The 576,716-nt window shown below is 38.8% G+C and overlaps 2 protein-coding genes across 6 annotated transcripts; one reads left to right on the top strand and one right to left on the bottom strand.

Annotated features, from left to right (window-relative positions):
- Positions 1 to 221,155: 221,155 nt before the first annotated feature.
- On the bottom strand, positions 221,156 to 546,490 carry LOC149227860 (histone acetyltransferase subunit NuA4-domain protein). Of its 5 annotated transcripts, none has more exons than XM_089377944.1 (8): positions 546,061 to 546,488; positions 545,869 to 545,963; positions 452,761 to 452,861; positions 451,493 to 451,562; positions 360,429 to 360,456; positions 332,597 to 332,657; positions 221,761 to 221,925; positions 221,156 to 221,593 (listed from the first exon to the last, which is right to left on the bottom strand). In XM_089377944.1, the coding sequence occupies exons 1-7, from the start codon at positions 546,071 to 546,073 to the stop codon at positions 221,805 to 221,807; spliced, it is 489 nt and encodes a 162-aa protein (XP_089234070.1). In that variant the 5' UTR covers positions 546,074 to 546,488; the 3' UTR covers positions 221,156 to 221,593; positions 221,761 to 221,804. The 5 variants fall into 5 exon arrangements, with proteins under 5 accessions (XP_089234070.1, XP_089234069.1, XP_089234071.1 ...); XM_089377943.1 differs by having other exon boundaries at positions 221,160 to 221,593; positions 221,841 to 221,925; positions 546,061 to 546,490; XM_089377945.1 differs by having other exon boundaries at positions 221,161 to 221,593; positions 221,864 to 221,925; positions 546,061 to 546,487.
- On the top strand, positions 375,743 to 376,778 carry LOC149227861 (uncharacterized). Its single transcript, XM_089375588.1, has 2 exons — positions 375,743 to 375,880; positions 376,012 to 376,778. Exons 1-2 carry the CDS (start codon positions 375,753 to 375,755, stop codon positions 376,505 to 376,507), a joined length of 624 nt encoding a protein of 207 aa, XP_089231714.1. The 5' UTR covers positions 375,743 to 375,752; the 3' UTR covers positions 376,508 to 376,778.
- Positions 546,491 to 576,716: the final 30,226 nt, after the last annotated feature.

Raw genomic sequence — 576,716 nt, 5'->3', positions numbered from 1 at the left:
TGAATTTCACATCTTGGAATATCAGAGATTTAGGTAATAAAAGGAAGCAAAGATTACGTAGCAATAGAATGAAACAAGAAGCTATGGATATGATATTTATCCAGGAAACTAAATGTTCCATTCAAAAAATCAAAGAAATTAATAGTAAATGGCTCAATAAATTTGAGTTTCTTGAAGTTAAAGCAGATAATACGACTGGAGGCATACTCACTCTTTGGAACCCCCAAAAGATTGGCATAATAGATGTTGAGGCATCTAGTAATTATTTATTAGTGGTTATACAACCTGTGGGAGAGAGTGCGACTTATTTGGTCACAAATGTATACGGGCCACAAAGATTGGATGATAAAATCAAATTTCTAGATTCTCTTCTAAAACTCATACATAGACATGCAGGAGTTCCCTGGATAATGGGCGGGGACTTCAACATGATCAAATCACTCTTGGAAAAAACGGGGGAACAAGAACTGTAAATAAAGATTCTATAGCATTTATAACTTTCATAGTTAATATGAAGCTAATTGACACTGATATGAATAATGGCCTCTTTACTTGGAACAACAAGAGGGGAGGGGAGGCACAAGTAGCCTCAAAATTAGATAGATTCATAATTTTAGAGGACTTGATGCTCACAGACAAGGAAATGATAGTGAGAATTCTCCCTTTTGGTGGCTCGGACCATTGGCTTGTTCAAATTGAGGTGCAGGGCATAGGCACCCCCAAGAATAGGCCTTTCAGATTTGAGAATATTTGGCTTACCCACCCCGATTTCATCAGTAACATAGAAAGATGATGGAAAGAGGATCTGCACATTCAAGGAACAAGAATGTTTCTGCTTCACAAAAGACTAAAAACATCAAGCTCAGACTCAAAGACTAGAACAAGAAGGAATTTGGCAATATTTTTGCAGCAAAAAAAGAGGTTGAAGATAAGATGCAGACACTCAATCAAACTCTTATCACAGAGGGCTTTGACAGAGTTAGAGATGGTCAAGTCACCAAACCTCATCAAGAATGGGAGAACTTATGCAAACAAGAGGAAATATATTGGAGACAAAAATCCAAAGTTCAGTGGCTAAAGGAAGGGGAGCGAAACACCAAATTTTTCCACAAATCCACCATGGCGAACAAATCCCGTAATAGGATCTCTTCAATCAAGGACAAGAGAGGTCATCTTAGCAACTCCCATGAAGAAATAGAATCTTTGCTAGTCCAGCACTTTCAAGGTATGGCTAAGGAGACCACTGCAGACAGAGAACACTTTATTAGGGACTTAACAAGGCATATACCCAGGCTAGTATCTAGAGAGGACAATTTTAATCTCAACAAGCCAGTGACTAAAGAGGAGGTCAATGATGCAGTTAAGGAGATGCAGAATGGAAAAGCGCCAGGCCCTGATGGCTTCAATGTGGATTACTTCAAAGCCTATTGGAGCATTGTTAAACTAGGTATTATGAATGTGGTCGAATATTCAAGGTTGAATAGAACCATTCTAAAGGCACTCAATACTTCCTTCATATCCTTGATCCCCAAGCAGGATAATGCTCAAACTCCAGACAGGTTTAGGCCCATAGCTTTGTGCAACGTGGTGTATAAAATTATATCCAAAGTTGTCACCAACAGACTCAAACCCCTTCTCTCCACTCTTGTGTCCGTGGAGCAATCAAGTTATGTGGAGGGTAGACAAATTCTCAATAATATCATTCAAGCGCATGAAGTGGTGCACTCATTGTTAAGCAATAAGAACGCGAGAATGATTATGCAACTGGACCTTGCCAAAGCTTATGATAAGCTCAATTGGACCTATAGTAGGAAGGTCCTTCTAGCTTTTGGCTTTGATCATAACTAGGTAAGATGGGTTATGGCACTGGTCACTTCTTCTAGTTTTTCAATATTGGTCAATGGTTCTCCTTCCAAGACCTTTACTCCCTCAAGGGGTCTTAGATAGGGAGACCCGCTATCTCCATTTCTCTTCATCCTCATGATGGAAGGACTTGGGCAGTCTATCAAGCATGCAAAAGAAGGGGGTTATGTCAAGGGTATCCAACTTTCTGAAAATGGACAAGCTTTGTCCCATCAACAATTTGTTGACGACACTATGCTACAGGGAGTCCCCACGGTCAAAAAAGCTCTTGCTTACAAACAAATCCTGTGTGACTTTGCTATGGCCATAGGTATGTAGGTAAATATGTCCAAATCTAAGATATTTTTCTTTAATACTAATATCACTATTTAGAGAAACATCTCCAGAATTCCAGGCTTTCAAAGGGAGGTCCTTCCTTCCAACTACCTGGGAGTTCCTCTGACTGATAAACCTTTGCACAAAAACATTTGTGAGCCGATAATCAATAAGATGCAGGATAAAATTAGAAAATGGACAATCAGATCTTTAAACTTGGAAGGCCGGTTGGTGCTCACAAAAGCTATTTTGCAATCAATCCCCATTTTCATGCTTTCAGCACTTCCAGCTCCAAAGGGATTTTTACAACAAATGAGAACTATTCAAAGAGACTTTCTTTGGGGAAAGGGGGAGGAGAGAAAGAAATGGGCCTTGGTTGCCTGGGATAAGCTTTGCAAACCAAAATCCCATGGGGGCCTTGGACTGGATGATCTAGATGTACTCAGCAAGGTTTTAGGAGCAAAATTATGGTGGCGTTGGGTAAAAGAGCCAAAGGCTCAGTGGGCTTGTGTTTGGAAAGAAAAATATGCCAGCACTTGGCAAGAGAAAGATCACATAAGGATGATGGGAACCATAAAAGGATCCCACATTTGGAATAAGGCCTGGGAGAATAGAGACTTAGTGCAGAAAAATAGTTTCTGGGAAATCAAAGAAGGGGACCTTGCTTTGTTTGGGGAGGACAGATGGCAACAAGAACCTACTCTGTTAAGAGAGGACTTTTTGGACCTAAGGAAAGAAATGAACACCAAAGGGCTTTTCAGGGTTAAAGATTTTTGGGATCAACCCAGTTTAGAAGACAAATGGAGAACCTGGAAGAATATAGAATTTGGGGATGACAACCCCTTGAAAGAAAAAACAGAGGCACTACTGCGAATTTTGGAACAAAGGAAGATTCTTGTTTCAGAGGGGCATGACCAACTCAGATGGGGCAACAATAAAGAAGGCACCTTTAATATTAAGGAAGCCAAGAAGGTTTCCCTAAAGCTGGATTGCTACATTCCAGACAAGGTTTGGCAGAACCTCTGGAAGCATCAAGGTTGGATGAAAATTAAACTCTTCATGTGGTTGGTTCATCACAAGAAAATTCTGACTTGGGAAAATATTAGGAAGAGGGGTGTTCTAGGACCTTCTATATGCCAACTCTGTGAAGCCCAAGGGGAGACAATGGAGCACCTTCTCAATGACTGCACCTTTACCTCTGGGTTGTGGAACTCTTTTGCTACAATTTTCCAACAGACAGACATGGACAAAGGAAGCATTATCAACACCCTTAATAACTGGAGACAAAACTTTTCTGAGTATGAGTTTCTTCGCTTGACTTGGGGTTTAAGTCCAGGTTTCATAATTTGGAATGTTTGGAAAGAAAGGAACAATATAATCTTCAAAAATGTTCATAGCACCACCCAACACATTTTTTAGTAGATCCTCAGACAGCTCAAGGAGACAGTTGGCACCCTTGTGTGCAATCCCCCCAAAAAGCCACCTTTAGAAAAGGAGAGGTATATTCTTTGTCAGCTGAGTATGCAGGGACTTATACCACAGGGAATGGATAGGAAGGTTATGAATCTGCCCAATAAGCCAGATTATTGGCATCCTCCCCCTCAGGGTTTTCTAAAATTCAACATAGATGGGGCCTCTAAAGGCAACCCAGGTCTTGCTGGTTTCAGAGGAGTGTTACGAGATGATAGTGGCTGTATTATTTTCATTTTCCATTGCCATCTCAAAAGAGCTACAAAAATAGGGCTGAATTAATGGCGCTTGAATAGTGTTTAGATTTCCTGAAGCAAGATAATCTCCAGAACATTATTGTTGAAGCCAATTATGAGCTAATTATTAACTCGGTTAAAAAAAATTGCTGGAAAAAGTCTCAAGTCACTGGAGGCTGATACAGGTCTTTCAAAGGATTCAATTTCACCTCCTAGACTTCTGCACTATGAGTTTTACTCATGTGCGGAGGACGGCCAATGAACTGGCGACATTCTGGCCAATCAAGGAGTGGCTTGCACTAAAAATAGAGTCAAGATAATCTGGCAAGATATGACTCAGAATAGATTAAGGGAGTAATGTTTCAGTTAGGTGAAAGAGGACTACAAGGTATATCGAAACAGGGCCATAGAAATGGAATCTGGTTGACCTTTATGTAGAGTTTGGACACAAGCAAGGTCATTTTGGGCATGCAGGTCTATGGTTGGTATCAGCGTACAAGAAGTTTCAGTGGATTGGTGGGAATCAGGGATCCTCTTCCTCTTTTGGCCAAGGCAATGGAACACAGTCTTTCTCGGCAACTGCTATACCCCACTTTCTTGGCCGACGGTAGTTTTCCTACCCTCGAAATGGTTTCCGATGTATCGCACCACTTTTAGGTGGGTAGCAGTTTTTTTTCTTCGGGAGCGATTCCACTCACCTTTCAACACGTGGCCCAGGGTGGGGAGGCAATACCGCCCACATTGCATGATAATATTCGGTATGGTTGGGCCATGCGATATGTTTTAGGACCGTTGGATCTATTGTGGTCAATCTACAGCCAGGATTACTTGGGCATGTTGGTGGGTTCGATTCTTAGATTAACTTTCGTTCTGCTCACGGAATCTATCGGGTGTCGCGCGCATCTGGTGGATTTCAGGGGGTGTACTTGAATGAAAGTTAGGTTTAAAATGGACCCGACAGTATTATCAATTACGGTCTTCTAAGCTTATCGGGTCCGTTTTGCTTGTTAAACGGTGTGCTTATTGGCCACCCGAAATGTCTCTCTTCTGTTGGATCTTTGGCTCAGGATCTAATGGCTAAGTTGTGTGTTAAGCCTTTTGTACAATATTTCTTTTTTTCCGATTGAATAGAAGGTTCCGCTCTTGCTTCAGCAAAAAAAAATCTACAAAATAATTGAAATATATAATTTATAAACTTATTATATAAAAATCTATAAAATATATATATATATATATATATATATATATATAATAAATTATTAAATAAAATCTATATAATACATACCATATAATAAATCATGCATTCAATACATTGAATATAATTAATCTATTGAATCAAAACCTAAATGAACTAAAGTTTAGTATATAAATTTTTAAATCAATATCAACCAAATGTATTATATAAATTTATTACATAAAATAAATTTTATATGGAAAGAAATGTGTTATATAAATCTATTACATAAAATAGATTTTATATTGAATATGTTATATTCTATAGATTCAAAATGAATCAAAATAAACTAATAAAAATAGAAATAGAAATTAATAATTTTATATTAAATTAAAATCAATAGAAATAAAATTTAAATGAATCAAAATATATTATATAAATTTATTACTATATTGAATTAAAATAAATTTTATATGGAATATATTCAAAAAAAAATATATTGAATACAACAAATTCAATTAATAAAAAATTTTAAAATGTTTTATTATTAATATAATTTTTACATTGATTATTAATATTTATATTTAAATCTAAATTACCTAAATTTTATTACATAGATTTTTTTATATCAAATCAAAATTAACCAAAAGTACTATATACATCTATTATTTAAAATAAATTTTATATTAAATACATTAAAGTTAAAAGATTTCAAAATGAACCAAAATAAAATAAAATCTAAGTGAATCAAAATATATGATATAAATTTACTTTTTATATATAAATATATTTTATTTAATAAGGTTAGACAATTTCATACATTTAAAAAATTTTATATTGAATACAATAAATTCAACTAATAAGAAATTTTAGAATGTTTTATTATTCATATAATTTTTACATGAATCGTTAATATTTGTATTTAAATTTAAATTAACAAAATTTTATTACATAAATCTTTTATATCAAATAAAAATGAACCAAATGTATTATATAATTCTATTACATAAAATAGATATTATATATATATATATATATATATATATATATATATATATATATATATATATATATATTATTCAAGCTATTCAAGCTAGACAATTTAATACATTCAACATATTTTATATTGAATACAATAAATTCAAGTAATAAGAAATTTCATAATATTTTATTATTAACACACTTTTTTACATGGATTCTCAATATTTGTATTTAAATCTAAATGAACTAAATTTTAATGTATAATGTTTTTCTATCACATCAAAATGAACCAAATATATTATATAAATTTATACATAAAATATAGTTTATATTAAATACACAAAATTCAATCAATAAGAAATTTTAGAATGTTTCATTATTAATATAATTGTTTACATAAATTCTTAATATTTGTATTTATATCTAAATGAACTAAATTCGAGTATATAAATATTCCATATTAAATTAAAATAAACCAAATATATTATATAAATTTATTATATAAAACATATTTTATATTAAATATATGTAAAATATACATTCTAAACATAATATATTCAAGTTTTATATTATATACATATGTAAAATAGACATTTTAAACATAGTATATTCAAGTTCATTATTCAAATTCAAGTTTTCTATAGTTCATTATTCATTATTCAATTTGAACATGTGTTTTGTGTACATATATTATTGAAGGTTTATTAAATAAGTTCAAATACATTTTATTCAATTTATTTAAGTTAGACAATTGAATGTATTCAACAGATGTGTTTTGTGTACATATATTATTGAAGGTTTATTAAATAAGTTCAAATACATTTTATTCAATTTATTTAAGTTAGACAATTGAATGTATTCAACAGATTTTATATTGAATACAATAAATTTAATTAATAAGAAATTTTAAAATCTTTTATTATTAACATATTTTTTGGGTGGATTCTAACCATTTCTATTTAAATCTAAATGAACTAAATTTTAATATATAAATCTTGTATATCAAATAAAAAACTAACTCTATTTTATAATCTATTACATAAAATAGAATTTATATTAAATATACAAAATTTAATTAATAAAAAAAAATTAAAATGTTTTATTATTAACACAGTTTTTATATAAATTTTAAATATTTATATTTATATTTAAATGAACTAAATTCTAAATTAATTAAATTTAAATAAACTAAATTCAACTTTTATTAAAAAAAACTTACAGCTAGTAAAGATTTAGATAATTTATAATGAATAGTTTATAATGTTTATAATAATTTTACAATAGGTATATATATATATATGTGTGAGAGAGAATATACCAGTTTAAAAATATTTAAATTGAGATTTATCATTACAATAGATTGAAAATATATCAAATTAATATGTTATAATAAATTATGTTCGATTTATTATTAAGAAAGATTATCATCCAAGCCCGCAAACTCTTTCAAAGTTTATGAAATATATCAATTTTTTTTACGAAAAAACTACTGAATTATCCATTACATTTCAAATATTAAAATGGACAAATAAATCGAGAATATATAAAATTAATATATTATATTAACTTTTATTCGATTTAGTATTAATATTTATTACTTAACTATTTTACAGGTTAGGAAAAACATCGAAGGAATCGGTTAAGAGTGAATTAACTTTTATTCGATTTAGTATTAATATTTATTACTTAACTATTTTACAGGTTAGGAAAAACATCGAAGGAATCGGTTAAGAGTGAAATTTTCTATCAAAGTACGATACGATATTGAAAAGAGATATTGTAATAAATTTGATTTTATTTAGTATTAAAAAAATGAAAAGTTATCATAAATTCAGGTTATAAACAATATTGAATTAATTTGTTCTAGTGAAATTTTCCATCAGAGATATTGAAGAGAGATATTATATAAATGTGATTTGTTATATTATTAAAGAAAATGAAATGTTACGATAACAGAGGCAAGCACCAAGACAATGTTACATGTCCAAGTAAAAATAAATAAATAGATTATAATGTTTTATTAAATATGTATATATTTTTATATCATTTCTAATTTTCTTAAAAAAATAGGTTTTATGAAGTTTTACATATCCACACTTTCATCCAATCAAACATGTCATCTGTGAATGAAAGAAACTTCCAACCAAAATTTTCTATTAAACCAAATCTAACTAGCCTCTTTATTGGTATAGAACCTCTACAAATATATTAACCACAATTAATTTATTAAAATCTAATAAAATGAAACAATAATAAAATATAAAAACTAATAAATACCAACCTAAATACCAAATTGAACCTAAGAAGTAAATCTCATAAAGTGTTGAAATTTTGTTCACAACCTTGTTTATTTGCTTTTGTGCGAAGCTATTTTTGTGGAACTTTAAGAGCTCAAGTTTGAAATATATATAATATCAAATAAAATCTCATTAAAAATAATTAAAAACTCAATAACCTAAACATCTATGTTCAATTACCTAAACACTCAATAAAATGAATCAAGCATATTAAAAAATGGTTATTATGTAACCTCATTAGTAATTTTAGTTATAGCTTCCTTTAATTAATAATTTTCGTTACAACCATGCTCATAGATTTGGAAAATGGCAATGGCGTCATTATTAACTTTCATTAACGCTTGGGTTTTAATAAATTTTGTTACAAAAGATGGTTGATAATTTTTCATTACCATGTGGGTTTTAATAAATTTCCTTACAAAGATGGTTGCCAAGTGGTCATATATTGGCTGCCAAAACGACTCCATATCACTCAATTAATTGGACAAACGGTTACATACTTTTGAGAATATGAAGAGTTTTAAATTTTATAATGAATGCATAAGTGTTTTTTAAAATTTATTTAAGTGGTTATTTATTATATGTGGTTATCAACGATAGTTACATTAAATTTTTAATTTTTAATATTCTTTTAAAAAATAATTGAAATATGGTTTAAATATATAATTTAGATGCGTAAAAAAATTATAATTATAAATAATATTAATTATTTCCATTATAAAAATATACTCAAAAATCTTTCAATTTAAACTATTTAATTAAAATAATTAATTAACAAAAATATTAAGGAAAAAGCATATAAGCTTAATTATATTAAAGCTTACCTATATTATCAATTACGCAAAGTGATAATTCTCAAACACAGAAAAAGGGAAAAAAAAAACCAAAAAAAAAACAAAAACAGGTTAGATAAATATCATTCCTCATGAGGAGTTTTTCCTAAGGAACCGTGGTGGATTGTACGCTCGCGCAGTAGCTAAAAAAAATATTACTCATGGTATCATTCAAACCCTAGTAGGTATAACTTTTTCTTCTCGTGATAGTGATCCAAAACTTGGACCACCTCTCTTTCTCTCTTCAAAATATTGAATTTCAATAAAGACCTTAACGGGAATTATATCATAACGTCCGCTGGCTGCTGATTAATTATGGTAGATCGTTCGTATTCAACGGTACCTAAGCGGCTTCGATGTTGTTGACAGGGGTACTATTGAGATTGGTTGTAGTTTTTCGACGTCAACATTCAGTTGTCAACTGTCTTTAGGTTCTTGATAATAATTGAACGATAATAATATCTCGTGGTCCCCATTGGATTTTATAACTTATCTATGGCCAATTCGCTAGCTTACTATACTGGAGATCCTTATGAAAACCAATCCCGGGCAAAGTCGAGGTGTATGCTGAATAACAAATAACTAGAATCCACAATATAGCTCTTGTACCTAAATCTTTTATAAGATACAGTTATGGAGAGTATCAGAACGGGGTATAGTTCTGTAAGATATAATACATTGCGGTCACTTTTATCAATTCCATTAGAGATTTGTGTAGCAAATGAATGCACTTTTTTTCATCACATTACAACTGTAAAAAGATGCATAAATTAAGTCGACGTCCTAAATTATCAGGAAGTCCTCATTTGAACGGGCATGGCAGAAACCCATGATCATTTTTGGTGGGATGATTACAGGCAATAGAACAGTCTAATCGTGATAATTTTTCGTGACATCATGACAGGCAATAGAACAGTCTAATCTTATAGCAATTAGTACTGCGACATAACATGCAACGGAAAAGCCATAGCTTCCATCGATTTTGAAAACTGATTGAATCATGATATTGAATTTAATGATATGAAATTTCAGAGGCACCGTTACACTGTCTACCAATCTAGATCATTGTGGTCACTTTTATCAAAGTGCGTCAACATAATTGTCCAGCAAACTAATGTAGTTTTTTGGAAAATATTAAGCATCCTGCTTTAAATGAATTGAATTTAAATCTCTATTTTTTATTTTGTCGATAAGTATTATATTATTTCCATTATCAATGCAAAGGCAATAAACTAATTATAAATTTAAACTTAATGCTATAAACTTAATGCATGGTTTTTGATATTTATCTTTTTATTTTGGTAAATATTAACTACTATGTATTAAGTTAATGATTGATTCATTCTTTTTAATCACAATATATTAATTAATATATTATACTTTTTTAACTATTATATATTAATTTAATTATTAATTAAAAATGATTAATTTTAATTTATTTTATTTTGCCTATAAAGACTATATTTATTTTTCAGAATATTTTCATTGTTATAATATTATACTAGTCTAGATCCATCTTAACTGCAGATCTACCAGGGGATGAAAGGGATCAAATCTCTTTTTACTCTAAAGAAGTTTTCATATCAAGAGATTGAATCCCTCTCTTCCCTTGGTAGATTAGGAGTTAAGATGGATCTAGACTAGTTTAATTTCTCCTTTTAAATAAGCTACATTCCACATGAATACTATGGGTTCTCAATTCAATAGACTATTTATATTTTTATTAAGTTATTTTTATTTCTTTATTTTTATATGTATTTTTATTATTTTATTTTAATCCAGATAAAATATTTACATTACATTTATTTTTTTATTTAATTTTTTTAATGTAATTTAACTTAATCAAAATGCATTGCATTACAATATCTCTACCATACTCAGCTAAAAAAATATTTAACCCAATAATATTTAATCTTTACCATACACCTTTTATTTTTAATGGGCCTATTTAAAAATGCATAAAATTACTTCCTAAAAAGTTCAATTAAATGACACACCCTAATATTGCAAAAGTGAACTCCCCAACCATTTATGTTCTTGCAGCACTTCCTTGTCGGGAAACCTTCATTTGGAAAAGAAACATTATCCACCCTAACCAGCATTCAATGCTGAGTGAGAGTGAATATGCAGGCATAACGACCTTTGCATTGAATGCATGGTGGTCCATTTGAATGGACATGTCAAAAGCTTCAATGTAGTAATTGGTATCGTTAGAGGATGACATGCGATGGATCTATATAACCTTAAAAAGGAACTCAGTTTACTGTAAAATTAGGTTAAATTACTTTTGCATAACCCACGGTTCTGTGGAAGATTATGGGTAGAGTCCTAAAATGATAACCTCTACATCACCTTAGAACAAAATTCTACCAAACCCTGAGAAGAAACAACAAAATCGTCACCCTGAATTATCATGTTTCTTTTATTACCAGGAGGGTAATGCAAAAATTAATACACCTGTTTTTAATTATTGCTACATGAAATAAATCATTAATATAGAGAATATGCGAAAGACTCGGTGCAGTAACTAAAACCTAAAAACTGAATATGACATCATGTGGATTACAAGCATGGTATTTATGAAACAAATGGTATCTTAGACTTTTCTGATTCTCGACCACTCAGTTTGTATTTTTCTCGGTTCTGATTCTTGACCACTCAGTTTGTATTTTTCTCGGTTCGGTTCAAATTGCTTAGCGCACACACCATAGAACTAAGCTTGTATTTTTCTCTGCTCAAGTTCATGGCACACAGACCGTCGTACTATGTTGGTGTTCATATTTGCAAACACATTCATAATCTTACGAAAAAAACAGTATTTATGAAGCAAATGGTATCTTACGGTTTCTGATTCTAGACCACTAAGTTTGTACCTTTCTCGATTCAAATTGCATAGTACACACGATAAACCTCAGTTTGTATTTTTCCAGGTTCAAGTTGCAGAGTACACACCATAGTACTCCTTTGGTATTCATATTTGCAAACATGTTCATCATCAGCATATGTGGAGATCATGAAGATCCATGTGAATCCCAAAGTATGTGAAAACACAATTATACTTGTATAGTATAATGATATCATAGGAAAAATACATTATTTTCCTAGATATAAATATTATTTTTAACATAATAATTATAATTTAATATAATATATTTAATTACATTTTAGATTTATAATTATATAAATATATATTTTATTATTTTTATAAGTAAGTAATAATAATAATAAAATAGTTATGTATAACTTAATATTATATTTATATAAAAGAGATAAAATATGATTTTTAAAAGGAAAAAAGAAATCAAAGTGTATGATTAAAAAAATAGATAATATATGTTACACAATTACAATATTAGGGTGAATGAAAGTTTGTGCAAGGTAAATGGGAGTTTGTATATTTCATGCCTTTTTAATAATATGTCTATGTGTTAGGATAATAATAGTATAGTTTAGCAATTTTCTCATTATGTAAATATAAAAAGATGTTGAGTTAAACCTTTCTTATCATTTGTTTCACTTCATGTGTTTCACTTTGGTGTGTATATTTATATTTAATATGATGAATGTCAAAAAAAATTAAGTGTGATTTATTGCATTTTACTATAGTTTAATGCCATTGCCCCATTTTTCTCTTGGTTTATTGATTGAAGATAACAACCTAAGAGAGATGGCTCCAAGCTTAGGAATTCCATTTTGAAATGAAACTATTATCACCCCCTTTGTTGTTCGTCCAATGATTGAGAGTACCATCTCAAGAGTGCGGGGTGCAGGCTTGGGTATTTTATTTATAGATAAAGTTGTTCAATATTTTCTTCAATGATGGGGATCTATGCAAATATCCAACAACAATGCCCCATTTCCATTGCAACTTAAGTGTTCCAAAATGTGAAAGATTAAAGAGATTCAATGCAGGTTAAAGAATGTTAACATGACGTGGATGAAGCACAATATGTTGTTATGAGTTCCATCATCTCATGAAATTAGTAGCAAAAAGAATGTGATAGTAAAACTAAGGTAGAGAATAAGATAAAGGGCCCAATGTGCAATGGATAATAAATTTTGAAAAAAAAAATAAAAAACCTTAACTTTTGGAAACTAAGGAATTATTGATAGGGGTAACGACAGTCATGAAAATTTGTAGTAGAAAATTTTTATGTCTAGTATCATAGATGGGTTCTATGAAATATCTACTTGAAAGGTTATGTAGCCACCTTAATCCTCTAAAAGTCATTGCATCTCCTCCTTTGGGTTTTCCATCCTTTGGAGATTCCTCTCTCCCCCCCCACCCTCTCTCACTCTCTCTCTATATTTTCTTTCAGTATAGATAAGGATATGGATAAGATTTGTGCACTGAAAAATTAGAATTGACTAGAAAGAATATAGTGAAATCAAACTTGTAGCTCAAACTATAGTGGAAATGCACTCAGCTTTAAAGAATTAGGTGGGCCTGTAATTTCAATTCCCCAAGTATATTTTCTATTTTCTATATTTTATCTAATAGTTTTATTGTTATTTCAATATTTATGGTAGTATACCTCCCAATTATTCAAAGGATATAAAAAGATAACCAATTTTAAAGTACTTCTAGAGAATAGACTATCTATTATGGGCTAAACTCTATAAATTTGTAGCATTTTTTAATATAAAGTCTATAAATTTTTGTGAGAGACCTTATATACATAGCTAAAAGGGAATCTTCCCTTGCTTGGGATATAAAATGGTTTGATTTTCCTAATTAAAAATAAGATTTTAAAAAATATCATTAAATTTGATACCTTCAAACTATTAATATTTGTAAATAATTTGCAAATATATAATAAAAAACATTTCATGAAGAAATTCCTAACTAATGTAAAATATACATTTCTAACGAATTTTGTTTGAGTGTAATATTTGTGCAATTCTAACTAAGTTTGTATTTTATATACCATACTATCTCTGAGAAGATGTTAGTTTAAAATTAATATTCATGTTCAAATAATGGGAAAAGAAAATGGTGTATTAATAAATTGTACATCTAATTTAGAGCTTATATGTTTAAATTAAAATTAAAAACCCTAAAACAATTAAATGGAAATATATGAAGAAATTATATATCTAAATTTAAATTGATAATTCTCAATTAATCAAATGAAAAAATATAAGTAGAAGACACTCAAGAATACCATAAAGAAATCAAATTATTTTGAAGAGAGATTTTATTAGATCTGACTCATTGTCAAATACACGATAGAATTGTAAACCAAAATAATACTGAAAGGGGGGTGAATTACTATTATATACATTTTAATAATTATTTAGACAATGAAACACATTCAATATACAATAGTGCATTAATCACATAAACAATTGGACATAGAATGTTTACATGGAAAACCATATAGGAGAAAACCACAAATATTCTTTTAATTATAATGAAAATACAAGCACCAACTTCAATTTACATCAAAATATGTAGGAACCAACCTAAAAGAGGCACCAAACCCCTTTTCTTTACAAGTGCCCACTTTCTTGAAGCACCATCTCTCACTGTTTGCAAGCACCAACTTGTTGGAGACTTTGATCACTTAATCTATAAGCACCCACTTTCTCTAATTCTATGATTCAAAAGGATTCACTTCAAATCACCATAGCTCCTTTATAATTTTATATATGGACACAACTATTTTTCAACAAATAAATCTTTAGCACTCAAGACCAGTGCTTTTGTTGTACATTGTACCTTCAAATCTTAGCCAATCTACATATTCATCCTATGCTCAAATCATCTCTACACACTCTATCTCATAATTTCCTTATATTTATGACATTTAGTAGTTTCAACCTCTACCAATGTCACATACCCCTTTGAAAATTCTTAAAAAAACACATACGATTGGCACATACCTCCTTCATACTATATTAGTAACCACATAATATGTTCCTTCACTAAATTTAATTTTGATTAAATTTAGATTCAATAGTTATCCCATGCATTCGTATATACTCATCTCATAACAAATTTAACACAGCTAATTCTACTCATGCATAGTGGTCACATGCAAATTATACCATTAGTCACACGTGTTCTATAGCTCCATGACCAATATTAATAATTACCTACTATGCTCCCATCACCAAACCTACACTTGGACTCAACATGCATAAGTATTTAATCATCCTCACAAATAAAGGTAACCCATATAACTATGCACATATGTTGAGAGATTTAACAACTTAAAAATTAAGGAGTAAACATACAGTACATCCCATGCAAGAGATTCATAAAAGAGAAAATGGAAATATGTCACTTAGAGAATCAAGCACCCCCACCCAACCCAGAACTGGATTCTTCCAGTTCACCCCTGAGTCGAGAGTTCTTGTCATGGATCAACTGCCTCGTGTTGATCTCTTCAATGGATATTTACTACCCTCATTCATGATATGGTTTCCATTAGCGACATCTCGCATTTATGGATATTTTTATCTATTTTCCTAGGCTCTTCTCAGAATAGCTCGTCTTTCTCTCCCACAAGGTTTTTCCTCATAAAATCTTGCCTTTCTCTCCGCAAGTCCTTTATGTTTTTCTTAAACTTAGCATCTTTCTCCAGCTAAGTAGCTTAATGGATATTTATCTCCAAATCCATTAATATTAGCTAGATTTGGATCTAGAAGTCTTATCATGAAATAATTATCCATTCCCATTCACCAATGGGATTTGGCAAGAATCTCATCTCTTGGTGTCTCTCTTTTCCAAGTGATTAATTTATTTAATAATAAAATATTTACTTTCATTGTTACATATCATGCCCAGTTTTTCTTATCTTAGGTCAACTGAGTGTTACATACAATGGAGGGGTGTTACATACTCCCCACCTTAAATTTACACTGTCATCGGTATATTACTGCATCTTACAATTTATTTCCTCATTCACAAGTAGTTGTTTCTAAATTTTCATGTTCCCATGGCCTTTCCACTTGAATCAAATCTTCTAATACATAGGTTACAAAGGATTTCTACCAAAAATCTCCTTCCATTGCTACCTATAAATTTGATTCAATCAATTTGGTGAGAGATTTTCGGATGCAGAAACTCAATTTTGTTTGTTACATGAAAAACCATGGGTTAATGTTGCCCGCCCTTTAGCTATGATTCCTCAGTTTCCAACTTATTTAAATAATAGGAGAAAATGCATATTCCTCCAATGCATTTGTGTTTTTCTCCAAACACTTGCTTCCTGCATTTTCCCTACATTAGTCACAACAAGTCAAACTAGCACATTTGACCAATCAACATGTATAAAATATCATAACATGTTAGCTCACACATAACCATCAAAATCATAACCCATATGTAACCATCATAAATCAAGATCATATATCATATGTATACTAATACTAAAAAAAATACCGCTACTTATCCTTAGTTTCCGCCTCTATCTTTCCTTTGTACGCACTCAATATCGGTTGCCACACCAAGCAAACATCCAATGACTTCTCCACAACCATGTGCACCTACACATGGTGTCACATACGACTATACATGTCATATATCATCCTGTACTTCATGCATCCATACCAATACCATATGTACCATTTGTACACAGTACCGCCTATACACATGTACCCACTACCAAATGCCCACTGCATAACCTGCATGACATATACTTCATCCACATGTTTTCAACCATGTTAGTATTATGCCAAAAATTCTTGTAATTTTTCATTCACACTACTTTTAGCTAAGTCTGATCAAACCATGTTTGGTTTGTCAATTGGAGAACAAGGAATTCATGGACCTGTTCAACTTCTGCAACCAGAGCATAACTAACTTTTTTTTTTGTCAAAGTATTCAAGTGCTTTTATTTAACTAATATTTTTCATTTATCTTGTGGTTGTAGGGAATTTTCAAAAAATGATAACATAGATGGACAATGCAAATTTACAAAACCCATAAATTTGAGTTTTGAATATGTCCCATAGATAAGGTTTTAATAACAGCAGAATATGACCTTCGCTTAATCATAAAGAAAACTATTGACTATGATAGTTAGTCTAGTATCGACTCCAATTTTATATTTGAAGTTTAATAGCAATCTTAACCTTGTATTTAGCCAAGAAAACAATTTTTTGGTACTCAACAGTACTCCACAAATAACCTAGTTATGCCATCTTCTTTCTTGACTGCTCTTTTTTATCCAAAGCTAGTAGAACAATCAGCATGTATGTACCCACATCTATGCATAAATCATAAGTGAATGTTACAATGTTCTTCATTCCACACCCTCCAAGGTTTTAGGCATTATGTGTACCAGGGTGTGAACCTAGGTCATTTACATGTTTACACCTCACCTTAGGCATTACATGACCCCTGGAAGACAAGAGAATATAACCTATTTATCCATTATCAAATTAGTTTATGCAATATTTTTAACGTTGTCTTATTCAGAACCAAACAACATTATTAATGCAATTTGATAGGCAAACTTCCCCAAGTTTGTTTGATAGGAAATAGCGGTACAAAATATCCATTTCATGTTGTACGGTTGTCCATTTATTTGAATATATTGTTAAATACACAATATATTTGTGAACAACAATCCTGATTACCAGTGCCACTTAGCCATCATCTTCTTAATTTAACAACAATTTGTTGCAAGATTTGTTATCGTCTTTCTTCCTTTTCTAGAACATTTCGTATCTTCCATTTTACTACCAACCTAAGATCCTTTGATTATGATAAGCTATATTAATGTAAACCTTTTGGTTTACCCAATATTGGTTTATTAGTTCAGACTAGTCATGTTTTGAATCTAGTGTACATTTTTTATTATTCATTAGGCTGCTCTACATTGCTCTAATGCATCAAGCACCACCATATATAATATGCAAATATACTTTTTTTATATAAAGAAGAAGTACACAGATCATTTTACTCTTATCACTTCCCACAAGAAGTAAATTTCTAAGATATCCAATCATTCTATAGATTGGAAAGGTTCCTATTTGTGAGATGTTACCCACGGAACCCCATTGATATATGGATGGATATGTACATTATGGTACACCTAAAGTTGCAAATTTTCACACATTAGAATTTGAGTGAACTGTTGGGAAGGTGATCTTAAGCTTGATACTTTATTTTTTCTATTAACCCGAGAGTTTCTTCTATACTCCCATTATGTATTTACACTAGATGTACTTCTGGTGTGAGTTCCATTGACCTTCTTACTAGAGTCATAACTTATTAATGTATGATGTCTTCTCCCACATGCATACAGTGAGCTGCATTGCATTTGGGCATTTACTTCTCAATTCTAACCCTAGCTTCATCTAGATTGGAATCTAATGTTTTCCGCTTATTGACTTTAGTTACAATTATCTTGAGATTTTATTTACTCAAAAGAAACTTGTAAGTTCCAAACTAAGCATGTAAAATTTCATATTGGATAATAACCTAGTAAGTTCCAAACTACACATGTCATATTGCATATTGAATAATAACTTGATAAGACTTAGTTCCATTCAATAGTGTATATTTGAAGCATTTTCCCAATAAAGTGAATTAACGGCTCAACCAATGGCAAAACCACATTCCAAAATGGATTGCATTACAACCATATTAAATCGATAGACAATTTTTAAAAGTACTTAGCCTCATGTACTTAACGATATTTCATGGAAACCTTCATGAATAGATATCATTAAATAAAACCTTTATAATTTGTTCTAGGATAAAACCCACTTAATTAACCATCAACTTTTCTTAATGTTGATAGTATGTCATGAACTTCTTTCCTAATGATTTATATAGTTTCCATTTACATACTTTCATTCTTTTTTTTATTTTTTCCTCATGGTGTTCATGATCTATGCAAAGAAAACACTTTCCATTTTATGTATTTATTTATTTTTTTGTTTGTGAGTTACCTTTTAAGAGTTCAACCTTTCCTTTTCATATTAATCCTTTCTTAGGATCGTTGTAAGTATAGACTTTTTTTCATTAAGTTATGTCCTTGACTAGTCCGACATTAGTTTTTCTTTATTCCTTGAATTTCATACAACTCATAATTTAATTTTAACATAAGAAAAGTAATTTGAGGACAACATGGAAGAAGATATCCATTAACGATAGAATTCAAACTTTCCTTATCTACCATTACTCCTTCCAACACCACATACTTTACAATTGCTACAATTTTTTTCATGCTTCTCGTTCTACTATGAACCTCTAAAACTATGTAAATATCAATTTTAAATCATGGTATAGAGTCTGTGTGCCCTCCCAAGAGCATTCAACAATAACTTAAGTTTTGAAAAAATTTCACAACATATAATAAGTAGAATTTTGATCTTTACATCATTTGATAAGTAGGCACAATAACTAGTAACCAATTGAGGGTTACCCCTTTCTACTTATTAAAATAATCAACATGTTAATTGTTTGTTATTTCCTTGCAATACTCTTTACTCCACCACAATTCAACATTGCAGAATTATTTATTCCAGTGTAGTTTTTCAGGGTTATTACTTCTATAGCTATCCAAAGACTGGAGAATTTCATTATAAGTGCAAGGATTAAACTCATCCTTGTTCATTTCTATAGACCCTTACTCAAAAATTTAATTAATGAATTATAAGATGGACATATTTTAACATTTGACCTTTATTGAACTTTCAAGAATCAAATACACCACATATTTTGAGCCTCTAAATATATTGCAAATATCCAACTTTTTTTCTTCCTCAAGCTAGCATCTTAACTCAATCTTTTTTATTTTTTTTATCTATGAGAATTTGAATTCATTCATGCATGTAAGCATACCAAGGAAGCTCATTCTAACCACGCAATGAGATCTACATGCAATCCTTACATAGGCATGTAATCACATCATGTGTATCCTCTTTAATCATAATGTAATTTAGCAACTCCAAAGATCAAGTATTCATATTCTTTTTGTTTTAAGCATGACCGAAATAAATCATATAAACTGTACACATTCTTTGGTGTAGTTCATTTTAGCACACAGTGCACCTATGTCATTTACTTTAGATAGTATCCTGATCATCAAGGAATTTGTAATTCAGCAAACCATGGCATATATGTCAACCAAGTTATACGTATTTTGGTGTTTTTTTTCACACATTAATGCATACACATTTAAAATAGGTGCAGTGCAGTCCTCCTCCATACAAACAATAATTGTATAATTGTACACCCTATCTACCAATAGGTATTTTCCAATCTATGTTTGTTTGATCTATACACATTATTTATAACAACTATGCCACTAAATAACTCTGAAACCATCACTAATAAACTTTGGAAGAGTCTGACCATTAAAAAAAAACCACGGAGGTTAGAGTCAAACTAAATCATGATTTATAACAATTATTCCACTAAATAACCCGAAACAGTTCCACTTCATGGTCTATTCTCTGAAAGTTAAGACGTACCTATTATTTTAATATGCAGCCTCCAGAGGAAATATTTGAATATTATGACTTTTGAAACACTTTGCATGTACCCACAACAAGATAGTATATAGAGACAACAAATTCTACACATGTTTAATACAAACTACAGATATTCACAGCGAGCTATTGAGTTCCTAAGGTGAGCCTCAAATAACATGTAAAGCGAACCACCGAGTGTGTGCTATAGTATCCTATACAATACAAAGCCTTATAATCAGATGCAAGTGCAAGTCCTCAGAGTAGGATGATGAATCATTGAAGAATGGACAATGAGCTTTAACATGGCTTGTCTTGGAAAGGAGAAACCAAACACTGAAAGCTATGAGACACTCATCATGAAGGAGAAGATATGAAAATAGTCTAAAATCGTGTTCTCATATAGAAAACCCTCCCAACATGATGCGGACCATCATAAATTGGAAACCTGCATTGATTTTTTTTTCCTCGGTGAATTGAACACAATCTACCCCAATTTTACTATACATCTAAGATTGGTTCAAGTCTCCACTACTCATTGAATTGATGCAGGCTTACCCCATACCAAATCCCAACGCTTTCGAATGAAACCACTCGATATATAATGATACAAGGTCATGTGGGTATTTGAGCAACGTGGCCAAAAATTTAATCCACGATATGGGCCACAATTGAATGACTCTTCACAAACGGAAATGTGAGAATTTGAAAAAAAATCAATGCAGGTAGTGTGGTTGCAATAATAATAAAAATGGAACACATAAATTATACAGTCAGTTCAGATACCTTCCTAATGAACACAATCCATCTCTACCCAACATTGATAACTCCTAATGAACACAATCCATCTCTACCCAACATTGATAACTCAGATGCATATAGGGGTTTTTAAAACGAAATTGTTGAACCCAATTATACAGTGAGGATAAGATAGAGCTATAATACGGAGTCAACTAGATAACCCTTCTCCAAACTGATTGTGTTGATGGCATAAAATCTGGATAAACATTATCCATGATTATGCTTATCATCCAAACATTTATAAATTTGTGAATAAAGCAAGTAGATAGCCATTATCCAAACAAGATGACGATAAGGATAGTACTTGAATGTTTTTGTGGAAACTTAGTCCGCAAGAGAAAACCTACAAGGAGACTTAACAGATTAGAAAAATGAAACAACCATTGTACAAGTGATCAATTTGGAAATATCTTGTTTGTATCTTAAAACTACCAATCATAACCCCACTCATTTTATCAACATACCCTTTGCCATGATAACTAAACGCTGGGGATGTTGTGGGTTATGGAATTTTGTGGCTTTTGCGAATTGGACAGTTATGTTGTTAAAATACAATATTGTTCATGACCTCTTAGATATTCCTTATTGCTTAGGTTCGCAACAAGTTAGGTAGCCTACTAGAAGAAGTTTGAGATGCAATCAATGAGTTAGAGCTAAGATCCGATGGAACACACAGATGAACCAATTCCTCCTCAGTCTGAAACTATGGAGATGGCACAACGATAGCAACATGAGATACATATCCAACATAAATCCCTTCCATTTCGAGACCTATCAGCTTCTTATTTTGGGAGCTCAACAAGTCTTTGGCCATGTCAGGATTCAATGTAGTCCCGGTTGGCGTTGCGCCCAACCCCTCTCTTTTTTTTTTACCAACAATCATGCACATCAAGCTTCGAAGTCAATGAAACTAAGCATCCCAAGACACCATCCAATGCAGGAGACAAAACTTGCATGCATTGCACGTCACGAAACAGACAAGATAATATCGATAGTGTTAGTACCAATGGGCACCATCTCCGGTATTATCAAGCTTGATTTACTTTTCTACTGGATCAGGGAATACCAGTCCATTTAATGCGTTCCAGAGTGTACTTCCTCAACATCATTGTTTATGTGTCTCCTTCTTTACTGACATTTCCTAATCGAAGGGAAGAGGTATAACAACTAAAAATATCAAATGGCAGTCATTATTTATGTGCTGACATTTCCTAATCAAAGGGGAGAGGTATAAAAAATACTGCACTAAACCCTTTTTGATTTTATATAACTGTGTTCGTGGTCATACCTATAATTCTCGCCTATAATAATCTATGTATAACTTTTACAATGATGATTTAACCATTGCAATCTTAATCAAACTTTTTATTAGTACCTTTGTATTGATTTTTCAACACCTTGGTATGATCTTTAAACATAGCATATCATAGTCTCACACTCATTGCAATGTTTTAATATATATTCCTTTGTATAGAATGATACAAGCTTCATTTGTACATACCTTACCAACTACAAAATCATTATAAGAATAAAATTTTCATCGGAGTATTGTTTGAAAACTCAGTCTAGGCATGTAACCTTTGACCGATTCTACCCTTCTTCCTTTACTGTCTAATGATCCGATGAGTAATTTTATTTTTAAGTGATATTTTTAAGAAAAAGGGAAACACAACTAGTTATATGATTGTCAACTAACATAGGAGACTTCACCCTTTAATCAAGTATCTCTTTAGCTATTTCAATATCCATTAATTTACACAACCCCAGTTAAAAATTATCTTTGATTTCAATTAATTAATATAATATATATAACATAATATATATGTTATTGCTTCAACATCCCCTTCAATGAATTCTGGAATATTTGTCTTATGGTGATTTATACTCGAACCCTTCATTAAAATTCTTAATTGTGTAAGACCTAAATTAGGACCTACAACTTATTCATATCTTATAGAGGCGGATTGGCCCATAGGCCTCAATATTTCAACTTAATGCTTTGAAACCATTTGTCACATACCCCCTCATCAACTCTTAAAAAAACACATACTATTGGCACATACCTCCTTGGTACTATATTAATAACCACATAATATGTTCCTTCACTAAATTTAATTTTGATTAAATTTAGATTCAATAGTTATCCCATGCATCTGTATATACTCATCTCATAACAAAGTTAACACAACCAATTCTACTCATGCATAGTGGTCACATGCAGATTATACCATTAGTCACATGTGTTCTATAGCTCCTTTACCAATATTAATAATTACCTACTATGCTCCCATCACCAAAGCTACACTTGGATTCAACATGCATAAGTATTTAATCATCCTCACAAATAAAGGTAACCCATACAACTATGCACATAGGTTGAGATATTCAACAACATAAAAAGTGAGTAAACATATAGTACATCCCATGCAAGTGATTTACACAAGAGAAATTAGAAACTATGTCACTTGGAGAATTGCGCAATGCCACCCAACCTAGAACTGGCTTCTTCCAGTTCACCCCCGAGATGAGAGTTATTGCCATGGATCAAATACTTCTTGTTGATCTCCTCAATGGGTATTTAATACCCTATTTCATGATATGGTTTCCATTAGTAACATCCCACTTTTATGGATCTTTTTATCCATTTTCCTATGCTTTTCTCAAAAAATATCACCTTTCTCTCCCACAGGGCTTTTCCTCATAAAATTTTTCCTTTCTCTCCCGCAAGGATTTTATGTTTTTCTTAAACTTAGCATCTTTCTCCAGCTAAGTAGCTTAATGGATATTTATCTCCAAATCCATTAATCTTATCTAGATTTATATCTAGAAGTCTTATCATGAAAGAATTATCTGTTCACATTCACCAATGGGATTTGGCATGAATCTCATCTCTTTTCCAAGTGATTAATTTATTTAATAATAAGATATTTAATTTCATTGTTACATATGAGACCTATCTTTTCTTATCTTAGGTTAACATAGTGTTACATACAATGGAGGGGTGTTACAACCAAGTAATCTCTCTCTCTCTCTCTCTCTCTCTCTCTCAGGAACTCAACTTTTATAATTTTTATGCATTTTGGCTCCCTCTCATGATCTAGCACAATAGTATTTGTCTACAATAGTATTTTCACCTTCTTAACATGCAAACACAAGATGCTTCACTTCTCGCATCGAATTACATTAAACATTTATATGCTCTAACATTAATAATAGTTTTATTGGATCTTTCATCCAACTTTGATGCTTTAGCAATTTGGGTGTTTCTCCATTTTTGGCATCCCAAAAAAAACCAAATATCTAGACTCGTTATATTAATTTAATTTGGTGCATAAAATTCCATATTTCTCAATCATGGCCCTTGTAACACCCCCTCCCAGGTCTACCCAAAGTAACCATGAAAACCAGGGTAAACATGAGGAGGGATGCTACTACAATCATATTTTAGCTCCTATGTCACCTTAAGGAAGTAGAATCGACAGAAAATTTTTTACAGCCATCCAACATCATCAACAAAACCCTTAGGAGACAAGTCAACCACTCAAACAGTTCGTCCCTAGGTCCCATTGTGATTCTGTAGCTTTTAGGCCATAGTCAATCTCATGCTATAGGAAAGGGAGCGGGAACCAACCTAAAGTCGTTGTCACAAGCCTGCCTACCTGTGACTATGGACCAATATTGCTAGTTTTGTGCCAGCAACCCCAGGATTTAAGCCACTTTTCTAGCCCGAAATCTTAGCCTCTACCCAAAAAATTTCATAACTTCCAGAATTCATTAAAAACATAATATCAATGTTGATCCATCAAAAATCACCCTCAAGACTAGGCCTGAGCATACCCAACTGGGACTGACATTATGTCAAACACTTGGCATCAATGTAACCTACAGATCTAGGATACAAGACAAAGCATAAATGACTTAAAAAACTTATGGAACATAACCAGAAGGATCACCTCCTTCTCCATTGAACTACTACATCATCAATTAGGTCTTGCATCCATCCATTTAATATTTACAAGTAAATGCATGAAATAATTATGACATGAGCCAGTCATTCAGCCATGCTTATAACTAGCATAAAACCATATAAATATCAAAGATATGGTAGCCATTAAATCCACATATATATCAGTGAAAAAGTAAGAGAACTTAGCTTCTATTAACCATAGGCTAATTTGACCAGGTTCGGGACTTCCACATACCACTCGACCATAGTCGACATGGCTAAACGAAATCTCTCTTTCAGCCAGTCATCCCTATGCCATATTCCAAGCATGAATGTGGGATCTCATAGAACAACCAAGGGAATCCAGAGGTTAAACCACCTCGACCCTCATCCAACCATGATCACACCAAAACTGGTGCTCTGATTAAAACCGAATATAATTTGGAATGTCATCAGGAATCCATCACTATCCTTGATGAATTTTCCATCTCCTTGTCTCTCAAGCTTTGCCACAATCCAAACCTGGATCACTAGGCCCTAAACCGAGAGTGCTCCCTCAGTATTTACCGTGTAACCTGCCAAAACCGATCAAGGGATTCCGAGGCCTTTTGGAATGAACCTTGAGACCACCTCCACCCCAGATTCTAAAATCCATCTAGCAATTCCAGAGTTCCAAAACCAAAATAAACATGCCAACATAACATGGCATTCGGAAAAAGGCTAGGCTAGGCTAAAATACATTGTCATAACCTAGCAAAACCATGCCACCGAAAATAAGATAACCATACACCAACATGCAAATCCATGCATGTCCAAACCAACTAGGAAATCACACATGCAAAAGGTTACCTGCAAGTATTCCTATTGAAGTTGCTTGATCCTGCTTTCCTTTCCTTGATCCTTGCATGTTTTTCATTTCCTTTCCTTGCTTTCCCTTTCCTTTACTCCAACTAGAGTGCTCCAAGAAAAATCTAAGTGACCAAGAGAGTGAGAGAGAGAGAGAATAATGAGAGAGCTCCAAACTTGAACTGAAAAAAGACATGAATTGATCCTCAGAAGCCTTTTTATGCATGAGGCCTCTAATTTCTTCATTTTCCGTTATTTTCCTTCAATTTCCTCCTCACATGCAATCTGTGACCTTTTACCTTCCTTTTCTCATAATTTATTTTATTTTCATAAACAAGTGTGCCAAAAATGCCTTTTTTGCCTTTTAATGTCTTTTCCTTTGCCAATTTTCCTTAGCCAAAGCACACATCTAGTGATGCCACTAGGATATATTTTCCCAACATTTAACTTGGAATATGTGTCCCTTAATCGTGGTCTTATTTTGCCTTTATTAACTTTTATTACATGAACTTTTCACTAGGGTTGTTACAGAACCCTCCCCATTGGGGAACACCATCCTCGGTGTTAAACCACACCAAGACCTTAGAAAAACTACTGAAAAGCGAACATACTCCCTATGGAGATTTATAACTTAGCTCGTTGCAATATTTATAATGAAGAACCTACTCAAAATAAAAACATCATGACAACATGACAAGATAATAATCATACTGCTTATTGGAGCTTTATAACTTAGCTTATAGTTGTATTTACCTCCATATACATATACATATACAAATATCAAAACATTAGCAAAACATATGCCAGCATAAACCAACATCAAATTGAAATTGCTTTGCCTCAACTGGGAAACAATGAAGGATATAGGGCCTGCATCTGATCCACCATCTCTCGTGTAGCTTCTTCAGGCCCAAAGTGCTTCCACTGCAATTTAACTTGCTCTATGGCTTTGTTCCTGAGCATGAGATGCTTTCACTGCAATATGCACTGAGGCTACAACTGGAACTCTCCTTCTTGCTCCACCTATAATACAAACCAATCAATAACATGATCAACATCCTTTATACACTTCTTAAGAAATGAAATATTGAAAACATCATGGACTTTCACTATTGAAGGTAGTGCAAGTCGATATGCCACTGGTCCAATCCTCCCAAGGATCTCGAAAGGCCCGCAATACCGTGGTGCCAACTTGGCACATGAACCAATCCTCAAAGATCTTTTCTTGGGGTTGATGCACAAATACAAATGCTCCCCAACCCGAAACTCTTTGAGCACCCTGTACTGATCTACATAACTCTTCTATCTATCTTGTTTTTCCTTGAGATTCTTCTTTATAACCTGCATTTCCTGCTCCATGTCCACTAGCATGTTCGGTCCAATAAGTACCCTGTCACTAGATCACTCCAACTGATGGGAGAGTTACAACTCCATCGATACAATGCCTCAAAAGGACTCATCCTCTAGGACTCCCGATAACCATTATTGTATGTGAACTCAACCAATGGAAGATACTCCTCCTATTTCCTCTGCTGGTGAATCACATACATCCTCAGCATATCTTCCAAGATCCTATTGACCCTCTCTATCTGACCATCTATTTGCAGATAATAAGCTGTGTTGAAAGCCAACTTTGTACCCAAGCCTACAAATAGATCCTTCCAAAAATTGGAAGTGAACTTTGCATCCCTGTCTGACACAATCTTCTTTGGAATACCATGTAGCCTCATTATCTATCTGACGAAAACCTGTACTACCTCACTGGCTAAATATGTAGTCTTCAATGGAATGAAGTGAGCTACTTTGCTCAACATGTCAACCATGACCATATTAGAATCATGTTGCTTCACTGTCCTCGGAAGACATATGATGAAATCCATGAAATGACCTCCCATTTCCATTCTGGAATCACAATATGTTGTAGTAGACCACCTAGATGCTTGTATTCTGCCTTTACCTATTGATAGTCTAAACATATAGCCTCAAGCTCAGCCACTTCCTTCTTTAGATTCGTCCAATAGTAAAACTTCTTCACTACCGTCAATGTTGTCTGATATCCTGTATCACCCGAATACAGTTTCACATGAAACTCCCTCAAGATAATCTTCTTGAGCTCACTGTAATTCGGAACATAGATCCTTTCTCAAAACTTCACCAACCCATATGTCATGAGACGATAGTCTGCATCCTTATCACCTGTACCTATACCTATACTCTATTGTAACCTGTGCATGATCTCCATGTATTTGTCATCCTGCTATCCTACCTACAAGATCTTGTCCTGTAACTCTATACCATAGGAGCTTATAGCTTCTATATTATTTACCTATACCTTCCTACTAAGAGAATCTACAACTCATTTCTCCTTCCCTTTGATGTATTTGATCTCAAATTCAAACTCACTAAGGGTAGCCAACCATCTAGCTTTCATGGAATTTAGATTCAGGTGGTCAAACAAATACCTTAACCCACTGTGATCGCTCATCAATGTAAACCTCTTTCCCAGAAGATAATGTCTCCACATCTTCAATGCATGTATAATCATTGTTAGCTCGAGATCATGCATCAGACAATTTTTCTCGTGCTCATTCAGTTTCTATGACTCATAACACACTACCTATCCTTCTTGCATGAGAAGTCCACCAATTCCCCTTTTCTAATCATATGTACACACTACAAACTCCTTATCTGGATCCCCAATCTTTAACATTGGTGCATGTGTCAACCACTTCTTAAGTTGCTCAAAACTATCTTCACATTTTGTCGTCTATTCAAACTTCTTACCTTTCCACTACAATGAAGTGATAGAATATGCAATGTGTGATAAGTTCTTGAGAAACCTCCTATAGTAACCTGCCAATCCCATGAATGATCTCACCTCATCTACATTCTTAGGAGTTGTCCAATCCATGATGGCCCTTATCTTTTACGGATCTATTATTATGCCTTCCTTAGAGACAACATGTCCAAAGTAGTCTACCTCAATCTCAAAGAAGTTGCACTTGCTAAGCTTAGCATACAACTCATGCTCTCCTAGCAATCTCAACATTGTTACTAAATGTTCAGCATGTTCTTCCTCATCATTAGAATATACCAGTATGTCATCAACAAATACAATAACAAAATTTTCCAAATAAGGACGCAAGACATTATTCATCAAAGACATGAATGTAGCTAGAGCATTAGTCAAACCAAACGGAACAACAATGTTAGACCACTATACTACTAGTGTAACCCCTTATTGTTATTAGTATAACCCACTTATTATGTTGATGTACCCATGTAGTGCCCATATTGTTACTATTGTGCCCCATAGAAGCCCATTATTGTTATTATTGTGCCCTTACATTATTATTGTTTTGTCGGCTCTGATTATGTTATAACCCCTTAGACTCATATATATAGAAAGGAGGTCTTTTCATTTGTATCATCGAAGAATTGTTCATTTATGTAATGTAAAGGAGGTTGCCCCCTCGAAGAGGCTGAATTCTAAGGCGTTGATCTATCTTTTCTATCTTTTCTTGAGCTGGTTTCATAACATTTGGTATCAGAGCTTTGGATTCTAGGGTTTCGCTGCTCCAAACAGGTCATCGTGGAATTTTCGCTATAACTTTTTTTCTGTGACGTTTCAAAAGTCGTAAAAAAAACCCATTTGAGAAGAAATCGCGTTGAACCTTGGGTCCGAATTTCAGATCTTTTCACGCGATATTTGCGGAGATATGCTCTGAGGAAGTTGGTCTTTTTGCAGACTCCTGAATTACATTCAAAACATGTGACCTAGGGGAAATCGTCATAACTTTCTTTCTGAGCATCGGATTAAAATTTCGTAAGAAGGTACAGAAAGAGGACAGACTGTAGTTTTCGTTTATATATTTTTTAGAGTCAAAGGTTGAAACAGTGACATGTGGCACTTCATACAAGTTCGCTCTACTGAACTAGTCTATAATCAGGTCACTGCGGGAGATTGTGCATAACTCTTTCTTGGAGAATCCAATTTGGGTCAGACTTGTGGCATTGGAAAGAGGACACAGAGGGCTACTATAGTTCACAATTTCAGAACTTAAAGATCCAAAAGCACAGAGTTACAGTCGTTTCAAGTTCGAGCTCCTAAAATCAAGAAAAAGCAAGATGAGGAAGTTTGATGGCAAGGATCCGGTAAATTGGATACTTCAGATGGAGCAATATTTTGATCTACATGGTGTACAACTGTTACAAAAGGTATGTATTGCATCTTCACATTTAGAACCAGATCATTTTTTATGGTATGAAGGGCTTTTTTCTCGTAAAAAACTTGTTACATGGTCAATTTTCACGGAGGAAATGATAGCACATTATGAGGATACAAAGAGCAACACCTTCTTTAGAGAAACACCACAACAATTGGAAAGAGTAAAAGGGCTTTGTGACATAATGGAAAGAAAAATTATGGAAACCAAGAAGCATACCCCTCACAACTATAAAGATGGAAGTGTTGTTTCTCCCAGCCTTCCACAACCTACAAGGGTTACACCACAACAATTGGAAGAAAAAAGAGAAAAAGGGCTTTGTTACAATTGTGATAGCAAATGCACTAAAGGTCATAGGTGTGCTGAAAAGAAATTATTTTACATAGAATATGAAGAGGAGGAAGAAAAGGATCAAGAAACATCAAAAGAAGAGGATATACGCCAGGACACCACCCCAGAGAAAGAAGAAATGAATCAGACCATATCTTGTAAAGCATTGGCAACAATTACCACTCCTCAAACTCTCAAGATAGAAGGACATATCAAGAAGAAAAAGGTGCAAGAAGTGAAAGATCACATTGAGAAAGAAGAAATGAATCCAACCATATCTTGTAATTCAATGGACAAAATTACCACTCCTCAAACTATCAAGATAGAAGGACACATCAAGAAGAAAAATGTTCAAGAAGTGAAAGATCACATCGAGCATCAAGAAATGAATCCGACCATATCTTGTAAAGGACTGGAAGAAATTACCACTACTCAGAAGATAGAAGGACATATCAAGAAGAAAAAGGTTCAAGCAGATAAAGATCACATCGAGCATCAACAGCAAGTTCTCCAACTTTTAAAGGATAACGCCACTTCGGTGCAAAGTCAAACGAAACAACAGGTAGATCAACATCATAGTGAAAAATGTTTTGATGTAGGTGATTGTGTATCTTTACTGCTACATCTCAAGCAAGCTACTTATGAGAAGGAAATGTTGGCAATACTACCTGCACTAAAAAAATGGCGACCTTACCGAATGGGAAGACTCTTCAAGGATGAGGATGTGGAAGCATTGTTTTGTGCTATTTATATTATCCAACCAGATTGGATAAACGAAGCAAGGGATGAATGGAAGAAGGATGAATAAGTATGGCCACTTATTCAAAAGTTGCAAAAGATCCCAATTCAAGCAATATTGCCAGAAATTAAAGAGGAAGGAAAAATCATATTGGAACCTAGAGCAGTCACAGAAACAAGAACCCGACAGCTATGAAATCGATCAGTTTCAGAGTATCTCATCAAGTGGAAGAACTTACCTGCTGAATATTCCACATGGGAGGACAATAATTTTATACAGAAGCATCAAGAACTACTCAAGCGTTGAGGACAACGCTTTTTGAAGGAGAGGGGCATGTTAGACCACTATACTACTAGTGTAACCCCTTATTGTTATTAGTATAACCCACTTATTATGTTGATGTACCCATGTAGTGCCCATATTGTTACTATTGTGCCCCATAGAAACCCATTATTGTTATTATTGTGCCCTTACATTATTATTGTTTTGTCGGCTCTGATTATGTTATAACCCCTTAGACTCCTATATATAGAAAGGAGGTCTTTTCATTTGTATCATCGAAGAATTGTTCATTTATGTAATGTAAAGGAGGTTGCCCCCTCGAAGAGGCTGAATTCTAAGGCGTTGATCTATCTTTTCTATCTTTTCTTGAGCTGGTTTCATAACAAACAACAAACTCATAATGCCCATGTCTGGTCCTGAATGTCGACTTGAAGATATCCTCTTCCTTGATGCATACCTGATGGTATCCCAATATCAAGTTGATATTAGAGAACATTGTTGCTCCCTTTAGCTTATCAAACAAATCATCAATCCTCGGCAGAAGGTACCTGTTTTTTATCGTCACTTTTTCAGCTACCTATTAATGCACAATCTAAGAGTACCATCTTTCTTCTTTACGAACAACACTGGTTTTCCCCAAGGTGATACATTAGGTCTGATGTATCCTTTGTCCAACATTTCCCTTAGCCGCAACTTCAACTCTACCAACTTAGGTGTGCTCATCCTGTAAGGTGCTTCTGATGTTGGAGCTACCCCTAGTACCAACTCATTAGAAAAGTATACCTCCCTGTGAGGTGGCAACTCTGAAATGTCCTCAATAAATACATCCTAAAACTACTGCAATATTAGGTAGTTTCTCAACACATCCATATCCTCAACCTCCTTACCCTTTTCACTAGAAATGTGTACTGAAAACATCACACAACCTTTTCTACAACTACACTCAGCCCGCATAGCGGTAACCATCTTCACTGATGTAGGCTTCTTTTTTCCTTGCAAGGTCTTATTTTCCCCACTATCATCCACACATTGAATGGCCTTCTTGAAGCAATCCACTTTGGCTCTTTTAAGGTATAGCCAATCCATACCCAAAATCATATTATATGATCCCAATGGAAATACATTCAAATGCTTTGTTGTAGGCATACCATTTAACTCAAATGAACAAGCTCTTGCCCAATGGTGAACTCGATTTTTTGTACCTGTAGCCAACTGTACCAACCCAGATTTTTCATGCACTTATTTTCTCAAACCATACTTATCCACCAAGTCAGGATTAATATAACTATAGCTAGATCCAATATCAATCAAAATAGAAACAACTTGATCACAAAGCTTATTGTCCATCTCAATGATCAATGTTTGATGATCTACCTGCCTGTTGTCCACAACTACATAAATCTGAGGAATGTTATGACCAACATCACCCACTATATGCGCCTCCTGAGCACTGTAGATCTGGGTTCTATCACCACTCTGATACTATGGAAAATCCCTCTGATGATGATCGTTACCACATATCCAAGACTGCAATGGTTCCCTAACACCACCTCTAGACTGCTACTCTCCATGTCCCTTCTCAGGTGTATTGAATCTCTTGTAAGGAACTGCATTATCTTTCTCACTTGCATCTTGAGGTCTTCCTCACTTTGGTTTCCATTTTCCCTTAGCTTTGACATTTCTTTTCAAGTCATGCTTCAGCTCAACTTTGTGCTTTGATTGCTCATAACAATGCTTCAACTTTTGGATGGCCTCCTCCAACGATATAGGCTCATCAAACTCAATCTAGTCTCTATATGCAACTAGAAATCCACTAATGAATCTTTGAACCTTGGCCTTCTCCTCTCTGAGGTAAGGCACATATCTCAACAACTCCAAAAATCTGCTAGTATACTCCTCATCTATCATAGAACTCATCCGCAATTCATAAAACTCCTTAGCTCTATCATCATAATACCTCTCATACAAGTACTTCTTCTTCAAGAGCCTTTCAAACGCATGCCAAGTCAAATCATCCTCATGTATGTCCTTGAAATTATTCACGTCTTCCCACCAAATATTCGCTTTACCTTTGAGACTAAAAAGGGTTATCCTTGCTTTCAATTTCTATGAGTAATCATGCAATCTAAAGAATTTCCTCATGCCAAGCAACCAAGCCTCTACATTCTTGCAATTTCTTCATCTCTCCATCAAAGGTACATGGATTTTCCTTCTTAAACTCATCAGAAAGTATCCCCTATCATTCCTCCCGTACAGATGATAATGATGACGATCATGATGTCTATTAGAACCAGAATAGATTAATAAATGTGTCTTTCACCCCTCTAATCCAGTTATCCAACATCCTGCCATCTCTGATAGTGTGAGATCTATCTAACCTATGTCTACTATGAGACCTATTGCCATATGCCCCATTAGTTCTGTCTTCATGTCCATAGCTGATCTGAAGAGGTCTTTGTTGTTGCAAATTTGACAAACTCTAAAGTAATATCGCATTCACCTCTTCTTGTTTCTCTTGTGTCTGCATGATTTTGTCATTGTCTGCTTTGCAACTCCTTATTTCTTCCTTCAGGCTTCTCAATGTGTCTGCCAAGTTAGAAGAGTTCCCCACACCATGCCACCCATCTTATGCATAGGGAGATTCTATGTTGTCTACCACCTTGCTATAAATTTGATCTCTTTCCTGCAAGGCATACTATGTCAGCTAAAACAAATCACCATAAATCGATGTACCCTAGCATACTTGGGGAGGATACCTTGTTTGCAAGATCATCAAATCAGTGTGATGTATGTACAACATAACCATAATAACATATAGACATATATCAATAAGGGCATCAACGCATAACCATCATAATAACTAGGGTCCAGTCACCAATGCAAGGCCATATAAAAAATGCATGATATGACCACATGCATGGCAACAACCAATACTCCAATATACACATTGCCTCATGCAACTATCCACCTGCATAAGAAATACCTAATCAACTAGACATATGCATAACTGCATGTAGTTGAACATAAGAAATCAATTATTGTAATCAACCTACAAGACTGATGCATGTAATCAAATAACCAAGAATGCAACCCAACGTACAAGGATGTAATCAAGCTGCATATAATTGTATAACCATTCATATACTCATGGCAATGCATTCCATAAAATCGACATCAATTTCCTCATGCTAACTTTACTACTACCATGATCAATATAATGCAGTGAAACAAGCACATGGAACGCAAGTGTAAGAGCCACACATGCAACTGATATGCATGCATGACCAACACATTCACACATATTTGCATCACTAGATATGACCCAAAGAGAGCATAACCATGCTCTGATACCAATCTTTAACACCCCCCCCCCCTAGGTCTACCCAAAGTAACCATGCCAACCGGGGTAAACATGAGGAGAGATTATACTACAATCATATTTGACCTTCTATGTCACCTTAAGGAAGTGGAATTGATAGAACATCACATATAATCATCCAACATCATCAACGAAACCCTCAAGAGACAAGTCAGCCACTCAGACATCCTGTATATGGGTCCCACTATTATTCTGTATCTCTTAGGCCATAGCCACTCTCGTGATATGGGAAAGGGAGTGGGCACCAACCTAAAGTCGCTCTCACAAGCCTGACTACCAGCGACTATGGATCAATATTGCTATTTTTATGCCAGCCCAGGATTTAAGCCACTTTTCTAACCCAGAATCCTGACCTCTACCCAGAACTTTTCATAACTTCCAGAATTCCTTAAAAACATAATAAAAATGTTGATCAATAAAAAATCACCCTCAGGACTAGGCCTGAGCATCCCCAACCGGGACTGACATTCTGTCAAACTCTTGGAATCAATGCAACCTACAAGTCTAGGATACAAGATAGAGCATAAATGACTGAAACAACTTATGGAACATAACCAGAAGGATCAACTCCTTCTCCATTGAACTACTACATCATCAATTAGGTCTTACATCCATCCATTTAACAGTTACAAGTAAATACATGAAATAACCATGACATGAACCAGTCATTCAACCATGCTTATAACCAGTATAAAACCATATAAATATCATATATATGACAGTCATTAAATCCACATATAAATCAGTGAAAAAGTAAGAGAACTTAGATTTTATTAATCATAGGAAAATCCGACCAGGTTCAGGACTTCCACATACCACCCAACCATAGAATTTGTTGAACCAAATCTCTCTTTTAGCCAATTTTCCTTGTGCCATATTCCAAGCTTGAGTGTGGGATCTCATTGAACAACCAATCCAAGAACAAATAAGGGAATCCAGAGGTTAAAGCACCTCCACCCTCATGCAATCGTGATCACACCAAATTCGATGCTCTGATCACAACCGAACATAACTTGGAATGCCATCTGGAATCCATCACTATCCTTAAGGAATTTTCCATCTCCTTGTCTCTCACACTTTACCACAATCCAAACCTGGATCCCTAGGCCCTAAACTGAGACTTCTCCCTTAGGCTTTACCATGTATCCCACCAAAATGAGTCAAGGGATTCCTAGGCCTTTGGGAATGAAACTTGAGACTACCTACACCCTGAATTCTGAAATCCATCTGGAAATTCCAAAGTTCCAAAACAAAAAAAACATCCCAACATACCATAGCATCTAGAAAAAGGCTAGGCTAGGATGAAATCCACTTTCATAACCCAACAACGCCATGCCATCGACTGCAAGAGAACCATACACCAACATGAAAATCCATGCATGTCCAAACCATCTAGGAAATGACACATGCAAAAGGTTACCTATAAGTATTCCTACTGAAGTTGCTTGATCCTACTTTCCTTTCCTTGATCCTTGCCTACTTTTCATTTCCTTTCCTTGCTTTCCCTTTCCTTCACTCCAACTAGAGTGCTCCAAGAAAACTCTAAATACCAAGAGAGTGAGAGAGAGAGAGAATAATGAGAGAGCTCCAAACTTGAACTGACAAAAGCCATGAATTGATCCTCATAAACCTTTTTATGGATGAGGCCTCTAATTTCTTCATTATCCATTATTTTCCTTCAATTTCCTCCTCACATGCAACCTGTGACCTTTTACCTTCCTTTTCTCCTATTTCCTTTTATTTTCGTAAACAAATGTGCCAAAAATGCATTTTTTCCTTCTAATGCCTTTTCCTTAGCCTTTGCCAATTTTCTTAGCCAAAACACACATAAAATTATGCCCACTAGGATATATTTTCCCAACATTCAACTTGGAATACATGTCCCTTAACTGTGGTCTTAGTTTTCCTTTATTAACTTTTATTACATGAACTTTTCACTAGGGTTGTTACAGCCTTAGAGCTTTAAACACCACACACCATATGGTCAGAAGCCAAAACCAATAACTTAGGCTCAATGGTGCTTAGCCACATGTCCTATGCACAACATAGCTTACCATTATAATGGAAAACCTTTACAAACCAACATCTAGCCCTTCTTCATCTTGTTTTTCATAGTATGCTCCTAGATTTGGTCTAGGCCTAGATGTCCTTGCATATAGATAAATATTGGGATCTGGGATCTAGTAACCACTTCCCTTCATAGTGGTAACACACCACCAGATTCCTTTCAGCCCAAATGACATGATCATGAATTTATCGCTAAGTCTTGGATCTAGGGATCTGAGATCTAGTTGATTTACAACAAACTATGTGTACACTTCTTGACCCACAGATGCTCGGATTCCTTGACCATGTAACATTTAGCCAAAGTATAACATTGATGTGGGGTCAACCTCCACCTTAAAATCTATGCGGTATCCTAGATCCACAGATTTGAAAATACTGACAATTTTTAACTTACCAAACACTTGCACAACCCAACCATTAGATGACCAAACGTCTACGATACTGGAACCTTATTTGCACAAAAATTTGACATGGTTATTCTTCACTTAATCAAATCTATATTTAGGCACTTGGTAATGGTGCATGTTATTTGCCTCTAGACCACTAGATTCCCGAAGGTATTTTTCCTTCTGACTTAAAAATATGGAAAAACATTGTAATTCCTTAATAATATAAAACCTTACAAAACATCTTCCTATTGCAAATTATGATGCTACCACATAATCTTCCATGTCATATGACATGTCATCTCTCTTCCACCTATCATGCTACATCATCTTTCTACAACCTTTCACGCCACGTCATCACCATGTCAATGCCACATGTCACTCAAAAAACATCAATTTGGCCACCCAAAAATGCAACATGGATGCCATGTGTCCCTGGTCTAGATCATTTCAGTTACCAGAATTAACCAATATCTTTTACTTTTGTGATGTTACCAAAATTGCATGTGAAAGAGTATGAAAAACCACATGTGCATATATTAAAGAAGACTAAACGAAATGACAACCATCAAATCAAAGGACACAGAAACATTGATAATAGATTCACCCAGTATGGGGTACATCTCCAAGCCTGGTGTCAAGAGTGGGGAGGCTGCTTCATTAAATTCTACAAGATGATGATGAGTACATGGTAAATTCTTTATCATTACATGGATAAATTCCCTCAAACACAGTGGCATGTCTCTCCAAGAGACATTCTCCTATAAGAACTCTCACTCATCTAGGCCCTCCTTCAACATGACAAGATAATAAATTCTCACATTACATGGCATACAAGAATCTTTCAACATAATGGTAACACGGATCTCCACAAAAAAATCATCATCTCAACAAAACAAAAGAAAGGCATGGCATCACTTCTTCATATACCTCCATTTTCTAGAATGGTATGAAAATGAAAATCTCAGCTACAGAAATGAACATCACCATTGAATTCGTGGCATGAAATCGTGTCAAACGACTATAAAATTGGCCCCTTTCTGACACCATCAAAATATGGACCCTCAAGAATCTCAAAGATTCCTTCCTAGAGATGGGTGAAAAATATGCTACTCGGATAAAAATTATCTGCACACCACTGTGCTGCTTGCGAAATTCTAAGAAAAATGACTATAAAGTTGGCATCATTCTGCTTCTATAAAAAATTCAGCCTCCAAAGAAATCTTTTAGATTCCTCAAGATTCTGTAAAGAATCCTCACTATTCACTGCCTTAAATTTTACTACTCAAATGAGGAAACGGACCACACCATCACCTTCCCTGCTAAATTCTGGTTCGTTTGAGTATAAACTTGGCCTTAAAATGACACTGTGAAATTTTTCCCTCTAGGGAATCCTTTATATTCCGCACTAAATTTGCATGGAATATTTTGTGGAATATTCTAGGGAATATTATCATCTCAAATAACGTACCTGTCTTGGGTGTAGTTTCCCGAGCAAGTTCCACACACATTCATCTCTCCTCTCAACCTTCATTTGACACTCCCCTGGGCAAATGGTAAGAATATGAGGTTTAAATATAAAAAATGTTGGTGGAATTTACAAAGACAAGGCACTTGTACCTTTGGTTATAGGTTTAACTTGGGAAAGGGCGGTCGTCAGTTCCAACCCCACCCTCACCCAAAATTTCTCGTTGTTACATAACTGTTTCAACATTTTTTTGGCGGTGTGTTTTAATTTGGTTTCATTTTTTATTGGGTTGTCGCATTGGGTGAGCCAGCCACCGACCGGTGTGGAGTTCAAAGCCCATCATCCCATTTCAATATGTGTTGTTTGGTTGGATGGGTCCTCCATTTGGTTTCCTGCCCACCATGTTTTACAATATAACATAACCATTTCGTTGCGGGTGGCTGGGGTGGCGGCTCGCCACCCCTTTTTTATATTTTATTAAATAACTTGGTCAACCTTTTTCCACTGAATTTTTAGGGTCACCGGTAAAATTAAAGAGACAAAAAAATTTGCTTGTTATGATGCTTGGAATCTGTGTGCTCATAAATTCCAAATCGTTGCCTCATTAGTGGTTATCACTCAACCTAGTTTGACCAAACCTTTGACAGTGAATATCTTGAGCATACAAACTTAGATTTGAGTGACATTGATACCATAATCGGGACGAAAAGCACTACAAGCTAGTCCTACTTTGGGTTAAATCTGAGAACTTTTATTTTTTTGCCTTTTCTCAGCCACTTCTTAATTTTGAGTGTTTATGGAGCCACCTGGATCATTCCTCCCCACTGAGGAGATTTTGGTCCTCCAATGGCATGGACATAATCTACAACTACTATGTTACATTATCTGCACAACAAGTGTCCTGGAAGGTCACACTTCCTTCTCCTTCACCCTTGTTCTTCAAAGCCATAAGTGATGAACCTACACCTATTCTCTACAAAACCGTACTACAATATTTAAAAACTACATGTTCAATTACATAACCAATCATGACCCAAGTGTCACCATACTTTTCAAGAGTTTATAAAACACACTTTGTGGTCATGTTAAAATCATAATAAAAACCAATACCCCAACTATCAACGAAAAGGTCAAAAACATCATCATTTCTTTAATAAGTGATGGAAAACAAATCATCATTTTTTACAATTATATCACAACACATAATTTACAAAATTTGGTCATGAAAAGTTACTATATCTATTAAAACCATCTTTCACTCATCAAAGTGAATGAATCATCTCCCTATGGTGGATTTGCTTGTTTAACACCTTCACCAGTTGGTTTTGCATAGCCACTTTTTCCTTGCAACGCTACTCTGGATGGAGCCTCAAACATGTGGCTCTTTGATGTTGACCCTTATTGCAATGATTTCAAAAATTCTTCTTCCTTGATACTTGCTTAATATTCTTCCTTCCCTGATGTGGAGAAGGCCTTTCACTTCTCGTCATCTTTCTGGCTTCCATTCTTTCCCAACACTCAGCAACCACATGGTTATGCAAACCACAAAAATTACATGGTTTTCTACACTATGATTTTTGTTGATCATTAATAATATGCTTGTAATTGAAATGAACTCTAGAACACTGATACTTTTTATACCTCTCTTGATTGTCTCTAGTGCAATCCTACTAATGAGAGCTTGCCTTAGTTCTTTCTCTGTAATCTACACTATCATGGGAGGATTTTGATGTGTTCCAATCATCCTCTTTACTCAATGGTTTTGACAATGTCTTGGAAGCTTCTGCTACCTTTGAGCACTCCCCTTCCATGTATCCCATCTTGGTAAGGACCCTCATGTTGGTTCCTGAAATGGGTACCTCAAGGCTTCCAACAAAAATAGCTTCACGTGAAAATGAAACTCAAGAATGAACAACATTGTTTACCTCAATTGTCAATTTTGAAGAAGGTGATGATGGCTTCATTAAGCCTTCACTACACTTCAACTCTTCCATTGCCTCTTGTGTGGCTTGTAGCTGAAGCTGCAATTCCTGCCTCTTCTTTTTTTCTTCTCGTAGAAGTCTCCTCAATTTAGCATTCTCTACTTGAAGACTTTGATTGATCTCCTCATTTGAATGATGAGAAGACGATGAAGAATAAGATCATTCACTCGATGGGGTATATGGAGTATCATCCTCTTCTCTTGTTCCTCTCTTTCCATATTTTTTTCGTAATCTAAATACATTAAATCTACCATTTTTGACATCCTGTACAAGGCCTCATAGAGATCTTTGTCATCCTCCATTTTCTTTCTAGCTACACATTCAATCATTCACACTCACAATTCACATCAACAAGAAGACCGCATTGATAGCAAACTTGATCTGGATCTCGTCAGTTACTAAAATTAACCAAGATATAATACTTATGTGATGTTAGCAGAATTGCATGTGAAAAAGTATGAAAAACCATATGTGCATACTTTAAAGAAGAGTAAACATAATGATGACCATAAAATCAAAGGACACATACACATTAACAACGAATTTCACCTAGTGTGGGTTACGTCTCCAATCCTAGTGTCAACAGCGGGGAGGTTGCTTCATTAAATGTTACAAGATGATGATGAGTACATGGTATATTCTTTGTCATTAGAAGGATAAATTCGCTCAACCAGAGTGGCATGTCTCTCCATAAGACGTTCTCCTATAGGAACTCTCACTCATATAGGCCCTCCTTCAGCATGACAAGATAATAAATTCTCACATGATGTGGCATACAAGTATCCTTCAATATAACGATAACAACGATCTCCACAACAAAATCATAATCTCATCAAAACAAAAGAAAGACTTGAAATCATTGTTTCATATACCTCCATTTTCTAGAATGGTCTAAAACTGAAAAGCTCAGCTGCATAAACGAACATCACTGTTGAATTCTTTGAGTGAAATTGTGTCAAACAACTATAAACTTGGCCCCTTTCGGACATCATCAAAATCTGGACCCTCGAGAATCCCGAAGATACCCTCAAATATTCTTTCCTGGAGATGGGTGAAAAATCCGCTACTCGAATGAAAATCTTGAACACACCATTGCGCTCCTTCTGAAATGCTTAGAAAAATGACTATAAAGACAACATCATTCTACCTCTATCAAAAACCAACTTCCAAGGGAATATTTTAGATTCCTCAAGATTCTGCAAAGATTCTTTATTGTTGACTACCTGAAATTTTGTTGCTCAGATGAAGAAATGAACCATACCATCACGTTTCCTGCAAAATTTTGGTTTGTTGGAGTTCCATCGTTTGAATTATGGCAGAAATTTCTGGTCATTTCCCAACAATTAACATAGTTAGAAAATGATATGCAACGACATTGAATATCATTTTGTTTTTATGCAATGGATAAGATAAAAAAATTGGATCTAATAATTAGTTTAAGACATGGTGCTTAATATTTATCACAAAACCAAGCCTATAATTTGAAAGTTATTTTCTATGAAAATTGAAAATAAAACGTTAGTTATTTGTTTTTCATACATATAATTTGTTATACAAATTTCTATGCCATTTTATTTATTTAAGTTAAGTTGAAACTTCAACATTTTAAGTGTGGAGACTGCCATCATGAATAGATCAAAACTACCACAATTTCTATATTTTTTCCTCCTCTTTTTATTGTTAATCAAATTAAGCTCAGCAATAAACATCATTAATAATAAGAAATATTAAGTGATTATTTGATATGCCAAAGATTCACTATAAACATTGACTTCATAGGCCAACTCAGTGGAGCAATTACAAAAGGTGTCCAGCATTTTTAACTTTTACGAAGAACTGGAGTCTCTTTTGTGAGATCCACTATTTGATCCTCCCACTAAAATAGGAGGAAGCATTATTTCATGGAATAATAGATTTTGGTAACTTGGTCATGCTAAATGGTTAGAAAGTGAAATTGTTTACCAATGTTTTGACAATTTGAAAATTATATGAGTGAAAATTTGAAAATTAATAACAACTCTCTACCCATAAAAATCATAATAAAAAAATCATTTGGCCATGCAAGAGCTCTTAATATCCTCGTCAGGTGCCCTTAACCTTTAAGATGATCCAAAAGGCTTTAAGCAGTTTGTGTTGATGTGGAAGAATAATCCTAGAAGAGAGAATGGGAGAGGGATAAAATTGTTTGAGATTGCAAACATTTCAATAGTCTTCCTGTACTGTGCTCTAATTAGTAACAACCTGTCATAATATTTAGTATTTAGATACTTATTTGTGAAATTTACTATTTCGAATTTATTTTCTATTTCATATATGTAATAGTCATGTTCTATAAAAATAAGTTTATTTTAAACAGAAAAAAATGTTCCATGGCATATTAGTGGTCCGATTTTGTTTATATTTTGGAGTTAACAGTCTAGTTTGGGCACATGTTTCTATTATTTTTCCTATTTTTCCTGAGAAAAAATAGAAAAAAAGTGTGTCACATGCCAAATGAATAGAACAGTATAATCTTGTAGCAATTAGTATTGTAACTTGACATGCAACTAGAAAACAATGATTACATTGATTTTGAATGTGGATTGAATCATGATTTTTTAATTTAGGATTAGTGAAAGCTCGAGACACATTTTTCCATCAGGTACGAAATTTAGATCATGTAAAAAAAAAATCAGCAGGAAAAAACCATTTGTTTTGAATTATATTAAAACAGTACGTATATATGATGATTTGTAAATCATAATAGTTCCAATAGTGTATCCATCATTTAGTTGAACAGGAAATTACATATATAATGAATACATCAGCGTCCACCATATACTAAATCAAGCAACATAATATACAATCCTACAACAACATCTACCTTTTCCTAGATATTTCTCAGATTCTCAGTATGAAAACGAGAAAACATTAATACACATCTAATCTAGGACTTGTTCTTCATAAAGAAATTTATATAGTGATCTATCACCTGTCTTTATATACAAGATCATGTACAAAAAATTTACAAAAAAGAAATACAAAAATTGTTTCAAGGTACTTATCTGTGCTAATGTACTACTCCACCGTCAAGGACTTTAAAGCTCTATCATGGCCTATCAATGCTTCCTTCTTCTGTCATTGTTGTCCCCATTTTTATCTAGATATGCATACCTTCTTCTGTTGCCATTAGTCCCTTTTTTGACATTTCATCTGCATTCTTGTTGTGAGCTCTGCTGATGTGTTGTATGGAAGATTGCTAAAGAGTGCTCCATAGGCTTTATATGCAGTTCAACCAGCCTTGTAGGGAGTTTTGTTGAATATTATTCTTCCCCAAAATGTGATCAACCATACGCCTGGAATCTCCATAGATTTGTATTTGTGGGATATCCAAAAATTTGGTAATCCATAGTAGTCCCCATAAAGCAATTACTTGTGCTTTCATATCTGTCCCCTCTCTCGCATTCCAACAAATCTAGTACTCTTGATCTTTCATCACCTTTAGCCAAATTCCACATCCGCATCTCCCTCTTTGTGATGCCCCATCAAAGAACTCAGTCGGGTAGTTGATATCCTGTACCATCCCCTTATCTCCCTCTCTTTTTTCTTGGTGCCAGCTCTCTGATCCGATTTGGTCCACTGTTCAATGTACTCACAAATCAAATCTTATCTCCATCTACTGGTTTCAAAGATCATGTGGTTGCTCCCTTTCCAAATCTCCCAAAAGATAGCCAGTGTGAGTGATCACCAACTTGTGTATTATGTACTCCACCATTTTAAACATTCATCAATTGAATTAAAATGTATGTATGGTATCTTCTTCTTGTTGGTGAAGTACTTCCAAATGCCAATAGATCTTGGACAGTGTAATAATAAGTGACAATTATCCTCTCCTTATTTCCTACATAGGTAACATATCTCAGGTCCCTGTTGTTTCCTATTCTATAAGTTTTCCCATGTAAGATTCTTATTCTGCCATGTTAACCATAGGAAAATGATAATCTTGATGGGAATATTAGTTTGTCAAAACTTATAGAACCAGCAGCAATCTGCATCTTGTAGCTCCTTCATACATAGTTTGAGATAGCAATCCACCACTTCAATCTCTCCAGAATTCTTCCTTTTCCTGCCCAGGTAATGCGATCCCCTTTGCTGTCATAACATATACCTGCATCTTTTAATGATTTCATAAGCTGGCACCAATCCAATTCGTATTGTCCTGTGAGGTTTAGCTAGATGGGGTCTAGCCAGATTGGTATATTACCACTCCATTCACTAATCATCCGATTCAAAACAAATATGCCCTTCCTATTCAGGTGGTTTAATTCTATTTCCATAACCAAACATCCAGGAGATGTTCTGAAGTAGAATATTTTTTACCATATTGAAGTTGTTCCATATCTTGGATCCACTTTTTTTCCCAATTAGTCCCTGTCTCATCCAACAAGTGAAGTCCTTATTCTTCATGTACTTGAACTGAATCAATTTACCCCATATGCCATTATTGTTGATTCCCCGCCACAGTGATTTTAGAAGCAGCGCCCAGCCAAAAATTTCAAGATTTAGGATACCCCATCCGCCCAGCATTTTTGGTCTAGTGATCCTATCCAATTTGACCAGATGATATTTACAACATTTTCTTGCACCTGACCAAATATAGTTAGCCATTATGCGATTTAGTGATTTTATTATCAGCTGCGAGATGTGGAACAGGTGAGCCCAATAGACCCCTAGTTGTGTGAGAACTGACTGTGTGAGGGTGATATGACCTCCCATAGATAAACATTTGTGCTCCCGCCCCTTAATCCTAGAGTGGAATATATCCACTAGTCACATCCAATCAACATTTTTGTAATTCCCAGGCTTTAGGTGGTAACCCAGATATTTCATTCCATTATCTAAGTTTACTGCTTTGACCCCAAAATTCCTCTAGATATAGCTGATATCATCGAGGTTTCAGGTCCCATATAGTATGATAGATTTGTGTTCATTTTGTACAAGGCCAATTTCTCTTCCAAACTTCTTAAAAATTAAAGATAATGTGTGCCATTTGAGTCTGTTTATCATACCCATTAGCAAGATATCGTCTACAAAGAAACTGTGGGAAATAGAAATATGACTGCTAATTTTTAGTGCTTCAAACTGACCTATGTCCACAGCTTTTTTGATGATCAAATTTAGGCCATCCATCGCTAGTATGAAGAGTAGGGAGGATAGATCGCACCCCTATCTAATTCCCATGCCCGCAGCAGAGAACCTTGATGGATACCCATTTATTATTACAGCATACCGAACTGTCGAAACACATCCCATAATCCATTCTTCCATGTTTGTTCTTATGCCAATTTTATGAAGGACCAATCTTAGATAACCCCAATCTAAATAGTCATATGCCTTTTTGAAGTCCACCTTCATAACTGTTGTGTTCATCTTTTTTGTCTTGGTACTGTGCATGCATTCTTGAGCAACTGCCACTGCATCATGGATTATTCTATTGTTTAGAAAGCCATATTCCTCTGGGGAGATGAATTTTGATAAAGAAGCCTTGATCATGTTGGCTATTACCTTGGATATAATCTTGTATGTAAGATTGCATAGGGAAATTGGGCAATAATCAGCAAAGGTGGCAACCTCTGTCTTCTTTGGAATAAGGGTGATATAGGTAGAATTTAACTGAGGATGTATGATTCCCTTAGTTCTTGACTCTTCTATTATCTTTAGAAGGTCCTCCTGAAAGATGTCAATGAAGTGGACAAAGAATTCCACAGTCCATCCATTTGGACCTAGGATTTTGTCCCCTTTCATCGATTTAATGGCCTGGATCAATTCCTCCACCTTAATCACCTTAAACAACTCCAGATCATCCTCCTCATTAAACATTGCAGGATATTCACTTACTGCCCATACATGTGAATCTGCTTCCTCCACTTCCATTCCTTTATATGCTTGCTGGAAATACGATTCCGCCAGGGCAGTAATTTCTGATTGTTTCTTAAAACAATTCCCTTCACCATCTGATATTTTCCAAATTGTGTTTAGTTTCCTTCTATGATTGGCAAAACGATGAAAAAACTTAGTATTTTTGTCCCCTTCACGAATCCAGATGGATTTTCTCTTCAATCACCATGTCATCTCTCTTACTTGAAGAATCATTTTCTTTTTCAACTCGAGGGCATGAATCCATTCCCTTACTTCGGCAGAGAGGGAGTGGGTGGCCATTTGGCTATGTAGTGGCTTTAGGGTCTCCTCTATTTCTGTCAACTCCATTCTCATGCTTGCCTTCTTCTTCCGTTCCCATGTTTTTACCACTGCTTTGAGGTTTCGAAGCCTGTTTATAAACCTTTCTATGAGAGTAAGGCCTTTCTCTGTATCCCTTCTTTTCAGCCAGTGTGTTCGGATAAGAGATTCAAAGTCTTTGTCCTAGAGAAAACTCTATTAAACTTGAACAGCAAGCCGAATCTGATATTAGCATTGCACCAAAAGAGTGTGATTGGGCGATTATCTAATATGTAGTTTTCAATAATGTGGGATCTTACATCCACCATTTTTTCCACCATATTTTCTTGTACAAGAAATCTGTCAAGTCTCTTTGCTATATTCCATTATCCCAGGTGGGAGCATTTTTTTATGGGAAGATGTCTACTAAATTATGAACAAAATTAATGTCTCTAAGCTTTTGTGCCATCTTATCCACCGTCTTAGGTTGCCGCCATATTTCCTCTATCCCTGTGGTACAATTAAGATCCCCTGCCAAAATAAGTGAAGATGAATGAAGGATCCCAGATTCCTCCATTATATTCTAGAAACACTCTCGTTCTTTGTAAGGAGTGTACACGTTAAGGATGTGCGTTCTTCTCGAGATACCTCTGATGCTTCCAACCAAGAAAATACCCGCCGAACAGGAAAAGGCCTTCAGATTTGCCTATCTGGGATCCCAAAATGTTGCTAAACCCCCAGACCTATTGGTGGTGTCAGTAACCACAATGTACCATGTCGAAAACATCCTCCGAAAGTAGTCAACAGTTTGTGATAAAGAGTGCATTGATTCTTGAATGAGAATAATATTGGAATGAGATGAGAGAAAAAGGTCTTTTAAGGCAAGGAATTTTGGAAGGGACCCCAAACCCCTAATATTCAAAGAGAGGATGGAATTCATTTAAGCCTGTTAGAGGGCATACATGCTCTAAGTGCCCTGGGAGAGATAGGTGAAGAAATGGGAATATCAATGAGGGACGGAGAATTTTTCAGGGTTGTATGAGTTTGACGCAGGTGTCCTCTGAAATGTCTACTACCTCTATTATTGGTACACCTAACAGTTATATTCTCGAGAGAGGACGGGTTGATCACAGGGGACCTGGAACCCTTTGGCTTATGAGTGGTGAGAGATTTAAGATCAAGGGTCTTCCTTTGAAGTAGGAAATCAAGGTCGCTATCTACAGAGTTGTTGGGTGATGAAACCAGAGACTTTTGTGTGGGAGACATAGCTATGGGAGAGTTAGGTTGAGTAGCCGATGAAGGGAGGCTTTGAGCTTGTGTATACATGGCATAAGAGGTAGATGAAATGTCAACAAGAGTGTGCTATGATAGTACCGACAGCTGGGGCAGAGTTGGGATAGAAATGAGCTCGTTCTATTCTCGACATGGTGAGTTGAAAGCAATATGAGAACCAAATTGTTCAGACGTCGAGGAGGAGGGGTGTACATGAATAGGGAAAGAAACATTTTTTACAAAGTGGGGAGACAACTCAGAAAAGACTTAGTTAGTGTGAATGGAGTTACCTGAACCCGAAATGTTTCCACCCTGTTTCGTGGAAAATCCATGACGTGGAGAAAAATAGTCTGACTTGTTCTCCTTTTGATAGCAATGATAAGTCCCTTTACGCTCCTATGAAGGCCACCACCCTCCTCTTCCTTTAGGACAGTTTGCGATAAGTGTCCTGTTTGATGGCAATTGAGGCACCTAAATGGTATTCCCCAAAAATCCAAGCTCTGTCTGAGGTTAATGTCCTCCCATCTTAACTCAATGTGATCTGGGAAGGCCTCGCCAAAATCTTTTTCAATAAGGACCCATGCAATCCTTTTATCCTTGGCTCCTAGACATCGTGGATCAACATATATGAATTTACCAATGGCATTGCCGATATCAGTAAACACTTCCTTCATCCAAAATTCTAAAGGTAATCCAGGCAATTTGACCCAGATAAGCTTGTTTTTAGGCATTTTCTTCAATGGATTGAAGCCCACATACCAGGCATACATAGCCAAAAATCCTCGATCCTTGACCCATGGCAGTGCTACAATTTTCCTGAGATCCTCCTCACTCAGAAAATGGAAACTGTACAAGCCTCCCATTAGCCTTACCACCGTGGGGACATATCCCAACAAGATTTTCCATTTCATTGCTAGCCACTGCCTCATCTCCACTTCTTCTATCTCCACAAAATACCACTTACCCACTAGAGCCCTCTTCTGGAGACTCATTACTCTATGGAGTAGAACATCATGGCAGAAAGATAGTATTGGTGCAGGAGCAATAATATTGATGGCACAATGTTTTTTGCCACCCCGCCTTCTGCCACCTTTTTCCCCTCCACCAAATTATTTTGCAAGTGACTTCCGATATTAGCCCACATGTCATTTCCATCACCCAGGGTAGAAAGTCGAGGGGAGCTTGCCACATTCCTAGTCATATTCAAATTTGTGTGGCGTTGTGACTCAGCCTCCAATGTGGTTGGATGAAGGCCTCATGGAGAGAGGTGTCAGACTCAAAAGGGTCCATCGACATTTATGGTTTAGCAGAAGGGTCCATCGACATTTATGGTTTAGCAGGTACACCCCCGGGGACTTTATGTCATCCCTCCTACCAAGACAAACTACTGCAGGCAGAAAGTGATTACTCCTCCTCCTGCCGTCAAGACAGTTCTCACACCTCAACCCACCTGGAATTTAGTGCCCAAGAGGATGTCAGCGTCACCAATCAAGATTTATGGTGCAGCAGGTACACCCCTCGGGGCTTAATTTCACCCCTCCTACTAGGATAAACTTCTACAGGCAATAAAAGATCACTTATCCTCCGGGCAGTTCCCACGCCTCAACCCACCTGGAACTCGTCACCCAAGAGAATGTCAATGCCGCCAAATCAAGAGCCTGATTTGGAAATATAACACCTCAGAACAGGAAGAATAATAGTCCGAAAACAGTGAGTTAACACGTAAGAGGGACAGGTGAGGACGTCATGAATAGTGTGCAACGTGTAAGGATAAGGACACCCATCCCTTTAGGCAGGCACCAGCTATCATGGATTGTGATATTTTAAAATTAAATAAATTTAAAAAAACCCCCGGAAAGTTGTGGAATTGGAATCAGGCTACTTCACTTCCCTGAAAAAAATAGTGAGTTCGAAAACCACCCTCCGAGAAATCTGAGGACTCAGGGCCCTCACAACAACATACGCAATACCAGCCCTGGCAAGACCACCACCTAAAGCAGACTCTAATGGCAAAGCTCTTGCAATGTTGTGACACGAAGAAAGTGTTCATCCACTTATACCAGAAAGCATACAGAGCGTGTGTCTGTAAACATGGTGCTTCAATTGGGAAAAACGATGGACATGAAGGTGCTGAAAGGTTAGTCCAATCTAGCAATTGGGCCGTGAGAGGAGTGAACCGTGTGTGTCTTGTGAATGCAGACCAGAATGTATATGGCCGTGCAAATAAGAAGGGTATTGGATAATAGTTCCGATAAATCCAGAGGTGTGAGAATTTCAGGAGATATAAACAACATTGCTAAATCATCTTATATTCAAAACCTCCGGGAAAGACAAACGTGTATAACCTACTTAACTTCCTGTTTTTTACAGAAGTATGTAATTTTAATTCCTAGAAAACGAGATTTGGTCCAGGCTTAAGTTATTTGACCTATACCCAGAGATTTCAACCTTACGTCAATTAGTCATTTGAATAGATACCTTAATTTGAAGCTCGACAGCTTTGTTGTTCCAGAACCGCTTCAAATTCTCGCCCACAGCAGTGCCCTCTGAAAAAACCAGGAGATTAGTAATTCATGTCTGTCGCAAGCCTTTTACAATATATGCCTCTCCTGCTAAACAGACAAATTGCGGGAATTCACCATCAAGAGAGGATACAAAGGTGTCTCTGTTTACGGTTAATGTCGACTATCCTCGCCGAAATATTTTGTATAATTCACGTAACATTAGGCTACACACAGGAAATTAACTTTTACAGCGCTTATATAGTATATATATGGAACGGATCTCCACTATAAAGAGGAGTTAATGATGATAAAAATCGTCACCGGGAACAGGAGGTTAACACAAAATTTACTGCACATGTTATACTTTTAATTGTAACTACGACATGAAATAAACTATTAACATAGGAAGAGGTAAAAACTGCATATGAAATCTATGATTTGTATGCATTTAAGAGCTTTTAAGGATATCTATGATTTGTATGAATAGCTCTTAAGGATATCTATGATTTGTATGAATTTCAGTTTCAGTTAGGCTTACCAATAGCTCTTAAGGATATCTATGATTTGTATGAATTTCAGAATTTCAGTTTCAGTTAGGCTTACCATATCAATTTAAAATTTGCTTAATATCCATTTAAAATTGGATTCTTTAGCAGGTAGGTTGTTCTCACCCCTACATGTATAACTTTTTGTGTCCCTTTGCTCCAAACTATATACTTTTCATATGTTCCTTGTTTCATAGCTTCATCTTAACTTTTTGTGTCCCTATTCTGCAAGCTGTATACTTTACATATGTTTTCTTGTTTCATAGCTTTAGCCTTATTTTGGTCTTTTTCTTCAATTTGTCCTAGCCTTTAATGCCATTTTCATCTGATTTTTCCCCATATTTTTGTACCCCAACTATTGTAGATTGAACACAATATCTTCTTGTTATTTCATCTCCACTTCTATTGCTGCAATACCTAAACAACTTTGAGAACTTCAAAATTTTTGTTCATAATTCTCAAATAGGTATGGTAAATTTTCCATTACCACTTTTGTTTCTATCATACTTAGGAAGTGTAATCCACTCTTCTAAAAAAGATAATTTAACTTCATAATCAAATACAACTTTCACTACTATGTTTTCCTCAACCATTGTTTCTCCTACAAAAGAAATTTTAATTTTGTTCTTAACAAGTGTATTTGTATAGTGGCAACTTTCACTACTATGTTTTCCTCAACAGTTGTTTCTCCTACAAAAGAAATTTTAATTTTGTTCTTAACAAGTGTATTTGTATAGTGGACTATAGTATCTTATCATGTTCATGCTCTCCAGCTTTCACATCACCACTCTTTTCTTCAATAATATACATCTTTGCAATGTTTAGGACAATTGCCTTGTTCATGCCTCTTTGTTTGTATTTTTCTACTTAGGCACAATCTTCCACAATGTCCTCTTGTGTTCTTGCAATGCCAAATTTTTTCTGTATTTTTTTTAAGTTTCTCTATAACAATTGTAGTCTCATTGTCTTTATATATTTTCTTCTTCTAGCTCTTCCATGACATTTTTGTATTACAATGGGAACTTTATTAAGCATTTTAATGCTTTGTAACTCAGATTTATGTTGATTGATTTTTCTCCCCCTTTAAATGTATGTCATTTCCAAAATATTCCAAGTTTCATTGGATGTGGTTGTTACTGCAATATTGGGAAGAATATTGTCATCCAAGCCTCTTTGAATGAAAAACAATGTTTCTACCTCATCCTTTTGTTCACAAAAAGCCTATCCTTTTGATCTATGTTTCTAGGTCATCCTTTTGTTTACAAAAAATCTATCCTTTTGATCTTGTGTCATCTTTCTCATTCACAAAAAATCCTATCATTTTGATCTTGTGTCATAGGCTCATAGGCTCCTTGAATTTAAATTTATTCAAATCCATTTGAGGCATAATTCATCTATTTGTTATAAGATTCTCATTCTAATCACCCAAAGTTCATAATTTTTTACCAAAAATAATAGGTGGTACCGCTTAGCAAATAAGCTCCTTGAATTGAAATTTATTCAAATCCATTTGAGACATAATTCATCTATTTGTTATAAAATTATCATTCTAATCACCCAAAATTCATAATTTTTTACCAAAAATAATAGGTGATGCCACTTACCAAATCCATATTGATTGTTCCGATAAGAATTAAAAAACTCCATGTTAATATCTCTCCAAAAAAACAAACAAACAAGATTTTATAAACTCTTTTTTATTTTATTTTTTAACTTTCATTAAATTAGTATATAAAAAAAATTCCTTCATTCTAAACTTCCATTTAATATTTTCTTTCTTTTTCTAATTAAAATATTATCAACTTACTCTATATCTATATAAAATAAAATAAAAAACTTAAAACTTTTATTGTAAACTTTCATTTAATCTTTTACTTCTCTGACTAAAATGATACCTAACTGTAAGAAACGAAAACAAACCTATTTAAAATAAAATAAAGCAAAAATACCTTTTCGCCCCTAAATAAAAATACCCGTTTTCGCCCTTAAATAAAACCAATTTTTGTTCCCACCCGTGATAAATCTAGAAAATGTAATACTATTTGTGAGAAAACAAAAAAGACTCACGCCAACAGACGGTGGTTTAATTCGACTCACTACAACTCATAGTGGTGTCTTCTCTTACACGAGTTGTGTTTCTCTTAAGGAGAGTGGAGATGGCTCTCCTTTCTTGTTTGGCTCTTAGATATGGTCGGCTCATCAATTCCTCTTTGGATTTCCAGACTTCCAACAGTGGACTGTTCAATGCACAACATTCCAAACGGTGTGAATGTTTACGTCACTGTCAATGCACAGTATACATAGACAGTGTTCCAGGCTTTTCCTTGCAAATTACGACGGTTGCTTTATGGCTGCAAACTAGCACGAAAAGATTTGCAAATTACTACAGCTATTTTATGAAAAGATTTAGATTTATAGAGGCGATGGCTCAGTGACATAGACATAAATTCTTGAACACTTTTATGTAGACATCTGCTTCTTTACAACCTTAATGATCTGAAATCTAAACCCTCAATATTACAATTGGTTATGTTTTCCATTCTGTCAAGAGTTTTAAGCTAGTATTTTTTCTTTTACTCTTATTCTTCACAATCCACTCTCCGGTCTATGGAGACTCTGAAATCCATTCTGATATCATGAAAAATTCCTAGAGAGGCAGAAAGGAAATGAGTGAAAACATTCCTACACATTTGGGCATTGTACTCTCTTTGATCAGATATTACATAGATTAATAATGATTTAGGCCCAATATTAATTTTTTTTAAGACTTAAATGAATTTTTTTAAATATTTTACTCACAACATCTAAAAGTATCTTTCTGAAAATGACTCTAACTACTTCAGCTAATCAAATAAGTTGTTCTTTAACAACAACAAAAATAACATGATACCCTTAATATTTCTAAACACTTTCATTATAACGATATTTGAAACACTCATATTTAGGGGAGATTCATGTTAATCTTAAATATGTGCGCACACAACTACACTTATATAATTGTGCTTAGATGTTAGTCATGAACACATATAAAGTTGGATTTGACACATATATAAATCTACATTTCATTGCACTAAGAGATGCGAAAGGTTGAGGTGTAATGTATGATAAGGTTGAAAATATATATATAGAAAACAAAACACAACAAAATTAAATTTCTTTTCATATATTTTAATTAATATTTAAATTAAAAAATCCATAAATATAAAATATAATTTAATATAAAATATAAAATACAAAATATAATATAAAATTACTTATTTAATAAAAAATGATATAGTATAATGTAAATTTAAAACGATTATATATATATATATATATATATATAGATATATATATTATTGGTATAATAATCAATAATATTGATTATTATTTCATTATATTATCATAATAATCATTTTCAGTATTATTATTACTAACACAACCACATTTATCAATGTGTTTGATATATCTCAAGAGGTATATATGAAATACATTTACAATCATATTGATATATACATCTACAACCACTTTTACCAATATGATTGATATATGCACATAGGAATATATTATGTTGACCACAATTGTTAGGTATATTTTGTTAAAGGCTAACTATTTTTTGTTATTAATAACTATATAAATAATAATAACCATATTATTTTATATTTATACAATTATACTTATTATATTAACATTATTTTGTATATTTATATAATATTAGTTGTTACAAAAAAAAATTCCTAATATATTAATAGATATATTTAAACTATGATATAATTCACATTTAATATAATAATAACATTTAGTTGTTATTAATAATATGTATTTACTCTCACCATTATGTTATGATCAATAATTATTATATATTTATGAATATAACTATCAATATAGATATTTACTTTAAATATATTAATAATATTATTAACTATATACGCACTATATATTAAACTAAAATATATTATACTAATATTTGAATATATATATATATATATATATATATAACCATTTATTATAATAATATAAGAATATATTACATAAAAATATATAATAATATAAATCACTTGAGTTTATAATATAAATTTCTAGACTTTACTAATCGATTTTGTTTTTAATAGTACTTAGTTGGGTTTATTGATTCTTTGGATTTATTAATTGCTTAAGATTACTAATCATTTGTATTTATAATATTAATATCTTGGCTTTATAATATTAATAATCCCTTGGGTTTATTCATTCATTTTGTTTATAGTATTAATAATCCCATGGGTTTATAGTATTAATAATCCCTTTGAGTTTATTAAACCCTAATATTAAGGGATAAGTTTTAGCCTTGGGGTTTAATATTAATCCCTTGTTTCCTAAGTCTCTTGGTTGGTAATATTAATCCCTTGAATTTTTAATATTAATATTTAGTTGGGTTTAATAGACCCTAATATTAAGGGTTAAATATTAGTCCTAGGGTTTAATATTAATCTGTTAGGCATATAATGTTTATCCCTTCAGTTTAGTAGTTCGTTGGGTTTATAATATTAACAAACCCTAAGGTTTATTGATCGCTTGGGTTTATAATATTAATAATCATGTGATTTTATCAATACTTTGAGTTTAAAATATTAATTCCTAAGATTTATTAATCTCTTGTGTTTTTAATATTGATTCCTTGGGCTTGTTGATCCTAGGTTTTTAATATCTATCCCTTGGGTTCACTAATTCCTTGATTTTATAATATTAAACCCTTGGATTTATTAGTTCCTTGGGTTTATAATATTAATAATCCCTTGGGTTTATTAATCCCTTCAGTTTAAAATATTAATTCTTAGGGTTTATTCATCGCTTGGATTTTTTATATTAGTCTTTTGGGTTTATTGATTCCTTGGGTTTATTAATCATTTGTATTTATAATATTAATTTGTTGGATTTATAATATTAATAGCTATGTGGGTTTATCAATCCTTTGGGTTTAAAATATTAATTCTTAGACTTTATTAATCCATTGTGTTTTTAATATTGGTCACTTGTATTTTTTGATCCCTTAGGTTTAGAATATTTATCCCTTGGGTTTACTAATTCCTTCAGTTTATAATATTAAACCCTTGGATTTGTTAGCTGATTGGATTTATAATATTAATAATCCCTTGGTTTTATTAGCTCACTGGGTTTATAATATTAATAATCCCTTGGGTTTATTAATCCTTTGAGTTCAAAATTTTAATTCTTAGGGTTTATTAATCGCTGGGTTTTGTTGTATTAGATTGTTGGGTTTATTAATTCCTTGGGTCTATTAATCATTTGTATTTATAATATTAATATGTTGGGTTTATAATATTAATAATCCATTGGGTTTATTGATGTTTTGTGTTTATAATATTAATAATTCCCTAGGTTTCTTAATCCACTGGGTTTATAACATTAATCCCTTGAGTTTTCTAATTCTTTGGGTTGGTAATATTAATCCCTTGGGTTTATTAAATCTCAATATTAAGGGTTAAATATTAGTTCTAGCTCTTAATATTAATCCCTTATGTTTATAATTTGTTTATAACGATGGTCAACCCTTAGGTTTGTAAATTTCACGGGTTTAAAATGATGGGTGCAATATCAATTTCTTGTATTTAATTATATAATGGTTCAATTTCCTAGTGTATAATATTATTCATAGGGTTTATAATATTAATCCTATGGTTTAATATAAATCGGATGCGTTTATAGCCTTGTTCAACCATGGTCAACCATGGTCCAATCTCACATTGTGATAAATATTGTCTCAATGTGAAAATAAACAATTGTTAACCATGGCCAAATGTCACATTATGAAAAAGATTGTCTCAATATAAATATAAACCATGGTCCAATGTCACATTATGACAAAAATTGTCTCAATATGAAAATCAGCCATTGTCAAGCATCGTTAATCATGGTTGATCATGGTCAACCATGGTCGAAAGTCACATTGTGATAAAGATTGTCTCACTATCAAAATCAACCATGGTTGAATGTCACATTATGACAAATATTGTCTCAATATGAAAATCAACCATGGCCAACCATGGTCATCCTTGGTCCAATGTTGCATTGTGACAAAGATTGTCTCAATGTTTAAATCAACCATGGTCAACCATGTTTATTTCATGGTTTATAGTATTTATCTAAGGGTTTATATACTTAGGGTTTATAATATTAATCGCTTAGGTTTAATATTATTCCCTTGGGTTTATAAACCCTTGGTTTTTTAGTATTAATCCCTTGGGTTTATTATTTCCTTGGGTTTGTAATATCAATCCGTTGGGTTTATTGATCTAAGGGTTCATATTCCAAGGGTACAAAATTATTCATAAGTTTTATAATATTAATCCTTGGGTTTAATATAAATCCCTTGTGTTTATAATCATGGTCAATCATAGGTAGCCATGGTCCAATGTCACATTGTTGCAAAGATTTTGTCATTATGAAAATAAACCATGGTGGAACATCGCATTGTGACGCAAGTTGTCTCAATATGAAAATGCGTCATGGTTAACTATGTTTATTTTAGGGTTTATTAGTTCCTTGGGTTTATAATATTAATAATCCCTTGGTTTTATTAATCCCTTAAGTTTAAAATATTAATTCTTAGGGTTTATCAATCTCTTGGGTTTTTAATATTAGTTTTTTAGGTTTATTGATTCCTCGGGTTGATTAATCACTTGGGTTTATTAATCCTTTGTATTTATAATATCGATATGTTTGGTTTATAATATTAATAATCCCTTGGGTTTATTGATCCTTTGTGTTTATGATACTAATAATTCCCTGGGTTTGTTGTTCCATTGGGTTTATAGCATTAATCCCTTCTGTTTTCTAATAATTTGGGTTTGCAATATTAATCCCTTAGGTTTATAATATTAATAATCCCTTGGGTTTGTTAAACCCAAATATTAAGGGTTAAATATTAGTCCTAGGGTTTAATATTAATCCCTTAGGTTTATAATGTTTATCCCTTCGGTTTATTAACTTGTTCGGTTTATAATATTAGCAATCCCTATTGTTTATTGATCCATTTGGTTTATAATAATAATAGTCATGTTGATTTATCAATAATTTGGGTTTAAAATACTAATTCCTAGGCTTTATCAATCCCTTATGTTTTTAATATTGATCCCTTGTTCTTTTTGATCTCTTAGGTATATAATATTTTTCCCTTGGGTTTACTAATTCCTTGGGTTTATTTGTTACTTAAGTTTATAATATTAATAATTCTTTTAGTTTATCATTTAATCCATTGGGTTTATTAACCACTTGAGTTTAAAATATTAATTCCTAGGTTTTATTAATCAAATGGGTTTTCAATATTAGTTTGTTGGGTTTATTGATTCATTGGGTTTATTAATTATTTGGGTTTATTAATGATTTGTATTTATAATATTAATGCCTTGGGTTTATAATATTAATAGTCCCTTTGGTTTATTCATCCATTCTATTTATAACATTAATAATCTCATGGGTTTCTAATATTAATAATCCCTTCGATTTATTAAACCCTAATATTAAGGCTTAAATTTTATTCCTAGGGTTTAATATTAATCTCATGCTTTCTAATTCTTTAGGTTGGTATATTAATCCCTTGTGTTTTTAATATTAATAATCAATTTGGTTTATTAGACATTAATATTAATGGTTAAATATTAGTCCTAGGGTTTAATATTAATCTGTTAGGTTTATAAAGTTTATCCCTTCAGTTTATTGATTTATTGGATTTATAATATTAACAATAACTAAGTTTTATTGATCGTTTGGGTTTATAATATTAATAATCATGTGAGTTTATCAATTCTTTGAGTTTAAAATATTAATTCCTATGCTTTATTAATCTTTTTTTTTTTATATTGATCCCTTAGGTTTTTAATATTTATCCCTTAGGTTCATTAATTCCTTGGGTTTATAATATTAAATCCTTGACTTTATTAGTTCCTTGGGTTTATAATATTAATAATCCATTAGGTTTATTAAATACCAATATTAAGGGTTAAATATTAGTTCTATAGTTTAATATTAATCCCTTAGGTTTATAATGTGTATCTCTTTCTTTTATTAACTTTTTTGGTTTATAATATTAACAATCCATATGGTTTATTGATCCCTTGGGTTTATAATATCAATAATTATGTGGGTTTATCAATCCTTTCGGTTTAAAATATTTATTCATTAACTTTATTAATCCATTCTGCTTTTAATATTCATCGCTTCTATTTTTTTATCCCTTAGGTTTATAATATTTATCCCTTGATTTCATTAATTCCTTCTGTTTATAATATTAAACCTTTGGGTTTATTAGTTCCTTGGGTTTATAATATTAATAATCCCTTGGGTTTATTAATCCCTTGAGTTTAAAATATTAATTCTTAGGATTTATTAATCGCTTAGGCTTTTTATATTTGTTTGTTGGGTTTATTAGTTCTTTGGGTTTATTAATTGTTTGGTTTTATTAATAATTTATTTTTATAATATTAATATGTTGGGTTTATAATGTTAATAATCTTTTGGGTTTATTGATCCATTTTTTTTATGACATTAATCCCTTGAGTTTTCTAATTCTCTGGGTTGGTAATATTAATTCCTTAGTTTATAATATTAATAATCTCGTGGGTTAATTAAATCCCAATATTAAGGGTTAAAGATTAATCCTATAGTTTAATATTAATCCCTTAAGTTTATAATGTGTATCCCTTCAGTTTATTAACTTGTTGGGTTTATAATATTAAAAACCCCTAGGGTTTATTGATCCCCTAGGTTTATAATATTAATAGTTATGTGGGTTTACCAATCCTTTGGGTTTAAAATATTAATTAATAGACTTTATTAACACATTGTGTTTTTAATATTGATCGCTCGTGTTTTTTTTTCCCTTAGGTTTATAATATTTTCCCTTCGGTTTACTAATTCCTTGGGTTTATAACATTTTTTTTGTAATCTTGGTAGGACTACATCTTCATAATATCCAATATATCACCCCGACTGGGGTGAGGAATGGGAATTCAACCGGTCACTTCACATCAAGGAGTTCCTTAAGAGAGCACCCGATCATCGTCTATCCAAGACCTCATGGACCTTGGGTTTATAATATTAAATGCTCGAGTTTATAATATTTAATCTTTGGTTCTATTAGTCCCTTGAGTTTATAATATTAAATCTTTGGTTCTATTAGTCCCTTGCATTTATAATATAAGTAATTCCTTGGGTTTATGATTTAATCCCTTGGGTTTGTTTATCCCATGAGTTTAAAATATTAATTCCTAAAGTTTATTAATCCCTTCTATTTTTTATATTGATCATTGGGTTTCTTGATTCCTTAAGTTTATAATATTTATCTCTTCAGTTTACTAGTTCGTTTGGTTTATAATATAAACAATCCCTTGGGTTTAAAATGATAATTCCTATGGTTTATTAATCTCATGTGTTTTTAATTTGATTCCTTGGGTTTGTTGATCCTTTATGTTTATAATATTTATCCCTTGGGTTTACTAATTAATTGGGTTTATAATATTAAACTCTTAGGTCTATTAGTCATTTCCATTTATAATATTAATAATCATATATTTTTATTAATCCTTGGGTTTAGCTGATATTTTTAATTTATTTTAAGTAAATATATGAAAGATATTAACATTTATATTAATAAATATATAAAAAATATTGACGATATTGATAAGAGATATATACTTATTATAAATAATAATAAAATATTATTATTATGTTATATTCAAATCATATTATAGTTTGAGTTATAACTATTAATATATTAACAAAATTTAATAATATTTTATTATTAAATAATATATTATTATATATTTTAATATAATCTATATATATATATATATATATATATATATATATATATATATTTCAAAGTATTAGTATAATAAATTTTAGTTTAGTATATAGTATGCATATAGTTAATATTATTATTATACTCCAAGTAAATATATAAAATATATTAGCAATTATACTGATAAATATATAATAATTATTAATAATAACATAATTGTGAGAATAAATACATATTATTAATAAAAACTAAGGAAGATTTCCACGTTTGTCTTCTTGAATGGTTCATGAGGCACAATACTTGCTAAGGTTTTGCAAATGGGGTAGCAAGCTAAGTCAACTTCATTGTGGGGAAAACTCCATAGTTAAGCGCACTTGAGCCAGAGGCGATCTAGGATGGGTGACCTCCTGGGAAGTCCTAGTTACTGGGTGCAAGCCCCGAAAGTGATGATTGACGCTATGTGATTCATTTCATTAGTTTCAGTCCCACTTCTTCACCCCTGTGAGCATCACATGATGCAATGAGTGCTAAGTGAACTATTCAAAAATCATGAAAAATTAGTTAATTACAACTACCTCTCATGGAAATGGTCATACGTGAATGACTTACTTAATGCATTTGAATCTCAAAATGATATCTATTATTAATATTATAAACTCAAGGAATCAATAAACCTTAAAGATTTTTAATATTATAAAAAGAAAGCATTAATAAATGAAAGGGATAAAAATTATAAACCTAAGGGATTAATATTAAAACCTAGCACTAATATTTAACCCTTGATATTAGTGTTTAATAAACCCAAGGGATTAACATTACCAATCCAAAGAATTAGAAAACTCGTAGGATTAATGTTATAAACCCAATGGATAAGCAAATGCGAGGGATTATTAATATTATAAACACAAGGGACCAATAAACCCAAGGGATTAATATTATAAATACAAGTTATTAATAAACTCAAGCGATTAATCAACCAAATGAATCAATAAACAACAAACTAATATTAAAAGCCAAGCGATTAATAAACCCTAGGAATTAATATTTTAAACTCAAGGGATTAATAAACAAAATGGATTATTAATATTATAAACCCAAGGGATTAAATTATAAACCCAAGGAACTAATAAACCCAAGGGTTTAATATTATAAACCCAAGGAATTAGTAAACCCAAGGGATAAATATTAAAACCCTAAGTGATCAACAAGCCTAAGGGATCACTACTAAAAACACAAGGGATTAATGAAGCTTATGAATTAATATTTTAAACCCAAAGGATTGATAAACCCACATGATTATTAACATTAAAAACTTAAGTGATCAATAAACCTTATCGATTGTTAATATTATAAACTCAACGAATTAATAAACCAAAAGGATAATCATTATAAACTGAAGGGGTTAATATTAAAGCCTAGGAATAATATTCAACCTTTAAAATTATGGTTTAATAAACCTAACAGATTATTAATATTCTAAAGCCAAGGAATTAATATTACCAACCCAAGGAATTAAAAAACTCAAGGGATTTATGTTATAAACCCAATGGATCAACAAACCGAGGGGATTAATATTATAAATACAAATGATTAATAAACTCAAGCGATTAATATACCCAAGGAATCAATAAACCAAAAAAACTAATATTAAAAACCCAAGTGATTAATAAACCCAAGGAATTAATATTTTAAACTCAAGGGATTATGAAATCCAAAGGATTAAATTATAAACCAAAGGAATTATTAATAATGTAAACCAAAGTGACTAATAAACCCAAGGGTTTAATATTATAAACCTAATGAATTAGTAAACATAAGAGATAAATATTATAAACCTAAATGATCAGCAAACCCAATAAAACAATGATAAAAACACATTGGATTAATAACCCTAGGAATTAACATTTTAAACCCAAGGGATTAATAAACCCATGGGATTATTAATATTATAAAACCCAATGAATTACTCAACCCAATGGACAAATATTATAAACCTAAGAGATTTACAAACTCAAGTGATCAATACTAATTAATTATTATTAATTAATTTTAGTACAATTAATAATTCATATTATTGTTTAAATTTAATATCATTATTAATTAATAATGATCAATTAATATCATTATTATTAATACTAATTAATTAAATAAATAATAATAATAATAATTCATTCATTCTAAATTAATAATCAACCACATTGGTCATTAATAATAAATATTATAAACCCAATGTATATAAAACATAACATAAATATTATCAACCCTAAAATAAATAGTGTTGACCATGGTTGACCATGATTATAGGCATAATGTATTTATATTAAACCCTATTATTAATATTATAAGCCCTATGAATTATATTTTACCTTAGGAATATGAACCCTTAGATTAATAAACTCAAGGGATTGATATTATAAACCCAATGGAACAATAAATCCAAGGGATTAATGCTAAAACCCCAACGTATTATAAATCAAAGGTAATTATATTAAACCCAAGGAATATAAACAGGAAGTTAAATGTTATAAACCCTAAAATAAACATGGTTGACTGTGGTTAACTATGCTTCATTTTCATAATGAGAAAAACTTTGTCACAATGTGATGCTCAACCATGGTTGACAATTGTTGAGCATAATTAATTTTCAAATCAAGACAATCTTTATAACAATGCGATGTTGGACCATGCTTGATTTTCATATTGAGAAAAATCAATGTGTTAAAATTGGAGACTAGGGCCAAACTCCACATAGATCATATTATTTATGATAGTTGATATTTTTCTTGGATTCCTCTCTCCAAGAGGTGTAGGATTGATCTAAATATCATCCAATTCTGACATGTACAAATGAAGTTATGAATTTATCTTTATTATGGTCAAATTGTCAAGGATGACCAGCAAACTTATGTAGGCTCAGAAGCCCAACAGTCACATCTATTCATCTATATAAATAGAATGTGACGTAGCCTCATTTGGACACACTCATCTTCACACTTCTCTCTATCTATCTCCTCATTGATTGGGTACGATTTCTGTGTCTTGATGAGCCCCAAATTTTGGTAACAATTTGGGCTCATTTGGCCTACTTACCTTGCTCAACCCTTCATTTTTTATCACTTATGCATCATTTCTTAGTATATTCGTGTTATTTTTAGGAAGAAGGGCAGTCATTATGCCTATGTGGCTAATACATGATGATTTCAGGTTTTTTGACATTAAATGGAGCAAAGACCACGCAAATGACGACAAGGAGACAGCCAAGGTGGCATTGCGGGTTTATAGGGAGGTTGTCCACAGCCTTGAATGACCTTCCTCGTGATCTCCACCCCAACTCTGAGCTCCAACAGCTATCACCACCGAGCTAGAAGGCAGCCAACGGATTCTACAGGAACAGCAGTTTACTTTTAGTTGGACAGCCAAGCTCCACTAATTGAGGAGGCCAGCTTGGCCCTCATCATGTATAAATATTAAGGTTGTAGCCTTCGATGAGACTCTTGAACTTTTGTTGTAGATTTTGAACCACGAGTTGTAGCTCTGTTTTTGCTCTTTGTAAGCCAATTTTGGCATGTTGTTAGACTCATGATTATGATCTTTTAATAAAAGGCAGGCAGATTTGGATTCGATTCTGAGTTCTTAGAGGAGCTATAGCTCTTAGGTTAGGGCCCAACCTGAGAGCAATAGACCTCCTTTCCTTTGTATTGTTACTTGTCTTTCTTTTATCATTGCATTTCTTTCCTTTACATGCACTTAGAAAACACAGTTTGCTGAGTTGACTGTTTCGGTTTGGTTATGTAGGTTAGTTTCATGAATGCAGTTGTTTCAGTAGTTCAGAATTACCGTAGGGAGATTGAAGTTACATTGAGTTCAAAAAAGTTTGAATGCATGCTCACTTTCACCTCTGTTTGGGGACCGGAAGTGTAGACCGTGCCAACTGCCAAAAACACTATTTTAACATATGCATGCAAGTATTGATGTAATGCTTTCGATTGAAGAATTGTCCATGCGATTATATCTTGAGTAATGACTCTTTGGTTCAGCATCATGCACGGTTTCCCTTCAACTTACATTGTTGTTCTTTGATTCCTAATAAAACAGTTAGAATAGGTTGGTGAACTTTCGTATCACATGCAAGATAAGGGTGATTTGTTTCATTTACACTGCGCAGCACCACTCCATCGTGTTCTTATCTTTCTAAACCGTGCCGAAGCCACCTACTCATCCTCTGTTAAGCTCATTTGCCCTCCAACCATTCTATTATCCACGTTGCCTCCACTTTTCGGCCTTCCATTGCCTCTACCCTTCTATCGACCAACCAGCTCTATCCACTCTCTTTCCATCTCATCTCTCTATCCATAGGTCATCACAAGCTCCTCTTTCATCTTACCTACCCACCCACACAGCTCCTTCACTCCTCCATCACCCAAAACTCCGACTGTAGAACATCCTGTAGAAGTTAGCAGACTTCCTGTAGAAATCCCGAGTTTCCTGTAGGATCCCCTGCAGACATCCTGTAGAAGTCTGCAAACACGGTTGCCAAGCACCTGAACGTTGTGAACTTCTATGGAATGATGTTAGGGATCCCCTGGAACCTCTCAGAGTCCTCCTGACCTTTCCCAAGCCTTCCTCCCCTTGAACTACCCCTGCACAGTCAGACCCAGTAAGAAGCACAATCATAATAACTCCACCCACTTGAGCAAAAATACAAAAACGTGTTCTCTTCAATGGAAGCAGTTTAAATTCATGCATCTCATCTCACTAGAAGTAATGGCATCATTTCTAGAAGTTTCATTCCCACCATTACATCATAAGGATTAAGCTAGTCAGATTAGGGTTTACTAGGGTTTCCATGTTTGGTTGGCTTTCAGTTCATTCTTGCAAAGTAGGTTAATTTCCTTTGAGATAGCCTTCGTTCATCATTTAGAAAGCTTCTTCTGAGAACATATAGAAGTTGGCTTGAGCCCTAGCGGACTTGTGCCAGCTGACCAAGTGACAGTTGCGACAAGAGCTAGTACTTGTGCATACAACACCGTCGCTTCCAGTTTGTTACGAACTACCGGGTTGATAAAATTAGAGAAGGAAGCTCCAGGAGTTGTAGCATTATTGCTACAATACTGGATCCCACCATCTTTTTGGCGCCGTTTCCGGGGAAGCGTCAGAGTATTAGTAATTGTTGCTTTTCTTCTATTTTCTTACTCTTGCCTTCTGCCAAGTAGTTTATTTCATTTCCATTCTGCAAAAGTAGCATAGACATTTCCTGCTTTCATAGATTATCATTTCAATTCCGCAATTTCAATTTTGCAAGCATAGATTAGCCTTTCAATTCTGCAAGCGTAGACTAGCATTTCCATTCCTGCAATTCCATTTGAGCAAAGTAGATTAGTCCTTTCCTGCTTTTATTTCAATTCCGAATTTTCATTTTAGCAAGGTAGTTAGTTGCAGTTCAATCTATTTCAGTTTTGCAGGTAGAAGTAGGAAAAAAACAAAAGCAATCAAAAGTCTTTCCATTTCATGCCTTGTAGGAGTAGAGATAAGTTAGAAAAATGATTGCACAACACCCCCACTGCTTCACACAGCCAACATTCTCTCTTCTTCGATGGCTGTGATTAAAGAACCCCTGGGTGGACATCAAGGCATATTTAAAGAACCTCTAGGGAAGAAGAAGAAGAAAACATTCCTCTGGAGAAAATGGCTACAAGTAGAAATGTTGGGAGCAATACCTGGTCCAAGAACGAGTTTGCAACTCAATTGGAGGATTTCAAGAGTGATATGAGGCAGTTCCTTGCCATGCAACTGGATACCTTACAGATCCAAAGGAAGCAAGAGGGAGCCAAGAGTGCTTTGGTCATCTTTTGTCCTAGGTGCACTAGAAAGCATCCTAGGAACGAATGTCCAATGCACTCCCTAGAAATGTGTTTCATCTGTGAAGAATACCACCCTACAAATCAATGCCCTCCCTTGCCTGGACTTAAAGTTGCATATCAAAGAGTTAAAGGAGCCACTGAACCACTCTATTTCCTCAACCAAAGGAGGCCACAAGGACCTAGACCTTACCAGCAGGGGATGCAAGGGGCACCTCAAGCTTATTATAGCCCCAACCAATCGACTCCTATGCCTTCCTGGGGTCCCCCTGCTCATCCTTCCTGGTTTATGCCTCCTCCATGGTCTTATCCACCTCAGTACCCTACTCAACCCACTACTCATTCATATCATTCACATGCCCAGCCACAGCCTCAGTGTAATGCACCTCAGTCGGGGTGGAGGCCCCAGTACAACACTCCTCCCGCCATTTTGCCTCCACCACCAGTTCAACCTCAACCATTACCTCCTACTCCTCCAAGGCAACCTCAAATGCCTGCTCAACTGAACCCGAACCCCAACAATAGACAGGCCCAGCAAGTATACACTGGGGAAACATCATGCCCTACCTATGCTGTGGAGATCCAGGAGATCAATCTTCGATTTGGAAAGACTCTTCCGGATCGCCAACCTCCTCCCCCAGAGGATGAGGAGGACAAACAGGAAAGTGAACCAAAGGCTATTCCACCCTTTCCTGAGAGACTAACAGCCACCACACAACCCAACCCAGAGGAGGATGAGCTTCTGGGAGAGCTCAAGTAGTTGTGTGTGAAAATACCACTTCTCCAAGCCATCAAGGATGTGTCAATATACAACAAACTGGTTAAGGAAAAGTGTTTTAAACACCCAGGCAGGCGAAAGAGAGATGCTTCAACCATCAATGTCTTAGGGCAACTGTCTGACCTTATGTTAGGACAAGTCATCTGCCCAAAGTACCTAGATCCTGGGAGTCCTGTAGTAGATGTCCACATCAATGGCACCATCATACCTCACACCTTGATTGATTTGGGGGCTGCCATTAATGTGATGACCAGAGATACCATGCTCAAACTCAATCTTTAGGGTTCCTTGAGGAAGACCTCGACAGTACTGCAACTAGCAGATCGCTCCACTGTTACTCCCGAAGGGATTGTGGAGGATGTCTTGGTCTCTGTTGACTCTTGGGAATACCCTGCATATTTCTTGGTTCTGCAACCCAAGGCAAAGCTTACTGGATATCCTCTCATTTTGGGAAGGCCTTGGTTAGCCACTGCAGATGCTTACATAAGTTGTCGTGCAGGAAACATGACCATCAAAAACGGTCCTATGTCCAAGCAGCTAGTCCTATATCCTCCTGCCCAACCCTCCTTAGAGCATGACTTACCACTGTGGTTGGAGGAAGGAAAGGAGGATGAGGTGTACTCAGCACCTTTGTGCACCCTAGATACCACCAGAAGAGACCCCCCAACCGAGGATGACTTGATTGAGACTTTGATCCAGAATCCACCTTCCAGTGCACTATCCTTAGAGAAATTGGTGGAGGATGCCCAAGCCAGCACCTTAGTGTACCTTTGTGCCACCAACCCTGTCACTCCCAGAGTCAAGAATGTGGATTTCGGCCCTGAGAGAACGTTAAAGATCAGCTCCTCCCTATCTCCTTCCTAGGAAAAGGAGCTGTGTAGCCTGTTGGCCAGTCACCTAGATGCTTTTGCTTGGAGCTATAAGGAGATGAAAGGAGTCCATCCCTCGGTCTGTACCCATCACATATACATCAAAGAAGGTTGTAAACCAGTTAGGCAACCTCAAAGGAGAATGAATCCAGCCCTTAAGGACATTGTCAAGGAATAATTGCAAAAACTGTTGGATGCCGGATTCATTTACCCCATCTCAGATAGCGAATTGGTGTCCCCTCTGGTGTTGGTTCCCAAGAAAAATGGGAAGTAGAGAATCTGTGTGGACTACCGAGAACTGAACAAAGCTACCAAGAAAGACCATTTCCCCCTACCTTTCATAGATCAAGTGTTGGATGGACTGACAGGAAAGAAGTTCTTCTCTTTCCTGGATGGGTTTAGCGGGTACAACCAAATCCAAATCAGACCGGAAGACCAAGATAAGACCACCTTCACTTGTCCTTGGGGTACCTTTTCCTACCGAGTTCTTCCCTTTGGGCTATGCAATGCTCCTGCTACCTTCCAGAGAGCTGTCTTGAGCATCTTCTCAGCGCTGGTCCATGATGCGGTGGAAATCTATATGGATGACTTCACTCCTTATGGGTCCAACTTCCAGGAAGCATTGTCCAATCTGGGAAAGGTCCTAACCAAATGCATTGAGATGAACCTGTCCCTTAGTCCTGAAAAATGTGAATTCCTGATGACTGAAGGAACCGTGCTAGGCCATACCATTTCTTGCCAAGGGTTACAAGTGGATCCTAACAAAATTACTCTCATCAAGAAGGTTCCACCTCCCCAAAAGGTAAGGGATGTTCGGAGTTTCTTAGGATTAGCAGGGTATTACAGGAGATTCATTAAAGACTTCAGCAAGCTAGCCTCGCCATTGTTTGGCCTGTTAGCAAAAGATGTGGAGTTTAAATGGACTGACGATTGTCAGAGGGCGTTGAATGAATTAAAGGACAAGTTGGTGTCAACCCCAATCTTGAGAGGCCCAAACTGGGCCGTACCTTTCCACATCCACACTGATGCCTCGAACAAATCCATAGGGGCAGCTTTAGGACAAGTTGAACAAAAACTTCCATATGCCATTTACTTTGTTAGCAAAAACTTGTCCAAAGCCGAACTGAATTACACTGTAACCGAGAAAGAATTCTTGGCTGTGGTCCATGCATTGAACAAGTTCCGACATTATATTACTGGCTATCAAACCTTTATACATACGGATCATGCTGCAATTAGATATTTAATGAATAAACCAGATGTGAATGCCCGTATTATTAGATGGTTACTTTTGTTGCAGCAGTTTGATTTGACCATTGTTGACGAACCAGATAAAGAAAATGTTGTTGCTGACTTTTTATCTAGATTGGATTTGTCTGCAGATGAGGATGGAACAGTCAATGACCAGATGCCCGATGAACATCTGTTTTCTATCTCAGTACTCTCTCCATGGTTTGCTGATATAGCAAACTACCTTGTTTCAGCACAGTTCCCTCCACACCTATCTTCAAGAGAGAAGAGCAGAATCATCAGAAAAAGTGCCTCATTTACTTGGATCGGGGGCAATCTGTTCAAGCTTGACCCTGATCAGATCTTAAGGCGTTGTGTAAGGGAGGAGGAAGTCTTTGATATCCTCCTCACCTGTCATGATGGGCCTTGTGGAGGACATTTTGCAGCAAAGAGGACTGCCTTCAAAATCCTGCAGGCAAGCTACTATTGGCCCACACTTCATCAAGATGTCAGAAGATATATCAGCCAATGTGACCGATGCCAAAGAATGGGGAAACCGACTCCAAGGGATGAGATGCCTCTCCAACCTCAAGTGACTCTTGAGCCATTTGAGAAGTGGGGTATGGATTTTGTGGGTCCAATCAACCCTCCTTCGAGGCAAAGGTCTTACATCATTGTGTGCACTGACTACCTGACAAGTGGGCAGAGACTAAAGCAATCAAGGCAACAACAGAAGAAAAGGTGGCTGAGTTCTTAAGGGAGAACATCTTCTACAAATTTGGCTACCCAAGAGAGCTGGTCACCGATCAAGGGAGCCAGTTCACATCCAACTTGATTGAAGACCTGCTAGCTCACCACAAAATCAAGCATAGGACTTCCACCCCCTATCATCCACAGGCAAATGGGCAAGTGGAAGTCACCAACAGAGCATTGGAAGGGATTTTGACTAAGGTGGTGAGCAGCAGTAGGAAAGATTTGGCAGATCGCCTGGTTGAGGCCACATGGCTTACAACACCACCTGGAAGACCACCACTGGCTTCACACCTTATGAGCTGGTCTATGGGAAGAAAGCTTTGTTGTCCATTGAATTTGAATACAACACTTTGAGGATGGCAGCTCAGTTGGACCTAGATCTCAGCCATGCACAACAAGAAAGGTTATTGCAGCTGAATGGACTGGACGAGCACCGGATGCAGGCCCTCCTTCACTCAGAAGTGGTTCAACTTTAGAGAAAGGTGTGGCATGACCAACACCTCCATGACAAGCAATTCCAGCCGGGAGATTGGGCGTTGTTGTATGACTCCAGATACAAATATTTCAAGGGGAAGCTGAGAACCAGATGGCTAGGACCATATGCAGTGGAAAAATGCCATGACAATGGATCTGTTCTTATTCGAACCATTGATGAAGAAGCCATCCCCATGCTTGTCAATGGGCATCGATTGAAGATCTACAGGAAACCTCTCTCAAGACAAGAGTTCATCAAAACTATGGAGAAATCAGTGTTGGTCATAGAGAAGGGTTCTGCCCCTGCTTTGGGCATACCCTGAAAGATCTAAAAATAATAATAATAATAATAATAATAATAATAATAAATAATAAAGATCCTTGGGTGAAAACCTCATTGAGGCGCCCCTATTGTCTTTCAAAAAAAAAAAAAAAAAAGAGATTTGAAAAAGATCCTTGAGTGAAAATCTCTCTGAGGCGCTTAAGGCAGATGGCAAGGGTGAAAACCTCATTGAGGTGCCCCTGCTATTTTTCAAAAAAAAAAAGAGAGACAAAAAGAAAAGAGAAAAGAGAAAAGAAGACAATAAGCAAAAAGATAGGGACAACAAGTTTATAATGTGAAATGCATGCAGGTTGCAGGTGTTCTATGAAGGTGAGGAGGACTCTTAATGCAAAGCCAAAGATCCTTATCATGCTGCCAGGAGACCTCACCAGCACCTCCTCCAAGAATACCCATTTCCTCCAAGGTATGTGCACAATTTCATCATGGCTTGAGTCTTCTACAGGAAGATGCAGACTTTCTACAGGAAGGTGCAGACTTTCTACAGGAAACGCAACTTTTCTACAGGAAGTTCTGTATTTCTACAGGAAACTTCCTGTAGAAGTTCGGGACGGCCCAGAATTCATTTTATGAGGAGATCTAACGACCAAGGGTCGGTTTGGACGCATGCAAGCTACTGTTGGCACCCTTATACATTGCTGTCACCTCTTTCTACCATCCCTGTTGACATGCAATGAAGTTACCTGCACCATCAAAGCAGATTATTGAGTTATCAAGATAAAAGAAATTTTTGAGATGGAAAAACGCTGAGATGTCATACCATATCCATCCCAGCCATCCATGAGCTCTGTGAGCGTGATCGTGGGGCCATTGCCTTTGTCGTGCAGCATGCACCCGAGGAGGAAAAAACTATTACAGGACATCCTGCAGGAGTCCCGTAACAGTTAAGCCCGCTGAAGTGCAAACCATTCACAGCGCCTGCCATATACAATGAAAACGCGGGCGCATGCAGCCGAAGCATCCAATCCATCGTCAGCGGCCGGTGAATATGAACCTCCGGGCCTGTGCAAATCCACCAGCAGCAAATAAATTCACTCATCATCGTCCAAGGACCGAAAAATCGCGTTGCGGCCGCACAGGTAAGTGTCTCGACCCTTTCTTCCGACGAATTGCATGAATTTTACTTTGAAAATGTTTGCAAGTGTGAAGTGAATGGGTTGAGCGGTTGTATGGCCATTCGACTGGCCACGTCGATCAGTTAATGGTCTAGTCGTATGTTTGGGTGGCGGTCGTGGCAAAAGAAACGGGCAGTACACACGTGAGAACAATCCCGTCGAAAAAACGAGTTTAACAGAAGAGACGGCGGCGGATCTACGGGGAATGATGCGGCAGTAAGGGAACTCGCAGGCAAATGATGGGATGACGTCGTCCAACGGTCCGGCAGGGACAGCTCACCCCCGTGCCATGGATTCCACCGATTCAAATCTAATCGGCGAGATTGCCACCCCATACATTTATCATTCACCGTTTGCGACTCGAGTGATCATCTGGATCCCTCTGCAGCCCGATACTCCGAGTCTTTGGCCATCAGAACGCCTGTGAAGCAACACTAAGAGTGCAGACCCACTGCAGTATCCCCCAGAAATCGCGCGCTGCTCCTACAGGAAAGTTGTTTCTACAGGAAGTCGGGTTCCTCACGTCAAAATGTGGCGGGGTAAAAAGGTAAGCCTGAACTCTCCATGCAATTGGTTTTTGAAGGTGGCAGAATCGTCGTCTACAGTCTGGTCATAGAAAATTGTTGCAATTGTTGTCTGCCGTGCATGAACTGTCGTCCTACAGGATGTCAGTGTAGTTGGCTGTGTTAAAGGTTCTCAGGGGGTAAGCTTTGTGAATTATGTGCATGACAGAGGCGTAATCCTACGCTCTGTCCCAGTAGACCGAATTTCTTCCCCATTTGCCACCTCCAGCTAACACAGCAGTTTTTCACCATGCCGGGTGGGTTCATCAGAAGGGAACCCACCGATTCAACAAAGTTAAGAGAAAATCCTGAGGTGGTGGAGCTCTTCACACGAGCACAATGGATATCCTTCTGTGACAAATTGCAGGGCTATGACGATGAAGTGGCAGAAGAAAAAGTGAGAGAAGAAACAAGAGAAAAAGGGTGACAAGGAGAAAGAGGACACACCCATCTTGACAGCAAGAGAGAAAAGGTTACAAGGCAGAATGGACAAGGCTGAGAAGTTCCACATCAGCAAGAGTGCCTCGACAGCGACCGCAATTAAGTCAAAAACCAAAACTCATGCAGCAAAGCAGACCAAGGCGGCGACACCTGTTTCTACAGGAAAGCCGAAACCGGCTTCTACAGGAAGCCCGAAAATTACTGAAAAAGGGTCTTCTACAGGAAGCCCGAAATTGACTAAAACAAGGTCTTCTACAGGAAGCCCTGAAAAAGTGAAACCCAAGGAGAAGAAAGCTGACATTCGTGAAAGGGAGGCGGCAGCTGTGCTGGCCGCCCTCAGCACACCTCCTAAGCCAAAGGAGAAGAGAAAGAGGGAGACCCCTCTATATTTTAAAGCTCAAAGAAGTGTGAGAATCAAGACGGGCAAGCCACAGCCTCCGTCCAGTAGCCCGATCATCATTGAAGATGCCCCTACTTCGCCCAAGGAAAGGTCCCCCTCGAGGATATCAGTCACCTATGAGAGGGGAAGCCCGAAGAAAACTATGTGGCAAGGCAAGTTAGACCAATTGACTGAAAAAGCTCGGCTACAGGATGCTGAAAATGCTCTACAGGAAACCTTAGCCAGGTTTAAAGAAACTGAGAAAATGGAAGGAGAAGCACCCTTATCACCACCAAGGGAGGGTGAAGTAAAGCCACCAGAGGAAGTGGAGAAAGAGCACATATCGGAGCCCAGCCCTCAGCCAAGTCTGAGTTCATATTACAACTTTTTAGAGGCTGGCAAAATCATACCTCAGAAATTTACTGTGCCACTGTTTTTTTCATTAGAGGAAGAAAGAGTCCGTACACACACGTGGATGAAAATAGCCAAGTCAAAGGGTGTGGCGGACATAGGTCCCTTACAGGAGTAGCTCAAGGAGGTCAGAAGTTAATTGTCCATGGCCAAACACGTGGCAAATTGCCAACGCGTGTTCCTACAGGAAGAAAACCAGAAGATGAGATTGCAGCTACAGGAGCTGAGGGCAAGGACAGGTACATCCTCCAAGGACACCATAGAGGAACAGCAAGGCAAAAAGGAACTGAACACCGGTCTTGGGGAGCCAACCACACTTCTACAGGAAGCAGAACAGCAAGCACAAATTGAGGTGCAAGCTCTCAGAGAACAGCTGCAGCAGAAAGAGGCACAATTGGCCTGCATGGCCAACTGGGCCATGGATGCTATCCAATGCAGATAGCCAGCCAAATCCTATGGCTTGTACTTGAAAGACCAATGGCTGCAATTCCAAATCAATACCTTGGCGCAAAGAGGTATCTCTCAGCTCCAAGACCCGCAGCAATTCACTGAAGTTTGCAGTACCAGCTCATAAGAGGATAGGGCCAAATTGGCGGAGTTCTACCTCCATAATCTGGCCCTGCCTAATGAAGTTTCATGGGATCCCAATACGGCCTTGGGAGATATGCAATTATTGGCATTTTCCTCATGGCTGAACCATGAGGACAAAAGAGCAGCAGAAGCCAAAGCAATCATGAACCAAGAGCTGAATGAGCCATTTCTCATCAGACCAGAACCAGGAGATCCAGTTGCACTAATCTCGGCACACCAACATTTGTCCACTGACCCTCAAGCTTCATTAAGATATATGGATCAACAGGCCCAAGCCATAGCTCATTTTGAGGACATGGAGAGACTGTTAGGAGACAACGCTGTCCAAGCATGCACACGCAGATGGAATACATTGGCACACAGTCTGAAAATCCGAGAGTACCATACCCCAACTCGGATGAGGGAAGCTCTGGTACGGGTAGCCCTCTATAAGAAATCCATGCAAAACCTCTAGGCCAGCTGGATTGGCCTTAAACTCAGCCCACCACTGCTGCTAGGCTTGATGGAAGGCAGCATGGAGACAGAGGATAATGAACAGTGGGAAGAGGTAAACAGAAGGGTTGGGTTTCATATCAGCAAGGAGGACACTACTACAGGGGCTTGGGATGTAAGGGTAGCAGTAAAGGCAATGAAGGATGAAGAGATGGACTAGTTGCTCAAGGATGAGCAAATATTTTAGCTGGGGGATGATGATGAGCCCCAAATTTTGGTAACAATTTGGGCTCATTTGGCCTACTTACCTTGCTCAACCCTTCATTTTTTATCACTTATGCATCATTTCTTAGTATATTCGTGTTATTTGTAGGAAGAAGGGAAGTCATTATGCCTATGTGGCTAATACATGATGATTTCAGGTTTTTTGACATTAAATGGAGCAAAGACCACGCAAATGAAGACAAGGAGACAGCCAAGGTGGCATTGCGGTTTTATAGGGAGGTTGTCCATAGCCTTGAATGACCTTCCTCGTGATCTCCACCCCAACTCCGAGCTCCAACAGCTATCACCACCGAGCTAGAAGGCAACCAACAGATTCTACAGGAACAGCAGTTTACTTTTAGTTGGACAGCCAAGCTCCACTAATTGAGGAGGCCAGCTTGGCCCTCATCATGTATAAATATTAAGGTTGTAGCCTTCGATGAGACTCTTGAACTTTTGTTGTAGATTTTGAACCATGAGTTGTAGCTCTGTTTTTGCTCTTTGTAAGCCAATTTTGGCATGTTGTTAGACTCATGATTATGATCTTTTAATAAAAGGCACGCAGATTTGGATTCGATTCTGAGTTCTTAGGGGAGCTATAGTTCTCAGGTTAGGGCCCAACCTGAGAACAATAGACCTCCTTTCCTTTGTATTGTTACTTGTCTTTCTTTTATCATTGCATTTCTTTCCTTTACATGCACTTGGAAAACACAGTTTGCTGAGTTGACTGTTTCAGTTTGGTTATGTAGGTTAGTTTCATGAATGCAGTTGTTTCAGTAATTCAGAATTACCGTAGGGAGATTGAAGTTACGTTGAGTTCAAAAAAGGTTGAATGCATGCTCACTTTCACCTCTGTTTGGGGACCGGAAGTGTAGACCGTGCCAACTGCCAAAAACGTTGTTTTAACATATGCATGCAAGTATTGATGTAATGTTTTCAATTGAAGAATTGTCCATGCGATTATATCTTGAGTAATGACTCTTTGGTTCAGCATCATGCACGGTTTCCCTTCAACTTACATTGCTGTTCTTTGATTCCTAATAAAACAGTTAGAATAGGTTGGTGAACTTTCATATCACATGCAAGATAAGGGTGATTTGTTTCATTTACACTGCGCAGCACCACTCCATCGTGTTCTTATCCTTCTAAACCATGCCGAAGCCACCTACTCATCCTCTGTTCAGCTCATTTGCCCTCCAACCCTTCTATTATCCACGTTGCCTCCACTTTTCGGCCTTCCATTGCCTCTACCCTTCTATCGACCAACCAGCTCTATCCACTCTCTCTCCATCTCATCTCTCTATCCATAGGTCATCACAAGCTCCTCTTTCATCTTACCTACCCACCCACACAACTCCTTCACTCCTCCATCACCCAAAACTCCGACTGTAGAACATCCTGTAGAAGTTAGCAGACTTCCTGTAGAAATCTTGAGTTTCCTGTAGGATCCCCTGCAGAAATCCTGTAGAAGTCTGCAAACACGGTTGCCAAGCACCTGAACGTTGTGAACTTCTGTGGAATGATGTTAGGGATCCCCTGGAACCTCTCAGAGTCCTCCTGACCTTTCCCAAGCCTTCCTCCCCTTGAACTACCCCTGCACAGTCAAGACACAGTAAGAAGCACAATCATAATAACTCCACCCACTTGAGCAAAAATACAAAAACGTGTTCTCTTCAATGGAAGCAGTTTAAATTCATGCATCTCATCTCACTAGAAGTAATGGCATCATTTCTAGAATTTGCATTCCCACCATTGCATCATAAGGATTAAGCTAGTCATATTAGGGTTTACTAGGGTTTCCATGTTTGGTTGGCTTTCAGTTCATTCTTGCAAAGTAGGTTAATTTCCTTTGAGATAGCCTTCGTTCATCATTTAGAAAGCTTCTTCTGAGAACATATAGAAGTTGGCTTGAGCCCTAGCGTACTTGTTCCAGCTGACCAAGTGACAGCTGCGACAAGAGCTAGTACTTGTGCATACAGCACCGTCGCTTCCAAGTTTGTTACGAACTACCGGGTTGATAAAATTAGAGAAGGAAGCTCCAGGAGTTGTAGCATTATTGCTACAATACTGGAGCCCACCAGGTCTCTCTCTCCACACGTCTGAAATTTCAGGAGACCGAATTTCTGAATAGTTTGACCAAGTGTTGACCAGCGTTAACTGCAACTAGGGTTGATCGTAGGTGGACTGTTTGACCAAACTTTGACTAGGCTAAATTTGATTATTTTGAGGGTTGATTTATCTTTCTATTTGGAGGCTAAAGTTGACCAATTTGCTAAGGGTCAAATCTGCCCCATTGACTAGCATTGACTTTTATGGTTAGGGCTCTCTTGTTATTGTTATAAATTATTAGATTTGTAAATTGTACTATCTCTCTCTGTTGAACTATTGAAGACTAAAAGAAGATTTGATCAAGGGTTTCCCCACATTAGGGTTTGTCCCTAGCTGGTGCCACATCTTGTGTCCTCTTCACTTGGTTTGTCTTCTACTGTTTATGTTTATGTTCTATCTGCAATTTACTATCATATTGATGTGATTTCTAAACTGAATAATGATATTGGGCTAATAAAGAAATTTAAGTAAAATTGTTCTAAAGCATAGGACATACTATTGTTGCCTAAAATTAACATGGAATAAGAGCTGAGGTGAAGACAAATCCCAAGCAAGAGTGAAAGAGAAATCACCAAAGACAATTGGATAAGGACAAAAGGTTTAATGGATTCCTCATCCTACTTCCCAGTTGAAGACAATCTCCATGATAAATTTGACTATAATGGATGGAAGATGTATCTTGATTTGACCTTGGAAGAAAAAGAAGTGATGGATTATGTGTAGGGTAAAATCCCTGAAACTCCTTCAAATGCACTATTTGCTGTGAAGACCAAGTACTATAGGTCTGAATTAAAGGTAAAGAAGATTATCAGGGATTCCATTGACAAGCATCTAGTGGCCTATATCTCTAAATTGAAGACCCCCAAGGAGATCTACGAGAGGTTGGTTGTAATTTTCAAGGTTAGTAATGCTAATCAAATTCTATTTATCATGAATAAGTTGAAGGATATTAAGAAGGGCATGGACGAGGATATTCAATCCTATTTCTTGAGGATTACTGAGATCAAGAATGATCTACTCTTGATTGGAGAAGTCATTCTTGATATGGAACTTACTCTCACCACTCGTGGAGGACTCCCACCTGAGTGGCATGTATTTAGAACCACCATCCTCAACAATGATCGAATTCCAGGGTTTGAAGAATTGATGTCGAGATTTATGCAAGAAAAAATAAGAATGGTGGAGCAAGAAATGCCTTCTAATAGAAGCAATCCCATTGCATTGTCCGCTCATGCCAAAAGGATAAATAATGCGGGGTCTAAAGTTAATTTCCATGGAAAGCCTGGATCTAAGGGAGGAAGGAAGGGCAGGTTCTTTGTTTGCAATAAGTTTTTCCACTATGAAAGGGAGTTTCCAAATAGAAGAGACGCATCACATGATGATGATCACAATTATTCCATGGGAAACTTCAACAACAATGATCAAAGGAATGGTAGTTCTAATGGCAAAGGAAAAAGGAATGTGGGACTGTTACACAGTAATTTGTCACTGTCTCCCTGTCAGTCACCCTACTGTGTCAGGTATTCACAATAATCAAGTTCATGCCTTCTGAACTGGTCAAAAACCCACTTTTCCAAAGTTTTCCTCATCGGCGCATCTGTTTCTAAAATAACCGCGATGACTGGCGCTTCATAACAGACCGCGTGCGCTGCCAGCGCGGAAGCACATGACTTTCCCGCGCTGATCGAATTTCATGACCAGCGCAGCCTCTGTTTGTATTTACCCGCACTGACATGGCCCTTTCCATTATGTCTTTGTGACGTCAGCGCGCCAGACCAGTTATGCACCCACGCTGATCCAGTTTGGGCGAATTTGTTCCAACAGCCAGCCTTCCAGATAACTCCAGACTTGGTTGTTGGCTTTGTGAGTATCGCCTCCCTTCTATGGCATGTCTGTTCGACCCTTTGCAACTACTTCCCTTGAAGATAAGCTCATCCTTCCACCATTCAAGGAGACTCCTTCTCCTATATAAACCTCTACCATTACCATGAGCAGCGAGTTTTTTGAATAGCTTGGATTGTGTGGAGCTTATAGTGCTCAGATTGCTGTTACTATAGGTAGTTGGTGTGATAAGTGTGGAAGTGCTTGATAGCTTAGGGAAGGTTGTTTTGTGTTGCTTGTGTGAGAGAGAGAGTTTCTTGTCTTGGGAGAATCATTTCCAAAGGTGAATGCTTGAGACACTTGCTGACTGGCCCCTCCTGAGAAGGATACCGACGTCAGAACATTTGGTTGTACTCTTCTCTGCTTGATTAATAATAGATGACTACTATTATTGCTCCATTCTCATTTGTCTATGCAATGGTTAAATGTGAATTACATCCTTTCTGACTGATGTATGGTTGCTTTTATTAGATTTCATGCTTGTGTTTGTTTCCTCTTCGTGTGTGCAGGTATCTATTCGTGGAGATCGCGGAGGATCGTGACCAGCCAGAGCGAAGGAGTGAAGGTGGCATCTCTTCATCAAACAACAGCACTGGAATCCAAGTAGGTGTTCTTTGCCTACCTTTTAATTGCAATTAGGAACTTGCATAGTAGCATTGACTGATTGTTGCTAGACCCACTCTGGGCTAGTAGGGATCGCCTCTATCCGTAGAGGGGATTTGCCTCTCCAACAATTTGGTGACTCCGCTGGGGAGTTCAGCCTTTTGTCTCTTGTGTCCATTCTTGTGTTTGAATTTGATTGTTCTCTCTTTTCAAGATTTGGGGATTGATTCTCTGCTTGTAGACTTCCTGGGTCCATCTGGGAAGTGTCTTAATTGTTAAAGGGTTTCTACCTTTGGTTTGGGAGCTTTTGCTTTGATTCTACTCGTTTTTTACCCTCAGCGCGGTTTAATTCAAAACAGACGCGCCGACGTCGCATACCTGCTTCTTTGTTTTCCCTGTCATCGCTCTTGTACGAATAACAGTCGCACTGACCTCATTTCTGAGACAGTGCGCTTAATCCATGTGCTTCCGCGCTGACGGCGCAAAGTTGCTACAGGCCTTCTCTTGTCAGCACCGAGTTGCTGAAGGCCACCCGCGCTGATCCTGTAGAGTTCATTTTTGTCCAAATTAGCCTCCTGAACCTGTTGCTTTGACTTTCCCCTCTTCTCTCCACTTGGTCTATGACTTGTTTTTCATTGCCTGAACTCTGAGCTACTTGTTTGCGAAGTCTTGTTCCACAGGGTTTCGTTTTTGCTCATTTTTCGGTTTTGCAAATACCTTCCTCTTTGCTTTCGCTGCTTGGTTTGTATTTCAGCCATCACTTTTACAGTTGCTGGATTGTGTTGAATCTCTAATTGACTGGTTGTAACTCTCATCCCCCGGGTGTTTGCTCTTCTCCATTGATTTCGCACTCTAGCCCTAGGGCATCTAGTGGCCGTGTGTGTGTCAAGCCTTCCGTAGGGATCTTGTTCTCTTGTTTGACCAGCCAACTTCAGATTTGTTTTTTACACTTGTTCAGTGATTGTTGAAGTGTTTTTGGTTGTGTTTCCGAGCGGTTTTTGCTTCTTCCTTGCTTGAATTCATGTTTGTCTTGCCGAGCTTAGATCACATAGCTCGTGCGGAACTTGGTTTTTCCTTTTGATTTGGAGATCTTTTTTGGATGTTTTGGGAACTTTGTGTGCTTTCATTAAGTGATTTGCTTGGTGTTCCTGTTCCTCAAAATTCATTTGGATGCTTTGTGCCATTGAAAGAAAATCGAACTAGTAGCTTTGCTTTCGACAATTGAAAAGGAAAAGAACATTTCATTGATTCGCATTTTCAAAAGAAAAGTTTCCTTTCCTTGCTTTTAGCTGCATTAGGTTGTTTGATTGCTCGTGTTCGTTTTGTTTGATCAAAAAATTCTTTACCTTCTCATAGCTAGAATTCATTAAACAAAATGATATTCCTTGGCATGTAGTTTGCATCTAGGTAATTGTGAGAGAACACACGATAGGGCTTGAAATCGAAACTTAATTCAAGATCAACCATAAAATGAACTGAATTAACCTAAAAACGCATTGGAACTAAACGCAAATATCTAGAGGTCTAGGTTAGAGACGTGTTCCGGCGTCTTTAAACATAGTCACTGTTGTTTCACATTATGGTTGGGTGATTCCTCCTTCTGTGACTCGATAGTGGTCTAACACGGACTGTGCTCCCACGTACCGTCGCGTATATAGGGAGACCCCACTAGGATTTTATCCTTTATCCATAGGAAGCCGAGTCTGCCGCCTTGTGAACCGTAACGCACCGAACACAGCATTCGGGAAGATTGACTGCAGTACGGAAAGTCCTTGGCTCTCATACGATTGCTAAGGTGTATAAGCAGTTTTACGGGTCGCCTGGTAAACCCTATACCTAGAGTCTCTAGAGCAGTCACTTTTGATCCTTTTCGGACTCCCTAAATGGAAAGGTCCCTGTGAGCGTCTTGTCACTTCGTGCTCATTAAACATTCGAAGAAGACTGGAGTCATCTTTTCGTCCTTTTCTCGACTCTTGAAACATGAAAAGGTCAAGTTTGGTTCTTGTGTCTTAAAATTTATTCGGCCACGATAACATCATCTGGTTAGATCTTGTGTGCGTTAGTTTTGAGTAGGGTCTTTATCGTTAGTTTTCTTTAGGTTTTCTAAGGGGTCTTGTCATCCTGGCTGACCTGTCAACTCCCGGTCCGAGTGATCAAGGTTTTCCATCTTCTGTTGCTCCAGAGGTACCAGTTGTAAGCGATACTCTTCCCATTGTTCCGAGTATCCAGCCTATCAACGTACGTGCCCCGGGCGACGAAGATTACATAGAAGATTGGAATCCTATCTGGGAGCCTGATAGCGATTATACCCCCCGTACTCCTCTCGGTATGTCGTCTCTGATGTCTACTTCCCCCATGGATGAGACATCTTCCAGCACAGGTGAGACACCCGTGGTGACAGACATTGAAACTCCGATCCCAGCTACCTCCCCACTCCCTCCACGATATCAGTCAGTGAGGGATAGGATAGCCGCTAGAACTACTTCTACAACTATATGGGATCCTAGTCTTATTGCCACCACGGGGCCCTTTACTTCGTAACCTCTTAATACACCTGTTACTTCAGGTCTTAATACGCCTGTTACCTCAGTTCCTACCAATCCAACCGTTTGTGTAGCGCACTCGACTCCGGTCGTCAGTGCTGTGACAGCATCCTCATCTACAAACCCTGGGGCTGGTCCCTCTTACAGTCAGGCCCAGCCAGGGGTTTCGTCTGGAGTCATTGATCCTGCACAAAATGCTCAGCCCTCTTCTAGTGGTGTTCCAGGAGCAGGGCCGTATGATGCCCACGGGCGGCCTATTGTGGACCCATATTACCAAGGTCCACTCTTTTATTATGATGCTAACGGTCAGTACCTCGAGAACATTTCATCCCTGCCTCGTCAACCTTTCGTTGAGAATTCGGCACCGTTGGACGTTACGTATGATCCCGTTACTCATACTTTCCGAGGGCGCCGGAATCCTCCCGGACAGCCCCAAGGACCGCCAAATCAAGGCCAGCTGCCTTATGTGCAAACCCCTCAAGGGCAACCACTTTATGGCCCGCCTTACCCAGGACAATCTGGGGGCCCGCAGGGACAACCCTACCCGGGACAACCCTCGGCCGTTGGAGGTCCGTCGTTTTCATATCAGAGTCAACCTTCTGGATATCCAGGGCAACCTGGTACCCAGCAAGGTTACCCAACTGGACAACCAGGGCAGCCTTACATTCAACAAGGCCAACCCGGTTTCCAGCAGGGGTACCCACCTGGACAAACTGGGCAAGTTTATACTCCTCAAAATCAACCAGCAGTCCAGCAGGGATATCCTCTTGGGCAGGGGGGGCAACCCTACTTACAGCAGGGCCAACCTACTGCCCAGTCTGGTCATCTTTCTGGGCAGGGTGGGCAACCCTACGTTCAGCAGGGTCAACCCACTGCTCAATCCATGCATCCTTCTGGGCAAGGGGGGCAGCCCGCTATACAACAAGGCCAACCCACTGCTCAGCCTATGCACCAAGGGGGGTAGCCTGCTATACAGCAAAGCCAGCCCTCTACTCAGTCTGTGCACCCTGGGGGGCAGACGGGCCAACCTTCTATGCAGCAAGGTCAACCCGCTGTCCGCCCTAATCATCCATCTGGACAAGCTGGCCAACCTTAGGGTCAACCAGCTGTTCAGCCGGCTCAGTCATCCGTTCAGCAAGGACAACCCTTGGTGGTCCACAGACAACCTGGCACCCAGCAAGTTCATCCTGCTGGCCAGCTAGGCCCATCCCAAATCCAACCAAGTCAACCTTCGGGCCAGATGATCCAAGCCCAGCCGGTTCAAGGACATTATTCTGGGCCTCAAACTCAAATGGGTTATCAAATGCAAGGTGGGCCACAGCCTCAACCTTCTTACCAGATGCAGCCTCCCTATCAGGCTCAGTATGGGGCCCAGCAGTCATATGGCTACCAGCAACCCCAGGGGCAAACTCAGTTTGCTCCTTATCAAAATTATCAACAGCCACAGGTCACTCCTTACCAAAATTATCAGTATGCCGCACCTGTAGGGCAAGTTGCTAATACATGGGGAGCCGAGGGGCAGACACAGGGACAACTGTCCGCATATGGCTAGAATCCGTATGGGCAGAACTCCTATGGGCAAGGTCCCTATGCACCAGGCCCTTTCGGGCCGGGTCCATCTGGACAGAGCCCATGGGGGCAACCACCACCTGGTTGGAACCCTAATGTTGCCTCGAATCCGCAGCCACAAATGTCCTTTAACCCTCAGTTACCGTTCTTAGCGACGTTGGAACTGCCTGATGTGTCCAAGTTAACAAATGATCCTATTTTGCATAATCCATATTGGCCACCGGTTCCAACCAAAATACCAGGTGATTGTCCAAAGTTTGATGGCAAAGCTGGTGAAGACCCTCAGGCCCATGTAATGACTTATCACCTTTGGTGTTCATCGAACTCATGGCTTGATGATTCTATCCGGCTCCGCCTCTTTCAGAGAACTCTCACTGGTTCAGCTGCTAAGTGGTATATCGAGCTGAATCGCGGCATGTTTCAAGATTTCAACTCGTTGGCTATGGCCTTCTTGACTCATTTTCAGTTACCTATTCGGTACGAGACTGGGACGCATCTCCTCACGTCTCTCAAACAGGATACGGCTACGCACATCTCTGATCATATACATGAATGGAGAAGGCATCGTCGCTTGATCAAATTTTGGATTCCTGATCAACTCCTGACCGATTGGTTCACGACTTCCTTTGTCCCTAAGATTGCAAAAGACATCGCAATGGGAGCGTGTGTAACTGAAGAGCAAGCAATCGCGCGAGCTCAGTACCTCGACTTAGTGTATTCTCAGTCGGGCACTTTGTATGAGTATTTTCCAGATGCCCCGAGGCCTGGACAGCCCAAAGCTCCACCAAATCCTTCGGTTGATGGAGTCATTGGTTCTGTGAATTTGTCATCAAAGAAATCGGCCGCAAACCCTGGGAAGCAGAAACAGAACGCCTCTAACAAAAATACTTCTCAGGGCCAATCAATTTCTGGGAGTACCTCCGAGGTAAATGCCGTTCAGTCCACCGCGGCGGACAAATCCTCAAAAGGGAAAAAGAAAGGGAAAGCTAAAGATAAATCTGGACAGCCCAAGCAGGATCCCCCTAAGCCTCCCTCCGAGGAAGGAGCTAAACGAAAACCTAAGTATCCTTGTCTCATCTGCGATGAGGATCACTATACCAAGGATTTCCCAAGGTGGTCCGAGGTTAGTCAACTTTTGAAAGGTGCTCCGGGGCCTCCTGCTGTGCTAAAAGAGCCTTTCCCTTCCCAGCAGACCCAAATGGTGGCAGATCCCTCTCAATCCTCTTCCTCGTTCGGTTCTCAAGTGTTCATGGCTGGAACGATCCCCATCCATGTTTCAACTCGAGCAAAAGATTATCCATCTCAAGCTGGGAAAGAGCCAGAGGTTCCCTCCAGCGCTCCTCCGTCCAGTTCTGGTCCCCTTCACATTGAACGGCCCAGCACTGAGACGATCCCCCGACCCCCTCCCAAAGGTGTACTCAGGAAGTCATCTTATAACCCCAATGCTCGTGCTGCCCAGCACTATAGCATTGTCGAGGACTTAGCTCAGGCTCCGTCTGCTATGTCCACGTTAGAAGTCCTCCAGAGCTGCCCCTCCCAGAGGAAGTCCTTGCTATCAGCCATTGGTGGCATCGACCCGGCAGATTCGGATTTAATTTCTTTTGATCTCGAGGGTTTCACACAGAGACTGCCTCACCAAGTGGCTTTCCTTATACAGGTCCTCATCAATGGCAAAACGATTCACCATACAGTCATTGATGAGGGTGCCTCGACCTGCATCATGTCTGTTGCTTGCTGGAAGGCTATTGGTTCTCCTGCTCTGAGCCAGTCTCCTACGACCCTGGAAGCTTTCGATGGAAGAGAATCTCGTCCATATGGTATCCTCCCACGATTGCCTATCTCTTTAGAAGGGAAAACCGTAGAGGTAGAGGTTGAAGTTGTTGACGCTAATCTCACTTACAACCTCCTCCTTGGACAAAGCTGGACATACACCATGCAAGCCATGGCTTCCTCCTTGTTCCGTGTCGTTCGCTTCCCTCATCAAGGAAGAATCGTCACGGTGGACTAGCTGTCCTTTTTTGCTTCTTCTTCTGAAGGGAATGTGCCGTTCGTGGAGCATACCTCCAAGTCATTAGTGAGTGTGGGTGCCGAACTGTTCAAAGATCCCTCCTTAATGGGAGTCTTTCCCCTCCCACCTCCGAATCTCGCCCCTGTTAACATGATTTCAGTACGTTCTAATCCATGGGTTCTTCCTCCCTTGAATCAGGAAGACTCTTGGGGTGATATGATGCCGTTGAGTCCTGCCGAGCTCAACTACATCGAGATTTTCGCTGCATCGACTCCCCCTCCTGAACCTGCTTTTTTAAGCAGTGTTCCTGATTCATATGATCATTTCCCTTGGCTAGGTGATGAGGCCACTTCGGATCCTCTGAAGGAAACTTTTCCCTCCAATGAGGCCATCATAGAGACTATGTCTCTCGAAGAGCTCCCTTGGTCAGATCACCACCATCGCTCTTCGTTTCTCCCTCCACATTCGGAAATGGTCGCATGTCTCGAGCGGTTTGCTTCATGTGTCCCATCTCCGCCCCTCCAAACACCTGTCCAGCTATACCAAGTGTCTTCGGAGGGAAATATGGGTAACATCATGCAAACCCAGCCTATCGACATCTCTGTCAAACCAGGGATTGTCGAGAATATTTTCATTGGAGTCACATGCACTCCTGAGGAAGTTCAACTCTATACCACTTTATTTCGTGAATTTCGTGATGTCTTCGCATGGTCTTACGAGGAAATGCCCGACATCGACCCTAGTATTGTGGTGCACGAAATACCTACTTATCCAGATGCTAAGCCTGTTCGTCAGCGCTTACGTCCAGTGCACCCTCGAAAGGCTGCAGCCATCAAGGCCGAAGTCGAAAAGCTTCTTCAAGCTGGTTTCATCTATGCCATCCCCCTCACGGAGTGGGTGTCCAATATAGTCCCTGTGAATAAAAAGCAGGGCACTATCCGGGTCTGTGTTGACTACCACGATATCAATCGTGCCTGTCCAAAAGATAACTTTCCTACGCCTTTCATTGATCAGCTTATTGATGACTGCGCAGGAAGTGAGATTTATTCGTTTATGGATGACTTCTCTGGTTATAACCAGATCAACATGGCCCCTGCAGACCAGCATAAGACAGCTTTCATTTGTCCTTGGGGCACCTTCGCTTATAAGAAGCTTCCTTTCGGTCTTAAAAATGCCGGTGCCACCTTCCAGCGTGCGATGTCATATGATTTTCATGATATTCAACACATCGTACAGCCTTACCTGGATGACCTTCCAGCTCATTCAGCTAAGCGTCAAGACCATCCATCCCATCTACGCGAAATTTTTCTCCGTTGTCGACACTACCGTATTCGACTCAATCCGCATAAGTGTGTCTTCTGCGTAGAATCTGGCCGACTACTCGAGTTCATCGTCTCCCGGGAAGGCATCCGTCTGGATCCCCTCAAAGTCGAGGCCATTTTGAATCTTCCTCCCCCTGCCTCTTTGCAGCAATTGCAGAGCTTGCAGGGTAAAGCTAATTTTCTCAGACGATTCATTCTGAATTATGCCGAGGTGGCTAAGGGTTTCACATGGTTATTAAAGCGAGACACACCCTTTCGTTGGGATGCTATCGCCCAGGAATCTTTCGAGCGCCTTAAAGACCTTCTTGTCTCAGCTCTGCTCTTAAGACCTCCAAACTACCACCGTGATTACACTCTCTATCTAGCTGTTGCTGACACCACCATCGGCATGGTTCTAGTGCAGGATGATGATGTCGGCACCGAGCACGTTATCTATTATCTTAGCCGCAACTTTCTGGATACGGAAACTCGCTACGCATATGTCGAGAAGTTGGCATTAGCAGCTGTCTGCGCCGTCCAACGATTCCGGCATTATATCCTGTTGCGCACAACGACCGTGATCTCTGACTGCAACCCCATGACCTACATTTTGTCGCGTCAACTATTAGGGGGAAAATACTCGAAGTGGATTGTAATCCTCCAAGAGTTCGACTTGGAATTCACTGCGGCCAAGTCTAAGAAATCTCTAGTCTTTGCTGAACTGCTCTGTTCCTTACCATCTCATTCTGCACCATCTCGTCCGGAGGAGCATATCCCGGATGAAACATTGTTTCTCATCAGCACCCTCGACCCGTGGTACGGGGACATTATCATATATTTGCAGACGTCTTCCTTCCGTCCAAATGTATCGAAAGATGCTCGACGGCGAATTCGTCACCAAGCTCAACCCTATCGCATTTTGGGCGATACCCTGTACCGTCTCGCCGTTGATTCTGTTCTCCGCCGATGTTTGACTCTCGAGGAAGCTGAGCGGGTGTTAAATGACTGCCACTCTGGTGCTTATGGCGGTCACATGTCCGGATATGCTACCGCCCAGAAAATTCTCCGTGCTGGCTACTTTTGGCCTTCTATCTTCAAAGATTTCATTCTTGTCGTTCGCGCATGCCGTGAATGCCAAGTATACCACCGGAAAATGCGTGCTCCTCCTGCACCACTGCACCCTGTTGTCACCGTAGGTCCATTTGCCAAATGGGGCATCGATTATACGTCCTGTAACCCTCGTTCGGCCGGGGGGCATGGGTACATCATCGTTGCCGTGGATTATTTCACCAAGTGGGCCGAAGCGATGCCTACATTGAACGAAGACGGTTACACAGCGGCGCAATTTTTATTTAATCATGTCATTACTCGTTTCGGAGTCCCTCAGGCTATTGTCACGGATCACGGAAAGCATTTCCGTAATCACATGATGACGGAACTAACGACCCAACTAGGCTTGCGTCAAGATAGTTCGACACCGTACTATCCACAATCTAACGGTCAAGTCGAGGCTGTGAACAAAGTTTTGATCACTATGCTTCAACGCACCGTCAATACGCACAAGTCTAATTGGCATCTGATGTTGTTCCCAGCCTTGTGGGCCTACCAGACTTCTGTGAAGGACGCCACCGGTTTCACTCCGTTTCAATTGGTTTACGGACTGGAGGCCACCCTTCCCGTCGAGTGTGAGATTCCTTCGTTGAAATTAGCTGTCGAGTTGCTTCCCAACACCACTCCAGTGGAGGAACGGCTTCTTTACCTAGAACGGTTAGACGAGACTTGTCGTTTAGCTTCTCTGGCTATCGAAGCGCAAAAGAAGAGAGTCAAGGCTCACTTTGACCAGAACATTCATCCTCGTTCCTTCGTTGAGGGAGATCTAGTACTGCTCTACGATCAAGCTAAAGATAAGCTGGGGGCAGGAAAACTCGAATCCATGTGGCTAGGTCCCTATATCATGAAAAGAGTTTTACAAAAGGTCGCATATGAGTTGATTGATTACGAAGGAAATCCTCTTGACAAGCCCCGCAACGGGTTGTATTTGAAGAAATATTATGCATGACTTCATGCACTCAGTTTGTACATGCGCGTGTTTAGTGTGTTTTGTGTGCATGATTTCATGTTTTGCTTTGGTGTGAAGGCGTGTTTGCCTCTTATTGTGTTTTCTCCTTCTTGTGCAGATGTCTAGTGCACCTTATGTTGGTTTCGCTGATGGCGCCTGCCGTAGTACTTGCAATTTGTCCTCTGCGGCGTGGGCAATCTATGATCCTCACGGAGAGTTGCTAGATCTTCAAGGAGTCTGCCTCGGTTGTACCACTAATAATGTTGCCGAATACAGTGCCGTAATTGAACTACTAGCCGAAGCAGTTGATCTCGGCATTCGTGCAATGATGGTAAACCTGGACTCCCAGCTTGTCGTTCATCAACTCAACGGGCGATATTCCGTCAGAGACCAACGTATCCTAAGGTTGTATCTACGTGTCAGATTGTTAGAAAGGAATTTTGACTATATCACATATCAACATATTCCGAGACGATTAAACACGTTGACTGATGCATTGGAAAATCATGTGTTAGACAGACATTTGCGAAATAGATAAACATCATACAAGAAAACATAGAAAGCATAATAGAGTAAAGCATATGTAAATAAGATATTTCCCAAGCATAGTTTGCATGCGTGCCGTGTGTGCTTTTAAGCTTGCATTTAAAAATTAAAATACATGGGTCATGTGTTGTGCAAATTCATACATAAGATTACATTTGTACTGAACATTTGCATAGCATAAACAAAACATCATCATATGTAACAAGATCCATCCAAAAATCGGTATGTATATATATATATATATCGTGTGGCGCACTAAGGCGCTCAAAAATAAGTGTATATGTCAAAAATGGAATCACTGTCCTCAGTACATCCGAGACATATGTCTCTCAAAACATCAGTGGAAATAAACCTAGGCGACTACTGTGCTGGGTTATGCTCTCTGTAGCATACAGCTGCTCGTGCCACCCGCCTCAAGAGGCGGTGCATCCTGGGTTCCACCCCCACTGTGTGGATCTGATGAGCTATGGGGACCTCCTCGACCCCCTGGTAATCTGGCACCCCCTCCAGTAAACCCTCAAGGTTGCGAGCTACAGTCTCCGACGTGTCAACTCCTAGAGGAACTAGGGCCAGGGCTCCAGCTCCTTGCCCCTCTCTCTGAGCCTCTGGGGCTAGGCCGATGGGTCTAACAGGTCCCACATCTGCACACCGTGACGTTTATCAAGACATGTACATGAAAAATCAAAAACATTAAAAAATTAAAAAGAGATCAAGTGTCATACCTCCATCATCCCAATGCTCTCCCGCGGGCAGTGGCATGTCAGGATCGTTGCGGAAGTCCATACCGGCATATGGCCAGTCCTCTACGAAAATGACCTGTTGGTCCAACCACTCTCGAAAGTACACTCCCCAAGCCACTGGGCGGCCACCACCCCCGCACGGCATGATGCAGGCCCATCGAGTGGCCCTCGTCTCCCGGGGACCTCTAGGTGGATCCACGGCCATGGTCTGTAGCCGTATGGCTGGCACCCGCTCCAGAATGAGTGGGAGTAAGAGCGACCCATAGCCAAACTGTCTCGTCTCCCCGCGACGACAGTTGCTAAGTTGCCTCTTCATGCTGTTTGTCACTGCCATCGCCCAGTTGAACACAGTAGGCTGTAAGCACTCGAGAGCTAGCAATAGATGGGTCTTCGAGGCCTCATGGTTGGCTAAGCTCCCCGCTGCCCGGGTTACCATAAAGAGTATGGTACGAAGGACCATATCAGTCACCGTGGGAATTGACACCTTTCCACTTCACGATTTTACCGCCTCTGGACACACTCGAGCCATGAGCTGGTCAAGTGTCTCGCCGCTGGGCCGTTGCCCCTCTATGATAGGCATCACGCCCCGGCGCGGCAATCCAGTCAAAAAATAAATGTCCATATGGTCAAACTCAATGTCACGGCCTCGGATGGTAAATTTACCATCTACTGGGTTCCATGCCCTGATCAGGAACTCAAGCAGGTAAGGCTGAGCTCTCAGACGTGGAGTGAGGAAGAATTTCATGAATCCGCACGCCCGCATGGCATTTCGGCAATCCGCATTTGCAAAAGCAGCTATATCCTCGACATCATGGGCCCTCTCTTGCCACTGAAAAGCCATTGCGTCCTGCATGAGCATCAAAAAATATTAGAGTGCTGACTAATGAGTTTTTTACGTTCAAATCTTAAAAAATAAAATTTTACAGCGTCAGCGCGACTATTTTTAAAACAGTCGCGCTGACCATGGCAGCCCGTTGTTTTTTCCCCAGGTCAGCGCGGAAGCACACTAGTTTTCCGCGCTGACCGGGAAGGTGGTACGTGTATTTTTAATTTGACCAGCGCGGACCCGCGCGGGAAATCCGCGCTGACCGAGAGCGCACCAACGCTCAAAGAATTCGCCCAAACGGCCAATTCCCACCGTTGAAATGCTCAAAAAGGGACTCAAAATAGAGCGCATGGCAAGGGGAACCTACCTAGAGCAAGCCGTTCGATGAATGGTGTCCGCACAGGGAAGAATTCGCTCCGTCAACTTCGCAGCTTCACAACGTTCTCAAAGGCTCAATATGGTAACAATGGTAAAAATGACTATTTACCCTTCTATTTATAGTAAAAATGGCTTAATTAACTATAGATTTTACGAATGTGGGTTTTTGTCATGCTTTTACCATGGATTTAGCGCTTCTGTCAATGTCTTATGCCTTTATGCATGTTTTACTATGTTTTTAAACATGTCGAACGGATTTATGCGGGTATTTTTACTGTGCAGGTCCTCAGAAACGGTGAAGTCATAATGGTCCTAAATACACTTGGTCCCAAAAAAATGTCGTCTTTGAGCTCTTTTCCGACATGAAACAAGAAAAGATGGCCGAGCTTCCTTTCAGCTCGTTAAAGGGAACGAGAGGCGGTCGTTTTAAGCTCTTTTTCCGACCGTGTAACTTAAAAAGATTGCCGGGTGTTTGTCGTTTCGCACTCGTTATTGGCTCTAAAACGACGTGTTTTCGACCGCTTTTTTACTTTTTCAGGTCGAAGGCACTATTTACGAAAAGTACTCCTCGATCGTAATGGTCGGGCGGTTCTTTCGAGCATTGTTTTATACTTTTTCGGGCTCGAGAGACACAACTTTACGAAAAAGGACCCCCCTGGAGTTTCCTTTTCCGCTGTCTTTTCAGACTCTCTAAACAAGAAAAGACGCCGATTTTTTCCTCTGTCAGGCTCATTAAACACTTGATGACATCGGGCATCATCGAAATGACACTCTTCAAATCATATGCTATCCCCGTCAAGCTTGTCATCCAAAAATAATCGGGGTACCTGCCAGAAATGGTGGGGAAAATGGAATTGTGATTGTCGTGTCGGCAGTATGTCGCTCTTGAACATGGCACTGGTCTGCATTCGTGTCGGGTGGGAATTTCTCATTTTGTTTCACAACTGACCTCCGTGGGTGCGGGTTATCCTATTTGACCTCTCATTTGCTCATTGCCGTCGTCATCATACCCTCTGCTCGTTTGATGTCAAATACTGCCAAATCCACTGTCGTGCCGCCGATATGTTCAAGAGAAGTTGACCTCTGCAATAATACAACCTCATCTGATGTCTCACACAAATCATTTTACCTCTGTCTCGTGTCGATGATGTGGGAAACATTATGGCCCACCTTCGATCAAGGTCACTTCCTGTCGACTTCAGCTCATTATCCAGGAAGGTGACTTAGAGACTCCCTTCAGGTGCCTTAGAGCCTGCATGCCTCAATGGCAGGTTCTTCGTGCTCAACGCGAGGTTTTCATCATTGGCCTCCGATCGAATGATTCTGCGGGTGTTCGACACCAGCTCATTGATTCACACGCCGCAGATTGTACCTATAGTACCTTGAGGGCCATTGTCATTATTGGTGGTACCTCTCGCGTCTGTTAACAGTTTTCATCACTGACTGGTAATCAGACGATGTTCATGCATGTTCGACTTCAGCTCATGTATTCACATGCTTGGACTTGTACTTTGTTCGGGGCGGGACGGAGCACAAGACCCTGGATCTCAGTCTGTCATGGTCCAGGTTGCGATTTTGTGGATGATCATTACATGACTCATTGATGGATGGCTGCGCCCATACCTGAGTCTTCATGGATGGCTACGACCATACCTTATCATTATTCTGGTCTCTTTAGCTGGGTGGCTGCGTCCATTCCATAGACCTTTTCGCATGTCTTTCGGATGGCTGTGCCCATGCCTAGACTGCATGTACTTGATTATCAGAGATATTCGGTCCTTCCTGGTGGTGTTCCAGTTCGGCAAGTTTTGTAAAGCATTTCACCCCTTCCACTCTCTCGGTCTTCATGCTTTAGGGGGCATCTGTTACACAGTAATTTGTCACTGTCTCCCTGTCAGTCACCCTACTGTGTCAGGAATTCACAATAATCAAGTTCATGCCTTCTGAACTGGTCAAAAACCCACTTTTCCAAAGTTTTCCTCATCAGCGCGTCTGTTTCTAAAATAACCGCGATGACTGGCGCTTCATAACAGACCGCGTGCGCTGCCAGCGCGGAAGCACATGACTTTCCCGCGCTGATTGAATTTCATGACCAGCGCAGCCTCTGTTTGTATTTACCTGCACTGACATGGCCCTTTCCATTATGTCTTTGCGACGTCAGCGCGCCAGTCCAGTTATGCACCCATGCTGATCTAGTTTGGGCGAATTTGTTCCAACAGCCAGCCTTCCAGATAACTCCAGACTTGGTTGTTGGCTTTGTGAGTATCGCCTCCCTTCTATGGCATGTTTGTTCGACCCTTTGCAACTACTTCCCTTGAAGATAAGCTCATCCTTCCACCCTTCAAGGAGACTCCTTCTCCTATATAAACCTCTACCATTACCATGAGCAGCGAGTTTTTTGAATAGCTTGGATTGTGTGGAGCTTATAGTGCTCAGATTGCTGTTACTATAGGCAGTTGGTGTGATAAGTGTGGAAGTGCTTGATAGCTTAGGGAAGGTTGTTTTGTGTTGCTTGTGTGAGAGAGAGATTTTCTTGTCTTGGGAGAATCATTTCCAAAGGTGAATGCTTGAGACACTTGCTGACTGGCCCCTCCTGAGAAGGATACCGACGTCAGAACATTTGGTTGTACTCTTCTCTGCTTGATTAATAATAGATGACTACTATTATTGTTCCATTCTCATTTGTCTATGCAATGGTTAAATGTGAATTACATCCTTTCTGACTGATGTATGGTTGCTTTTATTAGATTTCACGCTTGTGTTTGTTTCCTCTTCGTGTGTGCAGGTATCTATTCGCGGAGATCGCGGAGGATCGTGACCAGCCAGAGCGAAGGAGTGAAGGTGGCATCTCTTCATCAAACAACAGCGCTGGAATCCAAGTAGGTGTTCTTTGCCTACCTTTTAATTGCAATTAGGAACTTGCATAGTAGCATTGACTGATTGTTGCTAGACCCACTCTGGGCTAGTAGGGATCGCCTCTATCCATAGAGGGGATTTGCCTCTCCAACAGGGACATCAAGGAAATGGTCGACCCTCCAAGAAATCAAGGAACTCTAGGTATGAAAAATCCAATGTTGTTAACAATAAGTAAAAAGAGTATTATCTTATATTGGCCCTCTCTACTACCTCTCCTCCTAACACTTTAGGAAATTGGTTGATTGATAGTGGTGCCTCAAGGCACTTCATCAGATACAAGGAAGGTCCCTCTAATCTGATAGAAAAGGAGACAAACTTGGAAATCATCCTTGGAGAGGATGCCATCTATCCCATAAAGGGATTAAGGAATGGTACCCTTCAATTGAATCAAGGTAACACTATTAATTTTCAAGGAGTATTATATGTACCTAATCTCAAGAAGAACCTGGTGTCCATTTCAACAATGGAAGATAAAGGATTCAAGGTTGCTTTTATCAATGGGAAGGTACGTGTTTGGAAAAGAAATTTTAAAGATTCTTTTACTCTTGGTTTTAGGGTTGACACTTTGTATCAAGTTGGAAGAAGTCCATTGGGAGCCATTTCTTGCAACACATCTCTACAATCTGAACTATGGCACTGGAGGTTCACCCATATTCATTATAAGGCCCTACCCAATGTGAGATAGATGGTGACAGGTATGCCTGAATACAAAGTAGAGCATGAAGGTGTATGTTTGGGATGTGCCTTAGGAAAACTTACAAGGGGACCATTCTCGTCAAGTAATAGCAAGACCACAGACATATTGCAATTGATCCACTCTGACGTATTTGGTATTATGCCTGTAAACTCCTTGGGAGGATACTTATATTATCTCACCTTTGTGGATGGTTATTCTCACAAGACCTGGATCTACTTCTAGAAGAGGAAAGATGAAGTGTTCACCTAGTTTCGACACTTCCAAGCCTTGATCGAAAACCAATTCGAGAAGAAAATCAAGATATTGAGGACTGATAATGCGACCGAGTACGAATCTAATGAATTCCAAGATTATTGCAGAGAAGTTGGCATTAAGAGGGAGACTACAATGGCATACACTCCTGAGAATAATAATGTGGCTAAAAGGAAGAATCGCTCTATTGTAGAAGTTGTTCATGCCACGCTTCATGATCAAGGCCTTCCGAAGTTTCTATGGGCTGAAGCTACAAATCGGAACCAGAAAGGAAAAAAAACTCAGCTAAATTGAACACATTGGATTTAAAGAAGAACAACAAAATAATACATTTTAATACCAAAGATATACAATTTTCTACATAACAACAACAATGAGAAAAAAAAATCCCATTTCACAAGCATTTATCGAAAAGCCTCATCGAAAACACAACCAAACCGATGACAAAAGTAGCACCAATTCAAATCAATAGGATAATGATCACGACTCTTCATGCTTTGTAACCAAACCCTTCTTGTTTTCCTCCCTTAATCCCTTTGGTGCACATGCAACAAGTATTTTACATTTGTTTTTATTTTATCTAGCACACGAAAATGTTCATCAACAAAAGCAGGATGGAAGTCAAGTTTTCTATAAGGCTTGCTCCGAATATATGAAAGAAAACTTATCACTCCAGCAATATTGTGCACCACCCTGGCATAATAGATGACATCATTATTATCCATATATGCATTTCAAAGACAAAAAGGATCAAATCAAAATTAATATACACATGGAAAAACACCCAAGAATGCACATATATAAAGATATATACATAATACCCCATTTTTATTAATGTTAAAAAACTTAATCTTATAAACCTCATGTTATAAAATAACCTAATCCTACATGAACCAAATGATATAAAAATTCTACAAATATAAACCTCATTAGGAATACATATTGTATACATGAAATGAGTGATAAAATGAAATGAGTGATAAGAGTCTCATTACAATAGTAAAGAAAAACACAATTTTGTAAACCTAATGTTTAAAATCCAATATTATTAATGTTAGTAAACCTATATTTGTATTTAAATTAATGTTTATGTTTATATTAATATTTTTGTTTAATATTAATATTAATGTTTTTGTTCGATATAAATATTAACATTAAACTCATTTTTATTAATATTAAAAAACTTAAGCTTATAAACCTTATTTTTTAAAATAACCTAATGCTACATGAACCAAATGATATAAAAGCTCTACAGATATAAACCTCATGTCATTTAACCTAAATAAACCTAAAGTTATTAAACCTAACTTTCAATGGAAATATTTATATTGATGTTTAATGGCAATGTATATACATGCAATATTTGTTTAATATTAATATTAAATATCATTAATATTAATATCAATATCAATATCAATATCAATATCAATATCAATTTCAATATTATATTAATATTAATACTAATATTAATATCAATATCAATACAATTTCAATATCAATTTTAATTAATAGACATATTAATAGAGACATTAATTACGAGTATTAATATTTGTAATTTTCGGCATGGTGGCCAAATTTTTCATTAACATTATATATCATTGGTAATATTAATATTAATAACGTTTAGCCAATAATTTTGGAATTCATGATAATACGAAATGGCATTATTAATATCAATATGAACCTTTTTAATGATTGGTTCATATAATTGGTTATTTATGTCTTAATGGTTCATTCTAAAGAAAACAACAATAGCCACTTTAAAAAAATAAGTAAATTGAACAACATGAAAAATGATGTAAACAAATTTGTCAAATATTACTATGAATATGATGAATGTATTCATCTCGTGAATATATGAAAATCAATATTATAGTAAAATTAAATAAAGAGGAGAATAAAATAAATTCAAAAAACATTCTATAAATAGGTTAGAATATTATTAGTTGCATGTCACAGCGATATGGACAATCAATCCCTCCTCTTCTTTCTTCCTAATTGTAACATATGCACTATCTTTCATATTGGCATAATGTTGAAAAGAGAAAGGCGGTGAAATACATAAACCATCTATTGATTTCACTCTTGATATGGTTGTGAAGGTTAGGCCTTGCTGCTCTTTATTCCTGATATCAAATGATGCTCATTCTAAAGTCAACCCCTATGACTTGTGGATTGTAAGATCCCATGCCATCTTCAAAGGAATTTTTTTTTTATTTCCTCTTATCACGGATGTGATAGGTACAATGTTTGGATTGCTTGCATCAAATAGAACACAAACATGCTTATCAAAAAGAACAGTTGTAAAAATTGGAAGATGAGGTGGTTAGAGGTAGGTGTATAAAATATATCCTTCACATAACCAAGTTCACCATTCACCTATACAGCTACAACCCATAAATCACATGTCATCATAACACGCTGACCACAACACAACAAAACTTCACGGTCCAATTGCTCATCATCAACACCAATGATTTATGAATGACTTGAATGCTTAACATTACATCATGCAATTAGAGAATTTAATGATTTTAACATATTCCTATTATGGAAGGTGACAAAATTATTTGTTGGAAACATTTGAACTGTTCAATTAAATAAATCCCTTTATCTAGGAAGTAACCTCATATCAACCCTTGATATAAGAAACTCTCAATCTTCAAGAACATGTTTTGCATTTCTTATGTTATTTAGGACTCTATGAAAGCAATATTGTTTTTCAGTATTCCATTGTTGGCGAAATATTATGTCAAGAGTGACAACAATGTTGAATTTTTTCCACAAGAGTTTCCCTGTTGTATTACCTGCATACAAAGGCTTATCTCTCACAAGAGGTAGTTGGCCAAGGTCACCCACAATAATGATGGATCTACCACCAAAAGGACAAATTCTTTTCTCTGGAAATGCTTCTCATAATCGAGTATCTATTTTCATGAATAACCCTGATCCTAGAAATCGCATTTCATTAATCAATATATATTGAATATGCCTCATTTCATCTTGGACTGCTGCTAGTGATTTCCCCTATAGTGGTTGCATATCTTTAATTAGAATTTTTAGCACCGAGTGTATTGTTTTTTCATGTATATTAAAAGCATCTATTCCTATTAGGGCAAGAAGAAAAAAAATACTTCTTCCATTACTTGAAAAATTAGAAAGAGCTTCAAAAATACAATGGATAAGTAAACACTTCCCAATGCCTATAGTGCCCTGAAAAATCATAAGAATAGCTTCATGACTCTCATATTCTACAAAGTGCCTTAAAACGATTTCAAAAGCAATTCGTTGTTTTTCTGCCAATGAATTTGGAGATGAAAATGTTCTATTTGAAATGTAAACAATATCACCCCTTGATTTTCCATTCCTTATATAATTAATAGCTTCCTCTGCAAGGGATATATCAAAGTCCCTTCGACCAATGGTGTGAATATCAGAAACATTCACATAATTTGGTGAAACCAAGCGAGATAAAATATGCCATTATTTAAAATCATCTTCAAGATTCATTTCTTGATTAGTGAAATCACCATCTGCTCCATCTTCAATATTACCAACAATCGATGGATTTCTATCAACATGCAAATTCCTCCTATTTTCAGTAGTAATTTTATCTAAAAAGGGCAATTTCTGTAGGAATGTTACGAAATGGCTTGTACAAGAGCATTTTTTTCCAACAAAAGGTTTCAAATAAGTCTGAAGCCTCACTAGGAATAGAATAAAGTCGTGGTCAAACTCAAACAATAGCATGAACATCTCTAGGCTTCCCTAGATCTTGTTCATGCTTGTTATCAAATGTCCAAGATCTTGTTGTTTCTATCAAAGATAGTTGTTCAAGGAAAAAATGTCTCTTATAATAATGTTGAACAAGACTATTCTCAGATGAACATTGTAGACCATCCATTGAGATTTTTTCGAAAAGGCCTCCAAGATTTAAGGAAAAAAATTCTGACTACAAACAACAAGAGGTAGCTTAAGCAACATATGACATGTTTCTTGTGCTCCAATGTCATGGTCAGCAATCATTTCTACAAGAAATATTCTATATGCACATAAAACATGATCCTCAGAGCCAAGAGTATTTGAAATTCTAGTTAACATATGATGATAACTTGCATACATTTTTTCTTCTTTTGATGAATACTTAGAAATATATTTGAAGAAGTCATACTGAGAAAGAACTGGTTGGAAATCAACATTTGCATGCCACATTGTTAGAAGGTCAATTTATGTACATTGAGCCTATCATCTTTTCTTGTTGGCTAATATTTCTTTCTTCGTTAACCATCTATGAACAATCTTGATTCATCACAAGTATCCCATGGAGAATTGTATCAACATGTGAGAGTATTGCCCTTTTTCGCAAACAAGAATCTACACTACACTTTGTGTGCCTTTGGACGCAGTTTAAAAATTCTTCATAATCATCATGAGGATTGCAAGAGAAAATTTGTTCAATATTCAATAGCCAAGGGTCATCATTGAGGCTTCGTGGAACCATTATGTTGCGATGATGTATGCCCTTGTACCTCTTAGAGAAGAACCAAACCTCATAAGATGCTCAACCAACTTATTCTTTGGTAAATTAGAAAGTTTGTGACACAACTCTTCAATTATTATAGGTGAGTTATCATGTAAATTTTTCTTTACAAAAACTACAGCAGTTGCTTGGATCCGATGTTGCATTATGATGTTCAATAGGATCGAAAGCGAAGATGGCTTCCAAATATTTGGTCATAGTATCTAAGAAGATGCAATGCATAGTCATGAAGTTCAACACTACAAATACGTGGTTGCAACCAATCAGCGTCACCAGTGGGGAACAATGTGGGGAATTCCATATCTAATAACCCCTTTGTATTATATTCATTGACTAGAGAGGTTCCAATATTGGGTCAATCCATTTCTTGAATAGTTGAAGAATCAACAATATCAAGAAATGATCTAATTTCTTCCAATTCTCTTCATTCATTTGGTAGGTGAGCAAAAAAAGAAGAAGAGTGAGAGGGAAAATGCTCAGCTAATAACCCTTTATTATTAGTTTCATTGATCTTAGATTATTCAATATCACAATCAACAAATTTAAGCCTGGAGGACACATTTGTTGATCTTTCGGGAAGAGAATTCACTAAATCATGGTCAATTACAACATCTCAATAATATTGATCATGTTGGATTTTGAAAAGAAATGTAGACATCACTCAAGATCTTTTCACATAAAATTCATAATATTTATACTGAGCGGCATGTTTCCTCACAAATAGGAAGTCAAGATCTTCAACATGTCGGGGAAACTTTATACAATTGTCGAAATATCTTGAGGAAAGCTAATTGTGTGACCGCTATACTTATATTTCCCACCTCGATCATGTGTCACTTGCAAAATAGGATTCACATGTGCTATTAACATTTCTTCAACTTGAGTAAGAACTCTTAAAATATGAGGTTTCTCACCAGGATCCATGTTATTATATTGACAAAAATAATGGGCACCTATTTCATTCTTACATAATCTGCAAACATGTCCTTCAAAATCTCTCAAAACTTGGATTCTGGGATATGATTGTTGGCAAATGTAGCACATTTAGACAACTGACAAGCTATTTATCTTTGCTCGAAATCTCCTATGAATTGGAAGCATGTTTTCATCAAAATGAATATGATCTCTATCAGTCGAACCATGTTGAGAACCATTTGGAAGGCTAAAATTTCTTCTAAAATGTATTTCATCTTCAGCAACATGAGATTCCCTTCTCAAATTTGAAACATCTGGAATGGATCTATGACAGGGTCTTTCCAAATTTATGGTCTACATTTCTCAAACCTGAGAGGATGAAATAGTGTATTTGTCATAAAAGCTTATAGAATTTAATTTCCAACTAATTATAAATGAAAAAATGAGAAAAATAATCAAATGCATTCAACATTTATATTTGTTTGGTGATGTGGATGAAGGCTATGAGATGGTTCATCTTCGCTTCTAACATTAGTGGATGGAAAATTTATGGATTTAGTTTATATGCCTCTATTCAAATGAGTTGTTTCCTATTCCAACAAAATAAAATACATTATAAAATTAAATGTCCAACCAAATAAAAATTCAAAAATGGAAAAGAAATCAAATACATTGAACAATTACATTAGTTTGACAATTTGATGTTTTTGATTCCATTTCTCCAACTTGATCATATGAAATCATGTTTTTGCCATAAAAGGTTATAAAATACAATGTCCAACTAACTATAAATGAAAAATGAGAAAAAACTAAAAAGCATTCAACATTTACATTTGTTTGGCGATGTGAATGAACGCTATGAGATGGTTCCTCTTCACTTCTAGCATTAGTAGATGGAACATCTATGAAGTTAATTTCTATGCCTCTATTGAAATGAGTTGTGTCTTGTTCGAAGAAAATAAAATACGTAATAAAATTCAATCTCCAACCAACTAAAAATTCAAAAAATGAAAAAAAAATCAAATACATTGAACATTTACATTAGTTTTCCAATTTTATCATCTAGGAGAATACACAAGAATTTTATGGCATGCTTCATCTTCACATATGAGATTAGTATATGGAACGCTTGCAAGTTAATTTCTACACCTCTATTAAAATGAGTTGTATCTTGTTCGAACAGAAGAAAATATCTTATAAGTAAAAAAAAATTGCAAATAGAGGAATATAATTAAACAACTGGTATTGTATCCAAAATCAAAATATCAATATCAAAATATCATTGGGATTCCTCCATTGTTCCACTTGAAATTCTATCAAGGATGACTAATTCTCTTAGAGGGACAACATTACTTTGAGAAAGGGGATTGGAAGATATGATGTTTCAAGCAACTGGTTCCAAATTATCAAACAAAAGGCCAAGTAAAATATCATCCAAATCATCACATATGATGTCATCATTTCCTCCACCATGGATGTTTTGTAACCTTTGGCCTTGCTCAAAACTTGCAGTTGCAAACGTAGAAAGGTTGGGGTCGAAATTTTCATCCACGTTACCAACATGATGATCTTCCCTATTGCAAGATGTTTCCCCACTATTATGAAAATTCGCAGGAGAGCATCAAACAACAAAATTATGCTAACAAAGAACATATTTTGACAATGAACTATCAATGCGAAATGTTCTTTCCATGATATCATCCATACTACAATACTTACGATGGATTAGAAAATCATTTTGAAAAGTGGTTTCACTCATTCTTCTATGATATGTATCTCTCGTATGCTCATTTATTGTGTCCTTATTTTGTTGATACAACAAACAACGACTTTCATTAGACCTGTCACGTGATGTTGGTGACAAATTTCATTTTCTTGTACACTTGCTTGTACCTTCGGATGACATGTCTACAACGAATAATAACATATTTATAATGGAACCATAAACATGGAACATAACACATATGTAATATAAACAAACACAGAAGAATGAAAATGGCACAAGTTTTATTTTGGCAAGCATATAAAAACATGAAAAATGTATATGGTATTTTTCCAACCATATAAATATATCAAAATGTATTAGACTTTTTCAAAATGGATAAAACAAAAATGGATAAATTTTCAAATTTCATATTAAGATCATAATGGGAAACCCATATTATTGGAACACAATACTATAAGAATTATATGACTTGGAAGTATATATGAATATTTAAAACTATATATTATGAAAATATAAATGAAAATATTAAAATGTGCTTAAAGATATAACATTGTTTAAGAATCAATGAGAAAAAACTAATAGAATAATATGTATAACAAAATTCATAGTAATACAAGAAAAATGAAAAGCATCCAAACACACACTACAACAAAAAAGGTCATTGGTGAGGTTCATACATGTGACAGACCTTTAAGGTCTGTCACCAATGTCGCATATGGTGAGAGTCCTTAAAAAAGCATTGTGTTAAGTGTGTATAGTGATGTTCCTTTAAGGTTTGTCACCAAAGCCATTTTCAATGACACTTTTAGTAAGGGTCATTAAAGGCCCTTCATTAATTCTCTCTTTGGTGACACTTCTAGTGACGATCTTTTAATATTGACCCTCATTGATGCTCTTTTTTGTTAATTTTGGTGATGGTCAAAAAATGGTCATCATCATTGATCAATCCAATGAGTTTTTGATGATGACATGTATCTGTTACTATATTTTTTGTAAGAAGATAATGATTTAAGACCATTTTTTTGGATTTTTTTTCATTATGTGTCCATAGTGGTTAGAGTCAACCAATTTGTTAAGAAGTAATTAGTGTGTATCATTTCCCTCAGGTAATGAGAATATAGTTTCCTATGAGTCAACACATGATTCATCTCTATTAAGTTTATTATCTAGAAAATTCCCTTTAGATAAAGTTCCACTAGTGTGTGTAGGAACTATATTATTTAATACATAATAAATCTCTGTCAATTCAATTAATGAGAGAGACCTAGCACTCCTCAATACTCTTTTCATGCCTTAACATGCTTTGGCACACCTTAACATGCTTTGGCACACACTAACATTCCTTGCCACCTCCCATGTCTTGGAACGTATTTGTACGTACAACATCTTGCCATGACTAGGATCCCCAAGTACATGTTGGCATGCCCTAGAATATCATAGCACTCTCCTAGAATGTGTTGACATGCCCTAGAATATCATATCACTCTCCTAGCATGTGTTGACATGCCTTGTAGTCCCTAGCATGCCCTGGAACACCTTGGCATGTATTGGAACCTATTATTAGTGTGCCTAGCATGCCCCTTTTGAAAAATATAAAGTCCCAACTTGAAAACCCTCTTATGTGTTCATTTACTTGCATTTTAGCTTGGTTCTTCATTTTGTTTCCTTCACACTCATTGACACATATTCACATACCCTAGCACCCTGCACATCCTAGCATGCCTTAGAAGTACCTGACATTTCTTTGCATGCCTTGGCACTATTTGGCACATGTTAGCACACCCTAGAACTACCTATCACACTCTATCACTTCTTGACATGCCCTTATATTCCCTAGCATGCCTTACCAGTGATTATCATACCTTGTCACTCCCTCCTTAACATCATAACTAGCACTTATGGACACTCCCTCACACACCCTCATATTCATTCACTTTCATGAATTTGGACATGATACTCACTTATGTTGTCCTAGTACTCCCTAACACTCCTGAGCATGTATTGGCACTCTCTATCATACCTCAACAGTCTTCAACATTCCTTGCCACATCATAGCATGCATAACACTCTCTAATGCACATTGGAACTTGGCACGTGTTGGTGCTTGGCAGCTCTTAGCATGTTTGGCATGCGTTGAGATTACTTGGTATGCTTTGGAATGGTTTAATATTAAATTTATTTGAGACCAATTTTTGGAAAGTAGATGAGAAGAAACATAGGAAGATTTTGAACTTAGAATTCACTAACACTTGGCACTTGGCACTTGGCACCTATTTGCACCTAGTGTTGGTGTGCCTAGCATGCCCCTCATGGAAAAGGTAAATTGATGACTTATTAACCCTCTTATGTGTTCATTTCCTTGTATTTTAACTTGTTTCTCCCTTTTGTTTCCTTAACAGTCCCTGGCACACATTGTCACACCCTTGCACATCTTGGCATGCCTTAGCACTTGACACATCTTAGCATGTTTGACATGACTTCACACTATCTGGCACATGTTAGCATTCCCAAGCATGCCTTGGCACTCATTCCCTCACATCTAGCCTTACATTTTTCCACGACTTGGGAACCTTACATTCCGTAGAGCACCTTGGCACTCCCTAGTTTCCATAAGCTCAAAGATAGCCTTACTTCTTTTGCAACTTGGGAACCCAACCATGTCATTAGAAAAACAATGTTGTGCCCAACCCATAATATCCCTTTCTCTGAAATTGCTTTGTCCATGCCTTTTCACAACCATAGGATTCCCTCCTTCAAGTACTATTTTAAACTTCTCCTAAAACACTTAATCCTTGGGACAGCTAGAATTCACTAACACTCCTTGGCACACACTCTTATTCATTTATTTCCAAGAATTTTGACCTAGTTCTTCCATTGTGTTCCCTTGGCACTCCCTAACACTCCTGAACATGAATTCACATTTTACGTCATGCATTAGCATGCCCTTTCATTCCTTGGCATGCCCTAACACTCCTTAGCTATCCCACCCTCACAACTACCCTTACTTTTTCTGAGACTTGGGAACCTAACCAAGTCTTGCCTTGACTACAATAGCTTGGCCAATTCCTTGGAACTCGCGAACACTCCTTAGCATGCATTGGCACACCTTAGTGCTTGGCACATCTTGGTATGCTTCCCTAACACTCTAACATGCCTTGGTATTGCATATAATACCTTGTTACTCCCTCCTTAGCACACCTAGAACTCACTGACACTTCATTTCCATGCATTTGAAACTAGTGCTCCCTTGTGTTTCCTTGGCACTTGGCCCTAACACTCCCTAGCATGTGTTCACGCCACACCTTGGCACCTGGCACATCTTGGCATGCTTAACATTCCTTGGAATTGTCTAGCATGTGTTAGTACTTCCCAGAATTCCATGGCACACCTTGGCTCTCCCTAGATTTCATGCCCTCATAGATAGCCTTACTTTTTTAATGACTTGGGAACCCAACCAAGTCATTGGAAAAATAATGTTGTGCCCAACCCAAAGGCTCCCTTTGTTTCAAACTTATTTACCAATGCCTTATTGTAACCATTGGATTACCTCCTACAAGTCCTATTATGACCATCTTCTAACACAATTTGTCCTTGAGACACCTGGAATTCATTGACACTCCTTGGCACACACTCTTATTTGTTCATTTACATGCATTTTGACCTAGTTCTCCCTTGTGATGCCCTGGAACTCCCTAACACTCCTCAACATGCATTGACAATGTCTGACATGTGTTAGCATGCCTTTTCATTCCTTGGCATGCCCTGGCACTCCTTAGCTATCATGCCCTCACAACTACCCTTACTTTTTTTGGGACTTGGGAACCTAACCAAGTCTTGCCTCGACTACAATAGCTTGACCAAGTTATGGTTACTACAACTAGACTATGCCTTGTTCACCTAAGAATTGACTATAACTCATCTTAGGCTACTCATTTACAATTTCAACTTATCCCACTTAACAAGTTACAAGTGACCAAGTCAAGGCTCATGTCCAACCGTGGCCATAAAACAACTGAGCAACATAGTTTACATCTTGACATGCCATAGCACTTGGCACATCTAACAATAGCTTGGCACTATGTGGCATGTGTTAGCAACCCCCTCCATTCCTTAGCATTCTTTGGCACTTCCTAACACAACCTACCACTCCCTATCACACACTCTTATTCGACCTCACTGAAACTCCCTATCGCACACTCTTATTCGACCTTCATTTCCATGCATTTTGAACTAGTTCTCCCTTGTGTTTCCATGGCACTCCCTAACACTCCCTGGCATGCATTGGCACACCCTGGCACCTGGAAAATATTTGCTTGGCATGTAACCCTGGCACTCTATCATTCCTTGGCACTACCTAGCATACCTTGTTACTCACTCCTTAACACACCTAGAACTCACTGACACTCTCTATCACACACTCTTATTCATTCATTTCCATGCATTTGAAACTAGTTCTCCCTTTTGTTTCTGTGGAACTCCCTAACACTCCCTAGCATGCATTAGCACACCCTAGCACCTAGCACATCTTTGCATGTTGCCCTGGACTCTAGCATGCCTTACCACTTCCTAGAATATCTTGTCACTCCCTCCTTAGAACACCTAGAACTCACTGACACTTCTTGTCACAAAATATTATTCATTCATTTCCATGCATTATTTTGACCTAGTGCTCCCTTGTGTTTCCCTGGCACTTTGTAACACTTCCTAGCACGCGTTGACACACCTTAGAACCTAGCACATCTTGGACACATGTTTCCCTGAGACTCTAGCATACCTTAGCACTGCCTAGCATACCATGTCACTCCCTCCCTAATACACTTAGAACTTGCTGAAAATCCTTGTCACGCACTCTTATTCATTCATTTCCATGAATTTTGACCTAGTGCTCCCTTGTGTTTCCCTAGCACTCACTAACACCCCTTAGCACGCATCAGCAAACCTTGGCACTTGGTACATCTTGGCATGCTTCCCTAGCACTCTAGCATGAATTGGCACTACCTAACATACCTTATCACTCCCTCCTTAGCACACTTAGAACTTTCTAAGACTCCCTATTACAATCTCTTATTCATTGATTTCCATGCAATTGAAACTAGTGCTCCCTTGTGTTTCTCGGAACTCCCTAACACTCCCTAGAATGCATTGGTACCACACCCTAGCACCTAGCACATCTTGGCATGACTTAGCACTTGGCATGTCTTGGCATGCCTAACATGTCTTGGAACTATTGAAACATAGTTACCTATCAAATGGGAACTATTAACTCAAAACGGGTACTTGAGCCCAAAAAAACATGAAAAAAACAACCCAAAATAAAAAGTGTTGATTCTGCATCACCATTTTTTTCAAAGCAAATTTTCTATATTTTTTAAAAATAACAGTAAAAACAATAAAATCCATTTTGTTTGGTGCAAAAAACACCTTGAAATCGAAAAGTGTTGATGTCAGAATAACGACTTTTTTTTCAGGGTACATTTTCAACATTTTTTAATAATGATGTTAAAAATAAAATATCGTGACTCTGAAAAACTTTAAATTTCCAATGATTTTCAAGCATGACATTAACAATAAAATATCACATCTTTGAAAAGCCTTAAAATTCCAATGATTTTTAAGCATGACATTAAATTTAAAATATCACTTCTTTGAAAAACCTTAAAATTCCAACAATTTTCAAGCATGGTGCTAAGAAAAAATATTTATAACTGTTTTCAACCATAACATTAAAGATAAAATATCACGACTTAGAAAAACATTAAAATCTTGACAATTTTTCAACCATGGAATTAAAACCAAAGATTATGACTACAAAACAATCTTAAATTTTCAAAATATTTCAAGCATGACATTATGGAAAAAAATTATCACTAAAAAACATTAAAAATGAACACCAATGAACGAGTTATTATAACAAGAGTAATTTTTTTTAAATGCTAAATGTATAGTGATTTTGAAATCTTAGCCTAAGACAACTTAATACATTGCAAACAAAATTTAAAAAACCATCAAATTGACATGCAGTGTAGTTGAGATCAACCCATTGTAATGAAAACTTAAAGACCAACCATGAAATTAACACATTGTGGGGCAGTCTCGATTCATTATAACAAAAAAATTAAAATCAACTATCAAATTGCACATAATGGGATCGGGTTGCTAGACAAGCATCGACACGGACCCTATATATATATATATATATATATATATATATATATATATATATATATATAGATAGATAGATAGATAGAAAACAAAACTTTAAATATTGAAAAAAAATAAAAATAACAAGTAATAAAGCATAGAAAACATGACAAAAAAATCAAATATAAAAAATATATAGAAATGCAAAAATTCAAATATTTAAAAAAAAACACAAAAATACAAAAGAAAACAAAAATTCAAATATTAAAAAAAAAAAAAAACATGACAAAAAAAAGCAAATATAAAAAAATATATAGTACTGACATAAAAAAAAAAAAAAAAAAAAAAAAAAAAACTATAAAACGTAAAAAAAATTAACCATACCATTTAAAATTTAAAAATAATAATAATAATAATTACAAAATTAAAATACAACAATAATAAAAACTAAAAACTAAAAAGAAAAGATATCCCTGGCCACCCCGAGGCCCAATCGGCCAGGTGTGGCAAGGGGATGATTCATGACAAAAAATAAGTTAAATTTCATAAAATATATATTAAAAAAAAAAAACCATAAAAATGTAAAAAAATTAAAAATAAATAAATAAAAATAGAATTAACTTCTAAAAATGAAAAATTTAAATAAATAATTAAATAAATATAAAATATAAAAATAAAAATAAAAACAAAAAAAATTAAAAATTTAAAACAAAAAATTTAAAAAAAAAATATGTATGTATATATGTATATATATATATATATATATAGTCAAGATCTTCCAGAAAAATCACTAAAATTAAAAAACAAATTATATTATAAAATTTGCATTATAAAAAATATTAAAATATATATATGCATATGCAGATGAAAACAACATCCCTTAACTTTTTAGTGAAGATAGGAGCAGGGGGCAGACCATCCATGAGGGTTTTGCTTTAGGGTTTTGTCGCTAGTCACCATGGCGGGGCGCGAAGGAGGGAGATCAGCTCCCTCCTACAGTCAAGTGGTTGCGGACAGAAGCAAGGGAGTTGGATCGCATCGCTTCAAGAAACCAACGAAGGAGGTAACAGAGGCTAAGAATACAGAAAAATCAGAAACTATCAGACCTCAAGGACAGGAAGAGAATCATGAGGAAGCTAGTAAGGAGAAGAGGACAGAGGTTAGCAGTCCGAAAGTTGCTCCTATGAGTACATCAGGGGTCTGTAAACCCAAGTCAACCACTATTCCTCAAGTCATTTTAAGTGACCTAGTGCTACAAGTACACAGAGACCACATGTCGGCGTATGCTATTTCTGTAAATTTATGGGGATTTGGCCGACTAAAAAGGATTTACAAGCATGGATAAGGAACCACTGGAAACCAAAGGGGGAAATTGACCTTCACCTTAGGTCCAAGGGCTTCTTCACGGTGGTGTTCACAAGCTTAGAGGATAAAGACAGAGTGTTCAAGGGAGGACCCTATTTTTACACTTCTGCAGACCTTTATATGAGACCATGGGTAATGATCTTTGTCCTAGAATGAGAAACTTTCGTGTCGGTATGGATAAGACTCTCTTCCCTTCCTTTAGATTATTGGTTGTCGAAGTCTCTAGAGGTGATCGGCAACAATCTAGGGAATTTTATAAAGATCTCGGATGCTACTCTAAGAGGCAAATACACTTCCTTCACCCGGATATGTGTGGAAATGGACTTGTCTGGGGCACTTCCGAATGAAATCAGTTTAGAAGTGTATGACAAGGAATGGGTGCAGGCGATGGACTATTAACACGTCCTATTTAAGTGTCGTAAGTGCCATGAGCATGGGCACCTATACAGGGACTGCCCATTGAACAAGCTAGAGAGCAATATGAAAGCCACTACAGGCAAGGATCCCGAAGGTTTTACTAAGGTTGGGGGTAAAGGGAAAGGAGGCAAGCAGTACCAAAAGAAAATTAATGAAGATGGACAACCGAGTCACAATAGTTTCAAGATCTTAGATGAAGAAGGCAAAAACAACGGGACAAACCAGGAATCAGAGAATATTCCCACTAAGAAGGAAAGGGATACTAATATGGAGGATATACCAGAAAATAGCAAACAAAAGGATGATATGCCAAGCATTATGGAGCTCAGTAAGGACCATGAGATGACCCCAAGTGAGGCTGGAATAGAATACCATGAACTGCAGGAGATTCTAGAGAAAGAGAATTTAGATCTAGAAAAGTTTCTAGAGCAAGGAATCACCAAAGGGGTAGACTCTCTGCCAAAAGAGGAGTTTGACAGGGTTCAACATCTCTTCCTATGGAGATCACAAACAAAGTGTTCTGGAGTCAAAAGAAACCATGTTAGCCAGGAGAATATGGGAGTGAAAATGATGGAGGATACACTGATGCATTCTTCCAAGAACCCAGGTAGGAAAAGAGGAAGAAAAACACAGAATGAGTTGTTGACCGAATGTGGGAAACTTATGATTAACTCAGGTAAGATGAGGGATCTTACCAGTTACTCCTTTACAAACCTTTCTTAGTGAATCTTACAACCTGGAACATTAGGGGTCTAGGAAGTAAAAGGAAACAAAGAACTCTTAGCAGCAGAATGAAAGAATAAAAATAAGATATGGTTTGTATTCAGGAAACAAAATGTTCGATGGACAAGATTAGAGAGATACACAACAAATGGTTAATCAAGTATGCGTATCTAGAGGTTAAAGAGAATAACTCGGCGGGTGGGATTCTTACTCTATGGGATCCTCAAAAACTTGGAATCCTGGATGCTAAAGCTTCTAGGAACTATCTATCGCTAGTGATTCAACCTTTGGGTGATAAGAAGATCTACATGATCACTAACATCTGCAGTCCTCAAAAACTAGAAGACAAACTTAAGCTTCTCACCTCCCTTGAGAAGCTGAGAGAGAGATATCCTGATATGCCCTAGATTCTAGCTAGGGATTTCAATATGATCAGATCTCTTACAAAGAAAAATGGTAGTACCAAAAAACTAGGCAAAGATTCCATTGCCTTCCAAAACTTCATGAATAACATGGGGCTAGTGGACACCAAAACAGTAAATGGCACTTTTACTTGGAATAATAAGAGGGGAGGGGCTTTTCAAGTCGCCTCTAAACTAGATAGATTCATAATCTCAGAGGACCTATTTCTTAAATGCCTTGATATGTCAGCTTCAATCCTTCCCTTCAGAGGCTCGAACCACTCGCCTGTCCAGCTTGAAGCTACTTTCATGGGTACACTAAGGAATAGACCTTTAGGTTTGAAAATGTTTGGCTCTCTCACCCTGACTTCACCAGCAATATTGACAAATGGTGGGCGGAAGATATGCCTATTCAAGGCACTAAAATGTTCATGTTGCAGCAGAGACTTAAACACATCAAATCTAGGCTTAAATATTGGAACAAAAAAGAGTTTGGTAATATTTTTAAAGCCAAAAGAGAAGTTGAGCAGAAACTCTAGGAGATTAATCAGATCATCATCTTAGAAGGTTTTACCGAGGAACGGAAAATTCAGGCTGACTCTCTTCAGAATGAATGGGACGATCGGTGCATGCAAGAGGAGATTTTTTGGAGACAGAAATCGAGGGTGAAGTGGATTAGAGAAGGAGAAAGAAACATTTTTTCATAGATCAACCTTGGATCACAGATCTCATAAAAAAATTTCAAAACTTAAAGATTCTCAAGGGAAAGAGCTCGTCTCTCACAAAGAAATGGAATCTATCCTAGTTCAACACTTCCTTAGCATAGCAGAGGAGCCTCTCGTTAACAGATCTCAGTTCATTAACAAATTCACCAAGTTCATTCCTAAGCTTGTAACCAAGGAAGACAACCACAATCTTAACAGGCCAGTGTCTGAAGAGGAGGTTAGTGAAGTTATCAATGAGATGAAAAATGGGAAAGCTCCTGGACCTGATGGCTTCAATGTGGACTTCTTCAAAGCTTGCTGGAAAATAGTCAAACAAGATATCCTTGATGTTGTGGAAGACTCTAGAAGATCCAAAACTATTTTGAAAGATCTTAATGCCTCTTTCATAGCTTTGATTCCAAAGCAGGAAAAAGCTATGACACCTGACAGATTTAGACCCATAGCCTTATGTAATATGGTGTACAAAATTATTTCTAAAGTGATAGCTAATAGACTCAATCCTCCTCTTCCTGCTCTCATCTCAGAGGAGAAAACAAGATTTGTGGAAGGAAGACAGATTCTCAACAACATCATACAAGCTCACGAGGTGGTACACTCTCTTAAGAGCAATAAGCAAGTTGGTATGATCATGCAGCTTGACCTAGTGAAAGAATATGATAAGCTAAGTTGATCTTACATCAGGGCATTGCAAAGAGCTTATGGCTTCCACCACAACTGGATAAGATGGGTTATGGCCCTTGTATGCATGGCCAGCTTCTCCATTCTGCTTAACGGATCTCCCTCTAGAACCTTTATGCCTTCTAGGAGTCTTAGACAAAGGGATCCGCTCTCCCCCTTCCTCTTTGTTCTCATGATGGAAGGGCTAGGCAGAGCGATCAATATGGAAAATTCTGAAGGAAAAATCCAGGGTCTGAAACTTACTCCGGATGGTGCTGCTTCTACTCATCAACAATTTGTTGATGACACAATGCTGCAGGGCATTCCTACGGTCAAGGAAGCTAGAGCCTTCAAAGAAATCCTGAACGACTTTGCATTGGCCACTGGTATAGAGGTAAGCCTTGACAAATCAAAGGTGTTATTTTTTAAAATTAACATTGCTATTCAGAGGAACCTCACCAGAATTCTTGGGTTTCAAAAGGATCAGTTACCTTCTAAGTACCTTGGAATGCCTCTTACTAAAAAACATCTGAGCAAGGGAGTGTGGGAGCTAGTAACTAATAAACTTCAGGACAAAGTTAGGAAATTGACCTGAAAGTCTTTGAATATGGTGGGGTGTCTTTTTCTTACTAAGGCTATCCTGCAGGCTATACCCATTTTCATGTTTTCAGCTCTTCTTGCTCCTAAAGGAGTTATGCAACAAATCAGGAATATTCAACGAGATTTTATTTGGGGCAAAGGGGAAGAGAAAAAGAAGTGGGATTTGGTAGCTTGGGACAAGCTCTATAAACCTAAGGCCCATGGTGGTTTGGGGCTACATGACCCTGAAATCCTCAGCAGAGTTTCGGGCCAAACTTTGGTGGAGGTGGCTCAAGGAATCAGCCACCCCTTGGGCCAAGATTTGGAAGTAGAAATATGCAAATAATTGGCAGGAGAGGGATCATATCCAAATGTCAGGGCTCATCAAGGGCTCCCACATTTGGAACCTTGCTTGGGAGAATAGAGCCATTGTCTAGAAGCATAGTTTCTGGGAGATCTGAGATGGGAACCTTGCACGGTTTTGGGAGGATAACTAGCAGCAGGAACCAAATTTGTTTAGGGAAGGACTAACTGCTCTCAAAAATGACACTGACAACAAAGGTTTACTTATGGTAAGTGACTTCTGGGATCAAGTAAGGAACAATGGTAAATGGAGAATGTGGAAGGATCTTGGTTATAGTGAAGAGAGTCCTTTGAAGGCCCAGGCGGAGTCTCTTGCTCTTGACTTGGAGTAGAGGAAGATTTTGGTGTCATCCTCATCTGACCAACTGAGATGGGGTCGAAACACCGAAGGCACCTTCAACCTCAAAGAAGCTAAACGCATGGCCCTAGGTTTCGATTATCCAAACCCTAATCAAGTTTGGAATGACCTTTGGCAAAACTTGCAATGGATGAAAATCAAGTTGTTTATGTGGTTAGTTCACCAAAAGAAAATTCTCACATGGGAGAATCTTCTGAAAAGGGGCTTTGTTGGCCCATCCAAATGCCATCTATGTGGCTTACAGGAGGAGACGATGGAACATTTACTAAACCTCTGCCCCTTCACCTCTACCTTGTGGGATTGGGCAGCTTTAGTCTTTAGGAAAACCTACAGGGACAAACTCAGCATCACCAACACTTTGAAGAATTAGACGAAAGACTTATTAGGTAATGAAATCATTAACAAGGCTTGGACTCTGGTTCTAGGCTTTATCATTTGGGATGTCTGGAAAGAACGCAATGGCAGGATTTTCAAGAACAAAATAGGCTCGACCCAGAACATCATTGTCCAAATTTTATGACAGCTCAAAGATACAGTAGGAGCCCTTATGTGGAAAATTCCTAAGGACCCTCCTTTGCCCCAAGATGCTTGCATACTGCTGCAGTTGGGTCTCCATTCTCTGGTTCCCCAAGGCACTATCAAGGGTGTGATCAAAACAACTGCTAGTAAAGATATCTGGAAGCCTCCTCCTCATTGTTTTTTGAAAATCAATATAGACGGGGCCTCTAAGGGAAACCCAGGGATGGCTGGATTTGGCAGAGTCATAAGAGATGAGCAAGGGCGCATAAAGGATATCTTTCACAGTCATTTGGGGACTGCCACTAATAACATGGTGGATCTCATGGCCTTAGAGAAGTGCCTGGAAATATTGATGGAGTCAAATTACACAACACCATCATTGAAGCTGACTCTGAATCGGTCATTAATGTGACCAAGAAAATGTGTAATGGAACGGCACATGGAAAAGTGTCGAAACATTGGAGGCTCTCGTAGGTCTTTCAGCGTATTCATTCCCACTTGTGAACCCTGAGAATCATCAACTTTGTTCATGTGCGAAGAAAATCCAATATGTTAGCTGATCGTCTAGCGAATGAAGGGGTGCTATGTAAGGAAAGCTATATTCGGTACGACTGGGAGTCTATACCCTCTGGTAAACTGTGTGATGATTGTCAACGACAGGTAGCCAAAGACATGGCGTACCTCTAGACCATGAATAATGAGCAGGAGGAAGACTAGCGGGAGTTGAAGGAACGACATAAACCCGAAGTGAAGAGAAGGATGAAGAGGTGAGGTAACGATGCACAGGAGTCGTTAGATCATGTAAGATCAACAGACATAAATGGTGGAAAAGATTAGCGGGAGTAGGAGAGGGCAGAAGTCCTTGAGCTTGGTTGAAGTGTCACAATAAATCCTGACCATCGATCTTATTTCCAAATGCTGACGTCACAAGTAACTACGGGGGTTCAGCTATTTGTAACCCACGTGCTAGTTGAAAGGCCGCAGACCATAGGATTTAAGTGCCTCCGCTATCGAATGGATATCGGGTTTTAAAGTGGTTGGAGGTTAAGTCTAAGAGTGGACCTAAAGTTTTATAGACCAAGGTTTATAATCTATATCGGCTCCGAGAAGCGGTTAAGTGTCGCGCAAGTTCCTGATGCGATGTTGCGACAACTGTCGGATCAAGAACCAGATCGACGGTGGAGATTTAATCACAAATCGCATTCGGTAAAAGAGTTTGGTCAGCGATAAACCCAGATTTGCGATATTGCGATGAGTCGAGGTTTGTGATGTTGCGATGGACTATGGACCGTCAGATCAAAGGGTTGATCGAACGATGGAGGTTAACTCTCGCATTTCGTAGGAATCAAGTGTTGGCGGCTTGCGGAAACTGCGATGTGCGATAAGCTGAGAATGTGATGAAGCGTCGACCGTTGGATCGTGAAGCTGATCAACGGTGGAGATTGAAGAATAGCAGAAAGGCTTGGGAAAGAGAGGAACCGAGAATGTTATAGGTGTGATTGTGATAATGGATGAGCTGGCATGTAGAAGCAGGGTTTAGCTAACACGCACGGTTATAGGATTAACCAGAGTTGTTATGAAGGTGGAAGGGATGAGATATAAAGTTCCGCAGCGAAGGATTATCTACGGTGCAGGATCACCATGCAATTCTGTTGATTGGAGAGAATATCAACCGTCCGATTGAAGGTAATATCGATGGTGGAGATTGAGCAATAAGAATTAGGGAGAGATCAATAGTCTAAACACTCAGGAATAATGACCAGGGGTCTAATTTTGTTTTTGTGTGTAATGTTTTGGGTTTTGTTGACCCTGTTGTTTGTTTATCATCAACGGGTATGTCTTTTGCTGGTCTTTACACTTGTAAAGACGTGTACCATATGTAATCTTTTTTTCGGTTAATTGAAGGCTCCACTCTTACTTGACCAAAATATATATATATATATATATATATATATATATATATATATATATATATACTTTAAAAAACAAAATTATAAAAATTATAAAAAAAATCAAAACAAATAAAAAAAATATAAATATAAATATAAAACTTAAATTAAAATTAAAAAAACATTAACCGTTCCCCCCCTCCCTCTCCCCTCCCCCTCCCTCCTCCCACCCCTCACACCTCCCTCCCCTGTGCCACCCCCCCCCCTCTCCACCCCGGCGGGCGGGGGATGGTTGTGCACAGCGCTCCCCTGCTTGCCCAGGCCCCCAGCCAGCGGCCAAGAGGCCACAGGCTGATTCCCAGAATCAATCGGTGGCCTCTTGGGTGCTAGATGGGGGCCTGAGTGGGGAGGGGAAGGGGGGGCAGCGGTCGGGGTGGGGAGAGGGAGGGCTGAGGGGTCGAGGGGAGGGAGGGCCAAGGGTCGGGAGAGATGGCTGAGGGGTCAGGGGGAGGGTGGGTCGAGGGTGGGGAGGGGAGGGGCGGCAAAGGGGCAGAGGGGAGGGAGGGGTCAAGGGTCAGGGGGAGGAAGGGCTGAGGGTGGGGAAGGGAGGAGGGGCGGGGGAGGGGGACAGGAGAGAGGAGGGGCGAGGTTGGGGAGGGGAGGAGGGTGAGGGGGGGTGTGGGTCGGGCATGGGGGAGGGGTCGATGGGAGGGGAGAGGGAGGAGAGAGGGGGGGGGACTGAGGGTGAGGAGGGGAGGGTGTAGGGGAAGGTGGAGGATGGGGAGGGGAGGGTGTGAGGGTTAATTGTGTTTTTTTTGTTTTTATTATGTCTTTTTTTTAATTTTTTTTTTCTAGTTTTTTTTTAATTTTTAAATTTAATTTTTTTTTAATTTTAATTTATTTTTTTTTTTAATTTGTTTCAAATTTTTTGTTTTTTAATAGGTTTTGAAATTTTTTGTTTTTTAATTTTTATAATTTAATTTTTTTTAATTCTTTTGGAAAAAAAAAATGAATTTTTTAAATTTTTATAATTTATTTTTTTATTTATTTATTTTATTTTTGTTATTTTTTTTAATTTTATTCTATGTTATTTCTTTATTCTTATAATTTTCATTTAAAAAAATAATTCTAAAATTTTATTTTTATTTTTTATTTTTTAGTTTTGTTTATTTAAATTATTTATTTTAATTATTTTATAATTTTTTATTTTAATTAATTTTTTTTAATTTTAATTTTTTTTAATTTTAATTTTTTTCTTATTTTTTTTTCATTTAAATTTTTTTTTGGTAATTATTTTAAGTTTTTTTTTTCTAATTAGGTTTTTATTTTTTATTTGTTTTTGTAACTTGAAAAAATGTTTTTAGATTTTTTTTTGTAGTTCAATTTGTCTTTCTTTAAATTATATATTTTTTTGAAAAAAAATCATTTTTTTATTTTTATTTTTTTCTCTTTGAAATTTTTTATTTTTTTATTTATTTTTCTCGTTAATTTTTTAATCAATTTTTTATTTTTACGAGTTAATTTTGGTTTTTTTTTTTTTTTACATTTTTATAGGTTTTTTGTTTTGTTTTTGTTTTTTTTTTCATATATATATATATATATATATATATATATATATATATATATATATATATATATATATATATATTGTCATGTTTATTTATTTTTATTATTATGTTTTATTACTAACATGAAAATCACCAACATTTAAAAAAAAATATCCACACTTAATTCATTAGAAAATTTGAAGCGTAAAAACTAAGCCCTTTAAACAAAGAGGGTTGATGCTCATCAGCACTTTTCAAAATCAAGATGAAAATCACTAACAAAAAAAAATGTTCACACCTGATACATAAAAAAATTTAAAGTGTGAAAAATAAGTCCTCTAAAAAAAGTGTTGATGTTGCATCAACACTTTTCAAAATCAGCATGAAAATCACTAACATTTAAAAAAACTGTTCATACTTGATACATAAAAAATTTAAAGTGGCAAAAATATGCTCCAAAAAAAATGTGTATTCTGAATCACCATTTTTCAAAACCGAGTGACTTTTTTCTACCTCAAAAAAATGGGTACTAGGTCATTTTCTTGTTTGATCGGTAACTATGTTTCGAGCATGTGTTAGCACTTCTTGGCATTCCCTAGCACACGTTGGCACTCCCTAGTTGTTATTCCCTTATAGATAGACTTACTTTTTTTGCGACTTGTGAAACCTACCAAGTCATTGAAAAAATAAAGTTGTGCCTAGCCCAAAGTCACCCTTTGTCTGGAACTGCTTTGTCTAGCCCCTTATCACAATTGTAGGCTTGCCTCCTGGAAGTCTTATTCTAAAATTCTCTTAACAAACTTCATCCTTGGGACACCTGGAATTCACTGACACTCCCTACCACATACTCTTATTTGTTCATTTCCATGCATTTTGACCTAGTTCTCCCTTGTGATGCTCTCACACTCCCTAATAGTCCTCGACATGCATTCACACTATCTGGCATGTGTTAACGTGCCTTTTCATTCCTTAGCATGCCATGACACTCCTTAGCTATCATGCCCTCATAACTACCCTTACCTTTTTTGCAACATGGGAACCCAATCAAATCCTTCCTCGACTACAACATCTTGACAAAGTTACAGTTGCTACAACTATACTATGCCTTGTTCACCTAAGAACTTCCTATAACTCATCTTAGGCTAATCATGTTAACACATACAACTTAACAAGTTACGAAGACAAGGCTCACATCCAACTATACTGAAGAAGATGGAAAGGGAAATCTCTATTCTAGCTATAATCAAACAAAGATTTGTATAAATGTTTAGCAAGAGTGCAATATTTCTGCACTCGATCCACTAGCAAAAGAGATCTCAAATATAAATATGAACCTATCCCTTCAATTAATACTCATAATACTCAACACCTTATAACAGATGATGTGGAAAAATGTTGTTTGTCCAATTGTTGTAGCACTTTCTCCTATATTAGTTTTATTGGGCATTTTGAACATCAATAAACCTTGAAGGCCATGTCACATCTTCCACATTACATCAATGGGATTTCAATTTTGACTATACCATTTTTCAAATTTCATTTATCACCTTGACACATTCTCTTATATTTTATTCATCACCATGTGTTCCAACTCCAGCGATGCATCCATGCATATTTTAATAGACTCAACAACCTCTATTTTATTTTTCTTTTCAATTGCTTGTGTGTACATTTGCATGCTTTTGAAAACCATCTTCAACTTCTGCACCTCTTCCTGGAAGAGATACTTATTTTTCGTCTACTTACCTTTGAAAAAAAACTTAAAAGATAATTCCTTCTCCTTGAACTTTTTCTCAAGGGAAACAATTGTTTCTTTGTATTCTTTGATAGTTTTTGCGGTTGTAGTGCAAGTACTTTCTTTCTATACAATGATGGCTTCAAATTGTTTCCTTTGGTCTTCTTCTATTTAAAAAATAATATAAAACATTCTATTTCTCTTTAATTATTCCTTCAAGTAATTATTTTTCTTTCCTTGCTTCTTCAAGATCCCTCGATGGAGGTCATGAAACAATTTTATACTCTGTCAAATATTGAAAGTTGTGAGAATCATGGCTCGATAGAGATAGTTGCGGCCTTGCAACTTGTAGAACTAGGTCACCTTTGTATTTGTACTCACCAATACGATTCCCACATTGAGGTCGCACATCCCTCCAAGTGCTTTATAAGCCCGTGGTTCGATTTACCCCCCTTTGGCTGCAACTTGTAGCATGTTCCCTCTTTTTACAGTTTTCCATTAGTGGTATTTTCCCTTTGGCTACAACTCGTTTCTAGTTTTTTAATTGTGTTTTCCTTGGGTTTGGGTCGCTATCATGGAAGAGATCCAGTGGTTGATTATTAGGAGGACCCAGTGCCAAAAGGAAACATTTTTATGATGCTAGTTGGCAGATCAGGGCTTGAAGGAAGCATGGCATAGGGTTTTGTGGCTCCACTTGGTAGATTAGGGCTTGAAGGAAGCATGGCACAGGGTTTTGTGGCTCCACTTGGCATATTTGGGCTTGAAGGAAGCATGGTATAGTTTTTTTTTGCTCGAATTGTTGATGAGGTCTTGCCTTTTTCAGAGATTCACTCATGGAGGGTTTTCATTGGTGGGATTCTATTCAAAGCAACAACATGGGCAAAACTAGAGATTCAGGTCCTCACACTAGCATCACTGATTTTCTGGACTTTTTTAGCTAGGGTTTTCAATCCTTGGATGGTTTCTCATTTCCACCTTTGTTTCCCCCCCCCCATCTTGTCTTCTTTTGATGATCCACTTGCTTATGGACCGATAACAAGGGTTTTCTCCTTGGGGTTATCTGCCTCGTGTACTACTCCTCATGGGTTACCGACTTCCGTTACAAAGGCCTATCTTTGCGACAATGTTTCACTACCATTAACAAACCTGACTACCCTTTCCACCCATGGGCTTTATTCCCCCTCCTCGCCTCTGGCTCTCTTTGTCCTGCCTATTGGTTTTGAATAATTTCTTCCTTCTAGTTCTCTGGAAATCTCTCCTCCACCCGACAGTCTTGTCTCCATTCCTTTTTCTTCTCCCACAGTCCCCCCATTGGTCTCATTGGCACCTCATCCTTTGAACACAATCCCCCCTCACAAGAGGCCACCCATTCCCCTGAGCTAGACCCCTGATCTACTACTAGAAAATGAAAGAACCCCTTTGCGAAAGAAAACAAGGGCCAACTCTCCTTCATTCTGGGTGACAAGATCGAGATGCATGAAGTTGTTCAAATGTATGAGTTTTCATGGGTGGGTTGCACTCATGACCTTTGTTTTAGTAGGAAGACAATATAAAAATGGATGACAAAGGAGTGGGGCGCTCACATCAACCTGCTTCCAAATTTCAAGATACAGGTAAGAGGTTGGATCATTTTATTTTTTAGCAAGTCTAAAGAGGTTCATTGGGATCTAAATAAAGTTTGGAGTATTTACATTGCCCCTTTCATGCTTAAGCATTGGACCCCTCTTGTTTATCCCACTTAGAGAGAAACTAGACAAGGCCCCTATTTATGAATGTTGATGCAGAACTTTGATGGTGGTGATAAAAATGTCTTGAAGTCAAAACTAAAAAAGTGTATTGAGCTTAGTTAACCCAATATGAGAGTGCAATCATTTTGTTAAAGTTCGTGATTCTAACAAATAAAAGGAAACGGATGAATATCCAAGATGAATGTTGAATCCATAATTTGAATATGTATATGAAGACACCAAGTATGTTCATGACCCTAGAGAAATACGTAAGGTAAATTCTTTAGTCACATGTTCCATTATCTTTTGTTGATTATTGTAGCCTTGCAATGAAACACTTTTTCATGTAAAGGTCGTTCTTGGGTTTGCTTGTTATGGCGCGTTGTGGATAAAAGGAAAATATAACAAGAAGTTGTATCTCCTATAGTTTTTAAGTTATGAAAGGTTGTTTAATGAATGTGTCATAAGTCCTTAGATTAGTAAGTATAGAGTACAAGACCAATTTGGATGCATTCTATATCTATAACATTTTCCTAGAGAATTAGTGGGAATGTTATTTGGGTACATAGGTGTCTTGATAGATGGAAGTATGTTCATAAAATGCCTTATTGTTCAATGTTTATAGTTACGTTGATAGAGTACAATAAGTTCCTGATTATTTTGTGTTGTCCCAATGTTTGGCCAAAATGTATGATTGGTGTCCAATTGGTATGTTTTTTGAGATGAAAATTCTATAAGTAAATCATAATGGGTGAGCATATATGAAAAATTTGTTGTAGATATGATATAAAGTTTCTACAACAAATAACTAGTGGTTAGTTATTATGGTGGTGAAAGATGAATTAAAGCAATATTGTTTGACACCCAGTGTTAATGGTAGATATTTTGGAATTATGATTTTGCAACTAGGAGGACATAATGATGTTCTAAACATCATAAAGAGTGTTTAGAATTTCATCCAAACCATGATAATGATATTCCTTGTGGTAGCAATGGAGATTGGTTAGATATGAACAAACAAGGTACACCTTTTATTATATTGAATCAAAACCAGGACCATATGGAAATTTGAATCACATCTTATATTTGGAGGAAGTAGTTGATGTTTTTGAGCTTGATTTTAGAGTTGGTACTTGGGAGGAGTAATGTAATAACATGTGATATTATAAAATCTTGTACTTATTGCCTCCATGATATGGAGCATGTAAATAGTATGTAACCATATCTATCTATGTATTATGTAAAGGGCATATCATTGTATGACTCTTGTAAGAAGGAATACCTATTATCCATGTGCCCTTGATGATTTGGATAACTTGTTTAATATAGTGCACAATCGTTGATAGAGTATGGGTCATGTGTCAGTTGAATTCTCTATGAGTGGATTGTGTTGGTTGTAAACTCTAGGGTGTGTGATAAGCCAAAACCTGAAGTTTCCTATACATTTAGGTGGAGTTCATTGAGAATGTGTATGAACCATTTACTTGAAGGAGATCTTAGTGGGTCGATAGTTGCAATAGCTAGGTACCCATGTATTTTGGTGGATTGTCACTCCTTTATGTGGACGCTGACAAATTGGTAATGTCTACATGATTGAGGAATGAGACACAAATGCCAAGTTAGATCATATATATACTTTATTTATCAAGAGTTCCTTTAATTCATTTAACCAATGGAAGATGATTATGAAGGCTTACCTAACAAAGATAAAGACACGTCTAACTCACTAAGGGTGACAGTTGGGATTATTAAATCCTACCTATCATATAGAATATTATGTGATGCTTATGATCATACATAAAAAGGTTGCAGCCCTGTTAATGTATTGATTATTGCGATGTAGAATTGGTCTCAACATGTGTATTCTTCTTATGTGTTTTTAGGAGGTTGTTAGATCATATTTTGATGAAAGATTTTGGTCAACAATATTTTTTAAGTTAGTATACAATTGAAATTTATTTAACAAGTTTTTAATGTGCCAAGATAGCACGTTTTTCTACAACAAAAAACTCTTATTTATTGATATATGTACTATTACATTGTTAAATAAATTGAACACACAATTTTTGTGTATAAAATATGTTCACTCTCTTATTATTTAGATTAAAACTTCAAAGATTAAAAGATTTTTATTTATTTTTAAATATATATAAAGTAAAAAAAAGACAAATTAATCTTACATGAATTGCTTTCTATAACATGCATCCATATGTTATTCATCCATGAATACCTATGTGAACCCATGAAAAGAGAACTCTATGGTTAGGTATATCAAGATCTAGACTGAAGATCTAGACAATTTTCCTCGTTACTACTCAAACAAGCCATGTTGGAAGCAATAAATGGGAAACAATTGGGGTAAGCCCACAATCCACATGGATCCATATGTTTATCGAGTAGGTTCACTTTAACATATTGATGTCACTTTTAGCGATGGTGTGTCATTTACCCTCAATAGAATAGAGATTAAAAAATTAACCACCCATTGTTTTTTATTGTTGTATTTGAATGGTAAAAGAGAAAAATCTCATGCATGAAAAATAGTATCTAGGTCTCTTCATCATGAAATATACATGAGTGGACGAAGATTAGCAGGAGAAAACACAAGTGCATATGAGATATGTTTTCTTATAACAATGTAAAGGTCAAGAGTAGAGGTGATATATGCATTGTTTTCACCTCAAACATCCCCTCCATATTATCAGCTTTCTTTTGCAATTTTTTGATGCAGTTAAAGTGAGTGCTATAAGGAATTTGTGATTTTGACATTAAATCATATTGGGAGGGGAAAAATTTGTATCCCATTAAGACAAAAACCATTCTTTATCTTTACTTTTTATTTAACTATCACCTTTTGAAACCATCACATCTTTGGTCCATTCATGGTGGTCAAACATATTTTTCCCTCTTATTACCTACTTTCAAACGTTGTGTTGTTTATGTAGTTATAGTTTTTCTCTAGCCCCATTTTTAAGGGAAACTCCAAGTCATGCATTCTTTTCTATCTAAACCAGCAATTGAAAATTGTGGCTCTATATTCACCATACTCAACTTGTATTTTGTTTGATTGTAGAGGAGCCTAGAAGAGCAGGTGTACCTTCTCTGTGTGTTGTCAGCAGCAAAGATGATGCATATGTAGCGGTTATAAACACCCACAACGTTGGGTAAGAAGAATAAATCCAATCTTTGTCATGCATGTCCTTCAACTCCTACAGTCACAAGTTCAACTAGCCCAAGTAAGCAGCTAAGATCCGTGTGTTGTGTTGAGAAGGGCAGGTTTAGAATGAACTTGAGGCTTCGCTACTCTTCAGCTAGTCAAAGGGCCTATCGACGTTGTTTCTATCTCTAGCTAAGGGCACATTTACTGTGAGGTTGAGTTCCAGGCACATTTATTGGGAGGTCGAGTTCATTTGGATTGGAGGCAAAAAAAATTCAACATTACCAGAATTATCTTGAGGACAAATTTTGTTACTGGAAGGTCAAGCCCATCAAGTTTTGTGATCATATTTCTGAAAAGGTCAAATCTATGTGGGAGGTGGATTTGTTTTCAAAGAGGTCGAATTATTGAGTTGGGACGAGATCATCATTTTTTGAGGTTGTATCCTTAAGCGAAGAGTAGCAAAAGTTGTTGAAGTTTCTAGTGTTTTGGAAGACCGAGATAAGCTTCTTCTACAAGCCGAGTTGTTTTGTTGTTGCCAGATCTATAAGTTAGGTTTAACAATGCATTGTAAATATTCAGATCAAGGTAATCAGAATCATCAATTTGTTCCCTTTATATCTCTATTGCATGTGTTTATTACTTTGTCTTTCAAATATTTGACGAAATGTTTGTCTTTGAAATGTTTCAAAAAATGCATTAAAGAGGTTTAAATTTTTGTGAATTCAAACCAACATATTTTAGCTTGGGAAAATTACATGACAATATCTTCCTTTATCTTTTGGAATTTCTTCATTCTCTTATCATCCCATTTAAGATCTTAGTCCTTCAACAAATTTGATATGGGTTTAGCAATCTCTACAAAATTTAGTATGTACCTCTTGGTGAAATTTATTTTACCGAATGGAGGTTGCACTAATTTCTTTCTTCTAGGTAATGGGATTTGTTGAATTGTTTCTATGATGGTTGGATTGATCTAGATGCCTTCCTTTTACACTATGTTCCTAGTGAGATTTCTTTCATAAACTCTGGCATCTGACTTCTTTGGATTCAAGGATATCCCATACTTTTGACATCTGTGGAAAACCTATTTAAGAAGATGAACATGGGAACTTTTTTTTGGAAATAGATTACCTTGGGGATTCCCCCCTTGTATTGGAGAAGAGCCAACCTAATTTGAGGTAAGATACCACTGAGGTGAAAATGTTAGCATTTTTAAGTTTCCCTTGGGGTTTCACATTTATAGTTAGGGATTTTTATCTTAAGTGGCAACTTGGTTTGTAACAGTTTGGAACTATTGCCAAGGATAAGGCCCATTTCATCATGTCTTGAATTTTCACATTCATATATTGATGATCCTACAATTACAAGTTGTAAAAGTTCACTCGGTGACTCCGCATGAGGTTTTCTTGAATAGATATTCTACAATAACATTCTCATAGGGCATTTTTCACTAGATTGCAAAACTAGAAAGGTATTATAGAAGAAAGGTATACAAATTAGCATGTCAATTAAAAAAGTCAAGTAGCTCAAGTATTTAGTTTGTTGATGATATAATTTCCTTATTTTTAATAAATATGGCCACACTATTGTTATATGACATCTACAAACCACTTGAATTCCCTCAAATTAATGAAGCTCCACATGAAATTCTAGAAAATGTCATTGATAGAATTCCTACATTCCAAGGAAATAATGTTGTTTTTTCCTTGGATCATTGGCAAAAATTAGGAGTGTGACATTAGAACGGGAGGAGCGAGACACTTAGATGTCACCACAAAGTTGTTTACATTGTCTCTTGTGGATGATGTTGTGGAATGGTGGAAAGGATTGATTGATAATTAATTCAATGCATGTCCCCCCTTTAAAATGATTTCCTTGAAAAACGGGGAGAATGAAAAGATAATAGATACTTATTGGTTGCTCTAAGTAGTGCTAAAGTAAACCAAAATGAAACTATAGAAAAGTTTAGTAAGTGGTTTAACCGGATTGTGCAAAAATCAACGTGAAAATATTAGAAGTCTAGATGTAACCATCCTTATATATTACCTTGATTCAATTGATGGAAATCTTGGTTTCCAAAGTAGAGAAAAGGATCCCCAAACCCTTAAAGTAGTCCAAATATCAACAATTAAAATTGTGAAGAAGATGACCATTGCTATTAAAACAAATCAACCTAGTTCTTCAAGCACAAAATATTGCCTAAGCTGAAGAAAGATCTTGAGTGGTTAATAAAATTGATCTCGCTCTCACTCCCACTATTGTAATAACATTAGTAAATTATATTAAACATATGGATTCCATATTTACCAAACAAAACATAGCCATACAAAGTAGATTGGTACAATTGGAAAGAGCTCAGTAGTGCAATAGATATCCAGGAAGGGGAAATAGTGTATGGGATATGTTACCCAGTACGATGCATGGGCTTATTCCTAATCACCCTTGGTGCCATTGTTAGACATTTACAAGTGTTTAGATTATTCATCAGAATTATATAGAGACTTATTGATAAGTATGGATGCACACACTTTTCATGGCATTACCCTTATGGCTCCCCATGGAATTGACCGTTGCTCAACTGTGGGTGTTGTGATGTTTTTGATAAGGATGTCATATGAAAAGTGATCAAATCATGTCTTTGTGTGTGTTTTTATGCCATTTTCTAGTGTATTTAACATTGTAATGATTGCATGGTGGTTTATTGGTTAAGAGGGTGTACTTTACATAGCCCCTCTTATTATTTGATTGTTATCACTTTTAATATATTCCAGTCCTCATAAAGTGCCATTGCTACATTGGATGATGGTATTGATCTCATCTATGAGAACTCAGTGGATATAACATGTATTTTCACTTTATTCATTTATTTATCATGTTGACTATGGTTATTTAGAGTTTATTTATCCATCCACATGCACCGGCACATGGTTATTTAACATGTATTTTCACTTTATTCATTTATTTATCATGTTGACTATGGTTATTTAGAGTTTATTTATCCATCCACATACACATGCACATGGAGATTGAGTTTATTTAACAATTTATTTTTTCCACAAGTATAAGTGATTTTATTGATTTTTGGGAGCCCAACCATGTCATTGACAAAACAATGTTGTGCACAACCCAAAGTCTCCCTTTTGCTAAAACTTCTTTGTCCAGCCCTTTATTGTAACCATAAAATTTCCTCCTACAAGTCCTATTACGACCTTCTCCTAACACATTTTATCCTTAAGACACCTGGGATTCATTGACACTCCTTGGCACACACTCTTATTTGTTCATTTCCATTCATTTTGACCTAGTTCTCCCTTGTGATGTTCTACCACTCCCTAACTCTCCTCAAAATGCATTAACATTGTCCAACTTGTTTTAGCACTCCTTTTCATTCCTTAAACATTCCTTAGCTAACATGCCCTCACAACTACCCTTACATTTTTTGGGACTTGGGAAACCAACCAAGTCTTGCCTCAACAACAATAACTTGACCAAGTTACACTTACTACAACTAGATTGTGTCGTGTTTACCTAAGAACTGAGTATAACGCATCTTAGGCTACTCATGTCCAATTTCAACTTATCCCACTTAACAAGTTACAAGTTACCAAGTTAACGCTCACTTTCAACCGCGGTCATAAAACAACTAAGCAACATAGTTTACATCTTAACATGCCATAACACCTGGCACATCTAATAATGCCTTGGCACTATGTGGAATGTGTTAGCATCCCTTGAATTCCTTAGCATGCTTTGGAACTCCCTCGCACACACTACCACTCCTTGACATGCCCTGGCACTCTGTTATGCTCTTAACCTGCAAAGCGATACCCAAACAGAGAATTTGCGAAGAAAAGATACCGAGAACACAAAATATGCGAAGAAAATATACCCAGAGCACAGAATAGCAATGATTTTATTATCCAGAGAGAAATGTTCACAGGCCTCTTCGAGGGGGCAACCTCCAATAGAGCAGAGCTCGATTTCAAAACAAGACACAATGCTCCTCGCAGGGAGTCTCTATCCTTTATATATGACTCATACATGCAATACCACGAGCCACTATCGTGGGTTTTATTAATACCATCTATCTAATACTACCGCCCATTTACCATCTAACTAATACTACCGCCCATTTGCAACTAACTGTGGTCCCGTCATTAATTGCGGGTTAACCACTTACAATTATTAATATGGGCTTTATTGACTCTTGACTATGACGTGATCCCCTAACATAAATAAGGGGGTTAGGGTGGGACCCTAACATGCCCTCCCCCTTAAGACTAGCCTTGTCCTCAAGGCTGAAGCTGCGGAAACTGCTAAAGAATAGCGGCTGGTTCCCAAGTTGCATCTTCCGGCGAGGTGTCTTTCCATTTGACTAGGACCTCCTTAATCACGCGGCCACGCAGGTGCTTGTCTCGTGTGTCTAGAACCTGTTCAGGTTGAAGCCAGATTGATCCTTCTTCATCCAATTCAGGGAGACTGGTTTGAACTCTGCAATTGTTCCCAATCACTTTCTTGAGGCACGATACATGGAAAACTGGGTGGATTTTTGATGTAGGTGGCAAAGCCAGCTTGTAAGCCACTTCTCCAATGCGCTGAAGTACTTGATATGGTCCTAGAATTTTGGAGAGAGCTTTTGACAGCCCTTGTCTTTGAGTGATGTTTGCTTATATGGTTGCAATTTCAAAAAGACATGATCCCCTTCTTGAAATTGGCGCTCTGAGCGATGTTGGTCAGCCTGTTGCTTCATACGGTTCTGAGCTTGATGAAGATTCTCACGCAAGTGGGCCAGCATGGTTGCACGGTGTTGTAAGAGTTGATCCACTGCTTGTACTTTGGAGCACCCCGTGAGATAAGAAGTAGGGGACGGTGGAAGTTGTCCATAGACTGCTTCATAGGGAGTCATTTTGGTGGTGGCATGATAGTTGGTGTTATACCACCATTCCGCCAAAGGTAACCATTGTGCCCAAAGGTGTTGTTTTTCTGAAGTGAAACACCTAAGGTAGGTTTCTAGACATTTGTTGACTGCTTCGGTTTGCCCATCTGTTTGCGGATGATATGAAGTACTGAGTTTGATTTAAGTGCCTTGTATTCTGAAGAGCTCCTGCCAAAAATTACTGGTGAAGATTGGGTCGCGGTCGGACACAATCGAAGTGGGCATGCCATGCAATTTGAAGATTTGATCCATGAAAGTTTGAGCAACCAAAGTAGGTGTGAATGGTTGGGGTAGAGCGCAGAAATGAGCATACTTCGATAGTCGGTCCACAACCACCATGATGACTGATTTGTTCCCAGACTTTGGAAGACTTGTAATGAAATCCATGGAGACCTCCATCCAAATTGACGCTGGAATGGGCAATGGTTGTAGTGTGCCTGGTGTGTTGACGGTTTCCCCCTTGTGGCGTTGATAGACATCACATTCTGCTACAAAAGTAAGGATGTCTTGTTTCATGCCGGTCCAAAAAAATGATCTTCTGGTGCGAGCGTATGTCTTCTGAAAGCACGAATGTCCTGCAATGGGAGAGGAGTGCAATTCTGCCAAAATGCGACTTTTGAGGGTGGAAGTTGGTGATATGACGACTCTGTCCTTGTAGCGAAGAATATCATTCTGCCACGAGTAGCCCTTGCTGGAATTAGGATCTGCCTGTAATTGAGAAATGAGTTGGGAGAGCTCAGGATGTGAAAACCATTCCCCGCGAGCCTCTTCAATCCAATCTGGAATGGGGAGGGATATTGCGAGCAAAGTACTTTCCTCCTCAAATTGTCGTGACAATGCATCTGCTACCCTGTTGTCTTTCCCTTTCTTGTAAATGATCTCATAATCATAACCTAGCATTTTGGCTAACCATTTATTTTGTTGGGGGGAAGATAGGCGTTGCTCCAAAAAATATTTAAGACTGTGATGATCTGTGCGGATTTGGAAACGTCGCCCCAACAAGTAAGGTCGCCAGGTCTCAACTGCATGTAAGATGGCCATCATTTCCTTCTCATAGGTAGATTGGCCCAAGTTCTTCCCACTTAGTTGTTGGCTGGTGAAGGCCAATGGTCGCCCTTCCTGCATTAAGACTGCTCCAATACCTGTTCCCGAAGCATCAGATTCAATGACAAATGTTTTGGTGAAGTCCGGTAGTGCTAAGACCGGAGTGGAACACATTGCGGTTTTGAGAGCGGTAAATGCCTGTTGTGCTTCTTCGTTCCAGAAGAAGGAATTTTTCTTGAGAAGTTGTGTCAGGGGCTTCGCTATGTGGCCATAGTTGCGGACAAATTTACGATAATAGCCTGTGAGACCCAAAAATCCTCTCAAGCTTTTCAAGGTCTTAGGTTGAGGCCACTCTTGCATTGCCTGGATCTTTTTGGGATCAACCTTGACACCTTCACGGCCCACAATGTGGCCTAAATACTCAACTTCTTCCATGCCAAACGCACACTTAGACATTTTGACAAATAGTTTATGCTTGCTGAGCAGTTGCAAGAGGATATCTACATGCTTAAGATGTGCCACCCAAGTGCCACTATAGATGAGGATGTCATCGAAGAAGACCAGGACAAATTTTCTGAGATATGGTCTGAGGAGGTGATTCATTAGGCTCTGAAAAGTAGAGGGGGCATTACAGAGACCAAATGGCATGACCAAGAACTCATAATGGCCTTCATGAGTTCTGAAAGCTGTCTTGGGAATGTCAACTTCCTTCATGCGAATTTGGTGGTAGCCTGAGCGAAGATCCAATTTAGTGAAGAATTGAGCCCCATTGAGTTCATCCAGCAAATCGTCAACCACTGGGATGGGAAATTTATCTTTGACTGTTAACTTATTGAGGGCCCTGAAGTCTGGACACATCTGCCACTCCCCATCTTTCTTGAGGACCATGACGACTGGAGATGAGTAAGGACTAATACTAGGACGAATGACACCTGCTTCCAACAATTCCTTGATGATTTTTTCTATTTCATTCTTTTGGGTGAACGGATGTCTGTATGGCCGCACATTTGGGGGTTGGGCCCCTGGGACCAATGTGATGCTATGATCATGTTCGCCTCGCGAGGGTGGAAGTTCATGAGGTTTGTCAAAGACCGTCTGATGTTTATTCAAAATCTGTTGCATCTCAGGATGAATTGGCGCAGACATGGTATCTACTACCTGTATGGCATTAAATTGAGCTACTACTCCATGATGGCCCTTTTTTAACAATTTTTCCATACGATGCGAGCTTATGATAGAAGGGGCTCCCGCTTGTAGCCCACGGAGGGTATGTGTGTAGTCGTTCTGCTTAAAACTCATATATAACTCCTGGAAATCCATTGTGATTGGCCCAAGAGTGCGGAGCCATTCGACCCCTAGGACAATGTCGCAACCCCCCATGTTTATTGCAAACATGTGGGTTTTCAAGTGATAATCCCCCATTTGAATTTTGACATTTTCACAGCGACCTTCACATTTCATTGTGCCTCCATCTGCAATCTGGACTTGGAAGTTGGAAACTGCTCGGACATAACAATGTGCTGCTTCAGCGATCTTTTGGTGGATGAAATTATGGGTACTTCCACTATCAATCAAAACTATTACTGGCCGATGTTTAAGAAAACCCCTGATTTTGAGAGTTTGAGGTGAAGAAATTCCTGCCAATGCATGTAGCGAAATCATTGGTTCATCAGATACCATCTCCTGTTGGTGATCTTCTTCGGTCGCCTCTGGTTCCTCAAGTGGTGGGTCTTCCTCGGTTGAGCTGTAGTCAGTGGCATCTATTTGAAAAAACTTGTGCTCTTTGCATTTATGACCCGGGGAATATTTTTCATCACAATAGTAACATAGTCCTTGCTTCCTTCTTTCGGCCATTTCTGCAGGTGACACCTTTTGAATCTTAAGTGTTTGGGTCATATTGGGAGCCTGTGAGGGACGACCTTTAGCTGGAAAGTTGGGGCGGCTGGATTGAGCTGTTAATGCCCGTTCCACCTTACGGGCTACCTGGCAAGCCTCGTTCCATGTGGGGGGATGGTGGAGTAGAACCTGAGCTTTGATGGCTTCTTTAAGACCGCTGATAAAGCATTCCATGTAGAATTCATCTGTGAGACCCTTAGTGCGGAAGGCTAAGGCTTCAAAGGCGGTAATATATTCATCCACTGTACCCGTCTGTCGGAGCTTAGTGAGACGCCCCAAAAAAGAGTCTTCCTGTTCAAAGCGATTTCGAAGAGCTTTGGTAAATTGGCCCCAATTCTGAAATTGTCCATTGCAATGCTGATACCATTCCTTCCATTGCCATCGTTCACTGTCCAAGTACATGGTGCCCACCATAAGCTTAGTCCCCTCATCTATGATATGATTCAATTGAAAATACTGCTCCATTTGTGCTAGCCATGTGGATGTGTGAGAACCGTCAAATTTCTGCATATCCAACTTGGGAGGTCTCTGATTGGGTGGTGGATGGGTGTGCCAGACGTGAGGAGAGTGGCTAGACTCTCCCTCATGGTATTTATGACCCTTATACGCCTCCTCGTGGGCTGGCTCCTTGCCCTTGTCCTGTAGTAGGCACTCTAATCCTTTAAGATGTTTTTCGACCCTTTCCACCACAGAGTGGAGGGAGTGCACCTCTTCTTCTATTTTTTCTATCCTTTCATTGGCCATTGCTTGAGCCCTTTCATTGGCCATTGCTTGAGCGCGAGTTTCTACCATACACCCGTCTGACTAAAATTTGGGACTGCCGAAATTTTTTTTTTTTTGCCAAGAATTGAATGGTACCACCTTGCTCAGCTCGTCGTCCTGATTCTGATGGGCTAGGTCACCAATAAGCGCCCTGGAAGATCTCAGACTACTTTTTTTTTTTTTTTTTTTTTTTTGGAAAACTCCTAACGGAGTTTTACTCCTTTCTGATCAATACTGCAGTCGCCAAATCTCAAAATGTCAATGCCACCAAAAGTCCTGCGAAAATTATATCCAGGTACAGGAACCCTTTCCAACTACTCCGATCTGGCTAATCTGGGAGATCTGAATGGTGGAATAACTGCTACTGCTGATCTGGAATATCATATCTGAGAGATCTGAATGGTGGAACAACTGCTGCTGCTGATCTGGAATATCAGATCTGGTGGATCTGAGATATCTGAATGGTGGAACAACTGCTGCTGCTGATCTGAGAGAAAGGGACTATGGTCTTGGGGAGTGTCAGGTGCTACAGATCGCAATATACATAAGGGTCTGACAGTAGTACTCGGCCCAATGTTTCAGGGCTCTAACTAAGGAGGATCGACCGTACCCTTAGCCGTACAACCCGACTACCCTATCGTACGGGCGAGTAATCTCTCCGAGTGTTGTTCTCGGTGTACTGTAGCAACAAGACGGCCGAAGGTTTATCTATGGCGAGGTTTCAAGGGAGCTAGGGGGCTTCCTATATACCCAGAGGGTACGTGGAAGACAGTCCGTGCGCGGTTCTGTCTAATGCGCTACTACTCGAAGGGGTACCCACAGGGGTTACAAGGGAGTCCAACAGACGTGACCACCTCTTGTATTTCCTGCGTGCATGCCTCCCCAAATCCACAGGTTTATGCGCTTAACGACAGATCCCGTGGTTTAAAGACGCCGGAACACGTCTCTAGCCTAAAAAATTTTTGCTAAAATTTGGAGATCCCACCGAGCCCTGGAAAGTGCTCTGATACCACTTGTTATGCTCTTAACCTGCAAAGCGATACCCAAACAGAGAATTTGTGAAGAAAAGATACCGAGAACACAAAATATGCGAAGAAAATATACCCAGAGCACAGAATAGCAATGATTTTATTATCCAGAGAGAAATGTTCACAGGCCTCTTCGAGGGGGCAACCTCCAATAGAGCAGAGCTCGATTTCAAAACAAGACACAATGCTCCTCGCAGGGAGTCTCTATCCTTTATATATGACTCATACATGCAATACCACGAGCCACTATCATGGGTTTTATTAATACCATCTATCTAATACTACCGCCCATTTACCATCTAACTAATACTACCGCCCATTTGCAACTAACTGTGGTCCCATCATTAATTGCGGGTTAACCACTTACAATTATTAATATGGGCTTTATTGACTCTTGACTATGACGTGATCCCCTAACATAAATAAGGGGGTTAGGGTGGGACCCTAACACACTCTAGCATTCCTTAGCATTACCTAACATATAACCTTGTCACTCCCTCCTTAGCACACCTGAAACTCATTAGCACTCCCTATCACACACTCTTATACCTTCATTTCCATGCATTTTGAACTAGATCTCCCTTGTGTTTACATGGCACTCCCTAACACTCCCTAGCATGCATTGACACACCCTGGCACTTGGCACACCTTGGCTTGTCATCCTGGCACTCTAACATTCCTTTTCATTCCGCCCTGGCACTCTAACATTCCTTGGCATGCCGCCCTGGCACTCTAACTAGTCTAATAACAACAACTCTACCACAGAGTAAAAAGTCCATAAAAGTGACATATTACGTATAAGTTCAATAAGAAGATAACAATTAGAAAGGAATTTAGACCAACTTCCTCGAGGTCACTAAATGACCACCATGGTATTCCTTCTTTAGAACTTAGTTTTCCTGCAAATTAAGTCCTTCCTTTGAGACAGTATTTGTTGTCCTATTAAGTTCTCTAAACACATGAGATATTATGATCATCTAGAATTTCTTACTGAGCTCTTGTAGCTGAGCAGTTAAGGGATATAAGGAAGTATTTTGAATCTAAACATGTGCATTCATTTAATTAATTACTAGTGTTGGGTCAACAAAGACCTGTAGATGACCAATATCCTTGTTAAAGCTATTACAAGTGGCCAAAAGAATGGCCTTTTAACATAAATAAAGAACCTCAAAGGTCTAAAATTGCAACCCTAGAATCAACTTCCCAGGGGTGCAACTTTTGCATACAATCTCTGTTTGGGGCACACAATAGTCCATTTGAAAGCAGTCACCAGAAAGAAAAAAGAGCCTTGTATTTTCTCTTTTCTCCGGTGATTGGCAACCTTTAATGAATTGCCTTCACCTCTACATTTTGCATTTGCTATTTAGTATGCATGGTTTCTTACTAACCTCAATTGGTGGAGAAATTAGAGTATTTTTTTCATTTGTATTTGCAATACACAAATAGCTTAATTAGGGAGAGAAGTAAGTGGACAAATTCCACATACGTATTTGTAAACTATTTTGCTAAATTCTTCTACAAATCACATAGCTTAACTTGTAAAGAAGTAAGTGGCCCATCATCCACAAATCTTACTACTAACCAAAGCAATCATTTTTTTCATTTTATGGGACTAGGAGAAAGTGTTACTATAGAAATTAAGTAATGTTTTCTTCCTTTACGTCTTTTACACGAACCTGGGTTTGCACATGAACACTTTCTTAAAGCATTTCAATTTCCATATCCCTTGTTGAAATTCACATAATTTAATAGGAAAAGAGTAAGTGGCCCATGATCCACAACATATTTATTTTTCAAATGCAAGGAATAATAAACACTTAGTGTAATTAGAAGGATGTTGTAAAGATCATCGCATATCTGCATCTTACCACAGTTTGTATTCTCACTTGCATCACACACTAAGCTTCCATAAGCCTTTTACTAGAAGGCATCCAGTTTCCGAAGCTTTGTGTTTGGTTTATTTTTTCTTACAAAATCACTCCATAAGTGAATTAAGGCTCCTTAAAAACAACCATAACTTCAACCAACTAAGCATCCCCACAAGGGCCACCAAAAAATTATAGTTCAAGTTAGGACCATTAGGGGTAGGCATCCCATAAGCCAACATGGTCATGTTACACCTTTGAAACATAGTTGTTGACTTTTTAGGGAGCTTAAAATCCTTCAATCATCCCACGGAAAAGAACACTCGAGCGTGGAAGAGACCTGATTCAGAGGGGATTTGGCTTAGGTCTAGTGTGTGCGGTACTCTTTGGGCTTACCTGACCCATCTAATGCTCAATATTTGTAACTGACTACCAACAAGCTAAAGACTCGAATGCTCACGTGGGATGAAGGTACTTTAGTGACCAAAATCTAGGGCATCCTTTCCCTATAGGTGATGATGCAAGCATCCCTTGAGCCTCGTTTCCATTACCTTGGTTGAATCTTCGGCTACTGGAAGGTGTCGCCAGTTCTTTTGGGACATTTCCCTAGGACCCATCAGAAGATATCTTTGTAAGGCCCAATTACGTTGAGAGTGGTAAGGATGATTAATTCTGCATAGGATTTTTTATCATACGAAACAAATAAAAACGATTTTTTGTTTGATTAATGACATAGCTTGATTGTAAATGGAAAGTAACCATTTATATTTTCACTTTTCTTATGTATGTGATGTTATTGCATTGATATTTATCTCCTTCCCACACCATACACAAAGTAGCACACACTCTAATCAAAACCATAGGGGGGCCCATGGCTCCCTGTCGATCTAGACATTTTTTAAACCTCCCCCCATTATCGGGAGGCGTGCCAGGACTCCCGCCATTTAGGTATAGAGGACGTCACGCAGCCACCATTATTTAATCTTCCTTTATTGGTGCATCTTTGCTCAGGAACCCTCCCTGTCAAAGTACACCCTTCACCACTCTAGAAGGGTCCCCACGTGCTACCCCTTTTGGGAGCCCACACACCACTCCTCTAGATAGTCCGTGAGACACCCATCGAGGTAGTTCTCCTGAAACTTCCCCACAGAGGACCCCTTTGCATATATTTATCCAAAATCATTTCGAAATGGTGGATAACTAGCAGATCTCGTTCTTAGATTTTTAAACCTACCATATTTAAGTAAGCTAACCAATGACCCAATCGCCCATGGCCAGAATTTGCTAGCTATGCCCACCAAGCTCCCTTCGAACATTCCAAAGTTCGAAGGGAAACAGAGTGAAGACCTAGGAAACCATGTCATGACTTTTCACCTATGGTGTTTGTCTAATAGTATCACTGATGATACTATTAGATTACGACTATTTCAACGCACCCTTACTAGGCCTGCAACGAAATGGTACGTTAACCATCCTTTTGCGTCACATGGAAACTTTAGCTCACTAGCTACAACTTTCCTCACCTTCTTCCAACTCCTAGTTCGCCATGATTCAGGCCTGGAAATCCTCACCCACTTCAAACAAACACCTTCTACCCACATATCAGATCATATACATGAATGGCGAAAACATCGTAGCTTGTGTAAAGCTCAGTTTGAAGATAAAGTCCTCTTGGACTTGTTTTTGAGATCCCTCACATCGAAAATATCAAAAGATGTGGCAAATTCATCCTTGCATAACGAAGAATAAGCCATTATAAATCTCAACAGTTAGATCTTATCTACACCCAATTTGGATACATTTATAATGATATTCCAGAGGTCCCACACCTGCGAATTTATAAAGAGGCACCAGGTGCATCCAATGTCGTTGATGGATTGATTGGGTCCATAACCCAAAACCAACTCAGCAATAACTACCAGTACCCTGGATACTTGTTCAATGGCCAAGCATTTGATGCTACGTAAAATGCACCACCATTGTAACATTCAGGATACTACCCCAGTCAGCCCGCACCGTTACAGAATACGATCAGTGGGATTAACAAATATCAGCCCCCTCGGGGAGGTTCATACCCTCCCCCACATGGAAACTAGTACTCCTCTAGGAATATGGATGTAATGTCCTCTTCCCAGAATCCATATACCAATCAGGGACAAGGAAAATAGTATTCTCCTTTCCCTGTACAACAAAAAAATAGCCCACCAACGCAAAATAATGCAAGGGTTAATCTAGTGCAATTTTATCTCACTTCATAGCAACAATCACAGGAGTAGATGAATCCAGCTTACCCACCTAATGTTTATAAGAAAAAAACTATAAGAAAACCAAAGGGAGTTCAAACCAAACAAGGGGGAAACAATAGGGAATGGGAAACCCTAACTGGGAAGGGGAAATCCTAACCGGGAAGCAACAACCCTAACCAGAATCAAAACCAGTGATCGGCCAACAATAACCCACAGAAAAAAAAATCAAGAACACAATTCTATGGACTAATCATTCTTGTGAAATATGTGGGGAATACGATCATTATACCCATCATTATCCTCAACTCCCTGAGTTAAAAGGGATACAGGACAATAGGGGACAAGGAGCTCAAAAAACTACAAGAATGCAAGACCCTTTCCCCCATCAGGGAGTGGTTAACACTCAGCAACCATCATCCCACTCTCATCCTTCTGGAGGGAACCCCCATATAAATTCTAATCATGAAATTTTCATGGCAAGAGAGGATATCCTCCTGCAAACACAAAATAGAAGTTATGAGGCTCCCAAAAATCCCAACCCATCCACCTCGACCACGGAAATACCTACAGGTTATTTTACCATTCCTCAACCTTCTATAGAACCTATGCCTAAAATAGTCAAAGGACCTTTATGACGTGCGGGACATAACTCTAAAGTTTCTCATAGCTACAACATAGTCGATGACTTAGCACAATCACCATCATCTATGTCAGCATTAGAGGTCCTACAAACATGCCCAAACCAACGGATATCCTTACTTTCCACTCTAGGCATAATCGACTAATTCTCACCTAATGGTCTTCAAATTGGATAAAGCTACCCCATGAATACCATCATCCGTTGCTTTCCAAATTCTAGTCTCAGTCCAAAACATTAGCATTCATCATTGCATTGTCGACGAAGGGGCCTCCACATGTATCATGTCAAAATCTGTTTGGCAGAAACTAGGATCCCCTGACCTCAATCCTTCTGACATCACGCTTAGAGCATACAACGGGTGCCCTTCTACTCTTGTAGGCCTGTACCCTAGTGTGCCAGTTAAGTTGGCTCGAAAAACTATACTAATATATATCGAAGTACTAGGTGCCCAGTTGGATTACAATATCATGTTGGGTCGAAGTTACATTTATGAGATGTTAGCAGTCACCTCATCGGTGTTCAGGATAATGATGTTCCCCCACAATGTAAAAATCATTACAATCAATCAACTCACATACTATGAGAAGATGACATCACCTACACCTAATGGTGTGTTACACGTAGTCTCGCCTTCTCATGAATTGATCACTACTTACATTGAGCTCAACCCTAGCCAGTTTAAGCCATCAAAACTCCTAGGGACATTCCCAGGAAACCCTATGGTGATAGAAGATATTTCCCCAACTGTTAGACCACCAGTGTGAATGATGACCTCATCAAACACCCTCCAAACTCAGGAACTAGTTTTGGACACTAACAATAATGTTGTTAATGATCTTACTTTCTTACCAAATTCCATCACTCATACGACATTCTTATATGCCCCACCTGGCTCTGTCTCACACCAATTCATCGTAATGCTCTCGTTACCCCATATGGCTCTTGCAATACTAGTATAGTATTTGGCCCCTCAAGCCACATTAACAAGTATAGGAATCACTGCAATAGGCGTCAGTCCTATTCCTCCCCAAGATAGCACAACTCCACAAATAGTGCCTACTCAAGTAGCACTCACACCAAAAGTAGTGCCTGCACCAACACTAGTTGGTATAAATACGAGGGATAAGAAAAAAGGTAAAAAGGTGGAAGCATCAAACACTCCCTCCTCTAGGGTCCCTTAACCTTACGTGTTGTGTGAAATAGTGGGGCATCCCACCAATAGTTTCCCCGAGTTAAAAGGGCTCAAATATCTTCTGCATGCCCCAAAAACATCAGTGAACCCTCCTCTTGCTAGAGAAAAGAGCACACCCACTCATCTTAAGGAATTGTGCACCAACCATGCATGTGCCATCTACACAAAGTACATACATTACACTCATCATTGCCCCAAAATCCCTCTATAACGAGATGTGTTAGGTGCACTCACCCAATCTAATACCCCTTTACTATCAATAGAGGATAGATCGAAAAACATTTTTTATGTCGTAAGGGAAGAAGCTTCTTGCTCCTATCCCTCGTCTAGTCCATCAACCTCCCGCCATGATCAAAGGCAACCAGAACCAGCAACCACCCTACCATCGCCCACTTTCACTTTGTGTGACGTACCAGATCATTTGATCAACCAATGCCCCGAATTAAGGGTATTTAACTGATTATATCTAGTGTCACTCAAAGAACCAGACTCAGGCACAGATGTCACATTTGCCATATTTGTGCAAGAAATCATCATGTGCGACACTAACCCCACCTTTCTTGATTTCTTTCTCTATTATGATTCATGCGGTGATTTATCATTGAGAATTTTGATTTAGTTGGATCAGATACCGAACCATCAAATCATTCACCGCCATCAAGGAATGAAGCATCTAGGTTTGTTATATGTGTGTTTGAGGAGAAACGGCCACCAACAACAAAGAAAGGCCCCATCATTTCAACTCCCCTCACTACCATCAATCTATATTGGGCAAAAAATTATCTAAGGCCACCTGGCAAAGAAGATCACCCCTCACATGTGTCCTATGTGATAAATCCAACCATTCAATGAATTAATGCCTCTAACTGAGTAAGTTCAATGACATTTTCCACTTAGTGATGCAAATTCCACACATCCATCTCTCCAATCAAAAGAAAATCACACGTTGTTACTATTGCATCTACTCTCAATTTCATCATACAAGGAATTGTCAATACCTTCCACGTTATTGCATAGCAAGAGCAGCACCGAAGCCAACCCATAATAGGAAGACACATCACACCAATACTAAGGTCTAGAGGTGGATAGAACCTCAGGATATTCCATATCATGATGTCAACCAGGTGTCAACATCCCACACTATGAGCAGTACCACCTCCCATACTATCCATTTGGTTAGTTCTAGTCCGGTGTATAGTATTTGTACCAGTATCTCTGATAGTACTGAAACATGGCATACGTTACAAATAGTGATAGTACTGATAGTAGTGATAGTGATAGTACTGGTAGTATTGATAGTACTGAGACATGCCATTCTTCAATTGGTCCATTATGATCTATCAAGTATGTTTCCCGTGACATCTTTGGGTGAATATTTGTACTATGTTATTTTTTTGGATGACTTCTCTCGCAAAACATGGATCTATTTCTTAAAGAAGAAGGACGAAGTGTTCAAATGGTTTCGCTCTTTCAAAGCCTTAGTCGAGAATCAAATAGGGAAAAAGATAAAAATAATGAGGACTGATAATGAGACCAAATAGGAGTCAAATGAATTCAATGACTATTGTAGAGAAGCTAGTATTAAGTGAGAGACCACTACTACATATACTCCTAAACAAAATGGTGTTTCTGAAAGTAAGAATCATACTATCATAGAAGTCGCCCATGCCATGCTTCATGACCAAGGTCTACTGAAGTTCTTATGGGGAGAAGCTATTGGCACCACTATGTATGTTCAAAGCAGATGCCCACATCAAGCATTGGACTTCAATAACCAAAAGAAGTTTTCACTGGTAAGAAACCTGATGTTTCTCATTTTAGAATTTCTTTTTGTCTTGTATATTTTCATGTCTTGAAAGAGAAAGAAACAAACTAGATGCATCTGGGAAGAAAGGAACGGTTGTGGGCTACATTGAAACTTTGAAGGCATATAGAATCTATGTGCCTGGTCAAAGGGAAGTGGATATAAGTCATGATGTCACTTTCGATGAAGATTATTCCCTTAGGAAAGTCTGAGAGCTTCCTATCCCTAGGAAGAACAATAATGATAATGATGAAGGAAAGCACGATAAGCCTGCGACTAATGATCTGATGCTTGATGTTGAATATTTGATGGATCCCATTGATCCACCTCTTAATGAGCCCACTACAAGAAAAATACCTTTGTGCCTCAAATATAATCTTGAAGATGTTGAGAAACATGTTGCACCAAGGGGGGCATTTCGTCAAAGAAAGAAGTCGAATAGGTACCAAGGGTGCTTAGTTGCCATGAGTACCACTGTATAATATAAGCCTTGTACATTCGAAAAAGCAGTGAAACACCAAGTTTGGAAGGATGTGATGGACGAGGAGTATGAATCGATCATGAATAATTATTTTTGAGATGTGGTTCCTAGGCCCAAGGACAAGTCAATGATCACTTCAAAATGGCTCTACAAGATCAAACATGGAGTCGATGGGAGTGCTGAAAAGTTCAAGGATAAATTCATTTCTCGAGGCTTCTCTCAAAAGGAAGGAGTAGACTATGATGAGATATTTGCATTGGTTGCCTGATATACCACCATTCGTTCAATCATAGCCCTTTATTCCTCACAAGGATGGAGCACTCACCATATGGATGTCAAAACTTCCTTCTTGCATGGTTTGCTTAAGGAGGAAGTCTATGTAGAATAACCCGAGGGGTTTGAAGTCCAAGATCGAAAGACACATGTATTCAGGTTGAGGAAAGCCCTCTATGAGTAGAATTAAGCCCCTAGGTCTTGGTATGAGAGGATTGATACCTATCTTATGAAGCTGGGATTTACAAGGAGTGATGTTGACCTGAACCTATAATTCAATATTGAAAGGGACAGGCCTCTCATTCTAGTCCTTTATGTGGATTATCTCTTTCTGACAAGTGATGACCCTCTCATTCATCAATTCAAGAGAGAGTTGGCTTCCAAGTTTGAGATGAAGTACCTAGGGCTGGAGGTCTGGCAAAAGCTAGGTGAGATTTTGATTTCTCAAGGAAAATACATTGTGAAGCTAGATATGTGGAATGGTGGACTTCAAGTTTGTATCTACTCCGATGGAACTCAACTTTAAGAAGTTATGTGTAAGTGTTGTTGGGCCTGGATTAGAAAACCCTTCCTAGTATCGTCAACTTGTGGGGGATTGATGCTCTTGGTCAACTCTCATCCTAACATATGCTTCACTATGAACATGTTGAGTCAATTTATGGTCGAGCCTCATCACTTTCATTAGATTGTTGCTAAGAATCTCTTGAGATATCTCTGGGGCACAATCCACTATGGACTGAGATACACTATCGGGAACTTGAGGCTACATGGATATTCAGATGCTGACTATGCTGGCAGTGTGGTGGATCATAAGAGCACATATGGGTGTTGCTTCTCTTTGGATTCTGCTTCAATATCTTGGATGAGTAGGAATCAAAAATTGGTTCCTTTAATCACCATCGGGGCCGAATACATTGATGCAAGTATGCCCTGTTGTGAAGTTGTTTGGCTGAGGAAGCTCTTTGGTGAGCTATTTAAGAACGTGTTGGATACCACCATGATCTTCTGCGACAACCAGAATGGGATTCTCCTATCATATAATCTTGTGTTCTGAAACCACTCCAAACACATTGATATCAGGTACCACTTTATCTGAGATATGGTACAACGGGGAGAAATAAGGGTCCATCACATTAGAACAGATGAACAAGTCACAAACATTCTCACAAAGCCTTTGGGGAAAGTCATATTATTAACCTTTCGAGAGAAACTTGGATTCATGGAACGACTGTCCTATGAGGGTCCCGTATGAGTTGGACACTGAGCTCTAGGAGCTCCTGGGGGCTTGGGGTACTTCTTATAACTATGAGTGACCATAGGGTGAGTGGTTCACCTTCCCCTAATGGTGCGCTAGATACAGGGTGAGTGGTTCACCTTCCCCTGTGATACCTCATGATGGTTGACGTGTGTTTAGGGTGAGTGGTTCACCTTCCCATGTGATACCCAATGATGGTTGACATGTGTGTAGGGTGAGTGGTTCACCTTTCCCTACCATTGTAGACACATGTATGTATGGTGAGTGGTTCACCTTCCCCTATGATTGACTTATGCATAGAAAGAGTGGTTCACCTTCTACTATGGCATATGAGCAGGATGAGCAGTTCACCTTCTCTTGTCGATGCCCCAGCACATATCCTACCCATAGATTTTGGGACTCATGGGAAGTACCTCTCCTCTGGCCAATGAGTCGGGAAAATATGGTTAGGGACAATAGCACTATAGATGGAAGCATCGTGTACTTACGTACTCCCTATGACTAGGATGCATGGTGCTCAACAACTTGATCTAGGATCAAGGACTCACTTTTATCTATGGAGAGTGGTATGATCTTATGACTCACTCTCGATCACTTCTTCTTCATTATTACTTCATGGTTCAGAAAAATAGAGCAGAGCATTGATGACAAAGATGGTATATGATGACAGAGATGGTATATGATGACAGGTTGGCATGATGAAGATAGATGGATTGGCAGGTAGAATTCTCCCTAGTTGAGAGGGAGTGTTAAAATTTGTAACTAGGGCCAAATTCCACCTTAGTATAGCTCATATGATGGAGATGATTATTGCATTGGATTCCTCTTTTCGAGAGGTCCGATTTTGATATAGATATCATCTCATTCTGACAAGAAGAAGTTGAATTTTGAATTTATTCTCTCTCATGCACAAATTGTCAAGGTCGGCTTCAATCAAATAAATCCCAAGAGATGTGTCTCTGTTATGAAACCAACTCAAGAAAAAGATAGAAAATATAGATCAACGCCTTAGAATTCAGCCTCTTCGAGGGGGCAACCTCCTTTACATTACCTAAATGAACAATTCTTAGATGATACAAATGAAAAGACCTCCTTTCTATATATAGGAGTCTAAGGGGTCATAACATAATCAAAGTCGACATAACAATAATAATGTAAGGGCACAATAATAACAATAGTGGGCTTCTATGGGGCACAATAGTAACAATATGGGCACTACATGGGTACAATGATATAATAAGTGGGTTGTACTAATAAAAATAAAGGGTTACACTAGTAGTATAGGGGCCTAACATGCCCCTCTCCTTCAAAAAGCGTTGTCCTCAACACTTGAGTAGTTCTTGATGCTTCTGTATAAAATTCTTGTCCTCCCATGTGGAATCTTCAGTGGGTAAGTTCTTCCACTTGATGAGATACTCTAAAATTGGTCGATTTTGTAGCTATCGGGTTCTTGTTTCTGTGATTGCTCCAGGTTCCGATACAATTTTTCCTTCCTCTTCAATTTCTAACAATATTGTCTGAATTGGGATCTTTTGAAACTTTTGAATAAGTGGCCATACTTCTTCGTCCTTCTTCCATTCATTCCTTGCTTCATTTATCTAATCTAGTTGGATAATAGCTCGACTGTCAAGGCCGCCATCGACGGAGTCACTCACTATTCATATGGTGAGGGTGTGTTAGCACACTCACGAAGGAAGAGGTATCAATATGACGTCAACCCTCCATTGAAAGGGCCTTGCAATAACCAGATTTACTTAATGAATCAATTAGGAGGTACTGCTATGAGAGAGAAAAACCCCAAATAAGTAAAAAAAGAGTCGAGCACCTAAAGGTGATGGCGGCCTTAACAGTCGAGCCTGCTTACGCATCCTCTCCTCTCCATCGATCGAATCTGGTCTGACACATATCTCATTCATGAATGGCAGAAAAGCATAATGACATATGCCCATATCGAAACATTCATGACTGGACTCCCTGGAATAACCAGACCTAATGGATCGAATCACCATAGTGGAACCAGGCAAGACATCCAGAGAAGGTGGTTGGGTTAGTGAGTTAGGCCAACCGAGGGATGAAAGCTGTAAGGGAGTGACATCCTTCAGGCATAAAAACTAGGCAGTGAAGAGACAAACTCTAAGCTAGCCAGCAGCTGCTTATACGAACATTAGCCAATACGAACGTTAGCCAGCTAATACCTAATTTCATAGTGGCCTGTTGCCAATCCTATAGAAAAGGGGAAGGTTTCTAGGATTGTTTCAATTGCTATATTGATTGGTGTAGATAAAATCCACTGTCCGTTTCTTGTTCATTCCCGGTGCTCATGGATTCCGAAAAAAACGTAGCGGAGAAACCCTCTTTATAGCTGTGCAAGATTGGGTACCGGTTTCTTATTTCATACAGGCAGATATTGTGAAATGATGAGGTCCCGATTAGTTGCTGATATCCAGTTGACGATACCCGGGAGAACAGACCCTAGTCGAGAGTTCGCTACCTCACCCTCCGGGTCCTCAGCTGCGGGTAAGATTATCAGGCAGGGTCTAATTGGTCGGCAATCCGGTATGTGCAGTTCAGCAGCAAAGGATGCCGAGGTACTTAGATTACCTACTAACTTATAAATAAGTGGTGTCTCAGCCAGAATGGCTGGCGGTAGAATCAGCTTATTAGTGACCAAGCTGCTAAACAACCTTATCGTACGTACTGGACCCCCTCATACTGCCTTCCCGGCATTCTTTCAATAGGTAGGTCCTCGCCTCCCACCTACCTTATTTGAAGGATAGTTGTACCTCCCTTACTTTATGTCTAGCTACTCTGATAACACATATTTATATGGTGCGTGGGGATTTGCATGCTGTACCAACCCTTCCAAATGCCCCCAGTCACGTAAGGAATGCCCCCCAGTCACTTCCTGCCCAATGAAGTATCACGTATATATGCATTATCATATGTTGTATAGATCCCAACATAAAGGCTTTCACGTATTTGAACTAATAAAGGGGACTTTGGTGGGAAAAAACCTACATGGATAAGTTGGGTAATCAGGGTGCCTCTCACACTGGGGACTATACTCCTCCCAACAGCAATCCTAAAGGAGTGGTGGATGGATGGCAAAGCATTCAGAATATCGCCTGGACTAGGTCTCTACGGAGGTGTCTTGTAGCGTTGACCTTTCTTTCGCCAACTCTGAATGTTGGGGAAATTCTTTGATGTTGTGCCTCAGCAAAATATTCCAGAGATGCTACTGATAAATAAGTTAGTGTCGTGATGACCAAGTCCTTTCCAAGAGCGATGAAGTTACGATGAAGTAACGATAGGGATGCGAGTACGGAAAGATATGCTGTGACCTCACAAACACTCTCGGGTATGAACTGAGGTATGGATTGAATGTATATAGATTTCACGTAGACTGAACTGAACGTCTTTCTTTCATGGCTGGAATGGCTGGAACATAAGGTGGCATGTCTGCTTGAACCACCTCCTATCTAGTAACATTTGCTTAACCTTTACCTATTCATGGGTATACCTCTATTCGTTCGGTAAAATATCTCTATCCAGCTTCCAGCTTCCAACTAATATATTCCAGCTACAGGCTTCGGCAACAGTCAATACCTCACTGTCGTTCGGCATGGGGGGGTAACGGTGAATCGGCCCATGGCAGACCAGGTCATCAATAGAACTATAAGTTGGCTAATGGCCTAAAGAGAGGAACAAAGCGCATCGTGTGTTTTTGATTGATCTAGCCGGGAGCAGAGCTCCTTAAGGCCTTACCGAACCCGCAAGTCAAATACGGGGAGGAGCCCGTTTGATTGGCTGCTAGGGGTGAAAGGCCAACCAAGATCGGCTATGTCCGTCCAGTTTGAAATCTCGACCCCAAGGGAGAGGATGCGTAAGCAGGCTCGACTGTTAAGGAGAGGACCTTTAGGGTGCGTAAGCACGCTCGACTAATAAGGAGAGGTACTCGACTGTTAAGGACCCTTTAGGGTGCTCGACCATAAGGATGCGTAAGCAGGCTCGATTGTTAAGGAGAGGACCTTTAGGTACTCGACTGTTAAGGACCCTTCAAAACCTTGCTTTCCTAACGTCAATCAAGCCCCTACCGGTCCTTGCCTCAGGTTTCTAAATGGAAGAGGAGATGCTTTACCGAACTACGTGATGTTCAGGGCCTTCGTAGTGATAGTACTGGCTGGGGACCTTCGGATATACTTCTGTTCAATATTTGGGATCTCTTCTCTGAAGTCTGGCTTCCATAAAAGAGGGCTTTAGCTTGAGGGTATCAGTCAAAACTAACGGGCAACCATCTAGCTATCAAAAGAGAAAGTACATCCGGTTTCACTTTCCGAAAGCATCATTGGCTTACGCTCTAACCCGAGTAGCATGGGGCACGTGGAATCCCGTGTGAATTAGCAAGGACCACCTTGCAAGGCTAAATACTCCTGGGTGGCCATGGACCTTAGACTCAGGCAAGTTTCCCCCCCATAGGGGGAGCTTTCAGAGGCTCCATATACCGTGTCAATTAAGGCAGTCTCTAAGGCTTGTTGTAGTATAGCTTGTAGGAACTATGCTTTGAACTATCTATTTTGACTCGAAGAGATATAGAATCTATTATTCCCCGATATCCTTCCGGTCGATGGTCGATCTCGGACCATTGCACACCAGCTCAAGACCCCTCCCTATCTATGTGGATTTCGTGAGACTTCCGATTTCTTATTTTTAGGTTTGGTTGAATCAATATAGTAGCAGAATTTTTGACAGGTAACTATGATAGCTACCTACTCTCACCCAATCCCAATAGAGTTTAAAGAGGTCTAGAAGCCAACATATTACCTCCTCTCCTGTTAGTCGAGCCTTGCCTTCCTCTCCCGGGGGTGGAGCAACTAAAGTTCCTCTCCTCTCCTCTCCTCTCCCTCTCCTCTCCTCTCCCTCTCCCTCTCCTCTCCCTCTCCTCTCCCTTATGGTCGAGCACGTCCAACATAAGGCTCTCTGCTTGACCATCCATCCAGCCATGTCTCATAAGTTCTGGCTGTTGATAATCCATCCATCTGACAGTTCCACGATCTCCGCTAGTAGGAACTCCCTTTATTCCCTTCCTTGCTAAGCCATGCCCTTACTAATCGCTAAGTCCATTCACCTCTATTCAGAGCAACCTACGATGAGTCACCCACACCTAAATCTTTTTCAAGTTGTTTCCCTTACTGCATAATGGCCATCACAAATCCCTTCCCTTCTGAAAGCCAGTGCTCTTTCTTTCCTATTGCCTTGACAAGTTGGGTCATCAGGTCTTGAACGATGCTCTTACCTTTTTTCAATGCTCAATGAATGACGACGTTGATGCAAAGGAGAAATTCTCACTTTCTCTATTTCTCGTTGCTCCATTCAATCACTACTCGGCGCCTCATGAAGTACTCCAGAATACCACAAAACAATGCTTCCACATCCTCATCCTTGAAGAGTCTTCCCATTCGGTAAGGTCGCCATTTTTTAAGTGCATGTAGTGTTGCCAACATTTCCTTCTCATAAATAGCTTAATTGAGATGTAGTAGTAAAAATACAGAATCACCTACATCAAAACATTTTTCACTACGATGTTGATCTACCTGTTGTTTCGTTTGATTTTGCACCGAAATGGCGTTATCCTTTAAAAGTTGGAGAACTTTGTTGATGCTCAATGTGATCTTTCACTGCTTGAACCTTTTTCTCCTTGATATGTCCTTCTATCTTTAGAGTTTGAGGAGTGGTAGTTTCTTCCAATCCTTTACAACATATGGTCGGATTCATTTCGTGATGCTCGATGTGATCTTTCACTTCTTGAACATTTTTCTTCTTGATATGTCCTTTTATCTTGATAGTTTGAGGGGTGGTAATTCCAACCAATGAATTACAAGATATGGTTTGATTCATTTCTTCTTTCTCGATGTGATCTTTCACTTCTTGCACCTTTTTATTCTTGACATGTCCTTCTATCTTGAGAGTTTGAGGAGTGGTAATTCTTGCCAATGCTTTACAAGATATGGCCTGGTTCATTTCTTCTTTCTCTGGGGTTGGGTCTTGGTGTATATCCTCTTCTTTTGATGTTTCTTGATCCTTTTCTTCCCCCTCTTCATACTCTATGTAAAATAATTTCTTCTCAGTACACTTATGACCTTTAGTGCATTTGCTATCACAATTGTAATAAAGCCCTTTTTCTCTTTTTTCTTCCAATTGTTGTGGTGTAACCCTTGTAGGTTGTGGAAGGCTAGGAGAAACAACACTTCCATCTTTATAGTTGTGAGGGGTAGACTTCCTTGTTGCCATAATTTTACTTTCCATTATGTAACAAATCTCTTTTACTATTTCCAATTGTTGTGGTGTTGCTCCAAAGAAGGTGTTGCTCTTTGTATCCTCATAATGTGCTATCATTTCCTCCATGAAAATTGACCACGTAACAAGTTGTTTACGAGAACAAAGCCCTTTATACCATAAAAATTGATCCAGTTCTAAATATGAAGATGAAATACATACCTTTTGTAATAGTGGTACACCATGTAGATCAAAATATTGCTCCATCTGAAGTATCCAATTTACCGGATCCTTGCCATCAAACTTCCTCGTCTTGCTTTTTCTTGATTTTAGGAGCTCGATCTTGAAATGACTATAACTCTATACTTTTGGATCTTTAAGTTTTTAAATTGTGACCTGCAGTAGCCCTCTGCGTCCTCTTTCGAATGCCACAAGTCTGACCCAAATTGGATTCTCCAAGGAAGAGTTATGCCAAATCTCCCACAGAGACCTGATTATAGACTAGTTCAGTAGATCAAACTTGTACGATGTGCCACGTGTCATTGTTTTGACCTTTGGCTCTAAAAAATATATATATGAAACTACAGTCCGTCCTCTTTCTGTACCTTCTTACGAATTTTCAATCCAATTCCCAGAGACAAAGTTACGACAATTTTCCCCAGGTCACCTGTTTGGAATGTAATTCAGGAGTCTGCAAAAAGACCAACTTCCTCAGATCATATCTCCGCAAATATAGCGCGAAAAGATCTGAAATTAGGACCCTAGGTTCAGCACGATTTCTTATCAAATGGGTTTTTTTTTTAACTTCTGAAACGTCGCAGAACAAAAGTTATAACGACAATGCAACGATGACCTGTTTGGAGCAGCGAAACCCTAGAATCCAAAGCTCTGATACCAAATGTTATGAAACCAGCTCAAAAAAAGATAGAAAAGATAGATCAACGCCTTAGAATTCAGCCTCTTCAAGGGGGAAACCTCCTTTACATTACATAAATGAACAATTCTTGGATGATACAAATGAAAAGACCTCCTTTCTATATATAGGAGTCTAAGGGGTCATAACATAATCAGAGCCGACATAACAATAATAATGTAAGGGCACAATAATAACAATAGTGGGTTTCTATGGGGCACAATAGTAACAATATGGGCACTACATGGGTACAATGATATAATAAGTGGGTTGTACTAATAAAAATAAGAGGTTACACTAGTAGTATAGGGGCCTAACAGCCTCCACACCCTCAATGATTTGCATAAATAGGAGTGACCTCTCTCCTCATTTGGACATCACTCAACACATCACACATCTATCTCTCCTCTCTTGATTGGTTCATACATATTGGAGGCAACCTTTCTCTTCTTCGCACATGTGGCTAGAGGCCGAATTCTTCTAAGGAAGAATAGGTCGAATTTTAGGAAAACATACCAGTGTTAACTAGTGTTGACCAGGGCTCCGTTGGATTCAATTATGAGGCTAGAATTTCAATCTTCTAAGGGCGCATTTATTGCCACAAATATTGAGGAGTTTGGGATAGTTTGACTAGAGTTGACTTTAGCGTTGACTTCAAATTTGACTGCTTAAATTACAGTTGTGTTTTCTCTCTCCTTTGATTGGGTTTGACCGAACTGTTTTGGGCTGACTTTGACTCTCCTGGAAGTCTGAATCGGATTGATGTTGACTGAGCTGCTTGGAGGAAATTTTTGTGTTGCTTTGACTAGCGTTGACTTTCTGGTTATGGCTGCAATTGTCTGTTTTTGATTACTGATTTTGATATGGTTGTTTTGGGCAAGTAAATTTGATATTTGTACTCTCTCTGCTGAACTATTGAATAATAATAAGAAGATTTGATCAAAGGGTTTCCCCACATTGGGGTTTTTCCTTGGCGTCTGCTAAATCTTGTGTCCTCCTGTCTTGGCTTGTCTTTTGCACATGTTTATTATGTTCTATCTGTATTTACTATCAATGTGTTTATGTTAATGTGATTTCTACTATTGAATATTGTCATTTGGCTTATAAGGAACATTGAAGTAAATTTTTCTAAAGCATAGAACATACCATTGTTATCTAAAACTAACAGAAGTTAGGAAACTTCTACAATAATGGACCCCTAGCCAACTCATACACAAGTGGGTCAAGTTAATCTCCTTAAGAATGACAAACTATAGAAACCTTTTTCACAATTATGATATTGTTCTCAATTATCACAATTATGAAATAATTATTATCACGTAATTATAATATTTTGACAAAATAATTATGAGAAATTGCTCAATTATGTCATTTATCCCTTTTAACACAAGATAAATCCCACATAAGTAAAACAAAAGGTGAAAAGGGGATGCATTTTAGTTGACAACTATGGTAAGTTGAACTTGGGTTTCTCTCACTATAATGGAGTGCCAAATAGGGTTATAACAATTATACAAACCCTTTATCCATTATGAGCTAGACATGCATATAACAATTATGCATACCTCATAAACAAAGAATATGTACCTTTGTCTTTCTTGAGGAACTACTTCAAAAATACTTTCGAACTAGTATGCCTTCTTCAAAAACACATTCTGCCATTTTAATATATCTTTTCTTTGCGAGATCACAACTAGATTATGTGTTGACTTCAAGACTGCTTCTTGCAGAGATGATCTTCATCAAACTCGAAGTCTTAGCCTTCCTTTTGGTCAGCTCCATAGCTAATTTCAATTCTTCATTTATAGTTCTTCATACTTGTGCTTATCACAGGATACAAATCTGGAACTAACTTTGAACTTTCCTTTTTTGGACCAGGTCATCATGTTACTAGGAGATGATCCAAACAACTATTTATTGACCATCATTGCAATAGATATGACCAAGGTAGCAATGATCTCTGTAATCATTCATAGTTCCACTCTTCATTGTTACATTCTTACTATTATTATTTGTCATAACATTTTTTGTTGTTTGCCTCAAAAGAGCAAGATTATTCATTGTATAGGTCAAAAGTTATACTACAGATGTTAAATCCATATTTCAAGTGCTAGTGTCATGTGAGTCCATAACTCATAGTGTATATGGTGTAGTCATAATAACTCAGCCTTTGTTCAATGTCATGCGAGAACATTCTAGAACGAAGCTATTTAAACCCATATGAGTCAACGAGCCACATAAGGCTCAGATCATACGATCTTCAGAACTCATTGAACTATAACTATAACTGTGATAGAGTGCCTCTATATTTTTACGATGCAAGCCTTATATTTAATACAACATGCCACCACAATCATATTCCATGAAAAATTTTATCCAAATTCCTTTCTCATGAGTGCAAACCATTTTAGAGTGAGACCTCATACATTGAGGTTTATTTTCTTGTGACCAAATACAATTATATCTTCAATTTAGTATAGGCAACAGTGTTAAAGAATCTAGGGAAATCAGAATTAAAGTGATTCTTCTTAACATGATAACAATTTTTGAAGTTCTTTTGCAATTATTATTAGCTTGATCTTCTTATTATTATTAGTGTGTGTGATTACTTCATCAAACTTCTATCAAAACAAAAGAGACAAGAGCACAAATAATTTGGATTTTTCCAGGGCCAAAACCTCTCCCTCTTGGAGAGGAAAACCCGCACAAAATTATTCTTATAGAGACTCAAATTGATGAATACCAAAACCATGACCCTTGACCTATTTTGCCACTCCATGACCAAGCCTTCAATCCTCTTCCTTGCAATTGCTTGAGATCATTATCTTCACTATACCACTGAGATCATCACTGCTGCATCATCCAGATCTTTATCACTGTTGCAACACCACTATTGTACCTTCACCAAGATCTTCATCATGACAATGATATCTTCATATGCATGATTGAGAGTCGCACTTAGATCCACTGAGAGGCATGATTGTTTCTCTATAAATCCACTTCATTGTTTTGAGATCATAGTTGCAGCATAGCTGAGACATTGATTAAGATCATGACCTTACATCCTCATTATTTCAAGGTCATGACTGTGTTTATCAGACAAAGTGCAGATGGTTCTCCTTCTCATACTTGTACCGAGATCTTGACTATATCTAAAATGTCGAGACTGTTTGTGTTACAATTGGATTCCTGAGATACATATTACCAAGATTACTAGGAGAAGTATTTGAATACTATGTTACCCACCGAGACTAAATATGTCGAGATTTTATGTCTCGATTCATAGGTATGCCGAGATTGTAATAGTCACTGTCATCACCGAAATTCTTTCCAACATGACTATGCCGAGAATATATGTATGTCGATACAGTGTTAGGGACTATGTTAATAGTATGATGTTGTAGGAGTACTGAGATAAATATATATATATGCATGATAAAGCTACCTTACTATACCCATTCAAGGTTTCAGACCTCCGAGAAAGACATGTCTACCTACACACATATGAAATATTAGACCTGCACCTTGTCATAGAGATCCTCTACCCAACCAAGATCTCCCTCCTGCACCTCATACCCATCCGAAATTTCAGAGGAGAAATGTGAGTTTTGTACCTAAGACTTTTGGATACCCTAGATGGGTATTTATAGTGGTTTGTTCTCCAAAATAAGCCGACTTGCCTTTATGAATTGTTGTGTATATTTTTCTAGGCCGACATGACTACCATTTATACATTTAATTCAATATTGAAGCCAACATGATGAATTCCTTATCGATTTTCTTGTAGACTTCTTGTGCTTGCTAATGGAGGATTGATCTTGGTCTTTGGAGGGATGCTACACACTTTTGTAGACTTGTATACATTTACATAGGCTTATGAGGAGCTTCTTTATACATGACATGACTCTTTGAAATATTAATAAATCCTAAAGACATAAAGAAGAAGTCTTTTGGCCAAATGATACTTCTTTCTCATGAAACACATGTAGCAAGGCATACAAAAATAATTTATTCTCTTTTATTACATCATTTACAAAGATCATGTCATTATGAAGACCGAACCTAGTTACATCGATGAAAAGATGCGGGGGTGTAACTAAACATGGCTACAATTGGGATGTGATTGGAAGAATGATTAACGAACGAAGTGCTTACTAAGGATCACGACGATTGGAGAGCGAGTTTCCTGGAAGTGCTAGGGTTTGCAGGAGTTCATGGGAGTATCCATGGAAGCACGCAGGGGAGGGAGCTCCACTCCCTCCTATAGGCAAGTTGTGGCTAGTCGTGGCAAGAAACCATTAGAGAGTGTCAGAAATCCTTTAGGCAAGGGAGTAAGGGTTATAGATGAAGTCCAAGATTCAGACAAGACAAAGGAGAATAACAACAATAAGGATAATGAGCAAGAAGACAAGGAACAAGGAGTGAAAAACAAGGCACAAAAAGGGCCATGTAAACCCAAAGTTGATGTCACTCCCAGAGTAGTTTTAAATGATCCTGCTCTGCGAGCACACAGAGACCAGATGAGGACATATGCTATCATTTGCAAATTCATGGGAGTCTGGCCCACTGAAAAAGCTTTACATTCATGGATTAAATATAACTAGAAACCAAGAGGGAGTATTGACCTACATCTTGGGTCTAAGGGTTTCTTTATGATTGTCTTCACAAATATTGAGGACAAAGACAAAGTGTTTGAAGGAGGGCCCTACTTCTGTTATAGATATGATATGAAAATATAGCTCTGATACCACTTGTTAAAGCTCTGATACCACTTGTTATTATCTTAACCTGCAAGACGATACAGGAATACAGAATATGCGAAGAAATATACCCAGAACATAGAATAGTGAGAAACAACAAGTATTTTATTATTCAGAAAGCAATGTTCACTTGCCTCTTCGAGGGGGCAACCTCCAATAGAGCAGAGCTCGATTACGAAATAAGACACGATGCTCCTCGCAGGGAGTCTCTATCCTTTATATATGACTCATACATGCAATACCATGGATCAATACCATGGTTCTTATTAATACCATCTATCTAATACCATGGCCCATTTGCAACTAACTATGGTCCCGTCATTAATTGCGGGTTAACCACTTACAATTATTAATATGGGCTTTATTGACTCCTTACTTAACTATAACTATGACTCGATCCTATTACATGAATAACGAGGTTAGGGTGGGACCCTAACATGCCCTCCCCCTTAAGAATAGCCTTGTCCTCAAGGCTGAAGCTGCAGAAACTACTGAAGAATAGTGGCTGGTTCCCAGGTTGCATCTTCTGGAGAGGTGTCTTTCCACTTGACGAGGACTTCCTTGATCATGTGGCCATGCAGGTGCCATTCTCGTGTGTCTAGGACCTGTTCAGGTTGGAGCCATATTGACCCTTCTTCATCCAATTCAGGTAGACTGGTTTGAATTCTGCAATTGTTCCCAATCACTTTCTTGAGGCATGAGACATGGAAAACTGGATGGATTTTTGCAGTGGGTGGCAAAGCTAGCTTGTAGGCCACTTCTCCAATTCGCTGAAGTACTTGATATGGTCCGTAGAGTTTTGGAGATAGTTTATGACAACCCTTGTCTTTGAGTGAAGTTTTCTTATATGGTTTCAACCTCAAAAATACCTGATCCCCTTCTTGAAATTGGCGCTCTGAGCGATGCTGATCTACCTGTTGCTTCATGCGGTTTTGAGCTTGATGAAGATTCTCTTTAAGATGGGCGAGCATGGTTGTGCGGTTTTGTAGGAGTTCATCCACTGCTTGTACGTTAGAGCATCCCTTGATATAAGAAGTAGGGGAAGGTGGGAGTTGACCATAAACTGCTTCATAGGGAGTCACTTTGGTGGTGGCATGATAGTTGGTGTTATACCACCATTCAGCTAGAGGAAACCACTGTACCCATAGATGTTGCTTTTCTGAAGTGAAACACCTAAGGTAGGTTTCCAGACATTTGTTGACAACCTCAGTTTGACCATCTGTTTGTGGATGATAGGAAGTACTGAGTTTTAGTTGGGTGCCTTGTAGCCTGAAAAGTTCCTGCCAAAATTTACTGGTGAAGATCGGGTCAAGATCAGACACAATAAAAGTGGGCATACCATGCAATTTGAAGATCTGATCCATGAAAGATTGAGCGGCCAAATGAGCATACTTAAAAAGTCGGTCCACAACCACCATGATGACTGACTTGTTTCCCAACTTTGGAAGACCTATAATGAAATCCATAGAAACCTCCGTCCATATAGATGCTGGGATGGGCAACAGTTGTAATGTGCCTGGTGCTTTGACTGTCTCCCCTTTGTGGCATTGACAGACATCGCATTCCGCTACAAAAGTAAGGATGTCCTTTTTCATGCCTGTCCAAAAAAATGATCTTCTAGTGCGAGCATATGTCTTCTGAAAGCCTGAATGTCCTGCAGTGGGGGATGAGTGCAATTCTGCCAAAATGTGGCTTTTGAGGGTGGATGTTGGTGATATTACGACTCTGTCCTTGTAGCGAAGAATCTCATCCTGCCACAAGTAGCCCTTGGTGGAATTTGGATCCACCTGCAATTGAGTAATGAGTTGGGAGAGCCCGGGATGTGAAAACCATTCCCTGCGAGCCTCTTCTATCCATTCTGGAATGGGAAGAGAAATTGCGAGCAGGGTACTTTCCTCCTCAAATTGGCGAGATAATGCATCTGCTACACTATTTTCGAGCCCTTTCTTGTAAATGATCTCATAATCATATCCCAGCATTTTGGCGAGCCATTTATTTTGTTGTGGGGAGGAAAGGCGTTGCTCCAAAAAATATTTAAAACTATGATGGTCTGTGCGGATTTGGAAACGTCACCCCAGTAAGTAAGGTCGCCAGGTATCTACTGCATGTAAGATGGCCATCATTTCCTTCTCATAGGTAGATTGTCCCAGATTCCTCCCACTTAGTTGTTGGCTTGTGAAGGCCAAGGGTCGACCTTCCTGCATTAAGACTACCCCAATACCCGTACCTAAAGCATCACATTCAATGACAAAAGATTTGGTGAAATCAGGTAGTGTTAAGACTGGAGTGGAACACATGGCATTTTTTAGAGCTGTAAATGCCTGTTGTGCATCATCATTCCAGAAGATTCGCAATGCGGCCATAATTGCGGACAAATTTGTGATAATAGCCTGTGAGACCCAAAAATCCTCTCAGGCTCTTCAAGGTCTTAGGTTGAGGCCAATCCTGCATTTCCTGGATCTTTTTGGGGTCCACCTTGACACCTTAACGCCCCACAATGTGGCCCAAATACTCAACTTCTTCCATGCTAAAAGAACATTTGGACATCTTAACAAATAATTTATGCTTGCGGAGCAGTTGCAAGAGCAGATCTACATGCTGAAGATGTGCGGCCCAAGTGCAACTATAGATGAGGATGTCATCGAAGAAGACAAGGACAAATTTCCTGAGATATGGTTTGAGAAGGTGGTTCATAAGGCTCTGAAAAGTAGATGGGGCATTACAAAGACCGAATGGCATGACCAGGAACTCATAATGGCCTTCATGAGTTCTGAAAGCAGTCTTTGGAATGTCAACTTCCTTCATGCGAATTTGGTGGTAGCCTGAGCGAAGATCCAACTTAGTGAAGAATTGAGCCCCATTGAGTTCATCCAACAAATCATCAACAACCGGGATGGGAAATTTATCTTTGACTGTCAACTTATTGAGGGCCCTGAAGTCTGGACACATCCGCCATTCCCCATCTTTCTTGAGCACCATGACCACCGGTGATGAATAAGGACTAATGTTGGGACGAATGACACCTGCTTCCAAAAGTTCCTTGATTATTTTTTCTATTTCATTCTTTTGGGTGAATGGATATCTGTATGGGCGCACATTTGGTGGTTGGGCCCCTGGAACCAAGGTGATGCTATGATCATGTTCCCCTCGCGAGGGTGGAAGCTCATGAGGCTTGTCAAAGACTGGCAGATGATTATTTAGAATCTGTTGCATCTCAGGATGAATCGGCAGAGAATTGGATTCGACGACCTGGACGGCATTAAATTGAGCGATAACTCCATGATGACCCTTTTTTAGAAATTTTTCCATCCTATGTGAGCTGATGATAGAGGGAGCTCCCGCCTGGAGTCCACGGAGGGTATATGTGGAGTTGTTTTGCTTAAAGCTCATATATAACTCCTGAAAATCCATTGTGATTGGCCCAAGAGTGCGAAGCCATTCAGCACCGAGGACAATGTCGCACCCTCCCATGTGTATGGAAAACATGTGGGTCTTCAACTGATAATCCCCCATTTGAAGTTTGACATTTTCACAGCAGCCTTCACATTTCATTGTTCCCCCATCTGCAATTTGGACTTGGAAGTTAGAAACTGCTCATACAAAACAATGCACTGCTTCCGCGACTTTTTGATGGATGAAATTATGTGTACTTCCACTATCAATCAAGACTACTACTGGGCGATGTTTAATAAAACCTCTGATTTTGAGAGTTTGAGGTGAAGAAATCCCTGCCAAAGCATGCAGTGAAATAACTGGTTCATCAGGGACATTGTCTTTGTGGTTGTCTTCTTCTACCTCCTCTGATTCCTCAAGTGGTGGGGCTTCCTCCAATGAGCTGTAATCAGTGGCATCAATTTGAAAAAATTTAGGCTCCTTGCATTTATGACCTGGGGAGTATTTTTCATCACAGTAGTAACATAATCCCTGTTTTCTTCTTTCAGCCATTTCTGCAGGCGACACCTTTTGAACCTTAAGTGTTTGAGTCGTGTTGTGAGCCTGTGGGGGGTGACCCTTGGCAGTGAAATTTGGGCGAATGGACTGGGCTGCTAACGCACGTTCCACATTACGAGCTACCGTGCAAGCCTCCGACCATGTGGGAGGGTGGTGTAGTCGGACGTTGGCTTGTATGGCCTCTTTAAGACCGCTGATAAAACATTCCGTGTAGAACGCATCTGAGATATCCCTAGTGCGGAAAGCTAAGGCTTCAAAGGCTATAACATATTCATCCACTGTGCTATTCTGTCAGAGCTTAGTGATACGACCCAAAAAAGAAGATTCCTGGTCAAAGCGCTCTGTAAGAGCTTTTTTGAAGGTGGCCCAAGTCAGAAAACTTCCATTGCAACGTTGATGCCATTCCCACCATTGCCATCTTTGATTGTCCAAGCACATGCTCCCCACCATAACCTGAGTCTCATTATCTAAGATGTTATTCAGATTGAAATACTGCTCCATTTGTGCTATCCATGCGGTCGAGTGAGTACCATCAAATTTATGCATATCCAGCTTGGGAGGTTGCGGATGGGATTGTTGGTGGGTGCCCCAGAGGTGAAGAGAGCAACTAGACTCACCCTCACTGTGTCCATTGCCAATATACGCCTCCTCGCGGGCTTCCTCCTTGCCTTTAGAGAGTGTGTCAGTTAGTATGTCAAGCTGAGATTGGATGGCTTGCAAGGATTGTTCAAGTTTTTCGATCTTCTCATTGGCCATAGTTTGAGCTCTAGTTTCTACCATGCACCGATCCTATGTACTTGAGATTTGGGAGCGCCCAAATTTTTTTTCACTGACAATTGAATGGTACCACCTTGCTCAGCTCGTCGTCCTGATTCTTACGGGCTAGATTTTTTTTTTTTTTTTTGAAAACTCCTAATGGAGTTTTACTCCTTGCTTAAGAATACTGTAGTAGCCGAATCCCCAAAATGTCAATGCTACCAAAATTCTTGCGAAAATCACGCCCTGGTATAGGAACCCCACACAACTACTCAGATCTGGTGGATCTGAGAGATCTGGATGGCTGATCAGATAGCTCTACGTGGCGGCACCGACTGCTGCTGCGGATCTGATGGATTGCAAAGGCTGGTCTACTAACTCGGAACTGCAGGACTGATGTCTGCTGTTGCTGCAACCCCACTTGTGAGATCTGATCTGGCAGAGATTATGCGTGATCCCGACATAGAAAAGGGAACTATGGTCTCGAGGAGTGTTAGGTGCTACAGATCGCAATATACATAAGGGTCTGACAGTAGTACTCAGCCCAATTTTTTAGGGCTCTAACTAAGGAGGATCAACCGTACCCTTATCCGTACAACCCGACTACCCTATCATACGGGAGAGTAATCTCTCCAAGCGCTGTTCTCGATGTACTGTAGCAGCAAGACGACAAACAGTTTATCTATGGTGAGGTTTCAAAGGAGCTAGGGGGCTTCCGATATACCCAGAGGGTACTTGGAAGACAGTCTGTGCGCGGTTCTGTCTAATGCGCTACTACTCGAAGGGGTACCCATAGGGGTTACAAGGGAGTCCAACAAGCGTGACCACCTCTTGTATTTCCTGCATGCATGCCTCCCCAAATCCACAGGTTTATGCGCTCAATGACAGATCCCGTGGTTTAAAGACGTCAGAACACGTCTCTAGCCAAAAAAAAAAATTGCTAAGAAATGTAGATCCCACCGGCCCTCAAAAGAGCTCTGATACCACTTGTTATAGATCTGATATGAAAATATAGCTTTGATACCACTTGTTATGCTCTTAACCTGCAAGACGATACCAGAATACAGAATATGCGAAGAAATATACCCAGAACATAGAATAGTGAGAAACAACAACAAGTATTTTATTATTCAGAAAGCAATGTTCACTTGCCTCTTCGAGGGGGCAACCTCCAATAGAGCAGAGCTCGATTACAAAATAAGACACGATGCTCCTCGCAGGGAGTCTCTATCCTTTATATATGACTCATACATGCAATACCATGGATCAATACCATGGTTCTTATTAATACCATCTATCTAATACCATGGCCCATTTGCAACTAACTGTGGTCCCATCATTAATTGTGGGTTAACCACTTACAATTATTAATATGGGCTTTATTGACTCCTTACTTAACTATAACTATGACTCGATCCTACTACATGAATAAGGGGGTTAGGGTGGGACCCTAACAACTTCTATGCAGCAGCAGGCCTTTACATGCGATCGTGGATGATTAATTTTGTCCCTAAGAGGGAAACATTCACTATTGTCCCAGTTTGGGTAAGACTCTACTCGCAACCCCTGGATTACTGGCAACCGGAATCATTATCTGCTATAGGAAATAAGTTAGGGCATTTTGTCAAAACTGTTGAAGCCACCAAAAGAGGTAAGTACACTTCCTTTGCAAGAATATGTGTGGAGATGGATCTCTCTGGAGCTCTTCCGGATGAGGTCATCTTAGAAGTTCTGGATGAAGAATGGGTGCAAACAGTAGACTATGAGCATATTCCTTTTAGATGCCAGAAATGCCATGAGCATGGGCACCTATTTAGAGACTTCCCTCTCAGCAAGATTGAGAACAGAAGTAAGATGAATACAATGAAAGATATTGAAGGCTTTCACAAAGTGGTTCACAGAGGAAGAGGGGGCAAGAGGGGAACAAAGCAGTAGCAAATAGAAGAACCACAGACTAATCTGAATAGGTTCCAAGTTCTCGAAGAGGAAGAAGAGATAACAAAGGTAGATCAGGTAATGGAAGGAAGCCCAGGGGAAAAGGAGAAAGAGAAAGATACAGCTCAAACACAGGATGGTAGCAAACAGAAAGAGACTATGATGAGCGATGTAGAATTGAAGAGGGACCAAGAAATGACCCAGAGTGAGATGGAAACAGAAGATCATGAACTGCAGGAGATTCTTGACAGGGAACACCTAGATCTGGAAGGATTCTTGAAACAGGGGACCATGAGTGGGGTAGATTCTTTACCACCAGAAGAATTTAATAGGGTGCAACAGCTGTTCCTATGGAAAACTCAGGCTATAGGGCTGGACAGACAAGGAAAAAGTGAAAGGCAGGGCAACGAAGGTGTGAAAACCATGAAAAACACACCAGGACTAGCTCCCAAAATTCCAGGAAAGAAGAGAGGTAGGAAAAAGTAGAACGAGTTACTGATGGAATGTGGAAGGCTAATGATAGATTCAGGTAAGATGAAAGATCTAACCAGCTACTCCTTTACAAATCTTTAATAATGAAGTTTACATCTTGGAATATCAGAGGTCTAGGTAGCAAAAGAAAACAAAGAATTCTTAGCAATAGAATGAAACAAGAAGCTCCGGATATGATCTTTATCTAGGAAACTAAATGTTCCATACAAAAAGTAAGAGAAATTCACAACAAATGGCTCAATAGATTTGAGTTTCTAGAAGTAAAAGCAGATAACACAGCAGGGGGTATTCTCACTCTTTGGAACCCCCAAAAGATTGGGATAATAGATGCTGAGGCATCCAGAAATTATTTATCAGTGGTCATTCAGCCGGTGGGAGATAGGGAGACCTATATGGTTACAAATGTATATGGCCCTCAAAAAATAGATGACAAAATTAGGTTTCTCGATTCTCTTATGGAGCTCAGGGACAGACATGTAGATGTACCTTGGATCTTGTGTGGGGACTTCAATATGATCAAATCTCTTTTAGAGAAAAAAGGAGGAACTAGAACTTTAAGCAAAGACTCCACAGCTTTTCAAACATTTATTGATAGTATGAAATTAATCAACGTTGACATGAGTAATGGTCAATTTACTTGGAACAATAAAAGAGGAGGTGAGTCTCAAGTAGCCTCAAAGTTAGACAGATTCATAATCTCAGAAGAGCTCATGCTCACCAACAAGGAAATGATAGCGAGAATTCTACCCTTTGGAGGCTCGGATCATTGGCCAGTTCAATTGGACGTTCAGAGCATTGGCACCCCCAGAAACAGACCTTTTAGATTTGAGAATATCTGGCTCTCCCACCCGGACTTCATCAGCAACATTTCAAAATGGTGGACAGAAGAATTGCATATTCAAGGTACAAATATGTTCCTGCTTCACAAACGACTTAAGCACATCAAGCTCAGACTTAAAGATTGGAACAAGAATGTATTTGGGGATATTTTTACAGCAAAAAAATTTGTGGAGGAGGAGATGTAGGAACTCAATCAAAAACTTATCACAGACGACTTTGATATAGAGAGAAATGACCAAGTCACCAAATACCATCAAGATTGGGAAAATTTATGTCAACAGGAGGAGATATTTTGGAGGCAAAAATCCAAGGTTCAATGGCTGAAAGAAGGGGAGCATAACACCAGATTTTTCCACATATCTACCATAGCAAACAGATCTCATAACAGAATCTCCTGGATCAAGGACGAAGATGGCAATTTTCATAACTCACATGAAGAAATAGAAGAAGTGCTAGTCCAACACTTTCATGGAATAGCACAGGAAACTATTTCAGACAGAGAGCATTTCATCAGGGATTTAATAGGGCACATTCCTAAACTGGTTAAGAGAGAGGATAACTTTAATCTCAATAGGCCAATAACAAAAGAGGAGGTTAGTGAGGTCATCAAAGAGATGCAAAATGGTAAAGCACCAGGCCCTGATGGTTTCAATGTGGATTTCTTCAAAGCATGTTGGGATATAGTTAAACAGGATATTCTGAACGTTGTGGAAGACTCCAGGAGGAATAGAACTATTTTGAAGGCACTCAACACTTCCTTCATTGCTCTAATCCCTAAACAGGAAAATGCTCAGACTCCTGACAAGTATAGACCCATAGCCTTGTGCAATGTGGTTTACAAGATAATATCCAAGGTTGTGGCCAACAGACTCAAACCACTTCTTCCTTCTCTAGTTTCAGTGGAGCAATCTGGATATGTGGAAGGCAGGCAAATTCTCAATAACATCATTCAGGCTCATGAGGTGGTGCACTCTTTGACCAGTAATAAGAAGGCTGGTATGATTATGCAATTGGATCTTGCCAAAGCTTATGATAAGCTGAACTGGACCTATATTAGGAAAGTCCTTATTGCTTTTGGGTTTGATCATAACTGGGTTAGATGGGTCATGGCCCTGGTTACTTCGTCCAGCTTCTCAATTCTGGTCAATGGTTCTCCGTCCAAAACCTTCTCTCCTTCCAGAGGCCTCAGGCAGGGTGATCCTCTCTCACCCTTTCTCTTCATACTCATGATGGAAGGGCTGGGTCGGCTTATTAAGCATGCCAAAGAGATGGGTAATATCAAAGGCCTCCAACTTTCAGAGCATGGTCAGGCCTTGACCCATCAACAATTTGTTGATGATACTATGCTGCAAGGAATACCCATGGTTAAAGAAGCTTTAGCGTACAAGCACATCCTATCTATCTTTGCCTTAGCTACAGGTATGGAAGTTAATCTCTCCAAATCTAAGATTTTTTTCTTTAATACCAATATTGCTATTCAAAAAAATATCTCTAGGATTCTAGGCTTTCAAAGGGATGTCCTCCCTTCCAAATATTTGGGAGTTCCTCTTACTAATAGGCCTCTGAACAAGGGCATCTGGGAACTGGTGATCAATAAGATGTAGGATAAAATTAGAAAATGGACCTATAGATCTTTAAACTTGGCTGGTTGGTTAGTGCTTACAAAAGCTGTTCTCCAAGCAATTCCTGTCTTTATGCTATCTACCCTTCCAGCACCAAAAGGAGTGCTGCATGACTTTAGAAACATTCAAAGAGATTATCTTTGGGGCAAGGGGGAGGAAAGAAAGAAGTGGGCCTTGGTAGCCTAGGAAAATATCTGCATACCTAAAAAATATGGGGGACTTGGACTGGATGATTTGGAAACACTGAGTAAAGTTTTAGGGGTGAAGTTATGGTGGCGTTGGGTAAAAGAACCAAAGGCACAGTGGGCTAGAATATGGAAAGAAAAATATGCTAGTAATTGGCAAGATATCGATCTAATTAGAATGTCTGGCATCATTAAGGGCTCACACATCTGGAACAAAGCCTGGGGAAATAGAGAGTTAGTACAAAAAAACAGCTTCTGGGAAATAAGAGATGGTGAGCTTGCTTTGTTCTGGGAGGATAAATGGCAACAAGAACCTATACTGTTGAGAGAGAACCTAATGGACCTCAAGGAAGATACTGACTCCAAAAGATTATTCAAGGTAAAAGATTTCTGGGATCAAACCAATAGTGAAGGTAAATGGAGAACCTGGAAAAAGCTGGAATACAGGGAAGATAGCCCACTGAAAGCCAAAGCGGAAGCACTTCTAACAACGTTAGAACAAAGGAAGATTTTAGTGACAGGGGGGCAAGACCTTCTCAGATGGAGAAATAATGTTGTAGGCAACTTCAATCTCAAGGAGGCAAAACACTTACTCCTTGAGCTGGATTCTAATGATCAGGATAGGATTTGGCAGAACATATGGAGACAGCAAGGATGGATGAAGATCAAGCTCTTCATGTGGTTGGTGCATCATAGGAAAATTCTGACATGGGACAACATTCGGAAGAGGGGTGTTATAGGCCCCTCTAGATGCCAGCTATGTGAAGACCAAGAGGAATCAATGGAGCATCTTCTTAATAACTGTATTTTCACCTCTTGGCTATGGGATGCTTTTGCCACCATCTTCCAGCAGACAAACAAGGACAAAGGAAGCATTATTAAGACCCTAATCAATTGGAGACACAACTTCTCTAATCTGGAAATTCTAGGCTCTGCCTGGACATTAACACCAAGTTTCATTATATGGTCAGTCTGGAAAGAAAGGAATAACAGAATCTTTAAGAATGTGAAAAAATCCTCTCAACGCCTGCTTGAAAAAATCTTAAGGAAAATAAAGGAAACTGTAAGCACCATAGTGCACATAGAGCCTAAGAATCCTCCTTCTATAGCGGAAATGCAAATTCTTCTTAAGCTAGGTATGCAAGGGTTTACCACAGAAGGCCTAGATAGAAAAGTTTTGAGGATGGATTCTAAGCTGGATTATTGGTGTCCTCCCCCTCAGGGTTTCCTGAAATTCAACATAGATGGGGCATCCAAAGATAACCCGGGTAGTGCTGGTTGTGGCGGAGTACTCAAGGATAATAATGGCGGTATCCTTTACATTTTCCATTGCCATTTGGGAAGAGCCACTAACAATATGGCGGAACTTATGGCTCTTGAGCAATGCTTAGAACTTCTGAAGTAGGATAATCTACAGAACATTATAGTCGAGGTGGACTCTGAGTTAATTATAAACTCGGTCAAAAGAATAAGCTATGGCACGGAGCCGGAAAAAGTCTCTAAACATTGGAGACTGCTCCAGGTCTATCAGAGAATCCAGCTGCATCTCCAAGGAGTCTGCACGGTGAGTTTCAACCATGTGAGAAGAACAGCTAACAAATTAGCAGACATTTTGGCCAATCAAGGAGTTCTAAGTACTAAAAATAGGGTGGTACTGAAGTGGACTGAGATGCCTCTGTCTAGATTGAAGACGCAATGTCATGACCAGGCAGACGAGGATATAATGGTGGGTCGTTACAAAGACATGGGGACGGTGTCTTGTTGATATAGTATATTTATGCAAATTTTTATCTGGTTTAGGATCTTTAAGGGGATGAAGGTTACTATCAGCCACCCCAGCCTTCGACAGTACAATCTCAGCAGGGTCAGATGGGTCAGTTGAAAACTAATGGGCAGTTACAGTTCTGCAGACGGTGGTCTGAAGAGAGGGGCTCTCATTGGTCATCGTTATTTTCGCCCGCGAAGGAGGGATGAGGTAAGGGACCAGATTTCCGACTTTCCCGGCAGCCAGTATACTTCTGTTTTCCTTTCGGCAATTACTTTTCAGCCTAGGAGATGGTTTGGCTGCCATCTCACACCCTCAGTGCAGGAAGCAGTCTTGTGGAGTTGGGAGTGATCCCACTCATCGCACAACATGTGGCATGGCGCGGGGTGGGAATATCGCCCTCATCACATGTTATTCTTCAGTGCGTTAGACTCGTGCAAAATGTTCCTGGGCTATCGGACCTTGAGGGACAGATCCACGGTTAGGAACAAGCGGTCTTATCTCTGGGTCCCGGGTGGCGGGGTACTCAGGGATAATAATGGGGACTTTCCCGGTAGCCGGTATACTTCAATTTTCCTTTCTGCAATTACTTTTCAGCCCGGAAGATGGTTTGGCGTCCATCACACGCCCTCAGCACAGGAAGCAGTTTTGTGGAGTTGGGAACGATCCCACTCACCGCTCACCATGTAGCATGGCGCGAGGTGGGACTACCTCCCCTATCGTGCGTGCGATATGTTCCTGAGCCGTCGGATCTTGAGGGACAGATCCACGGTCAGGAACAAGCAGGCTTATTTGTGGGTCCCAAGTGGCCACCATGTGCTTATCATGTGGGCTACTTGGTAGTGCGACATTTTCCAATGGCAGAGAGGATCAACGATCAATGTTAGTTACGTGAATCAACGATCAATGGTTGCTCGCGCATTTCGGACCTGAAATTCATCCAAGGGTTTCCCTAGATATTTTCCAAGTCCGTCTCTGAGTTATTTTGTTTACTTTTTTTGGGCTTAGTAGTTTTGTGGTTAATGTAGGCTAAGCCTTTTGTTCGGGGCCTTCAGCTTGTAGAGGTTGTTTGTTCTTTGGCCCTCAGTCCCCTTTGGACAGGTGTACACTATGTAAGATATTTTAAGTTTTAATGGAATAGAAGGACGGACTCTTGCATAAGCAAAAAAAAGAAGACCGAACCTAGTTACATGTTCTTCAACAAAGACATCCATGAATTATTATGTAAAATATGTGAGTTTCTTGAATTATCGAATCACCAAGAGTGATCTCTTTGGATGAAATGTATATTAATTCATATTATCAACATTGTCATATGAGCCTCCGCAAACCGTCAACACGAGCATAGAAACTCAAACTTCATTTGTTATCAACTTATTTTCATGGTTGCTATACATACTTCAAGACACAATCATGAGTTACAATGTATAGTGAGCCAAGGAAGAATTGCAATTTTGTTTATATTGATCCATATCACTCGATATGATGTTACAAGGTAATCACTTCTTACTTAAATTCAAACAATATCAATGAGATACAAGATCCATCATCATAGTTGAGATAGGTCCAATATATCATAGATATATAGTGTGTCCATGAAACAATGAGTCCATGCCACAGTGAGCATGTCGCAAAGCTATGCTATTCATAGTTTATAAAAACCAAGCCTTCAATCATAATTTTGATCCATAGATGTGATATCACAGTATATATACGAAGTCAAGAATGTGAGATCCGGATGTAAGCCCAGGAATGCGAGCCTCCGAATTTTTCCAGAAAATATTTTACGCACCTTTTCACAATGAATACTAAGGTTACCACAGAGAGTCAATGTATAATTCATAGCTTCAATATGAATATAGAATGTGATCCACATGCGACTCATTAGGGATTATATGCAAGCCACCACAGAGTGGGAGACTGTAGTGTAAGTCACAGAATTTCCGAGAATTCGAATTGCCTAGAACATTGACTTTAGTTCATCAACAGAGTACTTAAAAGCCAACAAAAATGATCTTCAAAGTATTCATCTTTCAATTTTTCTCTCAAACCATGTTGGAAAATCAGGACAACTATAAATTAAGTTTGATTTTCCTTCATGATAATTACTTGTGATAGTTGTTGCCATTTTTATTATTATGTTCTTCTTCTTTCATCAAGAAATTACCATAATGAAATAACATGAAGATCATAGAAACAAAAGAACAAGAGATATAGGCTCCAAGGTAGGGAAAAACCCCTCCAAGGTGAAAACCCATAAAATTATCTTCTTATAGAATCCGATCAAATGGGATATCCAAGACCCATGACCATGGAAAACTTCCACCTCTAGATGCCAAGTCAAGCCTTCTTTCCTTTGAGCATCATTAGGGGAATTTTGAGGTCTAAAATGGGCCTCCTAAGGAAATTAGAAAATAATAGTGGAAATAATAAAATAAGATTAGATTGCATCATCAAATTTTAGAGGGAAAAAAGCAAAAACTACTTTTTCAACTTATTTCCCCTATGGGCTTACTCAAATTTCAAGAGGGAACACTTGTTGGATGCAGTATTTGATTCTTCATCCAAGGAGTACCCATGTTGCATACTTTCGATGGACCCTTCTACACGAAAAATGAGAAATACATGAAAAATGTGATTGCAATCACAATTTTTCTTGTATTTCTCATTTTTCGTGTAGTAGGGTCCATCAAAAGTATGCAACATGGGTACTCCTTCGATGAGGAATTAAATTTTTCATCCAACGAGTACTCTCACTCAAAATTTGAGTAAAACCTTAGGGAGATAAGTTTAAAATACAAGTTCAAAAAGTAGTTTTATTATTTTATTTATTTTTAATCTTTTTATTTTTTTACCCAAAAAATGGTGAATTATCCCCTATGGTTGACATCATCATATTGAATCCCATTGTTTCTTATAAATTTTATTTTGGTTGTACATTTTTCGTAGGAGTCCCATTTTAGACCTCAAAATATCTCTAATGATCCATCATTATGAGACCAACAACAAGAAATGCACCAAGGTAGATCTTCCACAAACCCTAGCTCAAGGAGAACTTCTTTATTTCAAACTTCAGCCCTCCACTTCTTCTTTGTCCTTTATATGATATTTCATATTACAAATCATCAAGTGTATGTGTCTAAATGAGCTCCATCTTCCCTCTATTTATATAGTTCAGAGGGGGTGCGAATAGACATGTCCATTAGGGAAATGTCGAATTGACATGTAGGTTGACTTTGTTGAAAAGTGTAACTACGTTCGTTCTTCATAATGACATGTGTAATTATGATTTTATGTAATTGAAGTAAAGAAGAAAAATAAAATTATTTTTGCAATGCTTGTCTCGTCGGTTTCATGAGCAAGGAATTTTATTTTTATTTAAGGCTCCCATTGTGAGCCTTTAGGATTAGTTATCATGTCATAAAACTCTATAGAGTCAATGTCAAAGATGAAAGACCCATTTGGGTATGTTACACATTGTAAAAGAGAATGTACTTGTGTCATAATCCCTCCAAGACCTTGTCAAAAACATCCCTTGAAGTCAGCTTACAAAAAGAGAATAATATGATTTCCAAAAGGCATGTCGGCCTAATCTCCAAGTCAAGTCGGCTAATTTATATGGGAAAACCACTATTAATAGACATCTCAACCTTCATCCGAGAGACGGAATTCGGTCAAGCATCTGAAATACATCAGGAAGTGCGATAAAGGGATATATAGAATCCACTCATTCAACACAGTAAGAAGGAGGAGAATTTGAACTATTTTGGCACTATTCTTGGTTACTTTTCCTCGCACATCTAACAGGTATTAGGGTTCTGCAGTAGGGTTTCCTCAGCTAGCAAAGAAGCCAAGCATAATATCTCTATATTAGCATACTTATTAGCTTAGGTCAAAGAGATAAGACTCCTAGTCAAACAAAGAAGGAAGGCATCTCCAAACCACTCCAAATTAGCTCACACATGTGAATTGAAAGAGTACATAGAGGCTGAGAGTTGCATGTCTGTGGAAGAAGGCTGAAATTCGTAATAGCCGAAATTAGCAATGCTAGAAATCAGTTTGACTAGTGTTGACATGGTCAAGAAGAAGAAGCAGTAAAGAAGGGTTTGTGACTTGGTCTTGGAGATTTTGTTTCAATGGCCTTGGTCTTGGTATGTATCAATTGAAGTCTCTATAAGAAGAAGAATTTGTTTAGGTTTTCCTCTCAAGTTAGAGAAGTTTTGACCTTGGATGATCGCTTGAATTCTGTGTCTCTTGTCTCTTTATTGTTTATGAATTGGTAGTTGTTTGATGAAGAAGAATACAATAATAATATAAGTAAAGAGAATATTCTAATCTAAAAAATTAAAAATCATTCACAAGTAGTTATCATTAGAAGAGAAATCTCCTAATTGTTATGCCCTAGATTTATCAACATGGTATTAGAGCTAAGGTGACATATTCAAGGAAGGGCATCTTATCAAGGGACACTCAAGGATCAAATCTCGAGATAGATATCAAAGCATATTTAAGATCATATTGGAGTCAAGATCTACAAAGAAGTATCAAAACCCTAGATTGAAGAAGAAGTCTACACCAACAGAAGTCTTGGGATCCTCAAGTCATCATCAAAAGACCTCTAAGACCCTACTCAAGTTGAAGAGATCTACAAATCAAAGTCACTTGAAGATTATTTATCCAAGAAAAGCAAGATCAAGGAAGTTGTCATCATTATCAAAAGGCAAATCTCCCTCTCATTGAAGTAAGGATTTCATCCTTGAAGAAGATAATTCAAGAAGCATCAAGACATCATCAATAATTCATCATTGATCATCGTCAACAAGGAAAACACCATAAAAGGATCTAAATTGATATCCCTCTATATAGGATCAAGGATCATTCTTCAAGAGAACTATCTTCATCAAGGAGAAGCTCTTGCAAGGAAAGAAACAAATTGGTTGGGGCTTCAAACTATCTTGAATGGAAGAAGAGGACAAATTTGAATCTCATTGAAAATGAGGTTATGGATCAAGTCAAAGGATCTATAACCAAATCAGAAAAATAGATGCTCAAGCACTTGCAAAGTTTATGAAAGGGGAAGTGAGGGCTCAAAGGATTCTCATAGAATCCATCAAGGATCCCCTCATTCCATATGTATCTAAACTCAACACCTCCAAAGAAATATATGACAAATTGGTAGAGTTTTTTTCTGTAAGCACTGCATGAGAAGTTATCTCTCTAAGGCAAGAACTCTACAAGCTAAGGATATCAAAAGAAGAAGTAATAGCCTCATACTTTATGAGGATATATGAAATAAGGGATCAACTTCAAGCTCTAGGTGAAATAATGTTTGACAAAGAGATGTCCACTATAGTACTAAATGCACTACCAGAGGAGTGGGGTAACTTTACTTCAAGTATTTATGGGAAGAAAGAAGCTACTCCATTCCAGGATCTATGGTCACTATGCAAGATTGAAGAAACCAGGTTGAAGGCTAAAAATGATGTGGGATCAAGCGAGAAAAATCAAGCATATGTTGCTCTTACAAAGAGAAGAGGAAAGTATGGAATATTTGGTCCTCGGAAAGAAGAAGAAGAGCCTGGCTAAGGTTAAATGCTATGGATTTCAAGAATATGGGCATTAAAAAAGAGATTGTCCTAAGAAGGATAGTAACAAAAAAGGTAGAGAAGAATCCCATATCACTAAAGAAGTGGAGGAAGTTGAAAATAATAAGTCCAAGAAAGAGGAAGTAAAAGATATATACTATGATTGAAATAGTATTCCTCACCTAGTTCTTTTCAAATTCTTGTTTTCAATTTTTTCTGTTGTAAGATATGGCTATCATGATTCACTAAGGAAAAGCAAAATTATAGGATGCATGAAGCATTAAAAGCAAGAGCTTGTGACATCATCATAGAGAAGCATGAAAGATGGTTGAAATAGAAGTCTCAAGGAAGCCACCTATGGAAGGATATAGCTTTTGGTAACCTCATTAAAAGTATAAGTGGTGTTTATGGGAAAATGAAGAAAAAGGTCATATAGCACAAAGCTCATCATAAATCACTCAAAAGGGAACATTTCCTAGACGAGGATACTCAATATCCTCTATTGGAATATTCATCAGAAGGATCACTAATCTAAAGAAAGCAAGGGTTTCATCAAGAATCCCATCTTAAGGGAATTCATGGGATGATGACAAAAGAGGAGAAGCAGATCAAGGGATTGAAGTTATTTCAATCAAGAAAGCTGTTGAAGCAAGTCTAGAAGACTTAAAAGAAAATTGAGGTATGTATGCTTATATTTGATATTGTAGAGTCACGTCATATGGTTGCAGTTAACATGCTCTATCTCGAGAGCATGATCAAAATAAAGGATCTCCTCCCTTGAAAGGATGCAGGAAATCATGGGTTACACTTTGTCTAGATGAAATAAACATAATATGTCCTCATATGAAATATGAGGTGGTTGACAAAATTGGAGGAACTATGACTGGAAGTTCCTAAAAGGAAATGTGTGAAGAAAGAAAGGAAGAGATCATGAAATATGCAACTATGGAAAAGGCAATCAAAATTCGAGGGTTGAGATATTTGAATAGGATATCTCCATGAAAGATATGAAGAATTTGATGAATTCTATAAAAGAAAGAGACCCTTCACAGTATATATCTCTTGGATATGTGTCAATGTGTCTACAGGATGCCGATGAAAACTAGAAGATGTCATGATAAAAGACCATCACAAAGGTAACTTTGATTTAATGTTCATTCCTTATTTTTGAATGATATTTGGATGGGCTTATGCGGGGCTATCAAGGTAAGAGCTATGGATATCTTCCACCACTAATGTCCATGTAGTAGGATGAAATATCCTTAAGGAAACATGGCATGAAGAAGGTAGCATGTCATGAAGGAAGGCCAGATATGAACTAATGGATCACTTTCCAACTAAAGGAATAATGACATGACTGACTCATGGATGAAAGTGATGGATGGTCTGTACCCTACAAAGATGTCCCAAAACATGAAGACTCATGAATAAATAAAATAAGTTCATGAAATTGTGAGGAGTAGTTCTTCAAGCAGATGATTGTCTCGTCATCTCCACCTAAAGAGCAGTTGTAGGTCCCTAATTAATAGGGGGCCTGGAAACAAGTTTATAAATTGGTAGAAACTTGGAAGAAAATTCCTAATCCAAGAGGGAGATTATGTACTCTCCTTCCATAGGAATGAGTAAATTCCTTCATTGGAATATGTATGTCCTCCCTAAGTTGAGAGGGAGAGATAGATACTTCATTCTTGTATTCAATTGGGAAACCAAAATGGAGGATTGGGTAAACATCTAGCATTTGATGCTCTTTGAGGATGAATTAGGGCATCCAAGATAAGATTATTCGTAGAGGAGCAATATTCTTTGAGGACTAGGTATCCAAGATAAGAATAGTCATGGTGGAACATACTCTAAGACAACCCGGGTGGGTTATGTTTCGAGATAACAATGATGAGGGTTTCTATACATCATTGGTCTCGCTAGCATTGAGCTATGATCTTGTGGAGAGATAGAGTTGTTAGTCAAGGCCTTTCTATGTCACAATGTTGGTTGATATGATGTTATACAAATGGGTTACCAATCTGACTCTTCTTATGAGCATTCTTCAGATTGAGAATGTCCAACTACCTTGTATGGATTATGAATACCTCCCTAGTTAAGAGGGAGTGTTGAAAAGTATAACTAGGTTTGGTCTTCATAATGACATATGTAATTATGATTTTACGTAGTTGATGTAAAGAAGAAAAATAAAATTATTTTTTCAATGCTCGTCTCATGGGTTTCATGAGCAAGGAATTTTATTTTTATTTAAGGCTCCCATTGTGAGCCTTTAGGATTAATCTCATGTCATAAAAATCTATAGAATCAATGTCAAATATGAAAGATCCATTTGGGTATGTTACACATTGCAAAAGAGAATTTATTTGTGTCATAAGCCCTCCAAGACCTTCTCACAAACATCCCTTGACGTCGGCTTACAAAAAGAGAATAAGATGATTTCCAAAAGGCATGTCAGCCTAGTCTCCAAGTCAAGTTGGCTAATTTACATGGGAAAACCACTATTAATAGGCAACTCGACCTTCATCCTAGAGACAGAATTCGATCATGCATCGGAAATACACCAGGAAGTGTGAGAAAGGGAGATATAGAAGCCTCTCATCTAGTGTAGGAAGGAGGAGAATCCAAACTATTTTGGCATTATTCTTGGTCACGTTTCCTCACACGTGTGATAGGTATTAGGTTTTTGCAGTAGGGTTTCCTCAGCCAGTGAAGAATCCAACAAGAAGGTCTCTATATCAACATACTTACTAGTTGAGGTCACAAGGATAAGACTCCTAGTCAAGCGAAGAAGGAAGGCATCTCCAAACCACTCCAAATCAGCTCACACATGTGAATTTCAGGAGAATAGATAGGCAGAGAGTTGCAGGTCTATGGAAGAAGGCCGAAATTTAGAATAGCCAAAATTAGAAGTGCTAGAAATCAATTTGACTAGTGTTGACTTGGTCAAGAAGAAGAAGGTGACTTGGTCTTAGAGAGGTTGTGTCAAGGGTCTTGGTCTTGGTATTCTTCAATTGAAGTCTCTATAAGAAGAAGAAATCACTTGGGTTTTCCTCTCAAGCTAGAGAGGTTTTGGCCCTAGTTGATCGCCTACATTCTGTGTCTCTTGTCTCTTTATTGTTTATGCAATGGTAGGTGTTTGCTGAAGAAGAACACAATAATAATCTAAGTAAAGAGAATATTTTAATATAAAGAAGTAAAAAACATTCACAATCAATTATCATTAGAAGAGAAATCTCCTAATTGTTATGTCTTATATTTCTCAACAAACTTGACACCTAGAGGGGTTTTTGTCCAAAAAATACAATGAAAATTTTCTTCTTTTTCTTTTACAATAGGTCCAAAATAGGACTTTGACTCTTTGACTCAAAACCTAGAAGAATGAATAACATGTTTTTATAGAAAAATAATAATATAATAATTTTTCTTTTCTTTTCTTTTCTTTTCTTGTTTACATAAAATAGTACAAATTATGAAGACTGAGACTAGTTACATTCTCTAACACGTGTCAATTTACTAAATTTAGCACCTTGATTTTAGGAATGCATTCTCTAAACCCTAACCCTAACTTCATGAGTGATCATCTATATAATAAGCCATCCTAGAGATCATTCTCATACTCATCTTTGGAGCTCTGCCTATTCTCATGAGCACAAGGATATTTTGGTTTCATTTTCGTCAATTTTCTGGGTAAGTTTCTTCACTGTCGCTTTTTTCTTCTTTTGATTTCGCTTTTGTCGCTTTTGCTTTCACAAGTATCATTTTAGCATGATTTTTACATAACAAGTGTCATTTTAGTTATTATTAGCTTCTGCATGTGTCATTTCAATCTTTTATGCCTCTTTTCAAGTGTCGCTTTGCATTCCATGTCTTGTCATATGTCAGTAATCATTATTGCTAGGTATATTAATCCATTCTTATCTTCTTACCTTCATTATATTTCCTACTTGATGTGAATGCTTGTTTGGATGAATCTCGAGCTAATCTACATCCTTTGGAGAAAATTGTGCAATTATCATAGCCTCCTTCCCTCTCCAATTTTTCATTGCGCAATTCCAGTCAACATATGAACCCTCTTTCCCACTATGACTGCGAACTGCGCAATCTTGGGTTCCACCTGTGCACTTGTTTGGATGAATCTCGAGCTAATCTACATCCTTTGGAGAAAATTGTGCAATTATCATAGCCTCCTTCCCTCTCCAGTTGTTCATTGCACAATTCTAGTCAACATATGAACCCTCTTTCCCGCTATGACTACGAACTGCGCAATCCTGGGCTCCACCTGTGCACTGCACATTCCCATCTAGCAGGGAGGCCCCCCCTTGTCCATTTTCACTATGCATTGTGTAGTAAGGAAGCCTCTCTCCATCAGCAATTGTGCATTGCGCAATCATAACTCATAGTCCCTCTCTCTTTCTCACTCAGACTACGCAATCATCCCTCTCTCACTACAATGTGCACATTTCTAATGACCAGTGAGTCACTTTGCCTCCCTTGTGTTCTAGCATTGCACAATCCCCCTCTTAGTGGTTGTGTTCTGCTTGTTATTGATTGATATATTAGTTTATATTTTGTGGAAATAACTTGTTATTTCCATTATTTCATCTATTTCATTAGGTACTACAAATGTAGAACACATCAATATTTCATCATCCACTGGCGACATGCCCCCTACTACAAAGAAGGGGCCATCAAAGGAGGTCACAAAAATAAGTATTGAGGAGGTCGTGGATGGTACTTTGACAGGAGTGTCCATCTTGTCAGACACTCAATGCTTTATTGATAAATCTTCCATTGGTACCTGGCTTACAATCAAAGATGTCTCCAATACGAAGGAGTTCCCATAGGATCTAGAAGATAGGGAAGTTTATGAGAATGTCAAGAAATCAGGATTCGACAAAATTTCCTAGAGGTATCATGTGTTACCTTGTGTCGATGACATTAAATGGATATTGCAGGGTCTAGACACTAAGAACATGGTGCTCAGTAGTGTTAGTGGGCAACAGCTTACCTCTTACTAGACGCATGACTTACACTCTTGCTACAAGTTTCCCAAGCCTGAGCAACATTTGAATTCCTAGTTTTATGCAACTTGGATTTATTTGGACACAAAGGAAGTGATTAATTCATGGTGGGAGGAACTGGATAAGTTTCACCAGAATTCAGATGGTCTCCATAGGACTAGGTATTTCAAGAAGGTTTATCAATACCTAATAGCTATGTACTACAAGATATATGGACAGAAGAATACTGAGTTTTGTGATGAAGGTTGGATCTTCGTGCTTCATCCACTCATCACAGAAGGAAAAGTATTCAATTTCTAAAATTTGTTCACCCAACAGCTGAAGATTAATGTGACTAAGGAGAAACAACCACCACGGGGAACGCGATTGCAGTTCTACATGTCTACCTACTTACTATATGGTATTTGTGCCCGCCATGAGTTCCCAAGTCTAGGATTGAAGTGGACTCCAACAGAACTCCCTATCAATGTTCATTGCAAGTTATTGTTAAAATACAACGCCAAAGGAGTTTATGAAAAGTTTGTTGAGCACTTCTTCATGGTATTATATTAAATGATCTTTGAAGTAGAAGCCCCTTGCATGTCTCATGAGGCTAGAACAACAGTTGCAGAGGTAGCAGATTGGTTTGCCTCGCCTCAAGGCACATACATTTGAGTGTTCGGTTCTCAGATGTCCCCACATCTCATTCCAAGGTACATGACAAATAAAATGGTCATGCAGGAGGTCAGATACCAACTTAGCATAGATTTATCTCAGTTGTTGCAAAAGAAGAAGAAGGCACCTTAGTCTTCCTTTCCTTTGCAAGTGGGATCCTATGAGCCCAAGAGCTTGAAGGCTGCAGAAACAAAGGTTAAGGAGCTTATTTTTCTTAAGCTTGGTGAGATAAGTTTTCACACATATGATCTCAGGGGTGTGGGTAAATGATATTGTGCCAAGTTACATTTTTCTTGTCCGTATAATTCTAATAGTCGAAAAGAAGAAGGAAAGATAAATACTTGGTACAACAATTCCCAAGCACATGCGTCAGGTGATGAGGCAGTCCCTTCCATGTAGCTCATGAGAAATATGTTGTATAGGAATGGAATCAATAGGAAGTGCCCACTCCATTCAACATTGTCAATTCTAAGAGGAAGGGTGTGCATGATCTTGAAGTAGACTAGAGCCGAAAGTTTAAGGCAAATCCTATTATTACTTAAGAGGCCATTGAAGTAGAAAAGAAGAGGAAGGAGCTTGAGGAATCTATTGACACCTAATCCTTGGGATTAGGAAATTTATGTAAATAATGTAAATAGAAAATAAGGAGATTAATCTAATATGAAGAGACGATGGGAGGTGAAGCCGAAGACTCTCTCCCTCCATGTATATATCCATGAGAAATCTTAATGCAAAAACACAATTCACATTATGGAGTTACCTCCTGGCCTGACATGGTATCAAAGCTAGCTCCATTTTAGCTTTTCTGCCCTTGTAACTCCCTTCTTCCATTTCTATAGTCTGCCATATTCTCTGTCCTTTTGTATTTGCGTTAGTTTTGTTTAATGCAATACACCCATGGAATTTTGGGTTCTCCTCCCTGCATATCTCCATCAAACTGGTGCATTGTTGAATGGTATGAAATTTGTGTTGAAGTTACTGAAAAATGTGTGCATTCAATGATATGGTGTGTGGTGAATTTCATGAAGTTTTAAATCGATTGTGTATTGAATTATCTTCGTTCTCCACTGGAGTGACCGGTTTTCAACCCCCATCTCTATCTTCAAATTCAACTTCGGTATATGAGGTTTTGTTTAGCTGTGATATATGTGGTTTTGTTAAATACAATTCCACAATCCCAGTCCACTCTGATATATGGCTCCGTGTGATATATGAGATTTTTTTAAATACAATTCCACAGTCCCAGTTCACTTCGGCCCCTCAACCCTTCCACCTTCTGGCCCCTACCAAAACTCCACTCCATATTAAACTTTGTATTGTATATAAACTCTGGGCTTAGAATAGATTTGGTATATAGCGTATACTCCTAGTGATACGTTATCCCGACATATAATACCCGGCTCTGTGTTAATACTCTGCAGTTGCACAAGTTAATACCACAATTCGATATCACCTCCTACCACCGATCCTCACAGCCCAATAATCACGCCATCCGCTCCCATTTTTTATGTCATAAATCCACTCCTGGTTTTTAAATTTTCTCCCCGCTGCGCATTTTGATTGTTATATCACCCAAATATAATACCTCCCCCGCCATAAACCTCCCCCATAGACACCCTTCCCTAGATACACCCTCCCCCATATATACCTCCCTCAAATAATACCTATGTTCAATAAATATCAGATTGCAATTTTTACACCATAAGTGAATTTTTTTCCACCAGAACTGCATTTTTTTGCCACCATAAGTACATTTTTTCGCATTATACATTTTTAAATGCATTCGTTGATATCTATTGTTGTACTAGTTCTCTCTAGGAAAGAGAACTATCCTGAATGGTTGCGGAAGATAAAACACACTCATTTTCAATGAGTTGTAGAAAGGACCTCTGATCTCCAATATCTGATATGGACCTCTAATCTCTAATATATGATATGGACCTCCGATCTTCGATATGTGATAACCTTTGATTTGCTATGAATTCCGATATGTGGACCCGACCTGATTTAATAATGTTTTAATTATCAAATCGCAGCTGCCACTTTATCAGAACTTTTGAAATGGCACCTTCGATAAGACCCTCTAATAAAGACCTAACCTTTGATTTTCGATATGGTTGTGGACCCGATTGGCTTTATCATAATATTTTAATATAATATCACATCTGTTGCATCGAAACTTTCTTATATCGCAATTTTTGCACGTTGTGTCATGTTAAAGCTTCTGATACCGAAACCTCTGATACCCATCCACGTCATGTCAACCTCCCTGCAAGGGTCGCACCCCTTCATTTTCATAAAATAATGTATATAAATAAAACCGTAGACCTTCATTTCTATCCATCTCTTGGAGCCTCTAAAAACAAGGTTGGAGCCTTGAGAAGGATAGGGTTGGAGCCCTAGAGGTTGGAGCCTCAAAAAAGTCTAAGTTGGTGCTTGGAAACAGGTTGGAGCTTGGAAGATTGAAGGGTTGGTGCCCTCAAACATCATTGTACTCAATTTTTTGTAAAAGAGGATTGGTGTCCTCACTTGTTTATAATAAAATGCTTATTATTTATTTTTATGATTATAATTGTGAAGAATCTTAACTGGTAAACATAAAAATTGAAGAGAAATATTGATTCACCCCCTCTCAGTATTGCCAATAGTATATGTAAAGAATAGGTGTCCATCTAATGCTATTAGAAACAAGACTTCTTATGAAATGTGGTATGGCCACATTCCTTTGGTAAAGCATCTTGGGGTCTTTGGTTTCACCTGTTATGCCTTTATACCAAAGGAACAAAGAAACAAACTTGGTACAAGGAGTCGTAAGTGTATCTTCTTGGGGTATTCAAATACCTCCAAAGCATACCGTCTCTATGATGAAGTTAATAAGAAGTTTTTTGTATCTAGAGATGTGACCTTTCTTGAATATTCCAAGGCTAACAATGTTGTCGAGCAGCAGCTTTATCACTTGGATAGATTCAAACATGAAAATTCGTTTCAAGAATTTGATAATAAGATTCCACATCTTGAAGGAGGGATTCCTATACTGGATCAATCTGTGGAATCTTCCTCTGAAACACTCTCTCCCCCACATGGAGCTCCATCCACTGATGATAATTTGAGTGATGTGATTGACAGAAATGGGAGACTCAATCTTGATTCAGTCCCAACTCAGTCAACTGAACAGCCTGGGCCATCTGAGAAATGTCCTCCAAAATTGCTGACAAAGACACTTAAAAGTGTTCATGCTAATGAGGTTGGAAAGACAGGAACAAGAAATTCAACCAGGAAAAATGGAGGTGATGTAGACAATTCTGATTCACCTGTTGATATGGATGTTTCTTATGATTGTGAACTGAATTTGTCTACAGATTTTGAACCAACTTCCTTCAAAGAAGCAGCTTCTCGTGATGAATGGAAAGAAGCGTTGCAGAAAAAATATGATGCCTTGATAAATAATGGCAGTTGGAAGCTGGTTGATCCTCCATTCGGAGCCAAACCGCTGCAAGTGGGTCTACAAGAACAAGTATAAATCTGATGGCTCACTTGACAAACACAAATCCAGGCTTGTGGCAAATGGTTTTGCACAGAAAGAAGGGGTCGACTATGAGGAGATATTTTCCCCCACAGCAAAATGGGCTACCATCCGAACACTCTTTTCCTTAGTAGCTTAGAATTGTTGGAAATTCCATCAAATGGATGTCAAAATTGCTTTCTTGAATGGATATTTGAAAGAGAATGTTTTTATGTCCCATCTAGAAGGCTTTGTTGTGAAGGGCCAAGAACACAAGGTATGCAAGCTTGTGAAAGCCTTGTATGGCCTCAAGCAAGTACCGTGAGCCTGGTATGAAAAGCCAACTAAGCATATTCTAAAACTCAACTTCAAACGTTATGATCTTGATGATGCAACTTTTTTGTCAAGAAATTTGGCAAAATAGTTGTATAGCTTGTGGTGTATGTAGATGATATTTTGATGATAGGAAACAATGAGAGATACATTGCATCCATAAAGAAGGAATTGACGAAAGGTTTTGAAATGACTGACTTGGGCTATGTTCACTACTATCTTGGTATTGAAGTAACTCAACATCTGAAGTTTATATTCCCCTCTCAGAAGAAATACATTGGAGATATGTTGAACAAGTTTGGCATGGTTGAGTGCAATCCTTTGACTACTCCAATGGAACAGAACTTGAAGCTCACATCCATTAAAAGAAAAGAATTTGAGGATGCAACGAATTATAGATAGCTTGTAGGAAGTCTCAACTACCTGACTACTACAAGACCATACATTTCATTTATTGTTGGAATCCTCTCTAGGTTTATGCAAAAGCCTTGTGAGGGACATTGGTCTACTGAAAAAAGAGTTCTAAAGTACTTGAAGGGAACTCAAGACTTTGGACTCAATTATACACAGGTGGGCAACTTCAGCTTGATTGGATATTGTTATTTAGACTTCGATGGAAATAAAGAAACTAGGTTATCTACTTCAGGTTATGCTATGAGTCTTGGATCAGTAGTTGTCTCCTTTAGATCACGCAAAAAATCAGTTCCACCAGATTCCACAACAGAGGCAGAATATGTGGCAGAAGTTGAAGTAACAAAGGAAATTGTGTGGCTCAAAAAAACTCTGAAATATTTTGCAGGTGAAACAAGTGCATTCAAATCCACTCATGATTGACAACACTTCTGCAATAAATTTGGCCAAGAACACAAAGTTCCATGATCAAACGAAACACATCAATACAAAATACCATCTGATTCAACATCATGTTGAGGCCAAGACAATTTGTCTATGCCATTGTTCCACAAATGAGCAGATTGCAGACATCTTCACCAAAGCGCTTGGAAAAGAAAAGTTCGAAAGATTGAGAATGATACTTGGACTCACCAACATCCCTTCAGATTAAGGGGGAGAATGTTGACACCTAATCTTTGGGATTAAGAAATTTATGTAAATAATGTAAATAGAAAGGAGAATACGAATATGAAGAGACACTTGGAGGTGAAGCCTAAGAGTCTCTTCCTCCATGTATAATCCATGAGCAATCCTAATGCAAAATCACAATTCGCATTGTGGAGTTACCTCATGGCCTAACAAAATCAAGCAAGAAGCAACAAGAAGAGGAACAAATGAAAAAAGAGAAGTGAAAGAAGAAACAAGAATAAGAAGAGAAGTAAAGAGAAGAGATGCAGAAAAGACATGAAGAGTTAAAAAAGAAAGAAGAAAAGGAAAATAAAATGAAGCAGCACAAGGAAATATGGTAGAGTAAGAAAGAAGAGGAAGAACAGCAAAAGTTGTTTGAAGAAGAAGAACACCAAAATCAATTATAACAAGACGAAAGCGGGATGAAGCAGGATGAAGAGCTTGCAAGAGAGATAGAGGAAGAGATACATGCCCAAGACATAGAGGCCAAACAGGAGGAGGAAAACCAAGAGGCAAACATTGTGTCTATTACATAATAGACCAACTATCAGCATCCACATCCCCTTACTGGTGGCCACATCCCATTCAGTGAGATGGGAATATCCCCTCCACATGATGACTTGGTCATGGATATTTCCAATCTTAGATTTTGATCAGTTGAAGAATAGAACAGTGCAGGAGAGGTCAAGGCACTTTCCAAATGACCTTATTCATCCTGTTTCTATTCACATGGAGAGGGTAATTGTGCCAAACACCTACAAGAATATGAGAACAATTGCAGCATAAAATGCACCCCTTTCAAAAGATACAAAAATAAAAATTGGTTTCTTGATGAAATAAATGAGAAATCATCAAAGGAGTTGGCTTCTGCAAGGCAACAGATCGATCATATCCTCACTGAGAATCAAAGGTTGTCTTCCACTAGTTCTAACAGAAAGGAGCTACAAGCAGCAATATTTGAGGCAATTAAGTTACTCGAAGACACTATGCGATAACTATATGAGGAAATGATCACCCTTCATAAGGTGGTAGTGCGCTTGTACACAATACAAAATCAGTCGCAAGCGAATGTGAAAGTTTTAAAGGTAATTTATGCATCCATTGATGTGATCCAAGAATGGGGCACTAAGTATAGGAATGCACCATTAGAGTTGGTCAACATGAAAAGGAAAGATGTTGAGTTGGAAAGAGTCGAGGTCAGTATGCTTATACAGGGAAATAAATAGCTCAGTACTTATGTAGCCAACACCATATCCACCTACTCACGACTGTATCATGAGTTGGACTCCTTGGTAAGAGTGCACAAGATACCTTCCATGGGAGCATTTACAGGAAAAAAAAAATAGGCTGAAAATGTTGTCAGGAAACAAATAGAAGAATTCTTGAGTGACCAAAGATAGGTAACCGCTAAAGAAGATTTAGAAGTTACAAAAGAGAATGTTCTACAATTTGCAATTAGACCTACAAAGTTGAATATGAGGATATTCGTCTTGTGGAACCACATTTAGACCAGTTCTAAAACCATTTATCCAAATGCAATGGAGGGGACAGTCAGACATAATCCAAATCTTCCATCAAAGTTTGAAAACATAGCAACACAATACAAGCCTTGGTACCAATATGTCACATCAAAACTACATGCAAAGGTTGTTGAGCTACAGTTTTCTCAAGCTCAAGCATGATGTATTAGTTTTGTATTATTAAACTTTAGCCACATTTTTTCTTATGTAATTTTGTATTTCAAAAATAATAAGAAATGTAAATTTAAGTGGAATTCCAAGAGTCACATAGGGAATATAAAGAGTTATTAGATAGAATAAGGACAAAAGAAGCCCAAGAGTCATGAGGGAGCTCAAACTTGGTCATAAGTAGAGGTGAAAGGTCACCTCATATGTTATAAATAAACCTTCATAACTCAAGCAAAAATCTTGGAAATTAGAATTGGGAGTCTTTGCTTCTATAGCTTATCATAGGAGTGAATATCATTCTTTGGAGAAGCAAGTGGTAACTTCATGTTCCACTATTGTAGCTAGTGTCATATCATTGTATTGTGTGCTTGGAACTTTCACCTACTCATCAAAAGCTCTCAGAGCCAACACACTTTAGTGCATGTATCGTGGATATTGTAAAACTATTCTTTAATGTTTGTGGTATATGTTGTTTCATGCATGCTAAAGTCAATGAACAATCCTGTTAGATATAGTACATATTTTATTGAATGTGTATTTTATTTTCTTTCATGATCATTGTTATCTTGTGAACTATTTTGCGAGTTAATTAACGATTATTCCTTGTGTGGGTGTGTATCTTTTAGGATAGTACTACTACTTTTCACTTAGAGGACCACTCTCTTTTCTCCTTACGTGAAAGAACCTCTTATGCATTACAATTGGTATTTCACAAAGTTTACTCAATTGGTGTCCTCAAAGTTATGTGCATGCCCTCTTATGTTGTTTATTGCAGCCAAGGCACATCTTTAAGATCACAATTTAGGTGGTCAGGTCTATTTCCCTAATGGGGCTCCTACTCCAAAAATTGTGAGGTTTAATTGGGACTTGATACCAGAGAAACTCCATCCCCATTTTTGGCATCCAGCAACACCAGGTTATATTTTGTGTCAAATGTGTGTGAACTTTTATTTTTTTGTTCTTTATTTATTTTCATAATTTCAATTCGCATGCATACACTATTAATAGTAATCTACATATCCATAAATCTAAAAGAAAAGAAAAAAATTGTAAAAGTGTAAAATTTCAGATTTTAAATATAATTTTATGAAATATGTTGTGACGAAATGTCCAGTGGAATATCCATAGCAGTTTATGGATCATATTGGTATCAGAGCGGGTTTCTCTGAGTATATTGTGGATATTTGTAGGGGATCTAGATCCGCTGGGCCAAAATTCATAAAACCCTAAGCATGGTCGACGAATCTATGAATAAGCCTTGTGATCTTGCAGAGGAGAGGCTTTCGCAGCTAGAACAAGTCACAAATATAAATCGTAATGTAAATATCCTCATGACGACCTTGAGTAATAAGCTTGAAATATTCATATAAGATGGGGGTTCAAATGCAGAGCAAAAATCAAAAGGGGGATTAGGAGATCAAGAAAAAACGAAGAACTAGCCCAAGAAAGAACATGAAAAAGATCAAACCAATTTAAGTATCGTGAATCAATCACAACCCCTATTTAAAATGGAAGAAAAAATCGATATCGAGCCATACCATGAAGACATCAGTGCTTTGAAGTTGAATCACCAATTGCAACTACTAGAAGTGTATTGCAGTGTCCATCAAATTGAGGAAAAATAGAAGATTTCATTTGTGCCGCTGAAATTGGAGGGACATTCCCTAACTTGTTGGGAACACCACACGAAAACCCGAGGTTGGAGGGATAACCTCAAGTGATTAAGTTGGACTTTAAAACCCTCATTAAGTCATAGTTTTACCTTATTGTGTATGTAGAGGACCATTGGATCTGGTGGCACTACCTTAGGCAAAAGTTGGGGCAAATCATGTAGGAGTATACCACAAAGTTCAAAGAGATTGACATAATGTTGTGTATCTCCCCAAAGAACTCAGATGTACTCCTCAAGTATTTGGGGGGTATACATTGCCATCTACGGGAGCAAGTGATGTTGTTCAATCCTGAATCGATGGATGAAGCTTGTGTACAGGAACAATACCTGGAAAACATAGGCCTGAAGAAAGTGAAATCAAGTGGATCAAGCTGAAGGAGTAACAAGACGCTTCTAAGGAGGGGGAGAAGAAGCAAAAAAGCAGAAAATATAAAGAGAAGGTAGCCATAGAATATCTGTAGAATTTCTTGCAAATTCTCTACCAATCTACCTCTGAGATCTATGTAGAAAATCTGGCTATAGATTAACCCAATAATGAAATATAACCAAAGAAAAATACTATAATCTACTTCTATTATCAATTTGTGGAAGCTTAAATATTGAGCAAGATCGAGCTGAACACATATAACCAGAAGAAGAAGAATCAATGCACATGAAACACAGAAAATACTCAGGGGAAAGTCTCAGCTAAAAACCCCACTATCTATATTATCATACAAGGTGGAAATACATCAGAATTATACAAAGCCTTAGCTCTCACAGCTATCCAGCTCTCAATACAATCCTCTTGGATGCTCACGGGCAAACAAGGCTTCTCACAAACCTTCTCCTCTGCCCTCCAAGCCTCCTATTTCCTTCCATTGTTTCTCCTGGGTGATCCTACTGTTACCAAGTGTAACACTGATCACTCACACTAATCTCACACCCTGTAAAATTGTGCAATCCTTAAGGAACCTTACCTTGACTACATGGATGAGTTTCCTTTATAGGAAAACACATGCAACTGATAGTAACTTGTCCTTGACATTTAGCTCAACTGGGTCTTTCTCAGAATAGACATGCATGAGTTTCTTATGAGAGAATCTTTAGTGATCTGGAGTACAATGGTTGAGTGCATGCATGCATCAACTGACTGATAACTCACAATTAGTTCCTCAAACAGTTTGGAACTAATTTAACTGGACTTAAGTCAGTAAATTGAGCTAACTAATTACAACTCAAATATAACTCAATCTTATCTCCTTAATTAAGGGATAATCTCCTTAATTTAAGGGATAACTCTTGCATGACTTCAGAAATACTTCTAACTTGAATTTCTCCAACTAATTAATCCATAATGAATTAATTAATTATTTTTCAAGCAGCTGGTGAGACTAAATTAAAATTTTAATTCACAATTTTAATTCAAGGACAAATTAAAATTGGAATATTCTGGATTCAATTTTTATCATTTCTTGTTGCTATTTTCAACAATATCAGTGCGAAGATCCCAACAACCACTGCAACAATGATGGTCATACAAAGGAGAAGAGCTAGAATTTGCATCCAAAGCTTAACTCGAAGAAAAAAAAGAAAGACAATAAGAAAAAAAATTCTCATTGCCATTGATTCAACCAACCAAGTTGAAAGCAACTCAGACGTGGATGAGAAGATCATTTGTATGTCAGTGCAGAAGGAGATGAATCTGAGTAGCCTTCAACAACAAGAAGAGAAAGGAATTACCAAACCCTTCCATATAAATATACAGGTCAAGAAGACCAAGATTGATGCTATGTTTAACTCAAGATTGCAGGGGAATCTCATTGTCACAGAGCTGGTCAAGAAATTGGGATTAGAATTTTGTGATCATCCAAGCCCATATCCATTAGGATGCAGAGTTGAAGGTAATAAAACAGTGCAAAATTATATTTGTCATTAATGTTGATTTTCTTAGAGAAGTAGAACTATATGTGGTTCCCCTTGATGTATGTGGAGTTGCATTTGGGGGTCCCTACATGTACATGTGAGATGCAATATTCATACAAAGATCCAACCAATACCATCTTGTCAAAGATGGAAAATCATTCACCATCAACATGCACAAAAGCAAGTCAAAAATTTTGCAGGTAACTGCCAACTAAACCAAGAAATTGATTAATTCTAGCAAGAAGTATGTTTTATTGTTTTTAACAGAAAATTAGCATGTCGAAGAGTCAGTGAGAGGGAAGGCATCTCTGGAGGGGTATACTAAGAAACAAAAACAACACCTGGAAGAGTTGTTGCAGTCATATAGGGATGTGTTCCATAAGCCTAAGGGTTACCACCTAAGAGGGAAGTGGAGCATGAGATCCAGCTATTACTATTCTCCCCATTTCCAAACATTGGGTTGTATAGGTAGCATGTTATAAAAGAAAGTGAGTTGAAGAAACAGTTGCAGCGGCTACTAGAACAAGGTGTCATTCAACCAAGTACATCACCATGTGGGTCACCCATCATCACTATGCCAAAGAAGGACAAGACTTGGCAGATGTGTATAGATTACATGCGTTGAACAAAATCAATCAATAATAAGTACCCCCTACCCAAGATAGATGATTTGTTGGATCAGTTACAATAAGAAAAATATTTCACCAAGTTGGACTTCAAGTCTTGATATCGCCAAGCTTGTGTCAGAGAAGAAGATACCTGGAAGACCACCTTCAAAACCAGGCAAGGTTTGTATGAGTGGTTAGTCATGCCATTTAGCCTATGCAATGCACCAACTACATTTATGAGATTAATGAATAATGTATTGCACCCTTTTATAGATTCATTTTTTATTGTCTATTTGGATGATATACTGGTATACTATGCTTCCTGGGAGGAGCAAATCACACATTTAATGCAGGTGTTGGAGACATTAAAGAAGCACCAGTTGCTACCAAATCTCAAGAACTATGAGTTTGCACATCATACTTTGGTGTACAAAAGATGTGTGATTGGTGGAGAGCTGAAGATAGATCCTGCCAAGATGAAGGCCATCATGAAATTGTCAGTGCCTATTAATGTTTTAGAGGTCAAGAGTTTCATTAGGGCAACACAGTACCTGAGGAAATGCATAGCCTCAGCTTCAATGGCAGCAACATCGCTCCACACCATAATATCAAGTGGCAAGAGTTTCCAATGGGGAAAGGGTCAGCATAAGGCTGCCAAGGAACTAAAGAAGAAGATCGGTCAAGCACCAGTTTTTGCATTACCAAACTTACAATAGCCCTTTGAAGTGGAGACAAATGTGAGTGGGTATGCTATGGGAGCAGTCCTGATGCAAGGAGGAAGGCTTGTACGCTACCATTTTGAAGTATTTCATGGGGTAGTTCTTAACTACCCTACCTATGACAAGGAGCTTTATGCCCTGGTGTAAATTGTGAAGAAGTGGGAGCACTATCTAATGGGAAAGGAGAGATTAATCCGCTTAGATCACCAGCCACTATAGTACATACAAGCCCAAAGTAAGCTACAACAAACTAGGCATTACAAGTGGATGGGGCTTCTACAACGATTTCATTTGGAGATCAAGTACAAGAAGGGTAGCACAAACAAGTTGGCTGACATGCTTTCAAGGCAACCCACACCAAAGGTCACAGCTTTGGGGACTATTATGCACATGGAGCTATTCACCCATGATGCATACAAAGAAGCATATTCAGAGGATGATGACTTCAAGGAGGTGTTTCAAGAATTGCGAAGTCAGAGTCATGTGCATGATGGCAACAACACTATTGACTATTGTCTCCAATATGGATTACTCTACAGGTTGGATAAGTGTTTCTAAAGGTGAGTGATTGTAACTGATTAGAGAGGCTCGCACCTCCAAGGTTGCAGGGCACTTTGGTCTAGGGAGGATTGTGACCAACTTGCAGAGGTATGTGTATTGGATCAAGATGCACAAGAAGGTAGCTAGGTTCATAAGAGGATGCATTTTTTGTTCTACTAGCAAGCCTAGCAACAAGAAACAAAGTTTATATCATCCCTTACATGTACCCATGCGTCCTTGGGGAAGCATTTCCATGGACTTTGTTGGAGGTTTACCAACAACCAGGAAGGGACATGACTACATATTCGCAGTAGTTAATAGGTTCAACAAGATGTGTGTTATGATTCCCTGTACAGAGACCATCAGTGGCAAGAAGAAACAAACTTGTTCTTTAGACAGGTTTGGGTGCATTGTGGGATACCAAGGAGCATCGTTTCAAATAGGGACAAGATTTCTCAGTGCACTTTGGACTATTAGAAAAATTTTGAGGTTTAAATTGGGCCTCAAAACAAAAATGTACAACCAAAATCAACTTTATAATAACCAATATGATTCAAAGTGATGATGTCAACAATGGGGGATGATTCACTATTTTTAGATTAAAAAGGTAAAAATATTAAAAAATAAAAAATAAACTATTTTTTCAACTTCTATTTTCAACATATCTCCCTAAGGTTTTACTCAAATTTCGAGTGGAAGCACTCGTTGGATGTGGAATTTAATTCATCATCCAAGGAGTACCCATGTTGCATACTTTCGATGGACCCTGTGTCACAAAAAATGAAAAATACATGAAAAAAACGTGATTGCAATCACGTTTTTTCATGTATTTTTCATTTTTCATAAAGCAAGTCCATCGAAAGTATGCAACATGGGTACTCCTTGGATGAGGAATTAAATTCTGCATCCAACTCTCACTCAAAATTTGAGTAAAATTATAGGGAGATAAATTAAAAATACGAGTTGAAAAAATAGTTTTTTTCCCCTCTGAAAAATTTTGACGAGGTAATCTAATCTTATTTTATTATTTCCACTCTTATTTTATAATATTCCTTAGGAGGCCCATTTTAGACCTCAAAATTTCTCTAATGTACATTGTGGGAGATGATGGACAAAACGCTGAATAGATCTACATCGTTTCGTCCATGTTGGTAAAGTTGTCATTGATGTCAATATGTTGACAAACCATAAGTGTATTGTTGAAGCAAACCCTAGGAGAAAACCCTAAGTGCAAACCCTAGGTGTTGGTAACAAACCCTAACCTTAAGTGTATTAATGAAACCCTTTCATTGGTGTCTTGAGCATACCTTAGGTTCATGAAAAACCCTATCTCTTGTTGAACCATGTCTCTAACTTGGTTAAACCTTAGTTATGTTGAAGAACCCTAGATAAAGAATGATGCATATGCTACATGAATGGATGAAATAGTAAGCCCTACATCCATTAATGAAACCCTAAGCATTAAGCCCTAGTAATTAGAGGCTTGATCATAATAGGAATGGAAAAATGTTAGCTATATTATGATTAAGTTTTTATGTCATTCACAATGGCACTTACATTGAATGATACCAACCTGAAACCTTGAAGTCAGTGATCAGATAAGCTATTCAATGATACTATTCTCTGTTATTCTCATCCTTAAACAACACAAATATTGGACCTGCCCTGATACAAAGACCTGGATGAAAAAACTAGGTGAAAGCATGAAGTAGTCTTTGTTGTGATTGAAGCATGTTCCTAGAGAAAAAATTGCAAAGGAAGTCACTTGATTTGTGGACCAATTCTGTGGTATATATACATGTGTTGAGAAGTTGTAATATAATTCCATGTGGGGCCACTTATTATGTTGAATACTCAGCCAACACTTAATAGATTGGGAAAAAAAATATTAAAAAAATAAATTTACATATTTAAGAAGAAAAATTAAACATTTACATTGAAAATACAAAGGAAGACATACTCTAAAGCTATGGTATCAATTCGACTCTTTAAATGCATATTGAATAAATATTAAATAAAAATTGCACTTAGGTTGGCTTCAATATGCTATAAGTCAACCTGCAAGTCAGCTCTCCTACCAAAGAGACGTGTCTATTCATCTTGGCCGAACAACTATAAATAGGAGCCATGATTTCTCCATTTCACCCATTCATTCAGTCAAGCAAGAAAGGAAGAATTTGGATATGAGGTAAGAATAAGGAAGAGTTCATACCTAGTGATCGGAGCAAGGAAACAAGTTTTTTCCTTTCAGACATTTTATGTGATTGCTTGGGATTTGTTTGGACCTAGTATGAAGTAAATTTCGTTGAAGCAAAATTTATATTTCAAACCTATAGAAGGTCTGTTATAGACCTTTATTTTTAGCCCCCTTTTGTGGAAAAAGTTCGGCCTAAACATGCCTGCAATTGCGGCCTTATCAGACCTGCAATTCAACCCTATGGAAGACCTAAATTTTGGCCTGAAGCTAGACCTAATCTCAACCCTTTAACCAGGCACTTTCGGCCTTGTAATTAGACCTGTGACTGAAGCTTGGATATAAAGAATAGCTTTGGAGCAGAAATCTTTGTTGCATCTTTGAAGAAGCATTGGATCAGTCTTGTAAAAAAATTTAGGTCTCTTGTGAAGTCGTCTTCCAAGAATCCTGACCCTTTTGAGCACGCCCAAAGTTACCTGTAGTAGACCTTAGTTGGCCAAGTATTAGCAGACCTTTGGAGCAAGCTATGAGGAAATTTTGAAGGTGTTTAAATCAGACTAGAAGCCAATTTCATAGCAACTTTAAACGCAGTTTTGGAAGACCACCTAAAGTGGACCTGTTGAACAAATTTGGAGCAATGTTTTAGCAGCTTTTGAAGATATGTTGAGGTATCTTAGGAAGCATTTCTTGAAGCATTTGGAAGACCTATTGAGCACTTCTGAAAGAGAATTGTTGGAGCCCTAATTAAAGCAACCTACTGAAGAGATCTTCAGATGCAGATCTTGGTTGGGAATTTGACGCAATAATACGACATCTTTTTGAAGGACAGAGTTTTTGGCATCATACACTTAAAGACCTTGGAGAGCTTTGAAGAAGGCATTTTTGAGTATTCAAGATTGTTGAAGACATTTCTTGGAACAAGGTTGTGTTGAAGCATTAAGGAAGCATTATTAAAGAACTATTATACAAACCTACTAGAGACACCTTGAAGAAGTCATCTATGGAGCCTTTGTGAAGAAATTTTTGAAATTGCAGCAACATTGTTGAAGTTGAATTTGAAGAACACATTGGAGACATTCTTTGAAGACCTTGTGAGATGTTATTCAAGACTTGTTGAAGAAAGATTTTGGAAGTCTTGAGAAACAGCCTTGAAGAACTGAACCAGATTGAGAAGGTTGGAGCCCTAGAGAATTGGAGTCCTCACACAAGGTTGAAGCCTTGTGGAATACCAAGTTGGTGCTTGAATCGTTGAGAGTATTGGAGTCCTCCAGAAGACAAAGTTGGAGCTTGGTATATGGTACAGGTTGGAGCCTTAGATGATTTGAAGAATGGAGTCTTCATCTAGGGTTGGAGCCCTGAACTAACATTATACTTGATTCATTGTAAAGAGGATTGGAGTCATCGTCATTAATATTAATAAAATTATTTTTTTATTGTTCATTTTGCATTTTATTTTTAAGAGATCTTAACTGGTAAAATAACAATTGCAAAAAGAAATATTGATTCACTTCCCCTCTCAATATTTCCAACAATCCACAAACAGATGGGTAGTCAGAAGTAGTCAATAGACTTTGGTGAAGCTTCTGAGGGGATACAACCCGAAGCACCCGAAGACCAGAGATGAAAATATGATATATAGATATAGATATAGATATAGATATAGATATATATATATATATATATATATATATATATATATATATATCGGGTGCTTCGGGTTGTATCCCCTCAGAAGCTGCACCAAAATAAATAAATATATATATATATATATATATATATATATATATATATATATATATATATATATATATATATATATATTATCATATTTTCATCTCTGGTCTTCGGGTGCTTCGGGTTGTATCCCCTCAGAAGCTGCACCAAAGTCCTATTATATCATTCTTATAATAGGGCAGTCCAGAGTTCTACAAGAAACTCCCCATCTAAAACGTGTTTTGGATATTTGTTGTCTTTACCTTTCGACATTGCATATGGGTAACACATGAGTGAGGGAAGATTTTACAGGAGATGCCTTGAGGGTTAAAAAAGTTATAGATAAGATTAGGCAAATTTGTATACAAGTACAAGAGCCACTACAAAAGTCATTGGAGAAATATAAGGCCAAGCATGATCAACATAGAACAAAGAAATCATTCAAAGTGGGAGACAGAGTATGGCTATAGTTGAACAAGGATAGGCTATAAGGGAATGGTAAGAAAATCAAGGCTTTGAGGTATGGTCTCTTTGAGATATTAGAAAAAGTGGGTGATAATGCATATCTACTCAATTTACTACCATATTTGTGCATTTACTCAGTTATGAATGTAGAGAATCTGTGTTAGGTCCCTATACTACTAGTGTAACCCCTTATTGTTATTAGTACAATCCCCTTATTATATCGTTGTGCCCATGTAGTCCCCATATTGTTATTATTGTGCCCCATAAAAACCCACTATTGTTATTATTGTGCCCTTACATTATTATTGTTATGTCGGCTCTGATTATATTATGACCCCTTAGACTCTTATATATAGAAAGGAGGTCTTGTCATTTGTATGATCCAAGAATTGTTTATTTTTGTAATGTAAAGGAGGTTGCCCCCTCGAAGAGGCTTATTTCTAAGGCGTTCATCTATCTTTTCTATCTTTTTGTGCGCTGGTTTCATAACATTTGGTATCAGAGCTGTGGATTCTAGGGTTTCACTACTCTAAATAGGTCATTGTGGCATTTTCGCTATAACTTTTTCGCTACAAAGTTTCAGAAGCTAAAAAAAACCATTTGAGAATAAATCATTTTGAACCTGGCGTCCGAATTTGAGATCTTGTCTCGCTATATTTTCGGAGATATGATCTAAGGAAGTTAGGGTTTTTGCAAGTTCCATAATTTCATCTCAAACAAGTCATCGTGGAAGTTTCGCTATAATATTTGTTCAACAAAGGTTCGGACTCTAAAATTAAAACCCATTTGAACCGAAATCGTGGTGAAGCTTAGGTCCGAATTTCAGATCTTGTCTCGCTATATTTTCGGAGATATAATCTGAGACATTTAGGGTTTCTGCAGGCTCCCGAATTACATCCTAAACAGGTGAGCTTGGGAATATCGTCATAACTTTCTCTCTAAGCATCGAATTGAAATTTCGTAAGATCAGAAAGACGACGGATTATAGTTTTCTGTGTATCGGTTTCAGGTCCTAAGGTTGAAACAGTGACACGTGGCACTTCCTACAATTTCGCTCTATTGAACTAGTCTATAATCGGGTCATCGTGGGAGATTTAACATAATGCTTCCTTATAGAATCCAATCTTGATTAGACTTTCGGGGTTAGAAAAAGGACTCAGAGGACTACTACAGGATGAAATTTCAAAACTTGGAGATATGAAATTACAGAGTTACAGTGGTTTCAAGATCGAGCTCCTAAAATCAAGAAAAAGCGAGATGAGGAAATTTGATGGCAAGGATCTGTTAAATTGGATATTATAGATGGAGAAATATTTTGATCTACATGGCGTACCACTGTTACAAAAGGTATGTATTGCATCTAATTATTTAGAATCGGATCAATTTTTATGGTATAAAGGGCTTTGTTCTCGTAAACCACTTGTTACGTGGTCAATTTTCACGAAGGAAATGATAGCACATTATGAGGATACAAAGAGCAACACCTTCTTTAGCCTATTGATAAATCTCAAACAAAAGTGTTCAATGGCAGAGAACATTGAGGACTTTCAAAAATTGAATATAAGAGAAAATGTTATTCCAGAGAAGCAAAGGATTGATGTCTCCATAGGGACTTTAAAGGATAACATTCAACATGAGTTTTGTCATTGGGAACCTGATTCATTGGAGAGGGCAAGAAAAGTGCAAAGCAAAATTATGGCAACAAGGAATTCTACCCTCACAACTATAAAGATGGAAGTATTGTTTCTCCTATCCTTCCAAAACCTACAAGGTTGACACCACAACAATTGGAAGAAAAAAGAGCAAAAGGGCTTTGTTACAATTGTGATAAAAAAATACGCTAAAGGTCATAAGTGTGCTGAAAAGAAATTATTTTACATAGATTATGAACATGAGGAAGAAAATGATCAAGAAACATCAAAAGAAGAGGATATACACCAGAGACCAACCCCAGAGAAAGAAGAAATGAATCCGACCATATCGTGTAAAGCACTGGCAAGAATTACCACTCATCAAACTCTCAAGATAGAAGGACACATCAAGAAGAAAAAGGTTCAAGAAGTGAAAGATCACATCGAGAAAGAAGAAATGAATCTGACCATATCTTGTAATGCATTGGTCGGAATTACCACTCCTCAAACTATCAAGATAGAAGGACATATCAAGAAGAAAAAAGTTCAAAAAGTGAAAGATCACATCGAGCATTAAGAAATGAATCTGACCATATCTTGTAATGCATTCGAAGAAATTACCACTCCTCAAACTCTCAAGATAGGACATATCAAGAAGAAAAATATTCAAGCAGTGAAATATAACATCGAGCATCAACAACAAGTTCTCCAACTTTTAAACGATAATGCCACTTTGGTGCAGAATCGAATGAAACAATAGGCAGATCAACATCACAGTGAAAGAAGATTTGAAGTAGGCGATTGGATATTTTTATAGCTACATCTCAAGCAAGCAATTTATGATAAGGAAATGTTGGCAATCTTACATGCACTTAAGCAATGGCGACCTTACCTAATGGGAAGACACCTCAAGGTAAAAATGGATCATGATAGTCTTAAATATTTTTTAGAACCAAGACTATCTTTTGAAGAATAGAAAAAATGGGTACAAATATGTTGGGTTATGACTTTGAAATCATCTACAAAAAAGAGAAGAAAAATGTTGTTGCAGATGCACTCTCAAGAAAGGATGAGGATGTGGAAACATTGTTTTGTGATATTTCTATTATCCAACCAGATTGGATACACGAAGCAAGGGATGAATGGAAAAAGGACGAAGAAGTGTGGCCACTCATTCAAAAGTTACAGAAGATCCCAGTTCAAACAATATTGCCAGAACTTTATGAGGAAGGAAAAATCATATTGGAACTTGGATCATTCACAGAAACAAGAACCCGACAGCTACGAAATTGATCAATTTTAGAGTATCTCATCAAGTGGAAGAACTTACCCGCTGAAGATTCCACATGGGAAGACAAGAATTTTGTACAGAAGCGTCAAGAACTACTCAAGTGTTGAGGACAACACTTTTTGAAAGAGAGAGCCATGTTAGGTCCCTATACTACTAGTGTAAACCCTTATTGTTATTAGTACAACCCCCTTATTATATTGTTGTGCCCATGTAGTCCCTATATTGTTATTATTGTGCCCCATAAAAGCCCACTGTTGTTATTATTGTGCCCTTACATTATTATTGTTATGTCAGCTCTGATTATATTATGACCCCTTAGATTTCTATATATAGAAAGGAGGTCTTGTCATTTGAATGATCTAAGAATTGTTCATTCGTGTAATGTAAAGGAGTTTGCCCCCTTGAAAAGGCTTATTTCTAAGGCGTTCATCTATCTTTTCTATCTTTTTGTGAGCTGGTTTCATAACAATCTGGAACTCTTTGAGCCTTTTGTTACCGCTCAAACTAGCAGGGGGTCCTAGAGGGGCACTTGCTATGTCAAGAGCAACAATGTAACTAAAGTCCATTGTCACCACAACTAAACCTTCCTACTCTTTACAGACTTTCACTGATGGGAGGAAACCCAATATATAGAGAATCACTTGTGAAAGATAGATCAACTAAGATAGATGTGAAATGATCTTGGGGACCCTTTCCTAGGGGAGGATCTGTTGACCTAGGTTGTCATTGAAGTCAATATGGAAATATTCTGGATACTAAAGGATGACATGAATCCAAGGGGAAGCAAAACATGGCTATGAAGAGACAAGAACAAGGCCATCAGGATAGCCAAGCCATAAGAAAGAGGAGTTACCAAAGGAGGCATATCAAAGCATATTGCAGGATATCATAGCAAAAGAGGCATTCATATATGCAAGGAGGTCTTTGAAAGACACTGCCAAGCCAGAGGAGCCACATTGGACTAAGAGGAGCTGCAGGAGGAGCCATATATATATATATATATATATATATGCGGAAACAAACATATCAGAGAAAGGAGGCATATCAAAGCAAGAGGAGCCACACACACACACACACATATATATGTATATATGTTGGGTCCTTATAATACTAGTGATTACCCCATTACTATTGTAGTTATACCCCTTATTTATATTGTTGTGCCCCTATTACCCCCATGTTGTTATTTCTGTGCCCCATAGAATCCCTCTATTGTTATTTTTGTGGCTTTATATTATTATTGTTAGGTCGGCTGGATTATATTGTGACTCCTTAGACTCCTATATATAGAAAGGAGGTTTTGTCATTTGTATCATCCAAGAATTGTTCATTTATGTAATGTAAAAGAGGTTGCCCCCTCGAAGAGGCTGAATTCTAAGGCGTTGATCTATCTTTTCTATCTTTTCTTGAGCTGGTTTCATAACATTTGGTATCAGAGCTTTGGATTCTAGGGTTTCGCTGCTCCAAACAGGTCATCGTGGCATTTTCGCTATAACTTTTTTTCTGTGACGTTTCAGAAGTCGCAAAAAAAACCCATTTGAGAAGAAATCGCGCTGAACCTTGGGTCCGAATTTCAGAGCTTTTCGCGCGATATTTACGGAGATATGATCTGAGGAAGTTGGTCTTTTTGCAGACTCCTGAATTACATTCAAAACAGGTGACCTGGGGAAAATCGTCATAACTTTCTCTCTGGGGATCGGATTGAAATTTCGTAAGAAGGTACAGAAAGAGGACGGACTTTAGTTTCTTGTATGTGATTTTCAGATCCAAAGGTTGAAACAGTGACTCGTGGCACGTCGTACAAGTTCGCTCTACTGAACTAGTCTAAAAGCAAGTCACTGTGGGAGATTTCACATAACTCTTTGTTGGAGAATCCAATTTGAGACAGACTTGTGGCATTGGAAAGAGGACGCAGAAGGCTACTACAGGTCACAATTTCAGAATTGGATGATCCGAAATTACAGAGATACATCAGATTCAATATCAGGCTTCTATAAAGTGAAAAAAGGTGTGTAGTTTTTTTTTAAATTTTTGTGTAAGCTTGGTTTAACGGAATTCAAAGGGCATAGTAAAACATTATTATCGGTAACTGATGCCCCGAGGAAAGAAAATGCAAACACCTAGTAAGGAACCTGAAAGCTCTAGCATGACTCATGAAGAAGAGGAAGAAATGCTACATGATATATCAAAATTACAAGAACAAGTGCAACAAATGTCACGCTCACAAAAGCTAACAGAAGCTAAGATAAATGGCGTGGAATCTAAGATAAATGGCGTGGAATATAAGATAAAGGGCATGGAAGCTAAGATGGATGATTTGAAGACAAATTTGAAGACAAACATGGTAGATTTGAAGACAGATTTGAAGACAGACATGGCAGATTTGAAGACAGATTTGACAAATTTTCTACAAGAAATACTTACTAATGGTGAAAAGGTTGTAAAGGAAACTCATGATGTGAACAAAAGAAATGTTAATCATGATTCCATAGACTCTAATGTTGGATCGAAGACCCACCATATTCCAAAAATCGATATGAGGAAGTTTGATGGCAAGGATCCCGCCACATGGATATTACAGATGGAGCAGTTCTTCGATCTCAATAATGTGCAAAACACACAAAAGGTACGTATGGCAACTGTATATTTGGAACCAAATCAGTTTGTATGGTATCAATGGCTTTGCTCTCGTAAAAAATTTATCACTTGGGCAATTTTTACGGAAGAATTGATAGCACATTATGAAGATACAAAAAGCAACACTTTTTTTAGCCAATTGATAAGTCTCAAACAAAAGGGTTCAGTAATGGAGCACATTGAGGAGTTCCAAAAATTGAACATAAGGGTAAAAGATATTCCAGAGGAGCATAGGATTGATGTGTTCATAGGGTCTTTAAAGGATAATATCCAACATGATGTTCGCCTTTGGGAACCTGATTCATTAGAGAAGGCATTCAGGTTAGCAAGAAAAATGGAAAGCAAAATTATGGCAACTAGGAAGCATACCACTCACAACTATAAAGACGGAAGTGTTGTTGCCCCTAGTCTTCCACAACCTATAAGGTTGACACCACAACAATTGGAAGAAAAAAGAGCAAAAGGGCTTTGTTACAGTTGTGATAGCAAATACACTAAAGGTCATAAGTGTGCTGAGAAGAAATTATTCTACATAGATTGTGAAGAGGAAGAAGAAAAGGAGCAAGAAAGGTCAAAAGAAGAAGATATACTCCAGGAACAAAGCCTAGATGAAGAACAAATAAATCCGACCATATCTTGTAATGCATTGGCGGGAATTACCACTCCTCAAACCATCAAGATAGAAGGACAAATCAAGAAGAAAAAGGTAATAGTGTTGATTGATTCAGGAAGCACCCACAATTTTATTCATTGTAGGGTAGCAAAAGAATTGAATTGCTTCCTATATCCAGCACCAGAGTGTCAAGTGATGATTGCAAATGGAGGAACAATAAATTGCTCTGGAAAGTGCCATAATATCAAGCTATCCATGGGAGAATATGTATTGACTAGCCCAATGCTTTCCATTCCAATGGGAGGTGTGATGTTGTACTAGGAGTCCAATGGCTACAATCCTTGGGTACAATAGCTTTTAATTTTCAAGAACTTTTCATCAAATTTTCTACGGAAGGAAAGGAAGTTGAATTAAGGGGTATTGCAGGGAAACCAGGAAAGATAATCAGCTCTAATGGTATGACAAAGCTTCTAAAAAAGGAGCAAAGAGGTGTAATTGCACAATTATGTTCGCTAGATGTTTCCACATTGGAATCATCTATTTCTCCAGATCTCCAAAAAGTCCTGGACAATCATTCCAAGGTATTTGAGACTCCCAAAGGTCTCCCACCTATGCGTGATCATGATCATGCTATTCATCTGATTCCAGGAAGTGTTCCTCCAAACATCAGGCCGTACAGATATCCCTATGTCCAAAAAAGTGAAATTGAACGTATGGTTGCAGAAATGCTAGAGGCTGGTATAATTCAACCAAGTCAAAGTTCTTTCTCTGCTCCAGTAGTATTGGTGCACAAGAAGGATGGATCATGGCGCATGTGTCCGGATTATAGGGAGCTCAACAAGCTCACTATTAAAGATAAGTTCCCCATTCCTGTCATTGATGAATTACTGGATGAATTGCATGGATCAATTTACTTCACCAAGTTGGATCTTCGTTCGGGATATCATCAAATCAGAATGAAGATTGAAGACATTCCGAAAACGGCATTTAGAACTCATGAGGGTCATTATGAATTTTTGGTCATGCCTTTTGGCCTTACCAATGCACCTTCAACATTTCAAGGTTTGATGAATTCAATTTTCAAACCATTCCTTAGAAAATTTGTGTTAGTATTTTTTGATGATATACTAATCTACAGCAAGTCTTGGAAGGATCATGTTGAACATGTTGACAGGGTGCTACAACTATTGGAGGAGAAACAATTATATGCAAAAAGATCCAAATGTTTCTTTGGAGTCCAGGAGGTGGAATATTTGGGTCATATTGTATCTCATGAAGGAGTTAAGGTAGACCCTAGCAAAATTAAAGCCATTAAGGAATGGAAAATCCCCACATCCATAAAGCATCTGCGAGGATTTCTTGGGTTGACAGGGTATTATCGCAAGTTTGTTAAGAATTATGGGAGAATAGCAGCACCTCTAACAACATTATTGAAGAAAGATGCATTTTCATGGACTCCGGAAGCAACAAAGGCCTTTGAACATCTTAAAGAGGCAATGTGCCAAGCACCGGTCTTAGCTACACCGGACTTCACAAAAACCTTTATTGTGGAATGTGATGCTTCAGGAAATGGAATTGGTGTTGTTCTAATGCAAGATGAAAGACCCATTGCTTTTGAAAGTCGTCCAATCAAGGGAAAGTTTTTAAGCAAAGCTATTTATGAGAAGGAAATGTTGGCAATACTCCATGCACTTAAGAAATGGCGACCCTACCTAATGGGAAGACACTTCAAGGTAAAAACGGATCATGATAGCCTTAAATACTTTTTAGAACAAAGATTATCCTCTGAAGAGCAACAAAAATGGGTCACAAAGATGTTGGGTTATGACTTTGAAATCATCTACAAAAAAGGGAAGCAAAATGTGGTGGCAGATGCACTCTCAAGAAAGGATGAGGATGTGGAAGCATTGTTGTGCGCCATTTCTACGAAGCAAGGGATGAATGGAATTGCACACTTCTCCCTTAGGAGGGCACTTAGGATTTTTAAAAACTTACCACAGGGTTAAGAAGGAATTTTTTTGGGATGGCCTTAAATCAGATATTCAAAAGTTTGTGGCGGAATGTTTGGTTTGCCAACAAAATAAAGTTGAAACAATTAAGACACCGGATCTATTACAACCTTTATCCATTCCAAGCCAACGTTGGGAGAAGGTTTCAATGGATTTTATCACAGGTTTACCCAAGTCTGAGGGAAAGAGTGTCATCATGGTGGTAGTTGACAGACTTACCAAGTATGCACACTTTTGTGCATTATCACATCCATTTAAAGCCAGTACAGTTTCTACTGCATTTATGGAAACAATTCAAAAGCTACATGGAAACCCAAAGATTATTGTAAGTGACAGAGATCCCATTTTCACTGGAAATTTTTGGACAGAATTATTTTCTTGTCTTGGTACTCAGTTAGCTCATAGCTCATCTTATCATCCTCAATCTGATGGGCAAACTGAGATAGTAAACAAATGTTTGGAAGGATATCTTCGTTGCTTTGTATCTGATAAACAGACACAATGGGTCAAATGGTTGCCTCTGGCTGAATGGTGGTATAACACTTCCTTCCATACAGCAACAAAAATGACCCCATTTATGGCACTTTATGGGTATCAACCACCATCCATCACATCATATTTAAGAGAAAATTCTAAGGTTCAGGCAGTGGAACATCACATCGAACATCAACAACAAGTCCTCCAACTCTTAAAGGATAACCTCGTGTTGGCACAAAATAGAATGAAACAACAGGCAGATCAACATCGCAGTGAAAGAAGTTTTGATGTAGGTGATTGGGTATTCCTACGGCTACAACCATATAAGCAAATGTCCCTAAAGCAAGCTAAGAAGGATAATAAATTATCACCAAAGTATTATGGTCCGTACAAGGTGTTGCAAAAGATTGGTACTATGGCATACAAATTGGAGCTTCCTGCAGCTTCTCGATTGCACCCAGTTTTCCATGTTTCATGTTTAAAGAAGGTTATAGGCGACAAGCTCCCAGTTCAAACAATATTGCCAGAACTTGACGAGGAAGGAAAAATTATATTGGAACCAGAAGCAGTCACAGAAACAAGAACTCGACAGCTACGAAATCGATCAATTTCAGAGTATCTTATCAAGTGGAAGAACTTATCCGCTGAAGATTCCACATGGGAGGATGAGAATTTTATGCAGAAGTATCCAGAACTACTCAAGCGTTGAGGACAACACTTTTTTGAAGGAGAGGGGCATGTTGGGTCCCTATAATACTAGTGATTACCCCATTACTATTGTAGTTATACCCCTTATTTATATTGTTGTGCCCCTATTACCCCCATGTTGTTATTTTTGTGCCCCATAGAATCCCTCTATTGTTATTTTTGTGGCTTTATATATTATTGTTAGGTCGGCTGGATTATATTGTGACTCCTTAGACTCCTATATATAGAAAGGAGGTTTTGTCATTTGTATCATCCAAGAATTGTTCATTTATGTAATGTAAAGGAGGTTGCCCCCTCGAAGAGGCTGAATTCTAAGGCGTTGATCTATCTTTTCTATCTTTTCTTGAGCTGGTTTCATAACAATATATATATATGCCAAAGAAGAATAGAGCCATGGGAGGCAGCACACAGAGCTATCAGAGCAACAGAGGATGCAAACAGCTGGAGGAGCCATATATATATGTATATGTCAGATATATATGTCAATGAAGAGGAGCACACAGAGCAAACAGAGGAAACACAGAAAGAGAGCGATCAAAGAGCTTATACGCATGCATTTAACAACTATCGGGAGCAGAAATCACATGTATGCGTGCAACTGCACTATCGAGAGCCATCGGAGGAGCAATGGATGCATTTAACAGCAAACAAAGCCATCAGAGCCACAGAGGAAGCAGACAGAGTTATCGAGAGCCATCGGGGGCAGAACTCATATAGATATATCCAGTTACGTTATCGGGCCTGTAAAACCCATGTATGCATGCCTTAATACTATCGGCAACCAAAGCATATGTATATCTTCCAAATACACTATCGGAGGCGGAGCAGTTTATTATATCGGTGGGTTCTATCTAAGTGTCACCCCTGAAACCCTCTGATTATGATAATATATGCGCGTACCCATGGGACCATTGCAATACGTTGCAATTTAATATCGCGTCCGCCGTGTCGAATTATGTATCGCAAGTGGTTAAGGCCCTGCCACATGAAAACGCCGATTGAGATAAGGATGTGGACCCGACAGGCATATAAACCATGGTTTAATACCATATCACATACATCACAATCGCATATGTTATGAACCCTTGCCACACCCAAGCATCAATTGCGATTGCAAGACCGGACCCGATGCAACATTATAGACAGGCTTAATATAATATCGCGTCCAGTGGTGGATCGGCCGTCGGCCATTGGCGGTGTCATGAGCCTGACATATAAAGGACCACCGGGAGTCGCAAATCGCCGATTGCGATTTAAGTTGCGGAACCAATACAATTTAGATGCGAGTGTAATATTGCTTGAAGTCCACCCCTTAGTCTTTTGGACTGTTTTTATCACATTCTCTGTGTAATTAAATATTCGTATATATTGCTTGCACAGGGTTTGGAGACGGAGATACGTTAAGGAATGCTCCCGATAGCTCAGAAGACTAGAATCAAGCTGATAGCGATTGCGATAGGACGTGGCATGTTCGTTACACTGTAAAGCCCTATGTATGTCAAATAATTATGGATAAAAGGAGCATTGTTACAGGTTTTAACTTGTAATAAGTATTCTCTGTGTATGCGGCCTCTCTTCCTCCTAAACGTGTCCTGTGAATATTGGAACGCTCGGATAGACAGAGGAAACCGAAATTCGAGAAGCCGAAGAAGCAAGCAAGCGCAGAGGAAATGACAGCGACCGAGGAGGAAACTGATAGGATAAGCGAGCGTTGAGGAAGCCGAAGAGCCTGCGGAGAAAGGAAGCCAAAGGCCAGGGGTGTCAGATATAAGAAAATAAAGAATTGTTTGAATGTGTGGCTTGGTTGTTGAAGGTTGTTGTTGTTGCGAAGAACCAGAACATGAGGTAGCAGAAGCAGCAGAGGTGGTTAAGCATTGTATGAAGTTGTTGGTGAACGCTGGTGAAGGCTGCTGCAGCTGTTGAACACTGTTGAAGCAGTTGGAGAAAACAACAGAACAGAAAGAGGGTCCAGAATAACAGAAAGAGGGTCGCAGGGCTAACAGGACAGCAGACAGTCGAAGGGGAGAAGTAGCTAGCAGAGAACATAAGCTTGAACAAGAAGTTGTTCTTTATGCAGAGCTTAGTGCAGCTAACAGTAGACTGACTAGAGTTGTGTGAAGACATTATCAGAGAGCATGAAGGCTATTGGAGACTATGCGTGGGCAGTGTGCAGAGTTGTAAAGACTCATTCATAAGAAGACTGGTTGTCATTGATACTGTAGTTTGGAGACTACAGTGAAGCTGTAAATAGACAGAACTCAGCAGAGAAGAGTTCTGAGAGCAGAACATTACTATCAAATGAATCTTGACAAGCAAGAAGGATTGGAGTCCTTGGGGTTGGTGCCTCAGAAGCAAGAAGGATAAGAGCCCTTGGGGTTGGTGCCTCAGAAGCAAGAAGGATAGGAGTCCTTGGGGTTGGTGCCTCAGAAGTAAGTAGGATTGGAGTCCTTGGGGTTGATGCCTCAGAAGTAGGAAGGATTGAAGTCCTTGGGAGTTGGTGCTCCTAAGTCCAAGATTGGTGTCTTGGCAAAATAGAGTTGGTGCTCTCGAGGTTGGAGCCTCACCAATGTCCAAGTTGGAGCTTGGCAACTGATTGTAACCATCTATATATTGTATCTATTTTACTACACCGTTTATATTAATAGAAGCATTTATTCTTGTTGTTCATCTTGTGTTCTGAATATATATGTTTTAACTGGTAAAACAATAATGGGAAAAGGAAATATTGATTCACCCCCCCTCTCAGTATTTCCAACAATTGGTATCAAATCAGGTACCTTCATTCAAAGCCTAACAGCTTGAAGGTTGAACCTTAGAACACAAATGGCGAAGTCAAGGAAGAAAGTCTCCAATCTTCCTAAGGATGTGTCTCCCTCTACTATTAAAATAGAAGACAATCAATTTGAGGAGGCTCTAAGGCTCAATGGGAATTTTAATGTATGGGAAGCAAGAATGAGGAATTTCTTACAGACTCAAGGCATTGAAATCTGGAAATCAGTGATTGCTGATAGCAGGATGGATGAAGAATCCAAGAAGTACAATGCAAAAGAAATGAAGGCAATCTTGAATGGGCTACCTGATTCTGTAAAGAAAAATCTAGGAAAATATTCATCAGCAAAGGATATATGGGACAAACTTCATGACCTTCACTCAAAAGGAGCATTGACCATGACCATCAGTCAAGAAGATGATGGAAATCTAGAACCCATCATGGAAGCTAAACATGAGAATGATGATGCCAAGGCTAAAGCAGACTTAGAAGATGAAGAGAATGAAAAAGATTTCGTAGAAGAACTCCTCGCTAAACTTATGACCGCCATGGAAGAGATTAACAATTTGAAAGAGGATAATGAGGAACTTAAGAAGAGAGCACTAGTTGGTAACCAAGATCAAACAAGGAATGAAGAGCTTGTCAAGCTTAAGAATCAATTGAAAGCAAAGGATGAAGAAATCTTCAAATTAAAATCTAACATCAAGCTTCTTAAAGCTGAAACATGTAAAGCTACAAGGATCAAGGAAGAAATGGAGAGCAGTCAAGCAAAGAACGAAGAAATCTTCAAAATGAAGTCAGATATCATCTCCCTTAAAATAGAAGTAGATGAAGCTACTCGTATCAAGGAAGAAACTGAGAAACAACTTGCTAAGAAGAATAATGAGTGTGAAAGATTGGAAGAAGAGATTGTCTCCCTCAGAACAAAGGTCGAAGCGATGAACAAAATCTTGAAGAGCTCTCAAGCCTTGGATGACATGCTTAGATATCATAGATGTCCATCTGATAAATCAGGTCTTGGGTATGCAGGTGAACCCTCAAACAAGAATGAAAATGCTTTAAACAAAAGAGAAGTCAAGAAGCCAGAAAGAAATGGTGATGCTCCCAGTTCTAGCAAATGCAAGAAGAAAAATCAAGGCTACAATAGAAGAAAACCAGCTCCAAGAAGAAATGTAGATGATGACAAAGATGTGAGAGGCAATAGTTATCATCAAAGGATCTCAAAGCAGAAAGGCTTCAGAAGTACATCAAGGAAACCTCCATCTCCTAGGTACCAGAGTTCATTTTTTGGTTATTGTTATTCTTGTTCAAACTTTGGTCACATGGCAAAAGACTGTAAAGCATATCATAAAAATAGATGTTATGGTCCCCAACCATCTCATAGAGATAGATGTTATAGTCTCCGACAACCTCCAAGAAACAATTTTGCAGGAATAAATCATGAATTCTTATTTATGAACAATGTAGAATGCTTCAAGTGTCATAACATTGGTCATATGGCACGTGATTGTAACTTAACATGGGCTCTTACACAAGCTAGAACCATGCAAAAGAAGAAAGTTACACAAGTATGGAGAAGGAAGGAAATACAATCTGAAAGTCCCTTGAGTTCTTCAGCCAAGAGCATATGTCATTGGCCTGAATTTTGACAATCTAAGCATTAGATGGGCAGACTCTGCCCAAAAGAGATGATACATACAGTTAGGGGGGGCCTATCATGTCTCAGGAGCACTCCATTGAAGCATATGATCCTGTAACCATTCTTTGCACTGTTGTTAAAGAAATAGGGCAAATAACCATGGTGCTATTATCACAGAAGTTTGTCTTAACTTAGGTATTTAATGTGAGAACAGATAAATTCTGGACACTAATAAAGGCAGTCTTCAAACAAACAGATACATTTGGAATGGAGTTTTAAATAAGAGCAGCTGGCAGCATATAACAAAACTAAAGCATTGCATGAAGATGCAGATCAGCAGAATAAATTTAAAGGACAGTCACAGATTGGATATCTGAATCTGCAGAGATATGTACAAGAACTCAAGAAAAAGATGGCTCATAGGAAGGAGAAAGTTGTGCAATCAACCATAACTTAAGTTGATACAGATCACTTAAGAAATATAGCAATAGTAAGGCACAACCCCTCACATTTTTGTCCAAATGCAATGATGATTGAATACTAGATGGTAGTGACTTAAGGGGAATCACAGAGACATTAAGGAACTCAGATCTGAAGAAAGATAGCAAGAAAGACAATCTCAGGGGCATTTTCTCTTGATTCGGACTATGAAGGCCTCTCAATGTTACCTGTGGAGACAGCAATATGGATTGAAGCATAAAAACTTGGACATGGACACTTGGTGTATGGTCGTTTGCAATCTGAATGAAAGCATTAAAGTAGAGCATCTTTAAGCATTGTTGAAGCCATGATAAAGCAGTTCTGAGACATGAAGAGGGAATTGATGATAAAGCATCAATCCTTCTATCTTGAGTAAAAAGAAGAAGAGCACTATGACAGGGGGAGTCACAGACCCATGAAGATCTACCATTCATGAAGAATAAGCAGCTTGATAGGGGGAGTCCCAGAGCACTCCTTTGCCATTGATGTCAAAGGGGGAGAGAAGAAGAATATTACCATCAATAACAAAGGGGGATATTGTTGACCTAGGTTGTCATTGATGTCAATATGGCAATATTCTGGATACTAAAGGATGACATGAAGCCAGGGGGAAGCAGAACAGATCCATGAAAAGACAGGAGCAAGGCCATCAGGATAGCCAAGCCATATGCAAGAGGAGTTACCAAAGGAGGCATATCAAAGCATATTGCAGGATATCAGAGCAAGAGAGGCATTCATATATGCAAGTAGGTCTTTGAAAGACACTTCCAAGCCAGAGGAGCCACATTGGACTAAGAGGAGTTGCAGGAGGAGCCATATATATATATATATATATATATATATATATGGCTCCTCCTGCAACTCCTCTTAGTCCAATGTGGCTCCTCTGGCTTGGAAGTGTCTTTCAAAGATATATATATATATATATATATATATATATATATATGCGGAAACAGAGATATCAGAGCAAGGAGGCATATCAAAGCAATAGGAGCCACACACACACACATATATGCCAAAGAAGAATAGAGTCATGGGAGGCAGCACACAGAGCTATCGGAGCAACAAAGGACGCAAACAACTGGAGGAGCCATATATATGTATATGTCAGATATATATGCCAATAAAGAGGAGCACACAGAGCAAACGGAGGACACACAGAAAGAGAGCGATCAGAGAGCTTATACGCATGCATTTAACAACTATCGGAAGCAGAAATCACATGTATGCATGCAACTACACTATCGGGAGCCATCGGAGGAGCAATGGATGCATTTAACAACAAAAAGAGCCATCAGAGCCACAGAGGAAGCAGACAAAGTTATCGGGAGCCATTGGGGGCAGAACTCATATAGCTATATCCAGTTACGTTATCGGGCCTGTAAAACCCATGTATGCATGCCTTAATACTATCGGCAGCCAAAGCATATGTATATCTTCCAAATACACTATCAGAGGCGGAGCAGTTTATTATATCGGTAGGTTCTATCTAAGTGTCACCCCCGAAACCCTCCGATTGTGATAATATATGCGCGGACCCATGGGACCATTGCAATACGTTGCAATTTAATATCGCGTCCGCCGTGTCGGATTATGTATCGCAAGTGGTTAAGGCCCTGCCACATGAAAGCGCCGATTGCGATAAGGATGTGGACCCGACGGGCATATAAACCATGGTTTAATACCATATCGCATCTGTCACAATCGCATATGTTATGAAGCCTTACCACACCCAAGCGCCGATTGTGATTCCAAGACCGGACCCAATGCAACATTATAGACGGGCTTTATATAATATCGCGTCCAGTGGTGGATCAGCGGTCAGCCATCGGCGGTGTCATGAGCCCGACATATAAAGTACCACCAGGAGTCGCAAATCGCCGATTGCGATTTGAGTTGCGGACCCGATACAATTTAGATGCAGGTGTAGTATTGCTTGAAGTCCGCCCCTTAGTCTTTTGGACTGTTTTTATCACATTCTATGTGTAATTAAATATTTGTATATATTGCTTGCGCGGGGTTTGGAGACAGAGATACGTTAAGGAATGCTCCTGATAGCTCAGAAGACTAGAATCAAGCTGATAGCAATTGCGATAGGACGTGGCATGTCTGTTACACTGTAAAGCCCTGTGTATATCAAATAATTATGGATAAAAGGAGCATTGTTACAGGTTTTAACTTGTAATAAGTATTCTCTGTGTATGCGGCCTCTCTTCCTCCTGAATGTGTCCTGTGAATATTGGAACTCTCGGATAGACAGAGGAAACCGAAATTCGGGAAGCCGAAGAAGCAAGCAAGCGCAGAGGAAATGGCAGCGACCGAGGAAACTCACAGGATAAGCGAGCGTTGAGGAAGCCGAAGAGCCTGCGGAGAAAGGAAGCCAAAGGCCAGGGGTGTCAAATATATGAAAATAAAGAATTGTTTGAATGTGTGGCTTGGTTGTTGAAGGCTGTTGTTATTGCGAAGAACCAGAACATGAGGTAGCAGACGCAGCAGAGGTGGTTAAGCATTGTATGAAGTTGCTGGTGAACGCTGGTGAAGGCTGTTGCAGCTGTTGAACACTGTTGAAGCAGTTGGAGAAAACAACAGAACAGAAAGAGGGTCCAAAATAACAGAAAGAGGGTCGCAAGGCTAACAGGACGGCAGACAATCGAAGGGGAGAAGTAGCTAGCAGAGAACATAAGCTTGAACAAGAAGTTCTTTATGCAGAGCTTAGTGCAGCTAACAGTAGACTGACTAGAGCTGTGTGAAGACATTATCAAAGAGCATGAAGCCTATTGGAGACTATGCATGGGCAGTGTGCAGAGTTGTAAAGACTCATTCATAAGAAGACTGGTTGTCATTGATACTGTAGTTTGGAGACTACAGTGAAGTTGTAAATAGACAGAACTCAGCAGAGAAGAGTTCTGAGAGCAGAACATTACTATCAAATGAATCTTGACAAGCAAGAAGGATTGGAGTCCTTGGGGTTGGTGCCTCAGAAGCAAGAAGGATAGGAGTCCTTGGGGCTGGTGCCTCAGAAGCAAGAAGGATAGAAGTCCTTGGGGCTGGTGCCTCAGAAGTAAGTAGGATTGGAGTCCTTAGGGTTGACGCCTCAGAAGTAGGAAGGATTGAATTCCTTGGGAGTTGGTGCTCCTATGTCCAAGATTGGTGTCTTGGCAAAATAGAGTTGGTGCTCTGGAGGTTGGAGCCTCACCAAAGTCCAAGTTGGAGCTTGGCAACTGATTGTAACCATCTATATATTGTATCTATTTTACTGCACAATTTATATTAATAAAAGCATTTATTCTTGTTGTTCATCTTGTGTTTTGAATATATATGTTTTAACTGATAAAACAATAGTGGGAAAAAGAAATACTGATTCACCCCCCCCCCCCCCCAGTATTTCCAACAGGGTCAAGAATGGGACTTGCTTGCTTTTTAAACAAGGTACAAGGCTTTCTAGAAGAAGGGGATGAGGATTTGAGGGTTAGCTTTAAGGAGTGTGAATTGTAAAGGAGCTTCCAAAACCCTAGAATCCTTGTTGAACTTGGTTTCCCAAATGGTTTTTGAAGAGTTGACACTTCAAAGGTATGGGACCACACGAAACCAAGTGGATCCAGGCCAGGTCAAGAGGAAGGAGTTTAGCAACCAATGATAGACTTAACCTGAACAAGGAGGAGAAAGGGACAAAATAATTGATTTTCAGTTGAAGGTGTGAAATGATCCCTATGAGGAACCAGCCTAAAGAAACTTACGGCAAAAAACAATCTCAAGGCTAGGCCTTGGGATATCTCATAGCCCCACTGTCGGAATTTCCTCAAATTTGGTGGAGGCCTAGGAAAGATACCAATGTAGTTGAGGCCAAGAGATCGAAGTTTCTCTATGGGTGGTTTGTCCCGAAAATGATGCCCTAGGAGCCCTAATTGGGCTATACCTAGAATAAAGGAGAGGTGAAGAAAAATGTTTCTTTAAGTGATCACCCTTTCGTAGACCTGTGCCTAATCCTTTAGGGAGATTGGATTCAAGAAGAATATGAAGATAGACTTTGTTTCTAGGTCAAGGAGGCTCTAGAATCAACTTCGTTTTTCATTTAGGACAAAGGAAAGTGACCTTAAAAGCTTTTATACTTTGTTTGCAAGGTGAAGTGGTTTGTCAAGATAAATTCGGTCATAGGATTATCCTTAGGAGATTTCGTTCAACATACATGGCCCATACATAGAGCTATGCTATATAGAAACATCATTCCACAATTTCGCAGTAAATGCATGCAGCAACTAGCCCTAGTATAGCGAAAATCTCATTATAAATGCATGTGACAAAGTAAAAGAATAATAACATTAAATTTGTACTTACATGTAAGAGAATATATCCAACCACCAATAAACTTGCCAATCATGAAGCTCCAAGACAAGAAAAGACAATCCATACATCAAAATTCATCCATGCTCCAAAATTTGTTCCACCAAGAAGGAATAGCAAAAATCTTAAGAAAGATACAAGTCCAAACCAAGTGATGATCAGAAATGAACTCTCATTAACTGTATTTATACACCTCTAAGGAGTTCGATTTAGCAATTTGAGCCTACATTAGCCCATAAAGTACAAATAATGTGCAAATAACTAACTTTTGGTGACAAGCCCACCAAACTAACTCATAAACAAAATAACAAGCCTCTCAAGAGGTTGAATGATCAATAATGCATATCGTTGGGCTCTCTAAGAGGTCTGACGAAGTCCATAAGTGCCATAATGATGAATAAGACTTCCAAAAGTAATGGACAATGGATTGATCTCTTGTTCTCCACATAATAAATATGTGGTGCTCCCAATGGTTGTGAGGGCACACAAGTGACCTCATGGGTTTCCAAGTAAGTTGAACATGCATGTAAACCATCCGTAAGGGCTTAAATGATAGTGTAAGTGATGCCACATCAGCGTACAAGTCCAAGGTCATCTACCAAGTGCATGGTACAATTGTGGGGTTGGCTGGGCAAAGGTGAATCAAGTGCATCTTCCTCGTCCAATTGGTGAATCTCGAGCAAACTTTGAACATCTTTAGGGATCCATGGAGTGTTGTCTACTGTTGTGGAGGCCCATGGCTCTCAACGCATACCCTACATGTGCCAATGCAGCCCTCTGGAGGGTCAGGACCCAGTATAGGGAGACCAAACCCAAGATGGAGACCACCTACAATCCTGCATAAGATCCAATGTGTCCCCTAGCCTTCCAGTACAACAAGTCATCAAGGAAATCAAATAAAAAAGCTTGCAAACCATGGACAACAGGTGGGGACTTCATAATGGCATGCCCTTCCATAATGGGCTTTGGCGTGTGCTAATGTCGTCAAGCGTCAAATGGGGTTAACCAAGTATTCTATTAGGTGGTTTCTACTTTTAAAGGGGATAATATGTCTAAGGTACATCCTTTAAAGGATGATGGCATGTGATAAAGAGATGAATGGAGTAGGGGATGAAAAGGTCGGCCTCAGGCCACATGTTGGGGTACAAGGGTAGCTAATAAAAGGGAAGCCCACACTTAGACATATATAATGTATAGGAGGGAGCAATCATAGTACATGAGGTGCCCCGACCTTGATTTTTCAACCCTTCTTTACGTTGATTTTGAGTAGTGTCAGATGTGCTCTAGCCATGAAATTTGGTGGAGAGGCTAAGGCACATGAAATCTCCAAGACCCAAAAATAATTTGGAAAAATTCCACCCAAATGAGTAGTTATTAAAATAATTAATATTTTTAATGGATTCCTAAGTTTAAACTTAGAAAAATAAAAATATTAATATGTATTAATAAAATATAGGTGAAAAAGTTCTAAGTGACGAGGATCAAGCTAGTTCTAATCTTAGCCGTTGATCAGAGACTTAATCTCGACCGTTGATTCGTCAACAGGAAAAGTATAAGAGGAGGCTTGAGGGTCAGTTAGAGATACACCAAGAGAGATCAAGAATTCGATTTTCTGGGGCGAGGTTCGCTGAGGAAATCGAGTTAGTGATCAGTTGTAGCAAGGCGCAGTGCAGCAAGGGATCTTCATCAGAGGCTGAAGAATACATAGCAGAGAGGCAACGCAGTGCAGGAGAGACAGCGCAGGCCCTAAAAGGGTTGACGCAGAGGAAGTAGAGGGGCATAGAGGCTGACACAAATAGTGCAGAGGGCTATAGAGGTTGGCGCTGGGCTTTAGAGGCAGCGCTGGGGAGATTCTGTGGGATAGACTGGGAGCAAATCAGCAGGGAGAGGGTGACGCAGTTCCAGAGCAGTGCTTGGAGAAACTTTCGTTGTCCAGCACAAGGAATAGTCAAAGTCATTGTGGGGTTGATCATCCGGTTGCTGCTTTGCTGGAATATTTGTCTCTGGATAGAGGTACTACTATCGAGGACATTCTCTGTTGGGTGAGCTAATTCTAACACCCTAGTTGTATTCACGAAATCTGCGTAATAATAAAACCCTCATATATGCTGCACCGATTTTCCCGCATTGGGTTTTTCTGAGGACGATTGTCCAAAAATAATAGTGTCCCTTGTGTTATTGTTTCTATTTACTTCAGTGCATGATTTGTATATATGTGAAGGTTGCATTTGTGTTTACTTCGATGTTTATGCAATTAAATAACGTGTTAATGTAAAGAACAAGTAGGAGATAGTAAACCAAAATTGCAGTAGGTGTTTCTAATGTGTTAGATCCAGGAATTTTCACACTTTATATGTCGTTTGTCTTTTATGATTTTTATTTAATTAATTGCTCGGGGCTCAAGGGGCAAGAGCATGATGTGTGAGATATAACAATGGATACCCCCTTTAAGGTAAGGCAGTTCATTGCCCACCAGGGGTTGGGACAATCATGGGTTCCTAAATGATAAAGGAGGCTCATCTAAGGCCTATAGGAACCATGGTGATGGCCATGATGATGAGGTAAAGCTCATGTATTGGCTTTTGCCCACGTGCTAAATGTGTCTGTCCCAACCATAATTTGCATTTTATGGTACTGGCTTTTGCCCACGTGCTAAATGTGTCTGTCCCAACCATAATTTGCATTTTATGGTACATTTTCCTATTGATGTGGTCAATTATGCTTTTACTTTCATTTTCATTTGCATCAACCTCGAGGTAACATTTCAAGCCCGACCCAAAGTGTGGGTAAGGGGAGGGGAACACTAGCCCTATGTGGACCCAGTGGAGGAATGTGAACCCAAGTGGGAGAAATGATGAATGGAGTTATAATGAGTGGAAGGGGAGTACTATATATGGATGAGGGAGTGGGACCACACCACCAAAATTAGGGTTTCCCATGAAATACTATCCCTAAATCCCAAGGGTTGGTAAAAGAAATACCACAGGACTAGGGTCCAAGGTTAACATCCAAAAGAGATCTAAGGGACAAGAGCACATACCTAGCCCATTCTTTTCGATGAATCCCCCCATTAATCTTGTTGAAAAATCTAGGGCATTCAGAGTTACAAGAGTTCTCTGCTTGATAATTGTTTGTGATGCACTTTTACTTCTTATCTTATAGTCTTTTCTTTGTTAACTTATTAATGTGTTCTTTCATCAAGACAATTACCAATATGCATAATAAAAGACAAGTGACATAGTATGTAGGCTTCTTAGCCAAGGCCAAAACCTCTCACCTCTTTAGATGAAAACCTGATCAAAATTCTTCTTCTAGATCTTCAATTGATAAGTACCAAGGCCATGACACAAACCCCTGACTCTAGTATCCTCCCAAGAACCTTGTCACTAACCTTTATGCTCTGCCTCTTCCTTTCCTTGCCTTTCTTCTTGATCTTGAACTAATCTCCTCGACTGCTAGAGAAACTTGATCTCTAAATTTCTATCTCAAGCTCCCAGAAGAATCCTTCTCCTTTGCTTGCCCAAAAGAAACTTCATTGCCCCAGAAGAAACCCTTCTTCGCACTTATTTTCGACCTCTACTTCACACTTATGTTTAGCCCTTTACTTCGCACTTCTGCTTGTCGAAATCAAATCAGGTTGCTTGCTTATAGTGTAGGACGAGTGTGTCTATATATACACCTCACCACATGCCCTTTAGGCCAACACGACCACTGGAGGTAGATCGACTTCTTCTAGAGAGTTCCTTCATCATTGTAGGCCAACTTGACAAGGATAAATGACAGGTTCTTGGAGGATACTTTACATAGAGAAGATTGAAATTTTACAAAATGTAACATGACTTCATTAAATGACAATGACTAACATTTTATGACTAGATGACAAATAAATCCTAAAGACTCTGAATGGGAGTCTTGACTCAAAAACGAAATCTCTTGCTCATGAAACCCATGAAGCAAGTCAATAAAATAATTTTATTTTTCTTATTTACATTTCATTGCATAAAACCATATTTACATGTCATTATGAAGACCAAACTTAGTTACATTTTTCAACAAATCCATGCCCAGAAGTGTCCATGATAAATAAACTACAATACTCAATTACCAAATGACAAGGCATACCCTTAAGTTCGGGAGGCCCACCTTCAAAGATACGATCATGGCAGATGGGTGAGGGGCCACATGGTTGGCTCAGGTGGAGAACAAGTGGCACAACAAGCTAGTTGGTGGTTGCAAGGCACTATTGGTTGTCAGCTAAGGACCATCTTGGAGAAAAAATTTCTCCTAGGGATATCACCCACAAAATTGTGGGTAACACCTTCCATGCTAGATCAATAAGAGAAACAAATCCTACCTTCTATAGAGGATTTAGCACAAGATGCTTAAGCAGAGCTGATAGAAGATACAGCTTTGTAGAAGAGGTCTAGAACTACAACACAAGAGTGACATGAATTTTGGCAGATTGGATTGAAAGGACAACTTTTGGGCAAAGCTAAATGGTACACTGGAGAGAAAGTGGAGGGAAAATTTTCTAACCTGATTCAGTTGACGTTTTTGGGGATCAAAAGCCTCCCAAAATGGGGAGGTGTGATCTGAATTGGATCATTATATTGTTTGTCATTCATCTCGATGCTTTCAAAGTGGAAAAAGTGGAGGAATAAACTCTGAGAACCTATTTTACCAACAGGACACTGTTTAGAAAATTGGGGTCAAAAACCATTTGGAACCGCTTTGAGGCATCAAATGATGTTTCTAGGGGTAAAACTTTGTTTAGCCTAACACCTTTTTTTCTATTCTATACACAGAGCCTTCCAACAACACTCAATCACCGCAATTGGAGTCTGTATGCGAATGTTATGCTACTCAAAAGTTGGTATTTTTTCACCACCATAATTCGAGAGGATGCCATGTCCGCCCCATTATTCATGGAAAAAGGCCTAGCCAAGTAATTATGATGAAAAAGACTATAAACGAGTCTATATTGTAACTATGGTTAAGAGTTGAGGCAGTCAAACCTAACCACTAGTAGGCAATTGGGTTGTGTTATAACCAAGCCACTAAGAGGAAAAGGGGGTCCATTCTTTCGAGTGCATTTATTCCATAGCTGAGAAAAAGTCACAGAGACGGATAGGAGATAGAACACACATAGAGGATTTGTGCACTAAAGTATCCCACAGGCCACAGGCCATACTTCTTTGTACTTGTCGATATTTTCTATTCAGAAAAAAAGAGCAGAGCGACCTCACATTTTAGTTGGGTTTTGTTGCCGAAAGGGTTTCCAAGGTCATATCTTGTGTCAAATGTGTGTGAACTTTTATTTTCTTGTTCTCTATTTTCTGCATATGTTTAATTTGCATGCATTCACTATTAACAGTAATCTACAGATCCAAAAAGCTAAAAGGAAATAAAATTGTAATAGTTTGCAGCCTTAAAAGGTTTTGTCAACATCCTATATTGTTGATCTTTTATGCACTTGAAAATTTTCAAAATGTACAAGTTGGCTATCAATCTAAGAGAGTGAAAAGTTGGATGAAGCCTCCAATTTTCCTCCATGGAAGCTCAAGCATCAAATTATTATGGAGAGCAGTCTTTGGGAGCATGTTCAAAAGGAAAATCCAAATTCTACTGATCCAACCCAACTTGTCAAGACGGAAGCTAAGCATAAGAGAATCATTCTTGATGCTATGAAAGATTGTTTCATACACGACATATCAAATAAGTCAGAGAAGAGTATTTTAATGTTTTGGCCAAGTTATTTTAGAATTATTGTGCTTCTCGAGTTATGGATTTGTGAAACCAATGCTCAGTTATTCACGTGACCAACATAAACACTATGGTGAGTTACCTAACTGAGATTAGAGAATTAAATGATCAATTGGCTACTATTGGAAATAAAGTGGAGCATCAAGAGATAGTGTAATTATTGATCAACCACACCAGTGTAATGAGTTAACCAAACACACTCAAACAAGCCTAACATGAGAATATTTTGAAATTCAAACAAAAGGAAATTTTCAAAACATTACATGAACAAATGAGGTAATAGAAATTTAATATCAATATCAAACGAATGAATAAATTTGAATAGTTTTGTGGACATTTAACCCAATCAAGAGAGTAAAAATCACCCACTGGAGTAACATCGATGAAGTGCATGTATATTCAATAAGCCAATTATAGATTGATAGCTTCAGCCTACAAAAAAGTTTGCCAAGCATGTTAGTATTTCGACAGCTGAATTGCCAGTCCTTAAAGGCCTAGAGGGCAGGTTGCAAATTTTGGACTTGAGATCATTAATCCATACTCATGAAGATGCACTCTGTGCACCTTACATTCACATTTTAATTAACATCAGTAATTTTGATAACAATGGTTGCATCAATCTTTCTTTTCCAAATAGAATCTCTAAAAATAGTTAATCAAGAACAAAGAAGTTGACACAATAAAGACTACAATCAGATACCCTTTGCTTTTCGTTGGTCATGAAAAGGCTTCTTAGGCAGGATGCAATTTTGGATCGGCCATGATGTCACTATCCCATATTCATGAAGATGCACATTATGCATACCATGGAAACATCTTAAATAACATCAGTGTTTTTTGATAATGATGTTTGTATCAATCTCCCATACCATGAGAATTTCTGAAAAATCACAGAGGCAGTTGAGACAATAGAGAGAAAAATTAGATTGTCTTCATCATTGACCTAACATTTCGCATTAAGCAACATAAAAGATGTGACCAAATAAGCAATCAAAATAGAAACTGGAAACATAACATAAGCATGTTTTTTTCAAAGAAAAACCTTACAGGGAAACCTAAGGGATGTTTTTCCACACTCATGGATGGCATCCCTAGTAAATCCATTGGCATAGACTAATAGGACTAACCCAAGGGGATTCGAACCGACCACCTGTTGGCATTGAACTAGCCAAATGCCCAGCAACATTGGTGACAAGTTGCTGATACCTTGCACTAAAACATAAGCATGTTGTCATCAGAAAAGGATCTTTTTTATGTCTATCTAGCATCGATGTCAATGCAAAACATGTTCCAAAAATATGGAAAGAAGATTCAGTTAGGCAAAGATTGTAGGAAATACAGCTGTAGATACTGTAGAAGAAGATTTAGCATCTGTATCTAAATCACTTCTCACAAACATGTGTAAATCCAAACATTCATCCAAATTTTAAAAGAACTTGACCCTCAAAATTCACCTGAATATATGTTTATTCAAAAATACATGACAGTAATGAATGTACCAGCAAACAGCATAACCCATGGTTCATGAACTAGAAACATTATAACTTTAGGCAAATAACCAGCATTGGTGGTTTAGAAATATACAAGTGCAATACAGTTGCATGTTATAACGAAAGTAATGAAATGCATAAACCACCTGCCACCTAACTAATTTGTAGCAGGAATTCCACGAACTTTGCTGGAACTTTTCCCTTACATTGCTCTTGATTTTTTCTAATAAGCTTGATCCCTAGTAAACATCTGTAATACAGAGATCCTGCTATCTTAAACACAAGTCTGGATCATCATCATCTTCAAGCTCCTGGTCATTTGCTTGTTTTATTCTCTTTCCCTCCCTTGGAGTAGCCCGTCCTTTCTTTTGCTTGCCCCTGGGAATCAAGATAGAAGATTAATCATGCAATCCCCTTTTATAAATATCACGCAAGGAATTAAGCTACGTCCACTTGCACCAAAACTGCTCTGCACTCAAGCCATCCCCAGGAAAATACTGTTCTAGCAAAACCTTCATGCATTTATATGGAATTTAACGAGGACTTATATAACAGTCTAGAGGACTATACATTACAAAACCACTTTCCCAGAATAAACAGATCAATACCAAATATAGATGTCATATTCGTTATACCCCATGCAATTATTGGATTATTTTCATCATCGGGAATTCTCTAGAACTCATAAGTGAGGCTCACAATGTATTGCTCACAAATTAGGGACGAGAAAACTTAAATAGATAGGTATGGGTAGTTACGTTATCATACAAAACATGCCTTTATGCTTTCTTATATTATGTTAGTGTCACTAGTATATTTATTTTGTTTCATAATAGCAGCTCGTTAAGCTTACTATCCATGTCCATTTTTATTTATATCTCAAAGGAACTTCTCCATTAGGGTGAAATATCCCAATACGTATCTGTTACGTATGACTTGATCATCAGAACAACTCAATAAGTACACCAAGCCCACAGCCAATTTTAAGATATCACTCACTCAGGATTAGAGACACAGGCACAGGGTTCCGAGGACAGCTGAAGAGACCCCCCGAAATATAGGGGCTGCATGGTGTAGGACATAGGGGACCCCGGATTTTGTTAAAATGTTAATTTTTTTTATTCATAAATCATGATTAATCAGCAGTAAACAAAAAGTTGCATTCAATTATCCAATTTGAATCTGAAATAGGTAAATACATACATCCATACATCATAAAATAACTCATCCACACAGTACATTCTGACATGCTAGAAAAGTTTTACATGACATTTTCTATTTAGTCTTTGATACATAATATCAAAATGATCGATATCATACAATAATTAGAACAAACGAGAAGCATCTGGGCTCAAGTACTAAATTGAATATGCTCGATAGTTCCAAGCAGTGCAACAATTCTTCTGCCTCATGAAGCAGACCACCATCATTGTCAATTTCTCTCTCCTCAAAGATGCTCTATGGTACCCTAACCAATCCTTCCTTCAACTTTGCACCCTCCTTGTCTATCAACAATGCCTCTTCTAGATCGATATACCCATTATGTTGCTGGCCTCATCAAACACTCAGGTACCTATAGATATTTAAGACTTCAAGCACCATAAAATACAACCAACTTCTACACTCTCTAAGAGGAATCTATAATAGAGTGGATCAACCTATAAATGAATCAATTCCTCTTAGCTGCAGAGGAATCAATAATAAACGATAAAAGTAGAACAACAAAACACAGCTTCGAAGACCCATCTTAATGCATCCACCACCACCCAATCATGTTTTGTTGGGTTATGGTAAAGTCAATCCTCCCTCACACTCTGCATGTCGTGTTGAAGGGGCAGCCAATAAGTTTTGCAATTGAAGGTATCATACCATATTCAACTGCCATCATCCTGGCAATAGCAACTTTGAACCACTTCACCTCTCAATCATCAATAGGAGGCACTCCATGTCACTCGACATACCAACTAAGATTAAGCGCATAGGCAAAGTGCAACAGTGTTTTCCCTCGAATCAGGTGCCAGCTCAGGTTTGGGAGCCAAGCCAGCCACATGGCTAGTGGAGGCCAATGCTTAATGCATGGCGTGCTATATCATTTGTCAGCGCTCATCACAAGTGTTGAGAATCATAGTCCAAACAAGAACTTCCACACATGTTCAATGTGAACATCCAGAAAGTAGTTCGAGATATATTGGAAAATGATAAAAAAATCAAAAAGTAATTCTATTTTTGAAAAAACAATTCTATTTTGTAATTCACTTTAGTAAAAAGTGAAAGTCTTATATTAAACAGTTGAGTCTAAAATTGCATCTCATGCATGATATAGACTAGGAGAATTCTTAAAATAGACTCTCCGCTAAAGTATAAAAATGGGACAAGTTAGAGGCTTTCTCACACTCTTGAGCAGTTAAGCAAGTTGAGCAATAGAGAGGGAGACAGTGAGCAACAAGGAAAGTCATTTCCAGCAGCAGTCTCATACAGATTCTATACACCAGCATCGTACATTAGCTGTGCATCCCATACAGCAGGGAACTGTTACTGCTCGACTTTTTAGCAGGTGTACCTCTCAAACAGCTTGTAAAAGCCCAAGTTCAGGTCGATCTTTTATAACTGTGCAGCGTTGTTTTTTTAGGCAATTTGTGGATGTTTCCTTGTAGGTTTTTTGGAAGGAATGGCGAATTTAAAGGAGTAATTCCTTGTGTGTGTGTGTGTGTGTGTGTGTGAAATTAATATTGATGCTTCTGTTATTTAATTTCTAGCTATTGTGTGAATGATGCTATGCTCTGAAATTGAATTTCATCATTAATTAAATTCAGCAATGTATTTGTTCTATTGGGATCATAAGGACAGTAGTCACTCAGTGCCTGGAATTCTAATATAATATCAGATCTTGATCTGTAATTGAGATTCTCAGGGATTTGCTTCAGTAAATTTATTGCAGTAGGAGAATTTCAAAGTTTCTTAATTTGGGAGATTTTGCAATAGCTCTCAGAGATGGCAACAACAAGCCTTTGGTTTGAGAACATATTGCATGGTGCCTCACACTGTGTAGCATGGAAAGTGAGAATTGCACTCTTACTAAAGGAGAATGATCTCTAGAATGTTCTTAAGGATGTTATGGCTCTGCCTACAGATCCACAGAACTTGATAGCTTACAATAAAAAGCAAGTGAAGGTTAAATGGATGATCTTGAATGCCATAAAGGACCCTCTAATTGTTCATGTATCGAAGAAGAATATGACAAAGGATATGTTTGATGCTCTGGTTAGTGTTTTCTGGATTCAAAACATAAACAGAACATTATATTGCAGAACGAACACAGATCCATAGAGATGACCAGATCAGACACTGTCACCAGCCACCTTATGAAGATCACACAAATTTTTGATCAGCTCGTAACAATTGGGGAGAAGGTTGCAGAAGAAAATCTAGTGAATACGGCACTAAATGGTTTCCCAGCTTCATGGGAACCATTTATCAAATGTGTTTCCACTACAAAAAAAATTCCCAACTTTGAGACCTTCTGGGATGACTATATCGAGAGGATTCAAATAGAATCAAAAGCTAGCAAGAAAGGTGGTGATGATCTAGCTCTATTTGGTCAGTCAAGTAAGGGTGGAGGTAAAGGGCTCACCAAAGGTAATGGAAAAAGTGAGGAGTCAACCTCACAACAAAGAAATGAGGACTAGAATAAAATCAAGTGCTTTGTTTGTCATACGCATGATCATTATACATCAGTGTCCACAGAAAAAGAAAGGAAGTAGCAATAGAAGTAGATAGCAATCTCTGCAAAAACTTAGTTGAACGAATTTGTTGTCAAGTTCAAGAAGGATTTCTCAAAGATATTTTTCCTTTCTACCAACATGATTTGGAGAGATGCATGGTATGTAGACAGTGGGGAATCTCAATATATGACAACAGCCCAACTGTTGTTTTCCAGTTTGAAGAAGCAAGACTCAGAGTGTAGGTTGATCGTGATGATGCCGAGTGTTATAATCTCCATTACAACAACCTAGTTAATGTAATGTCCCTTCCTAATAATTTTCCCAAGGTGAGGAGAAAATCAATTTTGGCAATTTTGATATTTTTGGCTTTAGGCAAATATGTGGGAGAACATAGGAGAAAGGGGGTCGAAGTGTTTTTAGTGGATTGTGGGGGCCAGTCACCCACCCAAAAATATGCACCCCATGAAGGCAATTCGAATTTCCTAAGTGGGGATCGAAAATTTGATGGGTCCCACATGGGGCCCAAGGGAGCAAGGATAAATAGGAGGAAGTGAGCAGCATTTGGGGCCTTTTAATCATTTGAGAATTTCATTGTTGCTTTGGTTGTTTAGCTAAGCTACAAAGAATTGTTCAGCACAAGAGCTTCCCAAAGAGTGAAACTCATCACTCTCTTCAGTGGACTTCGAATGCCACCCTAGGAGGGCTTCCGGGCAAAACTTCTAACTACATGTGTGTTTACTGAGTAAATTTTTGTGTTAAATCTGTTGCATGTCTTTGTTATCTCTGTAAATTTCTACTTTGGAACATTACAGTGGTATCAGAGCATGTTCTTGGCTAGAGTGGGGAACAAGAGCAGGTGATGCCACCAAGATACCAGGGACTAGTTTTCCAGAGAGGCCATGGTAGAGGCAGAGGCAGGGGTCAAGGTAGAGAAGAGGGGCCAGACCCATTTTCAGACACTGAAGTGGATAACATCAAAGGCCAGATGGAGAACCAGGAAGAGAATGAGCAGCCCAGACAGAGGAACACAGACCAGGTCTTAGAGGAGCTACTAAGGGCCAACCAACAGATGATGAGGCAAGGGCAGTTGATGATGGACATGATGCAACAAGTGATGGGCCTGCAGATGGGTGGAAGGCCAGAGGGAGAACCTCAAGGTGAAGGGGGTTCCAAAGCAAGAGGAGGCAGTCGTACCTATCAGCCTCCACACACCCCACAGCATGGGCAAGCTGACCGCCCCACGATGCCTCATTTCATGGAGGAGGCTGAGCCAGAGAGAGAGCCGGACCCAGTTGCGGATTTGGTACATTCTGTCGCATCAAGCATTGATGAGTACGAGGGGTTGGATGGCCGGATCAAGAGGGTGATGTCTTTTGGAGAGTACATTCACCTCAAGGAGAGGCGCGCTACTGGGGCTAGAGGCCACTATAGAGGAGGAGCATCCAACAAAGATGTGCAGAAGCTATCGGGGAAGATCACACTCCCAAATTTTGATGGGTCAGCAAAGAGCTCAGCTAGGGCATGGATCCAAAAACTTGATACATACTTTCACCTGAATCCCATGAGGGAAGTTGATGCCATACGCTTTTCCACCCTTCACTTGGAGGGTGATGCCCAAGAGTGGTGGTATCATGGGTTGATCATGTTGGGGCACCTTCACATCACCACTTATACGGAGTTCACCAGGAGATTGTTGGAGAGGTTTGAAAGGAAGGACCCAGAGCTACACTTCCGGGAGCTAGCCCACTTGAGACAGACTGGCAGCGCAAAGGTCTACATTACAGAGTTCCAGAGACTTGCAGTGATGGTGACAGATATTTTGGAGGCACAACTGATCATGCTGTTTGTGGAGGGGCTTGCCAAGCCTCTGCATGGCTGGGTGAGAGCTTACAAGCCCGCATCACTACATGATGCCATTTCTAAGACCCGGGACATAACAGGACTTCTGTCCCCACAATATCCACAACTCCAACAAGGAATAAAGATGCGAGGCCACCACAGAGAAATGGAGGATGTAGCCAACTGGGCGATAACACCAGCAGGGACCTCAGGAGGAGGAAGTTGTGCTTCACGTGCCAGGAGCCTTGGGCACTAGGGCACAAGTATACCAAGGGAAAAGCCCATTTCATCGAGGTGTTCTCGGATAGTGAGCATGAGGAGGAGGAGGCTGAGGCAAGAGAGGACCCGAATGATGATGGGGGGGCATCAGCAGGAGGGCCACCACCACCACCACCTAGAGGAGGGTCGTCTGCCCCAACTAGGGGAGTCCTCGCTTCACTTCGGGGTGTGCCGAAGTATTTGACACTCCGGATCAGGGGACTATATAGGGGCAGCGTGTGTCAATCCTGGTTGACAGTGGGGCCACCCACAATTTTATTGATGCCCAGATGGTGGAGCGTAGGGGCATCCAGACAGCTACATTTGAGGGGTTCTCAATTTTGGTACCCGGAGACCAGACCATGCAGTGTACCAAGTATGTGCCCGGGTTGACCTTGAAGATGGGGAACTACTCACTCACTAACCTATTCTTTGTGGTGTTGGGTGTCTAGTGGTTGTATGTGTTGGGGAAGGTCACGACTGATTGGCAGAAACTCGAGATGGAGTTCCAAGGTCCAGATGGGAAGCCAGTAATACTGAGGGGCATGCACTCTTATCCCCCTCAGATAGTTTCAGCCCACCGGATGGAGACAAATCTGCGCCATGGAGATGTGGAGTGGGCAGTTGAGCTATGGATTTCGGAGTTGGGGACAAAGACACAGGTCAAACATGTAGATATACTAGCCCTGTTGGAGAAGCACCAGGGGGTTTTTAGGGATGTCCCACCAGGTAGATCGTCAGACCGTGGGTTTGAGCACACCATTGAACTAGAGGATGGGATGAACGCAGTCATCACCACCCCTTATAGGCCCCCGAAGACCTATAAGGATAAGATAGAGCAGGCCATTCAGGAGTTGTTGAGGTTGGGGCAGCTTGAGTCCATTTGCTTCTTTCGTGGTGTTGGTGAAGAAGAAAGATGGGATGCTACGCATGTGCATAGACTACCGGGCTCTCAATAAAAAGACCTTAAAGAACAGGTACCCCATTCTGCACATAGATGAGCTGATGGACAAGCTTAGGGGAGCTAAATACTTCTCAAAGATAGATTTGCACTCAGGGTACCACCAGATTCGCATGAGGGAGCAAGATATCCCAAAGATTGCCTTTCATTGCCATTACGAATACTTTGAGTTCTCGGTGATGCCCTTTGGGCTAACCAATGCTCCGACCACATTCCAGTCTTGTATGAATCACGTGTTCCATAAACAACTGAGACGTTTTGTTCTAGTCTTCTTCGACGACATACTCATTTACAGCAGAACATGGGAGGAGCATCTTCAGCATTTGGAGGAGGTGCTCCACATACTTGAGGAGCAGCAGTTGTATGCAAAGTTGTCCAAATGTGAGTTTGGGCTAACAGAGATGTTGTACTTAGGGCATGTGATTGGGGAGGATGGAGTGAAGGTGCATCAAGAGAAGATTCGGGCAATTCTAGATTGGCCCACACCCAGGAACATGACGGAGCTGAGGGGTTTCCTGGGCATTTGTACGTACTACCGAAGATTTGTGAGAGGGTTCTCACAGCTTGCAGCACCTCTTACAGATTTGACGAAGAGGGGAGCTTTTGTGTGGACGCAGGTGGCAGAGGAGGCCTTCACGTGCCTCAAGAGGGTCATGAGTAATTGTCCAGTCTTAGCTTTGTTGCTTTTCACAAGGCCTTTCGTGTTGGAGTGTGATGTGTTTGATGAAGGGATTGGGGCCGTTTTGACACAGGAGGGGATCCTATTGTGTTTGAGAGCAGGAAATTGCAGCCTCACGAGCAGTTGTACTCTGTGTACGACAAGGAGATGTTGGCAGTGATGCATGCGCTGGCCAAATTCAGACAGTATTTAGTGGGCAACCGATTCAAAGTGAAGACGGATCACAATAGTCTTCGCTTCCTCCTTGAGCAGCAGTCCTTAGAGGAGAGGCAGCAGAAATGGGTGAGTAAGCTCCAGGCTTATGATTTTGAGATAGAGTATGTGAAGGGAAAACACAACGTGGTAGCTGATGCCCTCTCCAGGAGACCCGCAGCTCTATCTTTGATGGATGTCACACAGGATTGGAAGGCTCAACTATTGGTTGAGTACTCCAAGGATAGGCAGGCCTGCAACATTTTGGATGGCATGCACCGAGATGACCAATTCTGGGTGATGGACGATGTGATCTACTACAAGGACCAGATTTATTTAGTGCCAAGATCTCAGTTGAAGGAGAGGATCATGCAAGAAGCCCATGATTCTCCACTAGTAGGGCACCCACGTTTCCTCAAGACATACCGTATCGTCAGGGAGAGGTTCTCCTGGCAAGGTCTTAAAGGAGATGTGCTAAAACATGTGAGAGAGTGCGTGGATTGCCAGAGGAACAAAGTGGAGCTGAGTCACTCGGCCGGTTTGCTACAGCCGCTCCCCATTCCGGAGAGGAAGTGGGAGAGCATATCCATGGATTTCATCACGGGACTTCCAGCAGCACAGGGGCAAGACTACATCTATGTGGTGATCGATAGCCTGACCAAGTTTGCCCACTTATTTACTATTCCGATGATATCTTCAGCTCCCCAGATGGCCGAGTTGTTCTTTCGAGAGGTTTTCCAGTTGCATGGTCTCCCCAAGACCATTGTGAGTGACAGGGACAGCAGGTTTATGGGGGCTTTTTGGCAAGGGTTGTTCCGGTTAGTGGGTACAGAACTTACACCCAGCACTAGCTATCATCCCCAAACCGACGGGCAAACAGAGATCGTGAACAAGTGGCTGGAAGGGTACCTGCGCAACTACGTGACTGGACAGCAAAGAGCATGGGTCAAGTGGCTACACCTCGGGGAGTTCTGCTACAACACTACTTATCACATGTCCATCGGTATGACCCCTTTCCGAGCACTTTATGGGTATGATGCACTTTCTTTTTCTGACATGGTGTTTGGAGATAGCAGGGCCCCAGGGGCAAAGGATTGGGTTCAAGAGAGCCAGGAGATTCTCTGAGCTCTCAAGAACAACTTGCAGGTGGCCCAGAATCAGCAAAAGGTCTATGCTGATAAACACAGGGTGGAGAGACACTTTGAGGTAGGGGACATGGTCTTCTTACGCCTACAGCCATACAAGCAATCTACGCTCAAGCAGAAAGGGGTAGAGAAGCTTCGCCCAAGGTTTTATGGGCCATATAAGGTGGTCCAAAAGGTGGGACAGGTGGCCTACAAATTAGAGCTACCTAAGGAGATTCGGATTCACAAGGTGTTCCACATTTCATGCCTGAAAAAGGCATTGGGACAGCATATCATAGCAGCGATTGAGTTTCCTCCCTTGGATGATGAGGGGCACTTGGTTTTGACATCGGAGATCATATTGGAGACCCGGGAGAAGAAGTTGAGGAACAGGGTGATCTGGGAGTACCTGGTCAAATGGAAGGATTTGCCAAAAGAGGATGCCACATGGGAAAGTGAACAAATCTTACAGCATCCAGTTTTGCAGTTGCTTGGGGACAAGCAACATCCAAGAGGGGACGACTGTAATGTCCCTTCCTGATAATTTTCCCAAGGTGAGGAGAAAATCAATTTTGGTAATTTTGATATTTTTGACTTTAGGCAAATATGTGGGAGAACTTAGGAGAAAGGGGCTCGAAGTGCTTTTAGTGGATTGTGGGGGCCAGTCACCCACCCAAAAATACGCACCCCATGAAGGCAATTCGAATTTCCTAAGTGGAGATCGAAATATTTGATGGTACCCACGTGGGGCCCAAGGGAGCAAGCATAAATAGGAGGAAGTGAGCCGCATTTGGGGCCTTTTAATCATTTGAGAATTTCATTGTTGCTTTGGTTGTTTAGCTAAGCTACAAAGTGTTGTTCAGCACAAGAGCTTCCCAAGGAGTGAAGCTCATCCCTCTCTTCGGTGGACTTCGAGTGCCACCCTAGGAGGGCTTCCATTGCCCACATCGAATTGTCATCTTGTGGAGGAGAATTTGCAGCAAGATAGTCATACACCCAGTTTGAACTGCAGATTGGAGGGACTGCATCATCCTCACTCAAGACTGCGCAGTCACTAGAGGGGGACTCTTGGTTGGAGGTTTAGCCAGAGGATTTGGGAGCTGGGTTGCGGAGAGATTGTTGGGAGCCTGATTTGGGGAGGTTTCCAGCCTTGTGGCAGCAAGTTACAACAGTTTCAGCTGCAAGCAGTGAGAACCAACATTGGAGGAGGGCCAATCCCCAAGGGATCGAAATTGACAGGTCAAAACCAAGGAAAACCCTCTCAATGTTTTTCTAGGTTTTTGGAGAAGAGTACATCCCCAAAATTGCAGAAATTTATGGGTTGTTTTGAGGGGGAAAATCAGAGCCGGAAGTTAGCCAGCAGAGTAGTTTTGAGGGAACAACGCAATATTTTGGATGCAGCAAAGATTACAGCAGCTGGGCACTATTGTATCATCCATCTGAGGCTTCTAGCTTGCCTTGTGCAAGCCTAGGTGCACTCCTTCCATCTTATATTGTACTCTAGCAATTATAATTAATGAAAATTGGCCAATTTGGTGTTCCGGGCAAAATTTCTGTTTACATGTGTGTTTACTGAGTAAATTTACGTGTTGAATTTGTTGCATGTCTTTGTTATCTCTGTAAATTTCTACTTTGGAACATTACAGTTAAATTAATTTAGATTGAAAATAATTTAGATTTCCTTATTGAAAAAATAATTTAGATAGAATTCTTCAGCTCATAGAATAAAATAGAATGCCATGGTGGAGGAGTATGCCTCCATCATGAAGAATGATGTTTGGAACATAGTGCAAAGACCAAAGGAGAAGTCAATTTTGAGTTCTAGTTTAGAATTCAATTGTGAGTTCTAGGTGGCTCTCCAAGACCAAAGCATGTTGCAAATGGTAGCATTGAGATGTTCAATGAAAGGCTTGTGGCAGGAGGGTTCTCCTATAGAGAGAGGGAGTGGACTACAAGGAGACATTTGCTCTAGTCATTAGGTACACTTTTGTTAGAGTTGTGATGTCCTTGGTTTCACTTATTGGATGGAGGATATATCAGATGGGTATGAAGGTAGCTTTCCTTAATGTAATCATTAAGGAAGAAGTGTAAATAGAACAACCTCAAGGTTTTGAGATAGATGGAAAGGAGTCCCATGTGTGCAAAGATTAAAAAAATCCTTGTATGGACTCTAGCAGGGATCGAGAGCATGGCATTCTAGAATTGATGAGTATCTATAGAGTATGGACATCACCAAAAGCAAAGCAGATGCTAAATTGTATTATATATTTCTTCAGACGGATCTACGTATTTTGGTGTTGTGTGTAGATGATTTGTCTTTGACAGGTGGAGAGAAGCTCATTACAAGTTGCCAAGAAGACATGGCAACTAAGTCTAAGATATCTTGGAGATGATGAAATGAAGTTGCAAGGTTATTCAGACTCAGATCAGGCAGGCAGTCTCACAGACAGAAAGAGCACCTAAGGATGTTGCTTTAGTTTGGGATCAACAACGTATCATAGTTCAATAAGAAGCAAGCTTTCATGGCACTTAGCTCAGCAAAGGCACAATACATGGCAGCTAGAACTACTAGTTGTGAGGAAATCTAGCTTCACAAGTTACGTGCAAGGTTGTTTAATCATTAAGTAGACCCTACAGTCATTTACTGAGATAATCAAAGTTGTATCAAACTCTTTGACAATCAAGTGTTCTATTACAAGTTCAAGCATATCGGAGATCAAATATCACTGCATATGAGATTGGGTTTAGGGGGGGGGCAATGAAGCTCTAGCATATTCCCACGAATTAGCAAGCAACTAATATTCTAACCAAGCCCTTGGCAAAAGGAAAGTTTGAGTCATTTAGAGACAAACTTGGATTGGTTCAAAATTCCGCTTTCACTAAGGACTATTTAGAAATATAACTTAGGCAGGGACCTCCACACATGTTCAATGTGAACATGTGAGAAGTAGTTCAAGATATTTTCGAAAGAGAAAAAATATTTTGAAAATTAATTCTATTTTTGGGAAAGTAATTATATTTTGTAATTCACATTAATAAAAAGTGAAAGACTTATATTTAGCAGTTGAGTTTAAAGTGGATCTCATGCATGACTTAGACTAGGAAAAATCATAAAATAGATTCCCCACTAGAAGTATAAAGATGGGTCAAGGTAGCGGCTTTCTCACAGACTTAACCAATTGAGCTAGTTGAGCAATATAGATGAAGAGAAATATAAGATAAGATAATTATACTAATGTCCAACAAATGACCACAAACATAAGTCAATGAGAATGTTGAGTACAATGATGTCAATACAAAGCAAGAGTACTAAAAAGTCTCCAATATAAACAACGAGTGAAGTAGAAACATGAATTTTGTATGCAAAACATGAGAAAACCCTCAAGTCCAAGTGTGGACGGCCACAATGGGAGGGAAATGTGCAGAGAGAAAGGAACTAGAAGGGTCATGATCCACTAGATCTATCTCTCCTAATATCTATGACCAAATGAAGAAAACTCAAGATAGGATGATGCCATGAACAAGAGCTAGAAGAAAATATGGACCTTCTATTGTGTTGTTGCCCGACCACTATAACTCTCTGTTGATGTCTAGGTGGTTTGATCTGCTTGTTGGCAAGGGATCTATTTTGGAGATGTCTCTAAGGCCTCTAGGGAGGGGGGATGGTCCTTGTGGTCTACACTAATATGGAGCTAGAAGGAACATTGTCATCATCCTATCTTTAGTGCCCCTAGTTGATTGTAGCACTGCAAAGGAGGTAATCCATTGAACAAGATACAACATAGCAGGATGGAGAATGAGTACGAAATCCGAGGACCTCTTGCGTGTATAAGGATAGACATTCTGGTCTGAGTACTAGAAGAAACTAGAAACGATTTGGATCCCCATGAAGAATCAATGAAGTCTCCCACAAATCTCATAATGAATGGGCCAATGGAAGATGAAGTGTTCATCTGATTCAATCTATCAAAGATGACATAGTTGGCACATCTTGTCTAAACAATATATATATTGGTCCATTTCAATCCACATTTTACGCGATCCAACTTTGAACTGTCCTAAGGGAATCTGAAAGGCATGAATCCAAATGGCAAAGTGTGTAAAAAGGACAAACAAGAAGTCCATCCCTCATCATCATGAAGTGCTAAGCATAGAAAGCCATCTTCAGGCATAACCCACCCTAACGGTTTATTCAAATGACCAATACATAATAACTATAGATATCATCGCAAATGATTGTATTCATCTCTTGTTTGGTTGATAAGAGGTGGTCGGGTGCACATAAGGAATATCTAAATGGAGGAAGTTGGTCGAACGTAACCAACTGCAGTAAGGAGATCCAAGACTCTCATGTACTAGCATCAAGACCACCCTAAAGGATTGGCTGCTATAATGGGCTTGTTGCCACACAATCTACCAAGGGACCTAGGAGGGGTACCTAAGGGACAACTACTAGACCTAATGACAACAATGGGACAAAGACCCACTGTCACCTTAGTTAATGTCCCCTGCTATTTACGGGCTTTCACTGATGGGAGGAGTCTCGGTATAAAGGAAATCACTAGGATGGTAGGATCAATGGCTAGGTATGGATTGATTTCCAAGCCCCATTCAAAGGAGAGACTCAGATGATAGCTCAATTGCTTCGAACAGAAGCTAATGGCTCCCCAAGAAAGGCTTATGGAGGAGACCTAGACCTGGGAGGAAGGGTTATTCAATCACAAGGCATGCTCCTAGACCAACGGTTTCCTAAAGAGGCAAGGTCTTTCCTGGGGTTTTGTAAGATAACGACCATATAAAGATTTGGAACCACAAACGAGACCTATAGGGAAATCCAAGCAAGGCCTAGGGCTAGAAAATGATCTTTAAGGAGATGCCTAGGTCAAGCAAGGATGAGAAAAGGTCAATGAATAATTAACTTCCTTTAAATTTTCAAGAGCAATTGACCTTTGGAATGCCACTAACCAAAGAAGTTGAAAGGTAGAATCAATTTTCAAGCTAGGGCTTGAGATTTCTCTCAAGCTAGCAATGGGAATTGCTTCAAATTTTGAGGGCAACTAGGAGACACCCTAGCATAGTAGCCTACCAACTCGCTCCTCAAGATGGCTTCTCCAATGCAATTCACACTAGGCCCTAGGTGACCTTCTAGGGTTAGGGCAGAAAACGAAAAGAGGGAAAGGAAAATGTTTTAAGGTTGATCAACTAGGATTAGAACCAGTGCCTAGTCAATTGGGAGAAATGGAGTCAAGACTTGCTTTGAAGAGATAATTTCGATCTATCAAGGAGACCTATGCAGCTTTCGCTAACCCTAAGAGACAGTGACACGGCTACAAGAGGTATTTATACTTCGTTTAGCAAGGATAATGGAGATTTGACGATGCAACAAGCAATACAAGCCTCTAGGAACATTAATTCACACCTCCTAATGAGTAACGCATGCAATACTTCAATAATCCAGTGCTTTTCATGAATTCTCATTAAAATTAGGGCACAAAAAGATTATGACAAGATATCCCATACATTATTCATGGAACAACATACAGAGATAGCATCAAAATCACACTTACAAGGAAATGTGAGTATATCCATCCATCACAATTGCATTTAGAAGCTCCAAGATAAGATAGCAAAAATCCCAAACATCAAATTGCATCAATAACATCCAATTTCGTCCATCGATTACAGGTCTGAATTATTTTTCAAGAGAAAATCCTAATCTAATGATGATGATTTACAAGTGAGGCTCTTCTTAATTTATATGGGCCTTTAGGAGTTCGATTTGGTCTAATAAGTCTAATTAAGCCCCTAAAATCACTTTAGTGGGCAAAATAACAACCCTATTAGCGACAAGCCCACCAAATAGCTCAAAAGTACAAAATAAGCCTTCCTAATGAGGTTGAAATGATAGAATAATGGTGCAAAGGGCCATTGGAAGGCCAAGAGAAGTCCTCCATGTGCCATGATGAAAAGGATGGCCCCTTGACTTCCAAGCGAAACATCTGTGGTGCTCCCAAGTGACTATGGAGCACAATCAAGGGTCTTATGGGTCTCCAATTGGATCAAACATGTCGATGCTCCATCAATAAGGGATAAAATGATGACACATGCCCTCCAATGTCTCTCCGGATGAGACAACACCCCATCTGTGTTGGAAAATGTAACTAGGTTCGATCTTCATTAAATGTATTTGAGTCATCTTGTAATATACTTGTCAAAAGAATAAAGAAAAGAATTAATATTATTATTATTATGACTTATTAAAGCATGGGTTTCATGCTTGGGTCATCATGTTTTAGGTCAAAGTCCCCATTGAGGACTTCTAGGATTTATTCTGAGTTAATAGAGTCATTGTACTTTTAAAGAGACCCTTCTTGGGCTTTTGAATCATGTAAAAAGGTTTAGTATTAAGTCAAATATAATTTATGTATCCTCCACATCAAGTCGGCCTAAGGACATCAATTCAACCTCCCTTGAAGCCTATAAATAGAAGCAAGTCGAATTCATTTGGAGCATCTCATTTCAAGCTAGTTCGATATCTCTAAGGAAGCTGGAGAAGTGCGAAGTGAGTCTAAGGAAGCCAAAAGAAGTGCGAGTTGGATGGAGACTAAGGAGAAGAAGAAAATCGAAATTTTGGTGCCTCTCTCTCTATGTTTCGTGCCCTATTTTGGGAGATCGAAGTCTTCCAAGTTTCGTTGATGTCGGAAGCTACTACATAGTCGAAGTTGCTAGAGAGGAGGTCGAAGATCTCGGAGACTGACTTGGTGTGGAGAGAAAGTTTGGTCTTTGTCTAGGGTGAAGAGTCTCAAAGAATACTATTGAAAGGAAGAGAATTTTGACTGGGTTTTCCCCTCAAGGGGTTTTTTCCCTGGGATAGTGCCTACATCTGGTGTCCATTATTTTATGTGCTATTGCTTTGGTAATTGCTTGATGAACTAAAAGAAAGAAGATATAAAGAATCATAATAACAAATCAAGAACATCACAACTAATTATCAGGCATAAGAAAATCTTTATGTCTTTATGATTTTCTAATATGGTATTAGAGCTTTGGTGAAGAAAGAAGAAAAAGGCAGTCTCAAGCACTTGATGGAGGAACCATTCAAAAAAATTATCTCAAGGAAATAATCTACTATATTCAAGGAAGATGTCTAACACAATCAAGGGAGAGAACAAACTTGAAGGAACCTCAAATTATAGATCTTGGAAGAAGAGGATTGACCTGATCCTTGAAAAGAACAAAGTACCTAACTTGGCCAAAGGAAAAGTAAAGAAGCCTACAGAAGACTCCAGTGATGCTGACAAAGTAAAATTCAGAGAATTAGAATTGGTGGCCATGACTCTAATGGTAGAAGGAATAAAGGACAACCTTATCCCATTCATAACCAACATCAATCATGCTCAGGAAATGTGTGAAGCCTTGTCAAAGTTATTCACCATTAAGAACATTGGTCAAGTAGCAAGTTTGAATAATGAGCTAAGGACCACAAAGATGACTAAAGAAGACACAGTGGTCTCCTTCTTTGTGAAGATAGCAAGAATCAGAGATGATCTTTTGGCCACTGATGGAATTGTTCTAAACAAAGAACTTGTGATCAGTGCTCTATTAGGATTGCCACCTACTTGGGGTGCATTTGTTGCAAGTCTTAACATTTGGAAGGAAGTTCCCACTTTTGAAGAACTATGCACTGTCTGCAATTAGGAAGCACTGAGAATCTCATTAGTTGCCAATTTTGAATATGTTTCAAATGCCTACATTGCTCAACATAAAGGAAAGAAATCAAAAGGACCAAGGAAGAAAGTTGACATGTCCAAGGTAGAATGCTATCAATGTCATAAGAAGGGTCACTACAAGAGTGACTACCCCGACAATCCAAGAAACAAGAAGAGAGAAAGAGATCAAGTCAATGTTGCTGAAGAGGAAGACCTAAAGAAAGCTAAACCTGAAGAAACTGACATAAGGGACTTACACTGCTAAGTCCTTTGCTTGTAGCCTTAGATATCTTATTTTATATTTTTGATGTTTTAAAATTTATAGGTTTTTAACATGTTTCTGGAAAAAGACATTGTTTGTTTTTTGTAAATTTATAGGTATCCCTCAAGCTTTGGAGGAAGCCCCCAACAACTCCCAAATATAAGGATATCATTTCCTTTCAGTCTTTGGTTTCATGAACTCATTTAGTTTTGATTATATTAATTCTAAGCACCATTCTCCCTCCATTGTCTTGATTAGGAAAACATTTGTTATATTCCCAAGGAGTATGAAAGAGGACCTCTCAAGACAAGGTTTGTCAAGGAACAAAGGTATGCTTTAAAACATTGATTTCTTTATAATAAATGTTTATTCATTTGACAATCTATTACTAACATTGTTGTGACTAGCTATAGTGAATCATAGTGATTCTTGTTTTGGGAGATTCATCGCTTGATAAATCTACCCCACTCCTATTCTTAACTAATTTTATAGAACACTAGACAGGTTCTCTGGAAAACCCTAGCCTAAGGGTATGCTAATATGGATCCCTGAAACCCTAAACTAATTAGGAATATTAAGAAATGTTATTTGAAGTTTTTATTGATGATGCCATGTTTAGGACTTTGGTATGGTCAGGAAAACCTAACTTGTTAGGGTTGAATGATAAAGTCTAAAATCCCGAACCTTTGAAATATGGGTAATGTTGGTTTTGCCATGTTGAAACCCTAACACATTAGGGTTTGATGGAATGTGTAAACAAGACTCTTATAATGTCTTAGAAATGATTTCCTTGGTATGTATAAGTTTGTCTGATCAAACCCTAGTTTAATCAAGTTTGTTGTATAACCCTTATTGATATTTGTGAAGTTGGGTTTGACTAACACGTGATATGAAATGCCTATGCATGATGATGATGTCCTAGATGTATGAGTTGACCTATTTGTCGGTGGTCATGACTCCTAGGGTTTGGAAACAAGCTATAGTCAAAGTTTATCTTTCTAGGATGATAGTATTTGTGAAATTATAGGGTTTGGGAGTTAAACCTTTGTAGAAATATCTGATGTATGATGACAATATGATGATTTCAGATTTGTGTAAGATTGTTGAAATCTGAGTTTTGGTTGGGATTGATGTTTGATTGAAAATATAAGGTTTGCAACTAACCCTAGTGGAAGTTGGTCATGATAATGACTAAACTATGATTGGTTTTGATTGATTCTTTTGTATGAAATCTAGAATTTGTATGAATCCCTAGTGGAAAGTCTAACATATGAATTCTAAAAGTTGTTAGATGTCTTGTAGATCTATATTTGTTTGAACTATTTCTAGGGTTTTCTATACGTTGTAGTAGGGTATGTCACACCTTTGAAAGAAACATTGAAACCCTAGATGGAATGAAAGTTGTTGTAAAATAGTCTAGGGTTTATGACAAAGTCCCTAGCAAGATGTTGAAGAGTATGTGTCTCTTGTTTTGGTATCTGATATATGTAAGGTTGAAATTCTTCCGTAATTCTGATATGGCTAACTTCATGTTGCTATAGATTTGGTTGCACTTGCTATCTAAGTTGTGTAGTTACACAATCTTCAATATGGTGAAGATGTTCGTTAATGTGATAAACATGATGAAGATGATGATAACTCTGATGAAATGGTTGGAAGCCATGAAAGATTCTCCGATGACAAAAAGAAGCAGATCTCCCTGAGGAAGCCTGAATAGAAGAGATCTCCCTAAGATTAAGATGGAGTCAAGATAAAGAGATGCTCCCTAGATGAGAGGGAAGGCATAGCTTGGTTTTGATTGAAGAATGAATTTCGGAGGATATGTTGTTGCATGAAAAGTAGGAAAGGAAAGTGTATGATTGAGGAATCTTCTGTTAGAGATTTGGTTGATAGTCCTACTATGAAAAGTTGAGAAGCAACATCAAGTTGTTTGGAAGACCCCGGAGGTTTGTATTTCATTATGTACATATGAAAGTATATTACTGATTAGGGTTGTGTTAGTACAGGTGAATCTCTCGAAGGTTTTGATAGCAAGTTGGTTACCAATTAGTTTGATTGGGAGAGATTGGTCATCCTTGATCTACTAGATCAAGGAGTGTTGAGGCTTTGTGAGTGAAGCATTGCCTGGGAGGACATCTGGCCAACACTCTGTGTTGATGTCTAGGTCCCGAAGTTGGAAAAGGTGGTGTTGATTATAGAGCTCTGTTTTTGGATACACACCTGGATCTTTGGGTTGGTGGTTAGCAAGTAAGCCTGATGGTACCTAGAGAGGCTGAAAGCTTGAGTCCATCTTAGTCCCACCTAAATAGATTACCCTAGTGAGGAATCTAGTCCATGGCATTATGGTGACTAAATTGTTGAGAGACCAATGGATAGATTGCCTTGGTCAGGAATCTAGTCCATGGCATTGTGGTGCCTAAAGTTCTTCATGGTTCATATAGTTGAGATCTTCCTTGTACTTGTATATGATGAATACCTCCCTAGTTAAGAGGGAGTGTTGGAAAATGTAACTAGGTTTGGTCTTCATTAAATGTATTTGAGTCATCTTGTAATGCACTTGTCAAAAGAATAAAGAAAAGAATTTAAATTATTATTATTATGACTTATTAAAGCACGGGTTTCATGCTTGGGTCATCATGTTTTAGGTCAAAGTCCCCATTGAGGACTTCTAGGATTTATTTTGATTCAATAGAGTCATTGTACTTTTAAAGAGACCCTTCTTGGGCTTTTGAATCATGTAAAAAGGTTTAGTATTAAGTCAAATATAACTTATGTATCCTCCACATCAAGTCGGCCTAAGGACATCAATTCAACCTTCCTTCAAGCCTGTAAATAGAAGCAAGTTGAATTCATTTGGAGCGTCTCATCTCATGCTAGTTTGATATCTCTAAAGAAGCCAGAGAAGTGCGAAGTGAGTCTAAGGAAACCAAAAGAAGTGTGAGTTGGTTGGAGTCTAAGGAGAAGAAGAAAATTGAAATTTTGGTGCCTCTCTCTCTGTTTCGTGCCCTAGTTTGGGAGATCGAAGTCTTATGAGTTTCACTAATGCCGGAAGCTGCTACATAGTCAAAGTTGTTGGAAAGGAGGTCGAAGATCTGGGAGGTGAATTGGTGTGTAGGGAAAGTTTGATATTTGGCTAGGGTGAAGAGTCTCAAAGAATACTATTGAAAGGAAGAGAATTTTGACTAGGTTTTCCCCTTGAGGGGGCTTTTGCTCTGGCATAGTACCTACATCTAGTGTCCATTGTTTTATGTGCTATTTATTTGGTAATTATTTGATGAACTAAAAGAAATAAGATATAAAGAATCGTAATAACAAATCAAGAACATCACAAAGTAATTATCAAGAATAAGAAAATATTTTTGCCTTTATGATTTTCTAACAATTTGGATGAGTTGCCAAATGTCATGTGCAAATGGGTGGCCGACTAGGCAACATGGTCGAAGCGCATCATCATCTCTGTATGGATGGGACACAAACAAGTAATATGTCGTGCTAAAGAAGCCCATGGCATGGCAATCAATGCTCTATTGTGGTGGAGGCCCATGGCTCTCAATGCTCACCTTACAAGTGCCATTATGACCCTTTGGAGGGCTTAGCCCCGTATAGGGATACCAAGTCCAAATAGAGACCCACTTACATCTTGTATAAGATCCAATGTGTCTTCTCACCTTCCAGTACAACAATTCATTAGTGCAATTGAGTAAATAAGCTTGTAAACCAAGGGTGAAAGTGGACACTTCGTAGTCACATGCCCTTCCAAATGGGCTTTAGAAGGTACAAGTGTTTCCTTGCTCAACAAGAGAGGCTAATAAGGGACCTTATTCGGTGATTTCAACCTTTAATGGAGTACCCCGGTACTCCATTAAAGGTTGAAATGATGGTGAAACGAAGTGGTGCAACAGGGAAGGCTCCAAGACACATGTCATGGTAGAAGGGTAGCTATATCGAGGGAAGCCCACACATGGGTGTATGGATGTAGGAGGGAGCAATCATGGTACATTAGTTACCACAACCTTTGTTTTTTCACCCTTCTTCATATCCCTTTTTGCTTTTTATTGATTTTTCTTTCTTTTAACTGCTCGCAGCTCCAAGGGATGAGAGCATCATGTGTATGATAAAGCAATGATTACCCCCCTTAAGGTTGGGCAGTTCATTGGCCACCAGGGGTTGGGACAATCATGGGTTTCTTAATGATGCAGAGGGCACCTATAGAGGCCCTAGGAACCAAGGTGATGGCCATGATGATAGGGGGTAGAGCTCATGCTTGGCTTTTGCCCACATGCTAAATTTTTATGTTCTAGCCATCTTTTTGCATTTTGTTGTACATTTCCTGTTGTAAGTGGCCAAATTATGCTTTTAACTTTCTTTTTGTTATGAACTTAAATTCATAGCACTTAATTAAAATATTAAATTATTATTTAAATAAGTAAATTATTAATTATAATCAATTAATTAACAAATAATTAACTAAATGAAGAGACATTAGTCCCCAAGGGACATGTCTCTCTGATTAGGCATGGCCAATCAACTCCTATTTAAGGAGCACCGCCTCAACTTTGTAATCATCATTCAAATTTTATCAATTAATATATATATATATATATATATATTACATTCAGAACTCATCTGGTGTATTTTTAAGATTAAATAGCAAATTAGAAATTTTATTTCTAACAGTGGTATTAGAGCCAACATTAGACTGGTGACACCCACGACATTCTGTTGCCCGTCAAGGCCAATGGGCCTTCCATCCGCAACCTGCATTCGTTGTGCAAGACTGCTGCAAGGTTGAACAAGTGGCGTGAAGGAACCGTCGTGCCACAGGCAGCATCTCCGTGGCTTCGTGGCTCCGTGGCGTGGAGGAATAACGGCGGGAAGGCGTCTGCAGGTTTCAGAGTACTGTCATCGTGGTTTGTGTTGTGTTTTGCAGCGTCTGCTCCGGGCGTGGAACATCTCACCATTGTGCCATTCGAGGAGGAGTTGTCTACAATGCCATTAACACACCCGTCCGGTCATAAACGTCAACGGTCGTGGCTTGTCCGAGCGAGGGGTTTTCGAAGGTCGCGTCTCGTGGTTGCCAACAAACGGGCCACGATTTTTAGGAGTGAAGCACAGAGGAGCCACGGTGGATGTTGGGTGAAAAACACAAGTAGGGTCGTCACAGTCAACAGACGTGACTCCAACTAACCGAGGCGGTTGTTGTTTTTTAAATCGAAGTTATATCAATGATAAAAATTATAAGGTGTAGTTCATAGTTTAAATTAATTAATTGATTAATTAATTAAAAAAATATACATATATATACAACGAAAAAAAATAACAAATAAACAAAAAATGGGTCTTCAAGAAAAAAACGAAACAAAATGGCAAGCAACAACAATGACGATATGAAAAAAATTCAAGAGGACATCAGCAAATTAAAAAAACGTTTAGATAACATTGAGAAGTCAGTTAGTAAGCAGGACCAGATGTCCAACAATATCTCTTAAAAAACTTATAAGCCGATGTTTCGGAGAGACTGATCCACCTTTAGCTACACAGAGTGCCAAGACTCCGGAAGGTGAGACTTCTCCAGAGCATGAATTCCTGAGGCATGAGAAGCAGCGAATACCCCAAATTCACTATGAAGGAAGCCAATATTATACTAAATCTTCCGAAAGGAACCATCTTAAAATCAAAAATGAATTACCCAAGTATGATGGTAAGAACTATAAGAGCGTTGTCGTATGGGTAAATAAGATGGATGTAATTTTTTAGCAAACCCTCCACTAGGCGAGCAAGAAAGAGTCATGACTACATCCAACTACTTAGAAGCATAAGCATACGATTGGTTTTTGTGGTGGTTGTCTAAATGTACAGGTTGTTCATTCAATTGGCAAAACTTTAAAAATGCCTTGTTAAAGAGGTTTCATGACGAGGAGGAGGATGACGTCTATGAGAGATTTGTTCACCTGAAACAAAAAGGATCAGTGAGTGAATACACTCACGAATGGGAAGTATTAGCAATAAGGCAAAGAGGGTTCTCAGATGAGGAGCTGCTAAAAATGTATCGTTGTGGCCTTAAAGATTACATTCGCAAAGAATTAAAATTGCATAAACCCAAAACCATTGAGGAGGCCAGACACACAGCCATAATTATCGAGCGGAAATATAAACTTCACAAAGCACCATATGCCAGTAACGACAAAACTAACAGCTATTCCAAGGGGAAGGTAGGTAAACCCTCGTCAGAGAATACTAGCAAGTACGTTCCACCACCATTGCGAAATGAAGGGAAACAACAATCTAATGTCGAAAGGAAAAAGGATGGCAAATGCTGGAAGTGCAGAGACAAGTATTACGCAAGACACAAGTGCGCAACACAAAAATTGTACAACTGTGAAGCCGAACAAGAAGAGGAATCTTCAGAAGACAGCTCTGACGAAGAGGACAATGAAGAAAATGCAAACCCTAGTCCAAAATCAGAAGAAGATATGCCACAAATTTCCTTAGCAGCCATCACAGGGATAGCTCAACCACAAACACTGAAGCTTAAAGGTCACATCAAGAAGCAAAGCATTATCGTTCTAGTAGACTCAGGAAGTACGCACAACTTCGTAGATGTCAATGTTGCAAAAAGACTGAACATCTTTGCTTACCCGGTAGCAGATTTAAAAGTTATGGTAGCAGATGGAAAACGTATAGATGGAGTAGGCAAGTGCCATAAGGTTAAGTTGCAATTAAGCGACTATGCAATGGAGTCCAGTTTTTATACGGTTCCCCTAGGAGGAGTAGATGTTGTTTTAGGTGTACAATGGTTAAGAACACTAGGCACATATTCAACAAATCACATAAAGCAATTCATTAAATTCAAATGGGATGGAAGGAAATATAAGTTGTTCGGGTTTCAGGCACCACCAACGCAAGTCATCTCCGCTCAACAGATGAAGAAACTTATTCGCAAGGGGGCACCAGCATTTGTCGCACAATGTCAGCAGTTGGAATTATTATCAATAGAAGGGACTCATCAACCATCAGAGATTTCATCCTTGATTCAGAAATATGAGAAGGTTTTCCAAGATCTACCAATGAAGTTACCCCGGAGAGGCAAATTGAACACATTATCGAAGTCAAACCAGACTCAACACTAGTAAATGTTAAGCCATATCGTTATCCCCATCACCACAAGACAGAAATAGAACGCTTAATACAAGACCTACTGAAGCATGGAATCATTACGAAGAGTAGAAGTCCATATGCTGCACCCGTAGTATTGGTTAGGAAGAAGGATGGATCCTTCCGATTATGTATAGATTACAGAGGTTTAAACAAAATCACTATTAAACATAAGTTTTCGATTTCGTTCATTGATGAAATGTTAGATGAACTACACAGTGCAGAATGCTTTTCCAAATTAGATCTAAAATCAGGCTACTACCAAATACGAGTAAGGTTAGAAGACGTCAAAAAGACAACATTCAGGACCCATGAAGGGCATTACGAGTTCAAGGTCATGCCATTTGGATTAACAAATGCGCCAGCCACCTTCCAAGCAATCATGAATGAACTCTTTCACACTTATCTACGAAATTTTGTACTAGTTTTCTTCGATGATATTCTAGTCTACAGTAACACGTGGAAAGAACATCTCAAACATCTGGAAGAAGTATTGTCTGTATTGGAAAGAAACCAGTTTTATGCCAAGCTATCAAAGTATACGTTTGGGCAAAAGGAAGTTGAATACCTAGGACATATTATATCCAGGGAAGGAGTCCAAGTGGATCCCAACAAAATCAGGGCAATCAAAGAATGGCCCAAACCCAATAACGTATCCAAGCTAAGAGGGTTTTTAAGTTTAACTTGGTATTACAGAAGATTTATAAAAAACCATGCACATCTGACAACACCCCTGACCAATTTGTTAAAGAAGAATGCTTTTCAGTGGAATGACCAAGCACACGTGGTTTGAGAAATTAAAGGAATTAATGTCAACCACACCAGTACTAGCAACTCCTAACTTCTCAAAACCGTTCGTAGTCGAATGTGATGCTTCTGGGTTCGGAATTGGAGCTGTATTAATGCAGGACAACCACCCTATAACATTTGAGAGCAGGAAACTTAATAAACGAGAAGGCTTAAAATCAACATACCAAAAGGAGATGCTCGCCATCATACACGCTTTGACAAAATGGCACCAGTATTTGCTTGGAAGTAAATTTTCAATCCGAACCGACCACAATAGTCTTCAGTTCTTACTTCAGCAAAAGACATTATCAACAGAACAACAGAAGTGGATGGAGAAGTTGTCAGCCTTCGACTTAGAAATATTACACAAGAAGGGAAAGGAGAATGTCGTAGCTGATGCACTCTCACATAAGGATGATGACCACACAACATGTGCCGCCATGATAGTTGTTCTGGAATGGTTGGACGAAATACGAGCCGAATATGCCAAGGATGAGGATTATGACTCCATGATTAAGGATATTAGTTAGTATACCAACTTCGAGTGGAAGAATGACATATTATGGTACAAGGGTAGAATTTACCTAACACCCGCATCCAAATTTAAGGTGAAAATACTAAAAGAGTCTCACAATTCGCCAGCAGCAGGACATGTCGGATTCTACAAGACTTACTACAACATCTGACAGTCATTCTATTGGAAGGGTATGAGCAAAGAAATTCAGAAATATGTTGCAGAATGTGATATTTGTCAAAGGAACAAGAACGAAAATGTTCCAACTCCAAGATTGCTACATCCACTACACATTCCAAATTAGAAGTGGGGGGAGATTTCGATGGATTTTATTGAAGGACTACCTGCATGTGACGGAAAGGATAAAATATTTGTAGTAGTCGACAGGCTCACTAAATATGCCCACTTTATGGCTATTAAAAAGATTGACACAACTAAACAAATCAGTAATGTGTTTTGTAAAAATATTTACAAACTACACAAGTTTCCTGAGGTCATCGTCAGCGATAGAGATGTAAGGTTTAAAGGAAAATTTTTGAAGGAATTCTGCCATCAAGCAGGAATATCCTTCAACATGAGTTCGGCCTATCACCCCCAAATAGATGGGCATACCGAAATCTTTAATAAATGCTTCAAAACATATCTTCGTTGTTTCGTTATAGATAAACAAAACAGATGGACACAGTGGCTACACCTAGCAAAATGGTGGTATAATACCACGTACCAAATGTCATCTAAGATGACACTCTTCCAAACCTTATATGGTTATGAGCCACCCAGGTGGAAGGACTTTGCACTCCTTGATTCTAGGGTAGCAGCAGTTAAAGACCACCTAGGAGAAAGTCAAAGGATCATCAACTTACTAAAAGAAAATCTAACCATGGCTCGTAATAGAATGAAACAACAAGCCGACCAACATCGCTCTGAAAGAGAGCTCGAGGAGGAAGATTGGGTCTTTGTTAGACTCCAACCTTACCAGCAACTACCGCTAAAACAGCAAGGGAAGAATAAATTGTCACCTAAATATTATGGACCGTATCAGATAATCAAAAAGATAAGTAGTGTAGCTTATGGGTTAAAGTTACCAGACACCTGTCGAATCCATAATACCTTTCACGTATCAAGTCTCAAAAGAGTATTATGGCAAAACCAAATAGCACAAACAAAAATACCAGAGATCGATGACGAAGGAAGAATAGTCCTTGAACCTGAAGGTATAATAGCTACCCGAGAAAAGGTTTTGCGATCCAAGACAATAAAGGAATAGCTCATCAAATGGAAGAGGTTATCAGAGGAAGATTCGTCTTGGGAATCAGAACGTTTCTTGCATCAACACCCAGGCCTACCTATGCTTTGAGGACAAAGCATCTTAAGGGGAAGGCAATGTTATGAACTTAAATTCATAGCACTTAATCAAAATATTATTTAAATAAGTAAATTATTAATTATAACCAATTAATTAACAAATAATTAGCTAAAAGAAGAGACATTAGTCCCCAAGGGACATGTCTCTCTAATTAGGCATGGCCAATCAACTCCTATTTAAGGAGCACCGCCTCAGCGTTGTAATCATCATTCAAATTTTATCAATTAATATATATATTACATTCAGAACTCATCTAGTGTATTTTTAACAATAAATAACAGATTAGAAATTTTATTTCTAACACTTTTTTAGCTGCATCAACCTGTGAGGCATTGTTCCAGGCTGACCCAAAGTGTGGATGAGGGGAGGGGGAGGCTAACACTTTGTGGACCCAAAGGGCAAATCTGGACCTAGATGGGAAGAGTGTGAAAAAGGGGGTTATAATGAACAAAGGGGAGTGAGATGTATAGTCTCTGGAAGCAGGACCATGCAACCAAAATCGGGTTTTCCCATGTAGTGTCAATCCTAAAGCTAGTAGCCAATAGAGGAGATCCCACGAGACTAACATACAAGATTAACCACCAAGTTGAGACAAGGGAACAATGGTACAATCCAAGCCCATTCTATCTATCGAATCCCCCCACTAATCCATGTCCAAATGTGTCCAAGGGAACCAAGGATAAACACCCAATTACACAATGAAAATTCATACCTTCGGGGTTGGAAGGCCCACCTTCAAACATAAGATCATAACAGATGGGCGAGGGCACATAATGGCTGGCTCAAGTGGCAAAGACTAGCGGCACATCAAGCTATCTGGTGACCACAAGGGGTTGTTGGTTGTCGGCTAAAGACAAACCTACAAGAAAAAAATCTCCTATAAGCGTCATGCACTGGTGGTGGGTAACATGACTCTAATGAATGCTAAACCACGTATGGATATATGTAACACCCCTACGTTGTATCAACAAAAGTCTGAACACAATGTAGAAGTGAAATGAGACTAAACAATACCTCAAGTTGGAAGGGATGAGTGCCAAACACTATGAGGATGATAGCCAAGGAACAAAATGAGCGCCAAACTCTATGAGGATGATAGTGAAATAATTATCTATTTGCATCAAATGAAGCAGTGAAGGAGGATGGTATATACTCTCTATATTGAGGACCAATCAGACTCTACTCAACTGGGTCCCCAAACCTCAAACCACTGTTTTAAAAACCGGCTGTTTCGACTCCGATTCGGCCGAGTTGGTTCGAGTCATAGCCCAACCAGGTCGACTCGGCCTTTGAACCAGACCGGTCGGCTGGGTTGTTACCGAGACGGCCGATTTGGCTAACGACTCAGCCAGCTCGGTAACAACCCGGCCGGCTCGGTAACAGCGGTCAATCAAGTCACTTTAGTGGCATTTTTTTTTTAATTTCATTTTTGGGGACTCCCTGGGCTTCCCTGTCTGACTCTAATCCAAAGGTTGAGCCAGATGATGTTGGCATCTCTAGCAGTAGCCAGTAGTACTAGTCACAGACTTTTGTTGTAGAGGCCATTTCTAGCCTCCTTGGTTATGTGTTTTTGTTTTGATCTCTATATCGTCATCGTGTATGTATTGGACAGTGCACTGGGTGCCATTTTGATATAATGGATATATTCATGAGCCTACTTTGATCATATGTTGTCTTTATCTATATTCTAAAGCTGTGTGTTTGGAAACATGAATGAAAATCTTTAAAATTATGTGTTTTAATAAAAAAATAAATATTTAATGTATTTTTTACAACGACCGAGTCATTGAAATCGAGCTGGCCGAGTCGATACCGAGTCGGAGTTGGAGTCGGAGTCGACCCTCAGCCGAGTCGGAGTCGGAGTCGGAGTTTTAAAACATTGCCTCAAACCCATATAAAAATCTGGGCTAGACAAGAATGTCCATGAGCAACATCTTGAATGATATGTCTTGAAAGTGATGTTGAAAACATTATCCCTCTACAAGCTCCAAGGACCCATAGCCCTTGTTGATTCACATTGAAGTGCATGCCGCAAAATGGAGCGAGGACCTGTGAATAATATCCCCAACTAAGTATATGTGGTGATGAACTCGATCTCCTAGCGTTTGAAAAAGAAGTGGTGATCAAAGAGAATCTTCTTCGATGCGTTGAAGATCATGAACTTGGTTTTACCTAGGTTGACTATCAACTAACAAAGATAACAAAAAAGGGCGAGGGCATCTAGATGTCGTTGCAATCAATCAGAGTGCAAAGCTGGAAGGAACACATGGTGTAGAAGGCAACCATCACCATCCTAGATGTGTTTAGTCAAGGACTCCAACTCATCAATGTAGATCCAAAATAATGTGGGGGACAGGGGGAAACCCTATTTAACCCCAATAGTACTCTTGATGAATATAATAAGCCATGTGTTGTCCACAGGCAACCAAGGACTGACTCATATAGGCACATGATGGTTGACAATAAGGTCTCCGAAATACCAATGTCTATGAGTTCCTAGAATAAAGGCTCCCTAGAGGTGGAATCAAAAGCTTTACGAAAGTATACAAAATAGCAGTGAACTTTCGAAGAATCATGATGAGCTTACTCAAGAATGGCCCTAAGTGTAAGGATGTGATCAATATTTTGGTGCTCAGGTTGAAAACTAGCTCTAAAATGTCATTGCTCAAGCTCCCCAAAGATCTTCAAGTGGAGAACTATAGCATAGAGCTTCAAGAATGTGTGGCCTACAATGATCGTCTTGTAGTTATTAGGATCAAAGGTAGGTCCGAATTTGTGTGTTGGGTTATAGATATGATGTGACTAGGCCAATGGAAAACCAGTACGAACCACATGGTTAAAGAGCTCAGCCAAGTAAGGAACCAAAGGACAAAGACCGTGTTTAAAGAACTCTACCTAGAAACCATTCTTGTATAATACTTTGTTGTTGTTTATCACCCACATGACCTCTCTAATGTCTTTATCTTAGAACAAGACGCATGAACAAGGTGGAGATGTAACCAGAATCTGGGGGTTCCCAGGGATCTCATAGAGGGTAAAGATGTGCAAGAACAAGGAATTGAGGTTAACGTCGGATGGGAGGGGGGAATGGTAGGCGAAGACTGTATCAAAAATGTTTAAGTGAGTGAATGAATGATGTACACAAGTCTCTATTGGAAAATGCAATATGGCAGGTATTAATTCAAATTTTCCTTAACCTTAATATTTTCTTTTGAACTTTACTTATCTTCTTGTGTTTTCTTTACAAGATCATTTCCATCAAACAAATATCAAGAGCAGAATAGTAAAGACAATGGACACATAAATTAGGCTCCAAGCCAGGGCAAAACCCCTCTAATGTGAAAACCCGGAAAATCTCTTCTCTTCTTATAGAATCTGCTTCAAATGAGACAACAAAGTGTTAGTTTTTGTAGCATCGGATGTATTCTAGCCACGAAATTTTGTGGAGAGGCTAGAATACATGAGATCTCCAAAACCCAGAAATCGTTTTTGGAAATTCCACCTAGAGACAACTTAATTAGATTATTAGTCGTTTTTTAAATATTTCCTAAGTCTAAACTTAGGGAATATGACTAATTAATCAGAATTAATTAAGTCATGGTGAGAATGTTCTAGAAAAGTACATGGATCGATTTCTAGTTAATCCTAGCCATCGATTAAGATTTAATCTTGGTCATTGAAGTCTCAACAGAGGGTTATAAGAAGAAAGTCGATGGGGCTTGGAGAACACACTTGCAGAGTTCGATTTTGCTGAGAAATCGATTTCCAGAGTAGCAGTTGTGTGTTGCCAGAAGTGATTTAGTGAGGTCAAAGCAGTGAGAGAGGGGCAAAGATAGTGAGGTCGGAGGAAGCTTTTCTAGTTCCGGTGAGTACATTGCAGAGAGGCAACGCAGAGCCCTCTTGAGGAGATTTCTGTTTTGCTAGGGAGAACAAGAAATTTTGAACCAAAAGCTGGGCAGAGGGTCTGGAGGCAAAGAGTATTGGTTTCCCAGACAGCAACTGACAAGATAGTGAGAGGAGACGCAGTTCCGAGCTTGTGGGACACAATAACTGCATACGCTGATGCAGGATGTTGCACCTGTTTTCCCGAGTTGGGTTTTTCCAAGGACTTTGTCCAAAAATAACGGTGTATTTTGTGTGTGCATCTATTTCTTCCAGCTTTTTTATTTCTTTGGCAGTATTTGTTTTGTGAAGGTTGTAGTGTATTTGTTTCGATATTTGTCGTAACACACAGCAAATAATTTGTTTAATTAAATTAACAAATAGAAGAAATAACATTAGTTGTTGCAATAGGATTCAAGGTTAGCCGAATTTTCACACAAAGACCCAAACCCTAGACCAATTCCTCCTCCTAGTACCAAGTCAACCTTCCAAGAAGCCCTTCCAAGTACATCAGATCAATAAGGCTTGATCCTGCTTCAACTAGCTTCCAGCTTCAACTTCGACCCTGCAACTTCAGCGCTATAGCTATTGCAAAAACCCTAAGAGAGTTCTTCCAAAAATGCTTCTTTGAGCAAGACAGATCCTCCCAAGGTCAATGAGGTCAAAACAGAATATTCACTCTTCCAGCAACTTGATACTGCAACTCGATCTTCTGCAATTTGGACCTGCAATTTTGGCCTTCCTTGAAGCTATAGAAACCCTAGATTTCACACGTGTGAGAGAGATAGCACCCAAAACAACTTTTCATCCTTCTTGCCTTCTAGACCTTCACTCTTCTTTTTTTCTTGCTTCTCAGCTTTAGATCGAACTTGTGTATGAGTGAGTGCCAAACGAGGGCAAATCTGCTTCTATTTATAGCCTTTCCAAGGGGTCGAACTCCCTCTTTTAGGTTGACTTGAAGCTCCCAGCACCGAATTGTATTTTTGAGGTTTCCAGGACCTTCTAGACTCAAAATAAATTCTTTTACATGTTACATCTTGCCCGAAAGGGTCTTACAATCATCATGTAAGCTCTCTTGACTCATGACAATAAATCCTATGACCTAACAAACCCTAGAAGCATGAAGAACATGCTTTTACCTAAAAGACCAATAAGAATCTTGAAACCCATGTTTTTAAGATAATAACATTTTCTTTCTTCTTTTGTTTGTTACATAAGATACATATTGAAATGAGTACAATAACAATTATAAAGACCGAAACTAGTTACATTTCCAACACTCCCTCTTAACTTGGGAGGTATTCATAATTGTATAACCAGTACAACATCATTCTCAAATTGAAGAGTTCTCATAAGAAGAGTCGGATTGATAAGCCAACTATAAGCATCATCATTATAACCAACGTTGTCTTTGAGGCCTAACTAGACAAGCTCAACTTCATTCGAGAGCATTACATTAGGAGGCTTTATGTGTGATACCACACTACCTCTAAGGCACATACCCCATCTAAATGTTCACTAGGTATGTCCCTTTAGGACAATTCTTGTCTTGGATTCCCAATCCTCAAGGATATTGATCCTCTTCGACCACTCTTATCTTGGATACATGTCTTATGGTCAAAGAGTGTTGGCACCTTTCCTTTCTTGGATTTTCTATCCTCAAGGAAACCACAGATGTTTAACCAATCCTCCATCATTCTCTTTCCATGGCCTTCACTTAGACTTACAGTTGTTAGCCCTGGTCAAGTGCATGACACATGAAGAAAAGAATGCACATGTGATGTCCATCATCACACCTCTCAACCAAAGAGGATATCCCCATTCCCTCTTCATTAGGGAATAGATCTTAAAGTTTCAAGCTTTCAAAATTCAATATATAACATTTATCATCATTGATCACTAAAGTTGTAGCTTGTACTTGTAACCATTACCATTACCAAGTAACCAAATGATAACAAAGAATATCTAACATGAAATGAAATGTTTCAACTTTCAACTTTCACAAAGCATCATATTCATAATTCATGACCAATGAGTTATAAATGCCAACTTCAAACTTCAAACTTAAATTGTCATATATTGTTTACAAAAAATACCATAATAAATATGAAAGAGCCAATAGTTATAAAAAGTACTAGAAACTAAAGAATACAAGTAAATCTATTATCCACTGCTTGACCCTCTTGGCACGAGAAATTTCTAATTTCTTGTCTCGTGCTTTATTGGGAGTCTCCTCCTACATAGTGAAACGACCTTGGTGCTCTTGATCAAATACTGTTAATTTTAGGCATGTTCTATGCTTAGACCAATTTATTTCAATTTTCACAGTTAGCTCAATATCTTTTCCAGATAAGCAATCACATCAGCATTAAAGTAAACTACAGATAGAACATAAACATAAATCGCAGAAGACAAGCCAAGACAAGAGGACACAAGATGTGGCGCTAGCCAGGGACAAACCCCAATGTGGGGAAACCCTTGATCAATTCTTCTTATATGTTCTTCAATAGTTCAGCAAAGAGAGAGAGAGAGAGATAATACGTTTACAATAGAAGTCAACACTTTGGCCTATCTAGATAAGAGCATAGATCATCTCTAAAAAGATGATACATGAGATCAGTTGAAGACATGCTGCCTCAACTGATTCTCCAAGGTGACTCCTTCACCTATCGTTGTGTTGAATGTCATCATGCTACACCTCACCATGCTGCACCATGCTACACCCATCATCACTATGCTGCATCTCATCACGCTTCATTAATCATGACTGTACCCATCACTGTACTGCATTATGTGCCATTGCTACACCATGTTGCCATACTGAACTATGCTCTAGCTGCACCTTGCTTGCTTGTAGTCCCTAGCATGCTTGTTGTCCTTAGCATGCTTGTTGTTGCATGCTAGCTGTCCCTTGCATGCTAGCTGTAACATTGCATGCTTGGTGTATTTGCTGCTAAGTACCATACAACTGTCCTAATGTTAGTTAGTTGTCCTTTGCATGCCGCTCTCCTTTGGAGATAGATGCTCCGACAATTTCCGGCAGTTCTGACTGTTCCCGACAGTTCCAGCAATTCTGGTAATTCCGGCAGTTCTCGGCAGTTCCGTTAGTTCCCAGCAGTTCCGGCAGTTCCAGCAGTTCCCGCAGTTCCGGCAGTTCCCAGCAATTCCGGATGTTCCGGCTGTTCCCGACAATTCCTGGCAGTTTCGGCAATTCCCGGCAGTTCCCGGCTGGCAGTTCCGACAGTTCCCGGCAGTTCTGGCTGTTCCCGGCAGTTCCAACAGTTCCGACAGTTCTGACAGTTCGGCTGTTCCGTCTGTTCCGGCTGTTCCGTCAGTTCCTGGCAGTTCCATTAGTTCCCGGCAGTTCTGGCAGTTCGATTGTTCCCGTTGTTCTAGCAGTTCCCGGCAGTTCCGGCTTCTGCCCTCTAGATTAAGGCAGCGTTATCCCTTAGGATCTCTCCTCCTACTAAAACCCAAAGACAAGTAGAGAGGAAGAGATCCCAAGTGTGTTGAAAATGACTTGAAGGCCACCTCTATTTATACTAAAACATTGAGCACAAGTGGGGTTTATTTGGTTGTTGGCCGACCTTGACGAATTGTCCCATAACACAAATAAATTCATATCTCCATGAATACTTATCGGAATCGGATGATCTTTAGATCAATCCTACACCTCTCGATGAGAGGGATCCAAGAAAAATATCAACTTCCATTAATAAGATGACCCACATGGAGTTTGGCCCTAGTTTCCAATTTTAACAAATACAAGTTCCATACCCTAGTACCCTAGGTGCTCTTGATTATTGGGAGTCTCCCTCGCATAGAGGGCTTGGTGCTCTTGATTAAATACAAGTTCCATACCCTAGTACATGACAAAATCCAATGGAAACATTGCAATCCCAAAATCCCGAAAAAATGATAAGTCTGCTGGATTTTGAGTGAGATCTAAAATTCTACTTTCTCCATATGAAATCCAATGAGGTCGAAACCACTTTCAAACATCCTGAGTCATTTCATGTTAATGTTAAAAATTTAAGTAAAATGATGAAAATGAAAGATAAAGGAGCATGTCACTTTTACTTTAAGAAATTAACATTACCATGAACTGCATATCAACACTAGGGCCATAAGCTTCAATATTAGGTTGCCCCACTCAAAAACTTTGGTTTTAGCTCCCTCTATCACTCCTGAATTGGCAGGGAGCGAAAAAAAATTTAGGGGATGTGCTCTTGCCTAGAGCGCGCTCCAAGAGTGGGTTCGAGGGAGGGGAGCCGCTCCCCCACAACCTTGGGAAGGAGTAGTACCTTGATTGTGATGAAGGCTTTGTAGCAGCTTCTGATTGTGGAGGACTAAGGTATGTAGTCCTTGAGGTATGTATAATTATTTTTATGCATGAAGGGTCTATCATGAATTGCCTTTGGGCTTTGTTGTATATGTGGAATCTAGGGTTTATAGACTTCATCTAGTTAGTCTTTGGTATCTAGGGTTTGTAAACCCTAGATGGCACTTGGAAACCCTAGCATATAGAAACGCTAACCATAATCTACTTGTTCCCTCATAGAAACCCTAGTTCTTGATTTCTAGGGTTTGTAGGTAGTCTAGGGTATATATGGTAAACCCTAGTGTGGATGGATGTGGATGATAATTTGGGTAAGACATCATGTCCCTAAGAGCTGATTAGGGTTTGCACTTAAAAACACTAAGAATTCATCCTCTAAGATTCCATGAATACCCTAGATTCATAATTTGCATCATGCTATTGTACTTGTATTTTTCTTGGTGGTACTTGTTGATGAATCTTGCAGGTGCATAATAAAGGAAGCAAAATGAGAAGGATGGATAAGCGAAGCAGATCTTCTGCTTTTGTAAGCATGATGGTGGGAGGGAACTGAAAAGACCCTAGAAGTATTGATGATATCAAGTTCATTAAAGGAGTAAGCATGCACCATTGTATTTCTTGATTTAGTATGACATCATGTGATAGTAGCATATTTAGAGTCTACTTGATTGAATTGCTTTATAAGAATCATCTAGTCTTTTAAAGTTTGAGATCAACTTGCATAAGGTTCATCCTCTCATTGTCTAACATTATGTTAGAGGCAGTGATTTTTACTAAGATGGATCTTCAAGATCCTATAAGAACCATCACTTTGGAGGTCCTAGGAAGAAACATCATGACAATTCTATTAAAGGATGATGGAATGTAGTTGATCAAGTTGTGATCTCATAAGAAAAGAGATCCATTTCTCTTTAAAAATGAGGTGCTAATTCATTTAAAGTATAATATCGAGATGATTGTATGAAAGCATAGGAATGTATATTTGAAATAACTTTTGGATAGGACTTATATAAATCCTGCAAGAAAAGCTTATGATGCCTAGAAAAATGAAGCCGACTTACTCTAGAAAGATGGAATATTGAAGACCTTCTCATTAGAATTTATGTGTTGAACATCTAACATAATCTCTAAAAATGAATGATGACTTGGTAATCAAGTTGGATCCTTAGGCACATTGATGTATAAGGGTAAGACACATGTGGATATGGACCATGAGAAGGTCATCATAAGGTAAATTTGTTGTTAATATCTATTATTGGTTATCTAATTAACATGTAGTTTTGCTACCTGGAGGAATGTTACAGGTATTCATAATGACAGTTGAGGCAAGTTCAACTGTGTGGATGGAATACTTGAGGAATATTAAGAGGAGCTAAATCTCTGATACCTTGCAACTATGAAGATGAAGATGTGCTCATCTTAGGATTGGAAGGTAGCAATGCAAAAAGATAACCTGAAGGTAAAAGTTCATACTTCAAGAAGGAAGATCACTTTCATGAGGGAGCTATGATTGGCTTGAAGTTTGGGAAGGCTCAGTATAACGCCTTCATTGAAGAAGACAAGACGAAAGTTATGTGCAAGATGGATGACCTAGAACTTGTCGTGAAAAGATGGCTCCGTGACCTGTGATACCAAGAAAGAAAGCATGCTCGATATAATGAGATGCGGGAGAAAGAGGGAGCCATGCAAGCTTTGAGGAACTAATATCTCAATGAAAGACAAGTAAGAGAACTTGTGAAAGTCTGGAATCTCCTCTAGATTTGAGAGGGAGGAAAAGGAGTCTCCTTGAATAGGAGTAGGTTATCCTCCTGATTTCAAAGGGAGTAATGGTGGATAGTTCTCATCCTTATGTATCATGCACTAGACTAGGACGTAAGTCTTAATGAAGGACATAAGGAAAGAATGGTGTCTGGAGGATTGGATAAGCATCTAAGACTGGTACTCCTTGAGGATTGGGAATCCAAGATAGGAAGTAGTCTCATGAACCAACACTTTTTGAGGATATGACAGGTATCCAAGATAAGAGTGGGCGAAGAGGACCGATATTCTTTGAGGATTCAGGGCCAAGAATCCAAGATAAGAATAGTCCTAAAAGTACATACCTTGTGGACATTCGGATGGGGTATGTGCCTTGTAGAGGTAGTGTTGTATCACACATAAAACCTCCTAGCATAATGCTCTTGAATAAAGTAGAGCTTGTCTAGTTAGGCCTCAGAGACAATGTTGGTTGATCATAATGTTGATGCTTACAAGATGGCTTATCAATCTGATTCTTCTTATGAGAACTTTTCAAAGGGAGTATTGTCCTTCTACCAGTCAATCAATTATGAATACCTCCCTAGTTAAGAGGGAGTGTTGAAGAATGTAACTAGTTTCGGTCTTCATAATTGTCATTTGTCTCATGTAATGATGTAATCTCTATGTATTGATCAAAAGAAGAAAGAAAAATGTAAAAGAAAATTATTTATAAAGCATGGGTTTCATGCTTGGGTCAATGGTCAATAGGTCAAAGCATCCATTGTATGCTTGTAGGGTTTATCGTGAGTCAAAGGTCACGATTACATTGCAAAAGACCCTTATGGGCACATGTATCAAGAAATAAATATTATTTTGTATTTTAGAAAAGTCTAATACTCCAAAAGGAATGAAGTCGGCCAATTTGTAAAGTCGGCATTATGTAGGCTTGTGGAGCCACACAAAAGGCTATAAAAAGATAGGCTTCACTCTCCATTTGGGCAGATAGATGAGTTCGCATATCTCAGTGTTTGATTTGTGGTTTGGAAAGAAGTGAAGGTGCAAGAAAATTGTTTTCAAGGCACCCGTTTGTGGTGAATTCCTATGTCATTGCCTTTGAAGAACTCTTGGATAACCTGGTTTTTCGTTTTTGTGTCTTGGAGGAAGCTAAGGGTCTTGATTTTGGCTCATGGAAGTCTCCTTTGCAGTTGTTTTTATAAGAAGGAAAAGTTCTTTTGGGTTTTCGCCTTGGATGGGTTTTGCCCTAGCTTGGAGCCTATTTATGGTGTCTCTCTCTTTATGGTTGTGATCTTCACGTTTTGGCATTTATTTGATGATGAGAACATAATCTTAATCATGAATAATAATAATAATATCACAAGTAAATGTCATGTAATGGAAAACGAATTTAAATGTTGTCTTTATTAATTTTCCAACAATTCCTTTTGCACTATAATAGAGATGATTGTGTGTCAAATCGATATGCCCAAATGAGGAGAGGTGGTCTCCATTATATAGCCTTTCAAGGGGGTTGAATGGGTGCCTCTTAGGACCCAGCTGACTTGAACAAATTAGAGGTCGACTTTAATATTTGTAGCCAACAAAATTTAAAATTCAAAATTTCAATTTCCTTACCAGATAAAAATATCAACCACGACCACCATATTCCAACACAATGTAGAGTAGGATGGTGTGTGCAAAAGATGTGCGCTTGGAAAGCATGCTAAGACAATGTTTACTAATAGTGAGGCCAGGTCCAAGGGAGTTTTGGATTTGGTTCATTCCTATGTTTGTGATCCTAAGTCAATTGAGTTTGTATCTAGGTTCAGTGATTTTGTGACATTTACAAATGATTATTCTATTCCAGGAGGACATGGATTTACTTCCTAAAGGCCAAGGATAAGGTCTTTAGTAGATTCCAAGAGTTCAAAGCTCTTGCGGAGAACCAAACTAGGAAGAACATCCAAGCCCTCATATCAAAGAATGGGGGTGAGTACACCTCCAATGAATTCAATAGTTTCTGCAGGGAGGCAAGAATCAAGAAAGAATTAACAGTGCCCTCCATCTGCAAAAGAATAGTGTGGCAGGGAGGAAGAATACGACTGTAGTCAAAGCAGCGAAGGCCATGATCCATGATTAGGATCTTCCTATGTTCATATGGGCGGAGGCGTGTAATACAATTGTATATTTGCATAATAGGAGTCCTCACTGTTGATTTGGGGTAGCATCGGATGTGCTCTAGCCACGAAATTTGGTGGAGAGGTTGGAGCACATGAGATCTCCAATACCCAAAAAGGGTTTGGGCAGATTCTAAACAAATCAGAAGATATTAAAATAATTAATATTTTTAATGGAGTCCCTAAGTCTAAACTTAGGGAAAATAAAATATTTATGTGTATTAATATGAATCTGTGTTAGAATGGTCCAAAAGACATGGATCAAGCCAGATCTAATCTTAGCCATTGATTAGGGACTTAATCTCAGCTGTTGAAATGTCAACAGGAAAAGTATAAGAGGAGGCTTGAGGGTCACTTAGAGAACACACCAAAGTGATCAGTGATTCTATTCTCTAGAGCGGGGTTTGCTAAGAGAGATAGAGTTAGCGATCGGGAGATGCAGCTGAGGGGCATTTGAGTACAGAGAGACAGAGAGGCAGAGATAGTGTCGGAATAGCAGCGCAGTAGCCAAGGAGAGTGATGCAAAGCCAGCCAGGGCCACACATAGGCAACCAAGAGCTGCGCAGAGCCTCAGAAAGGCCAGCATTACTAACGCAGGCCTCCTAGGGCTGACGCAGACCCATCCGGGGTGATGCAAGTCGAGCGTGATGCAAAGAGGGGCTGACGCAGTCCAGAGAGAGGATGACGTTGGGGTTTTTGGGGCAGATTTGTGCTGAGTAGCTGCCGGAAGGATTATCCAGGGTTTCAGCCAGGAGATTTGTCAGAAACTAAGAGGTATTACTGCCACGGAAATTCTCTATTGGGTAGGCCAGTTTCGGCACCCAGATTGTATTCTGATATTGCTTAATAAGAAAACCCTTAGATAGCTGCACCAGTTTTCCCACATTGGGTTTTTCCGGAGACATTAGCCCAAAAATAATGGTGTCATATGGTGTGTTTGTTTTTGTTTCTTTTAGTTGTTGATCTATAATATGTTGAACATGCACTAGTGTTTATTTTCAGTATTTACATTGTAAATAACTTGTTAAAGAAAATAACAAGTAGGTAGGAATAAATCAGATAAAGTGCATGGAGGGTTTCTAACTAAGTAAACTTAGAAACTTCAACACTCACAAGGCAGTGCAAGACAAGACCACTGAGGAGGCTTTTTAAAGGAGTGGGACCGGAAATGAGCCATCTTTGTATCTTAGGTAGTCCAATTTATGTTTGTATTCCTTTAGAGAAGAGGACTAAGTCAAATCCATCATCAGAGAAGGGCATTTTTGTTGGATACAATGAGACCTCAAAGGCCTAAAGGGTCCACATTCCAAGGCAAAGGATGGTACTGAGTGGCTAGGATCTCAGATTTGAGAAAGGAAGGACCTTTCGAAGGTCACACATGTCAGATCTCATAGTGGCAAAGGATCGAGAGAGAGAGAGAGACTCTGAAGGTTGAGTAGAGACCAACAACACTAGCAACAGGGGCATAGCCTTATGATCAAGAGGAGGAGCAAGATGTTATTTCGAGCTCTACTAGGAGGAGGTCGAGATGGGCCAAACAGACCTTGAGGGATGTTGAGGAGCATGTGGAGGCTCCTAGCATGACATCCAGGGAAAGTAGACCACCTGTCAGATTTTCCAATTATATGCCCTTAATGAGCAACATTTGCGAGTCTAAGCCTTCTACCTTTGAGGAGGCAACAAACCAGCAGGTTTGGAAAAGATGCCATGATGGAGTACAATTCAATCATGACGAACGATGATTGCGAAATAGTACTAAGGTCGAAAGGGAGGTCAGTGGTCACTTCTCAATGGATCTACAAGATCAAACATGTAGTTGATGCCAATGTTGAAAAGTATAAGGCACGGTTTGTGGCAAGAGAGTTCTCCCATAAGGAGGGAGTAGATTACAAGGATACTTTTGCACCTGTCACCAGATATGCATCTATTAGGGCATTCATATCTATTGCTTTAGAGATAGGGCAGAGGATACATTAGATGGATGTGAAGATTTCCTTCCATAATGGGGTGAGGTATAATGAGTAGACTTATGGATTTGAGGTGCATGGGAGGAGTCTCATGTATGTAGATTAAAGAAATCCCTTACGAACTTAAGCAAGCACCTCATGCATGGTACTTTAGGATCTCTCCTCCTCCTTGGGTTGGGCTTCACCAAGAGTGAGGCAAACTCTTTAGGATCTCAATGCATGCAGGACCCTTATAAGAAGGTCTCTCAACAACTCCAAACTGTTCGGGAAAGTCACAGATTTGACCTTTCCCGAGGCTTTGACAAAATGTCTACGACCTGTACATCAATCTCAATGCGATGGAGCCTCCTCGCTCATTGACTTACCATATCTCAGATAAGGCAGTATCTGATGTCTATTTACTGGAGCAATCATCGAATACGAGATTCCTCAATAATCGAATCCCCCCTCTGGTTGTCACAGAGAATCACAGTGGTATTCATCATGTGTACAAATAGCTCACTTAAGAGCTTCTGCAACCATGCAGCTTCACACGAGATCATACTCGTAGCTATGTATTCGGTCTCGGCGGTGCTTATAGCAACCAACTTCTGCTTCCTGCTCATCCATGATATCGAAGCAGAATCCAAAGAGAACTAGCACTAAAAAGTGCTCTAGTGATCCTCCACACTGCCTGCCCAGTCAGCATTCGAATAATCATGCAGTTTCATATTTCCGGTAGTGTATCTCAATCCATGAGAAATTGTGCCCCGAAGATATCTCAGAAGATTCTTAGCACCAATCCAGTGAGGCTCAACCAAATATGAGCTCACCATGCTAACTGCAAAACATATGTCCAAACAGAAGTTCACCAAGAACATCAATGCAAATGAGTTTATGGAACTCAGAGGCATTTCCCAAATCTGGTCCGACATCATCACCATATAACTTCTGAAAGTTAAGATCCTCGAGGTAGTCACAGGCTTGCAGTTTACCATTCCACATCCGAAATCCAACTCCCTCTTACTTCTGCAAGTGAGAGGGTCTGCACCTGTTTGAAATAGGTCGTCCTCAGAAGGTGCTGGTATGAGAGGTCTATCATCCACAACCTTCAAACAATGGTTTGGATCGGCTTCACTCTTAGTGAATCTCAGCTTCATCTGACAGCTATCAATCCTCTCATACTACGCCCGGGGAATTTTGCTTCAAGCCATAGAGGGCTTTCTTCCACCTTCATACGTGAGATTCTTGATCATGAATCTCAAACCCCTCGGGTTGTTCCAAAACTGTGGACCTACTACATGAGGGGAATGGTCCCCTTGTAAGATTTTCCTTCGGTACATCTCAGACATGTACTTTCATGCTCTTTTTGAATTCAGGCATCCCTATCACCATCTGACTCACAGACCTCCGGTGCTATGTGTCAATGGACATGGTCCCCAGTGGACTTCCTACAACTTGATACAACCCTGAACTCAAAAACATCTTTGAAAATTCTATTTTCAAACACGTGCCTTTCCATCAATGAGTGCCACCCTGTAACCTTTGACTTCCATTGTCGAAATGGACACCAAGTTCTTCTTGCGATTAGGTACATAAAAGAGATTCTGTAAATGAATCGAGTTACCCTCATTCAATTGAGGGGTAACATTCCCTACACCCTTTCCGGGATAGGTGGCATCAGCTCCAAATATAATCCCATGATTGTTTCCATCTCTACCAAATTAGAGAGTGCACCCTACTATCTGATGAAGTGCCTTGAAGCACTACAATCAATAAGCCAGATTCCCAAAGAATCTAAAGGAGAGGGCCAATACAAGATAAAGCTTCTTTATCTTATCAAAAACAACATTTGATTCTTCATACCTGGGGTTCCTTGCTTTCTTTGAAGAGTCGGCCATTTCCTTGATGACTTGCATTACCTGTCATTCCTTTGATCATTGAAGATGTCCCTGGAATGATTGTTATCTTCATTAAGAGATGTGTCTCTGCCATTCGGACACTCCTTCGCATAATGGCCGAACTTATTGCAACCAAGGCATCTTCCTTTCCTTCCACCCTTAGATCCAGACTTCCTAATGAAGTGATCTTTAGGTAGGCCATCAAAAACTTCCGCTACGCCATTCTGATAATATTCTCTGCTTCTACTTCACCCACGGTGAATTTGAAGAGAGATGAGGAATCCACTGATCCTTTTGTCCTTTCCCAACTGTCTTCAGTGATTGCTCTTTCACTCTTGCTTGGGCATTGTCTTCACCTCAGCTCCGATACCATGTTAATTTTAGGTATGTTCTATGCATAGAGCAATTTATTTCAATTTTCACAGTTGGCTCAATATCTTTTCCAGATAAACAATCACATCAGCATTAAAGTAAACTGCAGATAGAACATAAACATAAATCGCAGAAGACAAGCCAAGACAAGAGGACACAAGATGTGGCACTAGCCAGGGACAAACCCCAATGTGGGGAAACCCTTGATCAATTCTTCTTATATGTTCTTCAATAGTTCAACAGAGAGAAAGAGAGATTGTACGTTTACAACAGAAGTCAACACTTTGAGTTATCTAGATAAGAGCATAGATCATCTCTAAGAAGATGATACATGAGATCAGTTGAAGACATGTTGCTTCAACTGATTCTCCAAGGTGACTCCTTCACCTGTCGTTGCGCTGCATGTCATCATGCTGCACTTCACCACGCTACACCATGCTGCACCCATCATCACTATGTTGCATCTCATCATGCTTCATTAATCATGACTGTACCCATCACTGTACTGCATTATGTGACTTTGCTACACCATGTTGCCGCACTAACCTATGCTCTGGCTGCACCTTGCTTGCTTGTAGTCCCTAGCATGTTTGTTGTCCTTAGCATGCTTGGTGTCCTTAGCATGCTTGTTGTTGCATGCTAGCTGTCCCTTACATGCTAGCTGTAACATTGCATGCTTGGTGTATTCGCTGCTAAGTACCATACAATTGTCCCAATAGTTAGTTGTCCCTTGCATGTTGCTCTCCTTCAGAGACAGATGCTCCGACAGTTCCCGGCAGTTCCAATAGTTCCGGCAATTCCCGAAAGCTCCGGTAGTTGCGGATGTTCCGGCTGTTCCAGATAGTTCCCGATAGTTCCAGTAGTTCCGGCAGTTCTAGCTGTTCCCGACTGTTCTAGATGTTTCGGCAGTTCGCGGCAATTCCCAGCAGTTCCGACAATTCCGTTGTTCCGGTTGTTCCCGGCAATTCCGTTGTTCCAGTTGTTCCCGGCAATTCCGTCAGTTCCCGATAGTTCCGGCAGTTCCGACAATTCCGACAGTTTGGTTCTTCCGACTGTTCCGGCTGTTCCCGGTCGTTCCGTCAGTTCCCGGCAGTTCCGTCAGTTCCCAGCAGTTCCGTTAGTTCCGGTAGTTCCCGATAGTTCCCGCAGTTCCGGCAGTTCCCGGTAGTTCCCGCAATGCCGGCAGTTCCCGACAGTTCCAACAGTTCCGGCTTCTGCCCTCTAGATTAGGGCAGCGCTATCCCTTAGGATCTCTCTTCCTACTAAAACCCAAGACAAGTAGAGAGGAAGAGATCCTAAAGTGGACCTACTTGGGTTGGGCTTCACCAAGAGTGAGGCAAACTCCAACTTGTATTATGTACTTGTTAATGGTGAGTAGCTCATCTTGGTAGTTTATGTTCATGATCTTTTTTTGATGGGATTGGAGAGGGTCATAGGGATATGTAAAGAGGACCTTGCTTCAAAGTATGAGATGAAGGATATTGGATTGATGCACTACTTTCTGGGACTAGAGGTGTGGTCGCAAACAATAGAAATTTGTCTTGGGCAGTGCAAGTATGTAGTTGAGATCTTATAGAGAGACGAGATGTAGGATTGCAAGCCTATGTCTACACCTATGATCACTAACTTGAAGAAGATTGATGCTTCCGAGAGTGAGTTGGTGGGTCCCACTTTGTACAAGCAATTGATTTGGTCATTAATGTATCTGGTCAATATTAGACCAAGTATATGCTTTGTTGTGAACACACTTAGCCAATTTATCAAGGGGGCTGAGGAAGGCTCATTGGATGGAAGCAAAGCATGCACTTAGGTATCTTCGTGCTACAGTAGAGTTTGGACTGAGGTATGTCAAAGTTGGTGGACTGCAATTGCAAGGCTACACAAATTCAAATTGGGTTGGGAGTGGTGCGGATAGGAAGAGTGCTTTTGAATGTTGTTTCAACTTGGGGTCAACAGTGATCTCATGGTTTAGCATAAATAGACACTCAGTGGCACTTAGCTCGACAAAGGCCAAGTACATGGCAGCAAGTCTGGGAAGTTGTGAAGCTATATGGCTTTGCAATATGCTCTCATGTCTATTTGGTCTTAAGGTGGGGCCCATAGTGATTGTCCATGACAGCCAAAGCTAAATCAAGCTTTTAGAGAATCCATTGTTTCGTGACAAGACCAGGCATATAGAGATCAAATAACACTTCATCAAAGACAGAGAGGTGTTATGAGATTGCAGTACATAATGACAGAATAGCAAGTGGTTGATATTCTCACCAAGCCCCTAGTGAAGAGGAAGTTTGTTTTATATAGGGACAAGCTAGAGGTGATGGAGAATCCCTTCCTTGATAGGAGGTAGTGATGAATTTTGTAGCTTCATAAGGTCTTCTCTGTAGGCTTGGTGTCTTGACATGCAGGGCCAAAGTCCTCTTTAGGTGGTTGTTCCAGAGGAGCAACTAATATTATCTCCTTGCTAAGTTTTTTAACCTAGGAAAAGTATATTGATTAATTATTTGATTAATGTTGACTTTGGGCTAATGTTTACCTAAGGATAAATAATAAATTATTGTGACTTAAATCTAATCTCCACTGTTGATCTAAGAACGCCAAAAGATTTAATCCTAGCCCTTTATCACTTAAGAATCAAGATTAGGGATTTGGACTATGGAGAAATTATAAAGAGAACCAAAGGGAGGGGATGGAGACACACACAAGACAGTTTCAAAGAGAATTTCTGAAGATTTGCATGAGTTATAGTGCGAATTTGGTAAGTGCGGTTCACAGGCTCAAGAAATCAAAAAAGTGTGCAGCTAGAAATTTGAGTGAGTATAATTTTACAGCTAGAGCACACAAGAAGATGGTCGAGGTTCGTTTGAGGGTGAGGCTGAGGTGTGCCATGTGCTTGGAGAGACCAAGAGGGTTGAGGCCGAGTTTGTGGAGTGGTGTTGTAAGTGTGGGGAGGCTAGGAGTGTTGAGGCCACACTAGTGGAGGGCCTGAGCAACTTCAGGACAGCCAAACTTGTGAAAGACAACTAGCAAAGTGCAAGACAAATTTCTGGGGGGGGGTGATTTTTCCAGGTTCCATTAGCTGTATTTTCTGTGTTCTTTCAAAGGGCCATTTTTCATAGTAAGGGAGCCCGTAATTTCTCTGTGAAAATTTAATAAAGAGAGATTGGACAGATAAAATAATTGTTGTTCTATAAATTTTTCTGCTGCTATTCGCTAAGTTAAAGTTCCAGAGAATTTTCTGTTTGCAGTTTTCAGATTTTATTCACTGCAAAAAAAAATCGTTTGTTGGGTAAAACAATTTCTAAGGGCAAAATAACTGTGTGAGTCATTAAATCTGAAAATGGCACTTGAAAAAATAATGTTTCTTTATAAAATAATGTTACCTTTCTAGGTAAGTCACATGACATGAGGACACGAGACACGAAGGACATGTAAATACGAGTATTCAACACGAGACACAATGACCCCGGAAACAGGACATGAGGGACACATTTTATATATATATATATATATATATATATATATATATTAAAAATACTGAAATATAGTGTCTGATCTATAATTTTTAGAAATTAGAACATCTACAGATATAAATCATGATGATATCTATTTAGTATTTAGTATTAGCTATTTACTATTTAGTAATTTACTAGTTAGTTTATTAATTTACTACATCAACAATGTTCACAGTTCAATGTTCATTGTTCATGTTATTAACAATTGTTCAAGCACATAAGATACTACTAACTAGAAATTTACAAATATCATGATTGATAAAATAAAACTAGAAAATTAGGAGAACTTGTGAACTGTGCTCTCAATGTGAAGTTTTGAACTGCACTCTTAACGTGAAATTGTGAGCACTACGCTTGAAAACAGAATTCCTCACAGTGCACAACGAATTCGATTTCCGCAGCAAGCAAACTCGACTTCAGTGGTGAACAATGACAAAAAAACCCAAAAATAAAACATGTCATGGGTTTTAACTTTTAAATGTCACTTTTTGTGGAACATGTGTCCTAAGAGCCGAAAACGTAAGGGCACATTTTCGCCACGTCCAAAACACATGTCTTGTTTGGAGGACACAAAAAAAAAAACGTTTTCTACATGTTTTAGGGCACATTTCGTGTCCAATACGTGAAATACTGGACACGAGACCCTAAGGGACGTGTCCTGTGACTTAGCTTTCTAGTAACTTCCAACTTTCTTTTCGTAACTTTTTTTCATTCTTTAGTTTCTTGATTTGTGCAACCAAGCTTTAGCTATGGTTCTTTAAACAATAATTTTCTTCATATTCTCAACAAAGCCTTGTCACTAATTTTCTTGAGATCTTCATTCGCTTGTTGCAGTTTTGATTGAACTATTTCTGATTTATTAATTCCTTAATTTGAGCAAGCAAATTTTCATTACAATTTTGTAGGCAAGAATTTCCTTCCTCTTTCCCTAATAATCTCTTCTCAAGTTTTATCTTGATGTCTGTAAAATACCTCTCTAAAAGTACTTTGAATCTCCCAGGACCCAACAAATGATTGAGTTTTTAGTGAAGTCTCAAGTGAGAATTTCCGTCAAACAGTTTGTTAGCACACTGTTGTAGATGACTTTCTTGAGGTTTGTTTTCAAATCAACATGTACAATGCTCAACAAGTGCCAAAATGGAACTTCAAAATAACTTGGACTGATTTATATAAGGTCCGGAAATGTACATATTGCTGATACAAGACAATATAATGATAGATCCAACATAAGCAGCCTCTTTCCTAACTTGATATAGGAATACACAGTGAGTAATAAGAATAAATGAACCTGGTTTGGATGTCTGCAATTTAACCACAAAATATCAGTCCTTAAAGGTAGAGTTGGTCCAGCGTCAACTCCTTGAAATTTGACCTCATTCTCTGAGGTATAGACAGCCCTTTCTTAGCCCTTCCATACTCTGTAAGATACCCTCCTGAGGTTTCTCTATTTTTTTCTTAAGTTTCTGATTTTTGACTGAGCTTCTCGGTGGCATATTTTGTCACGCAGTTCACTGACATATGGCTGTAGGTGCATATTTATTGCATTTGAATTAAAAATTACACATTCAGCGTTCAAAATGCTTCATTAAAGACTTCAAAACCACTAGCAGTAATTTATATTAAATACATGAAAGTAATACCACTGAAAGCAAGCTACAACTGCCTTGTAGAGATAATAATAATATATATATTTTTATCAGCAATATGAATCAGAAGAGTTGGTTCTAGAATGACACCAAATAGCAGTCAGGAACTCAAACTAATATGAGAAAAAAATAAACAGCTCAGCCTTTGAGAACTCGTCCCCTTTTTACAGCCTCATATCAGCCCACGAACAAGAAAATTTCAGCGTCCAATCTCGGCATCACATACAGGAAGGATATGACTGATAACTTGACTTTTCCAGGAGTTTTTGGCCACGAAATTCGGAAATACTCAGCAGAAAATGACCCAAAAATAAGCAGACTTGTCCCACAGAAATCAACCCAAAACTGATATATCACCGGCCCCTTTTCCACTGGTATACTTGGCCTCTTTGAAATCTGGAAAAATCAATCCATTAGGCCTCCTTACATTAAATAAATCTGATCTCTGCTATGAACTTGGAACTCAGGCCTCTGAATGAACAACCAATTCAGCCCCTTGTTTATTGATTGAAAAATGAAGAAGGATGCTTGGCTTGAGAATCTTGGCTTAGGGATTGAAGGTTTGGCCCTCTTTACGATGAACTTCAAACTCCCTTGAGATTATATAATCCACATTTCCCTCCAAACTCGACAAAAGTAGAAATAATTCCTGAAACAAATTGATTAGATCTTCAGAAAACAATCACCGGGAAGAGATCCAACTAGGGTGGCAATACTGTGCACTGAAGAAGGAGAAATGCCAGCTAGGGTGGCAAGAAATCCACCGAAACTAGTGTGAGGAATTTTGCTTGAAACGCTCAATCTGAAACTCACTTGAGTTTCTCTTCAATGACAACGAGAAATGATCAGCTAGAATGAATGATTAGCAAATGAGTCCACCCTCCTTTTATAATTTCTCCCCATGCTTCTAGACTCCTTTTTAATATTATTTTATTGGTGGGGGCCATTTTCCACTAAGTGATTTTTTGCTGCCATTTTTAATAAAATAATATTTTTTTGCCTTTTCCTAATAAAATAATATTTTGTCGCCTTTTCCTAATAAAATAATATGTCTCCCATTCCTAATTAAATAATATTTTCCCTCTTTTAATTAATATCATCAAAATTGGGCAAACTCCTCAGTAATTTCCGCACTCACAAAATTAGGGACATTATGATTACAGTCCTTCCCGCCAAAAATTGTTTGTCCTCAAGCATTGTTTAAACAAGCGCCTTTTATATCTTTTGGCCCAAACTATCACTGCAAATAATACCAAGGTCCCAAATCTGCCACTGAACCACCCCATGCTGCTATGCCACCTCAACATGAATAAATCCCTTGATATCGAGGTCCCAATCTATCTTGATCGATGTGAAACATCCCTTGCTCCATTCGTTGTACATTATAGTACCCTAATAATGTAAAATCTTGATCAACTCCTCGAGAAGTTGCTCTACTGAGAAACCAATCTCGTGTCTTGAGCAGACCCCTAAAGATACAATCCAACCCAGGTGGAGAAGAACTCTCACCCACATGAGCTCTCCATGGTCTCCTTCAGCTGATCATCCTACCATACTAGTGTAGTGCCCCTAGTCATCAGCGAATCACTAGGGGGCGAAATACTCTCCGTAGAACTGAAACCCAATGGAAGATATGCATGACCTCCCCCTATAGAAACCAGCTCATCCATAAGGGTAGTTGAACTACCAAACCCTGTAATGTCGGTGTCCCCTGCTAATCTCAAAAGGATACCACCATGTTGACGTTGCGCCACTCTGATCACAACTGACTGCCCATCATGCTTATACTGGATCCTCCTCTCCTGTAACTCTCGGCCACTATACCGGTAATGATCGAAGCCTTGCCCAACCTGCAAGAGAAACTCAACAATGCCAAAGCCTACCACTCTATGGTTAGCCTCAATCCTCAACAACAACAAGGGTAACCTACCTCGCCACATGGTGAAGGCCTTAGTGACTTCCCATGTGTTAACCCAAGAATGGACTAGATCAACCTCTGTCATGATTCTGCTCATCACGAAATAGAGTGATTTATCAACCAACTGAATCCTCGGATCCTACGGGCAAATCTTCTGCACCATAGTTTTGACAACTGCTAGAATCCAGTTGAGCCTCGTCTTTGATCCCTATGTGCAATCAATATATAGATGCCATATGTCATGAATCAATTTGATGCATGCTAAACTGCCATGCGCCTGCCATATCCCACAGTGAGATCCATTATCCTATCTCTTGTTGTCATTCCCTAATACTACCTAGAGCCCCATCCATTGTACCTCTTGCTCACATAATGCCCCGAAATGTCCAACCAGAAGCGTATCATACACCTTCCTAGGTGTGAACTCAAGGGCAGAACATATGCTATCTATGCAGTCAACTCTCACCCTGACCATATGCCTCAGCTGGGAAGTATGCCTCCTAACGCATTGTGCTCTGTCTATCTATCTCATATGAACTTCCCATGTCCTAGTGCTTGTGATGAGAACATCAAGAGACAATATCCATATCCTCTGTGACTATGCGTGATGCCAGAGAGTGATAGATGTGTGCGCTTCAATGGGTATGCCCAATAACCCATATGGATGCTCACGACCAGCCCTGTGACTGACCTGCTCTCCAAACATGGGTATGCCCACCCCAATGATATGTCTGACATCCTCGTCAAATAATCTCCCTACTAGCAGCACTCCCTCAGTCCATTTTGTAGCCTCGTACACTACTGCACACCACCATGCACCTCTTTCTGCATACCAATGCTCATCGTTGCATATCCCTATACACCACTAGATGCCACAGTCCAAGACTGAGTCAGTATGCATCAGCCTGCATCCTGTCTATATCGCCATCCTCGCTGTCTCACTACCACGACCTTTGATGTGAGGACATCCCCTCCTAATCCTCCCTGAGAGACTTGAGAGGCAACTTTCCCTACGTGCCCATGGTGGTGTCACTATAGTGTTGCTCCTTGGTGACCCCAATGCCCCTGATATCTGTAGGAAATCATCATCTCCATCCATGGTCCTATCTGGTGGCCTATCAATGCCACCTCCTCCAACAAGTTCCTGCCTGAGTGTTGAAATATGTAACTAGGTTGGGTCTTCATAATAATTTATGTACTCTTGATATTGTATATTTTATAAAGAAGAAAGAAAATATTATTATTATGATTTTTATAAGCATGGGTTTCATACTCCAAGATATTTGTCAATAGGTCAAAACACCCATTGAGGGCTTCTAGGTTTTTGTCTTAAGTCAAGAGAGTCATTAATGATTGTATAAGACCCATTTAGGAATATTGTATCATGTAAAAATATTTGCTTTTGAAGTTTTGAGTCTACAAAGTCAAGGATTCCTCCAAACATCAAGTCGGCCTAGGTCAGGAGCAAGTCGACCTAAAAGAAGGCCTGTTCAAAGGTGTATATATAGCTGAATATTCGATGCAATTTGGAGTAACTCAATGATAAGAGATCTGAAGAAGGGCAAGAAGATTTTAAGAACAAAAAGGGTCAAGAAAAGGACGGTAACTTCGTACCATTTGATGTGACATTCACCTGAAAGTTGACCAAGGACCTTTATCATTGGACAGAAGTGAAGTTCCGTTCATTCTATAAGCAGACATTGGTTGGGGTCAAATGCTTCAAGATGAATTGCAGACTTAATCTACAGGGCTGATACTTTTGACTGGAATAGCTTGTGAAAGATTTGAGAAGACTTTGAAGTTTGAACTAAAGGTTGACTTGATGTTTGGAGAAGAGTTTGACCTTAGTGTTTGAGTCTTGGAGGCCTCATTTTGATCTGATTCTATAAGAAGGAAATTGTTTTGGTTTTCCAAAGTTGTGGGGTTTTGCCCTGGCATGGAACCTACATCTTGTGTCTATTATCTTTTGTAATCTTAATGGTTATATTGGTAATTGTTTGATGAAGAAAAAGAACACACGAAATTAATAAGCCAACAAAGTTCACAAATAATTATCAAGTTAAAGGAAAATCTACATGTATCAATATTCACCATGATTTTCCAACAAGGTATCAGATGTAACATTAACAAAAGGTGGAAAAAAGATCACAAAATTGAAGAAGATTCAAATTCAAATCTGAATGTGGGATGGAAGAATCCAAGTTTGATGGAAGAATTAAAGATTAAGATTTACAATAGCTCGCTACATATTACAATAACAAAGGTTTGAAATATTGCAGAAGGTCAAATACAGAGGTCTGAAATATATTACAGAAGGTCTGAAGTCTACTATAGAAAGTTTGAGCTACTAAAGTCTGCATCACAATGGGTCTGGGCTATCAAAAGTTAGCAGACTGAGTTCTATATCTTGTGGTCTAAGACATCCACGATTCATAGGACTTTCTTTTTAAAGTCACCAATAAAGCAGTGAGATAGCCATATTAAAAACTTGTGACAATAAATCCTTCAAAGAGTTGCATCTTATAAAGGTTCATATGACTATATGGCTCACATTCCTTGAAGATGTATTCCAACAGTTCGGTCTCTTCAACTGTCAACACATACACTGTGGATAAAAGATCGTAAGTCATGTCAAAGGAAGAAGAGGCTGAAAAGGCAGCTCTATCATCATCTTCAGAGATACAAGAAGCCTAGGTTAGGCCGAAATTTTATAGTCGAAAGGTTGATTGACTTGAATTATCTTTTGTGGACTAGAAATAGTCCTATAAAATAGCAAAGGAATACCTAGTAGAGGAATCTAGGCCATCTAAAGTAACTAGCATTATAGGCCTATTTGTGAGGACCGTTAAGGAGCTATAATAACCCTAACCAAAAAGGCAAGGGTTATGAACATTAGCATAAAGAAAGGCCTAGATTCAAGCCCTTAAGGCCAGCTAAGAAAATTATCAAATAGAAGGTTCATCATCACAGTCTTTAGAAGGATTTAAGACTTGTTTATAACGTCTGTTCGAAATTACAATCAGCCCTATCCAAAAAGGGTTGAAGCTCTTATATGTACTCCCCAAAAGTTTTGAAATAGGTGTCAAGCCTATTGTTGAATACAATATAACAAGGAAAAGTTTGTGTGAGCATAACCAAGATCATTGAAGGCTTGAAGCACCAGAGTTTGAAAGTTTGAGGATAGGTACTAGACCTATTCTACGGAGACTCTTGTGGAAATTTTTGAAGATTGGTAGAGGAACCACACTTGAAAGGACAAAGCAGTCTTTTGTTTGGCATTCTAAAGATCATTGGAAGTAAAATTTTGACTATGGCATCTTGGAATCAATAGAAATATCATGACAAAAGTGCAAGTAATAAAGTATTGGAATATGAGACCTATAAGAAGACTTTGTAGCAGCTTCCTACAATAATGAAGGACTAAGGTATGTAATCCTCGACGTACATATAATTGTTTTTATGCATATAGGGTCTAACATGAATTGTATTAGGGTTTTGTCTCATGCTTGATTCTAGGGTTTGTAGTATTCATCTTGATAAAAGTTGTTGGTATCTAGGATTTTGTAAAACCATTGTTGGTACTTGGAAACCCTAGTCAAGAGAAAAACCCTAACCCTAATCTATTTATTCCCTCATAGAAACCCTATCTTTTGGTTTCTAAGGTTTGTAGGTAGTCTATGGAGAAATGGTACACCCTAGTGTGAGTAGAATTGAATTTAAGATTCAAACCCGAGGGTTGATATTTTGAAAGGCAATATCAAGAATCTTAGGGTTTGGATCTGGAAACCCTAGAAATTCTCCCTCTCTAAAGATTCCATGGAATCCCTAATCATAATCATGCTCGTGTACTTGTATACTTCTGGTTGTACTTATAAGTGAATGTTGTAGATACTTAAAGAAATTTTGATCTCGTGCCATGAAGAGCATGATGAATGAAGAGAATAGTAACCTGGTAACCAAATCAGATCCTTGGGCACACTGATAAAGGTAGACTCATATAAATATGAACCATGAGGATGGTGATGCTTCGTTGATGAATTTTGTCATGGTGAGAGGGAGCCATTCAAGGTTTGCAGAAGGAGCAACTTTAGGTATGTTTAAGATTATAAGAGTTGTAGCAGGTCTCCATCTTAAAAGAAGGTATGATCATTTTGTCTTTAAAAATTTTCTTTATGACTTTCGCATTTCTAGGTTTTGCTATAGAATCATGAAGATTTGTATACTATTAAAGTGTTTGATCTCTAATTAGCCTTTGCAATATTATCTTTTGCTATTTATTCACTTTGTTAAAACCCTATCTTTTTAGGGTTTGTTGATAATATCTAGGGTTTAAAACAAAAACCCTAGTAGAGGATGTGGAGTGACCAAATCAGTAAGTGGATAACCAAATCCTTGTGAAATATCTATGAAGAAAATAAGTCTGAAGTCTCTTCTAGAAATCAACTAACAAAGCACTCCATGAATCTCATGATCCAAATGACTTTGTTTCTCATGATGTACATTTCAGTAATGATCAAGGGACAATAAAAGGTCTAGAGAATCAACCTATATGTCTAAAGCTTGGCATCAAGTCATATGTCAAGTAGAATTGACAAGAAACTCATTATAGATTATGGCTTAAAGCAAGTCATGGCCATGTAATAAAAAAATGTGCGATCTTTGTTATAGACTGAAGTATTAAAGAATTGGCGAACTTCAAAAGTGAACCAAAGAAGATGTCAAGCTATTGTCATCCTAAAGAAAGCAACCTAAAGATGTTGAGGACAGTTGTCTTCAAGCAAAACTAAATTATGTTTTCACAATAAGCATATTCAAAATTATCAAAACATTCATGAAGTTAGGGAAGCTGGACAAATCAGGACTAATGACAAGGGTTGAGTGACTTCATCAATTTGTTTAAGCTTCGGAAGCTATGAATATAAGGTACGTATCATGCCAATATTGAAGTATTGCTAAAATGACCTTTTCTAAAGTTGTTCACCAAAATGGATTAAATAAAGGATAGTTATGAGATGAGGTCCATAATTAACATTAGAAACACATCTATGAATGAGTGGCATATAAACTATCTTGATTTGGGCAACTTGTGTGAGCACAATATAATGATGACAAGAAGATACAAAGGTTGTAACTCCATTGACACCAGAAGACGTACCTTAATGGAGGATGTACACTAGATAAGAATAGCTCACTGACTCTAGTCAAAGATTAATTGATTGTTGAATTTAATGTCACATACGATGTTGTGGAATACCCTGGATACTGAAGCAAGATTCATGGAGTCCATTGAAATGGAAAATGTGTACAAATATTGATGTTGATCAAAGCTAATGGGATAATTACTAATTAAGTCATTGATTGATGAAAACTAATATCGACTAGTTTGGTTATGAATATAAGGAATCTTGCAGATTGGAAGTCTACGGTTTACAAACCCTAGAAAGACAACAAAAGGTTGAGTTCCTTTAAGAAAAGTCTTATCAATGACAAACTACTTGAGTTGCAATCAGTGTGCTGAGGGATCTCTAATGTTGATCATGGGGATTGTATGAGTCTGTTGAGACAACATAGGATTTCACATATTTGGATGTCTAGAGTTTGGATGGGAAAAGCTCTAGGGTTTGTGGACAAAACCCTAGGAGTGATCATCCTATACTGAAAGAAGAAACCCTAGTTTATGCAAGAAAGATATGACATCATGCTAATGTGGAGGACAAGGATGATGAAGTTGCAAGACAAATGCAAGAAGTCTGAGATTAAGAGGGAGCTAAAACATTCTCAAAAGATAGGTATTTGACATCTCTATTTCTTGATTATTACTATTATTATTATTATTTACTAATAGTCTCTTGACTTTGTATATCATGCTTAGTTGTATTTGTTCTTCCTTGGCTTCCTAGAAAGGATTGCAGGCACATAACGAAGGTTGCCAAGGTTGTGGCGGTAGCTGAAGAATGGAAGAACAAAGTAAAAGTGTGTGGCAAAAAGACTCGTGTTGAGAGATATTAGATGAATTTTGGATACGGAGTGAGCAGACAGATCAGTAAGATTGAAGTATGTCTTGAATCTTGATCTATGCTGAAAAGAAGTCAAATGAAGATGGCAAGAAGTACAAATCAAAGGATTACCTCAATAAGAAGGGGAAGACTATGAAGTCAAAGACCTCGTGCATGGTACTCTTGAATTGATTGCTATTTGGTTCTACAAAGAGAGGTTAATCCGTTGTTGAAGATGAGCTCGTGATTTTGATGATCTATTTCTAATTGGAGTTGAGGATCTTTGTGTCCAATATAAGAGGGAGTTGATTTTATGAATTTCAAATGAAGGATCTTTATCTAATGCTTTATGGAAAGCTTGATCCTTTAGAAAATTTGCCATGATGAACTGCAAGTCCTTGAATACTCACATGGTGACAAAATTCAAGAAGTTACGAGACTCTGACTCTAACTTGGTTGATCCTACTCTCTATCGTAAACTGAATGGCTCATTAGACTATCTGAGACCTGATATTTGCTATGATGTGAACACTTTCATGGTTGAGCCTTGATGTGTGCATTGGATGGCCACTGTATGGATTTACAAATTTTTATTGGGATGAATACTCTAAAAACAGGAAGAGCACTTATTGATGTTGTTTTAGCCTAGATATCATGGATGACTATGATGAAAACTTCTATTGCACTTAGCACGGCTGAAGCTAAGTATACACCCGATTGTTCAGCCCGTTGTGAAGCAGTTTGGCTTCGAAGTTGTTTGATGGTTTGTTTCGTCAGGTGCTGGAATCGACTGTGATATATTGTGACAATCAAGGTTGTGTGAAGCTTTCTGAGAATCTGCTTTTTTATGATAGGTCAAAGCACATTGAGATCATGTGTCACTATATCTGGGATGTTGTCCAAAGAGCAGTTATGAGGCTCGAATACATTTCTATTAATGAGCAAGTTGTTGATGTTTTGACTAAGCCATTGTCTCGAATAAAGTTTGTGATCCGAATTGGATCATTCTATTGTTTGCCATCCATCTCGATGCATTTGGAATGGAAAAGGTGGAGGAATCAGCTCGCGAGACCATTTTTACCAGCGGGACCCAGTTTGGCGAAACAGGGTCTGAAACCTTTCGGGAGCATTTTGAGGCATCAAACGACGTTTTCTTGGGGTAAAACTTTGCCACTTTAGCACAACACCTTTTCACGCTATTCTACACACATAGACCTTTCCAAAGGCGCAAGAAGCGCATCAATCGGAATCCGTATGCAAAAGATATGCCACTCAAAAGTTGACCTTCCTGTTTTCACACCCTATAGTTCGGAGCATGTTGCGTCAGCCCCCATTATTCATGGAAAAGGGGCTAGCCACGTGTTTGTGATGTAAAAGACTCTAGAAGAGTTTATTTTGTAACTCTAGTTAAGAGTTCATGTAGCCAAACTTAACCTCTAGTAGGCTATCGGGTTGTGTTATAACTGGGCCACTAGGAGAAAGAGGCATTTCATTCTTTCGAGAGCATTTTGTTCCATAGTTGAGTAAAGATAGCCAAGAGAGATAGGAGGTAGAGCACACACAGAAGATTTGTGCACTGTAGCAGCCCACAAGCCACAGGCACTACTTATTTGTACTTGTAGTCATATTTCCAGACAAAGAAAGAGAGTGAAGCGGCCTCACCTTCCAACTGGATTTTCTCCCGAAAGGGTTTCCCAGAGAGCATATCTTGTGTCGTGTGTGTGTATGCTTATTTTGTTGTTCTCTACTTTTCTACATGATTTATATTCGCATGCATGCACTAATTACAGTTAAATACACAGATCTCAAAGTTTAATAAGTTGTAATAATGTAAAATTTCAGTAATTTTAATATATTATTATCAAATATGTTGTGATGAGCTGTCTAGTGGAATATTCACGGCAGTTTACAGATCATTTGGTATCAGAGCAGGTTTCTTTGGATATTTTTGGATATTTGCAAGGAGATCGATGTCAGCAGGGTCAAAAATCATAAAACACTAATCATGGTCGACGAATCTGTAAACAAACCTCGTGATCCTGCAGAAGTGAGGTTTTCACAGCTCGAACAACAAGTCACAGATATAAACCGCAAAGTAAACCTCCTCATGGTAGCCCTAAGCAATAAGTTGGGGATATTTGGAGAAGATTGGGGTCCGAATGCAGAGGACAAATCAGAGGGGGGATCGGGAGATCAGGAAGACACGGAGAACTAGCGGAAAAAAGAACCTGGAAAAGATCAACCCAATTTGAGTGTTGTGAATCAATCCCTATTCAAAATGGAGGCAAAAGTCGATATCAAGTCGTACCACGGCGAGAACGACGCTCTGAAGCTAATCAACTGGTTGCAGCAACTGGAAGTTTATTTCAGTGTCCATCAGATCAAGGAAGGGAAAAATATCTTATTCGCATGGCTGAAATTAGATGGCCATTAACTGACTTGGTGGGAGAGACACACGGAAACCCTGAGGTTGGAGGGAGAACCTCCAATGACTAAGTGGGAGGATTTCAAAACCCTCATTAAGTCACAGTTTTATCCCATTGGGTACGTGGAGGACTAGTGGATCTGGTGGCATTACTTCAGGCAAACTTTGGGCCAAAGCGTGCAGGAGTACACAAAATTCAGAAAGATGGCTATAATGTTGGGTATCTCTCCAAAGAACCCAGATGTACTCCTCAAGTATTTGGGGGGTCTGCACCGCCATCTGCGTGAGAAAGTGATGTTGTTCAAGCCCAAATCAGTGGACGAGGCTTATGTACAGGCACAGTACCTGGAGAACATAGGCCTGAAAAGAGTGCAATCAAGTGGATCGAAGCAGAAGGAGCAACAAGAAGCTTCTAAGGAGGGGGAAAAGATAAAAAGACAGCAACAACAGCACACCAGTGCAAAGATCCTAGCAACCACTGCAACATTGATGGCCATACAGAGAAGTGTTGGAAGTTGCATCCAAAGCTAAACCCGAAGAACAAGAAGAAAGATAATAAAAAGAAGAATATCATGACCATTGATTTGAGCAACCAAGTTGAAAGCAGCTCGGACGTGGATGAGAAGATCGTTTGTACATCAGTGCAAAAGGAGGTGAATCTGAGTAGCCTTCAGCAACAGGAAGAGAAAGAAATGACCAAACTCTTCCATATAAAGATACAGGTCAAGAAGACAAAGATTGATGCTCTATTTGACTCAGGATCACAGGCGAATCTCATTGCAATAGAGCTGGTCAAGAAGTTGGGGTTGGAAGTTCGTGATCATCCAAACCCATATCCATTGGGATGGGTAAATAAGGATGCAGAGCTGAAGGTAACAAAACAATGCAAAATTAGGTTTGCTATCAGTGTTGATTTTATAAATGAAGTAGATCTGGATGTGGTTCCCCTTGATGTATGTGGAGTCGTCTTTGGGAGTCCATACATGTACATGCGTGATGCAGTATTCATGAGGAGAGCTAACCAGTACAAGCTCATCAAGGATGGAAAATCGTTCATCATCAATGCGCAGAAAGGCGAGTCGAAAATTTCATTGGTAAGTGCCAACCAAGCCAAGAAATTGATCAGTTCTAGCAGAAGCATGTTTTATTTTTTAAGAGAAAGTCAATCTGAAGAGGAGTCAATAAGAGGCAAGGCATCCCTGGAGGGGCGTACTAAGAAACAGAAACAACAATTGGAGAATTTGTTACAAGCATACAAGGATGTGTTCCGAGAACCTAAAGGGTTACCACCTAAGAGAGAAGTGGAGCATGAGATCCACCTATTGCCAGACTTCCAAATATTGGGTTGTACAGGGAGTCTGTTATAGAAGCAAGTGAGGTGAAGAAACAATTGCAGCAGCTGTTGGAACAAGGTGTCATTCGACCGAGTACATCACCATGTGGGTCACCCATCATCATTGTGCCAAAGAAGGACGGGAGTTGGTGGATGTGTATATATTATAGGGCGTTGAATAAAATCACGCTCAAGAACAGATACACCATGCCCAAGATAGATGATCTGGTAGATCAGTTGCAGCAAGCAAAGTATTTCACCAAGCTAGACTTGATGTTTGGATATCACCAAGTTCGAGTCAGAGAAGAAGATACATGGAAGACCGCCTTCAAAACCAGGCAAGGTTTGTATGAGTGGTTAGTTATGCCATTTGGCCTATGTAATGCACCAGCTACGTTTATGAGACTAATGAATAATATATTGCACCCTTTTATAGATTCATTTGTTATTGTCTATCTGGATGATATACTAGTATATAGTGCTACCTGGGAGGAGCATATTTCACATATGACGTAGGTGTTGGAAACAATAAAGAAGCACCAGCAGCTAACAAATCTCAAGAAGTGTGAATTTGTGCAACAGTGTTTGGTGTATCTAGGGTATGTAATCGGTGGAGGAGAGCTAGAGATAGATCCTTGCAAGATGGAGGCCATCATGAAATGGTCAGTCCCTACTAATGTTTCTGAGGTCGAGAATTTCATTGGGGCAACACAATACCAGAGGAAATTCATAGCCTCGTTTTCAGCAATAGCAGCATCGCTCCATGCCATAACAGCAAGTGGCAAGAGTTTCCAGTGGGGAAAAGGTCAGTAGAGGGCTTTCGAGGAGTTAAAGAAGAAGATTAGTCAAGCACCAGTTCTGGCATTACCAAACTTCCAGCGACCCTTTGAAGTGGACACAGATATGAGTGAGTATGCTATGGGAGTTGTCATGATGCAGGGAGGAAGGCCTGTATGCTACCATTCTGAAGTATTTCATGGGGCAGTCCTTAACTACCCTACCTACGATAAGGAGCTCTGTGCCATGGTGCAAGTTGTGAAGAAGTGGAAGCACTATCTGGTGGGAAAGGAGACAGTAATCTACACAGATCACCAGCCGCTACAGTACTTGCAGGCCCAGAGTAAGCTACAGCAAACCAGACATTACAAGTGGATGGGGTTTTTACAGCAGTTTCATTTGCTGATCAAGTATAAGAAGGGAAACACAAACAAGTTGGTCGATATGATTTCAAGGCCACCCATACCAAAGATTACAGCTTTGGGGACTCTTATGCACATGGAGCCATTGACCCATGATGCATACAAAGAGGCATATTCAGAAGATGAGGACTTCAAGGAGGTGTATCAACAATTGCAGAGTCAGAGACATGTGCACGATGGTGACAGCACCGTTGACTACCATCTCCAAGATGGGTTACTCTACAGGTTGGATAACCTATGTGTTCCTAAAGGTGAGCATTTGGGGATGATTAGAGAGGCTCACACCTCCAAGATTGCAGGGCACTTTGGTGTAGGGAAGACCGTGGCTAACTTGCAAAGGTATATGTATTGGCCCACGATGCAAGAGCAAGTAGCTAGGTTCATAAGAGAATGCATGCTTTGTTGTTCCAGCAAGCCTAACAACAGGAAACAGGGTTTGTATCATCCCTTACTTGTACCTACTCATCCTTGGGAAAGCATTTCCATGGACTTTGCAAGAGGTTTAACGACAACTAGGAAGGGACATGACTACCTATTCGTGGTAGTTGACAGGTTCAGCAATATGTGTGTTTTGATGCCCTGTAAAAGGACCATCAACGGACAAGAAGCAGCAAACTTGTTCTTTGGACAGGTCTAGGTACACTTTGGGATACTAAGGAGCATCATTTCAGACAGGTACACAAGATTTTTCAATGTATTCTAGACTACATTGTGGGAGAAGATGGAGTCAAATTTGACGAGATCTACAGCATTCCATCCATAGACAGATGGGCAGACAGAAGTAGTCAATAGGACTTTGGTGCAGCTTTTGACGGGATACAACCAGAAGCATCTGAAGACCTGGGATGAAAATCTGGTATACATACAACATTCTTATAATAGAGCAATCCACACTTCTACAAGAAAGTCACCATTTGAAACTTGTTTTGGATATTCGCCACCTTCACCTTTGGATATTGCATATGGGCAACAAGGAGGAGTGAGGGAAAATCTTACAGGAGATGCTTTGAGGGATGGAAAATTTATAGAGAAGATCAGGCAAATCCATCTACAGGTACAGGAAACACTACAAAAGTCGCAGGAGAAGTATAAAGCCAAGCATGATCAGCACAAAATAGAGAAATCATTCAAGGTGGGAGACAGAGTATGGCTACAGTTGACCAAGGAAAGGTTGTAGGGGTCACTTGGAAGACACACAAAGTGAGTTCAGAAGTTCGATTTTCTGACGCAGAGTAGGTGTCGAGAAAATTTCGATAGTGAGCTTTTGTAGTGAGGGGCAAAGATAGTATCCAAAAGAAAGAAGTTTTACTGGACCGGAGAGTACGAGGCAGAGAGTACAAAACGACGTCCAAAGAGAGGCACGCGCTGGCCCACGCAGAGCTGACGCAGTGGCAGCAAAGGCCTTAGAGGGAGATCGAATTCCTGCTAAGGAAATCGAGTTTCAGTAGTCGGGAGCTAGGGTGTGAGACCAAGAGGCGGAAATTCGGATTTTCCATCCAACAAAGGGTCCAAAGAAGGAGCAGCGTGATACCCAGCAGGGGTGACGCAGTGCTGCGCAGAGGCTCCAGTTCAGCGTGATCAGACGCAGATTCTCCCAGTGACAGGGTGAGAGCACTTCACCATTAGTTTTGTCCAGTTTCTCTCTGTATCAGATTGTTAGTTGAGCATCCAAGGAATTGTACTCAGATTTACTACTGCATAATAATAAAACCCTCAAATCGGTTGCACTGGTTTTCTCGCATTGGATTTTTCTGAGGACATTTGTCCAAAAAGTATTGTCACTTGTGTGTATCTTTCTCTATTGTTTTGTTCTTGTTTTGGGCAAATTAATTAATTAAGTGAAGGCTGCAGTTGTATTAGCTTCGATATTTGTTGTAGGAAGCAGTAAATAATTTGTTTCAGTAATTAACAAATAGGAGAAGTTTAATTAGTTGCTGCAGTAGTAGATTCGGGTGGGATTCTCGAATTTTCACATGGTATCGGAGATAGTGCAGGTGAAGCAAGAAGAATAGTGCCAGAGAACCCAGCACTGAGCATAAGAGGGAAATCGAAAAAGTTGCAGGAGGCAGCAACTCAAAACCCTAGAGGGTTTGCGCAATCCTAGCCGGAGGGCTGATCTTCGAGGCAGTCTCTCTCTGAGTGAGTCGACAGAGAGAAGGGCTATCAAATCGAAAACTTGTCGTGGCAGAGGGAGCAGCGTTGAAGCCTCAGCGTGAGGAGGAGCTAGTGGGACGCAGTCTTTTCTGCAAGTCGTTTTGTTGGGCAAAAAGATGTCAAAAGAGAAGGAAGAAGCACGGTTGACGGAATTTCTTCCCCAGAGGTCTTCGAGCTAAGGAGTCTAAATTCTCACTTGCTGAGCAGCAGTGGAGAGGGGCAGATCTACAAGCTCCAACAGGGAGTGTGTAGGCCAATCTAGTGCTACGCAGAGGAGAGAGGAGGTCATTCGACAGTTCTTGTGGCAAAAATGGCAACCAGTGGCTTGAGAGATCAGGATAGGTTGGACGACGCATCCAACTATGTTATGTCGAAGGCAAGGATGTCATTCCTTCTAAATGAGCAAGCTCTCAAGACATATGTCGATGGTGTGGTGGTTGTGCCTGCAGATGCAGATCCGTTGAAGAAATACAAGGCCGAGATGGCGAAGGCAAAAAGAATGATCCTTGAGAGACTAAAGGATCATGTTGTTTGTCACATCGCTAGCAGAGGGACTGCTAAGGAGATGTGGGATGTGTTGTCTACGCTGTATCAGAGATCTTTCGAGCAATGAAAGATGTACATTGAGCAGAAATTGAGATCTGCTCAGATGCAAAGGGGGAGCGTGTGGATCCATTCCTCATGAAGCTTCAGGAGACCCGTGATAAGTTATCTGTTGTGGGGTCTACACCTCAAGACTCAGAGTTGGTTAGACTAGCCCTCAATTTTGTCTCAGATGAGTATAAAGTCTTTGTCCAGAGTATCCTAGGCAGGGTGACTTTGCCGAATTGGGATGAGATGGGGCAGCTCTCAAACAAGAGGAGTTGAGAAGAGACTTGGTCAAGTGTAAGCTTGACAGAAGCAGTAGCAGTGGGATAATGCAGCCCTTGCATCGAAGGGGCAGCAGAAGCAGTGAAGACGTAAGAAGGATGTCCCGAAGAAAAAGTGCTTCAAGTGTGGTGAGATGGGTCACTACACAACACAATGTCCTCTTAGGAAGAAGGACAAAGATGAGAAGCACGATCCAAAGGTTGCACCTGCGAAGATCGAGGAGGAGTTCGCCATGATAGCCGAGATGCCTCCAAGAGGGAGGTGGGTTGATTTGGAGTTGTAGTTCGAAAGAGATGTAAATAGGCAAGATCCTTGAGGAACCCACCTCGCAGATCAATTCCTTTCTACAGGAGCCCAGATCAGAAGTAGCAGGATGGACTTGTGTTGGATGGTGCCGAGAAGTGTCGGAGAGACAATCGCAGTGACTAGGAGCACTAGTGACTGAACAGCGCAGAGAAGAGTGGGCAGCAGTGTAGATGGCACAGAGCAGAGGTCAGCAGCAGCATAGTAGATTCAGAGGGTCAGCACAAAGACTAGCAGCAGTCAGGTTCCAACATTCACATGGTATCATATTGAACGCAGTTAGTTCAGTAATTGGGATGTTTTTCCGTTGTTGATGTAGTAGCAGCACTTGTTTGCAGTGCAGAGGCATTTGGTAGTGGCAGTGCCAGTGGCAGCACGGATGCAGAAATTCCAAGGGAGTTGCAGTATGGATGCAGTGTTGACAGTGGCAGGGTCAGAAGCAGTACAGATGCAGCATGTGCGCAGTGGTTGGTGGACAGCATGTCAAACATCAGTAGCGCAGAGGGAGATGATGCAGAACAGAGTGATGCTTCAACAAGTTGCATTGCTAGAGTACATTCCTCGCTAATAGGGAGTGTTGATTTCTAGTAGCATCAGACGTGCTCTAAGTCTCAAATTTTGCAAGGAGGCTTGGGCACATGTATTCCAAAGAACCCAGAAAGCATTTTGGGAAATTCCACCCACAAACAGTTTTATTAAAATAATTAATTACTTTTAATGGGACCCTCCATTGCGCCAAGTTCTCGAAATATATTAACTACCTGAGCCACGAAAGAAGCTCTTTGACCAATTTCTACATAGATTCGACTTCCCCTAGGGATAACATGATCCATTCGTTAGGTATCAAGCAAATTGTTGATATACCCAAAGTTCTACATTCCCTAAGAACAATGGATTCTTCTCGTTGATTCTGACATTGTATCATATAATCAATTCATATCGATCAATTCCATTGGTCAAAATGGTGATAAAGTATCGTATATATCATCTATAGATTACGAATCGGTCAACCTGGGCATTTCTCAAAGACACTAGTTAAAGGCCCTAATACTACCACTTGGATCTAGAACCTACATGTTGATGCTCACGATTTTGAGGAAAATAAAATAATTAAAGGGTATTAATATAAACTATAGGCGTAACTTCTAGAAGAAGACAAGGATCAAGCAGAAATGATCTTAGCCATTGATTAGCTTCTAATCTAGGATGTTGAATATCAATGAGGAGATTATTTAAAGAGGCTTGAGGGTCACTTGGAAGACACACAGAGTGAGTTCAGAAGTTCGATTTTCCGAAGCAGAGTAGCTGCCGGGAGAATTTCAATTGGGAGCTTTTGCAGTGACGGACAGAGACAGTATCCGGAAGAAGGAAGTTTTCCTGGGTCGGAGAGTACGAGGCAGAGAGGACAGAACGATGTCTAGAGAGAGGCAGACACTGGCCCACACAAAGTTGACGCAATGGCAACGCAGGCCTTAGAGGGAGATCGAATTCCTGCAGAGGAAATTGAGTTTCAGTAGCCGGGAGCCGGGGTGTGAGACCGGGAGGCAGAGATTCAGATTTTCCAGCCAGCAAAGGGTCAGGAGAAGGCGCAGCATGATACCCAGTAGGGGTGACGCAGGAAATACGTAAGAGTGACACAGTTCTGCGCAGAGGCTCCAGTTCAGCGTGATCAGACGCAGATTCTCCCAGTGACAGGGTGAGAGCATTTCACCATTCGTTTTGTCCAGTTTCCCTCTGTATCAGATTGCTAGTTGAGCATCCAAGGAATTGTACTCAGATTTACTAACTGCATAATAATAAAACCCTTAGATCTATTGCACCGGTTTTCCCGCATTGGGTTTTTCCGAGGACATTTTTCCAAATAATATTGTGTCACTTGTGTGTATCTTTCTCTATTGTTTTGTTCTTGTTTTGGGCAAATTAATTAATTAAGTGAAAGTTGCAGTTGTATTAGCTTCGATATTTGTTGTAGGAAGCAGTAAATAATTTGTTTCAGTAATTAACAAATAGGAGAAGTTTAATCAGTTGTTGCAGTAGTAGATTCGCGTGGGATTCTCGAATTTTCATATAGTATGAGAGGATGTCACATCAGCCCCCATTATTCATGCAAAAAGGGCTAGCCATGTGTTTGTGATGTAAAAGACTCTAGAAGAGTCTATTTTATAACTCTAGTTAAGAGTTGATGTAGGAAAACTTAATCATTACTAGGCTATCGGGTTGTGTTATAATCGGGCCACTAGGAGGAAGAGGCATTACATTCTTTCGAGAGCATTTTGTTCCATCGCTGAGCAAAGTTAGCCAGGAGAGATAGTTGGTAGGGCACAGAGTGGATTTGTGCATTGTAGTAGCCCACAGGCCACAGGCATTACTTCTTTGTACCTACAGCCAAATTTCCAGACAGAAGAGAGCGAAGTGGCCTCACCTTCCAACAAGGTCTTCTCCTGAAAGGGTTTCCTAGAGAGTATATCTTGTGTCTTGTGTGTATGCGCGCCTATTTGTCGTTCTCTACTTTTCTGCATAATTTATATTCGCATGCATGCACTAATTACAGTTAAATCCATAGATTTTAAAGTTTAGTAAACTATAATAGTGTAAAATTTCAGCATTTTTAATATATTATTATTAGATTTGTTGTGACAAACTGTCTAGTGCAATATCCACGGCAATTTACGGATCAATTTGCTTGCTTCTGTGATAAGCTTTGAGCGGCTGAGAATTCCTCTTGGAAGCAGACAGCATTCACTGTACAGCATCATGAGAATAACAATCTTCCTTGGGCTTAACTACGAAACCATGGTTTATGGTTGGGAAGATTGCCCTAATTACTCCCTTAGGTCATTAAGTTTGACCGAGAAACCTTATGGTTGGGGAGGCTGGTTTTGAGGCTTGAAGTGATCACTTGGGTCATTGTGACTGAGAGACCAATAGGCTCGGTCGGGGACACTATTTTTCTTAGTACTCTCCCTTGGGTCATTATATTTGACTCAGAGACCATATAGTCGAGGAGATTAACATCGAGATCAAGATTCCTCCCTTGGGTTGTGGACTGACAGACAATATAATCGAGGAGTTTGATATCGAGTTAGTTATTCCTCCTTTAGTTCATGGACCGAGCGACCTTTTGTTTATAGTCAGGGAGATGTGTTGAGATTTGGTAGCTTGGGAGGTACTCCAAGCCTATGTCACAAGGTTCGTCGAACTTCAACCTTGAGGTTCGAAATTTTGCGAACCTTCAAAAAAAATTAAGGTTCAACAAACCTCATCAAACCTCATAGCCATTGACCAAGTCCATAGATCAAAACTCATAACCTCATGTCACAACTCAAGCTTGTAATCTATCCTTGCAATTTCCATGTTCGTGATAGCATTTTTTATGTTTATTGATGTTGATATCTTACTATTTTATCCTATATTTCATTTTAAACTTAATATATGTATATATATAGAAAATGTATATAGACGAACCTAATGGCGAACCTCATCTAAACCTCATCAAAAAATCCAAACTCGAACCGAACCTAATCATGGCCGAACCCGAACTCAAACCCGAACCATGTGACTTAGCTCCAATCCCTAGGATTCGGGGTTTGGAGGTTGGAGAACCACAAAAGTGCTTTGTGGCCTTGGAACCCAAGGTGTGGGCTTTGCAACCAAGCTTGTGGGTGTGAAACCACTAGTGGATTTTGTCAAGTGATGATTTGAGATGATAAAGGACCTCGAGAGAAGAAAGATGCAACGAAAATCACTCGAATCCGAGCTCTAGAGATGGAGATATGAATTTTTCTTTGTAGTCAGTCGGTTTTGTGGCACATAAGTCATGTCGGCTTGGTATGTTGGTGTGCCATAAGACATGTTATTGACACCACATGAGAAAGTTATAAATATGAGAGAGTTCTGAGTCATTTTCTCACCATCCAAAGTGCATTCTCTCATGTGAAATACATCTGAGGCAGCCACAGCTTGAGGACAAGGCTAGACGTGGAGATGAAGAGCTAGTTTGGGTTCCTTTTTGTATGTCTTGCAGGTCTGAATTGAACAGCAGAGGCAGCCACATCATTTGACGGAGGTCAAGTGGTGTTTTGGGCATGTTTTGGGTGGAATTTCTCTCCTACAGCAGGTCGCATCCCTAGCTGTAATTTTCAAGCAGGTCGCAAGCCTTATATTCCTTGGAACAGGGGGGCGAGAGGTTGTTTGTGGGTACGGGCAGGCCACAGGCCTAGTCTCCTTGGAGCTGGTAGGCCATGAGGCATGTTTGAGGGTTGGAAATAGCCCAAAACAGCAGAGGAAGGTGGGCAAATTTATTTGGAGGGAGGCCGCAGTCAAGAAAGAGGTATAGGAGGTAGAAAGAGGGTTGTAGCGGCTTGCCAACAAGCCCTGACCAAAGCACAAGACTTGTAGCAGTGACACTAGCCCTTAAATATGCCAGGTATGTGATGTATATTGATGCATTTGTGTTGAATACTAATGGATGAGGTCCTAGATTGGACAGTTTTATTGAGCATTTGAGGTCTGTTGGAGGGCAGCGTGAAAGTGCCCAAGTTTGAATGCTAAATGCAGCACCTTGATGGACAAAGGTGGCAGCTAGGAGTGGCAGTTTGGAGGAGCTCAAGGTTTGGACAACCAGGAAGAGCAATTTGTATAGCTCGTGTCATTGTTGGAGAAGCAACAGTCGATGATGATAGGTGGTAGCCCTCCTGCCCTATGTTAGTGTTAGGATATTCTGACACATAGGATATAGTTAAGTTCAACTTGGTCTAGTATAGAGTTAGGTTAGAGTTAGGTAAAGTGTGTTTCTTTACCGTTGTACATTTTGTAACTTACAATCCGACGGTCACGATATGTAGTGATCCGACGGTTCAGTCTCACCTCGGTATTACCGACACTTGATCCGTGGCTTGACACCCGATTGGTCCATGAGTTCTATTTAAAGCGCATGGAGGGTCATTGTTCGGGTAATCCGTGCATGAGAGAAGCTTATGTAAATTTTCATTCTTTGATTAATAAATTGCCTGTAGTACCCACGTTGGGACAGGCCGTGGACTGTTTCCCTCCTTGCACTCTGAGGGTTTTAACCACGTCAAAAATACTGGTGTATTGATTTGAGATCTGGTTGTGAGCGGTGTCCTTTTGGTATTCTTTCTGTGGAACTTACCCTGTAAATTCCTACATGGTATCAGAGCTATTTGAGGGCCGCGTCCGTTGGTGATCCAAATCTGAAGCCGGTAGAACTGCATGCGGCTGTCGTTTCCTAGATCTGCTGTTTCTGACTGCTTTCGGGCCGAGAGGACTGCTCTGTTGCGTTCGGAGCATCTGTTCCAGTGAGGAACCCCTTTCGTTTCACGCGAAAAGGTTTCTGGTAGCCCTAGCTGCGTCATTTTTCAGATCGGGAGGTATACAGTGTTTTTTTTGCAGTTTACTGTTATTTTCTCTCTGCTTATTTCGGTCTCAGTTTATTTAGCCTTTTTTTTAAACCGGATCTATACCTTTCATTTCTGCGTATGCTCTTTGCCCTGCGACTCTGTGCGATCTGGGCAAATCAAAAACAGAAAGGAAGGATTTTTCTCATGCGTATGCTCTTTTCCCTGCACCTTAGTGTGATCTCGGAAAATCAGAAACATTGAGAAAAATATTTAGTTTTTCGGCTAAAGCTAACTTTGAGATTTTTTTAAAATTTCTAGTTTTTTGGCTAAAGCTAACTTCGAGCCGCAAGGTTCGTTTTTCTTTGCATATTCGTGTTGGGTTTTGTGTTTTGTGTTTTGTAGGGAAAAAGAGCTTTCTCAAGGCAAGCACGCAAACCGAGGCCCCCCCCCCCCCTCTCTCTCTCTCTCTCTCTCTCTCTCAAATTTTTTGTATAGATCAATTGGTTCAAAGCTATTTTAAGAGAGTAGAGGTCTTGGGTTCAAGTCTCCATTTTGTGGGGGCGGATTTTTTCATTCCCGCACATTCGCGCACTTTGCCGGCTACTTCAACAATTATTTTTCAAAAAGCCATAACTTCTTCATCCGGAAGCCTTTTTCAGAGCCGTTTTTTTTAAAACCGCCTATTTTTTCGAGATCTATCCATTGGAACACCTACTTTCAGCATCTTCAGCTTCAGTTTTGTTTTAAAAATGGAAAGCCCATGCCAAGTCATTCTTGACAGCACTAACTACTTCCAATGGGTAGCCTACATCGAAGATTTACTTAGAAGTAAAGGTCTCTTCAGAATAGCCACAGACCAAGAGAAGAAACCAAAAGATGAAGACAAGGCGGCAAAATGGGAAAATAGACAAGATCAAGCACGTGGTTTGATAGGGATGTCTATTTCTCCTGATCTTAGATTCCACATTGCAGAACTTGAGACTCCTCATGAAGCATTAGAAAAACTTGCTAAAGTTTTTGGGATTAAAAATGAAATTAGAGCCCATCAACTTGAAAATGAGCTGCTTACTTTGGATCCTAATAATTTTTCTTGCATTGAAGATTTCTTGTCCAAATTCAAGAACCTTAGATATCTCCTGGAAGGTGTTAAAGTTAAGAAAGACGATAGTAACCTTATTTATTCCATCCTTACTAAGTTGGGACCAGCCTACTCTGTATTTGTTTCCACTTTCCATTCTACAAGAGAAGCTTTCATTTGTCAAGGACAAGACTACAAGCCCCCTTCCTTTGACTCCTTTTGTGATTCCTTAATAAGAGAACAAGAAAAACTCTTACACCTTGGTCTTCTTAATCTTGGAAACTCTTCCACGAAAGCGTTAGCCGCCCAGCAGCAACCAAATTCAAAGAATCCTAAGAAGTCATATCCTCAAAAGAATGGTCCTAAACCATTTCAGCCTCAAAATGAAAGATCATTTCAGCAAAATGATAAGACCAATAAAAACAAATGGAAGAAGACTGATAGACATTGTAACTTTTGTAATCGAGATGGCCACTTAGAATCTAAATGCTTTAAGAAGATGGAAGCCTTGGAAGCCGCAATGAAGAAACATAACATCCATGTGGAGCCTACTTCAACTTCAACTTCCGGAATGGCACTTTCTGCATCTCATTGTCAATCATCTCAGTCTGGTTATGCATTAAATGTATCTTCTTCTTCTTCTCATTCTCATGAGTGGCTCATTGATTCTGGAGCCTCTTGTCACATGGCCAAAAACCAAGCCATGTTTTCTTCTTTAAATGATTGTAACACCAAATATATATATATTGGTGATGATAGATCTCTTAATGTTGTAGGGACTGGAACTGTTCATCTAGACAATGGTCAGTTTAATGATGTATTATGTGTTCCAACCTTATCCTGCAACCTTCTATCTGTCTATCAGATAACTCATTCAGGTGAAGGTAAAATTGTTGAATTTTCACCTCATGATGTTGTAATCAAGGATCTAAAAGATCCTAAACAGATTCTAGCTACTGGTCTTGCTGATGATTCCAAAAGGTTGTATAAGTTTCACAACTTTGGGTCATCCAATCTTCCCTCAGTATTTGTTGCTCATAATGATGAAGTGAGCAAACTTTGGCATGAGCGATTTGGTCACTTAAACTATCGCTCCCTTCAGCATCTATGTAAAGAAAATATGGTGACAGGTCTTCCTATGGTATCTTGCAGAGATGGTGTTTGTTCCGGATGTGTACTCGGAAAACATCATCGGGACAGTTTTGACAAACGTGCCTCTTGGCACGCCTCAGCCCCTTTACAGCTTGTGCACAGTGATTTATGTGGTCCTCTTCCTGTTGCTTCATTCTCTGGCTGCAAGTACTTCTTAACTTTCATTGATGATTTCTCCAGACGCACTTGGGTATACTTCTTAAAACTCAAGAGCGAAGTATTTACCACTTTTTTGGCCTTCAAAGCATTTGTTGAAAAACAATCTGGACATCAAATTCTTAAGCTAAGAACTGATAATGGTGGAGAATATGTTAAAAACACATTCATCAACTTTTGCACCGAAAATGGAATTCAAATGCAACATACTGTTCCATACACTCCACAACAAAATGGTGTAGCTGAAAGGAAAAATCGCACCTTAAAGGAAATGGCTAATTGTATGCTGCAATCTAAAGGACTCAGTCTTAGTTTTTGGGCCGAAGCAATTAATTGTGCAAATTATATAATCAATCGCACTCCTACTAAGGTTCTAGAGAATATCACTCCAGAAGAAGCTTGGAGTTCCATTAAACCAGATGTAAGTCACTTTCGTGTGTTTGGAAGTGAAGCATGGGCCCATATTCCAGATGAAAAGCATAAAGCTTTAGAACCTAAAAGTGAGAAATGTACTTTTGTTGGATATTCTGAAGATGTAAAAGGTTATAGACTTATTCCATTTAAGTCCAAAAATGTTATCATTAGAAGAGATGTAAAATTTGATGAAAATAAATCGGCCTGCGAGCCTAGTCCGGCGGATGTGCCACCTCTTCCTATCTCTTCTATCTTTGAAAACATTTCTTCTTCAGATGATGAAAGCGAGGATGATAATCCTCCCCCACCTTCTCAGGATCCTCAACTTCCAAGATGGGTCCGTGCTACTCGGGATGCAGCAGGTGATCTTGCCGGTGATCCTACAGATCAGCGACGTACACGTTCTCAGTTTGAAAGAGCCTCTTCTTTACTGGCTCAAGCTCCAGTAAATCATGATCCTGACACTTTTGCAGAAGCTTCAGGCCATCCACATTGGGAAGCAGCTATGAATGAAGAATATCATTCATTGATGACAAATGATACATGGGATCTTGTTCCTCTACCAAAGGGACGCAAACTTGTTAGATGTAAATGGGTTTACAGAACCAAGTATGGACCAGATGGGAAAGTTGATAAACATAAAGCTCGTCTCGTTGCTAAGGGCTTTTCACAGGTTGAAGGCATTGACTACACTGAAACCTTTTCTCCTGTTGCCAAAATGAACTCTATCCGCCTTGTTTTTTCCCTTGCTGCCTCTTTAAAATGGGAAGTCCATCAGATGGATGTTAAATCTGCCTTCTTGCATGGGGACTTGCAGGAAGAAATCTATATGGAACAACCCATTGGCTTCATACAAACAGACTCCAGCCTTGTTTGTCGACTTAAGAAATCCCTTTATGGCCTCAAGCAAGCTCCTCGAGCTTGGTATGCCACAATGGATAGCTTTCTTTTAGAATCTGGCTTTTCTAGGTGTCATTCTGACAATACTGTCTACACCAAGAAAGTGGGCAACTCTCTTATCATCCTTGTTCTTTATGTTGATGATCTTATTCTTACTGGTAGTGATCCCAACCTTATAAACCATGTGAAGTCCAGCCTTAAAAAGAAATTTGAAATGACAGACTTAGGACATTTACACTATTTTCTCGGTCTTCAAGTCTTGCAATCCCAAGAGGGTATTTTCCTTTCCCAGTCCAAGTATGCTTGTGATATTCTTCGTCATTTTCACATGGAAGACTGTAAGCCAGCCCCTTCTCCCTTTCAGTCTGGAGTCAAACTTTCAGTCTCTTGTACCTCTCCTGAAGTTGATGCTACCTTATACCGTCAACTTGTCGGAAAACTCCTGTATTTAACCCATACTCGTCCTGATCTTTCCTTTGCTGTTGGCCTTGTTGCTCGTTTTATGCAAAACCCTCGTGAAAGTCATTGGAAAGCAGCTAAAAGAATACTTCGTTATGTTCGAGGTACAGTACAGTTTGGGATTCATTACAGTGCCAAAGCAGCTCCTCTGTTAGTTGGTTTCACTGATTCTGATTGGGCTGGTGACCCTGATGATCGGAAGTCTACTGCCGGTTATGTCTTCACTCTTGGTTCAGGACCTATTACATGGGCTTGTAAGAAACAGGCTGCCATTTCTCTTTCGTCAGCAGAAGCAGAGTATCGTGGTGCCGTGGAAGCTAGTAAGGAAGCCTTGTGGCTTCGTCAGATCCTATCAGAGTTTGGCTTTGAGCAGCAGCATCCAACCACACTTTGGTGTGATAATCAAAGTGCCATTCAGCTATGCAAAGATCCAGTCCAGCATCAGCGCAGCAAACACATTGAACTACACATGCACTTCATCAGAAAGCTCATTCATGACCATGTTCTTGAAGTGCAATATTGTCCAACAGATGATCAGGTTGCAGACATCTTCACAAAGGCTCTCACAGAGGCGAAGTTCACTAAACTTCGATATATGCTTGGAGTTCAGGAAGTTGTCACTAAGGGGGGATAGGCTCTAGTGCCTCCTTCCTTCTCCTATTGTGTCATATTTGTAAATCCTTCAATCCTATCCCAAGTTGTTCTTAAGGGGGGATGTTAGGATATTCCGACACATAGGATATAGTTAAGTTCAACTTGGTCTAGTATAGAGTTAGGTTAGAGTTAGGTAAAGTGTGTTTTTTTACCGTTGTACATTTTGTAACTTACAATCCGACGGTCACAATATGTAGTGATCCGACGGTTCACTCTCACCTCGATATTACCGACACTTGATCCGTGGCTTGACACCCGATTGGTCCATGAGTTCTATTTAAAGCGCATGGAGGGTCATTGTTCGGGTAATCCGTGCATGAGAGAAGCTTATGTAAATTTTCATTCTTTGATTAATAAATTGCCTGTAGTACCCACGTTGGGACAGGCCGTGGACTGTTTCCCTCCTTGCACTCTAAGGGTTTTAACCACGTCAAAAATACTGGTGTATTGATTTGAGATCTGGTTGTGAGCGGTGTCCTTTTGGTATTCTTTCTGTGGAACTTACCCTGTAAATTCCTACAGTTAGTTTTCATTGGAGCAACGCAGGAAGACTATAGTGGGAAGACAAATCCCAAAAGAACTGAGGAGCAGCAGTGGGCAGAAGTCTCAAAGTGTTGTTGCATTAAGGACGAAGGAGCAGCTAGTGAGTGTGAAGACCTTACGTGTTGATGATAGATGGACTTATGATCAGCTAGAGGGAAAATTGTGGACACCAAGTTCAGTGACCTAAAGGAATTGGTGCATTGATAGAGGCAGGTGTTGCAGAATGGAACGAAGAACCCACAACGTACAGGATATGACAAAGCAGTCGTGAATGTGCACTACATTAGCTAGACTGTCAAGGTGTATATTGTATCTTGTATTCTTGTACTAGTGGATATTTGAGGGTCATTATCCTTGGTACGGGAGCCATAGACTGTTGTATTATCAGTTTGATTAATATAATGAAGTTGGGTTGTTGTATAAAATTGTAAAAAGTTGTGTATATTTTGTGCACTAGTAGATTTGCTGCTATTTATTATTCTGTTGTGCAAAGTAGTCTTGTTGTGATACTTGGATTGGTAGCGTCAGTGATTTAAGATTCTATCCTAGACTCCAGTATCGAGGAAAAACAATAAGATGGACCCTATGTACTCTCTTAAGTCATTGAATTTGACCGATAGACCAATGGTACAGTCGGAGATTTTGATCATTGTTACTCCCTTGGGTCATTGAGATTGACTAAGAAACCAATGTGGTTGGGGAGTTTGGTTCTTGGAGTGATCCCTTAGGTCATTGTACTTGACTAAGAGACCAATGGGTTTGGTCAGGGACACTGATCTCGAGTTCTCTTCCTTGAGTCATTGTGTTTGATTGAGAGACTAGTGAGCTTATACAAGAAGATTGATTTTGAGTTTTGTCTTGGACTGTTGTGCTTGACTGAGAAACCATTTCATATGGTTGGAGAGTTTGGCCTCATAACGATATTAATTCAATGATGATGCTAATCTAATCTTGATCCTTCTTTTCAGAACCCTTTCAACTTGTTGACATCTTGATAGACACTATGAATACCTTCCTAGCTAAGAGAGAGTGTTGAAATATGTAGCTATGGTCGGTCTTCATAATCATTTAAGTTCTTGGAACAATAATTATTTTGATGGAAAAGCATGAAAGAAAATTTGTATAATTATTTTGTTAAGCATGTTCTTCATGCTCTTTATTTTGGTTAAAAGAAAATATGAAGGGCATGTTCTTCATAAACTTTGCAAGAAAAGAAAAATTGAATTTTTAGGAGCCCTAAGTGGTCAAGTCGACCCTCCAATTGTCAAGTCAGGCTGCCCAAGAGAGGCACCCTTTTGCATGGATAAAAGGCTATATATATATTACTCGTCCTCATTCAAAAGTAGCACTTCGACTCATGATCATTATTTCAGAATAATGTGAAGTTTGTAGCTCGTTGATCTCAAAATAATGCTAAGTCTGTAGCTCGTTGATCGCAGAAGAATGCGAAGTTTGTAGCTTGATTATCTCGGAAGAATGTGAAGTTTGTAGCTCAATTATCTCAAAAAAATGTGAAGTTTGTTGGCTTGTATCTCTTTCTCTAATGCAAAGGTCTAAATCTCGTATCTATCTCAATAAGGTGAAGGTTTGAGGCCCGTACATCTCTCTGGAAAGCAAAGGTTCTGTGGATCATCTATTCTTGTGAAATTCGAGTTCTCTTATTGGACAGACTTACGGCATCTTGTTGACAAACTTGTGGCAGATTTCTTGTAGACTATTGTTGAGGACTAATGCTTTGGTGGAGGGTTGACTTGGCACTTGGGTGATTGATTGCCATGCTACTACATTGGTTAGTCTATCTATGAACTTGATGTATTGTTGAAAGGTTTCTCTAAGGAAGGTTTGTTGAGTTTTTCCCCTTGGAGTGGGGTTTTCCCAAGGTAAATTGTTGGTGTCTCGTCTCATTGTTTCACTATGATCTCTATTGCTCTACTGTTCATATTGGTTGAATTTTCTAAGTGTAACTACTTGATTTGAATGCTTTAAAATGTTAAAAAGTATAACTAGAAGTAGTTATCAGATAGAAAATTGCTCTAGTCTACACTAGTTACTAGAAAAATCAACAGAACACTTAAGGATTTTTGGTCACCCTGTTTACATTCATGTACCCAAGGAGAAGAGAACCAAGCTAGAGCCTTCCAAGAAGAAGGGAACCTTTGTTGGATACATTGAGTCGTCAAAAGCCTACAAAATTTATGTTCGAGGACAACGACAGGTGTAGATAAGCCGGGAGGTTACTTTTGCTGAGGATGTGCTTTTGTTGAAAAGGGTAACTAGGTTCGGTCTTCATAATGACATGTGTGATTGTGATTTTTATGTAATTGATGTAAAGAAGAAAAATAAAATGATTGTATGCTTGCTTCATGGATTTCATGAGCAAGAGTTTTTATTTTTACACGACTCCCATTGAGAACCTTTAAAAGTTGTCATAAAAGTCAAATAGAGTCAATGTCATGTATGAAGAACCCTTCTTGGGCATATAACGAATGTATATGAGTCTATAGAATTGTCATAAAGCCCTCCAAAGACAAGCACTAGTTCACCTCTTCAAGTAGGCCTCAAGATGAAGTAGATGGCACATGTCGGCTCACCTAATTAGAGACACATCCCTTCGTTGAGGTCATGTCGGCATATATTCATGGACAAACCACTAATATATGCGTGAAGGGTATTCGCATTTCCATAGTTAGTCAGCCTCAGATCTCTATGAGTATGAAATTTGGATCATAAAAAGGAGACAAGTTCAGATGGAACTCGGAGAAGTGATGAAGGGACAGCGAAGATTTGTTTAAGGCTAATCACAGAAATAAAAGTTCGGATTTCTAAGAGGTCTTGGTGCTTTAGCAAAGGAACATTGTTCGGATAAGGATATATATATTACAGTTTGGTGCTATGAAGAACACACAATTCGGTGCAATAATAAGACTATAGTTTGGTGTTATAAAGGAGCTACAGTTCAGTGCTATACCACAGTGTTTCGGTGTTGCTACAGTGATGTGTTTAGATGCCATCTCAAGTATATCTATAATTCGTTGCTATCACAGTATGCTCAAATAGGAGATGATCTCAGTGCTAAGAAGGTCAAATCAGAAGAGAAGTCAAGAAGAAAAGAGCAGAAGACAGTCCAAAGAACCAGTGTCTTGGTCTTGGAGTGGCAATTAGGTCAAGGGTCTTGGTCTTGGTATTCGTCAATTGGAATATCTAAAAGAAGAATTTGTGTGGTTTTCCCTCTCAAAGAGTTAGAGGTTTTGGCCCTGGTTGATAGCCTACATTCTGTGTCTCTTGTCTACTAATGTTCATGCATTAGTAGTTGTTTGATGAAGAATAACACTAATAATCTAAGTAGAAGAAGATCCTAATCTAAAGAAGTGAAAAGCTCTCACAAGCAGTTACTAATTAAAGAGAAATCACCTAACTATTGATGCCCTAGATTTCTCAACATGAAATCAGAGCAAAGGTGTCAAAGTCAAGAAAAAGGCATGTATTCAAAGAGACACACAAGGATCGAGTTTCAAGAAAGGCATCAAAACAAGTCAAAGGATATCAAAGCGAGAGTTCAAGATCTACATCGAAGTATCAATCCCTAGATCGAAGAAGAAGTCTACACCAACAAAAGTTTTCGATCCTCTAAATCATCATTAAAAGACCACAAAGACCCTCATCAAGTTGAAAAGATCTACAATGCAAGGTAGCCCAAAGTATAGACATCCAAGTGAAGCACTTCAAGGACAAAGATCACATCTTATTGGAGAAAATTCAAAACCCTAGAAGCATTTCTGGATCTGCACTCATTCATCGCCGAAGAAGTCAAAGCATCATGAAGGCTAGTTATTCAAAGAAGGTTAAAGGCATTGTCATCATCTTCAAAAGGCTATAAGGCAAGTTCCCACTCATTGAAGCAAGGATCCCCTCCTTATCCTTATAGAAGATCATCCGAGGAAGCATCAAGACATCCTCATCGATCACCATCAACAAAGGATCAAGTTGAAGATTTTATCACTTGACAAGTAAGTAGCTTTTCTTATATAATCTAATTTAGTAAAATGACTTCATCTTGCAAGGAGATCTATAAGTTGGTTAGATCATTGAACATCCTTGCATGGAAAAGGAGGATAGACATAGTCCTCGAAGAAAGTGAAGTCATTGATCATATCAATGGAAAAGTCTCCAAACCAACCGAAGGTCAAGCCTTGTCTGAATACATGGAAAGGGATCAAAGGGCTCAAGAGATTCTTATGAAATCCATCAAGGATTTCCTCGTTACAGGATTGGAGACATCAAGAGAGATACAATAAGCTTATAGAACTACTCTCTAAAGATGTGATAAAGAAGGTCATATCACTTAGATCTGATCTACACAAATTGAAGGTATCAAAGGATAAAGGGTTATCCTCATAAGATCTCAACTGCAAGATCTGGGAGAGATGATTTCGGATAAGGAAATGATCTCTTTTGTTCTAAATGCATTAACTGATGAACAAGGTAACAATTGCCTATGAGGATAGGAAAGTTATTCCATTCAACAACTTGTGGTTTCTATGCAAGATAGAAGAAGACAGGTTGAGGGAAAAAGTGCTCAAACATTTGTCGGAAAGAAAGAAGAACATAGCTAAGATTCAATGCTATGAGCATTACAGGAAAGATTGTCCTAAGTTCAAGAAGGGCAATATCAAGAAAGATAGAGAAGAATCCCATTTCACTGAAGAAATGGAGGAAGCTAAAAAGAAGGAAGTCCAAGAAAGAGGAAAAGCATTAGAAGCAAGAGCTCGTGACATCACCATAGGGAAACATGAAGGACAGCCGAAACAAAATCTATGGCAATCAATATGAAAGGTATAGCTCTTGGGGACCTCATTGGAAACTTAAGGAAAGGAAGAAATCATCTAGGACAAGGCTCATCATACATCAAAAGGATAGGGATATGTAAGATCCTCAAGATTCTCTCATGGAATCTTCATTGGAAGGTTCACCAATCTAGAGAGGAAGCAAGTGTTTCATCAGGAACTCCAACTTGTGGAATTCATGGGATGATGGTACGATGACATAAGAGATGAAGCAGATCAAGGGCTGGAAGCTCTTTTCAATCAAGGAAGCCTAGATGACCTAAAGGTAAATGAGATATGTATGCTTGTATTTAATACTATAAAGTCATGTTGTATGGTTGCAAGTGACATGGATCACTGCTCTATCTTGAGAAGCATGATCAAGGAAAAGGATTTCCTCCTCTGAAAAGATGCAGGAAGGCAGAGGCCACACTAGATGAAATCAACATAATATGTCCTCATATGAAAATGAGGTGGTTGACAGTAATTAGAGGAACTCTGATTGGAAGTTCCTGGGAATGAAATATGTGAAGAAAGGAAGGAAGAGATCATGGACTATGCAACCATGAAAAAGGCAATCAACATTCGAGGACTAGAAGATTTGACTAGGAAATCTCCTGGAAAGATATGAAGACTCTGATGGAAGTCTGAAAAAGATGGAGACCCTTGACAATGGATATCTTTGGGAGATATGTCAACATGTATGCAGGATGTTGATGCAAACTGGAAGATGTCATGATGAAAGACCATCACAAAGGTAATTTTGATTTAAGTGTTCATTTCTTATTTTTGAACAAATATCTGGATGGGTTTATGCAGGTCTGCCAAGGGAAGAATTGTGGATGTCTTCCAAGAGGACCATATAGAAGGATGTAAGATCCTTCTAGAAAATATGGCATTAAGAAGGCAGCATGACATGAAGCAAGGCCAGATGTAGACTGATGGTCACTTTATGATGAAAGGAATGATGACATGACTGACTCGTGAAAGTGATGGATGGTCTGTGCCCTATGAAGAAGTCCCAAAAGATGAAGACTCCATAACGGAAAAGAAATTCATGACATCGAAGGAAGGAGTTCTTCAAGCAGTTGATTGTCCCATCATCTCCACCTAAGGAATTGTTGTAGGTCCCTAATTAAGATGGAGCCTGGAAACAAGTTTCTTACTTGGAAGAAACTTTGAAATTCCTAACCCAAGAGGGAGCTTAGGTACATTCCTTCCATAGGAATGAGTACATTCATTTATTGGAATAGATATGTCCTCCCTAATTGGGAGGGATAGAGAGAGAGACACATCATTCTAGTCTTCACCTAGGAAGACAGAATGGAGGATTGGGTAATCATCTGGCATCCAATACTCTTTGAGGATGAGATAGGGCATCCAAGATAAGAGTAGTCATAGAGGACTGATATTCTTTGAGGACTGGGAATCCAAGATAAGAATAGTCCTGATGGAACACACCTTGAGAACCCGAGTGGGGTATGTTTCGAGAGAGACAATGATGAGAATTTCAATAAATCATTGGTCTCACTAGCATTGAGCTCAGATCTTGTGGAGAGATAGAGTTGTTAGTCAATGCCTTGCTATGTGACAATGTTGGTTGATATGATGCTATACAAATCGGTTACCAATCTGATTCTTCTTATGAGAAATTCTTCAAATTGAGAATGACCAAGTACCATTATGAATACCTCCCTAGTTAAGATGAATGTGATTTTTATGTAATTGATGTAAAGAAGAAAAATAAAATGATTGTATGCTTGCTTCAAGGGTTTCATGAGCAAGAGTTTTTAACTTTAGATGACTCCCATTGATAGCCTTTAGGATTTGCCATAAAAGTCAAATAGAGTCAATGTCATGTATGAAGAACCCTTCTTGGGCATATAACAAATGTATACGAGTCTATAGAATTGTCATAAAGCCCTCCAAAGGCAAGCACTAGTTCTCCTCTTCAAGTCGGCCTTAAGATGAAGTAGATGGCACATGTCAGCTCACCTAATTAGAGACACATCCCTTCATTGAGGTCATGTCGGCATATATTCATGTGTAGACCACTATATATATGCGTGAAGGGTATTCGCATTTCCACAGTTAGTCAGGCTCAAATCTCTCTGAAATTCGGATCACAGAAAAGAGACAAGTTCGGATGGAACTCGGAGAAGTGATGAAGGGGCAGCAAAGATTTGTTTAAGGCTAATCACAGAAATAACAGTTTGGATTTCTAAGAGAAGGTCTCAGTGCTTCAACAGAGGAACATTGTTCGGATAAGGATATATATATTACAGTTTGGTGCTATGAAAAAGCCACGGTTCAGTGCAATAATAAGACTATAGTTCAGTGTTATATAGGAGCTATAGTTCAGTGATATACCACAGTGTTTTGGTGCTGCTACAGTGATGACATTAGAGTGATGTGTTTCGTTGCCATCTCAAGTGTGTCTATAGTTCGTTGCTATCACAGTATGCTTGGATAGGAGATGATCTCAGTGCTAAGAAGGTCAAATCAAAAGAGGAGTCAAGAAGAAGAAAAGAGCCAAAGACACTCAAGAGAACTAAGGTCTTGGTCTTGGAGTGGCAATTAGGTCAAGGGTCTTGATCTTGTTATTCACCAATTGGAATCTCTATAAGAAGAATTTGTGCGGGTTTTCCTCTCAAAGAGTGAGAGGTTTTGGCCCTGGATGATAGCCTACATTCTGTGTCTCTTGTCTATTTATGTTCATGCAATGGTAGTTGTTTGATGAAGAAGAACACTAATAATCTAAGTAGAAGAAGATCATAATCTAAAGAAGTAAAAAGATCTCACAAGCAGTTACTAATTAAAGCGAAATCACCTAACTAATGATGTCGTAGATTTCTCAACAACTTTCTGGTAGTGCAAAGGATCTCACTCGAATAATAATGAGGAGGAGCACGAGGCTCCCAAGGATGTGTGTTTAGGACTTATGGAACAAGGACTTGTGTAACATCCTCTAGATCAACAAGAAGAGCCAGAAGGGCCAAATGAACTTGTGGACCTACCTTGGGTCATTGTTCTAGAAACCAAGAAGAGGTCAGCATGGCTTTGAAGTACAATGCAAGATGCAGAGGAACATGCAGCTCCCTATGGGACTTCTAGGGAACTCAAACGTGTTAAGAGATGCTCAGGATATGCAGCATTGATAAGTAAGATCATTGAGTCCAAGCCATCCAACTATGAAGAAGCAGCAAGTCAACAAGTTGGAATGTTAGAAAAGTACCAGTCTATTATGAAAAATGGCATATGGGAAATTGTACCAAGACCTAAAGGGAAGTCAGTGGTGACTTCCAAGTGCATATACAAGATTAAGCATGCAGTTGATGGCAACATAGACAAGTACAAAGCAAGATGCGTGACTAGAGGGTTCTCCCAAAAAGAGGGAGAGGATAATGAGGACACATTTTCTCTAGTTGCCAAGTACACTTCCATTAGACCTATTATTTTATTACTTCTATTGCAAGTTGGAAATTACATCAAATGCATGTCAAAACTACTTTCCTGAATGGAGTGATTGAGGCAGAAGTGTAAATAGAAAAACCTCAAGGCTTTGAGGTAAATGAGAGGGAGACTCATGTTTGCAAACTGAAGAAAGCTTTATATGGACTCAAGTAGGCACCTCAAGCATGGTACTCTTGAATTGATGGATATCTTATGAGTCCTGATTTTACCAAGAGTGATGCTGATCCAAACTTATACTACAGGGTTGTCAGAGGTGAACCCCTGGTTTCACTGAAGAAAGCTTTATACGGACTCAAGCAAGCACCTTAGGCATGGTACTCTCGAATTGATGGATATCTTATGAGTCTTGGTTTTACCAAGAGTGATGTTAATCCAAACTTATACTACAGGGTTGTCAGAGGTGAACCCCTGATTTCACTACTATATGTTGATGATTTATTTCTAATAAGAGGAGAGAACCTCATTGTTCAATGTAAGAGGGAGTTGATTTCTGAATTTGAGATGAAGGATCTTGGTTTAATGCATTACTACTTGGGATTAGAAGTATGGCAAAAGTCGAGTGAAATCTTCCTTGGTCAAGGGAAGTAGATTATTAAGATCCTTCAGAGATTTGGGATGATGGACTGCAAGTCCATGGGCATTGCCATGGTGACTAATTTGAAGAAACTGTGTGACTCTAATTCAGAATTGGTAGATCCCTCTATGTATCGTCAGTTGATTGGATCATTGAACTATCTAGTTAACACCATACCTGATATTTGCTATGCAGTGAACACTTTAAGTCAATCCTTAGTAGAGCCAAGGCATGTACATTGGATTGCAGCTAAACATATATTGAGATATTTGTGTGGCACTATCGGTTATGGATTGAGATATGTCTCGAATGGTGAAGTACAGCTACATGTATTTCCACATTCCGATTGGGCTGGAAGTACTAAGGATAGGAAAAGCACATCAGGATGTTGTTTTAGTTTGAGCTCCGCTATGATATCCTAGATGAGCATGAAGCAAACCTCTATTGCACTTAGCATGGCTGAAGCTAAGTGTATTGCTGGCGAGTTGTGAAGTGGTATGGCTTTGGAAGCTACTCGCAAGATTGTTTGATCAAGTGTTGGATTCAACCATGATTTCTTGTGACAACCAAAGTTGTGTGAAGCATTCATAGAATCTAGTGTTCCATGACAAGTCGAAGCACATCAAGATCAAGTACCACTACATCCAAAGCATTATTTAGAAGGGAGAAATGAGGCTCCAATACATCTCTACAAATGAGCAGGTTGTTGATATTCTCACAAAGCCTTTGCCCCGGATGAAGTTCGTTTACTTTAGGGATAGGCCTGGAGTGGTTGAGAATCCCTCCCTAGGTGAGGAGTATTGATGTTGTAGCATCAAGGGCGGAGAATCTCCATTGGTCATGGGTTTTGACCTGGAGCCATGGAGTTTGGCTAGGGAGATTGGCCCAATTAGCATTGAGGCCTCTGAGTGCTCCCCCGTGTTATCACTCAGGTTGTTCCCAAAAGTTGTAAGAAAGGGAATACGGCCGAGGTAACCACAGACCAATCTTTTAGATACAGAATCTAGCCAATCTGTATCCAGAGAGGGGCTCTCTCTGGATACAGATTGGCTAGATTCTGTATCTTTTAGATACAGAATCTAGCCAATCTATATCTAGAGAGGGGCTCTCTCTAGATACAGATTGGCTAGATTCTGTAGTCTGTGGTTACCTCGGCCATATTCCCTTTCTTACAACTTTTGGGAACAACCTGAGTGATAACACCCAGTCAGTGGGTTCTGACCATATTGCCATGGGGTTTGGCTAGTGGGTTGAGCGAGTGCCTTATAGCATCGGACAAGTATTTTTACCATTCAATGGCATGTGACGACATGTGGGAATGGTAGATGAGCCCCGGGTTTCACCATGGGTCAAGTGGGTTCCTAATAAGACTCCAAGCGACAACTTCGTAGACTGGTGACCCAAGGGTTTCACGGTTCACCATGGGCTAGGTGGGGTACCCCACATTACTCCAAGTGATGACTTGGTGGATTGGTGACCCTAGGACTAGTGGGTGACTAGTTCCTCTATTTGATGCTAATGCAGGGATGCTTTCAATCTTTTCTTATAATGGAGAAATTTATTTAACAAATGTACATCTGAGGAAGTCAAGGATAATACCTCCCTAGCTAAGAGGAAGTGTTGAAATTTTGTAGCTATGGTTGGTATTTAAGTCAACAAATTCAAAGGAAAACAAATTATTATCTTATTCATCATGTAGGCTCCAAAACTATCAAGTCGGGCCCACCAGTTGAAGGGGTTTGACCCTTGGTCAAAACCCACATGATTGAACACATATATATTGACATTTTGACCTCCTCACTTGGCAAAAGCTCGGATCACACACAAGAGCAATTAGTCATCTACTCACACATGTGAAGGAGCAGAAGAAGTCTGAGGTTGACCACCGAATTCGGGACTGAAGTTTGACTCATTGACCAATGTTGACTTTGGCATTTTCTGGGCTGCTTTGAATTGGAATCTTTGACTGGTTATTGGAACGAATATTCTGGGTATCATTGAATGAACGTTGACCAAATATCTGGGTAGAAATTTGGGCATTGACCAAACTTGTTTGAGCAGTTTTGACTGCAAGTCAACTATGACAGTTTGACCGAATTTTATGAGGAAGTTGCAGGGCCGAAATTCAACCTCTTTGACCACAGTTTACCAAGAGCAAGAGAGGCCGAAATTCAGCTTGTTGACCAAACTTGATTAGCTAAACAAAACCCTGAGTTTTCTCTCTCCTTTGACCAAGTTTGACTTCGAAAGTGGTGTGGCCAATTTGACAATGTTTTGACTAGAAAATTCAGATGTACATTTGAATGAATTGAACAATTTCTCCTAAGAAAAGATTGTTGGGTTTTTCTCTAGTTTGGGTTTTCATAAGATAATTTTGTGTCTTGTGCATCATTGTTTTATTGTGATCTCTATTGCCCTACTATATTTATGGTTAAAAAAATTTGAAGAGTGATTGCTTAATGATCTGGAATGTATCATTGGAAGTAATTATCTGGCAAAAATTTGTGTTTATCTTAATTTCCCTTAAAAATCAACATCAACACCACCAACTTTAAGATACATATAGGGCTTGATGATCTTAATGATCTTGATTAAATGCCAACCACATACCCTCATTTGTGATAGAATCCAATCAAAAAATCACGATCCCGTCAATCCTGAAATCTTCAAAATTGTTAAGTACTTTGAATTTTGAATGTGATATGAAATTCTAATTTCTCCATATGAAGTTCAATGAGGTTCGAACCACTCTAAAAACATCTTAAAACAATTAATGGCACTACTAAAAATTTAAATAAAAGGATAAAAAGGAAAGATAAAGGAATGGTCAACTTTTACATTAAGAATTTAACATTATCATTAGCAAGTGCACAAAGAGAGTTGAAAGAATATCTAGGGAGCACTCAAAGGATGGAAGAAACATGTTTTTGTTGATCCCTAGATTTGCCCCCTTGCAAATCAAGAGGATTAATGACCAACACATTTCATTATATTAGAGGTTTAGAGACATTCAAATACAGCTTTGCTTGAGCTAGGAGTTGGTTCTAAAGGAGACCAATTGCGGTATGGATTCAATGATGTTATGGTTATTCAGACAAATTTTGCAAAGATTTTGGTCAAACTGGAAAGTTGGTATTTAACAATCCTCCCATTTTTAGGAGACAATGTTTGGAAGTCTGCATGGAAAAGTTGATTACTTATTCAAAGTCCTCATAAACTTGCAATTTCAATAAGCCCCTTTTAAATTACATGCATGATACTTGCAGCGACAGCTCCAATTCAGGGTATCGCATGTTATTTGTGATAGTATATTTGAGATCCTTACAAGCCCACAATTCCAATGTGCAAGATAGGTCTATTTTTAGTATGCTTTGTATGTTAGATTTGGCCACATATTTAGACTCTCCACTAAAAATTGAATCCAATGCGGGTGGTTTCATCAACTTGCAAAGTATCTCTATTTTGATCATTTTTGCATGGTGATTCTAATGGCATATATGAACTCCTCACTACAATCTATGTCAAATGAGTAGGGTCTTACGGATATGCAAACAATTTTCTATTTTTAGCAATGGCCTTGCATGGGTGACAAATGGTAGTCTCAAGGGTTTACATCTAGCAGCATCCAAAATGGACAAATGGCAAGATCTAGACACACAGATGAAAGAGCAATGACGTGACATAGTACATGGGTTTACGAGGAGAATACTAGTACTGTTAGAGGTTGCATGCATGAACAGCAGTGTGATGTGGCATTATGAGTCAACTAGGATTTAATGTCACTTGACTGAGGTGTTTCCTTGATGGATTGTGTGAGAAGCACTCTACATCAGTTTATCTTCGGTTACTTTCAATTTGTATCCACTAAACTAGTGTGCATGGCATCATCCACTCATCCTCGTTTCTAACAAAGATAATCTTCACCTAACTAATGCATGTGCCCACCTCATTCTCCATGACTTTCGTCAAACTCGAGCCACCATGCAAGTTGAATAATGCGCATTAGTTTCCCTCTTTGTTTGCCTTCACATAACTCAAAACCTCTCCCACTATTCTAGTGCACATGGCATCTTTCTTCCTCTACTTCTTAGTAATTTCACTCCACCATGCTCTAGTCTCTCTTCGCTCCCACTTGTGTGCATGGCCACCTCACTCCACTCTCTCCTTAGTCAACTCATGCATATATCTCCTTTTACCCACGCACACTACTTCCTGCATCTTCACTCCATCATTACTTCACTTGGTCCAAACTCCACATCACCAAAGTGACTCATTAGTAACCAATGTGCATTGGCTTTCGCCCTCTAGTTCATCTTCACTCAAACTACACTTGAGGACACCTCATTTGATGACAACTCAGTGTTACTTCAGTTATACACATGTTATTCATTTCACTCAACTCTTATCTAGTTTGGCTATAGTTGGTGTTGAAATTTTGATGTCCTACATTGTAAAAAACACTTATTACAAAACTTCTTTATGTTGCAATATTAGATAAGCAATTGTAGATAGAACATAAATCAAATGCACAATAGAAGACAACCAAGAATGCAATGAGACACAAAGAATTTAGGTCCAATGACCAGGGAAAACCCCACAAGGGGAAAACCCAACCAGATTCTTCTTCTATTAGAAATCAAATGTTCAATAGAGATACAAAGTACAATGAGAAATCAAGAGAATGAGTAAGTTCACCCAAATCTAAACAAGTTGTAGCATGAAGATCACTGGTAGCAGCAGCAGATGCACACACTGAATCAACCTTCCCTTCAATTGAATCAACACTAAAACACTGAAGCACTGAATCAACCTTGCTCACCAAGTTTTGCTCTTACTCTCCAAATCTCTCTCTCACAATCTTCTTCAACTCTCTCTCAAGTTCGAATTCTTCTTTCACAATGCACAAGTAGTAAGGGGAGAAAGAATGAGGCACATATATAGAGAGAGCGAGAGCCTTGCTCAAGAAAATCAAGAGATCCACAAGAAGCGAGCTTCTAGCATAAATTCTTGTAAGAAATGAAAGAAGTGGAGTCACCACTTGAACATGAATCTAGCTCCAAGATCCAAAAGGCAAAAACTGAAAGGTTAGTCAGGGAGAAGCAGATGGATATCAAGGAGGGCTTCTTGTCTGAGAAATAATGGATGAATAAGTGGAGTCGCCACCCAAACAAGAAACCAACCGAAATGTCTAAGTGCTAAAGGTGTAGATAGAGAAGATGAAAGGATTAGTGAGAGGAAAAAGATAAGGTGATGAAAAGATGAAAAATGATGAAGAATGAAGATATGATGAAGAAATGTCATTGAAGCGCCGAGAATAAATTATCCCCAGCAACGGCGCCAAAAAATGTTGTCGCTCAAATTGTACAGGCAACGCGACAACGGCTCAGGTCGGGGGCTGTCACCCTGATCGCCAACCTCTTTGTTTTAGTTGTCTCCCAACAGCAGGCTATGGGGGGTAGACCCTATGGAAATGAAATGATGAAGGACAAGTTGGGAACCAACTAGTTGTTGATTTCGGGTAGCGTCGAATGTCCTCTAGCCACGAAATTGGTGGAGAGGCTGAGGCACATGAGATCTCCAATACCCAAAAAGGGTTTGGGCAGATTCTAAACAGATCAGGAGATATTAAAATAATTACTATTTTTAATGGAGTCCCTAAGTTTAGACTTAGGGAAAATAAAATATTAATGTGTATTAATATGAATCTGTGTTAGAGTGGTCCAAAAGACATAGATCAAGCCAGATCTAATCTTAGTCGTTGATTAGGGACTTAATCTCGGCCGTTAAGATGTCAACAGGAAAAGTATAAGAGGAGGCTTGAGGGTCACTTGGAGAGCACACCAGATAATCAATCATTCTATTCTCTAGAGCGGGGTTTGCTAAGAGAGATAGAATTGGTGGTCGGGAGAGCAACTGAGGGGCATTAAGTACAGAGAAACAGAGAAGGCAGAGATTGAGCCGGGAGAGCAGCGCAGCAGCCAAGGAGGGTGACGCAAAGCCAGTAAGGGCTCACGCAGGGCCACACAGAGGCAGCCAAGTGCTGCGCAGAGCACCAGAGGGGCCAGCGCAGCTGACACAAAGGCTCCCCGAGCTGACGCAGGGCCTCCTGGGGCTGACGCAGGCCTAGAAAAGCTGACGCAGGGCCAGCATGAGACAGAGAGGGGCTGACGCAGTCCAATTTGGGTAGACACTAGGGTTGTAGAGCAGTTTTGTGATGAGGAGCTGCCGGAAGGATTTTCCGGGGTTTCAGCCAGGAGATTTATCTCAAACTGTGAGGTATAGCTGCTAAGGAAATTCTTTGTTGGGTAGGCCAATTTCGACACTCAGATTGTACTCTGATATTGATTAATAAGAAAACCCTCAGATAGTTGCACCGGTTTTCCCACATTGGGTTTTTCCGGGGACATTGGTCCAAAAATAATGGTGTCATGTGGTGTGTTTGTTCTTGCTTCTTTTAGTTGTTGATCTGTAATATGTTGAGCATGCAATGGTTTTTATTTTCAGTATTTACTTTGTAAATAACTTGTTAAAGAAAAAATAACAAGTAGGTAGGAATAAATCAGAAAAAGTGCATGAAGGGTTTCTAAACTAAGTAAACTCAGAAACTTCAACACTAGTTCGGGAGACACAGTTGAGTGGCCTAGCATGTGGTTAAATCTAGCAAGATTTTAATGATTATATTGAATTTATACATTTGAGACCAGTGCCTTATGGAGTCAACACTCTTGATTTATAAAATTGAGACCAAGTACCAGATGGTCAACTGTTGCTTTAATGCGCTACTATCCTATATGAGATGCAATTCGTAAGACCTATGTGAAATGCAAAGATCTTGGTTAATTTTAATTATATGCCTACTCTATGTTTGACCTTCCCTTAACTGTTTTGAAGTTGGGCTCCAAGGTAGGTTGTGGGAAGGAGGCCAACAAGAAGCAAGCAAGGGCTTGATTAACAATACCTTATGTTAGGCTCCTATCACCAGATGCCTCTGGCATTGCAGAGGCCCCTCAAGCTAGATGAGAAGGGTTGTCCTAGAAATCTATCAACCAAGCTTATGCTTGGAGGTAAGTTTTCAAATGCAAGACTAGCTTAAAATGATATGCAAGGTGAAATTAGTGAATAATTCTTAAGGTGAGATTATTAATGCTTTAACCACTTTAATTATGGTTAATTTTGAGTTATATCGACAACTACTTATTAACGATATTCAAGAGAATCTCAATTGTAAGAATAAATGCCAAAGTGCTAACAATAGATATTACAAAATGCAATGAAGATGGAATCTAGCCTTAGGAAAATCACCAATATGAGATATATTAACCAATGAACCAAGAGTACTTAGATAGATCTAATGCTCTTCCAATGGTGCACTAAACAAGACTCACAAAACCATGAACACTAAAACACTTGCTTGCTTACATATTTAGCCAATGAGATTAAATATTTTTAACCAATGTTCTTCAGCAATTAATCTCCAAGCTAAACATTAGATGCCAAAAGGTTGATTTATGATTATCAATGATCCACAATCTGTTTTGTTTATATGGCAATAAAGAAAACTAGAGCATTAGCAATTACCCAATCAAAAAATTATATGCCAATAACAATTATCCAAAGCAGAAATAAGATTTGTAAATGCTCCTGGTCCACTTTAACACAAGATGTGAATGTTCAATTAGATATTTTCAAGGTACGATTAAAGAGCACAAGATTTCTTGTTTACTCAAGATATTGACACAATAAGATATTAGATCTTTTTAGAACCTAAGTGCTAAGCAATGAAGCAAGAGAACATGTGCTAAGGTAATTGTTATCCAATGCTTATAACCTTATGAGAGAACTTGAAGCTAGCAATCCAATTCAGATTTTAATGCAAATGTATTACTTTAGGACTGCAGTAAAAAGATTGTGTTTCAGTGACAGGAAAACAGCAAGTAATTTCAGGACAGCAATAGGCTACGTCAGTAAGTTTCTTATGATGCAAAATTGTAACTTTAGATATGAAACTAACAAGGGACAAGAGAATGGTAGCGTTCTTAAAGAGATAAATTATTTCAAAGCAAATTACTTAGAACGTGTAGTAGTCTTTTGTTACTTATGAGTAGCAAGTAATGTTGTAATAGCAGTGAGTTTCTTAAAGAAATAAATTCTTTCAAAGCAAATTACTTAGAACATGAAGTAGTAGCCTTTTGTTACTTATGAGTAGCAAGTAAATGTTGTAACAGCAGTGAGTTTTATTAGGACAGCAGTGAGACAGTCCCACAACTGCTTACTTTGCAAGAGCACACTCAAATGAAAATGCACATTGTTATATCAAACCTCTGAAACCCTTATGTTAGTCACTGAAACATGTGATTTAGTCCAAGGAAATGATGTACAGATGTGTTTAGGCGACTTGTCAATGCACAAGATAATTTTCAAATTTATTTTAGGCCACTTATATGGATTCTTTGTCACTGTTATGAAGCATTTACCTTGCTGTAAGTGAATAATGAGAAAAGGATGAGTTTAAAAGACAAAACCTTGAGGCCCAAGGCCTAGAATGAGTCTAGAGATTTGTCCACAAATCCTCCAAGATCAAAGGTACCTGTAACCACAACATTTTGCCTAAACTTTATTGAAATTGTTAGCTCAGAGGTCATGTACCTATTTAGTGGCTTAGGAGAGGCAAAGATGAGGGTTTAAGGTCTGCGTTGAAGGGAAAAGAGGCTGCGCTGAACAGTTGAGGGGCAGTGTTGAGGGATGAGGCTGCTAAGAAGAGGCTAGGGCTCACGGTAGGCTGGGATAAGGCAACAAAAGCCTGGACAAGGCTGCAGAAAGCTTGGCAGAGGAGGAGAAGGGCTGCTGCAAGAGAATGAGAGGCAGTGAAGGGAAAATAGGAGGTAACACAGGGCAGAGATGAGGCTTTGAGGGAGGCCGAGAGGTTTGAAGGGCTGTGGAGGCCTTAACAATGAGGGTCGCAGGGAAGAGAAGGGCAGGGAAGGCCTTATGGCCAAGGAGAAAGGGAAGAAAAGGGGCTGAGGAAGAAAAAAAGGGTGACAACTAGGGTAGAGGGTTGTTCTAGGCCAGAAAACCCCAAAAATTTCACAAAACCTCTTGCCAAAAATTCCAACTTGCTTCAGATTTAAAATTTGTATTCAAATGATCACAAAATCTCTTTGAAGCTTGACGTTTTTATTCCAAAATTTGAGCGTTGAGCTTGAAGGTGCAATAGGGGGCCGATCTTGCCTTCCTAGGCCTAGATCCACCTCTAGAAGCCCTCTTAAAAAATTTCCAAGGACTGAAAACCTTGATAATTCTTCAGATCTGGTTTGAATCTCACCTGCAAAAATAAAATTTTAAAAGCCCAAATCCCCAATATATACAAAAAATAAAAATAAACCCCAAAAACCCTAGCTGCAAACAAGAGTTAGAAGCTAAAATTATTTACAAAATTTATTTTACAATATTCACAATAAATTTCAAGCTCTAATTAGCAGATCTATCTTTATTTGCACAATTAAATTGGAGATAAATGAGTAAATAAGATTTTTTTAATTTTGAGCCATGATCAAGATCTCTGCAAAACCAATCGTTAGATAGATCTTGAAAATTTAACACAATGGGCTCTTATGTCTCTGGACTTGGGAGTTGGCTGGTCCAACCGAAGACTTCCCCTCACGCCCAAGATTTGAATCTTGATTAGATCTCTACACACTTAAGATTAAGTTTTTAGCTTCAAAAGGGGTTAGATACACGTAAAAACCCTCAAGATCTAGAAATACCTGCTAGATCTATCAAATTAGAACATTTTTCTAAAATCCAATACCTAATGTAAGATACTTGTGTAAATAGATCATCCAACTGATGGCAAATGAAACGAAAAACTTATGAAATTTAGTTCAATAGAGCATTTAGGCACAAAATTCAGAAAAATATTACCAAAAGACAAAATAGAAACACCACCATGAATAAACCCCAAAGTCTTCTTTATTAATTCTCGAAAAATAATACAGTAGCAGAGCCTGACTCAAAGCTTCTTCAAAAATTTTCGGTAACTTGAGAAGCAAATGACACCTAATTTATAGATAATTCCTCCAAGTGGAAAATAACGACTAGTTGACTTGATCCCCGTCAAAATAATCTCAACCATTAATAAATATTTGATCATCTTTTAATCTTCACCATCGAAAATCTTTATTTTCTAGGAATTTTCGAATTTCTCATTTAATCCATTTTTTATTAGCTCAAAATTAATTATTTTGAGCTAATTTCCTCAAAAAATTGACTTTGACTTAACTACCAAGGCCCAAGAGTCAAATTGTTCTTGAAATTTCCAATATTCCCTTGGTGGGGGACCTCCAAAAATTAATTTCTTTGATACCCACTAACTTTTCCACTTGGAGAATTTAATTTCTCTAGGATTTTAATTTTGACTCTAATTAATTAAAGTTTTGGCTTATGATTTTAATTTTATTTTTGCTACAAAATTTAATTAATTGACACTTTAGGGGATTAATAATTTTTCCACCCTCTATTATTTTAGCCTTGGTGTCTAAATATGAGGGACCATGCACCAAAATATTTTTTTACATCAACATATTACAATTTCAACCCTCAAAGGGAGAACACCCATTTGTTATAGACCCTCAATTTATTACCCAATTCTACGACTCAATACGATCTAATAGACTAAGTGATTTGTAATAAAATAATTTAGCCAATTAGCTTAAATTATTCCCAAATCACTTTTACAAAAGACTCTACTAAAACACTACGACTCACCTAAGACCTTAATGATAAATTCCACCCTAGCTTTGGGGTGAGGCTGAAGGGAAAAACTATACTGATCATCCATGTTTAGAAACGCGGTTGAATCAGTGAGACGAAAAACCTTCTAGGATAAAATTCGTCACCAAAATAATAGGCTTACCTAGGTTGTTACATACATAATGGTCTTACTAGACTTATTTACATTACAAGCATGTAGAATGGGCTTACAACTCTAACAGACTGATGACTGGTGATAATAAATCCAAGATAATCTGAATGGTCGAACATGATGGAATTCCTTTGCGAAAAAGTGTATTGCTATAAGGTAGTTGACACGGAGTAATCAATGTGTCGTCCAACAACCCCATTTTACCAAAATAGGATATACTTGTATAATGGGCCTTGTTACCACTCAAACCAACAGGGGGCCTAAAAGGGATTCCTAAGAGGGCAACGGTGGAAGCTTAGCCCACTATCACCATAGCTAAGTCTCCCTGCTCTTTACGGACTTTCACCAATGGGAGGAGTCTCGGTAGTGTAGGGATCACTTTGTAAAGTAGATGTCAATGGATAGGTGAGGAGTGACCCTAAAAACCCTTTCCCAAGGATGGAGTGAGGAATGGAACTTGCTTGCTCTTTAAGCAAGGGACTTGGTCCACCAGGGGTAAGGGGTGAGGATTGGAGGGTTGAGGGAGAAAGGATAGGCTTATAAAGGAGTTTCTCAATCCCTATATTCTTTGGAAACTTGGATTCCAAAATGGTCCTTGACAAATAGTCTTTATGGAGAAGTGGGACCACACGAGCCAAGTGGACCCAGCCCAAGTTCGGGGATGGAATGCAGCAACCAATGATGTTTCTATCGTAGACAAGGTGAGGGGAAAGGACCAAACAAGAATATTTACTTCAAAAGGTTGAATTGATCCTATTGAAGTCTAGCCTTGGGGATGCCTAAGTAAAGATTCGATCCTAGAGCTAAGGCTTGGGATTCCCGGAGATTTCACTGTTAGAATTGCCTCAAATGTGGAGAAGAGGGAGGGGACCCACCAGCGTAGTAGCCTGTAGGAGACCGAATATTTTCCTTGGGTCAATTCCTAGGAAATTGATGCCCTAGGTGACCTAATGGGCTAGACTTGGGGAAAAGGGGGAAAATAGTGAAAAGAAGGTTAAAATGATCACCCCTTTTAGGGACCAGTGCCTAATTCACTTGGGGATAAGGAGTCAAAGATGATAATGAGTAAGAACTTGGTTTCTTGATCGAGGAGGCCCAGAAAGTCAACTTCATCCAATGTTGAAGGAAAGACAAGAAAAGTGGCCTTCAAGCATTTATACTTCAAAGAAAACGATGCAAGATTATCAAGACAAATAATCTCTAAGACATTTCATTCATAGAACATTCACCCATACATTAAACTAAAACATGCTCAATTCCACATTTCAATTATGTAGCAACTAGCCCTAATTTTGGCAATATGCAGCAACAAGAATAATAACATCAAAATCCACTTACAACGTTATAGAGTATATCCAACTAGCATTTTGTTCACAAGACAAAGCTCCAAGACAAGATAAATAGCCCAAATCCATACATCAAAATTTATCCATCTCCAGAAAATATCCTCCAAGGAAAAAGTGTGAAGTTCTCTATGATTAGAGAGATCCCAAATCAAGTGATGATACAAATGAGTGCATCTAACATCAATATATAGCCTCCTAAGGAGTTCGAATTAGCCTAAGGGCCTACATTAGCCCCTAATGATAAAACAATGTGTAAATAAAACCCCTATTGGTGACAAACCCACCAAACTAGCTCACAAATGTAAAAATAAGCCTCACAAGGGACTAAATAATAATATGTGCATGTCGTAGGGCCCTCCAAAGGCTCAATAATATCCTGAAGTGCCATATTGAGGAATAAATTCCTCGGAATATGATGGATAATGGGGTGGCCCCTTGTTCTCCAAGTAGTAGACCTATGGTGCTCCCAATGGGTATGAGGGCACATAAATGACCACATGGGTCTCCATACGAATCGGAGGTGCCTGTAGATCCTCTACAAGGGTCCAAGTGGTGGAATGAATGTTATCATGACATCGTACAAGTCCTGGGACACCTGTCAAGAGTATGGGGTCCCTGTCGAGGCCTGCTGGGCATAATGTACCAAACATATCACCATCATCCCAAAAGTGGATCGCTAGTAATCTCTGAGCATCCATGAAGATCCGTGGAGTGCTCTCTGTTGTTGTGGAGGCCAATGGCTCTCTATGCACACCCTAGATGTGCCAATGTTTACCTCTAGGGGTTAGGATCCCATATAGGGAAACCAAACCCAAATGGAAGCCATCTGTAATCCTGCATAAAATCCAACGTGTCCCTAGGCTTCCAGTACAACGAATCATTAAAATAATCGGGTAAAAAGCTTACAAATCATGGATAACAACGTGGGCACTTCATAATGGCATGCCCTTCCGTAGTGGGTTTTGGCATGTGCTAGTGTCTCCAAGCTCCAAAGGGGTTAGCCAAGTACCTTATTAGGTGGTTTCAACCCTTAAAGGGGATAGTATGTCCAAGGTACATCCCTCTAATGGGGGTGGCAAGTGACAAATAAGTGGAATGGAATAGGGAATGAGAGGGGCAATCTTGAGCCATATAGTGGGGCATAGGGGTATCTAGATAATGGGAAGCCCATACCTGGGTATGTAATGTACAAGAGGGAGCAATTGTGTTACATAAGGTGCCCTGGCCTTGATTTTTCCACCCTTCTTCATATACCTTTTTCCTTTTATGAGTTTATTTAATTAACTGCTCGGGGCTCAAAGGACAAGAGCTAGATGTGTACGATATAGCAGTGATTACCCCCTTTTAGGTAGGGCGGTTCATTGCCCTCCAGGGGTTGGGACAATCATGGGTTCCTGAATGATAGAGGAGGCTCATCTAGGACTTATGGAACCAGGGTGATGGCCATGGATTGGGGTAGAGCTCATGTAATGGCTTTTGCCCACGTGCTAATTATTTTTGTCCCAACCATCTTTTGCATTTTATGGTACAATTTCCTGTTAAATGTGGCCAATTATGATTTTCACTTTTTCATTTAATTGCTTCAACCTTTGGGGCATCATTCTAAGCCTAACCCAAGGTGGAGACAAGGGGATAGGGAGGCTAGCCCTATGTGGACCCAAAATGGGAATGTGGACCCAGGTGGGAGAAAAAATGAATGGGGGTATAGTGAGTGCAAAGGAAGTAATATGTGTGCGTAAAGGAGTGGGACCACTGATCCGAATTTAAACAAGAACACAACAAATTACAAAGATAACCATAAATACAGAGATACAGCAAAAATAATACTTCATTTCATTAATGTAAAATACTGAAATATGCTTACAAACAGAAATGGAAATAAACTAGCTCGGCGATAGTAGCTTATCTCTGAGGAGAGATGTGGCAACTACATGCCTTTGAACTGTCTTACAATTAGGCTCGAAGGCCTATTTATTGTTGAGAAACAATGGAAAACCCTAAACATCCAAAACCCTAACCCTAGGAGATGAAGCGCCAAACTATGGGCCCCGTTTTGGGTAAATTGGTACATCAACTTCCCAAGGTCGTAACTTTGGCATACGATCTTTGTTTGACACGCACAATACCTCGTTAGAAAGATCTATCCGAGGACTACAACTTTGGGATGAGCAACATCAATCCATGGACCCATGTTGCTCCCAGTTTTCCAAAAACAACGTCGTTTAGGGCCTCAAAACGGCTTCGGAAGTTCAAGACCCAAAAAACTGCCAAAAATAGTAAATTGTGCTACAAATAAGGAAACAGAAAAACTGAAAGAAACAATGGTGGGAGTCCAAGTGGAATTGGCGAGTGGCCACCAATATCCACTTGGATCATTCCTCCCCCCTTAGGAAGCAATGGTCCCCATTGCATTGAGTTCCTCCATGAGATGAGGACCATTACATTGAGCTCCTCCATGAGATGAGGAAACTTCTGCTCAACTTGGTCCCTAGTGAGCCACTTGCCCTGGTGAAGGAGTTGGCCTGCTTTGACAACTCGATATAGTTGGATCTTCTGTTGGCGAGTGTGCTTGATCTGCGTGTCCATGATCCAATCAGTTGCAGCTTGTTCCATGCAATCTGGATTTAACTCTGTTGGTGTGAGTTGTTCTGCAATGTCGAATGTGTCTAGTAATGGTGGAAAGTATGGCCGAAGGCGGTCCACATTGAACACTGGGTGCAGGCCAAGGAATGGAGGAATGTTGAGCTCAAATGCATTGTCTCCCACAGCCTTGGTAATGGTGTAAGGACCATATCGGAGTGGTCTGAGTTTCCAATAGGCTCCAGCAAGGCGTTCCTTTTGCAAATGCAACCAGACTTTGTCACCCACCTAAAACTTGTGTAGCACCCAATGTTGATCATGTCGCTATTTGTACTTGCATTTGATTTCTCCAGATTGTCGTGAGTCTGCTTGCGGATATGTTGGATGTGCTCAATGAAGTTGTTTGCCTTATCTGTTTCGGACTGGACATGAGTTGAACCTACCTGAGTAGCTGCAAATGGCATGGCCACATCAATAGGATAGTGGCTGGAATCCCAAGCCCACCTGAAAAGGGTTGTGGCCAGTCGAGCTGCGGAGAGCCCGATTATAGCGGTGTTGAACATAGGGGAGGCTCTCATCCCATGTGCGTGGATGCTTTGAGTTGTACATGCGCAGAATGTGTACGATCATCATGTTGACAACCTTTGTCTGGACATCAATTTAGGGATGGAAGGCTGTGGACTTAGTGAATTTGGTGTCCAGCATCAACCAGAGACTAGACCAAAATGTACTAAGGAACCTGCTGTCTTGATCTGAGATGATAGACTGTGGGATCCCAAAGTGTACCCACACTCGTTTAATGGCCATCTTTGAGAACCTGTCGACAACCACAAAAACACAGTCGTTTCCATGCTTAGTAGAAGGAAGGCCCAACATGTAATCCATGGAGATGGGTTCCCAAGGTCGACTAGGTGTAGGCAGCGGAGTATAGAGGCCTTGCTTCTTGATGGCCAGTTTGGCAATGGTGCAGGCAGTGCAAAATCTGATGTACTTCATAACATCCTGTTGAAGATTCGGCCAATAGAAATACTTCTGCAGTACTGCCACTGTTTTCTCGACCCCGAAATGCCTAGTAGCCCGACTATAATGTGCTTCCCAAATCATCTTGGCACGCTCGCTTGAAGGAACACAAAGGTGACCCAGGTGGCATAACAGGGCATCTTGGAGGTGAAAATCTGGAACATGCTGACCCTCCAAGAGTGTCTGGTATGTGTGGCCGAATTTTGGGTCGCTTTTGTAGATAAGTGGCTAATCAGAAGTCTCGTGCCCACAAGAGTTGAGCACGGTGATTAACGCCATGATCGATGGTCGATTGAGGCAATCTGCAACATTATTGGTGTTTCCCTTCTTATACTTGATATTCAAATGGAACTGTTGCAAGTATGTGGACCACTTCTGATGGCGATCATTCTGCAACTTCCCTTGCATCTGTATGAACTGCAGGGGCCGGTGGTCTGTGTGGATGACTGTTTCCTTCCCCAAAATGTAATGCTTCCATTGTCGACAAGCTTGCACAATGGAATACATCTCTTTGTCATAAGTGGGATACTTCCGGACTGTGTCTGAAAGTGTCTCACTGTGATATGCCACTGGATGCTCGTGTTGAGTAAGGACTGCCCCAATAGCATAGTCAGAGGCATTTGTCTCGATCTCAAATGGTTGTTGCAAGTCTGGTAATGCGAGCATTGGTGTCTAGCAGAGGCGATGTTTCAACTCTGTGAATGCCTTCTGTTGAGATTCAGACCAAAAGAATTTTGCTTTCACTCCTCCCTTGGTGACTTGACTCAAGGGCCAAGTGATCTGAGAAAATCCCAACGCGAACCTGCTGTAGAAGTTGGCAAGACCCAGAAAGTTGCGGAGCTCTGTCAGAGTGGTTGGAGATGGCCAATCCTAAATGACTTAGATCTTGGCTAGATCCACATGCACTCCCTGTTCATCAATAATGTATCCCAGATACTGAACTTGGGTCATGCCAAAAGTGCATTTCTCCAAATTGGTACATAACTTGTGTTGCTACAGTGTTTGGAGAACCTGTCAAATGTGGTGGAGGTGCTCTTCCCAGCTATGGCTGAAGATCAGGATGTCATCCAAGTATACCACTACAAATGAGTTGGTGAATGGCCGCAAGATGTCATCCATTAGCCTCCTTGGCTTTGAACGCAGTCTTCCACACATCAGAGGCTTCGATTGGTACTTGGTGATATCCTCACTTCAAATTGATCTTGCTAAAATATTTTCCCCCCTTCAATTGGTCCAAAAGGTCATCAATCTGTGGGATCGGATACCTATTCCAGACAGTGATCTTGTTCAGCGCCCGATAGTCAATACAGAGTCTCCAAGTCCCATCCTTCTTTTGTACCAACACAAACTGGCTCCCACAGGGAGATGAACTCGGTCGGATGTGACCTTTCTGCAGCAGCTCCTGAACCTGCCTCTTGATTTCATCGTTCTCCAGAACGGAGCGCCGATAGATTGGTCCATTGGGCAGCGGTGCACCTGGGGTCAGATCGATGGAGCGCTTGACCTGACAGTGCAGAGGAACCCTTGCGGGGAAGGTGAAGATGTCCTCGTACTCCTACACAACCTTGTCCATCTGTAGTTGTCGTGCGAAGGGGCCCTGTCTGGAGGTCATGGCCACCGTCTTCTTCTTTCTTGAGAGCGTATCATCAGGAAAACAACTTTCCCGGTTTTGGAAATGAGCTTACTGCATTGTTTTGCAGTGACCAAAGAGATGGCGGTAAGTGATGCTACCTCCGGTATCCTGTACAACTTATTTCCCAAAGTAACAGTAACAGCACGAGGCCTTGACTCATATACAGCATGTCGCTTCCACAAGTATGGTTGACATAATAATACATCAAAAACATCAAGGGGAGCAACGTCACACAATACCTCATCCATGAAGGGCTTGATGTTGTATGGAAGGCGACACTGCTAACTCACGCGAAGATCCCGTCCTTGGTGAAGCCACCCAATAGTGTACGGTTGTAGATGTGTTGTGGTCAGTAAGCCCAGTCGCTTCACGACCTCTGCCAAAATGAGGTTCTTTTGGCTCCCGTTGTCAACAATGAACTGTAGCGGGGAGCCCTTTACCCACATCTAGAAGTGGAAGAGGCACTCCTCCTCCTCTAGATCTTCGGGTTCCTCCTTCTAGATCTTTGTGGTGGCAACAGTGGCGTTGGGGTCCGCATCGATAATCTGCTTCCTTTTGTCATTCCCCTTATCGGGTTCTGACTCAGAGTTTGAACATGCATCTAATTCCGAAGACTTTAGCTCGGCCACTAGTGACTGCTTGGCCCGACACTCACTTGTGTTGTGAGTGGAGCTCTTATGGAACTCACACCACTTTCCCATGTCCTTCGGCTTCGCGATGTTGTTCTTTACTTACGGCTTTGGCGAGTTGTCCTGGGCCACCCCGCATTGGCTTTGTCCTTTGTTCAGCGGTTTGGGGGTGCCTTTCCCTTGCTTTGGATTTGCAGATCCAAAGTCTCGTTTCTTCTGTTTAAACTTCTGGTCGATCTTGACAACGTATCGGTACGCCGTGCCGAGCGAATAGATGTCTAGGAACTCCATCTCGTCCTGGATGTACCTGTGTAGGCAGCCGCAGTACTTGAGTACCAAATGCAGTTTAGAATCCTTGATACCCAACTTTGGGCGAACGGTATGAAAAAGATCGATAAACACCAGCACGTCTTGGTCCCTTCCCTGTCGCAGTGTGGTCCACTTTATGTATTTATCCTCAACTTCTAACAAGGTAGTAGTGCTCCTTGATGGCATTCCAGAATGAATTCCAAGTGGTTGCGACTGAAAACAGTGAGGTCGTACTTTCATCCTTCTGCTCGTAGTAGGTTTCCCACCAGTGCTTGACTTGGGGGGCGGCTTTGAGAAGAGCGAAAGTAATGTTTTCCCAGCTGGAAAAACCATGAACATAAAATACCCTTCTAGCAGATTTAACCATTTATCTACAGCGTCTGCATCTATCTGACCCTCAAATATGGGAATGTCAAAGTTAACTTGTACCTTAAAGGGTGTGGCGCTTCCAGAGTAGCTGCTGGAAGTAGATGTGTCGCCCCTGGGTAGCCGCTGAAGGATCTGGGCAAAGTTGTCCATCATTGTGTTCCTTTTTCGCTCGAGGGCCTCTTCGAGCAAGATTTTGATAAGATCTCCTACCCCCTCTTCTTTCTTTTCATCCGCCATCGGAGGCTGTTAGGATTTGCGAGCCTGGTTTTGCAAAGGTTCGACCAGTTCAAGCCCTAACTCCTTATATCCCGACCTCGTTGGGGACATGCAAAGAAAAACAGAGAAAGAGCAAACCCCTCTGATACCACTAATCTGGATTTAAACAGGAACGCAACAAATTACAAAGATAACCATAAATACAGAGATATAGCAGAAATAATACTTCATTTCATTAATGTAAAACACTAAAATATGCTTACAAATAGAAATGGAAATAAACTAGCACGGGCGATGGTAGCTCATCTTTGAGGAGAGTTGTGGCGGTTACATGCCTCTAAACTGTCTTACAATGAGGGCTCGAAGGCCTATTTATTGTTGAGAAACAATGAAAAACCCTAAACATCCAAAACCTAAGTTGCACGAAACGGGGAAACGCGGAAGCGAAACGAAACGGGGAAGCGAAACGAAACGCGACCTCCCCAAATTTTGGAAACGGGGAAACGCGAATATATATAATAATATATATATATAGAGACAAGTCACAGCTTAGAAACCCTAAAACAGCTTCTAGAACAGCTTAGAAACCCTAAAAAAATTTAAAAACTAATTAGAAAAAAAAAAATTAAAAAACAAGTCATTTTTTTGGGAAACGGGGCCCGTACGGCCTGGAAACGCGTTTCCGGCCGTACGGGCACGTTTCCATTTCGGGAAACGTGCCTGTACGGCCGGAAACGCGTTTCCAGGCCGTACGGTACGCGGAAACGCGTTTCCGTTTCGTTTCCGGCCGGAAACGGACCCCTAGGGCACGTTTCCTGCAACTTAGTCCAAAACCCTAACCCTAGGAGATGAAGTGCCAAACTATGGGCCCCGTTTTGGGTAAATTGGTACATCAACTTCCCGAGGCCATCACTTTGGCATACGATCTCTGTTTGACGCGCACAATACCTCGTTAGAAAGATCTATCTGAGGACTACAACTTTGGGATGAGCAACATCAATGCATGGACCCATGTTGCTCCTAGTTTTCCCAAAAAACGTCGTTTAGGGCCTCAAAACGGCTCCGAAAGTTCAGGACCCGAAAAACTGCCAAAAATAGTAAATTGTGCTACAAATAAGGAAACTGAAAAACTGAAAAACTGAAAGAAACAATGGTGGGGGTCCAAGTAGAATTAGCGGGTGGCCACCAATATCCACCTGGATCAACCACGCACCTAAAGTTGGGGTTTCCCAAGTAGTACCACCCTAGAACCCAATGGTCAATAAAAGAGATAACATGGGACCAGAGTTGCGGGGGAGCGCTCCCCCCCCTTTCGAACCCGCTCCCAATCCACACTCCGGGCGGGAACGGCTCGGGAGCGCACTCCTGGAAAAAAAAATTGCGCTCCCTGCCAAAATCGGGAGCTTCGCACCCGGAGCGAAAATTACAGCTTGGGAGTGATCAAGGAATGATCGCTCCGAATCGCTCCTGAGCGTTTAATTATCGCTCCAGGAGCGACGCGCACTACGCCGGGAGCGATTCGGGCACAAAAAAATCACGGACGTGAAAAAAAAATTCATTTAAAAAAAAATTGTTTTAAAACGACTTGGGGGCAAAAACAAAAATCATTGTCACTTGAATGAGTTGAGGAGAAGCTGGAGAGCGAAGGATATTGAGAAAAGGAGCGAGGAGCAAGCGCCGAGGAGCAAGCCTACAAAGAGGTTGGTTACGTTAGTTAGGTATTTTAAACCTTAGTTAGGTAGTAATTTAGTATAGTTTAGTTAGTTTAGTTAGTTTAATTTAGTTTAGTTTAATTTATTTAGTAAAAAAATCATGAATCTAAATAAAATTAATAAATTAAATTAATTAATCTAAATAAATTAAATTAATTTTCTCATTCATATTCCCATTCCCATTCCCATTAAATTTTGCAGATTCAAAAGCCTACAAATATCAAACGTCATGGACCTCGCAATTTTTCTTGGCATTTTCCTCTTCTTGGTCCCTTTTATGGTTATTATGGTGCTGGAGAGTAGGAAACGGAGGGGCCAAAATGAAGAGGGGGATGAAGAAGCTGGAGAAAGTGGATTTGATGAAAACCCCGATGAGGAGGAGCTGGAGGAGGGTGAACATGACTCTCAAAAATCTAAACAAGACCAAACGCCATTGTGGAAATATGTTAACAGGCCTGAAGCAGGGAAAGGGGGTGGAACCACTAAATTTCATTGCCCTCATTGCAACAATAATTACACAAGTTCATACACCCGTGTCAAAAAACACCTCTGCGGGAAAAGGTCATAGGATGGAGATAAACAAATAGAGATCAAAACTTGTGCAGCTGTGTCATCAGCAGATAGAGCCAAATACATAAGAGAAGAGGAGGAAGCCCAATATAAATCTAAAAGATCAAGGGGTTTCTTTGAGCCGAGCTCACAATCACAAGCACAAAGAACTCCTTCAGCATCCTCCCAAGGCAGTGGATATGGAGGCACAGGGTCACCAGCTTTAAGGCGTAGAACCATATCAGATTTCCTTGATGGGGGTGTAGGAATGACGTGGATTCAAAGGTTTACAAGTTTCTCTATGCATGTGGGATATCATTCAATGTTCTTCGCTCACCTTATTGGCACGAAATGGTTTCTGCCATAAATGATGCCCCTAAAGGATACAAGAGCCCTGGGTATGACAAGGCAAGAACCATTGGACTTGATCATGAAAAAGCAAAAATGTCACATTCTTTGAATAGAATGACAAGTTCTTGGACTGACCATGGGGTGTCCATTGTATCTGATGGATGGACAAATGTAAAAGGCAAGACATTGATAAGTGTTCTTGATGTGTCTGTTAGTGGTGCCATCTTTCTAACTGCACATGATTACTCAGACAAGTTCAAGACCGCCATCAACATTGCAGAAGCATTACTTGAAACAATTGACCGTATTGGGCCATACAATGTCATCCAAGTCATCATTGGTAATGCTCCTAATTATAAGGCAGTGGGAGCAATTATTGAGGATAAATACCCCAACATATTTTGGTCTGGATGTTTGGTTCACACATTGAACCTTCTGATGCATGATGTTGTCAAGAACAAAAATGCACAATACAAATGGATTGGTGATTTGTACAAGAAAGGCAAACAAATGATAAAATTTATTACAAATCATAGCAATACCCATGGCCTTTTCCGCAGTCACCCAAGATTGGAGTTGTTGAAGATTGCAAAGACCAGATTTGGTAGCTATTACCTCACCTTCAGGTGCCTTTTGAAGGTAAGAGAGTCATTGGCTAGCATGGTATCAAGTCCACATTGGCTGGTATTAAAGGAAAGGGCTACAAATGCAGCTGACAGGCGAGGTTTTGAACTGGTGGAGGAGGCCGCTCTTAATGGTCAATTTTGGTCAAGTGTGAGGCAAGTATTGGATTTCACCAAGCCCATTTATCACATGATTCGATTTGCAAATACAGATAAACCAGTGATTGGCGAGGTGTATGAGCAGATGGATTCCATGTTGGGGCAAATAAAAGATATTGTTCATAACAGAGATCCCGACTTGTACAAACTGATTCACGATTTTCTGTGTGTACGGTGGAATAAACTTAATCTTCCACTACATTGCTTGGTGTATATCCTTACGCCAAAATACTACTCTACATCTTGGTTGGGCCAACCTGCACCAGGGGGTGGGATTAGGACTAAACCCCATTTAGATGCAGAGGTAACTAGTGGATATTTGCAAGCATTGGAAAAGTTGATACCTGACAGGGAGGAATGTGCAGCTGTGCGCCTTGAAATAGGCAAATACTTCAGTGGCACTGGTTTGTTTGGTACCTTCCATGCAATTGAAGACAGAGACAGATTTGATGCTCACACATGGTGGGAAACATATGGCGGCCATGGACTTTTGCCAAAATTGGCAAAAAAAGTTCTATCACAGGTTGTAAATACTTCTTCATACATAATGTGAAAAGAAACAGACTCAATGAAAACCGGGCAGAAAGCTTGGTTTATGTGCACTACAACTTGAGGTTGTTCAGTCATTACTGTGATCGGGCTTATGAGGATCCCACATATAAAATTTGGGGCAACCACCCAGAGGAAGACAATTTGGAGAACGGCACTATACATCTTGAAGAATTGGATGAGGAACTTATAAGGGATGAAGATGAAGCAGCTGTAGCAGCCATGCCACCTCCACCATCCAGTAGCAGTGCTCGAGTTCCGAGTCTTGTTCCTTTGCTGTTGCCACCTCCATCTACACCTCACGTGGAGGGCATGTGCCTTCTAGTTCTGGTCATCGGTCTGTGCAGGAGACTCCTAGAAGACCACCACGACCTGCTTATACTTCTGGAGACTCCTAGAAGACCACCACGACCTGCTTATACTTCTGGAGACTCTCGTGGCAAGGGCCACATGTAGATTTACAGTTTACTTGTCTTTTCTAGTTTCTATTAGTTTTCATAACTGATAAGTCTTGAGTCCTTGACTCTTGACTCTTGACTCTTTCGTATCATAATGATATTTTTTGTAAACAATATATGACTGTGACAATGAAAATTTGAAGTTTGAAGTTGGCAATTATAACTCATTGGTAATGATTGTGAATTATGAATATGATGCTTCGTGAAAGACTAAAGTTGTTTCATTTCATTTCATTATTCATGTTTCATTTTATAACATTTCATTTCATGTTAACAGTTAGAACTTAGAACTTAGAAATATCTAAGATATTATTTCTTGTAATGGTTAAACTTAGCTTACAAGTACAACTTTGGTGATCAATGATGATAAATGTTATATATTGAATTTTCAATTTTGAAAGCTTGAAATTGAAACTTTAAGATTGAATTTGATGAATCATGATTCACGAGACTCAATATGTTGTAGTTGTAATATGTATGTTACTAACTTGTGGACATGGTTGATGAAGATTATAACTTCTAGATGATTGATGTGATATGGTTCAATGATCAATCTATGTTTTTTTATGTTTTTTATATCTAATTCATCATTCTACATGTTTTTGTTGACATATATGTATCAAAAATTAAAAAATATAAAAATATATATATATTTTTAAAAAATCGCTCCGGGATTCGCTCCCAAACTGGGAGCTTCTGAAAATGTCACGCCAGCTCCCAAGTAACATTGCATGGGACTAAGATCCAAGGGTAACAACCAAAAGAGATCAAGGGGACAAGGGCACAAACTAAGCCCACTCTTTCCGCCAAATCCCCCATCAATCCATACCCAGAAGTATCCATGATAAGTAAACCCAATACTCAATTACCAAATGACAAGACATACCTTTAGATTTGGGAGGCCCACCTTCAAACATACGATCAATATAAGTGTGTGAGGGACCACATGGTTGGCTCATGGGGCAGAGAAATGGCACAACGAGCTAGTAAGAGGCATCAAGCGGTTGCTGGCTGAGGCTCATCATGGAGAGAAAATTTCTCCTAGGGATATCACCCCACAAAATGGTGGGTAACAGGCCCAACAAAGACCATTGCTCTGATTTTCTGCCCCAAAAAGTACCAAACCAGGTAACAAATTATATAGTGATCCTTTTAAGAAAATTTGATATTACATCCATCATACTCCCTTTATAATCTTAGGGATGAGGCTTCAAGAAAAATCCCACGATGACTTTATTGTATAGGAACTGTAGCATCCATCCACATGAAGGAATAATTCATTTATGTCAAAATCTCTATTTATTTTTGCACAGTCGTGAATTTTTACATCAATAGGAATCTTGCTCATGTTTAGGTGGAAAGGGAAGTCAATCGCAAAACATGACCTAAATGAGAAATTGATAAGAAAAGAAGCACTAAAGGGTTGGTATAGATAAGGAATAATCATTGTTCAAGCTTTATTGATTAAGATGGGAAAGTCACAACTAATTACACCATGGATTTTGTTGAGTAATCTAATTTGTATTGATAAAAATTGCATGCTAAGAAGAGGCAATCTGGGAAAATTAGCAATACTATACATGAAAGAATTAACATAAATTGATATTATGTACGATCTACATTGAAAAGCCAAGCCAGTGGTTCTCTTGTAGAGATATTATTTGCTCTCAAAAACTTCAAACTGTTGACCATTCCACTTTCATGGCACCATTAGAATATTGGGAGATAATCAGTAAACTGCCTTGGATGTTCCAAAGGACAGTTCATCACAATAGAACTTAAAAGATACTGCAAATACAGCAAATCTATATACTCCACTATGCAATGATTACTTATGAACAAACTATAATATAAGAAGCATACCACTTACACCATTAAAAGTAAGAAATATGGACAAAACTACAGTAGTTCAATGAAAAACACACCACAAGAACACAATGGACAGCACATTTACCCTGCAGAAACTTGTGAAGCAAAAATTCCAGCAAAAAGAAAACGCATTGTTTCTGTTGAGATTTAGACTGTAATATATGGAGAAAATCAATTCATTACGGAGTAATAGACACTGTGATGATACAGACTACCACAAGGTCTCTTATTCTTCCTCTTCTCTGCTCTGATATCCCACTACTTTGCACTGCTCAGCTATAGAACAGAAAATAACTGCAGTAGGAACAAAACCCCTTTCTCTCTTTCCATGTAGAATTATAACAGTTTCTCTTAGCCATTAGGGTTAGAGTTAGGGTTTTTGCCATTCCAAATTTCACAATACAGTTAAGACTTTTGGAGCCTCTAGAATCTTCTTGAAAGATCATCTATGACTAGCTTCACATGTGTGAATAGCAGGAGCTGATGTGGCTTCCACATGGCACCACAGTGATCAAAGCAACAATCAACTTGTGAAGAGCATAACTTTCTCATGTGGATTCCATTGCCAGTTCGCTGTTATTCTGAATTGTTTCATAACTTCCAAGATTGCCATGATATTTTGGGATTGGATTATAGTAGACTATCACCTTTTCCTTGTTGGTCCAATGCAAGAGGGAAGCTTATTTGGGAACAAGTGGATAATTCGACAGCAGAAATATGGAGATGTAATCAGATTAATTGCAATTTTCTTATGGAATTGCCATTTTCATGCAACTTTTTAAGTCTGCATTCAGATCAGATTTGGCTATCCATCTTTTAGCCAAAATGGCCATTTTTGAGAAAGATATAGATAATCTTGCAGTTGGAGCCAACGACGATATGCTAATTCTTGCTGCTTATGTAGCTTAGGGGAGCTGGTGGGAAAACTCTGCAGAAGATGCATATGTAACTTTTGATGTACATGCAAATTTATTTTAATGCATTCTTACCCAAAAAACAGCATTTGTGATTGCTAAAAGAATCATACTAGTCAGAAAATTATATCATAATACATACAGTCCATTTAAATATAATATAGAATCACAAAAGATGGCATAATTATAGAATACGAAAAAGAAATAATTTGACTGTATGATGCTTTACTGGTTCAAGAAACTGGAAAAAGATACATGCTGATATTTACTGATTATTACTTAATAATAAATATAGCCTGTAAACAGCAATAAGAGTACGTACTGCCCATTTGCAGGCATACCAGTGGCCTTTGAGCGTCCTGGACCAGTGTCAGTCCTTCCATCTGAAAATACATACAACATTGACATTAAGTTGTGTTTTTCGCACCGCACCCACTAGTAATTGTATTTCTAAACTTTACCCTTATCCAAAGAAATGCATATCACAAATATGGCGAACATTTGAACAATTGTATCATAGTATTCTCAACTTTCAAGAATCAGCTCCTACTTTTAAAAAATAACCAGCTGATTACAGATCACAAGCCACAGAAGCAGATAAGCAACCTTCTTCACAGCAGATGATGATAAATGCACTATTGACTTCTAGAAAAATTCCCTGAAAGAGCATTATTTTTCTACTTTACCCAACACCTCAACCCTTAACGAGATCCTTGTTAATCACATGTTCTATTATGGTTGTAAATCCATGAAAGAGAACCATAACTGGCAAATAACTGGGACTGGACTCACATGCAAAGTTATTCCTTAAAAAGATGAACAAAATTAAAGATTGGCAAAGAAAAGTGTGTGCTGCCTTCAGAGAGCAGATCTCAAAACAATTCATCAGGATTACCTTAACATTCGAGAGTCATAATTTGCCATTTCTAATCCTACACAACCCTGGATCACAGGTTCCTTTGAATCCCCTTCCTCTCCTTGCAATGTTGTACACCCTCTCTAAGGTACACTGTTAGAGTCTTGAGACATTTTTGTTGATACAAGCTCAACATAAATTGTAGAGCAAACAGGTTGAGAATAATGATGTCAATTCATCTATTTCATTACTCCTCCAGTGCATATAAGTGGTTTAAACAGGCTGATATTTTTTGCACCTCATTCCTCAGAGCTTCTTGTCTAGAACTACATCAATCGCATTGTTCTTTAATTCCACCCTATGTTACAGGCCCATTCCACACCCTCATTGGATCCTGTCTGATATGGATCCAATCTGGTTTGGAAACAGCTCAGATATGACCTGAATTTGTATCTGGCCGTATCTGCCGGGGATCCAGCAATGAATAAGGCCCAAATCTCCATCAGTTCCATCTGGAACAGGAATTCAGATGAATCCGGAATAAAATTTGAAAAAACATAAAATAAGGATACACAAACCCACTAATATTTACTAAAAACTAAGCATGTCAATGGTGGCTTGCCAGGTTGGTGAAAGCATGTAGCTAATATAGCACCCTCCACAACCCTAACGAGATCCTTGCTAATCACAAATTCTATTACGGTTGTAAATTCATGAAAGAGAACCATAACTGGATAATGGAACCCAAAAAACTGGGATTAGACTCACATGCAAAGTTATTCCTTAAAAAGATGAACAAAATTAAAGATTGGCAAAGAATAGTGTGTGCTGGCTTCAGACAGTAGGTCTCAAAACAGTTCGTCAGGATTACCTTAACATTTGAGAGTCTCATAATTTGCCATTTCTCATCCTACACAACCCTGGATCACAGGTTCCTTTGAATCCCATTCCTCTCCTTGCAATGTTGTACACTCTCTCTATGGTACAGTGTTCAAGTATTGACTCTTAAGACATTTTTGTTGATACAAGCCCAATATAATTTGTAGAGTAAACAGGCTGAGAACAATGTCATTGATTCATCTATGTCATTACTCCTCGAGGGTATATAAGTGGTTTAAACAGGCTTATCTTGTTTTCACTTCATTCCTCAGTGCTTCTTGTCTAAAGCTACATCATTTGCATTTTCCTTTAATTCCACCCTATGTTTCCAGACCCATTATGCACCCTTGTTGGATCTTGTCCGATATGGATCCAATCTGGATCTGACTTGGAAACAGCTAAGATATGACCTGAATTTTTATCTGGCCATGGCCCGTATCCCCCTGGGATTCAGAAATGAACAAGATCCAAATCTCTATCAGTTCCATATGGAACAGGAATTCAAATGAATCTGGAAAAAAAAATGAAAATGTAAAAATAAGGATACACATGTCACAAACACACTAAGATTTACTTAAAACATAACCAAGTCAATGGTGGCTTGTCAGGTTCGTGAAAGAAGGTAGCTAATATAGCATCACCTCCCCCCTCCCCACAGCCCCTCCCTCTGGAGCAGTGTGGAAAAAGTCCCGATAAAATCGGGATTTATTCCCCAAAACGCGATTTTTTCAAGAAAAGGATTAAATCGGCCGATTTTTTGCCGACTTTTTAAGAAACGAAAAAATCGGGATTAAATCGAAAAAGTCGGGATTAAATCGGGACTTTTTCCAAAAAATCGTGGTAGTTTCTTTAATGATTTTTTTTTTCTTTGAAAAAATCGGGATTTTATTGAAAAAATCGGGATTTTATTGAAAAAGTCGGGATTTTATTGAAAAAGTCCGGATTTTTTTGAAAAAGTCCGGATTTTTTTAAAAATGAATATTTTTGTATTTTTTTAATTTTGCCGACTTTTTGCCGACTTTTTCGAAAAACTCCCAACTTTGCCGAGTTTTTCAACTTTTGGACCCTTGCCGAATTAATCCCGACTTCGACTTTTTCCACATTGCTCTGGAGTCTGCCCCCACCGCCCCACCAAAAAACAAAACCCCTATACTCCCATGCTTCAGATCCTCCCAAGTGACATGTTAGTGCCTGTGCTTAAGCTTGTTGATGTGGAACAGCGACTGGGGACGGTTGCAAGTCCTGGGTGACTGCCATGATAGATACCACCCACCGGTGGCTGCTTAGCCAAAGGCACCTAATTGAATGGTACTAATGGTTCCCCTGTAATGATAAATCTGGTTGCATTATCCTCATCATGATAAGAGGAAGATAGTTCTATATATATATATAAACAAACAAAAAATCTTACACTTCAAGAAAAGGAAGGAAAAAACAACTAATTTTAAAACCTTAATAAAGCATAGCATATATTAATAAGGTGCTAACACTCAATAAAGTGTTGTTCAGAATCCTACTGTTATAAGGGTCATAGCTAATGTTAATACTCTACATTATAGGTTAGTTATAGAAGTACTTAACTTATTACATGATGTATAAAAGAAAGCATGTTAATTTATTTAATGACTCCATTAGCAAATATTACATTCACTTTATAATTACTTATCATTGATCAAGACCAAGCCCATCTGAGCCGGTCCACAAAAAATTGCAAAACCAAAAGTAGAACTGAACCAACACAGTTTTGGCCCAGTTCTTGACAAAACCAGCCACTTTAAATCCCAAGCCAGAAGAACTAGTCCATCCTGACAGTGCTGCTAATCTGCCCAAAAAAAATAAAAAACCATTAAAAAAAAAACAAATACAACAGCAACCCCCCCAACAGTGGTGCTAATCTGCCCAAGAAAAGGAAGAAAAAAAACAACCACCACCCCTACCCCCTTCAAAACCTTATGAACCACACTCGATGCCATTTTGATATATTCATCCTTACATGAAATATACATGAGCAAACTTTGCAGATTTGGTGTCTATGACTTGGATGAATGTTCCACTAAGTTTCCAAGAGGTGGACACACAAGAGCACGGAAACAAATCTGAGGGAAATGTGGAAGCAACCCCCATATTCTAGGGAAAATCGTAGCAGACATTGGGGTCTCCAGAGTCCAACATATGGAATCCCCACCCCCCAAAAATACTAAGAAATATAAATTGAAATAGATGGAAAGTGAAACATGATTCATTGAAATCTTATATAAAATCCATCGTTACATTAGCCCGGTGGGTTAGCTTGAGTGGTTGAGTGCTCTAAATTACAAATAGGAGGTTGTGGGGTCAAGTCCCCGAAATGGTTTCCTCCATGGATATTGTGGACCTCACTCAATGTCCCCGACGAGTTAGGTTGCCAAAACTGCAATCAACCAGTTTACCCTAGGTACCATCCTCGAAATGAGAGGAAATGCTCTGTGGGTTTCCCCAAGATGTGCATTTAAATGATAATTACAAAAATAAAAACATTCAACATTACAACATAACGAATCATAAAAGATACATGTAATGACACAGCATAACAAAATAATCACTATTGAGAAGTCATCTACCAATATTGCATTTCTCTTATATTTACAAAACTGAAAAGATAAAAGATCTAAATCTTAAGATTATTGATCTACATACAAGTCAAATGACAAATGAGCATCACTACTCAAGGCAAGGCCCCACTAGTCTCTGCATCTAGTTGTCGCACAAAGGAATGGAACCAACCACAAGAATGTCACTATCTAAATCAGAATCATCTGCATTCTCCAAAATACTCAATGGCATGCCAACTAATAAAATTTGTGCCTCATTAGGTCCCTTCTATGTGCATTAGGTTTGCATTCATTCTTTGTTTTACTATGTTGCACAGGGACCCATGCCCACCAAAATTCATGGTGTTTCCTTCATCCCAACAATTTGGGTACTTTGGAACTCATCGGAAACTTCCCCAATTGGTCGGGGACTTCGGGACTTCCAGGCTGTCCTCGGGATGTCCCTCGAAAAGTCAGGGACTTTTCAGGGGACTTTAGGACGTCCCCCAATATCATGCACTGTAATGTCCCCGTCCCCATAGGAATCTTATGACAAAGTCTGCTAGCCTAAAGTGGTTCCCGTAGGCTAAAGCGGTGAAATAATTAACAAGGGGACTTAAATTTGCCAAGGAAACTTTATTAAAGAAGGCGAAAGGATGATATTTCCTAGGCAAGTAGGATGTCACTTTAACTTTATAAAGTGGAGTATCATAAATGACTTTATATAAGTGAATTTAATAAAAAGAAAAAAAATAATAATAAAGAGAAAAAAGGGAAGGTGAAGATGAAAAGACAAAAGGGAAGGCAAAGATGAAAAGACAATCCTAAACTCATTAAAGAAGGGAACTGAGGAGACTCTAATTCATTCGTGCATTGTGTGAGTTTGAAGAGAGAGCTCTTGGAGAGAGTTGGGAGAGGAAGTTGAGGGCTTTGAGCCCTAACAGCCATAGCAGACTTCGGTGTTGCAACGAGACCCCCTAGTATGAGAGTGAAATCACTCAAATTTCACTGTAGAGCTTCAATGGAGAACGATTTTTCTGAGAAATGTTGAGGTATTAAAGCTTTCTTTCAGTTGTTTATATCCTTATACTGCATTTTCCTATTTCCTATGACAAGCTGAAGGCTTCACGGAGAATGAAGTGTCAAAGACAAATTAATATCAGTAAATAATGCAGTTTCATGGGACCCACAAATTATTGAGAGGACTGCAGACTTTTATGGTGGGGCCAGACCAAATATTTCTCCAAAGAGACATAGCGTAAAACTTAGCCTGACTCAGGTTGAGCGCATCAAGGCAGCACGCTTCCCATTGAAAATTATTGAGCTGGGTCGAGCCTTCCTGAAGGTGAAAAAAAGGGAGTTGGCTTAATTTTCCTTGGTGGGTTGACGCATTTCTAACTGCTGGACCTTATTTCTCTAGAAGGAACGAGTTGACATTCTTGTTGGATGAAAGCTGGGTCGTATTTCTTCCTGGGCAGCGTTTTCATTAAAAGACTGAACGTGTGGATGGTGGGGTGCTTCAAATAGCCACAGGCTGGTCGTATTTTTGGTGTTGAGCGTGAGACTGTTCTCCCAAGGTTTTATTCTGAGTTCTGGAGGTCACATTGAGGAGGTCAAAAGCTATTTCTCCCTCATTCCTTGCTGCTGTAGCTTCACTGGAGGGCCTGCGTATCACCTTTAGAGTCATATTCGGAGGGTTGGGTGCTGAAACAAAACTTCTGGGCAGCGTGTATCACAGCAAGTGCTGGAGCATCATCCTGGTGAGCTAAATAATTGCTTATGTACTCTCTGGTGTTGACAGTCAACTAAATATCAGGTTCCATCTTCCAATCTGCTCTCTGTCTATTCAAGTTTGAATGAAACTGTCTATTTGTAAAGGCTGCTGTCTATTATCCATTGCATTAAATTTCTGAAGTTAACTATTGCCAAATATACAATTGTCTGGAGACTGTTGATACATGTGGAGGAATTAAAAACAATGTACAGTGAGGCCAACTTATGAAAACATCACCTACAGCAAAGTGTAACCGAACTGTTTGAAGAAATATCTCCCTGAAACTCCAACTAAAAACTCAGAAATTTCTAAAGAAATTCAGAAGTTTGTCAAAGCGAAATCTTACATGCACATTAAACTTTTAAAAAAAAAAATTGAAAACCTAACTTCTAAATTTTAAAGTTAAAAAATAAAAAACAAATTTTGAAACCTATCGCAACCTAAACATATCGACTAAATTAAACCTATCACATACACACTAAACTAAACCTACGCATACTACACACTACACTACATGGCAACGACAAAGGTAAACACTATTACAGAGACACGACGGCAGAGGCAAACACAAGTTGCGAATGTTGCAGTTCAACACTGAGCTCGAGCGAAGGCTGCAGGTAAACACAGGTTGCGAGGGTTGCAGGTAAGAGTTGAGCGAAGGTAAACATTGAACAGAGAACTCCATTCACGGCGACAAAGGTAAACAAAGCTAAAATAACTCGAGCGACAGGGTGAAGTCTAAGACTCTTAATTTGGGATTTACAATTAAATTTTAATGACTTGTTCATTTTTACAGTTTACAGTCACTAAACTCCATGACTTAATTTGCCTTCAATTTGAACTTGTCTCTTTCTCCATGTCTGTGACAAACCTTTTCTTGGCATGAATCTTTAAAATTTCCCTATACCACAATCACCATGACTTTAATACCATGTTAAATATATGCAAGAGACAAGTAGGAAAGACTAGATGAGAGATAAGATGATATATCAATGTGCTACTAAATTACTAGTGGTGTTGTCTATATACGTAGCAAGTCCCATTATTCATTTTAGGAAATAATCAACTAATTCCCTTTGAATACATTAACATAGACATCATTTATTATATATATATATATATATATATATATATATATATATATTCACTTTATGACGTTGCTACTTTTGTACATAACATTTGTTACTCCTGAAATAAACATTACAATAGCAAACTCATCTTTAACGCTTAATGTTACAAGGTAAATAGATGAGATGGTAATACTCTTTGTGCTCTGTAAATAATAGTGATTCCGAATGATTATGATATACGTGTATACATTACACGGATAACAGGTCCCCCAAGGTTCTTAATTTCTAGACTCTTAATTTGGGATTTACTTGTTCATGTTTACATTTTTATTAAATTTTACTTTTAGTCTTTAAAGTTTAGCTTCTATTTAAATTTTGTAATGATTCATCATGCATCATAGAATAATTATGTAGACAGCAGTAAATTGTAGGTTGTAGCAGACTAATAGCACTTCTTAAGTTCTTGACAATGGCCAACGATGACGAGATTTGTTTTTGTAATGCGCAATGGTGATTAGATAGTATTAGACTTTAGTATTTTATTTTGTAATTTGAATTTCAAAATTGGTAATAGTTCTAAATTCTAATTTTTATATTTTAATTTATCATTCGTGTTGATGTTGAATTAATAAATTTTGTTTTAATTTTAATTTTTTAATAAATATAAAAATTAGTTGTCGCACATGTCGTCCCCGACCTGCCGTCTCCTAAAAATTGGGCGTGTGCTCTAACCGTCCTGGAAACTCATACCCCTGTCCCCACAGCTAGTGCAGCATAGGTGTTTTATTTTACAATTTTTCCTTTTTTTCCTCACAACAGCAAATTTTAGTCAAAATGGAGCATGGGAGCATCTCATTTTTTTAGGGGGGTGTTCCCAACTGTGTCCCATTGTGTCCAGCCGAACAAAGGACATGGGGTAACATCCTCCTTGGAGTACCTACAGCCCAGGAGCGCATCCCCTATCCATGGGAACATGTCCCCGTGTACCATTGATTTGGATTTACATTTACGTGTATGAACATTGAATATAGAATTTTTACTAAAATTTGCATGTACATGAATATATATTTTTATATAATTCAAAGGACCTGTGCCACTTGACAAATGAAAGTACTACATATGGGCTCGCAAACTACTGAGGTTGTATTTGGTGTTGCTGAAGAAATAAAAGAAGAAAACCTTTTGACAAGATGTATATGGATAACTTGATGATGATATAAATGGCATTAGGATGATTAAGGACCCTGAAGATGTGTGTTTACTTGTATATATATATTTGAAAGTTTATTACTGCTTAGGGTTGTATTTGTACAAGTAAATCTCTCCAAAAGAAGGTTGAACACTTTGGAATCATGCTTGGACAAATGGATATATCTGGTTTAGTTTATAGGAGAGATGAATCATCTAATGGCAAGATGCTTGGGAGGATATTTGGCTGGCCTATGTGTTTGATGTCTAGATCACGAAGAGGTAGGGTGGCGTTGGTCATAGAGCTCTGACCTTGGATATGCACTTAGATCCCTAGGTTGGTGAAAGCCTGATAGTACCTAGACTGGCTAAAGCTCGAGTCCCCTTAGTCCCACACTAATAGAACATCCTGGTTAGGTTTCTAATCCGTAGCACTGAGTGTGCTAGAACTCTTCGTAGTTCATTTTGAGATCTTCCATGTACCTCTATATATATGTAATTATGAATACCTCCCTAGTTAAGAGGGAGTGTTGAAGAATGTAACTAGTGTCGATCTTCATAATTGTATTTAAGTCATGATGTAATGTATTTGTCAAAAGAAAGAAAAAGAAATTTTATTATTAAAGAAATTGACTTATTAAAGCATGGTTTTCATGCTTGGGTCAATTTTTTTAGGTCAAAGCCTCCATTGTAGGCTTCTAGGGTTTATGTCAAGTGTCTTTGTCCATGTCATATTGTAAAAGGCCCTTCTTGGGATTTATTTGTCAAGAAAGAAATTTATTTTAATGTAAAATACTTCAATTAGGCCTCCTCCACCAAGTTGGCCTCAAAGAAGGACAAGTCAGCCTAACTGACGTGCAAAATCACCTATATAAAGGCACCTGTGAAAATTCCTAAACCGGAATTCCTACTGCAGCAACTGATGATATCTCTCCAATTTGTTAAATTCCTTCAAACAAATTACTTGCAGTTTCCTACGGCAAATATCGAAATACATACACTACAACCTTCACTTAATTAAATATTATGCGGAAACAAGAGTCTGAGCAAGAAAGGAAATACAACACAATAACACCGTTATTTTTAGACAAATGTCCCCGGAAAAACCCAATGTGGGAAAACCGTTGTAGCAAATCTGAGGGTTTTATTATTATTCAATAGTAAATCTGAGTACAATTCTTGGATGCTCAACTAGCAATCCGATATAGAGAGAAACTAGACAAAACGAATGGTGAAGTGTTCTCACCCTATCACTAGGAGAATCTAGGTCTGATCACGTTGAACTAGAGCTTTTGCGTAGCCTCTGCGCAAAACTGCGTCACCCCTGTTGGGTATCATGTTGCACCTTCCTCGAACCCCCTCCTGGCTGGAAAATCCGAATATCTGCCTCCCGATCTCACACCCCGGCTCCCGGTTACTGAAACTCGATTTCCTCAGCAGGAATTTGATCTCCCTCTAAGGCCTGCACTGCCACTCCATCAGCTCTGTGTGGGCCAGCATCTGCCTCTCTCTGGAAATAGTTTTGCCCTCTCTCTGCCTCGTACTCTTCGGCCTAGGAAAACTTCTTCCAGATACACACTACCCCTCACTGTAAAAGCTCACTTCGAATCTCTCTCTGGCAGCTACTCTGCTTCAGAAATTCGATCTTCTGAACTCACTCGGTGTGTTTTCCAAATGACCCTCAAGCTTCCTTAAATAATCTTCTCGTTGACATTCAACAGCCCACATTAAAAGCTAATCAATGGCTAAGATCATTTTAGCTTGATCCTCGTCTTCTTCTAGAAGTTACACCCACAATTAGATTAATACCAATTAATATTTTTAATTTCCTAAGTTTAGACTTAGGGGCCCTGTTGACACCTAATCCTCAGCGGTTGGGTGAACCCGGAATGTGAACAGTCATCAAGAAGATGAACTGATCAGTCACATTCATGTATATAAACAATAGCTACCTAATGAAATATACGAATCAGTTTTTCTGCCAAGTCTGGAGTTACTCCTGGCCTGACATGGTATCAGAGCACAGGTCCCAGGTTCTAAAAATAGTCGTAACTCCCTCTGTCCTGAGCACTGCCACTGCCTCTGTCCATAACTGCGCTCTGTCCATAACGCTTGTCTCAGACCTGCTCCACCTGCGATTTAGCATTATTCATTGCCAGACCTGCTCCATCTGTGATTTTCCATATAATACGCTGCTCAATTTTCCATATAATAAGTTGCGCTGCTGATGGTGTCAGCTGCCTGAAGCCGACTCCAAAACCGTTCTGTTGGGTGAATATTCTTGGTCCAGGCGCGTTCTGGTCTGACATATCGCTGCTCTGCCTCAGTCCATGGCAGACATGGTATGCGTTGGTGCCTGTAACATAATCCTATCAAAAAGACTACGCGAGAGGAAGGTCTGTTTCATGCATTTCTGCGGCGTGAACTCGGCCTGAAGCTTGCGAGCCATTCCGTAAGCATGAAATTGCTTGCATTTTCCACCGAGTATAGCCAATGCTCTGTCCTCCGAGTATAGCTGGTATTCCGAGGCACTGCACCTCAGTGGGAACAGATACGTTCAGTTCCTTAATTGTGCTCATTATCTCCGGTGCAAGTTCCATCTTGGCAAAGGAAGAAACAGTGGGACTCTTCGTTTCCTTTTGAGAATTAGCGGTTCCCTTGGACGACAGCTTTGTGACATTTGGGGCGTTCTTAAGGTGCCTGGACCGTAGCTTTTCCAATAACGAAATCACACCAGACGTTCCGGAGACGGATTTGCCAAAAAAAAAAAAGGAAGGCATGTTATCCAACGTTTCTCTTTTTTCTGGCATTTAGATGGCAGCTCTTGTGCATAAAATGCTCCATTTTGGACTGAATATTGTACATAAACTTCTGGCCCACGAATGAAGCCTGAAAACTTCTTTTACCTTTGAATGACCGAAGCTGGGACTCCACTGCGTGGGAATGTGAAAAGATTGATGCGTTGTTTTTGCTGATGCGTTGAAACATGGCTATCGTACGGTGTTTTCTTATTTGAGATAGAGTGCTGAATTAATGCGTGTTGCTGTGGCTATATTAAAGCAGTGATTTATATGTGCGCTAACGCTGTATATATATGTGTGCACTGTGGTTACATTGACCATCTTGTTTGAATAAATAAGTTTTGAATGCGTTTTGGACGCATTTTAAATAAGTTTTGAATGGTTTTTTGGACCCTGTTTGAATAGTTGTAGATATGGAATGTGGTGGATATATTATATGAAGATACTTGGAGGGATTTGAAGAAACAGTACATAAAAGTATTTGAAATCTGTTGCCTTTTTGAATACTACTTGACTGTATATCAGCAGAAGTTTTTTTTATCAACAGAAGTTTTTTTTTATCAGCAGAGGCATTTTTTACAGAATGCATTCAATCATCTCTATGGTAGGAATAGTTCTCACTGGCAAGGAGAACTATCCTGAATGGTCCCGGATGATAAAACACACCCTCATCTTCAATGAGTTGTGGAAGGGAGTGTGTGTCGGAGAAGGAGACAATGACCCAGTACAGCCTACATCAGACAAAGAGCTCGTCATTTGGGAAAACAAGAACAGCAAAGCCTATGCATTAATCGCAGCATCTGTAAATGAAGAAGTAAGTCGCCATATTTCATCATATTCAACTGCCTTTGAAGCTTTACAAAAGCTGAAAGAACTTTATGACTCACATTCTGCACTTGAAGTTGTTCAGCTCATGATTAAACTCTTCACTCTTGAACTGAAAAATAATGATCCTCTTGCTCTTGCATCTGAAGTAAAATCCATAATGCATGATATCAAATCCACTAAGGTTGAGCTGGATATCCCTCTTATTGCTTTTCTCAAGGCACTCTATCCTACTTACTCCAATTATCTTGAGTCTTTACAAGCAAATGGAAATCTTAAAGATATAACCTTTGACTCTCTTGTGAAAAAGTTTGCTGAAAGAGAGAAAGCCTTTGGAAAGAAGACAGTCCCTGAATCTTCTGAAGAGACTGTGTGCCTTGCCCATAAAGAAAAGCATCCTGCTCAAGACTCTACAAGAGGAAGAGGTGGACGAAGAGGAAGAGGAAGATATTTCAAAGGCAGGGGGGGCAGACATTCTCAAGGAGAAAAAGCAGATCTGCATTGCATTCGCTGCAAACGAAATGGATCACATGATGCTTCTACATGCAAGCTACCATGGGACAAAATTGAGCAGAAAAGAAACCATCAGAAAGGTAAAACTGATGATACAGACAAAGGTAAAGCACCTGAATCTGCTCACTATATTGAGGCACAATGTAACATTGGAGTAAATGAAGATTTGTTTAATGCTTCACTTGCTTCTTCGAAAAATGATTGGTTGCTTGATTCAGGAGCAACCTGTCATATGACTCATAGGAAAGATTTTTTTGAAGATTTCACTGACAATGTTCATGGAGCAGTATACTTTGCAGATCAGTCAAAAATCAAGCCATCAGGGCTTGGCACAATCAGGCTTAAACTGCCTGGTCTTCCAGACTTTCTTCTGGATCATGTTCTATATCTCCCACAGCTCAAGAGAAACTTGCTGTCCTTGGTCCACATCCGCCAGCAAGGTCACTCCATTCATATGTTTGATGGCAAGCTTGAGGTAAGAAAAGCTTCTGACCACTCACTTGTCATGAGGGGAATAGAAGAAGAAAGGCTTCTCAAACTGCAAGGAACCTCTGCTCATGCACAACATTTCTCATATATTTCTCATCATGAAGAAGGTACACTTCCATCAAGTTTATTATGGCATGCTAGATTTGGACATTTAAACTATGACAGTCTCCGCTTATTGAAGAAAAATGGTGTTGTTGGTTTGCCTACAATTCCTAGGAAACATAAGCAATGTGATGCTTGCATTCTAGGAAAGCATAGCAAACAATCTTTTCATGATTCACATTCAAGAGCACATAGGAAGCTTGAACTCATTCATTCAGATTTATGTGGTCCAATGCCTGTTCCTTCTGCAAATGGAAATAAATATATCATGACATTTATGGATGATTACACCAGAATGTGTTGGGTTTATTTATTGAAGAACAAATCTGATGCTTTTCAAACATTCAAGAATTTTCATAAATGGATTGAAAATGATGCACAATCTCATATTGGGTCTATACGCACTGATAATGGAAAAGAATATACATCAAATGAATTTGAACACTATCTTCGCCAACATGGGATCAAACATCAAACAACTGTGCCTTATAATCCCCAACAGAATGGTGTAGCAGAAAGAATGAATAGAACAATCTTGAATATGGTACGATCCATGCTTTTCTTCAAAAATGTAAAGATAATGTTTTGGGTTGATGTTGTTCTATGTGCTGCATATATAAAGAATAGATGTCCATCTAGTGCTATAAGAAACAAGACTCCTTATGAATTGTGGTATGGACATGTTCCTTCGGTAAAACATCTCAGGATTTTTGGTTCCACCTGTTATGCTTTGATACCAAAGGTACATAGAAACAAACTTGGTGCTAGAAGTCGTAAATGTATCTTCCTGGGGTATTCAAACACCTCTAAAGCATACCGCTTCTATGATGAAGTAAATAAAAAGTTTGTTGTATCTAGAGATGTCATTTTTCTTGAATCATCCAAATCTGACAATGTTGTTGAGCGGCAACTTGATCGCTTGGATAGATTCGCAAAAACGAAATCATTTCAAGAATTTGATAATCAGATTCCACATCTTGAAGGGGGGATTCCTATACTATATCAACATGTGGAATCTTCGTCTGAAACACAATCTCCCCTGCATGAAACTCCAACAACGGATGATGCTTTAAGTGACGTAATTGATAGAATTGGGAGACTCAATCTTGATTCAGTCCCAACTCAATCAACAGAGCAACCTGGACCATCTCAGAAAGGTCGCCCAAAGTGGCTGACAAAGACACTTGAAAGTGTTCATCCTGATGAAATTGGAAAAACAGGAACTAGAAATTCAAACCGACAAAATGGAGGTGATGTAGATGACTCTAATTCACCTGTTGATATGGATGTTACTTATGATTGTGAATTGAACTTGTCTACATATTTTGAACCAACTTCCTTCAAAGAAGCTGCTTCTCATGATGAATGGAAAGAAGCGATGAAAAAGGAGTACGATGCCCTCATAAAGAATGGCACTTGGAAGTTGGTTGACCCTCCATTTGGAACCAAACCAATTGGCTGCAAGTGGGTCTACAAGAACAAGTACAAAGCTAATGGCTCACTTGACAAGCACAAAGCTAGGCTTGTGGCAAAAGGTTTTGCACAGAAGGAAGGGGTCGATTATGAGGAAACTTTTGCTCCCACAGCAAAATGGGCCACCATCCGGACACTCTTTGCACTAGCAGCTCAAAACGGTTGGAAAGTCCATCAAATGGATGTAAAGAATGCATTCTTGAATGGAGATCTAAAAGAGAATGTTTTTATGTCCCAGCCTGAAGGATTTGCTGTGAAAGGACATGAACAAAAAGTATGCAAACTTGTGAAGTCCTTGTATGGCCTCAAACAAGCATCGCGAGCCTGGTATGAAAAACTAACTGAGCATCTTCTGAAACTCAACTTCAATCATTTTGATCTTGATGATGCAACTTTATTTGTCAAGAAAGTTGGCAAAACAGTTGTATATCTTGTGGTATATGTAGATGATCTTTTAATGACAGGGAACAATGAAAGCTATATTGCATCCATAAAGAAAGAATTAGGAAAAAGTTTTGAAATGACTGATTTGGGCTATGTTCATTACTATCTTGGCATTGAAGTAACCCAACATCCAAAATCCATATTTCTTTCTCAAAAGAAATACATTGGAGATTTGTTAAACAGATTTGGCATGACAGAGTGCAATCCTCTTTCTACTCCAATGGAACAAAACTTAAAGCTCACATCTATTGAAGGAAAGGAATTTGAGGATGCAACAAAGTATAGACAGCTTATAGGAAGTCTCATCTACCTCACTACTACCAGACCAGACATTTCATTTGCTGTTGGAATCCTCTCCAGGTTTATGCAAAAGCCTTGTGAGGGACATTGGTCTGCTGCAAAAAGAGTTCTAAGGTACTTGAAGGGAACTCAAGACCTTGGAATCAAGTATACACAGGTGGACGACTTCAGCTTGATTGGATACTCTGATTCAGACTTCGATGGAGACAAAGAAACTGGAGTATCTACTTCAGGATATGCTATGAGTCTTGGATCAGGAGCTGTCTCTTGGAGATCACGCAAACAATCAGTTCCAGCAGATTCCACAACAGAAGCAGAATACGTGGCAGCAGCTGAAGCAACGAAAGAAATTGTGTGGCTCAGGAAAATTCTTGAAGATTTGCAGGTAAAACAAGTACAATCAACTCCACTCATGATTGATAACACCTCTGCAATAAAGTTGGCCAAGAACCCAAAGTTCCATGATCGTACTAAGCACATCAATACTAAATATCATCTGATCCGACATCATGTTGAGGCCAAAACAATCCATCTCTGTCATTGTTCCACAAATGAGCAAATTGCAGACATCTTCACCAAAGCGCTTGGAAGAGAAAAGCTTGAAAGATTCAGAACGATGCTTGGACTCACCAACATCCCTTCAGATTAAGGGGGGGAATGTTGACACCTAATCCTCAGCGGTTGGGTGAACCCGGAATGTGAACAGTCATCAAGAAGATGAACTGATCAGTCACATTCATGTATATAAACAATAGCTACCTAATGAAATATACGAATCAGTTTTTCTGCCAAGTCTGGAGTTACTCCTGGCCTGACAGGCCCATTAAAAAATATTAATTATTTTAATAAAACTGTTTTTGGGTAGAATTTCCAAAAACGTTTTATGGGTTCTTTGGAATACCAATGCCCAAGCCTCCCTGCAAAATTTGAATCCTAGAGCACATCCGATGCTACCCCAATTCAACAGCAGCAACTCGACCTCATTTAGAGCATCAACTCACCAAGTTCGATCTACAACTTTTGGGCAAGAAAAGAGTGAAATTCAAGGGACGAGAAAGAAAAGTCTAGCGAAGAAGAAGAAGGTCATTATCTTGCAATATCAGCCGAATTTTCTCTCTCCTATTCCATATGTACGAGGTTCTGGAGTGTTGCAAAGGGGCGAAAATTCTGCAAAAGCTGGGAGGCAGAAAATCTGAAGTTAGGCCAAAATTTTGATAAATTTGGGGCTGAAATTTCTAGGTTGATGTTGGGTTGTGGCTGTTGGACAAGAAGAGACTATTGAAGGTTGTTGTATCTTATGGAAGGTTGACTTGGTGGAGGAGGAAGGTCTTTGGTCTAAGGTCTTGGTCTATCTCATTTTGAACCTACTAAAGGAAGAGTTTTGACTGGATTTTCCCCTGTAAAGGGGTTTTAGCCCTGGCAGAGTGCCTACCTCTGGTGTACTTGATCTTCCTATTTTTCTTTTCGTAATTACTTGATAAAACTAAGATAAAAGAAGAACATAAGAAAGACAATAAGAACTCAAAGGTATCATAAGTAATTATCAACAAGAGAAAATCTTTCTGCCTTTCTGATTTTCTAACAGAATAGTGTTCACTCCTCCAATGTCCACCTCTAGGCCTCCAACGTTCCTCATGCACAGCTTGACTTATCTTGGAAAAGAGAGTGATCATTCTCGGTAATTTGCTCCACAATATATGACTAGCAACTTCACTTTGAACAATTAATTTGTTTGTCCACAAAAGCAGATTCTAAGAAATAGTTGTTGCGAAACCAAGTGTAGAGAAGTCTAACACCTAATTTCTCTTCTTGATAATTACTTGTGAATGTTAGATGTCTTCTTATTACTTCTTATGTCTTCTTCATCAAGCAATTATACAAATGTTCAATCTTCCAAGAAAATATAGAGATCACAAAATGACAAGAGACACCAAAATTACGCTGGTAGCCAGGGAAAAACTTGCAAAGGGAAAACCCAACAATCCTTCTCTTATAGAATCAGATCAAAATGAGAGATATCCAAGACCAAATTGCCACCAAGATACCAAGTCCAACCCTCTTCCAAGTCACCTCCAAAGTCAAAGTTAACGTTGGTCAAACTGCTCCTAACTTGGTCAATGTTCTGAAATTTGGACCTGCAACAAGGGGTCAAAATTCAACCTACAACTATCTCAGAATTTTCGGCCTCTACCACAGAAATTTCATCCTTCCACACATGCAAACTGTCAAAATCAAAGATTTGTCAACAAAGGGATATTCTTATTGTCTCTATCTTGTCTTTCTCTCTCCTTTGACTCGGCTCTCGCTTCTCCTTTGCTAGGTTCAGATATGCTTCTTGTGTGTATATGAATCAACTTCCAAATGAGTCGAACTTGCCCTTTATATATAGTTGTTCAGGAAGGTCAAATAGGTTTTTATTGGAGGTCTAGGTTGACTTGTCCAAGGAGGGTTGACTTGGCCATCTTGTGGACTTTTGACTTAACATAAAATTCAAATTCCTTTTTCTTACAAATGTCCAAATGGGACATGACTCAAGTACATTTTAATTTGACTCGTGATAAATTCTTTTTTACTCTTTTTAACTCTCTAAGCATGAAGAACATGCTTTGACAAAAATATAATAAATACATCAACGATAAATTTATCTTACAAAGACCGACTCTAGTTACAACTTCAACACCCGCTCTTAACTAGGGAGGTATTCATAATGACTCAATAGGAGAATCTCAAGTTGAAATATCTATACAAGAAAAGATCTAAAATGATAAGCATCAATGATGATAACATCATCATAACCAGCATTTTTAAAATACCAAGGCCTTGAAAAGTAAGCTCTATCTCTCCACTAGATTAGGGCACAACGCTGGGAGGCATTTAATAGGACACCACTGCCTCTCAACACACATACTACACCTAGGTTCACCAATGTATGCCCTCACAGGACCATTTCCTAATCCATTGTCATAATACTTGACACAAGGAAATATTGGTCCCTCAGACTATTCTTATACCAGATCAATGTACTTGACTTACGGCTATTAGTCCTGGTCACAGTACATGTCTGAAGAATGTCGATCTATGATGCTTATCCAATCCACAATTCTCCCTATATGTGTTCATGTCCTAGACTTACACTTGTTAGTCCTAGCCATATTACATGACACATGGAGAACAAAGGTGTCCATGTTGAGAAATCAAGTGTAGCAAGTTTAGGTTTGATTTCTCTGTCTTGATAATGACTTGTGAATGTTAAGTGTTCTTACTACTTCTTTAATTGTTCTTCATCAAGCAATTATACAAAATGTTCAGTATTTCAAGAAAAACAAAGAGACAAGAGACCAAAAATTAGGCTCCAAGCCAGGGAAAAACCCCACAAGGCGAAAAACCCAACAAAAATTGTTCTCTTATAGAATCAAATCAAAATGAGATATCCAAGACCAAGACCCAAACCAAAATTGCCACCAAAATTCCAAGTCCAGCCCTCCTCCAAGTCACATCCAAAGTTAAAGTCAACATAGGTCAAACTAGTCACTTTCCAGAAATTTTGCTCCTGAATTCTTGAAATTCGGCCCTGCAACTAACTCTGAAATTCATCCTTCTTTAATTGAAATTCCTCCACATGTGCGAGCTCTTTCCCTCCCTCTTCTTGCTCCATTATTCCTTTGTTGGGTGCAGAATATGTATATGATGATGATTGAGTATATGTTCCTCAAAGAGATCAAACTGTCTTCTATATATATCTGTCTAGGAGGTTGAATAGGTGGCTCTTGGAGGCCCAGGCTGACTTGTTCCCAAGGAGGGTCGACTTGACAATTTTTGGTGAACTTTGACTCAATAAAATTCAAAATTATTTTTCTTACAAATGTCCAAATGGAACATGACTCTAGTACATTTTCTTTGACTCAATAAATTCTTTTTTACTCTTTTTGACTCTATAAGCATGAAGAACATTCTTTGACCAAAAATAAATATAACAAATACATCAATGATTGTTTTACATTACACTATGAAGACCGACACTAGTTACATTTTCAACGGTCCATCCTCACTCCCCCTCATAAATAGGTATGAGTTATCCACAAGCCCAAGCTTGTCTCAAAAGTACTCATCCTTTCCCTCAAGAAGGGACTTCATCAATGTAGTGGCTACTTGTTTGTCAGTGGAGATATACTATAGCTTCACGACTCCATCCTGCATCATGTCACGAACCATAATGTACTTCGACTTTCCTCAATCTTCATATAGCTTTAATCAATCGAATCCAACATGTCAAAAAATAGTTCATCAAACCTTTTATGGAGCCAAATTGCTTCACAGCTAATTGTATAGACTTCCATATATTCTTCCTTTGTAGTGCAATAGAGTCTTGCTTCATGTTTTACCAAGAAACCACACCAAATCCTAAGTAAAACCAACCATTAGTAGCCTTTGTATTCGTCATCAGCACTTCCAACCCAATCGATGTGTCTTCAAATCGAATAAATCAAGAAATAAATCAGTTGTCAGTATAATGATGTAACAATAATATCAAAACTCTTCAACTTCTGCTAGATGGTATTGTCATAGGTCTTATAATTTGTCATCCAACCTTCTAGAGGATCTTTGTCACAAGCTTCTCGAGTAATAGTGTATCTACCCAAGATATATCAGATTTTGCTTTCAACTCCCTTTGAAGACAATATCTCCAATTCTCAAGTTCTTTTTTGAATCATTCAATTTGATTCCAAAGTATGAGATCTCTCTAGTCTTTCAAGAATTAGGAGTAACCTTTCCGACTAAGGATTGTGAACTTCTTCCTTTTACTAGGAGATCTTTTTTAAAACTTGCTTCCAAGTTGTCATCTAATGCCAAGTGCTCACATTCTTGATATATACTTCAAAACTGCAGGCTTCTCCTGTAGAATACGCTCTACTATGTCCTGCTATATATATAAGAAAATCTTGCTTCCTGAAATACTTTGCTCTAGTCATCGTAGTATCATTGGTTCATTCCTTGATGCACAAGTTTGAATTTACTTCACTAGGATTTGTGGTGAATGTTAACTATTTTTGGCTGGAAGAGTCTCTAACATGCTGCTAGCTAGATATTGACTACCACTGATATATTATTATGCCCTTTTCCTGACTCTCATCCTGTTAGCTTCCTTACTTCTTAGAGAGAAATGTTAGCTTCCTCTGGATCTTCATGATGATGACATGAATCTTTCTACATTATCTTCAAACGTAACTGAAAGCTTCTTCTAGAGTTTTGTGATGGATCCTATGTAGACAACGGTCAAGGAGGCTCCTCTTCTTACTTTAGTGAGTCGATTCTAACTACTTTATTGCAGACGACTGTGAGCTCCCTCTTAATTTTGATCTCCATAGAAAGACTTAATTTATGATCCCAATAATCTTCTATGTTATCTGCCATAAATCATATAATTGTCTTCCCATCAATAGATACTACTCTATCTGTCATATTCTAGACAAGAAATAGAAATTAAACTTGACTGCAAACTTGGTACAAAAATGGATTGTAGAGCTATGTACACCTGCCATATTCCTCATTGATGTTGATAGTAGAGATCCTTGTCTTCAACCTTTGGTTTCTTCGAAGCTTCTTCATCTTTAATTATTAGTGCTTCATGTCTCTCCTTCCTCTTATTGTTCTTAGGGTTCTTGGGACAATCTCTCTTGATATGTCCATATTCATGACAACCATAGCATTGAACTTTGGACATATCCTTGTTTCTATGAGACTTGTTGCCATTGTTTTTGTGTTGAGATCCAAACTTTCCAAACTTCTTTCTCGATCTAGCTACAAAAGCTTGAGAGTTTTCATTATTAGGTTGAGTATCATTTTTAGCCTTCAATCTTGATTCCTCTAAACCACATAAATCCCATAGGTCTTCAAATATCAGAGTTTCCTTTCTAGCATAGATACCTCCTGCAAAACCATCCCAAGTTGGAGGTAGAGCATTGATTACAAAAGTGATCAATTTAGAGTCAGATATGGTTTCTCCAAGCCCTTGAAGTTGATCTTTGATTTTTGATATCCTCATAAAGTATGAAGCCACATTCTCTTCTTTTGACATCCTTGTTCCATAGAGTTGATTCCTAAGAGATATCTTTTGACCGGTTGTGTTGAAGGAATATAATTTCACCAATGTATCATAGACTTCCTTGGATGTAGACAAATCTAAAACAAAAGAAATGAGATGGTCTTTGATGGACTCAAAGAGAATCCTTTGAGCTCTAATTTCTCCCTTATTGTATTTGGCCACTTCATAAGCATTTTTTTTATCTAGTGGTGCCTTCAACAAATTGCATGACTTCATTTTCTTTAAGAACTAAATCAATCCTCTTCTTCCAAGCTTTGAAGTTGGATGCTCCATCAAGCTTGTTGCCTTCCTTGCAGATAGATGCCATTTGATTGGGAGTATTAGACATAGAGAATAGAAGAGTACTGACTTGAAAATGAGAGATAAAGCTAATACAAGAATATCTTCAAGGACATCTTCACGTGAGGGAGAGCTGCTATAATGATGTCTTCAAGGGATCTTCAAGTGAGTGAGAGTTGCTATAATGATGTCTTCAAGAGAGTGAACTTCAAGCTTCCTTAGCTTTGAAAGTGAAAGAGAGTTGTTACAAGGGTGTCTTCAAATATGCCAACATATAGTGATCTTCCTTCCTTTACCTTAGCTCTGATACCATGTTCAAAAACCAAGTGTAGAGTAGTCTAACACCTAATTTCTCTTCTTGATAATTACTTGTGAATGTTAGATGTCTTCTTATTACTTCTTATGTCTTCTTCATCAAGAAATATTATATAAATGTCCAATCTTCCAAGAAAATATAGAGATCACGAAGAGACAAGGAACACCAAAATTAGGCTGGTATCCAAGGCAAAACCCACAAGGGGCAAACCCAACAATCCTTCTCTTATACAATCATATAAAAATGAGAGATATCCAAGACCAAGACCAAATTGCCACCAAGATACCAAGTATAACCCTCCTTCAAGTCACCTCGAAAGTCAAAGTCAACGTTGGTCAAACTGCTCCAAATCTTGTCAATGTTCTAAAATTTGGACCTACAACAAGGACCCGAAATTCAGCCTGCAACTACCTCAGAATTTTCAGCGTCTACCATAGAAATTTTGTCCTTCCACACGTGCAAACTGTCAAAATCAAAGATCCGGTCAACAAAGGGATATTTTTATTGTCTTTATCTTGTATTTCTCTCTCCTTTGACTTGGCTTTCTCTTCTCCTTCGCTAGGTTCAGATATGCTTCTTGTGTGTATATGAATTAGCTTCCAAATGAGTTGAACTTGTCCTTTATTATAGCTGTCCAGGAGGGTCGAATAGCTACCTATTCGAGGTCTAGGTTGACTTGTCCCAAGAAGGGCCAACTTGGTCATCTTGTGGACTTTTGACTTAACATAAAATTCAAATTCCTTTTTTGTACAAATGTCCAAATGGAACATGAATCATGTACATGTTCTTTTGACTCATAATAAATTCTTTTTAACTCTTTTTGACTCTCTAAGCATGAAGAACATGCTTTGACAAAAATATAATAAATACATCAATGATAAATTTATCTTATGAAGACCGACTCTAGTTACAACTTCAACAATAGTAACCTTAAATAGCTAGTTGACCATTTTAACAACTATTTTCTTATTTGACTTGACTTTTGATGCATTAATGACCCAATTTTTCCACCTCCTCAAAATCTCCAATGCCCTAGCCTACTTGGCCAGGTGTTCCATGCTATTTTGTCTCTCTTGCCACCTGTTGCTACATCATATGTCGAATCACCCAAAAAGGTGTAAGGCCTTGCCATGTAAGCTTGGTCAAACCTTGAATATCCAACACCTTTGTGGATAAAAAATTCCTTAGACATGAGTTTTGTTCCTCTTAGTGAATAGATAACATTAAATGTAATGTATGTCCAAATTAATGCAATTCTCTAACTATTCTACCCCTGGAAAGTTGAGCACCCCTGTTGACTGCCTTTGACCGGCCATAACTTGAAAATGCCTCATCCAAATGGAAAAATTCCACATGGCATGTCATCCTCTCACTGAGCTCTACAATTTAGGACCCTGTTCACTTTTGGATTTTTGAGACAACTTTGCCTTGGGAAGCATGAACTTCCTTGGGAAGTGGAAAATGTTATTGACTGTGAGACTATTATATCTGAAACACATCTAAGAGATATGACACCAAAGCCAAGGCCACCTACAAACTCAATCGACTCATAACCATGTGAAAAGACATAGGTGCACCAGACCTAGGCTGGACTAGCCCCTACACCGATGATCACCCCTACAAAAGGAACGCTCCCCAAGAACCATGAGTAGACATATAAGCTCACCTGTAATGTTCCAAACTAGGGAAGATAGTGCTATGCAAAGCGGACAATAAAAATAACACCACAAAATTGGCAACCAACTGTGTTGTCTACTCATTTTTTTAAATGGGAAGAGGTGTACAACAAGGTGTTGGAATGTGTGCACCTGGGCTTGCTCTAGGCAAGCTAGCAAAAGCCCAAAATGAACAATGAAACACCCTCCTCAAATCTGTTGGTAATGTGGCCCAAGAGCTACGCTGTGACTACATAGAAAGGTGTTGCTTCCTGAAATGATCTGCTCTTAGAGCCTTCCTTGTTGCTCAAAAAAAATTGGGAAATTAATCCCAACCTCTACGCAAGAAACCCAGAATAACCCACGAAGGAATTGGCCAAACTTTGACCTCAGAATTTTGGCCCAAATTCCCCTTAGCTCCTCTAGTTGCTTGTTGAGTTGAGACCCCTGTTTGACCCCTCATATCTGCCCAAACATTTCTATAAAATTAGGAGTGTGATTCTTGCCCAAAACCCAGAAAGAGTTTCCCTTGGTTCCAACCTTTAAAAATTGACCCTTCACAGCTTGGCCCTCCTCCAATTTCGAATTTTGTTGCTATGACTGATCCTATCAATCTCTGCTCTCCCAACTCCAAGCAATCCTCCTCAAATGGCCCTCCAAATGATCTCCCAGCACCCCAGCTCCAAACTCCCTCGGATGGTGCTGCCCCAAAGAGTCTCACTCCAATGACTGCGCAGTCATGGAGGAGATGACACAGTCCTGCATGTGATGAAATGAGAGCTGCGTGTAGGATGGACCTCTTGTCTGTAGCTGCCCTCTATACTCCTGAAAATGATGAAAGGATGCTCCTGTCTCCCCAACTTCCTGGAGTGCCTCACACTGTGACTGCACAATCCCCAGGCTGCTGTAACTCCCCCTGCTATTGGTACTCGACTTACAGCTACTGTAACTCGTCTTCCTACTGCTGCTACGAACTAAAATGAAGAAGAACTCCCTCCTAGGGTTGGCACTCGAAGTCCACCGAAGCAAGGGTTGAGATCAGTGTTGCAGGAACCGTCCCCCCCCCAGGATCCAAAGGCAGATCCGCGTCCCATACAGATCCACCACCGATCCTTCAGCGGAACCATGGATCGAAAAATCAGATCCGTCGTTCCTCTTTTTTTGGCGATTCCTACAAAATTGGATTCGTGGGGGCCCGATCTGCAGCTCCTACTGCCCAATCCGCGGTTCCTATTTCCCAATCCGCAGATCCAGAAAGGATGCGGTGCGGATCTATGGAGGTTTGGGCATGTATCCACCGCGGATCGTGAGCGGATCCGAGAGAAGGTGTATGGTTCCGCGAGGCTTTTTTTGTGAGGAACTACACTTTCTGAATACTCCCAATGTGCCCCTTGATGCTCCCTAGATGCTTCCGAGATGCTCCCTAATGGTAATGTTAAATTCTTAAAGTAAAAGTGACATTCTCCTTTATCTTTCATTTCCATCCTTATACTTAAATTTTTAACATTACCATGAAATGACTCAGGTTGTTTGAGAGTGGTTCCAACCTCATCAGACTTCATATGGAGAAAATAGAATTTCATATCCCATTCAAAATTCAGCAGACTTATCAATTTTCAAGATCAATGGGATTGTGGCGTTTCAATGGATTATATCATGTATGAGGGCATGTGATTGGCATTTAATCAAGAGCAACAAGCCCTATATGTACCCCAATGTTGGTGTTATTGATTGTTGAACTCCTTTGTCATGGCCTTAGCAATTATGTACCCTTCACTCAAGTCAAAATCATTGATCAGGCATGTTAAGCTTTCTCTACCATATTATAAGGCTTGGATTACGCTGTTTGATCAAAATTAGGCAATGTTGACTAAAATCCCTATAGAATTGAACTAGAGGCAAAGGCTATACAAGAGAAGAGGAATCTAGATTGTAGATGGTTGATGCTGGAATAATTAATCATTGATGTACAATGGATGCCATATCTATCTTGATTTATGTAAAAATATGCATGTTTTCATGTCTTCTACAACTAATTTGGTATTTTGGATGTTTTTTTTAATATAAATGCAAAAAAATATAAAACATATATATATATATAGATAGATAGATAGTAGACGCTTTCGAGACGCTTCACTTCCTAGATTTTTGGAAAATGACGCTTCCCCGTCCCCACTTCCAAAAAACGTCCCCGTTTCGTCCCCGCTTCGTGCAACATTGGTTGAGATCTCCACTCGAAGAAACTCATGTGATAAACAACACAGTAACTCGGCTAAGCAGCGCGAGAAACTAAGATTGAATTCAATATTTCAAAAGATGTCGAAATGAGGAGAGTTTCCTTCCTTATATAGATTCGTGGAGCACTTTTCCCTCCATTTTCCCTCCATCGTGGGTCCCTCAATTAACCATCGATTTCCCCTCCATGCAAATCGAACTAGGGAATGTGCATTCTCCTAGTGTGGGTGGCCCCCACATACAAATTAACCACATTGAAATAACTTTACAAAGTCTAGCCTCCTAATAAAATCGAATGGGCCCCATCACCTCCAAAATCGGCCCCAAAATGTAGAAATTAATTATGTTCCAAAATAATTTAGGAAGGGACATTACATCACCTAAGGACCTCCAACCCTATCCAAGACGAAAGGGACCAAGAGTTAACCCAAAGGGACTGACCATGGTCCGACTCTAACAAGACTATCTCAAAATGACACTATGTCTAAGACGCCTACAAAGCCTCACATGCTTTTTACATGGCTTTGCCTTGTGACCTTGGGCTTACAAAGGTGTTTAAGAATGTTGCAATGAATATATATGTATCCTTGCCAAAAGAGGGGTGACAGGAACCTAGGATGATACAATGTGATAATTAGAGTTCCATAAAAGCTCTCAAAGAATTTAGTGTTCCATGGCAGGTCCAAGCATATCGAGATCAAATATCACTTCAACAAAGACAGGGTCCAAAGAGGAGAAGTGAAACTTCAATATTTCTCCACAGATGAGCAAGATGCAGATACGCTAACCAAGCCCTTGGTGAAGGGGAAGTTTGTCTTCTATAAAGATAAGCTAGGAGTGGTGCGGAATACCTTCCTTGCTGAAACGGAGTGTTGATGTTTGTAGCAGCAGACAGGTATTTATGCATTGGCTAAGTGTGAAGCATGCAGGAATCATCCAAAGCCTCCTTAGGAAACTTGTTCAATTTATTAAGTTGTCTTTATGATTTAACCTAAGTCTTAGGAAAAGCACATTAATTAAGTTAATTAATTAATGTTGGCTATTGAGCTAGGAAAACTAAGAAAATGTAATTATAAATGCATTAGTGAGTTTGTTTTAATCTTAACCATTGATCTCAAGTGGGTTAAGATTTAATCCAAGCCATTTATCACTTCCAAGATTAGGGTTAGGGATTTAATTCAATGAGAAGTTATAAAAGAAAGCCTAAGTAGAGAAGAAAGACAATTAACTGAGATTTGAAAAAATGATTTTCTTAGTGAGTGTGATAATGGTAAAGAAAAAAAAGTGTTGCAGCTGTGAAAGAAAGATTATAATGGAGATTGAGTGGAGGCCGAGGTCATACCAATTTCTTAGCACCAGTTCGCAAGACCGCACATGTGACGCAAGGGTGGGGGCAGCGTGCAGGTGCCACACAATGAGAGCTACAAGTCACACGTGTCACGCAGGTTTTGCAGCACAAGGGCTGCAAGTGTTGAGAAGAGCCCATGTGTGGGTTGTACAGCCAGCAGAGGTGCAGATTGGGATTTTTCATGGGCAGATTTGCCAGGTTTTATTTTGCTGTAATTTTTCTATAGTTTATCTGGGTCAATATCCCAGTAAAGGTGTCTTCACACTTTTAAGAATTATTTAAAAAAAAAATGAAGATCAGTTGGAGGGAATTTTCTATGTGAATGATTTCCAGTGTTTGCTTCCATTATTTAATTTTCTGAGCTAAAAATTCTTATGTGTTTTATTCAGTGATTGCAGAAATAATTTTTCTAGGTTATAAATCAGATCTAGAATTTAGAAATTAACAGGAGTTAATGCACATTGGAGGAAAAATCCTTTTGCTTGTTAAGTTTCCATAAACATTTTGACTTCTATGCACTTTTCTATTTATTTGAAAATCTTTATTGTATATAATGCACATTGTAGGAAAAATCATTTTGCTTGTTATGTTTCCATAATCATTTTGACTTCTCTACGGTTTTCTATTTATCTATAAATCTTTATTGTATATAATGCAGATTGTAGGAAAAATCCTTTTGTTTGTTATATGTTTGCCATTTGGATAATCATTTTGACGTCTATCCAGTTTTCTATTGATTTGAAAATATTTATTGTATATAAAGTTTTATACAGATTAGGTACCCCCAACTTGATGTATTAATGTATGTTGATTTCTCGTTGAGCACTTTTACTCATCTGTGCACATCAATATAATGTCTTCTTACAATAATTATAACAGCAATAAAGATGTAGTTTCATTCCCTTACACTACTGAATTAAGTTGCTTGACTTACCATCACGCCCAACCACATGTTCTTCAGCCTGCATTAAACATTTCATAAAAGAGAATCAGTTATTTCATATACAAGTTCTACATTGAATAAAAGAAAAATACTATATGCCTATATACATTCCTTTAAGAAAAAATAACCTCAATAACCAAATAGTCAATTGATATGATTATGACAAGGATAACAGTGACACCACCAACTAGTTTATTTACTTGTCCTCCAAGCAACCATCAGGTTATGACTTAAACCCACCACCTGGGAGTCAATAACAGGACTGATCTAAACTACCATCAATATGTTCAGACTTCAAGCTAAAACACTTGCTAACCCATAACAAAGGTAGCCAAAGGGATATGATTAGCATTCAAACATGGCAAGTAATGAATAACACAAGCTATATACCAACAGTAATTCATCAGTTAATAGTGCCTAAAGCACCTCCACCTTACATTGACAACAATAAATGGAAGCTCATAAAACATTTTTTTTAATTAAAACCTCCTTTAAATTCAATCAATAAGAAATATGTACAAGGCTTTAATACAAAAATATGGGCCACAATCACAGCCTCCACAAACGTAGCCAAAACTCAAAAGACATGGGTCGGTTTAAGCCAAAATGCCCACCATCATTGGGACTAATATGAACAGCCCATCAATCCTACTTGTTATTCACATGAAACAAAGCTATGACATGCAATGGAGCTCAAGTTCCATCCTAACTGCCTTTCTTTCCTTTGAACTTCTTGACAGACAGCCAATCTCCAGCCTTGGTGCGGGCATTAAGGACATCAATGACCTTGAGTTGCTAACAATCTTCATCAGGAGTTGAAGTTCAAGACATCATCTTGATCAAAAAAGATAAAGTCATGCCTTGTTTTCCAAATTAGGATACTGTCACCACTACAATTGAATCAGTGGGATGTTGGGGAAGATAGTGCCCCTGTCCTTGGAGGGAGCATGCCGGGATCCTCCCTAAGGGCATTATAGAGCAATGGGGGACTTGGCAATACTAGAAGGAACAATCAACTCAGAGATGTTTGAAAGGGGCTTGGAAGGCTTCACCATGTTATGACAATTGGTTGAATTCTTTCACCAAGAGGGATGTAGAGGAGACCATCACTTCCGAAATAAGCTACTTGAAACCCTTCACAGCAAACCTTGCTCCAAAAGCCACTATGCTCACAAACCACCAACCAGGCCAATCACATTTGCCATATTGCAGACAATTTGACTGATAAACCCTTTCTTAGGTGTTGAGAAATCTAGGGCATTAGCATTAGGTAACTTCTCTTCTATTAATAATTGCTTGTGAATTCTTTTTGTTTATTAAGATTAGAATCTTTTTCTTCTTAGATTATTAGTGTTCTTCTTCATCAGACAGTAACCAATGCATGAACATAAAATAGATAAGAGACACCAAATGTACGCTATGAGCCAAGGCCAAAACCTCTCACTCTTTGAGAGAAAAACCCGCACAAATTCTTCTTATAGAGATTCCAATTGACAAATACCAAGACTAAGACCCTTGACCTATTAGCCACTCAAAGACCAAGACACACATTCTCTAGTCAATCCTCTTCTTGACTCCTCTTCCACTGAGATCTCCATCATTGCCTTGATACCAAGATCTACATCACTGCCTTGACAACATTGTTTCCTTCACCAAGCCCTTATCACTGATATGATACTTCATCATAATAGTATCGCCAACAAACTGTGGTTGCCTTTCTGCACTTGATGTGACACCGAGACAGAGAGACTCTTCACTGTAATGTAGTATCTGATGTCCCTTCATTCATCTGAATTTCTTAACTGTGATTTGTCTTGCTGCCACTATGATCCGAGCTTTAGAGGGATCTGATTTCCCTTCAATACTTTTCCATCCCAAACTGCCTTCTTATATGTTACTGCCCATCCGAAATACAAAGAGACATCCGAACTGTCTTCTTTGTGGAGATCCGAACTGTGCACTGTAACTTCCATCTGAATTCAGAGTGAGATCCAAATTCTTATAGACTGAGATCAGCCCTTATTGTCCCTTCATCTCTTCGTTGTCCCTTCCATCGAACTTGTCTTCTGTAATACCCATCTGAAAAACTCAGAGAGATCTGAAATCTGAACTATGGAAATGCGGATTGCCTACACGCCTATATATAGTCGTTTGCCCATCAATATAAGTCGACCTGTCATTTCGAATAGATGTGTCTCCTTATAATGTGAGCCGACATGAATTTCTTATTATTTCTTGAAGCCGACATGAAGAGGAGAATCGTGCTTGTCTTTGGAGGGATATTTTACAGTTTATAGACTAGAATACATTTGACATATGACATTGACTCTTTGACAAATCCTAAGGCTCTCAATGGGAGCCATCTAAAATAAACCTCTTGCTCATGAAACCCATGAAGCAAGGCATTACAATAATAATTTTATTTACTTATTTTCATCATTTACAAAGATCATAATTACATGTCATTATGAAGACCGAACCTAGTTACACTTTTCAACACTCCCTCTTAACTAGGGAGGTATTCATAATGGTACTTGGTCATTCTCAATTTGAAGAATTTCTCATAAAAAGAATAAGAAGAATCGGATTGCTAACCGATTTGTATAGCATCATATCAACCAGCATTGTCACATAGCAAGGCCTTGACTAACAGCTCTATCCACATGATCAGAGCATAATGTTGGCGAGATCAATGATTCATAGACACCATAAACATTCTCTCTCAAGGTACATACTCCCCTCGGTTGTTCACAGAGTATGACCTACTTTGGACTATTCTTATCTTGGATAGTCAATCCTCAAAGAATATCGGTCAATGACTACTCTTATCTTGGATGCCTTATCTCATCCTCAAAGAGTATCAAATGCCAAATGATTACCCAATCCTCCATTCTGTCTTCCCAGGTGAAGACTAGAATGATGTGTCTATCTCTCCCTCTCAATTAGGGAGGACATATCAATTCCAATAACGGAATGTACTCATTCCTACGGAAGGAATGTACCTAAGCTCCCTCTTGGCTTAAGAATTTCTAAGTTTCTTCCAAGTAAGAAACTTGTTTTCAGGCTCCCTCTTAATTAGGGACTGACAGCAATTCTTCAGCCAACTGCTTGAAGAGCTCCTTCCTTCGATGTCATGAATTTCTTTGTCAAGGAGTCTTCATCTTTTGTGGCTTCTTCATAGGGCACAGACCATCCATCACTTTCATCCATGGGTCAATCATGTCATTATTCCTTTCATCAAAAAGTGATCCATTAGTCTTCATCTGGCCTTGCTTTATGTCATGCTACCTTCTTCATGCCATATTTTCCGGAAGGATCTTACATCCTTCTATATGGTCCTCTTAGAATTCATCCATAGTTCTTCCCTTTGGCAGTGTTGCATAAGCCCATCCAGGTATTTGCTCAAAAATAAGAAATGAACACTTAAATCAAAATTACCTTTGTGATGGTCTTTCATCATGACATTTTCCAGTTTGCATCAGCATCCTACATGCATGTTGACATATCTCCCAAAGATATCCATTGTCAAGGGTCTCCATCTTTTTCAGACTTTCATCAAAGTCTTCATATCTTTCCGGGAGATTTCCTAGTCAAATCTTCTAGTCCTCGGATGTTGATTGCCTTTTCCATGGTTGCGTAGTCCACGATCTCTTTCTTCCTTTCTTCACACATTTCATTCCCAGGAAATTCCAACCAGAGTTCCTCTAAATTACTGTCAATCACCTCATTTTCATATGAGGACATATTATGTTGATTTTATCTAGTGTGACCTATGCCTTCCTACATCTTTTCAAAGGAGGAGATCTTTTTCCTTTGATCATGCTTCTCAAGATAGAAGTAGTGATCCATGTTACCTACAACCATACGACATGAAATTATAGTATTGAATACAAGCATACATACCTCATTTACCTTTAGGTCATCTAGGCTTCTCTCAACAGCTTCCTTGATTGAAAAGATCTTCAACCCCTTTATCTGCTACATCTCTTATGTCATCATACCATCATCCCATGAATTCCACAAGTTGGAGTTCCTGATGAAACACTTGCTTCCTCTCTAGATCGGTGAACCCTTCGATGAGGATTCCATCAGAGAATCTTGAGGATCTTTCATATCCCTATTCAACAAATGTTTCCTTTTGACTTGATGTATGATGAGACTTGTCCTAGATGACTTCTTCCTTTCCTTCAGTTTCCAATGAGGTTCCCAAGAGCTATAACCTTCACAGTTGACTACCATAGATTTTGTCCTTCATGTTTCCCTATGGTGATATCACGAGCTCTTGCTTCTAATGCTTTTCCTCTTTCAGCTTTCTCCACTTCTTTGGTGAAATGGATTTCTTCTCTATCTTCCTTGTTATTGCCCTTCTTGTACTTAGGACAATCTTTCCTATAATGCCTATAACATTGAATCTTAGCTATGAGGACCAAATTTTCCAAACTTCCCTTTCCTTCCTGCAAATGTTTGAATCCTTTCATTTTAACCTTCAACACTTTTTTCCCTCAACCTGTCTTCTTCTATCTTGCAGAGAGACCACAAATTGTTGAGTGACATAGGTTTCTTATCCTCGTAAACATTGGTTACCTTGTTCATCAGTTGGTGCATTTAGAACAATGAGGATTATCTCTCCCAGATCTTGCAATTGAGATCTTATGAAGATAACCCTTTATCCTTTAATACCTTCAATTTGTGTAGATCAGATCTAAGTGATGTGACCTTCTTTATCGCATCTTCAAAGAATAGTTCTACCAACTTATCATATACTATCTCTTTGATGTCTCCAATATTGCTATATGAGGGGACCTTTCATAAGAATCCCTTTCCATGTATTCGAAAGAGACCTTTTCAATGATATGTTTAATGACTTCACTTTCTTTAAGGACTATGTCTATCCTCCAATTTCCATTTAAAGAATTTCGATGACCCAACCAGTTTATAGATCTCCTTGCAAAACGAAGTCATTTTACCAAATTTGATTTATAGAATGAAAGGTACTTACTTGACAAGTGAAGATGAAATCTTCAACTTGATCACTTTGATGGTGGTTGAATAAGGATGTATTCGTGCTCCTTTTGAATGATCTTCTTCCAAATAAAAATACTTTCTTCAATAAAGGAGATTGCTCCGTTTATGATGTCAACGCCTTTTAGATCTAGCTTCCTTTGTTGATGGTGATTGATGGGGATATTTGATGCTTACTCGGATGATCTTCTTCAAAGATAAGGAGGGGATCCTTGCTGCAATGATAGGGAGCTTGCCTTATAGTTTTGAAGATGATGATAATGCCTTCTCACCTTCAAGATACTTCGACTTCTTTGGTAGTGAATGAGTGCAGATCAGAAATGCTTCTATGGTTTCAGCTTTCTCCGAGATGATGTGTTCTTCGCCTTTAAAGTACTTCGAGTTGCCTTGCTTTGTAGATAACTTGATGAGGGTCTTTGTGGTCTTTTGATGATGACTATAGGATCCAACACTTTTTGCTAGTGTAGACTTCTAGTTGCTTTGATTTGTAGATCTATTTGCCTTGAGTAGAAATAAGGCTTTGGCCTTGATTATTTTGATTGATGATCCCAAGACTTCTTCTAAAGTAGACCTTCTTCTTTGATCTAGGGTTTGATTGTAGATCTTGAACTTTCACTTTGATATCTTTCAACTTGTTTTGATGCCATTCTTGAAAACTGATCCTTGAGTGTCTCTTTAATTACATGCCATTTTCTTGACTTTGCCACCTTCGCTCTAATAACATGTTGAGAAATCTAGGGCATTGGCACTAGCTAATTTCTCTTCTATTAGTAACTGCTTGTGAATTCTTTTTGCTTCTTAAGATTAGAATCTTTTTCTTCTTAGATTATTAGTGTTCTTCTTCATCAAACAGTAACCAATGCATGAACATAAAATAGACAAGAGACATTGAATGTAGGCTATGAGCCAGGGCCAAAACCTCTCACTCTTTGAGAGGAAAACCAGCACAAATTCTTCTTATAGAGATTCCAATTGACAAATACCAAGACCAAGACCCTTGACCTATTAGCCACTCCAAGACCAAGACACACATTCTCTAGTCAATCCTCTTCTTGACTCCTCTTCCACCGAGATCTTCATCATTGCCTTGATACTGCCTTGATACTGAGATCTACATCACTGCCTTGACAACACTATTTCCTTCACCGAGCCCTTATCACTGAGATGATACTTCATCACAATAGTATCACCAACAAACTGTGGTTGCCTTTCTGCACTTGATGTGACACCGAGACAAAGAGACTCTTCACTGTAAGGTAGCACCTCATTGTCCCTTCATTCATCCGAATTTCTTAACTGTGATTTGTCTTGCTGCCACTGTGATCCGAGCTTTAGAGGGATCTGATTTCCCTTCAATACTTTGTCATCCCAAACTGCCTTCTTATATGTTACTGCCCATCCGAAATACAGAGAGACATTTGAACTGTCTTCTCTGTGGAGATCCGAACTGTGCACTGTAACTTCCATCCAAAGTCAGAGTGAGATCCGAATTCTTATAGACTGTCCCTTCATCTCTTCGTTGTCCCTTCCATCGAACTTGTCTTCTGTAATACCCATATGAAAAACTCATAGAGATCTGAAATCTGAACTGTGAATTGTGGATTGCCTACACGGCTATATTTAGTCGTTTGCCCATCAATATAAGTCGGCCTGTCATTTCGAATAGATGTGCCTCCTTATAATGTGAGCCGACATGAGTTTCTTATTATTTCTTGAATCCGACATGAAGAGTAGAATTGTGCTTGTCTTTGGAAAGCTATTTTACAATTTATAGACTAGAATACATTTGACATATGACATTGACTCTTTGACAAATCCTAAGGCTCTTAATGGGAGCCATCTAAAATAAACCTCTTACTCATGAAACCCATGAAGCAAGGCATTACAATAATAATTTTATTTACTTCATTTCATCATTTACAAAGATCATAATTACATGTCATTATGAAGACCGAACCTAATTACACTTTTCAACATTAGGAACTTACAATCTACATAGATATAAAGGCAAGCAACTGTAGTAGTAGCTTTGTCCCTAATGATATCACTAATATAGATGTACTACCTAATACATCTACATTATTAAATTAATAAAGATAAGATTCTCAATAATGCCAGCAACTAATTCAAGTTGCAGATTCTTGTTATGTTCAAGATATTACGCTGCAGCTCTTATCCACTAGAAACTCAAGAATAGTAAATTGCTAGAGGTGTCATCTAGCCATACATTGAAGCCCATTGCAACGTAATCTTCAAAGATAGTGATTTTAAGCATTGTATTCTTTCACCATTTTGGTATTAACCACTCCCTGATTGAAGAGGAAGTGGTCGTTTAGTAAAGAAGGTTATCATCTGATTGAAAGACATTGTTGCTTAGTGAAGTCTCATGATATGTAGAGAAAGGAGGTTCCATATCGTGATTCTAGTTAACATGATTAGAAGGACGTTCCACCTAGATTCCATAAACCAGAGCACGTTGCACCAAAAGTGCAACCTTGAAATTTGATGCATAGCCTCATCAACATCACCAGGTGAGTGAAAAATGGTTGCAAATGTTCATCACTCTTTAGGTTGCACCCCACATTCTCTTCACCCTCCCATCTTGTACCTTACCAATGTCACCAGGTAAGCTTGAGAAATAGTTGTGAATACTAAAAACTCTTTAGGTTGCGCGCCATATCCTCTTCACCCTCCCAACTATTCGCTCATATTATATTGTGAGTTTTAAGATAAGCTACTTTTTTTCCAAGCCCTTTCATTTGCTATTATAATCAATCTGCTCTAGTGGAATACAATCCCAACTGTCTCCTCTCATCAACCACAATACAATAGGGTTGTCCAAAGGAAAATGCTACCAATGAATTAGCAAAAAGAACTCCAACAGCTAAATTAAGCCACCAAGTTGCAGCAATCTCACTCCAAAGCCACCTTCTCCTTTATCTTTCCTTTTCTATCATTTTACTTAAAGTTTTAACATTATCATTAATAGTTTCAAGATGTTTGAGAGTGGTTCCAACCTCATTGGACTTCATATGGATAAAATAGAACTTTAGATCCCATTCAAAATTCGCCAAACTTAATAGTTTTCAAGATTTCATAATGGTCGGACTGCAATGTTACCATTGGATTCTATCATGTATGAGAGTATGGAATTGATATTTAATCAAGGGCACCAAGCCCTCTATGTACCTCAATGTTAGTGACAGTGATTGTTGAACTACTTTTCCATGACCCTACTAAAAATGTACTTTTCATTCAATCAAAATCATGTAAAGCATGTCAATTTTTTTCTATCTTATTTTAACGCTTAGAGGGTGATATTGATGATGAGGATCCCAATATAGGCAATGATTTTGATGAGATGTAATTATTTGTTATAGCATGACTTTGTTTGGACTCTAGAGGCCCATTTAGAGCCTCTTTATTTTATATGGATGTGAGATTTTGTGATGCAGTATCTCCAAAGAGTCATGGACGACAACATAATAGATCCAAAAGCAGTTTATAATCTATAATCTCAGAATTAAAGGAAATATGCTCTATCATATCCTCCTCATCAGAGCAAGTATTTCACCCATTCAAAGCATGGCTACGACTAGGTATCTTATCTATAAGAAGAGGTTAAACAACATGGAAGACAAGGTTTCCTAAAATTGCTTCTAACTCTAGACAAAACCACCTTCAACTCAAGTGGGGATGGCATAAGCATGCCCAATGTTGGATAAACCATTGAAGGATAATGGAGGAGATCATTTTGCAAAATAAGGATAATATTAAAAATATTATTGCATCAGTTTAAAGAGAAATTGTGGGTTGATAAAGAGTTAGAGGAAAAAAGAAAACTAAGATATTATGAGGAGGTGATCAACCCAAATTTTGAAAATCAAGAGTATTTCTCTGTCTTGACTAGTGTAAAGAAGAAAATGTTGAGAAATCTAGGGCAGCTAGAATAGGGGTGATTTCTCTTAACTTGATAACTGCTTGTGATGTTCTTTTGCTTTAACTTGATGTACTTATAATTAGCTTCTTCTTCTCTTGATTATTATGGTGTTCTTATCATCAAACAGCTACCAAAACACGAAGATCAATAGAAAAAAATGGACACAAGATGTAGGCTACTAGCTAGGGCCAAAACCTCTCCTAGAGAGGAAAACCCACAAGAAATTCTTCTCTTCTTATAGAACCTTGAAATGACAAATTCCAATACCTTTAGACCCAAGACCAAGACCCCTCCAAGACCAACTCAACTTTTCTTTCAATATGCTTCTGCTCAATAAAGTCAATTATAGTCAAACTTCTCCAAATCCTCAACTTCGACCCCTGCAATACTTTTCGTCCTCTTCTTCAGTCCTGCAATTTTTTGGCCTTCCTGCAATAGCTACAACTTTGCACATGTGGGAGAAATATGGTGAAAGAGGTCTCCTTCTTCCTTCGCTTAGGGTGCTTCTTTCTCCTTAGTAATGAGACCTTCAAACTTGATTCTTTTGACAACAAATTTTGGCTCCTTTAGATGACTGCAATTTGGACCTTGCTGCAACAAAATGATGCCCTAGTTTTCGCACGTGTGAGGGAATGTGTTACAAATTTCAAATTATCGATTTCGGGTTCTCCTTCCTTGAGTTCTTCTTTCCTTCGCTTGTCCCTTTAGGTCTCTTTCTTGTCCTTGTGATCAAGTTACTTGGAGTCTTCTTTTAAATGAGGTCAAGTGTCATGTATATATAGTTATCCTTGGAGTACGAATTGCTCTAATGAGGTTGACTTCATCATATCAAGGCTGACTTGATCTCTTGTAGACCCACTTGGTCTTGGAGGGACTTCTGACACAATTTTGACTCAAATAAATTCTTTTGACTTGATACAAGATGCCCATAGGGTTTATTACATATGACAATGACTCTTTTGACTTTTTGACTCTATGACAAAACCTAGAAGCACACAATGGGTGCTTTGACCTAAAAACAAAATAACTTTGAGCATCCTATCTGCAACTAACTGATGACATTATCTATCTATTAAAAGTTACCAAATATATGCATACCTCTTCCTTTATGTGATCATCTAGACTTCCTTTAGCAGCTTTATTTCCCTTGCTTGAAGATTAATTTTTTTTTTAACTAAATTGTCATGTTGCACTTCTCTATCACCATACCTTCATCCTTCTAAACTAAGGATTCCACACTAGGTGGAATGTAGACTATCTGTGTAGTACTTGCTTCTTCTAAGTAGAGGTGAACCTTTCCAACAAAGATTCTAATGGAGGATCTTTGATGATCCTTATTCTACAAATGCTTCTTTCTAGTGATGATGAGGTGTGATGATCTCTTATCTTCCTATCTTGCTAGATGACTTGCTTCAACCATGCAAATTATTATTTCTGCTATCCTTTCATGCTTCTAGTATGATGCCATCTACTTCAATGCTTCTTATCATAATGCTCTCTACCATCACTGTTATTTTGAAAATAAACTTAATGTATGAGATACCTTTAATAATAGAGGTATTTCACTTCTTCCTTCTTTGCTTTCTTCTCTTCTGGTTCTTCTACTTCTTCGTTCACATGGGCTTCACTTCTTTCTTTCCTTTTCTTGTTGCCCTTCTTGAGTTTAGGACAATTCCTCTTGAAATGTCCATATTCATTACATTCATAACACTGAATCTTAGACATATCAATTTTCTTTTGAAATTTCTTTCGAGGCTTGAATTTCCCAAACTTTCCTTTCTTCCTTGTCATAGTTGCAAATGCTTGTGTTTGCTCATTTGATCCAACATCATTCTTTGCTTTTAATCTGGTTTCTTCAATTTTACATAATGCCTATAGATCATTTGATCCATAGATGCTTGATACAAAATTACCCCATTCATCTGATAGTGCATTGAATACACAAGTGGTCATCTCTGGATCTGACATTGTTTCTCCTAGCTCTTGTAGTTGATCTCTAATTTGAGATACCTTCATGAGATATGATGCTACCCCTTCTTCCTTTAATACTTTCATTTTGTTTAATTCGTTTCTAAGGATATTATTTCCCCAGTTGTACATACGGAGTATAGCTCTACCAATTTGTCATAGATCTCTTTTGATGTCTTCAACTTTGCTACAAATGGAATGAGAGAATCTTTAATAGATTCAATGAGGATTCTTTGAGCCCTTATTTCTCCTTTCATATATTTTGATAATGCTTCAGATTGTTCTTGAGGAGGCTTTGTGATGGAGCCCTTGACATAATCAAAAACTTCATTTTCTGCGAGAATCAAATGTATTCTCTTATTCCATGCAAGGTAGATTGATGTCCCAAATAGTTCACTATTCTCCTTGCAGAAAGCAGTCATCTGATTTGTAGATTGAGACATAAATATAAAGTACTTAGTTGATAAATGAATATGCTTCCTTGAAGATGATGTCTTCCACTAGAGTGTGAGATTTAGAATGAGGGAGGAATGACAATGCTTCTTCTTCAAGATGAGGAGAGATGTTCTTCTTCCTTCAAAAATGCTTGAGGCCTACTCCTTTTTTCAATATGAGGGAGATCACTTTGATTCCTTTAATGATGATGAAGTGTTATTCTTGCCTCCTTTGGATGATGAGGCAGAATGTGGAAGCTTCCCAAAATAGTTCAAATGTGTAGAGTCCTTCTTTCTTTAAGATGAAGGTAGGGTCCTTGAGGTCTTCTTTTCTTATTCCAAAAGTCCTTCCTTCAAGATGATAGGGTCTTTGTGAAGTAATTACTAGCTCTCCTTAATGCTCTTCCTCTTATATTTGGCCCTTACGTATCCTATTTCAATTGAATGATCTTCAAGTTGTCTTTCCTTGTCACCTTAGCTCTGATACCATGTTGAGAAATCTAGGGAAGCTAGATTGGGAGAGATTTCTCTTAACTTGATAACTGCTTGAGATGTTCTTTTTCTTTAACTTGATGTACATATAAGTATCTTCTTCTTCTATTGATTATTATGGTTTTCTTATCACCAAACAACTACCAAAACATGAAGATCAATAGAACAAACAGGCACAAGATGTAGGTTGCTAACCAGGGCCAAAACCTCTCTTAGAGAGGAAAACCCACAAGAAATTTTTCTCTTCTTATAGAATCTTCAAATGATGAATTCCAATTTTAGACCCAAGACCAAGACCCCTCCAAGACCAAGTCAACTTTTCTTTCACTATGATTCTCCTCAACAAAGTCAATTATAGTCAAACTTCTCAAAATCCTCAATTTCGACCCCTACAATACTTTTCATCCTCTTCTTCACTCCTGCAATTTTTTAGCTTTCCTGCAGTCGATGCAACTTCACACATGTGGGAGAATCATGGTGAAGGAGGTCTCCCTCTTCCTTTGCTTAGGGTGCTTCTTTCTCCTTAGTAATGAGGTCTTCAAACTTGATTCCTTCAACAACAAATTTCGGCTCCTTTAGATGACTGCAATTTGGAATTTGCTGCAACAAAATGATGCCCTAGTTTTCACACATGTGAGGGAATGTGTCACAAATTTCATACTATTGATTTCAGTTGTCCTTCCTTGAATTCTTCTTTCCTTAGCTTGTCTCTTTATATCTCTTTCTTGTCCTTGTGATCGAGTTGCTTGGAGTCTTCTTTCAAATGAGGTCAAGTATCATGTATATGTAGATGTCCTTGGAGTACGAACTGCCCTAATGAGGCCAACTTCATCATATCAAGGCCGACTTAATCTCTTGCAGGCGAACTCGGTTTTGGAGGGACTTTTGACCAGTGTTGCACACATCGCGATAAAATCGCGATAAAATCGGAAAATCGCGATTTTTTAAATTTGCCGATTCAAAGCGCGATTTTTATCGAAAAAATCGCCAATTTTTTTTATAGCGATTTTTATCGAAAAAATCGCGATTTTTTGAAAAAATCGCGATTTTTTCGATAAAATCGCGATTTTTTCGATAAAATCGCGATTTTTTCGATAAAAATCGCGGAGGGCGCGGGCAGCGGGGTTTTATATGGAAAAAACGATTTTTTTTTTATTCATTCAGCAGTCCGCCGCGGAGGAGAAGGAGAAGAAGGGAGGGAGAGGGTTGCCGTCGGTTGTGGGAGCGAATCGAAGCGATTTTAGGAGGAATCCAAGCCAAGATCGCCAATTTGTCCATAAACCAGGTATGTAGATTAATTTTTTTTTGTTTTGGTTCAATAAAAACTTTGTTTTTCATTGTTTTTAAAGAATTTTTGGAAATTTTTCATTGATTTGGGATGGGTTATTTGTTATGACTATGAGAACCAATTTTTGATTTTTATTTTCTCATTTTCTTTAAACATTGTTTATTTTTTTTTATTTTTCATTGTTTTTTGGCATTTGGTTGGGTGACTTGGGTTTAGAAATTGGGATTTTGGAAATAATTAGCTTGTAATTTTGCAAATGCTAAATTGTAATTTGTATTTACTATTATCATTTATGTAATCCTAAATTCCTATTTCCTAATCCTTATTTTTCCATAGGTTTGCAAATTCAAAATTCAAAAACAAACATGCCAAGGAAATTGGATCCTTTCTGGGAATATGGTGACCCTAAAACTCCGAATGATAGACAAAACTTGTATTGCAAGTTGTGTGGAAAGGAAATATTCGGGGGGATATACAGGTTGAAGTTCCACCTTGCACAAATCCCTGGACGTGATGTGGGGCCCTGTCTAAAGACAAATGCTGAAATTATCCAAAAAGCCATGAGAGCATTGGGAGAATTAGAGCACACTAGAGACGCCAAAGAAGAACTCAAAAGGCAACTAAAAAGGTCAGCTGAAGGAAGTGGGCCAAGTGGCACAGGTTCTACTGCAGCGTCAGTCAATCCGTTTGCTGCATCATCATATTGTGTTCCTCGAACCACACCTGGTTCACAACCAACTATCGGTTCAATGATGAAAAGAACTGAAAAAGAAAAAGCTGACAAGTTGATGACAAAATTTCTCCTCTGGAGTGATATTCCTTTCAGCATTATAAGGAATAATCCATTTTTCCAACCTACTCTTGATGCTGTTGCCAGTGTTGGCCCGGGGTACAAACTCCCTTCTCTTCATGATTTCAGAGGCCGGCTTCTTCAAGATGAAAAGCGTGACTGCACCCAAAGATTGGAGGATTTTAGGGCATCATGGGCACAAACAGGATGCACTGTTATGTCAGATGGTTGGACTGACCAAAAGGGGAGAACCCTTATAAACTTCTTGGTTAGTTGTCCCTTGGGGACTATGTTTATCAAATCTGTTGATGCAACTCATCAAATCAAAGATGCAAAAAATTTATGTGATTTGCTGGATGTGTTTATTTTGGAGGTGGGTGCAGAAAATGTTGTCCAAGTCATAACGGACAACGCTGCAAATTATGTTGCTGCTGGTAGAATGCTTATGGACAGGCATCCTACTTTATTTTGGACACCTTGTGCTGCCCATTGTATTGATTTGATGTTAGAGGACATAGGGAAAATTCCCTTTGTCAAAGAGGCTGTTGACTCATCAAAAACCATCACAAAATTTACTTACAATCACACATCTGTGCTTAGCTTGATGAGAAAATGCACCAACAACAAAGAGTTGGTGCGCCCCGCCATTACACGGTTTGCGACGAGTTTCATATCTCTTCAATCCCTCTTGAATTCTATGTGGGATTTGAAGAGAATGTTTGTTTCAGAGGAGTGGCGTTCTTCGCCAATGAGCCGCAAACCAGAAGGAGAGGCCGTCTGCAGACTTGTTTCATACCAAGAAGACTTCTGGGCGGGAGTGCAGGAGGTGTGCGCTGTCACTGAACCTTTGGTAAAGGTTCTTCGGTTGGTAGATGGTGAGAAGCCCGCAATGGGCTATTTGTATGAAGCCATGGACAGGGCCAAAGAAGCCATTCGGTCCTACTATGATGACAAGGGAGATGATGGGTTCCAGAGACAACTCCTTCTATGGAAGGTCATTGATGAGCGATGGAACAACACACTCCATCGTCCCATTCATGCTGCTGGGCTTTTCCTGAACCCTGCATTTTCTTATGCATGTGGGTTTAATTTTGATGTTGAGGTCGTGGAAGGATTATTAACCTGTGTCCAGAAGATGTTGAGATCTTCAGAAGAACGTATGGAGATCTCTAGACAAATTGAGCAATATAAGTTGTCAGGTGGCTTATTTGGCTTTGATATGGCTGTCATTGATAGGACGGTTAAAATGCCAGGTATTTTTTAGTTTGTAGTATGTACTTTGTAACTTTGTTTCAAATTTCATTGTTTCTTCAAATTCCATTTTTTTCTTATGTTTATTTAAAATTTTATTTGTAATTTTGTTGTAGACGCATGGTGGAAGATGTATGGTGGCAGAGTACCCCTTTTGCAAAATCTTGCCATACGCATCCTCAGCCAAACATGCAGCTCCTCGGGATGTGAGCGCAATTGGAGTGTATTTGAAAAAATACACAACAAGAAGCGCAATAGGTTAACACTTAAACATTTAAAATATTGCAAATTTCCAAATAAATTTTTGAATTCATTAAAGTTTTAAACAATATTTTTTTTATAATATTAATTATTAATTATTAATTTATTATTTCATGAACTTTGTACAGGTTGGAGTCCCATAGACTTAATGACATGGTCTATGTCTACTACAATCTTCGATTGTGGGTGAAACAACTAGAGAAGACACCTGATACGGAAGCCATCTCATTGGATGGGATTGACACCACTGCTGAATGGAGGGTTGAGACCGAGAGGCCTCTCATGGATCCCACTGAGGATTGGTTAGTGCAGGATGAGGGGGAGGAGGAGGGGGAGGAGGAGGAGGAGGAGGAGCAGGAGCAGGAGCAGGGGGAGGAGGAGTTGGAGGAGCAGGAGGAGGAGGTGACACCGCCTACCCGGGCTACCCGGGCTACCACTACCACCAGTAGAGGACGTGGTCTCCGTCCACCTCAGCCTCCTATAGCTGCTACTACTAGTTCTTCAGCTTCTAGAGCACGTCAGACTCCACTGCCATTTCCACCACCACAGGCACCAGCTTCTACATCTAGAGGGAAAGAGAAAGTTGTGCCATTTTCTCGCAAGAGGGGCAGAGGAAATCAATAGGATTAGACTTTCATTTTATTGTATATGACATTATGACATGATGAGATACATTATCATATTTTTTGTTGATATTTTGAGGCTGAGTTGGACTTGGGACTCAGGACTTACTATTCAGGACATGATTCAATGTTATGTGTGATTTTAGCGCTAGAAATGATATTAAACATCTTATATATTAGTTTTTTTATCATATTTATGTGTCAATGTATTTATTTTATGTTGTAGATGGTTTAGATATTAAAAAAATTGAAAAAAATTGAAAAAAAATGAATATTTTTGTGCCAAACGATTTTTTCCCGCTTTTTTCCGATTTTTTCCCGATTTTAACGATTTTTTCCGCTTTTTTCCCGGCGCCGATTAAATCCCGATCGCGATGTGTGCAACATTGCTTTTGACACAATTTTGACTCATAAATTTTTTTGGATTGATACAAGATGCCCAATAGGGTCTATTACATATGACAATGACTCTTTTGACTTCTTGACTCTATGACAAAACCTAGAAGAACACAATGGGTGCTTTGACCTAAAAACAAAATAACTTTGAGCATGAAACCCATGCTTTAAAATAACAATAATAAATTTTTCTTTCTCTTTTACATCAAATACATGAAATTAAGAATACATAAGATATTACGAAGATCGAACCTAATTACAAATTTCAATAGAAAATACACATTGGTAAAATAAGAACAAATTCTCATGACCTCCATAGTGAAATTGGGCGTTGGTCAATTCCCAAAACACCATGGGATGAAAGAGTGTTGAAGATGAAAAGCACTTTTTCTTGGATTGTTCCAAGGTTATTTGGGAGCGGGAGCGAGAGCGACATTTTCAGAAGCTCCCAGTTTGGGAGCGATTCCAGGAGAGTTTTTTATATAATATATATTTTTTTATATTTTTTATATTTTGATGCATATATGTCAACAAAAACATGTAGAATGATGAACTAGATATAAAAAAAACATAGATTGAACCATATAACAACAATCATCTAGAACTTATAATCTTCATCAACCACGTCCACAAGTTAGTGACATACAACATATTGAGTCTCATGATTCATCAATTTTAAAGTTTCAAGCTTTCAAAATTCAATATATAACATTTATCATCATTGATCACCAAAGTTGTACTTGTAAGCTAAGTGTAACCATTACAACAAATAATATCTAACATGAAATGAAATGTTATAAAATGAAATGAAATGAAACAACTTTCAACTTTCACAAAGCATCATATTCATAATTCATTACTAATGAGTTATAATTGCCAACTTCAAACTTCAAACTTAAATTGTCATATATTGTTTACAAAAAATATCATAATAAATATGAAAGAGTCAATAGTTATAAAAACTACTAGAAACTAGAAAAGACAAGTAAATCTATTATCTATTGCTAATGCTTGGGCCTCTTGCCGCCACGAGAAATGTCTAATTTTTTAGTCTTGTTGGAAAATCAGGATCTTTGTCATTAATATCACCCTCTAAGCATTAACATAAGATAGAAAAAGCATAGTATGTCAAGTCAAGATTTTGTTTGAGTGATGCGTATATTTTTAGGAGGGTCATGATAGAGGAGTTCGACAACCAATGTCACTAACATCAAGGTACATAAAGGGATTGGTGCTCTTGATTAAATATTAATTCCATACCCTAATACATGACAAAATCCAATGGAAACATTGCAATCCCCCCAATCCTGAAATTCTGAAAAACAAATAAGTCTGCTGAATTTTTGAATGAAATCGAAAGTTCTACTTTCTCCATATGAAATCCAATGAGGTTAGAAACACTCTCAAACATCCTAAGTCATTTCATGGTAATGTTAAAAATTTAAGTAAAAGGATGAAAATGAAGATTAAGTAGAATGTCACTTTTACTTTAAGAATTTAACATTACCATGAATCGCATATCAATACTAATGCCACAGGCTTGATCATTAGGCTGCCCCACTCAAAACTTATTTGTTTCTTTCAAAAAAAATTGCATTTGGAATATTATTGCAAAAAAGACTAGACGCTTCTGAAAAACCAAGGAGCGTTTTTTTTTTTAGGGAGCATGCTCCCGCTCAAAGCACGAATTGGGAGGGGGGGGCGTGGGAAGGGGGGGTGGGGTGCGCTCCCCTGTAACCCTAGATTGTTCACTTTGTACTCAGATTAGATCTAAATTTCAAAATATTTGTCACACTAACAACTTCTTGACCTTTTAACTCAACAAACTATGGTGTTATTGGAACACTTCTCATAATGTTTTTCGAACATTGAAATAAAATTCCAAGGAATTCCTAGTAATATTTTACCTTCTTAAGGTCCAATACACCATACTCAGTCCTAATGGATGTGAATCATCACCATCATTTTGGTTCAGAAATGGATTACACTTCGTGTTATTTTGATTATATCCACCCTTGCATTCTACATCAAAAACTTTTAATATTTGTGTATAATGGTTTGCATTCATAGGGATGCACATGAATATATATGTTTTTTCTCAAAATTTGAATAAGAAGTGTATTTTTTGGTCGACCGGTTTTGGGGCCCAATTTTTCCCATCTCTACTCTACTTAAAATTTTTGATGTCGACCAATTTAATGTTTGGTTTGGTACTAATAACAATGGATCAAATCATCTTAGGTAAAGAAGAGAGACCAACAATTGATCCTAAAAACTATGATAAAAGACATAAAGAAGCTCTATTGCTTCTCAAACTGTCAATCGCAAAGACATTAGTTCTAGATGTGAGAAATGCACTATAGCATATGCATTATCCACAAATCTCAAAAGCACGTATAAAGCACCAAAGGCTAGGCAAGCATTGTGTTTGAAAAACAACACGAAGTTGCAAGGAGGAGGATTAGTGTTTGAATATTTGTTGCAACTAAAGCAACCCAACAATAAATTGTTTGTTATTGGGAAGCTAGTAGAAGATGAAAATATTGTTGCTTTGAAGATGCAAAGCTTGACACCATCATTTGATTCATTTGTTGAGTCACTGCGTCTACTTGGGGAGACTCTAACACTTACGTGTGAGAAAATATCAACATTTATTTTGCAAAAGGAAAGGAGACTAAATTTGACTAAATCATCAAAATTCAACCACTATAGAGAGTGCATTTAGTGTATGGTACAAAGGCAAAGACAAGTGGAACAGTGCTAGCAATGCATCCAAGAAATCTAAATTCTGAGGTTATTGTTGTGAAGATAAGTTAGGCCGAAAATTGCAGGACTAGTACTTTGACCAGATTTGGCTTTTATGCTCATCTCTAGTTGGTTATTGGATTGTTGACTTGGATAGTCAAGGCTTTGATCTTTGACTTGCAGTTGGATGTCCTTGGACTATGTATCTTTGCTAAACATTTGATGAACATCTAATAGAAGAAGAATCTGGTTGGGTTTTCCCCCTTGTGGGGTTTTCCCCTGGTCTTTGACCTAAATCTCTGTGTCTCATTGATCTTGGTTGTCTTCTATTGTGCATATTGTTTATTGTTCTATCTACAATTGCTTACTATCATTGGGTGATTGAAATTAAATTGGAAAAGTGATTGCTACTAAAAGAAGAAAATTGTTTAAGTGATTATTACAGCATAGAACATTGAAAAATTAACAAACGGAAACTTCAACAAACTTAGCCACCATAAGTTGTAGAAGGGGAGGTTCACATGTATGTGCATCAATAGCAGCAGCAAAGGATACCCTAATCACAGCATGTTGTCTTAGTATGTACACACATGTGTAGAGGCAAATAAAAGAGGAGAAAGAAATAAGACAATACCCTTATTCTTAGTGTAAATATTATTGGAACCAAACCAGAACTGGTGGAACCATCCAATCTGACCATTTTGGTGCCTAAACTAGTCCAAAAAGTGGCACAAAATCGAAAAAGGTTGATCTAGTACAAATCTAGTTAGTTCGGGTTCTGTACAACGCATGTGAGGACCCTCCAAACAGTTGAGAAATCTAGGACATTCAGAGTTAAAAATTTCTATGCTTGATAATTGCTTGTGATATACTTTTATTTCCTTAGCTTATAGTCTTTTCTTTGTTAGCTTATTAATGTGTTCTCTTCATCAGGACAATTACCAATATGTACAATAAAAGACAAGTGACAGTATGTAGATTTTTCAGCCAAGGCCAAAACCTCTCACTTCTTGAGAGGAAAACCCGATCAAAATTCTTCTTCTAGATATTCAATTCATAAGTACCAAGACCATGACACAGACCCTTGACTCTAGTACCCTCACAAGAACCTTGTCACTAACCTTGATGCTCTACCTCTTCCCTTCCTCGCCTTTCTTCTTGATCTTGAACTGCTTTCCTCAGCTCCATTTAGAGAAACTTGGTCTTTATCCTTCACAGTCCTTCTTCTTGACTTCCTCTAGAAAAACTCGATCTCTAGGATATCACTGACTTCCTCTAGAGAATCTTGATCTCTAAATATATATCTCGGTCTCCTAGAAGAATCCTTCCTTCACTTCCCTAGGAGAAACTTCTCCTTTGTTGCCCCAGAAGAAACTTCTTCTTCGCTATCCCAGAAAAATCTCTTCTTCGCTGCCCAGAAGAAACCTCCTTCTTTGTTGGTTCAGAATAACCCTTCCTCGTTGTCTTAGAAGAATGTGTTGAGTCTTGAAAATGTCATTCATTTGCATTATACTTTCACTATTATGTCCATTATATCACCTCCATTTCACCTCCATTTCACTACTATGTCACCACATTCATCCCACTTTCATTATCATTGGGCCACCTTTATGTTTTTCCAATATTTATTATTTCTAAGCCTTTTAAGTGAATTTGTGGTTAAACATTAGAAAATAATGTGCATATGCTTATACCTAACAAATGGGTTGAGATTGTTGACATGTGTAGGTTGAAAGGAGGCTTCTAGAAGACCATTATGTGGCACTCTAAGGCCAAATTCGAATTTGGTTGGAAAGAATCATGGGATCATGAGGATATGTGTCACATCTCCTAATTGTATTGTAACTCTAAGAAGACATGTGTCTTATCAGTTCCTATTCTGATTAGGACTCTAGAGGTAGAGGGAGAGATTCATGGATTCTCATTAATGAGATGGCTCTCATCTTTTTGTATAAATAGGAGATCTCTCTCCTTCATTTGTTAGTCTTCCCTTTTAGTCTTTTCTTAGTCCTTTTAGCTTGTTAGTCCCATGGCTTTTGAAAGCTTTTGTACTTTGTACTTTTGAAGAAATTGAATAAAGCTTTGATGTTCTCAACATGGAAGGAGATGTGAAGTAGATGTCATGGAGCATATTAGGATGTAAGGTAGAGTAGATTTCATTTTGTAAATATTGCTTTGTAGAATGTAAGGTAGATTAGATTTTTTATTCATGCAAGTGTGTTTAATTTTGCTTTGATTTCATGACTAATGGCATATGTGATCATCTTGTCTATGTTGCTGACCTTTATTTTTCTAGTTTGATTTTCATTAGTATCATTTCTTTAACTTGCACTTTACTTTCTGCTCTTAGATATCAAGTTGTTCATCTATTGATGGTTCTTTTTCCATAATCAAATAACTTTATTGGAGCCAAAATATCACTTAGTACAGCTTGGTTTAGTTTGCTTTAAGACTCACATTGCTGACTTGTTCATAACTGTTATCACATGATAAATCTAGCTGAAAAGCAAAAAGGTTAAGAAAAGGTTAAAGTAGAGTGATTTGTCTCCTTTATGTAGTGTCACTTAGATTTCACATTTCATTTTCATTTTAAATCAGCAACATAAATACTGGGCCGATGCCATTAGTTCTTTATTTGATGTCTTTATTTTCCTTTAAGCATTTGATTTCATAGGTGGTAAGGGGGCCCCTGCCTTGTATAGTTGTCACTTTAATTTATTGCATTTCTTTTTCTTATTTCATGTATATTAATGTACAGATGTCTTTACTTTATTTTCTTGTATTTCTTTTTCTGATTTTCATGTATATTAATGTACAGTTTGAATTACTGCATTTTATTTTCTTTTTAACATATACATTATTGTATATAAATTGCTTTCAAGTTGATTGTAGATTAGTGATGCACATAGCCTTTTAATGAACTAATGACGTGATAGAATCATCTTGTCCTTTTGCTGAAGCAGCAGGGATACTGGGTCTCATAGTCATTCTCTCATTATTTGATTATTGCATTTTATTTTGATTGAGTTAGTTGTATATTTACACTTTTGTTTAAATACTAACTCCATCAATAACATGTTTTAAGTTCTTTTGAAGTGCTAAGTTTTGGAAGTTACCATTAAGGACATAGGCCTTGTCTTGAAATCTTTATCCATACTTGTCCTTTAAAAGTATTCTTAAAACCTTAGAAAACCAACAAGAACAAAACCCCAAAAACAAAATAAACTATAAAACAACGAAGTAAGAGAAAGGTTAACTAAGCACATATAGTGCACCACACTTCATCAGTTTACGATACCCGAATTGATAATTTATGTAGAGCAATTTAAGACATTAAATTGACTAGACATTTTGGCGCCGTTGCCGGGGAAGTATAATTAGGAGACCTTATTTCTTACATCTGAAAAAAAATTAACAATTCTTGAGTATGCTCTCCTCCTGAACTTTGTGTGATCTAGAGGATCAGAAAAAGGATTGTTAAGTAAAAAAACAAAAAGAAAAATAATAATTCTTGAGTATGCTCTCCTCCTGCACTGTGTGATCTGGAGGATCAGAAAAAGAATTGTTAAGAAAAAAAATAGGAGACAAAATAAACTTCATCACTTCAATTGATTCAAGAAAAAAAAAAGGAGAAGAGAAAAAAATAAACTTCATTTCATTTCCATTTTCACTCCATGCCATCCATTTCATCAATAAAAGTTATTTCCCCATGATCATTTCCATTAAGATTGCCTAACTATCTCTATTTAGCTAAGTGGTTGCTGTGACACTGGTTTCCGCAGCTGATACCTGTTTCCGCAGCTGATACCGGTTTCCGCAGCCACCACTCTGTTTTTCACATTTACAGTCAAGATGTTAGTGCAATAAAATGAAAATGCAGGAACGACTAAGCAATATAAAAATTCACAATTTCAGAGAAAAAAAACAATCTATGGCTATCTCCATTCCTAGGTATTCGGGAATAAGCTCCTCAAAGTTGTTCATTATGAAAACCCTTCTCACATAAAGCTTAATATTGTTGAGCTTCTTCTTTGTATCAAAGAGATCGAATGGAGCCCTCTTCGGAACAAAGAGAACAGCCTTGAACTCCAATTGACCCTCTACAGAGAAATGCTTCACGGCCAAGTGATCCTCCCAATCATTGGTGAGACTCTTATAGAACGATGCATACTCTTCCTTTCTCATCCAGATGGGCTTTTGCTTGTTGACGAGACTCCATTCATGCGACACTTCCTTTACCTTCTTTTTCTTCTTATCTTTCTCCTTTTCCTCCTCCACTTCCTGGATATCCCCTTCATCTTCCTTCTTCTCCTCTGTCTCCTCTTCATCGTCACTGACCTCCTTCTCGGTGGTCTTCTCAGTCCACAAATAAATGGGGTAGCTAATGAACTCAGAATGCTTCTTGATCAGATCCTTCAGCCGCCTCTACTCCAAGTATTCCATATAAAAAAAATTTCAAAATCAATTTCACAGCCGAATGCAGAACTGTTAACTCAGGAAAAATGCGTAAACACAGAAAAAACGTCAAACTTCAAACGTTCGATTTGACCAAATGGAGACGAATTTCAAAAAACTAAAACATGAGTTTTTTTTGTCAGGTGGGTTAATTAGATAACCCAGAAACCGTTTGAGAAAATTCGTGGCGGTCTGGGAGAAATCTTCGGTTCTTTGGAGCCTCTTTTTTGCCGTCGCGTGAAAAAATTGAGTTATTAACTGACAGTTTGATGTATTCCGCGTGCCTGAAGAAGGGAAATTCAAATTTGGTTCTATGCTGCCACCTCTACCACGTCCTCTGCCCATATGCCACCCGTTGCAATTCATTAAAACCAGCAGTGATCCAAGTGAAGACGGCTCTGTTACGTAAACCAATTACATACGGCTCTTCACAGCCGCATAACTCCCGCTGCAATCTCCACGGCTGTGCTTCAAACCTTGATTACAGTCCGTTTACCAATAGCCCCATGTGACCAACAGTTAGCACACTGTGTGTACTTAGTTTCACCCGGCATCCCAAGCGATTTCATCCATCAAAACATCGAATGAGATATCGATGTTGACAAAGTTTCCACCAAACAATAAAAAAGTCTGCCATGAAACTAGCGATACCATCACAACAAGAAAGGTTTACAACAGATGTTTGCTTGTTACATATGTCGATATACATTTTTAGGATCATATGCAAAGATATCCAGGGAGGGGCTAGAGCCTATAGCCAGAAGACAATGTTTATACGCATGTTGAAACCAGATCTTGTAGACAGAGTCATCACAAGTTTTGGAATGATTGCAAGATCTTGTTGGATATGAAGTATCTATTGAGGTTGGACAGCAATTTGTTACAGCCTTCACTCCTCCACATTTTTTCTCTTCCACGCACACAGCCACTCCATTTCACAGTACTTTCTACACTCTGCACTTTCCGCAGCCAATACAGCGTTTCCGCAGCTCACACAGCGTTTCCGCAGCCAATCCCAGATTCCGCAGCTGTTTTGTTAAACTCTAGGTTGCAGGTGTCATCAAGCAAAACAAGTCACATGGGTAGCTGGGGGAATGTTGGTACATGGATGGTGTCCTATTCATTCGACCAAATTTGATGAAAAAGACTCCGGTCAAAGGGAAGTCAAAATGTGTGTTATCCCAAAGTCGCCACACTGAGTCGCCACACTAAGTCGCTGCATGTCAAGAAAAAATAATAATTTTGAATCAATGAAATGAACAAGTTATTTTCTCACTTTTCTGAAGGTATTGATTAATTTTGGACTGATAATGAAAGATGAATGGCTAACTTTTTATTCAAGATATTTAGCTACAGAGCTGTTCCCCAATTCCGCAGCCAGAAAAACCTCATTGTTCAAATCAGCCTATCTTTCTCATACAAAATCAGATTTTGATGATTTAAGTACCATTGGAAAGATCTCAACAAGATCTATACAGTGAGAAATATATCATTAGAGTTTGAAATGGCAAATAATGAAATAAATTGCTGAAAAGAAGCAACATCAACTTGAGGCACTAATTCCAAAGCAGGTATAAATTCTTTTGATTTTTCCTTTGAGAACTTGTTTAATTAATACAAATTCTTAGTTTTGTGTGTAAATATCATAACTAGAGAGATTGATCACCTCTCTCCTTTGATAATCTTACATTCCATTGCAGAAGAAGTATTAGTTTTTTTGCAGGTTCCAGGAGGAAGGACAAATGACTAAAGAGAATGGTGTCTCTCTAAGAGACCAATTTGTTTCATAAGAGGATGATCAGCAACAAAGAGGAAAGATGCTGATGTAAAATCAGATCCAAACACTTGAGAAACTTTCAGATACTATTGTCTCTATCACATCCATACTTCATAATAAACCATTCACCTCATTCCGCTCCATATTTTCCATTTACATTCACATACACTTTCCATCTCTTTTTGTCCATTCATAACCCACAAATAAAAGCAAGAGGCTCATTCATATGCTTATTGCCATTGCCATTTCTGTTCTCCATTGCCATTTTCCATTTTCATTTTCCATTCCTTGTCATTTTCATTCCGCAAATAAGTCCTGCTTCAATGCAAATTATTGAGTCCATAGTCCTTTGAGTCTAAGTTCTTTGTAAAGACACCTTGAGGCTTGCATGCCTTAATGGCAAGTCCTCATGCTGACAAACAATGGGAATACATTAATGTCCCTTGTTCGTTAGATCTTCTAGGTGACTCGACATCAGCAAATTCATTCGTACCTAGCAAGATGTGTTTGGGCATCTTGACTCTCATTGTCATCAATGGTGAGAGTTCTCGTGTTGACTAGTGGCATCCATTAATGGCCACTAAGCCAACAATTTCCTACTATGTTCGACATCAGAACATCTTTTCACATAGTAGGAATTGTGCCAATGAGTTTTGAAGACATGAAGACTATTATTTTCAGCATTTTGGAGCAGATTCAGCAAGTTTTAGTAGAAGCAATAAAAAGTCATCTTATCTCTCTATTCATGACTTCTCTTGTTCAGCCACTTGAAGAAGAATATGATCATAAATTTTCAGCCACCATACATACAACTCATCCATTCCAAAAGGGTAAGTGAAGGTACGTCATTTTCTAACTTTTGACCATAGAATTCCATAAAAAGCTAGAATGATAATTGTTGGAAAAACATTTCTCTTCCTCATTTCATAAAATTGCCAATACCATCAGTTGGGGGGGAATACATTCATATTCATATCTTGCCATGTCCATATCATATTCAGGAGCTCACATACTTCCAACATATATTAATTATTACATTGCTATTATGAGCATACAATGGCTTTTGAAAAAGTGCTTAAAGGATAAATTGGATACAAACAAAATCATGGTTGTCACACAAGAACCAACTATCATGCAATCCAATAAAGATATACTTTGCAACAATAATCAAAATATCATTATGCAAAGTTCAAAGATCAAAATAGAAGGCAACAATAAAAAAAAATGGTTGTAACACAAGAACCAACCATGTTGCAATTCAAGTGAAACACTTTGCAGAAATATGAAGTTATCAAATGATATCATGCAAAGTTAAGCCAAAGCTCAAGGATCAAAAGAGTTAATGTAATATATATTGCATGAGGACATGCAATAGCTTCAGTTGGGGGGTATGTTGAGTCTTGAAAATGTCATTCATTTGCATTATACTTTCACTATTATGTCCATTATATCACCTCCATTTCACCTCCATTTCACTACTATGTCACCACATTCATCCCACTTTCATTATCATTGGGCCACCTTTATGTTTTTCCAATATTTATTATTTCTAAGCCTTTTAAGTGAATTTGTGGTTAAACATTAGAAAATAATGTGCATATGCTTATACCTAACAAATGGGTTGAGATTGTTGACATGTGTAGGTTGAAAGGAGGCTTCTAGAAGACCCTTATGTGGCACTCTAAGGCCAAATTCGAATTTGGTTGGAAAGAATCATGGGATCATGAGGATATGTGTCACATCTCCTAATTGTATTGTAACTCTAAGAAGACATGTGTCTTATCAGTTCCTATTCTGATTAGGACTCTAGAGGTAGAGGGAGAGATTCATGGATTCTCATTAATGAGATGGCTCTCATCTTTTTGTATAAATAGGAGATCTCTCTCCTTCATTTGTTAGTCTTCCCTTTTAGTCTTTTCTTAGTCCTTTTAGCTTGTTAGTCCCATGGCTTTTGAAAGCTTTTGTACTTTGTACTTTTGAAGAAATTGAATAAAGCTTTGATGTTCTCAACATGGAAGGAGATGTGAAGTAGATGTCATGGAGCATATTAGGATGTAAGTAGAGTAGATTTCATTTTGTAAATATTGCTTTGTAGAATGTAAGGTAGATTAGATTTTTCATTCATGCAAGTGTGTTTAATTTTGCTTTGATTTCATGACTAATGGCATATGTGATCATCTTGTCTATGTTGCTGACCTTTATTTTTCTAGTTTGATTTTCATTAGTATCATTTCTTTAACTTGCACTTTACTTTCTGCTCTTAGATATCAAGTTGTTCATCTATTGATGGTTCTTTTTCCATAATCAAATAACTTTATTGGAGCCAAAATATCACTTAGTACAGCTTGGTTTAGTTTGCTTTAAGACTCACATTGCTGACTTGTTCATAACTGTTATCACATGATAAATCTAGCTGAAAGGCAAAAAGGTTAAGAAAAGGTTAAAGTAGTGTGATTTGTCTCCTTTATGTAGTGTCACTTAGATTTCACATTTCATTTTCATTTTAAATCAGCAGCATAGATACTGGGCCGATGTCATTAGTTCTTTATTTGATGTCTTTATTTTCCTTTAAGCATTTGATTTCATAGGTGGTAAGGGGGGCCCTGCCTTGTATAGTTGTCACTTTAATTTCTTGCATTTCTTTTTCTTATTTCATGTATATTAATGTACAGATGTCTTTACTTTATTTTCTTGTATTTCTTTTTCTGATTTTCATGTATATAAATGTACAGTTTGAATTACTGCATTTTATTTTCTTTTTAACATATATATTATTGTACATAAATTGCTTTCAAGTTGATTGTAGACTAATGATGCACATAGCCTTTTAATGAACTAATGATGTGATAGAATCATCTTGTCCTTTTGCTGAAGCAGCAAGGATACTGGGTCTCATAGTCATTCTCTCATTATTTGATTATTGCATTTTATTTTGATTGAACTAGTTGTATATTTACACTTTTGTTTAAATACTAACTCCATCAATAACATGTTTTAAGTTCTTTTGAAGTGCTAAGTTTTGGAAGTTACCATTAAGGACATAGGCCTTGTCTTGAAATCTTTATCCATACTTGTCCTTTAAAAGTATTCTTAAGACCTTAGAAAACCAACAAGAACAAAACCCCAAAAACAAAATAAACTATAAAACAACGAAGTAAGAGAAAGGTTAACTAAGCACATATAGTGCACCACACTTCATCAGTTTACGATACCTGGATTGATAATTTATGTAGAGCAATTTAAGACATTAAATTGACTAGACAGAATGTCTTTCACTGCCCTTTCTTCGCACTTCTCCTCACCCTCTTCTTTGCACTTTTGCTTAACCTTTGCTTTGCACTTTTCACCGAATTTAAGTCGAGTTGCTTGATCGAATGTGTGTCTTCAAGTGAGGCCGAGTTGGGCTATTTATACACCTCCACACATGTCCTTTAGTCCGACATGTTCACTTGAGGTTAGGCCGACTTCATCTCGTAGTTTCTCCCATCATTGTAGGCCGACTTGAAGAGGATAGGTGACAAGGTCTTGGAGTATACTTTACATAGACAAGATTGACTCTTTTACAAAGTGTAACATGACTTCATTACATGAAAATGACTCTAACATTTTATGACTAGATGAAAAATAAATCCTAAAGACTCTCATTGGGAGTCTTGACTCAAAAACAAAATCCCTTGCTCATGAATTCATGAAGCAAGTCAATATAATAATTTTATTTTTCTTTTTTACAAATTATTATATAAAATCATAATTACATGTCATTATGAAAACCAAACCTAGTTACATTTTTTAACACTCCCTCTTAACTAGGGAGGTATTCATAATGGTACTTTGACTTTCTCAATCTGAAAAATTTCCCATAAGAAGAATTCGGATTTGTAACTCATTTGTGTAGGAATTTACAGGGTAAGTTCCTCAGAAAGAATACCAAAAGGACACCGCTCACAACCAGATCTCAAATCAATACACCAGTATTTTTGACGTGGTTAAAACCCTCAGAGTGCAAAGAGGGAAACAGTCCACGGCCTGTCCCAACGTGGGTACAGACAATTTATTAATCAAAGAATGAAAATTTACATAAGCTTCTCTCATGCACCGATTACTCGAACAATGACCCTCCATGCGCTTTAAATAGAACTCATGGACCAATCGGGTGTCAAGCCACGGATCAAGTGTCGATAATACCGAGGTGAGAGTGAACCGTCGGATCACTACATATCGTGACCGTCGGATTGTAAGTTACAATATGTACAACGGTAAAGAAAGACACTTTACCTAACTCTATACCTAACTCTAAACTAGACCAAGTTGATCTTAACTATATCCTATGTGTCGGAATATCCTAACATCCCCCCTTAAGAACAACTTGGGATAGAATTGAAGGATTTACAAATATGACACAATAGGAGAAGGAAGGAGGCACTAGAGCCTATCCCCCCTTAGTGACAACTTCCTGAACTCTAAGCATATATCGAAGTTTAGTGAACTTCGCCTCTGTGAGAGCCTTTGTGAAGATGTCTGCAATCTGATCATCTGTTGGACAATATTGTACTTCAAGAGCATGGTCATGAATGAGTTTTCTGATGAAGTGCATGTGTAGTTCGATGTGTTTGCTGCGCTGATGCTGGACTGGATCTTTGCATAGCTGAATGGCACTTTGATTATCACACCAAAGGGAGGTTGGATGCTGCTGCTCAAAGCCAAACTCTGATAGGATCTGACGAAGCCACAAGGCTTCCTTGCTAGCTTCCACGGCACCACGATACTCTGCTTCTGCTGACGAAAGAGAAATGGCAGCCTGTTTCTTACAAGCCCATGTAATAGGTCCTGAACCAAGAGTGAAGACATAACCGGCAGTAGACTTCCGATCATCAGGGTCACCAGCCCAATCAGAATCAGTGAAACCAACTAACAGAGGAGCTGCTTTGGCACTGTAATGAATCCCAAACTGTACTGTACCTCGAACATAACGAAGTATTCTTTTGGCTGCTTTCCAGTGACTTTCACGGGGGTTTTGCATAAAACGAGCAACAAGGCCAACAGCAAAGGAAAGATCAGGACGAGTATGGGTTAAGTACAAGAGTTTTCCTACAAGTTGACGGTATAAGGTAGCATCAACTTCAGGAGAAGAACAAGAGACTGAAAGTTTGACTCCAGACTGAAAGGGAGAAGGGGCTGGCTTACAGTCTTCCATGTGAAAATGACGAAGAATATCACAAGCATACTTGGACTGGGAAAGGGAAATACCCTCCTTGGATTGCAAGACTTGAAGACCGAGAAAATAGTGTAAGTGTCCTAAGTCTGTCATTTCAAATTTCTTTTTAATGATAGACTTCACATGGTTTATAAGGTTGGGATCACTACCAGTAAGGATAAGATCATCAACATAAAGAACAAGGATGATAAGAGAGTCACCCACTTTCTTGGTGTAGACAGTATTGTCAGAATGACACCTAGAAAAGCCAGATTCTAAAAGAAAGCTATCCATTTTGGCATACCAAGCCCGAGGAGCCTGCTTGAGACCATAAAGGGATTTCTTAAGTCGACACACAAGGCTTGAGTCTGTTTGTATGAAGCCAATGGGTTGTTCCATATAGATTTCTTCCTGCAAGTCCCCATGCAAGAAGGCAGATTTAACATCCATTTGATGGACTTCCCATTTTAAAGAGGCAGCAAGGGAAAGAACAAGGCGGATAGAGTTCATTTTGGCAACAGGGGCGAAGGTTTCAGTGTAGTCAATTCCTTCAACCTGTGAAAAGCCCTTAGCAACAAGACGAGCTTTATGTTTATCAATTTTGCCATCTGGTCCATACTTGGTTCTGTAAACCCATTTACATCTTACAAGTTTTCGTCCCGTTGGTAGAGGAACAAGATCCCATGTATCATTTGTCATCAATGACTGATATTCTTCATTCATAGCTGCTTCCCAATGTGGATGGCCTGAAGCTTCTGCAAAAGTGTCAGGATCATGATTTACTGGAGCTTGAGCCAGTAAAGAAGAGGCTCTTTCAAACTGAGAACGTGTACGTCGCTGATCTGTAGGATCACCGGCAAGATCACCTGCTGCATCTCGAGTAGCACGGACCCATCTTGGAAGTTGAGGATCCTGAGAAGGTGGGGGAGGATTGTCATCCTCACTTTCATCATCTGAAGAAGAAATGTTTTCAAAAGTAGAAGAGATAGGAAGAGGTGGCACATCCGCCGGACTAGGCTCGCAGGCCGATTTATTTTCATCAAATTTTACATCTCTTCTAATGATAACATTTTTGGACTTAAATGGAATAAGTCTGTAACCTTTTACATCTTCAGAATATCCAACAAAAGTGCATTTCTCACTCTTAGGTTCTAAAGCTTTATGCTTTTCATCTGGAATATGGGCCCATGCTTCACTTCCAAACACACGAAAGTGACTTACATCTGGTTTAATGGAACTCCAAGCTTCTTCTGGAGTGATATTCTCTAGAACCTTAGTAGGAGTGCGATTGATTATATAATTTGCACAATTAATTGCTTCGGCCCAAAAACTAAGACTGAGTCCTTTAGATTGCAGCATACAATTAGCCATTTCCTTTAAGGTGCGATTTTTCCTTTCAGCTACACCATTTTGTTGTGGAGTGTATGGAACAGTATGTTGCATTTGAATTCCATTTTCAGTGCAAAAGTTGATGAATGTGTTTTTAACATATTCTCCACCATTATCAGTTCGTAGCTTAAGAATTTGATGTCCAGATTGTTTTTCAACAAAGGCTTTGAAGGCCAAAAGAGTGTTAAATACTTCGCTCTTGAGTTTTAAGAAGTATACCCAAGTGCGTCTGGAGAAATCATCAATGAAGGTTAAGAAGTACTTGCAACCAGAGAATGAAGCAACAGGAAGAGTACCACATAAATCACTGTGCACAAGCTGTAAAGGGGCTGAGGCGTGCCAAGAGGCACGTTTGTCAAAACTGTCCCGATGATGTTTTCCGAGTACACATCCGGAACAAACACCATCTCTGCAAGATATCATAGGAAGACCTGTCACCATATTTTCTTTACATAGATGCTGAAGGGAGCGATAGTTTAAGTGACCAAATCGCTCATGCCAAAGTTTGCTCACTTCATCATTATGAGCAACAAATGCTGAGGGAAGATTTGATGACCCAAAGTTGTGAAACTTATACAACCTTGTGGAATCATCAGCAAAGACCAGTAGCTAGAATCTGTTTAGGATCTTTTAGATCCTTGATTACAACATCATGAGGTGAAAATTCAACAATTTTGCCTTCACCTGAATGAGTTATCTGATAGACAGATAGAAGGTTGGAGGATAAGGTTGGAACACATAATACATCATTAAACTGACCATTGTCTAGATGAACAGTTCCAGTCCCTACAACACTAAGAGATCTATCATCACCAACATATATATTTTTGGTGTTACAATCTTTTAAAGAAGAAAACATGGCTTGGTTTTTGGCCATGTGATAAGAGGCTCCAGAATCAATGAGCCACTCATGAGAATGAGAAGAAGAAGAAGATACATTTAAAGCATAACCAGACTGAGATGATTGACAACGACATGCAGAAAGTGCCATTCCGGAAGTTGAAGTTGAAGTAGGCTCCACATGGATGTTATGTTTCTTCATTGCGGCTTCCAAGGCTTCCATCTTCTTAAAGCATTTAGATTCTAAGTGGCCATCTCGATTACAAAAGTTACAATGTCTGTCAGTCCTCTTCCATTTGTTTTTATTGGTCTTGTCATTTTGCTGAAATTATCTTTCATCTTGAGGCTGAGTTGGTTTAGGACCATTCCTTTGAGGATAAGACTTCTTAGGATTCTTTGAATTTGGTTGCTGCTGGGCGGCTAACGCTTTCGAGGAAGAGTTTCCAAGATTAAGAAGACCAAGGTGTAAGAGTTTTTCTTGTTCTCTTATTAAGGAATCACAAAAGGAGTCAAAGGAAGGGGGTTTGTAGTCTTTGCCTTGACAAATGAAAGCTTCCCTTGTAGAATGGAAAGTGGAAACAAATACAGAGTAGGCTGGTCCCAACTTAGTAAGGATGGAATAAATAAGGTTACCATCTTCTTTCTTAACTTTAACACCTTCCAAGAGATATCTAAGGGTCTTGAATTTGGACAAGAAATCTTCAATGCAAGAAAAATTATTAGGATCCAAAGTAAGCAACTCATTCTCAAGTTGATGGGCTCTAATTTCATTTTTAATCCCAAAAACTTTAGCAAGTTTTTCTAATGCTTCATGAGGAGTTTCAATTTCTGCAATGTGGAATCTAAGATCAGGAGAAACAGACATTCCTATCAAACCACGTGCTTGATCTTGTCTATTTTCCCATTTTTCGGCCTTGTCTTCATCTTTGGGTTTCTTCTCTTGGTCTATGGCTATTCTGAAGAGACCTTTACTTCTAAGTAAATCTCCCATGTAGGCTACCCATTGGAAGTAGTTAGTGCTGTCAAGAATGACTTGGCATGGACTTTCCATTTTTTTTGAAAAAAAACCTGAAGCTGAAGATGCTGAAAGTAAGTGGTCCAATGGATAGATCTCGAAAAAATAGGCGGTTTTAAAAAAAACGGCTCTGAAAAAGGCTTCCGGATGAAGAAGTTATGGCTTTTTGAAAAAATATTGTTGACGTTGCCGGCAAAGTGCGCGAATGTGCGGGAATGAAAAAATCCGCCCCCACAAAATAGAGACTTGAACCCAAGACCTCTACTCTCTTAAAAAGTCTTTGAACCAATTGATCTATATAAAATATTTGAGAGAGAGAGAGAGAGAGAGGGGGGGGGGGTGGGGGGGCCTCGATTTGCGTGCTTGCCTTGGGAAGGCTCTTTTCCCCTACAAAACACAAAACACAAAACCCAACACGAATATGCAAAGAAAAACGAACCTTACGGCTCAAAGTTAGCTTTAGCCAAAAAACTAAAATTTTAAAAAAAAATCTCAAAGTTAGCTTTTAACCGAAAAACTAAATATTTTTCTCAATGTTTCTGATTTTCCAAGATCACACTAAGGTGCAGGGAAAAGAGCATACGCATGAGAAAAATCCTTTCTTTCTGTTTCTGATTTGCCCAGATCGCACAGAGTCGCAGGGCAAAGAGCATACGCAGAAATGAAAGGTATAGATCCGGAACAAAAAGGCTAAATAAACCGAAACCGAAATAAGCAGAGAGAAAATGACAGTGAACTGCAAAAAAACACTGTATACCTCCCGATCTGAAAAATGACGCAGCTAGGGCTACCGGAAACCTTTTCGCGTGAAACGAAAGGGGTTCCTCACTGAAACAGATGCTCCGAACGCAACAGAGCAGTCCTCTCGGCCCGAAAGCAGTCAGAAACAGCAGATCTAGGAAACGACAGCCGCATGCAGTTCTACCGGCTTCAGATTTGGATCACCAACGGACGCGGCCCTCAAATAGCTCTGATACCATGTAGGAATTTACAGGGTAAGTTCCTCAGAAAGAATACCAAAAGGACACCGCTCACAACCAGATCTCAAATCAATACACCAGTATTTTTGACGTGGTTAAAACCCTCAGAGTGCAAGGAGGGAAACAGTCCACGGCCTGTCCCAACGTGGGTACAGACAATTTATTAATCAAAGAATGAAAATTTACATAAGCTTCTCTCATGCACCGATTACTCGAACAATGACCCTCCATGCGCTTTAAATAGAACTCATGGACCAATCGGGTGTCAAGCCACGGATCAAGTGTCGATAATACCGAGGTGAGAGTGAACCGTCGGATCACTACATATCGTGACCGTCGGATTGTAAGTTACAATATGTACAACGGTAAAGAAAGACACTTTACCTAACTCTATACCTAACTCTAAACTAGACCAAGTTGATCTTAACTATATCCTATGTGTCGGAATATCCTAACAATTTGTATAGCATCATATCAACCAGCATTGTTACATAGCAAGGCCTTAACTAACAGCTCCATCTCTCCACAAGATCTGAGCTCAATGCTGGCGAGACCAATGATTTATAGACACACTCATCATTGTCTCTCTCGGAACATACCCCACCCAGGTTCTCTCAGGATATGCTCCATGAGGACTATTCTTATCTTGGGCTCCCTAGTCCTCAAAGAATATCCGTCTTCCACGACTACTCTTTCATGGGATGCCCTATCTCATCCCCAAAGACTATCAGATGCCAAATGATTATACAATCCTCCATTCTGTCTTCCCAGGGGAAGATCGGAACAACATGTCTACCTCTCCTTTTCAAACCAGGAGGACATATTCCAATAAAGGAATGTACTCATTCCTATCACAAAGGAATGTACGTAAGCTCCCTACATAGGAATTTTCTAAGTTTCTTAAAAGTAAGAAACTTCTTTTCAGCCTCCCTCTTAACCAGGGACCTATCGCAGCTCCTCATGTAGAGATCCTGGAACAACCAGCTGCTCGAAGAGCTCCTTTCTTCGATGTCATGAATTTCTTCTTTGTCAAGGAGTCTTCTTCTTACGAGGACTTCTTCATAGGGCATAGATCATCCATCACTTTTATCCATGAGTTAGTCATGTCCTCAACTCATCAAAAAGTGATCCATTAGATTTTCCATCTGGCTTTGCTTCATGTCATTCTGCTTCCATGCCATATTTTCGAAAGGACATTACATCCTTCTATATGGTCCACTTGGAAGTCATCCACAGATTTCCCTTGGCAGTCCTACATAAGCCCATCCAGATATTAGTTCAAAAATAATAAATGAACACTTTAAATCAAAATTACCTTTGTGATGATCTTTCACCATGACATCTTCCTGTAGGTATCAGCATCCTGCATGCAGATTGACACATCTCCCACTGATATCCATTGTCAAGGGTCTCTTTCCTTTTCCGACTTCCATCAGAGTCTTCACATCTTTTCGGGAGATCTTCTAGTCAAATCTTCTTGGACTTCGGATGTTGAATGCCTTCTACCTTTGTTGCATATTATCATGATCTCTTCCTATCTTTTCACACTTTATTCCTAGGAGCTTCCAATCAGAGTTCCTTAATTGTATTCAACTTTCTCATGATTCATATGAGAACATATTATGTTGATTTCATCTAGTGTGACTTATGTTTTTCTGCAATCTTTCAGAGGATGAGATCCCTTCTTCTCCTAATCCTATTTCCCAATATGGAAATAGTGATCCATATTATCTGCAACCATATGACATGACTTTCACAATATCCTATGTAAGCATACATACCTCATCTTTCCTTTCGGTCATCTAGACTTCTTGTAGCAACTTCATTCAAAAGGACTTTATCCTTCAGACCTGCTTTCTTGTTATGTCATCATATCATCATCCCTTGAATCCCATGACTTGGAAATCTTGATGAAAATATTTGCTTCCTTTCTAAAACGGTGAATCCTTTGATGAGGATTCCATCAGAGAGACTCAAGGATCTTTCATATCCTCACCCAGCAGATGTTTCCTTACTGACCATGATGATCCCAGTCGATGATGACCTCAGCTTCCTTTTTATAAATATCAATGAGGTTTCCTAAGAGCTCCCTATTCTTTGTAATTAGTAAAATTTGTACTGGACATACTTTCTGCTTCCCATGTCGTGAGCTCTTACTTCTAATGGTTCTACCATGATGTTATTTTCTAATCAGATGCATCCTATCTTATATACATTGCTTCCTATATATAATTTACAAGTGAAAAGTACCTTTCAATGAAGAAGCTCATCTCAGTCATAGTAGAGATCTTTCCGCTTCTTTGTCTCAAGTTCTTTCACTTCCTTAGTAGAATGGTCTTCTTCCCTAACCCTCTTACTTTTAGGATAGTCTTTTTTATAGTGCCTGTTGTAGCATTTTTTGGTTTTGATAAGTTAGAATCAATTAGTCAAAAAATGAAAATATTTTCAAAAATGTTAAGCTAGGATATGGACAAAAAGAATACTGAATAAAAATGTTGGGAAATATTTTCATAAATATGTCCATATCAAAGAAAATGTTAGGATAGATGCCGTAAAGAATGAAGGCAAAAATAAAATGTTAGGTTAGAAAGAAAAACAAAAAGCAATAAACTTTGAAAGTGTGCCAGTCCAAGTGCCACTACTTTTTACTTTATTATGCAAAATAATGGTTGTGTGCAGCTTGTCATAATGCCACAACCCATGATAGTCAAATTGTTTAACCTTGGCTAGTTCATGCTTTAAATTTCATGTTTATAGTTAGAAAATAAAGATCTAGCCAAACTGTTTAATCTTGGCAGATCAGTAGTTAGGCAGAGAATAATAAGGAGCTCATCAATTTAATCTGAGCCCTTGGATGTTATAAGGTTAGAATTAGATAGTTTACTTTTCAAAATAAAAAGGGAAGAAAGCGTCTGCTAGCTTAAATGCACCCAATTAAGTGAAGAAAAAACGTTAGGGTAAGTAAAGGGTAGGTAGAAGAAAGGTTGCAAAAGAACAAAGTTGATAAAAGCATAAAGCACATTTATTATGCTTGATCATATGTTTCAATGTGCAGTAGCAGTTATGAAGATGAAAAGATGTTCACAAGTTGATTTGGTTAACTTTTTCTCATTCATTTCATTCCCCACTTACATACTTACTAATTTCTTCATTTTTCCATCATTTCCTAAGAAAATACCCTTTTTCCTTCATTTTCACCTTTGCCCCTTAGTTTCACACAATTTCCTAGTAAACTACCCTCCAAAAGTCATTTCCTCACTCAAAACCCCTTTTCCCTAAGTATGAAACTCATTTCCCCATTGAAAAAGTCACTTTCCCCTTGTAATTCTCCTAAAACCCAATAATACCCCTTATCCTAAGGTTTTGTCCCCCCTCCGCTTCATTTAACTTTAACTCCGTTCTTACCATTTTCACGACAAAACCTTTAAAACCCACAAAACCCCTTTATGTTTTGTCACCTCCCGCATTCTATTAACCTCGCTACATTAACCATGGTTAAACAGATCCCACATTTAACCCTCGGTGTGGTTAATAAACCCTTCCCGACACCTATTTAACTTACAAATCCTTTGTATTTTTCCCTGGTCCCACTTTTATTAAACCCATCACGATCTATCTAACCCGCACTTTATCCATAAAATAATTACAAATCCTTTGTAATTAACCCCTGGGCCCCGCTAATCTTCGCTGACTAACTTCCGTGCAACTCCACCGCGTGATAGCCATCAAATCATCTGCTCCCAAATCCAACGACCCTCAACCATATCGTGCGCTCGCGATCTCCAACCTTTACAAGCCCGAGTGCACGCGAAATTAGTGGTTTTGCTCGGGCCCCTTGTGGTTACGTGTCATTCCCACGTTAACTCACGTGCCCTCGGAGAAAAACCACCCCACGGCCAAAAGCGGTGCGATGAGCCTCCAAAACCAGTTCCCACGTACAGTAAAACCATCCACTGTTCACTTTGCGCCAAATTTAAAAAGAAAAAAAAAAATTAAACCGTTTACCGTTTAAATGCGCAAACCTTCATTTTTGCTCTTTTCGCCCGTTTACAGTGTAAAACCCTCCTAAACCTTCCTGCGACACCATGAGCCTCTGTAACTCATTTTGACCTCCTATTACCGTGCAAATACTACCAAGACTTCGTCCAAACACATGCGCCATGCTAAAAAGCCATTGTCACCTTCCTGCAAGCCTCTATTTTTCTTAACAAATTGTTGTATTTTGCAGGTGATCAGCAGAAGACCAGGAGACTGGATAAATGGTTTTTATACATAGAAAACTTGTTTGTTCCAGATTCTCAAGAAATGAATTTGAATGATTTTCCTTAACAAAAGATTCCATGCAGCAGAGCAGAAAGGAGTCATTTATACAGAAAGAAGTCATTATACACAGAGCAATTTACACAGTAAAAGACAAACAGATGATCAATATCCAAACTACCTAATGCTGAGACATGTAAAAACTAAATGATTTACTGTTGAAATACACAGTAAAAACTTGAAATGTACAGTAAAGTAAAAAGGCACAGTAAAGGATATTGACAGGTCATCAAGGTCAAAGAATATCAGATGAAAGTGTATCAGCATGAAGATCAAACTACCAAGCAGCTTAAAGGGCAAAAGATCAAAGATCAAAGCTAGCAAAACTTAAATAACAGGGACAGCAAGCAACAATTCAATCGCTGTCACTATCTTCTTGTAGGAAGATATTTCCTTTTCCTATTTTTGTAAAAATAGTTTAGGATATTTTCCTAAGTTTTACTATTGTATAAATAACTCTCTTCTCGAGTTATTAAGGGTTCACTATTCACCATTGAACCAAGTTGACCATTGAAGAAGTGTTGCACTCTTGAAGAAGACTACACCTTGATGAAGCATTTGTAAACACTTGATGTACTTGACTTTTCTGGACCCTTAATACAAAGCAGAGGATTCTGAATTCAGTTTTACACAGTTTGTGTTTCCTGTAAGTTTTTCCAGTTTACACATTATGTCTTTCTTCATATTCTTATGTCTTACAGAGATACCTAGGTAGGAATAATTGTATCTCAATTTACTCCTATAAGCTCCTGAAGTGATAATCATTAAAGAGAATGGATTAATGAACTGTCTGTTTAATTAGTTCCCTCTAAATCAATAAATCATCAGCATCTTGTTGTAAGCATAAGCATATTCTCTTGAACCTTCTGAACATCGGTCAAAGGTTTTCATACTTATGATTATTTAATTATCTATCTGAGAATTGTGATAATCATATTATTTTTGTTTTCTGCTCACCACTATTCAAACTTTATCACTGTGTAAAGTTTTATAGTAGCCCTTTACTTTGGGATTAATATTATTCAAAAGGTTAAACATTAAAGTGTTACATCTGTTTTATTCATTGGTCTTGCAAACTTCAACAAAAACTCCCAAAACAATTATCTTAGATGCTCTGGCATTGATAGTTGACCACTATTATCTCAGAGGTACAATAGTGCCCAAGATTTTGACAACCATAGCATATTTCCTTAGCCATGTTCTTCTTTTTCCTTGGAGTAACAAACATTCCAAATTTTCCTTTTCGTCTTGTCACTAATTGTTCCCTTCTATCTGATCTTCTGTCACTTTCTTTCTTCATACTATCTTATTCTGCCTTGCAAAGAAACCATAATTTGATGAATGGGATAGCTTCCTCTTCATCAATAGACATGAGGTTACCTTGTTCATTAGTTAGTGCATTTAGAATAGCAGAGATCATTTCTTTCTCAGATACCATCTCTCCCAGATCCTGCAATTGACCTTTTATTTGAGATGCTTTTGAAAGACATGACGATATCCCTTCATCCTTTGACACCTTCAATTTGTATAGATCAGATCTAAGTGATATGGTCTTTCCTATTGTTCTTTCAGAGAAAAGTTCTACCAGCTTATCATAAATTTCTTTAGATGTCTCCAACTCGGCTACATAGGAAATGAGTGGATCTTTCATAAATTCCTTAAGAATATTTTGAGCCTTGAGATCCCTTTCCATGTAATCAGATAATGCTTGTTCTTCAGATGGCTTGGAGACTTTTCCATGAACATGATCAATGACTTCATTTACTTCGAGTACTATGTCTATTCTTATTTTCCATTCAAGGAAGTTTGATATCCCAACCAACTTATGGTTCTCCTTGAAACATGAAGTCATTTTACTAGATTAGATTATAATAAAAAGGTACTTACTTGTGAAGATCGAATCTTCAACTTGATGACAAACTTGTTGCTTCTTACTTTGAATCTTTAAGAAGATTCTTACTTTGGTGAGGGAAGACTACCTTCTATGAGATCTTTGCTTCAATAGAGAGAAGATTGCCTTTCGATCTAATCTTCCTTAGATTTGAAGAGCTTCTACTCCTTTGATGATGTATAAGTGATGATCTTTAAAGTGCTTCTAGGGTTTCAGTCTTTCTTCCTGCTTCCTTCTTGAAGATAATTTCAAGACTCTTGCTTGGAGTATTCTTCGATCTAGGGTTTCAGTTTGATGAAGATCTAGATCTCTTTCTTGGTGTTCTTTGACTTGCTTTGATCCTTCTTTGAAGTTTGATTCTCGTGTGTCTACTTGCTTTGATTGCCCCTTCTTGTCTTCAACACCTAAGCTCTGATACCATGTTGAGAAATCTAGGGCATTCAGAGTTAACAATTTCTCTACTTGATAATTGCTTGTGATATACTTTTACTTCCTTAGCTTATAGTCTTTTCTTTGTTAGCTTATTAATTTGTTCTCTTCATCAAGACAATTACCAATATGTACAGTAAAAGACAAGTGCCACAGTATGTAGGCTTTTGTTGTAGCGGCTGCAACACCCTCCAAAATTTTGGCCTACATCCAATTTCGGAGCCTCCCTTGAGTTTTTACTTGATGTTTGCAATCACTCGGGCTCACCCCGTGGGCTCGTGTTGAGTCTTTGCACCCTCTTTGCTTGACCATTCAATGGACAGCTTGTTGCATGTTGGTCACAATGTCATGCTTGCAACCATGTTTTGGTCGTGCACAAGGTCTTCGCTTCGTGTGTACATGTTATGTTCACTATGTAAACATCCATTGCACTCACACACGAAGTTGTATGCACTGTCGCGCAAGCGTCGTCGCGTTCGTTCAACGATCTATCACAAGCATCACGCTTGTCGCTCACATCATCGATTAGTCATGTTGAGCATATGTTGTCTTGATGGTTTGAGGCGTCTTATCGTCAAGTTATGTTGAGTGTGTGTTCGCAAGGTCGCATATGCACAAATTCACTCACTCACACACTTAGTCATTTTGTTGAAGTTCTGACGACTGGATCACCCTCTAACAACTAGACCTTCACCCTACAATCGACTTGACCGAGTGTCACCCAAAACGGCGCCGAAGTGTCCAACAAGCCATTTCAATCTGCGTTGCCCGCACGCTGATCAACTAACCCTTCTACTGGTCAACTAGAGAGTTTGACCGGGCAGTCACCCCGAGACTCACTCCCCTCAAGAATTGCGCAGAAATTGTAGACCTTGCCCACTCCGCTGACTGAGGAAATTGCACATACAGGCCGGACAAACACCCAGTGCTCGTCCCTGTCTCCCTCCGGAAATTGCACAGTTTTTCCAGCTAGCCACACAAACAACTGGTCGGCTGCTCACCCAGAAAACTGCGCAGATTTCATGAGCAAGCCCCTCAGCTACCCAGCATCCTGCTCAGCTCAAAAATTGCAGAAAGGTGTTCAGCAGATCAGCCTCCCAGCAATTGCACAGTTTTTGTCCCCAGCAATCCCGCAGCCCGCTGCCAGCTCCCTCCAGCAATTACGCAGTTTCTACTGCCAAGCCATCTAGTAGCCTGCTGCCAGCGCCCTCGAGGAATTGCGCAGTTTTTGCTGCCAAGCCTCCTGCAACCCACAGCTAGCTCCCTCCACAAATTGCACGGTTTTTGCTGCCAAGGCCCTCTACTACCCGAACTGCTTCCCTCGAGAAATTGCAGATCTACCCTCCAGCCAAACCAGATCCCACGGACAGTCACTGCTGATCCGAATTGTCCATCTAAGTCTCCCAATGACCTCTTTGCAATTTTTAGCAGCAGTGCCCGGAGCTCACATCCCAGCTTGAAACTTGCCCTGTGCAGTTTCACAGCCTTGTCCTCTCTCCCAGTCACCTGCATCCGAAAGCAAACGATCATGCATCATGGTAGACTAGGAGGTTTATGGATTTCATGTCGTCTCGTCATGAGTGTTTTCAAATACATGTACATGAATAGACATGACGCGACGATGGATGGGATGAACAAAGAGAGTACATGCAAAAAGATGTCTTCGCGAACGGACAAACAAACGATGCATACAAGGAGATGTGTTTGTGAATGGATGACTATGCAAAGATGTGTTCGCGAACGGACGAATGGACGAACATGCAAGGATGTGTTCGCAGACGGACGAATGAACGAACATGCGAGGAGATATTTTCACAAACGGACAGACATGTCAAACATGCCAAAGTACAAGCAAGGAACAATGTGCACATGCAACATCAAGCGAACCCAATGACCATCGAGGACTCCGCACACCTTGCCATGTGGAGGTGAAGTTGTGATACACCAAGAGGACATCCATCACTCAGCAGCACTGCAACTCGACATGCACACCACCAGCAGCATGAACATACCATCATTGTCATGTCGAGTCGTGTCATGAGTCATGTTGGCCACATCACTACTGTGGGCCATACTATTGTAAATCAATGTAATGTAATGTGGAAGTCCAAGAGACCCACTTGTAATCTGAAGAGTCATGTAAAGTTGAAAAGTCATGAAATTCAAACAGTCATGAGGGAAGTCGAACAATCACAAGGGCCAGTTTTACCCTTGGCTATAAATAGCCCTCATTTGTACATGCAAGGGACTTTTCACCTTGGCTCCTCCCACATAGCCTTGAGAGTCTGTAATCTTTTCTTTGAGGAGCGAGTAGTGGCTCCAACGCCCCGCCCATGGGGTTAGTGATGTATGGTGTATCGATGTGTCTTAGAACTTTCGCTTAATTCAGAAGCTTGATAACAGGCCAGCACGTTTTCACACATGTGTTGTAACTGTTTGTAAGATTGATCTTGAACACTTGTAATACATGTTGCTTTAACCTGTGTTAAACAATTGAACTCATTCAGTTGTTCTAATACATATATTTATGAAAATGTGTTGTATAAGTTGTTAACGATGTCCTGCCCATGTTGGTTACCTCCCCGGACATCAGACAAAACCTTTCACATAAACTTGTTATAACGACCATTGCACTCGCGCGAACTGTCCCGCTGGGTGTTGTACGTGCTATCTTCCCTTGTGTGTTGTGATTGTCACATCTATGTGGATTGCTCCTCCAGAAGTTGTGCATGTCATGTTGTATTGTGTGTCTCTAACAGAGTTGGGACTTCCTCCCTTCCGACTAGAGACTCACTCCCACCCTCTCTCTCTGTTGTGAAAGAACCTTGACACAAGTAACACTATCACTCACCAAGCACGCAAACCTCGTTGTTCGAAGACAAAGCAGACCACTCTCTCATGCTGACAAGCAAGAGCTAAGGCAAACATTTAAGACAACGGCAACTGGGCCATCATACCAGATGGGACTCCTACACCAAACCCGAACAAAATTCTTCTTCTAGATCTTCAATTGATAAGTACCAAGACCATTACACAAACCCTTAACTCCAGTATCCTCCAAAGAACCTTGTCACTAGCCTTGATGCTCTGCCTCTTCCCTTCCTTTCCTTTCTTCTTGATCTTGAACTGCTTTCCTCGGCTCCTTCTAGAGAAACTCAGTCTCTATCCTTCATAGTCCTTCTTCTTGACTTCCTCTAGAGAAACTCAGTCTCTAGGATATCACTGACTTCCTCTAGAGAATCTCAGTCTCTAGATCTATATCTCGGTCTCCTAGAAGAATCCTTCCTTCGTTTCCCTAGGAGAAACTTCTCCTTCATTGCCGCAAAAGAAACTTCCTCTTCGCTGCCCCAGAAGAATCTCTTCTTCGCTGCCCAGAAGAAACCTCCTTCTTTGTCGGTTCAGAAGAACCGTCTTTCGCTGCCCTTTCTTCGCACTTCTCTTCAGCCTCTTCTTCACACTTCTACTTAACCTTTGCTTCGCACTTTTCCTTCACCAAATTCAAGTCGAGTTGCTTGATCAAATGTGTGTCTTCAAGTGAGGCCGAGTTGGGCTATTTATACACCTCCAAACATGTCCTTTAGTCCGACATGTTCACTTGAGGTTAGGTCGACTTCGTCTAGCAGTTTCTCCCATCATTGTAGGCCAACTTGAAGAGGATAGGTGACAAGGTCTTGGAGGATACTTTACATAAACAAGATTAACTCTTTTACAAAGTGTAACATGACTTCATTACACGACAATGACTATTTTATGACTAGATGACAAATAAATCGTAAAGAATCTCAATGGGAGTCTTGACCAGTGTGGAAAAAGTCCCGATAAAATCGGGATTTATTCCCCAAAACGCGATTTTTTCAAGAAAAGGATTAAATCGGCCGATTTTTTGCCGACTTTTTAAGAAACGAAAAAATCGGGATTAAATCGAAAAAGTCGGGATTAAATCGGGACTTTTTCCAAAAAATCGTGGTAGTTTCTTTAATGATTTTTTTTTTCTTTGAAAAAATCGGGATTTTATTGAAAAAATCGGGATTTTATTGAAAAAGTCGGGATTTTATTGAAAAAGTCCGGATTTTTTTGAAAAAGTCCGGATTTTTTTAAAAATGAATATTTTTGTATTTTTTTAATTTTGCCGACTTTTTCGAAAAACTCCCGACTTTGCCGAGTTTTTCAACTTTTGGACCCTTGCCGAATTAATCCCGACTTCGACTTTTTCCACATTGGTCTTGACTCAAAAACAAAATCCCTTGCTCATGAAACCCATGAAGCAAGTCAATATAATAATTTTATTTTTCTTCTTTACATCTTATTACATAAAATCATAATTACATGTCATTATGAAGACAGAACCTCATTACACTTTTCAACACAAATGCACATTGTTTTAAAGAAAACAATAATTTATGAGTGGGGAAGGCTAATATTCAACACTGGGACCCTGCTAATACTATGTCATTAATGGTAATCTTCAATTTTTAATGTAAAAGGATGAAAATTTAAAGATAAAGGAGAATGTTTAAATTTTAACATTACCATTACTTGACTCAAGACAATGTTTAAATTTTAATATCACCTTTAATTGACTCAAGATGTTTGAGAGTGGTTCTGACCTCATTAGATTTCATATGGAGAAAGTAGAATTTTGGATCCCACTCAAAATCCAACATACTTAATAGCTTTTAGGATTTAAGGATTGGGGGGATTACAATGTTGCCATTGGATTCTATCATGTATGAGGCTATGGAACTAGCATTTAATCAAGAACACCAAGCCTCTATGTACCTTGATGTTAGTGGCATTGGTTGTTGAACTCCTCTATCATGACCCTGGTAAAAATGTACCCATCACTCAAACAAAATCTCAGTTTGACATGTAAGGCTTTTTCTATCTTAATGTAATGCTTAATTGGTGATATTGATGAAGAGGATCCCAATATAGGCAATGATTTTGATGATATGTAGGCATTTGTTGTAGCATGAATTTTTATTGACATTGGAGGCCATCTAAAGCCTCTTCGTTGATGTATTTTTGGTTCAAAGATGTATTGCACTAAGTGCTACTTTGGTTATATGCATTCTTGCTATACAAATGAAAATAGTTGCATATTTGTGCATAAATGGTGTGGATTCATATGGATGCACATGAATATATATGCTTTTCTTTCAAATTTGAATATTTTATGTGTTTTTTGGTTGATCAGTTTTTTGGTCCAATTTTTTTTCGGTTTCAGTCCAGTTCTCAACCAATTCCTAGTCTGAGGGGTCAACCAATTCAATTACCAATTCAGTTCTGATAACATTGCTTCTTCCTTCCCATTAAAGTGCAACCTGACAAAATTCAAATGTCAACCCATGAAGAAACCCTAGCCTTGTGATTCAAAAGAACAACATTTCTAGAAAGGATTTTGAAAGAAATCATAACTAAGATTTTTAACAAAGGTTTTAGGTTCACTATAACAAACAAAAGTAAATGAGGCATCACTAAAGGACAATTAGTTTATAAAACATATTAATACCTAATGCAACATGACACCTTTTCAACATACACTGTAAACAAGAATATGATTTCCAAGTGCAAAGATGGGTCTATGAGGTGCACTAGGACATGGTGTGCTCCAACAAATGTTCATAATACTCCACAACTAATATCCACATATATGGCCTTGTATATATCTCCCATCACTGCCACCATCAACAATGATAAAAACTACCTAGTTCTTGTTCGCAGTACTCAAATCAAAATGGCCATTTAATAATAACACTAGTGACTCGGGATCGTCATGAAGCCCTAGGAATTTCATGATCCCCTCCAAACTGAAATAGTTTTTGCCTTCCAAAGCTATTGTGCACTCCATGGATGAACAATGCTTCAGGTTATGATATATTCACTCCTAGCAACAAAGATGGTACTAGCATGTCCCCTCTACTTGAGCTTATTACGAAGGTCCAAGTAGTAAATCATGTTGTAAACTCAACTCAAGCACCTACATATATTTATAAGAGCACCATGGTTACAATGATGCACCCACATTATGCCATAGCAATCAATGCACATTATTGGGAAATGATAGCTCAAATCAAGTGAGTGCTTTCTACCACCTCTTACCAACATAAGAAATGAATGTGGATGGAAAATATTTTTAGTTTTTTTTTATAAGCAATGGATTTAAACTCTTATTTTATTGCATATTAGCAATGACTAATAGATTTCCCCTATCTCAATAACTACAAAGTACATGGATGGAAAGCAACAATATTTGCTAAAAGAATGATCACCCTCTTCTTAAAGTTGATTCACAAATATTGAATTGTTCTGTGGAAATTGTAACGAGATAGTACATAGAGGAAAGTGTGACATCACTTTTTCTAACCCTCCTATAAATGAATTGTAAATTCATGTAAATAATGCCTAGTTGTAAATGATGACTGACTGATATGGGACACGGATTCAGAGGTCTACGGGAGGACGAGTTGCTTGGAACCATACCTAGCATTTAAGTTACCACCTAAATCCATGTTGGCAGGGATGGCCCTACTGTGCAAGAAGTTAATGGAGGAAATGGTAACCTGAGCAAAGGACTAGTCTACAAGCTACCTTGCTGACCGTGGAGGGATGGCCCTACTGTGCAAGAAGTTAATGGAGGAAATGGGAACCTGAGCAAAGGACTAGTCTGCAGGCTACCTTGCTGACCGTGTTGACAGAGTCAACACACAAGAGGAGTCGAGACGGACACTGAGAAGGAAAAGAGGTGAACGCACTGAGGGGGAGGTGTGTCTCCCCGTCGAGGGGTATTCCTGAATGCGCATGGTTTGCAATAATGCAGGTGGAATCCCTGTGCTTCATGGAAGTTGTAATGTGCTTGTGTGCTAGTAAGGCCTTTGTGGAGCCTGTGTGTATGTGAATGCCAGAAGAGAGTTCAGTGGAGTAGGGATGCTCTGGTGATAGCCACGCTGAGAAACCTATGGGGCTTGTTGGCTACGAATCACCACGGTCGTGGCTATGTTCCTGGGGATGCTATGTTACCGCTCAAACTAGAAGCGGTCCTAGGAGGGGTTCCTATAGAGCAACTATTCATGTACCAAAAGAGAAGAGGTCAAAACTGAAGGCTTTAGGAAAGAAAGGTACTTTTGTTGGTTATTGTGAAAATTCTAAAGCTTACAAGATATATGTTCTAAGACAGAGCAACAACGAGTTTAGTCGGGATGTGACCTTTGATGAAGATGTTGCCCTTGGAAAAGCAAGAGACTCTCCTGCCCCTACCAGCACTGAGAGAAGAGAGAGAGACTCTCCTGCCCCTGCCAACACTGAGAGAAGAGATGATACTATGAATGTATATGCAGAGCCATCCAGGCCAAAGCCTGACCTTCCAGAAAAGCCTATCGCTCCTTTGGATCCCTTCGACCCTCCTCCTTATGATCTTCTTCTAGGAAGAGACATTTATGGCTTCGTGATACAATACAAGATGCAGAGAAACATTCAGCCCCTAGAGGCACCTTCAGAGAAAGCAAGAAGCCTTGCAAATATCAAGGATATGTTGCATTGATAAGCAACATCATACAATATGAACCTGCTAGTTATGAAGAAGCAGTGAAGGAACAAGTTTGGAGAGATGCCATGACAGAGGAATATCAGTCCATCATGAAAAATGATGTATGGGAGGTTGTTCTGAGACCTAAGGGGAAGTCTGTAGTGACTTCCAAGTGGATATACAAAATCAAACATGCAGTTGATGGTAGCATTGAAAAGTTCAAAGTGAGGTTTGTGGCTAGAGGATTCTCCCAAAAAGAGGGAGAAGATTATGATGAGATATTTGCTCCTGTTGCTAGATACACTACCATCCAATCTATCATTGTTCTAGTTGCTAATCAGGGTTGGAGTCTTCATCAAATGGATGTGAAGACAGCTTTTCTTCATGGCATACTCAAGGAAGAAGTGTACTTGGAACAACCTCAGGGCTTTGAGGAACATGAAAGGGAAACCCATGTTTGCAGATTGAAGAAAGCCCTCTATGGACTGAAGCAAGCCCCCAAGGCTTGGTATGCTCGGATCGATGGATATTTGATAAAGCTTGGATTCAACAGAAGCAATGTCGATCCCAACCTTTACTTCAAGGTTGTTCAAGGTATGCCTTTGATTTTGGTTTTATATGTTGATGATTTGTTCATGACAGGAGCAAAGCCTTTAATCATCCAGTGTAAGAGGGAGCTTGCCTCTGAATTTGAGATGAAAGATCTTGGGTTGATGCATTATTTCACAGGCTTAGAGGTGTGGCAGAAACCTGGAGAGATTTTCCTCAGCCAAGGAAAATATGTTTTCAAACTCTTGGAGATATTTGGGATGATGGATTGCAAATCCATGGCCACACCGATGGAGGCAAACTTCAAGAACTTATGTGGTGAAGTTGCAAGACCAAATCTAGCAGATCCTTCTATGTACCGACAGCTGATTGCGGCTTTGATGTTTCCGGTCAACACTAAACCTAATATATGTTTTGCTATTAAAACCTTGAACCAGTTCATGGTGGAACCTTTGCATGTTCATTGGGTGGCCGCAAAACATGTTTTGAGATATATACATGGGATGATCAATCATGGACTGAGATATGCCTCTGATGATGATTTGAGACTACATGGATATACATATGCAGATTAGGCTAGGAGGGTTACCGACAGGAAGAGCGCATCGGGGTGTTGCTTAGCTTAGGATCTGCCATGATTACTTGAATGAGCAAGAAGCAAAGATCTATCGGCTTTAGTACAGCCAAGGCAGAGTATATTGCAGCTAGCATGGCTAGTTGTGAGGCAGCGTGACTGTAGAATCTCTTTGTAAAGTTGTTTGATCATGTGTCAGATATGACCGTGATATACTGTGACAATCAAAGTGCGATTAGACTTTCAGAAAATCTAGTATTCCATGATAGGTCGAAGCACATCGAGATCAGGTACCACTACATCAAAGATATGGTACAAAGAGGAGCAGTGAGGCTCCAACACATCTTGACAAATGAGCAAGTTGCAAACATTCTCATCAAGCCTTTGCCGAAATCCAAGTTCTTATTCTTCAGAGTACAGCTTCGAGTGCAGGAGAATGTATCCCTCCTTGGGAGGGAAAGCTGTTGATTAAGACCACTTGGAATATGAATCCAAGGGTCACACCATGTACTATAAATGTATATCATGTCAATAATATATGCAATCTAATGCTTATCTTCTACATTCGTTGTTTGCATTCCATGTGAGTTTGACATGGTATTAGAGCAGGCGATCTCCTGCCCTGCTCATATTTGAGCCACTTGTTTTGTGGCCTCTCTGTGCATGTCAGTTCTGCCATCATTTCTACATTTCATGAATGTTTTCTTAGCGAAATTCTAGCTATGCTCTCTGCCCTGAAACTGTCATTTTCTCTGCTCCTGCAAACCAATGGAAGTTGTGCGCTCTTTCTCCATTCCACATTCAAACGTTACCTTTGTGTTTTAGTTGTGCCTTAATTCCAATTCTATGCTCCTTGGTGCAGATTTGGAAGAGCATTTCTGAGCGAGTGGGCATAGTCTCAAACTGCATTTTGTGATTGTTGGTTACGGATCTTCTCTAGATGCATTGAGCATGTTTGTCTCTATTGGCATTCTCGATGTGCAGCGGAATTGGTAATACCACTGCTCCCATATCGCCTCTGTATCTCTGCTACGCCATATGACATACAGTTTTTAATACGCCTGACAGTTTTTATTACATGCGTTTTGGCCATTCATAATACTGTATACGTTTTGTCAGTTATATACCTGCGCCATGGCATAATTACTTCTAGTTATTGTGTGTGCCATTGTGAAATACAACGGTGCCTTCCACGTTGTCATATAAACCCTTCCATATACTCCGGTGGTTGTTCATAATTCCCTGACCATTTCTCTCACAATGCTTTTTAATGAGTGTTTCACCTTTCCTTTCCTCTCTACGCGCTGACCTTTACGCTGCTCCTTCATATTCCTGATTTCTGTTGAATGGATGTCCAGCATTGCCATACTATGCCATTCTGTCCCTGAACGACTCATAACCTCCTAGATAGCCTGAATTATGGTATATCCTGGATTATGAAGTAACGCAGAATCCATAGATCCATGGATAGATTCGCATTTTGCTTAAAGTTTGTTGCATTTGAAGGATATACAGCATTTTGAGGATCAATTGTGGTTTACTACTACGACTGTGTTCACGACTGGAGGTCCTACGATAGTCACGCGAGGTTTGGCTCTCATACCAACGCTCACTCTGGTCTTCGTGGCGTGATTGCCCATATCACCATTGGCTCCGGTCGACCACCTCCTTCCACTGCATACCACCGTCACCATACCTCCTCCTCCGTGGTAATACTCTGCAACTCCACATTCATACACTATGGTTCATACTCCAGTCATACCACCATACTCCACGCAGCAGAACCCCACGTTGCCATACCATCGACTCTGCTCTGGTCCCTCTTCCAATTAGAAATGAAGAGTTGGTTTCAAAAAAAGGCTTTTCACATCGCAGACAAAGCCATCCATACGGCCTCACTTTAGCTCTCGACACATAACATCCTATTATCAAAAACATGCTTGCTCTTTAAACGCCTCTGTTGAGCAGATACTTGTCTTGTTGCTGAAGTCGATCATCATTGAGCGCAATAGATCAGGGAAACAAACTTTCAATGGCTTAAGGCTCCTCTACAATCAATGAATCTTGTTTGGAGCGTCGCCACACACAATGCCTAGGAGATTCACCTTCCTTTGAAGGTTCAAAGAAAGATAGCCGGAGCAGGCAGTGGGGGTTACGGCACCACACCATGATGTTCTCTGAATTGCGATGATGTTTTCTCGGCTTTTGGATTGATTGTGGGTGGAGTTTAACCTGTGCTTGGATACAATACCCTTTGCCTTTGTAGTGTGAAGTGGCTACGGGTAGTATTAAAGCACTTCCATGATTTTGACAACAGCAAACAGTTCGACTCTGATATCAAGGTGAAAGTTACTCCCGAATGCACATTCTAGTCTTATTGATATAACTTCTTTTGAAAGTTGGTTGGTGTATCATGGTATGTCGCATTCTTTTCTTGAAGATCGTGCCATGAGCAGTGTAGGTACGTTGTATGGTGTTCCTTCTATGTGCGTTGACTCATTCTTTGAAAGCCTGAATTTGTAAATCGTTGGTGAATTTATATATGCATGCCAAGAAGTTTCTTGAGAAGTATGTCTTACCCAACCACAAAAAATGATGGAAAGGCACCATTATCAACCTCAGGGATAGTGAGAACCAAAGACACATAGCCAACAGATTTCAATGATAAAGTTTTTTTATGACTTCATAGACCCGGTATTCAAAGTGTTCGACGGATGATAAACATCACCTGCGATATTTCTATTTCTCATTTCAAAAGTCGATTGCAAAAAAAAGAGTGTTGTTTGAATCTAGTAGAAGTCGAGTGGAAATCCATGATGTTAAGCATATGGATAATGATGACCAATCAAATTTGTTGATAAAAATACATGTCATAATCTTGCAAAGAATCCTCTCCATTATTGCTTGAAGCACCAATATTACCTAGTCTTATTATCAGAGATTTAATCTAAGTGCTAACAATTAAAGAAAAAAAAAAAAAAGATTGCGTGGTAGTTGGCACTCCTTTTATCCTTTGATACCAGTGAGAATGGAGAACATGGAGAGCCTCTTTGCATGAATTTATGTTCGCTCTTCATTCAAATTTGTTGAAGCATCATTGTTGTTGGTTGGTTGGAGCATTGAGTCCATGTGTTGAAGTCCCGAAAATGGCCAAATTTTATGAAGCATTAGAGTTCTTGAAAACTCTGATACAATCTACTGCTGATGACACACTCCAAATTAGCAAAGGCTCTCTCTCAGAAATTCAGACCTATCAACAATATGCATAAGAACAGATTGAATTTTTGCAGCTTGAAAATCAACTACAGCAGGAAGAATTACAACAGTGGAGTCATCATTCTGAACCTGTTTCTGTTCAGAACATTGAAACAGACTCCCATAAACAGCAAGTCAATAATGTTACAGTTGATTCAGATCTAGTTCCCAATGAAGCAACAGAGTTACATGCAGATGCAGAAATTCAGCCTGCACTTCCCAAGCCAATCATCAGACCTTGGGAAGAGCTTGTCCATAATAAGCACAAAACTGGTCTTGGATATGACAAGGACATGTCCTTTCATATTCCAGATTACTCAAAGCCCATCAAATTTCAGAGTGTTGGATTTCTTCATGACAATTCACCTTCAGTTGTTTCAAATTCTGGTCCTCTTCCACAACAGCCACAACAGATTGTTAAATGCCAACATTGTGACAGAGTTGGCCATGTGAAAGATCATTGTTTTGATCTTCATCCATGTAAGCATTGTCATAAAACCAGTCATTCTTCAAACAAATGCTTCAAAAACAAGCCTCCTGCAAGAACAAAGATTCATCTTGGATGGATTGCTTCTTGGCAATGGGCATCAACAGCCAAGAAGATATTTCAGTCATATGTCAAAACTTGTTCTAGAGTATTGAACAATCTTGCAGTTAAGTTTTCTCCATCATCTCACCTTGTATCTGATGGGGGGGAGTGATGTCATCTACAAGCTTCAAAGTCACATCAAGCGAGCCTGAGCCACAACCTACCATACCATATTCAGAGTTGTAGCTAGAGACAAAGATGCCCCTGAGCATGCCTTCAGTTGGTGATGCCTCTTCAAAGAATTGGGGGCACTTCCTCTAGCAGAAGACTTCAGCTTCTTGCCAGTTTTGGAAGAGCTCCAATTACATTAAGCATTCCAGAGTTGGGGGTCATCCTTAAACCACTGCAGGTTGTAGACTTCCCTTTTTCAGGTTGAAGGTCTCCCTCTCCAAAGCATTAGGGACACTTCCTCTTGCAAAAGATTTCAACTTCTTACCAGATTTGGAAGAGTTCCAGGAACTACACTAAGCATTCCAGTGTTGGTGTCCATCCTTAAACCACTCCCTTTATACAAACATTTTAGAGAGCACATTCAGCCTAGCACTGCCATGCATTTTTGCACATTTTGTATTACAGCTCTCTTCTTGGACTCATACATACCCCTTCGGATTAAGGGGGGAATGTTGGACACCTAATCCTCTATGGGTTGGTGTGGAATGTGAACAGTCACCGGAGTCTAAGAGACCACTTGGAATATGAATCCAAGGGTCACACGATGTACTATAAATGTATATCATGTCAATAATATATGCAATCTAATGCTTATCTTCTACATTAGCTATTTGCATTCCATGTGAGTTTGACAAGAACACTGAGCATATGCTCTTCCCCCAGTGTTTCGACTAGCCATGAACTTGGTGGGGGAAGGGGATGAGTAATGAAGCTCTTGGGTGTGGTGGTACTCCTTGAAGCCATGGACTTGGTTGAGTACATACCCCAGTATGCATCCTACCCGCAAGTCGCCTTCATGTCATTATTGACCAAGGGCCATATTGAGATGGTTAAGCTTGTCAAGATTGTCACCCATCTAGCTAGTGGGTGAGGAGACTTAGGTGTGTATGATCTTTACCAAGGTCGTACGGTTGAAGAATGTAACTAGCTTCGGTCTTCATAATTGACATTTGACTCATGTAATGATGTAAATATTATTTGGAGAAATAAAATGATGTAAAGAATAAAAGAAAATTACTTTTGGAAGCATGGGATTTATGCTCAAGTTATTTGCCATTAGGTCTCCTAGGTTTATCATGAGTCAAAGAGTCATTGTTATTGTAAATGACCCTTTTTGACACTCATATCATTAAAAGAAAAATTAGTTTGTATATGGAAATGTCTAGAAGGCTCCTATGAACCAACTCAGCCAGCCTACATGAAGTCAGCCTTGTGAGGGATATTTGAGCCCTAAGAAAGGCTATAAAAGGAAGAGCATTCGACCTCTTGTCATATAATGATGATCATATCACATATTGGATTTGGTCTGAAGTTAAGAAGCAATTGGAGGGTCCTAGGAAAGAAAGAGAAGGCTAGCAAAGGAAGGAAGAGGCTCCTGAAGAAGTCGAAGGTCCAAATGTGCATGTTTCTACCCACACATGCGAGAAACCTAGGGTTTCTGGATGCACTTCAAGTCTAAAAGTTGCAAGATAAGTTGCAAAATTCACTTGGAGAATCAAATGGCTAGAAGAGCCTTACTTTGAAAGAACATTGTCTCGCTACTCTTGCAAGACCTTATCTTGTAGTGCAGAAGAAAGATTCAGGTGGTTGAGTTGGTTCTTGGTAGCAGCATGGGTCTATGGTTTGGTCTTGGAAGTCTCCTTTCAAATTGATTCTATAAGAAGAGAAGTTCTTTCTGGGTTTTCCCCTTGGAGGGGTTTTGCCCTAGCTTGGAGCCTATATCTTGTGTTTCATTGTGTATGGTTGTGATCTTCCTGTCTTGGCATTTATTTGATGACAAGAACATAAGCATAACAAACAAGAACAAGAATATAAATCACAAATAACTGTCATGAATGAAAAAGTGAACTAAATGTTGCCCTAATCAATTTAACAACATGGGATCAAAGATAAGGTCAGTATCATACACAGTTGGAAGACCGTTGTAGTCTGAAGGGATTTCAAGACAAGAAGGGATGGTTTGTATCGCCTTGAGGGCCGAAATTCTCTTAGATAAGGTCACCGAATTTTTGAGTTAGTTAAGGCCTAGAACAGGCATGTTTTCATCATTATCATTGCTCCAAAATCAATTCAGAATTTGGCACCAATAGCCTCAAATCCAAAGCCCTAAGTCAAAGCTAGAGGAGGGTCGTTTGAATTCAATCGAGTGTGGATTAAAAGGTGGAATATCCCTGTAATAGAGCGAAGGCTTGGAAGGTGTTTTTGTGTTCTCTATAAAATTTGATGGCAGTATCAAGTCACATTTGTGCAAAGATTGCAGAAGGATCCTACAGTGAATTGTTTGGAGGGGGCGAAAGGCCTTAGATAAGTTCATAGCTAGACTATTAATCAAGAGAAGAAGTCTCCTTGATGTAAAGAAAAAGGCCGCAATTCTTGAAGAAATTTTTAGGTTTGTTTGTAAGGTATATTCTGTGGTTATTATAGCCCTAACCACTGGACAAAAGTCACCATACAAACTTTAGAAGTTCCGAGAAGTTTTAGGTTGAATCTTATAACCTCATTTCTCGTGGAATCCAAGGCTAGAAGTAGCCCTACAGTCCAGCAAAGTGAGGCAATATAAGATTACAGATTGAAGAGGCATTTCAAGCCTAGCATCAAGGTTTTTGTAGTGACTATAAAAAGCCCTAGTTTGAGGGCCGAAGTTTTAGGAACAAAAGTATCAAGGTCTTCAGTCTAAAAATAGGTATATGCCCTATTGTTTAAGGCATCAAAATAAGAGAAGATCAAGGTTCACTTGAAGCAAGGAGTTGTAGTAGGAGTCTAGCACCTACAACATATCCTAACCAAAATTCAAAAGGAGCAACAGTTGGTCACCTTGAGAAGAGTGTCCTATCTTGACATGTTTGAAAGCTTCTCTTAAAGGAAGTAGGAAGATCATGACAACAAATGAAGGGGACAATGCTTTGGGATCAAGGCTCTTAAATCTTGAAGAAGGCTTTATAGCAGCTCCCAATATTCATGGAGGACAAAGGTATGTGGTCTTTAAGGTATGTATATTTGTTTTATAAAGAGTCTGCATAAAGTAATGAATTAGGGTTTTTTCTCCATGTTTTAAACATAGGGTTTGTAGACTTCATCTAGTCAAAGGTTTTTGGCATATAGGGATCGAAAACCCTAGATGGAACTTGAATAGGAAAAACCCTAGTGAGAAACCATAATTTGTTTGTTCCATCATAGAAACCCTAGCTTTCGACATCTAGGGTTTGCTAAAAGAAACTAGGACATGGTAAAAGGTGGAATTGGTTGAAATCTAGGGTTTGACATCAAAACCCTAGGGTTGATGTTTCCTAGAGAAGGTTCAAGGAATTTAGGACCCTAGGAGTCTACCTTCTGAGAAAACCATGGAAACCCCAGATTCACTGGATTCACATCATGCTCTTGTATTTGTATACCTTGCTTGGTTGTACTTGCTATTAAAGATTCCAGGGGAAAGCAAAATAAGGAGGAGGGAAGAAGCAAAGCAACTGTCATGCTTTATGATGACTCCTTGGAAATGATAAGCATGATAGAGGGAGGGAATTGCAATGACCCCAAAGAAACTAATGCTAACAAGATCATTAAAAGAGTATGCATGTGTCACAGTGGTGTTTCGACATGGCGTCATAGATAAAAGTAGGTGATAGTAGCATATTTAAAGTCTACTTGTTTGAATTGTTTGAAATCATCTAGTCCTTTAAGAATGAAAAGCTTGGGGACCATTATGCATAAGTGTTCATCCATACATTATCTAACATTATGTTAGAGGAAGTCATTTTGCTAAGATGGATCATCATGATCCTGTAAGAGTCATCATCTTGGAAGACTCTTGGAAGAAGCATTATGACAAGATTAGTATATATTCCATATTGTATGGAAACAATACTCTGAAAAGGATGAAGGAATGTAGTTGGTAAAGTTGCAGGCTCATTATTGAATACATTTAGCTAGATGATTGTGTGAAAGATTAAGAATGCATGTTTGAAATAACTTTTGGGTTGGATTCATATAATCCTGGAAGAAAAGTTAGTCATAAGTTATGCATAGTGAATCTTTCATTTGGTTATATGATGCCTAAGAGGATGAATTTGACTTACTCTGAATGGATAAGAATATTAAAGACTTTCTCGCTAGAATATATGCATATATATATTAGTGATCAACATCTAGTATAATCTCCAAAAGAAAATGGTAACTTGGTAATCAAGTTTGATCCTTGGGCACTCTGATGCATGAAGGAAGAATCGTATGGAGATGGACCTTGAAGATGTTGATGATGAGAAAGTTGTCACAATGAGGTAAGTCTGATATTAATATTTAATATTTATTGTCAATTATCTTGTTAACATATTGTTTTTGCTACCTGGGAGAATGTTGCAGGATGACAATTGAGGCAAGTTCAATTGTATGGAATGTATGAAGAATGTTGAGGAAAGCTCAATATCTGGTACCTGGCAACTGTGAATTCAACATGTGCTCATCTTGGAATTAAAAGGTAGCAGTGCGAGAAGATAACCTTAAGGTCAAAGCAGATCACTTTCTTGAGAAAGCCATAAACGGCTGGAAACTTGGGAAGGCTCGACATAATACCTTCATTAAAATTGACAAGCTGAAAGTGATGTATTAATGCCCTAGAACCTATCACAAGATTGAAGAAGATGGCTCCATGATACCTCGAAAGGAAGCAGGCTCAATACGATGAGATGTAGAGAAAAGAGGGAGCCAGGTAACTACGAAATATTGGCAACTGATACTCTTATGAAGACAAGCTAGAAAGCTTGTGGATATGACTTCCAAAAAAAAAAAGTCAGGAATCACCTCTAGGTTTAAGGGTTAGCAAAGGAGTCTCCTTGAATAGGAGCAAGGATCTATTCTCAAGTTAAAAGTGTTAGTTTTTGGTAGCATCGGAAGTGCTCTAGCCTTGAAAATTGGTGGAGAGGCTAAGGCACATGAGTTCTAAAGAACCCATAAACCGTTTGGTGAAATTCCACCCGAATAGTATTTTATTAAAATAATTAATATTTTTAATGGAGTTCCTAAGTCTAAACTTAGGGAAATTAAAATATTAATGGGTATTACTCAAAATATGCGTGAGAATGATCTAGAAGGCAAATCAAGTCATGTTTTAATCTTAGCCATTAATTAGAGACTTAATCTTAGCCATTGAAGACTCAACAGGAAAAGTATAAAATGGAGGCTTGAGGTTCATTTGAAAACACACATTGTGAGATTGAGGAAATCGATTTTCTGAGGTGAGAAGCTCTCAGGAGAAAAATCGATTGGGGAGATCTTGTATTTGAGGGGCAGTAAGAATCCAAAAGGACTTTCTGGAGAATACTGACAGAGAGGCCGAGAGAGCTTGCAAAGAGGCGGCGCAATAGCTGGAAGAGCTGACGTAGAAAAGTTGCCTGTCACGCAGATTCCAGAACTGCCAGAATAGCCGAAACTGTTGGGAGAGCTGATGCAGAGGCAGCGCAATAGCCGGGAGAGCTGACGCAAAGAAGTTGTCTGTCACGCAGAATCTAGAACTGTCGGAACTATCAGAACTGTCGGAACTGTCGGGAACTGCTGAAACTGTCGCGAACTACCAGAACAGCCGGGAGAGCTGACGCAGAGGGCAGAGAAGTTGACGAAGGGCTAACGTAGTGTCGAGAAGTGGATCTGAGGAAATCTCTTTCTGAGTGAGACGACAAAGAGGTACGATTTCCAGTTCGTGAGTTTGTAGAGGCAGAGGGAGTGACGCAGAGCCTGAGCGCGGTGCTTGAAGGGCACAATTTCTGCCAGGGCAGAAATCCGTTGGAAAAGAACGAAGACACGTAGAAGGGGAATTTTCTCCTCATAGAACTTTCCGCCAGAAAGTTTGAATTTCTCACTTGTTGAGCAGCTGAGCAATGCTAAGCAGTGACTAGAGGAGTCAGTTCGACAATTGGGTGAAATGGCATCACATGGGCTTAGATATCAAGATAGGTTGGAAGGAGCTTCCAATTATGTCATATGGAAGACCAGAATCTTAGCTGTTATAGAGGAATATGATCTTGAGGCCTACGTCAAAAGTGTTGTAGCTATTCCTGCTAACAACAATCAAAAGAAGAACTACAAGGCCGAGCAGGGGAAAGCAAAGAGGCTAATTCTCGATGGAGTCCAAGATCATGTGGGCTCACACTTGCAGGGCAAGGATACAACCCCGGAGATGTGGGAAGCCTTGTCTTCTCTGTATGAATGCTCTTCCGAACAACGGAAGATGTATTTGGAGCAGAAGTTGCAGCGGACTTTGATGCAGAAAGGAAAACGGTTAAGCTCTATCTTCAACGTCTTCAGGACACTAGAGACCAACGTGTTGTCATGGGGTCCACTCCTCAGCCAACCGCGATGGTGAGGATAGCCCTAAATGGAGTCTCGGATGAATGGCAAGTTTTCATCCAAAGCATATTGGGCAGGGAAAAACTACCTTCATGGGAGGAGATGTGGTCGGCTCATCAACAAGGGGAGTCAACGAGGGACCTAGTGAAGGTCAACCTCAATGGCAGCAGTGGGAGTGGCACAAAGACGAAGGACGAGGAGGAAAACGCAGCTCTAGCATCGAAGGGACAGTAGAAGCCGAAGCGAAAGAAGGACATTTCGAAGGTGAAATGTTTCAGTTGTGGTGAGATGGGCCACTATGCATCCTAGTGTACTTTGAAGAAAAAGGATAAGGATGAGAAACATGATCCTAAGGCTGCTTCAGCAAAGATCGATGAGGATGAGTTTGCCATGAGTGCCCACGCATCTCCAGGCGGGAGATGGGGTGATATTGAGCTGTAGTCGGGAGGACTACATGTGGGCAGGATCCTTGAGGAGTCCACCTCTTGGATCAATTCCTTACTACGGGAGCCCAAGATTCAACAGTAGTGAGATGGACTTAGTGTTAGATGATGCAGTGGAGTGTTTGGAGGACAGATGCAGGGACCAGAGACTGATCAACGCAGAGCAAGGTTGGCAGCAGTGCAGTTGGCACAGTGCAAGAGTCAGCAACAGCACAGAAGATTCAAAGGGTCAGAATCAGCAACAATCAAATTCCAACATTCATTGTATTATGTTGAACATAGTTAAGTTCAACTAACTTTGGATGTTTTTCAGTTGCTTCTCTCAGAAACTGAGTTGAAGTACGAATGCAGTGTTAGCAGTGGCAGTGCTAGCAGCATAGCAAATGCAGCGTTTGAGAGGAAGCTGTAGTACAGATGCAGCAGTGGCAGTGCAGTGTCATGGGCAACAGTATAGTGGCAACAATAGCACAATGTTGGTGGCAGCAGCAGTGCAGAAAGGAGGTGCTTCAGAAACAGAGCAACATGCAGTTGGACATTATTGCTAGAGCACTTTCCTCGCTAAAAGGGAGTGTTAGCTTTTGGTAGCATCGAAAGTACTCTAGCCTTGAAAATTGGTGGAGAGGCTAAGGCACATGAGTTCTAAAGAACCTAGAAACTGTTTGGTGAAATTCCACCCGAATAGTATTTTATTAAAATATTTAATATTTTTAATGGAGTTCCTAAGTCTAAACTTAGGGAAATTAAAATATTAATGGGTATTAATCAAAATATGGGTGAGACCGATCTACAAGGCGGATTAAGTCATGTTTTAATCTTAGTCGTTGATTAGAGACTTAATCTCGATCGTTGAAGACTCAACAGGAAAAGTATAAAATGGAGGCTTGGGGTTCATTTGGAAACACACACAGAGAGATTGAGGAAATCGATTTTCTGAGGTGAGAAGTTCTCAGGAGGAAAATCGATTGGGGAGATCTTGCAGCTGAGGGGCAGTGAGAATCTGGAAGGACTTTCCGGAGAATACTGACAGAGAGGCGGAGAGAGCTTGCAGAGAGGCAACGCAGTAGCCGGGAGAGCTGACGCAGAAAAGTTGCCTGTCACGCAGAATCCAGAACTGTTGGAACAGCCAAAACTATCGAAACTCCTGAAACAGCCGGGAGAGATGACGCAGAGGCAGCGCAGTAGCCGGGAGAGCTGACGCAGAAAAGCTGCCTGTCACGCAGAATCCAGAACTGTCGGAACTGTCGAAACTACCAGGAACTGTCGAAAATACCGGAACTGCCAGAACAGCTGGGAGCGCTCACGCAGAGGGCAGAGAAGGTGACACAGGGCTAACGCAAAGCCAACGCAAAAATAGTCGGGGTTAGCCAGTCTTGTGCCGGATCAACCAGAATTTTGCTGGGTGAAGTGAGGTAAAACTCACTCAGATTTTCTGCCAGTATTTTCTCTGTAAAGGATTGCTAGATGAGCATCCTAGATTTGTATTCAGATATTTCTCCTACATAATAATAAACCCTCAGAGTTGTTGCACCGGTTTTCCCGCATTGGGTTTTTCCGGGGACTATTGTGTCCAAAAATAAGTGTGTCCTATGTATCTTGTTCTTTGCTCTGTTTTCTGTTTCATGAGATCAAATATTTAATTAGTGTAGGTTGCAGAAGTAATTTGCTTCAATATTCAGAAGAATAACTTGATGAATGTAATTTAAAAATCAAGTAGGTGAAGTAGATTCAGATTTGCTACAGTAGGGGTTCCTTCGAGTCTAGGAATTTTCACAAAAAGCAGAATAGGAATATCCTCTGTGTTGAAATATGTAACTAGGCTTGGTCTTCATAACGACATATGTAATCATGATTTTATGTAAAGAGAAAAATAAATTTATTATTATTGTTCTTCAGTCATGGGTTTCATGCTCAAGGAAAATTTATTTTATAGGTCAAAGCTCCCATTGTGAGCTCTTGGGGCTTGTCATTGAGTCTACAAGTCATTAAGTCATTTTCATGTATGAAAGACCCATTTGGGGCATGTTACATATTGTAAAAAGAATTTATTTGAGTCAAAGTCGAGTCAAAGGACCCTCCAAGACCTCGTCATGGTGCAATGAACAAGTCAGCCTACACAAGCAACAAGTCGGCCTAGAAGCAGTTACAAGTCGGCCTACAAACATGGATGAGAAGCCTATATATAGGACTCGGCCTCATTCAAGGACACACACTTCACTCATCAAGAAGCTCGACCAAGGAAAAAGAAGAAGCCTCATATCAAGCAAAGAAGAGGAAGTCAAGAAGGAAGAAAGATTGAAGTAATTTTGGGTCTGTTTTGGGCTATTCTTGTTCACACGTGTGAGGAGACTAGGGCACAACTTACTGCAACAAATCAGAAGTACAGTCACCTCAAGAAGGTCGAAACAAGACAAGGAAAAGATCTATCTTGCAAGCCGAAGTCACAAAGAGACTAGCTCAAGTCAAGCGAAGGAGAAGAAGGGCAAAAATTGCCCTAATCCTATCACACGTGCGAAAGTTGTAGTCAACTGTAGGAGGCCGAGAGTTGCAAGAAGAGAGGCTGAAAATTTCAGACTAGTGTTGCAGGACCGAAGGTTAAGGACAAAGGAGATATTGCAACAGCATCAAGAAGAGTTTGACTTTTACTTGATCAAAAATAGGCAAGGTTTGACTTGGTCTTGGAGGGGTTTTATTCAAGGGTCTAGGCCTTGAAATTCGTTAATTGAAGATTATATAAGAAGAAGAATACTTGTGGGTTTTCCTCTCAAAGTTGGAGAGATTTTGGCTAATTGCCTATATCTCGTGTCCCTTGTCTTATTGTTCTTTACGATTTGGTAGTTTTTTGATGAAGAAAACACTAATAATAATAAAAAGAAGGAAAAAGCTAATCAAGTTAAGTAAAAATATATCACAAGCAGTTATCATTTGGAAGAGAAATAACCTAATCTAGCTGCCAATGATTTCTCAACACTCTGGTTCAAAGGGAGTGATGTTGGACATCACATGTGCATACTCTACTTCATGTGTCAAGCACATGACAAAGACTAACAGCCAAAAGTCTAAGTGAAGGCCTTGGAGAGAGAATGGTAGAGGATTGGACAAGCATATGTGGTTTCCTTGAGAAAAGAACATCCAAGAAAGGAAAGGGACTGACACTCTTTAAGGACGTGTTAGGTATCCAAGATAAGAGTGGGCGAAGAGGACCAATATTCTTTGAGGATCCAAGGCCAAGAATCCAAGATAAGAGTAGTCCTAAGAGGACATACTTTGTGGACATCCAGATGGGGTATGTGCCTTGTAGAGGTAGTGCAGTATCACACATAAAGCCTCCCAACATGCTCTTGAATAAAGTAGAGTTTTTTTAGTTAGGCCTCAAAAGACAATGTTGGTTGATAATAATGTTGATGCTTACAGTTGGCTTATCATTCCAACTCTTGTTAATTTTTAGTTAACATGTTCTATGCTTAGGTTAGTTACTTTATTCATCCATTTGCCCATTAATCCATTAGCAATCACATTAATCATTATATGACAGTAACTAACGAAAGGACATAAATGATAAAAGTTGAAGACAAGCCAAGACAAGAGAACACAAAAATATGGCTCAAGCCTGGGAAAAACCCCAAGATGGGGAAAACCCTTGATCAAATCTTCTTATTATTTTAATCAAATGTTCAGCAGAGAGAGAGAGAGAGTACAATAAGGAGTCTAGATCAACTTGCCAATACTATACAAAGGAGATAGCCCAGTCAAGTCTGCACTTCAAACTTCTGCCCTAACCAGAGATCACATGAAGATAATGTGGAGCGAAATCATCATTAAGACGATCATATATTTCCAATTGTTCCACCGGTGCATATGAGGATAGCTTTGGATAAGGTTTCCAAACATGTATTGATCTCAAGCCTTATTGTTGATAATAGATTTTTCAAAATAGACTTTGGGTTTTCAGAAGAGGGACCAAAACCCTTCTGCTCAGACTTGATGCCCTTAGACAGAGGTTCAAGTGCGTCATCAAACAAGCCCTCCTTCAAGAACAACTATAGATTAAATGGCCTTATAACATGCTTTGTTAAAAGGAAACCTTTTACAGACAACAGATAGGATACTTGTCTTCTTATATGTTGGATGCATCAACATAGGTTCTGAATTTTGGCTTCAATAGAGATATTGACCAAGTATAATTGTGAACTAATCAGAACTACTCATATACGTGAATATGTCACTGCAATGTTTATCGGGATGCTCAGAATTCCCACATTACTGTGAATTGGATTGTAAGATGTTGCTTCGCTAATTGTTGCTCTTACCACAGACACTGATCATCGTGAGAATTTGGGAGACCCAAATTTCTACTGCAGCAACTGATTATGTTTATTCTATTTGTTAATTACTGGACAAAATTATTTACTGTTAACTAGAGTAAACACCGAAACTAATACACTATAGTCTTCACCATTTAAATAAATTACGGAAACAAGAAACTAAGCAAGAAAGAAAATACAACACAATAACACCGTTATTTTTGGACAAATGTCCCTAGAAAAACCCAATGCGGGAAAATCGTTGCAGCAGATCTGAGGGTTTATTATTATTAAGTAGCAGCAAATTCTGAATACCTCAAGGGTTATTCAGTTATAGAGAGAGAAATACTGGCAGAAATATTTGTGAGATTACCTCACAAAATCACTGAGAAAAATCTCGGCTGCTCCGGTCACTGGATGAGGTGCCTCTGGTAGGCCCTATGCTACCCCTGCGCAATTCTCACACAGTCCCTGCATCAGCCCCTCTAGGCACTGCGACACCTAGCTAGCTGATCGATTTGTCGCCCGGAGTCACTACTCTCAGCCTCCCAGTGTCACACCCCAGCCCCTGGCTTCTGAAACTGACTCTGCTGCAAAATTTCGGACTCTCTCTCACCCTCTACGTTGCCTCTGCGTGGCCCTGCGTTAGCCTCTGCGTGAGAGTTGCTGGATCACTCTCTGACTCTCTCTATTAATGATTCTCCGGCTGAGAAAATCTCTCCCTCTCTCTGAATGCTATCTTTGCCCCTCAACTGCAAGAAATCTACTCGATCAGAATTTCCTCCTGAGAACTTCTCACTTTAGAAATTCGATCTCTTGATCTCTCGGTGTGTTTTTCAAATGACCCTCAAGCTTCCTTAAATAATCTTCTCGTTGACATTCAATGGACCAGAGTAAAAGCTAATCAATGACTAAGATCATTTTAGCTTGATCCTCGTCTTCTTCTAGAAGTTACACCCCCAATTAGATTAATACCCATTAATATTTTTAATTTCCTAAGTTTAAACTTGGGGGCCCATTAAAAAATAGTAATTATTTTAATAAAATTGTTTCTGGGTGGAATTTCCCAAAACGCTTTCTGGGTTCTTTGGAATACATGTGTCCAATCCTCCCTGCAAAATTTGAGGCCTAGAGCACATTCGATGCTACGCCAAATCAACAATCATAAACTCATTCACTACTACTAGAGAAAATAAGGAACTCGACTTTATCAAAAGTGTGCCAACAAATCCTACCGTTGTGGCAACCGAGTCTGTAATAACCTCTTTATAGTGGAAGCCCCTTTAAACTCAGTATTATACAATGGATAGACTTTGGCTTCTCAAACAGAGTAACGGACTCACCCATAGTATTCTAAGTAATGGTGCTAAAATTTAAGCAAAGCAGAAATGAGACAAAGGTATTCTTCAAAATTGATCCAATCTCAGAGAAAGATCATCGAAACTATTTGTTGGACTTTAGGTACCCTTCTTTAATGATGATCTAGGTGAAATAATTGTCACCATTTATCATATCAGGAAGACCTATCACAAATAAGGGCACTATTTTTTTCTCAGAATTTTCTATAGCTCCACACATCCGATTAGGCAATAGAATGCTCAGAGCTTTGTTCGAATGACTGTTGTAGGACTGCAACCAGGATTAGCATTTCATTCTTACAGTGATACTACAACAATTCACTGTTTTTCAGAGTATAGTAATCAAGACAGCACTAGGCCTCTTGATTGATTAGGCCAGTCTACCACAGCACTGATGAACTCAGATCATAATAAATTTTGAGTTGCCTTAACTCCACCAGGCCAAAGGATTTGGAGTTCTTATTCTGACATATAAATCATTTTATGTCACTATGACACCTCTAGGGTTACTGAAGGATTCCAGAGTCAAGGCAAGGGAAACATCTCCTTCTATATGCTTATGATACAATCTGAAAATAATCCTCTAAAAATATCTAAAACACACCTTATGAATACTGAAACATACCTTGATGACTTCCAACCTTTGCTCGTAATGATTGAGTTGCTCTTGGATTGGTGCCCATGTTCACTGATTAGGGCTTGTAGAAGGCCTTAAGACAATATCACAGATTTGAACTCAGACTTGTCCTACCACATAGGGCTGAAGGTTACTTCTCACTGAAATTCCTATGCTTCTTAGTGATTGCAATCTCTTAAGCTTGGGCTTGTCCTCACCTGAGCTCTGATACCATGTTAATTTTTAGTTAACATGTTCTTTGCTTAGGTTAGTTACTTCATTCATCCATTTGCCCATTAATCCATTAGCAATCACATTAATCATTATATGACAGTAACTAATGAAAGAACATAAATGATAAAAGTTGAAGACAAGCCAAGACAGAGGAACACAAAAATATGGCTCCAGCCAGGGAAAAACCCCAAGATGGAGAAAACACTTGATCAAATCTTCTTATTATTTTAATCAAATGTTTGGCAAAGAGAGAGAGAGTGTGTACAATAAAGAGTCTAGATCGACTTGCCAATACTATACGAAGGAGATAGCCCAGTAAAGTCTGCACTTCATACTTCTACCCTAACCAGAGATTAATGGTCAAAGTAGAGTTCTTCTGCTTCTCTTGTTCTCAGTCCTGTGCAGACTTCTGAATTTTTCAGCCCCTCTGATTAGGGCTTCCTGCACCCATGTCAGTCCTCAATCTATGCCTCAAAACTCTTCAACTTATGCGCTAATCCTCCTCTTCTAGGCCTTAAATACTGCGTTGTTTAGTAAGGGTCTTGGTCCCTATCTTTAGCTCTGCTCCAACACACAAACCATGCTCAGATCTGTACCTAATAGGGCTCAACCCTTCCTGTACCAAACCAGAACTATTGTGGCCCCTGTCACAGAGAATAAGCCCATAGAACTCACAGGAAAATATGCCCATATTGCTTCTCCTGAACGCTGCCTGGACCTCCCAAACTCGGCCTACATATAGCACTTGATCTAGGCCTGTGGTTGCCCTAAATCACAGTGGCTCTCTTCTGTTCCTATTCGGCCTCCAATAGACTTCAACGATGCCCAAAATTTCCCTAAGAGTTGCCGCTGTCTCTCATATGACTCACAGCCCTATGACAGAAGAGAACCCAAACAATCAAACAATCCTTCAACCTCCTTCAAGATTTTGGCTGCCTCAAACACATATTCGAGCAAGTTGATGTGTGTGAAATGAGGGAGAAAGCACCTCTATATATACCATTCGGTGGGGGTCAAGAGACGTGACCATTGGACTAGGTGAGCCGACATATAGGAGAGGTCGACCTTGATAATTTACATGTGAGAAAACATAAATTCAAAAACCCACTTTTCCTTATCCAAATATGACAATCTTTAGGTCGATTTTGGTCCTCTCGAAAAGAGGAATTCAATGCCATAATTATCTTCCCCAAAGGGGCTGACCAAAGTGCAATTCGGTGCTAGTTGCCAATTTTAACAACTCTTCTTATGAGGACTTTTCAAAAGGAGTACTATCCATGTACTAGTTGGACAATTATGAATACCTCCATAGTTAAGAGGGAGTGTTGAAAAACGTTACTAGCTTTGGTCTTCATAATTGTCATTTGACTCATGTAATGATGTAAATATTATTTGGAGAAAGAAAATGATGTAAAGAATAAAAGAAAATTATTTTTGGAGCATGGGTTTCATGCTCAAGTTATTTGTCATTAGGTCTCCTAGGTTTATCATGAGTCAAAGAGTCATTGTTATTGTAAAAGACCCTTTCGGGCATTTGTATCATTAAAAGAAAAATTATTTTGTATATGGAAATGTCTAGAAGGCTCCTAAGAACCAAGTCAGCTAGCCTACATGAAGTCGGCCTTGTGAGGGATATTTGAGCCCTAAGAAAGGCTACAAAAAGAAGAGCATTCGACCTCTTGTCATATCATGATGGTCATATCACATCTTGGATTCGGTCTGAAGAGAAACAATGTGAGGGTCCTAGGAAAGCAAAAGAAGGCTAGCGAAGGAAGGGAGAAGCTCTTGAAGAAGTCGAAGGTCTGAATTTGCATGTTTCTGCCCACATGTGCGAGAAACCTAGGGTTTTTGGATGCACTTCAGGTCTGAAAGTTGTAGGATAAGTTGCAGACTTCGAAGGAACATTGTCTCGCTACTCTTGGAAGACCTTATCTTGCAGTGGAGAAGAAAGATTTGGGTGGCTGATTTGGTTCTTAGTGGTTGCCTAGGTCTAGGGTTTGCTCTTGGAAGTCTCCTTTGAGGTTGATTCTATAAGAAGAGAAGTTATTTCTGGGTTTTCCCCATGGAGGAGTTTCCCCTAAATTGGAGCCTATATCTTGTGTTCATTGTGTATGGTTGTGATCTTCCTATTTTGGCAGTTATTTGATGATAAAAACATAGGCATAATAAACAAGAACAAGAAAATAAATCACAAGTAATTGTCATGAATGGAAGAGTGAACTAAATGCTGCCCTAATCAATTTAACAACAATACGCGACTACTATGGACTTGCTTGTGGTAAATTGATCTCCTCTAAGTATTGAATGCAGGTGTCCTATCACTTGATCGTTGAGGATCAAGTTGGGTGAGGATCAGTTAGTGGACATAGGGTGTGTGTGATCTCCCCTATTGTCAGTGTGGATCATTCATCTTCTTCCATGAGTCAAGTCATCACTGTTCATCTGAGATGAGATCTATGGTGCAGCCGGAAATTCCTCCCTAGCTTGTCAGTGTGGATCATTCTTCTTCTTCTATGAGTCAAGTCATCATTGTTCAGCTGAGATGAGATGTATGGTGCAGCGGGAAATTCCTCCCTAGCTAAGAGGGAGTGTTGAAGATTGGCAGCTGCGGTCAGAATTTCATTAGAAAAATTATGAAGACAATTCATATTATTGACTTTGACCAAGTCAACCTCATGAAGGACAAGTCGGCCCAAATGTGTGAAATAGCAGCTCCTAAGTCACATATAAATACAACATCATTGGAGCTCATTTGACACATCTCACAACACAATTCGATCTGAAAATCACAGATTCAATCCACATGCACGAAGGAGCAAGGAGACCTTTTCTGACCAGCTTCTTTCTATCTGTTTTTGACTTGCTTTGACCTGCATTGACTTGGGCTGTTTTGGATCTGTTTGACCGAGGGTTTTGACTGTGGTTGGAGGCCAGACATTGCAAGAGACTTTGACTCTATCTGACAGCACGTTTCATCTCTGTTCTGGGCACGTTGACTGAGATTCACCGCAGGTCAACTCTCTCTCTCCTTTGACTGAAAATTGCAAGACTGTTTTGACTGAGGAAAGAAGGCCAAATATTCTGTTGTGTTGACCAAATCTCTAACTCTGCGTTGACTGAAATTCGGACTGTTTTCTTGGCATTGACCTCAGGGTTGACTGTTGACTTTGACCAAGATTTTTCTGTGGAGTTGCAGCCCGAATTTCAGCACTTTTACCGAGCTGCAGAAAGCCAAAATTCGGCCCTTTGACCAACTGTTGATTGGTAACAAATTGCTGATATTTCTCTCATTTGACTGGATTTGACTTGGTTGACCTGGGAAAGTCAATAGTTGACCTTGACTGTTTATGAATGTACAAATTGGATTATGTATCTCAGCTGAACATTGATTGAATATCTAAGGAGAAGAAGAATTGGTTTGGGTTTTCCCCCTTGTGGCGTTTTGCCCTGGTCTCTAACCAAAAAACTTTGTGTCTCATTATGTTTCACTATCTTCTATTGTATATTACTGTTTATTGTTCTATCTATAATTGCTTAATTGTTTTGGGGTGAATGAAAATGAATGCTACATTGTTTAAGTAATTATAACAGCATAGAACTTGAGAAAAATTAACATGAGGTAGAGGGCCGAAATCCTGAGGCAGATTTCTGAGGTAGAGGGCCGAGACCCTGAGGCATATTCCTGTGGTAAAGGGCCGAGACCCTGAGGCATATGTCAGAAAAAAGGGGCCAAGAATCCTGTGGTTGATTCTCTGTGGAATGAGGCTGATTTCTGTGTCATAGTGCGAATTTTGTAGCAGACTTGGAGGACGTTTTGTGACCTTGTTGCAGAGCTTCTATGGACAGAATTGTGGAGGGCTGATTTGGTCTTTGGTGGATGATCATCTTGCTGGTTAGTTGACTTTGATGTATCTCTTGTTGCATTGATTCTCTAAGGAAAAGGTTGGCTGGGTTTTTCCCATTGTGGGTTTTCCCAGGGTAATTTCTTGTGTTCTTGTGTGGCTGTCCATTTATGATCCTACTGTATCAAATGCTATATGGTTGATGTATTTCTGTGTAATTATTGAATGATGTAATGTTAACAAGAATGTGAAAAGATCAAAAATAATTATCAGTTTGAAAGACACCTTTAAAAAATCAACACTGCACATCCAATGGTGGAGTGCACCACTAAATCCAAATTGTTGGAGAAAGAACTTCTCCAAAACAAATCTACAAGAGTAAGTTAATGTGATGGATTGATAGATAGAATGATTACATTAGAGGGGGAAACCCTTATTTATAGAGTGAAGACCTAACTTATGGCACAAGCTACCTTTATGGAGTAAGTATGTCTTTATTAATACTAACCACTCTAATTAGTCCTTATTTAACATAATCAGCCTTGTACAATGAGAAAACAAAAATCCTAAGGATCTAGGAATATAACTTTATCATCTTAATCACAAAATTATAAGCAAAACAGTTCATTTACAAACAGTTCTATTTTCATAAGAAAATTTTGCATTCGGGCACACAACATGCCCTTCCCTTGGGAATCGTTGTAGCCAAAGCTTAAGGACCAAAGAGTAGTTTCCCAAAGACTCTTCTCTCTTCCCTTCCACAATCAAACTGCTTGTCTTTCATGCGTATTCACTGCATGTCAAACTGCTTTCTCTCATGGAGACCTTGCCATTTTGGGACTACTTGGTGATGAGGAAAAATGCATTCATTGCCTGAGTTGCTCTAAGAAGTCATATGGCTCCAAGTATGGCTCGGAAATTTCATCAACATACATGTCCTACAGTGACTGAGGTAAAGACAAATGAAGCTCTTGATCTTTTTCACTTGTTCCTGATTAATCTCAATCATTTCAACTTTCTCCTCATACCATACTTATATCCTATAATTCTAGTCAAGCATCTTCTTCGTCTTCATATCCTCGTAATTTTTTCTAGCAATATATTCGTCATCTCTTCTTCATTCTTCTTTCATTTCCTTTAGTGCCTCACCCATGTTTTTTTATTATTATTTCTATTCAATTTTTCACCACATCCCTAAATTCCTTGAAGAATCTAGGATTCATATTTGTAGCCAATATCCAAAAGAAAGGTGAAAAATGCAGATTTTATCAGAAGCTATCGTAAAATACTACAAACTAGGGCTATTAGAACCAATGTGGAAAAAGTCGAAGTCGGGATTAATTCGGCAAGGGTCCAAAAGTTGAAAAACTCGGCAAAGTCGGGAGTTTTTCGAAAAAGTCGGCAAAATTAAAAAAATACAAAAATATTCATTTTTTAAAAAATCCGGACTTTTTCAATAAAATCCCGACTTTTTCAATAAAATCCCGATTTTTTCAATAAAATCCCGATTTTTTCAAAGAAAAAAAAATCATTAAAGAAACTACCACGATTTTTTGGAAAAAGTCCCGATTTAATCCCGACTTTTTCGATTTAATCCCGATTTTTTCGACTGGGAAAAAATCGGCAAAAAATCGGCCGATATAATCGGCCAGCCAAAAAAATCGCGTTTTGGGGATTTAATCTTGATTTTTTCCCGACTTTTTCCACACTGATTAGAACTGCTTTGACATTTGATATCTTCACAACCGTTGGTCCAAATGGTCTGGAATTTTAGTTTTAGATTCTTCTCTTGATGCTCTTCAAAATCCCTGTTGAAGCACCTGGATAGGAGTTCTGAGCAGGGAGATATGACTCCCGCAAGTTAGCTTACTGTTTCTATCTGCAAAAATGGAAGTTCCAGAAGATCTACCTTGATGGATCACAACTTTCTGGATATTGCTCAGAGTATCATATTATAAGTTAAATTGAAGCCAGCAAAAATCTCTTTCAAATAACACTGGTCTAGCTTCAATCTGAGCTCCCTGCCAAGGGTTATTGCTTTTGCTATACACAAACAGCTTCATGACCACTCCGTGCAGAATTGTTGTTCTGATGCCACTTGTAATGTCTTTAAAGTCCAGATAGAGATGTTACCACTGCAAATATTGATAAAATATGAAATCATAGCATGAAAGATATCGAAAATAACAGAAATAATATATGCATGGTGCGACTATCATCTTTGTATAGAAGACAAGGAAACTATTACTCATTTGTTAATCTCATGCAGTGATGCGGGGGAGCGCCCCCCCCCCCCCTTCGAACCCGCTCCCGAAGCGCGCTCCGGGCGGGAGCGGCTCGGGAGCGGGTCGGGAGCGCGCTCCCCAAATCGCTCCCGGACGGGAGCGATTTTCGGGAGCGCGCTCCCGTAAAAAAATTTGCGCTCCCTGGTCTGTGAGGGAGCGCTTCAGGGAGCGATCGCTCCCGCGCTCCCGGAGCGCTTTTTAATGCCCGGGAGCGATCGGGGAGCGATCGCTCCCTGATCGCTCCCGGGCATTAAAAAACGCTCCGGGAGCGAATTTTAAAAATTCGGGAGCGATTCGGCGGAAAAAAATTCCGCGGACCCGAAAAAAACAAAAAATTTAACTTATTTTTTTGGATTTATAAGCCCAATGGGCCAAAACAAAATCATTTCAATGAGATTGAGCTTGAGTTTGAGAGCAAAGGAGCAAGGAGCAAGAGCTGAGGAGCAAGGAGCCAGAGCTGAGGAGCGAGGAGCAAGTGCCAAGGAGCGAGGAGCAAGCTTGCAGAGGTAAGTAACTTAATCATTTAGTTAGTTTAGCTGGTTAGGTGGTTAGTTTGGTTAGTTTAATTTACCTATTTGAGTTTAAAGATCATTAATTTAAATTAAATTAATAAATTAAATGAATTAATCCCAATAAACTAAATTAATTTGCAGATTCAAGACTCAAACCCTACAAACATCAAACACGATGGACCTGGGGATTTTTATTGGCATTTTCCTCTTCCTGGTCCCTTTTCTGGGTATTATGGTGGTGGAGAGTAGGAAACGGAGGGGGCCTGAAACTGAAGAGGTGGATGAAGAAGCCGGAGGAAGTCAAATAGGTGAAAACCCCAGTGAGGAGGATGTGGAGGAGGGTGAACATGAGGGTCAAAAAACTAAACAAGACCAAACTCCATTGTGGAAATATGTTCAGAGGCCTGAAGCAGGGAGAGGGGGTGGAACCACTAAATTTCATTGCCCCCATTGCAATTCTGATTTCACAGGCTCATACACCCGTTTGAGAAGACACCTTTGCGGGAAAAGGGCATGGGATGGAGAGAAACAAATAGGAATCAGAACTTGCGACAAGGTGTCAACAGAAGATAGAGCCAAATACATAAAGGAAGAGGAGGACGCCCAATACAAAGCAAAAAGATCAAGGGGTTTCTTTGAAAGCTCACAAAGAACTCCTTCAGCATCCTCCCAAGGCAGTGGATATGGACATGGAGGCTCAGGGTCATCATCTTTACGCCGTAGAACCATATCAGATTTCCTTGATGAGGGGTGTAGGAATGATGTGGATTCAAAAATTTACAGGTTCCTCTATGCAAATGGGATACCATTCAATGTTCTACGCTCACCTTATTGGCACGAAATGGTTTCTGCCATAAATGATGCCCCTAAAGGATACAAGAGCCCTGGGTATGACAAGGCAAGAACAGTTGGCCTTGATCATGAAAAAGCAAAAATATCACATTCTTTGAATAAAATGACAAGTTCTTGGACTGACAATGGGGTGTCCATTGTATCTGATGGATGGACAAATGTAAAAGGCAAGCCATTGATAAGTGTTCTCGCCGTGTCCCGAAGTGGTCCCATTTTTCTAGCTGCACATGATTACTCAGACAAGTTCAAGACCGCTATCAACATTGCAGAAGCATTGCTTGAAACAATTGAGCGTATTGGCCCATACAATGTCATCCAAGTCATCACTGATAATGCTCCTAATTGTAAGGCAGCGGGAGCAATTATTGAGGATAGATACCCGAACATATTTTGGTCTGGATGTTTGGTTCACACATTGAACCTTCTGTTGCATGATATTGTCAAAAACAAAAATGAACAATACCAATGGATTGGTGATTTGTACAAGAAAGGAAAAAAAATGATAAAATTTATTACAAATCATAGCAATACCCATGGCCTTTTCCGCAATCACTCGAGATTGGAGTTGCTGAAGATTGCGAGGACTAGATTTGGTAGCTATTACCTCACCTTCAGGCGCCTTTTGAAGGTAAGAGAGGGTTTAGCTAGCATGGTATCAAGTCCAAATTGGCAGGTGTTAAAGGAAAGGGCTACAAATGTAGCTGACATTGCAGGTTTTGAAACGGTGGAGGAGGCCGCTCTTGATGGGCAGTTTTGGACAACTGTGAGACAGGTATTGGATTTCACCAAGCCAATTTATAACATGATTCGGTTTGCAGATACAGACAAACCAGTGATTGGTGAGGTGTATGAGCAAATGGATACCATGTTGGGGGAAATAAAAGACATTGTTAATAACAGAGATCCCGACTTGTACAATCTGATTCACGATTGTGTGTGTCAACGGTGGAAAAGGCTTAACCTTCCACTACATTGCTTGGCGTATATCCTTACGCCAAAATACTACTCAGATTCTTGGTTGGGCAAACCTGCAGCAGGGGGTGGTGTTAGGACCAAACCCCATTTAGATCGAGAGGTAACTAAAGGATATCTGGATGCATTAGAAAAGTTGGTGCCTGACAGGGAGGAATGTGCAGCTGTGCGCCTTGAAATAGGCAGATACTTCACTGGCAGTGGTTTGTATGGTAACTTCCATGCAATGGACGACAAAGATAAATTTGATTCTCTCACATGGTGGGAAACATATGGCGGCGACGGACTTTTGCGAAAATTGGCATTGAAAGTTCTTGCACAGGTTGTAAATTCTTCTTCTGCAGAGAGGTGTTGGAGCACCTACAGTTATATACATAATGTGAAAAGAAACAGGCTCAACGAAAACCGAGCAAAAAGCTTGGTTTATGTGCACTACAATTTGAGGGTGTTGAGCCATTACTGTGATCGGGCTAATGAAGATCCCACATATAAAATTTGGGACAATCACCCTGAGGACGACAATTTGGAAGATGGCATTGTACATATGGAAGAACTAGAAGATGAGCTTGTACGGGATGAAGCTGAAGCAGCTGCAGCAGCCATGCCACCTCCACCTCCACCATCCAGTTCTCGGGGCCCGAGTCTTGTTCCATTGCTGTCGCCACCTCCATCGACACCCTCGCGTGGAGGCTCTAGTTCTGGTCGTCGGTCTGGGCGGGAGACTCCTAGAAGACCGCCAAGACCTACTTATACTCCTGGAGACTCTCGTGGCAAGGGCCACTTGTAGATTTACAGTTTACTTGTCTTTTTTAGTTTCTATTAGACTTGTGACTTGTCACTTTAGTTTTCATAACTGTTCAGTGTTGAGTTTTGAGTCCTTGACTCTTGACTCTTTCATATCATTATGACATTATGATATTTTTTGTAAACATTATATCACTGGTGACTGTGACAATGAAAATTTGAAGTTTGAAGTTGGGCCTTGGCAATTATAACTCATTGGTAATGATTGTGAATTATGAATATGATGCTTTGTGAAAGACTAAAGTTGTTTCATTTCATCTCATTATTCATGTTTCATTTTATAAATTTTTAACATTTCATATCATGTTAACAGTTAGAAGTTAGGACTTAGAAATATCTTCGATATTACTTCTTGTAATGGTTAAACTTGGCTTACAAGTACAACTTGTTACTTTGGTGATCAATGATGATAAATGTTATTGAATTGAATGTTATTTTAATTTATTATTTTACTAAGGTTGATGACGATTATAATTTCTAGATGATTGATGTGATATGGTTCAATGATCAATTTATGTTTTTTTATGTTTTTTATGTCTATTTCATCATTCTACATGTTTTTGTTGACATATATGTATCAAAAATTAAAAAATATAAAAAATATATATATTTTTAAAAAATCGCTCCCCGATTCGCTCCCAAACCGGGAGCTTCTGAAAATGGTCGCTCCCGCTCCCGCTTCCGCTCCCGCTCCCCGCTCCCGCTCCCGCTCCCAAGTAACACTGATCTCATGTGCTTACTCATGCCAAGTCTGGAAAGAGATGGAACAGTTCAGGAGCGACACAAGCTGAATGCTTCAAGTGTTGGCAGATGAAGCCACAATTAAAACCATTCAAGGCTCTTCCTCTGATTGTAGCCTAGGATATATGGCTTGCTCAAAAACACTACCATTTTCAAGCATAGATACATTCCTTACCTTCAATGTGCTGCTCAAGGTGAAGCAATATTTGATAGCTGTAATCTCATCCAAATAACAAACCCCAAAAGCAAATTGTGCATGAACAGATTGACAAGAGTGGGGCATGCCAAGGCAATCCACCTAGATGTGAGGCAGGGGTGGTCATATTTTTCAATGACACTCATTTCTGCAAGTTTAAGGCAGGTCTAAGCAGGGGAACCAATAATTATGCCCAACTTATTGCCTTGAAATTACTTGTAAAAATTTCTGTTTGTTGTCGCACAAAGTATCTAGGCACCGCGACAACGCTCAGAGTAAGGGCTGTCACTCTAATCCTTAGTCACTCCGTTTAGACTCTCTCCTAAACAAGTCAAGGGGGGTAATCCCTGGGGTGAATGAATGAGGATAGCTTGTGAAACACAGGCTCTAGGACACTTAAAGATGGACAACTTGATGAATGTAAATCAGTCCTGGTCAACTGAGATAAATAGATCCAACACTAATATGATCAAGACACAACCACAAGATAGAAATGATTATAGACCAGTACCTTAATATTCAATTAACCAAAGACTAAATAAAAACAAATTACCCAGAGCAATTTATAATGTGGCAAAGCGACGATCATGAACAATGTGAATGCTCAAAACTTTAACATGCAGGATATTCTAGATTTAAAATAATTTTCATTAATAACTCAAATCTAGAATAATTTATCATTTTCCAATAGGCAATATAATTTTTAAAACATTAATCGCACTTGCCAATAGAGAAATCAATACCACAAAAATTAAAATTTTACATTTAACACCAATGACACCAAGGAACTTTAAATTTTAATTTTAATTATCCCTTAGGCAATTAATTTAATGTGGTAAAATGAAGAGATTAAATTTTTAATATGACTAAAAATCAAATCAAAACACCTAGTTAAAATTTAAAAAAAAATTATGGGCCGTAGGCCACATAAATAAATAAATAAATAATAAATGTGAGGGCACAAATTCCATTTTTGATTTAATTCTTTTAGGAATTTTAAAGTCACATAAATGAAAAAAATTTAATTTTAGAATTTTAATGTTTTTTAAATTTTTAAAGCAAAACCAAAAATAAAATAAAATAAAATAAAAAATAGAAGGAAAGGAAATCAAAATCAAAATCAAAAAATCGTAAGTAACAAATAAACAAACAAAAATGTGAAATCAAAACAAGACAAAAAATCAAAAATCAAAAATCAAATTTTAAATCAAAACGAATCTAAAAGACAAAATAAAATAAATCTAACTCAAATCCTAAACTAAACAAACAATAAAAATAAAAAATCAAATTTACGAAAAAAAAAGAACAAGTTAACCAAACTAAAAAAAATCAAATGAAATAAGAAAAAAAGAATTAACTAAAATAAAACCTAAACCTAACCATACACATACAAATGAAGTAAATAAAAAAAAAAAAAAAAAGTCGAAATGTTTGGGTTTTGCAGGCAGCGACGACAGAGAAGAAAACTCGACGGAGGAAGCAGCGTTTGGAGGGGCTCGATAGAGGAGAGGGATATGGCAGCGGTTGTTGCAAGTCGATGGAGCGATGGCAATGGAGAATGGACAGTGTTTGGAGTTGTAGCAAGAAGGAGCCACGATGAGGGAAGAGTGACGGGCTGACAGAGGGTAGGAAATCTCAACGCATAGGAAGGGACATCGAGAGGGCAGCGATGAGGACTGGCGCAGGTCGACGAGGAGGGTCGAGCACAAAAGGAGAGGGTTGTGGATAGGTCGCAGGAGCTAAGGAAATGGGCTGCGGATGGAGGGAGCAGGCAGCACAGGGAGAAATGGAAGAGGGAGCCGCGGGTAGGAGAAGAGAGGGGAACGCAGCAGGGTTTGATGGCGTTTGCAGGTTGACAGCGGCAACAAAGAATGGAGGACGCTAAGGGAGGCAACGAGCAGCAAGGGACAACGCAGGTCAAGCAACTTCTGGGAGAAGGATAAAACACCCACGCAACAAGGAGGGATGTGGAGGAGGAAGGAAATGAGCTGCGGGTTTTTTGATGCAGGATGCAAAGGGAAATCTGCAGATCAATGGAGGAAGGAGGGCTGCAGAAAGGGAAAAATGAGGGATGGCAGCAAAGATTGCAGGAAAGGAGGAGCAGAAGCTGCGGGTAAGGATTCGGGCAGCGCTTCGAAAATTACAGCAGAAAATGGGAAAACCTCAGGCATCAAATGAAGGTTGGAATAATGGAGGGATAAGAATTTCTTAAAAAAAATCAAAATTTTGCAGTGAACCCAAAAGCCCAGGCAGCAAATCGAAAAAAACCAATTAGCAAATAAATGGTAGCCCAGAAACTTAAGAAAAATTACCAGAAAATCTTATTTTAAAATGACATGCTTCTGCTTCAAATTTATTCGTTAAACCCTTATGAAAATTTCCAGATTTAAAACTTTTTAAACCCTTGAACTGCAAAAAAAATTTAATAATGTCCTTGCAAAATTATGTTGATAAACCCCCCGAGATCCAGATCTTACCCTCCAGGCCCTAGATCTCGACTCTACACAAATTTCCTCCTCAGATCTGTAGTTGCACGACAACAAGAACACACCCAAACGATATATACAATGATAAAAAACTAACACCCATGTTAAAAAACCAAAAAAAAAATATACAGCTCTATACACAAGAATGGTAGATCTATCAGATCTGAGGAGTATGAGTCCAACTCCACTCTCAGATTTGATAATCTAAGGCTCTCAACAGCCAGATCTATCAATTTCCCACACAAAAATTAATTTTTTAAATTTTAAAGAGGTGCTAACTCGAAACCCTTCGTGCATCACCAACAAAAAAATCTTATGATAAGCCCGAGATTAATTTTACTGGGCTCCTCAGAAAACACGGATCGGGAGTTGGCTGGTCCAACTGAAAACTTCCCCTAACGCCCGAGGATCTAAAATCAAGATTTCCCTGCAAAACTCGATCTAGCCATTAAAAATAGAGCGAGAAAATAATAATAAAACTCAGACAAATAGAGATACCTGCTATTACGTTCAAAATTTAGATTATTATTCAAACCCCAGCAACTGAGCAAGATACCTGTACTCAAATCACTCTTTAGAAGCTATCATCAATGGCTTTAGAAAAAATTATGCATGAAAACAACACATCTTACAGTATTCCCATGAAGAGTAACACCAGCAAAACTTAACCCCAAAGTCTTTCTTTATTATTCAGAAAAAAATTACACGAGCTTTTTGCTAAGCACGCGACTCAAAGGTCGGATAAATCAACTGACAAATGACTTCCTATTTAAAGATAAATCCTCCTACGGCTAGTTCGAGTGATCCTCGTCAAAGAAATCTCAACCGTTGATGAAGATTAAAATTTTTGTTAATAACTTAATCTCATCCGTCGAAATATTTAATTCTTCAAGAAATTCGAATTTTTCAATTAAATGCATTTTAATTAACTCAAAAAAAAAAATTTGAGTTAATTTCCCCAAAAATTTGACTTTGACTTAACCCCAGGGATCAAAGGTTTAAAATTTATCAAAATAAGTAATTTACCTTAGTCCCGGAACCTTTTAAAATTTAAATTTTTAAGGACCGATGAATTTTGCCTTTGAAGAATTTAAATTTACCTAGGACCTAGAATTAATTAAATTTTTGGCCTAAGATTTTAATTAATTTTTGGCCAAAAAAATTAATTAATTAACCTATGAGGGGATAAATTATTTTTTCAACCCTCAAGGCACTTTACATCATGATTTTCATATTTTTTACATCATAAGGGGGCAAACCCATTTGTAATAGACCCTCATGGACCACCCATTTCTACGACACAAATATAATCTAAGAGACTAAGCAATTTGTAATAAAATAACCTAACCAAATAGTTAGGATTATTCCCAAATTACTTTTACATAGACTCGATTTAGAACACTAGGACTCGCCTAAGATCCTAGGGACAAAATCCATTTCAGCTTTCGGTTAAGACTAGAGGAAAACTCTGCCGACCATCCGAGAATGGATTGGTGAGACAAAAAACCTCCCAAAATGGAGATCATCACTGGAAATGTAGGTTTACCTACGTCATTACATACATGACATGGATCTGCTGAGATTATTTACATTATACACATGCAGAAAGGGTTTACATGACATCTTGGAAGTCAAGTTGATGATGATAGCTGGACGGCACGAACACATTGATCAAGTGCTATCCCTTTTGCGAAAAAAGGGGGTGTACTGTTATGGGTCATTGACACGTAGTGGTCAACATTTGGCTCTACTTGGGGACATGTTGCTGCCCCGGAGGAATGTGAGAATCCAGAATCTGCGTCCATGCAATACACAATATAACATAAGTAGCATCCATCCATATATCATCATATAACATTGCGCATAGGGAAGATATAAGCTCTTGATTTATTAACTATCCTAATAACATGAAAAACACAAATCTAACTATAAAATGAAATACTGAAATAACAGGGTATAGGGTTAGAAATACAATACAAATATGCCCCATGGCATGAAATGCGTTCAATATAGTGCATACTGAGCATTTGCCTGCTTTCAGGAAAATCTATCGGTTGTTTCTCAGATGTGCCATGTCCAATCCTGCACACAGTAGAACTTTTTCCTATCTGAAAATCAAGCTACTCGCGGCCATCAGTGCATCAAACCACTTTATCATTCTCTTTCTCTTGCGCTTTTTCTTTGTGGCAGGTTGTATCACTGATGACGTGGAACATTCTCCTTGAAAACTCTCAGATGAAGTATGTAAGATATGCATGACATGTCTTTCTTCATTCTACATCTGCTCTGTCGAGAATGATGGATCAGTGTCACAGGTGTCATGAGTTATAACTTGATCTTTTTTTAATTCTTCTTTGATCATGTCATTCTTAGTTAAATCTTCATTACTGGAGCTAGCCACTTTCTCGAGATTTTCACAACAAGGCGAGACCTGTGATTTCCTCTCTTCCAGCCTCTTATGTAATGAACTCATTTCTCTAGCATGTCTTACTATTAACTTCGCTTGATTGAGTTCAGTTTTCACGAATCTTTCTTGCAGAGTGACATGATTAGCTTGCATAGTCTTTATTAGATTCTGAATAATGGACATTTGATTAGAATGATTAACTTCCATTATTTTTAATATGTTTTCGATGATATCTATTTCATCTGTATTTATGACACATGGTACCTGCTTTTCTTCTATGGCCAATAATCTATTCTAAAGAGATATCTGACCAACTTCCATGTCCTTTATAATTTTATCATTCTTTGCTTTCATGCCCATGAAGCAGTTTTGCATATAGTTTATCTCTTTCTTATGATTTGCTTGCATGGTAGCTAATTGATTATTATAATCGAATCTCGTGATGGTCATTTCTTCATCCATAGTTGACAATTTGTTCTTAATCAAACTTATTTCTTCCTGATAACTCGCTTCCATGGCAGTTAGTTGATTTGAATGATTGAATTCCATGATCGTCATCTTTTCCTCTAGGGCTAATAACTTGCTTTGCATAGAATTAATTTCCCTAGCATGATCAGTTGTTAATCTTGCTTGATTAAGTTCCATATCTTTAATAAGTTGAGCTTGATTAACTTTTGCATTCTTGCTTACTTGAGCCTGATTTAACTGTATGTCTTTAACCATTTGAATTAACTCCTTGAAATCATTTTCAACTTCTATAGTTTCCTTTACTTCAGCTTTCGCTTTGACTTTGTCTTTATCTCCATATCTATCTTCAAAGGCATCAATGATTGATTGTAGAGAATCAAAAGTGTTATTAGGGAAATTAACAAACCAATCTAAAGCATCTCCAGATAAGGTAAGAATGAAAATCTTCATCTTCACATCTTCATATTTAGAATATGGGAGACACTTGCTTATACAAAGGCTGACATTCTGAAGGTGAGTTTCGGCAGTAAAAGCATTGTTACCTTGAAAAGGAGGAAATTCATTGATGGCGTCACCAAAAAAAGAAGGATAACCATGCGGAGCTCCCTGAATATTAGTAAAATCACAAGGAGCAAACAAGTCATAATCCATGATGACTTGTTTAACGGGAAAAAGATGGGCCAAATGGATATCAGAGAGAGAGATCCCTGCTCAAGAAAATCAAAACATCTACAAGAAGCGAGCTTCTAGTAGAAATTCTTGTAAGAAATGGAAGAAGTGGAGTCGCCACTTGAGCATGAATCTCTCACAAAGTTTCCAAAGGCGAAACCGAAAAGTTAGTGGATGGAGGCAGATGGATATTCAGGGAGGGCTCCCTGTCTAGGATTAAATGAATGAATAAGTGGAGTCGCCACCCAAACAGGAAACCAACCGGAATGTCCAGGTGCAGAAAGTGAAGATGAGAGGATTAGATGAGAGATGACGAGAGTTAGGATGAAGAGACAAAATGATGCCAAAAAAATGAGATGAAATGTCGTAAAGCCAAGGTCCAATACAGTGTTGCAGGGGAGCATCCCCCCCCTCAATTCCGCTCCCAATATGCGCTCGGAGCAGGAGCGGGTCGGGAGCGCACTCCCTAAAAAAATTTCGCTCCCTGCCTTTTCGGGAGCGTTTTTCTTTTTTTGCAATTTTTTTTTGTAGTAATGTTCGAAATGCAATTTTTTGTTTAAAGATACAAATAATTTTTGAGTGGGGCAGCTTAATGATCAAGTCTAGGCCCTAGTATTGTTATGCTATTCATGGTAATATTAAATTCTTAAAGTAAAAGTGACATTCTCCTTAATCTTCATTTTCATCCTTTTACTTAAATTTTTAACATTACCATGAAATGACTCAGGATGTTTGAGAGTGGTTCCGGCCTCATTGGATTTCATATGGAGAAAGTAGAATTTTAGATTTCATTCAAAATCCAGCAGACTTATCAGTTTTTCAGGATTTCAAGATTGGGGGATTACAATGTTTCCATTGAATTTTGTCATGTATTAGGGTATGGAACTCGTATTTAATCAAGAGCACCAATCCCTCTATGTACATTGATGTTAGTGACATTGGTTGTCGAACTCCTCTATCATGACCCTCCTAAAAATGTACGCATCACACAAACAAAATCTTGACTTGACATGCTATGCTTTTTCTATCTTATGTTAACGCTTAGAGGGTGATATTAATGACAAAGATCCCTATACAGATACAGAGTTAATGACAAAGATACCTCTGGATATTAATGCTTAGAGGGTGATATTAATGACAAAGATCCTGATTTTCCAACAAGACTAAAAAATTAGACATTTCTCGTGGTGGCAAGAGGCCCGATATTAATGACAAAAATCCTGATTTTCCAACAAGACTAAAAAATTAGACATTTCTCGTGGTGGCAAGAGGCCCAAGCATAAGAAATAGATAATAGATTTACTTCTCTTGTCTAGTTTCTAGTAGTTTCTATAACTATTGACTCTTTCATATTTATTATGATATTTTTTTAAACAATATATGACAATTTAAGTTTGAAGTTGGCAATTATAACTCATTAGTAATGAATTATGAATATGATGCTTCATGAAAGTTGAAAGTTGTTTCATTTCATTTCATTTCATTTTATAACATTTCATTTCATGTTAGATATTATTTGTTGTAATGGTTACACTTAGCTTACGAGTACAACTTTGGTGATCAATGATGATAAATGTTATATATTGAATTTTGAAAGCTAGAAACTTTAAGATTGATGAATCATGAGACTCAATATGTTGTATGTTACTATGTTACTAACTTGTGGACGTGGTTGATGAAGATTATAACTTCTAGATGATTGTTGTTATATGGTTCAATCTATGATTTTTATGTTTTTTATATCTAATTCATTATTCTACATGCTTTTGTTGACATATATGTATCAAAACATAAAAAATATATATATTATATAAAAAAACGCTCCAGGATTCGCTCCCAAACCGGGAGCTTCTGAAAATGTCACTCCCGCTCCCGTTCCCCGCTTTCGCTCCCGCTCCCAAGTAACACTAGTCCAATAAATAGGTCCTTGGCGGCAATGCCAAGAAGTGTTGACTTTGTCGACTAGAATGAGAGATGAGAAATGAGAAGAATGATGAGGAAATGTCGTTGAAGCGCCGAGAATAAAATATCCCCAACAACGGTGCCAAAAAATGTTGTGCCGCTTGACGAGCTAATGAATGGCGGAAAAGATGAGATGATTAGAAAAATGTCGTGAGGACCAAGGACAGAAAAGCTCTATCCCTAGCAACTGCACCAAAAATTTTGTCGCACAAAATGTCCAAGCAGTGCGACAACGCTCAAAGTAAGGGTTGTCACTCTAATCCTTACTCACTCAGTTTAAACTCTCTCCTAGACAAGTCAAGGGGGGTAGTCCCTGAGGTAAATGAATGAGAATACTCTGTGAAACACAAGCTCTAGGAGACTTAAAGATGGACAACTTGATGAATGCAAATGGCTCCTGGTCAACTAAGATAAATAGATCAAACACTAATATGACCAAGACACAACCACAAGATAGAAATGATTATAGACCAGTGCCTTAATATTCAATTAACCAAAGACTAAATAAAAACAAATTACCCAGAGCAATTTATATTGTGGCAAAGCGACGATCATGAACAATTAAGTGTAAATGCTTAAAACTTTAACATGCAGGATATTTTAGATTTAAAATCATTTTCATTAATAACTCAAATCTAGAATAATTTATCATTTTCCAATAGGCAATATAATTTTAAAACATTAATCGCACTTGCCAATAGAGAAATCAATACCACAAAAAATAAAATTTTACATTTAACACCAATGATACCAAGAAACTTTAAAATTGAATTTTAATTATCCCTTAGGCAATTAATTTAATGTGGTAAAATAAAGAGAATAAATGTTTAATGTGACTAAAAATCAAATCAATAGACCTTAGTTAAAATGAAAAAAAAATTATGGGTCGTAAGCCACATAAAAAATAAATAAAAAAAAATAAATATGAGGACGCAAATTCCCCTTTTGATTTAATTCTTTTAGGAATTTTAAAGTCACATAAATGAAATTTTTTAAATTTTATATTTTTAATGTTTTTGCAAGTCGATGGAGCGATGGCAGTGGAGAATGGATAGCGTTTGGAGTTGCAACAAGAAGGGAGCCATGATGAGGGAGGAGTGACGGGCCGAGAGAGGGTAGGAGTTCTCAACACAGAAGAAGGGGCAGCGAGAGGGCAGCGATGAGGATTGGCGCAGGTCGACAAGAAGCGCCAAGAGCAAAAGGAGAGGGTTGCGGGTAGGTTGCAGGAGCTAAGGAAATGGGTTGCGGATGGAGGGAGCAGGCAGCACGGGGAGAAATGGAAGAGGTAGTCGTGGGTAGGAGAAGAAAGGGGAACGCAACAGGGTTTGATGGCATTTGCAAGTTGACAGCGGCAGCAAAGAATGGAGGACACTAAGGGAGGCAGCGAGTAGTAGTGGAAAACGCAAGTCAAGCAGCTTCTAGAAGAAGTATACAAGACCCACGCAGCAAGGAAGGATTTGGAAGAGGGAGGAAATGAGCTACGGATTTTTTGATGCAGGACGCAAAGGAAATTTGCAGATCGATGGAGAAAGGAGGGCTGCAGAAAGGGAGAAATGAGGGGTGGCAGCAAAGATTGCAGAAAAGGAGGAGCAGAAGCTGCGGGTAAGTATTCGAGTAGCAGCTTCCAAAATTACAGCAAAAAATGGGAAAATCTTAGGCATCAAATGAATGTTGGAATAATGGAGGGATAAGAGTTTCCTAAAAAAATTGAAATTTTGCAGCGAACCCAAAAACCCAGGGAGCAAATCAAAAAAAACCAATCAACAAAGAAATGGTAGCACAAAAACTTCAGAAAAATTCCCAGAAAATCTTATTTTAAAATGAAATGCTTTTGCTTCAGATTTATTCGTTAAACCCTTATGAAAAATTCTAGATTTAAAACTTTTTAAACCCTTGGACTGCAAAATTATGTTGATAAACCCCCAAAGATCCAGATCTTACCCTTCAGGGCCTAGATCTGGACTCTACACAAATTTCCTCCTCATATCTGTAGCTACACGACAACAAGAAAACACTCAAACGACATATACAATGTAAAAAAACTAAAACTCATAAAAATCCACATTAGAAAACCAAAAGAAAAAATACAGATCTATGCACAAGAATGGTAGATCTATCAGATCTGACGAGTATGAGTCCAACTCCGCTCCCAGATCTGATAATCTAAGGCTCTCAGCAGCCAGATCTATCAATTTCCCACACAAAAATAATTTTTTTTAATTTTAAGGAAGTGCTAACTCGAAACCCTTCGTGCATCACCAACAAAAAAAATCTTATGATAAGCCCGGGATTAATTTTACTAGGCTCCTAAGAAAACACGGATCAGAAGTTGGCTGGTCCAACTGAAAACTTCCCCCAACGCCCAAGGACCTAAAATCGAGATTTCCCTACATAACTCGATCCAACCATTAAAAATAGAGCGAGAAAATAATAATAAAACTCAGACAAATAGAGGTACCTACTATTACGTTCAAAATTTAGATTATTATTCAAACCTCAGCAACTCAGCAAGATACTTGTACTCAAATCACTCTTTAGAAACTATCATCAATGGCTATAGAAAAAATTATGCATGAAAACAACACATCTTACAGTATTCCCATGAAGAGTAACGCCAACAAAACTTAACCCCAAAATCTTTATTTATTATCTAGAAAAAGATTACACGAGCTTTTCGCTAAGCACACGACTCAAAGGTCGGATAGATCAACTGACAAATGACTTCTTGTTTAAAGATAAATCCTCCAACGGCTAGTTCGAGTGATCCTCGTCAAAGCAATCTCGACCGTTGATGAGAATTAAAATTTATTTTAATCTCATCCATCAAAATATTTCATTCTTGAAGAAATTTGAATTTTTCAATTAAATGCATTTTAATTAACTCAAAAAATAAATTTTTGAGTTAATTTTCCCAAAAATTTGACTTTGACTTAACCCTAGGGATCAAAGGTTTAAAATTTATCAAAATAATTAATTTACCTTAGTCCCGAGACCTTTTAAAATTTAATTTTTTAAAGACCAACGAATTTTGCCTTTAGAGAATTTAAATTTACCTAGGACCTAGAATTAATTAAATTTCTAGCCTAGGATTTTAATTAATTTTTGGCCAGAAAATTTAATTAATTAACCTATGAGGGGATAAATTATTTTTCATCAAGACACTTTACATCATGATTTTCATATTTTTTACACCATAAGAGGGAAAACCCATTTGTAATAAACTCTCACGGACCATCCATTTCTGCGACACAAATATAATCCAAGAGACCAAGCAATTTGTAATAAAATAACCTAACCAAATAGTTAGGATTATTCCCAAATTACTTTTACATAGACTCGATCTAAAACACTAGGACTCACCTAAAATCCTAGCGATAAAATCCATTCCAGCTTTGGGGTAAGACTAGAGGAAAACTCTGCCGACCATCCGAGAATGGATCGGTGAGACAAAAAACCTCCCAGAATAAAGATCGTCACTAGAAAAGTAGGTTTACCTAGGTCGTTACATACATGACAGAGATCTATTGAGAATATTTACATTATATACATGCAGAAAGCGTTTACATAACATCTTGGAAGTCAAGCTGATGATGATAGCTGGGCGGCACGGACACATCAATCAAGTGCTATCCCTTTTGTGAAAAAAGGGGGTGTACTACTATGGCTCGTTGACACGTAGTGGTCAACACTGTTGATAAAGGAATTTTAAAACTTCAGCTTTGTCGTGAAACAATGATGATTATTAATTGGATGGAGTCTTTAGGATGGAAAACCAATTTCTTGGATAAATTTTTGAGGTCAAAAGAATGCAATACCTTTTTAACTCTCTCTTACTCTCATGTTTACAAAAGGCACAAGCCTGAGGTGGATGATTTGTCTAAGGAAGGCCTTCAACATAAGGTGGGAAGGTGAACAGTCCTGGAATCAATGGTTGGTCTGGTCACCTAACTTTTCTTTTCAAAATTGAAGTGATCTGCTTGCTGGTTCTGTTCAACTCTTGCTGACTATTTTTCTGTTGATTGCCATTGACGACAGGCTAGGCACTCAGTGTATAGCTCCAATAGAGGTTATGGGAATACTGTAGCTACCATGATTTCCCAGGCTCTCAAGGATAATTCTTTTTTACTCTGCATGATAGGCTAGATGTTGCCAAATGCTTGAAGTTTTGAACTATTCTTGAAAACTGCTAATTTTATCCTTGGACAGATATATTATCTTATTTTGCTAATGTAAATGCTGGAACGGTTTGAAGACTGCTGGACAGATATATTTTTGAAATCATGATGTAATTATTAGGACTTCTATGTTCTTTGGCTCATTATGGACGATGTCTATCCACAGTTTCTTGAGATTCTGTATGTGAAGGATATAGGGCAGTCTTTTGAGTGTTTTCATTGAGGATAATTACACTGATCCATCATGCAATGCTAATGGATCTACAGAATGTATATCCATTCTTTTATGGAATAGAAATATATATGTTTTCCAAGGATAACAAGTATATATATATATTTCATGAAACACAAATTAATCACAAAAATTAGTTTGGTGGCACCTGGATGCCCAATGGTGGATTGCACTTACAAACCCATATTTTTCCAAGAAAAGCTCCAAAATAGTCTTGACAGAGGTATATGATATAACTGACTGATACACAGAATGATTACAAGTGGATAAAATCTCTTCATATAAAAAGAATGAAGGTCAAAAGAACTGTATAAAGGGAAGATACACTCGACATATGAGCATAGACACAAGGCTTGGAGGCACCTGCAATTCTCGAGTCTGAACTGTTGAAAAATGAACTCCACAATCGTATTCTTAGAGAAATAAAATATGATTGATAGATGGTAGAATGAATACATGGGAGGGTAAAAGTTAAAACCCTTATTATACAAAGAGAGAGAGAGAGAGAGAGAAGCCCTAACTTGTTGCCTATTCTACTTATAGGATAATTAGGCCTTTATTAACACTGATCAGTGTAAACAGACCTTATTGAACATTAGTGGCCTTATGTAATGATTAAAAAAATGACCTAAGGACCTAGGACCATAACTTTATCATCTTAAGCCATAAAACTATGAACTTAGAAGCAAAATAGCTTGTTTACATACAGCTTCTATAACAAAAATGTTGTGTTTATGCACACAGCATGCCCTGCTGCTGTCCAGTCAAAGATACATTTTTCTAATACATATCAATCTATTGAATAAAAAGGTATTGGATATTCCTACTGGTACATGATACAAAGGTCTTAGGAAGCCATCACGATGCTCATACATGCTTATATTTTTCTTTATATTCCAAGCAACAAAGGGAAAAGATAAACCCACTAAAAGACACAGATGCCAAACAATCTAACACACAAACTGTTCCAGCCGCAAAATAAAAGGGCCAAAAGATTTTACCGCTGGAGATGTAACTGATGATAGTGAGAAGAGTCTGTCTTCAGGCTGAAACTTCCTCGACCGCCTTAGGCTGAAAAAGCTTAAAAGATCATAATCTGCATATAATCAAGATGAAGGGAAAAAAGAAAACATACTGCAGCACAACTTGAATTTCAAAACTGGTTTTCAATATAAATTTGCTGGTCAGGAAGAATAACATTAACAAATGATTACAGATGAACACAAAATAAGAATGTTTATAACATCCATTTTTCTGTCAAGTTCCTGCACAATTATCTTACATAAGACTGGATGTTTCTGTTCATCTTTGCAAAACGGCAATAGCCCACATGAGATATATCTTGTAAGCAAGGTCCAAGTGACTTTTGACAGCACATTTAGGATGCCATGTTATCCTATAAACTTAAAAAGGACTTTCCATGAGTATTACAATAATCAAAAACCATGTAAGCGCTGTGAGCATAAATAGCCAGGATATCATTGCTGCTTACACATCAAAATGCATTATTTAGTCTTGAAAATAGGTTATTTACACTGTACAGTATTACTACTTTTGACCTGTTAGTGCAAAAATGATCACAGTACTACTCATGGGCAATTTAGTACCTGAAAATTTAAATAATAACATTGGAGAAAGACCAAATTAATGGACACCCTCTTTCATCTCTGTAACAGATATATCCAGATTTTGCTTAAGGCTGCTATCTTTTCCCAAAAGAACTGCGTAATCAGCCCATACGAAGCTTTTATAATCATAGGCAACATCTTCCATCAAAGCAGGAATAGTTAGATTGCAAGAGAGCTTGCAAGTTGAGATCTAATTTTTCCACCATTCATTTTCCCAAATGTGAACAGCAAATCATGCTCTCCTGGCTTTTAGAATATCTACTCTAGCACTTTCCGGAAAAATTTAAGGTATGAGTGAAGGTGATAAAGACAAGAAGCCCCTTGCCAGCAACACTTTATTTTAGAAAAAGCGCAATGGTGTAGGGATAGGATCAGTGATTAGGAAAATACTAGCATGTATAACAAGAGATTACCCTGGCATAGCCAGAACTTTCTGAGACGGTGTGTAAACAAATGACCTCAATTGTTTTAAAGACCACCTAAGCAACCCAAAGACAACAACACATATACTGGACATGTAACTAAGCAGAAATACTTAGGAGTTTCAGATACGGAAAAACAAATCATAGATTTCTGACAGATACAAAGAAGATAGGTAGCATATTTTCATAAGATATCCTCAGAATACAGTAAACACTTACTTGGCAGTATTTCTGGTAGATGAAAGAAACCCTTCAAAACCTCTTAAAACATTTCCACATTGACTTGAATCATGCAAGTAGCTTGTCTCTAAATCATAAACCTGGAAAAAGATGAAAATAATTATCAGAACATTTTTAAATGCAGAGAAATATCAGTAGCTACCAATAAAAAAGCCCAATTTCCAATAACAATTAGATCAGGCTCACTTTGTCATTTTAGGTACATAGATTAGCATCCAATCATTCCCAATGCTATATATGTTGAAAATGTAACTAGGTTCGGTCTTCATAATTGTCATTGTACTTGTATTAAAATGTATTTTGTAAAAGGAAATTTTATTACTATTATTATTCTAGTCAAAGCATGTTCTTCATGCTTCTAAGGTTTATTGAGTCAAAGAAAATTTATTCGAGTCAAAGTCCCATTTGGACTTTCATGGAAGAAAAGAAGATAAAAAATTGTAACGAGTCAAAAGTCAAAATTGTCTTCCACAATACCAAGTCGGCCCTCTTGGACAACTCGGCCTAGAAGAGGCACCTATTCAAACTCCTGCGAAGTGTATAAATACAAGAGAAGTTCGACCTCATTTGGCATCCATCCATCACTTTGATTTTTGTGCAAGAAGAAGATAAATTTCAGCAAAAAAGTGAAAGGAGAAAGAGAGAGCAAAGTCAAAGGAGAGAGAAAGTATTATTTTCTGCCCTAATCTGTTCACACATGCGAGTTTCTCTGCAGCTGTTAAAGGACACAGATTTCAGGGAGGCCAAAATTTCAGGGATTGGCCACAAATCAGATGTTTGATCAGCGTTGACTTTGTTGACTTTCACCAGCAAGAAGAAAGGATTGAAGGAGGGCTGACTTGGGACATTTGTGGAGGTTTTTGGTCTTGGATCTTGGATATCTCACTTCGATCTGATTCTATAAGAAGAGGAATTTTCTGGGTTTTCCCCCTTGTGGGGTTTTTGCCCTAGCTTGGAGAGCCTAATTTCTTGTGTTCTTTTGTTTCTTTGCGATCTTCATGTACATTTTGGTAATTGCTTGATGAAAAACATAACATAATAATAAAAAGACAACAAACACTCAAGTAATTATCGTGAAAGAGAAATCAACCCTAATATGCCTACATCTTGGTTTCTCAACAATATATAGCATCCTCTATTGAAGTCATTGCAAACATGGTTATACAATTAAGAAACCATTGGTTGAATTGCGGTTGCAATTTGTCGTCTCACAAAGAGATCTTACTCTTGCATGTCTGATTTCCGAAGCTAAAAGCAAGAAATGCATCTTTAAAGGGCCTATGTTTATTAATACTAAAGGAAAATGTAGTCTGAAATCAATTCTCTTTGTCTAGTTTTTGGAGGATTTGATCATTAATGGATTCTTCACGCCTCATTTTTTGATAAAAATATTTTGATGAATCAAATTGTACAACTCTGTGTATCAGTAGCTTTACAAACTGTATGAAGGCTTTTGACACAATATCTGCGATATCCCCAATTTCCTAAATTTCTTAGGAATAGTACAATTTTGATCATTTTGGCATTGGGACTCACGAAAAAAGGAAAATTGCAACCTTAGCAGAATGTGGGGACCACAAAGGGAGGCAATTCCATCCCCAAGAGACACTCCGCACTTGTGGAGGAAGACAGAGAAAAGGAGTGTGAGTTGGCAGAAGGTGGGGACCACCTGTTGGAAAATCGAAAGTGGCAGCTATTAATCTTAGTTTTCCTTAACCTTGATAATTGCTTGTGAATCTTATTTATCTTCTTTATGTTCGTTAATTAGATCTTTTCATTAAACAATATCAAGAACAGTAATAGCAACAATAGAGGACATAGATATTAGGCTCTCAACCAGGGCAAAACCCCTCCAAGGGGAAAACCCAGAAACTCTTCTCTTCTTAGAATATGCTTCAAATGAGATACAAAGACCCAAACCCTAGACCAAGTCCTTCTCTTAATACCAAGTCAGCCCTTCCATAAGTCCTTTGATTTTGCATCAACTAGCTTCAATACTGCAACTTCGACCCGCCAACTTCAATACTGCAACTTGTCCTACAACTTCCACCCTGCAATTTTGGCCTTCCAACTGCTATAGAACCCCTAATCCAGCCTCCTTCTCAGACCTTCCTAAAGCAAGATAGCTCTTCCAATATCAATGAGGTCAATATAGGGTTTTCTCCCTTCCAGCTACAAGATTTTGCACTTTGTCCTACTGCAATTTCGACCTCCTTCAGCAGCACCAGAAACCCTAGATCTTCGCACATGTGAGAGAGATAGAGCCCAAAAACAAGAAATTTTTGTCCTTCCTTTCTTCTTTGACTTTCGCTCTCCTTCCTACTTCCCAGCTACAAATTGAACTCTTTCTTGATAGATCGAACTTGTGTGTTGAGTGTGTCCTAACGAGGTCGAACTGCTTCTTTATATAGCCTTCTCAGGTGGTCGAATTCCCTCCTATAGGCCGACTTGTACTTTGGAGCTTCCAAGACTTTCTAGACTCAAAAATAATTATTTTTACAAATACATTTTTGCCTAGAAGGGTCTTTGTTGTAGCGGCTACAACCACCCTCCAAAATTTTGGCCTGCACCCAATTTCGGAGCCTCCCTTAAGAGTTTCACTTGATGACTCCACACACCCGGGTTCACTCCATGAGCTCGCGTAAGTCTTCGCATTCACCTTGCTTGTTCATTTCACCAAGTCTTGCATGTTGATGTCAAAGTCATGCTTGCGACCATGTTCTGGTTATGCTCAAAGTCTTCGCTTCGTGTGTACTTGTTGTGCTCGCTATGAAAACATCTGTCGCGCTCACACACGGAGTCACATTCACTGTCGCGCAAGTGTCGTCACAGTTGACCAACGATCAATCACAAGTGTCGCGCTTATCGCCTACACTGTCGGTCAGTCATGTTGTACATATGTGTCTGGAAGGTTTGAGTCATCTCGTCATCGAGTCATGCAAGTGTGTGTTGCAAGATAACATATGCATCTTTCACTCGTTCACACTTAGTCATTTGTTGAAGTTCTGACGACCGAACTCCCCTCTCACAGTCGGACCATCACCCCGCAATCGACTTGATCGACTGTCACCCAGAACAGCTCAGGAGCACCAAGCAAGTCATTTCAAGTTGCGTTGCCCGCAAGCAATTCAATCAACCTTCATGCTGGCCACCCGGAGAGTTGGACCCAGCAGCCACCAGAGGACTGACTCCCCTCAAAAATTTCGCAAAGGCTGCTAACCTTTCCCGCTTTGCTAACTGAGGAAATTGCGCAAACAGGCGGGACAGACACCTAGTGCCCGTCCCTATCTCCCTCAGAAAATTGCGCAGTTTTCCCAGCTAGCCCTCCCAACAGTCAACCAGCTGCTCATCCAGAAAATTGTGCAGTTTTCATGAGCAAGTCCTCTGCTGCCCAGCAGTCTGCTCAGCTCAAAAATTGCGCAGAGATGATCAGCAAGCCGGCCTCCCAACATCAGTGCAATTTCTCTCACAAGCAACTCCCAGCAGCAGACTACCAGTTCCCTCCAAGAATTACGCAGTTTCTGTTGCCAAGCTCCCGACAGCTGACTGCCAATTCCCTCTAGGAATTGCGCAGTTTCTGCTGCCAGTGACCCAGCAACCAGCTGCCAGTTCCCTCTAAGAATTGCGCAGTTTTGGCTGCCAGGCTCTCGGCCAGTTCCTCCAAAAAACTACGCAAATCCTGTCTGCCAATCCTCCCTGCAGCCCGGCCTGTTCCTCCAAGAAATTGCGCAAATTTTGCTGTCAAGCCCCTGCTGCCCGCTCGTTTCGGAAAATGCGCAGATTTGGTCTGCCCTGCCTTCCCGCAGCCCAGACTGTTCCTCCCAAAATTTGCGCAGTTTTGCCCTCCAGCCGAGCCATACCTCGCAGACAATCACTGTCGACTCGGATTGCCCATCTTCATCACCTAGTGACCCTTGCGCAGTTTTCATCAGCAGTGCCCGAAGCCATCATCCTACCTCACAACCTTGTTGCCTCTCCCAGTCACCTACATCCAAAATGATCATGTGTCATGGTAAACTAGGAGGTTTTTGGATTTGATGTCGTCTCGTCATGAGTGACTGCAGGCATAGGTACACCAACAAACATGGCGTGACGACGAATGGGATGAACAAAGGGAGCACATGCAAAAGGACAAGTTCACCAACGGACGAATGAACGATGCATGCGAAGAGATGTGCTCGCGAACGAATGATCATGCAAAGATGTGTTCGCAGACGAACAGATGAGCAAACATGCAAGATGTGCTCACGGACAGACGAACGGACGAACATGCACCTTTTGCAAACAGACGAACGGACGAACATGCACCTTTTGCAAACAGACGAACGGACGAACATGCACCTTTCGCAAACAGACGAACCTATCAAGCCTTCCAACATACAAGCAAGGAGCAACATGCCAAAGCAACATCAAGCGAACCAATGACCATCGAAGACTCCGTGCACCTTGCCATGCGGAGGTGAAGCTGTGACACACCATGAAGACATCCACCACCCAGCAGCACTACAACTCGACATGCACTCCAACAGCAGCACGAATGTACCAGCACTGTCATGTCGAGTCGTGTCATGAGTCATGTCGTCCACATCTCTACTGTGGGCCATGTTGTCAATCAATGTAATGTAACGTGGAAGTCCAAGAGACCCACTTGTTGTACAAAGAGTCATGTAAAGTTGAAAAGTCATGGAAGTCAAATAGTCATGAGGGTAGTCGAACAGCCACAAGGGTTAGTTTCACCCTTGGCTATAAATACCCCCTCATTTGTACATGGAAAGGACTTTTCACCTCAGCTCCTCCCACATAGCCAAGAGAGTCTGTTATCTTTTCTTTGAGGAGTAAGCAGTGGCTCCAACGCCCCTCACATGGGGTTAGTAATGTAAGGTGTAACAATGTGTCTTGGAACTTTCGCTTAATTCAGAAGCCTACTAACAGGCCAGTACGTTTTCACACATGTATTGTATCTGTTGTAAGACTAATCTTTCATACTTGTAATGCATGTTGCTTGAACCTATGTTTAACACTTGAACTAATTCACTTGTTGTAATACACATACGTTAATGAAAATGTGTCGTATATGCTGTTAACGTTATCTCGCCCGTGTAGACTACTCTCCCGGACATCAGACAGAGCTTTCACATAAAACTTGCTATAACAACCATTGCACTCGTGCGGACTAATCCATTGAGAGTTATACGTGTTATCTTCCCTTGTGTGTTGTGACTGTTGCATTCGTGTGGACTGTTCCGCCGGAAGTTGTGTATGTCCTGTTGTGTTGTGTGCTCCTAGCAGAGTTGGGACTTCTCCCAATCGACTTGGGGCTCACTTTCACCCTCTCTCCCTGTACAGTGAAAGAACCATTGACACAAGTAACACTTACACTCACCAGGCACGCGAACCTCACTTCTCGATAATGGCAACCGGTCCATCATACCGGATGGGACTCCCACACCAAACGGTGTGAAGTCTAGTTGGGACTTCATACCGGGGTGATCCCCCGAATGTTGGCAGGTCCAACATCGTCAACATTTCTGGTTCTAGAAGGAGGGAAGCTAGTTGTATATGGCTGAACATCCTCTCACACTCATTCATCAACCCTCTGGTCAAGGCAATAACTCGCACTCGCTCTCACCTGCACGCGACTCTGCAGTTGATTACTCCTCACCTCTCAGGATTGAACACAAGATTTTGTATCATCAACTTCGCTCTGTTCATCCCATCACTCACCAGTTCGCAAAAGCAGTCGAACTGATCCCAAGCATACAGCATCTTCCATACGCGTCAAGAAAGCCAAAAGCCACTCCTACAAGAGTTGTTGTATCATCAGTGGAAGAAGCAGTCCTTGCCACACTTGAAGGTCTAGCAAAAGCTATTGAAGACGGAGAGGAACCTCCGGTCTTCCGGCAAGGCGAACAAGACACTCTTGTGATCTTGAGATCAGACTCCAGTACAGGAGGTAGAGGGGAAGGCAGCGGAGGAGGCAGAGGCGGAGACGAACCAATGGACTCAGAGCTGGAACCATCTGATTTTGAAAGAGAGGAGGAGGACGAAGAAGAAGAAGAGATGGCTGACCCAAATCTAGAATGGATGACTCAGGGACCATTGGCTCTCCCAACTATTTTGCACAAGATGCCGAAGCGAGCGAAGAGAATGAACATCAAGTTCGACCCTGACAACACAGTGGAGGCAGAAGACCATTTGGATAACTTCTACCTGCAGCTACAGACCCTTGAGGTACGACATGACGACGTAGCTTGTAGATTGTTCCCATGTACCTTGGACGGTCGCGCAGCTACATGGTATCACAACCTTCCACCAAACTCCATACAAAACTAGGGTGCATTCAAACGCATGTTCCTTGAAAGTTTTGCTAATGACAAGACCCCAGCTATGTTACTGAAAGAATTGGGAAGCCTGAAGATGGAGGGGAAAGAAAAGGTAAAAGACTTCAACCAGAGGTTTACATGCATATTGAACAAATTTTCAGCGGACACCAAACCTCATGACTCCATCACTGTTGATTACTACACGTCCGCACTGCCGACCAGCATTGCGCAATTCATCAAGCGAGCTGCAAAACCAACACTTTTGGAAAACTGCGAAGAGGCTATTGCTGTAGAGAAAGACCTGCGTGCGATTGGAGTTATCAAGGATGATGAACCAGCAAAAGACTCCAAAGATGCGAGCAAGAAGTCCCAAGCGGTGGCGAGCAGGGGTAGAGACAAGGAAGCAAATGATATTGAAACCCTCACTCGCCTCGTCAAGAACTTGACGACAGAAGTGTCCGAGCTTAAACAACGGAAAATGGACACATCTGCAAACAGCCATCTGCCTAGACAGAGACAGGGAAGTAGCTCATCAGGCAGCAACTGGTTCGCTCAAAAAACTATGCAAGAGCAGTCGTATGACAAAGATAATAATGAAGGTATTGCACCTGATGAAGCCTCAAGTTTTGGTCATGTGGTGAACGCATATCAGTTCTCGCAAGCGATGTCGAAGACGAACACTGAGAAGTAGCCCCAAAAGCAAAATGACCATTACAATCTTAGGAGTAAAGGGGCTCCCCCTACACTTGGGGAAATGCAAGAAAAGGTGAGACTATTAATAAAGAAGGCTGACCCATTGGCCGCCCCAAATCAGAAAACAAAAAACAAATCCGGGAAGACACCAGCAAACAAGAGTACATCCATGAGCAGCAAGCTGCAAAACACTCCGCTGGACAACACGAACATTTGTTCTACCCCAGACACCTTGGTTAGTCTACCACCTCTTGAATACAACATTGTAGATGACAAGAATAAAACTTAGGCGAACATCAGTTTGTTCGAGTTAGCTAAGATCCAGAGTCAGCGAGACATCCTGCTACACGCATTGGGACAGACAACAATGGACAATGCAGCCTCTACCAACAAGGGAGCAAGCACACCTCCAAGATCACTTTCCACCGTGCTCAACACACTCCAGATGGAAGAAGCAAACTCAGGTTGCCCTCCATTCCTACTATCTTTTGAAATTTTTAACTGCAATGTTCACAATTGCTTGGTTGATTCTGGCGCAGCAGCCAACGTCATGCCACTCTCCATTGCGAAAATGATCAATGCACAATGGAGCGAGACATCCGCACAGATTATCCAACTTGATTGAACATCGGTACCAGCCACTAGTGAACTAAGAGACGTGATCATCCGACTATCTCATGACGATCGAGTCCACCAATGCATCAACATAGTTGTAGTGGACATCCCGGAAGAAAACACAAAACAAATCCGGGAAGACACTGGCGGACAAGAGTACATCCATGAGTAGCAAGCTACAAAACACTCTACCGGACAACACGAACATTCGTTCTACCCCGGACACCTTGGTGAGTCTACCACCTCTGGAATACAACATTGTAGATGACATGAAGAAAACTCGGGCGAACATCAGTTTGTTCGAGTTAGCTAAGATCCAGAGTCAGCGAGACATCCTGCTGCACGCATTGGGACAGACAACAATGGACAACGCAGCCTCTACCAGCAAGGGAGCAAGCACACCTCCCAGATCACTTTCCACCGTGCTCAACACACTCCAGATGGAAGAAGCAAACTCAAGTTGCCCTCCATTCCTGCTATCATTTGAAATTTTTAACTGCAATGTTCACAACTGCTTGGTTGATTCTGGCGCGGCAGCCAACGTCATGCCGCTCTCCATTGCGAAAAAGATCAATGCACAATGGAGCGAGACATCCACGCGGATCATCCAACTTGATCGAACATCGGTACCAGCCATTGGTGAACTACGAGACGTGATCATCCAACTATCTCATGACGGTTGAGTCCACCAATGCATCAACATAGTTGTTGTGGAAATCCCGGAAGCATACAATCTACTACTTAGCAGACACTGGTCCAGCAAGTTGGACAGATATTTTGCTACAGACTGGTCGCACATGTGGCTTCCGTACAAGGGAAAATGCAACCAAATCTGGGTAGTGTCCGAGAGGTATATGAAGCACAATGTCACTCCCCTTAACGGCGAGAATGAACTGTTGGCCTTCGCAGAACTCATGTTTAGCAACTGCCTCCTGGAAACAATGTTGGGGTGTTATCCTGCACAGCCAACTCCAACCCCACCTGACACACAGTTGGGCCTCCTTCCTTGCCCAACTGATGGAAATGAAACATGTATAGCACATTGTAACATTATTAGTAGTAGCAGTAGCAATAGCAGTAGCAGCAGTACAAGCGCGTCAAAGAGTCTGTGTACAGACAAGCCGTAGGCCATGGATTTTGACGAATCAAAGACACATGACAGCTCAAGGACCGGGTGTATCTCAGTCACCCAAAATAACAGAAAATGCATGATTTCAAGTTGCTTGAAGTTTGAGTGCACAAACAACGTTGTTGAGTATGAAGCACTCGTGTTGAGCTTACAAAGGACCATCAGCCTCAACGCGGTCGCACTTAAAGTGATACTGCACCCCGCGAACAGTGTTGATGCTTTCAAGGACATAACAATTGATGAAGGTAAGCACGAGCAGCCCCTAAAAACTACAGCTGAGGGCAAGAAAGGCAACCCCACTCCTAAGGGTGTGATTTCCCTCAACAAGCTCAATGATTTGCATAACTTCTGTCGAGGGCCAAGAAACAGCAGAACCCACAGGGCCACCACTACAAGCGAACAGAGCAACCTGGGAACCAATCACGATCCGAAGATATCCAGTCTCGATACAAACGACACAACACAGCAGCGGCAAGTCTTTGACCGCTTGATCAAACAGCACCAGGATGTGTCTACATGGACAGATGATAACCTAAGTACACACTATACGCGAGCAATCCAACACGGGATTCTAGGTAAAGGAGGAGTCAAGCCGTTGCAGCAAAGGCCAAGTAAAACACATACGTAGTTTGAACTCCTTATATAGAAAAAATTGACTAAGATTTTGAATGATTGGATTACTTGCAAAGTTCGTCATCATACTTGGGTTTCTAATTTAAATCCCACACGTAACCGAGGAGATCCGCTTACGCATTGATTTTAGGAACTTGAACCGCTCCTGGAATAAAAACAACTACCTCGTGTCGTCATTTGAGCCTATGTTGCACACAATATTTGAAGCAGTGGTGTCATCTTCACTTAAAGGTCTTTTGGAATACCACCAGGTTCTGGTAGCGGAGCCCAGTGGACTTACACTGGTCCATGAGAAACTTGGCACACACACATGCCGTCTACAATCACTTGACGGGAGGGTTGACAACCTTCCTGTCAACGACCAAGATCTCAAGCGTTACTTCCAGTAGGTCGGGCCGCGCCCCATGCCATGTACATAGTCTGCTTGTTGCTTGTTGTTTTCATCTTGTTTGCTTTGCTTACTATCTTTGTTTTCACTTTGTTTGTTCTGCTTGCTATTTTTGTTTACATTCATTTTGTTTGCTTGATATATTACTATTTTTGTTTCTGGAAATAAGTGCTGCCAACTACTACGTTCTGGCTTTTGAATAGAGTATGTGGCTGAAATATGAAGAGACTTGTGACACTGCAGCACTTGGCCAATCTTGTGTTCGTCTTCTCTGTGCTTGGTTACAACCTTCGGCCGATGAAGTCCTGACGGAAAATACGAGCCGTCTGCAAGGGAAGTTTTGGTCCAACCACGAGCCTGTGTCCACACTAGGAAGCCTCATGCCTACACTCAGCCTTCTGCTTTGTGTGTTCAAGCTCATCCAACTAGTAGAAACAGAGAAGGGGAAAATCTAAATGAGCAAACCTATGTCAGAGGTCTTACATGCTTCTCTGAAGGAACAACCTCTTCTGCTCTCAATAAGTCAGGATCCCTCTTCCGCCCCAAAAATAAATAAGTGCCTATGCACAGTCCTCTTGAAAAATACAAAGGCGAAAGAAGAGAAAGGCTTCCTGCGTAGAGAGGTGAAGCATGCAACTCCACTGGGGTACTGACCAGGCTCGCTGGCAGTGGAGCAATGTGTGTGTTCCTGCGTGACTCCGCTAGGGTACTGTCCAGGCCTGCTAGCAGTGAAGGAACACCAGTGACGAAAACTTGTACTCTGAAAATCTTCAACTCGCGAGCTAAACTACCCTTCACGAATTCAAAACATTGAGATCAAGCTGAACTTTTGATTGTGATTGACTGAGTTGGCAAAAGGTGAAACATGTATGTCCATGGGGTAAATGGGGAAGCCAAAGTAACTCGCACAACAATTCAATACTCCCAGAAAGGCCAAGGCCCTGTGCTGTCAATGAACCAAAACAGAGAAGCTGGAATTCTACCAATGTGTCGCCAAGTGTTCCAACGACTACATCCACCCTCCAAAATTTTGGCCTGCACCCAATTTCGGAGCCTCCCTTGAGAGTTTCACATGATCACTGCACACACTCGAGTTCACTCTGTGAGCTCGCATGAGTCTTCGCATTTGCCTTGCTTGTTCATTTCACCAAGTCTTGCATGTTGATGTCAAAGTCATGCTTAGGACCATGTTCTGGTTATGCTCAAAGTCTTCACTTTGTGTCTACATGTTGTGCTCGCTATGAAAACATCTGTCGCACTCACACATGGAGTCACATTCACTGTTGCGCAAGCGTCGTCACAGTCAACCAACGATCAATCACAAGTGTCGCGCTTGTCGCCTACACCGTCAGTCAGTCATGTTGTACATATGTGTCTAGAAGATTTGAGTCGTCTCATCATCGAGTCATGCAAGTGTGTGTTGCAAGATAACATATGCATCTTTCACTCATTCACACACTTAGTCATTTGTTGAAGTTTTGACGACCGGACTCCCCTCTGACAGCCAGACCATCACCCCGCAATCGACTTGATCGACTGTCACCCAGAACAACGCAGGAGCACCAAGCAAGTCATTTCAAGTTGCGTTGCCCGCAAGCAATTCAATCAACCTTCATGCTGGCCACCCGGAGAGTTGGACCCGGCAGCCACCTCGAGACTGACTCCCCTCAAATTGCACAGAGGCTGCTGACCTTGCCCGCTTTGTTGACTAAGGAAATTGCATAGACAGGCCGGACAGACACCCAGTGCCCGTCCCTGTCTCCCTCAGAAAATTGCGCAGTTTTCCCAGCCAGCCCTCCCGACAGTCGATCGGCTGCTCAGCTCAAAAATTACGTAGATTTCATGAGCAGGCCCTCTAGTGCCCAGCAGTCCGCTTAGCTCAAAAATTGCACAAAGATGATCAGCAAGCCGGCCTCCCAGCATCAGTGCAATTTCTCTCACCAGCAACTCCCAGCAACATACTGTCAGTTCCCTCCAGGAATTACGCAGTTTCTGCTACCAAGCTCCCGGCAGCTGACTGCCAGTTCCCTCTAGGAATTGTGCAGTTTATGCTGCCAGTGACCCAGCAGCCAGCTATCAGTTCCCTCCAAGAATTGCGCAGTTTTGGCTACCAGGCTCCCGGCCAGTTCCTCTAAAAAACTGTGCAAATCCTGTCTGTCAATCCTCCCTGTAGCCCAGCCTATTCCTCCAAGAAATTGCGCAAATTTTGTTGTCAAGCCCCCGCTGCCCGCTCGTTCCGGAAAATGCGCAGATTTGGTCTGCCCTGCCTTCCCGCAACCCGAACTATTCCTCCCAAAATTTGTGCAGTTTTTCCCTCCAGCCAAGCCAGACCTCGTGGACAGTCACTGTTGACTCGAATTGCCCATCTTCATCACCCAATGACCCTTGCGCAGTTTTCATTAGCAGTGCCTAAAGCCATCATCCTGCCTCGCAACCTTGTTGCCTCTCCCAGTCACCTGCATCCGAAATGATCATGTGTCATGGTAGACTAGAAGGTTTTTGGATTTGATGTCGTCTCGTCATGAGTGACTGCAGGCACAAGTACACCAACAAACATGGCGTGACGACGAATGGGATGAACGAAGGGAGCACATGCAAAAGGACAGGTTCACCAATGGACAAACGAATGATGCATGCGAAGAGATGTGCTCACGAACGGATGATCATGCAAAGATGTGTTCGTGAATGGACAAATGAGCAAACATGTAAGATGTGCTCATGAACGGAAGAACGGATAAACATGCACCTTTCGCAAACAGACGAACCTGTCAAGCCTTCCAACATACAAGCAAGGAGCAACGTGCCAAAACAACATCAAGCGAACTAATGACCATCGAAGACTCCGCGCACCTTGCCATGTGGAGGTGACGATGTGACACACCATGAAGACATCCACCACCCAGCAGCATTGCAGCTCGACATGCACTCCAGCAATAGCACGAATGGACTAGCATTGTCATGTCGAGTCGTGTCATGAGTCATGTCGTCCACATCTCTACTATGGGCCATGTTGTCAATCAATGTAATGTAACGTGGAAGTCCAAGAGACCCACTTGTTGTACAAAGAGTCATGTAAAGTCGAAAAGTCGTGGAAGTCAAACAGTCATGAGGGTAATCAAATAGCGACAAGGGTCAATTTCACCCTTGGCTATAAATACCCCCTCATTTGTACAGGCAAAGGTCATTTGTACATGCAAAGGACTTTTCACCTCAGCTCCTCCCACATAGCCAAGAGAGTTTGTTATCTTTTCTTTGAGGAGTAAGCAGTGGCTCCAACGCCCCTCACACAAGGGTTAGTGATGTATGGTGTAACGATGTGTCTTGGAACTTTCGCTTAATTCAGAAGCCTGCTAACAGGCCAGCACGTTTTCACACATGTATTGTATCTGTTGTAAGACTAATCTTTAACACTTGTAATGCATGTTGCTTGAACCTGTGTTTAACACTTGAACTAATTCACTTGTTGTAATACACATATGTTAATGAAAATGTGTTGTATATGTTGTTAATGTTGTCTCGCCCGTGTAGACTACTCTCCCGGACATCAGACAGACCTTTCACATAAAACTTGCTATAACAATCGTTGCACTCGTGCAGACTAATCCGCTGAGTGTTATACGTGTTATCTTCTCTTGTGTGTTGTGATTATCGCATCTGTGTGGATTGTTCCGCCGGAAGCTATGCATGTCTTGTTGTGTTGTGTGTTCCTAGCAAATTTGGGACTTTTCCCAACCGACTTGGGGCTCACTCTCACCCTCTCTCCCTCTACAGTGAAAGAACCATTGACACAAGTAACACTTACACTCACTAGGCACGTGAACCTCACTTCTCGAAGACAAAGCAGACCACTCTCCTGTGCTGACAAGCAAGAATTGAGGCAACTCCTTAAGATAATGGCGACCGGGCCATCATACTAGATGGGACTCCCACACCAAACAGTGTGAGGTCTAGTTGGGACTTCATATCGGGGTGATCCCCTGAATGTTGGCAGGTCCAGCACCGTCAACAATCTTATAAACATGATGTTGACTCCTTTGAATCAAGACAATAAATCCTAAGACCTAACAACCCTAGAAGAACGAAAAATATGCTTTTCCCTAAAAGACCACAATAATGAGCATGAAACCCATGCTTTAATAATAATAACTTTTCTTTTCTTGTTTGTTACATAGGATACATATTGAAATGAGTACAACAATAATGAACACTGAAACTAGTTACATTTTCAACACTCCCTCTTAACTAGGGAGGTATTCATAATTGTACAACTAGTACAACATCATATCTCAAACTGAATAGTTCTCACAAGAAGAGTCGGATTTGTTAGAAAATCAGAAAGGCAGAAAGATTTTCTCTTGTTGATAATTACTTGTGATTATTATTATAATCTTTCTTATGTTCTTCTTTTATCTTAGTTCATCAAGCAATTACCAAAACCAAAACACGAAGATCAAGAACACCATATGTAGGCGCACAGTCAGGGCAAAACCCCTATATAGGGGAAAACCCAATCAAGAACTCTTCCTTCAGTAATTCAAATGAGATGGACCAAGACCCTATACCAACAAACCTTCCTCCTCCACCAAGTCAGCCTTCCAATATGTTTTAGCTCACTTCAATAGTCTCTTCTTGTCCAACAACTTCAACCCAACATCAACCCAAAAATTTTGGCCCCAGCTTCACCAACAACTTCAGAATTTTGGCCTTCCCAATAACTGTAGAATTTCAGCCCTTCCAACAGCTTCACACATGTGGGAAAAAGAGAGAGAATTTCGACTTCTTATGCTTGTGAGAGACCTCCTTCTCCTTTGCTATTCTTCTTCTTCTTCCTTGAAATTCGCACTTTTTCTGGCCCCAGAAGTTGCAGATCAAACTTGTTGTGAGTGAGTGACAAATGAAGTCGAGTTGTTGCCTTTATATAGTGATTCTGCTGCCCAATTTAGCCCGACATGTCTAGTTTGAGGCTGACTTGGTGGAGGAGGCCTAATTGACCTATTTTATAATAAAATAAATTTCTTTTTTGACAAAAAAATCCCAAGAAGGGTTCGTTACAATATAACATGGACAAGGACACTTGACATAAACCCTAGAAGCCTTCAATGGATGCTTTGACCTAAAAACAATTGACCCATGCATGAAATCCATGCTTTAATAATAAAATTTATTTTTCTTTCTTTTGATAAATATAATACATCATGACTCAAATACAATTATGAAAACCGACACTAGTTACATTCTTCAACACTCCCTCTTAACTAGTATTTACCTATATATAAAGGTACATGGAAGATCTCCAAAATGAACTACAAAGAGCTCTGGCACACTTAGTGCCTCGGACTAGATCCCTGACCAGGGTTATCTATCCGGGTGGGACTACGATGGACTAAAGCTTTCAGCCAATCTAGGTACCATCAGGCTTACTAACGAACCATCAACATAGGGATCTAGGTGCGTATCCAAGGTCAAAGATGCAAGACCAACACCACCCTCCATCTTCGAGATCTAGGCATCAAACACACACGGGTCAGCCAGATGTCCTCCCAAGCATCCGCCATTAGATGATTCATCTCTCCTAATAAACTAGATATATCTATTTGTACAAGCATGCTTCCAGAGTATTCATCCTTCTTATGGAGAGATTTATTTGTACAAACACAAACCCCAATCAGGGATAAATTATCAACTATACATATACAAGTAAACACAAACCTTCGAGGTCCTTAATCATCCTAATGCCACTTATATCAAGTTATTCATATGCAATTAGTCAGAAGCTTTTCTTCTTTCATTTCTTTGGCAGCATCAAAACATCCTCAATACATTGTAGTACTTTCTGATTTCTTCTTCAAGGTATCCATCATGACCATCATAATATGCCCTCCCTCTCAACTGGGGAGATTAACTACTTCCTTTTTCTATAACATCAAAGAGTCTTTCATGGCTCCATTCCTTCTTACAGTATCAAGGTCATCTTGATCATCGTCATCCTTATAACTTCCTTGATCATGCTCATATGAACATTTTCATTATCTTAAAGATTGTGTACCTGCAAAACTTTAATAGCAAGTACAACCAAATACATATATAGAAGCATCGAAGTTATGTCAATATAATGGAAGCATCAAAACAATCAAATACTTTAGACATCAAATACCTAAACCTAGTTAGGTTCATAATAAGAGACACATACCTTTTGCTAGGGTTATTGTCATAAACCCTAGACCACATCATTAAAACTTAAAGCAACTCAATCAAGATATCAATCTCATTATATCTAGGGCCTCAATATTACTTTCAGAGATATATGATAGACTCTACTAAACCCTAGATTTCATCTTCGAGACACAAATCCTTAGATATCAGTTATTCAATCAAATAACAATTCTATTATACATGTTAGACTCTACTAGGGTTTGTTGCAAACCCTAGATTTTATCAACAAAACTAAATCATATTGGAAACAATATCATTATATTCTAGAATATCAATCTTCTACTAAAGGTTTGTTACAAATCCTAGAATCCACAAACTCTGAGCATCAATAATTATGTTAGCGAACTCGCATATACATATCTAGGATTTCATAATCATGCACTAGCATATCACAACAATATCTACTAGGTAAACATAAACATCAATATATCAAAATTAGGTATACAACAATTTTATTTAGACTAGGGTTTCGATCGAACTAATATACACCTAAGGTTTCATTCCTAGAATCTACTTACAAGGGCTTTGTTCACAAACCCTAATTCACCAAACCCTAAAGATCTAGGGTTTCATACATAGCATAGAAATTAATAGCAAACCCTAAAGGGCTAAGGTTTTTACATACCAAAACATCAAAAGAACAGGAATTCTAGATTTCATCAACAACCTTAAGTAGACTAGGGTTTCATAATCAGTATTGATACACCCTTAGGTTAGGGTCTTACAACAGACCATTTTAGGGTTCCACAAGAATGATAATATAAGAGGGTAGATTCAATCTAATGATTAATCACCCTAACAAGAATCTCTATGATTCAAAAACCTATTCATAATGATGTCAGCAATGTAAAGCAAATTTAAAAGAAGAATGACCATACCTTTTGCATGAAGAGAACAAAGCTTATAGTTTAAAGCATACCTTGAATTGTTCCTTAACAAACCTTGTATGACATCAATTCTTGAAGGGCTTCCTTTGCAACATAACTTATTCCATGCTTCAAGTTTATCTTCTGAAGTCTCCTTCATAACTTTTGTGTATTCTGCAGGCTTTCCTAACCAAGGAAAATATAAAGAAAAGGTTATTAGCATACAATACAAACACATCTTGATAAGAGAGGGAAACCAAACATAAAAGATAAGACAAGGAGTAAGATACTTATCTTTGGTAAAATGGTGAGGGCTCCCTCTTAATCCAATCTTGAGGGATACCTACAACTTTATAAAAATGAAAAATGTTCTAACAATATATGTTAGACCTATAATTTCTTGAAATCAAAACATAAAAGAAAACAGTTCGACACAACGATAAAGTATTAAGAGGTTTATGTGAGGGAGAGGGGACGTAGTAGTATAAGTCCTTGACTTCCGATTCTTCGGTCTTGTTCTTATTAGGTGGATCTTCATCAACAACATTCGTGTGATCCCTCTCTCTCTTGTTATTTCTTGGATTTTCTAGACAATGGCTTTTGTAGTGACCCATCTTGTGACAATTGTAACATTCAATCTTGGATAAGTCCACTTTCTTCTTAGGTCCTTTGAACTTCTTGAAGGTTCCCTTCTTCTTGTAATGAGCAGAATAGGCATTTGAGGTGTTTTCTTCTTCCTCCTTGTTGACTAATGAAATTTTGGCTTCCTCTTGACTACATGCATTCCACATTTGTTCAAATGTTGGAGTATCCTTCCAAATGTTAAGTCCTGATGCAAAAAGACTAAAATTTTGGTAGTTAAGGGCAGTAATTACAAGCTCCTTTTCTGGGACAACTTCATCTATTGCTTGGAGTTCATCTATGATTCTAGATATCCTTATAAAATATGATGAAACGGTATCATCATTTGTCATCTTAACAGTTCTAAGCTCATTCTTGAGGCTTAATATTTGACCAATGTTCTTGATTGTGTACAACTTGGAGAGAACCTCACACGTTTCTTGAGCGGAATTTATGTTGGATATGTATGGAATTAAGTTATCCTTAACTCCATCCACTATTAGGTTCATAGCCACAATTTCGATTTCTCTAATCTTTGCTTTTTTTGCATCACATGATTCATAAGTAGGCTTCTTCATCTTTCCTTAAACGATATCCAAAACTTTGTTCTTTTCGAGACTAAGGTCTATCCTCTTTTTCCAGGCCCTATACTTAGAGGTTCCTTCTAATTTGTTTCCTCCCTTCACTGGGTTTGTCATAGTTCCTGTTGATAGTAGGCTTGTCTCTTTATATGACTATTTTCCTTAATGAACTTTCTTTGATCTCCTTTTCCTTAATAGATCTTCAACCTACCTTTTTCCTTCTTCTTCACCTTAGCTCTGATACCATCTTAGAAAATCAGAAAGGCAGAAAGATATTCTCTTGTTGATAATTACTTGTGTTTATTATTATAAACTTTCTTATGTTCTTTTTTTATCTTAGTTCATCAAGCAATTAACAAAATCAAAACACGAAGATCAAGAACACCATATGTAGGCGCACAACCAGGGCAATACCCCTATATAGGGGAAAAACCCAGTCAAGAACTCTTCCTTCAGTAATTCAAACGAGATGGACCAAGACCCTATACCAACAAACCTGCCTCCTCCACCCAATCAGCCTTCCAATATCTTTTAGCTCACTTCAATAGTCTCTTCTTGTCTAGCAACTTCAACCAACATCAATCCAGAAATTTTGGCCCTAGCTTCACCAGTAGCTTCAAAATTTTGGCCTTCCTAACAACTGTAGAATTTAGGCCCTTCCAGCAGCTTCACACGTGTGGGAAAAAGAGAGAGAATTTCGACTTCTTATGCTTGTGAGAAACCTCCTTCTCCTTCGCTATTCTTCTTCGAAATTCACACTTTTTCTAGCGCCAATAGTTGCAAATCGAACTTCTTGTGAGTGAGTGACAAATGAGGTAGAGTTGTTGCCTTTATATAGTGATTTTGCTGCCAAGTTTAGGCCGACCTGGTGGAGGAGGCCTAATTGACCTATTTTATAATAAAATAAATTTCTTCTTTGACAAATAAATCCCAAAAAGGGTTCTTTACAATATGACACCGGCAAGGACACTTGACATAAACCCTAGAAGCCTTCAATGGAGGTTTGACCTAAAAACAATTGACCCATGCATGAAACCCATGCTTTAATAATAAAATTTATTTTTCTTTCTTTTGATAAATATAATACATCATGACTCAAATACAATTATGAAGACTGACACTAGTTACATTCTTCAACAGGATCGATAAACCATACTGTAAGCATCATCATCATGACCAACACTATCCCCGAGGCCTAACTGGACAAGCTCTACTTTAATCAAGAGCATTATGCTAGGAGGCTTTACGTGTGATACTGCACTACCTCTACAAAGTACATGCCCCGTCCAGATATCCACAAGGTATGTCTTTTTAGGACTATCCTTATCTTGGATCTCCAATCTTGAATCCTCAAAGAATATCGATCCTCTTCGACCACTCTTCTCTTGGATACCTGTCACATCCTCAAAGAGTATCGATCCCTTTCCTTTCTAGGATGTTATATCCTCAAGGAAATCATAACTGCCTATCCAATCCTCCGCCATTCTCTCTTCATCACCTGAAGAGGAGAATGCACATGTGATGTCCAACATCACTCCCTCTCAACCAAAGAGGACATTCCTATTCTCCCTTAATCTTGAGAATATAACCTTGCTCCTATTCAAGGAGACTCCTTTGCTCCCTCTTAAATCCAGAGGAGATTTCTGACTTCCTTTCTATTTGGGAAGTCACCATCACAAGCCTTACAGCTTTTCTTTGTTGATTTCGGGTAGCATCGAATGTGCTCTAGGCCTCAAATTTTGCAGGGGGGCTTGGGCACATGCATTCTAAAGAACCCAGAAACCGTTTTGGGAAATTCCACCTAGAGACGATTATATTATAATAATTAATATTTTTAATGGGGTTCCTAAGTCTAAACTTAGGAAAATTAAAATATTAATGGGTATTAATCTAATTGTGGGTGAATCTTCTAGATAAAGACGGAGATCAAGTCAAAACGATTTGAGCCTTTGATTAGGAGTTAATATAGGCCGTTGGTTGTCCAACAGGAAGATATAAGAAGGGGCTTGAGGGTCATTTGGAAAATACACCAAGAGAGATCAAGAAATCGATTTTCTGAAGTGAGAAGTTCTTAGGAGGAAAAATCGATTGAGGAGATTTCTTGCAGTTGAGGGGCAGGGATAGCAGCTTCTGGAGAGAGAGATTCTCAGTCGGAGAATCATCAGCAGAGAGAGGCAGAGAGTGATCTAGTAGCCTTGACGCAAAGGCTGACGCAGGGCCAAAAGGGCCACGCAAAAGCAATGCAGAGGGAGAGAGATAAAGTCGAAAATCAGAGCAAAGAGTCAGTTTCAGCAGCCGGAAATCGGGGTGTGAGACCAAGAGGCTGAGAGCAGTGACTCTGGGCTACTGATCGATTCCCTAGTTAGGTGACGTTGTGCCTAAGAGGATCGATGTTGGGACAACATAGAGGCAGTGCAGAGACAGCGCAAGGCCTGCCAAGGGCACCTCATCCAACAGCCGGAACAGTCGGGACTTTTTCTCATTGATTATGTGTGGTAATCTCACTAAGCTTCTGCCAGTATTTCTCTCTGTAACTCAATAACCCTGTGAGGTATTCAGCGATGTATTCAAAATTTGCTACTGCTTAATAACAATAAACCCTTAGAATTGCTGCACCAATTTTCCCTTTGTCCAAAAATAACGGTGTCCTATGTGTTTGTATTTCCTTGCTAAGTTTCTATGTTTCAGAATCATAATTAATTTGGTGTAGGCTGCTTCAGTAATTTACTTCAATGTTTCAAGAAGAAATCTGAAATAAGCTTGCAATGTAATTTACAATCTAGGTGAAATAGATTCAGTTGGTTGCAGTAGGATTCTTGAGATTATTAGATCTAGGTATGTTCACATGGTATTAAAGCGTTTGATGTGAAACAGGAAGAGCAGATCTAGCACTGAAGCAAGGGCCAACTTACTACAATAAGCTGCTAAGCAGCGATTCGAATCCCTTGAGGGATTGTGCAGTTCTAGCCAAGAGGGCTATATTTTCGAGATTGTCTCTCTCTGAGTGAGTCGAAAAAGATGTAAGACTGTCGGATCGAGAATTTGCCAAGGCAAAGGGAACCACGCAGAGCTAGAGGGACGCAATTTTCTGCAAGCTGAGTGTTTGGCAGAAAAGTCGTCAGAAGGAAGCAGATCACATAGTGAGGGAATACTTCGGCAGTGATTTTTGTCGAGGAAATCAATATTTCTCATTTGCTGAGTAGCAGAGGAGAAGCAAACTTACCAGCTCCATCAGGGAGTGCGTAAGCCGGCCTAGAAGCTACACAGTAGGTAGAAAGAGGGAGTTGTTCGACAGTTTTCGGAAGAGATGGCAACCAGTGGCTTGAGGGGTCAAGATAGGTTGGACGGAGCTTCCAACTACATCATCTGGAAGGCTAGAATTTCTTTCCTTCTAGATGAGCATGCCCTCAAGACATATGTCGACAATGTGGTGGATGAACCTACAGATACAGATTTGCTAAAGAAATACAAGGTTGAGATGGCAAAGGCCAAGAGGATGGTCCTAGATGGAGTCACGGATCACATGGTGTGCCACGTTGCTAGCAAAGCAACTGCTAAGGAGATGTGGGATGCTTTGGCCACATTGTATCAGGTATCTTCCGAGCAACGGAAGATGTACTTAGAGCAAAAGTTGAGATCTGCTCAGATGTAGAAGGGAGAGTGTGTGGATCCCTTCCTCATGAAGCTGAAGGAGACCCGTGATGAGTTGTTGGCTGCGGGGCATACACCTCAGGATTCAAAGTTAGTGAGACTGGCCCTAAATTTTGTCTCGGATGAGTGGCAAGTCTTTGTCCAGAGTATCCTGGGCAGAGCAACATTGCCTAATTGGGATGAGATGTGGACAGCTCTAAAACAAGAGGAGCTAAGGAGAGACTTGGTCAAGGTCAAACTTGACGGAAGCAGCAGCAGTAGTGGGTCGAAGCCCAAGGAGGAGGAGGAGAATGCAACCCTTGCATCGAAGGGTCAGCAAGCGCAACAGAGACAAAAGAAGGACGTCTCCAAGGTGAAATGTTTCAAATGTGGCGAGATGGGCCACTATGCATCCCGGTGTCCTTTGAAGAAAAACGACAAGGATGAGAAACATGATCCTAAGGTTGCAGCCGCAAAGATTGAACAAGAGGAGGAGTTCGCCATGACAACCAAGATACCTCCAGGAAGGAGGTGCGTTGATACAAAATTGTAGTTCGATAGAGCTACAGATGAGCAGGATCCTTGAGGAGCCCACCTCTTGGATCATCACCTTACTATGGGAGCCCATGATCAATAGTAGCAAGATGGTGGAGTTTTTAGTTGGTGCCATGGAGTGTTGATTCGACAAATGCAGTAGTTAGTAACCCCAGAACTTGAGCAGTGCAAAGCAGAGAGGCCGCAGTGCGTGGAGGCACAGTATAGAGCTTCAGCAGCGCAATGGCTTCAGAAGACAGCGTGGGACTAGCAGCAGTCAGGATTTCAGCACCGAGGTGTATCCATCGCATACTTCTCCAGTTTTGGGTGTTTTCAGTTGCTTCTCTCAGCAACTGAGTTGCAGTACAGATGCAGTGTTAGCAGTGGCAGTGCTAGTAGCATTTGAAAGGGAGTTGTAGTATAGATGTAGCATTGGCAATGGCAGTGTCAAAGGCAGCAGTACAGTTACAGCAGCACCGCAGTAGTTGGTGGACAGCATGTCAGACATCAGCAGTGCAGAGGACGATGCTTCAGAGTCAAAGCAGTGTACAGCAGCAGTGTATTATTAGAGCACATTCCTTGTTAAGAGGGAGTGTTGATTTGGGGTAGCATCGGATGTGCTCTAGGCCTCAAATTTTGCAGGGAGGCTTAGGCACATGCATTCCAAAGAACCCAAAAACCGTTTTGGGAAATTCCACCCAGAGACGATTATATTAAAATAATTAATATTTTTAATGGGGTTCCTAAGTCTAAACTTAGGAAAATTAAAATATTAATGGGTATTAATCTAATTGTGGGTGAATCTTCTAGATAAAGATGGAGATCAAGTCAAAACGATCTGAGCCTTTGATTAGGAGTTAATCTAGGCTGTTGGTTGTCCAACAAGAAGATATAAGAAGGGGCTTGAGGGTCATTTGGAAAACACACCAAGAGAGATCAAGAAATCGATTTTCTGAAGTGAGAAGTTCTCAAGAGGAAAAATCGATTGAGGAGATTTCTTGCAGTTGAGGGGCAAGGATAACAGCTTCCAAAGAGAGATTCTCAGCCAAAGAATCATCAGCAGAGAGGGGCAGAGAGTGATCCAATAGCCTTGACGCAGAGCCAAAAGGGCCACACAGAAGCAGCGCAGAGGGGGAGAGAGAAAGTCGAAAATCAGAGCAGAGAGTCAGTTTCAGCAGTCGGAAGTCGGGGTGTGAGACCGGGAGGCTGAGAGCAATGACTCTGGGCTACTGATTGATTCCCCAATTGGGTGACGATGTGCATAAGAGGGTTGACACTGGGATAGCATAGAGGCAGCGCAGAGACAGCGCATGACCTGCCAGGGGCACCTCATCCAGCAGCCGGAACAGCCGGGACTTTTTATCAGTGATTGTGTAAGGTAATCTCACTAAGCTTCTACCAGTGTTTCTCTCTGTAACTGAATAACCCTATGAGGTATTTAGCAATGTATTCAAAATTTGCTACTACTTAATAATAATAAACCCTCGGAGCTGCTGCACCGGTTTTCCCACATTGGGTTTTTCTAGGGACTATTGTCCAAAAATAACAGTGTCCTATGTATTTGTATTTCCTTGCTCAGTTTCTATGTTTCATAATCATATTTAATTTGGTGCAGGTTGCTTCAGTAATTTACTTCAATGTTTCAAGAATAAATCTGAAATATGCTTGTAATGTAATTTACAATCTAGGTGAAGTAGATTCAGTTGGTTGCAGTAGGATTCCTGAGATTGTTAGATCTAGGAATTTTCACATTCTTCATAAGAGTATCAGCAACCAATTCTTCATAGCTGTCTGGCTCCCTCTTTCCTCTGCATTATCGAGCTTTCTTTCTTTCAAGGCATTATGGAGCCACCTTCTCTCTTCAGTCTTGTGACAGGTTCCAGGCCAATCCTTTTGCTCATCACTTTCTTCTTTGATATGAAGGCATTACATTGAGCCTTCCCAAACGTCAAGCTAATCATAGCTTCTTCTTGAAAGTGATCTTCCTTTGACCTCTAGGTTATCTTCTCGCACTACTAACTTTTAATCCCAAGATGTCCATATCTTGACTTCACAGTTGCTAGTACCAGATATTGAGCTTCCCTCAATAATATTCATTCATACAGTTGAACTTGCCTCAACTACCATCAAATATTTCTGCAACATTTTTCCAAGTAGCAAAATAATATGTTGACCAGATGAAAATCAAACTCACCTCACCATGGTGACCTTCTCGTTCCATCATCATTGTCTTGGTCCATGTCCATATGACTCTTCCTTCATGCATCGGAGTGCCCAAGGATCGAACTTGTTTACCAAGTTACAACTTTTGTTCCAGAGACTATATTGGATGTTAATCCTTATTATATATATTCTAGAGAAAGTCTTAAATTCTTTTATACACCCTTAAGTAAGTCAAATCCTATTCCTTTCAAACATTATATACCTAAGCATATTTTATGACTGACTTTCTTTCCACAAGATTCTACATGAATCTTATCCAAAGTTTTATATCCAACATGTATTCCTATGCTTTCATTCGATCATCCAGTTATTCATGTATCTCACAAAGAACCTGTATCTTGACCCATTGCATTCTTTCGTCCCTTTACCAGTATTGGTTCCACATTACATGGAATGTCTATTAACCTTTGTCATAGTGCTTCTTCCAAGAACCTTTCATAATTATGGTTCTTCCAAGATCATGATGATCCACCTAAGCAAGATGACTTCCTCTAACATAATGTTAGATAATGCCTGGATGATCAATATGCAAAATGGTCTATCTATCCATCTATCTAGCTGGTCTCTGCAAAGCAACTTAATCATGTACATTCTAGGCATGCTATTATCATATGCTTCTTTCTAGGATGCTCTACAAAACATATTGTCCTGAAAGAAAGATTGAACTTCACAAAGAACCTAACAGACAATGAACCTTTTTTTGGTAGTAAAGGTCCATCACTTCTTCCTTCTTTGTCTTCTTCTCAGGTTCTCGCACTGCCTTGGCTACATGAGCTTCACTCCTTTCCTTTCTCTTGTTGTTTTGTAGGCTTGGACAGTCCCTCTTAAAGTGTCCAAACTCATTGCACTTGAAGCATTGAACCTTGGACATGTCTTTCTTCTTGGACTTACCAAACTTTCCCTTCTTTAGCTTCTTGACTCAGGCTAGAAAGGCTTGAGATTGCTCATCTGATCCAATATCATCCTTGACCTTGATCCTTGATTCTTCCAATATGCATTATGCCCACAACTCATCAAAGGGAGTTGAATCTTTCTTGGAGTAGATGCTTGTTGCAAAGTTGCTCCATTTTGGTGGCAATGCATTTAGTACACAGATGGTTACTTCAGAATCAGTAATTGGTTCCCCAAGTCCTTGCATATGGTCTCTTAGTTGAGAGACTCTCATGAGAAAGGATGCCACATCCTCATCCTTTGATTTCTTCATTCTATATAACTTGTTCCATAAAGACATCTTTTGTCCTATTGTACTTACATAGTACAAATTCACTAGCTTCTCATACATAGCCTTGGAAGTTTTCAAGTTTGCAAAACAATGAAACCAAAGAATCCTTAATTGATTCAACTATGATCCTCTAAGCCCTTACTTCCCCTTTCTTGTACTCTGCTAGTTCTTGTGTCTTTTCCTTGCTTGGTTCAGTGATTTCCCTAGTAAAATATTCCATTACTTCTTGTTCTGTGAGTAGCAAGTCAATTCATTTCTTCAATGCTAGATAGTTTGAAGCCCCAACGAGCTTATTTCTCTCCTTACAGAAAGAACCCATATGACTTGAAGATTCAGACATGATGTAATAATATGTTACTTGAGATCAAGATTCTTCTTGATGATGTCTTCAACCTTCTTTGATGCCTTCAAAATATTTGAAGTGTCCTTGATAATAGCTTCTGGAGTCCCTTGATGCTTCCTTTAAAGATGACTTCCAAGTAGATCTTCTTCCAACGAGAGATCAATCTTCTGCTTGAAGTCCTTCTCTCAGATCTTCTTTTAATGTAGTCTTGATCTTCTTCAGTATAAACCCTACTTCTAGGTTTTTCAATGAGTCTTCAATCCTTCTTGAAGTCTTCTTCTTCAGAGTTTCCTTTTCCCTTCCCCTTGACAAGCAACTCCTTCTAGTGTCCTTCCAGTTGCCTTCTTTTTTCACCTTAGCTCTAATACCATGTTGGAAAATCAAAAGTCGCAACTATTAATCTTATTTTTCCTTAATCTTGATAATTGCTTGTGAATCTTATTTATCTTCATTATGTTCTTTAGTTAGATATTTTCATCAAACAATATCAAGAATAGTAACAGCAACAATAGAGGACACAGAAATTAGGCTCTCAACCAAGAAAAAACCCCTCCAAGGGGAAATCCCGAAAACTCTTGTCTTCTTAGAATCTGCTTCAAATGAGATACACAAACCCAAACCCTAGACCAAGTCCTTCTCCTAGTACCAAGTCAGCCCTTCCTCAAGTCCTCCTTTGATTTTGCATCAACCAGCTTCAATACTGCAACTTCGACCTACCAGCTTCAATATTGCAACTCGTCTTGCAACTTCGACCCTGCAATTTCGACCTTGCAGCTTCTCTAGAAACCTTAATCTAGCCTCCTTCTGAGACCTTCCTAGAGCAAGACAGCTCTCCCAAGGTCAACGAGGTCAAGATAGGGTTTTCTCCCTTCTAGGTACAAGATTCTGCACTTCGTCCTTCTGCAATTTTGACCTCCTTCTGCAGCACCAAAAACCCTAGATCTTTGCACGTGTGAGAGAGATAGAGCCCAAAAACAAGAAATTTCATCCTTCCTTTCTTCTTTGACCTTCGCTCTCCTTCCTGCTTCCCAGCGACAGATCGAACTCTTTCTTGATAGATCGAACTTATGAGTTGAGTGTGTCCAAATGAGATCGAACTGCTTCTTTATATGGCCTTCTCAAGGGGTCGAATAACCTCCTTTAGGCTGACTTGTATTTTGGAGCTTCCAAGACTTTCTAGACTCGAAAATCATTCTTTTTACAGATATATTTTTGCCCAGAAGGATCTTATAAACATGATGTTGACTCCTTTGACTCAATACAATAAATCCTAAGACCTAACAAACCCTAGAAGCACGAAGAACATGCTTTTACCTAAAAGACCATCAATAATGAGCATGAAACCCATGCTTTAATCATAATAACATTTCTTTTCTTTTCTTATTTGTTACATAGGATACATATTGAAATGAGTAGAACGATTATGAAGACCGAAACTAGTTACATTTTCAACACCACCAAGGGAGAGAGGGCTAGCAACTATAAACAAGGCAGGGAGGCCTTCATTTTGGATCTTTTGTCTAACTTCAGAAATTGAACTCTCTTGTAGTTGTTGAGCACATGAGTAGTAGTGTTGTTTAGCACGAGAGTTCCAAGCGGAATTCCACCCTCATTTCGGAGAACTTCAAGTCTCCCTAATGAGGAAGTTAGGAAGTCCATTTTCGGGCTTTCATAGAGCTTTAGTTCGTGGAACACAGATTGGTGCAGTTGTAGTGGGTTGGAGGGTCCGGGACTATGCCAAGGATTTGTCTACCTTGAAGACAAAATTTTGGCACCATTTTGCAGGGTTAAAGCCAAGGAGAATTTGAGGGCCAAATTTCCTTATTTCTAGCAGTGCGCAGGGGTCACCGAGCAAGGCCTGCACAAAGGTTGGAGGAAGAGGAGGTTTGAGGAATTAGCGCAGAATAAGGTTTCGTTTCCAGAGAAGATTCTTACGAGGGACTTTGGAGGTATTTCAGTGGAGATTTTTGGCATGTATAAACAGGGATTTTCCTGTAGTGCGCACAGCCAACCAAGAGAGGCAATTCGCACTTTTTGAGAACTTCCTGGTCAATCGAAATCAACCCAAAACATTTATGTGTTTTTGTGGGTTTGGTGAGAGGACTCTTTGGGCAATATTCAAGGCAGAATTTCAGTTCCATCAGAGCAACAACTACCATAAATTTTTGGGTAGTGCACAGTTCCTATGGGGAGCAATTCCAACACTTGGGTCCACAGAAGATCACCTGGATTTTGCCTAGCTTGCAATAGCAAGCCCAGGTTCCATTGTTCTCACTCTTTGTACCCAGATTTCCAAATATTAATAAAATGGCTCAGTTATTCTACTCATATTTATTGGTGTTGTGATTTGGGTGTTTGTATTTTACATTTTGCATTATTGTTTCTAGTTCATAGCTCTATATTTATTATTTACTGTTATTTTTCTAGTAGGAATATTACAATATCTCAATAATTTCTCATCAAGGAAATACACACTCATGCCTTATGCAAAAGGGTGAATGTTGCTAAGGAGTAGGGATAAAAGGTATTATTGTTTCACATAGAAGCTTGGATGTCAATGTGCCTAAGCCCCAAGGGTTCATCTTTCTATGTGTACAAATGGATAAAATCGCCCTCTTACCACTTTTCTAAGGTAGATTCTCGCAACTAAATAGCAGTCCCTGCATGGTCATCCCTGTCCAAACTCCAAATCCTTCCATGGGAACCACCTCTTTCTTCCATGTTGTTCCGTCAACTCAGGCCAGCAAGCAACAAAAAGAGGATCAATCAGTGAGATTTGAGACCGCTTCGAACCCGCGACCCCAACAAGTTGTCTTACTTCCATGAAACTTCCAAGGAGCTCCAGTTCCAAACCTCAGGATTGTTGAAATATGTAACTAGGTCCGGTCTTCATAATGGCATGTGTAATCGTGATTTTATGTATTTAATGAAAAGAGAAAAATAAATTTATTATTTGTGTTCTTGAGGCATGGGTTTCATGCTCAAAGGAAATTTATTTTTAGATCAAGCACCCATTGAGTGCTTCTAGGTTTGTCATAAAGTCAATTGAGTCATTGTCGTGTATTGAAGACCCATTTGGGCATGTTACATATTGTAAAGAAAAAATTATTAAGTTAAAATAGAGTCAAAAGACCCTCCAAGACCTCGTCATGGCACAAAGATCAAGTCGGCCTACATGAAGGGACAAGTCGGCCTCAAGATAGCAATTCGTACCCCTCACAAGCCTATAAATAAGAAGGAATTCGACCTCATTTGCACACTCAAGCAAGTTTGATCTCCTCAAGATAGAAGATTGAAAAGGACGAAGAAGAAGAAGAAGATCAAGATCAAAGCTTTTGGGCTTCCCTCTCTCTCTCTTTCATTAGGGTTTCTACAGTTTCAGGGCTAGACGAAATTTTGAAGCTGCAACAAAGTTGTGAAGCTACAAGATCAAAGTTGTCAAGCTGCCTCTAGATCAAAGTTGTGAAGTTGTTAGGTCGAAGTTGTTGACGCTGCATCAAGGTCGAAGCTGTGAAGCTGCTAGGTCGAAGTTGTTGAAGTTGGTAGGTCGAAGTTGCAGAAATTGTTGTTGGGGTTGAAGTTGTTGGAGAAGTTGTTGGAAGGTTGAAGTTTGTTACTGGAAGTTGTGTAAGGAAAGCTCATCAAAAAGAAAGGATGACTTGCTCTTGGAGGGTCTTGGTCAAGGGTCATAGATCTTGGAATTCATCAATTGAAGTTCTATAAGAAGAGAAGGATTCTGGTGGGTTTTCCTCTCAGTTGGAGAGGTTTTGGCCCTAGCTGATCGCCTATATCTTGTGTCCTATTATCTCTTTGTTCTTTACGATTTGGTAGTTGTTTGATGATGGAGAACATTGATAATAATAAAGGAAAAAGAAGTTAATCAAGTAAAATAAAAATACGTCACAAGCAGTTATCAAAGGAAGAGAAATCACCTACACTTGTTTCCCCCTAGATTTCTCAACAAGGATAGGCAAACAAGCATTTCTAGGAGGGCCAAAAGCCAAATATAGACTCCCTCTGCAAAGAGTACTTCTAAGCAAGCTTCATCAAACAACCAATCATCCATTCAGAGATTCTTCCCCCATCCTTGATTGTTAGTGGTGATGGGCCTCCTAGATCTAGAACTCCCCTCAGGATAGCACATTGGAACCCCAAGCCTTGGGTACAATCAAGATACCTTTGTCCAACAATGATATGGCTGCTTCATGGTGATGGCTAACTCAAATGAGGAGCCTTCTTTTTCTCTTCTCCCTTATCAAGCATTTAATCGAGAACATGTTTACTACTTCTAAATGTTGACTTCTAAATCCTAAAATTACTCAGTCTGAAACCAATTGTTAGCATCTCGCTGAGGAATACACTAATTGCACCTATAAAAGAAATGTTGGGATTTGTTATTAAACCCAATATTGGAGGTTAGTTAGTGATTCGATTGAGGTGTATTTGGGTTGGTCCACTGCCTAATTAACAATTAGGTGGGCATTGTGAGGGTCGATAGACTAATGTACTGGCACATAAAGGGCCTAAATTTACAAGTTTGTCTACCCATTTGGGACCAACTTGGATGATTAAAGTTGACTTAATCAACCATGTTTTAAGGGGATTAGCTAAGCACTCAAGTGTTAATAAGAGGAGCCTGTGTGTTGAGGTATATGATGAAAAGTATGACATGCAATATTGCACTCTATGGTATAACACTATCTCTAAACACCACTAAGTTCTCTTGGATATGTTGTTTACTTTTTATTGTTTATACTTATAAAAGGGCATGAAATAATATTAACACATGACATCTGTATCAAATGGAGAATTTGCTGAAAATGGCATCATCGTAATTTTCTCCACAACATAAGGGCAAGGACATGAGAACGTACTAGCAATGGAGTAAATCAGGTCAGAGATCAATAATTCATACTCATTCAAAAAATAAAAAGCAACACGCTAAAGCCTGCTGGAAGATTATTGGAAATAAGCATTGGTCCACTAGTCTGTGTAACACTTCATAAATGTTGTCTATTGTTTTGTAAACCTGAAACTACCACTATACCAATTCTGATATGTGAGTTGTTTTATCACAGATGCAACTCTTTGGGATTATTGCAAGAAAGCTAAGGAACTGGTGCAAAATTTGAGAAAGAAGATAATAAAACACAAACATTGTACTTTAACACTATTCTCCGACATTAACACAATAGTAGACAACCATTTGATATAATAAAATGCCTGAATATCAGTGATATTTTCAACCAAAAGTAAACCTTGTTCATTTTTGGAAAAATACTATGAGACATCAAATTCAAATTACTATTCATCAATTCAGGAATAGGGTTTTAGTCTTAATTTATAAGGTTTTAAGGCTCAATTTAGGGTTAGGTTCTATAGTTTGCCCTTAGGGTGATGGAAACTTAACTAAACTAAGAGGGGGGGTGAATCAGTTTAGTACATTCATGGACATTAAATTCTGCTTATTTTTCAATGGTTAACTGAACTACTAAATGAACATCATACACCTTATGAACAACAGATTTAATATATAATCAGCATTTAACATGTAAATCATGATTCACAGCATAACAACTTTCATGACAGTATAAAATCAACACACAAAATCATCACATGAACACCAGATAGAAGTGGAAACCCATAAAGGGAGAAAACCACGACTTTGATATTGTTGTGATGCAAAGGCAAGCTCCAACTCCCTTATTACATCTGCTTTTCTGTAGGCTCCAACCTACAGGAGGCTACTACATCAATTCTTCTGCAAGCTTCAACTTGAAAGGAAGCTCCAACTCCCTCAAATCTCTGTAGTTTACAACCCACCGGAGGCTCCAACCTATTCTTTTATCATGCTGCAACTTGAAATGAGACTACAATCCCCTCATACATAAAGAAAGCAATGTGTTGGTTTACCTGGTTTATAATTTTGCATACGTCCATCTCTAACTCTGCTTCTTCTTCTCTTTAAATCTACATCACATCTGCTCTATATGTGCCAGGTAACTAATGTATAACAACTCAATCAGCTCTCATATTCTCTAACTCTCTGACATTTCGGCCTTCCAACCTCACACATTTTATAAACAAGCTTTGATGGTTGTTAGTATTCCAAACATGAATCTGAAATGACAAGTCTCGTCTCTTTGCATTCCAAAGGTGTCTCTTCATTTCCAAACTGTTTCAACTCTTGAATATTAAAAATACATAAAATATATTTCAAAATATTCAAATAACATGCATTACTATAAGCCCTTACACAATGTACAAATCAGCCTTCAAATCTACAGCATAACATTTTCCACTGCCTTTGCCTTTTCCTTGCATCATGTATTTCAATGACGTAGAATACCAGTTGTGACCACAAAATTTACTCTAAAACACCACAGTACCAATTAAAATACCAGATAGAGAGAGCAATTATTACTTGTTTTCTGCATTAACCATCTCAATTGGATCACTGTGATAGCCTCAATTCATCGTTTGAATGTCTCTGGAAACAAATTTCACATCTTCAGTACCATAGCTTTTGCGCTTTGTTCTTCAGAATCCAGATTTCACCAATGCCTCGGACTCAGTTACTGGGAGCTATGTCTGTCATTGTTCAACCCCTGTTTGATACATTTTGCTAAATCCGTCATTGTTCGACCCTTGTTCAATACACCTTGGCATCAGCTGCATGATGGTTCGAAGTGGTTGTATGCACTATATGCATACACCAAAAAAAAAACTACTCCTCTTAACAAATACTAGGTGAACATAGAAGATGTGTCAGATCTCCATTTGCAATGCCTTTCATTATTTGTGGTTTTCTACACCCATCACTTGGTTGTTGCCCCAATATTCTAAAAAAATTCTTTGATGAACTTTGTGCATCAGTATTTCTCTTGAAAGTGGTTTGGTAGATCACAAGATGAAATCACCAATCTCCAAAAGCAAGTGAACATGAGCCACGATTCCAAAGGCAGTCACAACAAAAAAATGTTCCCAAGGTTATGATCCAAATACTAGAGAACATGACTATTATTGGACATTTTGCACAAGTTCCTAGATCACGATCTAATTCAAAAAGGCAAAAGGGATGTGACATCAATTAGAGAGCACCGTAGCCATTGAATCACAAACTAGATTCTCGAACTAAATGAGAATGGTGTTGCTCATGTGTGTTGATTTAAGAGCACTAGATCTCATATATTGGGCTTCTCATCTTAGATTGTTGCTCAATAAATAACCTGCAGAGATAAATAACCTCAATACAATGTCTAGTTCTTTATATCTCAACATAGGTTCAACACTGCGATGCGCTAGACTATGCCAATGCAAGTTGATAGGAAATAACACTGCCTCCGACGAGGTACATGCACAACCTATTGGTCGCATATCCTAATGAACTATGTCACAAAACAGTTGTAAACCTTCATAAATTGTGGCACTTCCTCTAAACTCTGGCCTTAAAAATTTTATGTTTTCCAATTAAAAAGAAAATGAGGATTTAATTTTACTTACATTCCATTGATTTTGATGGTTAAGCCCATGATTAAAATCAGCATTGAAAATTCTTCAAGTGTGAGCTTGAATACTTGTTCACGTCATATTTTGGTCCAAATAACTCTTCTATCTCCTCATCAAAATTTATTTAAAGCTTAACTCTGCACTTTCCAAGCGACGGGAAGATAAATCGGCACACAAGATCACACAAGAAAACTCGTTGAGCATCAAGCCTGTGAGGGGAGTGAACAACCTCACCAGATGAGCAATCTGCCTGTTTGATAGATACCAGAAATGTTTGAATGCTTAATGGCAGACTGCCAGGAATGTTTCTTTATCTTCCACTCATCATTGTTATGAATGAAATTAGGGCACAAAACCTTAATTCACCAACACTCTTCAACGTCTCCATGCAGTATATTGACGCGTCGTTATTCCCCAAGGAATAGTGTGAGCTCGACAATGCAAATAAAGGAAGGTTGAGGTGAGCGTTAAACACCATATATACGCACCATATACATTAACGCAATCACCATTATATGCCAATATATATTATAACACAAACACCATATACCAACGCTATCAAATAAATTATAACGCACATCATATATACTGTTCCTGTCAAATAATATTATCACCATGTAATCCAACAATATAATATAACGCTAATAATATGCCAACGCACCATAAAATGACACCATATACCAACATTGTCAAATATATTATAATGCACATCATATATATTGTTCCTGTCGAATAATATTAACACCATGTAATCCAGCAACATAATATATAACGCCAATAATATGTCAATGCACCATTAAATAACACCATATACAAACTTTGTCGAATATATTATAACACACATCATATATATTGTTCCTGTCGAATAACATTAACACCATGTAATCCAGCAACATAATATATAACACCAATAATATGCCAACACACCATAAAACGACACCGCAAATATACTCCATATAATAATCATACGTAACGCACAGCAATAATACCATATGTAACACATTTGTTGATACATATATAATGCTGCCAATTATAACGCCAATTTATATAATGCCAATTTACCAATATATAACGTTTGCAATATGCACCATATAACCATAATATACACATTGTACTCTTGACTTCTGATTTGGAGAATAGATGATAACCTCCTTGCAGAATCCACACATGATGCATTGTCAATATATAATTCTACCGATATAATGTTGTCATAACATTGAATGTATGACAAATAATGCCCATCATTCTCATAACGGACTTCTATCATCGCTGTCACTCTGGTTGCTCTGTCGTCTAGCATATATGTGATTCTTTTTGTTCTGACATACCTGTAGGTCCTGTCCGTTACAATCCATCTGGGATTCCTGTCAATGGTGTTTTTCTTCAATTCTCTGCATTACACCTGAGCCTTATATCACTTGTCCATCTGGCTTAAGTCACCTGGCTTTCTCTGTTATTGTATCCTCAATGCATACACTCTTCATAAGTTTTCAATGCTTTATCGTTTTCAAATGCAGCTGCGACTATAATGTAGAATGCAGCATATCAGATATATAAACTTATAAAGTTGTGGACAGTATTTTGTTGTGCTCACCATTGTTATACCATATCAGGTATATAAAGTTGTGGGTGGAATTTTGCTGACCTGATAGGTCGTTGACTGTAATTTTGAGCAGAGATCTATTATTCGGACAGGAAGTGTAAACAAAGGACATGTCATTGTGTGTTTCACTGGTCGTTTTCTTATGGTTATGCTTCTATTCGATGGTTGAGATTCATGGCTCATCGGTTGATGGTATTCACATGTGTAGATTCCTAATGCGAAAAGAGTCTTCGCCAGCATAGTGAGATTCCTACTCTGGGATTTACTGCAGAAGAACCCCGCAGGGTGAGGATGGCACCAGGCAGCCTCTCTTATAGAGTGTGGTAGGTGCGTCAATGCAATTAAATGAGGACAATGCTAAGGAAGCAACTGAGCGAGCTGTGATATCATGTGATAATGAACACAATGTTGAGGAAGAGGTTGAGCGCGAGCTGTGATATCAAATGATACTGAGAACAAGGCTGAGGAAGTGGTTGGTCGAGCTGTGATATAAAAACTGTGGTCACTTAAGTTTTTATTAATCCTATTCAGCTTTTGTTCAGCTTTATTTGTATAGAGAGGCTTGAAAAGTGAGTGCTCCATATAACATTGTTTTCTAAGTTTGGCCTCATTTATAACATTGTTTTCTAAGTTTGGCCTCATTTATAGGCTACTGAAGAGATGAATGTAAAGAGATCGGATGTTCTTTTCAATCACTGCACTTTTCTTCTAATATGTTGGCTCTTAGTGACAACGTTGATTCAAGTTGTTCTTTCTCCTTTATAAGATTTTCATTTTCTTCTCATACATATTTAATCTCTGACTCGACATCATATAGTTTCTGATTGTCGCTGGTCCATGGTTGTCAAACATTCCATTTCAGATGGCTTAATGTAATGTCCCTTCCTAAATTATTTTGGAACAGGATTAATTTCTACATGTTGGGGCTGATTCTGGAGGTGATGGGGCCCATTCAATTTTATTAGGAGGCTAGACTTAGTAGAAGTTATTGCGATGTGGTTAATTTGTACATGGGGGCCACCCACACTAGGAGAATATGCATTCCCTAGTTCGATTTGCATGGAGGGGAAATCGATGGTTAAGTGAGGGACCCATGATGGAGGGAAAATGGAGGGAAAAGTGCTCCACGAAATCTATATAAGGAAGGCAACTCTCCTCATTTCAGCATCTTAACTTTTGACCAATGTTGTAAACATCGGCAGATAAAATCGGCAAGGGTTCGAAAAACCAAAAAATCGTAAAAATCGGCAAACATCGGCAAAATTAGGATACCATCAAAATATCTCTAAAAATCGGAAAACATTGGCTAGGCCAAAAAATCGTGATTTCGAGATAAAATCGAGATGTTATCGAGATGTTTGCAACACCGCTTTTGACATATTGAACTCAATCTTAGTTGCTTGAGCTGCTTAGCCGAGTTACTGTGTTGTTTATCACACGAGTGTCTCCCAGTGAAGATCTCAACCCTTGCTTCGGTGGACTTCGAGTGCCAACCCTAGGAGGGAGTTCTTCTTCATCTCAGTTCGTAGCAGCAGCAGAGAGACGAGTTACAACAGTTGTAAGTCGAGTACCAACAACAAGGGCAGTTACAGCAGCGTGGGGATTGTGCAGTCACAGCGTGAGGCACTCCAGGAAGTTGGGGAGACAAGAGCATCCTTTCATCATTTTCAGGACTATAGAGGGAAGCTAAAAACAAGAGGACCATCCTACACGCAGCTCTCATTTCATCACACGCAGGACTGTGTCATCTCCTCCATCCATGACTGCACAGTCATTGGAGTGAGACTCTTTAGGGCAGCACCATCTGGGGGAGTTTGGAGCTGGGGTGCTAGGAGATCATTTGGAGGGCCATTTGAGGAGGATTGCTAGAGTTGGGAGAGCAGAGATTGACAAAATCAGTCACAGCAACAGAATTCGAAATTGGTGGGCGGCCAAGCTGTGAAGGGTCAATTTTTGAAGGTTGGAACCAAGGGAAACCCTTTCAGGGTTCTTCTGGGTTTTGGGCAAGGATCACACTCCTAGTTTTATAGAATTTTATGGGCAGGTCTGAGGGGTCAAATAGGGGTCCCAACTCAACCAGCAGCTAGAGGAGCTAAGGGGTAATTTGGGCCAAAATTATGAGGTCGACATTTGGCCAATTCCTTCGTGGGTTATTCTAGGTTTCTTGCATAGAGGCTAGGATTAATTTCTCAAAATTTTATGAGCAATAGGAAAAGCTCTAACAGCAGCACCTTTCTAGGCAGTAACAGCGCAGCTCTTGGGCCAGATTACCAGCAGATTTGAGGAGGGCGTTCCATTGTTCATTTTGGGCTTTTGCTAGCTTGCCTAGAGCAAGCCCGGGTGCACACATTCCAGCACCTTGTTGTACACCTTTTCCCATTTAATAAAATGAGTAGACAGCGCAGTTTGGTTGTCATTTTTGTGGTTTGAAGGTCTGATTTAATTTTATGGTGTTATTTTTATTGTCTGCTTTGCATAGCACTATTTTCCCTAGTTTGGAACATTACACTTAAATACTGCTAATGTGTGCTCCCTAGTTGTGACAACATACAAGATCTTCTAACCCTTTCTTTGCATAGAAAGTAATATCACTAGTAAAGGTTGCACTTCACTTTCAAGTTGACTTTGCTCTCCATCTTTATTACAGGTGTCTTAACAATGATTTCAACTTCCTTTGATTGCTTTGGCTCCACTCAGATTTTCTTTAAAGATTTTCTACTAATATCTGCTTGATTGCCATGTCTCCAATGAGCATTAATGGGATTGCTCTCCCCTTGAAATGTTGCTCCTTTAACATTCACTGAATTCATCTTTTGTTTTCTTGAGCAGCTCCCCCTGAGGCCAAGTCGACTTCACTTTGTCATTGAAGTCACAGGTTGCTCCTTTTTCTTCCTCTTCCACACTTTAGCAGATTTCCTTCTGTTATCTGCATTTCCTTCATTATTTGGTCTACTTGGAGTTGCTTCCATCTTCTGTCTAGAGCTCTTTAGGGTATATGGCAACTTACAATCTTTGGCTTTGTGGCCAAAGTTATCACACACATAACATCTTGTGTGGCCAAGAAATGCAAGAAATGGTGTGTTTCTTCTTGAGTTCATGCTTTTCTTTGCGTACAATTTGCATTAAATAGCTTTATGTCCAAATTCATCACACAAATAACAGTAACCATAGAAATGATTTGTGTACTAGGTGGATCACCATCTTCTCTGTTTGCTTGCTTGAGGGAGCCTTCATGTTTGTTGCATCTTCTGCTGATTAGTTTTGATTTGCTTTCTCTTACATTTTGTTGCAACATGTCCAAGTTCATGGTAAGAAAAACAATTGATATCTTTCAAGGGAGCAAAAAATCTCCTTTGGGATCTTCCAAATTTGTTCAACTCATCACCAGGAGCAAATGACCTTTTCGCAAAGAATCCTTTCTTCACCTCATCCTTTGGCTTTTGATGTTGTTGTTTGTTTTTGTTTGCTTCTTTACAAATCATGTTGTTGTTGGCTTCTTCTTCTTCTATAGGTCTTTTTGATGTTGTTGTATTATCTTTAATGGTTGCCTTATCTGAGTTCCTCAAGGAAACAATCTCGTCTTGTAGCTTTTTACATAATCTATTATTTTCATCTATTTTAGTTATGGCTGAAACAATCTCAACCTCTAGTCTTTCACAATACAGGTCTCTCTCCTTCAGTCAAATATTCATCACCTCTTCTATTCTCCTTGCTTCTTCAAGATGTGTCTTTAAGTTTATAATTTCATCCTTGAAATCATGTTCTCTTTCGTCGCATATCTGCAATGATTTCTTTTGGTCTTTGTTTTCATTTGCAAATCTCTCTATTTCATCCAAGGCTAAGTCAAGCTTGGCTTGTTCTTTAGCTAACTTTTCTTCATGACAATCAAGTACATTCACACTAGCAGAGTTCTCATTTGATTGAACATTTTCCTTTTGACATGACTTTTTCTTCTTCCTCTTTTTCTTCTCCTTTTCAACACTATCGCTACTAGTATCTTCTTCATGCATGAGTTGTAACCTATCCCAAGTTTCTTTTGCAAATTTTAGATCTATCACTGTCTCAAGATCCTTATTGTGAAGGTTGTTATATATTGTAGTTTGTACATTTTGCCTGAGCATTCCATTCTTGTTCTTGTGTAGAGGGGGAATCTTTACAATTTCCTTCGCACACTAGCTTCCACACACAAGGTCCATAGGCTATCAATTATGCTTTTACCTTATCTCTCCATTCATGAAAGTTTGTTGTACTAAGCACAGGTACACTTTGACAATACATGACTCAACCAGATCTACCTTCCCGCTGTTAGGCTTACACACAAGGAACGGACTTTGATACCAATTGATGAAAACTTAACTAAAATTGGGGGGCTGAATCAGTTCAGTACATTCATGGGCATTAAATTATGATTATTTTTCAGTGATTAACTGAACTATTAAATGAACAACATACACCTTATGAACAATAGATTTAATATATAACCAGCATTTTACATGTAAATCACAGCATAACAACTTTCATGACAGCATAAAATCAGCACACAAAATCATCACATGGACAATAGATATAAGTGGGAACCCATAAAGGGAGAAAACCACGACTTTGTTATTGTTGTGATGCAAAGACAAGCTCCTACCCCCTTATTAAATCTGATTTTCTATAGGCTCCAACCAATAGGAGGTTACTACCTCGATTCTTCTGCAAGCTTTAACTTGCAAGGAAGCTCCAAGTCCCTAAAATTTTCTGTAAGCTACAAACCACAGGAGGCTCCTACTTCAACAAGCTCCAACTTGTTCTTTTATAAAGCTGCAACTTGAAAGGAGACTACAATCCCCTCATACATAAAGAAAACAATGTGTTGGTTTACCTGGTCTATAACTTTACATACCTCCATATCTAACTCTGCTTCTTCTTCTCCTTAAATCTACATCACATCTGCTCTATATGTGGCAGGTAACTAATGCATAACAACTCAATCAGCTCTCACATTTTCTAACTCTCTAACATTTCGGCCTTCCAACCTCACACATTTTGTAAACAAGCTTCGATGGCTATTAGTATTCCAAACATGAATCTGAAATGACAAGTCTTGTCTCGAATATTAAAATACATAAAATAAATTTCAAAATATTCAAATAACATGCATTACTATAAGCCTTTACACACTGTACAAATCAGCGTTCAAATTTGCAACGTAACATTTTTCATCGCCTTTGCCTTTTCCTTGCATCATGTATTTGCCTTTGCCTTGCATCACAACATCTCAACTCAATTCTATCACAAGCTCATCAACATCTCCATCCTTGTTGCTCATACCTCACACACTTCTTGCAACATACCTTGCCACCAAGCAATCAATGCTCAACAATATAGTTACATAACAACATAAGCATATGTAAGCAGTCCAATAACAAGCATCATAGCTCCTTCACAACATAACATCAGCACAAGAATAACTCAATGCATCGCATTTTCGTGCCTTGCACCTCTTCAACTGATCTTTGTTACATAATAATCTCTACAAAATTCTTTGTTCTGTTGAAGAATGTAACTAGGTTCGGTCTTCATAATTGTATATAAGTCATAGTGAAATGTATTTAACAAAAGAAAGAATATATATATATATATTATTATTAATATGACTTATTAAAGCATGGGTTTCATGCTTGGGTCATCATGTTTTAGGTCAAAGTCCCCATTGAGGACTTCTAGGATTTATTCTGAGCCATTAGAGTCATTATCCATTTAAAGAGACCCTTCTTGGGCTTTTGAATCATGTAAAAAGATTTATTATTGAATTAAATAAGGTATTTGTCACCTCCACACCAAGTCGACCTCAAGGAGATCAAGTCGGCCTCAATCAGGGTAATTGGACCTCACCAGAAGCCTATATATTGGAGCAATTCGATTCATTTAGAGGACATCTCTCACACAAGTTTGATATCTAAGAAAAGAAGAGCAAAAAAAAGTGCAAAGTTGCAGAAGGAGGAGATTTGTTGGAAGAAGGAAGATCGAAGTTTCTGGGTTTGTCTCTCTCTCTCTCTCTCGTGTGGATTCACTGGGCTATTTTCTATAAGGGCGAAGATTTCGTTGGGTCGAAGTTCTGTTGGGCTAACTGTTGGGTCAAAGTTTTGTTGGGCTGACTGCTGGGTCGAAGTTATTGCTACTGCTAGGTCGAAGTTACTGCTGCCAGTTGTCGTTGCAAGCTCGACGTTGTTGCTGAAGGGGTTATCATCTACAGAAGGAATAAAGGGCTGACTTGGTGTGGAGAAAGTTTGTGTCTAGGTCAAAAGTCTTGGATTATCTCGTAAAACTATTAAGGAAGAGTTGTTGACTGGGATTTCCCCTATATAGGGGTTTTGCCCTGGCTGTCTACCTACATTTGGTGTCTGTGATCTTTGTGTTATTGTTTTGGTAATTGCTTGATGAACTAAAGAAAAAAGAGGAACATAAGAAAACATAATAATATCACAAGTAATTATCAACATAAAGAGAATCTCTATGCCTTTCTGATTTTCTAACATGTTCTACCTTTGTTATTCACAAAGATCACAACACCTCAACTTATCTTGTTGTTCCTTTGATGTTGCCCCTTTTCCATCAATGACAACAATGCCAAGGGTTAGTTGTTTGTCTTCTTTCATGTTAAAAAATCACTTTTTCTAGCCAGAAACTTGCCCTCTAGCAACTCAAACGTTTCAAAAATCAGGAAATGATTCACAATCATGCTGAAATGGCTAGAAACAACTTGGATACATCTTGGAAATGTTTCAATTTTTTGGATACAGCTTGGAAACGTTTCAATGTTGTTTCCAAATTGTATCTACTCTGCTTCAATTTCTAAAAAAGTGAACAGCGTATCCCCCACTTTTCCTAGATGTTTCCAATAGCATAGCTCTATGTCTTGTGCACTAGGGTTCTTGAGATGATTTAAGAGTACAATGGGGTTGAGGTTTTCACTGAGAAGACAAAAGCTAGGGTTTGGGAGAGACCATATAGGAGCAAAGGGAGCAGTTGTTCGTGTAATTCTTGTGAGAGAATACTAGGATTTTGTGGCATTTGAACAAACTAGCGCTACATAACATGCATGATGTGGAGAAGATAGTGTGAAGCTATCACATTTTCACTTTTACACTTGTGGGATGCAAGTGTAGTTGTTAAAATTGGAAATTGGGGCCAAATTCCACTTTGGACAGATCATTTGATGGAGATGATTATTGCATTAAATTCCTCTTTTCGAGAGAACCAAAATTGATCTAAAGATCATCTAATTTGGACAAGCAGAAGTGTGTTTTTGAATTTATGCCCACACGTGCAAATTGTTCAGGGCGGCCACATCATCATGTAGGCTTATGAAGCCCAATTGACATGTTAATTCACCCTCAACGACTTGTATAAATACAAGTGTCTTCTCACCTCATTTGACATCATCATCACTCACACATTCTTCTCTCTCCTTCTCTCATTGGTTCGTACAACGATTGGGCATATTCTCTCACACACGTGGCAAAGGAGGACGAATTTCAGACAAAATTACAAGGCCAAAAATTTCAAATTTTCTTGGAGTTTGACAAGCATTGACCTTGACTTTCCAAGCAGATTTTGACTTCGATTTTCTGGGCAGATTTCTGTTTGAGCAGGCCATACACCTTGGCAAAGAAACCAAGCCATTCTGGGCACGTTGAATGCAGCGGAAAATTGCAGGTTGACCACGGACTTCAGAGTAGAAGTTTGACCACTGACTTTGGGACTGTTTTGGGCTGATTTTAACCTCCTGTTTAGGCCGAGTTTGACTGGGTTTGACCGAGCTTCAAAGGAGAAATTTTGTTGTTGTTTCAACCTCTGTTGACTTTCTGGTTAGGGCTGAATTTGACTATAGTTGACTACAAATTTGACAAGACTGTTTTGACTTTGATTTGGCAAGTCAACTTTGACTTTTTGTACTCTCTCTCTCTACTGAACATTTAATATAATAATAAGAAGGTTTGATCAAAGGGTTTTCCCCACATTGGGGTTTTTTTTCCCTAGCATCCCGCCAAATATGGTGTTCTCTTGTCTTGGCTTGCCTTCTGCATTTTGTTTCATGTTCTATCTACTTTTACTGTCAATGTGATTAATGGTAATGTGATTACTATTGGAAACTAAATTGGAAATTGTCATGGGGCTGCAAAAGTACATTGAAGTAATTATGCTAATTGCTAAGCATAGAACATACCATTGTTAACAAAATTTAACATGGAATCAGAGCACAGGTGAAGACAAAGCCCAAGCAAGAGAGAGAAAATCAATCACTAAGGGAGATATGTTAGACAAGATTATTGGACTAGCCTCAATGGCTACTACATCTTACTTCAAATCTGAGGATAAGCTCAAGGACAAATCTGACTATCATGCATGGAAGATGACTTTGGACTTTACTTTGGAAGAGCATGATGCCATGGACTATGTGCAGGGAAGAGTGGTAGAGCCTCCTTCAAATGCACCTCTTGCTGCAAAGACGAAGTACAAGAAAGGTGAGGTCAAAGCTAAGAGAATTATCATAGACTCCATTCAAAAGCATTTGGTTGCCTATATTTCTGATTTGGGAACATCTAAGGAGATGTATGATAAGTTGGTTGGGATGTTCAAAGTAAACAATGCAAATCAAATCCTCTTTCTAAAAAACAAGTTGAAGGACATCAAGATGGATAAAGGGTAGTCTATCCAATCCTACTTTATGAGAATAACACAAATCAAGAATGACTAACTATCTATTGGAGAAGTTATCGTTGACAATGAGCTCACTCTCATTGCACTTGGAGGCCTTTCAAGAGCATGGGATGAGTTTAACACCCCCATTCTCAACAATGACAGGATTCCTAGTTTCAATGAATTATTGGCAAGATGCACTCAAGAAGAGACGAAAATGATGGAGAGAGACAACCCTTTGTTATCACCAAAAAATTGATCATCTAGCCTAATTTACTAGATGAATCAAAGTACGCCATGTAAAGCCAGTTTTACCATAGTAAAATTGCTTTCACAGTGAGAAATTACTTAATAAACCACCTTTGTTAAGTAATTTATAGTTAAACCCATGAAGAATAATTAAACAAATCACTATTTATTTTATTTTCTTCTAGGGATAATTAATTAAACCATTGTTCAATTATTATTCCTTGTCATATTTGGCCCAATTATGAAAAATCAACAAATAAATTATTAATTATCTTATTTTTCTCTAAGAATAATTAATTAATCACTAATTAATTATTATTTTTTGTCAAATTTGACTAAATCCCTTAGGAATAATTAAATAAATCATTATTTGTTTATTATTCCTTAACCAATTCCTTGAGATAATAAATAAATCATTTATTTATTTATTATTTCTAAATAAAAGTTTAAATACTTTTTCCCTCCTAACCAAATATAATAAAATATTCCAAGTGGTTATTCCAAGAATGGAGTTAATAATATTTTATTATTGCTCATTATTTGAGGATAACTCAATATTTTGTTATAAATAGAAGGGTTTTCCATTCATTATTCACTTTTGATTATTTCCATTGTTGCACTCAGTGTTGTAATTCTGATTATTTTCATTGTCGCACACCATATTTTTGCCGGGTTTACACATTATAGACGAGAGAGACTCTAGACACGCTGAAAATGTTTGAGGATAGCCAAGAACCCATCCCATAGAGGGGGACTAGTAACATTTATTTGTTCCCTTCACATATGTTATAATTAAACTATTCTTTGTATATCTGGTTTCCATTGGATGAATGGAGTTATTACTATTGCTTTTTGTTGTTTAACTGTGATTGTGGCATAGACCATAATTTTTGCAAGTTTTGTTTCTATCAGTTGTTGCATATCTACAATGTTTAGCAGCCATTTATATTGTTGAGATTGTTTGTCATCCACAATCTTAAGTGGGTTCTTTTCGTACATATTTGAGAAGAAAACACTACAACACCCTTCAAATGGAAATGAACCTACTGCTTTCTCCGCTCATGCTAAGAGGAAAAATAATGTTGGTTCAAGAAGACAAGGTCAAGAATTCAAGCAGGGATTCAAAGAAGGAAGAAAAGGAAGATGCTACAATTGTAACAAGTTTGGCCACTATGCTAGAGAGTGTCCTCACGAGAAGAATTATGCAAGGGATGACGACAACAACAACAACAATTTCAAAGGCAATGGAATCAAAGGAACAACAAGTTCAACAATAAAGGAAAGAGGAATGCTCCCGCAGATTCATATGGAAATGGTCGACCTCCCAAAAGGACGAGAAATTCCAGGTATGAGGAAAGTAATGTTGTAGAAAAACAAAATGAGTTTTATCTTATTTCCGCTCTATCTATTGTCTCTCCTCCGGATACCTTGGATCATTGGTTGATTGATAGTGGAGCCTCAAGGCACTTCACTGGGTACAAGGAAGCCTTCTCAAATTTGGTTGAAAAGAAGACTAATTTGGAAATCATACTTGGAGACAATGCCCCCTACCCCGTGAAAGGGATAGGTATTGTCACATTTCACTTGAATCAAGGTCAAACCATTCATCTACAAGAAGTATTGTGTGTGCCTGATTTGAAGAAGAACCTGGTATTTATTTCTGCAATGGAAGATAAAAGCTTCAAGGTAGCACCCGGATGCGGGTGATAACCACGCCATTAATGGCGATTAGACGGATGGGCGGCGAGAGGACTGGCCACATGGCCACCTGCGTCCCCTCCCATGCCAACCTGAAAGAAATTCATGGCGCCCTGCAAATGACATTAAATGGGTGCACTGGTCGAGATTTCTCCATCATTCGCATAGCAATGGCCTCCACAAACCATAATGTTGCTCCTCCTCCCCTGCTCCACAACATTTGCCCACCTCAGGCAGCGGAGCCTTATTCTCGCACAGTCACCGGAAGCTGCTGCTAGTTGCTCAGCTGTGTAGACCTTGGTAATGGGTATCACTTCTCCCACACCAGGCTCTGCAATCTGACACCAACTCAGACTTCCTTTGCTCATCCTCTGCTCAGCCATTCAGCCAATTTCCCCACTGATAGCTCTGCTTCGAATACTGCCATGGCTCGCATCCGCCACCGAATGCGTAGCAGGAGAGGGGGATGTCGTGGTGGTGGTATCCGTCCTCCTGCGACGCCCAGCCTAGATTCGGCCTCCCCCTCCCCTTCCACTAACATCCCAAATCCTTATGGCTCCTTCTCTGGCCGGTATCCTGATACCCGCAGTGGCCGAGGACGAGCTCAGCTCCAAGGTGCTAGCCAGAGGGACACCACTGTCCATACAGCCAATTTTCCCCTTCCCCCTCACCCCGCTCCCCACACGACACAATTTCGCTTCTGCAACACCCTGAATAAGCCTGTTATCACCGCCACAGTCACCATCACTTTCTCTGAGGAAAACGACCCACAAGAAGCTCCACCAGAGAACAATGGTGAGCAGTAGAGGGCTGCTCAAAGGAACAGGAGCGCCCGCGACCCAAGCAAGCAGCCGTTGGATGAGGATGTCGCCACCCCGCATGGCAAGGAGTCGGGTGGCAGTTAGCAAGCTACTGAAGGTGGAGCTGGAGACACGCAGACTCCAGGAGGCAGAGCAGGAGACACGTCCAGCCCACATGCAGCTGCAGGCAGCTCCGCTGGCATTCAACCCGCTCGTGGACTTCAGACCGGCACGTCAGCAGAGGAGGAGGAGTGGTACCAGTACGCGTGTCTCATCAAGGAGGAGCCCGCCCCAGACGACCTCTAGAATTGACACTTGGCAACCAGGTGTCGCCCTTCTGCCAGTTGGGTGTTTCTTCTGCTGACTGGTCATTTTCTGTTATGTTTTTGTTCTGTCAAAACTTTCCTAGTTATTTTGCCATGTTTGATATTTTTTGGTTAAAACTGATAACCACTGTGTGGTTTTTTTCTGCCTTCACGGACTAGTTTCCCCATCGATGGGGCAGTCGAGATATTTTTTGATAAACAATGTTCAGCACTGTTGAGGCCCGAGCCTCAATGTAATTACATTTTGTTTCATATTAATAGAATAGTTTTACTTAGAAAAAAAAGCTTCAAGGTAGCATTCATTGATGGAATGGTACGTATTTGGCAAAGAAACCCTAAAGATGCATTCACACTTGGATTTAGGGTTGATGGTCTCTATCAAGTTGGAGGAATTCCTTTGGGAGCCTTGACTTGCGATACTTCTCTTCAATCTGAATTATGGCACCAGAGATTTGCCCACCTTCATTACAAAGCCTTACCTGGGGTAAGGAAGATGGTCACAGGTATGCCCGAGTTCAACATAAATCATGAAGGAGCTTGTCAGGGTTGTGCAGTTGGGAAACTTATAAGGGGACCATTCCCTTCAAGTCAAAGCCAAATTATCGATATTCTTCAATTGGTCCATTCTTACCTATCTGGTATGTTGCTCATAACATCATTGGGAGGACACTTATACCATGCAATTTTTGTGGATGACTTCTCTCACAAAACATGGATCTATTTATTGAAGAAGAAGGATGAAGTGTTCAAATCAGTGTTGATAATATCGGTATCGGGAAAATATCGGCGAGGGTCCAGAAAATATCTTATCGGCAATATCGGCGAAAATATCGGCAAAATATCGGCAAAATATCGGCAAATATCGGCAAGCATAAAAAATGCATAATATATTCATTTTTTTCAGATTTTTAAACATATAAAGCAATAACAACATGAAATAAACACATTGGCACATAAAAAGTTTTAACCATCTATTATAGCTCGCTCTTGCTCTAGGTTGAAGGTCGAGTTTATGAGAATCATATTTAAAAAAGGATCAATATATTCTAGGTAAACAAAGGTAGAAAATGAAGCATATCGAAACTTGAAAGAGCCCCTTATATCTGTGATCAATCACTATTCAAAAGAAATCTGAATTCTATGACATGTGACATGAGTAAAAGTATTAAAGTAAAGCATTTAATTTCAAAGATTGGGACAATTGTTTTATGTGTACAGTCTACATCAATTCTCAAGAATTTACAATGGCAAAGACAAGAAGCATACACGACAGTTCCAAACCTATGACTTCTATGGTGGCATCTGAATCTTTTATAGCACTGTAGTATATGAAATTTTTGACACTATGACATACTAGTCCTGAAATCTCTCTGGCATTATGCCTATGTAGCATCTGAGTTTTATGACACATCTCTCTCTTTATACAAATCTTTGTGATTGTGCTAGTACAAATTTCAAAGGTTCATAATGATGTGAATTTTAGAAGCACCTTCTTTTCAATAACAAAGAAGTAGCCCTCGCTCAAGTGGAAGCTTATAGTCTAAATATACATGAAGTTTATTTTTGTGATACCTTGAACAAAGTACTATGCAAAGGTCCGAAGCATACTCTTTCTCAAGTTCTATAACCCTGAGGAAAGTCTGAATTTAGTACTCTTGCACTGCCATCCGAAATCTAGTTCTAGATCGAGACATAGAAATTCAAGCATCCAAGAGTTTGTTTTTTATCTTTGCATTCAAAAGTTAATCTCTAGGTTGAGCCCTAGAGGGACAATGTTTGGTCCAAGGTACTGATGAATATTACTATGTGATGAATATGAAGGATGGAATAGAAGTTTATCATTAAGATTCTAAGACTCATCATTTATGCAACAAGATTAATGTTGAAGATGACCTCGTTATAAATCTTCATAAGGGACAAACCTATAACATTTAGTTTAATAAAATATCATGGTATAGTGAAAGGGACTGAAACTATAAAGGCATAGGAAGCCCATCCCAGAAGCACAAGTATGAAAAGCAGCTATGTTACCTCCCGTCCAATACATAAAAGAAGGACCTACTACATCAATGAAGTTGACCTATCTAAGAAGCCCTAGCAGCTCAAAGAAAGATGACATTTCGTGACTAAAAAGTGTTGAAAATTGAATGTGGCAGTTATTAATTTCGCTTTTCCTTAACCTTAACAATTGCTTATGATCTTTATTTATCTTCTTGCGTTTACTTTCTTGGCAGCCAAACGGTAAACCCTCCTTCGCAGCGACCGACCGGTTCCGTCTCACTCTCCAGCTCTCACGAAAACAAAATGACGTGCATCAAAAACTCAAAAACCATTTTATAAGTCGATTTTCCCTAACCGGCGATATTTACCATCGTCTCGCGATATTTTCTAAAATATCGCCGAAATATCGGAAATCGCGCGAGAAATTCAAAACATGAAAATATCGCGATTTTTTGGGGGCGATATTTCGGCTCAAAGGAAATATCGCGATATTTGCGAAAATCGCCGATATTTCGGCGATATTATCAACACTGGTTCAAATGGTTTCATTCTTTCAAAACCTCGATAGAAAGTCAAACAGGGAAGAAGATCAAAATAATGAGAACCGATAATGGAACCGAATATGAATCAAATGAATTAATTCAATGACTTTTGTAGAGAGGCTAGCATTAAGAGGGAGACGACCGCTCCATACACTCCTGAGCAAAATGGAATTGTTGAAAGGAAGAATAGAACAATCATGGAAGCCACCCGTGTCATGCTCCATGATCAAGGTCTACCGAAGTTCTTATGGGGAGAAGTTGCCAACATTGTCGTGTATGTTCAAAATAGGAGCCCGCACCAAGCTCTGGATTTCAAGACACCCGAAGAAGTTTTCACTAGTAAGAAACCAGATGTTTCTCATTTTAGAATATTTGGTTGTCCCGTGTATTTTCATGTGCCTAAAGAGAAAAGAAACAAGTTAGAAGCATCTGGGAAGAAAGGTATATTTGTGGGCTACAATGAAGATTCAAAGGCATATAGAATCTATGTGCCTGGTCAAAGAGAAGTGGAAGTAACCCATGATGTCACCTTCGATGAAGATAATGCCCTTGGGAAAGCCAGAGATCTCCCTATCCCAAAGAAAGACAATTACGTTGCTATAGAAAAACGGGATGAACCTCTAACAGATGAGCCTATGCCCGATGGATCCCATTGATCCACCTCCTCGTGATCCCTCTACCTTGGGAAAAGACCTTTGCAGCTCAAAGATACTCTCGAAGACGTTGAAAGACATATTGCTCCAAAACAAACATTTTGCGAAAGTAAGAAGCCAAACAAGTATCAAGGGTACTTAGCTGCTATGACTACTATTGTTCAAACTGAGTTGTGTTCGTTCGAAAAAGTCGTAAAGCACCAAGTCTGGAAGGGTGCGATGAATGAGAAATATGAATCTGTCATGAAGAATGATGTTTGGGGCATGGTGCCTAGACCCAAGGACAAGTTCATGGTCACCTCTAAATGGATTTACAAAATAAAACATGGAGCTGATGGGAGTGTTGAAAAGTATAAGGCCAGGTTCATTGCTCGAGGCTTCTCTCAAAAGGAAGGAGTGGACTATGACGAGATTTTTGCACCAACTGCCCGATATACCACTATCCGATCTATTATAGCTCTTGCTGCCACTCAAGGATGGACCCTACATCAAATAGACGTTAAAACAACTTTCTTGCATGGCTCGCTTAAGGAAGAAGTCTACTTGGAACAACCTCATGATTCCGAAGTACAAGATCGAGGAACACATGTATGCAGGTTGAAAAAAGCCCTCTATTGGTTGAAGCAAGCCCCTAGGGCTTGGTATGAGAGGATTGATAGATATCTTATGAAGTTGGGATTTACAAGGAGCAATGTTGATCCTAACCTATACTTCAAGGTTTTAAAGAACATGCCTCTCATTTTGGTCCTTTATGTAGATGATCTCTTTTTAACAGATGCAGACCCTCTCATTTTCAATGCAAGGGGGAGTTGGCTTCAGAGTTCGAAATGAAGGACCTAGGATTGATGCACTACTTCCTAGGCCTGGAGGTCTGGCAAAAGCCAGGTGAGATTTTTCTTTTTCAAGGAAAAAACATTGTGAAGTTGCTCGAGATATGTGACATGCTGGGTTGCAAGTTTGTGTCTACTTCGATGGAACTCAACTTCAAGAAGCTATGTGGAAGTGTTGTTGGGCTCGAATTGGCAAACCCTTTTGAATATAGACAACTTGTGGGGCCCCTGATGTTCTTGGTAAACTCCCATCCAGACATATGCTTCGCTATGAATACGTTGAGTCAATTTTGGTCGAGCCTAATCACATACATTGGATTGCTACTAAGAATCTCGAGTATCTATGTGGGGCACAATCAACTATGGACTGAGATACACTGTCGAGAATTTGAGGTTACATGGATATACTCATGCTGACTGGGTTGGCAGTGTGATGGATCATAAAAGCACGTCTGGATGTTGTTTCTCATTGGGGTTTGCGTCAATTTCTTGGATCAGAAGGAAACAAAAATTGGTTACTCTAAGCACCGCCAAGGGCGAATACATTGCAACTAGTATGGCATGTTGTGACACTGTTTGGTTGAGGAAGCTCCTTAGTGAGCTATTTGAGCACGTGCTAGATACCACCGTGATCTTCTGCGACAACCAGATTGGGATTCACCTTTCAAAGAATCCTATGTTTCACAATTGCTCCAAGCACATTGATGTCGGGCATTGCTTTATCCCGGATATGGTACAACGAGGAGCAATGAGGCTCCAACACATCAGGAATGGTGAGCAGGTCGCAGACATCCTCATGAAGCCCTTAGGGAAGGTCAAATTCTTAGCCTTTTGAGAGAGACTTGGAGTCGTGGAAAGACACTCCCATGTGGGTCCCGCATGAGTTGGACGTTGAGCTCTCAAAGCTCCTAAGGCCTTAGGGTACTTCTTGGAGCTATGAGCGACCATAGGGTGAGTGGTTCACCTTCCCCTATTGGTGCACTGTGTACAGGGTGAGTGGTTCACCTTCCCTTGCGATTGATTACACATGTCGGGTGAGTGGTTCACCTTCCCCTATGATTGACATATGCATAGGATGAGTGGTTCACCTTCTCCTATGGCATATGAGCAGAATGAGTGGTTCACCTTCTCCTACTGATGCCCCAGCGTACATCCTACCCATGTAGTCCGAGACTCATGGGAAGTGCCTCTCATCTGGCCAATGAGTTGGGAAAAGTGGATAGGGACCATAGCACTACCCATGGATGCATCGTGAACTGTCGTACTCTCTATGTCTACGATGCATGTTGTTCAACAACTTGATCTGGGATCAAGTCTGATTGAGGTTCTACCTTTGGATTGGCTTTTGTCAGTGGAGAGAGGTAAGGTCTTCTGACTCACTATCGATCGATTCTTCTTCATTATTCGTATCAGTGTTCAACAAAGCATAGATGGGATGAGATATAGAGATGGTACATGACAACAGGATGGCATGATGGTCGATGATGATGGATGGATTGGCAGGTGGAATTCTCCCTAGTTGAGAGGGAGTGTTAAAATTGGAAACTAGGGCCAAATTCCACTTTGGACAAATCATTTGATGGAGATAATTACTGCATTAAAATCCTCTTTTCTAGAGGACCAAAATTGATCTAAAGATCATCTAATTTGGACATGCAAAAGTGTGTTTTTGAATTTATGCCCACACGTGCAAATTGTTCAAGTCGGCCACATTATCATGTAGGCTCATGAAACCCAATAGACATGTATTTTCACCCTCAATGACTTGTATAAATACAAGTGTCCTCTCACCTCATTTGGCATCATCATCACTCACACAATCTTCCCTCTCCTCTCATTGGTTCTTACAGCGATTGGGCATATTCTCTCACTCACACATGTGGCAAAGGAAGACATATTTCAGACAGAATTACAAGGCCAAAAATTTCAGATTTTCCTACAGTTTGACCAGTGTTGACTTTGACTTTCCAGTGATATTTTGACTTCAATTTTCTGGGCAAATTTCTGTTTGAGTAGGTTGTACACATTGGCACAAAAACCGAGGCATTCTAGGCACTTTGACTGCAGTAGAAAATTGCAAGTTGACTACAGACTTCAGGGTAGAAGTTTGACCAAGTTTGACTGCTGACTTTGGGATTGTTTTGGGCTGATTTTGACCTCTTGTTCAAGCCGAGTTTGACTGGGTTTGACCGAGCTTCAAAGGAGACATTTTGCTGTTGTTTTGACCACTGTTGACTTTCTAGTTAGGGTTGAATTTGACTGTAGTTGACTGCAGATTTGACAGGACTATTTTGACTTTGATTTGGCAAGTCAACTTTGACTTTTTGTACTCTCTCTCTCTCTTTGTTGAACATTTGATATAATAATAAGAAGATTTGATCAAATGGTTTTCCCCACATTGGGGTTTTTTTCCCTAGCATCCGCCAAATTTGGTGTTCTCTTGTCTTGGCTTGTCTTATGCATTTTGTTTCATGTTCTATCTACTTTTACTGTGAATGTGATTAATGGTTAATGTGATTGCTATTGGAAACTAAATTGGAAATTGTCATTGAGCTGCTAAAGTACATTAAAGTAATTGTGCTAAGCATAGAACATACCATTGTTAACAAAATTTAACAGTAGTTGTCAAGAACAACTTGCCAATGTGTATACCTGCTTGATGTGAATCTTTGGTGGAGTGACCAGCTTTGGTTGGGAGTAATCCAAGGTTCAGATAATATCAACTGTACCAACCTGTATTAAATTGTTGGTATGTCCTTGTAATTTGATTATATATATATATATATATATATGAAGAATGCTTTGCTGCCCAAACTTTGTGTACCTCCAGCTTTGGTTTTTAACTAAGTCACATGACACAAGGACATGAAAATACGAGTATCTAACACGTGACATGGTGACCCCCAGAACATGACACAGAGGACATGTTATATATTATATATTAAAAAATATAAAAAATTAGTGAACTCCACATAAAATATGAAATATATAAAACATTTAGATGTTGATAATACAAATTCAATCATACAACTAAGGCATATAACCAAACTAGCAATGAGTGCAACCCATCTCTAAACCAAAAATACATCAACAAAGAGTCCCTAAATGGCCTATAGAGTCCAAAAGAAATCGTACTACAACAAATAACTAGTACTACACATCATCAAAATCATTGCCTATATTGGGATCCTCATTATCAATATCAGCCTCGAAAAATTAAAATAATATAGAAAAAGATTAACATGTTAAATCGAGATTATGTTTGAGTGATGGGTACATTTTTACTAGGGTCGTGACATAAGAGTTTAACAATCAATGCCACCAACATCAAGGTACATAGAGGGCTTGGTCCTATTACTTAAATGCTAGTTTCATACCCTCATACTTGACAAAGTCCAATGGAAATGTTGCAATCCCCCCCGTCCTGAAATCTTGAAAACTGTTAAGTCTACTAGATTTTGAGTGGGATCTAAAACTCTACTTTCTCCATATGAAATCCAATGAGGTCAGAACCACTCTCAAACATCCTAAGTCAATTAAAAGTAATGTTAAAAATTTAAGTAAAACTGACATTTTCAATTTAACATTACCATTAATTGCATAGCATTAGTAGGGCCTAGACAAATCAAGTTCCCAACACTTGGAATCCCTTCTAGCATTGCTTAATCACCCTTATCTACACTCCAAAACATTTGAGAGCTTCAAACCTATGAGGCAATAAATTGATTTTATGATGCCTTTTCACTGGACTCATGTCCAAATTTTGGGACACTAGTAGGGCTCGTGTCTGACACCAGTCAAACTCGTGCCCTGTGAATAAGACACAAGTCAAACTCATGTCAAACACATGTCGTGTTCAACACGTGAAATACATGACACAGGGGGGGGAGCACGTGTCATGTTAGGTTTTTAACTTATGTTCTCATGATGATTGAGTAGTTTCTAGTGTTGGTTATGCACACCAATTTGACATTAACATTGAGCACATTTTGGAAAGTGATTTAACAAACATATAAAAACTAAAGAGGCAGACATGTGACCAAAATAAATCTTGGGCTACCTTGTAATTGGGTTGAAAAGAGGTGAAGTATATGATGTTGTAATTTATATTTCAGATTCAACCCTAAGGCTGACAGTTCACAAGAAATAAACTCAAGGAACCTCATGGTCGATGTGAAATTTATGAATTTGCATTAAATTGTAGCTGAAGGGAAATTTCAACAGGGATTATAATTGAATTGTACGAATTTTCTCAAACTTGGTATAAGATAATGTTGAGTTGGGTCAAATTATGTTAGAAAGGGAATAAATATTTGAATGGCACGACATCAAATACTCTCCCACTCGCAAAAATATTTATCTAATACCCACAAAGTATAAGCAATGTTATCAAAACTAGACCAATCATCAACCCAATTGACTCCAGAAACCAAAAACAAAATTGAGCCACAAAATCGACCAACCAAAAAATACATAAAATATTCAAATTTTGCATACACACACACACATATATATGTATATGACCTTTAGGGTCCAAAACTAAGCATGGTACTAATCAATAACTATATTCTAGACTTTAGATTCTACAATCTAATCAGATGGAAAACCCATTTGACTCTCATCATCTACATCCTCAACATGATTAGACTCTCAACTGGGATTTTGGCTTGATTCCCTTGGACATGTCATCCATTCTCCTCCAATAGGCTAACAATCCTCGAATATTGTAACAAGGTGCTAGAAATCCATCATGAAGCAAGGCTCTCAACCAAAACAAGTAATCACCCTATTGAATTGCTATATGACTTCATTACCCAAATAAGTAAGATGCTAGTCTCCTTTTCATCTACCATTCCAAACGACACAAATCCATCTATCCTTTTTTAGTTGTTATTGTTGCTAAGCTTTCTCATGTTCCCACTACATGCTACATACATATTGAGTTTAGTAAGCCACAAGGAAGGTCCCATTGGTTAGGATTCCATGTTACCCTAACCTAAAACAAAACGGAGAGAGGTGACAATGGTTGACGTCATAATTCCACATGTCTTCACCTAGGTGTTCGGGACATTAAAAAAAAATGGTGACAAATTGTGTGGTAACATTTTGGAATCATCGCTAAGGTATCAATGTTGAGAAATTTAGTTCAAAAAAGTAATTATATTTTGTAATTCAATTTAGCAAAACAAAAAAGTGGAAGTATTATATAAATATTTAACATTTAAGCCTAAAATTATGCCTCGTGCAGGACATAGCCTAGAAAAAATCTTAAAACGGATTATATGTTAAAACTATAAAAAAAAGGCAAGGTAGAGGTTTTTAACACACACACACACTTTTGAGTTGTTGAGCAAAATAGAGAGAGTGAAAGCAGGCGAGAATGAGACATTCTTCGGTAGCACGTAGTTCAAGAGTCTATACAATTCCATAAAGTTGTGTGAAAATTTGTATAGTCATACAAACAAAACTATGTGTCTGTATGGTTATACAAACGCATCTATACATGGCACACAAGCTATCCCACAAGTCATACAACGATTTTCTATTGTTTCTAGTTTTTTAGCAAGTTGTACAAGCTTAGTTCAAGGTGTTCTGGTATCTATCCAATTTTGTTTTTTGGGCAATATGTGGAGGTTTCCATGTGACCTTTTCAAAGGATTGAAAAGCTCATTTGAAGAAGTAATCACCTATGTAGATGTGAAATTATTTTCTATGTTTCCGCTATATTAGTTTCTAGCAATTGTGTGATTAATGCTATGGCATGAATTTAATTTCAGCATTAATTAAATTCAACAAACTACTTGTATGATTGAGATCATAAAGACATTAGTCACCTAGGGCTTGAAATTATAACATGGTATTAGAGCATGATCTCTAATCGAGATTCCCAAGGATTTGTAGTGATTAATCTATTGCTTGAAAGAAGGATCAGCAATAAGACAATTTCAAAACTTTATTTTCTAGTTTGGGAGTTTGCGCAATAGATCTTAGAGATGACAGTAGTGGAACTCTAGTTAGAGGATAGATTGGATGTTGCCTCACACTTCATAGTATGGTAAGTGAGGGTAACACTCTTACTAAAAGAGAGAGATCTTTGGGATATTACCATGGACATTCTAACTCTACCTATATATCCACAGAACTTGGCAATTCACAACAAAAAGGAAGTGACAGCCACTCAAATGATCTTGGATGTCATAAAGGACCATCTAATCCCCCATGTATTCGAGAAGACTACAACGAAATAGATGTTCAACCCCCTAGTTAGTCTTTTTTGTAGTCAAGATATAAATAGGAAAATGATATTGAGAAACAAACTGAAATCCATGGAAATAACCAAATTAAACACAGTCACCAAATACCTTATGAAAACCACACAAATTCTTAATCAGCTTGCAGCAGTTGGAGAGAAGGTCATAGATGCAAAACTAATGGACATGGCACTTAATGGCTTCCTAGCCACGTGGGAACCATTTGTCGAAGATATTTGCGCTCGGGAAAACCTTCTTGACTTTCAGAGGCTTTGGGATGACTATATGTGGGAAGAGGCTCAAATGGAGCCAAAAGCCAACAAGAAGGGTGGTGATGACCTAGCTCTATTTGGTCAATCAAACAAGGGCAAAGGTAAAGGACCCAAATACGGTAAGGGAAAGAGTAAGGAGTCAATCTCTACTCAAGGAAAGAAGAGCTTGAATAAAATCAAGTGCTTCGTTTATCATAAGCACAGTCATTATGCACCACATTGTCCAAAGAAGAAGGGTAAAGGGAAGTAGCAACAGCAAAAGCCAGTAATAGTCTTTGCAAAAACCAAAATGAATGAGTTTATTGCCAAGCGCCAGAAGGATTTCTCAATAATATATTGCCTTTCTACAAGCATGATTTCGAGATATGCATGGTATGTGGATAATTGGGCATCTTAACCTAAGTTGCAGGAAACACTGGCAGGGGAGGAGTTTCTGTACGGAAACGGAAACAAAACGCTGAAACGCATACGGTATGGCCCAGAAACGCGTTTTTGGCCGTACTGGAACGTTTCTTGAGGTGGAAATGTGGCCAGTACAGCTAGAAACGCGTTTTTGGGCTGTACGACACCGTTTCCACATGCAACTTGACTTTTTTTTTATTTTTTTATTAATTTGTCTTCTAATTTTTAATTAGGTTTTTCTAATGCCTTCTAGTTGCTTCTAGATGCCTGTCTAAAGATATAAAAGTGAACTTTTGCCCTAGTGTTGATATGCAGTTCATCAGGAAGTTTGAGGCATATGCAGTTCATGGTAATGTTAAGAATATGTTAAATTCTTAAAGTAAAAATGATATTCTCCTTTATTTTTCATTTTCATCCTTTTACTTAAATTTTTAACATTACCATGAAATGACTCAGGATGTTTGAGAGTGGTTTCGCCCTCATTGGATTTCATATGGAGAAAGTAGAATTTTAGATCTCACTCAAAATCCAGCAGACTTATCTGTTTTTCAGGATTTCAGGATTGAGGGGATTGCAATGTTTCCATTGGATTTTATCATGTACTAGGGTATGGAACTTGTATTTAATCAAGAGAACCAAGCCCTCTATGCAGGGGAGACTCCCAATAATCAAGAGCATGTAGGGTACTAGGGTATGAAACTTGTATTTAATCAAGAGCACTAAGGTCGTTCGACTATGTAGGAGGAGACTCTCAATCAAGCACGAGTCTAATTTCTTGTGGCTGATTTTGGATATTTCTATTTTCATTATGTGATCATTCATGAGTAAATGTGATGTAAATTTAGAGACTTATAGTTTATGCATTGACAATTGACAATTTTATCATAATGTAATAAATTAGAATGTATCATATATGCTTTAGGATTGCACATATTTCTTAAATGTCCTTATATATATATATATATATATATATATATTCGCGTTTCCCCGTTTCCAAAATTTGGGGGGTCACAATTCGTACCCGTGCCCGTTTCGGAAACTCGTACCCGTTTCCCCGTTTTGTGCAACCTTGATCTTAACATATGACATCAGCCCAACAGTTGTTTTCTCTAGTGTAAAGAAGCAAGACATAGGGGCAGAAGTTGACCTTGGCAATGATGCCAAGTACCAAGTAGCAGGAGTTGGTAATATTCCCTACCAGCTCAAGTCAACTAATTCTTTAAATTTGGACAATATCTTGTTTGTTCCATGTCACATCAAGAATTTGCTTTCAGTTTCGATCATGGAGAACAAAGGCTTTGCAGTGGAATTCAAGAACCAACGAGTCTTTTGTAATGTGCTAGTGTAATTTTGCCCTAGATTTTGACAAAATTTCTCCTTCTTGTGCAACAATTTAACGCAATAAATCCAATAGTGCACCACTATCACCATTGTATAGTATTATGATAATTCGTCCTACGGTTTCTTAACAGAATTTTCCCCTATTCAACAATTGCAATAGACAGTAATAACCCATTCAATAATTAGACTTCAATAAACTGGTGTTTCTCAACATCAATAAACTAGCAAATCCAATAAATAAGTATAGTTTAGTTTCAATACATAATTCAATATAATTTAATACAACTTCTAAACAGATTTGAAACTAGTGTATCAAGTTGAGCTATTCTAACTAGTTTGTGGCTATGGAAGAACCCGTCTTAGCTTGCATGGGGCTACAGCTTTTCTTGTCTGAGTGCGGTTTCCTTCCAGAATTCTTTCAATTCACTTCAGTGCCTGCAGATTTCCTCAGAGAAACCCAATCTGGTTGGATATAACCTCAAAATGTTGTATAGGAGCATGGCTTGACCACCCTCGATCTCAAGTTTCCCAGCATATAAAACCTCAGAAAACTTCATGTTTCAATTAATTGTGGTTTGTTTACGAGACAGAGTTAACCACCTGAATGATTTCAGAATGGGAAAAAGTTGACACCCAGATTCAGAAAGGGCTTCAACCTATCTCAGAGTAATTCGTTTGATAACAAAATTCTGCCCAAAACTTCAGCTTGCCCACGATTGAGTCTTGCTAGCCTTGAGCGTTTTACCAAATGTTACCAAGGTCCCATACGAACCATGCTTTAGAGTAATGAACTGTCCAGAATGATGTTTGTGGAGATTTAAGCATTAGAATGTTTCATTGTCCAGGTATCTAGCTCAGGAATACATTCGCCCTTCCCACCTCAGGAATTGCAGACTGTTTCAAACGAATTTCCAAGTTGTTTCCACCAGTACTATGATCTGACCAAGTAATTAGCTTTTGAGGAAATCAGCCAGCTTCACAGATTTGACTTGAGATACTTTGTTGTTCCTTGTATGAAGAAGCCCTGTGCCAGAACAAAGACAAGAAAGATAAAAGAATTTTATCAACTAGGGTGGAATCGTTCACCATCGAAATTGATAGGAGAAAAGGGGCCTTAAAACCCTCAAAGCGTCAGGCTCAAGAAAAACAGAGATTAAATGATCCAATCCAATGATGGTTCAAAATTAATTCAACCCTCTTTTATTTATAGATTTCCTTGAAGGGATTCTCTTCCTAATTAATTGAGTAAAATTCACACCAAACCCCAACTTTGGGTTTCTTTGCCCAGCTGCCCCAAAACTTGCCCTTTGTTGCCCAAATATTGGGTAATTTGGGGGTTTTCCCCTTTATCAAGGACTATAGCCTACGGGGATGGATAGGCTACTTCGTCTCTTGGGCAATTAATTTCTCGGGAACATTACAGTCCCCCCTTCCCAACAATGCTTGTCCTCAGCAATGACAAGTTTCATTGCTGCCCTCTTTGTTTCCCTTTTCTGATATTAGCAATCCGATCAGGTAGGTGTTCCTTCTAAGTTCTTGCAATTTATGTTCTTTATGTTGATTATAAGTTGCCCAATGTTCTTTTTCAGTACCTTTAGCTACAATAGTGGCCCCAGATATTGATCTCCCAGCCTATCGGGTAGGCACATTTGTATGTGGCTCAAGAGTAGTCATTTGCTTAACTCAATCCATCACAAAGGTACTACATATTTCTCTGGAGCTTCTGGCTATGCATGGCAACCCCAAGTCTGCAGGGTCTTTCTCTATCACAAAATATTAATTCTGGAAGCAGCCTCTCACATCAGAATCATTGACTGAAGTACAAAATTGGCCAAGAAGAGCAAGAAGGTTAATGTTATTACTTCCAACAAAATCTTGTGTCATTCCCACAATTGTGCTGGCAAGGCTCTGCTCATCATGATGGTAAGCAAAATGCTCCAAGGCATAGCCTGAGAATTCAGCAACCCTTGCTGGTGTGACAAAATTCCTCTTGAAAGAACAAAACAGAATTTTTTTTTGCCCTGGTTTCAATCCATTGACCATGGATGGGATGGATCTCTGCAAGTCAGCCATGGAAAATAGGATCAGTTCCTTGTTTACACAGTCACTGTACTTGATAAGTGTCTCCATCTGGTCCAAATATGTTCCCGACTCAAATTGTCTTAGCCAGTCCTTTTTATGCTTGACCAAATTTTTTGAAATACTCTTTGCCCTCTTTCAAAGTACTTGTACCAAGACCTTTATAGTACTTTATGGTCCAGCCTGATGCTGATCCACCCAAAGATTCTCCCCATGATTCATACTCAGGCATGGTGTAAAAGAATAATGTCCTTCCATCCTTATGAGTTGCCTTGACCATATGAGTGATGAATTTAACGAGAAATGAAGGAATCTTAAGTAAAGATGGCTAGAAAGAGTATATGAAGTTGATTAGCGATCCTTTGAGGTGAGAACCATCATGATCCTGATCTGTCATAATCATCAGATGGCCATATCTCAGAGATTTGACACTGTCATATTCCTTTCCCTGCTGCAAACCAAGGATTTTCTTAGTAGTGTTTCTCTTTTGCTGATTGGACCTTAGGTATTGCTTGGTATTTTTAATTTCAGCATTTTCCATGATCTGTTTATGGCTAGCTTCCCTTACATTTAGCAACTTTCTTCTGAGAGGGAACACACCGTTGTGGTTTCAACCAACAGCAGCTAACCCTGCCATAGCAAAAACCCAGTTGAATCTCCCTTTGTTAAAATTAGAGTACATTTATCATAATTCCTTCCACCTGAATCATTTGGATCATCAAACTTGGTGATACCAGTCAGCCTTTGCCTCTTGGTTTCATCAGTTTTCTTGAGATCCTTGCATTGTTTGAAGTCTGCCCATGACCATATATTCTCAACCACTCCGCATTTTGCCACTTTCTTTAATAATTCTTGAGAGAGTTCACACTTCGAACCAAAACTGTTCTGGCGAGTTGTCAGTGTCTCCTTTGTTTGGGAGTCAAAAGTGGGACGGTCAAATAAAGAATTGACAAAGATCCATAAATGGTTCTTGATCACATTTGCTTTTACTGCAGCATTCTTGTTCTTCTCATTTACAATGTTCATCACATTGGTCATTATCTAGTTTGCTACTAAATCTATGTGAGAAGTTAGAACCTATTTAATGGTATCTATCACACAAATCTCCCATCTGTCACTTACATTTTTATAGATTCTTGGAGGAGGTTCTGGCTTCAATTTGGACGTTGCTTGCAAGTATAGGCCAATATAGTCTTGAAAGGTCTTGACAGGCAACCATTGTCCATTCAGCTCAACCTTAACTGTCTTCCCAAGGCACCCAACAATATCCACAACTCTCTTCCTCATCAAGGAAACAACATCATCTTCCAGATGGGTCATATTAAATTTACTTAAGTCGGGCTTAATTGTGACCTTGGTCCAATTCTCTCCCAGCTTGCACTTGGTAACAGTGATGATAATATCGCCGAGATATCGCAATTTTCGAAAATATGCGAGCCGAAATATCACCGAGAAAATATCGTGATATTTCCTCTCCTGAAAATATCACAATATTTCCGAGAAATCGCCAATATCTTGGCAAAATATCGCGCGACGATAGGAAATATTGCCGAGGCAGGCGGGGCCGCGACTAGAAAAGGGAAATTTCTCTTTTTTTTTCCTCATTTCGATTTCTGAGTGTTGGAGAAGGAAGGGGAAGAGCATTGTGGTGGTTGTCAAAGAGGGATAGAGAGGATCAAATAGCCATTTTCACCACCAAGTAAGAATTTTTTGTGGATCAAAGATTGAAGAACAGTGAGACAAACTTCATTTCTTCCATTAACAGGTATGTTCTTAAAACCCCTATGTTAATGAATTTTTTTTTTAGATTTAGGGTTATGCTTGCTTGCCTCTTGCCTACCAACATTTTGCTTCTTCTTCTTCTTTTCCATTTACTGTGATTTTCATGCCCATGAGCCAATGCAAGGGTTTTCTCCATATTTGGACAGCAAACTCCATTTCTTTTTTTAACTTTCTTATGCACCCTCTTATTGCCATTTTTCATTGAATTCACATCGCAAATAATGTAGCAAAAAAAATATTTTTAAAATGAGGTGGTTATTACTTATTATTTTTTGTGTATGGGTGTTTAAACTTTAATCGTTAATGCCATTTTTTTGTTTTTTTGGTGCCCTGGGTTTGAATTAGCTCACTACAAATATGAAATATGCCAAAAGCCTTGGACCCATTTTGGAAGTATGGGGAGCCTGATGATGGGACAAATCGGGCATATCTATCATGCAAATTGTGTGGGACCAGGATGACAAGAGGGGTTACACGATTGAAATACCATCTGGCTAGACTCCCTGGACATGATGTTGGGCTTTGTAAAGTTTCAATTGCGGAGCTTATACAAAAGCTCTTGAAGCAATTGATGAAAAACACAGAAAAAAGGAAGAGGCAGAAAGAGACAAGGTTGAACGTGTAGGTAGATCTTTCGGGATACCTTCTTCTGATTTTGAGGCTAAGGGAAGTGGGAGGGACTCCACAGCGTCACTTGCTACTGCTAGTGCTAATGTTAGTGGGAGTGGGAGGTCATCTTTTTTTGTTCCACGAACAGGACAAGGAGCACAACCTTCCATAAAATCAATTGTTAAAAAAAGGGAGAAGCAAGAAGTAGATAGAGATATGGAAAGGTGTCTTTTCTGGAGCGACTTACCTCTCAACATCACCAAAACCAATCCATTTTTGCAGCCAATGTGTGATGTTATTGTTGTTGTGGGCCAGGGTACAAAAGTGCTACATATGAGGAGTTGCAGGGACCAATCGTTGAAGCAAAAATGCAGGACATCAACTCTAGATTGGCAGAGTTGAAATAGACATGGGAAGTGTCTGGATGCACAGATATGTCTGATGGTTGGACAAATAGGAAGTGTAGGACCCTTCTAAATTTCTTGGTACATTGTTCTAAAGGTACCATGTTTATTAAATCAATGGATGCATCAGCACATATAAAAGATACAACAATGATATGTGAGTTGTTAGATGGGTTCATCTGAGAGATTGGTGTGCAGAATCTAGTGCAAGTCATAACAGATAATGCAGTTAATTATGTGTCTGCCGATGGGATGCTTATGGATAGGCACCGCACATTGTATCGATTTGTTGCTTGAGGATATGGGGAAACCCTCCTTCATCAAGGAGGTGATTGATATGGCTAGGAGCGTCCCCAAGTTTATTTATAACCATGCTTTTGTTCTTAGCCTCATGAAGAGATACACTAGAAACAAGGAGTTGTGGCGTCCTGCAGTCACATGTTTTGCCACCAACTTTATTATTTTTCAGTCTTTGCTTCGATGTGAGTTTGAGTTGAAGCAAATGTTTGTTTCTGATGAGTGGCGTGATTGTAAATACAGCATGAGATAGGACGGGAAAGCCATTGCAAAAATGGTATACACTGACACATTCTGGCAGGGAGTAGAAGTGTGCTCAATTAGTGAACCTATAGTAAAGGTTATGATAGTGGTAGAAGGGGACAAGCCTACAATGGCTTATTTGTATGAGGCCATGGATAGGGCCAAGGAGGCCATTCATTCTTATTATGTAGACAAGGGTTTTGTTGGGTTTGATAGACATATGATGTTATGGGATGTGATTGATAGTCGGTGGACAGGGATGCTTCATCGACCCATTCATGCAGCAGCACTCTTCCTCAACCCCGCATTTTCATACAAATGCGCCTTTGATTTTGATGGCGAGGTGATGGAAGAGCTCCATTCTTGTATTCAGAGGATGGTACCTAATCCTGAGCTTCGTAGCAAAATCAATAGTAAGATACAGTTTTATCAGGATTGTGTTGGCCTATTTGGCTTTGATGATGCTATTAGGGAAAGGACCCTCTTCATGCCACGTAAGTGACAAGTCATCACTCATTAGAATTTTCAATTTAGAATTTACTTATTTATAATTCTAGATTTTTAAAATTCAATTATGTAACTTTTATTTGAAAATTTAATTATGTTTTAAGTTTTTTACTTTTTTATTTCTTTATTTTGTTGTAGATAGTTGGTGGCGAAGCTATGGTGCAAAGGCACCAAATTTGCATAAATTGGCCATAAGAATCCTAAGTCAAACATGTAGCTCTTCAGGGTGTGAGTGCAATTGGAGTGTATTTGAGAAAATACATTCAAAAAAGTGCAACAGGTATAACTTTGAGCTTTAGCCTTCAGTTGAGCAATTACATTTATTATAATTTTTAATTAATGAACCGCAAGTGTCAAGAGTCAAGACTAAAGACATTAGTTTTTTTCACAGACTTACAGGTTGGAGTTCTCACGCCTCAATGATTTAGTGTATGTGCATTACAATATTCGACTTCGAATGAAGCAAACAGAAGCACCAATGGGTCCAAATGTCATTTCCTTAGACAATATTGATGTATTGTCTCAGTGGAGGGTGGAGTCTGACGTGCCCATCTTGGAGGAGTCACCTTCATGGTTAGAGCCAGAGGATCCATTAGAACAAGGGCAACAAGAGGAGGAGGAGGAGGAGCAGGAGGGGGAGGAGGAGCAGGAGAAGGAGACTGCGAGAGCATCAGCATAAGCACCATCTGCTATAGATATAGGGGAGCACAGCTCCATACCTAGCACTCATTATTTGACATTAGGTGCAAGGGCAAGGCCTTCTACTGCTAGGGGCAGGCCTGACAAACAGCGCATCATGTTTTCCCGTAAAAGGGGGAGAGGGCATTGATTTCAGATATTTGTTTTGCTACATATAACTCATGATGATGAGATACTTTTATATATGTGATGTTATTTTGTATTGGTTCTCCATATTTGAGTCCTTGATTGGACAATTATTAGGGATCAGCAGGGTTTGGTATCGCCTTTGATGTATCATTTTTATTTTACATCATATATATCAGTGTTTTCTTCATATTTATGTGCCAATGTGTTTATATTTCATGTTGTTATTGCTTTATATGTTTAAAAATTTGAAAAAAGGAATATATTATGCATTTTTTATGCTTGCCGATATTGCCGATGGCGATAAGATGTTTTCTGGACACTCGCCAATACCATATTTTCAACACTGCTTGGTAATAACCAGGTCTAACTTAATGCCCATATTGCTCCTGAAAACCTTATTCTTGTCATCAACGCCACCAATAACCTTTGACCTACCACCAATACTATTAGCACCCTCTGTCTTGCCATTAATAGCATGTTGTTCATCAAGTTGCTCATCCATTTCTACAACTGATAAAATATTATATGGTTCCATATCACGACCAGCACCCACTGCATCCTGTAGATCTTCTTTTGACAACTTCATATTAGACCCTGTAATACTCTTAGTGGAGTTGTTAGTATCCCTATCTGATGTATTTATGCTTGCTTCCAATGAGATTGAGCTGTACAGTAACAAATCACTACAAGTGGTGTCTGGAAAGTCCTTGCAGACACTACTGCCTTTACCCTCCTTTATGCCAGGAATAGTTTCATCATTTCCTTTAATATTATGCATATCTAAAATTTGAGTGGCATTGCTATCAGAAACGGTATCCCCTTCCTTGAGAATTCCATATTGTTCCCTGAGATTTAACCGACTTCTTTCACCTTCAGCACTGTTACCACTAGCTATGGTATCTTCTTTATGATTTTCCTCCTTTTTGGGGGGATACAGCCATGTTTATGCTTTTGCTTTTGCTTCAGCTTTTCTTATACCTTGTTTTACAGGCTTGGGCTTATGATCAGTATCACTCGATTGGTTTTTCTTGCTTCTAGCCAAAAATTCATTCCATATACTTGCTTTTTGTTGTGTGCCTTTTAATTCAGGTGTTTGATCAGACTCAGAAGTCACGAGTGTGGCAGCCATTATATTCTGCTGAGTGGGTTGCCCAAAGGTGCCCTGCCCAAAAACTGGAATTGATATGCCACCGAAACCACCAGAAGCAATTGGTTGTGCCTGACCAAAATTACCAAAAGAAAATGCACCCAGTGTTTGGGCATGATTTGGTGATTGAAGGCCATTGAACAGGGAAGGAGTTGATTGTACAAGGCTTGTTGGCTTGCTCTACGACATCATTGTTGGTGTGCTGCTAGAGAACAAGTTGCTTTCAAAAGCAGGAGTGCTTTGGCCAAAATTTGGTGTTGAAGATTGAAACATTCCAAATGATTGAATGCTTCTAAAATGCGTGCTTGATTCATATGCAGGAGCCGACCCTAATGATGGGATTGACCCCAAAAAACATGCAGGTTGAGATGATTGGTGTTGTTGCCATTACTTTTCCCAATATTGTTTGTTCTCCATTGAGTCTTTCCCGAAGAACCTGGGTCCGTGACACCAACCCAATCACTCACAGGCTGGCAGGGTGAGCCAGCTCTGATACCACTATAATGTGCTAGGGTAATTTTGCCTTAGATTTTGACAAAATTTCTCCTTCTTGTACAATAGTTTAACGCAATAAATCCAACAGCGCACCACTATCACCACTATATAGTGTTATGATAATTCGCCCTAAGGTTTCTTAACAGAATTTTCCCTTATTCAACAATTGCAATAGACAGTAATAACCCATTCAATAATTAGACTTCAATAAACAATATTGTTTCTCATCATCAATAAACCAGCAAATCCAATAAATCTGTATAGTTCAATTTCAATACATAATTAAATATAATTTAATACGACTTCTAAAGTTTAAACAGATTTGACACTACTGTGTTAGGCCAAGCTATTCTAACTAGTCTGCGCTCTGGAAGAACTCGTCTTATAGCTTGCATGGGGCTACAGCTTTTTTTGTCTGAATGTGGCTTCCTTCCAGAATTCTTTCAATTCACTTTAGTGCCCATGGACTTCCTCAGAGAACCCCAATCTGGTTGGATATAGCCTCAAACTGTTGTACAGGAGCACGGCTTGACCACGCTCGACATCAAGTTTACCAGTGTATAAAACCTCAGAAAACCCTTCATCTCAATTAATCGCGGGTCTGTTTACGAGCCAGAGTTAACCACCCAAATGATTTCATAATGGGAAAAAGTCGTCACCCAACATCAAGAAGGGCTTCAACCTATCTCAGAGTAAGTCGTTTGATAACAAAATTCTGCCAAAAACTTCGGCTTAACTTCGGCTTACCCACAATTCAGTCTTGCTGGCCTCAGGCGTTTTGCCAAACTTGCCAAGGTCCCATGCGAACCATGCAACAAAGTAATGAATTGTCAAGAATGATGTTTCAAGAGATTTAAGCCTCAGAATGTTTCATTGTCCAGGAATCTAGCTCAGGATTACATTCGCTCCACACCTCAGGAATTGCGAACTGTTTCAAACGAATTTCCAAGTTGTCGCCGCCAGTACTATGATCTGACGAAGTAATTAGCTTTTGAGGAAATCGGACAACTTCATAGATTTGACTTGAGATACTTTGTTGTTCCTTGTATGAAGAGACCCTGTGCCAGAACAAAGACAAGAAAGATAAAGAATTTTATCAACTAGGGTGGAAGCTTTCACCACTGAAATTGATTGGAAAAAAGGGGTATAAAACCCTCAGAGCCTCAGGCTCAAGAAAAACAGAGATTAAATGATCCAATCCAATGATGATCCAAAATGAATTCAACCCTCTTTTATTTATAGATTTCCTTGAGGGGATTCTCTTCTTGATTAATTGAGTAAAATTCACACTAAACCCCAACTTTGGGTTTCTTTGCCCAACTACCCCAAAACTTGCCCTTTGCTACCCAAACATTGGGTATTTTGGGGGGTTTTCCCCTTTATCAAGGATTATAGCCTACGGGGATCGATAGGCTACTTTGTCTCTTGGGCAATTAATTTCTCAGGAACATTACATCTTCAGTAGGTCAAAGGATTCTAGCCCATATACATCTCCGATAATAGGTGTTGAGGAAAGTGATTTGTACAGGTTGCAAGGGGAACTTGTTTAAGCTTTGGTACATAACAATGACAGCTTGTGTGAGTTGCAGAGCAAGAGGATGGGACACCTCCAACACAAGGCATTACCTATTCTAAGGGAGATAGTCACAAGTCTTCCAGAGTTTAGTATTGAGTAACATGTGTATGTAGAGGGTGCACACGTGGCAAGCTGCCAAAGCTACTTTCCCAAGCAACAAACATAAGTCTAAGGGGATTCTAGATATAGTAAATTCAATGTCAATAGCATCAATAACAAGAAGAATGTATTATGTTTCCTCTATTGACAATTTCTTTCACAAAACTTGGATCTACTTCTTAAAGACCAAGGATGAGATCTTTAGCGAGTTTCGAGAGCTCAACTCTAGTTGACAACCAAATAGGAAAGAAGATCAAAGTCTTGAGATCATGTAATGGGGAAGAGTATACCTTTAAGTAGTTTGAGGGTTTTTGCAAGGAGGGACGAATCAAGAGGGAGTTGACAATTTTGTAGAACCCACAGTAGAATGGAGCTACAGAGTGAAAGAGTCAATCCATCATAGGGGTTCTTATGGCCATGATACATGATCAGGAATAATGTTTCTTTGGGTCGAGGCATGCAACATAGCAACGTACATCCAGAACCAGTGTCCTCACAGGATCTTGGAGGACAAGACACCAAAAGAGGCATTCACACTCACAGGATCTTGGAGTACAAGACTCCAAAAGAGGCATTCACTAGTGCGAAGCCAAAGGTGAGTCATTTCCGCATCTTTGGTTGTCCAATTTATATCCATGTACTAATAGAGAAGAGGCAAAAATTAGAGCCCTCCAGCATGAAGGGTTTATTTTGTGGGTTATAGTGAGACTTCAAATGCTTATAGAGTCTATATTCTAAGACAGAGGGAGACAATAGTGAGTTGGGATGCAAAATTTGAGAAAGACTTTGCAACCAAGAAAATCCATGAGCTTATTCCATGTTAAATGAAGTTAGAGAAGGAAGCATTCTGCGAAATTTAGAGGTGCACTAAATTTGGCAGAGGGACCCACAAGTGAAGCTAAGGTGTAGTTTAATTTTCTTATTATTTTGACTTATAGTCAAAAAGTTCATCGATCTCAGTTGTCCATTGAGATTTAATCTCAGCCATTCGTGGACATTGTGGGCCTAGGTCGGCTTTATAAGAAGGAAAAGGGTGCAAACTTGGATTAATATGCACTAGAAGATTTGTGTGTTTAACTCAACAGAAGAAGGGTTTTTCAGATCAGCGCACTACAGTAGGAAGAGAGGCCGAATAGCCTCAATGTATTCCTCCAGCCACCGTACATCTCTTCCAGGGCCAAATTAGCTTGTATGACTTCGTACAATGCGCATACATGGAGGCCGAGTTGGGAAAGTGCACAAACCAATTGTGTTGAGGATCAACAAACTGAAGGGAAATTTTCCCTCAGATTTGTAATCATCATTTGAATATTTTTATGAGGAGAATAATAAAAACACACAATTTGACAAGTTTTCCCTAGTTGGTGTTTCCTAGGTAAATTTTTGGTGTTTTGTTTTGATTGTGTGCTTGTGTCTTCAATAATTTATTTTTCTATTGCTATTATTTTGTTAGAATACTCGGCGTATTTAGTAAGTCAATTTGACAGTTCAGTTTTCAGTGCTTTCATTTCGAAATACTTATTAAATTAGCAATTGGGTATTAGAAAACTAACATGGTATCAGAGCCACGTCTCTGATTGAAGACCAACACTCTTGTTTCGACCTGGAAACAGGTTTAAGGTGCAGAGGAGAAGGGCAGTACAGTGAAGGATTGTGCTAGGCTTTCTAATAGTGCAACCTACTTTTGACCAACATAGCACATATTTTCCAGCCAAACCAGCGCGCTAGGGTTTTTGAAGAATTCAACTAGTAGAATGTCTTACCAAGGTTCAAGACCAGAGCTCAATTTGTAGGGAGCAACAAATTTATGCTCGTGGAAGGAGAGGATTACCGTAGTGCTTGAGGAGCAGGGTGTGAAGGAGTTAGCGGAGAACCCACCAGCCACACCAACTGATCCCTAGCAATTGGCTCAACATAACAAGAACAATGCTAGAGCAAGGAGGATTATTCTTGAAGGAGTCAAAGATCATATTGTACCACATCTTTCCAACGAGAAGACCACCAAAGAAATGTGGATAGCCATTTTGAACTTATACCAAGGGTCAAGTGAGGCCAGAAAACTAGTGCTGAATGTCAAACTCAGAAATATCTGGATGGGCAAGTTTAAGCCCATAACCTCTTATCTCACCATATTCACTCAGGTGTAGGACGAGTTGGCCGGTGTGGGGGAGACAGTACCTAAAGCAGACATGGTGAGTCTTACACTACTAGGGCTTCACAAATCATGGGATAACTTCCTGGACGCAATGAGTGGCAGAGAAAAGCTTCCAGACTAGGAGCGGTTGTGGGGTGACTATGTCTAGGAGGAGATTCGAATGCAGGCTAAATCTGGAGCACATGTCAAGCATGAGGACGAGGAGAAATTTTCCCTAGTTGGCAAGGGGGGTAAGGCCAAGGGCAAGAAGAGCGCAAGAGGGGCCAAGTCCAGCTCCAAAGGCAAGAAATAAAAGAATGATCTTAACAAGATAAAATGCTTCTAGTGCCATCAATTTGGACACTACGCCACCAAGTGTCCTTAGAGGAAGAAAGGGTCCAAGAAGGACCCAATGGTAGCTTCGGCAAAGATGGACGAGTTCAGTTCCAAATTTGATGAGTTCTCGCCCATATCTTGCATGTAAAGCTCGGTAGCCAGCAGCATATGGTACATTGATAGTGGAGCATCCTACCATATGACTAAGAACAAAGAATATTTCAGCCAATTGATGGAAAAGGACATGCAGTTTTACATAGAGATGGGAGATGATGGCATGTACCTAGCACAAGGCGTGGGTATTGTCAAGTTTGAGAGGGAGTCCGGGAATCCTCTCTACCTTAGAGATGTCATCTACATCCCAAGGTTGAAGAAAAACCTTATTTCAATCTCCACCTTGGAGAACAATGGATATGAGGTTATCTTCAGCAGAGGAAAAGCCTTCCTGAAGCCCTTACATTCTGGAGCAACAAAACAGATTGGAGTAAGGGTGAAGAACCTCTATAGGCTACAGTTTGAGACAGTCGCAACCTTGAGTAGCAGGGAGGGTCGAGACCTTGAGGAGTTATGGCACAAGTGTATAGGCCATTTACATCATGGAGCACTGAAAATCCTCAAGGAGAAAACAACAAGGTTGCCACAATGCAACACGGACCAGCATGACATGCGCAAGGGTTACACACTTGGCAAGTATGCCAAGACTTCCTTTCCCAACAATGACAATCAAGCCAGGGGCATCTTGGACTTGGTTCACTCAAACGTTTGTGGTCCATTCTCTTCTCCATCCCTCATGGGATACAAGTACTAGGTCACCTTCATTGCTGACCATTCAAGGAAGATGTGGAGTTTCTTAATGAAGAAGAAATACGAGACGTTCTTGAAGTTCCTAGAGTTCAAACTTCAAAGCACTGGTGGAGAACCAGATAGGGAAGAAGGTCGAAGCGCTGAGATCAGATAATGGTGGGGAGTACATCTCCAATGCCTTCAAGGATTTGTGTGCCAAGGAGGGCATCAGGAGGGAGCTCACCACACTTTATAACCCTTAGGAGAACGGGGTGGCAGAGCACAAGAACTAGAGTATTGTTGGACCGGCCAAGACCATGTTGCATGACCAGGGACTGCCATTATTTCTCTAAGCAAAGACATGTAACACTGCAATATTTCTGCAGAACAAAAGTTCACATAAGGTGCTTGGACGAGTTACACCAAAAGAAGCATTAACAAGCAAGAAGATGGATGTTTCTCACTTATAGCTTTTGGTAGTTTATTTCACTGCCACGTGCCTTTAGAGAGTCGGAAGAAGTTGTCACCTACAGCAGAAAAGGGCATTTTTGTGGGCTACAATGAGACATCCAAGGCATATAGGATGTACATACCAGCACTAAGGAAGAGAGTTATCAGGCGTGATGTCAAGTTTGAGGAGGAAAGGGGTCCTTAGAGTGTGAGAAAGCTACAACACAAGTGGAGGAGCTACAAGCTCCTAAGCAAGAGGCTCAACTAGACCCTCAGGCCATGTCACAGCCAATTGTTGGGCAAGTCATACAGTAGTTAGTTGAGGAGGTAGTGCAAAAGCATGAGGAAAGAGAGGAGCAAGTAGGGCCCACTTGAGCAGTGACACTTAGCACAGGCAGAAGAAAGCCAAGGTGGGTTAATCAGTTGATTCAGAAGTCTCAAAACAAGGTTGGGGCACCTAGCTCTACATTCAAGCAAAGGCCCAGAGTTGTGGGGTTGTGCCTCCCCCTTGAATCGGCTCCCGAAGTGTGCTTCGAGCGAGAGCGACCCCGAGAATGCGCTCCCTAAAAAAAGTTGTGCTCCATGCCAATCCGAGAGCGACAGAGAGAGCTATTGAAGATTGGAAACAAGAATTTTTGAGTGGGGCAACCTAATATTCAAGCCTATGGCCCTAGTATTGATATGCAATTCATGGTAATGTTAAATTCTTAAAGTAAAAGTGACATTCTCCTTTCTCTTTCATTTTCATCATTTTACTTAAATTTTTAACATTACCATGAAATGACTCGGGATGTTTGAGAGTGGTTCTGACCTCATTGGAGTTCATATGGAGAAAGTAGAATTTTAAATCTCACTCAAAATCTAGCAGACTTATCAGTTTTTCAAGATTTCAAGATTGTGGGGATTGCAATGTTTCCATTGGATTTTGTGGTGTACTAGGGTATGAAACTCATATTTAATCAAGAGCACCAAGCCCTCTATGTAGCTTGAGTTAGTGACATTGGTTGTCGAACTCCTCTATGATGACCCTACTAAAAATATACCCATCACTCAAACAAAATCTTGACTTGACATGCTACGTTTTTTTCTATCTCATGTTAATGCTTAGAGGATGATATTAATGACAAAGATCCCAAGATAGGCAATGATTTTGATGATATGTTGGTAATTGTTGTAGCATGATTTTTTTGGATGTTAGAGGCCATCTAGAGCCTAGTTATTGATGTATTTTCAGGTTCAAAGATGGCTTGCACTCAATGTTATTTTGGTTATGTGCAGTGTGCACCCTTACATGCTATATAAATGAGAACTTGTAATTTGTGGACTTCTGGTTAATGAAGATTTTAACTACTAAATGAATGATGTCATATGGTTTAATCCATGTTTTTATGATTTTTATCACTAATTCATCATTCAACATGCTTTTGTTGACATATATGCATCAAAATATATAAAATTATGTATTATTATATAAAAATCACTCGCGACCCGGGAGCTTTTGAAAATGTCGCTCCCCACTCTCGCTCCCAAGTAGCCTTGGGCAGAGCAAACAGCCATAGAGATACACAAGTTATACAGCATTGATGACTGAATCCTTAGACTTAGAGCCTTCTATTTACAACGAGGCAACCCCTCAACAAGTTTGGCGTGATGCTACGATGAAGTATTCTTCCATCATGCAGAATGATGTCTGGGAGATCATGCCAAGGCCCGAGGGCATATTTGTGATTGGATCCCGATGTGTCTACAAGATTACGCACGGAGTTGACGAGAGTGTGGAGAAATACAAGGCTAGATCCGTAACCAAAGGGTTCTCTCAAGTGGAGGGCATTAACTACGACGAGACTTTTGCACCCATGGCCGGTTATTCGTCCATTGTGACCATTTTAGCACTTGCAGAGCAAATGAGGTGGAAGATCCACCAAATGGACGTGAATATTGCCTTCCTTAATGGTGTGGTTGAGAAAGAGATTTACATTGAGCAACTAGAGGGGTCTGAGGCACACAGCAGAGAGACGAATGTGTGCAAGCTCAAGAGAGCTCTATATGGGCTCAAGTAGGCCTCGCAAGCGTGGTAATCTCACACTGACAACTATCTTCTAGGACTAGGCTTCACCAAGTGTGAAGCTAACCCTAACCTATACTACATTGTGGTTAGGGGTCAGCCTCTCATTCTTGTGTTGTATGTAGATGATCTCATACTGACAGGGGACGAGAAGCTCATCGGTGACTACAAGAAGGATCTTGCAGCAAAGTTTGACATGAAGGATATAGGGCTTATGCACTATTTCCTCGGGTTGGATGTTTGTTGGGTGATGGGCAAATTTTCTTGTGATGGGGAAAGTACGCTATGGAGATTCTCAAGAGGTTTTGCATTCAATATTGCAAGCCCATGGCCACGCCTCTAGTGACAAACTAGAGAAAGGTGGACGCCAGCAGAGCAGAGCAAGTTGATGCCACACTTTACAGACGGTTGATAGCGTTATTGATGTATCTTGTGAACACGTGACCTGACATTTGCTATGCAATGAACCAGTTGAGCCAGTTCATGGTTGAGCCATTTCATGGTTGAACCTACTAGAGTGCACTACGTTGCTGCCAAACATATCCTTAGATACCTCAGAGGCACAATGGATTATGCGTTGTTGTATAGATAGGTTGATGGAGCAAAGTCGAAAGGCTTCACGAATGCATATTGGACAGGAAGTTCCATAGACAAGAAGAGTGCTTCAGGTTGCACCTTCAGTGTTGGTTCAGTGGTTGTTTCCTGGTTCAGCAAGAAGCAAAGATCAGTGGCACTGAGCTCAGTTGAGGCTGAATACATGTCTGTCAGCCTGGCAACTTGTGAGGCTATCGAGTTGAGGAAGTTGCTCGTTGGGCTTTTCAATCAGATGTTGGAGCCTACCTTCATACACTGTAACAATCAAAGCTACATTAAGTTCTCTGACAATCCAAAGTTCTATGACAACTCCAAGCACATCGAGATCCAATACCACCATATCAGAGATTTGTTCAGAGGGGTAAAGATCAAAATTTAGTACTCCCACAGCAAAGCAGACAGCGGACATATTAACCAAAGCTTTGCCTAGAGGGAGCTTTGTCTATTTCAATGACAAACTAGGTGTAGTTCAAAACACCTTCCATTCTAAAAGGGAGTGTTAAATGAATTTAGAGAAGGAAGGGTTCTACTAAATTTAGAGGTGCGTTGAATTTGGCAAAGGGACCCACAAGTGAAGCTAAGGTGCAGTTTACTTTTTCTTATTATTTTGACTTTAGAAAAATTTAATATTTCTATAGTCAAACAGTGAATCAATCTCAGTTGTCCATTGCGATTTAATCTCAGCCGTCCATTGCGATTTAATCTCAGCCATTTGTGGAGTTTGTGGACCTAGGTCGACTTTATAAGGAGGAAAAGGGCGCAAGTAGTATGCACTAGACGATTTGTGTGTTTGGCTCAGCAGAAGAAAGGTTTTCCAAATCAGCACAATTGGGTAGGAAGAGAGGTTGAATAGCCTCAGTGTATTCCTCCAGCCAATGTACATCTCTTCCAGGGCCGAATTAGCTTGCGCAGAAGGGTCAAATTAGCCTGTACGAGTCTGTACAGTGCGCATGCAGGGAGGTCGAGTTGGGAAAGAGTGCACAGACCAGTTGTGTTGAGGATCAGCGAATAGAAAGGAAATTTCCCCTCATATTTGTAATCATCATTTGAAGATTTTGTTGAGCAGAATAATAAAAGCACACAAGTTGGCAGGTTTTCCCCAATTGGGGTTTCCTGGGTAAATTTCTCGTGTTTTGTTTTAATTGTGTGTTTTTGTCTTCAAGAATTTAGTTTTCTGCTACTATTATTTTGTTACAATACTCAACATATTTAGTAAGTGAATTTGACAATTCAATTTTCAGTTTTTTCATTTTATAATACTTTGTAATATTACTAACGGAAATATTAAGTGAATAACATAAACATGCACAATGACAACAACTAGGAAATTCAACAAATACGCAAGAAATCACAACACAAGAGGAAATGCAACAAAACTCTAAAGCCATTTTATTTATTTCCGAGCAAATAGAATACAAATGAGTATGAAAGAGGAACTTGAGCTTGCTACAGCAAGCAAATCCAAACCCAGGTGATGATCAAGCTACCCAAATGTCAGATGAGCTCCCCACCATGATTTTGCGCTAGCCCAAAAAATTATTGCCACTGTTGTTGTAGGTGAACTGAGATTTTGGCCCTCAAATCTACTCCAAAAATTCTGCAAAATTAAATGTAGGCTCTCCACACCAGCACCAGCGAAACTCAAAAACCTCTCACGGACCCAAGTGGTGTAAATGGTCCTGGGGTAACTTGTGCCCTCCTCCAACAATTTACGCTGCTAACTATTGAATGGAACTAGGAAAACTGCCCTCATAAGTGCTCAAAAAATTTTGTAAAATTAATCCTAGCCTCCTCTCACCAAACCCACAAAAACCCAGAAAGGATTTGCGCTGAATCCACCGAACCCCGGTGACCCCCAACAAGTGTAAATCACTCAATTTGGCCAGAAAACGCCCTACGGTTTAGATATTGCTGAATTTGGCCCAAATCTCCCTCCAGGAAATCCTCCCTAACTCCTGCAAATTTCTCCCCTCAATCACCAAGTAAATCCCAGCTCAAATGCTCCCCAAATATTGAATCTCTGTAAGTGCACAAAAGCTGCCAATAAACCCCTGCACAGACCCTGGAACAGACAAATTCGGTCCTCCAAAATGCAACACTCTTGGCCCTGCAAATCCCCAAGGAAAAACTCATCCTCCTTATGGATAATTCTCTACAAATTCTCTAGCCAAAGCTCCACTGTTTGCTAGCTTTTCTCAACCCCTTCAAATTTATTTCTGCGCCCTAAGAGAAGCACGCTCCAGCTAGAAATAGTATGCAATATAGCTCCTAGAGAATCCTTGAGATGGACACCTTCTTACTCCCTTAGGGTGACACTCGAAGTTCACCGAAGGTAGAGGTGGAATTCTGCTTGGAATTCTTGGTGCTAAACAACACTTTTCTTCTTCTGCTAAACAACCCCAAAAAAAGATGAAAGGTGAAATGTAATAGTCAAAAAGATGATTAGCAAATGAGTTCATCCTCCTTTTATAATTTCTCCCCATGCTTCTAAACTCTTTTTGTAATTATTATTTTATTGGTGGGGGGCATTTTCCACTAAGTGACTTTTGCTTCCATTTTAATAAAACAATAATTTGCCATCAATCTCCAATAAAATAATACTTGCCACCTTTCTCCAAAATAATATTTGCCCCCTTTACTTAATATCACCAAAATTAGGCAAAATTCCCATGCTCACAAAATTAGGGATATTACATACTTATTAAATTAGCAGTTGGGTATGAGAAAACTAACATACCAATGACTGAGGAAAAGAAGCGAAAGGGTCTGAAGGTTGAGCCAAGGTCACCAATGATTACCAGGGCAATACAGTACTCTTCATGTGAAGAGGGTAAGATAGGAGATCCTTCTTTTGTCAAGAGATCTTGATGGTTTAATCATATAATGAGGGATGCTCAAGAGCATGTTGGGACTCCTAGGGGCACTTTTAGAGGGAGCAAACCTTTGAAGAAGTTTCAAGACTATATGATATTGATGAGTAGCATTATAGATGTCGAGCCTTCTAGTTTTCAAGAGGCAGTAAACCAGTTGCTACGGCAAGATGGCAAGGTGGAGGAGTACACCTCCATCATGAAGAATGAAGTTTGACATAAGTGCCAAGACTAGAGGGTAAGTCATTTGTGAGTTCCAAGTGGCTCTACAAGATCAAGCATGCTACAAATGGTAGCAATAAGAAGTTCAAAATGAGATTTGTGTTGGGAGGGTTCTCTCAGAGAGAGGAAGTGGACTATGAGGAGACATGTACACATCTATTAAAAATTTAAGATTGTTAAACCTTTGGTTTCATTTACGGGATGGAAGATACATCAAATGGATGTGAAGACAACTTTCCTCAATGAGATCATTCAAGAAGAAGTGTACACAGAGCAACCTTAAGGCTTTGAGGTAAATGGGAAGGAGTCCCATGTATGCAAGCTTAAGAAAGCCTTGTATGGACTCAAGCAAGCACTAAGAGCATGGAATTTCAAGATTGATGGATATCTGCAAAGTATGGGGTTCACCCAAAGTGAAGCAAATTCTAACTTACATTACATATTTATTCAAACTAAATTGCTTATTTTGGTGTTGTATGTAGATGACTCGTTTTTTATAGGTGCAGAGAAACATTTCTGGTGTTGTATGTAGATGACTCAATTTTTATAGGTGCAAAGAAACTAATTGCAAGGTGCAAAATAGACATGTTAACTACTTTCGATATGAAGAAAATCAGCTTGATGCATTACTTCTTGGGGTTGAAAGTTTGGTAGAGACCAAGGGAGATTTTTCTTGGGCAGAGTAAGTATGCAGTTCAAATGTTGAAGAGGTTTCAAATCGAGGATTACAAACCTATGGAAATACGGAATACCCATGATCACTAATCTAAAGAAGGTGACAACTTCAGATTGAGAATTGGTAGATCCCACAATGTACAGGCAATTGATAGGCTCCTTGATATATTTGGTCAACACCATGCCAAACATATGTTTGGCAATGAACACTTTGAATTGGTTCATGGTCATTTACAGTGATAATCAAAGTTGTATAAAAATCTTTGAGAATCTAGTGTTTTTTGACAAATCCAAGCGTATCGAGATCAGATATTGCTTCATGCAAAATAGGGTTCATAAGAAACAATGAAACTCCAACATAATCACATAGTCATACAAACAGAACTATACAGATCTATACAAGCCATACAGGCTATCATGCAAGTGATACAACATTTTTTTGTCAATTCTGGTTTTTTCAACAAGCTATAGATACTGCCCATGGGGTGTAGAATAATTGGTGAATGGGTGCATTGATAAGGTATTCCATGTGTGACTGTCACCGGTTTGAAACCCCATGGGCAGTCCCAATCATAGCCTTTAAAAAAAACAGCTATACAAGCTCAATTCAGGGTGTTCTGGTATCCATGCAGTGTTGTTTCTTAGGCAGAATGTGGAGGTTTCCATGTAAGTTTTTTTGAACGAATGAAAAGGTGATTTGGAGTTACGACATTTTTGTGCGAAATTAACTTTTATGCTTCTACTAAATTAATTTCTAGCTATTGTGTGATTAATGCTATGGTCTGAAATTTAATTTCAGCATTGATTAAATTCAACAATCTATTTTGATTGAGATCAAAAGGGCATTGGTCACCTAGGGCTTCAAATTCTAACAATAAAGTTCATTTCCTGAAAGACATTTGCATATCAACTACACATTTTGATGAGAGAGCAGATTTGAAGATCATATCTCATCTTGCTGACTCCAAGAAGGGAAAAGTCATTTTCACTTTTGTTAATTTGAAAACATGTTGCTTGTAGGGTGATACAAGCAACATTTTGAAGCCACCATCAAAAGTTCACCTTGACAACTACACTCTATTTTGGTAAATGTACGATGACATTTTGCATATTTTGTTTCTAAATTTGGTCTCTCACATTGAAAATTTGAAGTAGAAATGTATGGCTTTCTATGAAGATAAAGATTCTCTGTTGATTCAAATAGAGAATGATCACATATGGTTCAAAGCTTTCATTAAATATTTTGACGAAAAGTATTGTAATAATGGTCAAAAAAAATTGAAGATGGCCACTGACCTTCTTTATCCTACAATCATGGATTTCATTTTTAGAGGCTATTAAAGTTGTTGAAGGCAAAATGATGAATAGATATCCATTGTAAAGCATGTATAAGAGGAAGCCATTGAAGAAAAACTTTCACATTTTCCCATTGAAAAGAAAGAACCCATCCATGAAGATCAAGAGAAAGAGGAAGCTTCTCCTTCATTTTCCAATCTTGAAGACAAAGTACAGGTAAACCATGATCTTTTTCAAAATTATGAACTTAATCATTTATGTATTGAAGGATTTGAGAAATTCATACATTCAGATTTAATTTCTTCTAAATTCAATGAAGATAAGGGCAGCAAATAATATGGTTTTAAATATAAATTTTCAGAAATTTGATCACAGTATGTACTATGGATGAAGATTGTTGGAAATTTGTGAGTAATCCTACCTATGATTCATCTCTTGAAGTGCCGATTTTGAGTCTTTTGAGCAGCCAAATATAATAGGAGCAAGTTCAGAAATTTCTGCACTTAGTTTTCAACCATGTTCATTTGCAAATCATGTAAACAATTTTCAGATTTATGAACATCATAATACAAAAATATACCAACCACCAAACTCTTTATATTTTGGTGTGTCTTTATGTAAAATCATAATTGAAAATGATGTTTTGTATACTGGAAATTGCATGGGGCAACAAGATGGACATATAGACATAAATTGCAGAAATTCCCAACCTGCATAAATGGATAAGCCAATCATTACATGCAAATTTATTATTAGCGATACTGTGATCATTTTTGCACTAACAGGTCAAAGGGAGTAATACTGTAAATAACCTATTTTCAAGACTAATAACCATTAATTTAATCACTCAACATCACCTTAGCAATGGCATTAAATAATTAAATTAATTGATCCCCTTCTTCCGACTATAGCTTACGGGAATCAAATAGGCTACTGAGTTGACCTCCTCTAGCCATTACTCAAAAAGGGGCATTACATTTCAGCCTAAAGACAGACTCTTCTCACTATCATCAGTTACATCTCCAGCAGTAAAATCTTTTGGCCCTTTCATTTTGCTGCTGGAATAGTTTGTGTGTTAGATTGTTTGACATCTGTATCTTTTAGCAGGTTTATCTTTTCTCTTTCATGTTTCAAGATTCATAATGTTCACAAGCTTTAAATGAGATCACTGGTTGTGGCAAATTTCTACTTTAGATAACATAAGATAATTATATCATTGTTCAACAAATAACCATAAAAACAAGTCAGTGGGACTTGAGAGTACAACCAGTATGGATACAATGTGGGAGTGCGAGTGGAACTCCTAATAACGTCAAAAATAATATAAAGAAAGAAACCTACATAGGTATAACATCAAAACATATGTATAAATGTATAAAACCGTGACAAAGGTAGGGTGTTACAAAGTACCGAGTAAGTTTGAGCAACTTAAAAGCCTATCAAGTGAGAGAGTGAGAGAGAGATCAGACGATGAGGCTGATAACATCAAGATTTCCTTTGTCTGATGGTCGAGGGCGAAAGGGACAAACAGGACATTGGCTAGTTGTTAGAGTCTTATGGAACCATCTAGGGGTCCGACTGTATGATCCGGGTAGAATATATGAGTGAGGGATACTCCTAACATTTGAGGTTGAAAGAAGGAAACTCTGAATGGACTTTGGTTGCTCCTCTGGGGCTAGGAGACAATTTTACAAGCAAGAGTTACTCTACTCCGAGACTATCTAGAGCTGATCTCTCTAGCACTCTGAGGATGCATGTCTTGATGTATGAACTGATACCGACAAGTCACTCTCAATAAGATCGGATGGCCTCCCTATGGGGGAGGGCCGAGAGAAACCCAAGGTCTCACCATTATGCCATTTGGTGCACTTTGGAACTTTGCCTATCATTTGTTGTTCCAATCTCACAGGTCAACGAGGAAGTATGAGGTGATCATTCTAGTCATTGTAGGGTGAGGCATCGCGTGCAGGAGTTGACATTTGTGGCAAAAGTTATCCTCGATGAAAAGGACTAAGCATCTCTGGTCTTGATACTGAAAGAAAGTAGAGAGGGAGCCCCAAAGTCCCTATAAAGGCAATGATAGCGTCCTTTGATCTCATAGTATAAGGGACACCAAAAAATAAGGTGCATCTTTGTATCAGGCTCCCAAAGGTGGCACACGTTGCAGAGAACATCTCCATACACAACCTTTTGACAACAATCTAAAAAACAATTAATTTTAGCTGCCCAAACTTTAGAGGTCAAGCCTTGAGTATGAATGGATTAGAGAGTGAACGACAATGTTTTGACAAGTTATACCTAAAGAGGGCGAGGACTAGTCCCATAATGCATTGTTTAGAAATATTTTAGAGTATCTCAATTCTCAAATTTTAGGTTTCTGCGATCTTCAGGTTTGTGTACATCTTCTTCCGGATTCATCTAGCATTAGGTTTGTAGTTGTGATCGATGTTTCGAAATGTCGATCACAACTACAAACCTAATGCGAGAATCTCAATTGTTGTAGAGAATAATTTTATAGTTGTTTCCTAGCTAGATAAGGTACAATCCATGGCACAAACAAACTTAAGTCAATTAACCAACTTATCTGATTGTTTTCTTGCAGACTAGCAATTAAAACCTCAAGAAAAATACCTATACTTAACCTCTTTGGTCTTCTTCAAGACTAGCTTGTCAAAGAAACATTACCAATATTCAACTATTTCCACTCTACCCAAAATTAGATGTAGATCTACAAAACCATTTGCCCTGTATATATATTCCGTGTAGATAGCCATAAGGGTTATCTCAGTGGGTAAATGCTCTTATGCAAAAGTTCATGAAGGTATTGGAATTAAATCTCATTGAGTCCCTTGGGATTACCAGCCAATATTTTTGTTGGAAATTACTATTTTCCACCATCTAAAACACCAAGGAAGAGTGGGGTAATTTGTAGGCGCTGGTCAGGTACCAACGTTCTCACTTAGAAGACCATATACACAAGCATGAGACTATATTTCTCTGGAAAATAAATTCCCAATAGATGCCCCTGATATACATCTAAGGAGTTAAACTTTGAATACATGAGATGACATCTACCAAGGGTGCATTCTCACACTACATGGAAATGTACAAACTTTAGTTCCAAGGTTATCAATTACAAGCTAGTAGTTTTATGTTGAGAATATCTTACGTATTTCAAAGGGGTTTTATTATTCCTCTAAACAACATTCAATAATACTAGTATGATAGTTTAAGATTTTCTTTAGGATAAACTTGAAATTTTCTCACACCCTCTCAAAGCCAAGGACTAAGGCAAAGCATCATACTCCCCTATAGAACAATACATTTGCAAAATTTAATCATGGCATATCCAAATAAAGGAGTTATTTACTATCAAATGTCCAATCACTATGATGCTTGAAGATGATTGAGAACAAGTACCATTGTCTCCTCCTAAAATCAAGAGGACCACTTATTATTTTGTTCATGTATAAGGTCCAATTTTTTTTAGCTATCATTGCCAGATGTTAGATAATGGATCATAGAAACATTGAAGCTATGAAGAATATTGAAAAATAGTAACTTCCCAAACTCTAGATGATACTCAAAGGTCTACAAGATGTTACATATCAACTGTGTTAAATTTACTTGGACCCAACAACCTGGCTATTTAATTCCTAGCATCTTACAAATCTACTCGAGCTCTCTTCTTGGGAAAATAGCCCTCCAAGGAATTTACAAATACAACACACCCTAGATCTAATCCAACTAATCAAGCCCTAGATCTAGATTTGATCTACTTGACTGATGTGGATCTCCTTGTAGGAATTTATAGGGTAAGTTTCTCAGACAGAACACCAAAGGACACCGCTCACAAACAGATCACAGATCAATACACCAGTGTTGTTGACGTGGTTAAAACCCTCAAAGAGGGAAACAATCCACGGCCTAAGCCAACGCGGCCACTTCAGGCAATTTATTAATAAAAGAATGAAAATTTACATAAGCTTCTCTCATGAACGGTTACCCTACAAATGACACTCCATGCTCTTTAAATAGAGATCATGGACCAACCGGGTGTTAAGCCACGGATCAAGTGTCGGTAATACCAAGGAGAGAATGAACCATCGGATCACTACATATCGTGACCGTCGAATTGTAAGTTACAAAAGTACATAGAAAAGAAACACACTTTACCTAACTCTACACTAGACCAAGTTATACTTAACTATTTCCTATGTATCAGAATATCCTAACATCCCCCCTTAAGAACAACTTGGGATAGGATTGAAGGATGTACAAATATGACACAATAGGAGAAGGAAGGAGGCATTAGAGCCTATCCCCCCTTAGTGACAACTTCCTGAACTCCAACCATAAATCGAAGTTTAGTGAACTTCGCCTCTGTGAGAGCCTTTGTAAAGATGTCTGCAACTTGATCATCTATTGAACAATATTGCACTTCAAGAACATGGTCATGAATGAGCTTTCTGATGAAGAGCATGTGCAGTTCAATGTGTTTGTTGCGCTGATGTTGGATTGGATCTTTGCATAGTTGAATGGCACTTTGATTATCACACCAAAGTGTAGTCGGATGTTGTTGCTGAAAGCCAACTCTGATAGGATCTGACCTAGGATACCGGATTCGTCCAAAAGTCCTGTCGAATCGCGAATCCAGCGAATCCGACACGATTCTCTGCGGATTCGTGTCCAAACTGCATGACACGTCGTGTCCCTTTATGACACGTCGTGTCCTATAACGTGTCCCGAATTTGCACAGCGTGTCGCGATTTTTGGGACGTGTCCTGTTTCTGGGACTCGTTTCCAGCTGCTAGGTTAAAGGGGCGTGTTTGCTCGTTGACAGGCTCATTTTGCAAGTCATTTGGCAACTCATTGTGCTGTTGCAGCGAGGAGCGGACTCTCAGCAAGGAGAATCGACCACCAAACGTCCACGGTCCACCAGGTCTGAGGTAAGTAGTCCACCAGATAACGCAATTTATAAATTATAACACAAGTGGACCGTGGTTATGGTGGATCATTGGATCAACGGTCAAACTGGCAACGCATTGTAATCATTTTTATTGCTCTAAAATCAGACTTGAATGCTAATGTAACATTATTTTGGGGCCCTTGAATTGGTTAGAAAGACATCTCAGTAGTCTTACAGTTTATAACTTTATCGTTTTCCTGAGCATCAATCGTTTTTGGAGTTCTGAATACATTAGTTGTCTTTGAATATGCCACCGTTGCATAATTATTCCAAGCTACTTGAGCTTGAATGTACTTCGGATCTCTTAAAATATCGTACTAGTTATAGGCAACTGCCATCAACCATAATAATATTGATATTCAATGTTCATATGAGTTTATAAGTTTATAACAGTGCCATGCTTGTTTGGAGTGAGAAACAAGCTATATGCATAGCAATAGACATGTTATTTGTAGGTATTATGTGCCATAATTGTCAAAAATGTGTCCCGTTGAATTTCAGCCAGACGTAATGAACTTAAATGTCCATGTTATTCTCATAAAAAGCAGTTCCTATGCAGTGGAATTGCCCATATAAGTTCTTTAGACAACATTCTAACTAATTATAACCCTACCCTCAGCAATGTATTAGCCTTTGACCATTTAAGCACAGAAATTCAGTGAAGAAAGTATTCCGCTGCTGAAAAAGCCAAAGGCAGATAGACAAAGTTATAAGCATTCTTGTGGTACTGTGTATAAATTTAATATTTATAATACATTGAAATTTGAAATAAATACAAGAAGAGCACCTACAGCAGTGTGTTTATAAACTGTTTGATGAAATGTGCCACTAAAAACTCAGTTGCACATCATCTGTGCAATAAATTGGTAATGGTAACAAATTACAATTCAAATTAGTGTTGATTCTTGTTCATTTTTTTTGCATTTTTAAATTTTTACAGCAATTTGTTCATTTTTTTTACAGGTTGAGGTAACAGTGTTCATGGCTCAATCAAAGGCAGCAATTAGGGGGCAAAGGAAGGGCAAGAATGTCATGGGTAGAGATGCCCTTCCTCCCCCAATATCATCAGAGTCTGCTGCAAGTAATGTTGAGGGAAGAGGACTTAAAGACAATGATAAATATCCATTGTGGAAATATGTCACAAGAGAGGATGGGCCAAACAACAAGGGAAAGGGAGGAGGCAATGTGCAATGGAACTGCAACTTTTGTAACATTTCTTTCAAAAGCACATATTACCATGTGAAATCACATTTGTTGGCTATACCTGGTTGTGGGATTGGATCTTGTAGAGCTATTACTTCACAAAAGAGAAAAGAATTGGAAAAGGAGGCCAATGTTGGTATGGAACATGTGGCACTGGCTTCAAAATCAAAAACACCCAAGGGCAAGAATGAAGACCCCCTTCCATTTTTGAGGAAAGCCACCACCAAATTTCCATTTGAGAGTTCTACTTCTACTGGGGGACAAGCATTAAAAAGAAGATCACTTGGTCCAATGGACAAGATTTTCCAAAAAGAGAGACGGGAAGAGCTTGATCTCACCATTGCCTTCTTCTTCTATCAAAACTTCATATCATTTAATGTTGCACGTTCACCTTTATTTGTTGAGATGTGCCGAGCTCTAACTCAAGGGACTCCAGCAGGGTATGTGCCTCCTGGGTCAGAGAAGCTGAGAACCACATTGTTGACGAAGGCAAAAAAAGAGGTGCAAAAAATGCTTGAGCCTATTATGGCATCATGGCCAACATCTGGGGTTAGCATTGTTTCTGATGGATGGACAGATCCAGCACGACACCCAATCATCAACTTCATGGTGTCTTACTTGAATGGTCCAGTTTTCCTGAAAGCAGTGGATACACTTGGCGAATACAAGGATGTACAATTTATGGGTGAGTTATTTATTAAAGTTGTTGAAGATGTAGGTGTTGAATCTTGTGTGCAAATCATTACAGATAATGCACCTGTTTGCAAGGCGGCTAGCATGATTGTGGAAGCTAAATATCCACAAGTGTTTTGGACACCTTGCATTGTCCATTCATTGAACTTAGCACTGAAATCCATTGCTTCTGATGTGCTTTGGATTGGAAGCATTATTGAGGATGCAAGACATATCCGTAACTTTGTGCAAAATCATACAAATGCCCTCACTATCTACAAGGAGTACAGCAATCTATCATTGTTGAAGATTGTTGATACACGGTTTGCATCTTCATTCATGATGTTGAAGAGGTTGAGGGAGGTCAAGACTGCTCTTGGGTCCATGGTTATTTGTGAGTTTTGGTCTTTTTGGAGAAAGACAGATCAGGCAGCCTCTAAAAGAGTGAAGGACACGGTACTAGATGATGCTTGGTGGGAGAGAGTAGATCTAATTATTCGGATCATGGGCCCTATCATCTCTTTGCTTCGAGTTGCAGATACAAACAAACCCATCCTAGGAGAGGTTTATGAGGGATGGGATTCCATGATTGAGTCTGTGAGGAGCATTATTCTACAGAGTGAGTGCCCCCAAGATGAGACATCACCAGAGGCCTTCTGCGATACCATACATGATATTCTTGTCCGCAGATGGGACAAGAATTGTACACCTTTACATTGTTTGGCTCACTCATTGAACCCCAAATACTACAGCCATGAGTGGCTGAATGGTGGACCTTCCCGCAGATTCCCTCCTCACATGGATGGTGAAATCTCATAGGGGAGGAAAGAGGCATTGAGGCGGATTTATCAGGATAGTGCATTGCTTGCTGAGGTGGAGGATGCCTTTGCAAAGTTTTCCACTTGCACTGGTCGATTTGGAGGTTATGATGTGATTAGAGACAGGGGGGTTAAGAAGCCCTATTCTTGGTGGGCAAATCATGGGGCAACAAGCCCTCCTCTTCAGCATTTAGCCATGAGGCTCCTCTCTCAGGTGACTTCATCCTCTTGTTGCGAGAGGAATTGGAGCACATATGGGAATTTGCATAATGTGAAGAAGAGCAGGCTTGAGCAGTCCAGGGCAGAGACAATGGTGTATGTGCACACCAAACTTCGTCTTATTTACAGGCAGAGGGAAGAGTGGTTGAGGGGAAAGACAAAGATGTGGGATGTCTTTCCTGATGATATGGGTCTGGACACCACTGTTGAGTTGGCATTGGCCAACATGGATCTCAGTGATCCAGTGCTTGAGCCTGTTAGATTTGATGACTTAGAGGGGTCAACCTCCATACCAGCAGATGCAGAGGCGACTATGGATACAGGGGAGGAGGAGGATGCAGAGGAGAGCAGTGGGGACCATGATGATGGGGACAGTGATGCTGATTCTGATGTTGATTGATGCCTTGAGGTTTGTATACCTATAGTTGTTTTATATTTTCTATTCCTATTTGCCATTGGCATTGCACCAACACTACCTATGTAACACATTTTGATTTGATGACTTAATGAGAAAACTACAGTTGTCAGTGTGTTTATCTTACTATCTTGTAGTTGTAAGTTGTCTTTCAGTTATGAATTATGAATCATGATTTAAATTTTTAATAGATTTATCATTTATGTGACCAGTACCACTGACATTTATTTGAATTTTGTATGTACTATGCATGCTAATAGCTATAGATGAAGATCTATGTTTGAAATCAATAAATTTGTATCATTAATTAAAATTTGTGTAAGAAATATGATAATATCTAATTTTTAATATATATATATATATATATATATATATATGTATATTAATAAAATAATATATAACGTGTCCTGTTCCGGGGGGTCAGCGTGTCCCGAATCCGACACCACGAATCCCGAATCCTACGTATCCCGAATCCCCGTGTCAGGTGACTTAGGATCTGACGAAGCCATAGGGCTTCCTTACTAGCTTCTACGGCACCACGATACTCTGCTTCTGCTAAAGAAAGAGAAATGGCACTTTGTTTCTTGCAAGCCCATGTAATAGGTCCTGAACCAAGAGTGAACACATAACCTGCAGTAGACTTTCGATCATCAGGGTCACCAGCCCAATCGGAATCAGTGAAACCAACCAATAGAGGAGATGCTTCGGCACTATAATGAATCCCAAACTAAATTGTACCTCGAACATAACGAAGTATTCTTTTAGCTGTTTTCCAATGACTTTCATGTGGGTTTTGCATAAACCGAGCAATAAGGCCAACAACAAAGGAAAGGTCAAGACGAGTATGGGTCAGATACAAAAGTTTTCCTACAAGTTGACGGTATAAGGTATCATCAACTTCAGGTGAAGTACAAGTGACTGAAAGTTTGGCTCCAGACTGAAAGGGAGAAGGGGTTGGCTTACAGTGTTTCATGTGAAAATGGCATAGAAGATCACAGGCATACTTGGACTGGGAAAGGGAAATACCTTCCTTGGATTGCAAGACTTGAAGACCAAGAAAATAATGCAAGTGTCCTAAGTCTATCATTTCAAACTTCTTTTTAAGGCTGGACTTCACATGGTTTATAAGGTTGGGATCACTACCAGTAAGGATAAGATCATCAACATAAAGAACAAGAATGATAAGGGACTTGCCCACTTTCTTGGTGTAGACAGTATTGCCAGAATGACACCTAGAAAAGCCAGTTTCTAAAAGAAAGCTATCCATTTTGGCATACCAAGCTCGAGGGGCTTGCTTGAGACCATAAAGGGATTTCTTAAGCCGACATACAAGGCTGGAGTTTGTTTGTATAAAGCCAGTAGGTTGTTCCATATAGATTTCTTCATGCAAGTCCCCATGCAAGAAGGAAGATTTAACATCCATCTGATGGACTTCCCATTTTAATAGAAACTGAAGCTATAGATGTCGAAACTAAGTGTTCCAATGGAAAGATCTCGAAAAATTAGGTTGATTCAAAAAAAACGTCCTCCGGATGAAGAAGTTATGGCTTTTTGAAAAAAAGTTGTTGAAGATGCCGACGAAGTGCGAGAATGTGCGGAAATGAATGATAATGTTATATTTAAAAAAAAAATCCGCCCCCTTTCCAAACTTAATCTAATCCTGTAAATTCCTACATGGTATCAGCGCACCAAAGGACACCGCTCACAAACAAATCAGGGATCAATACACCAGTATTGTTGACGTGGTTAAAACCCTCAAAGAGGGAAACAGTCCACGGCCTGAGCCAATAAATTTATTAATAAAAGAATGAAAATTTACATAAGCTTCTCTTATGAACGGTTACCCTACAAATGACCCTCCATGCTCTTTAAATAGAGATCATGGACCAATCGGGTGTTAAGCCATGGATCAAGTGTCGGTAATATCAAGGAGAGAATGAACCGTCGAATCACTACATATCGTGATTGTCGGATTGTAAGTTACAAAAGTACATAGTAAGGAAACACACTTTACCTAACTCTACACTAGACCAAGTTATAATTAACTATTTCCTATGTGTCGGAATATCCTAACACTCCTTTGTTGGACCCTGGCACAATCTTCGAACTCAGCACACTTAGATGAAACTCCTCCACCCAATCACTGAGATCTCCTCTCAAGTCTTGTGCCCACTCACTATTGTGTCTTCTCCCTTAGCCTGGCCTTTCTTTTATAAGCTTGAGTTATGACTGAATCCACAACCCTAAACTCCAAAGCGATTTCCAGTTGAGATTAGATCTCACCTCACTTGAGATCGATGATTGAGATTCACCTAATTCACTAATGCAAAAATCGTTGTATTTCATTAGAATAACTCACTTTATAAAAAGAAATTACTTTAATCACTAAAGTAATTTGCTAAGATTATAAAAACAAATTACTTGAATAACTAAAGTGACTTGCTAAGGTTATAAAAAGAAAATACTTTGATCACTAAAGTAATATGCTAAGGTTATGGGTGTATTAGGCAACTTTTGCATGCCTAGGCACTTACGCCTGTGCAAAAGTACCTGCCCGAGCTACAACCATCAACAAACTACACTAAACAACAAACTCCAAGATGTTACATACCAACCACAGTGAACAACAAACCCAAAATATCGTATAGTAGTAGTTTTTTACTAAGATCTCTTTGTCAAGATTTTCCTTTCCTTCAGAAGAGTGTCAAACATTGATGACAAAAGAGCAAGAGAACGTTTTTACCTCTCACATCATAGAGAGAGTTTACCATTACCACCTAGAGTAATGTTGTAGACTCCAATGTAAATTGTACCTTCATCAAAAAAACTTTCTTTGATAAATCCTAGAACATAATGCAGTATTCAATGTAGACAAAACGTTCCTTGATTACTTGCAATTATGCAATATTTGTGCTTCCACCTTAGTGTTTCTTGGCTGCTTTTGCTTGTATTGATCCATAACTATAGAACAACTTATCAAACATCGTTTATTGCTTTTTAGACTTGTATCGATAATGCCAACACACTTCACTTCACCCTTGTCTATTTCATGCAATGTAAATTTTGAATGTCATTGACTGCATTTGATCATTCTACAAGATCGATATATCTCGTTCTTTCTTGTAGGGAATCTCACACAATCGGGTATATTTGTGTTCTGGCAATTTCTTTGGCCATTTTTGGAAATCAAGAAAATTTCTTCCTATTTATTAATGGAGATGGTTAATTCGTTCCCTTCACTGTGCTGAACATATTTTTGTTATAAACGACATGGACACCCATTGACTGCCTTCGTGATATTAATATGATAAATCTTTCATTCTTTCTAAAGAGAGCTTTTGTTTATGCTCCAGATAAAGGAAATCCTTTGCACAAAAGTAACCTGTCTTGCGACTTCGCTCAACTTTCACTCAACAAACCAGCTACTATGCCGGGTGGGAGCGATGGATGAAAATGCCAAATCTATGTTATATTTTTCATTATTTTAACTTCAAAGAACCCATGCTATGACTGTAAATATGAAAGAAACCTAGGTTGTTCAGTATCATATGCACCCACCTTTGAAGTTTAGACCCTAGTTTGGGTTGTCTGCTTGGGTGCAACAGTAGGGGTTTTCAAATTGTGATCAGCGGCCTACAATTTGTCAGTCTTTTTACTTAAATAGCCCGTGCTATGTCTGTAAATATGAAAGAAGCCTAGGTCGATGACTATCATATACCTTTGAAACTTAGACCCCATTTTAGGTTGTGTAATTGGGTACCACAGTATAAGCTTTCAAGTTCTGATGCCGGTCAGCATTTTTTTTCACAGAAGCCACCCAATTTTTTCCCAGAACGGAGTCTAAACTCCTGGGACGTTTCGCTTCAGAAATTTTCAGGTAGAACCCATACAGGAATCCGCTGAGAATCGAACAAGCAAATGTTACAACTAAAAATTTCACGAAGCCCGACTACCCGAATTAGTCAAAAACTTTAACTTTGATCCAAACACCTAAACCTCGTTAGACAGCCCTACGCACAGCTAGCTATCGAGGCAATTGAAGCATATTTACAAAACCCGATGAAGATAATTTTATAACAAGCAGATTTATGTAGACTTCCTTGCTAATAACAAATAATTACCTGTTTTTCGACAAGCCGGAGCTCTTCTTGCAACCTCTCTCGCTTGGTGACCAGAGCGGCAAGCGCGGCCTGAGGATTCGACGTCACTCTTTGCCCTGACATATTTCCAAATTCTTCTACTTGGTAAAGTGGAAGGAAATACTTGAATCAATTAATGAAAGCAACGAAGCATCAATCCCGCCATAATTTTACCTTCTGCTTCCATTTCAACTTAATATAACACCAAACCCGCCAATGAGTAAGAAAGTCCGGCTGACATCAATAAATCTTTTGCAAAAAGTGCATGTTCAAAGTGATGCTTATCTAACTACAGTAAGAATCCGATCAGCCCTCTTCGCAGCAACTCGCGATTCGTAACCAATTCGAAGTCGTACTGTGTTCCCATGCAACCGTGCTGTACGATTAAGATCCAAAAAGAAATGGTAGTATTCCAAGAGAACAAACTGAAATACAAAGTCCTAGTTGTGTAATTCGCAGAGTTAATCACGCTCTAAGAATTTCAATGACTCGTTTGTTGCACGGAAAGGTGTTTTTTCTAATGGGAGGCAACCCTAATGTTGAAGGGAATAAATTTTCCCAATCCCATGGACCCTTGGAACACTTGCCACATGTGGTTGCCACCTTCCATCCCTTTCTACAACAATGGAAACCACCTGATTTATATTCAATGGATGGAGAGAGTAGATTGTTACAGTGTAATATGGATGGAATATGTTGTCAATTATGCTGGTTTAGTTTGGATATTAGAAAGAATGTTCTTAGGGTTTTTTGCAAAATAATATAAACTAGTTGTTATCCATTATGTTTGTTTAGTTTTGAAATTAGAAAGAATGTTATTAGGTTTTTTTGCAAAATAATATAAACTAGTTGTTATGGTGGTTTCTTATTTTCAAAGAGTTGAAATTTTTGGAGTTTAGTTGATATGTCAATTTCTCACAATTTATACATACAAACTCTGTTTAGGGTGCACAATAGCTTGTTGGAAATATTTAAATAGAGGGACAATTTCCATCAAGAATTGAAGATGCCACCCAATATAAATATATGATAAGGCCAAAAAACATTGTTTAGGGCCTTAAAAGCATGCCAAAAGTTCAAGATCTGTAAAAGTAAGGAAACTTTTACTAAATCTAACTATTGATGAGTTGCTTTCCTTAGTGAATAAATTATCCTACTTTGACAACCCAAGAAAGTTGAATATTATGTTGGTGTGTGCCCTTCGTCATGGTGTATGTTTATGTTTTTGAAATGAAAGTGTGTCACTCTGACACTACATCAACATCTCAAACTTCTCGGTGAGTGACAAGAAGTAATGGGAATGTTGTCCCAGAGTTTATAGTTGCACGAGAAGGGGTTGAATCCATGCCAAAAGTGGCACAACTCAACCCTCTCACATGTCAAAGGAATTGCAACTCTAACTAGGAAGAGTCTTGTATCTCATAATCCTAACAAAAGAAACAAAATACTAACTAACTACATTAAACCTAAACACCAAATTATTTATAGAAACAGTGAACTAATCAATGCTCTAAGGCTTTGGCCTTTAACTTAAAGAAAATAAATTGACCACAATATCCTTTATGCAAAAATAATTAAAAACATTATACCTCCTCCTATGTATAATTAAATATTCAAACACTTATAATTAACCAAATATGTGAAGGCATATTACAAATATTAATTGTTTCTTTATTATATTGCTTCATTGTTTTTAGATATATTTATATCATAAAACAAGTGCTACATAGTAGCTACTCCCTGCGGCTTAATTTAAATATAGCTAAATTAAAGTAAAAAATAATAAACGAGAAAGTTTATTTGAGAGACTAATCTGATATTTATTTTTTAATAAATTTATATATAATTTAAAATAAATATATATTTGGTATGTTGGTTTGTTTGAGGGAGATTAGATTAATTTTAGTTGTTTGAGGGCGAATAGACCATTGTATGCCGCAATAAGAAGGCATTTTTTTCCTGCCTCCATCAACAATAAATGCTCTTGTAAAAAATGTTGCTCTTCTAACCTGTATGAGTTTTGCTCAATTAATTTTAAACCAATACACTTTCTGGGAAATTTAATCCTCGGAAATTAAGATTTTGTTAATTTTTTTGGGTCCACCTGATGTATTATACAGTCTCATTAATAATCTTGAAAACGCTTATACTTAGATCCAATGTCTATAAACAATATAACAAACAATATTACGTTAATTACAATAATCCATAAATCTTTCATTGATCCAATCTTCATAGTTTGTTGTAGTCTCGTTTTCTTACTATCCTTGTTTCTCTTTGTTTCGTTTCAACTTGAAAATTGCACCAAAAGAATCCAGATTTTCTCCATTCCATGTACGTAGAGATACACAAAAGTTCAAAGATATAAGTCTTCTCACGTAATAGCTTTTCTCCATTCCATTTACATAGACGACTTTTAAGCTTGTAGTTAAAATTAAAATTAACATATCTTTTAGTTAAGAATTTAAGAATTTTGATTAATAATAATAGATAGAACGTGAAATGATTAAAAAGTTTTTAAAATAAATATTTTTTTTCAAACATTTATTTTTTAAACTTTCATATATTCTTTTACATATATAGATTTGCAAATAATGTAAATATATTTGTTTTTAATTTTTTAAGATAAATAAAGAAAAAAATGGAATTATTTTTAATGCCACATGGCAACAAAGTGAGAGAAAATAAGTAACATATCCAATGACTTGTTTTTGAGTAAATATTCAAAAATTACCTGATATATTTTTGGAGTGAACATTCAAAAATTACCAAGATGATGTGTTTTCAAGAAAACATTCAAAAATTACACAATGAAACTAGAGAAAATATTTTAAAATGTGTACTTTCTTCTTAAAGCTATTAAGTTTTGGATAAGAAAATAAACATAAACTATGTAAAAAAAGCAGCGTGTGTATCTTGAAGATGAACCACAAGAAAGGTAGCTGGTGCATCTTATTATTGCTTTGAAGAAATCCGTGAAGCAAATTGAAGCAAATTTTCCTGGAGGTGAGTCATAGGTATCTATTTTATGCTTATTTTTCTTGCAACTTCAATACAACAACGTGATTGTGATTGTGATTGTAATACAACTACTTTAAAGTAGCTAGTTCAGTACAAGGGCCTAATTGCGATTAGGTATCTATTTTATGCTTATTTTTGTTGCAACTTCAGTACAACAATGTGATTGTGATTGCAGTATAACTATTTTAAAGTAGCTAGTTCAGTATAATGGCCTAATTGTGATTGCAGTACGACTATAAATTAGTAGAAGTCATCATTACGAAATAAGAAGTGAAGGAAGGGAACCAATTATATTAGAGAAAAATAACTTTAAACAATCTATGATATGAATCATGATTCGTTAAATTAGGTATTGGCTAATAACATGTTAAAATAAATAAGCAATAATATGACAGATAAATATGAATAAAATAAATGACAAAAAAAAAAAATTAAAGTTATACTTTAGGAAACTGGAAAATATTTAATATATTTGACTAAATTAATGTCAAATCAACTGCACCGAGGGAAGAAATCTTAATTAATTACATAAAACACATAGTTATTAAGTTATAATGAATAGGATTTCATTGTACAACAATTAAACATTGCTAAAGAAGGTAAAGGCATCATTTAAGTCTTAAATGATCCCTTCATTATGTAGTTTGATTGTTGTTTGATGTGTAATTAAGTACATATTGAATGATATTTCTTAAAAAGAAAAAACAAATAAACATTAAGGAGTATCATGGCCAATTAAACAATTATTAACTAAATATAAACAAATGTGTACAAAAGTAAAACTAAATTAAAAGAAGACGGTTGACTAAAGAAAACGAGTTGTCTTTAATGATACTTTTTGTAAGCTTTTCCGATGGGTTTTTCTGGTCTAATTGCTCTAAAATTAGTTAGGAATTTATTGAAATCACAAGCTTGATGGGTAATCCCTGCACAATCGAAGTGCCCTAAGGTTTTTCATGGTGTTGAATCCATATATACAAACTAAAAGAAAAGGTATGTGGAAAATTCTCTACAGATTAGCTAGCTCTGATACCATGTAGAAATTCTCACTGTAGATTAATCTGATTATGCAATGTACTAAAGAAAAATACTCAATCTACTTCTACTAACAAACTTTGCGAAGCTTAATCAATTTGAGCAAGATCAATTGGAACACATATAACAGAGAAGAAGAAATCATACACATGAAACACAGAAGAATACTCTAGGGAAAGCCTCAGCTAAAAACCTCGTTATCTGTATTATCATACAAGGTGGAAATATCTCCAGATTACACAAAGCTTTAGCTCTCAAGCTATCCAACTCTCAGTACAATCCCTCAATTTTGCTCATAGATAGAATAGACAACACATATGCCTTTCCTCCAAGCCTCCTATTTCCTTGCGCAGTTTCTCCTGGGTCCTCCAGCTGCAACCTGTGTGATTCTCACCTCACACACAACACTGACCGATGAAATAATTGCGCAATCCTGAAGGAGTTGATTCCTTCTACATGGATGAGTTTCCTTTATAGGAAAATTCCTCCAAATCATAGTACAATGTCCATGTCTTTAATCTCAACTAGGTCTTTCTCTGAACTGACATGCATTGGTTATTTATGAGAGAATATTCAATTATCTAGAGAACACTAGTTTCATGCATGCGTACATTAACTGACTGAACTCACAATTAGTTCCTCCAACTGTTTGGAACTAATTTAACTAGACTTAACTCAGTTAACTGAGCTAACTAATTACAAATCAAATACAACTCATCCTTATCTCCTTAATTAAGGGATAACTTCCTCAATCAAAGGAATAACTATTGCATGTCTTCACAAAGACTTCATGTTTGATTTTCACCAACTAATTAACTCAAGATGAATTAATTAATTATTTTTCAAACTGCTGGTGAGACTAAATTCGAATTTTAATTCTCAATTTTAATTTAGGGACTAATTAAAATTGGAATCTATCCTAAAATGCTATTTATAACAATGCTATTTTTAGCATTTCTATTTTTGGCTATTTCCAACAGAGTTGGAGCATATCTTGAAATGCTATTTATAGCAATTCTATTTTTAGCATTTCTTGTTGCTATTTTCAACACTCCCTCTCAACAAGAAAGGCATTCAACTCAAACCCGATCCTGAACCTTTGGAATGTTTTGCATGCAACACTTCTCTCAAGTGTTGTTGCTCCAGAAACTCTAGAAACACAAAAAATATCCAACCTGAATCAGAATGATGCCTCTGTCATCAAAGTCTCTGACTGTTATTGCCTTTGTCGACTGAAAACTCTGCACCTCTGTGCTCTTCAGTATATGACTACTCTAGCCTCTGTCACTTTGATCTTTGGTTGCATCAATCACACTAATTCCTCCTACTGCATCCATGCTGCTGCTGATCCTATATCCCAGCACTGCATCTGCTCTGCACCTCCTCTCATCATGTTATATCTTGTTGCCCACTGTTGCACTACAACACAGTTACTGAGAAGTAAGTAACTGATCTCCCAACTGACCTCCCTGTTGGGCTAGAAACACCCTCTGATGTTGAAGCTTCCTCTGCCGCTCCATTCGCATCTGTCTCTACCCACTCAGTCAATCCTGCTACTCCTCGTTGGGGCTCCCGTAGTAAGGTCTAATCAAAGAGGCTGGGTACCTCAAGGATCCTACCCCTATTTCAACCTTCATGGGACTATCACTTCACATCACCCTTACCTTAATGTATCTCAGGGGAGGCTATCTTCTCTGCACAATCAAGCTAGATTAGCATGATAGAACTTAACAACACATCAGCTCAAAGACAAATAATATCATGATATCCATAACAGTAAATAACTAACATGTTCACATCATAAGCTCATAAACATTTGTCGTTCATGCATAACAATCACATATGTACGATCAATCTAAATTAGTACAACACAATATCACAAATAAGTCAACCCATACATGAATATCATAACCCTAATCATCAAGCTAACTATCATATAACATCAATAAGTTAACATATAACATGCTCATCAACAACATATAACATAATAATCAAGCTAACTACAAGTTAACATATAACATATTTATCAACGACATATAACATAATCATCAAGTTAACTAAGATAAAACAACAAGAATAATGCATACAGCCACATGTTACTATCATTCATGACTATTTGACACATGTGCATATGACTAACCATACCATCAATAGAATGAAAGGCATACAAATAATCGTAATGCATATAAAAATCCATTAGCTAACCTACCTGCACGCCAAATATAAAATACCTGTATGACGATCATCTCTTACCCCAAAGTCTAGTGTTGCAACTTCACTTTAATGATCGACATCTCCTGCTCTATCTCAACCAACACATTAGCATCATAACATACCAGTAACATCATGATGACCTAATTGCATACAATGACCTCACAATGCATGTCTGACCCAGCATATTTGCATAACCATAACCATGACAATGCATGCATAACAACATATAGACACTGACATGCATAACAAATGCATATACAACCATACATTCACGACGACACATTCCACAACAACACCATCAACCTTCACATGGCGACATCACTACAACCATGATCAACGCTATGCAAATGCAACAAGCACATGGATTACATGCATAAGGAACACATATGCAACCAACATGAATGCATGACCAACGCACTGCCCATCCAGTCTAAGGGTTGAGTCATGCTCTAATACCACTCATTAACACCCTCATCCCACATCTACCCAAGTAACCATCCAACCAAGGTAAATATGCGATGAGATGCCACTATAATGGGATTCAACCTCCTAGGTGACCTTAAGGAAGTGGAAACGATGGAAACACACCACACAGACCTTCCACATCAACAACAGAACTCCCAGGAGCCATGCCAACCACTCATGTAACCAACGCTAGAGACCAACTGAAGTTTTAGTACATCAAACCCCTGGACACTCCCACAGCAAGGGAAATAGTGCTTCAAGGGAATTTTTCCCCATTGTTGTGCTTGTGTCTCTAGGATTTGTGCCACTTTTCCAGGCCCAGGTCACTGCCTAGATCTCAATGACACTTCTAGAACTAAAAGATAACAACAAAATAATGATAAAAATGCAATTACTTGAACAAAGACTTGACTGGACCCCTACTAGCCATGACAATTATTTCGTCAAACATGTCACAAATATGTAATCTACAGGTTTAAACAATAGATCTGAGCATAGGGGTCTCATAATTATCTGAGAACCCCTAAGGAGAAATGTTCCCTTGTATCATTAGTTGCATTATCATCTTAGGTCATAGATACATTATTCATTCATTTACAAATCAAAACGTGAGGAGAGCTATACATCATCACTGTCATAATGCATGATTATAACCAGCATAATAACAACAGAAATATCAAGGATACATTAGCCATAGAATCCACATATAAACCAGTACATTTACACATAAGATACCAAGGAAATAACCTCTTATTAATGAATGAAAAAGCCAACCTAGTATGGGACTACCACGTTCCACCCGACCATAGATTGGCTGAGCCAAATCTCTCTTCAACCAATCACTCCCATTCCATATTCCAAGCATGAATGTGGGACTCAAACCAAAAGAACCAACTAGGGCATCCCGAGGCTAAACCACCTCACCCTCATCAATAGAAACCAGGATTTACCACAATCCACACCATATCACTAGGCCAAAACAATAAACATGTAATAACAGGCTTTACCATGATCTCCACCAGATCACTAGGCCAAAACAAGTATGGATGCCACCAGATTTATCCACTTGCATCATGAGGAATTCTTCTGTCTCCTAGTCTCTCAAGATTTACCGCAATCCATAGTCTGATCTAGGGATCACTAGGCCCTAAACCAAGACTCCACCCTCTAGGATTTACCATATATCCCACCATTCACTGGCAAGGATTCCTAGGCCTAATCAAGGGCAACCACCTCTAGGATTTACCGTATATCCCACCATTAACCGGTTAAGGATTCCTAGGCCCACCGAGGCACACAATACCTGGCTTTATCGTAACCCACAGTCCAGTTCAGGGGTCACTAGGCTAGTGGATTTACCGCAATCCACATTATGGTTCAGGGATCACTAGGCCACGTGTTCTTTCTTTTGGAAATCCACCTCACTTAGCTTTGAATCCATCCGACAATATAGCTCAACCAAAACATGAGAACCCCATCACACCATGGCTATCTAGAAATGGAAAGGCTAGGCTGAAAAACACTGTCACACCTGGAAAAACCCATGCCATGACAACAAAGAACCACATGCAATACCATGCATGCCAAATCTAGCAAGGAAATCACACATGCAAATCAATACCTGCAAGAATCATGTTGTAGCTACTTGATCGTGCTCTTCCTTGCTTGATCTTTGCTTCCTCTTTGCCTCCTTTGCCTTTCTTGATCCAATCTTGAGCAAAAGCTTACCACTTGATCCTCAAAATCCTTTTTAACAATGAGGCCTCTATTTTCTTCAATTCCCATTATTTTTCTTCATTTTCCTCCTGACATGAAACCTATGACCTTTCACCTTCATTTTCTCCTAATTTCCATTATTTTCATAAATAAATGTGCCAAAAATGTCATTTTGCATTTCCAAAGCCCTTGCCTTTGCCTTTGCCAATTCCTTTAGCCATAATAACTAAAATGAACACCCACTAGGATGTTTGTTCAACTTGGAATATGTGTCCCATGACCATGGCCTTATAGATTTTTACATGGATTTTTAACCAAGGCTGTTATAGGGAACCCTAAACAGTTGTATTACAGTTTGTTGATATAACAAAATTGGGCAATTGAAATTTCTAAAAAGGTTGTCTATATTGTGCACATGTTGATTTACTATTGTATTTTTATTCTGCTGTGCAAAGTAGGTTGTTGTGGTATTTGGATTGGTAGCGTCAGTGATTCAAAGACCCTAACCTAGATTCTCTAGTACTGTGGAAAAACAACGTACGGGTTCATCTTTACCTTAGTTATTATCTAAAGTTATTATGTTAAAATTATAGCATAGTAAGATAATTACGAGCATCTTTGTCTTTGTTTATTCAATTCTATTCCATTGCAATATTTTTTTTCTAATTTGCAAGGGAATCCAACCAATAGCCATAACATTGAATCACATATGAACCTTGGTGTTCATTTTCACAACCTATGTGCACATATCTTTCATCATCCATTTGTATTAATAGTAGAGCCAATTCTGCATACAAAACCTTCCCATTGAAGAATCTAACCCCCTCTATTTTTCATTCTTGATCTTTGGTTCCCATATTTCACTTAACCTTGCCTGCATTTGCCAATGGATTCCAATATTTCACGTGATTGAATTCTTTGACATTCAAATGGACATATTCCCACGCCAATGCTTGCTCCAGTTGTTTACCATTGATATGACAATGTATATGTAATGACATTTTGTCTTGAGCCTTTTTCCACATTATTTGCTTATACATATCTTCTTTTATTCCGTTTTTTTTTAAACATTGTCCCACATTCACAGTGGGAGAATACAATGCTTCATATATTAACTACATCCAATGCATTGTAGTTCGATTACATGGGGGCCTTCGGTGGTGGTGGGCCATGTATGCGAGAGTGCCACTTTTGAACTTCCATAAATAAACACATGTTAGATTCAATAATTAATGATAAGAGAGGCCCATATTTAGACTTTTACAATAATGGAGAGAGCCACTACTTCTTGACATAAGGACTATAATATGATAAAAGGGCCACTATAATTAGTAGTATATCAAAGGGGGCGACAGGGAGACACAACTCTCTCGACAAAGATAAGGAGGGCGTAGGCATGTCATTCTCTATGATAAACCCACTTATTATTTGACTTTATAATAGGGCGTGAAGTCCATTCTTCAATGGGAATTAAAGAAATATTTTTGCTTTGGAGGAGGTTCATGATGTATAGGTAACGTGATACTCGTATAAATGGAGTTGAAGATAGGAAGACACCCATAATGGCTTGCGAAACTTTTGAAACGTTGATGTGCATCAACAGTATCCATGATCTGATCTACTATATTATGCTCAAAGCAGTCAAGATTAAGTATTGTAAGGGCCAAATGTTCAACCACCTCTGAGGTGTCTAATGAGGGTGGAAAACATGTTCGAAAGTAGCTCCAAATTAAATATTGGGTGTAAGCCAAGGGAATGGGTAATGCTCAATTTAGAAGTATTCTCACCTATAGTTTTCATGACATTGTAAAGTCCATGTCTAAGTGGTATAAGTTTCATGTGGAGGCACATGAGACCCTCTTCTTGCAAATGCAACCACATCTATCGTTGACCTGAAACTTCTGTGGAACTTGATGTTGGTTATGGCATTACTTATACTTGAACTTGACTTTATGAAGAATATTGTGAACTTGTTAGTTATGTTGGATCCATTCAACAAATTTGGCCACTCTATCTACCTTTATATGAGCATGGGAGGAGTCTTCATATGTAGATGCAACGGGTAGAGCTACATAAATACAGGCCAATGGTTGGAACACCAAGCACGCCTAAAGAGGGTCACGACTAATAGAGTTATGGAGGGCTCTATTATAGCTATTTTGAACATATGTAAGGCTCTCATCCCATGTATATGGATGCTTGGAGTTGTAAAAGTGTGGGATATACACAATCATTATGTTTACCACGTATGTTTACTCATTTTGGGGATGGAAGGCAATTGATTTGGTTAGGTTGATGTCCATCAAAGACCAGAATCTAGACCAAAAGATACTAAGAAACCTATTATATTTGTCTAAAATAATGGTTCACGGTAGCCTTAAATGAGCCTAGACACACATAAACAAGAGCATGGCAATGACTTATGTTGTGTGATCCATAAAATTCCATGGATATTCCACTGGAAAGTTTGTCGAAACATGTCTAATAAAATTATGCTTAAAATCCAAAATCTCCACTAATTTCTCTTAGATTTATGAGTTCGTTAATTATGCTTAAGCATGTAATAGATAAATTATGCATAAAATAGAGTTTTGTGAAATAGAAATCACAAACCATAAATTAACACAAGATATAAATTGGGAAACCCTTTCAAGAGAAAACCCAACTAGAATGTGAGGCAACCTGCTCTCTTTCTCTAAATGGAAATGGATGCAAGTACAAATAAGTGATGCATGTGGTCCATGCGCTACTATAGTGCACAAACCCTCTCTATTTTCTCTCTCCTTATCCACTCTCACCCACTATGTTCATCTATGGAACAAAATGCACTCGAATAGAATATAACCCCTTTTCCTCCTAGTCTCCTAGTTATAACACAACCCACTAGCTTACTAGTGGTTAAGATTAACGCCTTCGACTCTCAACTAAAATTACAATATCTACTCTTCTAAAGTTTTCTTCATATGATCATATGGCTAGACATTTTTCCATGGATAATGGGAGTTGACACGGAACCCTCTCGAATCACAGTGGTCAAAATAGGAAGGTCAACTTTCGAGTGGCATAACATCTGTATACAAACTTCGATTGAAGTGATTCTTGCACGGCTGGAAATATGTCTATGTATAGAATAGCACAAGGTGAGTGCTACATTTGAGAAACAAACTTTTACCCCCAAAAAATGTTGTTTCATGGCTCAAATTGCTTTCAGAAGGTTCTAGACCCCAATTCTCCAAACTAGGACCCACTGGTAAAAATGGTATTGTGAGTTAATTCCTCTAATTTTCCACTCTAAAAACATTAAGATGGAAAAAAATAATATAATGATCCAATCTGTATCATACCTCCCTATTTTAGGAGGCTTTTAGTCCTCAAAAAGCTTCTACTGAATGGGGTGAGAAAAAAAATTCCACCACCTTCTCTCAAATGTACCAGGATTGGGGTACATTCTAAATGCACATGTATTGGGGTAGGCTTAGTATATAGGTATTATCTCCCACCTTTTACGGTATCTCACAAGGATCATATCACAAAACCTTGATTTTCTTACCAGGACACTGTAGTCGCTCCTTGTTCAATTGTAACCATATTCTATCTCCCATCTTGAATGACCTTTATGTTCTGTGTTGATCATGCATGGCCTTGTATTTTTCCTGTGACTTCTACATTGTCTCTTGTACATATATATGGTTTTTCCTGAGCTCCTAAACAATTTTTTGGCCCTTAAGGCATCCCCTGTAACATCCTTCCTCACTCCTTGCTACCCATTTGCAATATCCAAAGGTGAAGGTGGAAAATATCCAAAATAAGTTGTAAATCGGGACTTACTAGTAAAAGTGTGGATTTTTCTACTATAAGAGTGTTATATTATTTATTTGTCATGCCTTCTAACATCTATCCTATTTCATTTTTATTAAGCACAGAGGAATAAGAAGAACTTACCGAACTCTTGCTCACTCTACTTCTTTTTCTAGCGGTTCTTGAATGATTTTTTAAAACCTACTTAATTGATCATAAGTGAGTTGGTAGATATTTCCATTAGCCAATAAGTTGAGAGTCTCTGTGAGATCTTCTCTTAAAAATCTTAATAGTACAAGATTTAAGGAGTCTGGCCCCATAGTGCAATTATGTGCCCTTTTGTAACTTAGTTGGAACCTTTCCTCATAGTCCTCTAAAGACTCATTTTTCCCTTGAATCATTTTGAAAAATATAATCTTTGGTGTCCCTTTCTCTACAGTAATCTCAATACTTGTTTTTAAAATCTTGTTGCATTTGATCCCTGGTGGTGATACTATTACCTTCAAGGCTCATGAACTACCAGAGAGATGCATCCTTCAAAGTGGAAGGAAACAACTTGAGATTCTGCTCATATGTGGTGTAGTCATAAGTTCTGCACACAAAAACAAACTCAAACATAAAGGTGTCAAGATCTTTTGTGATTAAACCATAGAAGTGTGGAAGCACAGATGGTTAATATTTTTCATTTTCGCTTATCCATTTGTCTCTCTAATGGGGAATATAAACACTTCAGGTTGTCTTTCTTCGACCACAATAGTGGTGGGGTTTGGAGGATTTTTTCCTCCTACAAGCTCCTCAAAGATCCTTTCCTGATCGCTCAAAAGGGCTTTAAAAGTCCTTGTGGATAGGGAAGGAAGCTCACAGTTAGTTGAAAAGGGTTTGCTGCTTGTAGAAGTGGGGGTTTTTGGTAAAAAAATTGTTGTCTTATCCCTAATTCTACGAGGCATAAAAGAAACAAATTTTGAAAAAAAAGAAAAGAAATATGTTTTTATATTTTCTAAAAGCGTGTTATTTTTTTCTTCTTCTTTTTTCACAAGACAAAATAAAATGAGGGGTGAATCAATTAAAGGAAAAGGGAGTGCATACTTAACACGTCCTTGGCAACAATGCCAAAAAGTGATGGCCCTTGGTATTGTGGAAAAAATGTTATAATATCCGAGGGTATTAGCTTTAATTATCAACCCATGGTTTGTAAAAACTTAAGAGGCTTCAACATTGTATGTGCAACAAGCACTATCTTCTTCCTCTTTCAATTCTTATACGGGTGGGAGGTACTGGAGTGAAGTTTAGATGAACAAAAACCAAGCTAAGTTGTCGAATTGAGCTATGCTATAGAAAATTATATTTGCATAAATAAATTGTAGAAATGAAATGACACACACACCTATGTTATCTACATCAAATGAAAAGCACACTTTTTGGAAATAAAAGACTGAAAAGCTAAACACTAAATTACATAAAACAACACTCAAAAGGCAATCAATAAAAGCATATACATGAAACTTTGTGAGTCTCTATGCTTCCAAAATTCACCATCAACATCCCAAACATGGTATAATACTTCTAAGATGCTAACCAAACATATGTTGCTAAACTGAGTGAGAGAAATGGATTGATCACGAGTCGCTGGAGGATTCTCTACTTTGTTACTGGAAGAGTCCATCAAGCCTACAAAATAGTTAGAATGCAAACCTAAGAGAGAGAAATGAGGTATTAATGATGGAGGATGATGTTATTTAGCTAGTAAATGCTTGGAACAACTTAATGCAAGTTATATCATAAAGAAACCAAGTTATGTTTGTCTCTTGTAGCCATAAAATCATTTGTACAACAAACAATAAATTATAGAATTTATAACAACAAAATGAATGTAATGGGAAAAGCCCTGGAAATGTACTAATGAGTGATATGAATGATAAAAAGGGCTAGCAACTTACATAAATTACCTACAATGTATAATTTATCAAGAAACTGCCTACTTAATCATGCACAAAACCATAAGACTGTAACTTCCAGAATTTCTAATGTTAAGAGCTAAACAAGACAAATGCAAAGCATAGTATTAGAAGAATTATAAGAGGGATTTAAAGCTTCTAGGGTAGGCCCATCCCAAGTATTCTTCGAGTCCTTAAAGAAGACCAAGCTAAGAGCTAGAATAAAGCATTGCTTCCATTAATTGAAAATCTATTCTTACATTACAAGACTGCAAAAATTGCTTGATAATATGAAAATTTTGTTCTTGCTATTATGCTTCTTCTATTGAGCCAATTTGAGCCTCCTATTTATACATCAAGTAGGGACCATCCTCCTAGACAGGAGGGATGAATTTTCCCTCCAAAATTCCTAAAAAAGGGGATCTTGTCCCAGGTCTAACTCACACCAGTAGGAGGAGGCATTAAATGTCATGAGCCCTACGAGTTTAATTCTTCTTGCTACATGGAAAAAGTCCCTAAAATATCTCCAGTGTTGGATTCCTCAAAATCTTCTCAATATCTTTGTAAATCTTGCACAATAAACATGTTAAGGCACATAAAATGTGAAAACCACGTCGAATCCTCTAGGAGCTCATTAAGCTAGGAAAATATACCATTAAGTGAAAAATGTGGGGTCAAACATCGTTTTATGTGCCTAGGAGTGGACTAATGGGTCTTATAATTTACCTATTTTGGAGGCCCATCAACCATCGCCATAAGACAAATCCAAGGAGATAAGGGTGAATTAGAGTTTTTGCAATACCAAAACTCCATGAAATATATATATATATATATATATATATATATATATATATATATATATATATATATATATATATATACAAGTGCATTATCTAATGATACGCTAAAAAATAATAACATGACTGAATAAATGCATACTAAATTCAAATGCGTAGCCCTCTAAGTATGCCACATGCCTCTCCATAAAATTTCTCCATAACCACTTCCAATAGAATACTAGATATGCCAAGTTAGAGTTCTCTCCAATGAAAATCAAATGATAAAAAATGTAATTGAAATATTCATGCAATAAATATGAGAGAACACCTACAAGAGTGTGCCCTAGAAAAGTGTGACATGTAACTAACTCAACCACCCAAAAATAACAAAATATTCTCCAAAGAAGTGCACCCTAGGAGAATGTGCCAAGAGTGGTTATACCTCAATAATAAAATATAACTCCATATGTCATTCCATAAATACGTCTAACCAACGGAATAGAGGGTGCCTTAGAGAAGTGTCCCAACCTCTCTAAGAAATAATAAAACAAGGTATGCTTAATTGTGCATAAGAAGGAGGGAACGCCATTAGAAAGACTCAACCAAATCCAATGAACACCTTCAAGTGTGAAAAGGGAGTCAATACAGTAGGGCTCCCTATTTATGAACCTTAATCCAAATAAATGAGATTAATTTATCCATTAAATAGATAAATCAACTTCCACATGTGTGCATAACGGTTAATGGTGAAATAAAACCATAAAACCCCTCCAATAAAGTGTTGCATCAAGTAAGTTATAGAGGTTTTACCTAGAGAAACCCCACCACGATAACAATAAAACATAAAGCCCAACCTAAGGTGCACCACCATAAAGGAATTATTACATAAAAATTAATCATACAACCTTAGAAAAAGGTTATAACATTATCAAATCCTATGTAGTACCTCCATTTCTAGCTTGAAATTAATAAATAACATATCAATGGGGGTACTAACATCATCAAACACATTCCCCACTAGGTGACATCTAACAAATTTTGCATCATAAAGTTAAAATACCTAGGAAAATCACAACAAGGAAACTTGAATCATCCCACCATAGAAACATCATAAAACAGGGGAAATAAAGAAATTCCAACCCCATCTAATCATTAAGTATCTTCCCCATAACATGTCCAACACATGAGGATCATGTGGAACACCCCATCCAAGTGACACTAATATCATACATCAATACACCAAGTCATTAGGAAAAACCAAAAACATCATGAAATACCTACCTCCTAACATCATCATCTAAACCTTTGGGTGGGTAGAACCATCATCAATATACAAGATAAGTATATATGCCAAACCATTATTGTGAGATAGTATGCTTCACATCCATCAAAAGAGTAACTAAGAGGTGGTTAACAAGGCACACACATGTGAGAAGGCCACCGAGCAACAAGCATAATCATCTAAACAAGGAGAAGTGAGACTTCCCCAAAACCAAAGATATCTGTCAAATTATCCGAAGTCACAAAGAAAAGGGGCCCCATGAAAATGAAACCTCTTAATTTATTCCAAAAACTCGAAGGAACCAACATTAAATCTCCACAAATTTGATGAAAATCACACAATAGAAAGTCATACAATGAGAGGTGTAACACAACCAACATATTAAAGGATGATATCCTAGAAAGAAAGAGGGTTCATAGGAAGGTGAAAATGTGACGGTCATGTCTTCTTGATAGTTCCATTAATGTCATATTTATATGATAGGCAAATGGACTCATAAGTGCTAGTATGAAGACCAAGAATCTTGTTATTGCCAACAATAAAGAAGATATAAGGAACATGTACTATTGAAAATAAAGATGATATATTTGGAAATTATAGATATTGAGAAGAAAGATAGGTCACATCCAATATTCCAACTTGCCTACCATGTTTTATTGTTGAGGATATTTTTCAAATATAAATGTAATATTATTCCGAATTCATTTATTATGCTTATTTTAACTTTGTTAGCTTGTGTGTTCTTCTCTCTTCTTTAGATTTTCCACTATGGATGATGTTTATTCATGGTTGGTTAGTGAATGGTATGAGAACTTTATGCCGCCTAAAAATAGGATGTCAAATGATACGGTTTATTACAATGCCCTATGTAAACTCAAATAAAGTTCCCATAATAGGGAGGAATAAAAATCTCAAAGACATCCAAAATTTAAGGATAAACTCCTTGCATCGCTTAAGAAATGTTGTGATATTAATAAGGCTTTAAAGAAAGAGAAGCAAGAAGATGGGTCACTAAATAAGAATTTCGATAGCTAATTGGAAATTTTGGTGGATGACGTCTTCAAATCCAAGCATGTCAAAAGTGTCAAATATTGAAGTAAAACACATTTCCCTTACACCAAAGTGAGTCTACCTTGTAAAGTTGGTTAAGTTCAAGATGCTTTGGAACTTATGTAAGTCTTGAGAATGATGTAAATTGGTTGTCTTAGACATTCAACATTTTGGGTTTTGGGTGATTCATGGGATGAGTAGACACCAAAACTGAAATTTCTTGTAAAACATTAAAAGCTTAAATCCATGTTTTGTTAAGGTTTCAATAATAAATAATATATTTCGTTGGTTGACTCTTATAATTTAATATAAACTCCCAAAATTTTGAATGATAAATAACTAGCTCTTATATCTGATCTTTCAAGATTTCAATGTAAAAGCACCTCAATTATAATTAGATTAAAAGTAGATATGAAACTTGAGTGATCAAAGGAACAAGGTTCCATTGTTATGCTCTTAATCCTGAAAGACGATACCAAAATACCAAATATGCGAAAAAATATACCCAAAACATAGAACAAGAGCAATAACAACAAGTATTTTATTATTCAGAAAGCAAAGTTCACTTGCCTCTTCGAGGGGGCAACCTCAAATAGATCCAATCTCGATTACAAAATAAGACACGATGCTCCGCGCAAGGAGTCTCTATCCTTTATATAGGATTCATACATGCAATACCATGGTTCTTATTAATACCATCTATCTAATTCCATGGCCCATTTGCAACTAATTGTTGTCTCGTCATTAAATGCGGGTTAACCACTTACAATTATTAATATGGGCTTTATTGACTTTACTTAACTATAACTATGACTCGATCCTATTACATAAATAAGGGGGTTAGAGTGGGACCCTAACATGCCCTCCCCCATAAGAATAGCCTTGTCCTCAAGGCTAAAGCTGCGGAAACTGCTAAAGAATAATGGCTAGTTCCCAGGTTGCATCTTCCGGAGAGGTGTCTTTCCACTTGACGAGGACTTCCTTGATCATGTGGCCACGCAGGTGCCATTCTCGTGTGTCCAGGACCTATTCAGGTTGGAGCCACATGGACCCTTCTTCATCCAGTTCAGGTAGACTGGTTTGAATTCTACAATTGTTCCCAATTACTTTCTTGAGGCATGAGACATGGAAAACTGGATGGATTTTTGCAGTGGGTGGCAAAGCTAGCTTGTAGGCCACTTCTCCAATGTGCTAAAGTACTTGATATGGTCCGTAGAATTTTGGAGATAGTTTCTGACAACCCTTTTCTTTGAGTGATGTTTGCTTATATGGTTGCAGCCTAAAAAATACCTGATCCCCTTCTTGAAATTAGCGTTCTGAGCGATGCTGATCTACCTGTTGCTTCATGCGGTTTTGAGCTTGATGGAGATTCTATCTAAGATGGTCGAGCATGGTTGTGCGGTTCTGTAGGAGTTGATCCACTGCTTGTACCTTTGAGCACCCCTTGATATAAGAAGTAGGGGAAGGAGGGAGTTGACCATAAACTGCTTCATATGGAGTCATTTTGGTGGTGGCATGATAGTTGGTGTTATACCACCATTCAGCTAGAGGTAACCATTGTACCCAGAGATGTTGCTTTTCTGAAGTGAAACACCTAAGGTAGGTTTCCAGACATTTGTTGACTGCTTCAGTTTGACCATCAGTTTGTGGATGATAGGAAGTACTGAGTTTTAGTTGGGTACCTTGTAGCTGGAAGAGTTCTTGCCAAAAATTATTGGTGAAGACCGGGTCACAATCAAACACAATGGAAGTGGGCATGCCATGCAATTTGAAGATCTGATCCATGAAAGATTGAGTGACCAAAGTTGGTGTAAAAGAGTGGGGTAGGGCGCAAAAATGAGCATACTTAGAAAGTTTGTCCACAACCACCATGATGACGGACTTTTTTCCTGACTTTGGAAGATCTGTAATGAAATCCATAGAAACCTCTTTCCATATTGATGTCAGGATGGGCAATGGCTGTAATGTGCCTGGTGCTTTAACTGTCTCTCCTTTGTTGCGCTGATAGACGTCGCATTCAGCTACAAAAGTAAGAATGTCCTTTTTCATGCCTGTCCAAAAAAATGATCTTCGATTGCGAGCACACGTCTTCTGAAAGCCTGAATGTCCTGTAGTGGGAGATGAGTGCAACTCCGCCAAAATGCGGCTTTTGAGGGTGGATGTTGGTGATATTACGACTCTATCCTTGTAGCGAAGAATCTTATCCTGCCACGTGTAGCCCTCGGTGGAATTTGGATCCGCCTGTAATTGAGTAATGAGTTGGGAGAGCCAGGGATGTGCAAACCATTCCTTGCGAGCCTCTTCAATCCATTCTGGAATGGGAAGGGAAATTGCGAGCAGGGTACTTTCCTCCTCAAATTGGTGAGATAATGCATCTGCTACAATATTTTCGTGCCCTTTCTTGTAAATTATCTCATAATCATATCCCAGTATTATGGCGAGCCATTTATTTTGTTGTGGTGAGGATAGGCATTGCTCCAAAAAATATTGAAGGCTTTGATGGTCTGTGCGGATTTGGAAGCGTCGCCCCAATAAGTAAGGTCGCCAGGTATCTGCTGCATTTAAGATGGCCATCATCTCCTTCTCATAAGTAGATTGTCCCAGATTCTTTCCACTGAGTTGTTGGCTTGTGAAGGCCAAGGGTCGACCTTCCTGCATTAAGACTGCCCCAATACCCGTACTCGAAGCATCACATTCAATGACAAAAGATTTGGTGAAGTCGGGTAGTGCTAATACTGGAGTGGAACACATGGCATTTTTGAGAGCTGTAAAGGCCTGTTGTGCTTCATCATTCTAGAGGAATGAATTTTTCTTGTGGAGTTGAGTGAGGGGCCTCGCAATATGACCATAATTGCGAACAAATTTGCGATAGTAGCCCGTGAGACCCAAAAATCTTCTTAGGCTCTTCAAGGTCTTAGGTTGAGGCCAATCCTGCATTGCCTGGATCTTTTTTGGGTCCACCCTAACACCTTCATGCCCCACAATGTGGCCCAAATACTCAACTTCTTCCATGCCAAAAGAACACTTGGACATCTTAACAAACAATTTATGCTCGCGGAGCAGTTGCAAGAGCAGATCTACATGCTGAAGATGTGCGGCCCAAGTGTGACTGTAGATGAGGATGTCATCGAAGAAAACAAGGAAAAATTTTCTGAGATATGGTTTGAGCAGGTGGTTCATAAGGCTCTGAAAAGTGGATGGGGCATTACAAAGACCGAATGGCATGACTAGGAACTCATAATGGCCTTCATGAGTTCTGAAAGCAATCTTTGGAATGTCAACTTCTTTCATGTGAATTTGGTGGTATCCTGAGCGAAGATCAAGCTTAGTGAAGAATTGAGCCCCATTTAGTTCATCCAACAAATCATCAACAACCGGGATGGGAAATTTATCTTTGACTGTCAACTTATTGAGGGCCCTGAAGTCTGGACACATACGCCATTCCCCATCTTTCTAGAGCACCATGACCACCGGTGATGAATAAGGACTAATGCTCGGACGAATGACGCTTGCTTCCAAAAAGTTCCTTGATTATTTTTTCTATTTAATTTTTTTGGGCAAACGGATATCTATATGGGCGCACATTTGGTGGTTGTGCCCCTGGGACCAAAGTGATGCTATGATCATGTTCCCCTCTCGAGGGTGGAAGCCCGTGAGGCTTGTCAAAGACTAGCTGATGGGTAATTAAGATCTGTTGCATCTCAGGATGAATCGAAAGAGAATTGGGTTCGAAGGCCTGGATGGCATTAAATTGAGCTATAACTCCATGATGGCCCTTTTTAACAATTTTTCCATCCGATGTGAGCTGATGATAGAGGGAGCTCCCACTTGGAGTCCGTGGAGGGTATGTGTGTGGTTGTTCTACTTAAAGCTCATATATAACTCCTGGAAATCCATTGTGATTGGGCCAAGTGTGCGAAGCCATTCAACACCTAGGACAATGTCACACCCTCCCATGTGTATGGCAAACATGTGTGTCTTTAACTGATAATCCCCCATTTGAAGTTTGACATTTTCACAGCGGTCTTCACATTTCATTGTGCCCCCATCAACAATTTGGACTTGGAAGTTAGAAACTGCTTGTACAAAACAATGCACTGCTTCCGCGACTCTTTGATGGACAAAATAATGTGTACTTCCGCTATCAATCAAGACTACTACTAGGCGATGCTTAATAAAACCTCTGATTTTGAGAGTTTGAGGCAAAGAAATCCCTACCAAAGCATGCAGCGAAATAACTGGTTCTTCAGGTACATTTTCCTTCTGGTTGTCCTCTTATTCCTCCTCTAGTTCCTCAAGTGGTGGGGCTTCCTCCGATGAGCTAGGATTAGTAGCATCAATTTGAAAAAAATTGGGCTCCTTGCATTTATGCCTGGGGGAGTATTTTTCATCACAATAGTAACATAATCCTTGCTTTCTTCTTTCCGCCATTTCTGCAGGTGACACCTTTTGAACCTTGAGTGTTTGGGTAGTGCTGTGAGCCTATGGGGGGCGACCCTTGGTGGTGAAATTTGGGCGATTGGACTGGGCCGCTAATGCACGTTCTACTTCACGAGCTATCTTGCAAGCCTCCAGCCATGAGGGAGGGTGGTGCAGTCGGACGTGGGCTTGTATGGCCTCTTTAAGACCACTGATAAAACATTCCGTGTAGAACGCATCTTGTAGACCTAAAGTGCGGAAAGATAAGGCTTCAAAAGTTGTAATATATTCATCCACTGTTCCAGTCTAACAGAGCTTACTAAGACAACCCAAAAATGCAGAGTCATGGTCAAAGCGATCCATAAGAGATTTTTTGAATTTGTCCCAAGTCAAGGGCCTTCCATAGCAATGTTGATGCCATTGCCACCATTGCCATCTTTCATTGTCCAAGTACATGATCCCCACACTAAGCGGAGTGTCATTATCCAGGATGTAATTCAGATTGAAATATTACTCCATTTGTGCTATCCATGCTGCCAAGTTAGAGCCATCAAATTTATGCATGTCCAGCTTGGGTGGTCGCGAACGGGATTTTTGGTGGGTGCCCTAGAGGTGAAGAGAGTGGCTAGACTCACCCTCACTGTGTTCATTGCCAATATATGCATCCCCGCTGGCTTTCGCCTTGCCCATAGAGAGTGCTGTAGTTAATTTTGTCAGCTGATCTTAGATGTCTTTTAAGGATGCTTCAAGTTTGTCCATCCTTTCATTCGCCATAGGTTGATTTCTAGTTTCTACCATGCACCAAGCCGATTTACTTGAAATTTGGGACCACCCGAATTTTTTGGCACTAACAATTGAATGGTACCACCTTGCTCAGCTCGTCTTCCTGATTCTTATGGGCTAAGTCACAAATAAGCGCCCTGGGGGTCTCAGACTCTTTTTTTTACTCCTAATGGAGTCTTACTCCTTACTTAGGAATACTACAGTCGCCGAATCCCTGAAATGTCAATGCTGCCAAAAGTCCTGCGAAAATCACACCCAGGTATAGGAACCCACACAAGTACTCAGATCTGGATGGTGGATTTGATGGATCTGAACGACAGAACTGATTGCTGTTGTGGATCTGATGGATCTGAGAGATCTAGATGGCTGATCTGATAGATCTGAACTGCGAAACTGATTGCTGTTGCGGTGGCAAAAACCCCACTTGTGAGATCTAATCTGGTAAATATTATGTATGATCCAGAGAGAGATCAGGGAACTATGGTCTCCAGGAGTGTCAGGTGCTACAAATCGCAATATACATAAGGGTCTGACAGTAGTACTCGGCCCAATTTTTCAGGGCACTAATCAAGGAGGATCAACCGTACCCTTAGCCGTACAACTCGACTACCCTATCGTACGGGCGAGTAATCTCTCCGAGTGTTGTTGTCGGTGTACTGTAGCAGCAAGATGGCCGACGGTTTATCTATGGCGAGGTTTCAAGGGAGCTAGGGGGCTTCCGATATACCCCGAAGGTACTTGGAAGACAGTCCGTGCACGGTTCTGTCTAATGCGCTACTACTCGAAGGGGTACCCACAGGGGTTATAAGGGAGTCCAAAAAGCATGACCACCTCTTGTATTTATTGCGTGCATGCCTCCCCAAATCCGCAGGTTTATGCGCTCAATGACAGATCCCGTGGTTTAAAGACACCGGAACGCGTCTCTAGCCAAAAAATTTTGCTAAAAAATGGAGATCCCACCGGCCCTGGAAAGCGTTCTAATACCATTTGTTATGCTCTTAATCCTGCAAGACGATACCAGAATACCAAATATGCGAAAAAAATATACCCATAACATAGAACAAGAGCAATAACAACAAGTATTTTATTATTCAGAAAGCAAAGTTCACTTGCCTCTTCAAGGGGGCAACCTCCAATAGAGCTAAGCTCGATTACAAAATAAGACACGATGCTCCTCGCAGGGAGTCTCTATCCTTTATATAGGATTCATACATGCAATACCATGGGGCAATACCATGGTTCTTATTAATACCATCTATCTAATACCATTGCCCATTTGCAACTAACTGTGGTCCCATCATTATATGTGGGTTAACCACTTACAATTATTAATATGGGCTTTATTGACTCTTTACTTAACTATAACTATGACTCGATCCTATTACATTAACAAGGGGGTTAGGGTGGGACCCTAACATCCATGGCATGGTGGAGGAGTTTAGCATGTTAATACTTGATGTATTTACGAATGGACATGATGTTTTAAGGGAATGTTTGGAATTCTCTCTAATTATCCACATGGAGATTTTTCTAAAAAATTCCCTAAAGTTCAAACCCACAAGGAATATCAAAGGAAATATAAATGTTTCTCTGGGTCCAAATGCTTTGTTTCATACTACTAGTGATGACACATTTCACTCAAAGTCGTAATTATAATTCTTAAGATTCTTAATACTGCGAGGGGGTGGCGGGGAGGGGGCAGTTGAATCAATATTCTTGTTGTGAAAAAAAAACTTTTGCTTAAATTCTTACATCTTATTTATTTACGAAATTAATAAAAAACCATCACAGAATTAAATGAACACAAAGGACACTATAAATTTAATGTGGAAACCCATAAAGGGAGAAAACCAAAAATAGTTCTTATTTTCTTTAAATGATTTTTGTAGGAACCCACCTATAGTTATAAAGTTTTGTAAGCACCCACTTGTAGGAGATACATATTCCCTTTCTAATTTTGCAGGATCAAACCTATTAGAGACACATATCCCCAAAGTTTAGTAGGCACCCATCTACTGGGAACATCGATCCCCAATTATTGTTGTTCAAGTGTTTAACTCTTTCCTTTCTTCACTATGTGTCAACAAGTGCAATTTTAGGGAAATGAATTGTATAACACTCATTAGTCTTCTCTCACATTCACTGATAAATTACCACATCAATAATAACAACATCACCACACCATCAACAACATCTATAGTTACTTCTCTTTTATATTTATAGTTTAGATCCTTCCTTTAACATAGGTATAGGTCCATGGTTTTACCCATGGAAATCCTCGCTTGACTATATCAACACATAACACCTTATCAACCTTTGAATTAGTTAATGGTGCTTGAGATCTTAAGCTTCTTTTCCTTTGGCTCTTTTCTCCATATGACTAGATGCCAAATATGAAGCTAGTCCTATCATTCCATTTAGTATCAGGTGCCAAGATCTTAGCTCCTCGTGATTGGCAATAAGAACCACAACCTTAACGCTTCCAAATTTAAACAAAATATAATAAAGTTCACCTGATGTTAAATATCCAAATATCCATCATTTTCTAAAGCACGCCCAATGATCCAACAAAATCAAGGACGTAGGAGTCACTTCGGCCCCCCTTGAACTTTAATTTGTGGGGGGGGGGTAGTGCAGTTAAATATCCACCAATTTGTAATTCATGCCCAGTGATCCAACCAAAACCAATGAAGAAGAAGTCGCATTGGGGCCCTCTCTACTAGACAAACTTTGAGAAAAGGGCAGGTTCAATTTTTGTCTTAAGCATTTTATTACCATGCAACATGGTGCCAAATGAGGCTAATTGGGCCCAATGCATGTTACTACCACTATGCACTGATGGATTCTGGATGATGGGCCATGTCATATTCATGTCACTGCCACGTCATTGTCTTCCACTTGTCATGCCATGTCACCACCACGTGTCATTCAGAAAAGGGCTACCTGACGACCTTAAAAGGCCAAATATGCTTGCCATATGTCATGACCATAGGATGCCACATCATCATCCTACCTCGTGTCCTCAAACATGGTGCTACCTGGATTCCACCTATTCTTTTCTTTTGATACCATGTGTCTTATCTTCTTGCTTCAATTTCATTAACTTGTTTTCCACATCACTGCCACCTTTATGCCATATCATATTTTCATGTCAGTACAATGCCACGTGTGCTTCTACATGATGTTGGAGGGCCACTTGGTGTTGAGCACTAGGAAATATGAGATCTGGTAGTTTTCGTTGTTCATTGTTTGTTGAACCTACCACACCCCAGATGGTTAAATAACCTCGAAAGGCCTAGATTAATTTGACTAATCCTCCCATTCGACTTTCCACTTGAGAATTGCAACCTGCAGGTCCCAGACGCTAGATGAATGGGTGCACTGAGGTCATCTCTCGTTGTTAACAATATCTTCTTTGTAAAAATATTTTTCTCCTCATTCCTTAGGAATTTGACTACATGTCATATACCACTAGAAAGTTCTTTGATATTGTCATCTAACCAAGTATTTTTCATGGTATTTTGAGAAAGGTACCTATAAACAAAGTGCCTTCAAAGAGAATTTGTTAGGATACACATTCAACCATCAATAAACAAACTAAACTACCAATATGAAGTCAATAACCAAGACATTAATGACATCATAATATTAGCACACTACTGATAAATTCAATTTCTTGAAATTGATATAACTTGACATCAATAGTTGTACTTTGACGTCAATGACAACACTTGCCAATAGAGTTAACAATATCGCCGTTTTGGAATTGATGGAACCATCACTATATATTGTTGGTCATTGATGGCTTTGGGTTTGACTACCCTTGTCAAGTTGTTGAAGCTCCCACTTACTTTAAAGTTCCACTATCTATTAACTCTCCCTCTTTCTTTGAGATTCCAATGGTTGATCATTCTCCCCCTTTGACATCAATGGAAAAATACTTTAGCTGCTCATTTATCCAAGTGAGATGAACACCAAGCATCTCCAAACTTCTTGTACCAGGGTGCACTAAGAGTTGTTCCAAGGGCCAAATGCTCCCCCTATTTTAATATATCAAGATGCTAAGGCTACTAACTAAAAAATGTTCACTTTACCATCTTGAGTGAAAATCTCTTATGTTGAACACTTGCTACATATACTGAGCTTGTAGCTTCCCCTGAGCTGATGCAACATCCTTCTCTTAAATTTCTGGCATACAAATATCCTTCTTGCCTATCTAATAAGTATATGGAAGATATGAGGAATGTGTCATTCCCAATATTTTTTTGATATACTCAAAAGGCTATCTTAGAAGAAGCTTGGAGTGCATCACACGATCCTTTCATATATTAATGGCACTTGTGTTATCACAAAAGATAAGTATAGCTTGAGTGAAATCTACCTAAATATATTTAAGAGTTTGCATCTTCCATAGCATCTATGTACAACGTGATGCAACTACAATGTATTCTGCTTCAACAAAAGACAAGGATATTGAGCTCTATTTCTTGCTAAACTAGGAGACAAGGCAATTTCCTAGAAAGAGAAAGAAATATCCACCACTGGTGTTTTTCTTGTCATCAATACTTCCTTCGCAATCAAAATCAATATCAACTTGTAGAGAAAATTCTATATCCTTAGGATACCATAAACAAAAGTTTAAAGTTCCCTACAAATGTTTAAATATCCTCTTGACTTCCTTGAGATGAATTTCCTTAGGATTTGACTAAAAGCATCCCACCAATCCAACTGCATGCATAATATTTGTTTTTGTAATTGTGAGATAGAGTAGACTTCCATTCATTGATCTATAGACAAATTGATTGACTTCTAGGGATTTGTCATCCTTGCTAAGGTTGTAGTCTGTTACCATGGGTGTAATTACAAGCTTACAATCTTTTGACCCAAACTTTATTAGAATTTCTTTAAGGTACTTGGTTTGAGAAAAAAAATTCATTTTTCTATTTGTTGAACTTGTAGTCTAAGAAAGAAGGACAATTATCCAAGCATAGACATTTCAAATTCTTGATGCATAGCTGTTTCAAATCTTTGACTCATCGATTCAATATTACAAACAAAAATTATATCATCAATATACACTACAACTAACAACAAATTATTACCTTCAACCTTGATTTAAATATTTTTGTCAACTATTCCTTTCTTAAAGCCTTGTTGCTACAAATATTTGTCTAACCTGTAATACCATGCCCTTGGTGCTTTCTTTAATCCATACAAAGCTTTCTTGAGTTTACATACATAATCTTTGTTGTTGCTCAATAGAAAACCTTTTAGTTGCTCCACATATAATTCCTCTTCTAAGTCACCATTTAAAAATGTTGACTTAACATCCATTTGATACACTTATAATTGTAAATTGTGGGAAAATGCTAAAAACATTCTAATGGATTTGATTCTTGCAACATGAACAAATGTTTCTTAAAAATATATTCCTTATTTCTAAGCATAACCCTTATAAACAAGTCTTGCTTTGTTTTTTACAACTTGTCCATCTTCATTTAACTTATTTTTGAAATCCCATTTAGTTCCTATCAATTTTTTATTCTGGGTTCTTGGGACAAGGACACATGTTTCATTTTTCTCTATTTGCAATTCCTCATTATTGCCTTAATTCAATGCTCATTTTGGCTTGCTTGTGCTAAATTGTAAGGTTCTATCATAGATAACAATGTTAGGTTTTTATGATTAAATGTGCTTAGGAACTTTCTTGTAGTTTGTACCCCTATTTCTTTATCTCTAAGAATCTGATCCCAAGGGTGATGTTTCTATAGATACAATGATAGAGTGTTATGTAGAGATTCTTCTTTGTCTTCTTCCTCTGATTCTTCACGTTCCTCTTGTTCTCGATGCTCTTTTACCTCATTTTCTGGTGATGCATAGTTGATGGATTCATTGTGTTGTAGTTGTCTTCTAAAGAGAATAAGTCCTTCATCAACTTGTACATCTATGCTTTCAATGATCTTGCATAGTATCTTCTTGTAACACTTGTAGCCTTTGCTCGTGGAAGAATAGCGAAGTGGGATCCCTTCATTTTCTCTTGACTCAAATTTGCTAAGATTAGCCTCATTCCTTTTGATGAATAAATTGCTACTAAAGGCCTTAAAATGCTTTACAAAGGCAAGTCTTCCATACCACAGTTCATAGGGTCTTTTATCACTATTTACTCTAACATGAGCCTTGTTGAGAATGTTAATTATTGTTTAAACAACTTCTCCCTAGAAAATATGTGGCATTTGTGATTCATCAAGCATAACTTGGGCCATTTCTTGGACTGTCTTTGTTCATTATTTCAACTACCCCATTCTATTGATGGGTTTTAGCTATTTAGAATTGTCTCTTGAACACATATGGTTCATAAAAATCATTAGGTGTGTACTCTCCTCCTCTATATGATCCAAGACACTTAATTTTAAGATTCATTATTTTTTCCACCGTTGCATTAAATATTTTGAATTTTTCAAAATCTTCATCTTTATATTTCAACAAACTAACCCAACACATTCTTATATAATCATCAATCAACACAAAGTATTGCTCACTTCATGGCGATATCATTCTTTTGGCCCACATATGTCTGTATGAATTAGTTCCAGAGGTCTTTTTGTAGAATATTCGTTTGCTTTAAATTGAACTCTTTACTGTTTTCCAAATTGGCATGACTTGCAAACATTATTTTCAGGTTTGGTGATTTTGGGCATGTCTCAAACATCACCCTTTTTACCTAATTTAACCAACTAATGAAAAATAAGGTGCCCTAATCTCCTATGCCACAACCAACGTTCATTATTTTGACCCAAATAACAACTTTTTTTTGTCTCCTTCTAGCACACATACATTGTTGGAGTCCTAACTGCTTTAATTATAGTTTCTCCTATGTCTAACTCTTTGACCACACACTCATTTGACTTGAAATTTACTTCATGTCCTTTATCACACATCTAATTGACACTTAAAATATTATGCTTAAGACTGTCCAAATACAACATATTTTGAGCATTCGTATTTCCCTTTTCCAAGATGATTGTCCCTTTACCCATTATTCTTGTTTATGCATTATTACCAAAGTTAACATTTCCACCTTTGTCTTCATCGAAGGATATAAATCTACTTATGTCACCTGTCACGTGTTTTGAACATCTACTATCAATTGTCCACTGATTTCCTTGATTCATGGCATATAAAACCCGTCCACACTCTTCTAGATGTATAGTCTTCTTCTTTTTCCATATTTTCGTAAATTCTTCCTTTATTTCTTGTTGATAGGAATACATCAACTTTCTTTTGCATTCATCATCCCTATGCCCAAAGTTGTTACAAATGGAACACTCAATTTCATCCATAAGTGGAGAAAATGCATTGTTGAATAATTTTCGAGTTCTTGTCATTTCATGCAAATTTGGTTGAATCCTTGCATTTCTATTCTTGAAATCTTTGTATTTTGTGCAATGCACTGATTTATGACAAATAAAACAATAGACATAGAAAATGTATGGGTACTTGGGAGTGAAAAAAATTCTTGGCAGGATTAGTCCTTAGTTTTTAATCAGATGAAACTTTGATCTTTGTTGCTTTCTTACTCCTTTGTTACTTGTTTGACTCAGATGATTCTATTTATGTTGATCATCACTTCCTCTAAAGTGTTTATTGGGCTAGCCACTTATTCCCTTAAGAGCATTAAAATAGCTTTTTTAATCCTCAGATTTTGATGCTTTGGAGCTTGAATCTACTTTGACTTATTCTAGTCTTTCCTTATACCCGAGTCTTGTTTTAATTGATGGAGGTCATTGTGTGCTGATAATACTATCTAAAATCTCTAATCCCTTTACAAATTTTAAGTTCAAATCTAGTTGTATCTTAGTCTTCTTGAGGTCTTTTTTCAAAGTGTTAGGCCCCTATACTACTAGTGTAACCCCTTATTGTTATTAGTACAACCCCCTTATTATATTGTTGTACCCATGTAGTCCCCATATTGTTATTATTGTGCCCCATAGAAGCCCACTATTGTTATTATTGTGCCCTTACATTATCATTGTTATGTCGGCTCTGATTATATTATGACCCCTTAGACTCCTATATATAGAAAGGAGGTCTTGTCATTTGTATGATCCAAGAATTGTTCATTTGTGTAATGTAAGGAGGTTTCCCCCTCGAAGAGGCTTATTTCCAAGGCGTTGATCTATCTTTTCTATCTTTTTGTGAGCTAGTTTCATAACATTTGGTATCAGAGCTGTGGATTCTAGGGTTTCGCTGCTCCAAACAGGTCATCGTGGGATTTTCACTATAACTATTTCGCTACGAAGTTTCAGAAGCTAAGAAAAAAACCCATTTGAGACG

This window comes from Pinus tabuliformis, chromosome J, assembly GCF_031772625.1.
Source record: "Pinus tabuliformis cultivar Carrire ecotype Pingquan chromosome J, CPIR1, whole genome shotgun sequence".
Lineage (NCBI taxonomy): Eukaryota > Viridiplantae > Streptophyta > Pinopsida > Pinales > Pinaceae > Pinus > Pinus tabuliformis.
Note: the sequence above shows the minus strand (reverse complement) of the source record. Positions and strands in the feature narration are given on the sequence as shown.

Excerpts from the sequence above, each read along its gene's own strand:
- LOC149227861 (XM_089375588.1), top strand. The coding sequence starts at position 375,753 with ATGTATGGTGGCAGAGTACCCCTTTTGCAAAATCTTGCCATACGCATC. Across the intron at positions 375,881-376,011 it reads CACAACAAGAAGCGCAATAG|GTTGGAGTCCCATAGACTTA; the intron begins GTTAACACTTAA and ends AACTTTGTACAG.
- LOC149227860 (XM_089377943.1), bottom strand. Across the intron at positions 360,457-451,492 it reads CATCAGTTACATCTCCAGCG|GCTGAAGAACATGTGGTTGG; the intron begins GTAAAATCTTTT and ends TGTTTAATGCAG. Across the intron at positions 221,594-221,840 it reads GTCGGTTCGAATCCCCTTGG|AAATTCTCATGGTATGGGAG; the intron begins GTTAGTCCTATT and ends GTGATTTTTCAG.